Below are 547,819 nucleotides of genomic sequence, written 5' to 3'. Positions count from 1 at the left end.
CCATTATTCATAACTATTGTTTTATTGCTTTTGGGTAACTTACCTGTAATTTTATTAGTAATACATGAAAGATGGTTAGCTTTCAAAATAATACCAGTTATCATACAGTATTAATTTTGTGCTAGGCCCTCTCAGGTATGTTATAAACAGTTTCAATCCCTATAAATAAGAATACAGGTATTATTATTATTTCCATTTTACAGATGAGTGAACTGAAACAGAGGTCAAGGAGTTTGTCCAAAGCCACGTAGATAGGGAGTGAAGGAGTTAGGACACAAAATGTGGTAGCCTTGCTTCACGGTCTGTGTTCTTTACTTCTTAACACTGACGGTAAAACTGATATAGGAGTTATATAAGGAATTCTGAAGGAAAAGAAATCCATTTTCACTGGGATTTTCTCTGGCTGGTATGGGAGGTTTTTCGTTTGAATACTTATATTTCCAGTTTCTCTGCTGAGCTTTTAACTTTGGTAATAATGAAAGCAAATCTTGTAAAATGCTGAGAAAGGATTTTACATTTTTTTGTAGGACCCTTTTCCTACCAATCATCGCCCAGAGGATTTGGGATCCTGACTCAAATTATTCTTGGTGGTTTGCTGTAATATTGATTCACTGCAGAAGTAACTCGATAGGACTGAGCCTTAAGAAATGTCCCCAGTTAGAGTCAGAGGAGGAGCCAAGAGAGGAGGTGGGAGGAGAACCAGAAAAGATTCAGAAGCCCAAGTAGAAAGCTTGGATGAGGGATGGTTGACACCAAAGTAGAGAGAATGAGATAGCAGACAGCTTTGAGAGACCATCTTAATGGCATTTGCCTCAGTCATTGTGTTCTATGTGCTGGGCCCATAAAGAAGTGGGGAGAATAGGACAGAAATTTGGATGATATTTTAGAGTATATTGTCATTAACTATGCTAAGGATATGCAGAGGGCTTACAGGGAAAGTTATCTGAGGAATGGGGATAGATTTCAGTCAAGAGGTACAGCATGAACAAACACCAAGTAAAGAGGAACCACACAATGCATTGAAAAAGCCCAAGTAATTAATTCACTTGTCAGGGCAGAAAGCAGGAGGCATGAAAGGTATTGTCAGAGATGGTACTTATGAAATAGCTTGGGGCCAGTAATTTCTCAAACTGTCTTTTTCTCTTTATGGCACACTTAACAGTTATTCATGCTGAAGGTTGTGGATTAATTCCTTTGGATAGAGTTCCAGAGGGGATTTAATGGATCGAAGAATTCATGATTGGACATACTTATTGCTAAAGAGTTTTTTTTTTTTTTTTTAAAGAATGACATTATTGGGGTGCCCAGGTGGCCCAGTTGGTTAAGTGTCCGACTCTTTTGCTGGGGTCAAGATGATCTAGCCGTTTATGAGTCTGAGCCCCGCATCAGGTCTGTGCTGACAGTGTGGAGCCTGCTTGGCAACCTCCCCGCCCCCCACCCCCACCCTCTCAACTTGTCATGTCTCTTTGTCTCAAAATAAGCTTTAAAAATTGTAGTAGTAATGTTACTTTTTTTAAAGTTTCTTTACTGGCATGCTAGCATTTTTAAGTAACTAAAAGTACTCCCAAATATATCTTCTGTAGTTTTTAAAACATAAAGTACTACTGAAGATGAATTCTTTATTTTTGCTTGTCAAATTTTCTGAACTGTTAACTTTAAGGTGTTATCATTGCTTTTCAAACTTGAATGTGCACAAGAACATCTGGAGATGTAGTTTAAAAATGCATTACAAAAGGGGCGCCTGAGTGGCTCAGTCGGTTAAGCGTCTGTCTTCGTCTCAGGTCATGATCTCATGGTTTATGAGTTCGAGCCCTGCGTCAGGCTCTGTGCTGACAGTTTGGAGCCTGGAGCCTGCTTTGGATTCAGTGTCTCCCTCTCTCTGCCCCTTCCCCACTTGTGCTCTGTCTCTGAAAAATGAATAAATGTAAAAAAAAAATGCATTACAAAAAATGCAGATTGATTCAGATGCTTGAGTAGGGCCCAGGCATTTGAGTTCCCAAGAGATACTGCTGCTGCCATCTTGAGGACTACACTTGAGGTAGCAAAAGTAACAATGGTGACATGAATACTTGGGAGGGCTTGAGGCCAAAGTGTGCTACATGCCAAAATTATGAAAATTTTGTAGTTTTCTTTTATTATACTCACATTTAATGTCACATTGTCTACAGCATCAGTTATTTCAAGTTTATTTTATTCAGCATAGTAAGGATACTATTAATGCTATTAAAACCTCATAATAGATATTTTGTACTTGACCTTCATGTCCTTAAAACTCCTGTTCTAGCATAGAGCCTTCTGTGTAATGAGCGTTCAACAAACATGGATTAAAAATGTTTTAGCAGCAATTTGAAAAAATGTAGGAGACTCTCCTAAGGGAGAAGTAATTGTAGAAAGCCTAGAACAAAGTCATTTGCATAACACTTTTTTTATCCCTTAGTTTTAGAGGCCATACAGTCTGTGATAAGACAGACCCTCATGACTTTGTCACCTGTTGGCTACTCAGGACTAGGCTGGAAGAGTCTTCTCACCTAGAATGTAGGAAAATACATTCTGAACAATGTTACTGGCTCCACATTTGAATCAGGGGGACAACAAAGACTTCTAAAGTAAGTAACTTTTTTAAAAGATAAAGAAAAGAAATCTATTAGCTGTCTCCTAAACTGATTTTATATGAATGAAATGTTCATGTATTAAAATGACAAACATGCTAAGAAAGTCAGTTTTTAGAGCATCACAAGAGCTGATTTAGTGCACTCTGCATCAGGGATTCAGCGTCGTATCAACTGTTGTGGAGTGTAAGAATGCCTGTTCCACGTCCCTTGTGCCTTTTTTGGGCCTGTATTATTTGGCCATTTTATTAAGAGCAGCCAGAAAAAATCAAGTTTTTCAGGTCTGTTATTTCTTTTTTTTTTTCAACGTTTTTTAATTTATTTTTGGGACAGAGAGAGACAGAGCATGAACGGGGGAGGGGCAGAGAGAGAGGGAGACACAGAATCTGAAACAGGCTCCAGGCTCTGAGCCATCAGCCCAGAGCCTGACACGGGGCTCGAACTCACGGACCGCGAGATCGTGACCTGGCTGAAGTCGGACGCTTAACCGACTGCGCCACCCAGGCACCCCTGGGTCTGTTATTTCTTGTCAGAAGCAAGTAACAACAGAAGTTGGAGCCTTAGCAGTCAAGCTCTTCACTGACAGTATAAGGAACATCAATACTGAAACAAGTAAATGAAGAGTGTAGAATAATTCTGCTAAGATCTTCATCAGGTCTGTAAGATGCACTTATAAAATATTTGAAGGACTTCTAATTATTTTTAGTAAAAAATCAGTACTAAAAAAATGATTCTATCCGAATTGGCTTTTTATTTATTAATAGACTATTGACACATAACTGCTTGCAAGTAGTATGGACACAAAAACTATAAAAATAAACCAGTAGATATTTAAGGGCAAATGTAAAACTTGCATATTAGGTCATTAAAGATTTTATATACTTTATAATACTATAAGTTATAAACTAGACATGAAGCAAAAAAAGCAAGGTGCAAACCAGTACGAATCATATGCTACCATTTGTGTTTTTAAAAGGAGATATAGACATATTCTTCCATGTGCATAGAATACCTCTGGAGGAATAAACTCCTATCACTGGTTGGCATAGGGACTGGAAGGAAAACTCACTTTTCATTGAATATCCTTCGGTGACAAAAATTTTTAGAATCAAATTCATGTACAAATTTGTTTAAATATTTTGATTATATTTAAGACTAAACTCTCATGTGGATTTAACAAAATTAATTAGATGGCACAAATAAATGACTTCCAACTCTGAGCATTTAGGGAAATATTTTCATGAAAGGGGTTTACAAGTTAAAGTATGTACTGCATCAGCATTTTTCACTCCTATCTTATTACAGTGGTATTTCAATGAAGAATTTTTTTCCAAGTGTGAAATAATTTTAAGGGAGTATGTGAAGACTACAAGCTGACCAGTGGCCAAGGTTAGCCTTTTTCTCTTTCCTAAGGAAAAAGACTTGTGTAAATATTTCGAAGGCTTGAAATTATTACTTTAAGAAAAAAACTGAAAAGTCTTACAGTGAGTTTTAGGTCTACTTGATAGAGAAATCAAGATTAAAGCAGCCATTTATATGCTACTCACTTGCATGTTACTGAAGAAAAAATGTCAATAGAAGAATAACTGAATTTTTATTTTCTGTTTTCTTGAATACAATGACTAAAATGTAATTCAGAATTGTGTTTCTGTAGCCTGGCTTCTCACTTGTGTCATGAGGATGATGGCACAGATATTAATTGTTCCAAGTACCATGAATATTGTTCATGTGCTTTCTAAGGTGGGTACACATCTTATATACTCATTATGCTTTTCCCACTGTCCCAAAGAAATAGTGTCATGCCCTCTTCCTCCCTACCCCCACCAGCATGTAATCTAACTCCAAAAGGAGAAAGCGACATCACCTACTCTTCCCCAGTCTTACACACCTTTTGTTAAGCCTTTCAAGAACAGGGAGATGATCTGCCTTCTCCTTTATACTCATCAGCTCTGACAGAAGAGCAAATAAAGTAGATTTATGTGATGCCAATGTTTTTGTACTTCCATACTCTAGAATAAACACATTTGCAAATAGTCAGCTCTGGGGGGTGTTTAAAAGGCCCTCAAAAAATTAGGAATAATATCATCTCTAGTATAAAAGAATTCAAAAACAACCAGCTCCAAATAGTCCCTGAGCACACTGTTCATTCCAGCATGAAGTCTCCAGAGAGGTAATGAATGAAAGGCACGTTTTCTCCTACTTGAGGACCACTGCATAGTACTAGAGATGGTACACCAGCCAGGCTAATCAAGGTTCTAATCGATGACATTCCCCCTCCTAACTTTAAGTCTTATACACTGGAAAAAAGAGTCTAATGTTAGATGTAAACACAACACTTTAGAGGAGTGGCAGCTGGGGTCCAACAACCCTTCTACAGAAGAAGAGTAAAGGGCAGCTTCAAGACTCTTCTTCTTCCTTTTCCAGGAAATCGGTCAATGTTCCATTGTCCACAGGAATTAACAAATATTCTACTCCATCAGTTCCCTAAAAGATGTGAGAATACCCTGGATGTTAGTCATTTGTAAAGATATATGTGAATCTTGTTGTAGGTTAAACAGAAAAATAGATTTAATATTTTACATAAATATGGAAATGTAAAGATTAAGGCAAAAGGGCAGGCATATATATTTAAATACACTGAATTCATAGTTAAACCACTTCATAGTGGGAAAGACTGGAGAGTAAGTAGATTTCTTTGCCCTCCTGGTCTTTCTAGAATTTTACATACTGATTTCTTGGTTCTTTTATCCAGGTATCTCCCCTAATCCCCTTTTTAAAAAAGTAATCTCTACCCCCAACGTGGAGCTTGAACTCATGACTCTGAGATCAAGAGTTCCATGCTCTACTGACTGTGCCAGCCAGGTGTCCCCCAGGTATCTCACCTTTTTAAAATAACCCTCACTAGACTCTCATTTCTATCACCCAACCTCTGTACCTTTCCAGAAGAATCATCAATATTTGGTGGTCTCCACTTCTTCACCTTTCACTCAACCCAGTCCAACCTAGCTACTACCACCATTATATGTCATCAAAAGAACTTTTGCTTGGACCACCAAGGAATTCCTTATTCCTAAGTCCAATACAGATTGTTGGTTTTCATCTTTTTGGCCTGTCTGCAGAACCTGGCACTGCTGACTGTTCTTTCTTAAAACATGCCTCTCTTGGCTTCTGTGACATCATATCCTGTTTTTCTTCCTGGCTGTCTGGCTATTATTCCCACCTCTACAAGCTTATCTTTTACTTAGCCATTAAATGTCACACTTCTGGACTTAGTTCCTGGCCTCCTAATGTCACTGTATGTCCTCTCTCATGATAGTCCTACCAATGCCTGGTTTCCATTACAACCTAAATATGCAAGGATCAGTCTTCTATCTCTAGCCCAATTTTTCCTCTGGTTTCTTGTCCCAGGATATCCAGTTGCCTAGCTGACATCTCCATTTGCAAATCTCGAAAGAATCTTAAAGAGTAAGTTCAAATATACTGCAGTCACAAACTTATGATCTGTCTACCCAAAAATGTTTCTCATCCAGTGATCTTACCATCTCTCTGGTTATGCACACCAGGCACCAGAAATCATTCTTTACACTTTCCCTTGGTTCTCACATCCAACCTATTATCAATTCTTGTCAGTTCTACCTCCTAAGTATATCTGGATTCCAACCCCTTTTCTCTCTTCATCCTAATCAAGTTACCATCATCTCACCCAGACTACTAACAGTTTCCTAACTGGTCTCTGGGAATTGACTTTTAGCAATTCCCACCTCACCCTGCCCCATTCCACTTTGCATAACCAGAGTCAGAACAATTTTTTTCATGACTCGCCTTAATCTTCAAATGAAGATTAGAGTCCTTTCCGTGGCCTAAAAGCAGTATACCATTGTCTTTTCAGCCTCTCATTCTGTGCCATGCTGGCCTTGTTTTTCTCTGACCAGTTATCTCCCAATATTCCTCGAGATCTCAGCTCAGTAGTCTGATAACCATAATTAGGTCGGATTCACATATTACACTTTCAAAACCATATACCCTTCTGATCATAGGACTTAACCACAGTTAAAAATTGACATGTGTGTGATTATTTGACAAATGCCCATCTCCTCCATTAGACTTTAAGCTCCATCACAAAAGAAATTCGGTTTTTGCTTACTACTGTATCCTAATACTTAGTGCAATATCTGATATGTAGTTAGTGCTCCATGTAGACTCAGTTGGTGATGTGGTAGAAGAAAAAGAGGGAAAAGGGAATACAATTATTTGACTTATATTTCTAATGGTCTGTTACCCTGGCTAAGTTTTCTGCTCTGAAGCTGAGTACTTCTTTCTATAGAACTTAATCTATAGAACTTAAATGGTACATGGCCTAAATAGATCCTTGTGACCCGTCATGGAACCTCTATTTGTTTCCTAAAGTCGACTCAAAGGCATACTTATCCTTAACTAAACAAGAGATAAGGTATTCCTGGCATATAATCTGTAACAGCAGTCTCACCTTCTTTGTTCTTATAAGCTTGTGGTCCCTAAATTCAGTTAGCTGGGCCCGGAGTGTCAGATCACTATTGACCAGGAATGCCTCTCGACACTGTTGGTAAAAATCTTGAAAAGAAAGTCCTAGAGAGTTCAAAAGGAGATGTGAACGTAAGTTAGCAATTAAGACGTCACCCCATATATGGTTACCCATTCCAAAGAACACAGAAAAAAAGTGCTATTGCCACAGTATACCAAAGTAGTCAGTTTTAAGTACCTCTGGAAGAAACGAACTAGAGAAAACTTAATTATTATACACCGTGACTTAGATATATCTATTTAAAAAAAAATTTTTTTTTTAATGTTTTATTTATTTTTTGAGAGAGAGAGACAGAGTGTGAGTGGGGGAGGGGCAGAGAGAGAGAGACACACAGAATCCGAAGCAGGCTCCAGGCTCTGAGCTGTCAGCACAGAGCCCGACGCGGGGCTCGAACCCACAAGCTGTGAGATCATGACCGGAACTGAAGTCAGACGCTTAACTGAGCCACTGAGGCGCCCCTAGATATATCTATTTTTAAAGAGAACTGATTGGTTGAAAGTAGTCAACTGACCAAGTAAAACCTAACTCTGGGCAGCTTTAAACGCGTGAATAACGCTGACTTTTAAAGAAGGAACTAGTAAGTCAGGAGAGCTGAACGATTATTAAAATATTTATCTAAGTTAACGGTTTTACCCAAGGGGAAGAAAATCTGCTAAGATGCCCAGCATATGAAATATGTTATCTGTAGACACATGTCCACAGTTACTACCATAGGAAATTTAAAAATAGGCCGGAAATGGGGCACCTGGGTGGCTCAGTTGGTTAAGCGCCTAAATTCGGCTCAGGTCACGATCTCAGAGTTTGTGAGTTTGAGGCTCGTGGGCTCTGCACTGACGGTGAGTATGAAGCTCGCTTGGGATTCTCTGTCTTCCTCTCTCTGCCCCTCCCCTGCTCTCTCTCTCTTTCAAAAATAAATAAAACATTAAAAAAAAAAAAAAAAAAGGCGGCCAGATGGGGTCTTTCAATGTGCATTGGCAAACAGTGCGTTAAATGGTGTTATCTGTGGGGCTTCTTGAAAATGTGCTATGTGGCAGACAAAGTGATCACAGACCAAACCATTTATTTGCTCCTTTGAAACACTGCAGTGCTATTATTAGATTCCAGAAAAAGGAATTTATGGGGTGAAACAAAGTCAAACAATTTAATATTATAAATATTGGATACCAATGTAAGAAGGGTTATCCTGGTTATCCAGTTGATACTTTATTAGTAGCCTGAAGATCCCCCTAAGGAAAAAAAAAAAATTCAAATCCAGAACGTTAACATTAAAAGGTAACAGTAAAATACACAAAGATAATTTGAAATACTTGGCTTATACATACTCTCTTCTGTTCTTTTCTCCAAGGAACCTGGCCTACTTAAAAAAGAGAAGCTTTTTTATAGACTTTTAAGGAAAATCTAGGAGTTTTCCTTAAGGCTACAGGTTGGTTCAGGTTAGAAAATTTTGAATATATAATAAAATGTAAAGAGAATATTAATCCTATAACCCTAAAATAACAACCACAAACATTTGATGTGGAAATCATATTTATGTATGCTGCCTTCTCAAATCTTTGTGGAATAAAGCAGGGTGGAAACATAAATTCATGCATTTATATATAGTATATACCATTTTATATCTCACCTTTTCACTTACTGATTTTCCCGTATCATTAAAAAGTCTTCCTAAATTTTTAATGGCTGCTCATCTGTCATATCGTGTACCGCACAGTTACCATTGCCCTACCTGTTTTGGATGTTTACTTCCAATTTTATTAAAAATAGCTCCACATTAAGTTGTACATATTCTTTCATCTCAATTTCTACAGGAGACTGCACAAAGTCGAATTATGGGGCTGGAAGCATGTTACACACCCTGAGATTTTCAGGAGTCCTTGGGTGTGGCAAAAATTTTAAATCTTTACATTTTCATTTTTAAGATGATCCAGAAAATAATCACATAAGTGTTTCTGGATCATCTGACCATGTTAGAACTAGATACTGCCACTGACTACACAGCTAAATGTTAAGATTTTTTTATCACATTCATACTAAGTAAACACTAAATGATATAGCAGTTTGCAGAATGAAACAAAATTTCATAGTTACAAAAAAAAAAAAAAAGCATCAGGGACACCTGGGTGGCTCAGTCGGTTAAGCGTCCGACTTTGGCTCAGGTCATGATCTCACGGCTCGTGGGTTTGAGCCCCATATTGGGCTCTGTGCTGACAGCTCGGAGCCTGGAGCCTGCTTCGGATTCTGTGTCTCCCTCCCTCTCTCTCTGTTCCTCCCCGACTCGCACTCACTCTCTCTCTCTCTCTCTCAAAAAAAAAAAAAAAAAAAAAAAAAAAAAAAAAAGCGTTGGAGGCTAATACATAGACATTTAAAGCTAAAAACTAAAACTGCTTGCCTTAGAGCAGAGTCCTATTTAACGTTGTACTTATATTGTATGGATTCCCACCTTCATACACAGCAACTTGCAACAGTCCATTAACAGTAAGCATAAGAAGATTGAAACCTTTTTCTATTGCAATTTAATAGAAATTTTGATTAGATACCAATTTAATGCATATTTCAATACTAATACAATACTAATCTTCAGGTCTACAAAGCAGCTTTACAGAGTAACAAAATTAATTAAAATCAGTAATTGAGGGCTAACATGAGGGAGTCTTGTGGTACCAATACAGCTGAGTATCTTGACTGTGGTGGTTATAGTTATGTAAGGCTCCACATGTGACTAAACTGCAAGGGCTATAAGCATACACTTGCACACATACAAATGAGTGCACATGTCCATGGTGAAAACTGAATAAGCTCTATGGATTTTACCAATGTCTGGTTTTGGTTTTAATACTGCACTGTGATGGGAGGTATTTGGGAAAGGGGTACTCAGGACTTTCCTGGACATTTCTTTGTAGCCTTCTGTGAATACTCCAAAAGTTTTTAAAAAAGCAAACACATACAAGAAAAATAAATGGGAAAAATTTTTCTAGAATGAAAAGATGAAAGTTTTTGCCTATCCCATCCCCTAGTTATTCCCCTCCCTTCTTTTATACAGTCTGTACTATCCTGAATTAGGTATTTTTCATTTCTGTGCACATTTTAAAATTTAACCATAATGACATATGCATAGAGTATTACAATACTACATAATACATAAAGTATTACAGTACTATAAAGTATTGTTTTACATGCTTTTTTTCATATCTACCATCCTGTCTGGTTTAGCATTTGTCCTGAACAGAAATGTCTGGGTCTGGACAGTACGTGGTATTGTCCTACTACTGTTACCCCACATAAGTCAGACTCCCAACTGCCTTTGCTGCTCTTACATCCAGAACACAGCTGGGCTGTGGCTTCCATTCTCTCACGGCTCTATGATTGCTTCATTGAGATGTTCATATTTTCAGTCAGGCTATAATCTTTTTTTGTTTTTCCTTTGGTCCTTTTATATTTTGTCTATTAATGCTATGTGTTTGGAACAAAAGGGGATGAATTAAAAGTGTGAAAACTGTTGTACCATCCTGACTAGATGTGTCCATTGCTCTTGGGAGAAAAAAAAGACCTTGCTAGTCTCATCTGCTTTAAGAAACTTTGCATTTTTCTGTCAAATTTAAAACACAAGAAAAAATCGATGTTTGGATTAATTTATAGGTCCAATACATTCTCACTTGCTACCTCTATAATGTTCAGTCCACTCATCCAAGAACACACTATTTTTCATCTTTTCAAATCTTAATTATTTTTAACAGGGTTTATTGTTTTCAAACACTTCATCTTGTTAAAAATTGCTCTAGAATTCTATTCTTTTGGGGGGGGGGGGGAACTGGTACTAAAAGCCTTTTTCAATAGGTTATCATGCCCTTTATGTTTTGCCAGTTTATGCCATATCCAGCTTTTCTTAGCATTTCTTAATTCAGATTCACCTCTTGGTGGGGTTGCTGAAAGGGCTCCACTAGAGACATTATACAAAGATCTTTAAAGGGCAAGAGCTTTGGAGCCCAGCAGATGTGGATCAAAATCTCTGCCCATTGCTATCTACCTTAGAGTAGCTGTGAGGATCAAATGAATTATTTCATGTGAAGGGCCCCATGTTTGAATCAGAATGTTGAGTATATAATTAAAAATAACCCTCAGATTTAAGTAAAATCAAAATTCTTTTTCCTCCAGTGACCACTATCTTGAGATGTCTTATTTAGAAATATAATAATTAATGGGGTGCCTGGGTGGCTCAGGTCATGATTTCACGGTTCATGAGTTCTAGCCACACTTTGGGTGAGTCCTGCTTCTCTATCCCCCTCTCTCTCACTTTCTCTCTGCCCCTCGCTGACTTGTGCCCTCTCTGTCTCTCAAAAAAAATTTAGAAATATAAAAATTCAGAAAAAAAAATATTGACACTACAGTTGAGGAGTCTGCCTATTGCATAACCCAGTACTGCCAACTAGTTTTTACTATTTCTCTTAATCCTTCAAACTAAGTAGAGACTTTATTATTACCATTAAAACCTACTACTGCATGTCTTAAAATGTATGGAGTTTTTAAAAAGAAACTGTAGTTTTAATTCTTACCTTGCATTAGGGGTAAGGCTTCGTAAGACATGAGTTAGAGAACTCAGTGGTAATGATCCAGATTGTTTAACCAGAAGAGAATTCTCATAGGAAGTTTCTTCAGTATAAGGACTATATGTAGTAGTTTCATACCAGAGCCAGTTATAAAGACTCTGCTTTGCATGATCCCACACTATGGCATATGATTAAAGAAAACAAGAGTTATTAATTATTGTCATACTGTCATGTTACTAGATTCCACTCTAGGAAGTGGAAAGAATGAGAAAGCATTGAAATAAATGAATCCTAAAAAATTTTCATTTTTGCCATTTTTCCATCCAAATCAGTACCTCACAATCTAATTTCATTGTCAGTCAACATCTATATCTGAATCTTTATTTGTATGCTGAATACAAGTAAAATATATTAGTGCTACACCAAGGCATTCTTTTGAAAAAATTTAATAACACTGTTCTTTTTGTGTTTTAAACATTTTTTTTTCTATAGGATCATCACAAAGTCTCTGAATTAAATGCATAAAATCAATGTTGCAATACTTACAAAGAGTAGAAAAAGACAAATATAATAGTTGGGCCTCTCCTCCTTCATGAAATGAATACCCCCTTTAGAATCTGAATTTTTTTCAACGTTTATTTATTTTTGGGACAGAGAGAGACAGAGCATGAACGGGAGAGGGGCAGAGAGAGAGGGAGACACAGAATCGGAAACAGGCTCCAGGCTCTGAGCCATCAGCCCAGAGCCCGACGCGGGGCTCGAACTCACGGACCGCGAAATCGTGACCTGGCTGAAGCCGGATGCTTAACCGACTGCGCCACCCAGGCGCCCCTAGAATCTGAATTTTATTTCCAAGAATTATGCTCTAAATCAGATTGAGGACACTTTTATTTTTAGCAACCCATGTCTTTAAGCATGCAACAAAAAAAGTGTACTGAAAAAACAATAAAAATGTTGATTTACAATAGTAAAAAATTTTTTAAGACTGGTATCTCAAGAAAGAGAAGGGAAGACTTACTGAGAGGAGCATTGAGGTGATCGATAGATGCTATAAGGTATATATTACGTAAAGATGACAACTGTCCAATAATTTGCTGGCTTTTGTCTCCTCTCAACATTTGGCTATCCAAATTGTGGATGAGAAGGAAGAGTTCTAAAGAAGAATCTAAAAGGAAAGACAACTCAGTTATTATTTACAAGGAGTATTTGTAAAGTCCTTACAACAAAAAATGCCTGTGAATTAAAAAGTATCAAAGTAGTATAGGACAAGGGTAACTACTGCATAGCAGTATGTAATATATTTGAGAAGATAGCAGTCTCTCAAAAATAGGCAACATATTATTAAAGTTTTAAGGAAATTGGTTGAAAATCAGTGGGGACTGGGTGGTTAGACACTTAACTGGAATGGTTAGTGCTCAAATCACATCATAAAGAAAGCAGTTTTAATCAGGTACAGGAAATAGTGCAAGATGCATATTGGGTTGGAGGTAAATCAGTGCATGTTGCATTGCAAGGCAGAAGTAGAGCTGGCGCGCGCGCACACACAAACACACACGCACGCACACACACACACACACACACACACACACACACACACACACACACACAGTTCTTACCAGGCATTAAAAGGCAAGATAGAAAACCCTGATTATCATAAAAGCCAAAGAAGACAAAAAAAGGGGAGGGAGTGAAATTTAGGATATTGCTCAAGGCATCAGGAAAGTCAGAGAAGTAAACAGTATCATAAAGGTTAATGAAGGAAGAATTTGGAGGATGGAGCTGTCAACACCATTAATTACTGCAGAGATCAAGATAAAGGATGAGCCAAGGTCAACTGTGTTTAGTAAGAAAATTACACAGGTAATCAAGCATATAGTTCATGTAGCACAGAAGCAAGAAATTGAGGAAATAGGTAAAAAGGCATGACATGTCTTCAAAAACTCTGAAATCACTGAAACAAGAAAATAAAACAGTGTCGAAGGGCAGCAGAATCAGGTAAACCTTTTCTTATGATGGAAGAAGTCCTATATATGTTTAAAAGCCACTGGTAAGTCTCTCAGGAGTTGGTAAGAAATGAGACATTTAGCATTTATAATGGACAATAAGCCTACTAGAGTAAGTAAATTTCTCTCCCACTGGGGCTAGAGGGACAAGAGAGACTATAGCAACAAAGATTCTGAGAACATTTTGAAAGTCCAAGGTTCCTTAAATTCTAGAAGCCACCATAATCAATAGTGTTTAAATTCTATATAGACATATAATTCTATTTTATAATTATATAAAATTATATGTTTACATCATATGCATTACACTATATTTATGAACTATGTAATTAGTTACATATATTCAAATTATATACCCATATGTGAAAACTTTTATTTAATTATAGTTTATATAATTACAAATATTTTATTTATTTATTTATTTATTTATTTATTTATTTATTTATTTTTGAGACAGAGAGAGACAGAGCATGAACGGGGGAAGGGAAGAGAGAGAGGGAGTCACAGAATCGGAAGCAGGCTCCAGGCTCTGAGCCATCAGTCCAGAGCCCGACGTGGGGCTCGAACTCGCGGACTGCGAGATCGTGACCTGAGCTGAAGTCAGATGCTTAACCGACTGAGCCACCCAGGCGCCCCCAAATATATTTTATATAAATAACCAAATATGCATTACATAAATGAATATATACATGAAAAATGACTCAGACACCTATTTTAAACAATTTATAACAATACCAAAATTCTCTATCAGATTAAGTTACTCCTTTTATTTTTTTTTAAGTTACTCCTTTTTATTAAGTAGTAACTAAGTGACAATTGTTGGATCCTAAATAATTTTGTTTTTAGTTTTCTGAAATGCTCACATAGCCAAAACACTCACACCAAAAGAATAACAAAAAAATGCTTTTAGGGGTGCATTGGTAGCTCAGTCAGTTAAGTGTCCGGCTCTTGATCTCAGCTCAGGTCTTGGTTTCACTGTCGTGAGTACAAGCCCCACACTGAGCTCTGTGTTGGACATGTAGCCTATTTAAAAAAAAAAAAATGTTTTCCATTCTGCAGATTTTAGTATATGAAATTATTCAAATGCAGTAATATTTACTGAGAATAAAGAAGAAAAGTGTTTTATAAAAATATTAAACAATATAAAAATACCAAAGATGCATGTATCAACTGGGGGTACTTCACACAGGCCAAGTAAAACCTGAAAACTATTCTGAAATAATAGGCTTTTGGTTATACAAATTCAAGGTGTTTGGAGTAATTCTTTCCTGTTAGGTAAGTGAAGTTCACAAAAAAGTTGATGGAAAAAGAAAGGGCAAATTACTTCTGAGAAATCTAAATCATCATTGAGAGAAGTGTTGTTATTGAAATAATCCCCTGTACAGAATAATACAGAGCTTCCTCAGTCTCAGATGGGCATACATCCTGATAAACCCATTCTAAATTGAAGTCAAAAATACTTTTAATACACTCAACTGAACATCATAGCTTAGCCTAGCCCACCTTTTTAGTTTTTTTAATTTAAATTTTAGTTAACATACAGTACAGTGTTGGTTTCAGGAGAATTCAGTGATTCATCATCACTTACATACAACACCTAGTGCTCATCACAAGTGCCCTCCTTAATACCCATCACCCATCTAGACCGTTCCCCACCCACCTCCCTCCATCAACCCTCAGTTTGTTCTCTGTTGTTAAGAGTCTCTTGTGGTTTGTTTTCCTCTCTTCTCTTACCCCCACCACATTCCCATATGTTCATCTGTTTTGTTTCTTAAATTCCACATAGGAAGGAAATCGTATGGTATTTGTCTTTCTCTGATTGACTTATTTTGCTTAGCAAAATATTTTGCTTAGCTGGCTCCATCCATGTCAATGCAAATGGTTAGATTTCATTCTTGTTGATTAGCCTAGCCCACCTTAAATGTGCTCAGAACAGCCTACAGTTGGGTAAAATCATCTAAAACAAAGTCTATTTTATAATAAAGTGTTGAATATCCTATGTAATTTATTGAATACTGTACCGAAAGTGAAAAACAATGGTTGTACGGGTACAGAATGGTTATATCAGTTATTTACTTTCATGGTCATGTGGCTGACGGGGAGCTGTGGCTTGCTGCCACTGCCCAGCATCACAAGGGAGTGCAGCACCACATACCCCTAGCCCAGGAAAAGATTAAAAATGCAAAATTTCAAGTATGGTTTTCTACTGAGTGTGTATTGGTTTTGCACCATCATAACATCAAAAGTGGTAAGTCAATCCATTTTAAATTGGGGACCTCCTATCTGTACATGAGTAAGTGTATGCTTAGCTTTACCCTAAAACTAGAGCATCTACTTCATGTTACCTTCTTTAAATTTGTTTACTATCCAGTCTAGCTGATCCAGTACACTGCGGAAAGTACCCATATGATCGAGGACTTCTTCTGTTATAGAATTCAGGATCTATATCATAAAAGTGCAAGAGGTACATCAATTACTACTTATTCTGTCATATAGGATAAATACAACTAGCAAATCAATCTTTTCTTATAAGTTAAAAATGAATTTAGATTTCCTATCAAGTCTAAAAAAACCACTTAAAAAATCCTTCTGGTACTTAAGTATATCAAATGCATTTTTGGCATTAAGTTATGGCAAAAATGAAACATGGAAAAATACCAAAGACATAAAGATAAGAGGGTAGCAAAAATAACCCCCCTCCAACAAAACGGGAAACATTCGAAAACTATATATTTATCAAAGGAAATGGGATACACACATTAAAGACACTTTTCAAAAGGAATACTGCATTATTAATATCTAGCACCAAAAGGTTTTTGTTTTCAAATGATGAAAGGACACAAGCATTTGCACTAAAACTGACCTATGATACATTATAAAACTACAAACTATTACTTACTAGAGTACCAAAGTGACATAAAAGCAATAATAAAATCAAGGTCTTCCGTAATCCTGTCCTTCACAAAAGTACTGTTGTTGGTATTTGGTAAACAAAACCAACATTTCTCTAAGATTTACTATATTTATCAGTTACAAAGTAGGAAATTCAGAGATGAGGTTTCAAAGCTAGAACCTTGAGTCCCAACACATGATCTTAAGCATTATGCAATCCTACTAGTGTCAAGGCTAAAAAAATTTCAGTGTTCCAGAATGTAAATGGTATGGGTATCAAATGGCAGGGGATATAATGTTGCTCCTTTTAACATTTTTGAAACTTACTGATTTCACACTTATTCCAGGAAAGAAGCCATTGATGACAACATGAATGGAATCTTGCAGCACAGTGGTTCGAAACCTTTCTAGTAAATCTCTTTTAGAACCCAAACCAAAAAGCACAATGTTGAACCCCAGGCTGTTAGGAAAGATAGCATTCATGAAATTAAAGTTCAGTACCTCTTACTTAATTTTTTAGAATTAACTAAGTTTATAAAAAATACAGAAAGAACTAGGATGACTAAAGAACTACACTGATTCTCAACTTATACAAGGTAAAAGTGCAATTTTATTATTATCTATACACCAAACTTACAGGTCCAGCATCAGTAACTTTCTCTCCAGCTCTTATTACCTTTCAGGTGATGGATGGCTGGAGGCAAGGGAGAACAACAGGAGGCACAAGGCACTAAACAGTTGTACAGGCTGAAGCTGAGTTTTAATAGATTAAATAGGAAAAGTAAGCAGAGGCCAAATCACAAAGGTCTTGTTAAGTCAACTAAGACATTAGATTTTATTTAAAGGACAATGACCATTTAACAGTAACTAGTCAGGTGTTAACTGAAAGATTTTAAGTAGGAAAGCAGCATGATATTTTCACCCTGGCTGAATAGGACGAATGCACAAAAGAAGGGGAAAACTGCCAAAGATGATGAGCTTGAATTAGGTGTTATGGAGAAAAACAGAAGTTATCAAGAGCTTTACATGTCAAATCAATAGGATTTGGAGAGTGATTAGATGTAGAAGGTGAGAGAAAGGGAATATTTCAAAATAACTTGTTTTTTTTTTGCCTAGGCAACTATGTGGATGAAGTGACTTTCACTGTGCCAGGCTTCAGGGGCAGGTGGCAATGAGGGGTTTAAGAGGAGTTAAATTTTATATATATTGAATTATTTACAGGACATCAACATGGAAACCCTCCAATATACACTGATGTACCTATATATGCTGATGAGGAGTGAGATCTGGGCTGGCCTGGAGAAATCATGGGAGTTATTCACATGCAAAAAGCAACCAAAGCCCAGAGAGTGAATGAGAAGATTAGAACACCAAGCACCTAGGGGTCAAGCTAAAACTCAACTCCATGATTGTTTATAGAAGTCTATCAGAAACAGTATTTATGTGATGCTCTGTAGCAATGCAGGGGAGCCTAGGATAGAAGAAAAGCAATAACCCCCAAAGTAGAGACAGATGGTGCAAGGTAGCAGCACCAGAAAAAAAAGTAAGGGAATTCAGAGAGTCAACAATTCTGTTAAGTAGCTGAATGAGGTACAGGCTGGGAAGCAAAGTCAAACAAGTTATCAGAGTTGACATACTGGAAGGAGGAACTGGTGGATGCTGTGGGATGGGATCAGAGTGAAGAGCTACTTTACAAATTTATAATGAACAGATCTATAAAAAGTTATTAGGAGAAGCTGAGGTCCTAGCAATGAAGATAGGCATAACCCTTTGATGTATTACTGGCAAAAGAAAGTCAGGATCAATTGAGGAAAATTGTGTCAATTTCTAGTTTTACTGCTTGGTGGACCTGACTTCTTATTTATCCCTATGACTATGTAACTGTGAGTATACATGTACAATACCATACATTTTAAGCACTTCCTTATACTAAGATCCTTTTTAATAAAAGTGTGAAAGTAATTATAGTAAAAAAAGAAAGTTTTCATTTTAATCATTGTTCTAATTGTTTTAATGGGAATTTGAAATTTAACCTGAGGTATCTGAAAAATGGTAAAATTCAAAAAATATTCAAAGAAATAATTTAAAAATGGTAAAATGGTATTTATAGGACAGATAAAAACCTGAAGATCTATAGCACATGAATACAGAATAAGATTAAAAAATATATATATTCTTTTTATAAATTTTGCTGTGGAAAACTGGATTAAAATCTAACTGAGGGGCACCTGCGTGGCTCAGGTGGTTAAGTGTCCGAATCTTGATTTCAGTTCAGGTCATGATCCCAGGGATATGGGACTGAGCCCCACATGGGGGCTCCACATGGAACGTGGAGCCTGCTTAAGATTCTCTCTTTCTCTCTCTAACCCTCCCCTGCGCTCTCTCTTAAAAACAAAGAAAAAAATCTAATTGATATATCTTATCAGTCTTGACAGATTAGATTTTTCAATATTTTTACAAGTAATAACAATTCTAATAAAGGCTATTTTACCAATGGCTTTCATATATGATAAACTTAGACACATTTCTTGAAAACTAGATTTTCTGTGATGAGTCATACAATATGACATTTCTACATCTGAGTCATCAAATTAGGAAAACACCTATTTTTTTCATAATTTTATATGTAAAAATATATCAAGTTGATTGCAAAAAGAAAATTAAATGTCCGATTGCTTTGATTTTAACACAGACATGTAAATAATAGTACTTACCGTAACTGCAACATCCATTTATGAAATAATTGTTCATACTGTTGATTTAGTTGTTTAAGTTCAGCAGAAAAGGAAGGAGAAACCTTGCTCAGTAAGTTACGCAAAGTTTGCTTTAAAAAAAAAGAGGGAAGAAAATCACTTTCAAACCACATACATCAAAATCAACAGAAACTAAAAATATTTCCTTAGAGGTAGACATTAGAAGAGGCCATTAGTGGAAATATTACTTTAACCAGGCTTGGTAATGAGTGCATCAACTGAATACACATACAATTTACGGTTTAAGTATTTGTTTTCTTAAAACTTTTTGTCTAGAACCATATCTATGATTATAAATTCCAAATATAAGGCTTTAATTTCTAAAAAGATCATTACCATAAAGAGATGATTAAACCTGCCTCCCAGCTTTGACAACAAATCCAGACAGACTTTTTAAAACCTATGAATTTGAAGAAATGTGAAAGCTTAAGGTAACAATATGAATTCTCAGAAAAACATTAAAGTTTCTTTATAATTCACCATTATCACTAATAAAATAAACGTGTATCACTGCTTCTCTAAGTATCAAAGCTACTTCTAACAAATCCATCTTTGGTAAGTATGGCAAAGGTTTTTTTTGTTTTTTTTTTTTAAGATTTTATTTTTGGGGCGCCTGGGTGGCTCAGTCGGTTAAGCGTCCGACTTCGGCTCAGGTCATGATCTCACGGTCCGTGAGTTCGAGCCCCACGTCAGGCTCTGTGCTGACAGCTCAGAGCCTGGAGCCTGCTTCAGATTCTGTGTCTCCCTCTCTCTCTGCCCCTCCCCCATTCATGCTCTGTCTCTCTCTGTCTCAAAAATAAAAACTTAAAAAAAAAAAGATTTTATTTATTATTTAAAAAAAAAATTTTTTTTTAATGTTTGTTTATTTTTGAGACAAAGAGAGACAGAGCATGAATGGGGGAGGGTCAGAGAGAGGGAGACACAGAATCCGAAACAGGCTCCAGGCTCTGAGCCATCAGCCCAGAGCCCGACGCAGGGCTTGAACTCTCAAGCTGTGAGATCACAACCTGAGCCAAAGTCAGATGCTCAACTGACTGAGTCATCCAGGTGTCCCTAAAATATCCTTTTAATACTAAAGGCTAGAATTGCAGTTAACATCCCAGGCACTTGGGTCTATTTAGGTCTTACTTATCCACACACTTAAAGAGAAACAGGACAAGTTCTAAGTAACTGGTAAGTGGGTAGTTTTAAAAATTTTCTCTCATTCCTTCTGAAGTTTAGAGCTCTGAAAAAGCAGATGAAGCACTAGTATCATTTCCAGAGGTCAATTATAGCAAATTATCAGAGCATACTCACACTTGAATGTGAACTCCGGAAAGTTATCTATAAACTTTACTTTCAAACTTTAGTGTCTGTGGAGAATCACGCTATTGGCCCCAATACTTCCCATTTCCCTATATCCACACCCTCTGCCATGTGACTTTGCCTCCCACTAAAGAGGTGGAGCCTAGTTCCCTGCTCTTTGACTTTTTTTGCAGCCACTAGGACAAGGCAGAAGTGACACTGGGTCAGTTTTGAGCCTAGGCTATAGGAGGTCTTGTGTTTTTCCACTTCTTACATCTCTGGCATCGTCATGAGAAGAACATGCCTCAGCTAGCCTGCTGGTCCAATGAGGAAGAGAGACATATGGAGCAAATCCTTGATCGGCCAACCCCCACCTGACCCACAGACATGAGAAAAAAAACATAAATGCTGAATGATACATGCTACTGAGACTATATTGGTTAGCTATGTCTACAATCACTGAAAGACCTTCCCCTCCCTCATTATTGGTAATAGGTGTTTAATAGAGGTCTTTCTGCCTCTCAGTCCTATGAAGTCCTGTTCTGACTCTAGACCCATTTATCCTCCCATGTTGCTTATACAGAAATCTATGCACTAAGTAGATGTTAGTGCCATCTCCTCCCTAGAACAACTTGGCTTCTTGATATATTTTCATCAGTCTCTGATCTGAGTCTCAATACCAATACACCAGGTGACAAAGACAAAAACAACCACATAGCATCATGTCTTCCAGCTCATGGCAGCTTACTCTATATTCTCCTCTTTTCCGTATCTTGAAAACTCTTGTGAAAAGCCCTGTATACCTTCGAAAACTGCAAAAATTCTCAATATTCTTTTTTTTTTTAAGATAGCATTTTTTATTATTTTTTAAAATGTTTTTATTTATTTTTGAGACAGAGAGAGACACAGCATGAGCAGGGGAGGGGCAGAGAGAGAGAGAGAGACACAGAATCTGAAGCAGGCTCCAGGCTCTGAGCTGTCAGCACAGAGCCCCACACAGGGCTCGAACTCACAGACCGTGAGATCATGATCTGAGCTTAAGTTGGATGCCCAACCGACTGAGCCACCCAGGCGCCCCAAAAGTCTCAATATTCTTTGAGCCAATGACAATCATCTCTTCTTGATTCAGATTATCAACCCCACTTTCTCCTCAAAGACTTTCTCAGATGGGTTCTGTCTTCTCTGTTAGGGACATACCAGTCAAAACCCTCAGTCAAAATACCTCAAAAACTGGTATTTTTTATTAAATGAGATACCAGAACCATAGTATATAGTTACTTTATCTTACTGTACCGAACAGGTTTTCTATAATATCAAGAAGCAGCTTCCCTCTGTTCTTTGTAACTAAAGGTCTGTAACTAAAAGAGTCCGGTCAAGGTCTTTATTTTGTGACCAGTGTGAAGTTCAATGAATATGAGTTAAAGAATAACAGAGATTAATGCTAATGGATAACAAAAAAACTATGGCCCTGATGATTATCATAAATCCTGAAGAAATGATAAAGTAGAGAAAAAAAATGTAATTATAGTATATCAAACAGAATTCAAATCTATTGAACCATTTACATATAATGAAACATATAATAGTTATGTTACATTAATTTGTGTTTCACTTTATCAGGATAATAATTCTGCTTGTGTAAACTCACTCTTCACATTTTCTGTTTATGCAGTATATTTTTTAGCTCACAATAAAAAAAAAAAAAAAATGTAGAAGTAACGTTTCTTGCAACATACCTGATCCAGTTTAGCTCGCTTCAGTTTCTGTAGTGTTCTGTCAGAGGTTAAAACTTTTGAACTGCTATGAGCTTCAAAATATTCTTCTACTAAATCACTCTGAAAGTGGATAGAGCAAAATCAATTCTTAGTTTCAGATATTTATTTTATATCAAAACTAGACAGTAATATCAGAATAAGATAAGATATGTGAAATATTTGGCAGCATTTTCTTTTTGCAGCGATAATACAGATTAAGGACCAAGCAAACTTAATTCTATTTAATTCTAGTAGTAAAACTGAGTAACTCTTAGGATCATAAAAGTTAAAAGAAATGACTACATTGAAGTAGTCTTCACAAAAATGATTCCTAAGTTCCAACATAAAATTTCTATTTAGACTTAAAAAGGGGGGGGAGAGGTGGCTAACGATCAGGACCTTCATTTTGCCTCACAGTCCTAGCAAATCTGTTAATATTAGTACAGCTAAGGAACTGAAAATGAGGAAGAACTCAACAGCAGAGTAAAAAAAAAAAAAAAAAAAGAGCTGCCTACCATTCCAGTAAAATGGCTTACTACTTCTTCCACGAACTTGGGGCTAGACTAACCTCCACGGTGGTAAGAAGGGATGGAAAACCTTTCAAGCAGTAGGCTTCCTACATTGCTCTGTTTCTTTACACCAAACACCAGATAATTAGCCTTTCCTCAGGTCATGGTGCTTACAATGTTCTTCCAAACAACTCAACATGGACCCACAGCCACTTCACCTACTACTTAAACTGACTTGACCATATCAACAATGTTACAAAAACAAAACTATGTAAAAAGGTATACACTGAGAAGTCTTGCTTCCAGTTATCCAATCAAAATTTATTTAAAAGCTCATTTTTTATACAACTGAATTGAGATGTCAGCTTTAGCACATGGCATTGATACATGAATATGGATGCAGACAGGCCAGAACAGAAAGTTCAGAAATAGACACAAATATATACGGGCACTTATGTGAAAGACTGAGAAAATATAAAAAAGTAAAGGAAAAAAATATATTAATCCCCCATTTGGATCTCTTTTCTTAGGATAGTTTATCTTTAAGATACTGCACAATTTTTCTTTAAGATTAAAGTCTCCACTTACTGTTTTATCTCTTTTCATTTTCTTAGAAGGTGTTCCTTTACAAACAGGAGCTGAAACTACTCTATTCTGAGATGGAATCTTTTGGCTCAATATGACTTCATTAGTGTCCTCTTCATATTCTTGTGCAACTCCTTCATCATCTTCTGAGTTGGAAGCAGAATATTCACTTTCACTGTCAGAATGAGACCTTGGAACTGTGGGGCAAAAAAGCAATTGGGAAAATTTGACAGTCTGACAAGAGAGGCATTGAAGGGTAATGGAAAGAGCATGGACTTTGAAATAAGAGATTTCACTTCTGGTTTTGTCCTGATTTGCTGACGATTTCACCAGAGCTAGTTATATAAAGTTTTCTGAGCACTAGTTCCCTCATTTATCAAATGAGGCTCAAAGTGCCTAATTTAATGAACCACTGTGAAGACTACATTGAAATGTATATAAAGCAACTAACAATGCCTGACACCCAGGAACTGTGGCAGAAAATGCCAGTCATACCTAGTATCATTCTCTTTCCTTCTTCCTTGCTAACAGAATAGTTTTGTAATATGTGGCAATGTGTCTCACCCTAAGGGATAAATAATCATGGTAATTATCTTTTCCTTTGCCAGATACTTGTATTCCCGCCTCTTTTGCATCTAGGATTGGCTACGTAACCCTCTGACCAATGAAACTTGAGGGAAAATTTGCTAGAAGCTTCTGGGAAAGATTTCCCTCACTTATGGAAGCCATTTATTTATACCAATAGCTTAAAGCTATAGAAGCCATTTTGCAATATGAAGCATTCAAACCAAAAGGTGAAAAATGCTGGTAGCAAAGCAAGAAGACAGGCAGAACCTGGGTCTTTTACAACACTGTTGAGTTAACTCAACCATGGAACTGTGTATCCCTAGGCTTCTCATGATGTGAGATAATTAAATGTCTATGGCTTAAGCCATTATCGTAGAATTTTCTGTTGCTGCCTATACTGGAAACGCCATCCTGACTCAATAAATGGTAGCTACTATAAAAACTATCAATACATAGGCACATTCCATCCCAGAGTTGATACAATAATTTTGCTTTTCCTTAAGTTTATTTATTCTGAGAGAGAGAGAGAGAGAGAGAGAGAGAAAGGGAAGGAGGGAGGGAGGCAGGGAGGGAGGGAGAGAGAATTCCCAGCAAGCTCTCCACTGTCTGCACAGAGCCCAATGAAGGGCTCAATCCCATGAACTGTGAGATCATGACCTGAACTGAAATCAAGAGTTGGACGCTTAACTGACTGAGCCACCTAAGCACCCTTAAAATAACTTTTAATTTCCTAGAAGGCAGGACCATGTCTGTTTACTTGGCTTTGTATACCATTCAGTACAACTATGAATATTTAAACTGGTTTCATTATAAAATTTCTAAGCAAATCAATAAAACCACTTACAAAACTGTCTCAAAAAAACCCTAAAAGGTGTGTTATTTTATTGGAGAGACATTTTAACTAACCTTAATATCTATTGACTATAATGTAAAAGACATGAGTATTAAGTGTTGGAGTTAAAAATACAAGAGAGAGTTCTTGGCCTGAAGGAATCTATAGTTTACTTGAAGAAATGAACATATCTTTTCATGAAAAGAAGTTAAGTAGTGACAATAACAGATACTAATAGGAGGGTGCCTGGCTGGCTCAGTTAGTAGAGCATGCGACTCTTGATCTTGGGGTGTTCAAGTCCCATGCTGGGTGCAGAGCTTACTTAAAAAAAAAAAAAAGACAGTAAAGCTAACACCTGTTAAGCACATATTAAAGTCAAGCACTATACTAAGTACTTTTGACATCTTTTATTCCCATTACTCTCAGAACTATGGGGCTGGTACCATTATTGTCCTTGTTTTGCAAATGAAAAAAACAAGCATAGAGAGGTCTCTAAGTGGCAGACTGAAGATAAAAAGCAAGCAGTCTAAGACTAGAACCTATATACTTAACTATTACTGCTCCTCGTTTAGGTGCTTCTTTTTATAAAAACTCAGTTTTGTTTTGTTTTTTTAAGTTTATTTGAAAGACTGTGTCCACACAAGCAAGTGGGGGAGGGAGAGAGAAAGAGGGGGAGGGGAGGAGAGAGAAAGAGGGGGAGAGAGACAGAGAGAGAGGGAGAGAGAAAATGAGAATCCCAAGCAGGCTCTGCACTAATAGCTCAGATTTCAGATTTTGAAATATTTAACTTTAGTGCAGAGACCAATACGGGGCTTGAACTCACAAACCGTGAGATCATGACCTGAGCCAAAATCAAGAGCTGGATGTTTAACTGACTGAGCTAGCCAACTGCCCCAAAAAACTCTTGTTTAAAAAGAAATACATACCTATTAATCTTTTCCTTATACCACTAGGTGCTGTTGATAGAAATTCGCTTTTATCGTTGTTCTGTTTAAAAATAAAGCAACATAGTTTCAATTATCAAATAATAATGATGACATAGAAATTAATGATGGATGAGTGGAAGAGGCTAGAAAAGAAGAAAAATATTTTCTTTTCATTAGACTCCCTTTGAATTAGATGAGCCTAGTTCCTAGAAGTAGAAAACAATGACAAATTAATCTGTCAGGAAAAAACGGTACAGCAACAAAACAATACAACAAATTCCAAAGGATTCTTTAAAGTGATTCTACAAGTTGAATGCCAGACATCTATAAAGTATGTAAAGAAAAAATGTATATGGGCCTTTTGAACCATTTTCACCCATCAGATGAAAATATTTTTTTTAAAGTGGATAATATCCAGTGATAATGAGTAAGCAAGGAAATAGGAACACCTATGCATATGGACCTTTTAATGTGTTAGCAATTTACTGGTGGTAAAGTATTACCTTCTTTGAGGAGGAGAGAAACAGAGATCTATACATTTTATGTCATTATTTTAAAAATTTTAAATTCTTTACAGAAGTATAAAGTCTATTTTTCTTTTCCTCACAGAATATGATACTTAAATACCAGTAAACTGCTAGCACATTAAAATGCCCACTGTTGTATATAAGTTAATTTTTAACAATACTGATAAAAAGATAAAGTACCCTGTGTTATTTTGGCAATACGAAATTGGGACAAAAAACTTAAGTCTGTTGTCTTGTGATAGGTTCTTGGTGCCAGTTTCAAATGTTAATGAATTCTGATTTGGGAATACTAAGAACAGTATTATAATAAATGAACTGAGCCCAATGAGTATATAACATAAACTTTTTTGATCCAGATCCTTAAAAAATGTTTTTACATTTTGCCATCTTGATCCAGTACACATGTGCACAGTTATATAACTGAAATAAATTATAACGAATACTTACAAAATAGAAATTTTCTATTTTACAGTCTCTTACTTTTTAAACTGTAGGTCATGTCCTACTAAGCTCATCTCAAGACTGTGAGTTGAGACAGGCTGCCTCCATATAGCTTAATTATCAGGTCTGAGAACACCAATGTCAAAATAACCGTTTCAGAAAATTCTTGCTCAAAAAGGTAAGGCTATAACTTACTTCAGTGTTTGCTACAGAAATTTCTGCAAACTGATTTACCTAGACAATTTGGGTAACCTGTTCTCCAATCAAGATAATAGATTACTCAACAGGGCAAACAGCTTATCACATAATAGTTCATTCATCAAGATGCAGTTCAAGACCCTCTCCTTACTGCGTCCACCAATCCTCAAATACATGTAATGAATTTTGTCTAATACAGATCAATTCCCCATCTTGATAGTCATGCCTTAAACCTTTTAAGCCCAGATCCTCAAGCCCTATACATACTCTCTCCTGAACTCTCCCTTCTAAGACAGTGCATTAAATCTGTTACAGAGGTTGTCTCTCATTGTGGTAGGTTTTGTGATGGTTTCTTAGGGAAGTGACAAGATCCACTAATGTGCTGTGATCCATACCTTGAAAAAGAATGCATTAATATATCTAAATTCTTTTTTTTTCTTAATTTTTTTTTAGCGTTTATTTATTATCAAGAGACAGAGAGAGACAGAGCATGAGCGTGGGAGGCGCAGAGAGAGGGGGAGATGCAGAATCCAAAGCAGGCTCCAGGCTCTGAGCTGTCAGCACAAAGCCCGATGCAGGGCTCGAACTCAAACTGTGAGACCATGGCCTGAACCGAAGTCGGACGCTTAACCGACTGAGCCACCCAGACGCCCTAATATATCTGAATTCTTGACTGGATTAGGGGAATAGGTTTTATTCTTTTATAGTGATACAGTATACAAGATATAATACAGGAAAAAAGCATTGTTAAAGACAAAGGAGGCTCTGACATGTCTAATCTCACATCTAGACTTGCCTAAACAAGACATTCACATGTCACAGGCCATAACCATGGCCCTGAATGTCTACACTCACATTCTTACAAGGGGTTCCCCAAACTTAGCCTATACATAAGTCCAGGCATGTCTAAATTTATAGGCACCCAGGCCTGGACACACTCCACACTCACATACTCACTGCCCTGGATTCATTCATGCCCATCTGGGTTTGCTCATATCCAGGCAGGCCACTTGACAAGGCATAATGAAAAAACAAAATCACACAAACACAAGAGAGGATAAAAATTGTCATTTTTTTTCAGCTACCCTGGAAAGAGTTTACCAAAACCAACTTTGTTTTCAAATGCAAATTATGGGGGCTTCTGGGTGGCTCAGTTGGTTAAGTGTCCCATTTCAGCTCAGGTCATGATCTCACAGTCCATGAGTTCGAGCCCCAAGTCAGGCTCTGTGTCTCCCTCTCTCTCTGCCCCTCCCCTGCTCATGCTCTGTCTCTCTCTGTCTCAAAAAAAAAAAAAAAAAAGTAAATTATGAAAAAAAGTAAATTATGAAAGGATAAATAATCCACCTTATGAAAGGTGGATTTAATGGATCTTGCTATTAGTCCCTCAAGAAACAAGAGAACATTCTGTATAAAAGCAGAACAAAACAAAACCCATAATATTTCCAGGCCAGCTCCACTAACTTGACATAGGGATAGTTCTGACATAGAAATAGCACAACAGTTGGGTCTAGAAGACCTGGCTTCATTTTCCAGCTTTCCTCCTTCCCAGTTAGACGAACTTAGACCAGTCACTTCACCTCTCTGAACCTCAGATTCTTCATCTAATGTAAGGTGTGTAATTGGCAAATACTGTGTATTATAAAGCACTATATAATTTAAGAGATTAAGTGGATATTTTTCATGTCTTTGAAACACTAAGGTTTTTGCTTGTTTCAGTCAATTGCTTACCTTCACCTGAACTTTGTCTGAAGCAGAATGTCCTAAAAAATAAAACAAAAAGACATTACTTACCATGATACTTCACTTTTCATCATAGTCTAGTTTCATTCAACTGCCCCACAACTGTCCACAAACTATAAGACTTCCAAATCCCTAAAGCCTTATTTCAAATAGAATGTGGCAAAGCAAATCTTCCATGAACATTTGGGTAACTCAAGCAAATGATAATAGGATTTTAAGGGTGTTTCTAATTGGCCCTATCAATCAACTTCAATCAGCAGATATTTCCCCCTTTTACTGATAGCTAAATATGGGTATGTGAAGCCACAAATTGGGGGTATTAACTGCATTTGGTTGAATAAATTTTCAGAACAGAAAAGAAGAAAACATATACAAACACACTTAGACAAGTAAAAAATATATAACTTGAAGCAACTATGAAAACTATCGAAGAACCAAGGTAAAATCTTACCCTTGCTACATTGAGGAATGTTTATCATAATTTCAGGATCATTCTTCAAATTAACTGAAACATTTTTTCTTGGTGTTTTTGCTAGTTCTGAAGCTGTAAACAGACAAAAGAAATGTAGAAAGCAATCTTTAACAGATGATTAAGGGGTGGATTAAGATTAAGCAGATGAAGGGGGGAAATCGCTTTATTTCACTTATATAAATTCTTAGGGGGGGGGGAACCCTGCCTGCTACTATTACCAGGAATATAAATAAACCTATCTATATTAAGAGTACTGCCTCTTTTACCTTAAATCTTCTTTCAAATATCTATAGGTTGTCTAAATAAATAAATAAATAAATAAATAAATAAATAAATAAGGCTTTGACCTTACTGCTTTCTAAACTGTCATTCTCTCTCCCTGTCCTTTCCATCAATAATTTTACACTCCTTCAATTTCTTTATCATATATACTTGAGGCATATCTTTGTCAGAGGGTAAGAAAGAATGGCCAGAAAATGGGATTTAAATCAAGTAGAAGCTGTGTATATTTAAAACTGTACTTTAAAAACTCTTAAATCTCCCATAACATGTGGTATATTTTGTGTCTAAAACTATAATACATGTGAATAATGTATAAAATATAGCATTGAGTGGATAGCTGTTTCTGTAATGGAGCATCAGATTAAAAAGTTGGCTTCTAAACATAAAAGGCCATTTTATATGAAAAATATAATCTTTACCTTTAAAAATACTTTCTTGAGGCATCTGGGTAGCTCAGTCGGGTAAGCATCTGATTCTTGATTTCGGCTCAGGTCATGATCTCATGATTTGTGAGTTTGAGCCCCATGTTGGGCTCTGTGCTGACAGCACAGAGCCTGCTTGGGATTCTCTTCTCTTCCTCTGTCTCTGCCCCTCCCCTGCTCTCTCTCTCTCTCTCAAAATAAATAAACATATTAAAAAAGGTAGTACATTTGTGGGGACTGTCATATTTTGGATCAATTTCAAGTCTGGAGGATAAATTGTGTGAAACAAGTTAGAAAGAGCTTGAGTCAGTAAAGTGGCTTTGATTTACATGAACTCAACTATACTTTTTATTAAAAAAGAGGGATATAATTTGAATAGCATATATATTCAAAAATACACCTTTTTTCTCAGTGAACAATGTTCCAGTGTGTGCTAAGTTGGGAAATGTAAATCTATTCCTTAGTTAGGCTCCATTCCACATGCCTCTCACACTACTGAGAAAGTAACTACAGTACAATATATTTTTTTTTATTTTTTTAAAAAGGTTTTTAAAATTCATTTTGAGAGAGAATGAGTGAGGGAGGGGCAGAGAGAGAGGGAGACAGAGAATCCAAACAGACTCCGTGCTGTCAGCGCAGAGCCTGATGTGGGGCTTGATCCCATGAACTGTGACATCATGACCTGAGCCGAAATCAAGAGTCAGAGGCTCAACCAACTGAGCCACCCAGGTGCCCCCATATTGGAAATTTTAAAACAAAATTTTAAAATCCTCTTTGCCTAATGATAGCTTCTCATTAGGCTATTATTTGATCCTATCAACCAATCTATTTTCAATTTCCCTAAAGTCATCTTTCTCCAAGCTGCTGAACTCCTTACTGTCCTCTCTACTTGGTATTTCTACCTTTGCTCTTTTGTTTGCATTTATTAACTCATCACAGATATGTATTTTACAAAGATTCCCAATCTAACTCCTAGTGTATTTCTAGACCTGTATCTTGGTTAGACCAATTATATTGAAACATTTATACATAATAACATGTGATTTTCTGGCAGGTTATAAAAATACTAAGGCCTTCTACTTCATTGATACAATTAGATGTAAACACAATTAACAACAATAAATAAGTCAAAGAAACTTTTTTTTTTTTTAATTTTAGGAACGTACAAGCAGGGGAGAGGCAGGAGGTGGGGGGAAGAGAGAGAGAGAGAGAGAGAGAGAGAGAGAGAGAGAGAGAGAGAAAGAGAGAATCTTAAGCAGGCTCCACATTCAGTTCAGAGCCCAGTGTAGGGCTTGATCCCATGACCCTGGGATCATGACCTGAGCCAAAATCAAGACTTGGATGCTCAACCAAATCACCCAGGTGCCCAAAGACACACTTTAAAGAAAATCACAACTAAACACAAGTCCAAACTAAATACAGATTTTGGAAAGTACCATCAGTCTCAAATTATCCAGAAAGCCATCTTTTTGTGACTGTGAATTTCTTTCATTTGTGATGACAGAAATGCCTAATATAACAGTACTGAAGTTTCTTGCAGCCCATACAATATAAGACATATATCATGGTTATTATGTGCATGTGGATTATCTACTTGAAGAACTTCTACTTGATTACTCCTCTGGGGCTCCTGTCTTCACTATTAGTTCTCTTTCTCCAATGTTCTTTGTCCTGTTTCATTGTTTTGGGGTTTCAGGTTAGTCTTGGTGTCTATCTGATCCTCTTTTTTTTTTTTTTTTTTCAACGTTTATTTATTTTTGGGACAGAGAGAGACAGAGCATGAACGGGGGAGGGGCAGAGAGAGAGGGAGACACAGAATCGGAAACAGGCTCCAGGCTCTGAGCCATCAGCCCAGAGCCCAACGCGGGGCTCGAACTCGCGGACCACAAGATCGTGACCTGGCTGAAGTCGGACGCTTAACCGACTGCGCCACCCAGGCGCCCCATATCTGATCCTTTCTCTAATAATTACTTTAGCATTTCTTCTCTGGTTTCTCAAAGATCCTATAAAGAATGCAGTCATTTTTACAGACTGAAAAACTGTTAATTTCTTAATGTGCATTATGAACATTAAGAAACAGATCAATTCATGTAAATTATTGTATGTACCATGTTAGGTTCAGAATTAATAATGAATTTCATATTATACTTTTCAGAAAAGCTGAATACTGCAAATGATTAAATATTATAATGTTTAATATTCAGTAACACAGATGTTATAATTCTTATATATCCCTCATCAATGTAAACACTTAAGTTTTTCACTTGATCTTGAATGTTTACCTGGTTACTGGCCAGGATGACTGCATATATTGGTGTTCTGTAATTATAGATTATAAGCCCTATTATACAACTTGACATTTTACTGGATAATTATTGTTCCCTTGCTCTTGACTTCTTGCTGTTCCCAGACCTTCATATACTTATGGATCTAATTTTCAAACTACTTTCATATGTTATTTCCTTTCCTCAAAGCTTTCAAAAATGACCCCTCATACCACAGGACCCAAATAAAGTGCAATCTGAATTTTTTAAAAGAATTGAATTGATAGTTTAATTTTAATGTTGTATGTAATTTATTTTAGTCTAGTTTTCTGAAAATTAGTAATCCATGTAAAATTAGTATAAGTGGTAACTTGAGTAAGAAAAAATATTACAACAGCCCATTTGTAACAATTTTATACAGTTTTCTACAATACAAACATTTTTCTATATATAGTATAAAATTCTTAGTCATTAAATTCAGATTATCTGTGACTTAAGACGCTCATTTACTTAAAACTTTGTTCAGGACCTATGGCTAGATGTGGGAAGAAAAGAGACACAGGATTCCTACTGTGAGAAGCTTAAAATCTAGCTGAGAACAGAAGACATCTGAGCAGGAGCATCTGGGTGGCTCAGTGGGTTAAGCATCCAACTTCGGCTCAGGTCATGATCTCCAGTATGTGAGTTTGAGCTCCACGTCTGGCTGACAGCTTCAAGCCTGGAGCCTGCTTCAGATTCTGTCTCTGTCTCTCTTTCTCTGCCCCTTCCCCACTTGCACTCTGTCTCTCTCTCTCAAAAGTAAACAAACATTACAAAGAAAAAACATCTGAGTATGAAAAATAATTGGTTTTACATATGCTTGAAGATATGATACAAAACGATATCCCTCATTCTTTTAGGGAATGCATTAGGATGATAACTGTGGGGAATGTAGTTAAATACACCTTCTTAGAAAAACAACATACCTAATTTAGCCATCTTTTCAGAGTGTTTTCTATTCTGAAAAGAATAAACTTTATTCCCACCATCTGCAGCAGAGCCATTTTTCAAAGATTCTGAAAGAGAAAAAGCAATATGCATTTTGGGAAAATAGGCAAAATTAACAGAAAAAATAAAATTTTAACTAAAAATTTAAGATCTGTACCCGTCTTGCATAAAGGTTTAACAATACATATTTATACATAAAATATTTAAAAATAGATGACAGACTATGTTTATATAAATCTGAAACACAGAAAACACATTATTCTTCACAAGTACACAAAAACAAACATATAAACACACACACACACGCCCGCACGCACGCACACCCCACCCCCCCTCCTCCCCAAACCCTCCAGACTAGAGGTATATGCATTCAATTCATGATACTGCTGCCCCTGAGGGAAAACAGAAGGGGCTCTATTAGTTGTTTTCTTCTTGAAGTAAACACTGCCAAGTACAATTCAGTTAATTGACACTGAGACAGGTAACAGTTGTTACATGGTGGAAGCTCTCTTACTATCAAGACTATGACCTAATTTTCATTCTTCAATCATCCCTTTTTTTTTTTTTTTTAATGTTTATTTATTTTTGAGACAGAGAGAGACACAGCATGAACAGGGGAGGAGCAGAGAGAGAGGGAGACACAGAATCCGAAACAGGCTCCAGGCTCTGAGCTGTCAGCACAGAGCCCGACGCAGGGCTTGAACTCACGGACCGTGAGATCATGACCTGAGCCAAAGTCAGACGCTTAACCGACCAAGCCACCCAGGAGCCCCATTCAATCATCCCTTTTAATAACAACAGCTACCTACAACATACCGGATACTCATCGCTAGTAGCCTACTCTCTGGCATAGTAATTCTCAAAGTGTGATGGGGGGACTGGGGGCCAAAACTATTTCATAACAACACTAAGATATTATTCGATTTTTTCGCAATCAAGAGTAGATCATAGGTATTCCAGAGACTACATGATGTGTGATGACAACACCATCCTGTGGGCTAATGGAATGTGTGAAGCAGATATGAAAATTCAGCTGTCTTCTATTAAGCCAGACATTAAAGAGATTTGCAAAAATGTAAAACAAGGACTTCTTCACTAATTTTCTTTTTGGAAATAGTTGTTTTTCAAATCTAAATATATGTAATTCAGGTTAACATCTAATGGATTTTATTATTGTTATTATAAAACAGTGCCAGACTGTTCCGAAGTTGATGTTTACTATCCTTACTATTTAAGAGTCCCCACTGTCTATGCCCTAATACTTGGCATTATCTTAACTCCTTAATCTTTGCCAATTGAGTGGGTATAAAATGAATCATATGGGGACAGTTGTTTTAATTTCCCTTTCCCTAATTGCTAATGAGGTTGAACGTCTTTTCACATGTTTGTTATTTCTAAAGAGGAAATATTTTTTTCTCTATCCTATGACTTGTCTTTTCACTTCTTTAGGGTGTCATTTGATGAAGAGAAGTACTGAATACTTTTTCAAATAGACTTTATGTTTTGGAGCAGTTTTAGGTCTAGAGCCAACCTGAATACAAGGTACAGAGATTTCCTATATACCTCCTGTCCTCACAAATGCACAGCCTCCCCCACTATCAACATCTCACCCCAGAGTGGTAGATTTGTTACAATCTTGAACCTACACTGACACTTCATTATCACCTCAAGTCCACAGCTTATATTAAGGTTCATTCTTGATGTGGTACATTCTATAGACTTTGAAAGAAGTATGATGACATGTATCCACCACTGTAATATAATATACAGAATAGTTTCAATGCCCTAAAAATCCTCTGTACTCAACCAATTCAGACCTCCCATCCTCTAACCACTGGCAAGCAGTGATCTCTTCACTGTCTCCACAGTTTTGCCTTTCCCATAATGTCACACAGTTGGAATCATAGCTATTGGCTTCTTTTCAGATTGGCTTCTTTCACTCAGTAATATGCATTTAAGGTTCCTCCACATCTTTTCATGCCTTGGTATGTTTTTTTTTTTAAATGCTGAACAATATTCCACTGTATGGATATATCAATTTATTCTTGGTTAACTTTTTGGTTGTTTCCAAGCCACAGCAGTTATGAACAAAGCTTCTGTAAACATCTGTGTGCAGAGAGTGTGTGTGTGTGTGTGTGTGTGTGTGCATGTGCGTAGGTTTCTGAACGGATATAAGTTTTCAACTCATATGAGTAAATACAAAGAAGGACAATTGCTAGATCATATTGTAAGAATATGTTTAATTTGTAAGAAACTGCCAAACTGTCATTCAAAGAGCAGTACCATTGTGTAATAAATGAGAACGCCTCTTGTTCCACAGCTTTGCTAGCATTTGGTGCTGTCAGTGTTTTGACTTTTGGCCATTCTAATAGGTGTGTAAGTGGCAATCTCATCGTTGTTTAAAACTGCAATTTTTAAATGACATATAATGTTGAGTATATTTTGAGTTGAGTAAATACAAATCACTAGTTGCCATCTGTATATCTTCTTAGGTGAGACGTCCTGTTCAGAGCCTCTGCTCATTTTTAAATCAGGGTATCCATTTTCTCACTGTTGAGTTTTAAGAGCTCTTTGTGTATTCTGGGTAACACTTCTTCAACAGATGTCTTTTGCAAATATTTTTTCCTAATCTGTGGTTTGTCTTCCTGAGAAGTGCTGAATTTTAATAAGGTGAATGTATCAACCTTTTTTAATTACATTAAAAGAAATTCATCTATAATCAAGTCAAAACCATATTCTTATATTTTCTTGTAAAAGCATTTACAATTTGCTTTTCATACGTAAATCTTAAATTAAGGTAATTAACTTGTTTAAGATGGGAGGTAGAGATCAAATTCTTTTTTTCATTATGATACCCCATTGTCCCAACACTGTTTACTGACCAGTTCATCCTTAGCAGAGTGATCTGCAATGCTGCCTCTCTATCTAATTTTCACATACATTTAAGTCTGTTTATGGCAAACCTGTCCTTATGTACCTTAAGTGTCTGGCGCAGAGACAAAATATGAATTTAAAGATACTGAGTAGTTTCTATGTAAACTAAATTAAATGCTTTAGAAATATTTGATTAAAGTTATTAGTAAGCGCAGTTAGTTTCAAATCAGATATGGGTGAGAAATCATAAAAGATTTAAGAAAAAATTTGAAAAAACACAAAAGCACACTACACTGATACTGCATCAAAAGTGTCTTTAAATGTACAATCTAATGGAGGGAAATGAAACCTGAAATCCCAAATGGTGCATTATGGATATGCTGTCTAAAAAAACCCAACACCAAAATCAAAAGGTGATACTGTTCTTCAACCAGCTGACTTCTAGCAAACTTCTACTGAAAGAAAAGACTCTGGTGGGTATGTGTTTGTGTATGTGTGTATATGTGTGTATATATATGCTTATATATAAAACAAAATGTTTAGAGTATTTTTATGATTTTCTGGTTCTGATATTTTGATTGACTAACAATGATTCTAATCATATTGTCCAAGAAGGTTTTTACTATATATAGAATTTTTCTTTTTTTAAAGGACACTATTTTCTTAATGTTTATTTATTTTTGAGAGACAGAGAGAGAGAGAGCATGCTTATGTGAAGAGAGCGTGAGTGGGGGAGGCGCAGAGAGAGGGGGACAGAAGATCTGAGCAGGCTCGGCGCTGACAACAGCAAGCCTGACACAGGGCTTGAAACCATGAACCACAAGAGTGCGACCTGAGCTCAAGTCGGACACTCAACTGACTGAATCACCCAAGTCTCCCACATATAAAACTTTTTAATAAGTTTTAAATGACTCAAAATGCACAAAACTGAAAAAACTATGAATATACAAATCACAAAAGAAATTAAAGTGGGTAATAAATGTAACAAAAAATACTTAATTCTGATGAGGGATCCTAATACTAGTTGATACAATCCTTCTAGAAAGCAATTTGGCAACATGTATGCTTTATAAAGTTCATACACTTTCACCAGTAATTCTACTTCTAGGACTCTCTTATGAAGAAATAAGAGATCTAAACAAAGATTTATGTCCCAGGGTAATCACTACTGTATTAGTTAAAATAAAAAGTTAGAAACAATCCAAAAGTCTAATAATGGCCAACTATGTTGTTTATATATCAGAATGCAATGTTATTTCTGTAATACACCATTTCACACCCATTAGGATGGCTATTAAAAAAGAAAAACAGGGGCGCCTGGGTGGCTTAGTCAGTTAAGTGTGCGACTTTGGCTCAGGTCATGATCTTGTAGTTCGTGGATTTGAGCCCTGCATTGGGCTCTGTGCTAATAGCTTGGAGCCTGGAGCCTGCTTTGGATTCTGTCCCTCTCTCTCTGCCTCTCCCCTGCTCACGCTCTCTCTCTCTCAAAAATAAACATTAAAAAACAATTTAAAAAGAAAAACAAGTGTTGGTATGCATACAGAGAAACTAGAACACTTGTGTTGTGTCCTGTTAGTAGAAAAGTAAATTGGTGTAGCTGCTGTGGAAAATAGTATGGAGATTCTTCAAAAAATTAAAAATAGAATTACCATATGATCCAGCAATTCCACTTCTGGGAATATATCCAAAAGAATTCAAATCAGGGCCTCAAAAAGATATTTGTACACCCATGTTCATAGCAGCATTATTCACAGTAGCCAAAAGGTCAAAGCCACCCAAAAGTCCATTGACAGACGAATGGAAAAACAAAATATGGTATATGCATACAATGCAATATTATTCAGCCTCAAAAAGGATGAAAATTCTGACACTACAACATGGATGAACCTTGAGAACATTATGCTAAGTGAAATAAGCCAGTTACACACGCAAAAATACTTTATGATTCCACTTAATATGAGGTACCTGGAGTAGTCAAATTCATAGAAAGTACAATGGTGGTTGTCAGGGGCTATAAGGAGAAGGGACTAGGGAGTTGTTTAATGGGTAGAATTTCAGTTTTGTAAAATGCAAAGAGTTCTGGAGATTGACTGCAAAACAATGTGAATGTACTTAATACTAAACTATACACTTTAAGATCATAAATTTTATATTACGTGTATTTTACCACAATTTTTATTTTTTTCTCACATTTCTAAAAAGAGGTTTTCCAAGAATTTTCTAGTAGTCAACTAACAAAGAATCAATTATAGAGTTACACTGTTGCTAAGACTAAAAAACAAACCAATTGTTCAGGAGAAGCATCAATAAGACAAATTGCTCTTGAGGACACCTAATTGCTTTGAGAGATCTTTGGGAAAAATCTTCTATTTAAGGCTGAGATCACCTAGCACCTCTATGCAGTGACTATTCTACAGACTAGATGTGATTAACAGGCTAAGAATGACGCCAGGTATGTCAACATGTGTGCTTTTTATAAGAAGCAGTTTACACTTTGATAGTAAGTAAAGGGATTAATAAAATATTTAGAGGTCATTGTTTAAAGGTTGTTTTCTTTAACTATTCCTAAGGATTCTTTGCCAAATGTCCTTCTATATTTTAAAAATAATGCATATGGGGGCACCTGGGTGACACAGTCAGTCAAGCATTGGACTTTTTTTTTTTAATGTTTATTTTTGAGAGAGAGAGAGAGAGACAAAGACAGAATCTGAAGCAGGCTCCAGGCTCTGAGCTGTCAGCACAGAGCCTGATGAGGGGCTTGAACTCATGAACCAGGAGATCATGAACTGAGCTGAAGTCGGATGCTTAACCAACTGAGCCACCCAGGCACCCCAAGCATTCGACTCTTGATCTAGGCTCAGGTCATGATCTCATGGTTGGTGGGTTCAAGTCCCGCATCGGGCTCTGCACTGATGGTGTGGAGCCTACTTGGGATTGTCTGTCCTCTCTGCCCCTCCACTGCTTGTGCTCTCTCTCTCTCTCTCTCTCTCTCTCAAAATAAATAAACTAACTTAAAAAAAATGCACATTTGTTTTCTATTATAATAAAAGATTAGAAAGAAGCTTATTGTTCATTATCTCAAAGGAGGCTAAAGAAGACTGTAATAGATGTCACCATTTCCACTCTGAAGAAAACATTAAAAAACTCTCCTTCCTAGGGGCGCCTGGACGGCTCAGTTGGTTAAGCGTCTGACTTTGGCTCAGGTCATGATCTCGTGGTCTGTGAGTTTGAGCCCTGCATCGGGCTCTGTGCTGACAGCTCAGAGCCTGGAGCCTGTTTCAGATTCTGTGTCTCCCACTCTCTCTGACCCTCCCGCATTCATGTTCTGTCTCTCTCTGTTTCAAAAATAAATAACTGTTAGGGCGCCTGGGTGGCGCAGTCGGTTAAGCGTCCGACTTCAGCCAGGTCACAATCTCGCGGTCCGGGAGTTCGAGCCCCGTGTCGGGCTCTGGGCTGATGGCTCAGAGCCTGGAGCCTGTTTCCGATTCTGTGTCTCCCTCTCTCTCTGCCCCTCCCCCGTTCATGCTCTGTCTCTCTCTGTCCCAAAAATAAATAAACGTTGAAAAAAAAATTTTTTTTAAATAAATAAATGTTAAAAAAAAAAAACCCAAAAAACTCTCTTTCCTATACCATAACTGGAACACCATTCTCCCCAATACACATTTTGGCAAACAAGAAAAAAATCAAAACAGAAAGAGTCACGTCTGTGAGACTTAATCGTTAAGTTATAGACTTGTCTATTGTACATGCCCACAGCCTAATGAAAAGCTCCATTTCCTGGACACAGAGACCATCAACACAAGCTTATGTGTGTGCATGAACATACAGACAGAAAATACACAGCCAACTGTTAACAGTTCCAGGTTCTCTAAAGCATGCATTCTCAACAGGAATATATTGCTCCAGATGGATTAAAAATTGGCTCTCGGTGGGAGGAAGAATGTGAAAATGTGAAAAACATCTTAGATATTACAATGGTCTGTGGTCCTCCAAAGAGCCACAGATATGCAAACAGATATATAAACAGATATATATCATATATATAGTATCAAAAATTCATGGGTGGGGGCAATTAGGAGAAAATGTCTAAAAGGCTCTTTTGGGGATGATAGTAAAAAATAGGCTGAGAAACACTGCTCTAAGGCAAAGATTCCCATTAAGTGTGCAAAATTAAAGGCATAGGTTATAGGTAGGCTGAGTAATGATCCTCTCAGGCCTCTGTGGATGCCAGTCAGGGCTTGCAGAAAGAGCAGGAATAAGGGTTAGAAGCCCGAGGGCATTTGTCCTGGTCTGGGGCATTCTCCTCCATTTATTCCAGTGTGCTTCCAAATATCATTTGCTGTGAGTGCTATTAAGTGAAAAAGCTTGGAAGCACCGAGTTTCTACTACAAATATGTAGTTTTTTTTAAGATTTTATTTATTTTTTTAATGTAATTTCTACACTCAACGTAGGGCTCAAACTTACAACCCCAAGATCAAGAGTCACAGCCAGGTGCCCCACAAATATGTATTACTTTTACAACAAGAAATAAAACAAAAACACTTTCAATCTCTTCTTAGGTCTAGCGTAATAGGAGTCAAGAATTCAAAGTTCTATTCAGAACATGCCCTAAAAATGTCAACTATCCCATTGGGGAAACTTTTAAAAGAATCTACTCTGTCCACTTAGTCTATTGAGGAACAACGGTCATTTTTTGTATCATGCCATTTAACAGTGGGAACTAAACCAGAGGTGTTATTACTCAAGAAGTGACAAAAAGGTCAGGAGTAGTGATGATGACCATTTATAAGCCAAGTATGAGAGAGTAAAAAACACATACATGAGAGAGACAGGTGGCATACAAAGAGAACAGATGCACAGAGATGACATGAGGGAGACTGGGAGATCCATGAAAGCAAAGTCTCTAGGTTTTTAATGTTGTCTCAGTTCAATGCCCCTAGTGTCCAACAATACTGATTTTGTTCCTTAGTCTTTATTTACTAAGCCAGCTTAAGTAGATCTGTGTTCCTTGAGCCCTAACTATAAGATGATAAGCCTAGAATTTTTTAAACTCTATTTTTTTTTTTCAACGTTTATTTATTTTGGGGACAGAGAGAGACAGAGCATGAGCAGGGGAGGGGCAGAGAGAGAGAGGGAGACACAGAATCGGAAACAGGCTCCAGGCTCTGAGCCATCAGCCCAGAGCCTGACGCGGGGCTCGAACTCACGGAGTGCGAGATCGTGACCTGGCTGAAGTCGGTCGCTTAACCGACTGCGCCACCCAGGCGCCCCAGGCCTAGAATTTTTTAAATATAATCTGGCAGGAATCTGGTTTAGATGTAAAAAATAAAAAACAAAAAGCAAAAAAACCCCAGAACATCAGCATGCCTACATTCAAACATTACTTCTTGGAATGTCCCTTCTATTTCTATAAAGAAGACCAAATTGGGCACTTGGGTGGTTCAGTCAGTTAAGTGTCCCACTTCAGCTCAGGTCATGATCTCATGGTCTGTGAGTTTGAGCCCCACATCAGGCTCTGTGCTGAGAGCTTGGAGCCTGGAGCCTGTTTTGGATTCTGTGTCTCCCTCTCTCTCTGCCCTCCCCCACTTGTGCTCTGTCTCTCTCTCTCAAAAATAAACAAATATTTAAAAAAAAAAAAAAAAAAAGACCAAAGTAATAATGAAGTGACTTGATTTATGAAATTATTTCAAATTAATTAAAAATATATAGGTATCTTAAAAAATAACTTTAGATTGGTCTGTAGAATTTTTCTAAAAATAATTAAATGCAGGACTGGTTGCTTGTGGGGGAAAAAAACTGAAGAAAAAAATGTAATGGAAACTCAGTGCTTCCAACTTTTCCAACTGTACATAAAAAACTGAAGCAAGTGCTTTTCTGATGAGAAATAAAATAATATAGCATGCGTGACGAAAAGAGTTCTGGAGATGGATGGTGATGATAGTAGCACAACGTTATGAATGCATTTAATACAACTGAGGTATACACTTAAAAATGTTACAGATGGTAAAGTTTATATTATATATAGTTTACAATTAGAAAATAATAATATGGTACACCACTGCCTAACCTACCAGACTATTTTTATGTATCCTGCAAAGCAATTTTAGCTACTAGCAGAAATTTGAGTGTACATTTCCTTTCCCCAGTCCCCAAAATACCTTGAATATCTTGTCCTAAAACTTCCACGTAGTTCTGATCTTTTAAGACTTCCTGGTCATCTTCTTCCAAATCATATTCTGGCTTCTTTATTATTTTTTTTGTGTTGACCAAAAGCTGAGCTCGCTCCTTTTTTAATTTAGCTCCTAAAAGAACATCCAAAGAATTAGAACATGACAGGTATAAATTCTTTCTAAATATTACATTTAAATAAGTAAACTGTACTACTTATATTGTCATTATTTAAAATCTGGAAGAAAATTCACTGTTTTCTCTTTGATGAAAGTATATAGCACTCTTCACTACAGTTTATATAATTTAAAAAAAAAACCCTGAAAGTGTATTATTTGGGGGGGGTCAAGATAACTACACATTTTAATTACAATGGGTAGTTATCATTTATCCCTATTATTAAGCATTTCATATCAGATAAAGCTTTATTATTTTTAATTGTCAAAAGTTTGGAGTAAACTAAAAAAGTGGTTCTTATTTAGTCTTACTAGATCAAATACTTTGTGCTATATATTCAAAATAGAAGGTTAAAATATTTTAAAAAGTGAAATAATCCATAACCATCACATAAGCATCTCTTCAATTGTATAATCACTCTGTACCTCCTTCTCTATCAAGAATGTGATTAAGAACATCATCATCTCCCACAAATTGAACCTCCAGCATCTTGTCTTCTTTTAATTCCAGTTTACTCATCATTGCCAACCTAAACAAAAGCAATAAAGCACTACAAAGTGATGAAAAATTCATTATCAACAGCCAAATAAACATTCACATAACAAACACACGTATTTGTACAAAACACTTAAAGTCTTAAGTATGAAAAATATATTATACATTATTGTATTAATACTGTTTTTTTGATAATAGGTAACTCAGTTCTTTATCTGAAAAATGGAAAAGACAGGAAGAGGCAACTGACAGTTGGAAAAAAAACAAATTCAATCCAAACAAGGCAACTCAAGTATAATAACAGGGAACCAATTCTTCCTGTAAAAAAAGCTCTAACCAATCTACAGAATGATAACATTATCAGAAAGGGGGTGGTTAATACATGACAGTTTAGAAAAGGGACAGCCAAGCAAAGAATAATGGTTTGGTAGATTTTAGAATCTATTCATTGGAGATAAATAGTCCACTGGCGAAAGTCTATGCACTTCACTGGTATACCAAACCTGTATCAAACAATCCTCAAGCACCTCCCTGTACTATTATTGCATGCTTACCAAACTTTACAATTATGAATGTGGCTTTCTGGGTATCATGGCAACTAAACAGTAAACATGAATCTTTCTAATACTTTATACTCACTTCTTCACTGATCAAACTTCAGAGTTTGGCAAGCAAAACCTTGATCAACTCTGCCTACTTTGAAAAAAATTTCAGAACTTATAATACTAACGGCCTGAAACCAACTGTGATTCTAACTAGCTGCTAGCTCATTGGTTTACCCAAAAAGTGAATTTTTTTTCTCTCCTCCTTCTTCTATAAATCCTATTTTTGTCTTTTCTCGTAATAAGAGGCTGACTACATCACTCATGAGTCAGTTACTTGCGTGAAGATAACTTACTAAATGCTGCGAAATTTTCTTCTGCACACTTAACTGACTTGTCTCTATTTTCTTTTTTTTGACTTGTCTCTATTTTCATTTACCTTTAAAGGTATTACACATTCTGCAGCTGGAAAATTCAGGTAGAGTCCCCTGCAATTGGAAAAAAAAGAACTTGGTCAAGGTCAGCTAATAGGAAATAAAAGAAACAAACAAGTTCATGAGTTTTAACAAACAAGATGAATACATAAATACAGTTCTTACAAAGTCAAACGTTATTATGAAGGCATAGGAAAGGGCAAAACAGCCATCAGTATTTTGGCCAGGAAGTACTAGATGAGAAGATCTGGACCACGGGGGCAGGTGGCTGGAGAGAGGAGGCCAAAATTTGAGCACTTACTATATGCTGGACACAGTTTTGAATATTCTATACATATTCTCATTTAACACTCACCAAGTCTATTAGGTTTTTGTGTATAAAGATAATACTTCATCTATAATTTATATGACCACTGCCAGCAGACCATATCGTTTTGGGCCATTTTTCTAGTCATGATACTGCTTTCTACCATGGGGAATTTGGACATATTACAGAAAAGTTTAATGCATCTACATGACATATTAAAAAAAATTTTTTTTTCAAGGTTTATTCATTTTTCAGAGACAGAGACAAAGCGTGAGTGGGGGACGGGAAGAGAGAGAGAGACATAGAATCTGAAGCAGGCTCCAGGCTCTGAGCTGTCAGCACAGAGCCCGACTCAGGGCTTGAACTCACAGACCACAAAATCATGACCTGAGCCGAAGTTGGATGCTTAACCGACTGAGCCACCCAGGTGCCCCCATCTACATGACATTTGTATATAATAAAGAAACTTATGATTTCTTTATATATGTATAAAATAAAGTTTTTCTGAGGGGCTGTTTGTCAGGCACTCTATTAGGTACTTTCATGTATAGTAGACCATTAAATCCTCTTACTCATCCAAATTCATGCAACTAGAAAGTGTCTTAAGGGCTAAAACCCAAGTTTGATTCCAAAGTCCTTGATCATGCTACTACACACTTTTCCTGCCATTAAATACAAATCTGTTATCCTGAATGCTTGTTCTGACCTCTGGAAACTATTCATCATATATCTAATCATTTTCCCATCTGGCAGTTCAAACATCCAAAGATTTCTACAGTTCCTCCAGGTTTCCAGTTCATTAAGTTAAACACCCCTAGTTCTATCGAGCATACATGTTTTTAATCTCTTTTTTAAAATGTTTGTTTAATTTTAAGAGACAACGGGAGTGGGTGCACAAGCGTAGAGGAGGAGCAGAGAGACAGAGGATCCATAGCAGGCTCTGTGCTGTCAGCACAGAACCTGACATGGAGCTTGAACTCATGAACCGTGAGAACCATGAGACCATGACCTGAGCCGAAGTCAGACGCTTAACCGAATGAGCCACCCGGACGCCCCTATCAAGCATATTTTTAGGAGCATAGCCAGATTCAGTCTAATGTATATTGTTTTAAAATATAAACAGCTATGTTTAAACATAATATAAACAGCTGTTTAAAATATAAACACCTATGTTCTACAAAGGATTTGAAGTACTGACAATAAGCAAATGCAATAAAACAAACGACAAACTGTAACAGTAATAGGAGTCTGGATCCAGGAAAATACAAAGAAAGCAGAAAATACATCATACAAAGAACAGTGGCTCGGAGCTAACTGGCAGCCAAAGTGAAAAAGGAATAAAGGTCAGTTGCATAATTCTCATTCACAAAAGTTTAGTAGTTCCTTTGGGGAAAGATTTTCAAGGAAAATTTAAAAACAAAAATTTCAGACAACTGAATATCGTCTTTTGCAATTTCCCTATGGCATTTTACATAAGAATTGCCTGGACAGAGGCGTCCTAACTTAATATTGTTTGTGGCTGAAAGCATTTCCTTTTCTAGATTTTAAGCCATCTTATTACACAGTACTGAATCACCAAACTGAAGAAACTTCTATAAAGACTTTGAAAGAAATCTTTCCTTCTTTTTCCAAAGATTTCTGAAAACAACAAAACAACAACAAACAAACAAAATCCACTACTTGACAACCACACAATAAAATGCAAATTTTTAGTGACCATTTACTCTTCAAGGCACTGTCTTTGGGTGCTGAATTTTAAGTGGACTCCTTACAAGGAGTTAACCAGTCAGGTAATACAGCAGCACCAATGGCGTATTAATGGCAAAACACTCTCCTCTGAGAGCAAATAAAGGATTTGCTACAATTTTTAAAAACATAATCCTTAAAAAAAAGGTGGCATAGATTAGCACTAATTTTGATATCAGATAAGCCTAGGTTCTGATCTTAACTCCACACTCACAACTGTGGACAAAACGATTAAATGAGCTCATGTGCGTGGCATATGAAAATACTAATTAAATGTTCCTTATCACTGTTTTTTTTTTTAACTTCAACTTAACCATGTAGATTTCTTGACATCCCTACATCTCGTCTAATAGAAAAAGTGCTCAGTAAATGACAAATAAATGATATCTATTTAACGTGCAGTGCCAATACACAACGGTGTAGTAGAGCCATGCTATTTTTCCTTCAGACTGCCATTTAACTAGGGTGTAGGTATGATGGTTTTGTTAGGATTTCAGTTGTAAGACGAAAACTAATGCATCAACATCCTTTTAATGTAAAAAGCTCTACCAGAAGAGCCTGGTTCATCAACATTTTACAACCAAGCATGGTGCCAGGGTGACCGACCAGGCAGCAGGATTCATTTGGGGCATCCGGGCTGGGATGCCATCAAAGGTTCTCACTCCTGTGGCAGTTCTGGGACGAAATCTGTTCCTCGTTGTGCCTGCTCCTCTCTGGTCACTTTACACTTTTGTTACTGATTTTCACAGTTCTCTCTTTACGAGCACAAGGCTCTTTAAGCCGAGAAACTGATACGTTGGCAATGCGCCCCTTGCACAGAAGGCCTATCACTGCTGGAGAAACCGACCAACGGTACTTCCAGAAAGAGGCTGTCACCCCAACAAGTATTTATGGACTTTGGCCCGGGCCTCGAGTCACTTACCAGTTGGCCGCGCCGGGGGTCCTCGGGGCCTTCGGGCTGCGTGGGGAGGGCAACAACCCAGCCCGGAGAGCCGAGGGGGAGCCCTCTTCGAGACGACTACCCCAGCTCAGACTGCGGAGCTGGACGCCACCGGACTCACCTCACAAACCCCGAGTTAAGCGGGAGAGGGAAGCGGGCTGCCCAGTCGTCCCACCACTCACCGCCAGGTCTCCGCCAGGCGCCGCTCGGGCCGCCCAGCACCTGCCGGCGGTACCCCGCTGACTGGGCACTCCAGGGGAGGTGGCTACGGCCCCAGCAGGAAAAGCCAGATGCCGTTAAGCACAGCCGGAGCAGGGTCGCAGGGTCTCAGAGTCGCAGAGACGAGGAGGGAAGCCGGGAGGACGGCTGGGGGATGGGGGTCCTGCCTGGGCACACCGAATCTCCCGCCCTGTCCATGGGCGGAGTCCAGGAAAGCCAATAGAAAGCGTAGTCAGCCGAGAGCGACGTCTCTGCCCGCCAGTCGGTTTCGGCCTGCCGGCCCCGCCCATCAAGAAACCTGAGGAAAACGAATCCCTAAACTCGGGTTCTGGGCCTTTCCTAGTCTCTTTCCGTTTCCGGGGAAAGGAGAAGGAAGTGTTGCTTACACCTGGAGGCATTTGTAGAGGTGTGGCAGGTTGAGCGGTCTGCCCTGAGGCAATCTTAAAAGTCTTCATTGTTTTCTCTAGACACCTTCTTGTGAGCAAAAAGATAATGGGAATGAGTTTGCGGTTTTTAAAAAAATTTTTTTTCTTAACGTTTATTTATTTTTGAGATAGAGAGAGACAGAGCATGAACTGGGGAGGGTCAGAGAAAGAGGGAGACACAGAATCAGAAACAGGCTCCAGGCTCTGAGCTGTCAGCACAGAGCCTGACGCGGGGCTCGAACTCAGGGACCGTGAGGTGACTGAGCCACCCAGGAGCCCCTATGTCGTTTTTAAACATTTATTTCGTTTGGGATGAAAGGTAGGATTGTGTACATCTTAAGGTTTTGGGGGAGGGAAGAGGGAGACAGTCTTCTCTGTAAACAAGAGAATTAGGGCCGGGGCACTGAATATGGAGATGATCCGGATCGGACTCCTAATGGGATGGAGATGCTGGTAAAATAGAAGGAGTATATACAAAGAGATACTGAAGAAGAAAAGGATTGGACCTACTAAGATACGGTATTACCCACTAACAGAATATATTTCGTTTAGATGCATTTATTCAAAACAAAAAGCACTACAGAATACCCTGCATACTAGATAACGATATACTGTTGAGACAAACACGATCTCTGCTGTCACAGTAAATACTGTAGGAGAAGATAATGAAGGGACAATGAGAAAAATGCTACCATATGAGAAGTTAAATGTTTATTGAATCACGTGGCGGAAGTATCTAAAGGACAGAAGTCCGGAACAATTTCCTTGGAGGAAGAGATGTTTAGACTGAGGGTTAAGTAGTTTTAGGCCAGGGAAAGAGGAGGGACAAAATTTTCCAGCTAGAAAGCCCAAGTCAATATAGCAGGTACCTAAAGGGGTAAGAGGCAAGCACCAAAGTTGGGTCTGTTGTTTTGCGCGCTAGTTTGGCTCTTGGTACACTAGTCAGAGTTGTACTGAAAGATCACTGGATAAGGAGTAAGAGTGGGAGCAGAAAGAAGGGATGGAGTCACACCTTTTGGAAGCTGTTTAAGAAATCCATGTGAGAAAGAAATGATGGTAGCCTGGATACCTTAATATTCCATTTTGGTTGGCAAAGTTTAAGAAAACAAAGGATAAAGGCAATTTTCTCTATATTGGAAATTAAAAAGGAGTCTGGGGAAGGGTGAGTAGGGAGAAGAGGAAAGAACATAGCTGACAATGAAGTGATTGAAAAATTCATAAAAATATGAGGAATAGTAAGTAGACATTCAATGTTCTAATATGGTCTTTACGTTTCTATGATGTAAACTCTCTTCCATCTCTTCTTCAAATCTACACTAAAGTCTAGACTCAGAGGCCTTGGTTTGAGTGGTGGGTTTTGATTGTTTTTGTGGTGTATTTGTGGAAAAGAGGGAAGGAGCTGAGTGTCCTTCATTTCTCTCAGTCTTTTTCTTTGAATAGTTCAGTTTGTTCAGTTAACTTTGAGCACCTACCTATACCAGGGACACAGTGCCCAGATATGTCCCTTACCATTAAGGAACTTAAGATTCTTATTGGGTAGAAAGAATCAGGTAATTTCAATGCAATAATGTGTAAGTGCAAGGATAGAATTTGCTGAGAACTACCAGGACAACTACCACTTAGCTTAGGTAAACAGAGGAAAAGTAGCAGAGGAAAGGCCTATCCAACTACAGATGATAGAGAATCAGGATGGAAAAGGGATTTCAGGAGGAGCGTATGCTATTAAAAAATGGGTGTGGTAGGGGTGTTTAGGTAGTGCAGTCGGTTAAGCGTCTGACTCTTGGTTTCAACTCAGGTTGTGATCTCACAGTTTGTGAGTTCCAGCCCCACACTGGGGTCTGCACTGACAGCACAAAGCCTGCTTGGGATTCTCTCTCTCCCTCTCTCTCTGCCCTTCCCCCACTCGCACTGTCTCTCTCTCAAAAATAAAAAAATGGGTGTGGTAGTACAAAGCAGTTTGGTGTTAAACCTTATATAAAAGTATGAATGATAGGAGATGGAGTGGGAGAAATCTCAGGCTAAAGAACAGAATTTATCCTCTATGATGGAACCATTGAATAACTGTAACCAGGGGACTGATAGGTGTTTTTTATTAATCACTAATGAAGTTAAATTTGAGAGGGGCAGGGGACTAGTTAAGAGGTTATCAAAGCAGTCTAGATATGAAGATGAACACAGAAGTTTGAACTGTAGTAGTAAAACTGGAAAGGAAAGAATGAATTTGAAAAAAAAAAAAAAGGCAAAGTCAGCAGGATTTGGAAACTGGATATAGAAGTGAGGGAGAAGGAAGACATAATTCCTAGGTTTCTGGCATTGTTGCCTGGGTATTAGTTCCCAGTGTGCTGTGCAAGATTACAGGTAAGAGGGAAAGAGTTTAGCTTGAGGAATCTTGACTGTGAAACTACTTTGAAAGACGGATATCCAATTATCCTGCAAACAGTGGATATGAGTTTGAAAATCGGTCAAGAGATCAAGAGAGAGATCTAGGGGTCATCAGTGTATAGATTAGAGCCAAAGGGAGAAAAAAAGAATTGCCTTAGGATGCTGAGTAAAATAAGAAATGAAGTGAGATACCTCATCTGAGACAGGCAGCATGGAGATGAGGATAGCTGTAGATAGAATTGTTCTTTGAAGTGGTGGCCTCCATTTGAAGAAGAGTTGAGGCTCCTGAGAAAGTGGTACTTCAAAGTGATGAAGCTTTGGAACATAAATTGAAGGGCATGAAAAAGTGGGCAGGCCCAAGAAGTACAAGAACCTCAAAGTGTCAGGGGCTTAAGGTTAGGGCCAATGAAATTGTATTCATGCCTATAGCGTCCAGTGGTCTGAGTAAAGGAAGAGAAAAGGCAGAATGTAGCATTGATGAGTCTATACACACACACACACACAGTGGATTAATCTCTTAAATTGGCATTTACTGTTTTATATATTTCTCTAGGGAAAAAAAAATCTTGAGTCAGTGGTTCTGGGTGAAAGAAGGAAAGCTTAGCTATGAATGCCAAAGATTGTTATAAGATTAAAGAGAGTTTTCAATGTTGATTGCACATGAGAATTACCTGGGAAGCTGTTAAAATTACTAATGCTAGATCCCAATCCCAGAGAGTCTGAATGTGGCCTGGTAATCAAAATTTAAGAAAAATTTTCCCCAGATGATTTTAACATGCAGTGGTGTTGAGAACCACTGAGTTAGGGAGTATGAAAATTTTAATCATATGAAATGATCTAGATGCTATGCATTAAACACACACTTTCTAAGGGTATAATAGGACTAGAGTGTCAGTGACAGATGCCTCAGCACATAATTTCTACCCAGTTTTTAAATTATTTTTAACGTTTATTTTTGAGAGACAGAGACAGAGCGTGAGCGGGGTGGGACAGAGAGAGAGGTAGACACGGAATCTGAAGCAGGCTCCAGGCTCTGAGCTGTCAGCACAGAGCCTGATGCAGGGCTCAAACCCACAAACCATGAGATCATGACCTCAGCTGAAGTTGGACGCTTAACAGACTGAGCCACTTACTCAAGTTTAAAAAAAATTTTTTTTTAATGTTTATTTATTATTGAGAGACAGAGAGAGGCAGAGCGTGAGCATGGGACGGACAGAGAGGAGGAGACACAGAATCTGAAGCAGGCTCCAGGCTCCGAGCGGTCAGCACAGAGCCCAACGCGGGGCTCGAACTCACAAACTGAGAGATCATGACATGAGCCAAGTCGGATGCTCAACTGACTGAGCCACCCAGGCGCCTCTCAAGATTTTTTTTTTTTTTTTTTTTTTTAAGATATCAGTTTGATTTCAGTCCTGCTCAGGAGAAAATCATTACTTCTATCTGAACATCTAGGAATAAAAAAATTCTCACTAGGAATACAGTAGTGAGATCCTATTTTGTCTCCAGGATTTTTTTTTTAATTTTTAAAAATTAAAAAAAACATTTTTTAATGTTTATTTTTGAGAGAAAGAGAGAGCATGAAGAGGGAAAGGGCGGGGCAGAGAGAGAGAGAGACCCAGAATCTGAAGCAGGCTCCAGGCTCTGAGTTGGCAACACAAAGCCCAACCTGGGGCTTGAACCCACAAACCATGAAATCATGACCTGGGCCCAAGTGGGATGCTCAACCAACTGAGCCGCCCAAACGGCCCTATCTCCAAGGTTTTTTTACACCAGGGATGATAAAACCCTCATAAAGCACAAATTAGTAATGAAAGATTTGGCAGATTAATCCTTAAAAAATATGCACATAATTATTCAGACTCTGGGAAATGAGTTTCAGAATAAAGAGTTTTACAGTGTACATAACATAGAGTTTTATAATGTGCATAAAGCCATTATTTATAAGTTGTTCATAAGTATCTATAGAATTTAAAATTCTGATTATTTTCTTTGAGGAAATGGGGATATTTCCCACTGAGTGTTGATTGGAGAGAATAAAAAATATTTTTGAATTCTGTTTAAATTATACAATGATTCAGATTTTAAGTTTGTATTGGTCAGCATGACCTGGCCAGAAAAAATGTTTTCATTCCTATGCATTAAACATTGTTCCCTAAGTGCCAAAAGTGACTGGTCCTTCAAATGAGTTTTAGAAGCAGTCAGTCCCACCCGTTTCTCATATAACATCTTGAGGAAAACCAGAGTTGTTATTACGGATTATATTGATCCTATTTGGATGAGAACCCAGGGGCCAGATTTAGAGCTTTAGAAACTCTAAACATAAAACTTTATTTGTACCCTTTCTGATGGTGTTTAAAACATTAAATCCTAAAATAATTGTAAGTCAGTCCAAAAAAGTTCTAATTTCTTAAGCTACCTGGCAGGTTTTTTTTGTTTTGTTTTGTTTTTGCAGGGGAGGGATGAGGATAAAAACAGATAAAATATTTCTAAGTTTTTTGAGAGCTTCCTCTGCTTCATTATACTCTAAGTCAGCTTTTCTCAACTTAGGCCCCTCACACAAACCACACAAAGACTATTTTCTCCTCTCTAGAATGGTACACAATTATGGATGGTACATAATTGGAACCACACATAGGAGAGAATTTATAATTATGTATGCCTAGGGTTTTAGGGCTTGATTCTTTCCTGGACTTAGTTTGCCTATTAGTAATCTAGCTCTACTAAGATCCAATCTCCCCCCCCCCCCCCCTTAGGGGTCTTGACTTTGTGGGGGATAGGACAAGTATACTAATAATTGAGAATAATCAATACTGTATGAAGCAGCATCTTATGTTAAGTGCACAAGTCCATGAGCCTGAGTGTCTAGTTCAATTCCAGCTGTACCACTTACTAGCTCTGTGACCTTGGACAGATGAACATTCCTTTTCTTACAAAAGGAGAATAACAGTACTTATCAGACACTGTTGTATTATTGAATTTTTAAAGTTGTTAAAGTCGTTAGAATGGTGCTTGGGATGTCCTAGAGCCCAATGAATGTTGTTATTGTTTAATTCACATGGGAAGAATCTCTGGAATGTAAATTATTGTGATGTGGACCACAGTTGTATATGTATTAGGGCAGTGTTGCTGCTATCTTGTTAATATTCCCTATTTTATTACAGTAACTTAGTTTTTCCCTTTGTATTTTCTCTGTATTTTCTAAAGTTTTCAACATGAGCAAATAGGACATTTTTAATAAAAGGAAAAAATTGAAACTGTCAAACTGGTGAATCTCACCCATCCTAACTACTGCAGATGCAGAATCAAGGCAAAAACAACAAACCAGACTTTGTGAGTTGCCTTAAACCATTCTCTTCTGAAACTGATCATCTATATCAGCAAATTTGAATTAAGGCATAATAAACAAGGTATTTTTAAAAAGTATTTTATATTGCTTGGATCTGAAGTAAAAGAATAAAGCCTTGGTCCATAAGCAAGGAACATAAGCAAGGAAAGAGGGGGGTTGGAAAAAAAGGCCCGAGACTTTTCTAGAAAATGGATATATAAAAAAAGGAAAAGAGGGCCTGGAGCTCAGCCCTTCATTCAACCCATGTTCCAAGAGAAGGCTAAAGTATATCTTAGAAAACACAATGTGGGAAAGACCAAAAAGTTGAGTGACTAGAAAACTAATTACTGGTAAGTGTACAGGGAAACAGGCACTTTCACACCTTGCTGAAGAGAATGTAAATGACTAGTAATGTTGGATCTTCTTTATAAGGACCTTAGGAGAAAATTTTCAGTTTTTTCATCTCAGTTCTAGAAACAATTGTGCTTTACCTAAGAAACTGATTTGTCTTATCTTAAGGATCTCTAAAATTCATATAATTAATCTCTCTTTACATTTGGCTGTTTTAAAGTTCAGATAGATAAATTTGTATCTCAACAATAACATAAATGTACGGCATGTATTTTATGTATTAAGTTCATTCCTGCCTTCATGTTATTTATTTTATGGTGCTGTATGTAACTTTATTTATTGCCTTAATTAGTTTTATAAATTGCCTTAATAGTGTGTCATATAAATAAAAAGTTCAGACATACATGAATAAAATGGCATGCTTTGAAAAAAATACAATGAAGGACCATTTTAGGGTGTAAAATTTAGGTAAGATATAAAATTAACTCAGGGGAATCCAGTCAAAAGCCAAATAAAGCTGTATTTTTATACTGTACAAAAGAAAATTTACAGTCTTAATGTAACTAGATACATCTAGGGGAAAATTACACATCTCTCAAGAAACACAATATTTAACATCTTAGATATGTTTCTGCATTGCAGACTGATAATGAATTTTATACATCTTTATTTACAATAACTTAAAATATTTTTTCATCTCTGGCAGATATTTACAAGGTCAACAGTGACTATGTTTCACATTTCAACAATCAACAGCATTAACCAATTCAGTAAGACAGTTAAGATAATGGCTTACATGCACCAATAAATGATTTTAAATGTGCGTTTTTTTTCTTCAGCTCTGAAAAAATGAAAGTTTTCACTAGTCCTAGATTGAAAGGACATCAGTCAATAGAAATCATATTTTCTTCATGCCTATCCTATTTAAATTTTCACCGGCACGAGTCTCTGAATACTTGGGAAATTTATACCAAGCTGTAGGTTGATGCTGGTTTAAAAAAAACAAGAAGAGCTGATCTATACATTCCATATCATTTTATGAAGCAAACATGTGGGATATCTCCTGTTTACTTGACCATTGTGACAGAGACCAGACTATATATTACTATAATAAAACTCTTGAGAAATTGTAGCTCAGAAGAGCTCAGGAGACAAAATAGTGTGAAAATAATTTTTGCACCATAAAAACGGTTTCTCTTAACCAGTTAAAATGAATGTAAAGTCAGCATAATTTTTAGAATGAGAATCAAAAAGATTAACTGGAAAGCAGTTAAGCTTATTACAAATATTTATTTATCCATTTTTTCATAGACTTTAATAACCTGTATACCCAACGTGGGGCTTGAAATTACAACCTTGAGATCAAGAGTCACATGCTCGACTGAGCCAACCAGGCACCCCACAAATATTTTAAAACAATACATGGAGCAATGAACTTATCTCTCAATTCATTGTGGATGATAAAGCTTAAAAAAAAATCCAAAACCTACATTAGGAATTATTGGAAAGCCAATCTTCTGTTTCCAAGATAGCCTATCAATACGTTACTTTTAAACTACAACCTGATATGAAAAAAAACCACATATATAGAATCTGTTTGCAACATTAGTTAATATATAATTACATTTTGTGTCCCGCCCCCCGAAAATCATTACTTAATAGTTTAAGTAAATCCATTAGATCTTATTGGTTCATGCATTTAAAAAATGAGTATTTTAGCTTTTATTAATGATGTTTTCTGCAAAGAAAAAAAAAAAAAACACCCAGAGTGATCATGTACATAAATTATGTAAAAACATACCATTTTGGCCAGTATCATACTTACTGGAAATAACTGCCATTACCCATTTTAAAAGATGCATTTCCATAACTCCCCCCTCAATTTTATTATTAAAAAGCCATCGTATCATACAATATACCAATTTTAGGAATTTCAATACTGATGAGCAGAATCCTTAATTTAAGGAGACATGAAAATGTGCCGTAATGAATAATATTTGGACTTCTTAACTGGTGCTTTTGCTGGAAGTGTAAAACGTTGACATAAGAAAGCCTGAAATGGAATCTTGTAGGTACTGTATACCTATGTTGCAGATCAAAGAATCATTTAGTATTTATTTCCCCCAGGGCTAGAGAGTAATCCTTTATGTTAAAGGGGCCTCATTCCTTAACAGTTAGGTACTTTAAAAAAATTATATTTGGTTGATACATTTTCTTTGGTAAATTTTGTAATCAATGAAGAATTTCCTCTGATACAATTAACACTGAGCTGTTGACACATAAATACAGCAAACCAGTTTGATACCAATTCTGCAGTTGGGGATGGATGGTCCAATTAAGTTCCTTTCTCTTTGAAAATAAAATAATTTCCTTATTGAGCCTACCTCCAGATACACAAAGACTCATATATACTGTAAGCTATACTTAATTCTGATTTTTGTAAAATCTATAGTAAGCCTAGAATCATAAAATCAGTCATCTGAATGTGCCTTAATTTGTAAACATTTTCTCAAAATCCAAAGTAAAACATAGAACCTACATTTCTGTACTGTGCTGCCAGTTATTTCACATCATTTCCAGCTTTCGGCTAACTTCTATTCTGAACTGTTTGCTCTCGTGTATATTACTCATGTGACTAATAGTTAAGAGTACAAAAATACTGAAGCAATTGAAGTTACCAAAAGTTTATGATTGTGTGGTCAGGTTTAGAAGGAATGTGTCTATGGAATAGGGGAAGGCTGGGTGATGAGGACTCCTCTAATTCTAATGGCAGGATCACCATACAAATTTCTGGCAATGCCAAAAACCTAATATAATTTAAGTGCACATTGGTTGACTTTATGAATATTATTTCCTATGTATATTCAGTGCCAATATGATATACCCATTAGGTACACAATGCAGATAATACTAAAATTTATGCCTTATATTATCAACATGACCACCCTGGAAATGGAAAATTGTACCAATCTGGTGACTCATGATTTTATTAGCACTGTTTACAATTTCACACTGCATTCCATCTTATAATCTGGCAAATATTCTAATTTTTGAGAATTTAAGTTTTCAATAATTTCTAGTTGGTTTTCAAATAACTTGTTTCTAGAAAGCACTTTAAAAAAATTAAAGTATTACAAATAAGTGTCTCAACCGACTTAGTGGTTTGAAACATGACAATAATCATTCAACTTGAAAGGTAAAAAGTCTTATATTCAGACTGTTTAACATAGCCATAGTATAGAAAAGTTGCTCTAAAATTCTTACAGATTTTCTGACCACTGGCATGACCTATTAAACATTTTTAACCTGAAAAGCAAATACATAACTGAAATACTGATTTAAAAAAAACCAAAAACTTAGTTTGTAATCCAAGATTAGAAATGGAGAGCTCTTCCTTGCCAGTGTTTATATAAATAGCATACTACCCCCTAAAGACAGATACTAGTTTTTTAAATTTATAAATGAACATGCAGAGAATTAAATGAGACAACTGATTGTTATTAACTAAAGTATTCAAAAATGGACCCATACAAACCTCACAAAGTGAGGTAGCAGAAACACCCCACTTCATTAAAATATTCACAAAAATAGTGCAAACAAAAAAAAATCTGAAAAGTTATTCTCAGTATTCCAGTGTCTAATAAATAGTTTAATTTAAAGCTACTAAGTGGAATTTGAGAATATACATTGGAAATATTGAGCTTATATAGCTGAGACTACTGCATTTAAGACATTTTATATGGTATATACATTTTAAATGACATTATGGTCACCATTCCATTATGGAATCATAAACTTCACACTATAAACCTTTTTCAATTACATAAGGAAATATTGCTTGTATCTATTCTAAAGCACATGTAAGGTTCTATTTTCTCAACATTAGAAATTAATGGAATGAAATTTATTTAATCTTTTCTTTGCAATACTCCATTGTGCAACACAATTAATTTGCCACCTAGGTGACTGTGAAAGCTGGCTGGCTGATTCAAAAGTTATTTTAAAATAGCTAGAAACACTGATCAAAGCCATTTCTTTGGGTTTATTTTTGCATTTAAATAAATCCCCAGAAATATAATCAACTATAAAATGGCAGCATACAACTGGCATGGGGCAGAAAATAGTAAGGCATAAATTAGAATTAAAAAAATGTATCTATCCTTACATCTGTGGTATAGATACCTACATTTCCAACACTTCCCATCTAGGTTTATTACTCTGCATATTTTCTGGATTTCATACTTTTCTTAATGTGCTATATTCACTAACTACTAGACCAGAAATATAAAGAAACTGCAAAAATGGAGACAGTTACATACCACATTTACCATAGTAGAGTACAGGGAGGCAGTGGGTGTTAATATGCATTTGATGGGAGACAGGAGTTATATTCTGGCTCTGCTTCTTAGTTATGTGAACTTAATCATGTCACAACTGTTTTGAGTCTCAGTTTCCTGAGGATGATATTTGGGGAGCTGGGCTACTAGCTAGATTATTTCTAGGGTCTCGTCTAGCACAAAAATTCTGACTATAATAAACAGGCACAGAAGAGTAACTGGGAGCATAAGAGTGGTGGTAGGGGTCAGTACTTCAAACTATAACCATTTTCCCCCTTCCAGCTTCTCTAACCTGACACAGATGGCATCAGATTGTTTTATTATAGAAAACAAGTATTTTCTCTGTAATGAGCTTTTCCATAGAGAGAAGGACTTTTTCTTATGAAAGGTAAGAAGTATAAAACAACAGGCTGTTAAATAATAAAGTATGCATATTGCTGGTATATATTTGTAACAGCTGTTGTATATCTGAAAACTATTTTGAATTAAATGCCAATAAATAATGCAAATGAATATAAAAAATCTCTTAGAAAATTTGACTTATGGTTTATTAAAACTCATTCCATTTTAGTTATATCTTGCACAGGAAATCTGTTCTAAGACCCTGAATGCACAGTTTGAACTAAATGAAATGTTTCTTCATTAAAGCCAAATCACATAACTTAAAAGAATGGAAAAAATGTTACAGGGTCATGAAACATTAATGGGTATATATACATACAAAATATGCATGTATATACATACAGATAAATAAATTCTTAGAAGTTGAAAGTTTTTCAAAACCAACTTTTCAAGTATAAGATTTTTAACAAAATAAAAGCGAGATTTATATGTATTACAGCTTTTGCTGTAATTTGGTATTGTTTTGTGTGTGTGTGTGTGTGTGTGTGTGTGTGTGTGCGCGCGCGCACGCGCTTTAAACCATGCTAGATTTAGATGCCAACATATGTACAACTTGTTGAAATCAAAACAACCCATCAGCCTCCTAAATCAACCGCTGATGGCCAAGATCTTACCCCTTGGTAAGAACAATGCTCTTTTCCTTTCATACCTGAAACTTTGCTTTCCTCAGGATGTTACAGATCTTTACACCTCATTTTTTTTGGCTGCTTTCAAACTCACTTATCTGACATCCCTTAAATTAAAAAAGAGGGACATCTAAAATATGTCTTTGTGATACACACACACACACACACACACACACACTCACTCACTCATACACACATCAATACATTTCTATTTATAAACTTTTAACTTTATCCCAGACTTTGGCAATGTTGTAGTAGTAGTATTGGTTGTGTTAGTTCAGTTCAGGTTCTAGGTTTCCATTTTCATATGAGCTGAAAAATGTTATAGACCACCAAATTCAAACAAGCATCTCATCGTTCTTACAAAGATTCTAACAAAGTCCCCTATAAAACAAAACAAACCCTCTTAAAATAAGAAGAGGAGAGGGGAGATTTTCAGATGTGGAAAAAAACAAGAGGCATTTTTCTGATTATTTTATCAAAATCTACTGTAATTTTAATTGGTAGAGATAAAAATTTAAACTTTGTTAATTAAATACTTGCTTTCTATAAATTCAGTATATTTTTCTTTCACAATAAAATGTCTAAATGTATAAAGCACTAATAGCTCTGATGTATTTTGTGGAAGGATAATGTATATCAGTTCAAGTCACAATACACTGATTTTTAAAAAACCAATATATTCTCTTCTTTTTCAATCAAGCATTAGAGCCTGAGACCCAAAAGAACTTATACTGAAATCTTACCCAACCAAATCAGAACTAAAAAAAATTTTTTTTCACTAATAATGTTTTTTGTAGCCTCTTAGCACAATTACCAAAATGATACTTACATACATTCAACACCTAGCTTACTGGCATGATTTCCAAGTTTTATAAAAATGAGAAACTTTTGCAGATATATGATCAGAAGGTACACAAATTGCATTACACTAAACATAAAGGCAGTGTGGTCCTTGTCGGAGAAATCAAGTCAGTACCCCCTGGTAGAAATGTTCTATAAAAATGTGTCACGTTGAAGCATCAGTGTTTTCAGCCAATTATCTGTCCCTGATGTATTTCCTTAAAGTATATGATCTATCAGGACTTCAGGTTTCTTAATCCAAAATATCTGACTGAATTTAGGTACATCTAGAAAGCAGCTGAAAGGGCTTCTCCAATAGTCTGACATCACAGAAAGCAAGTTGAGAAATCCCCCTCTTTACCTGAAGACGTACTTGTTCTACTTCAGTCATCATCAGCTCACAAAGGAAAAGAAAAAAACCTATCAAAACTTCCCCTCGCACACACAGTCCCACACAAGCTAAACAAAAACCACCCCTCCCCCTCCCCCAACAAACCCCAGCACCAAAGTGTCAATCATTCCTGGGAAATAGAACATGCCCCTTGGATTCTCTGATTTGTTAGTTGTTCAAACTTTAAGGACAGAAATGACCTATGTCCTTGTGGGGAGGAGGGAAGACATGTTAATAATGACTATAGAGCCATTGAGAAAGTGCATTATCAATTAAACAAACAATTTTGAGCCCTGCCCTCCAAAGGAGGGGGCCATAACGTGATTTAAATGCCTCAGTAACTGAACCTTGTGTCCTGGAGATAAAGGAGATGGGGGGAAAAAGAGCCACCCACATTTTAATGAAAAAGTGCAGCAGTCTACCACCTTTCCCCATGCTTCTCAAGAAAATGATTGTACAGACTCAGAGAAGTCCAAAGTCATAGCAGAATCTCTGAGGCACTCCTGGTTAAAAGAGAAAAAAATATGATCCAGTAATCTCCACAGTTCTATAAATTATGAGAACAAACCCGTTTTGTTTTGTTTTTAAACAAAAGCCAAAGAATCAATTCATAGGGATCATATACACCATTTCCTCTAACGTATCCTCAGTCTCACAGTGCTGAAATGGGACCGATCAGCCTACGATGGATTGCACATCACCCACAGAGAAAGGAAGGTATGGAAGATGCATACATTTTATACTGCTTCACAAACACATTTACAAGGAATAAGGTGAAGAGAAGATAGAGGAAGGAGGAAAAAAGAAAACCTTATTGCTGTTTCCATACAAAATACAGTATGAAGATACCTAAACTAAATCAAATCTGATTACGATGACCAATTTTTTCACAATGTGGGATGAAGTGTCTTCATGTACAATGAAATGTTCAGTTTAAAAGGTAAGCAAAAAGATGAGAGAGGATGTCAGAACTACACCTGGGATATTAGCTGCATATTGAAACTTGGGGATCGAGACTGCTTGGTTAAGGGAGCTCCTGGGCTAAGGAGCTCTTTACCTTCTCCAGCTTGACCTAGCCGGTCTTCCTGTAGACTGATAGTTGAGTATCGATTAACATTGTTAGCTGCTAGATTAGTAACTCCCTCAGTGCCAACCCCAATGCTGGTACTTGCTTGACTGCCATTTACATAGTCAAATGATTTACTTGAGGAAGCACTGGCTGTCCGGATTAGACTTAAACTATTGGCTTTTGGCACCACCTGGCCAGCAGGCAGGCTCAGGTGTTTCTTCATCGGTGTCAGCTCGATTGAATCTACACTAAGATCAGTTGGTTGCTGTACATACTGCCTGCGAATGACTGAATCTCGAGGGCTCTCACTGGATTTGATGACAGAAGCTGTTTCTTTATCCTTAGCTGAACGCCCAGCTGCTACTTTCCTTAAGCTTCCCCTCTGAGAAGAGGAGGATGGTTTGGTCCCAATTGGCTGACTGCTGAGGGAGGCCCCTGATGAAAAGCCTTCATCTGCATCATTTAGGTTTACCGACTCTTCTCCTCCATTTACACCCTCAGCACCTAAAAAACAAATCAGACAGACTCAGCAATAGCTAAGTTAAAAAAGAAGGAATTGTGAATAAAAACTCAACTGACCTTATCTCTTGGGTAACGTTTGCTATAGGTTGGAAATGACCCTGTTATCAAATCAACACTTACCCTAAATAATTTAGGGGAAGAAATCTTAATCTGCACAGAATTCTCATATGCTATCCATTGTGTTTATTCAGTTTTAATTAGTCCAGCTTTAGTAAGACTATCCACAAACAAACTTAGTATCTCAGTATTTAGGCATATAAAACAACTTCAGGTGAAATACATTTTGTTACTAATCTTTATAATACACCCTTGTCAATTTGAGGTGATGATATCTATCTGGTTTAAAAAAATCAAAAGGTTTTCCTCATATCTTCCTTAACCCACCATAAAACAGACCATTCAAGAGTCACCCTTCTAATTTCAGTCACCCAGAATAATGTCAAACTCATTATTCCTACAGGCAAACCCTTTTTAAAAAGGGCAGTAAGATTTTACATTTACTCAACAGCTAAGTGCTTCTACATGGCTTTAAAGCTTTTAACATGGAACTAGTAGATTTTCTAACTCTAAAAAACTGTATATTGTTTCCAGTAACATCATAATTATATTTTGTCTTATGGGCATATCTACTCACTGGTTTCCATATTTTCTTGACAAATTAATGTGAAGGAAATATTTGATTATCAGTAACTAGCAGAGATAGCTATAAGGATTTTTAGTTTCTATAGTATGTACATCTGTAATAATTTAGATTTTTAGTCTTGAGATGTAGTATTGTTATAATCACAAGATAATGTGTGTCCCATTATGTTTCGTGCAGAAACTGCAGTTAACAAAAGAATCCTTACCTTGGGATTTTGTTAGAAGGGAAGAAGCGTATCTAATATATTTAATTTGGGTTTTCCAGAAAGCCCAATTCTCTTACTGAAAGTATGATCAACAATCTCTTAACGGATAGCAGTTTGCTACATCATTACATATGTTTGCCAGACTGCAAGAAAGGTTTAATCTGAATCCACATATAGATATAAATATTACAGTTAAGGTATTAGGAAAAAATTCTAAACAAATACTACTTTGAGATATAGGTTATCTAAGTAAAATACACATAAAATATTTAAACACAATCTTTATTTAACATAGTACCTGGAAAAATAAAAAATAGTTTCTTAAATATATTTTCTTATATGGATTAGTTATTTCCTTCCTTCAAAAGAAGAACAAAATAGACTATCCTTAAAGCAGAAGGCATGTTGTTATTATATCCAGCAGTTTAATAATTAACCATCATGCAAAGCCATATGAAAATGCAGCTGACACCACTTCTCTCAACCCCTTCTTCAAAAGAGTATATAACGTACCTCAAAATGAAACTTTATATTATATTCACATGGTATCATCTTAACAATTTACTTACAGTTAGTATAAAGAAATCCAAAATACCCAAGAAAAGGTATTTACTGGTTCACAATTGATATCAGTAACATAAAACTGTAGTGAACAAAAATGTATCATCAGATATATATCTATTTATACTGAGGAAAGGAGACTGAGAGACTTAGTGGTAGCATCTAAATTTTGCCTCATGCAGATCTGATGCCCAAGCAATATGGCCATAAAAGAGATGATGATAACATAAAAGCCACCATGCAAGAGAATCTACAGATATTGCATATACCAAGAAATGCTGTTTCAATACAATTGAATACTAATATACTTTAATTATAGGCATTGTCCTCAGTTTAGTAAGAATTTTAAAACCAACTTTAATTTTTTATTAATGTTTATTTGTTTTTGAGAGAGATAGAGCACAAGCAGGGCAGGGGCAGAGAGAGGGGGACAGAGGATCCAAAGTGGGCTGTGCGCTGACAGCAGAGAGCTCAATGTGGGAATGGAACTCACAAACTGTGAGATCATGACCTAAGCCAAAGCTGGATGCTGAACCGACTAAGCCACCCAGGCGCCCCTAAATCCAACTTTAAAAGTTACAAATAAAATGTTACTTGACAATCAGGGTAAGGGAAGGCGATGGGTTTATAGTCTCCCTTCAATTTCAATACATAACAAATATAATTTTAATTGTAAAATGATTTAAAACCATCATACTAGAAAATTCTTTTAAAAGGCCAAATATTGATGTTAATACAAAAGCTCCAGCAGACTTCAGAATTACCAAAACTTTACATAGGTTTTAGTAATTTCCTTCCTTCTATTTAAAAAACCTCAAGGAATAAAAAGGCAGTTATGTCTCACAACTTTTTTTCCTTTCTATTTTTTCCCTGGATGATGATAACTCTACTCATGATCTGCAGGGAAGATAACCAAAAAGGATCTTTAATGAAATTTTCCATTCATGTCTGCCTTTTCTTATAAATTTAGCTCCTTCTGAAATTGATGTAAAGATATAATTAATCTAGATTAAAAGGCAAAATAATTTTTCAGAAATTTCAAACACATTGAAGGAACTTATTCCTCTTTCCTTGTGGCAATACCCCACTCTCACAAACTTAAATTTTACCAGTGATAGTAAATATTAAAAGAGGCCATTTTAAAAGAACTACTATTTCGGTTCCTTTTTCAAAGTATATGACTTTTGATGAACTGGAAGAAATGTTCCAACCTAATCCCACACTCTCTAGAATTTCATCAAGCATTAATTAACATAGTACTACATTTAGCACAAATAATCAACATTCTAAGAATGGTAGTATATATATCAAGTGGCTCATTTAGTCATCAGGAATGTTGAGAAACAGGCTGTTGTTCAATTTAGGCCTACTATGGGTTCAACATCAATTCATATACTTATTTTTATGCCTTTTTGACTATCTCAGGGATAACAAAGAGATACAGAGAAACTGAAAAGGGAAGGCTGCATCTTTCACAGGATCTCTGTGAAACAGCACCAACTTTTTGGGGTCCTTAGATCATGCACATGCAACACTGTTAAATGAAGTCAGGTCAATGTGGGCAAATGGGCAAAGGAACAGAGGACAGATTTAAATTCTTACTGAGCATGCTCAAACGCTAATGCACCAAAGAGCAAGAGACTTCCCTAAGGTGGAAGGTAACTGCTCCATATATGTTTGGTCTTAAGTAAAAATATATAACTTATTTTAAAATTATTTGCTATATTTTATTAATTAGTGTAAAGGTTCCAGAGTAGCAATACATTAAATAATGAAAAACTTAGGCTACAGTTCCCTCTTTCACAAAGCCAACTCCTATGAGCATTACATGTAAAACGGCAAATAAATAGTTTCCTATTGGAGAAAAGTGTTCTTTTACAGATGGTGGTGGTGGTGGTGGTGGTGGTGGTGGTGGTGGGTGGTGATGGTGGTGGTGGTGGTGGTGGTGGTTGTGGTGATTTGGGGGTAAAAATAAATTCTCATTTTGAGATACCGACATTGTGGAAACAAGATCTACTAGGATACCTGAACTCTAAATAACACATTTCAATTCTGTTTGGAAGCTATCTAAGACAACCATCAATATTTACAATAAATGATAAAATGCAGTGTCCACCAGGATAGCACATTTATAGAGGAAAGAGGCCAGTAGTTTACTAGTTAGACCCAGGTGACTTGACCCACAGACTGTAAAAAGTGATCAATACTGGTTTACTCTGTCAAAGAGATAAGAAATTCTTGTTAACTGACCAACCTGGACTTAGAGATAAATCGGCCAGCTCCACTTTAGTCCAATTTCCCAAAGATAATGTATGAATGTTTTAAAACTCTCTTCATATATTAAGGAATAAATTATTATATACAAGAAATCAATTCATATTGTCATGTCCATTGGGTGCATTTTTCCTTTCCCAATGTTAGAATAAACATGCTCAGTAATAAAAAAATCCCAAGCATTTTGGAGATAGGCCTCTGCCTTGTTAGTAGCCATGCCAAGCTGTTCTTTGATTACACAGAATGCAGATTCCAGGCCAGCACAAATGGTAACTAAAGATTGTACCTGACCTGGTGCTAGGCATATGGGGAGGTGTGCTTTGCAAGGAGGAGCTAATACACCCTGGGATAGTGGAAACACACACTAGAATGGAAAGATGTTCTGCTTGGGGATAGAGAGCCAGGATCCTTCTCCAGCAACTGCCTCACTGACTTCTGCCTCCTCATCTCTGTCCTACCCTCTGTTGTGGCTGCTGCTGAGTTGGGCTCCGGTGAGCCGTGCTCAGGGGTCCTGCGCACCAGCACCTCCCCCTCTTGCACACGTTTGATCCCTAGGTCAGTGGAGCCGTGTTGGACCGGGGAGCCAGGAATACTCGAGTCAGCCTCGTTTGAGAAGTCAAAGCCATCTGGGATTCAACATATAAAATTTTAGTGCTTTTGTGCTGTTCTATTCTTTTCTGAGCATTTTGCCCCAGGCAGATAAGAGAATGTATATATGGATATGATAAAAACACAAACGCTATTTATATAGTTACATGTGTGTGCACAGCATGCACACACATAAGGAGGCAGATGAACAATATGAGGTTTGCAAATGAATAGGACAGGAAAACAGGGATCATTAAAATGGCAATTAATATCTCTTAGGCAAGACAGCTGGACCATTTAAGTACCATATGCCTATGAAATACTGCTGGATTCAGCACTTACAAAAAAAGGAAAAGCAAAGATAAAAATCTAAAATACAATAACCAACTCTCTATAGATAGCTTGTATTTCACCACTGGTTTGGTCAGTTACACAATTTTCTCCCACAATGCTCATACATGCACCTTTTTTCCCATTATAACAGGTTTAAAGAAACTTGTTTCCAATTATTATTACTAGTTCAAAAATAAGACAAAAATTAACTTGATCTTATTTTCTGTTTTAATGTTCATAGAGCAGTCTAAATAACATCTTTCTACATTATAAAAAATATATATCTATATCAAAATAAATTCAGGCACTTAAACCGCGTTTCCAGTGCTATATTAAAAAACAAAACAATTTTACTTTAATTATATACAGTACTATAATATCATGTGTTAACCTAGTCTATAAAAACAGTGATAAATTTGGTAGAATCCATGAATGAGCTACAGGAATTTTGTACTCACCTTCTCTTCTCCATCTATGACGACGGATTGAAGCTGTTGTAATTGCAGTCCGAGAAATCCTCGGCACTGTTGGAGTGACTTCCACTTTAAGTACTTTCTGGCCTTCTTGTGAAGAATCAGGAGCATCAAATGGTAATGAGTTTTTCATGGCATTGGCAACCTAAAATGATAATATAAAGCCTATATATATTTACACTCAATATATAATTCATGATTATTTTTTACTTCATGTTTCCATAATTTTATTATGTTTCCATAATTTTTTAAAATTTATTTTATTTAGGGGTGCCTGGGTGGCTCAGTTGGTTGAGTGTCCAACTTTGGCTCAGGTCATGATCTCGCAGCTCATGAGTTCGAGCCCCACATCGGGCTCTGTGCTGACAGCTCAGAGCCTGGAGTCTGCTTCAGATTCTGTGTCCCCTTCTCTCTCTGCCCCACCCCTGCTTGTGCTCTGTCTCTGTCTTTCAAAAATTAAACAAAATTTATTTTATTTAAAAAATGTTTTTAAGTAGGCTCCATGCCCAGCGTGGAGCTCAATGCAGGGCTTGAACTCAATAACCCTAAGATTAAGACATTAGCTGAGATCTAGAGTTGGAAACTTAACCAACTGAGCCACACAGGCACCCCTCTATAATTTTTTGAATATGTATTTAAAACTGGTACTATAAAATATAAAAGTACAATATGTCAAAAGAGTTTGTACCTCCATTGTTCTGTATTGTTTTAGGGAAGCTTTTAAAATGAGAATTTATTTTTAAAAATGTGAGTCATACACTCCACAGATTCCTTAAAGTTGTTCACTTGCAAAGAGAAAAGGCATTCCAAAGAAAGAAAATTGTTTAACATTTGAACCCTGATAAAGAAAATTCAGGGGTGCCTGGGTGGCGCAGTCGGTTAAGCGTCCGACTTCAGCCAGGTCACGATCTCGCGGTCCAGGAGTTCAAGCCCCGCGTCAGGCTCTGGGCTGATGGCTCAGAGCCTGGAGCCTGCTTCTGATTCTGTGTCTCCCTCTCTCTCTGCCCCTCCCCCGTTCATGCTCTGTCTCTCTCTGTCCCAAAAATAAATAAAAACGTTAAAAAAAAAATAAAAAAAAAAATAATAAAAAAAGAAAATTTAGAGTAGGTTTTTGATTATTCAGATGATAAATAACATGCAAAATTTAATCTCTGATAAAAAAAAATTAGCCTTTTCTCCACTCTGTTTCCATAAGGAGAAATTTTGCCTAAACATGGCTGGCATTTTGTTTCACCACTGTGTGTGTGTGTGTGTGTCTGTATGTGTGTGTGTGTGTGTGTGTGTGTGAGAGACAGAGACAGAGACAGAGAGAGACAGAGACAGAGACAGAGAGGGAGAGGGACAAAGGAGCGAAAGCGAGTGCAAGCAAGAGGAGGGGCAGAGAGAGAGGAGACAGAGAATGACAGTGCGGAGCCTGAACCCACGAACCGTAACATCATGCCCTGAGCCAAAATCAAGAGTCAGGTGATTAACCAAATGAGCCCCCAGGCTGCCCCAACTGGTGCATGTTTCTTAACTGGGAAGTACTAATTTAGCAAAGATCTTGAGCTAGAGAATTGTTTTTCTCCCTTCCTCTATACTTGGAAAGGACAAGTAAAATGCAGCCTCCTGGACAAGTGTGACAGTTCTGCCAATTCAAACTTCTCCAGGAGGCTATTCCAACATTCAGACTGAGGGGTGGGGAGTTAAGTCTTTAAATTTAGCTTTTATCAGGAATAAAGATGAGGCTTGTTTCTCTGCCAACTATTTTACCTATCATCTGGCTCTAAATTTTAATAGAGAAAAGGAGTGCTGTTTGTTGGGTCCCTCAAAGGTCCCCCACAACAAAGGATTGCTCTAAGATTAGAGATTACTAATCTCTTTACTTATATTGCCTTGGAAATGCCACCTCTACTTAATTTATAAAACTGCTACAAGGAGAAAAGTATGAATTTAAAGAGTATCACAAATGCAGGGTATTATTATTATGAAGTAATTATTTTATCTTCTTATCCATTTATTTTAATGTGACCCTTAGGGTAAAATTAGGCATGTTGACCTAAGAGAAAAAAAAATAAATTCAAATAGTAAATAATTATAAATGCTACCTCAATAAATTTATATTTGTATTAAGATATTAAAAAATGGTACAAAGAAAACAGCTTTAGAAATTGTGCTCTTGGGGCACCTGGGTGGCTCAGTCGGTTAAGTGTCCGACTTCGGTTTAGGTCATGATCTGTGAGTCAATCCCCGCGTCAGGCTCTGTGCTGACAGCTCAGAGCCTGGAGCCTGTTTCAGATTCTGTGTCTCCCTCTCTCCCTGACCCTACCCCGCTCGTGCTCTGTCTCTCTTGCTCTCAAAAATAAATAAAACATTAAAAAAATTTTTTAATTGTGCTCTTAAAGTGTTACAAGTAAAAAACCACAAATAATACTTAAAAAAAATTTTTTTTAAACATTTATTTTATTTTTGAGAGACAGAGAGAGAACATGAGCATGGGAGAAGCAGAGAAAGAGGAAGATACAGAATCCCAAGCAGGCCTCAGGCCCTGAGCTGTCAGCACAGATGCAGGGCTCAAACTCATGAACCACAAGACCATGACCTGAACCAAAGTCGGACGCTTAACTGACTGAGCCACCAAGGTGCCTCCACAAGTAATATTCTTAAAATACCATCATAATACTATAAAAAGCCCAGAAAACACAGAAATTTGCAAAGAAAAACCATCCACAGTTGAATCACCTGATGACCATTAGATTTGTATGTTGCCTCTGTCTTGTCTAGATTTAAAAAACAGTTGTACACTGCCTGACTGACCACTTACACAAGCTAGCATTTTCTTCAGCATGAATTTTTGAATATAAATTTTTTTTTTCAGTGTTTATTTTTGAGAGAGGGGAAACAGCATGAGCAGGGGAGGGGCAGAGAGAGAGGGAGACAGAAAATCCCAAGCAGGCTCTGTGCTATCAGTGCAAAGCCCGATGTTGGGCTCGAACCTATGAAACGTGAGATCAAGACCTGAGCCAAAGTCGGATGCTCAACTGACTGAGCCACCCAGGTGCCCCTTGCATATATAAAAACTTAATCATACTCTGCTGTGAAACATCTTTTTTAATTAAGAATTTTTAAAGTTTATTTAATTTGAAAGAGAGAGCAAGCATGCACACACAAGTACATGTACAAGCAGGGAGTGGCAGAGAGACAGAGAACCCCAAGCAGCCTCCGCATTTTCAGCACAGAGTCCAAAGCAGGGCTCGATCTCACAACCATGAGATCATGACCTGAGCCGAAATCAAGAATCAGATGCTTATTAACCGACTGAGCCACCCAGGTGCCCCAAAACATTTATTGTTCTGATTCCTCTGAGATTAAAAATAACACTAATGTTTGGATATTATACATTTTATAATACATTAAAAAAATTCAAAGTAGTTCTGGGATGTTTTGCTAGATATGAGGTAGTGGGTTAAAGAAAACACACATGACTGAACTTGGAATTGCGTTATACTGCTACTGGTAAAGGGAAGAATGCCTTCCTTACTCCACTACTACATGTTCGCATTTGCTTTTTGATCGACCATTTTACCTTTTGGAAATATATTTATTTTGTGGGAGAGTATGAAATCTTTTTATAGAGAACAAAATATTAATTGGCTTTCTTGTCATGCTTGTTGAGAATCTTTTTCTCAGTTTGTACAATACATATTAACTTTGTTTTTAAAAAACTGGTGGTTTAGAATTTAGATGCTTATGTGGTCAAAAACTAAAACAAAACCCAACCTATTTTGAGTGACTTGTCCCATCTCTTAAGCTTAGAAAATCCTTCCAACTCTAGAAATTTTAGTATTTCTAACCTTTTCCACTTTCTTTTCTTAAAGGATTTCAAAACATTTGATTCTTAATTTATCTGAACTTTATTTCGATATGTGGTAGACGAGGATCCAAATAAATTTTGTTTTCTCTCCAAAAGCTAACCAAATGCTACAGAATAAACCTTTTCCCCTCTATGATTTAGATTGCCTCATATCTTATATACTGAATATCTTTATTCACTAGTGTCCCTTTCAGGCATAGGTATGTTTAATAAAAAGTAAATATAATAACTTACCAATAGTGGTTGAGAAAAAAGTTCTAGCTGAGCTCTATAAATGATGTCATCAAGGACTTCTTGGCCAAGGTCCCACTGCCCATTATACCTGTGGAGAAGCAGATTGTTTACTATCTTTAGCAAGTATCTCTAATCTTCAACAACATTTTTATTGTTCCAAGTCCTACTATTTTGGTTCTAAAACAAGTTTTCACATTAATATTTGTATCATCTCATTTCCAAACTGTCTTACTTTTGGTTACAAGTACAAAATGAAGATTTTTGAAATCTAATGTTTATCTACTAATGTTTAAAATAGTTTACAGATGTCTTTTCACATAATTGGCTTTTATCATGTGTTGATATTTAGGGTAATCTACTGAAATGCATTTATGAAAACTTAGGTTATGAACTATGTAGATAGACATAGTTTTCCAGAAAGAAAGCCTGACCTACTTCCAGACTCTAATTTAATGACTAGTTATATTTTGGCTATTCAAAAAGTACTAAAAGGACTACTATGAACAATTATACACCAACAAACTGGACAACCTAGAAGAAGGATAAATTCCTTAAAACACACAGACTACAAGGACTGAATCATGAAGAAACAGAAAATTTGAACAGACCAATTACTGGTAAGGAAATCAAAGCACTAATCAAAACCCTACTAACAAACAGAAGTCCAGGACCAGGTGGCTTCACAGGTGAATTCTACCAAACATTTAAAGAAAAATTAATACCAATTCTTCTCAAACTCTTCCGAACAACAGGAGAGAATACTTCCATATTCATTTTAGAAGGCCAGCATTACTCTGATACCAAAACCAGACAAGAACACTACCAGAAAAGAAAATTACAGGCCAATATCTCTGATGAACATAGATGAACAAAAAAATTCTCAACAAAATATTAGCAAACCAAATTCAACAATATATTAAAAGGATCATGTATCATGATCAAGTGGGATTCATCCCTTGGTGCAAATATGGCTCAAAATCTGCAATTCAATCAATATGATACACCATATTAACAAAATGAAGGATAAAAATCATATGATCATTTCAATAGGTGCAAAAAAAACCATTTGACAAAATTCAACATCCATTCATGATAAAAACTCAACAACGTGAGGGTACAGGGGACACACCTTGACAATAACAAAAGGCATATATGACAAGCCTACAGCTAACATCATACTCAATGGTGAAAAACTCAAGGCTTTTTCTCTAAGATCAGGAACAAGACAAGGATCCTACTCTTGTCACTTTTATTCAACATAGTACTAGAAATTCTAGCCATAGCAATTGGGCAAGAAAAAGAAATTAAAGGATCCAAAATCAGAAAAGAGTAAAACTGTCTCTATTTGCAGATAACATGGTATTTATACAAAACTCTAACAATGTCACTAAAAACATTATTAGAATAAGTGAATTCAATAAAGTTGTAGGATACAAAAATCAGTATTTAAAATCTGTTGCACTTATATTCACTAATAATGGACTATAAGAACATGAAATTGAGAAAAAAATTCCATTTATAATTGCATTAAAATAGTACCTAGGAATAAATTTAACAAGAAAATGAAAGACCTATATACTGTACACTTAAATTTTTATATAAGACACAGATGAAAGAAATAGAAAAACACAAATGGAAAGATATTGCATGCTCATGGATTAGAAGAATTAATATTGTTAAAATGTCCATACAATCCAAAGCAATCTACAGATTCAGGGTAATCCCCATCAAAACTTCAATGATATTTTTCACAGAAATAGAAATAATCCTAAAATTTGTATGGAAACACAAAAGACCCTGAATAGCCAAAACAATCTTGAAAAAAAAAAGACCACAGCTGGAGGCATCACACTTCCTGATTTCTAACTAGACTGCAAAACTACAGTAATTAAAACAGTGTGGGTACTGGCATATATAACATACATAGATCAATGGAAACAGAAGAGAGCCACGAAATAAACTTGGGCATGTGTTGTCAATTAATTTATAACAAAGAGCCAAGATTATACAACAGGGAAAGGAAAGTCTCTTCAATAAATGGTGTTGGCAAAACTGAGCAATGACATGCAAAACAATGAAACTGGACCCCCATCTTACATCAACACAAAAATCAAATCAAAATGGATTAAAACCTAAATGTGAGACCTGAAACCATAAAAACTCCTAGAAGAAAACATAGGCAGCAATTTCTTTGACATCTGCCTTGGCAACATTTTTTTTTTCTTTAGGTATGTCCTCATAGGCAAGGGAGACAAAAGCAAAAATAAACTATTGAAACTACACCAAAATAAAAACCTTTTGCAAAGGAAACCACCAAGAAAATGAAAAGGCAATCTACTAAGTGGGAAAAGGTATTTGCAATGATATATCCAATAATGGGTTAATATCCAAAATATATAAAGAACTTAACAATTCACCATTAAAAAAAACCAAATAATCTGGTTAAAAAATGGGCAGAGGAAGCAGTCAGTTAAGCATCTGACTTCAGCTCCGGTCATGATCTTGCAGTCTGTGAGTTCGAGCCCCGTGTCGGGCTCTGTGCTGACAGCTAAGTGCATGGAGCCTGCCTGCTTCGGATTCTTTGTCTCCCTCTCTCTCCACCCGTCCCCCACTCATGCTTTGTCCCTCCATGAAAAATGAATAAACCTTAAAAAAAAATTTTTTTTTTAAATGGGCAGAGGACCTGAATAGATATTTTTTCCAAAGAACACATACAGATGGCCAACAGGTACATGAAAAGTACTTAACATCACCAATCATCAGGGAAATGCAAATCAAAACCATTAGATATCACCTTGTACCTGCAAGAATGGCTATTACCAAAAAGACAATATTGAAATAAGTGTTGCCAAGGATGTGGAGAGAGGAAATCCTGTGCATTATTGATGAAAATGTAAACTGGTGCAGCAACAGTATGGCAATCAGTATGGAGGTTCATCAAAAAATTAAAAATAAAACTACCATATGATCTAGCAGTTCCACTTCTGGTATATATCTAAAGGAAACAAAATCACTGAACTCGAAAAGACATCTCCACTCCCATTCACTGCAGCATTATTTACAAAAGCAAGACATGGAAACAATCTAGTGTTCACTGACAGATGAGTGGGTAAAGAAAATAGAAAATATGGTGTACACACACACACATGGGGCGGGGCAATAAATATTATTCAACCATAAAAAAGCAAAAAAATCCTGCTATTTGCAACAACATGGACAGATCTTGAGGGCAAATCTGTAACTAGGTGCAGTGACGGATGTTAACTAAACTTACTGAGGTAATCATTTCCCAATATAAAATATATTGAATCATTGGGTTGTGCATCTAAAATTAATAAATCTTATATTTCAATTGCATCTCAATTAAAAATTGTCTTTGATCATTATTATTATTGTTATTTAAATAACAAGTGTACAATTCATTTTTAAAAAGTACTATAAGGAATTCATATTAGAAAGAGAAGATAATGGGTCCTTCATGGAATAAGAGTCAGTATTGTACAACTGATAAGGACAAAAGAGAAATATTAAGCTTCCACACATTAGGAACAATTCACTGAGTTTTACAGTCTATCTACTTACATGGCATAATAAACCCCTGTGAGGAGTTGCACCATGAATTCGGGATCCAATACTATTCGACCACAGAGTTCTTTCCAGTGTTTTTCATGTTGCCGTGGAAACCCACTCACACAAACCCTAGGAAAAGATGGAATTTGCCATGTATGATTTCCTGATTTATTAAACATTTTTCCTTCCATAAATTCACTTATTCAATTATTCATCCCTCTTATATTTACTGAGTACCTGCTATGTGCCAGTCACTGTCCTGGGCCTACGCACACAGTTATGAATAGACAAAAAGATAAAAATAAAATCTGTGCCCTCATGAAGCATACATTCTAGAGAACCTTCTCAATAAAAGCAACAAGTTTTCTCAAATAGCTAACTATCTCTGTCATCCTTCTCCTTCTTTACAAAACAAATGTATAACTCTTACATGTCCCAAATTGTATCAGGACGAATTAGTGGGAGATACAGAAATTTCAAAACAAATTAAGGGACATTTCAAAATACTGATGTTTGTGAGGGCTTTTTATTTTCTTTTATTTTTACGTAATCTCTACACCCAACATGGGGCTAGAACTCACAACCCTGAGATCAAGAGTCACACGCTGTACCCACTAAGTCAGACAGGTGCTCTATGAGGCCATTTTTTAATTAAAGTGCCATAAATAAGCTTCTGTCTTCATCTCATTAAGAAATGCTTCCAGAAAAGTTATGCTGAATAATTATCAAAGTTGTAATGTACTTATATTATTTTAATCAATTAGTTTGTTAGAATAATTATAATGGTGAGTCCAGAAGAAATTTTTCAGTGTTTAGTGCATTACAGTCTCGGGAAATTTTTTTTAAATCTCAATTTACACATATATTTTTGTAGCAGAGATATACAATTAAGAGATCAATTAAAGACTTATAAGCATAGGGATGCCTGGCTGGCTCAGCTGGTGGAGCATGTGACTCTTGATCTTAGGGTTTTGAGTTCAAACCCCATGCTGGGTGTGGAGCCTGCTTAAAAAGAAGTACAAAACAAAACCTACAATGGTTAAATTAAAAAAAAAAACAGACTTGTAAACATAGTAGGGCATTATATTAGTATAAAATTATGTGGGCAAAGTAGTAGGGAAGATCAATTTCAAGGAGGAAAAGAAATAATGTTAGATTATTAAAAGCTTGTTCATCTATTCCTCAAATGGATTATGGTGGGTATTTACATTATAAACATTTAAAATACTGACCTAACAATTATTTGGTTTATTTTGTGAATATGTACATGCCAGAAATCATACCATTTGCAACTATTTAAGATAAAATGAAAAATTTTAATGTTAACTTAAGACGTGTAACAGCTACACAGTGTGTCAAAATTTTTTAGGGGATATATGAACAAAAGTGTGAGGACCACTAAATTCTGCCATCATTTTTGCTCTTAAGAAACTCTGTTAATAAAGTGCCACAAAAATTACAGATTTGGCAGAATTGTTTTCATGAATCAATGATAGGTCGCTTATAAATATTTAAAAAAATGTTTTTTTAATGTTTATTTATTTTTGAGAGAGAGAGAGAGAGAGAGAGAGAGAGAGACAGAGCATGAGTGGGGGAGAGGAAGACAGAGAGGGAGACACAGGATCCGAAGCAGGCTCCAGGTTCTGAGCTGTCAGCACAGAGCCCGACGCGGGGCTCAAGCCCACAAACCACAAAATCATGACCAGAGCCAAAGTCAGATGCTTAACCGACTGAACCACCTAGGCACCCCTATAAATAAATTTATCTGTAGATAGGCAATAAGTACTTAAACAGTATACTCTCTTGATAACAGTATCTAGGTTAGAGACAAGAATTTTGTTAGTCATTAATCATATTACAGGCAAGTGAAAATAATACAGCTATTTTAAGAGAATCTATAAAATCAAACTTGTAGCTAATTAGATTGATTTTTCCCCAATTATCAAAACAATTTTGTTGTAAATAGGACCACACTCTCTTCCCACTAACACAACAGTATGAACTTGAGCAAAACATTTGGGAGTGGACAGTCTCTTGTAGGACCATGAATCCCTGTATGATCCCTCCCTTGCTGGTATTCACACCCTATATATCATCTACTATTGAGTGTGGGTGGGATCTGTGATTTGCTTCCAACCAATAGGATATGGCAAAGGTGATGGGATTTCTGTGACTACATGTATGTGATTATTTTATACAACAAGGCTGCAGTGTAGGTCTCGCTGGAGTCTCTCTCCGCTTTGAAGCAGCAAGCTACCATTTTGTAGGCTGCCTATGTAGAGAAGACTACGTGGCAAAGAACTAGGCTGGCCTTTAGCAGTCAGCCAACAAGAAGCTGAAGCCCTCAGTCCTACAACTATAAGAACAGAATTCTGCCAATAAAAGTGTACAATACCTCAGTTGAGCCTCAGATAAAACTGTACCTTCAGCTGACATATTAAACACAGCTTTCTAAGACCCTAAGCAGAGGACCCAGCTAATGCATGCCTAGACTCCTGACTTACAGAAACTGTGAAATAATAAATGTGTGCTACTTTAGCTGTTACGTTCATAGTACATGGCAATTTGTTACGAGGCAATAGAAAACTAATAGAGTAAAACCTTGGATTGCGAGTAACATGTTCTGCAAGTGTTCCACAAGACAAGCAAACATTTCTAATAAAATCTTAACTTGATAAATGAGTGATGTCTTGCAATACGAGTAGTACATGATACCAGATGTCACATGATCACAACTGAGCCAAGGGTTCTTCTCTCTCTCTTGCTGTGGAATTGTGGGCGGGTGACTGTCTTGATGCTCAGATGCTTGGTCTCAGGCTGCAGTGTTTGGCAGAAATTAGTGATTTTTCAGAACGCTGGAAGGTGCCCACAACTGGCACTAGTGTGTTTTTTGTCACTTCAAAACACCTGTGGACAGTCCTTTGCTTTTCCACACAAGAGTAAGCTTACGAATGCTTTGCTTCCTTCTAGGTCAGGCCGTCTACAGATATAGACCCTCTCCTCTGCTGCCCTAGTGCCAGTTACATTAAATACAGTATATGACAAGAGTTTATTAATACTGTACTATAGTCAACATGTATACAACACAACATGTATACAATGGGCCCCATGCAGAAAAAGATTCCAGAGTCAATAGACAGCAGCGATTCCATTAGTGATAGTGAAAGTCATCCTCTCCTCTCTCGTCTCACTCACACCAGCCACAAAGGTTTTCAAAGGTAAGTGCAGGTTAATTTACTTTTCTTTATATTTTGTATTTTCTTTATTATTTTGTATTATATTACAGTAATCACTTTTATCTGAATATTTTTGGGTTGTGGAATGAATCATCTGAGTTTTCATTACTTCTCATGGGGAAATTTGCTTTGATATGCAAGTGCTTTGGATTACAAGCATGTTTCTGGAATGAATTATGCTCCCAAACCAAGGTTTTACTGTAGAGCATTTAACCTTTTTCAGGGGACTCAGTTTCCTCAAGTAAAAATCAGTTGGACAGAGAGATACCTGGGTGGCTCAGCTGGCTGAGTATCTGACTTCAGCTCAGGTCATGATCTCACGGTTTGTGCGTTCAGGCCCCACATGAGGCTTTGTGCTGACAGCTCAGAGCCTGGAGGCTACCTTGGATTCTGCGTCTCCCTCCCCTATTCTCTGCCCCTCCCCTATTCACGTTCTTTCAAAAATAAATAAACATTTTTTAAAAATTTAAAAAATCAGTTGGACAGAATGAACTCAGGGTTCTTTTTATAATTGAAATTCTGTGACTCAAAAGGTACTCTGACTCCAAACTAACTTATATTAAATTTTTTTCTATACTGGACATTTAAATTTCAGCTCAGCTGAACTCAAATTATTAGAAATTCTGAATTAGTGAAGACTGGAACACACAAATACAAATGAGACATATAAATGATTAGTGCTATTGCTAATTTTATTCAAAGCACAGTTATTGTGAAATATATAAATGAAAAACTTCACATTCCTTCAGACTTTCTCCACATATAGGACTATTATTCAAAGCTCTCAAAGGGATTTATAAAACTGGGCATCCAGGCAGTGATTAGGTGTATTACTAAGCCAAACTAAATTTAAGACATCTTGGCTTGACTTGATGTTCAGCTAGAAACTACTTCTTTAATGCTAAAATACTTTTAAGAAGTCATGATACGTGAGGGATGATAAGAATTCCTACAGGAATGTAAGCTCCTTGAGTTTTGTTTACTGCTATATTACCAAAAATTAGAACAGCACCTACTACAGAAAATGCACTCAATAAATATTTGTCAAATAAATGAATATGAAGGCTAATGATAATTATTCTTCTCACCTGGAGCCCATCCGACAAAGAGACTGGTAAGATGAAGCAGGCATATACACAATAGCAGAATTATAACACAACATGAGAAAACTCAGGACTTCAAACCTAGAAAAAATAAACAAAGGAAAAGGATTACAAACAATTATTTCTACCAGAGACTACAGTAAGTCATTTCTTTGGTGGGTGTTTATAACAAGAATGTGTTAATATTGACCGTCATGATTTTTCAATCAGATTGCTGTGATATCCTCCTCAATGATTTCCCTGTTTTCATCTTCCTTATTAATTGCTACCATCTATATTTTCCTCCTCCAAAAATAAGCCATCATGCTTAAACAGATGACTCCCCTATCACATTAACCCACTGTTCCTATTGACTGCATGATAAAATCCAAACCAATCATGACATAAAAGGCCTTTAAAATCCACCCTCAAAACCTACCTCTCCAACCTTACTTCCCTCCACTGCTTACCTCGTATACCACACTACATCAATCTTCTTACCACTCCATGAATACATCATAACTTTTTGTAACTCCTTGCTTTTATAGAGGCTGCTCTTTCTTACTAGAACATACTTTTTCACTTGGGTAATTACTGCTTAAGTTTCAAATGTTGGTTCAAATTTTTACCTTAGATATAAAGCCATTCTTAATTCTCCCAGCTAAAGGAAACAGTTCTCTTTGTTTTGTAGCTCTAATACAGCACAGTGAATCTTAATTGCTGGTGTTTAGCTACGTAGTACCTATTTACTAATAAGCAACTTTAGTTTACTCATTTAGTTTATCATTCCTAGGTCTAGTATCCAACATTGTCTAATATGTTATAATTGCTCAAAAACGTTTATTTTAAATTTATAAAGAATTTTATTGAATGAATAAATATTTCTTAATTTTTAAAGTCTCTAAGAAAGTGGCTCCTTAATCTGGATGCACACTACTGTTATTTAAGGACATTCTGGAATGATATATTCTGGTGCCTCAACCCAGACTGACCCAATTAGAATCTATGAGGGCATGATCCAAGAAAGTTGTACTTCTAAAAAGCTTCTTATAGGTGGTAAAGAGTATATAGAAACTCTTTGTACTATTTTTGAGATATTTTCTGTAAAAAAAAAAAAAGTCTGAAATTATTTCAAAAGAAAAAGTTAAAAACTGAGTTGAAAGTCTGACTTGGAAGCAGTCATATCTTCAGATTCCTTCTCCATCTCAATACTGTTAGGTTTATTGAAGACTTACTTTTTTAAAGGATTAAAGAAAATTCTATGTGGGCGCCACATGGGTGGTTCAGTGGGTTAGGCATCTCACTCTTGATTTCAGCTCAAGTCATGACCTCACGGGTGGGATTGAGCCCTGCAACGGGCTCTATGCTGACAGTGCAGAGCCTGCTTGGGATTCTCTTTCTCCCTCTCTCTCTCAAAATAAATAAATAAACTTAAAAAAAAAAAAAAAGAAGAGAAGGAAGGAAGGAAGGAAGGAAGAGAAAGAAAGGAAGAAAAAAAGAAAGAAGGAAAGAAAGAAAGAAAGAAAGAAAGAAAGAAAGAAAGAAAGAAAGAAAGAAAAAGAAATTTCTACCTGGGAACCACCAAGCAATTAATAATTGTGGTTTGGAGTGGGCATTGGAGTGGGGCAGATACCATACTGAAAAAAGGAAAATAAAGTATTTCGTACTGGATACTGAAACCTCAAGTTCTCCTTCCCTCCTTGGTCACTAGAATGCTAGCGACCAGCCCTCTAGCGAAGAGACTGAAAGAGTTTCTCTAGGGAATTAGACCACTCTAAGAGGAAAGACATAGAGGTATATAGACTTGGGAAGTTATCCAACTGAATGGCTCAGTGAAGTTCACAGTCAACTAGCCCTATTCACAAAGTCAGAGCTGCTCATTTTTTATTTCCTTTCCTTAGTCTTCCATAGTATAAGGAGTGGGGAGGATTACCAGACATCTGAAGAACTCCACTAACATGAAATGAAATCAAAATAAAGAAATAAAGAAAGGATAGGAGCATAATTTGGAGGAAACATAGAATATACAAGGAGAAAAAAAAACTTTGAATAAATACATTATCATTAATATTCCCCCAAATTAAGAGAAGATGTTGTTTCTAGGAAAAATTAAGGATCTCTTTAAAAAGACTACTTAGAGGGGCGCTTGGGTGGCACAGTCGGTTGGGCGTCCGACTTCAGCCAGGTCACGATCTCGCGGTCTGTGAGTTCGAGCCCCGCCTCAGGCTCTGGGCTGATGGCTCGGAGCCTGGAGCCTGTTTCCGATTCTGTGTCTCCCTCTCTCTCTGTCCCTCCCCCGTTCATGCTCTGTCTCTCTCTGTCCCAAAAATAAATAAACGTTGAAAAAAAAAATTAAAAAAAAAAAAAGACTACTTAGAAAACTAACTGCCAAAATTAAGAACTCAAGAAAAAGACTGGTGGATGAAGTTGAGGAAATATCACAGAAAGTAAAGCTAAAGGAAAAAGATATGGCAGATGGCAGGGAAAAGAGGACCATTCCAATAGTTGCAACATCCAAATAATAAAACCACCATTAGAAAGTAAAAGACCAAATAAATAAAAGAAAAACAATAAAAGGCCAGAAAAAATGGAGAAGCCAAACTAATTAACAAAAATAATTCAAGAAAATTTTCCAGTCTAAATAAAGGACACGAGTTTCCAAATCAAAAAGGTCCACCCAGTGCTCAGCACAATGGAGGGAATAAACCTACACCAAGAAATATCATAGTGGAATTTCAGAATACTAGGAAAAAAGAATGAGGCTATAGGTACAGTAAACAGATCCACAAAGGAAAAAGACAAAGGGAATTCCCAGAATTAGGGTGAAGGGAGGAAAAAAGACAATCTCTTCCAACAAATGGTGTTGGGAAAACTGGACAAACATGCAAAAGAATGAACCTGAACCACTTTCTTACACCATACACAAAAATAAACTCAAAATGGATGAAAGACCTAAATGTGCATAGGAAACTATCAAAATCCTAGAGGAGAACACAGGCAGCAACCTCTTTGACCTCAGCCACAGCAACTTCTTACTAGATACGTCGCCAAAGGCAACGGAAACAAAAGCAAACATACACTATTGAGAATTCAACAAGATAAAAAGTTTCTGCCCAGCAGAGGAAACAATCAATAAAACTAAAAGGCAACCTTCGCAATGGAGAAGATATTTTCAAATGACATATCTGATAAAGGGTTAGTATGTAAAATCTATAAATAACTTATCAAATTCAACACCCAAAAAACAAATAATCCACTGAAGAAATGAATCGACAGAATTTATGAATAGACACTTTTCCAAAGACATCCATCCAGATGGCTAACAGATACGTGAAAAGATGCTCAATATCACTCATCATCAAGGGAAACAGAAATCAAAACCACAACAAGGTATCACCTCACACCTGTCAGAAGGGCTAAAATTAACAACACAAGAAACAACAGGTGTTGGTGAGGATGCAGAGTAAGGGAACCCTCTTGCACTGTTGGTGGGAATGCAAACTTGCACAGACACTCTGGAGAACAGTATAAGGGTTCCTCAAAAAACTAAAAACAGAACTACCCTGTGATCCAGCAATTGAACTATTAGGTATTTACCCAAACGATACAAAAATGCAGATTCAAAGGGATACATGCACCCTTATGTTTATAGCAACATTACCAACAATAGTCAAACTATGGAGAAAGCCTAAATGTCCACTGACTAATGAATGGCTAAGAAGATGTGGTATACATATATATAATTGAATATTAACTCAGCCATCAAAAAGAGTGGAATTTGCCATTTGCAACCATGTGGATGGAGCTAAGCAAAATAAGTAAATCAGAGAAAGAAAAATACCATATGATTTCACTCCTATACGGAATCTAAGAAACAAAACAGATAAACACATGGGAAGGGGAGGGAGAGAGAGAAGAGAGGAAAACAAACCACAAGAGACTCTTTTTTTTTTTTTTAATATTTATTTATTTTTGAGAGAGACAGAGACAGGATGCAAGTGGGTTAGGGGCAGAGAGAGAGGGAGACACAGAATCTGAAGCAGGCTCCAGGCTCCGAGCTGTCAGCCCAGAACCCAACGTGGGGCTCAAACTCATGAGCTGTGAGATCATGACCTGAGCCGAAGTCGGATGCTCAACCAACTGAGCCACCCAGGCGCCCCCACAAGAGATTCTTGGTGACAGAGAACAAACTGAGGGTTGATGGAGGGAGGTGGGTGGGAGATGGGCTAGATGGGTGATGGGTATTAAAAAGGGAACTTGTGATGAGCAGTGTTATATGTAAGTGATGAATCACTGAATTCTACTCCAGAAATCAATATTGCACTGTATGTTAACTAAAATTAAAAAAAAAAAAAAAAAAGAGTGAAGGGAGATCCCAAGATAATAAATGTATACCAGGCAGAGAGGGCAACACAGCCCAGATTAAAGTAAGTGAAAGGCTCCAGGAACCCCTTTCGTAGGAAAACGAAATTGGGAGAATAATTGATATGAATGAAAATTTAAAAGGAGATTTAGACAACTGATAGAGAATTTATAGGAGCTGAATTATAAAGCAGATAATAAAGAAAAAAAGGACAATTATGAACTCCAAGTAAAACAAAAAGGTCCACAGGAAAGGAAAAGTATTCAATTAATTACAAACCTCAGTCATACAAAGCAAGGAAGCTTAAAATGAACCGTGGTCACTGATAATAATAAATTTGAAAAATGAGTTCCCCACAGTTAAACAGAACTATATCAAGAGGACAGGAGGTAGAGAGAGAAAATGAGCTAAATCTTTATCTTTCATAGAGATAGTTATTTGATAATATCCCAAACTCAAAAATTAAGAAGCAGCAAGTTACTTAAAGAGTAAATATTAAGAAAGTCAGTTAAAAGCAAGATTTCTCAAGCTTTGCACCACTGGCATTTTGGGCTAGATAAGTGTTTGTTGTGGGAGGCTGGCCCAAGCATCACAGGATGGTTGAGCAGCAACATCTACATATCAGATGCCTACAGCAGCCCTCCCTCCTACCTAGCTGTGACAATCAAACAAATATCCAGGTATTACCATATGTTTGCTGGGAGGCAGAAATGCTCTGGTTGAGAACCACTGGTTAAAAGTTGTTATAATACCTCGGAAAGGAGAAGTGGAAGAGGGGGTAGGGAGGAGCTGGAGACTGTAGTTTTTCTTCATAAACTGTATAGAGTGAATGCATGTTTAAATATGAAAAAAATACGTATCTGCATGTGTATATGTGAGTATTCTTGATATAGTAGACTGTACAAAAACTAAATAACAAAAAACTAAAACCTACAGCAAAAAACAAAGAAAACAGTAGCACAAGTGAGATAACAGATTTCATAACCACTTCAATGGCTACACCTCAAGAGATGGATGCTTGCTTGTGGGAATGTAAAATGGTTCACTTACTCTAGAAAACATCATGAGAGTTTCTTAAAAAGTTAAGCATTAAATTATCATATGACCTAACCATCTGCTCTTAGGTATATACCCAAAAGAAATGAAAATGTATGTTCATATAAAAACTTATAAACAAATGTTCATAGCAGTATTATTCAGAAATAGCCCCAAAGTGGAAATAACCCAAATGTCCATCAACTGATGAATGGATAAATAAAATGTATATCAAAATGATGGAAAATTATGCAGTTACACAAAGGAAGGTAGTACTAAATACACAATACCACATAAATGAATCTTAAAAACATGCTACAAAGTCAGACACAAGAGGCCACATATTGCATAATTCCATTTACACTAAATGTCTAGAATAGACAGAAATCTACAGATAGAAAAGTAAGTTTTGTGGTGGCCAGGGACTGGAGGGAAGGAAAGGGGAATTTCTTTTTGGTGTGATAAAAATGTCCTGGAATTATTAATTTATTTCTTTTTAAATATTTTATTATTTATTTTTGAGAGAGAGACAAAGCATGAGCAGGGGAGGGGCAGAGAGAGAGGGAGACAAAGAATCCAAAGCAGGCTCCAGGCTCTGAGGTATCAGCACAGAGCCTGACGTGGGGCTTGAACTCACAAACTGTGAGATAATGACCTAAGCCCAAGTCGGATGCCCAACAGACTGAGCCACCCAGGTGCCCCAAAATGTCCTGGAATTAAACAGTGTTACTAGTTGCACAATCTTGTAAATATACTAAAAATCAATGAATTGTACACTTTAAAGGGGGTGAATTTAATGTATATGAAGTATACCTTAATTAAAAATAATGTAAAAATTAATAATTAACTGAAAATGTGCAAGGTGTAAAACAGTGCAGTTTTCTCAATATTTAAAAAACTCTTTCAAATCACTAGGGGAAAAAATATCCAGTTCAATATGAAAAATGGAGACAGGACATGAATAGGCATTTCATAAGTCAGGAAAAATAATTGATGAATATATTAAAAGTGTTTACGCCCAGTCATAATTAAGGGAATGACAAATAAAACAATGTAACATCAATTTTTAATGATCAATTGGCAAAGATTAAAAATTTTTCAAATACCCACTATTGGGGGTCAGTATGAGGAAATAGGCCTTCTCAAACTACTGGTAGGATATTGCTGGTGTAGTTGTTCAGGGGGAGGGTAATTTGGAAATACCTACTCAAAGTGAAAAAGGAGACAATCTTTAGCTTAGCAATTTCATCACTAGGAATTTATCTTACAGATAACTTTGGTGCTCCTATGCACCAAATATATATATATACAAAAACAAAACAAAACTAGGTTCCCTGCAATATTGTTTACAGTAGCAAAAAAGTAAAACAACCTAAATTTTAGTCAGTGTAAGACTGGCTAAAAAACCGACAGGGTATGTACGTGTGTGTGTGTGTGTGTGTGTGTGTGTGTGTGTGTGTGTATGTGTATATATATATATGTGTGTGTATATATATATATGAATGTATATACATATATATATATAATGAAATACTAAGTAGTCATTAAAAAAGAATATGGAGATCTCTATATGCTGTTATAGAAGTAAGTCTAAGATTTATTTCCCCCTGCCCCCCGCCTTTTTTTTAAAGTAGGCTCCAGGCACAGCACGGAGCCCAATTCAGGGCTTGAACTCACGACCCTGAGATCAAGACCTGAGCTGAGATCAAGAGTTGAACACTTAACCGACTTAGCTACCCAGGCACCCCTAAGATTTATTCTTACGGAAAAAAGTTGCAGAACAATATGTATAATGGAGCCCAGTGTGTATGGGCCTGCATGTGTTTAAAGTTGAATATGTGCTTTTGCATGCATTAAAATATTCTGAAAGGACACACAACAAAATGACTAACATTTTAACTACTGAGGGTAGAAATGGAGGGAAGAGGGAAGAGGACACATACTATTCTCTTTGTATTCCCATTTATTCTCATCTATTTATATTCTCTTCTATTTAAAATTTACCACAAGTATATAATGTTATACTTTCAAAAATTAGAGTTAGAAAACAAAAAAGGAACCAGGTAACCAGATGATTTTTATGCAAATCAATCTGCAGACTACACTATGAACCACTCTTTTAATGTAAATTTAATATTGTGAAATTATTTAAGTAAACCAATAAAACTAGAAAAAAAAAATTAAGCTGTTATTTTAAGTTGGGATAAAGCCTTCCCCAAGTGTTATATAGCACTCTGCTGGCTAATAAAGGATGATCACTAAAGTTCAATTCCAAAACAATGTGTTAGGATGCAAGGAAAGCCAACGCATTTTCTATCATATATGTAATATTGGAAAGACCCAAAGGAAGAACCAGAATTCCAGACTGAAGCACCAATCAGAGGTAAATGACTGTGGAAATTTGTCTAATTTTACATTCCTTCCATAACTCAAATGTTATAACCAACAAGAGTACTGTTTTACTACAAACATAAAATATTATACAACAAATGACAGTATGACTAACATTCACTATGTGCCAGGCACATGTGGTAAGCATGCCAGGCACTATGCCAAGCATCAGCTCACTTATTCCTCACAACAATCATGTATGTTAATATGAGGTTAAGGATGTGGAAAGCAGTGGGTAGGATAATGTTGGTAAGACTACATACTTCTTCAGAACATGGTGGTATAACTATACTTCTTTCTTCCCCACATCACTTCAACTTTTCTTTTTCTACCTAAAGCATTGGTCTAGGAGCAGGGCTGCAAGTGCAGGTGCCAGAAGCAGAGGATTTCTAAGCAAGAAACTATAACTGTATCTTCAAAATTCCCAAGAGCCTGATGGGGTGGGTTGTGCCATCATCTCATCTGGCAAAACTGGGCTGACACTGAGTACAGATGTATCACCTAGTGTCAAGAGCCCACTAGGTCTGTACCTAGGTAAATCTACCTATAGGGATGGGAGTGGACTGAGGGGAGCCACACGCTAGGCTAATATTGCTGCCAGCAATCTGGACCAGCACAGTGGCCAAACTTAACATCCCTTCTAAAGTAGAAAAGTTTGGGTACAAATGGAGACAGGTCAGAGTGTTTAGTTGAGATAAAGGAATTAATAAATGGATTATGCAACGAGAGAAATTCAATATTACACTGCCACCATGAGAGGTTAAAAGCAAGAGACGACACGGTCTCTTGGTACATCAGATTCTTCAAAGGGTGAAACCATATGCTGGTGAGACCACTCCTGATTTTAGAACCTGATAAAGTCAAACAGAAGCCTGCAAATCTAAGTGGCATTGTTCTGGGAGACATCTTGGTAATATATGAGGATGAACTGCAGTAATAGTTAACTAAGACTCTAGTAATATGCCAGTATGTCTGCCTCTTATTTTTCAGGTCACACCTACTGCCATTCTGTGATATGGTGTAACACTGGCATGGTTGGTAAGGTTATAATACAAATATTGATGTATTGGTAAATTGAGTTAAAGCCTCTTTAGGATGAATGTGAGTAAAAAATGACTGGCCTGAGGGAAAAACTGGACTTAGCTAATCATCAACTAATTTCTATGATCAATATTTCTGCTCAAGTTTATCATAAGGTACAAATAGCAGCAGATGGAGTAGAGCAGGATAGAAAATATTCAAACTGGTACAAAAATATGAGTATGTATGTAGTGGCTTTACAGAATAAATCATTTGTTTCTTCAAATCTATCCCTAATTGACACTGGCTCCTCAAATGTTGGGCTTATTCATAATGATCACATTGCTATCTGTGTCTGTCATATAAATGTGTCTGTCATATTTATGCCCAGATAAACATGATTGTTTTTGTTTAAGAGACTTGGCCGATGGCCAAGGCATAGTCTGTATAGTAAAGAATTTGGCCTTGCCCAAAGAAGTCTAGCCTCCCCGCTAGGAAGCAACCTATGTCATACCTGACAGGAGTGTTTTTGTTTAAGGTGGGGACTGGCCACACTAGAAACAACCACCACCATGTGATTTAGGGTGGGGCTTTGGGTCACACAGCCTCAACCAACCTTGAGGCGGAGATCAACCATGTGAGCAAATAAATCTAATGAGTCATATCTACAATAATGGAACCCAGTGAAAAGTCTGGACATTGAACTTGACTCTATTCCTGTCACACACTGATGCTGGGAGAGGAGGAATGCATCCCTTTTTTTTTTTTTTTTTTTTTTTTTTAGGAGGAAGCATCTTGACTCCATGGATGAGGACAATAGAAACTTTGCATTTGGAACCCTCCTGATTCTATTTTATGCATCTTTCCCTTTGGCTGATTTTCATCTGTTTCCTTTTCTTGTAATAAACCTTAACTGTGAATAAAACAGCTTTCATTCAGTGAGCTCTGAGTCCTTCTAGTGAGTTATCAAACCTAAGAGAGGTTATGGGAACCCTCCCAAACTTGCAGTTAGTGTCAGAAGTAAGGGAAGTCTCGGGGACTATGCATTCAGTTTGCCTAACTTCAGGAAGGTAGGTACTCTATTAACCCATTCTGCATTGAAGAAAGCAAGGTATAGAGAATAAATAAACTGCGTGAGAGGGAGACCTTTTAACATATAGTGCTAGAACACAAACCTTGGTTTGGCTGACTTTAAGCCCACACTTTTAGTTTTTATTTTGCTTTACACAAGATGACTACACACAGTACCATGCATTAGATGGATAGGTATTTCACTACTATAATGTATTTCACTAGTATGACATTTTAAACCTTTTGCTTCTTCTCTCACCAAACTTGAACCAAAGTAATTAGAGTTAACTATTAAGCATAAATTAATAATTATTATTATCTACAGTTTTGACCATTACCGGTTTTGTGCAGTGAATGTTTCCCTCTGAGGATGAAGATCACTATAAACAACCCTGATGAGATCATGCTGACACAATGCCCCTTCTGTCAAAGCCATGGATCCAATTGTTGAGGGCTACAAAAATAAGGTAAAGTATGAGACTGTGTCTTTAAAATGAAGTAAAAATCTGTATCATATAAGGACATTTAGCTTTGTTTTAGCAGAAGGCAGTTTAAGACCATTTCTCTTATTTAAAACCTTTTGCATTTTTCAATTACATATATTCTACAGCTCTTTTTGGAAATTATATATAATACATAAAACTAAAAATATACTGCTTTGTTTTTGGAAGATTATGGAATGAATCTATATTTAGAACACAGAATAAGAAAAGTTGCCAGAGGGGTGCCTGGAGCTCAGTCAGTTAATTGTCTGACTCTGCTCATGCTCGCCCCCTCGCTCTCTCTCTCTCTCTCTCTCTCTCAAAAGAAAAAAAAAAGTTGCTGGAAAGACTAAAGGTTATAAAAACATCAACTTTATTTTAAAATAAAAAAAAATTTTTTTCAGATTCATCAATTTTAATTTATTTGTATTCCAGAACACAAAACAGGCTTGAGACTTCACTGTACATTTAAATTCTGCAGTTTGTCTAATTTCAGGTAGGTAGATACTTTCACTAATCCCATTCTACAATGAAGAAAACAAGGTGCATGGGTTAAATAGGTGATGGGGATGAAGGAGTACACTTGTCATGATGAGCACTAGATGAAGTAAGGGAATTGTTGAAATCACTATAGTGTATACCTGAAACTAATAGAACACTGTATGTTAACTGGAATTAAAATAAAAACTTAAAGCAAGGTACAGAGAGTTATAAACAATATTTAAGACTATAATCAAATGTCTCTTTACTAGTGACACAATTGATTAGATGTTCCTAAAGTTAGAAGCATCCATTCATAAATGTTTCACTATCCTCTGTTTTATTTCATAACATGATACACAGAACTTAATTAAAATCTAATTAACATTATATTCTCAGAAATATTTTATGCTAAAACAAGTCTTGGCTAAATAGGAGGCATTCTATTTCCAATACACAATGAAGTCCCACGGGAATTAATTAAAAAAATAAACAGCAGCATGGAGTTGTGAAGCAAAAGGATACTGTTTACTGATAAGAAAATGGAATATAATTTTTGGACTACTGGTAAAGTTTCTTTAAGTGCTTTCCTTATAACTTTATACACCAAAGGCCACTATAGACCTGAAGCTTGATTCATAGAATATATCCTTAAATAAAGCAGGCAGAAGGATTTCAGCTTAACAGCAGCCTTCTACCTATTATGATTATCAGGGTTCTCACATTGTTCAAATAAATATAAGCAAAACTCAAAAGTGTGCTGTTAGTGAATAGACACAGTGCATCAGTTATAGACTCCTTTAAATGGAAATAATTGGTATTAACATCTTTTTAAGTAGACAGTTTCCTAAAAAATAATAAAAAAATCAATCTAACACAGATTTCTAATGAATATGGAAGACTTCAAAAAATTAAAGAATATATATATATTTTTTAAATATATTTTTTTAACATTTTATTTATTTTTGGGACAGAGAGAGACAGAGCATGAACGGGGGAGGGGCAGAGAGAGAGGGAGACACAGAATCGGAAGCAGGCTCCAGGCTCTGAGCCATCAGCCCAGAGCCCGACGCGGGGCTCGAACTCATGGACCGCGAGATCGTGACCTGAGCTGAAGTCGGATGCTTAACCGACTGAGCCACCCAGGCGCCCCAAAGAATATTTTTAAAAATTCATAAAAGACTAATAAAAAAGTGAAAATGATAGTGGTATAAGAATGAAAAAGAAATAAATAAGAACTAGAGGAAATTTTCCATTAATTACTTTCTGCCTCTCTTGATAACAGCATAGCTTTACATCACTAACAGGCACCTACTGTTAAGAAGTAAATCAATAAAGATGTGTTAGTGTTTATCTCTGGTGAAAAATTGACTTTGATCTCTTATTCAATATAATTTTTTATAAAAATTTTTTTCATGTTTATTTTGAGAGGAAGAGAAAGAGAAAGTGTGAGCGGGAGAGGGGCAGAGAGGAGAGAGAATCCCCAGCAGGCTCTGTGCAGTGCAGAGCCTGACGAGGGGCTCTATCTCACAGACCATGAGATCATGATCTGAGCGAAAATCAAGAGTTGGACACTTAACTGACTGAGCCATCCAGGCACCCCATCTTACTCAGAGTAATTTTAAATAATTCTACCTTTCCAATCTTACTTACCTCATGGTATATTGAAGGCTTGGATAAGGAAGGGATAGTAAAAGACAGAACTTTATTGTTTCCATCTTTATCAGCAATTTCCTATAGTTAAAAAATACATACAAAGATAAATAATCACAGGGCTATAAGAAAAAAATTCTTAATTTACCAATATATCATTGACAACTGAGGAAGAGTTTTAGAAATAGCAATATACAAAAAATATTACTATCCTAGTGTATCTTTTCTAACCTATTAGCAAATTACACAGTTCAGTAGTTGAGTTACCCTCTGAGAGATATGCAGCACAATACTATAACTAAATCAAATGCAATGTGACATCAAAGACATAAAGCAGGCACACAAGTCATCTTTCATGTTAAGTTTACAGATAGGACAGGGAGATTATAAGCAATTAGATCTGAGTCAAACAGATTATATGTTTTAGCCAAGAAATACACTTATTAAATAAGAAAAAACACATTATTTTAACAGAATGAATCCTGACTAAAAAAAACTGTTACAATTATTCAGCAAAAGACTAATGACCCAATTTAAGCTACATATTAACATAATGAATATTAGTCCAAGTGATTAAAAATAGATTCATATTTAGGTAATTTTTACTGAATTGCAAGAAAATTGTTTTCTTTTAAAAGCACTTTATCTTTCAATGAAAAGGACAATGGTGTCCTTCATTTCTAGTCTCTGGTACCTCTGGTGGTCTACAGGTATCAATAAAAATCTGCCTATAGACACTAGCATATAGAGGGGTGAAATGCTCCTCCATTATCACTCCTTTCCTCTACTGCCTCATTTGGTCTATGTTTCTTTTACATATCAATTAATTTTAATTAATTTATTTTACATATTAATCCACATTAATATATTCATAATTAGCACAAAATACAGAGAGAGAAGGCTGCCCCCTTAGTAGACCTAGAAGAAAGGTCAGAGACAGACTGAGAGTTACACAGCACAAATGGAAGATACAACAACAATAACTATTATCAACAAAACAAAAACCCAAAAGAACTTCTCTGTAGGGCTCATTTCTGTTTAATATGTCACAGGAGAGTACCAATTATATGTGAACATTGGCCTTACCTCTAATTTTGGCAGGAAAATGGGTTTAAAAATTCCTTGGAGAGATCATTTAACTATTTTGTAGTCAAACTAGTTATTACTACATTCAGGCCAGTATGCCTCAGAGAAAGTCTACGGTAAGACGGATGGACCTAATTTAAGTTAGGCAATATGACTTTAATTTTTATTCCTAAATTTCAAATTAACCCAAATAACTTTTATTTATATTTGTGTGTTCTTGAAGAAGGATGTTCTACAGTTTGTTTAAGCTGAGGGCAATATAAAACTCCCCCTGAGGCTATGTGAAACAAGAGAGAAGTTCTCGAGAGGGAAAGTGAAAAAAAGAAAATAAATATATAAAAGAAACCCTAGGTGGTAAGAAAAATTGAGAGCCACAGAGAAGAAAGAACACAGACAGTAAATGAATTAGAAGACAGAAGCCTGGGTTACATTCTGATATATAACTGACCATTTACTTTGTAAGTACACTATTTTTAAGATGCTAAAAGATAATTAAACCATAGCACCAATAAGCACTGTTAAGAACTTGTCAGCATCCTGCTTAAAAATACTTTGCTTCATTTGTCCCACTACTGGATTTTATTACATTAAAAAAATGAGTAAAAAGATAGCTTAATTTTCAACATAATTGAAAACGCCAAATTCAATTATTAAATCAACATACATCTACTAAGTGCCTGTGCTAAGTACTAGAGGAGAGAGTAATATATGAAACAAATTTCCTGCTTTAAAAGAAAAAACAATCAGGCAAATTGGCAAATTAGAGAATTTTATACCTAGACCAGCTTTTCATGTAAAAAAACCTCTCCCTTAATACTACTTGATACTGCTACTACTATTAATGACATTTACTAAACACCTCAGGTAGTATGTGGATTCTCCTAATTGTTTTTTTGTTTTTAAGATTTTATTTTTAAGCAATCTCTAAACCCAATGTGGGGCTCAAACTCACAACCCCAAGATCAAGAGTTGTATGCTGTACCAACTGAAACAGCCAGGCACGCCTCTCCTAATTGTTTTTAATCCTGTTAACAATGTTTTATTTCTGTTTTACAGATGAAGCAACTGAAGTCAAGATATTAAGTAACCTGACCAAATTTAAAACAGCAAACAAATGGCAGGGCCTAGTTTTAAATAAAATACAAATGATTTCAAAGGCCATACTCCTTTCTTCAGATATACATTCCAGGGATAGAAATGTTTTCTAATGATCTTTTAAGGGATAATACTTTGAGGGTTGAACACTGGTATAGAAAATATTTATTTACAGTGAAACTCAATGTTTTGTGAGGTACTTTACCTTTGTTGGGATGACCACTGGGTGTTATATGTAAGTGATGAATCACTAAAGTCTACTCCTGATATCATTATTACACTATATATTAACTAACTTGGATTTAAATTTGAAAAATATGGAAAAAAAATTTTATTATGTGGAGTGCTTGTTTACAATGAATACTAAATACAAAGGATATCTTCAAAGAGCAAGAATTTCAATACCAAAGTCCTAACTGGACACTGTGGGAAAAAAAAAACCCAGAATAATGTTTAAGATACTTAAGAATTTCTTAGAAGAATTTCAAACAATACAGTGTCAAGTATATAATATTTTATCAAATGATTATTCAAAATAAATTTCAAAAATTTTAAATGGAGCACATTCATAAACATTGGTCAAATAAAGTAATTTAAAGATAAGTCACAAAATATTAACAATGCTATCAATTATAATATTTTCACCTATTTTATAAAATGCATTATTGGCAATTATTTATTAAGCCTCTCATAAATTCAAATAAATTACTCAGTAGACCTTTCAATTTATTTTTTTAATAAATATTCTTTAAGTATTACTCCAGAAGATTTTTACAAAATACTTAAAGTTTCCCAAACTATCTTTTTCAACTTACCAAATTGTAAATTCCTAACAGAAGTGCTTCAATGCAGCCATTACTCTGTCTGTCTCGGCTAACTGTAAGCCGTAAATAAACCCACATCAATTCCGGCAAGAACTGCAGTGTGAACCTCTTAAGTCGAACTTCAGAGCTACGATAGAGCTCAAACAGCTGGTGGCAGACAGGCTCCAGAAGCTAAAAGGAAAATAAAGTACATTAGCTATTTCTATTCATTTGCTGTAAGTGTGTTTTTTTTAAAGCACATATACTTGTGTAATATTTAAAAAATAAATTTTCAGTATTTATTTTTGCATATTTTGAATCAATGTGTCCTAAACCTTAATCTCTACTTATGCACAGAGACTATATATTAAACTGACCAATTTACTAACTTGAAGTATTTTGTGCCCATATAATATCAACTTATTTTTCAATACACTAATCCGTTAACTTTGTTAATTATTTAACCAATGTACTACATTTATATTAAGTTTCCTTTTCTATTATTATCAGCCCTTACTATCCTCCACTTTAAAAAGTTTCTATTGAAAGAAAAAACTTCAAATGCTCTTGTTGGAAATAAACTTTAAATCTCAACTTAGATTATGATTTAAATAAAATTATATACTACTCAGTAGACAAAGGGATTTTGCAATATATAATAATTGGATATCCAAAATGTTAGCTAATATTTTACATACATACAAGTAAAACAAATGAATTACTTTTATGTTTTAAGACTGACTTAAATTCTACTAATTATATTTAAGATTTTGAAAATATAGGAATAGCTTTTTTAGTGTTAAATTTTTCATACGATATCACACAATAGGACTTATGAAGATCTTTATCACCTTGAAAACTAAAGAAAATGAGCAGGTTAAATAAACCTCTCCCTTTTTCCTAATCACGTACTGCCAATCTAAGTTGGCAAACGGTTTTGTTCTTAAAACGGTTTTGTTCAAATAACTATAGACCACACAAAACTGGGTATGATTTTAAAATGCAAATAACACATTGACAAGAAACTATAAAAAATGTCTAAATTAAAATTTAATACTAGCTTTAAAATGAGTCATTCAGTATGTATATGCTACCTTCTTTTCTGAATGATTAAATAATGCATATACATTTGGAAATCTGTTTGAATGAAGTTATATAGGTCTGTAATAACCTAACCGTCTAGAATAAGTCACTACTTTCAGGATTGCAAATCAAAAATCAACAAACCCAATGTTAACTGTACAGTTAATATATTTAGATGAGCTAAGCTTAGCTCTTAGGGAATGACTTTAAAGCTAAAAAAGTTCACACACATGTACACCCTCGTGTCTAGTAACTACTAGGCCCATTATGTGAAATCACTGTCATAATATTTACAATCTTCAAAAAATTTCAATTCTCCCCTTAAACAGAAGTCTAGACTAGTCAGACAATTTGCTCAAAGTCACAGAAGTTAGTGGTGGAGGAAGACACTTAAAATTCAGGTCTTCGAACACCAAGTTGATGCTTCCACTATCCCACATTTCTTATACTAGAATGAAGGTTGAGAGTAGGAGGTGAGGATTATTTAACTACAAATAGTATATTCCGTGTAGTGTCAATAATGAAGTAATAAATTTCTGAAAATAGTCAACTGCTGGTATCTTTTTAAAGTACTGACAAAAAAGCTCTTTTGGGGAATTAAAGATTGCTGCTCTCATAAGTGTATTTATTAAAAATATATATCTATGTTTTAAATCTGTTTTCCTCTTTAGTCAAAGACTCCAGAATTGCTGTCTCTCAATTTTATTTGCCATGGCACAATTATGATTCGTTTCTGTTATAAAGACCTTAACTTCCCTTCCTCACTAGCAAGAACCACAATGGCATGTAAGAGACTACATTTTAACTAAGCATAGCAAAGAAATACAGAGTTGTCAAAATTTTTACTCTGCTTTTTTTAAAAATGGGGAGGAGGAGGAGTTTGGTCAGAAATCAATGATGAGGGAATGAGGAGGGATAACTGCAGGAGGAATCTTTGAGGTGGCCAGAGAATGTGATCCAGGCCTAAGTACAAGAGACACTTTGATACCACCTGAGACACTTCATCCACTGAACAGCAGAAAAGGCGAAAGAATGTAGGTGGAAAAGCTGGTAGAGTGGTAGATAGGAAGGGGAAAATATGAGAGTTCCCAATTATCTTCTTCTTTTTTAAGGACACAGAAAGCAAGCTGGAGATGAGGAAAAGGAGGGTAAGAGTATGAGGAAAGAGAAGGTGTAAAATGCAGTGGGACAGTGTACCAAGAAAGTAAAGCAAGAATGCAAGGCAGTATTATGTGACCTTGAGCCTTTTAGTCCTACATTTAAAGTGGAGAAAGTCAACAAAACTGTGTTCTGCAAGTATGTTCTGCTGCTCAGGTACAGGCCTGAAGAAGATGGATGGCTGGATTTTTTCCAGTGTTGAGATTTTCCCCCAAAGAAAAAGAACTAATGAATGGAATGAGAAGCAAAGGAGCTAAGAATGTTTACAAGGAAATGACCTATGAAAATTTAGCTGGGTAAAGAGAGAAGTGAGCCATGTGAAGGAAGAAGGAAAGGGAATCAAATCATGAAAAAGTGATAGGGTAAACGTAACGATTAGATGGAGGTCTTCCTGAAGGGGAAGAACTGCAAGAGTGACTACAGGATCAGGAACAAAGGAAATGAGGAAAATTAAGCAATATGTTTGGTGTAGAAACCTCTAGAACAAAGGAAATGAGAAATAAAGCAATATGTTTGGTGTGGAGATTAAAATTTCAGCTGCAGTACAGGTTGGCCATGATATGTAATACTAAACTAGGAAATACACTTTCTTAAGAGCTTTTAAGGTCTTTAAAGCAAAACTGTAAGATCACCATAAGCTTCAAGTAATATTATATGTGGCATGTGACGATTTTCTGAAATAATTTCCTGTTAACTAAGTAAAACAGTTATGTTTCAGAATACAATAAAATCAGGACTAAAAGGGGCCTCCTTCTATAACTGAAATCCAGAATTAGTTTGAGATTCTATAGAGCTCTACATTCTGCTTTTCTGAAATATGACCACATGGTTAGAACCTTATAACCTGACAGGAGAAAAGGTGGAAAGACAGCTCTGCTCTGGCAACTGGCTGATTATAATGACTAGTGTTGAGCTTTTATCTCTCAAGCTGTAATTTTCCAATTCTACCTATGATAAGGTCTCATACATTATTATGAAGTATTACAATATAAAGTAATGTGAATAGCTTTTTTTAATGTCAGAGCTTCTAAAGTATAAAAAAGGAAACCAATCCTTTTTATATACTTGTGAGTGTTAATGAAAATGATAGCATTTTAGAATCTCATTTTGTGTTTCACTATTCTTCTAATCAATATTTACTAAGTGTTCATTATCTACATGATAATATACTAGATTCTAGGGAAGTAACAAATACAGACTATATGACCACTGCTCATGAAGAGCTTACAATGTAAAGAGAAAGCATAAAACAAATTTTAATAAGCAAAGCTTAAATGTTAAGACAGTGCAAAACAAGGAGTAGGAAATAACACACATTCATTATTCAAACAGAATTTTGAAAACTCCTAACCAAAAAGGATATGAATATATATACATTACTACACCTAAAGTTATAAAACATAAATACACAGCAAGAGAAAAAGAAGCAAATGAATCCTGCAATTGCTGCTATAAACAGCAACAGATGCAAGCCTAACTGAGAGCCAATCCAAGTTTAGGAGATAGTAAAGAAAGAGGTCAATAAAGCAAGCTTTTAGTGGTAGGACAAAAATTAAGATGCACTTTAAATTAAGCTGCTGGTTAGGAGATGATTACCTGAACTTCTTCAAACTCACTCCAGTACACAGCAGAGGCACTCTTGGAGGCTGTATCTGGGAAGATAAGAAGCTACTTTCCTGTGTGTTCCTTTCATTTTCATTTTAAAGCATACATGAATCCAGTGGTGATAAAACTATATGTCATACTATTGTGTTAATGGAAAGATAATGTGTGTATTTTGCATAAATTAACATATAGATTCAACAGCTGAATTTTTTTTCCCTTCTTCTATCACAAAGCTGAATAACAGGAAACTCTTACTCTAAGTTTATTGATCTTAACTCTTTAGGCTAAATAGTGCTTTCTCCAATCATTTTCAAGCTAAATTTACTAGCAGCATCATTTCATGTTACCAGTCTGAGTTCACCGATCAGAGTAATATATACACTTCCACACTGTCAATAAAATAACAGCAAACATACTTAAAATAAAAAAAAGCTGAATCAGTGTAAGGCTAACATTTGGATTCTAGAAAAGGAAACATCCCAAACAGAAACAGGGAAAAGTTTCAAATTAATAAGTAATCTATTGAGATGATGGTCACTCAGATCAAGACTCAAAACATACAGTCCTCAACAGGAACAAATCTGTCAAAACATTTAAAAATATAAAGAGGGAAGGGGAAAGGGAAAGCCAAAGCAACTATCAGAATGAAAAACAGTAGAAAGAAAGTTTTCCAGTTCCATAAGAAGGATTTTAAAAAAGAGGAGAGAAAACTACAAAACTTACATATGTGTTTTAGTACACATATTTCACTTTACTATGTTGAAATTATTTTTCTTATAAACTTTCCTACCTCATTATTTGAATCTTGAATAACTTTATAGAGGGCTGGGACCAGTGTTTTTTTCCGGTGTAAAGTTGCTGCATAATTGGTGATCTGAGTGTCAGGTAACGCCTAAAAGAAACATCAAAGGAAATCAAAAGCAAACTTAGTATTTGGGAAGTCAGGAAATATATTTTACCTCAGTTTCTCTTGAAAAGATTTATGATAGAGTCAATTAAGAAAAGTAAAGATAATTAATACAAGAAATATCATTAGAGTTAATAAGACAAATTAAGTTAGGACGTTATAGTGTTCAGTTCTTCTAACTAGTCAACCACGAAAAATTATTAGAAATCACACGTACCAAGATTTGCTGAAAAGGGTCACTTTAAACTAACCTACTCTAGGGGCGCTTGGGTGGCTCAGTCAGTTAAGCATCTGACTTCAGCTCAGATCATGATCTGACAGTCTGGGAGTTCGAGCCCCGCGTCGGGCTCTGTGCTGACAGCTCAGAGACTGGAGCCCGCTTTGGATTCTGTGTCTCCCTCTCTCTCTGCCCCTCCCCTACTCATGCTCTGTCTCTCTGTGTCTCAAAAATAAATAAAAACACTAAAACAACAAAAAAAACTAACCTAGTCTAAAAAAAATAAGTATAGAATACACATACACACACATATAATTTAGTAAGTTTTATTTATTTTGGGGGAGGGAAAGAGGGCACTTAGTGCAGAGCCTGATGTGGGGCTCAAACTCACGAACTGTGAGATCATGACCTGAGCTGAAATAAAGAGTTGGATGCTTAACCGACTGAGCACAGAGGCGCCCCTAGAAAATATTTTTATTCTTGCATTTTATACTTATGAAACATTTATTTCTATTAGTGTTCAGAAGTTATATAGTTTTAAATAAAATCAATGAATGATTTTTAATTACAGGAAATAAAAATATAAGACACAAATCCTATGTCTGTGCCTTATTAAAGCTTGGAAGCTTCCCCTTTTTTATTAAATATATTTAAAAATGGATATATCCCCTCATCAATCCTAACAACTTTTTTATTTTTCCATATTACCTTCTAGCCATTATTCACCTTAGTGCGTTTTTAAAGAGTTACAATTACAGAAACACATTATTTCGTATTTTGCCATTTCCACTTCATATCATAACATTTGTTTCGGTTTCTCCAGAGCACATATTCACTGTTTGAATTATGGACATATAGAATCATATGATACATTCTTATCACCAATCCAATTTACCTTGAATTCTGATAACCATTCTTCCACAACACCACGTTCAGATCCCAGCATCTTCTTCTAACTTGTAGTCCTTTTTTTTAATCTCTGAAAGAAAAAAAGCACCAAACTTGAAGATGGCATCATGTACTTAAAGAAACTACCAAAGGTAAAGAATGTGCACCTTTCACTAACAGAAAAACTAACCTTGTATATATTTTAGATAAGAAGGCTCACTTCTAGACTAGAGCTCAATTAAAACAAAACTTATTTTTAAGAAATAAATTCTATTTTCAGGGATATATTTGAAACTGCTTTTCCTAATACTTTTATATTTTCCCCAAGAAATATATTTCAAAGTGGCAAAAACAAGTTTATACTTCCTCACAAGAACATGCCCCTTGTGAAGGACCTCCTCCACCTGTCCTGGAAGAGAAGAGGAAGTACAAGAAGAAACACCTGGTGCAGAGCCCCAACTCCTACTTCATGGACGTGAAGTGCCCAGGATGCTACAAAATCACCACCATCTTTAGCCATGCACAAATGGTTGTTTTGTGTGTTGGCTGTTCCACTGTCCTCTGCCAGCCTACAGGAGGAAAAGCAAGGCTTATAGAAGGATGCTCCTTCAGACAGAAGCTCTTAAAGCACCTGGACTCAAGATGAGTAAGAAACTATTCCAATAAACAGATTTGTGATAAAACAAAACCAAAACCAAAACACAAGTTTACTGAGTAAAATCAAACTGCATATTACCCAAGACAAATGAATAGTCTATGCTTAGAGCTTCTGCCAAATATACAATTGGAATTAAGTTACATTTCATACAACAAACCATGTGACAAATTATAAATGACAAATATAGAAAAGCTAGAAATCAAGGGTCATATATTCAGCACACTGATTATAAATGTTTATACAAATAAGGGCTTTAAAGAAGGTAGATTTATATTTTTTCTATAATGGAAAAATATCCAAGTAGAAAAAGCAAGTTGTACAATTATGTGAACTATAATTCCATTAAAAAACTAAATAAAATGTGAAAAAAGCCTGGACGAATATATCCACTAAACTCTTTTAAGTGTTTACCTCTGAGGTAAGGAATACTGAGGATATTCTAATTATGTGTAACTCTTGAGTTACAGAAAAAAATTAAAACAGCCTATATTATTTTTAAAGTGAGAAAGACAATGAAAAGGTCTTGGATTTTAATTTAATTTAAAGGCTCAAAAAGTAAGAGCTAGGGGCACCTGGGTGGCTTAGTAGGTTAAGCGTCCAACTTCGGGAGAGGTCATGGTCTCACAGTTTGTTAGTTCAAGCCCTGCATAGGGCTCTTTGTTGTCTGCCCAGAGCCTGCTTTGGATCTTCTGTCTCCGCCTCTCTGCCCCTTCCCTGCTCACACTCTGTCTCTCTTTCAAAACTAAATAAGCACTGAAAAAAAAGAAAAAAGTTAAGAACTAGAAAAAATAAAGAACTTCTTTGAGGGGAGAATAATGTCTTCAAAGCAACTGAAATAAGTTTCTTTTTTTTTTTTTTAATGTTTATTTATTTTTGAGACAGAGAGAGACAAAGCATGAACGGGAGAGGGTCAGAGAGAGGGAGACACAGAATCTGAAACAGGCTCCAGGCTCTGAGCTGTCAGCACAGAGCCCGACGCGGGGCTCGAACTCACGGACCGTGAGATCATGACCTGAGCCGAAGTCGGCCGCTTAACCGACTGAGCCACCCAGGCGCCCCTGAAATAAGTTTCTTTATTAAAAGATAGTATTTCCTAAAAGTGTGTCAAATTTCACATTAAATTTGTCCCTATAAAAAGGAATCAGATTTTCTAATTCTCCCCCTTCAATTCCAAAAGGACTTTTTAATGTCTCTCTATAATGCACTATATCAAGTACGATGTAAGGAAGGAGTATGAAGAGGCGTAAGACATTCCCCTTATTTTCAAATAGCAAATGCTGTTAGGAGTAAGGCATTTCCTTTACTTTCAAATAGCAAATGCTGTTAAGATAGACTGATAAATTTAGTAAAATAAATTTCTAGGGAAAAAATATAGTAGGAAAACCGAACAGATTAAAAAAAATCAATAACCAACATATGAATCTTTCTTGGACTCTGATTCAAACAATTAAAAAGTGTATGATACAACTGGAGAAAGCAGAACATGACTGGTTATTTGATGATATAAAATTAAGGAATTATCATAGGTTATTTTTACATTTGATAACTATTATAGTTAGGTTGGGTTTTTTTTGTTTTTTGTTTTAATACTGCTTGTTAAAGTTACATACTGAAATATTTACTGGTGAAATGTGTCAGAGACTTGCTTTAAAATAATCAGGGCAGGGGCACCTGGATGGCTCAGTCAGCTGAGTGCCCAACTCTTGATTTCAGCTCAGTCATGGTCCCAGGGTCGTGGGATTGAGCACCACGTCAGGCTCGGTGCTGAGTATGGAGTCCGCTTGGGATCTTTCTCTCTCCCTCTGCCCCTCTCCCCCTGCTTGTGCTAGCGCTCTCTCTCTCAAAAATAAAAATAAATAAATAAATAATCAATCAATCAATCAGGACAGGAGCAGGAGCAGGAGGAGTCAAAGAAGGAAAGCTAATTAGGTATAGATGAAATATGACTGGCTATGAATAACCATTCAAGCTGAATAACTGGTATATATGTTTTATTACACTAATATCATTACTTTATTATAAGTTTGAAATGTTCCATAATAAAATTTCAGAAAAAAAGGATTAATAAACACTACATAAAAAGATAAACACAATACCCATACATACACAATTTTGCAAATAATACCTGGGAGTTCAGATCAACTAAAGCTCATTAATAGACATGGACACTCAAGTTACAAACTCTTGCTGAAGAAATAAGATTCTTAAAACATAACTTCACAGGGGAGCCTGGGTGGCTCAGTCGGCTAAACATCTGACTCTTGGTTTCAGCTCAGGTCATGATCGCCAGTCTGTGAGCTTGAGCTTCACAGTGGGATCTGTGCTGCTTGGAATTCTTGGTCTCTCGCTCTCTGTCTGTCCCCCATTTTTGCTGCCCCCCCCCTCGCTTGCTCTTTCTCAAAATAAATAAAAATTACACTATCAACAATAGCCAAAGTATGGAAAGAGCCCAAATGTCCATCGATGGGTGAATGGATAAAGAAGATGTGGTGTATATATATAATGGAGTATTACTCGACAATCAAAAAGAATGAAATCTTACCATTTGCAACTACGTGGATGGAACTGGAGGGTATTTTGCTAAGTGAAATTAGTCAGAGAAAGCCAAAAATCATATGACTTCACTCATATGAGGATTTTAAGAGACAAAACAGATGAACATAAGGGAAGGGGAACAAAATAATATAAAAACAGGGAGGGGGACAAAACCGAAGAGACTCATAAATATGGAAAACAAAACGAGGGTTACTGGAGGGGTTGTGGGAGAGGGATGGGCTAAATGGGTAAGGGGCACTAAAGAATCTACTCCTGAAATCATCATTGCACTATATGCTAATTTGGATGTAAATTAAAATAAAAAACTAAAATAAATGAGGTCTAAATAATTAATTTAAAAAAAAACCTTCACAAAATATAGCACAGCCATACATCCAAATGACAATGGCCTTCAAAGAAGTAATTTTGTGAGGTTCCCACATTTATTATGATGATTGTTCAAATCAATGTCAGAATTCCCTTTTTTCCTTTTAAACAACAGTTAAGTGGTACTACCTTTTGAAACCTCGTTCTTCACCTAAAAATGGATTCCATGACAGAACTATGATTAATGTACCTCTGACTCTACATAAATTATACCTCAATAAAAAATGTTTATGAACAATTGTCTAAATACCCTAAGGTAGTTGCCTCTGAAAGCTGCTCAGAACTCCAGGAGACGACTTTAAAGCAAAGGCAAGATTTAGTCAGAAATTCATTGATCCATTCCATAAGTATTTCTTAAACACCAACAATGACAGCCATTATGCTAGGAGCTGGTAATACAATGATAAAACCAGATGGAAAGTCACTATAATGAAGCATTTATCTAGTACAGAAAACTAAATGCATTTTTGCAAAGAGATGAAGAATAAGAAGTCATGACACACAAAAGCATAATAAAAGGAACCTAACATTGATGAGGGAATCAAAGAAGACTTCTCTAAGGCAACAGTTAAGGTGAGATAACAAAGATCAGTAGAATTAAAGAATTAGGAAAAGAGCATTCTCGAAAGAGGGAACATCGTATATAATGGCCCTGTGGCAAGAAGAAAACACAGGAAATCTGAAAGAAGATCCAAGTGACGAGAAAGCAAGGGACAAATGTTGAGGGTGTAGAAAGGTAGGCATGGCCCAGATGGTATAAATAGGAATTTACAGTCTTCCTTAAGCATAGAAAGTGACTAAGGATTTTAGGCAGATGGATTATAAGATTCAAGGTTTGAAAAGCTCACCTGGCTACAATGCAGAGAGAGGACTAGTATCCTTTTCACATCTAGCTACAAATTTCCCAATAGTATGAAGACTAAAGAAATTTCAGTCTTGCCACAGCATTTGCTCTGAGAATTCCTACCAAGTCTCTGGAAACTAAAATACCTGAACAGCTACTGAGAATAAAAATGTTTTTGGGGAGCCTGGGTGGCTCAGTCAGTTGAGTGACCAACTTCAGCTCAGGTCATGATCTCACGGTTTGTGAGTTCGAGCCCCACGTCGGGCTCTGTGCTGACAGGTCAGAGCCTGGAGCCTGCTTCTGATTCTGTGTCTCCCTCTCTCTCTGCCCCTCCCCCACTCATGCTCTGTCTCTCTCTGTCTCAGAAATAAATAAACATTAAAAAAAATTTTTAAAGAAATGTTTTTGACTTACAAAGCACCTGAAAAATAAGTAAGCTAGGTTACATTTTTTTTTTTTTTTTTTTTAAATAGGCTTCACGCCCAGCCTGGAGCCCAACACAGGGCTTGAGCTCACAATCCTGAAATCAAGACCTGAACTGAGATTAAGTCAGACGCTTAACCAACTGAGCCACCCAGGTGCCCCAGGTTACATTTTTATTAAGCATCAAATTTAGTATATTAAAACAAAACCTACATTAGTTTCTTAGGAAATAATTTAAGTATAAATTCTAATATCTTCATCTCCCTTTAGTATTTCCTTTCCTCAAGTTTCTTAATGAAGATATAAACAAAAGGGGCTGCTTTGTTAATATAATTTATAGCATCTTCTTCCTACCACTTTATCATTTCTTTTTTTTTTTTTTCAATGTTTATTTATTTTTGGGACAGAGAGAGACAAAGCGTGAACGGGGGAGGGGCAGAGAGAGAGGGAGACACAGAATCGGAAACAGGCGCCATCAGCCCAGAGCCTGACGCGGGGCTCGAACTCACGGACCGCGAGATCGTGACCTGGCTGAAGTCGAACGCTCAACCGACTGCGCCACCCAGGCGCCCCTGTTCCTACCACTTTATCATTTCTAATGAGCTCAATGGACCACAAGATTAAGAAGAAAAACAGAATTTTACATCCTCTTTGAAGAGTACTCCAGAAAAGAAGGTAAATACTTCTGATATATTTATTACCATGTAAGGAAGAAAAGCATAATTTCATTGTAGTGGTGACACCAAAGACTGATTTCCAATAAACAAATTGTAACTTAAAAAAACTCCTGTATCTCTATTGCCGGATTTCAACTGATTTTAATTTTTTTTTATTTCCTGGAAAATTAAAAAGCGATTTCTGCCCTGCATATCAACTGTTATCTTTATAATTTTACAAATATATTTAGCTACAAATATGAATTAATGGTTGATAGTCAATTATTAAATAATGTTCAAATATTATAAATAGTATATGTATGTAAAGAAAAAAAAAAAAGGAAATCCTAACCATCTGTCCTACCCATGAAGATTAAACAGAGTCAACCATCTGGTATTTATTTTTCTTTCAAATATATATTTATGTATATGCATGTTTATATATAAGTGCATGTATATAGTTTATAGTCACATGTTCATCAGATATAGTTTTCTACAATATGCTTTTTTCAGTTGCTAAAAATATGGAAGACCTATAGATCTCATTCTTTTTAACAGCCACAGAGCAATTAAGCCCAAAACTTACCATTTAATAGTTTACTGATAAACACATAGGTTTTTTTTCAATTTTCTTATATTACAAAAAAAAAATATGCTGCAATGAACATCTTCACATTTATGTATTTTCTGTTCTTTTCTGTAGTATCACTTGTAAAAACTGGATTTGAAATTTTAAGGTCACAGGATATAAATATTATTGATAGTATATCCAAATATAAATAAACTCTCAAAACCATACTCCATCTTTTTTTTAATGTTTATTTTTGAGAAAGAGAGAGAAAGTGACAGGGCTCAAGGAGGAGAAGGGCAGAGAGAGAGGGAGATACAGAATCCAAAGCAGGTTCCAGGCTCTGAGCTGTCAGAGCAGAGCCCAATGCAAGGCTCCAACTCACATATTGTGAGATCATGACCTGAGCCAAAGTCAGACGTTTAACCAACTGAACCACCCAGGTGCCCCCAATCATGTATTTTTAAAGCACATGACTGTCACATGTACAGAATAATTTCTCCCTACTCTACTTATAAAGCTAATACCTCAGCATGAAAATATCTAAATAAATCTAAAGGCTTTAATTTTCCTGCATTTATTAATATGATATACATGACTTTTAAAACTAAGATAATAAAAATTAGTATCAACATTCATACCTATTGCCAAAACATTAAAGATTTTATACACAAAATGCTGTGATGTATAAGATACCACGATATATGTTATTATATTTTAAAAATCGCTCTGCTTGTTTAGTTAAGTGTGAATCTTCTAAAATTAGAAATGACATTTATAGTTTAAACAATCTGGAAGTTACTTTAGAATGTGATATGAGATTAAGATCTAACAAATGTTCTTCTCCTGACAGCTCTAAATTGTTCTAATATATGTTATGTCCAGTTTTTCCTCAGTTACTTGAAATGCTATTTTTGTCACTTACAAAAAGTCTTACATACATTTGGAACTATTTCTGAGCTACTTTCCCATTAATTTTGCACCAGGACTATAATGTTTTAATTACTGTAGCTTAGTAAAAAATATTCCAAGTCCTTCTTGTATAGAGATTCTTTTTCCTAAAAATGTGTTTATTATTGCCTGCTTCTTTCTTCCAGAGGAATATTAGAATTATATTGATAAGTTTCTTTCCTACACTCCATTCTCATAGGAGTTTACAAATTAATTCCAAATCACATCTCCACGACATTGAGTTAACCCATACAGAAGCATGGCATTGCTCTTTATTAAAAATCCTCTTCTATACATCTTAATATAAATTTTATTTTTTCTTCACGTAGGTCAACACATTTCCAATTAAGTTGATTCCTGTATGGTTTATATTATCTTGTGACTGTGGTTATTTTTCATTATTTTTTTTTAAGTTTATTTATTTAGAGAGAGCTAGGGATGGGCAGAGAGAGAGAGAGAGAGAGAGAGAGAGAGAGAATCCCAAGCAGTCTCCGCAATGTCAGCGCAGAACCCAATGCAGGGCTCAATCCTAAGAACCATGAGACTGTGATCTGCACCGAAATCAAGAGTTGGATCCTTGACTGACTGAGTCACCCAGCAGCCCCTTCACTGTGTTTTCTAACTAGCTATTGTTACACAAAAATAAACTTTAAAAAGTCAAAATGAGCAACTTAAAAAAATTTTTTTTAATGTTTATTCATTTTTGAGAGGCAGAGAGAGACACGGCATGAGCCGGGAAGGGGCAGAGAGAGAGGGAGACACAGAATCTGAAGCAGCCTCCAGGCTCTGAGTTGTCAACACAGATCCTGATATGGGGCTCAAAACCACGAACCTTGAGATCATAACCTGAGCTGAAGTCAGACACTCAACTGACTGAGCCACTCAGGTGCCCCCAAAATGAAAAAGGTTTTAACATAAATATTTAAAATATAAAAATGGTTTAAATCCAGGTTTCTATGTTTTAGGAAAAATTTATAAACTAGTAAGTTATGTTTTTTCTAACTACAAGGGATTAGAAGATTTTTAAAATGTATGCTACTGCTTTATAGAAAAGGGCAAGGAAAAGCAACTAAAATTAATATTTTTTTCCAATTCTCTACAAAGAACATCAACTGCTTTTAAAATAAAAAAGAAACCCAAATATTATTTTCAAAAAAACCCCACAAATCTTTTTATCTGATATATATTGCATCAGAATCCCTATTTGATATAGAGCCTGGAATACATATTTTAAAAAGCTCCCCAAGTAATTCTTCAGAAAAAAAAAGAGAAAGTCTCACATTCAGGTTAAACTCATTGTTTTAAATTCCTATCTAATCTCTTCTATAACAACAAATTTGTTTACCAAATCACTTTAGTTTCTACCAATACTATTTTTTTTTCTACCAATATTATTTTTAAAATGACTCCAAGGTAATACTTTTTTTTTAACTTTTTTTTTCTTAGTGTTTATTTATATTTGAGACAGAGAGAGACAGAGCATGAATGGGGGAGGGGCAGAGAGAGAGGGAGACACAGAATAAGAAGCAGGCTCCAGGCTCTGAGCTGTCAGCACAGAACCCGACATGGGGCTTGAACTCACGAACCCGCAAAATCATGACCTGAGCCAAAGTCGGACGCCTAACCCATTGAGCCACCCAAGAGTCCACGTAATACTTTTAAATACAGAAATACAGTGGTGTTAATAATTAAAACCAAATACCACCATATTTCTTCAACTCTACAATACTACTAATTTTAAGACTGTAATTTGTTCAGTAACAAATTTAAGTAGAAAATAAGAAACAAACCTTTATTAAAATGAAAAAATGTTTAACTAAAGGACAAGAACATAAGCTTATCCATATAATCACATATGACTTTTTAAATTATCCTTTATGCTGGGGTGCCTGGGTGGCTCAGTCGGTTGAGCATCTGACTTCGGCTCAGGTCATGATCTCTTAGTTGATGAGTTTGAGCCCTGCATCAGGCTCTGTGCTGACAGCTCAGAGCCTGGACCCTGCTTCAGATTCTATGTCTCCCTCTCTCTCTGCCCCTCCCCTGCTCATTCTCTGTCTCTCTCTGTCTCAAAAATAAATAAACATTAAAAAAAATTTTAATTATGCTTTATGCTTCTGGACATCTTTGTTCTACTAGCCATAAGGCACACTCTCCCAGCCCTCTCTTTATGTCTGGATTAGACTCAGTTCAAATGTCACTTCCTCAGAGAAGCTCCCTCTACTTACTATATTTAAATTGGCTCCCCAAATTCCTCTTCCTTCCATCCCCTATCATTCTGTCCGTTTCCTTCATAGCAGTTAGCAAAATCATAATTATCTTATTTGTTTACTTATTATTGTCTGTCTTTCCCACTAGAATCCGTACTTCACAGAGAAGGTTCTATATCTCAAGTGTGAGGCACATAACAGGTACTCAAACATCTATTGATTTAGTTACTTATCTCATGAACTCAATTATTTAGCACCTGCAGTAACGACAGTTTTTATTTTTGGCCAAAACCTGAGATTTCTGCTTGCTTTTTCCATGTGATTAAGCTTAATAATTTTATTTTTCCAAATTAAATATGGTTGGAAGTTGATAGCTTCTTTAAAAAGCACCCAGAAACGTTTGACAGGTAGATATTCTCCCAAATGCATCAAACAGGAATATCAACCTTGTCCGGGTTTGAAATTAGAGACTGAGGGATCTGGCAAATTTTCTCTGAATTAATTGGCACATGTCAGGCAATCTTCAGCTGAGACCATTATTCACTGCAAAGCTATATTATACTGTGATATTTTATAGACATTTTAAGCAACAATTTACAGATGGAAACTCAATTAAAAACGTAACACAAAAATAACAAACATTAAAAAAATTTTTAATAAAAAAATTTACCTCAATATGGTGCTACTAGTATTAATTGAAATGATAAATGAATAAAGGAATTCACAAAGCTAAATTCTCAAAATACCAAATAAGGATGACTGTTGCTATTTCACAATTTACTTGCCTGGTAGCTGAAGTTTATTCAGTCAAGACATATCCTGATTTCAAAAATGTTAAAATGTAAAGAAAATTATCTTAAAAGTAAGGAAAAAGTAGGGGCGCCTGGGTGGCTCAGCCAAATGTCTGACTTCGGCTCAGGTCATGATCTCGCGGTTCATGGGTTCAAGCCCTGCTTCGGGCTCTGTGCTGACAGCATAGAGCCTGGAGCCTGCTTTGGATTCTGTGTCTCCCTCTCTCTCTCTGCCCCTTCCCCGCTCATGCTCTTTTCTCTCTCTCTTTCTCAAAAATAAGTAAATGTTAAAACAAATTTAAAAAAAAAAGTAAATTACTAGTGAGCCTATCAAGTATGAACATTGTATCAGTTGTTTTCTATAATTTATCTGATTAATAAAGCAGTAGAATCTAGTGGGTTAGAGCAGCAAATCAACTTTTTGCCTCAGAACCCCCTTTCACTCCTACATTTAAAAAGTTTATTAACTCATTTAAAAAAATAAGCCCATTACATGTTAACACAGTGGGGGTTTTTTGACATGTTTTAAAGTGAAATTTTATTTTTCCCGAACAAAAGCAAATTTGGTGAGAAGAGTAGTATTTGTTGTTTTACATTTTTTTTTTTTTTGCAAATCTCATAATTACTTCCGCATTCAATCTGTTGCTGAAAAACTTCACTGTGTATTCATCAGAGAATGACAATGAAGGCTGCAAATACTGTCTTAGTATTAATATAAAAAACAATTTTGACCTCACAAACCCACTTAAGGGATTACCAGGACCCACTCTGAGCACGGACTCTGGAGCCAGATTGTCTAAGTTTAAGGGTACTCACTTGCTACAGTGACCCCCTTACTAGCTTACTTAAACCCTCTGTGCCTCATTTCTCTGGTTTCAAAAAGAAGGATAACAGCAGCACAGTACTTATTTCATATAATTATTGTGTACTTAGAATAGTTCTTATCAGGGCACCTGGTGGCTTGATCTCATGGTTCATGAGTTTGAGCTCCACACTGGGCTCTGCACTAACAGCGTGGAGCCTGCTTGGGATTTCTTCTCTTTCCCCTCTCTCATCCCCTCCTCCACTTGCTCTCTATCTCTCTCTCAGAATAAATAAAAATAAACTTTAAAAAAAAAGAATAATTCTTATCACAAGTAAACACTATAAATGTTTGCTACAAGTATTATATACTTAATTTTCCTGACACTATATATGGTACTATAAAATAATCTCTGTTATTCCCAACTAATAGATAAGAAAATTAATGTGTAAATTAGGTCAAATGACCCACACAAGGTAACACAGTTGAACTGGTAAAACTAGGATTTTAACTTAATGCCTATTCCAAAACCTATGGTTGAAAAATGTACCTTGTCCCCTTTCTTGTAGCTCATACTACTCCCCACAGCTTTCTATGTCCTGGCCATACTCTTAAGTTTTTCTATAACTTCATGTACCCCTTCACCCCAGGGATTCTTTCCAGCCTAGAATGCTGTCTTACTACTGCTATACAAATAGCTGCCTTCTTCCAATCCTGTTAGTCTCAGCAAGCCTTTCTTGACCACTTCATCTAAATAGCATCCCTTTCTCCCTACTCTACTACTTTCCATTCCAACAAATATGGTTCATTTCCTTCCTAGAGCTTTGGATTTTATACCTGGCTTCTTAGATCTTATTACTTATTATCTATCTTCCCTATAAGATTATTAAGTTATATGAAAATGGTCCCTTTCTGTTTTGGTAACATTTGGGTATTCACTATATACTCAAAGCTAACAAACATACTATGGTATCTGGACTTAATGGCAGGTACTTCTGTGTATTTGTTGAATCAATGAACTACACTGCTTATATGACCTTGGACAAATCAATTAAATCCTTTGGGCTTTACTTTTACTTACTATATCTAAAATCCTAAAAATATTCAAGTACCTTCATTTGAAAAACAGAATAGTGCTGGTTACAGAGAAATTTTGTAAATATGGATTTCCTAACTATTCTCAGTACCTTAGTATCTGGAGGTAGCTGTGAACGTAGTTATAAATGTACTAAAAGTTTCCCTTTTATTTAACCAGACAATGTATAATTCTGTAGATTTTTTCCACTGTATATTATACCCATCCCATTATCTGGTATATAGAAAGTATATTTAAAAGCAAAAATCAAGGGATGCCTGCCTGGCTCAGTAGGTAGAGCAGGAGACTCTTGATCTCGAGATCATGAGTTCAAGCCCCACATGGGGTCTAGAGATTACTTTAAAAAAATTAAAGTCTTAAAAACAAAAATCAAGCTGATATTCCAGCATGCAGCTCAATTTGGGCCCATACTACCTTACTTTCAGACTATCTAACAAAGTAAAAAGACATCACAGGAAATAATTATCTTTTTGATGGCCATGGTAATGGCAACCTTTATTAGCAAGCCCTGAATACAACATAATGAACAAAATAAGAAACTGCTGGAACGTGATCTGAAGGTCAATAACTACTTGCCAGGAAGCAAACTCACTGTACTCATCCAAGTACAATAAGCTTTCCATGGCCTACACAGGCAGAAATTGTGTCTTAGCTGACAGCATGTATCTTTTTCAGAAATTGTCAATTTATAAAGAATCGGATTATAAGAGGCAGTACAGCCTAATGGTTAGAGTATGGGGGTCTGGCTCTAGACTGCCTGAGTTCAAATTCCAGTTCCATGACCTACCAGCTATGCATCTGTGGAAAAATTACTCCACTAATTTATGGACTCAAATTCCTCATTTATAAAAGGGAGATAATGTAAGTACCTATGTCAAAGTTTTGTTTTTTCGTTTTTTTAAGATTAAATAAGTTAACACATCAGTGAGAAAAACTAATTATGGTAACTGCTCTCTAGGGTTTACTGGATAAACAAAGCTATACAATTATCAGGGAAACATATGAAATCATAAAAAATGGTTTTTGCTACTGCAAATTTTCAAACTAGGCCAACAACTATAACAATATTTCAAGGTATAAATCTGAAATTTGAGTACTCAAGATGTGCATTTATTGTAAATATCAACTTCTCTAAAAAAAACCCTAAAGCTGCACCATTCAATATGGTAGCCACTAGCCACATATAGCTATTTAAATTAAATTAAAATAAAATAAAATAAACAAAAATAAAATTTAAAGACTCAATTCCTTAGTTGCACTAGCTACATTTCAAGTGCTCAGTAGCTACATGCAGCCATACTGGAGAACAGAGATAAAGAACACAGACATCATCACAGAAATTCTATTGGACAGCACTGATCTCAATGTAGTTACATAATACAATTATGATGAGTAAATTCAATTATTCAGTAACTGTAAATATTTAGGCAACAAGAAGGTAAAAAGACACAACTACTAAAAACTATTAAAAAGTATTTCAAAAGTAAAACTCAAAGGCAGTAATTAAGATGTGATTATTTCAAGTCTCTTAGGTAAAATTGCTAAATAAATAGAAGCTACCCACCAAAGATGACCAAAAATTCCAACATGTCTAATTGTATGGAAAAATTCTTTAACTTTTAAAAAGTTAAATTTCATAATTTTACCTCTGTTCTAAGATCAGTTTTCTAAAGGAGGAGGTGGCATAGGAATGCGGCAGAATTCAAGTGTGGAATTCATTTGTTGAGACTTCAATATTTTCCAGCTCTATAAAAATAAAAATTAAAAAACTGAAATATTAAGATAATACTCTCATGAAATAAAAAACAATTTTGATAAAACATTTATAATACAATTTATCTATTTTTAAAAATAATTAGGGATTAAAAAGCTTTCTATAATGACCAGCATACACTTGTATACCATCATTAAACCAAATTTAAAAAATAGCAGGGGCGCCTGGGTGGCTCAGTCGGTTAAGCACCCGACTTCAGCTCAGGTCACGATCTCACGGTCCGTGAGTTCGAGCCCCGCGTCGGGCTCTGTGCTGACAGCTCAGAGCCTTGAGCCTGTTTTGGATTCTGTGTCTCCCTCTCTCTGACCCTCCCCCATTCATGCTCTGTCTCTCTCTGTCTCCAAAATAAATAAACGTTAAAAAAAAACTTTTTTTTTTTAAATAGCAGATTTAGAGAAATGAAGTTTGAGTTTTAGTTTCAAATTTCCCATTAATTACCTGTAAGACCTTGAGGAGCTGACTTAAATATTAGGGAGTTTCACTTGAATAATCTATAAAAATCAGTCCTTTTCAGTCAAAAATTCCATTAATCCAACTTTTGGAACACATTACAATGATATCTCTCTCTCTCTCTCTCTCTCTCTCTCACACACACACACACACACACACACACACAATCATTAAAATTTCAATATGCAGTATATCATCAACCTTAAATAATAAGTATCAATGGCTATATCATCATTTTGGATGAGTTTCACAGAACTGAAAATTTTATCATTTTTAAAAAGAACACAGGAAATGCTATTACTTGAGGTTTTGGTACAAAAACATATTAAAATTATTTTGATCAGTGAGAAAACTTTTCAAATTGCTAAAAGTATACTTTCCTCTGAAAGTAGAAGCTATTTTTAAGTAGCTGCTGACCACATTATACTCTACCACTTTGATTCAAAATCGTATCACAACTTTAAAATCTAAAACACCAAAAAAACCTTAAATTTTAAAATTTAAAATATGTTCATAAACAAAATATGATTTAAAAAATACAAATAAGACCACAATAAAATTCTCTTGGAGTAAAGTTATATGATCATTACAAAGTCTCTGATGTTTTTCAAACTAAAGATGTGTCAGAGCCTCCCAATCCAACCATAGCAGCTGACTTTTTATCTCTTATGTATTGACTATCACGTAAGATTTTCATTTCATGAGTTCTGCAGTGGGTGAAAAACCTTGATGAGGACTAAGAGAAAACCTCTGGAAAGATACACAAGAAATGGTCATACTTTGGGAAGGGTCATTTGATATCAAGGAAACTCTCTTTTTGTACCTTGGGAATTTTGAGCCACCAAGACAATTGCCAGATTTTGAAGCAGTATAAGCAGACTGACTTGAGAGCTATACTGTACTCTCTGTAGAGATGACTCTCCAACAATCTTTCAGGGTTAAGGATACAGGTACTCACTAGGTTCTCAATTTAAGGGGCAAAAACAAACAAACAAGCAAACAAACAAACAAAAAAACCAACATGGCGATGGATAGGAAACCTGAGTTTTATTAAACTTTAGCACAGCTTCAGAACAATTCAACTCCTGATAGATAAATTGGAAGTAATAAGCCCCTCAGCCACTTGAGCAACAGAAAAAAAAAAAAGGGGGTGGGGGACCCTGTTAGGGAGGTAACACTGTTTGAAGCCTCTATGGTTCTTTCATATACAAGGTCTAGCACACAATCAAAAATTACTAAATATACTAAGTGACAAAAACATGACCAATAATTAAGAGAAAACTAGATCCACAGATGATCCAACAATAAAGTTCACACACAAGGACAACTATTTAAAATAATTCTGGGGGTGCTTGGGTGGCTTAGTCAGTTGAGCATCTGGCTCTTGGTTTCAGCTCAGGTCATGATCTCCTGGTTCATGGATTCAGGCTCATGTCGGGCTCCATGATGACAGTACAGAGTCTGCTTGGGATTCTCTCTCTCTCTCTGCCCCTTCCCCTCTCGCGCGTGCTCTCTCTCTCTCTCTCAAAATAAATAAACTTAAAAAAGGTAGTGTTATAGCAGAATACTATTAAAACATACAATAATTCTGAATAAGGTACTAGAGCAAAAAATCAACAAAACTGATGAGGTAGAAAATTTCACCAATGAATTAGGATATAAAAAAAATGTAAATTCTAAAACTGAAAAATACAATATATATGAAATTAAGAACTCAATATATTAGTTTTATAGCAAACTGGACACAGCAGACCATAGGATTAGAAGGTAAGGGCGCCTGGGTGGCTCAGTCGGTTAAGTGTCCGACTTCAGCTCAGGTCACGATCTCACGGTCCATAAGTTCGAGCCCCGCGTCGGGCTCTGATGGCTCAGAGCCTGGAGCCTGTTTCCGATTCTGTGTCTCCCTCTCTCTCTGCCCCTCCCCCGTTCATGCTCTGTCTCTCTCTGTCTCAAAAATAAATAAATGTTAAAAAAAAAAAAAAAAAAAGAAGGTAAGTCAGTAAAAAATACCAAACTATAACATGAGAAAGAAAGTAGGAAAGAAGAAAGAAGACTAGAAGAGAGGGGAAAAGTTGGAGGAAAGGCTTAAGATAAATGGAAGATATGCTCAAAATGTCAATATACATACAATCAAGGTTCCAGACAAGAGCAGAAACAGATATAAGCAATATTCAAAGAATAACAGTTTTACAAAACTGATGAAAGAAATCAATTCAGGGATTCAAGACACTCTGCCAACTCCAAGCAGAATATACTCAAAGAACACCATACCCAGGAAATCATCATCAAACTATAAAATGAATGAGTGAAAAAAGAAAAAATTCATATAAAAAGCATAGAAAAAAATTCAGCTGACCTTCAAAGAAACAGTAAGATTGACAGCAAATTTCTCAATGAAAACAAAAGAAACCAGTATATAACAGAATGATAGTTAAAAGGACAAAAGAAAATAACTGCCAATCTAGAATATAGTAAATATCCTTTACATAACCAGCAAAAATATCCTTTAAAAATTAAGGTAGAGGCACCTAGGTGGCTCAGTCAGTTAAAGCATCTGACTTTGGCTCAGGTCATGATCTTACAGTTTCATGAGTTCAAGCCCCCTGACTGGCCTCTGTGCTGACGGTATGGAACCTGCTTGGGATTCTCTGTCTTCCTCTCTCTCTGCTCCTCCCCCACTCATGCTGTCTCTGTCTCTCTCAAAATAAATAAATCAACTTAAAAAAAAAATCAAGCATGATGCTTGTTTTAAAAACTAAGGTGGAGGAGGAACACCTGGGTGTTCAGTTGGGTTAAGCATTCGAGTCTTGGTTTCAGCTCAGATCATGAGCTCTCGGTTCATGTGTTCGATGGAGCCCCATGTTGGGTTCTGGGCTGACAATGGAGAGCCTGCTTGGGTTTTTTTTTTTCTCCCTTTCCCTCTCTCTCTGCCTGCCCCTCCCCAGTACACACGCACATGTACATGGACTCTCTCTCAAAATAAATAAACATTAAAAAAAAAAACTTTAAAGTATTAAGGTGGAGGAGAGGACTCTGGGAAGATGACAGAGTTAAGAGCACCAGGAGTCTATCAGCATCTAGACAACAATCATACCTGCAGAATCTGTTTTGGAACTCTGAAGTCTACTGAATGCTTAAAACTTCCATGGAAAGACCTGTGGTTTTTATTTTAATTGTGATTAATTTTGGTCAATTTCAGCTCTCAGCACAGCAATAGCTACCCATCCCCCACCCTGAGCCACATAGCAAGGAGCAAAGCACATGTTTCTATAGCAGCTTGCAGGAGCCAGGATGGGCAAATAGGACTCTGTCCAACAAATATCAAATATTTGTGCTCTGATTGCTGACTGCTGCTTCTGATCATGGAGGTACAGAAAAAGAGCTGGGCAACCATTGTTGTCCCATCTCCCCTCATTGTTGTAAGCCTCACTCCTCTCACTAAAGTGACTTCCAGGGGACTTAATGGCCTGTTCCCATATTCCCCCCCCACCTCCATTTTTCTCTTTTTCCCCTTTTGGGAGCCAGACATTGGAGACCAAGACAAAAACAACTGCATATGAAGGGAAAAATAGAAAGTGATCATGCATGCCCAGAATGTGCACAGAAAAGACATTAAGTTTACATCTTAGGCTGACCCTTGGCATGGAGATAGCTTATAACAAACAACAAAATAAAAACAAAAACAAGGTGGGAGGGACAAAAAAGGATGGAAAACCCTAAGGAAGGACAAAAATCTGATTTCCAGAGTTTCACATTGTTATATTAAGATGTCTAGCATTCAACAACAACAACAAAAACCACACAAGGTGTGTGAAGAAACAGGGAAGAGTGGCCCATTCAAAGAAAAACTGTTCCTGAAGAAGACCTGATGGCAGATATATTAGACAAAGGCTTTAAAACAACTGTCTTAAAGGTATTTAAGGAACTAAGGAATATGTGGAGAAAGTTAAGAAAATGAGATATGAATAAAATGGAAATATAAAGAGACAAAAACTAAAACAAAACCAAAAAAAATTCTGCAGCTGAAAAATACAAAAACTGAAATGAAAATTTCACTTCTGGGATACACAGGCACATGTGAGTAGGCAGAAGAAAGAAAGTAAACTTCAAGGTAGGACAATGAAAATTATCCTGTCTGAAAAACACAAAAAGACTGAAGAAAATAAACAGAGGTCAAAGGGACCTATCTACCAACAAGTAGATCAAGATATGCATTGTGTAAGTCCTATAAGGAGAAGAGAGGGAAAGAGGTAGAGAAAATATTTATGTATGTATGTATGTATGTATGCATGTATGTATTCATTCATTCATTCATTGTTTAAAAAAACTTTTAATTTTAGAGAGAGAGAACAGGAGCAAGAGAGAGGGGAGAGAAGGGAGAGATGGAGGGGGAGAGGGGAGGATAGGGAGAGGAGGGGGGCGGGGAGAGAATCTTAAGCAGAACCAATGTGGGGCTTAATCCCATGACCCTGGGATTGTGACCTGAGCCAAAATCAAGAGTTAGATGCTCAACTGACTGAGCCACCCAGGCACCCCAGTAAAGAAAATATTTAAAGAAATAATGGCTGAAAACATCCCAAATTTGATGAAAGACATGAATATAAACATCCAGGAAGTCCAGTGAACTCCAAGTAAGAGGAACTCAAAGAGACCCACACTGAGACACATTATAATCAAGCTGTTGAAAGACAAAGAGGATCTTGAAAACAGTAAGACAGAAGTGAGCTCAGATACAAAGGAACCCTCAATAAGACTATAAGCAGATTTCTCATAAGAAATTTTAAAGCCCAGAAGGCAGTGGGCTGATATATTCTAAGTGCTAAAAGAAAAAAAACTGGCAGCCAAGAATCCTACATCTGACAAAACTATTCTTCAAAAGTGAGACAAGAAATAAGACATTCCCAGATTAAAAAAAAAAAAAAAAAAAGCTAAGGGAGAGTTCACTACCACTAGACATGTCTTACAAGAGATGCTCAAGGGAATCCTACAAAATGAAATAAAAAGACACTAGACAATAAACTCAAAGCTGTGTGAAGGAATAAAAATCTCAGCAAAGGCAAATACATGGGCCATTATAAGTTAATATTATTGTAACAATGATTTATAACCATTTTCTAAAAATGTTTATTTACTTATTTTTGAGAGAGAGAGAGAGAGCGAGGGAGGGACAGAGATAGAGGGAGACACAGAATCCAAAACAGGCTCCAGGCTCTGAGCTGTCAGTACAGAGCCCGATGTGGGGCTCGAACTCACAAACTGTGAGATCATGACCTGAGCTGAAGTTGGATGTTTAACCGACTGAGACACGCAGGTGTCCCTATAACCATTTTTTTACACAATTTAGGAGACTAATACATTAAAAAGAACCAACTATTAGTCTAAAAGCTAGTATTATTGTAACTGGCATATATGTCCACATTTTGTTTTCTACATAACTTAAACTAATACATTTATTTATTTGCAAACACTTCTTAATTTGTAAAAGATGTTTAGGAGGAAAGCTGAATCTGCTCAAGGTACGGGTTTTACATGACTATTTCGTTTAGGTCCCATGCACTTAAGAGGCACTGAGGTTAATTTAATTATGACTGTCCCATGCTGAGTATCATAAAAAGACTGTCACGACTGCACAGTGAGGTAATGTATAGTTACCAACCTTGACATTTATTTTGCTGTCAACTAGATCAAGACTAATGCATTTAAAAGAATTATTTATGTTTTGGAGCATACAATGTACAAAGATGCAATCAACAACTGAAAGGGGTGGGAAGGGATCTGTAAAGAAGTAGAGATTTATTATGTTATTGAAGTTAAATTAGTGCAAATTCAAATTACAGTGTTACAACTTTAGGTTATTAAATTCAATCTCCACAATAACCACATATACACACAAAAACAGCTATAGAATATACACAAAAGGAAATGAGAAATAAATTTAAACATTTCACTAAAACAATCAACTAAATGCAAAAGCAATGCAGAAATATGGAACAAAAAAAGATAAAATATGTAGAAAACAAATAGCAAAACTACAGAATTCTTTATCAGTAATTACTATAAATGTGAATGGATTAAACTCTTCAAAAGAGTTTGGCAAGACAGATAAAAAGGCATGATCCAAATATATGCTGTCTATAAAAGACTCACTTGAAATCCAAAGACACAGAGAGTAAAAGAATGGAAAAAGATAGTCCGTGCAAATGGTAACTTAAAAGAGATTAAAGATGGCTATACTAATATCTGAAAAATAAACTTTAATTCAAAAAAGAGACAAAGGACATTATATGTAATAAAAGGTTCAATACAGCAAGAAGATGTAACAATTATAAACATTTATGCGCCTAATGACACACCATCAAATTATTTGAAGCAAAACTGACAGAACTGAAGGGAGAAACAGTTTTATAACATTTGGAGACTTCAATACCCCATCACAATAATGGATAGAACAAGCAGACAAAAGGAAATTAGAGAAACAGAGGATGTAAGCAACACAATAATCCAACCAGATCTAACACACATATACAGAACACTCTACCCAGCAAAAGCTGATATAGTCTTCAAGTACAACTGGGCCACTTTCCAATACAGATCGTATGTTAGGACACAAATTAAATATCAATAAATTTAAGAAAAACAGATATCACACATAGTGTCTTCTGGGATCATAACAGGAGTAAGTCAGAAGTGAACAGAAGAAAAATGGGAATATCCATAAAATTGTAAAAATTAAACAAAAGATTTTAAAATAACCAAAAGGCCAAAGAAGAAATCACAAAATAAATTACAAAATACTTAAGAGACAAAGGAAAGTAAACACACAATATACCAAAACTTATGAGATGTAGCAATAGTGATGCTAAGGAGGAAATTTAGAATTATAAATGCTTATATTAAAAAACAAAAAAAGCTCTCAAATCAAAACAACCTAACTTTACAACTTAAAGAACTAGAAAAGGGGGCGCCTGAGTGGCTCAGTAGGTTGAGCATCAGACATAAGATTGAGCCCCGTTGAGCTTATACCACGGAGCCTTGCTTGGGACTTTCCCCCTCTCTCTCTGCTCCTCCCCCACACGTGCATGCGTGCAAGCTCGGGCTCCCTCTGTCTCAAATAAACAAGAAAACTTAAAAAAAGAAAGAAAGAAACTAGAAAAAGGAGGAAAAAATAAGCCCAAAGCTAGCAGAAGGATGAAAATAACAAAAATTGGGGTGCATGGATGGCTCAGTCAGTTAAGCGTCTGACTTCAGCTCAGGTCAGGATTTCACAGTTTGTGGATTCGAGCCCTGTGTCAGGCTCTGTGCTGACAGCTTGGAGCCTGAAGCCTGCTTTGGATTCTCTCTCTCTCTCTCTCTCTCTCTCTCTCTCTCTCTTTCTCTCTCTCTCGCTCAAAAATGAATAAACATTTAAAAAAATTAAAATCTTAAATAAATAAAAATCCATTGATGATAGAAGTCTGAGTTTACTTAGAAAAAAGAAAATAAAGATTAACAGAGATAAATGAAATAAAGAACAGAAAAACAATAGAGAAAAGCAATAAAATCAAAAGTTGGTCCTTTGAAAAGATTAAGAAAATTGACAAGGTTTAGTGAGATGGACTAAGAAAAAAGAGAGAACACAAAATACTAAAATTGGAAATGAAAAGGGGAAGATTACTACTGATTCTATAGAAATAAAAAGAGTTATAAGAGAATTCTATGAAATACTGTACACCAACAAATTTCTGGGAATAAAAAAACTACCAGGTCTAAATCATGAGAAACAGAAAATATGAATAGATCTATAACTAGTAAAGTGATTTAATCAGCAGTTAAATATCTTCTGATAAAGAAAAGCCCTGGACCTGATGGCTTCACTGATGAATTCCACCAAACATTTAAAGAACTAATACCAATCCTCCCAAACTTCTGAAAAAACAGAAGCGGGAATATTTCATAATTCATTCTATGAGGCCAATATTACCCTGATACCAAAGCCAGACAAAGACACAACAAAACAAGAGATCTGTAAATCTTTTATAAACATCAATGCAAAAATCCTCAACAAAATACTTGCAAACAGAATTCAGCAGCATATTAAAAGGATTATACACTATAACCAAGTAGAACTTTTTTCCTGGAATGCAAGGATGAGTCAAACATAAAAAAAATGTAATATACCCAATTACTAGAATGAAGGGAAAAATGCCACATGATAATCTCAATTCATGCAAGAAAATCATGTAACAAAATTCAACACCTTTTTCAATAAAAAATGTAAAAAAAAAAAAAATAGAAAGAATCTATCCTAACATAATCAAGGCCGTACATGAAAATCCCAGAAAACATCATACACAAGGTTGAAAGACTGAAAGTTTTTTCTCTAAGATCAGGAACAAGGCAAAGATGTCTGTTTTCACCACTTTTATTCAACATAGTACTGGAAGTTCTAGCCAGGGTAAATATACAAGAAAAAGAAATAAGAGGCATCCAAATTGGAAAGGAAAAAGCAAAAACCATGTTTGTATATATAATGTATAAAACCCTAAAGACTCCACCAAAAGAACTATAAACATATCCAAAAGTAGCAGAATCAAAGTTAACTCACAAATATCAGTTGCATTTCCGTACACTAAGAATGGACAGTCTGAAAAGGAAAAATTCCATTTACCAAAAAATTCTATTACAATAGTATCCAGAGGAATAAAATACTTATAAATTAACTTAACCAATGAGGCTAAAGACTTGTACAATGAAAGCTACAAGACATAGGTTAAAGAAACTAAAGACATAAATAAAGGAAAACTCATCCTATGGTCATGGAAGGCTTAATATTGTTAAGACGTCAATACCATTGACTCCTGAGCTACATGGATTTGAAATGCACAGGTCTACTTCCATACAGATTTTGTGGATAAATACTGCAAAATGTATTTTCTATTCCTTGTTTTCTCAAAATTTTCTTTTCTCTAGCTTACTTTACTATAATACAGTATATAATACCTATAATGTACAAAATCTATGTTAATCAACTATATTATTGGTAAGGCTCCTGGTCAACAGGAGACTATTAGTAAAGTTTTGGGGAATTCACAAGTTATACACAAATTTTTGAATGTGCAGGGTGTCAATGCCCCTAACCCCAAATTGTCAATTGTATATCTATGTCTGTCTGTATCTATATCTATATCATATCTATATCTATATCCATATCCATATGTGTATCTATACCTATCTATCTATCTACCTCATGTTCTTTATCCATGCATCCATTGACAGTAGGTTGTTTCCATATCTTGGTATTATAAATAAAGTTGTAATGAACATGGGGGTGCAGGTATCTTTTTAGGTTCTTGTTGTGTTTTCTTTGAATAAGTACCCAGAAGTGGAATTCTTGGATCATATGGTAGTTCAATTTTTTTTATTTTTTGAGGAAACTCCATACCTGTTTCCACAGTGCTTGTGCCAATTTACATTCCCACCAACAGTGCAGAGTTCCCTTTTCTCCAAATCCTTGCCAACACTTGTTACTTATCTTTCTGATAACAGCCATTCAAACAGGTGTGAGAATACCTCACTGTAGTTTTGATTTGCATTTCCCTGATAACTAGTGAAGGTGGGCATCTTTGCATGTACCCACTGGCTGTCTGTAAGTCTTCTTTGGGAAAATGTCTATTCAGATCCTCTGCCCCAAAAGACAGTCTTTTAAATAAAAGATGCTAGGTCAACTGGATATCACATCACTATGGAAAATAATGTACCATGATCTCTAAACTTACACAATTCACAAAATTACGTCCCAAGTAGAACACAGATCTAAATGTATACGAAGTATACGAAACAAAACAAACAAACAAAAAAACCATAGCAAACCATCTTTGTGTCTTTGAAGCAGCCCAACTAGCAATAAAAAAAAGCACTATAACAACAATGAAAAATACATTAATTGTATTGTATTAAATCTGTCATGAAAAGACAGAATGAGTGACAAGTCAAGCCAAAGGCTAGAAAAAGATATCAGCAATACATATGCCCAATACCTAGGGACAGGTCTATGACTGTTTGGGGGTAAGGGTTGGGGCAAGAAAACTGTGACTTCCTAAACAAAAGGCAAGCCTAAGACTGAGGTTAGACTAGGATGAGAGACAATATACTTACCCTCAGTCATGATCCTCGTAATGAGGGAAAAAAGAAAAGTGATGAGAGAAAGGCTATTTCTAGAGAAGACAGTGTTAGGAAATGAATTTACTCTCTTGCCTGACATAATCAAAAGGTGGGGAGGATTATAAACATCATTTTTCAAGGCACTGGGCACACATAATGAAGAACAATGAAGTTGTCCATTTTCCTTCCTTGGGAGAGTTTCCAGGCTGCATTTTAAGGAAGGAAAAAGCAGGTGGAACCTGGCTGACTTCCTGAGTTAAGGAGGTAGAGCTGAGAGTCCAGGCTGATCAAGGTATTAGAGTTTGTAGGATAGAGTAAGGAAAGAGCAGCACAGAGAAAGAACTCTAGCTATCTGTAGAAGGTTCTCTTCTCGTAGTCAGATGAGAATTGATCGGCACATATGTGTGTGAGCCAGGGAAAGGGAAGAAGTCAGGGAAAGAAATGCCTAAAGAATTAGAAGTAGCAATGCCCAGAATTCATGCAGAGCCAGCAATAGAACCTACTCTCACCAACCAGGTTGAAAATCGGGTAAAGTACATGAGAGTCCTTTGTAAATAATGGAGAATAATTAGCCTTTTACTGAACAAAGCTCTAGTAGTGCTTAATAAATCTTGTTATCAAAACCTGGAAGAATCATTGTTTGCCAATACTTTTATATCCCAGGGAAGTTCTAAAAAATATTTATAGCAATACAAAAATATCCAGAACACCCCAAGGTAAAACTCACAGTCTCAAACATCCAATAAAAAAAACTACCAAGAATGCAAAGAATCAGAAAAACGAGATCCAAAATGAAGAGAAAAATTGATCAAAACTCACCCAAAATTAAGTAATGTTACAATAAGCAAAAACTTTAAAACAATAAATATTCAAACCATTAAGTAGAGTCATAGATTTTTTTTTTTAATTTTTTTTTTCAACGTTTTATTTTATTTTTGGGGCAGAGAGAGACAGAGCATGAACGGGGGAGGGGCAGAGAGAGAGGGAGACACAGAATCTGAAACAGGCTCCAGGCTCTGAGCCATCAGCCCAGAGCCCGACGCGGGGCTCGAACTCACGGACCGCGAGATTGTGACCTGGCTGAGGTCGGATGCTTAACCGACTGCGCCACCCAGGCGCCCCGAGTCATAGATTTTTTTTAAAAGGCCTAACTCAAAGTTCTAAAAATAAAAGCCATAACAAGGTAAAAATTACACTGAATAGGAAAAATGGCACAGTAGACATTGCAGAAAAAAAAAATTAGTGAACTTGAAGACACAGCAACAGACACTAGTCAAAATGAAACAGAGGAAAGAGAATTAAAACAAAGCACTAGTGAGCTGTGGGACAATTTTCAAGCAGCCTACAATACTTGTAACTGGATTCCCCAAAGGAGAAAAGAGAGAAGAAAAGGGATAAAAAAAACTTATTTTTGAAAGAAGCAATGATGAAAAAATTTTCTAAATTTTTCTAAATTGGATAAAAACTATTAACCTACAGTTCCAAGAAGTTCAATGAAACCCAAGACAAGACATATGAAGAAAACCACACCAAAGCACATTATAATTAAATTGCTCAAAACTAGTGATAAAGAGAACATCTTAAAACAACTGAAGGGAGGAAAGAGACACATTATGCACAGAGACTCAAAGATAAGCATGACAGAAAAGATGCAAGACAGAAGACAATGAAGCATTATCTTTAAAATGCCAAAAGAAAAAAAAATCTGTCAACCAAGAATTCTATAAACCAAAAATATCTCTCAAAAACAAAGGCAAAAAAAAAAAAAAAGACTTTTTCAGTTTTATAAAAGCACTATAAGAAATGCCCTTTGAAGAGAAGGAAAGAAAACCAGATAGAAATAGGGATTTATACAAAGGATTGAAGAATATCATAAATGGCATTTACAAAGATAAATACATGATTGTTTTCTCATTAATTTCTTATTGTTATTTTCTACAGATATTAAGAAAAAATAAAAGAATCCTTATAAACTTTATGCCAATACACTGAACAACTTAGTTGACATGGACAAATTTCTTACAAGAAACATATCACCAAAACTCACTGAAGAAAGAGATAATATGAATACTCCTGTATCCATTTTAAAAATAGAATTTGCAGTTTAAAAAATCTCCTTATCACCCAAATGTGAAAGACCAGCCCCCTCTGTGTTACAGGTGGACGGGCATGGCTGAAAGTTGAGGGGGAAGTATGAATACTAAAGAAAACCCTCTGAGAACTAAGTCCACACGTTAACACAAACCAATACCAACATACCATCAGAAAACTTTGAAGCACTGAAGGTAATGACGGTAGCAACAGACCCAAACCCAGCTCAACTCCTGAGCAGGTTGACTAAACCTACCCACACACACACTAATGACCATATAGAAAAGTGCTCATTTTGGGGGCATAAATACAAGTTAACTGTCTCTACTATTCTACACAAAGTATCTGGCATTCAAGAAAAAATTTCAAGACATAAAAACAACCACCTATACTCAAGATAGAAAGCAATCAACAGGACCAGGCTAAGAAATAACCCACAGTTTAGAACTACCAGACAGGCACTCCAGCATGACTAGAATATATTAAGGGGTCTATTAAAAAGTTGGACAATATGCATGAGTAGATAGGTAATTACAATAGAGTAATGGAAACTGTAAGAAAAAATCAAATGGAAATGGTAGGGGGAGAAAAAACCAACAACAATGATTCAAAGATAAAGAATTCCTTTTCCAGGCTTATCAGGGGATTCCAATACAGTTTAGGAAGGAATAAACTTAAAAATAAGTCCAAAAAATTATTAAACATGAAACACAAAAAGAAATAACAGAGTAAGGAAAAATTTACAGGTCATCCAAGAACTGTGGGACAGTATCAAATTGCCTAACATAGTTTTATTTGAAGTCCCAGAAAGAGAAAAGAGAGAATAGGATAAAAGAAACATGAGGGAATATGGCTGGGAATTTTCTAAAATACAATGAAAAACATCAAACCACAGATCCAAGAAGCTCAGAGAATCCTAAGCAGGATGAATATCCTCCCATCAAAACAAATCACCACCTAGATACATTATAATAAAACTTCTAAAAACTAAAGATGAGGCGTGAGAGAATCAATGTAGTGTTTGCAAGGGAGAGGATTTCAATCCATTTCCACACATCTTAATCCTTAAGCCAAAATACAAAAGTTTTTAGAAGTTCCTGGAGAACTATACTGGAGAGTACTTTTTGGAAAGTGTTACTGAAATGCCATGTGTCTCATCCTTCCCCAAGGAGTAGATACCAATAGTATTACCTCTTGAACCCATGTCCAAAAAGAAGGAACTTCAGGGCTATTACTCAGAGATCTTGACGTATGTTACCAGCAGCTTGAAGAATACATTAGACTGGTGTGATTCACATTTAAGAAACCTAAAGGGCAAGAGATGGGCTAGCTAATGACTCCAGGATGTCAGAGTGAAAAAGGCTTATTGATATGTTGGAATGAGCACTTCGATACTGTGTCAGTGAAGATCATGCAAATGCTCACTATGGATCAGAGATGCATCACATGGAAGAGAGAGAGAACACTGTCAGAGACACTGACCACAGAAAGAAGCTGGAGGCTCCTTTGAATACACAGGAGCCAAGAAAAGAGTAAGCAAGCATCAACTGAAGAAGAGATGTATTTGCTTCCCACAAGGAAGCTACAGGACAGAGAACTCTAGCAATCAGGAAGAATTTCTGAATTATCAACAAAATTACTTATATAAGAAGTGTGGAGGGGCGCCTGGGTGGCGCAGTCGGTTAAGCGTCCGACTTCAGCCAGGTCACGATCTTGCGGTCCGGGAGTTCGAGCCCCGCGTCGGGCTCTGGGCTGATGGCTCAGAGCCTGGAGCCTGTTTCTGATTCCGTGTCTCCCTCTCTCTCTGCCCCTCCCCCGTTCATGCTCTGTCTCTCTCTGTCCCAAAAATAAATAAACGTTGAAAAAAAAAAAACTAAAAAAAAAAAAAAAAAAAAGAAGTGTGGATCCTGCTTAGGATTCTCTCTCCCTCTCTCTCTGCCTCTCCCCCCCTCAAAATAAACAAACATTTAAAAAAAATGGAAAAGCCATGTGGAAAAAAAAGCAGTAAATAGAACTATCCCTGAGGAAGCTCAAATGTTAGACTTACTAAACAAAAACTTTAAATCACTTCTTTCAAATACGTTCAAAGATAAAAGAACCACATGTAAAGAACTAAATGAGAATAAGAGAATGATATCTCTCCAATTAGAGAATATAGAGATAAGTTTTTGAAGTACCAGAAATTTGGAGTTGAAAAGTATAATAGCTGAAATAAATAACTCTCGAGAGAGGCACATCACATTTGAGCTTGCAGAAGGAAGAATCAGTAAACTTGAAGATAAATCAATTGGGATTATCTGGTTTGAGGAACATAATGAAAAAAGAATGGAGAAAAATGAACAGAGTCTTAGACTTGTGGGTTAGCATTAAACATATCAACATAAGCACAAGGGGACCCAAATGGAGGAGAAAGAAAGGCGAAAATAGTATTTGAAGAATTAATGGCCTACGATTTCCCAAATTTAATGAAGAGCATTATCTACACATCCAAGAATCTCAACAAACTCCAGCTTGGATGAACTCAAGAATATTCATACCCAGACACACAATAAATGGCTGAAAACCATTTAAGTATGTGATGTGTAACTTGAATGCATAGTTGAAGATCTTAAAAAAAATTTTTTTTAATCTTTATTTTTGAGAGACAGAGACAGAGTGCAAGCGGGGGAGCAACAGAGAGAGGAGACACAGGATCTGAAGCAGGCTCCAGGCTCTGAGCCGTCAGCACAGAGCCCGATGCGGGGCTGGAACTCACGATCCGTGAGTTCACGACCTGAGCCGAAGTCGGACGCTCAACTGACTGAGCCACCCAGGTGCCCCCCCCCATTATTTTTAATGTTTATTTATTTTTGAGACAGAGAGAGCTAGAGCATGAACAGAGGAGGGTCAGAGAGAGGGAGACACAGAATCTGAAGCAGGCTTTAGGCTCTGAGCCGTCAGCACAGAGCCCGACGCATGGCTCAAACCCACAAACAGATCATGACCTGAGTCGAAGTCGGATGCTTAACTGACTGAGCCACCCAGGTGCCTCAATGATTTTTTAGATTATATCTTACTGAATGGCTCCAGGAAACAACTTCAAATTTCATGAAAAGAGATGTTTTTCTTGAGATTAATTAAATGAGATCTGGTCTCAAAAATGAGAGGCAAAAGTGCACAGAATATAGCAGAGAAAGAATATGAAAACTGAAATTGATAACTTTATATTCTGGGGGTTATTTGGGCAAAGCATTATCAAGATAACGTACAGGTAACTAATCTCTGTTCACCTCAAACCTCTTTCCCAGGCTCATTACTTTTCCACTCCCAGAAAACGGCAAGTAACTTACTCCAAAGGAGAATGAACAAATCATTAAATCCTTCAGAAAAATACAGTTTGATGTAATTTCATCACCTAGGAATTTTCCCTATGTTTTTCTATTGACTTCTCAACTATAGCAGCTTGGGAATATGTCCCTTTTTAATTAATAGAGAAAATTTTAAACATATGCATAAGTAGGGAAATTAGCATAATGAACCTCCAGGTAGCCATTATTGAGCTTCAATAATTATGAAGTCATGGCCAACCTTTTTTCATTACACTCCCCCAGTGTCTCCTCCACTTATTTTGAAGCGAATTCAGGCTATCATTTTAACTGTAAATATTTTAGTATATATTGCTAAAAGATAAGAGCTTTTTAAAACACATAACCACAATATCATAACATCTAAGAAATTTTAAAGTAATTCCTAAACGTAATCAAATATCCAGTTGGTATTCAAATTTACAATTATGTCAATTTTTTGAAACACTGAATCAGTATCCAAATGAAGTTTACGTACCAGGATTGGATAATGTGTCTCTTAAATCTCTTTTAAGCTATAGGGGTGTATCTTGTAATTTATCTGTTGAAGAAACAGTTATTTATCATCTTCCACATGCCTGGATTTCGCTGATTGTACCCTAATAATATAATATATTCCTCTATCTTCTGTAGTTCTTATAAAATTGTGGTTGGATATAGCAGTTTGACGAGAGTAGATTCATTTTTGCTGGGGGAAGACTGTTGATGCTGTGTTCTCTTGTCTAAAGGTTCATAATGTCTGATTGTCATATTCTGTGATGTTAGCAGCTGTTGGTGATTAATGCTTAGGGATCTTTAGGGGTTACCCAATGGTTATAATTACCTAATCCTATTATTCTTTCTTCATTTAATTAGAATACTTTTTTTTTTTTTTTCAACGTTTATTTATTTTTGGGACAGAGAGAGACAGAGCATGAACGGGGGAGGGGCAGAGAGAGAGGGAGACACAGAATCGGAAACAGGCTCCAGGCTCTGAGCCATCAGCCCAGAGCCCGACGCGGGGCTCGAACTCACGGACCGCGAGATTGTGACCTGGCTGAGGTCGGACGCTTAACCGACTGCGCCACCCAGGCGCCCCTAGAATACTTCTATAAAGAGAAACTTCTCTTTATCTAGTATTTGGTTACTTTGTAGTAGCATTTTTCTAAGATAAGATAAATGCTTAACTTTTTTCCCTTTAGTTACCAATTTCCAAAATGAGTTGGTTAACTAGCATCATCTACTGGTAGCTAATTAGTTTTGCTTTAAATATCATTATAAACTCATGGGCTCAATATACTTGATATGTTTCAACCCACAATAGTTATTATTCTAATACTCAAATTGTTCCATCTTTGCCCTGTGGAAGCTTTTTCATGCTTGGCTCCTGTGAATGCATCAGTTAACTCAGCAAGCCTGGGCTGGTCAAACACTGCACATTCTCAAGAAGGGTCTGTTTTTGTGGCCACTGGCTAGAGTATTACTTTCCTAGGGCTTCCATAACAAATTACCACAAACTGCATGGCTTAAAACAGTAGAAATTTATTGTCTCCCAATCCTGATGGAGGCCAGAAATGTAAAATCAAGATGTTGGCAGGGCCATACTTCCTCTGAAATGGGGAGAATCTTTTCTTGCCTTTTCAGGTTCTGGAGTTGCCAGCAATCCTTGGTTTTTCCTGGCTTGTAGATATAGCACTCCAACCACTGCCTCTGTTGTCACATGGCTATCTTCTTACTGTGTCTGTGTCTCTTTTCTTATAAGGACACCAGTCATACTGGATTAAAGGTCAACCCTCCTTCAGTATTACTTCATCTTAACTGATTACATTTGCAATGACCCTATTTCCAAATAAGGTCAAATACTGAGGTAAATGGGGGTTAGGACTTCAACATAACTTTTTGATCGACAGGACTCAACCTGTAACAGCTGGCTCCTGGAAAATGAACTCTTGAAATGCACTGATTAAAAAAAATAATAAGTCCTGGGGCGCCTGGGTGGCTCAGTTGGTTGAGTGTCTGACTTTGGCTCAGGCCATGATCTCACGGTTTGTGAGTTCAAGCCCCACGTCGGGCTCTGTGCTGACAGCATAGAGCGTGGAGCCTGCTTTGAATTCTGTGTCTCCCTCTCTCACTGCTCCTCCCCCACTCATGCTCTCTCTCTCTCTCTCTCTCCTTCAAAAAAAAAAAAAAAATTAAAAAAAGTTCTGATAAAAGTGTTTTGCATGCTTGGAGTTTTGAATCCAACTGTACTGGTTTGTCTAGGTAGTTTGTACAAACAAACGTGATTATGGTAAAATCAACATTCCTTTAGGAGATCTGAAACTTCAGTAACTATAGCCTGTATGATTGACCCCCCAATAAAAACCCTGAACATCTAGGCTCAAGATATCTTCCCTAGTAGATAACATGATGCACATGTTGTCACAACTCATTACTGGAGGGATTAGCACATCCTGTTCAACTCCACTGGGAGGATTCTTGCAAGCTTGCACCTGGTATCCTCCAGATTTCACCTTATGTGCCTTTTGTTTTGCTGATTTTTATCACTGAACTGTAATAAAGTATAACTGAATATAATGACTTGTGAGTCATTCTAACAAATCATGAAATTTGGGAGTGGTCATAGGAACCCCCAACACTGCTCCAAAGCCCTTTTGACATAAACCTAGTAAATGATGATAGTCTTCTAACTTCCTAAAGGGACAAGAAGTTCCAGGGTGATCAAACATTTCTCCAAGGAATCCTGGCTCCTTTCAATGGGAAATAATAACTCAAAGACTGTATTCTGTATGCTAAAGATGGGCATACCTTGGGGTACCTGGGTGGCTCACTTGGTTAAGCATCTGACTTTGGCTCAGGTCACGATCTCATGGTTTGTGGGTTCGAGCCCTGCATCAAGTTCTGCGCTGACAGCTCAGAGCCTGGATCCTACTTCAGATTCTGTGTCTCCCTCTCTCTCTGCCCCTTCTGCACTCATTCTCTCTCTCTCAAAAATAAATAAAACATTACAAAAAAATTTAAAGATGGGCATACCTTAAATACAACTTATTCCAGGAAATTACACTGAATTTTAGAATAAATCTTTCAAATGCCAAATAAATGTTTAAAGTAGTTGGTATTTAAAGACTCAAGGAAGGCAGAAGTATCTGGATTTGATGACATTCTTACCTCTAAACAATTCTCTTCCTTACCTAGTTAACTGACAAAGTTCAGGAAAAGCTCTTCTGAAGGCAAAAAATATTTGAGTTAATCATTTTAAACTATAATCCAGAACTACAATCAGTAAAAAGCAAAAACAGAAAATTGGATAAAGGGGAATAGAGCAGGGGCAGGCATCTAAGTGCCTAAATATTTCTTCCTTTCTAATCATGACCAATATTCCTTTTTGAATAGTACTAGAAAACAGATGTACTGTTTCTAATTTTAATTACAATTAAAGGTATACAAAGGAGGGGCGCCTGGGTGGCGCAGTCGGTTAAGCGTCCGACTTCAGCCAGGTCACGATCTCACGGTCCGGGAGTTCGAGCCCCGCGTCAGGCTCTGGGCTGATGGCTCAGAGCCTGGAGCCTGTTTCCGATTCTGTGTCTCCCTCTCTCTCTGCCCCTCCCCCGTTCATGCTCTGTCTCTCTCTGTCCCAAAAATAAATAAACGTTGAAAAAAAAAAAAATTTAAAAAATAAAAAAAAAAAAAAAAAAAAAAAAAAAAAAAAGGTATACAAAGGAGGTTATCCTTAAAATTTTTTTTAATGTTTATTTGTTTATTTTGAGACAGATGGAGAATGTAAGCAGGGGAGGGGCAGAGAGAGGGAGAGAGAATCCCAAGCAGGCTCCCCAGTGTCAGTGCAGAGGCTGACATGGGGCTCAAAACCATGAACCTTGATATCATGACCTGAGCCAAAACCAAGAGTCGGACACTTAACTGACTGAGCCACCCAGGCACCCCACTTACCTTTACAATTTATATTTAAAAATTAAGAAAACAGCTAGTCCTATCTGTCACTCTTCTTTACAGTATTATGCTTTTTGTTTTTTAATAAACTCCTTCCCTATGCTAAAGTTAAAAACATAGCCAATCTATATTTTCTCCATAAGGATTTTGTATTACCAGTATTATTTTTTTTAGCTCATACTTATATAGAATTCATTATATGCCAGGCACTATTCTAAGCATTTTTATTTTAAGATTTTGTTTTATATCTTATTTTAAGAGAAAGAGAGGGGGAGAGGGGCAGAGGAAGAGAGAGAGAGAGAGAGAGAGAGAGAGAGAGAGAGAGAGAGAGAGAGAATCTCAAGCAGGCTCCATGGTCGGCACAGAGCCTGATGCAGGGCGTGACCCCACAACCCTGGGATCATGACCTGAGCTGAAACCAAGAGTAGACTGAGCCATCCAGATGCCCCCAAATTTTAAGTAATTTCTACACCCAACATGAGGCTCAAACTCACAACCCCAATATCAAGAGTCACATGCCCTACCAACTGAACCAGTTAGGCATCCCTTAAGCATTTAAAAACATTCATCTACTATTTATAAAAACCCTATGTGGTCAGTGCTGTTCTTATCACCATCTCATAGATGAAGAAGCAGTCACTGACAGGTTACATCACTTAGTCACAAGGTCACATGGCTAGTAAGTGGTGAAGCCATGTCTCATCAATCTAGACTACAAGAACTTTGAACACCTCACCAACCCACAGGATTTCACTTGTTCATTACACTGAGAACATCGTGCTTATTTTACCTGGTAAGATACCTTGGAAAAATACAGGCATGCCAGAGAGTAGAAGAATCACACAAAAATTTAGGAACCTGAGACCTTGAAGAAGTCCCTAGAGGTGTAGTACTAGAGTATGCCAAGATATTCTCTTCAAAATGAAGGACAGGCTGCCATGAATCAGCCCACCACCACCACTTAGAAAGAAACATGGTCCTATATGGACCTCTTTAAAGTCTGGAAACAAAATAAACCATATTTTAAAGTGCTGTTTTGCCCCACTTCCTGAATAGCCCATAAAGCTGCCAGTTTTAAATGGGGCCCAGGACAGAAAAGGCAGTGTAGCAGGCCAGTGTGGCAGTGCAAGATACTTTGTTATTTGGATAGTAAGATCTAGCAAACTCAGTGGCGTTTGAAGTATCGGTGGTGGATGATAAAGCAGCTGTATAAAGTTACCAGTAGGCTCTGATAAGATAATCACACTACAACTAGAGCCCCACACAGAGCAGGGTTTTTCAACCTCAGCACAATTAGCACGTTGGTCACTCCTAACGCCGCAAGGAGCTGTCTTGTACATGGTAGGATGTTTAGCAGTATCCCTGGCCTCTCCCCACTAGATACCAGTAGCACTCCCCTCCAAATTATGATAAACAAAATGTCTTCAAACATTGCCAAATATCCCCTAGGAAGCAATACTGCCCCGGGTTGAGAATCACTGCTTTAGAATAAAGCTGTGTCCTCTGCTGTAGATGATTATGCTACTTTTGAGAAACAGCTCCTTGCTTGGTTTTTGGGTCCTGCTTAAAGAATGACCATGGGGCACAAGTGACCATGTGACCTGATCTACCCTTAAGAACTGGGTGTTCTAACCCACCAGTTGAATGTACTAGCAGCAATCCATCATTAAGTGGAAGTGATACTGTATCAGACAGCTATTTCTATCCTTCAGTGCACAAGATGATAGTTCTCTACCTTATTTAAGTCAAATGTGACCTCATAACTTGCTTTGAACAACAAGCAGAAATGACTCCTCTGGAAGCATTTAATTGCCAATATGCACTCTCCAACGTGTTCTTCCCTTGCCACTATGATTACAGAGCAGAAATAAATATAAAGATGCAATGGTGATCTATCATATAGATAATAGCTGCCCTATAGTCACCCAGGCTTGCAGAATTTTACATGAAAATAAACAAATCTTTTTTTTTTTAATTTTAAGCCATTATTTGAAGATTGGTTATTACCACTACATAAGAAGCTGATCCTGACTTTAAAAAAAAAGAGGAAAAAAAAAAAAAAGAAACTGATCCTATGACTACAAAATGTTATATATACGATGAGGTTAGCACAGGCCCCCAAAGCACAAATAAGCCTTAAAAACAAATGGCTCAAACATCCATGGCATACACTTCACTAAATCTATGAACCTGCAGAGTTCCCTATGATAAAAAAAGAAAGAAGTCAGGCCTGGTTTAAACATGGTTCCATATGACATTGGCATTACCCCTAACAGAGGTGGCCTTGAAACACAGCAGAAAAGGGAAATCCTCCCAGGAGGCAGATATACAAGTAGTTGTATCACAAGGTGGTTGTTCCCTATGCCTGAAGAGAGAGATGACCAGAGGTACATATCTAAGGTTTGGCTACATGGGCTCTGTCATCAGTACTTGCTCAATATGCTCATGAACAAAATGGCCTTGTCAGCAGGAATAGAAATTACCTTGGCTCAACACAGATGCCCCTCACCACTGTTTACCTACAACTCCATGACATGCCAGGCTACCTTACACTTCCATGTATTTACTAGCGACCCTCCTCCTCTCTTGAATGCCTTTCAACTACCCTCTAGCATAACCACCTTACTCTTTCAAGACTCAGATCAGCAGTCACTTCCTCTTTATTCTTTTTTTTAAATTTCTAATGTTTATTTATTTTTGAGAGAGAGTGAGAACGAGTGGGGGAAGCGGCAGAGAGAGAGGGAGACACAGAATCAGAAGCAGGCTCCAGACTCTGAGCCGTCAGCACAGACAGAGCCTAATGTGGGCCCAAACTCACGAACCCGTGAGATTATGACCTGAGCCGACCGCTCAACTGACTGAGCCACTAAGGCGCCCCAGTCACTTCTTCTTTAAAGTCCTTCTTAGCATACAACCCTGTATCCATTCAGAGCCCCTTCTTTCCCCCTCACTCACAAATCCTCAATCTAGAGTCCACAGACTGCCAGGAATCTGTAAACAAAACTCATAAACTTTGATAGGAAAAGAATTATATCATTCTTTTTATTAATCTCTACCTAACATTTATCATTTCATTTGATTACTAATGGTAGGCAAAACAAAAACAAAACAAAAAAAATCCATAGTATTTTCTGTGTCTTGGTCACCAACAGATATCACAGGTAGTTTCATATCAAATTACAGTTATTGCAGACATCAAAATATCATTTATACTCATCATTACTTCATGCCATGTTTTTCTGGTTAAAGACCTTCTGCTCTACACTGGGGGGGGGGGGGAAGCTATTTGCAACAACAGTCTCTCTTCTTAAAAGCACACAAAACATCAAGAGTGATTCTTTTAGGACCTCTTTCTCTAGCCTTTAGGGAAGGGAAACGGCCTTCATTCCTTCTTCTTAGGAAGCAGAGAACAACTGATTTCTTCCCATTAATATTGCTCTTTGAAAGGAGTCATCTCTCCCTCTCCATCTTAAGGCTCTTGGAAATTGATATGGTACACAGAATGACGGTGGTAACTAGTCCTAATAGCACACAGTACTTAATACTTTCCATTCCCAGAAACCTGTATACAAGTTTATTAGTCCTATTATTAAACTCTTGGCTTCTCTAGGACAGGGAACATTCCTCAGCTGTGTTTGTATTTCCAGTTCCAGGCCAGAGCACAGTTAGCACTTAATTCACGTCTAGTGGATGGATGACTTAACAGCAACAAATGGGCAGTCAGCAGCAGAATCAGCAGAGAAGACAGGAAGCAAATATGGCAGAGACTATTAGTTCCCACCCAATATAGATGCCTACCCCTATCCCCATTGATTTGGTCTACATGTTCAGCTAAAAGCCATTTCAGAACCTCACTTATAGCCAAATGACTAAGTTCTGGTAAATGAAATCAGAAGAAATAGTGTGTGGGTAATTCTAGAAAGATTTCTTTCTTTTTTTTTTTTTCAATATTTATTTTGGGGAGAGAAAGCATGAGTGGGGGGGGGGGCAGAGACAGAGGGAGAGAGAGAATCTGAAGCAGGCTCCATGCTGTCAGCACAGAGCCCAACGTGACCTGAGTCAAAGTCGGATGCTCAACTGACTGAGCCACTCAGGTACCCCTAGAAAGATTTCTTAGAAGATGAGAAGTGTGCCCCCTTTGTTCTCCACCTTTTTCTTCAAGTTTCTGATTTTTTTCCACAAGACAAAGAGATGAACTACTATCCCGTTTAAGCAATGGTTATTTCTTGTTTCTAGCAGCCAAACACAATTGCTTACTGATAAGGTAAAAAAGAGACTCCAAGCAACAAATCTGTGATCTAAGATGCCAACAGCCATCTTAGCTATGCTTCAATTTAATGATGATAAAACATAAAATATTTCCACTGAAATAGGGGGTAGAGTAGGAAGGAAGACTAAACAAAGAGCCTGTACTCTGTGAAGGTACAGCACTATTATAGTTCAGCTGGAGGGGTGTTTATAGTAGTGTGATACAGTGACAAGATTTCATAATACTGTACTATAACTTCTTGCCAACATTTGGGAGTTATGTTCTAGAACAGTACTGTGGCTTATAAAACTGTGACTGGCAAGACCAAATTATATGAAAATAAGAAGAAAAAATAAACATTTTGATGAAAGATGTTAAATCAGCTGTTTAAAAGCTGTTTGAATAGGGGTGCCTGGGTGGCTCAGTCAGTTAAGCATCTGACTTTGGCTCAGGTCATGATCTCACAGTTGGTGAATTCAAGCCCCGCATCATGCTCTCTGCTGTCAGTGCAGAGCCTGCTTTGGATCCTATCTCCCTCCTCTGTCTGCCCCGCCTCTGTTGGTTCTCTCCTTCTCTCACTCTCTCTCAAAATAAACAAACTTTAAAAGACAATAATAAGGGACGCCTGGGTGGCTCAGTCGGTTAAGCGTCTGTCTTCGGCTCAGGTCCCTGGAGCCTGTTTCAGATTCTGTGTCTCCCTCTCTCTCTGACCCTCCCCTGTTCATGCTCTGTCTCTCTCTGTCTCAAAAGTAAATAAACGTTAAAAAATTTTTTTTAATTAAAAAAAAAGACAATAATAAAAGCTGTTCGTATAAAAAATATATCAGTGACTTTTCTACAGATTAACCTTCTTCAAGTTCCCAAGTAATGCTGTTGTTGTAAGCATAACAATCAAATAAGGTTGATTTCCTCACATATTATGCAAACTATTCTATTTCACAAAGATTTTGAACCTGCCTTACCTGGATTGCCATTTAACATCTTTTGTACTTGTATTTTTATTTTTACTTGTTAAGTCTCAGCAAAACTTTTCACAGTTCTTAGCAAATATGTCATTTTGGGGGAGTGTTTTTTATCCTTACATTAAGAAAATGGAAAATAATCTGATCTCTCTGTAGATTACTGTTAATAGACTGAATATGTCTCCCCAAAATTCATATAATGAAATACTAACCCCTAATGTAACAGTATCAGAAGGTGGGGCCTTTGGGAAGTGATTAAGTCATGAAGGTAGAGCCCTCATAAGTGGGATAAATACACTTATACAAGAGACCCCAGACAGCTCTCTCCCACTTTTGCCATGTGATAACACAATAAGAGGACAGCCATTTCTGAACCAGGAAGTGTGCTGTCAGTAGAAACACAACTTGCTGGTACATTGACCTTGTACTTCCCAGCTTCCAGAATTGGGAGAAATAAATGTTTGTTGTTTAGGCCGCCTAGTTTATGGTATTTGGTTATAGCAGCTCAAACTGACTGTGACAGAGGTCTTCTTCTATTTCTCCATTCCCCTGAATTTAGGCTAGCTTGGTGAGTTGCTTTTGGAAGGAACATTATGAAAGTTGTGAAGCCTAAGCCCCAAAGAGGGCTTGCAGCCCTGCAGCTTCCACCTTCACTGTTTTAGAATGCTGCCCTGAAAATGCCATGTAAGGATGCCAGACTAGCCTACTAGAGAATGAGAAGCCATACTGAGAAGACTGAAGGACTTTAATGGACAGCCAGCACCAAGTGCAAACATGCGAGTGAGGACACCTTGGACCTTCCAACTCAGTCAGTTCTCCAGGCAGTTTCAACTACATGAGAGTCCAGTGAAACCAACAGAGGTACTGCTCAGTAAACCTACAGAATGATGAAAAATTATCAATCTCTTTGCCCTCAGTCATTAGGTTTTGGCACAGTGGGTTAGGCACCAATATAAAAACAAAACTTTAAAGTAACAATACTTAAAATAGTACCTTAAAGATGAGAAAAATCACTCAAGATTTTTGTTTTTATCTTTAATTCACCTATTGTAGTATTCTGAAGGTCATGCTGACTCCAATGCTTCATTCCACTATGATTTAAAAAAAATAAAATTATGGTGCCTGGATGGCTTAGTCTGTTAAGCATCCAACTTCGGCTCAGGTCATGATCTGTGGTTCACAAGTTCGAGCCCCATGTCAGACTATGCTGACAGCTCAGAGCCTGAAGCCTGCTTCTGATTCTGTCTCCCCCTCTCTCTCTGCCCCTCCCCCGCTCATGCTCTATCTCTCAAAAATAAATAAACATTAAAAAAATGAAATTAATGTATGAAAGTACAACAGGGAACCATTAAAGGATTATGCATGTGGTACACAAGTAATATGTGATGGGCACTTCAGAAAGAGTACTCTGGTTGCACTGTAGAATGGACTGGAGCGAGAAAAGACTGAAGCCAGGGTGACCCATAAGACTGTTGGAATAGTCCTAGTGAAAGGCCTAGAAAGAGGTGAGAGGCCTGAACTATCATTACTGCTGCTGCTACTACTATTATATTTATTGTGTATTTATGATGCACCAAGTACTGTAATAAGAACCTTACTTATATTTCCTCATTTAATCTTTGTAATTACCCTTCAAAATTTTTTTATTTTGAAATAGACTCACAGTAAGTTCCCAAAATATGTGCCAGGAGGTCCCAGGTACCCTTGGTCTACTTTCCCCCAATGGTAACATCTTGCATAACTATGATAAAATATCAAGACCAGGAAATTCACATTGGTACAGTCTACAGAGGTTATTCAGGTTATCACCAGTTATATAAGCACTCATTTGTGTGTGTATGTGTGTGTGTGTGTGTGTGTGTGTAGTTTTGTACAATTTTATAACATATGTATATTTGTGTAACGACTGCCACAATCAAGATACAGAACTGTTCTATCAAGAGGCTCCCCTCTCCCTGGTTCCTAACCCCTGGTAATGATTAATCTGCCCTTCATCACTACAATTTTGTTATTTAAAGAACATTATATACATGGAATCATACAGTATGTAACCTTTTGAGAGTGGCTTTTTTCACTTGAGAGTCTTTCAGGATGTTGTATGTATCAGTAGCTCGTTCTTTTTTATTGCTCGTTCTAGTGGTCCATGGTATAAATGTGCCAGTTTGTGTAACCATTCACTTGTTGAAGAACATTTGAATTGTTTCCAGTTTGGAGCTATTTGTAATAAAGTTGCTATGAACATTTATGTACAGGTTTTGTATGAATATAAGTTTCAATTTCTCTGGAATAAATGCCTAAGAATGCAATTGGACAGTTGTACAACTCTGTTTTTAAACAAAGAAATTGAGGCTACAAATGTAGATCTCAAATTCTAATCTAGATAGTACACCTCTAAGTCCTAACTCTTCATACTTTTTTTAAAGGTTATAGAAATTGAGAGAAGTAAATGGGATTTAAAAAGTAATAAGAAGGTAGAGTCCACAGAACCTAACATTATTGACATGAGGGGTATATGAATAAAAAGTGTCAAAGATAATACAAGGTTCCAGCTTTACCACATAGATGATAAAAGAATAAAACATGAATTCACTTTTAGACATACTTTATTTGAGGGACTTGCAGGTCATTCTCATCTAGAAGGCAATTAGGTTTATAGGATAGGAACCAGAAATCAAGAAAAAGCTCTGGATTAAAGACTCAGATTTAAGAATCATCACATTTAGATGCTAACTGAGCAAACAAAATCAAAAGAACAAGGTACAGAATGACAAGAGATCTGACCACAGAACTCTGAACAGAAACATTCACTCCTAGTGTTTTCCCACAAACAATAAAGCAGTAGGTACTACGATAGACTGCAAATTCATATTAACTTTAGATTTTACAATTATCAAGTAGAAAGAACCACAGTATACTCTCCACTCCCATTTGCATTTAGACAGAAGTAACTACAAAAGGAATACATTCTGATTAAAAAGCTTTATTACTACTGTTTAATACCATAATGGTAGATACATGTCATTTTGCATTTGTCCAATGTACAATACCAAGACTTAACCCTAATGTAAGGTATGGACTTTGGTCCAATTCTAGTTTGGTTCTAAAACTAGATAGCTTTCAGAGACATTAAAAGAACAAGACATGACTAAATATCTGTGCAAATCAGCACAGGTCTGAATCGTGGAAGAAATTAGCTTGGTTTATGGAAAGCAGCTAACTGCCAAGTAAAAACTAATCCAAACCAAAACATTCAACACAATTTTTATTTCTGGAAATTTTAGCTCCTGGCTAGAAAATCTACCCCAAATATGACATTAAATGGTGAAATTTTATTGAGCTATATAAATATTGGTTGATTTGGCAGCCCTTTCTTTTCAAGTGAAAACTACTATTGCTATTTTACACAAGTATGAGAGCCGTGAATTAGATGAATAATTCTAAAGTGGAAGCCAGTGATGAACCATATCATCTAGGAGGGTCTTTTTTTCTTCAAAATATATCTACCTCCCTTCATATTCCCCCTATCTGAAGCGAAGTGGAGGTGATACAATGGAAATGTGCGTATGATTTTTTTTTTTTTTTTTTTTTGCTCCTAGATTATTCTGATACATATGTAACTCGCCACCTTCATGGAGAATTTCTGAATTAGGTCCAACTCTATTTTTAAACACTGTATCAACAGCAGGCAAAGGACCAGAGCTACAAAGAGAAAAGAGCTCAGTAGAAGGCTCAGCAGGTAAGGGCTGTACTCACGCCAGTTGTAAGCCACCTTCAGAGCTTTCTATGCCTGCTCCCTCCAGAATTCATTATGTTACATTTCAGACAATGACAAATACTCCGGTCATCATCCTGAGAAAGCACATAGTCTACTAGCAGGATAAAAATATAAAAAGAAGCGATTTTAAACATGAGAAAAACTAAGAAGCCACAAAGAATGAAAGACAGAAATTCCTCTGTTCTTGCATTAAAAGAACAACAACAAAGTACTTTTTTGTGTGCAGCTAGTAACTTGTTTGGAGACTTTCTGTCCACATTTTATTATTTTAGTGTTTTATTATATAGCATTGGTTTTTCTATTATAAAGCTCAGTCAAGCTGAAAATCTTAATCATTATAGAACTTAATAAAACACTATTAAATGCCAAAACTGTGAATTAAAAACATTCAAACAAACCCAAATCCATATTGCATATCAAGATGGCTTAACAGTTGGGTTAAAAAAGCTTTGAAGGTCTATTTTAGAGCAAAAAATTTTATTTCTTTACACCCAGTGTTTCAAATTCCTTATAAACAGCTCCAATACTGAAATGTGTCAGAAAACTGGGCTTCTAATGATGTGGAAATAATAAGCCAATTATTATTATATTCTAATTCTGACTAGTGTTTTTTAAATCACTTGGTAATTTCCTACCCAATGTTCAACTCTGTTGCATTCTACAATGACACCTACTGGCCATTCAACATCAGCCATTAGTTCTCTAAGACAGCTCTAGCAGGCTGGTTACATAAGAAGAAGAAACACATACATACACACAGAAACACACAGACACGCACACCATCCTGCAAAAAAGCAGAGATTCGTTCACAGGTACTCACACTACAGAAATGCACCCAAAATAGAAGCAGAAGTATTCTTTGTGACTGAGATAGAATTACTCTTGCAAAAAGGTAAAAAGACAATGAGTGAAACACCAAGTATCAAAATTTTTATCTGAAGTACTGATAAATATCTCAGTACTCTAAACATTTCAGAACAAACTCCAATGATCCACCTCTCTTTACCAAATGATATTTAGAGAAAAAAGCAAGTCTTTTAATTTAGGTTCTGGGATATACTAATATAAATTATCATTAATCCAAAAAGGAAAATTATACACTTGCTCATACTACATTAGTCTTTATCTTCTCAGCTACAGGCTACATTTCAATCAGCTTAAATTTTAGCAATTTATAATGCTTCTTTTAAAACACCTCTCCAGTGGGCTATAAAATCAAATTTTATAGCAAAATGTAGTTCGACCTTTGGTAACACCTACGGAATGGAATTCCTATTTTATTCTACATTGCACTGTGCAAACAATTATAAAAACTCAAAAAATGTTAATTTACAGTTAATTATGTCTGTAAATACATTTTACTTCAGTAGGAAAGGTTCAAAGAGCATACTTATTAAATCTAAGAAACAATTCATAACTAGTTCATCAGACTTAAAAAGCAAATTACTTAAAAGATGACTTCCCCGCCCTACCTCCTTCAAACCACCACCTTATTTTCATAGTCCCTAACATTCACAATTCGGGGGGGGGGGGGGGAATCTAGCAACTAATTTTCTAGTCATTTTCCAACTCGCACTTACCTCCTACTATAGATTTTTGCGGCTCTCCACTTTCCTGAAGATTAAAAAAAAAAGTATTTGTAATCAACCTTGACCCTCAAAACAAATAAATTCATGAACTATACAAACACGAACCTAGCCGCTCGTCTCAAACTAACCTTATCTCTCAACCCAAATCCGTATTTGGGATAAGCTCTTCCTGATTACTCTACCCTTCATGCTTCTTCACCTACAGAGACTGCCAAGGTAGAAACCACTCAAACCAACGAAAAAACTATTCTGACACATCAATAGGTTGCAAGACCTCTTCCAAGAGCGACAACCTAGTTATTTGGGTAAATGATAGCCAACGATTACATAATGTATAGCTATAAAGAGTTTGAAGGATCTGACCGCCAGTAAATGTTTCTTCTCCACACACCCTTCCCACCCCGGGAAATGGCCATAAGAAGCAATTCCTAGGATTTCTCTCAGGTGCCTGCAATGCCGCGTCCTTTTCTCTCTTGGAGCTTCATGCAAGGAAGTCGTCCAGCCCTCATGATACCGTCTTGCTCCTGCCTCTCTCCTCTCTCTGCCAGCGCCACCGCAGCCCCCCACGCCCTAGGCCCCCTCGTCGCCCCGCAAGGTTCAGCCTCCACCCGCCTCAGCTGCCTTCTCCTCACGACCCTCCCAAGCTACCTTGTCTACGCGAGGTTCCGGAACCACCAACACTCCAGCTGCCCCCTCCCCAGACCCCCCTCGTCAGTTCCTGCAGCCGAGAGAAGAAAAACCGTCCTGACCTGGCACTCTGCGTCCCCCAAAGACAGCGCCGCCGCCTACCTGTCACCCCGCTGCCTCCGGCTTCTTACCGCCACCGCCTCCCGCAGCAGCCTGCCAACTGCAGCGCAACAACCAGCCTTCCCATTGGGTGAGTCCGCGCTCAACAACTGCCTCACTTATTGGCTGGAGTATGTCTGCGGTCCTCCCCTCTGTGCAGTGTCTAAGGATTCCGGTCTCCAAGCAAGGAAAACATCACTCTTTCCCTGCCATTCTGTCCTCTACAATTACTCTTACCTCAATCAGACCACTGATGCACAGGTGTGCGGAAAAAAATGTCGGCTTCCAGCATTCTCCATGTACCCTCCACTGAGTCCAGGAATCCGTGACCCAGTGCGGAACGTTAAATGGCCTCTCTGCTTTCCTGCGGTAAGTCACTCAGGCGACAATTTCCGTTTCCGCTTGGCTCCGGCTGGAGGGTTAATTGAGTGTCGTGAGAGGTCAGATTGCTGTCAGGTAAATTAGAGTTGGTGGGAGACTTCTTGATCAGGAATAAGAGTGAGACTGTATTCTGGGGATTGTAAAAAAGGGAGAGACTAAACGGGGAAAGATCCTGAGAGTATGTACCTCGAGGGAAGAAGATCGAAGAACTAGCAAGAGAGAACAATGAAGTCCTGGGGTAATTAGGGGTAGTTTGTAGAAGAAAGTGGTGAGAGTTACTGTGCTTGTACTTTTTTCCTCCTTTCCCACCCGCAAACCCCCGCCGCATGTTTTCTGGTTTACCTTTGAACTGAATAAAATCAGAACAGCCTCAAATCTAGAAATTGTAAAATAATAATTGCAATATCTGCCTCACAACAAGCATGTATGGTTTTAGGCAAGGCTTTTCTGGTGTGAATGTTTATGAAGAAAGCAGTGTACGAAAATCACATTCAATTTTATAGAGTGGTTACTATTTTTAAATTACACATAAGTAGGCGCAGGGACTGGAGGGGACACTGAAAGTTCACTTGTCTTTTATTTTCTAATGTTCTTATTCACAAGTTTAAAAATGAGGGGTAGTTGGGATATGTACTTGAAAGTCGTTGGAAAACCATAAAATTGCATGTACTGTAAGTGGCATTATCCTCATTTTTTAAATTGTTTTTAAGCTTTCGTTTTTTAATGTTTATTTATTTTAGAGAGAGCATGAGTGGAGTAGGGGCAGAGAGAGAGAGAAAGAGTAGGAGACACAGAATCCGAAGCAGGTTCCAGGCTGTGAGCTGTCAGCACAGAGCCGGATGGGGTCTCAAACTCAGGAGCTGTGAGATCATGACCTGAGCTGAATGAAGCTGGATGCTCAACCAACTGAGCCACCTAGGCGCCCCTATTATCCTCTTATTTCATAGTTAGGGAAAATATGCCAGCCCAGGTTAGTGGAGGTTGGTCACCAAATTACAGGTTCATTCCAAACACAAGAAGATAGCTTTTTAAAAATTTCATGATCACATGTTCTTTCTTTGTAGCACTAATGACCTTGCTGGATTTTTTTGTCTGAACGGTTCTGAAACTGAAATAATTATCCGTTTGAGTCCTTGGCATAATTTGTTATTTTATCTAATTTTAGTTTTTATTATGAAGTTTACATAACAGAAGGGTGTATAAAACATAAATACGTTTAAATAATTATAATTAAGCAAACCCTGTGTAACCACCCTTCAGGTTAGAAAATAAAGCATTGCCAATAACGTAGAACTTGCATTTTTAGCAGAGGTGATTGCCCTTCAAGGAGGTGAAAATTTGTTCTTGGAGGAGAGGTGAAAAAAAGATCTTAAAGACAAAACAAATAACAAAGACTTCAATGGTTTGTGGCCCTCCAAAGAGCCATGGAACATAAGCAGATATACAGTATATCTGTGGTATTAAAATTTCATTCGAGGGGGAGGAATGAAAACATCATAAGGGAAAAAAAATATCCAAAAATGCTCCTTTGGGGTGCAAGAATTAAAAACTAGATTGAAAAACACTGCCTTAGAAGCTCCCTGTCTGAGCTTCTGTGATTCTACCTCCTTCACCAAGATGTACTACTGTCCTGACTTGTCATAAACATTCACTTTTTTTACTTTACTTTTTTTTTTTTACTTTAATTTTTCCATCTATGATGCATTTCTAAAAAATGAATTGTTTGGCTTTTCAATTTATATAAATGGGATCAAAGTGTATTTATTTTTTTTTTTTACTCTCCTTTATTTGTGAGATTTGTTCATACTTTTGCATGTAGTTTTTCATTAGGTATTCTGTAATGTGTCTATTCCATAATTAATCCATTAATGTGGGATGTTAGGGTCATTTACAGTTTGGGGCTAGCCACATAATGTGGCTAAAAAGATTTTTATAAAATACATATATTGTTAAAAATATATGTATATTTCTATTGTTACATATAAAAAAACATGAGTTAATAACAGTGCTATCCCAATATAAGGCAAGGGCTCATATAATTTACAGTTTTCTAGTAACCATATTAAAAAGGTAAAAAGAAACAATTAATTATATATTTTATCTAACCCAGTATATTCAGATATTATTTCAGGATGTAATCAGTATTAAAAGTTATTAATGAAATATTTTACATTTTCTTTATATCATCTCAAAACCAATGTATTTTACACTTGCAGAATATTTTTGTTTTGTAAGTTTTCATAAATATAAACACTTGATCCAGTGTTTATATTTTGTAAAGTTTACAGTTGAAAAAACAGATTTGTTCACCTGAATTGTTCCAAACACACTTTAAAAATTTTTCAGTAACTGTGGCATCTGGGTTGCTCTGTTGGTTGAGCGATCGGCTTTGGCTCAGATCATGATCTCACGGTGCATGCATTTGAGCCCTGCATCAAGCCTGCTGCTGTCAGCACAGAACCTGCTTCGGATTGTCTGTGCCCCCCCCCCCTTCTCTGCCCCTTCCCCCTTGCACACTTTCTCTCAAAAATAAATAAACCTTAAAAACAAATTTTGTAGGGCACCTGGGTAGCTCCGGCAGTTAAGTATGTGTGTCTGACTTCAGCTCAGGTCATGATCTTGTGGTTTGTGGGTTCGAGCCCTGTGTTGGGTTCTGTGCTGACAGCTCAGAGCTTGGAGCCTGCTTCAGATTCTGTCTGTCTGTCTGTCTGTCTCTCTCTCTCTCTCTCTCTGCCCCGCTCATTCTCCTCTCTCTCTCTCAAAAATAATAAGTAAACATAAAAAAAAATTTCCAATAACTGACTTGAGGATCCGATTTTAAATTTAAATTAAAATGACATAAAAATTCTAGCCACACTTTAAGTCCTAGTGGCTATGATACTGAATAGTGCAGGTCTAGACCTTAAGGTATTCAGATGTTCAACATTTCTAGGTCAGGCCAGTTTTTCACAATGGTTGTGCTAAGTCACATTTTTACCACCTGGGTACGAAAGTGGAAAGCACATCACAATGTGTTTTCCCCAAATCTCACAATCTTGCAAGGTAGGTTTTATGCTCATGTTATATGAGGAAACAAGTTCAGAGAGATTAAATGATAGGCCCAGGAGTTTATAGCTATTAATGGTGCATCCAGGACTTGATGTCAGATCTATATAGGACTAAAGTCTGCACTTAAGCAGAATTCTGAACTTCCTTCAAGTGATCAGGATATCATTGTTTGATTTATGACTATTGGAAGTGGAAATAATTTTTTTTCCTGTGTTTGTATTTTTTTTTAATTATATTTTTTATTTTTTTAAATTTACATCCAAATTAGTTAACATATAGTGAAACAATGATTTCAGGAGTAGATTCCTTGGTGCCCCTTACCCATTTAGCCCATCTGCCCTCCCACAACCCCTCCAGCAACCCTCAGTTTGTTCTCCATATTTATGAGTCTTTTCTGTTTTGTCCCCCTCCCTGTTTTTATATTATTTTTGTTTCCTTTCCCGTATGTTCATCTGTTTTGTCTCTTAAAGTCCTCATATGAGTGAAGTCATTTCTTTCTCTGACTAATTTCACTTAGCATAATACCCTCCAGTTCCATCCACATAGCTGCAAATGGCAAGATTTCATTCTTTCTGATTATCGAGTAATACTCCATTGTATGAATATAAGTGGAAATAATTTTTAAAAGAAAACAAAAGTTTCCCTAGAAATTGTGTTCAACTTTTTGAAAAGTCGTTGAAATATTTGATTTAGTAAGGGACTCTTTCTGAAATATTTTAATGAGGTAAAAGAGAAAACACATTGAATTTATTAAAAGAAATTAGGAGAAATGAGTGTATGTATACTTTCATGTTTTCTTTCAAAGATTTATCTCTCACATTACTTAGTATTTTGAACATAGTAATATTGTAACTTTGAAATAGCCTTCATGCATGGTAATGCTTCCATTTTCATTTTCCCAAGTCAAGCTATTTTATCAAAAAATGTTGATGTTTTGTATTCTTTTCCAAGTATATCGATGGTCAATTAGAGTTAATATTCTAGAATTGATATTTGCCAAAATGAGGGTTTGTCTTGTAATCTCTTTAAAAATTTTTGAATGAAACATCAAACAAAAAAAGTTTTTTAAAACATGGTTTGAAGAAGCCAAGACATCATTCTAATTAAATACTTCTAAAATTATTTCTTTTATAATAATGTATTGAATCTCAAAAGTTAGCCTGAAATCTGAAACTGTAATTTTTTTCCCTTTATATTATTGAATCCACCAAATAATAATAATAATGAAATAATGGATCAAATGTTTTCACTTGAAATTGTGAATGTTGTTCTAGCTTGTGTTTGGTAGCTTGTTTTTTATTCTTTTTTAAATGTAAAAAACATCAAACTAATGTTTTGTGATTATCTTAATATGTCTAAATATAAGGGTTGGTTAATTTGTCAGAATTACTATGTATAATTCCCACCCTCCCCCCATATTCTGAGAACTATTTTTTAATGGTATGAGCATTTCACATAATGTGTCTTTAGTATACACTATGTAATAATTACCTTTGTCTTCTAAAATGCAGTGTAAGAGCCCTGCCTTATTATTTGGCCTGTTCATAGTTATAAATGCAGAAATAATGGTAGTGATTATTTGGTTTGGTTTTATTTCTGGAGAGTGGTGATTATAGAATTGCTACTGGTAACCTTAAAGAAAAGGGGGTATTAATTCATACCCCCTTAATTTGAAATTAATAGCAATTTAACTGGGGACTGACCTGAAATTTATTTTTACATTATCTATAACAGTAACACTAGTGGGTGGGGCTCCTGCCTGGCTCAGTCAGTAGAGCATGTGACTCTTGATCTGGGGGTGTCAAGCCCCACCTTGAGTGTAGAGATTATAAATAAATAAACAAACAAAAAACACTAGTAAATTTGGTCTTTATTATAACCATTACAGGCATATTTTATTTAAGGAGACTTTGGAGTCCTAAGGTCTCCATTGATCTAATTCAGTAGTCAGCGAACCAAAGCCTGCTGGGCAAATCCAGCCCATTGCCTGTCTGTGTACTGCCCGTGAGCTGAGACTGGTTTTTACAGATGAACGTTTGGAATGAATTTGATAACTAAGGAACACTAACTTTATGCCCCAGTTAAGCAAAATACTATCCCTAAAAAAAGGGAATTTCATTTTTTTCATCAGACCTGTTTTACAAAAAATTGTACTCAGTTATTCTTATATTTTGAAAAAAATTTTTTCTCTCATTATGTAACTACTTACAAAACACCCTTTTTAAAAAATCTTTATTTATTTATTGTTTGAGAGAGAGAGAGAGAGCAAGCCAGGGAGGAGCAAAGAGAGACAGGGAGAGAGAAATTCTAAGCAGACTCTGCACTGAAGGTGGGGCTCCAGCTCACAAACAGATCATGACTTGAGCTGAAACCAAGATTCAGACGCTTAACTGACTGAGCCACCCAGGCGCCCCACCTACAAAATATCCTTGATTTTACCTTTTGTTTCACAAAGGCCAAGATATTTACTATCTGGCTCTTTACAGAAAAAGTGCATATGATCTTAAATACTTAAACACAGTAACACTGCATTTTAAAAGAATCATCTAAACAAAGCAGGTAACAAAACAGTATGTACAACATTGTCGCTATGCATATTTACACATTATAAAAGGACTAGAAAGAAGGAACAGTATTATTGCTTGGAAGTTAGAGGCAAGGGCTGTGAAACCAAACTGCAAGGTTCAAAACCAGTTGGACCATTTACCACTTTTGTTACCTTCAGAAAGTTGCCTTATTGGAGCTTCATTGTCTCCATCTGTAAAATGGTGACAGTTACTGGAATTTAAGTTCAAAGAGTTGTTTTAGGAGTAATGGAGTTAATACATGTTAAAGCACTTTGGTGCTCCTGGCAGAGAGCACAATAAATGTTTGCTGTTCTTAAAATGAAAGGAACAAAAGTTAAATGGCTATCTCTGAATGGTGGGAATATTGACTTTTTCTTTTTAAAATTTGTACATGTGTATTTCCTAAGTGAACATAAACTAGTTATGTAATAAGATGCTGTTTGTAAAACCTATTAACTCAGAATTTTCAAGTATTTATTTGACTCTTCTTTTAAAATATTAACAAATGTTTAGGTATTTTATATCTACAATTTGCATAGTAAACTTGGGTGCTTGATATCTACCATCTGCATATTTCTCTTTTATGTTAATCTTATCGTTTAGACATGGCCCATGGACATGGACATGAACATGGTCATAGTAAACTAAAACTTCCAGATTATAAACAATGGAAGATAGAAGGGACACCATTAGAAACTGTCCAGGAGAAGCTGGCTGCACGAGGGCTAAGGGATCCATGGGGCCGGTAAGAATAATTAAATAATTCAGATAGAATTTATTCTAGAGGATCAGTATCTAAGTTCCTTTTCTTTCTTTTTTTTTAATTGTTTTAGCTATTCTTGGTTCTTTGTATTTACATTTAAATTTTAAAACGAGCTTTTCAGTTTCTACTAAGGCTGCTTGAATTTTAATTGAGATCACATTAACTCATAGCTCAATTAGGGATAATTGATGTCTTAACAAGTTGAATCACTATATAGTATACCTGAAACTAATACTACACTGTCTGTTAACTAACTGGAATATAAATAAAAACTAAAAAAAAGAAACTTGGTGTCTTAACACTATTGAGTCTTGAAGTCTATGGACAGTTTAGATTCTGTTTAATTTTCTCAGCAGTGTTTTATTTTGTATACAAGTCTTATGTAGATTTTGTTAATTTTATCTTGAATTCCATATTTTTGTGCTATTGTAAATGGTATTGTTAAACATAAATTTTCAGTTTTCTTTGCTAATATGTGAAAACACAATTGAGTTTTATAGATTGACTTTGTATCTTGTTACTTTGCTAAATTCACATTTTTCTTCTAACAGATTTTTTTTACAGATTTCTAAGAATTTACTTAATGATCCTTTTGTCTAAAATCAGTGTTACTTCCTCCTTTTCAATTTGTAAACTTTTTATTTCTTGTATTATTACTCTGGCTAACACTGCTAGTATAATGTTGAATAAAAGTGGTGTAAGCAGACATCCTTGCCGTGTTGCTAATTGGGGGAAAGCATTCAGTCTTTCACCACTAAATATATTAGTTGGAGGGTGGTCATAGATGCCCTTCATCAAGTTGTGGAGTTCTCTTTAGTGGTAAATGCTTTTTCTGCAGCTACTGAGATGCTCACATTGTTTTTTTGTTCTGTTAATATGATGAATTACTCTTACTGATTTTATTTATTTATTTTTTCCAACGTTTATTTATTTTTGGGACAGAGAGAGACAGAGCATGAATGGGGGAGGGGCAGAGAGAGAGGGAGACACAGAATCGGAAACAGGCTCCAGGCTCTGAGCCATCAGCCCAGAGCCTGATGCGGGGCTCGAACTCATGGACCGCGAGATCGTGACCTGGCTGAAGTCGGACGCTTAACCGACTGCGCCACCCAGGCGCCCCTCTTATTGATTTTAAAATCTCAAACCAAATCTTGCATTCCTGAACTATAAACCTTTCATCATGATGTTAGTATCCTTTCATATATTACTGGATTCAGTTTTCCAAAATTCTGTGGAGAATATTTGCATCTATGTTCATGATGGATATTATTCTATAGTTTTCTTCTGATATCTTTGTCTGGATTTGGTATCTGAATTAGATGTGATTAGCTGTCATGTATTCTAGTAAGTCAGATTTTTTAGAGTTTAAGTGTATTTTGTTTTTTATAACATGATTTTTTCCACTTATTCATCCCTATCTGTGAGAGACTTTTTTTCACTAAGGGCTTTGACTTCTGTTTACTTCTCTGTTCAGGATACTCTGAAGAATGATTGCCAGAGCAGGAAGTCAGTCTTCTAAAGCTCAGTCTGCTATGACAGGGAAAAGCTGTGAGCCTCTGGAATAGTAATAATAATGTTGAGTGTTACATACCCTCTGTGCCAGAATATATCATACTTTACCCTGTTTAATCTTTATAATAACACTATAAGGTAGATAGTAATCATCATTGAGTAAAAGTGGAAGCGAGCCCTGACAGGTTAAGTAACTTGTACAGCCTAAGAGGCTGTGAAGAATCTAAGTGGCAGAGCAAAGTTTAATACCCAAGTTTCTAACTTCTCTTTGTATGATGCTGTAATGACTGTTATGGGCAAAGCCACACAGGTGACCAGTAATGAATAGGCTGAAGTGAGTCTTACATTTGGGAATTCTATGAAATCCTGATTGATTATTAATGGCTGTGAAGTGTGAAATCATCAAGTCTTTTTTCTTCTGTTTTATATGTGAAACGTGGGCATATAGACCTAATTATCTTATGTCACAAAAGACTCCTATTGTGATCCACTTAGATTATCTTATATAGGGTTGCATTTAAGTCTGTTAGATGAAAATTAAGTCTGTTTTACTCAGTGAATGTACATAAGTTATGTGTGATTATAATTTTCCCTTTTTTTTCCTCTAGCAATGAAGCTTGGAGATACATGGGTGGCTTTGCAAACAATGTTTCCTTTGTTGGTGCATTATTAAAAGGATTCAAATGGGGATTTGCTGCATTTGTGGTAGCTGTAGGGGCTGAATATTACCTGGAGTCCCAGAAAAAAGAGAAGAAGCATCATTGAAGATAATACCTGAAAGTATCTTAAAGGCTTCTTAACTCTCCTATAAAAATAAGATTTCTTCAATGTAGCCTACTCATCTGTGTGTTTTTCCCTAAAAATACTATTAAGATTTAATAAAGTATGAATACATTTGCTGGTCTTTTTTGTCATTAAAAAAAAAAAAATGTCTTGCAGCATGTGGGTGGCTCAGTTGGTAGAGCATGGGACTCTAGATCTTGGGGTCATGGGTTCAAGCCCCACATTTGGTGTAGAGATTATTTAAAGTCTCAAGCCATATCAGATTTGGTTTGAAATATGTGGGGGATTGAGTACCAGCAGTTGTGCATTCTGCACAATCAGAACATTAGCATATATCTGACCAAATGGATATGTTTTAACAGGTTTTGTTTTCTGTTTTTTCAGGTTTTTTTAGTTGTCATAATGTTTGCCATCTAACTACTTTTAAGTGTGCAGTCTGTAGTACTAAATACATTTAAAATGTGTAACCATAACTACCATCCATCCCCATAACTTTTCATCTTTTAAAATGAAAGTCTACACCTATTAAATAAGTCCCCATTTCCCCATCTCCCGGCCCTTGGCAACCACTGTTCCACTTTCTGTCTCTATAATTTTGACTACTCAAAAGTACCTGCTAAATGGAACCATAAAGTATTTGTCCCTTTGTAACTGGCTTGTTTCACTTAGCATAATGTCCTCAAGTTTCATCCATATTGTAGCATGGGTCAGAATTTCCTTTCTTTTTATTTATTTTTTTTTTATTTTATTTATTTATTTATTTATTTTTAAAATTTTTTTTCAATGTTTATTTATTTATTTATTTATTTATTTTAAATTTTTTTTTTTTCAACGTTTATTTATTTTTGGGACAGAGAGAGACAGAGCATGAACGGGGGAGGGGCAGAGAGAGAGGGAGACACAGAATCGGAAACAGGCTCCAGGCTCTGAGCCATCAGCCCAGAGCCCGACGCGGGGCTTGAACTCACGGACCGCAAGATCGTGACCTGGCTGAAGTCGGACACTTAACCGACTGCGCCACCCAGGCGCCCCATTTCCTTTCTTTTTAAATCTGAATAGTATTCTATTGTATGTGTATGCTAAATTTTGCTTATCCATTCAACCATTGATGGACACATGGTTTGCTTCTACATTTTATCTATTGTGAATAATGCTACTATGAACATGAGTGCACTCCAGTATGTTTTTAGATGGGATTTGGCCTTGCTGTTTTTACCATCCTCCGCAGGTGGTGTAGATTATACTATAAAACAATTTACAGCCCAGTTCTGGTTGACATATCCATGTACTGTGTTCATTTTTCTTTATTGTGATGTTATCTACTCTTGCCTTAGTTCTCATTATCCTCATGATGTGAAAAGTTTGACATTTTTCCCCTGTATTTCTAACAATAAACCACATTTTTCCTACATTGAATTTTTAAATTTTAATTAAATTTCTAAGTAAAGTTGAGACTTAAAACTGAGCTTGTTTTAATAGAGAGGTAATATTTTTTCTTGAATAACAAAGTTAATATAAAGTAAAGTTGAGACTTAAAACTGAGCTTGTTTTAATAGAGAGGTAATATTTTTTCTTGAATAACAAAGTTAATATAAAACTCCAGGATATTTTTTTCCTTTGTTAATTTCTTCTTTATAAACCTAAACTTGAGAAATCAGTACATACATGAGGTAAGAATTCCTAATAAGCTGATAGTAGTAAATGGAATGTGGTTAAATGAAATAATAAAAAAAGACTGCAAAAGATAAGGAAGGTGTTTAAAAAGGAACAAAGAGCAAGAGGAAAAATAAAAATAGCAAGATGGTAGATTTAAACTTAATCATATGAATAATTACATTAAATGTAAGTGGTCTAAAATTGAAACTCTAAAACTTTCCAATTAAAACACAGCTTGTTAGGGGCACCTGACTGCCTCAGTTGGTGGAGCATATGACTCTTGATCTTGGGGGTGTGAATTTGAGCCCCACATTGAGTGTAGAGATTAAAATCTTATGGGTACCCTCTGTCTCTCACTCTCAAAAATAAACATAAAAAGACAAAACTATCAAAGCTCACTTAAAAAGTAGGTAACCTGGGGTGCCTGGCTTGCTCAATCAATATAGTGTGTGACTCTTGATCTCAGGGTCATAAGTTCAAGCCCCACGTTGGGTGTAGAACTTACTTAAAAAAAAAAAAAAAAAGTAGATACCCTGAATAGCTATGAGTAAACTCATTTGCTGGGTTAGGTGCAGAAAAGATGGAAAGTGCAGTGCTTGACACATTTATGATAGAGAAAAACAATTTTTTTCTCCTATTTTTGAGTTTTATCACAATTTTTTCTGGAAGCAAGGAGTGAAGTTTTCCTTATATTCTATTAATATGAAAACTATTGCTTTAATTCCTTGGGAGCTGCAAAGCACACAAATCACTCATCTTAGCTACTGCCATTGCTTGGACTAGAACCAGTTAAATGTGATACTCATTCTTAAAATGTATGATCAAAGGACAATTGGAAATAATGTGAATTCAGTATTAGCCTCATAAATAAGCACTGTAGATGATTATATGTAAAAGTATTAGCCCCATTTTGTATGTAAGGCAAGTCCATAGTAAAGTAACAAAGCCTATGATGGCACAGCTAGTAAGTTCCAGAGTTAAATTTTCGACCCAGGTCTGACTCCATAGTAACCACTATATTACATTAGCTATCATGTTGGTATGTGATAAGTAGTATAAGATGCCATAGAATTATTCTTTTCGATATTTTCTCAGAACTATCTAATTATGCTTGAAGTAAACTGTAAGGATTTTTAAAAATCTAAATTATGGCATGTAATATTTAATGAAAAACAACAAATAGTGAATATAGTAATTTTTCTGTATTCCTGTACTTTGTTTTGCTTTTAAAGTTTATTTAATTTAGAGAGCTAGAGAGAGAACACACACGTGCACATGGGGCAGAGAGATAGGGAGAGAGAGAATCCCAGGCAGACTCTGTGCTGTCAGACTGTCAGCATGGAGCCTGACACGGGGGCTCAACGTGAGACTCAAGTTGGGGCTCATGGTTGGGAACCATGAGATCATGACCTGAGTTGAAATCAAGGGTCAGATGCTCAACCGACAGAGCCACCCAGGTGCCCCTGTATCCCTGTACTTTGAAGGAAACTCTATTTTGATACACCTAATGAAAGAGGTTCACACATTTTTAAAAAAGTAACATGAGAGAGCACTTCAGGGGACAAGGTGGTATAGAGAATATATGTAAAGACAAAAACATGGAAAGAATAGGAACTTAACCATGTGAGTGGTTAATATGATAGAAGAAAAAATTAGAAGAAAATGAAAAAGGAAAAGAAGGGTTTGCAGGATATTGGCATGATGGAAGCAGTAGAAACAAGCAGAACTTAGTGTTCAATATATATTTACAGCCATGGGGTGTATTTACAGTCATCCACTTGCTGCTTCCATCAAATGTAGATTTTTTTTTTTAACTTTTTTTTTCAACGTTTATTCATTTTTGGGACAGAGAGAGACAGAGCATGAACGGGGGAGGGGCAGAGAGAGAGGGAGACACAGAATCGGAAGCAGGCTCCAGGCTCTGAGCCATCAGCCCAGAGCCCGACGCGGGGCTCGAACTCACGGACCGCAAGATCGTGACCTGGCTGAAGTCGGACGCTTAACCGACTGCGCCACCCAGGCGCCCCCATCAAATGTAGATTTTAATGATACTGTGGAAATGAAGATGCTATATATTGGGTTTTAAAGGAAATGCAGTCTGATATTAATGTAAATTTGTTTAACTTCATAGAAAGAGGATATTGGCAAGGCCTGCTTAATTAGGAGCTAGAGAGAAGTATTCCAGTAAAAATAATTTCAGTGCTATCCTTGATTCTTCTCCTTCTCTTCCCTATTTCTGATATTTACCATTTTTCTTTTAAAAAGTTGGTTATCAGATTATAGATTCATTTTCTAACATGATGGTCCCCCAAATGGAATATACATAACTCAGGGAATGTGCAAGACCATCTACTGGGGAGAGAAAACATTTAAGCTTACATACGTATTTTTTCTTTTTTTTTTTTAAAGGTATATGCAGCTTTATGTTTATTGCAGCATTTAAGCTTACATATATTTTTTCATATTTAATAAAAATGAATTCAATTTTACTAATGTTTATTGTACAGATTGACAGTGGGATTTCCTCTCATTTTGTGGATTTCAAGTGGAATCCAATGTTCCATTGTTCCAAGCTAACATGCAGTGTATACACTGTGCCCTTGGTTTCAGGAGTAGATTCCCATGATTCATCACTTACATACAATATTCAGCGCTCATCCAACAAGTGCCCTCCTCAATGCCCATCACCCATTTTCTCCTCCTCCCTCACCCCCCCCCCCCCCTTCAACCCTCAGGTTGTTCTCTGTATTTAACAGTCTCTTATGATTTGCTTCCTTCTCTGTTTGAAACTATTTTCCACCTTCTCTTCCCCTATGGTCTGTTAAGTCTCTCAAATTCCACATATGAGTGAAAACATATGATATCTGTCTTCCTCTGACTGACTTATTTCACTTAGCTTAATACTCTCCAGTTCTATCCATGTTGCTGCAAATGGCAAGATTTCATTCTTATTCATCGCCAAGTAGTATTCCATTGTATATACATACCACATCTTTATCCATTCATCAGTTGCTGGACATTAGGACTTTTCCCATAATTTGGTAATTGTTGATAGCGCTGCTATAAACACTAAGGTACATGTGCCCCTATGAATCAGCACTCCTGTATCCTTTGGATAAATTCCTAGTAGTGCTATTGCTGGGTCATAGGGTAATTCTATTTTTAATTTTTTTGAGGAACCTCTACACTGTTTCTGCACCAGTTTGCATTCCCACCAACAGTGCAAGAAGGTTCCTGTTTCTTCACATCCTCACCAACATCTGTTGTTGCTACTCTAGCTGGTGTGAGGTGGTATCTCAATGTGGTTTTGATTTGTATTTCCCTGATGATGACTGATCTTTTCATGTGTCTGTTGGCCATCGGGATGTCTTCTTTGGAAAAGTGTCTATCCATGTCTTCTGCCCATTTCTTCACTGGATTATTTGTTTTTTGGGTGTTGAGTTTGATATTTTCTGTATAGATTTTGGATACTAACGCTTTATCTGATATGTCATTTGCAAATTCTTCTCTCATTCCATTGGTTACCTTTTAGTTTTGTTGATTGTTTCCTTTTCTGTGCAGAAGCTTTTTATCTTGATGAGGTCCCAATAGTTCATTTTTGCTTTTATTTTCCCTGCCTTTGGAGATGTGTTGAGTAAGAAGTTGCTGCAGCTGAGGTCAAAGATGTTGTTGCCTATTTTCTACTCTAGGGTTTTGATGGTTTCCTGTCTCATATCTAGGTCTTTCATCTATTTTGAGTTTATTTTTGTGTATGGTATAAGAAGGTGGTCCAGTTTCATTCTTCTTTACGTTGCTGTCTAGTTCTCCCAGCACCACTTGCTAAAGAGACTGGTTTTTTTCCATTGGATACTCTTTCCTGCTTTGTCAAAGATTAGTTGGCCATACATTTGTGGGTCCATTTCTGGATTCTCTATTCTATTCCATCAGTCTGTGTATCTGTTGTTGTGCCAATACCACACTGCCTTGATGATTATAGTTTCATAGTAGAGGTTAGAGTCCAGGATTGTGATGCCTTCTGCCTTGTTTTTCTTTTTCAACATTACTTTGGCTATTCAGGGTCTTTAGTGGCTCCATACAAATTTTAGGATTGTTTGTTCCAGCTCTCAGAAGAATGCCAGTGCAATTTTTATTAGGATTGCATTGAATATTTAGATTGCATTGGGTAGTATTGACATTTTAACAATATTTGTTCTTCCAATCCATGAGCATGGAATGTTTTTTCATTTCTTTGTGTCTTCGTCAATTTCTTTCATAAGTCAGGATAGAAGGAACATACTGCAACGTCATAAAAGCCATGTATGAAAGACCCACAGCTAATATCATCCTCACTGGGGAAAAACTGAGAGCTTTTCCCCTGAGATCAGGAACATGACAGGGATGTCCACTCTCACCATTGTTTTTAACATAGTGTTGGAAGTCCTAGCCTCAGCAATCACAAAACAAAATGAAATAAAAGGAATCCAAATTGGCAAAGAAGCAGTCGAACTTACACTTTTTGCAGATGACATACATGATAATCTACATGGAAAACCTGAGAGACTCCACCAAAAAGCTGCTAGAACTGATATATGAATTCAGCAAAGTCACAGGATATAAAATCAGTGTATAGAAATTGGTTGCATTTCTATACACCAATAATGAAGCAATAGAAAGAGAAATCAAGAAAACGATCCCATTTACAATTGCACCAAGAATCATAAAATACCTAGGAACAAACCTAACCAAAGATGTAAAAGATCTGTATGCTGAAAAGTAAATAAGCTGTCTTAAAGGGGAAGTGGGAGTTCTACCCTTCAAAGCAGAAATAAAGGAACTTTTCAGCAAATTGTTACAGACTGTACTTTGTATGTGCTTGGCTTGTGGAATTTATTATCAATTAACTAGTTTTAACTAAACTAATCTTCAAGAAGTAGCTAAGTGGCTTAGAAAGATTTTCACAAAGACATTGCTGATTGAAGCTAATACCAATAATGCAAAAACAAGCAAACAAAAAGAAAATAACAGAGCTATGAACCCTGTCAGCATCATTACTAGGTAAATACAATGATCTAGTCATGAAAAAAGTCAACCAAAAAAAAAAAATCAGGAAGACCAAAATATGAACTTGGACCCACTATCAGTACAATGAACCCTGCCTTAAGAGCACACTGATCTGAAAAAGAGAGAGACAGAGAGAGAGAGACAGAGAGAGAGAGACAGAGAGAGAAGGAGGCAAACCATAAGAGACTCTTAACTCTAGAGAACAAAATGAGGGTTGCTGGAGGGGACGTGAGTGGGGAGTGGGCTAATATTACACTATATGTTAACTAAGTAGAATTTAAATAAAAACTTGAAACATAAAAAAAAGGAAAACAGAGTACATTGATCTGCTATATCAACTCATGATAGCATGTAGTCATCAGGATAAGCAAATATTTTAAAATATGTTTAATCTTTGTCTTACCTTTAACTTCTATGTTTGTGTATTTTTTTAATATTTATGTTATTTTTGACAGAGAGAGAGCGTGCTTGATAGTGAGTAGGAGAGGGGCATAGAAGGGGACGAAAGAGAATCTGAAGCAGGTTCTGCTCTGATGGCAGGGAGCCTGACATGGGGATCCAACTCATGAACCATGAGATCACTACCTGAGTCTGACACCCAACTGAACCACACAGGCACCCCTGTTTGTGTATGTTGAATGCACATAGATGATAATATTTACATATTACATATAAAATGCTAAGACAAAGATTGGAATTTAATGTGATTTCTCCTCATAAGAGTGTTGTTATTAAAAAATAGCATTCAGGGGCTCCTGGGTGGTTCAGTAGGTTGAGCATCTGACTCTGGCTGAGGTCATGATTTTATGGTTCATGGGGTTGAGCCTCTGTGCTGACAGCTCAGAGTGTGGAGCCTGCTTTGGATTCTGTGTCTCCTCTGCTCCTCCCCCAATCATGCTCTGTCTCTTTATCTCTCAGAAAATAAACAATAAGGAAAATTGTTTTAATAGCATTCAAAAAACTCATCAGAATTTTTAAAGCATTTTTTTCAATTTATAGTTTATAACCTAAAACCCAGGTAGTATACAACAAAAATTAAATGTTATTCATGGTACCTGTCATTCAGTTGGCAACAGGAGTTTCAAAATTTGATATAATCCTTGTGGGTCCTCAAAATCCCCAAAGTTGCCAGGTATTCAAATTCAAATGCTATGCTAATAAGAGTGGAATCCTCAGTGAGTTCTGGTTTACCTCCAACAACAATTTGTGAGGTAGTGGAGAGAAGGCTTGGAAATTTGTTTGTGTTTTGGGTTTTTTGGCTTCAAAAAGATTTTTGTGAAAAAAAAATAATTAAAAAAAAAAAGATTTTTGTGGGATGCTTGGGTGGCTCAGGTAGTTAAGTGTCTGACTCTTGGTTTTGGCTCAGGTCATGATCTCCCGGTTAATGGGTTCCAGCCCCACATGGGGGTTGGATTCTCTCTCTTCCTGTCTCTCTACCCCTCTCCTCTCTGCTCTCTCTCTCTCAAAATTTATAAATAAACATAAAAACAATTTTTTGTTGTTTTAGGTTGGAAAATCAGCTTCAGAAACTAAAAGACTAGAACACCTAATGGAAATTGCATTTACTTGCCAATGACTCTATCAGAAAGGATCTACTTCAAAAAGAAGTTTTACCTTAATTTTATATATTATGTTATATATAAAAGTACATATTAATATTTTATTGTTATGTTGTATTATATTATTAAATATTATAAATATTATACATATAATAAACTATATTCAAAATGCTAACTGAGATAAAGATTAAATTGGTAAATGCCATATATTGTCTTAGATTGAATTACCTTTCATACACATAATTTAAAACATAGCTTTATAGCTATTTTTTAAAAAGACAAAAATGCTTGTCTTAAGTCTGTGTATTTTTCTGTTTAATTTCACATGCAAAAAAAAAAAATGAAGTAACTTTTGAAATGTGGCCTCAAATTACAAAACTGAAAAGAATTTTGGTCATTGCTAAAGTCTTATGTTTCTGGGAATCTATTACAAAATAAGAACGCTATGTACACTTAAAAAGTAAATCAGGTTTTGTGCCATTTGGAAAAGTCATACATTTTCATTCTGTGTTTTACAGCTAAAAGAGTATTTTTTTTTAAAGCAAACTCTATCCCCAACATAGGGTTCCAACAACCCTAAGATCAAGAGTTCATGCTCTACCGACTGAGCCAGCCAGGCACTCTAAGAATTAGTTTTAATAATGTTCCAAACAATGCTCTTCAAAGCAAGTTATAGTTAAAAAGAAATATTTTGTCTGGAGGCTTGTAGTGCCTGGCTGGCTAAGAATTAAGAAAGGAATGTTTGCAGCCTGGGAAACAGCTGGTTGAGAAGCAGCAAAGCAGACCAGGAAAACCGGGTCTCCTTTGAAATGTCAAGGCTGAAAACAGCCAGACCTTGCTTGTGGATCAGCATGTTTTCTTTCCCACTCTGTAAATGCTTAATCTAAACTAGTAAAACAATTCCCTTCCTCTGACTATACACTGCCCCCTCACGTTCGGCTCGGCTCACCAGCCTGTAAGTCACTACCCTGATTGTACTTATCGCCCGATAATTTGTGATTACGCTTTGCTCCTGCTTTGAAACTACACGTTCCTTTCCCCTGCACCCTTCAAGAAGTACTGATAAGATTGTCAATAAAAACCGGAGACTGAGCTTTGCTTGGGACCATGGCCACTAGAACGCTTGGTTTCCTCATTTTCTCCTTTCTCTGATTCAGGAGTCTGGAGTAATGTCATTCGTCGTCCCAGGGTTTACTGGTCAAACCCAGCATTTGGTGACCCCGACCTGGTTCGTGGCAGCGACGATTTGACGGCGGAACCCTTGAAGAAGGCAAACTGAAACTACTGCTCAGTAAGTCATCCAAGCGTGCTTAGGTTATCTGATTTCCAGGGCATTGTTCGGGCTTGGGTTTCTTAAGATGGAACAGAACTCTGCTGAACAAAAACATCACATCAAAGTTCTCTGACAGCTGTTAAAAGCTAGCAGAGCAACGGTTACTGAGGTTCAACTTCAGAGCCTTTTAAAAAGTGTTACTGAAAACAATCCTTGGTTTCCTGATAGAGGAACTCTAGACCTTGAAGTAAGGGAGAGAGTTGGTAAAAATTTTAAAAGATGTCATGAACAAGGTACTCTTCCCTTTACGATGTGGGGAGTAATTAGAGCAGCCTTAGTCCCTTTACATACTGAACAATCTACTGATCCTACAATTGCTTTCTCTAAGGAAGCTCCTCTAAAAGTTCCTATGGACGGGGACAATCTCCCACATCCTCCTATTTGATTGGGAGCCATACCGCACCCCACCACCCCCACCCTTGTCCACTACTTCCAATGCAAACATTCCTTTCTTAAATCTTAACTAGCCAGGCTTTATGAGCCTCCACAATTTTGCTTTTGGATTTTTACCAATTAGAGTATTTGTAAATTAATTAAATCTCATTATAAATAAAGCATTTAGTACCGTATGTTCCACCTATGCTAATTTTAATTACTCAGTTCCCAAACTGAATTTGGAAATAATAAGAGCATTAAACCTACATTTTTCTGCTGAGTTGGTAATAAGCCAAACATCCTTCTAAATTTAGTTATTTAAAATGTTAACTAATAGAATTTAAATTAAAATTTAGGGGAAAAATTAAATTAGTCAGACATTTTTACCTTATTGTAAAAGAGCAAAGAGATTGGAAAAAAATTTGCACTATACATGTTTTTAAAACTTTTATATTTGTTTTATTTATTTAAGTAATCTCTATACCCACCGTGGGGCTTGAACTCACAACTCAGAGATAAGTGTACACATCTCCAACTGAGCTAGCCAGGTGCCCCTGCATTATACATTTAAATGAATACAACAATTAAGTGAATGTTGTGTGATTATAGCTATTCTTGTGCTGTATGTATGATATATTTTATTTCATTTATTCTCTTGCTACAAAATTTCCATGGGAAATACTGACTGTTCAGGAACATAGTACTGAAGGCCAACTTTGTGGTTCATAATAACCATAGCAATAACTGTCCTAAAAATAAACTGCACCTGTGTCAGTGCAGGTGGGATCATTTTACTGAGAAAGAATCAGGCTCACAGGTGGTGGTAGCATCTGGACCTGGGAATCCCATGTCATAGTAACATAATACTAAAGCATGAGGGTTTAACACAGATATACAGTCTTAGAATTATATCTTATATGCAGATCAGACTTTCTAGTGAAACATATAATTAAAACTGAAACTGTATCTGTAGATGCTAGATAAGTTCTAACAAGGAAACATGTCACAATTCATATATTTACAATACAGGGATTAAACTCAAGGTATTAATTCCTTAATACATTATCTGTAAATGCTTCCTTATATTTGATTTGGGTTAATCAGCAATTATAAGTCTAATCTATCAATTTCTACATTTATAAGAAAATGAATGAAATCTTTTATAGCCTAAACCCTGTACATACTTTTATTATAGCACTTATAATGCATCATAATTATTCATTTCCTTGTCTGACTCCCTTATTAAACTATGGCCTCCTTGAAGACAGGGACTATACCTATGTGATAGGTGTTTAGGAAGTGTCTGTTGAATGAATAAATTCATTAGATGTCTAAAAATATAAGTGAGGTGACAGAAATGATTTGTCACAGATAAACACTTCATTTATGAATCTATAAATGTTTAGGGAATGAAGAATTGGGGAGACTCCTATATTTTCCAATGTCTAAGAGGCTTCCAGGATTCCAACTGCCTATCAGAAAACTGACCTTATTTACAAAAAAGTTGTGATGGTGACCTGGGCATGTGTTCTGGGATTGGATGGCCCTTCCCCAAACCCATGGCAAGGATATTAGAACTGAGTTAGGCCTAAGCTTTTTGACACATGCTGTATAACCTTTTCTTATTTGTTGAGTTGGTGATACAAATACCATCAGAGGTTGTGACCAATTTCTGCTGAATGCAACCAATTATTCTATGGCTATTGCAAGCAATAAACATTTCTCCTTCAACACATTGGTCATTTGTTTTGTTTTGTCAAAATTACAAGGAAAAGAACTCCTGAGTGCAAATAATGGGGCATTCTTGCCCAACCTTTCTCCAAGATCCAAGTCAAGGAGGTCCATGGAGTTGCAACAACAAAAGAGGCAGACATTTCAGTTTCTTTTCTTTGTATTCTATTCATTCACTTAAATATTTAGTGAATTATTTAATTACTTAAGTACACACATGCACACACACACACATACACACACACACACACACCCCACATCGTCTTTAACCATTTACCTGCTAATGGACACTTAGGTTGTTTCCACATGTTGGCTATTGTAAATAACGCTGCAATGAACATGGGGGTGCAGACATCTTTTCAAGTTGTGTTTTCATTTTCTTCAGATAAATACAAGGAGAATTGCTGGATTATATGGTAGTTCTACTTGTAGTTTTTTGAGGAAATCTCCATACTGTTTTCCATAGTGGCTGCACCAATTTATATTCCCACCAGCAGTGTAAATGGGTTCCCTTTTCTCCACACCTCACCAACACTTATTACCTTTAGTCTTTTTGATAATAGTTAGTCTGACAGATATGAGGTGACATATCATTGTGGTTTTTATTTGCATTTCCCTGATGATTTAGCAATGTTGGGCATCTTTTCATGTATCTGTATGTTTTCTTTAAAAAATGTCTATTCATCAATTTTGCTTTTTAAATGAAGAGTATAAATTCTCATTGAAACTTCTTTTTTTTTTTTTTGATGGAAAGAGAGAGAGCGAGAAAGAGAGAGAGAGTGAGCTGGGGAGGGGCAGAGTGAGAGGAAGAGAGAGAGAATCTTAAGCAGGCTCCACACCCAGCACAGAGCCCCACACGGGGCTTGGTCTTAATGATCATGAGATCATGACCTGAGTTGAAATCAAGAGTCAGGACACTTAGGGGCACCCGGGTGGCTCAGTAAGTTGAGCATCTGACTTCAGCTCAAGTCATAATCTTGTGGTTCATGGGTTCGAACCCCACATGGGGCTTTGTACTGACAGCTCAGAGCTTGCAGCCCACTTCAGATTCTGTGTCACCCTCTCTCTCTGCCCCTCCCCCACTTGCGCTCTGTCTCTCTCCCAAAAATAAACATTAAAAAAATTAAAAAAAAATTAGTCGGGACATTTAACCAAATGAGCCATCCAGGCACCCATTTAAACTTCTTATACATAGTTTTATCTATTCTCTAAGCCACAAATCACATAGGTTTAGCTGCAGTGCCATAAGAGTTCCAAAGCTCACCATTTAGCAACTTGTTGCAGCCCTAGGCTATAGTCTATATTCTCTGATTTCCCACATTCCTTTTCACTCTTTGTCTTACTGGAACCAAATGTCTACCAAAATAAAAATAAAGTTGTGTTCCAGAACTTCTTTTATCTTAGCCTTCTTTGGGACTACTAAAGCTGCACTGCCCATTCTGGTTTATTTTAGGGTTGTACATATAAGCCACATGTGACTCTATATAGATACTTAAGCATTGTTTATATAGCAGAAGCATGACCAAATGTTTTTAACAAAGAGCAATATGATCAGAAATCCATGTATCTAGGTTAATTTTTTAATGACAGCTATTAAAGCAAACAATCCAAAAAAAATTAGTTTTTGCAGTAATACAGAAGATGTCCAAAAATACTTTATTGAACTTTATTTATATAAAGCATCTTATTATAGAGTTAGCATTTGTGTCAATAGCACTAGTAATTATTGCTTAATTTTGATTGAGGCAGTAAGAATATGAGCTATTTCTCATAAAGCATAGTTGATGTGAAGGCACATTTCAATTAAGGCTCCAGATTTAATAACAAATATGATTGAAATTCTCAGCTTTCAACTTGATAAAACTTTCATAATACCCAGATAGATGCCAACATTACCTAGAGTTTGGCCACATGGTCAGAAAGTTTAAATTATATTTGGAAAAATTAAAAAGAATTTTTTAATGTTTATTTATTTTTGAGAGAGAGAGAGAGCATGTGTGAACAAGGAAGGGGCAGAGAGAAAGGGAGACAGAGAATCCAAAGCAGGCTCCATGCTGTCAGCACAAAGCCCGATGTGGGGCTTGAACTTATGAACCATGAGATCATGACCTGAGCCAAAACTGAGAGTTGGGCGCATAACCAACTGAGCCACCCAGGTGCCCCAGAAATTTTATTCAATTGAGATATAATTGATATATAACATCATATTTATTTTAAGTGTATAATATAATGATTTAATATATGTATATATTGCAAAATGATTACCAGAAAAATTTTGTTAACATCCATCACCTTACACAATTTTTTTTCTTGTGATGAGAAATTTTAAGATATGTTTTTTCAAATTTCCTGGAAAATTTTCATTTTCCTGATAGGAATGGTGGTTAGCCTATCTGGTCCTGAGGGGCAGAGGACATTTACCAAATCAGGTCTGGAAGAGTGTTGAAAGCCAAAGCCAAAAAATCCTGTCCAAATGAATTGTGCAAGTTAAAAGGATGTGAGCATAGATTAAAATTCAAGGGGACCACCAATCCAGGCAGGCAAAGAAAATAAATGGAAGAATTCTGAGCAGTAAAATGGAAGCTGTCTAGATGAAAGCTGGTGACAGCTGGTATTATCTGAGGCTGGATCTCACATTTTAGGGCCGATCTGATTCATTTAAAGGTCTAGAATGGAGGAGACACTAAACTTCATATTCTGGCAATGTTCTAGAAATATTATGTCGTTAGCTCAGTCAGGTCCTGTCCTAAGGGAAAGTTATGGGACAAATTGACAGGTTAGTCATATCCACAGGCATCTCACTGGTTGTAAGAAATTTATCATGTTATTTTGTGTAGTTTTATCATATTTCTTGTAGTTGGGATTCATTGATTCTATTAATTGATGGCTGTCCTCATTATGGGTTGTATTTTCCTGGTTCTTTGCATTTTTGTAATTTTTAAATTAAATGTCAGGCATTGTGAACTTTACCTTGTTGGGTGCTAGATATTTTTGTATTCTTATAAGTAAATTTGAGCTTTGTCCTGAGATGCAAATTATTTATAAACAGTTGAATCTTTTTCAGTCTTGCTCTTAAGTTATATGAATCTAGAGTAGCTTTGAGTGTAGGGCTGATTTTCCTCCACTACTCAGTGATCCATGAATTATAAGATTTTCCACTGTCTGGTGCAAACTTGAATCATTCTTGGCCCTGGATGAACTTTGAGAATTGTTTCCTCTGCTTCTTTTGGGTAGTTTTCCCCCACACTTGGATGGTTTCTTCCCTCATGCACACTGATTAATAGTTAGCTGGATATTTAAGGGGGACCCCGTGAAGATCCTTAGAGCTGTCTCTCTGTTCATTACTCTCACCTCTGATACTATGCTCTGCAAACTCTAGCCACTTAGCCTCCTAGGACTGTGTCTCCTCAATTTAAGGAGATGACTAGGTGTTGCCTGAGTTCTCTGTCCCTGTGCCACAACCTGGAAAATCTTTCCAGGCAAGAATCTAGGAGAATCATAGGGCTCACCTCTCTCAAGGATCACTGTCCTGCACTGTTGATGTTCAATGTCTGAAAACTGTTGTTTCATATATTTTGTTGATCTAGTTTTTAAGTTGTTTCAGACAAGGGGGTACTGTAGGCCTTGTTACTACATCTTGCCAAAGAAGAATTTATAAAGTGAACAGAACCACCAGTGGTTGTTATGAACTGCCTCTGAACTTCTCCCCATCTTAAGATTTACAAGATATTATATTTTCAAAGAATAAGGCAGTCTCAGAAACATTATTCATCCATTCAACAAACATTTGAACACTATGATAGAGATGGCTAACAGTCTACCAAAATTCACTCTCTTTCCATATTATAGACTTGTCCTTGGGAAGTGGCTGCCAGCTCAGGGACGAGGGTTTTCCAGACACCCCTACCCTCTACCCATACACATACACATATTGCTTCTCAGTATGGCCATAGGTTTAGTTTTCACTAGTGGAATGTATGTGAAAATGAGATGTGTCATTTCTATGACAGGATTTTAAGAAGCAGGTATGCCTTCTTCACACTCTTTCCCCTTCTGCTGACTGAATGCTGAGGATAACAAATCCCTTGGGACTGATGAAGCCAAAACATGAAGCGTTTCATTCCCTGAAATCACTGTTAGCTGCCTGCCAAGAATACCTGCATTGTTTAGGTAGGTGATGACAAAAGAAATTTCTATTATATTAAACTACTACTATTTTTGGGCTACTTTGTTAACGCAGTGAGTGTTACCCAGCTAATACAGGGACCTACTATAAGCCAAGCACTGTACTAAGTGCTGGATGTATAGTGAGAAACAAGAGTCTTGGTCCCTGGCTCATGGATCTTAAAGGTTATTCACAAAGGATGATAATAAATAAGAAAAGAAATAAATATATACAGTGACACCCTGCAAAGCACCTCACTGGTTCCTGTCTTCCCAGTAGAATGTATCTTGCTTTTTAATATCCAAACTTCAGAAGAATATATTTTTCCCTTGATATGGTGTTTTGTGACTAATGTTTGTGTAGGAAATGTTTATATTTATATTCTCCCCCAAACTCAATACAACATTTTAAAACAAAATGATGTGTATGAAATATCTTGTATTGCATTCCAAATACAATTGGTAGAATATCAGAATCTCATATAGATATTTTCCCAACTTTTAATTTTCAAATATTTCAAATCTGAAAAACAGAAAAGTTTAAAGAATACACACGTGCGCGCGCGCGCACACACACACACACACACACACACACACACACACACTTCATCTAGAGTCCCCAGTGGTAACATTAGCCACATTTGTTATTTCTGTCTTTTTAAACCTTCAGACACATGGGCGTGTGTGCACACACACACGCTTTGCTAACCCATTTGAAAGTAACTTGCAGGGGCGCCTGGGTGGCTCAGTCGGTTGAGCGTCCGACTTCGGCTCAGGTCACGATCTCACGATCTCACAGTTCGTGAGTTCAAGCCCCGGGTCGGGCTCTGGGCTGATGGCTTAGAGCCTGGAGCCTGCTTCCGATTCTGTGTCTGCCTCTCTCTGTGCCCCTCCCCCATTCATGCTCTGTCTCTCTCTGTCTCAGAAATGAATAAACATTAAAAAAAAAAATTAAAAAAAAAAAAAGAAAGTAACTTGCAGGCACAATGATACTTTATCCCTAAATTCTTCAGTATTTATCTCCTATGAACAAGAACATTTTCCTACATTATTGTAATACCACCATCACACCCAAGAAATTTAATGGAAATATATAATATCATCTAATATACAGCCTATGTTAAAATCCCTCCATTTGTCTGTAGCTGATTATTACTAACTTATTTATTATCTCTATATCTCCACAATAATTCTTCTGCCTCCTGTTCCCCAATATTTATAAATCCTCTCCAAAACTAAACCAATCCTAACTTGATCCATAGACTCAGTGCAATTTCAAGCAAAATCCCAGCAAATTACTTTATGGATATTGACAAGCTGATTCTAAAGTTCATATGGAGAGGCAAAAGACCCAGAATAGCCAACATAATCCTGAAGAAGAACAGAGTTGGGGGGCTGATGTTATGACTCCAAGACTTACTATAAAGCCACAGTAATCAATATAATATGGTATTGGCAATAGACAAATAGATCAGCATAACAGAATAGAGGGCACAGAAATAGACCCTCATAAATATAGTCAACTGATTTTTGACAAAGGACCAAGCATAACGCAATAGAGCAAAGACAGTCTCTTCAACAGATGGTGCTGGAACAATTGGACATACATATGCAAAAAAATTTAATCTAAACACAGATTTTACACCGTTCACAAAATTAACTCAAGATGGACCAGGGACTTAAATGTAAAATGCAAAACTATAAAACTCCTAGAAGATAACATCAGATAAAACCTAAGCACACCTGGGTTTGGCAATCATTTTTAGATATGAGACCACAGGCACAATTTATGAAATAAATAAATGATAAGATGAACTTCATTTAAATGAAAAGTTTCTGCTCTGTGACAGACAATATCAAGAGAGAAGTCACAGACTGTGAGAAAATATTTGCAAAGATATATCTGATAAAGGACTGTTATATACAAAATAGAAAAAGAGGGGCACCTGGGTGGCTCATTCAGTTAAGTGTCTGATTTAGGCTCAGGTCATGATCTTGCCATTCCCAGTTTGAGCCCCATGTCAGGCTCTGAGCTATCAGCACAGGAGTCTGCTTCAGATTCTGTGTGTGTGTCTCTCTCTGCCCCTCCCCTGCTCATTCTCTGTCTCTCTTTCTCTCTCTCTCTCAAAAATGAATAAATGTTAAAAATTTTTAAAAAATTCAAAATATAAAAAGAAATCTTAAAACTCAATAAGAACAACCTCATTTAAAAATGGGTGTGGTCCTGAGAGGGGTGGGGCCAAGATGGCAGAGCAGCATGGAAGTTCTCAGCTTCCCTCCTACCTGAAATGCAGCTAGATTGGTACCAAACCATTGTGCACACCTAGGAAATTGATCTGAGGACTAACACAATAATCTGCATAACCTGAGCTGCAGAACTCAGCAGGTACACGGTGTGAAGAAGTGAACTGGGGGAGAGAGAAGCTGTGGAGGGTAGGGAGCTGTTTTTGCAGAGAGAGGACAGAGAAAGGGGGAAGAATGCAGCACAATGGGAGAATACAGGGAAAGCACTCCCCCTGAAAGTAGCTGGAGGGAAAGAGAAAAAGGGGAAGCCCTTACAAGGGACTGAACAAGAAATATGCTCCCCAAAAACATTGACAGGGAGAAAGGAGAGGGTTTCAATACCATTAAGATTCTATAAACATGGGAGTGCAGAGTTAGAAATTCCAGAGCTCACTACCTGGCAGTGCTCTGGTGGGGAGGAAGGGAGAATCCCTAGGAGCAGGCAGTGAGGACCGAGGGGTCTGTAGACCACATGGGGAGAAGTTGTTTCCCTGATTGGAGGGCATTTGGTAGAGGCCATACAGCTTCCCCACAAACAAAGGTCCCAGCAGACATGGGGAACAGCCCATGTCTCAGGACCCCAGACAACAGCCATGTTTGTTGGTATTGGAACAAAGATGCCAGAGTGTGGTGAAACCTGGTGCCGTCTGTGTGTTGTGAATTGCCATAATCTCTGAACCTCTGCCACTACACAATTGCATGAACGTTCTCTGGGGCAAGCCAGCACCTGGCCATTGCTCAACAAGACCCTGCCCCAGAGGGTTGGACTGGATCCAAGCCACCGGGTTCTCAGAAGTGAGGGGTTTGGAAACACAGCCCCATCTGAGATAAAATTCAGGATGGAGGTGCTACCTGACACGTGGACATGGACAGTGTAGAAGTAGGGAGTAGATGGAAGCCTGAGACAAAGGAGAGGTGTATGATTGCAGGCCGGTGAGAGCACAGAGTTCCTGTGACAGAAATAGGAAGCTGGGTGATGCCATTTTCAGCTATCCCACTCAGGTGCATAAACATGCATGCTCACCACACTGATCCACTCCAGTAAGCTAAGCAATGCCACCCAGTGGAGAACAGAGCTGTTACACAAAGCCCCACCCAAATGCACCTTCCAAGTGCATGCTGTAGAGGACGACCACAAGTCTCTCCTGTATAGAGTATAGAGTGCTTCATAGTTTCAGTTAAACAGAAAACAGGATGTAACTCAGTTTTCAGTCTGTTTTCAGTTTGTTTGCTGGTTCATCTATTTGTCATTTTGCTTTTTTTGTTTTGTTTTGTTTGCTTTTGTTTACATTGTTTTGTTTTTCTCTTTTTCTCCTTTCTTTTCCTTTTCTTGGATACAGAAAGAGAAAAACTTATTTTTATTTTCCTTTAAAAATTTTTTAAAAATTCTTTTTACTATATTTTTTTATTTTGTTTTTAATTTTAAAATTCTTTTTCACTTTCTTCATTTCATTTTATTCTATTGTATACATTTTTTAAAGTCTTTTTTAAATTTTTAAACTTTTTCTCACTTTTTTCCCTTTTTTTCTTTCCCTTGTTTCTCTATCCTATTAAGCTTCTTTCAACAACCAGACCAAAACACAACTAGGATCTAGTTTTCTTTATTTGATTTTTTATGTTGTTTTAGGCTTTAATTTTTTTAATGTTTGTTTATTTTTGAGAGAGAGAGAGAGAGAGAGAGAGACAGAGTGCAAACAGGAGGGGCAGAGAGAGAGGAAGACACAGAATCTGAAGCAGGGCTGCTTTGGTGGTCACAAACTCCTTTAGGTTTTGTTTATCTGGGAAACTCTTTATCTCTCCTTCTGTTTTGAATGACAGCCTTGCTGGATAAAGAATTCTTGGCTGCATATTTTTCCAATTCAGCTTGTTGAATATATTCTGCCACTCCTTTTTCTGTGCACAGATAATGATGCGAGACTTGAGCCCACAAACTGTGAGATCATGACTTGAGCCTAAGTCAGATGATTAACCGACTGAGCCACCCAGGTGCCCCTTATTTTATTTTATTTTTTAATTTAATTTAATTTAATTTAATTTAATTTAATTTAATTTAATTTAATTTAATTTTATTTTATTTTATTTTATTTTATTTTATTTTATTTTATTGTTTTATTAGTTATTTTTCTTCCTCCAAAATGACAAAATGAAGGAATTCACCCCAAAAGAAAGAACAGGAAGAATTGACAGCCAGGGGCTTAATCAACGCAGATATAAGCAAGATGTCAGAACTAAAATTTAGAATCACGATAATAAGAATGCTAGATGCGGTTGAAAAAAGCATAGAGTACCTTTCTATGGAGATAAAAGAAGTAAAATCGGGTCAGGATGAAATTAAAAACGCTATAACCAAGATGCAATCTTGAATGGATGCAACAGGGGCAAGGATGGACGAAGCAGAGCAGTAAATCAGTGATATAGAAGACAAAATTATGGAGAATAATGAAGCAGAAAAAAGAGGGAAACTAAGGCGAAAGAGCATGATACAAGAATTAGAGAAGAACTCAGTGACTTATTAGAAAGGAATAACATCCTAATTATGGGAGTCCTGGAAGATAAAGAGAGAGGAAAAGGGGTAGAAGATTTTATGAGCAAGTAATAGCAGAAAACTTTCCTAATCTGGGGAAAAACAGACATCAAAATCCAAGAAGCACAGAGAACTCCCATTATATTCAACAAAAACTGACACTCAACAAGGCATATCATAGTCAAAGTCATCAAATACACAGACAAGGAAAGAATTATGAAAGCAGCAAGGGAAAAGAGTCCTTAACCTATAAGGGAGGAGAGATCAGGTTTGCAGCAGACCTATCCACAGAAACTAGGCAGGCCAGAAAGGAGTGGCAGGATATATTCAATGAGCTGAATCAGAAAAAATATGCAGCCAAGAATTCTTTATCCAGCAAGGCTGTCATTCAAAATAGAAGGAGAGTTAAAGAGTTTCCCAGAAAAACAAAAACTAAAGGAGTTCATGACCACTAAACCAGCCTGGCAAGAAATTTTAAGGGGGACTCTCTGAGGGGAGAAAAGATGAAACAAAATAAAATAGACCAGAAGCAAAAAGACTAGAAAGGACCAGAGAACACCACCAGAAACTCCAACACTACAGGCAACACAATGACACAAAATTCATATCTTTCAGTGCTCACTCTAAATGTCAATGGACTAAACCCTCCAATCAAAACACATAGGGTAACAGAATCGATAAGAAAACAAACATTTATCTGCTGTTTACAAGAGACCCATTTAGGACCTAAAGTCACCTTCAGATTGAAAATAAGGGGATGGAGAACCATCTATCATGCTAATGGTCACCAAAAGAAAGCTGGAGTAGCCATACTCATATCAGACAAACTAGATTTTAAAGTAAAGACTGTAATAAGAGATGAAGAAGGGCATTACATCATAATAATGGGTCTATCCACCAAGAAGACCTAACAGTGGTAAACATTTATGCCCCCAATGTGAAACACTCAAATATATAAATCGATTAATCACAAACAGAAAGAAACTCATTGATAATAATGCCATGATAGTAGAGGACTTCAACAACCCACTTACAGCAATGGACAGATCATCTAAGCAGAAAATCAATAGGGAAACAGTGGCTTTGAAATGACACACTGGACTGAATGGACTTAACAGCTATATTCAGAACATTTCATCTGAAAGCAGCAGAATACACATTCTTCTCGAGTGCACATAGAACATTCTCCAGAATAGATCACATACTGGGACACAAATCAGCCCTCAACAAGTACAAAAAGACTGAGATCATACCACACATATTTTCAGACCATAAGGCTATGAAACTCAAAATAAACCACAAGAAAAATTTGGAAAGACCATGAATACTTGGAGATTAAAGAACATCTTACTAAGAATGAATGGGTTAACCAAGAAATTGAAGAGGAAATTAAAAAATACATGGAAGTCAATAAAAATGATAACACCACAGCCCAAAACCTCTGGTATGCAACAAAGGCAGTCATAAGAGGAAAGTATACAGCAATCAGGCCTTCCTAAAGAAGGAAGAAAGGTCTCAGATACACAACCTAACCTGACACCTTAAAGAGGTGGGAGGTAAAAAACAGCAAATAAAGCCCCAAACCAGCAGTCGATGGGAAATAATAAAGATTAGAGCAGAAATCAATGATATCAAAAACAAAAACAAAAACAAAAACAAAAACAAAAACAAAAACACAATAGAACAGATCAATGAAACCAGGAGCTGGTTCTTTGAAAGAATTAACAAAATTGATAACCCCCTAGCCAGACTGATCAAAAAGAAAAAGGAAAGGACCCAAATAAATAAAATCAAGAACAAAAGAGGAGAGATCACAACCAACACAGCAGAAATAAAAAACAATAATAAGAGAATATTATAGGCAGTTATATACCAATAAATTGGGCAACCTGGAGGAAATGAACAATTTCCTAGAAACATATAAACTACTAAAACTGAAACAGAAAAAAATAGGAAACTTGAACAGACCCATAACCAGTAAAGAAATTGAATTAGTAATAAAAAAAATCTCCCCAAAAACAAGAGTACAGGGCTGGATGGCTTTCCAGGGGAATTCTACCAGACATTTAAAGAAGAGTTAACACCTAATCTTTTGAAGTAGTTCCATAAAATATAAATAGAAGGAAAACTTCCAAACTCATTCTACAAGGCAGCATTACCTTGTTCCAAAGCCAGACAGAGACCCCCATAAAAAGGAGAACTACAGACCAATTTCCCTGATGAATATGGATGCAAAAATTCTCAACTAGACAACTGGATTCAACAATACATTAAATGAATTATTCACCATGATCAAGTGGGATTTATACCTGGGATGCAGAGCTGGTTCAATATCTGCAAATGTGATACATCACATTAATAAAAGAATAAGAATCACATGATCCTCTCAATAGATTCAGAGAAAGCATTTGACAAAATACAGCATCCTTCCTTGATAAAAACCCTCAAGAAAGTAGGGATAGAAAGACCATACTCCAAGATCGTAAAAGCCACATACAAAGGACCCACCGGTAATATCCTCAATGGGGAAAAACTGAGAGCTTTCCCTCTAAGGTCAGGATCACAACAAGGATGTCGACTCTCACCACTGTTACTTAATGTAGTATTGGAAGTCTTAGCCTCAGCAATCAGAAAACACAAAGAAATAATAGGCATCCAAATCAGCAAGGAGGAAGTCAAACTTTCAGTCTTTGCAGATGACATGATACTCTATGTGGAAAATCCATGAAATTCCACCCAAAAAACTGCTAGATACATGAATCCATGATACATGGATTCCACAAAGTTGCAGGATATAAAAATCAATGCACAGAAATCAGTTGCATTTCTATTCACCAATGACGAAGTGGCAGAAAGAGAAATCAAAGAATCAATCACATTTACAATTGCACCAAAATACCTAGGAATAAACCTAACCAAAGTTATGAAAAATCTATACACTGAAAATTATAGAAAGAAATTGAATAAGACACAAAAAAATGGGAAAATGTTCCATGTCCATGGATTGGAAGAGCAAATATTATTAAAATTTTGATACTACTCAAAGCAATCTACATATTCAAAGCAATCCCTATCAAAATAACACCAACATTATTCACAGAGCTAGAACAAACAATCCTAAAATTTCTATGGAACCAGAAAAGACCCCGAATAGGCAAAGCAATCCTGAAAAAGGAAACCAAACCTGGAGGCATCACAATACCAGACTTCAAGATCTATTACAAAGCTGTAGTCATCAAGACAATATGGGACTGGCACAAAAACAGACACACAGATCAATGGAACAGAAAAGAAAGCCCAGAGATGGATTCACAAATGTATAGCCAACTAATCTTTGACAAAGCAGGAAAGAATATCCAATGGAATAAAGACAGTCTCTTCAGCAAGTGGTGCTGGGAGAACTGGACAGCGACATGCAGAAGAATGAACCATACACAAAAATAAACTCAAAATTCATGAAAGACCTCAATGCAAGACAGGAAGCCATCAGAATCCTTGAGGAAAAAGCAGGCAAAAACCTCTTTGATCTTGACTGCAGCAATTTCTTACTCAACATGTCTCTGGAGGCAAGGGAAACAAAAGCAAAAATGAACTATTGGGACCTCATCAAGATAAAATATTCTGCATGGTGAAGGAAATAATCAGAAAAACTAAAAGGCAACCAACAGAATGGGAGAAGATATTTGCAAATGATATATCAGATAAAGAGTTAGTATCCAAAATATAAAGAATTTAACAAACTCAACACCCAAAAATCAAATAATCCAGTGAAGAAATGGGCAGAAGACATGAATAGACACTTTTCCAAAGAAGACATCCAGATAGCTAACAGACATGTAGAAAAATGCTCAATATCTCTCATCATTAGGGAAAAACAAATCAAAACCACAATGAGATACCACTTCACACCTGTCAGAATGGCTAAAATAACAACTTAGGCAACAATAGATGTTGGCGAGGATGCAGAGAAAGAGGAACCCTTTTGCACTGCTGGTGAGAATGCAAACTGCTGCAGCCACTCTGGAAAAAAGTGTGGGGGTTCCTCAAAAACTTAAAAATAGAACTACACCATGACCCAGCAATTGCACTACTAGGTATTTATCCAGAGGATACTGGTGTGCTGTTTTGAAAGGGCACATGAACCCCAATGTTTATAGCAGTGTTATTGACAATAGCCAAGGTATGGAAAGAGCCCAAATGTCCATCAACTGATGAATGGATAAAGAATGGAATATTACTTGGTGATCAAGAATGAAATCTTGGCATTTGCAATAACGTGGATGGAACTAGAGTGTATTATGTCAAGTGAAATTAGTCAGAGAAAGACAAATATCAAATGACTTCACTCATAGGTGGAATTTAAAATACAAAACTGATGTACATAAGGGAAGGGAAGAAAAAAATATAAAAACAGGGAGGGAGACAAAACATAAGAGACTCTTAAATACAGAGAACTAAACTGAGGGTTGCTGGAGATGTTTTGGGTGGGGTGATGGGCTAAATGCGGAAGAGGCATGAAGGAGGACCCTTGCTGGGATGAGCACTGGGTGTTATATGTCGGTGATGAATCACTGGATTCTACTCCTTAAATCATTATTGCACTATATGCTGAGTTGGATGTAATTATAAAAAACTAAATTTTAAAAAAATGGGCCAAAGACCTTCATGGACATCTCACCGAAGAAGACATAGAGATGGCAAATAAGTATATGAAAAGATGTTCCACAACATATGTCATCAGGGAAATGCAAATTAAAATAACAATGAGATATCACTACACTCTCATTACACCAAATGTTGGCAAGGATGCGGAGCAACAGAAACTCTCATACATTGCTGATGGGAATACAAAATACCAGCACTTTGGGAGAAGTTTGGTAGTTTCTTGTCGGAGAACAAGAAGCTGGAGGCACCATAAGAATGTCCTGAAGGAAAGGGACAGAGCAGCAAGAAACTGAAAGCAGTTTCATTCCCAGGATGGAAGGCTGCCCAGACTGCTCGTTCTCTCCAGAAGGACATCATACGGGTGCTAGGCCTGGGGATAAGAATGTTTTTTTCTGGTGCCAGATGTACTCATGACCCAGTATGGAATACACTGCAGGTGCATGACTTGTCAAAATGCCATATACTATGTTGTATGTGCTTGCTGTCATCAGACAGTTTGCAAAAATAAAAGAGGATTGAGCCAGGGGACCGATGGCTTCGGCTCCTGGAGAATCTTAGCCCCCTGCTTTCTAATTCTCTCGTCACTGCACCTTTAGGACCTGTCTCTCTACAGTTTCTTATAAAACCAAGCATACTCTTGCCATACAATCCATAAATCCTTCTTCTTGGTATTTACTCAAAGGAGTTGAAAATTTACATCCACATGAAAACCTGCACATAGATGTCTAAACAGCTTTATTCATAATTGCTAAAACTTGGAAGCAACAAAGTGTTCTTCAGTAGACATATGGATAAATAAACTGTGGTCATGAAAAGACATGGAGGAACCTTAAATGCATATTACTAAGTTAAGGAAGCCCATTTGAAAAGGCTACATATGATTCCAACTTTCTGACATTCTAGAAAAGACAAAACTATGGAGACAATAAAATGATCAGTAGTAGCAGTATCTCTATATGGAGTGGGAGTGAGGGGCACTCTATTCTCAATATAGCTACTTCTAGTTAACACTAGTCAACAGGTCTCTCTGATAGGGCTCTAGAGTTGGACTCCCTGCTTTTGAACCCAAGCTCTTCCAATTATTACCTACATAACTTTAACCTCTGGTTACTTAATTATTCTGCCTCTATAACCCTCAGTTTTTTTCAGTAATAAAATGAGGATAATAGTTCTGCAGAGAATAACATGAATTGATCTGTATAAACAGCATATTAATATTCCCATGATAAAATAGTAGCTACCATGTACTGCATGCCTATTTTCAAATGGTAGCTCCCCTTGTCAAAATATCTTTGCAGGCTCTAGGAGGGGATATGTGCGTGATAGCTTCTCCACTGGAGTCTGCCCTGAGCCATGGGGAAACAGCCCTATTTCTAAATTCAGTGTTACATACTAAAGCAGTATGTACTCTTCGATGTCTGACTTCTTGTCATTAGCACAATGATTTCTTTCCTAACATTTTATTTTTAATGTTCAGTCAAAAAGAAAGGAAAACCAGAGTGTCTGAACATTTGCTTTGTGTTGCAAAAGGGCTCCTTGCTGTGGGGCAACAGCATGGAAATAGGTCATCTCAAGTAAGGAACAGCAGCAGTATGACTCGGAAATGCCACATCTGTGTCAGCGTCTCCCTCCAGGCCTGGGACATCACTGAACCAGTTGGTGGCATTAGGCTCTGATTATTTTTCTCTCCTCTGACCTTGACTCTCTCTGTCATACTCTGTACTCAACACATTCCTTTAGTGCTTCATGAAGGCAGATGACAGATAGAACTCTAACAGACCATAAGAGAAATCAGATGGACAAGGAAACTAAAGAAATACAGTAGAGGGATGTGTGATCACTGAAACAAAAGATAATTGAATCCTGGTTGACAAAAAGAAGGGGGTCAAGGACAGAGTCAATATTTAAGGGGAAAACAAAGGAAAGGAACTCTACCTATAAAGAGACTGAGATGGAATGACCAGAAATGTGGGAGGTTCATCTGGAGAGAGTGGGCTCCTTTAAGCAAAGGAAGAAAGGGTTTCAATAAGTGGGGAAGGGGACAGGTCAAATATGTCCAACTAAGATGAGGTATGCCTGTTGGATTAGGAAACTTCAACAATCTTTTCCCACTCCACTTTGGAAGCTCTGGCAACCAGGCCTTTCCTTTGCAGATGAGAGGTTAAAAAATTCCTCTTGCTAAATCTGAACAATCTAAAGGAAAAATATGAAAATACTGACAATGGAAGTTCCCCAAGGAAATAGCTCAACCAGATTATCCAGTGAGATGATCAGAATGGATTAGACCCATTTAGAAGCTCAGAGCTTCCCATCCACTTTTGTTTGCCTATTTGTTTTACTTATTTATTTTTAAAATTTTATTATTTATTTTTATTAAAGTGTTTTATTTATTTTTGAGAGACAGAGAGAGTAAAAGCAGGAGTGGGGGAAGGGCAGAAAGAGAGGGAGACACAGAATCTGAAGTAGGCCCCAGGCTCTGAGCTGTCAGCACAGAGCCCAACACAGGGCTTGAACCAAGGAACTGTGAAATCATGATCTGAGTCGAAGTTGGAAGCTTAACCGAATGAGCCACCGAAGTGCCCCAAAAGTTTATTTACTTTTGAGAGAGAGTGTACAAGTGCGCACGCACATACACACACACACGGAAGGGGCAGAGAGAGAGAGAGAGGGAACGAGAGAATCCCAAGCAGGCTCAGCACTATCCGTGCAGAGCCCAACAAGGGGCTCAATCTCAGGAACCATGATATCATGACCTAAGCTGAAATCAAGAGTCAGTTACTTAAATGACTGAGCCACCCAGGTGCCCCTGCCTGTTTGTTTTAAAATCAACTTTATCAACGTGTAGTTTACATAAATAAATACATTTATTTAAGGTGTACAGTTTAATGACTTTTGACAAATATATACTCCCATGTAACTACCATCCAATCAGTGTACAGAATATTTCCATCACCCCAGGATTTTTCTTATCCCCCTTTATAATCAACACTTTCAGGCAAACACTGATTTACTTTCTGTCACTAGAGATTTGTTTTTTTCTGTTCTAGAATGTCATATAAATAAACTATATAGTACTTTATGTACTGTAAAAGAAATCATACTTGTACATTTTGTGTGTCTGGATTCTTTCACTCAGCACAATATTTTCTTCCCAAACCTTTCGGTTAAAAAAATGTTCAATCATAAAGCAAAACTGAAAGAATTTTACAGTAAACACCCATATACCTACTACTAGATTATACTACAATTGACTCTTGATCAATGTGGGGGATTAGAGGTACCAATCACCCATGCAGTCATTAGTATGCACCCATGCATACTATTAGTAGTTAAGTTTTTGACTCATCAAAAACTTAACTACTGTTGACCAGAAGCCTTACCAATAACATAAACCGTTGATTTCTTTCAATAAAGTAAGCTAAAGAAAATGTTATGAAGAAAATCGTAGGGAAAAGAAAATACATTTATAGTAGTATGCTAAAAAAATCTGCATATGTGAACCTGCACAGTTCAAAGGTCAAATGTTTTAGATTCTACTATACTTGTTTTAACACATCCTTTTGTTCATTCTTCAATCCATCTTATTTTTTGATGTATTTTAAAGACATCAGTACATTTCCCCTAAATAATTTAGCTTGCATATCAGGCATAATTATCCATGTCGTTGCATGAATCTTTGGCTTATTTCTTTTTACTGCTAAGTAGTATTTCCATTGCATGGATATACTGCAATGGTTTATCCATTTGTCTATTGATGGAATTTTAAGTTGTTCCCAATTTGGGGTTATTATAAGTAAAGCTGCTGTGAATGTTCATATACAAGTCTTTGTACAGATACATGCTTTTATTTATCTTGAATAAGTACTTAAGAGTACTTTTGTGGGGTCATATGATAAGTATACTTTATAATAAGTAGCCAAACTGTTTTCCAAGTGGTACCATTTTACATTTCTGCTAGCATTGTATTAAAGTTGAAGTTGTTCCATATTCTCGCTGATACTTTGTATTGTCAGTTCTTTTGATTTTGCCATTCCAGTAGGCTTTTAATTTGCATTTCCCTAATAATTATTGGTATCAAGTATCATTTCATGTACTTATTGGCAATTGTTTTGTAAAGTGTCTATTCAAATCTTTGGCGTATTTTTTTTTAATTTTTTTTTCAACGTTTATTTATTTTTGGGACAGAGAGAGACAGAGCATGAACGGGGGAGGGGCAGAGAGAGAGGGAGACACAGAATCAGAAACAGGCTCCAGGCTCTGAGCCATCAGCCCAGAGCCTGACGCGGGGCTCGAACTCCCGGACCGCGAGATCGTGACCTGGCTGAAGTCGGACGCTTAACCGACTGCGCCACCCAGGCGCCCCATGGCGTATTTAAAAAAAAAATTTTTTTTATTTAAAAAAATTTTTTTAACGTTTTATTTATTTTTGAGACAGTGAGAGACAGAGCATGAACAGGAGAGGGTCAGAGAGAGGGAGACACAGAATCTGAAAACAGGCTCCAGGCTCTGAGCTGTCAGCACAGAGCCCGATGCAGGGCTCGAACTCATAAACCTGCATCAAAATCAAGAGTCGGATGCTTAACCGATTGAACCACCTAGGTGCCCCCTTTTCCATTTAATATTATTATTTACATAGTTGGATTTGCATGTGCCATTTTACTTTTACTTTTTGTTTTCTATATGTCTCATGCCTTTTCTGTCCCTTTATATCTCCTTTACTGCTTCCTTTTGCATTAAGCATATATTTTTTAATGTAGTATCTTAATTTCTTTAATGATTTTTCAACATATTTTTAAAGTTATTTTTTAGTGATTTCTCTATGGTTTACCATTTACGTCTTAATTTACCAGAGGCAGCTGGGATTTATACTAGCTAGTTCCAATGAAATATAGAAATATTGCTCCTACATAGCTCTATTCCCTCTTTCCTCCCTTTGTGGTATTTTGTTATATATCACATCAATTAATGTTATACATTCAAAAATACATTGGTACAATTATTACTTTACCATCTGTAGTCATTTCCTTATCCCAGTATAGCTTTGCTCCTACCCACCTCCTTTGTGCTATTATTGGCAAATATATTTCACATATATTAATTTCTCTGTTATAGGCACGATGATCCATTACATTTCTTTACACAATTGCTTTTTAAACCAATTAAGAGGAAGAGAAGAAATATTAATTTATACTATTTTCTATATTTTCATTTTTTTGTTTTTAATTGAATTATAGTTGACATATAATATTTGTTTCAGGTGTACAACATAATGATTTGACAATTACATTATGAAATGCTCACCATAAGTATATTTACCTTTTGTCACCATACAAAGTTATTGCAATAATTTTCCTTATGCTGTACTTAGTCTGGACTTATTTCTTTTATAACTGGAAGTTTGTACTCCTTAATCCTCTTCCCTTATTTTTCCTATCAACCCACCCACTCCCGTCCTCTGGCAGCCACCAGTTTGTTTTCTGTATTTATGAGTCTGTTTCTATTTTTTTGTTTGCTCATTTGTTATGTGTGTTAGTGTTTTAGATTCCACATATAAGTGAAATCAAATCGTCGGGCTCTGGGCTGATGGCTCAGAGCCTGGAGCCTGTTTCCGATTCTGTGTCTCCCTCATTCTCTGCCCCTCCCCCGTTCATGCTCTGTCTCTCTCTGTCCCAAAAATAAATAAACGTTGAAAAGAAAAAAATTTTAATAAGTGAAATCAAATCATTTGTCTTTGTCTGACTTATTTCAGCATAATACCCTCTAGGTCCATCTATGTTGTCACAAATGTTAAGATTTCATTCTTTTTTTTATGACTAATATTCTATTGTGTGTATATATATATGTATGCATATATGTATAAACATCTTTTTCCATTCATATATTGGTGGACACTTAAGTTGACTATTGCAAATAATGCTGCAGTAAATATAGGGGTGCATATATTTTCTTGAATTAGTGTTTTCATTTTCTTTAATACCCAGTAGTGGAATTACTATTTTTAGTAATTGGTATGGTATTTCTATTTTTAATTTCTGAGGAACCTCCATACTGTTTTTATTTATACTGCCTTTTATAATTTTGTAACTACTTTTTTTGGTGTTTTTTGTGTGTGAGTATTTGAATTACTGTCTGGAGTTATTTGCTTTTAGCCTAAAGAACTTCCTTTAGTAATTCTTGTAAGGCAGGTGTGCTAGCATAATTTTTTTGTTTTTGTTTGAGTATTTCACCTTATTTCCCCAATCTTATTTTCATAAGGTTGTTTTGCTGGATATAGGATTCTTAGTTGAAAGTTTTTTTTCTTTCAGCACTTTGAATATGTTTTCTCATTGCCTTTAGCCTTTATTTAGTTTTTGGTGAGAAGTCAACTATTAACCTTACTGGTATATACTTGTAAGCAAGAGTTGTTATTCCTTTGTTGCTTTCAGGGTTTATTCCTTGTCTTTGACTTTCAGCATTGTTACTGTAATGTATCTGTTTGTAGAGCTCTTTGCATTTATCCTATTTGGAATTTTTGGAGCTTCCTGGATGTGTAGGTTACAGTTTTTGAATACATTTGGGAAGTTTTTAGCTCTGATTTCTTTGTATATTTTTTCTGCTTCTTTTCATTCTCTTCTTCTGGTATTCCCATTATGCACGTGTTTGGTGTGCTCCATGGTGTTGCACATTTCTCTGAGGCTCTCTTCATTTCTCTCTGTTCTTTGGCTTGTATAATCTCCATTTCCTAGTTAGCTTATTCTTTCTTCTGCCAGTTCAAATCTACTGTTGAGCCCATAATAAAGTTATTTCCACTCCAGAGTTTCTATTTGGTTCATTTCTATAATTTCTGAGTTATGTCCCTGCTCTAGGGACTGAATATCTCTTTATTGGTATTCTCTCTTTGATATGACATTCATACTGATGAAGGAGTGTGGGCCAAGCTGAGGGCAAAATACAGGCTAACAGCACACTTCTTTCCCACCCACCCCTCCCCACCCCAGGTGGGATATGTGTGACATAATATGTAATATGTGGCTTGATGATGTGTGATACGTGGCTTATGGCCCCCTGATATATATCTGAAGGGTCTTATGACTGAGGTTTTATTAAATGATAATAAATGGTTGCCTAGCAACATCTAGCCCCTCAAGGTCCTGGAAACCTTGCTCCCAAAATACCTTAGAGACTTACTCTATCCCTGACCCCCTCCCAACCTGAGGGTATATAATGAGTTATCCATCATGACCCCTGTGACGCTCTTCTGCCCACGGGTCCTGTTCCCATGCTTTAATAAAATCACGTTTTTGCACCAAAGATGTCTTCAAGAATTCTTTCTTGGCCATTGGCTCTGGACCACTCCATGAATCACCCCCAAACTTCATCAGTACCTTTCTTCTTTAATCCTGCTTTTCTTTAGCTCTGGGAAAATATTTATAATGGCTACTTTGAATTTTTTTCTGATAAATCTGACATCAAGTTGCTCTCACAGGCAGTTTTTATTGCCTATTTTTCCAGTGTATGAGTCATACCTTCCTGTTTCCTTGCATGCTTCCTTGTTTTTTCTTTGGAAACTGGGCATTTATTACAAGTACCAACTCTGGGTGCTTATTTTTCCTCCCTCGTCCTCCTCACTTTATTATTATTTGCTTGTTTATTTGTTTAGTGACTGGCTGGATTATTTTAGTAAAGTTTACTCCCCCCCCCCCACTTAAATTTCTGATGTTTTTATCCTAGTATTATGGTAATTTGGCTACAGCTCTCTTTGTCTTATTTCCTGACCACACCCAGCTGTTAAACTTCAACAGTTTACTGCCTGATCGCTCTATTATTGTCAATGCTGTCCTGAGACATAAATTTCTCTATAAATGGATCCAATCAACTTCTGGGTCCTTTGAAGCAATATTTTATGAGGTCAGTGTTATTATCTGTTCTCACCCAAGGAGGGCTTCCCTCAACTGTCTTTATCTTTGGTTCTCTCTGGCAAACTAGCCAACTTACAATTTAGCCCATATCTTGAATCTCCTCACAATTGCCTAACACCAAAATCCCCAGGTTTTTGAGAGCACTGCTTGGCTTACATTTCTCTATGTTTTTGGCACATGAAATCACTTCCTTTGGGAAGAGATTTAAGCTATGTATTTCATGGACTTCCCCCCCCCCCCCCCCCCCCCAAATTAGAGAGCCAGGGCTTTGGGGAAGAGGAAGAACAGTGGCAAACTGAGTCACATCTCTGCTCTTAGGGGCTGAACTCTAGGTAGAGGAGGGGGTAGTAGCCCGAGGTCCTCTGGCTTATCTCTCTGGTCCCAACTATCACTTGTGAGGTGAGGGGGATTAGGTCCCTAGTATTCGCAGCACTCCAGCCCAAGGTAGATCCTCTATTCCATGAGTGGACTGGATGGGAGAAAAGATCCTCCATCTCTCAACCACACCTACCCAGGATTTAGCTTTAGCGTCAGGTACTAGGGCCTGGTGAGAATTGCTGACATTCTGCTCCACCCCCTGGAATTATGGGGAGAGGAGAACCTGTGTTCTTGATTGCAGCAGAGTGGGGTCTCTGCTGAGTAGAGAGGGTGAAGCGGTCCTGGTTGAAATACTACAGATTCTCACTTGCCTTTCTTATCACATTTTCATGGATTTTCTTGAATAGATATTTTTTTCATTTGCTGTTTTTCTCTCAGGACTATTTCCAAGGGTTTAAGTGATTATTTGTTGTTCGCTTGTTTTAAAATAATTTTCATCAGTATCACTGGGGAGTGGGTCATCTGAGCTCCTCATGCTGTCAGGACAGTAATCTCTTGGTGTTATTCTTGCAACTTTCCTATAAGCTTAAATTGATTTCAAGAAAAGTTAAGAAAAAAAAAAGACACAGAAGAAAGTGGTTTTTAGGAATAAACATTAAAATATAAAGTGCTTTTGCACTTGCGATTATTATTCATTCCCATGCATTGGTATCCAAACACTAGCAGTGTTTGCTTGCTCTTAATGACAACTAGAACTACCTTAAACAAACACCCTGGGTTCATAGCATATCCAGATATTGAGGAAGAAGACAATTTTACTTTACCTTTCAACGTTCTTTTGTCTGGTCTAAGAATTAAATTGGCATATGACAGATTAACAGACTACAAAATTTAATTACCTACCTATCAGGCAGTCAGGCAAGTGAGGCTTCTGTGTCATTCAGAGATAAGGAGAAGGGAGGGGTCAGGGGCCTGGGACCTCAAAGGGAAGGAAGACAATTCACAGGAAGATGAAAGAGAGTAAATGTTCGGTAAACAAATGTTTGCTGGGCCAGACGGAAACAATGGGAGAGAGAGAGGAATTTTAACAGACTTTGCTAAATTCTTCCCTGTCTAAAACACCTAGTTCATATTATACTATAGTTAACTATGTTGATAGGTCCCTTCCTAGAGCACATCCAAATTCGTCTACACAGTTAGAGGGAGGGTCAAAGGTTCTTTCCGAGTTTGTTTCTTGAAAATAATCACCAGAACAATCCACATGCCAAAGACACATTTTGGGGTGATATTTTTTCTCCCCTGCTCAGTAATAGAGGGTATTAACAGCTGGTTGACTGTGGCACAGGAGTGTTTTAATTCAAAAGGACTCAGGGACTGGTGAATGGGGGGGCGGAGGGGGGTCTCTGGGTTTAACACAGTGAACGTCAGGCCATCAAGCTTTCTTAGCGGCTTTTCCTGGGTGAGCAAGGCCAATGGAGGCGTGACTGGGCAGGAAGGCGCCACGTCCGCTTCCAGGCTTAGGCTTTCAGTTTCCTTTCTCCATCTTGCCTACGATTTTCTGCGTCAGTGTCAGCGAAGCCTGACAGGGCAGCCTAAGAAGAGACCCGCGGTGAGCAGGACGGTAAGTGCCCAGGGCTTGCTCTCCCCGCTCCCCACCCTCCCCAGATCCAAGACTCGAGGCTGGTGGGGGCGGGGGGTGGGGTGGGGGGGCTCCCCAGCCGCCCCTCCCGCCCCTCGCAGCTACTCGCGGACTAGCTCTTCCCGGAACTGGTCTGGGGCGGGAGAAGCCAGGCAGGGGTTACGGGAAGAGGGGGCCTTCTGGCAGGTGACTCAGTCCTGTGGGGTCCTTACCTCCCGTAAGGGCAGGCACCCTCCCGGGGGCGGGAGGGGGCGGCTGGGGGCGGTGGCAGGGGGCGGTGGCAGCGGGACAAACCGCCTAACAAACCCGCTCCCTCGCCCTCCCCCACCCTACTTCTCAGCAGGGCCGCGGGAGGCTGCCAGGGTCCCGGGTGCTGTCCCGAGAGCCCCTACCCTCCAGCCCACGTAACCCTTGCCTAACACTGAAGCTCCAGAGGACGAATAAACGTTGCTTAAAATTGAAAGTTGCTCAATTCCTGGGGTAAACTGTTCAAAAGACTTGGCTTTTTTTCTTTCGAAAAGTTGATGAGAAAGAAGACTTTTCCTGCAGCAGTATGTATGTGTCTCCGCCGGAGTAGCTGGTCTGGCAGGAATTTTTACTTTCTCCCCATAGCCTGGTGAAGTAGGTCAGGACTGTTGTTTTTCACAGCAGTGCAATATGTATTTTGGCAAATTGCACTGAAACTTTGCGAAAGTTTGGAATGATTGGTAAGCTTTTGGTTAAGCCTTAGCTTAAACTTGTTCTCCGCTCCCCGCCTCCCCCCAAAGAACTGGGAGACGTTGAGTTCAAGATGTTATTTCTTGACTGTGTCCGGATTGGGACAGAAGGACTTGTTTTTTTTAAACATTAACAGTGGAATGCAATAGAACAAAGGCCACTGAAGTACGTTTTTGGTTCAAGGGAACAGGAAATGAGTAAGGGCGTAGGTTAGTAAGGACGCTAAATTGCCTCGAATTATTTTCATTTGTTGACACTTGAAATTTTTTATGCAATGAGACTGTAGTGCCAATAGAGAGAATATGTCAAGCATTTGGACACCGACAGACCTGGGTAATCTAAAATTTAAACTGGGCTCTGGTGGGCTTGACCTACTTTAGTTAAGATATTTCAGATAAGAGGAACAGAATTTTTGGTATTTCCCCTCTGGTGGTGCCCCTAAATAATCTTACAATAAAGTTCATTAGGAAAAAACTTGGCTTAACTCCAAAATTAAAAAGAAAAGACTCAAATTTGGAAAGGAATTTTGAATGTTTGCCATACAGAAGTTTTCCCTTTTCATGTTACCTTGTGTTTTACTTACAGCTTCTGGGATGAAGGTCCTGATTAAAATGCCTTTTCTAACGACTTTATGTTTTAGATTTCTGTTTGTTACTGACCTTGGTACTTCTCTGTAACACTATATTACTTACTAGCTTGCACCTGCTTTAAGAAGGAGACTGAATCCGCCTGCAGGTGTGAAGTGCACCTTGCCCCCTGGAAATGGGCGTGGGTGGGTGGGAGTGTAGTAAAGGGCAGTTTTTTCAGGGTAGCAGGGGGCCTACCGCAAATTGAAACGAAGTAGGTTTTGTCCCTGGGGCGCCCGCGAGTCAGACCTTCACTCTTAGTGGGGAGGTGGGGCGTAGCCGCAGCACCCACCCAATGGGTCTCCCCCAGCAGCACGTTAATTCCCCGGAGCGCCACGTGGGCCCTTTGCTTACACAACGGAGAGTTTCGGGACAGCAGCGCATGTGCTCTCGTGGAGTTTCTTAGGTGTGGGGGGCTGAGGGTTCTCGAGCCTTAAGTCTCTTGTGGGCGGCCTGGAAGAGGCGCACAGGGGCTCAGCTGGAAGAGGCTCGCGGAAAGCCCAATGGGGAGTGCACCTGTTGATGCGTGCAACGCTCTCCTCCAGTTCCCGGAGTACTCCCGACGCGGTTTCCCCTAATGGCAGGTCCCGCACTGGTGGGTCCCCTTCCCGCCTGAGATCCAACGGGAAGAGCCGGCCTACCCGGGCATGAGTAGAATAAGAATCCTGTCCGTCTCTCCTCTCTCGACCTGCGCCCCCTTGCGGGAGTCGCCCTGGGCTCCGGGGCTGTAACTGTCCCGGATCCTGGCAGAAAAGGATTGAGCCCCTCTTGGCCCTTCCGGCCGGTTCTGGAGCCTCCTGGGGATTCATTTTACAGCAGTATAAGTCACGAGGCATGTCACTTTTTTAAATCTGAGGAACGGACTCCGTTTGGTTATTTCTTCTTTTGTAGGGCCGCAAAAGTTAATTAAAGTCGTGTTTTTGGACTCAACTGACTCCTTTCCCTTGATTCAGTGTAATCCTACAAACATTTATTGAGCTCCTATGGGCCAGGCTGAGTTCTGGGTGCTGGGGACATAGAGACGGAACTGAACTTGGTTCCTTCCCCCAGAGGCTCTCAGAGTGGTTGGGGGAGACGGAGCAGTTACCCACACGGGTAACTTGGGCTTAAGGGGCCTGGAGGGGGGCCACTGACAGGGGAGGAATGGGAGGAAGATGGTGGGGCCAGTTGGAGAAGTAATGACAGGTAACAGGGCAACATGTACTCAACGCTCATTCTTGTTTTCCGTACTATGCATCAGTGAGGTAAGAAACACTATTTCTCCTTTATGTTCAGCTTGTCACCTCCTCTCCCAAGACTTCATAACCCACCCACGAATGTTCCCTTCCTCTACATTTTCATACACTCTGTAGCTGTCTTTACACTTACCATGAATTGCACTTAACACTCTGTATCCTAATACTTTTCTTTAAAAACTTTTCAGTTAAGTTGTATTATAATTTTCTGTGTTAAAATTCATGCAGAGTAAATAGAGAAAGCTCTCAGGAGTCTGTTCCCTAAGATAACCAAAGGTTGCAGTTTAGTGTCTTTTTCAGACATTTACACATTCAAATACAGCCTTTTAAGTGTTTTTAAATATATAATTTTTTGCTCTTTTGTTTTCTTGTATGATGCTGTTCAACTGCATTTCAGAACTGTTTTTTTTTTTTTTTCTATTAACATCTCTACTTTTCTCAGATGTAATTTCACTCCCCTCTGGCATCAGTGTTTCTAATGATTTTTTTCCCCCTAATGACCACCTTTCTTGTTTCTGAGAATATGTGTATCCACAATTTACATTTAATTCATCTGCTTGCTCATATGCCCCCAGTGTTTTTTCTCCCTCAATTCTGGGCTTAGAGAAATAATTTCTTCTTTGACTCCATGTACATATGAATGAATGAATGATAAATATGTATATATTTTAATATTTTCTTTCCAGATAAAACTGCTTTTTTCTCTGATGGTCTCTGCTTTTAGCCATATTGTCTTTATTTGTCCATTTAAGTTTTTGTGCAAAACAAACAGCTTCCTCATTGTTTTCTTCTTATTCTATATATTGGGTTGTCATCTTTGATGATTCAGTACTTGTGAAAGATGTGATACAACGTTCATATATATATTCAAGATGGTTTGTGTCTTCTACATGGAACCTTTCTGCTGGAGAAATTAACTGATTTTATTTACATTAATATCTATATGCTTCAGTTTTTCAATATAATTGAAAAATCCTCTTGTAGTTCCGGGCTCCAAGGTTTAAAATGTTCCCCAGGGTAATGATTTCCTTTTATCGTCTGATAAGCTTCCTTATCTACTTGTCAAGTTCTTGAGTTGTTGTTTTTGTTGTTTTTTTTTAAACTTCTTTCAGATCTTCACTTTAGCTTACTATATTTTGTTTGTTTGGTTTTGGTTTTGGACTTGAAGCTTTCAAAAAGTATAGTTTTTTAAATCAGTGATATTTGTTTTAAAGAATAAAGCACATGAAAATCTTGCGTGGATACTATCTGGTGAATGAATCAAATTCCTTGCAAGAATTGAATAAAATAAATAAATATTAAGTTAATTATTCCCTACATTCAGCATTTACTGAGCACCTGCATTTACTGAGTCTATCTTTTTCACCCGGGTTGTGAACAGGAATGCCACGGAAAGTAGAAAGAGGAACCAGGTAGGAATTGAGAAGCTGGAAACGGGTACCAGAGATAAAGATGGGGCTGAAGCAAATGAGGAATTTTAGTTTTCTTCTTCACTTTTCTTCATTTTCCAGATTTTCCTATAGCATCCAAGTAGTGCTTTTTATAATTAAAAGAAAGAATGCTATAAAAATAAGTTTAAGAACTTTGTATCTCCGGTATTATGCACAACTTGTGATTTTGAACACGACTGTTTCCTGATGGGCTAACCTTGTCCCTTTAGCTACTAAGAATCTGTTGTATAAACTGAGAAAATATACCTATTAGGTTGAATTTGTTTAAGTTTATTTATTTATTTTGAGACAGAGAGTGCAAGCAGGGAGGAGCAGAGAGAGGGAGAGAGAGAGAGAATCCCAATGTGGGGCTCAAGCTCCCAAACCATAAGATGGGTTCTTGGAGCGCCTAGGTGGCTCAGTTGGTTAAGCATCTGACTTCAGCTCAGGTCAGGATCTCATGGTGTGTGAGTTCGAGCCCTGCATCGGAGTCTGTGCTGACAGCTCGGAGCCTGGAACCTTTTTTGGATTCTCTGTCTCTGTCTCTGTCTCTCTCTCTCTGCCCCTCCCCAGCTTGTGTTCTCTCTCTCTCTCTCTCTCTCAAAAATACATAAATTAAAAAAAAAAAAAAAGATTTGGACTCTCGACCAACTGAGGCACCCCTAGGTTGAATTTTTAATTCAAGCTAGTCCTGTATAGATGGGCCTCAGAGAATATTTGCTAAATATTTTATTTTACTGTAGCATAACTGATACCTGGGTTGTTTCTTGACCCCCTTTTGAGTCCTTTGATGAAAACCTTGAGAAGAGGGAATGTGTATCTTCCTGATAGCAGTTGTATGGTGATAAAGAAGACACCAAACAGCCATATGATAGTGTGAGGCATTTACTACATTCATCAATTTACTCTGAGGCTTCAATTTCTTCAACAACGGCAACAGCAACAAAAACCAACAGGCAAAACTGAGTTTAAGCAGGATTCCAAATTTTAATGCTTCAGCAAAGTCTGAGTTCAGAGACCAGATCTTAGTTCCAAGTAGTGCAAAGAAGGGCTGTGACCTAGCCTTAATTCTTTGTACGTATCTGAGCCATACAAGGTATTAGTAATTTTTTTAAAAGTTTATTTATTTTGAGAGAGACAGAGACAGTGTAAGTGGGGGAGGGGCAGAGAGAGAGAGGAGAGAGAGAGAATCCCAAGCAGGCTCCGTGCTGTCAGTGCAGAGCCCAATGTGGGGCTCCAACCCATGAAGCCATGAGACCAAGAGTTGGACACTTAGCTGACTGAGGCACCCAGGTGCCCCAAAGTATTAGTAATTTTGTTGATGTCCTATTTGAGAAAAGAATTCTTTAAATTTAGGCATCTTTGAGTCCATCCTTTGAGAATTATACCACACACAGAGGACCTGCCTAGAGACTTGGCAAAAATGAAAATCCTGACACATAAATCTTAGGGTTTTAGAAATTGTGATAAATGCAAAAGGTAAAATTTTAGCTAAAGGTACAGGGAGATGTACCTTTTGTTAACACATCTTGGCTAGAGATGTTGTATTCTGCCTGTTCAAGGTGAGGTCCTGCCAGGTCCTAGGAAGCCCTGCATAGGGGCTCACCCAGCCTTTTACAAATAACATTTAAGCCACTGTTACTTAACCAATAGCATTGTTACCCCTTATATTTGCAAAAGCTACCTTTCACAATCTGTTTCCTGGATCTAACAGTCAGGTTTCAAGTATGATATCTGCTCCCATCTTGCTTCATTGTACATTGTGAAAGGATGAGTAAGCATTACACATGTTCAGGCCTGCTGGAGCTGTGTAATGATGACAGTCTGTTTTTGGCAGGCCTGGCCAGGGCTCACCACAGCCTAATGAAGGTGAATGAGAACCTACCAATCCTCAAGGACCTCACCACATATGACAGGTACCCAACTAGAATAAGATAAATGCCAGACGAAAGTAAAAACAGTGCTACGATGGGGCGCCTGGGTGGCTCAGTCGGTTAAGCGCCTGACTTCGGTTCAGGTCATGATCTCACAGTTAGTGAGTTCTGGCCCTGCGTCAGGCTCTGTGCTGCCCGCTCAGAGCCTGGAGTCTGCTTTGGATTCTGTGTCTCCTTTCCTCCCTGTTCCTCTCCTGCTTGTGCTCTCTCTCTCAAAAATAAATAAATAAATAAATAAATAAATAAATAAATAAATAAATAAATAAATAAATAAATAAATAAATAAAACAGTGCTACTAAGCAGCAGGAGATGACTTGATTTGGGGATCAAGATAAGCTTATGGAAGTGAAGTCTTGAAAGGTGGGGTAGAATTTCAATAGGTAGAGACTGGGAAGAGGGGAAGAGCTTTCCAAATGGAGGCAAATGCTTGAGCAAAGAGGTTGGGACAGAAAAGCACTGGCCAGAGAACATGGAGATATCTATTTGCAGTGAGTTTAATTACAGGTTGGGCAGAACTCTTAGGTATTCTTGGGGAGATACTCTTAGGTGCTTGGGCTATGTAGGAGAAGTTTGCCCTTGTGGAAATTTAACTTTGGTTAAGATGGAGTGGGCCATTGCATTAAAAGGATTTACTTTTGGGGCGCCTGGGTGGCGCAGTCGGTTAAGCGTCCGACTTCAGCCAGGTCACGATCTCGCGGTCCGGGAGTTCGAGCCCCGTGTCGGGCTCTGGGCTGATGGCTCAGAGCCTGGAGCCTGTTTCCGATTCTGTGTCTCCCTCTCTCTCTGCCCCTCCCCCGTTCAAGCTCTGTCTCTCTCTGTCCCAAAAATAAATAAACGTTGAAAAAAAAAATTTTTAAATAAAAGGATTTACTTTTATTGCCCCTGGTGATTCTGTTTATGTTTTTGTATCTGATTAGATGATTTATAATCTCCTTCTATCTAGATCCTTTCTTGTTCTGTGGTTCTTTCATTCCCTCATTTTCTGCAGCTTCTATGCAACTGTTATAAAACAGGGAGGTGATTGGTGGTAATGTTATGTTGGCGTTTGTGGGAGCTTCCCTGAGAGTCATGGGCCTGAACTTCATTAAAGAAATTCATAAAAATATCTTCTAGGGGAGCACCTGGCTGGCTCAGTCTGTCGAATATGCAACTTTTGATCTTAGGATTGTGGGTTCAAGCCCCATGTTGGGCGTGGAGCCTACTTAAAAAAAGAAAACAAAATTTTTTAACATGAAATTTAATGTCAGATTGGTTTCCATACAACACCCAGTGCTCACACCAATAGGTGCCCTCCTCAATGCCCATGACCCACCCTCCCCTCCCTCCCACCCCCCATCAACCCTCAGTTTATTCTCAGTTTTTAAGAGTCTCTTATGGTTTGGCTCTCTCCCTTTCTAACTAAGAAAAAATGTTTTAAAAAAATCTTCTAATTTTATGTCTTTTTATAATTGAGATTATCTATTGTTTGTGGGAAATTTGCTATAATTGAAGCGCATGGCTTGTGAAGCCAAATCATGTTTTAATATATAATTTTAGCTGCTGATGCATAATAGTGGTCAGTAACATCTCAACTTGGAGTGTTTATGGCTCAGCTTCAGTATATTGTCATCTAGACTATGTTTGAGTATGTATCTGTAGCATTCCAGAAATCAGGAACCACATAATGATCTGTTATTTATAGACCTCATTTTAAATATCTGTGTGTGTGTGTGTGGGGGGGGAGGTTGTGCAAAATGGCATTTCATGTGCTCTCTGAGGTTTAAAATGCCTCAGGTGGAGGAGGAAAGAGGGTTCATTATATTAGCTGCTTGAATTGTTACACAAACTTCCCACCTCTACAGATTCTGTACACAAACGGGAGGATGGTGGGTTCTGTTAGGTTCTAGAACTCCCATGAGATGGCTACTTCTCTTTTGCCCAGGATCATGTAACCCCTTCTCCTTGATCCTTTCAGAATCTTCTGGGTGACTCTCTCGGGGACTTTATGTTCATATCTCAGTGGGGATTTCCAGACACATGAAAGTTCCAGCTTTGCATGCTGCTTTCTGCAGCTGGCAAAGCTGGCTTTTCTCCATCACTGTTCAGTTTTGTGGTGTTTCAGGGAAATTACATTTGCTTTCATACTGTGACCATGTTTGTTTGTTTGTTTTCATGCCATGCTATGACCTTGCTTCAGATACAGAAGCACTACAAAGAATGGAATATTCAGTATGTCTTTGGACAGGTCGAGGTATAATGGGAACCAGTTATGCTGGTGGCTGTGCTGCTGATTACAGAGAATGTTATGTGCTTTAGATACCAGATAGTTTGGAGGCAAAATTGACATCCTGTGAGAAAGATTGAGAAGCCTGACTTAAGTTAACCACACTTTACTCTTGCCTATTGGGACTAATGCTGGATACCAAGGAGGTATGTTCATAGTACTGTGATAATACAAAAAAGTTACTGGCTAAGTCTGTGTGTGCTTTTCCCAGGAAAGCTTTACACAGTAGGAGATGCTTCAGCTGGCCCTGTAAACTGAGAAGGGTTTTGTTTTGTTTTGTTTTTGCTAGACATGTAAGTAGAAGAGGGTAGTCCAAGCAAAGGCATAGAGGCATGGGAAAGAACTCTGTGTTGAAGTTAGGTTGAAGCCAAATGTGCAAAGTCTGTGTTAATAAGAGATGAAGGCAGATGCTGGACTACAAGGAGCCTTGAATGCAAAGAAAATTGGAACCTGCAATGGGAGATGAGGAATCATTGGAAGGTTTAAAACAGGAAAATGACTTAGTTCAAGCACGAATGTTATAAAGTTCATTCTGAAAGGAGATCAGTTTGGAGGGGTTGAGACCATAGGCAGGGAGAACAGAAAGACCAGGGAAAAAGTCTGGGTGAGAGATAGTTGCTAGAAGATAGTTGCTAGGAGAAGTTGCTGAAAGAGGGTACTGAGGAGTCAGAGAAGGTTAGGGAGGTATTGCATAAGCTATAGTGGTCTGAGGTGAGCCAAAGAAGACTTTCCAGGAGGGATTAATCGGCAGCATCAGATGGAGTAGTGTGCCCAGGTAAAAGAGGGCTTCCAAGTGACTTTGGATGTAGCTACTAGGACGTCACCAAGTTCCCTACTTAATGGGAAGTAGACCACTGTCAGCAGGACTGGAATACTAGGGTGAGCCAAGTAAGACACTTACTTCAGGCACAACGTTTAAGAGGGTGCTCACAAACTCAGCAATCAAGATAAATAATCTTGAGGCACCTGGGTGGCTCAGTCCGTTAAGCGTCCAACTTCAGCTCAGGTCATGATCTCACGGTCCGTGAGTTCAAGCCCCGCACCGGGCTCTGTGCTGATAGCTCAGAGCCTGGAGCCTCTTTCAGATTCTGTGTCTTCCTCTCTCTCTGACCCTCCCCCGTTCATGCTCTGTCTCTCTCTGTCTCAAAAATAAATAAATGTTAAAAAAATAAAAAAAAAATCTTTAAGTGTAATATTTTGAAAAAAATTGACATTAATGCAAAAAAGTCACAATGAACAAAATATCAGAATTTAAAATAGAGACAGCGTCAGTATTACTGATTTTTCTTTTGCCTCAGGTTCCAGTATGGCTTGGCACAGAGTGTCATTATGTTAAGGGATATGGTGGGAGGGAGGATGCAGATAAGGGGCATACTAAGGAGTGAATTGAAGTTGTGGGAGTTGAAGCACTGAGTGCAGACTCTTCCTTCATAAGGTTCCATTTATGTGAAGGGAAATAAAGTGAAAGGGTGGTTGGCCTTGGGATCTCAGGCTTACGGTCTTTTTTGTTTTATTTCTTTTTTTAATATTGGAGAGACTTGAACATGTTTATAAGCTGGAGGTAGAGAGAGGTTGATGAAAGAGTGTTTGTAGGGGCTCACAGAGACAGAGGGCATGGGGGGTATGGGGTGGATGGCCCTGGAAAGGTGAAGGGCAGCAGGTGATGGCCCCACAATGGGAAGGTGGAAGGTTGTGGAAACTTATGCCTGATAAATGGCAAGGTCAACTGATGAGGGATGGCACTAGTAGGTGGTGAAAGTTAGAGCTGTTAGGCAGCTGTGGAGATGGAGCTGACCAAGGTCCTGTAAAAGTAGTTGCTGAGTGACAGTAAGGACCAGATCAGGTTGAAAGCCACAAGGGTTTGGTGTGATCTTTCCCTCTCTCTTTGGCATGACTTGCTACTCTAAATGTATGAGTGGAGGAGGCTTACCATCCAAAGATGGGATGCTGGGGTGGCCAACTATCCTGGTTTTCCCAGGACTGAGGAGTTTCCTGATGATACAGATAGGACTTTTAGTGCTAAAACTGGAAAGTTCTGGCAAATCAGGACGAGTCATATACCGAAGAGCTGGTGGTCAGGAGGCAAAAGGGCAAGATAATTGCAGGTGTTGGTCAGAGAGAGTTAGCATGTGCTCTAGGATCAGTCCAGGGAGAAAAGGAAGTGAGGCCATTACCTGGTAGCAACTTGTGAAGACTCCAGTTATTCACTGATTCATTCAGCAAATACTAATTGAGTGCCTACTATGAGTCAGGCACTGGGGTCCTTGCCCAGGATTTAACCACAAAGAAGATAAAAATGTCCTCATAGATTATCCTTCTGTGGTGGCTAAGGTCAGTTGGTGCTCAGGACCCATTCCCATCTCTGCCTAGAGGATGGAACATTACAAGCTGCATTTCCTAGACTCCTTTACAACTGGGATGTAAACTAAGTTCTGCCAGCTAGGTGCAGTCAGGCAAGATTTGTAAACAGAATCGACGTAAAGCCTAACAGCTGGCTGCTCTTGTTAGTTTCTCTGTTGGCAAGCATGGTGGTGGTGAGGTAGAGATTTGGGCAGCAGCAGTTACCATGTCCACTCACCAGATTTAGAGGTGTTGGAAGCAGGTGGTGTGGTCGGATGCTTTCTGATTTCTGGGTCACTCCAATGCAGGTGAGCCCAGCACTCCCAGTGACAGCCTCCTGACTCCCCACTGCCCTGGCTGAACCAAGATCTTTCTGGGTATAGAGGAGGTTTTTTCAGAAGCCCAGGCGAGAGCCATTTCCTCCAGCCCTTACAACAGTTTTGGAAGCACCTGTATTCCATGTATTTCTACTGAAAATACCTGGAGTGTTTTTTGTTTCTAGAACCTGATACCACCCCTTCTATTAGTCAGTGTTGTAGATTTTAACTCTGGTGACATCAGCTTTGTTTAGTTTTTCTAAATGGCAACGGTCCCATGACCTCCATGTGAGAAATGAAACTGGAACCGGTCTTAGTTGCTTTGGTTGTGAAGATTGGGGGCAGTTTGAAGCACTGTGGAGATTTTGTGTAGGTGTGGAAAAGAAGAATTAAACTAGAATTTGCCAGTAAGGGGAGAAAAAGAAAAGGGGGATTTCTTACAAATTTTAGAAAACATACCCAGATGCCAGTTTTGTCTGGCTAGAGAAGGTGAACTGCTTAAAACAGTAGCGTGAAACCAAACTGACAGAATATTAACCGATCAGGAGGACTGGGTATTTGAAAACAAGAAAGAAAAAGAGTTGGATTTGGATCCCCACTTTGTCTCTCAGCAGCTGCAAGTGAACTTCTAAGGAGGTGAGTGGAGTGCTGAGCTAGGCAGCTCAGGCAGTGGTAGTTGCGGTGGGGGGGGGGGGTGCTGGCAAGTGGTGAGCACTGTCCTTTCATGGAACTTTAAAGAACTCATTCGAACTGCCACCCACTCCCAACCCCCTCTTCTCCATCTTTGAACCATGCTAAATAAAATCTGACCTGTTCTTTTGGAGGATAACTTTGGGATGCCTCCAGGCTTTCTTGTTCTAATATTTATCTATATATACACCATGGAAGCTCTAAAAGCATTTTGAATGCTGTGAGTTGGTTTCTATACAGCATGCTTTGCTTCTCCCTTTCCTCCTCCCCTACACCTGTATTTTCTTTATACAGTGCTTGTGAACTGGTAAAGGCTGGGTGTGGAAGAGAAAAAACTAATTTTTTACTTTGAAAATGTGTAGGGTTTCCCTTTGGCTTATTATAGTTTTCTAATTTTGTTGTACTGTGGTCAGAGAATGTGGTTTGAGGCACATTTATTTTGATATCTGTATACCTATTTCTCTGCTTATAAAGTAAAACGTTACAAATTCAGTCATTTCCCCTGTACATCTTTAGCTAGTCACATTCTGTTCATCCTGTAATGGAAACTACTTTTCTGAATTATTATTACTATCTATATTTTAATATTTTCACTACATACACACACACATACACACATTGCTATACAATATATGGCATTATTTTTAACAGTTAGGATCTTAATGTGAATTAATCATATGGTATGTATGCTTTAGCAACTTGCTTTTTGCTTCAGCAAAAATATTTGTTGTGTTGTTTTGTGTTTTGTTTGTGAGATTCATGTAGTTCTGGTTCATTCCTTTTCCAGGCTGTATAGTTTGTATACCTGTCTGAGAGTTTTTAAAGGATATTTAATTAGAAATGAAATTTTCATGTCATAGAGTAATGTATATTTTTTATCTTTACCAAATATTGTCAAATTGTTCTTCAAAGTGGCTGTACTAATTTATGATTCTTCTAGTAATGTTGGTGATTTTATATTTCTGTGACAATTGGTAACAGATACTAGCATTTAGCTGATGGGAAGTAATATCTCATTGTAGCTTAAATTTGCATTTTGCTGACCACTATTATGGCTCAAGCATCTTCTCTTATGGTTAGTGGCTATTTGGTTTTTTCTTCTGGGAAGTGCCTATTGCCCATTTTCCCTTTGGGTTGCTTGTCTTATACTTATTGATTTGCAGGATTTCTTTCTTTCTTTCTTTCTTTCTTTCTTTCTTTCTTTTTAATTTTTTTTTCTTTTTTAAAATTTACATCCAAATTAGTTAACATATAGTGAAACAATGATTTCAGGAGTAGATTCCTTAATGCCCCTTACCCATTTAGCCCATCCTCCCTCCCTCCTTTCTTTCTTTCTTTCTTTCTTTCTTTCTTTCTTTCTTTCTTTCTTTCTCAAAGATTTTAATTTTAAGTAATCTCTATACCCATTGTGGGGCTTGAACCAACAACCCCAAGATCAAGAGCCACATGCTCTACTGACTGAGGCAGCTAGGTGCCCCTGTGGAAATGCTTTCTATATTCTGGATACTAATTCTTTGTTAATTAAATATGATGCATTTGCCTTCTCTGTCTGTGCTTTATCATTTTTTAATCTTTTTCATTTTTAAAAGGATGTGTATTTTTTATGTCTTATAAAATCCTTTTGTAATCAGAGGTTATAGATTTTCATTTAGAATTTTATATCCAGGACTTGAGTACATGTGGAATTGACTTGTAAGTGATATGAGGACAGGATCTCAATTTCCCCCTATATGTATTGAATAACCAGTTATCCCAGCCCCATTTCTGGATATGAATGTCATTTCTCTATTGATTTTCAGGACCACCTCAGTCATCTGTGTATGGATTGATTTCTGAGTCCTCACCTGTGTATTGGTTGTTTTATTATATATCCCCTGTGCCATATTACATTTGTATAAAACCTTGATATCTGGTAAGGCAACTTCTTCTAACTGGTTGTTCTTAAAACTTATATTGGCTATTTTTAGACTTTCTCCTCCTTAACATACGTTTAAAATCATCTTGCCACAGTCCATGGAAATTTTTAAAAAAATTTTATTGGGCTTATATTGTATTTATAAATTCATTTGAGTGTCTATGATAGCCAGTTTTTTTTCAATTATCTAATGTAGAGTTTCTCAATCTTAGCACTATTGGTATTTGTGGTTGGATAATTCCTTTTTGTGGGGAATGTACATCCGGGGACGTTTAGAAGCATCCCTGGCCTCTGTTTTCTACAGCCAGTAGCACCACCTGGTAATGATGACGAAAATGTCTCAAGACATTGTCAAATGTCCCCTGAGGGACAAAATTGCCACTGATTCAGAACCATTCATTTGGCCTATTATACTGCAGAAATTTTCCTCATTTTTTTGGAATTATTTTCATACTTATTTAAATTCTTTCAGATGTAGGTTCTTCAGATGTGAATTTTATTTGTGTTGTCTACTGTCATGGTGATTTTTATTTTTGTACATGGTAATTTTTAAGCATGAACTTGCCTCTAGCATAATGGATGTCTCATATGCCCTGGGTTGTGAAGGTAGCTTTATGGGGTGGTTTTGAGTTTGCCTCTGAAGATCTTATAGGCTTCCTTAGTCTGAGAGTACTTTTTATGTTAATTTCTTGGTTTGGGCTTAAAAGAAACCCCAACAAAGTAGTGATTATCTGGACCCGAGCCCTAGGTCTCCCTTCCATGCTCCCCTTTCTCAAGTGCCTGTCACCTTTAGCTACACTTAACTGCCTCAACACCACCCTAACATATACACACTGGCATTTTGCTGCGTGTTGGCTTGACTCAGCGTGAGATCTGTAGTTTTCCTTTTGATATTTTTTCTGAATATGCCAGATGCTTCCACTGAGTAATTTGGATTTTGCTGCCAAACTATACCTCCATTAGTACAGAGGGAAGACAGCATGCCAGTTCGCTTGCTGGGTGTGCGTGACTGGCAGAAAACAGTCCTGGTATAATGGTTGGAGGGAACAAACTGAGCAGATAATATTTTTAAAAGCGATTATCTAATTTTGTTAACAATTTACAAAATTATTACATCATTGATAACTATGAACTCCAAAAGTTGGCTACTGTTTTTAAAAACAGGGAATTGTACATTTGATTTCTAGAGTTCTCTTTGGCTTTTTTTTCTTCCAGATATGTCTTGTGAATTTGGATAACATCTCATTTATTCCTCTTGTGTTTAATGACCTCATCCTTATTTTATACTTTCTAGTGTGTATGAATATTTTATAGGTTAATTTATAACAACTACTAACAAAATTGTGACTTTTAGTCAATAGAAAAAGAAGTACTTGACTACCTTTCATGGAAACTAGAAGTTATGTTAAAGTACTGTTAGCCCCTGAATAAAGTATAGATTTAGGGTCTCTGGAACACGTAAAATTGTTATTAAGCTTTCAGATTAAAAAAAGTAAAGTAGGGGTGCCTGGATAGCTCAGTTGGTTAAGCATCTGACTCTTGATTTTGGCTCAGCTCATGATTCCATGGTTGTGCAATCTGGCCTTGTGTTGGGCTCTGCATTGAGCATGGAGCCTGCTTTGGATTCTCTCTCTTTCCCTCCTTCTGTACCTCTCCCCAACTCTCTCTCTCTCTAAAAAAATTTAAAAAAAGTCTGAGTGCCAGTTTTTCTACTTTCATTGAGCAATCGTTTAGTAAATTCTATTTCCTCAGTCATTCACAATGGCTAGATTTAAGTGAAGTTTGGATGAATGAGTATGAGACTGGCATAGACATAAGAATACCTATTAGCAAGTATGCATTAAGTAAAATGTCTATTTTTATTAAGAGTCACCTGTTTAGCCTGGTTGTGGGAAGCCCAGTGTGAAAGATATAAGTGATCTACTTTAAAACAAAATATTTTAGATTTTTGAAAAATAAAATGAAAATTAAAGTAAATTTGATCTTGTTACTTTCAGACACTAAAGAACTTATCAATATTTTCATCTATGGGGGACTCTGGATCTCTAGGGAAGTTATGCTTACTCTAAGAAGGTATTTTGTCTTTGACAGCAAGAACAAAAAAATGTCCCATATACCGTTTTTTGCTTTGACTGCCAGGAAACTCAGGGACAAATTCACAGTCTACTAAAAACTGTTTAGGCCTTTCTGGTCTGCATATTTGCTTTGTATTCTCTATCCTTCCACCCCAGCTCAACTTTCTAAACTAATATTTTTTAACCTAATTCCCCCTGCCTTGTTCTCATATAAAATATTTCTTGTACTTAGTGTTGTTATTATAAGATGCCTTAAATCTATTATGGACTGAAATTGTACATAAATAAATAAAATACCTTCAGTGTTATTTTCACTAAATATAGCTCGATAAATAATATAAAAATGCAAGTGGGGCACCTGGGTGGCTCACTCAGTTGAGCATCCTACTCTTGATTTCAGCTCAGGTCATGATCCCAGGGTCCTGGGTTTAAGCCTCATGTGGGGCTGTGTGCTGAACATGGAGCCTGCTTAAGATTCTCTCTCTCTCTCTCTCTCTCTCTCTCTCTCTCTCTCTCTCTCTCTCTCCCCCCCTCCCCTTCTCCCCCTCCCTCTCCTTCTGCCACTCTCTCCCACTTGCACTATCTGTCTCTCTCCTAAAGAAAAAAGAAAAAGAAAAAAATATAAATATACTTGTACACAAATACATAGTAATAGTTAGCAACTTATAGTTGGGTTGTATTTCCAATTATTTTTTTTAATGTTCTCTGATAGAAATAGACAAGATACTCTTTCAGAACACAAGAGTTTATTTAACATAAAATATAGCTGTGAAACTTTAGAATAGAATAGACAGTGACTGCCATTTGCACCTTAGACTTTGAAAGAGAATAGGTTGAGTTTCAATGGAAAAAAATTAAGAAGTCATCCACGGCATGACCTCCCATTGCTCCCACCCAAGTCCAGCCCTGGGACAAAGATTTTTCTCCAGATTTTCTGTTCTACTTCCTTCCTTCCACTGATACCGTCAGGAACTCTTGTGACAATTGCTGACCTGAGTAATGTGTTGAGAGTAAGGGGCCTCTGGCACTTCCATGGGCTCAGGGTCTGAAGCAGTGATCAAAGTTTGACAAGGCCTTTGTTCAGATAAAGTGGGAGGTCCTATGAGCATTCATGATGAAGTTGTGAAAATGACCTGAGACTTTGGGAGGATGCCAGGGAGGGTTTCTACTTATAGGTGTAAATGAGGGATTTTATAGTAGGAGACAACTGGGAAAAATGGGTGGAATAGTTCTGACACCCTGCCAAAGGTCTCTTGTCAAGACCTGTGTTTGTTTAAACTTACCTGGTTGGGGTCACTGAAAGTGGGAGTTAACCCTGTGACACCAGTTTTTCTGGTCCAGTTAGCTTCTTCATCATTGGGCTTTTTCTTCTTCCTCCCACCAAGGTTATTCATACGCCATTTCGTCATTTATGATTTTCTTCTTACTGTATTTTACATTCTTACAAATTCTGATAAGACCTGTGGGATTTTTGGGAGATAATTTGTTTCTGGTTTCATTTCCTTTAAAATGTAGGTTACCTTCTTTGTGTGTCTTGATTTTTCAATCAGTTGCTTTGTCTGCTGAAGATCACTTTCTATAGGGTTAACAATACAAGTTTAATCTTCTAAGTTAGAGAGACCAAGAAAGGAAGAACCTATACCATGAATGTTAGGCATAAGTTATTTTGATAAGAGGATTTAAAAAGATTCCCTTTTAATCACAGAACTCCTCCATTGGAAAGGGGATTTTGAAAGAAATGAAGAAAACCATCAGAAATGATGTCAGCAGCCTCTTGGCCTTTTGTTGACTGGAGTGGAGTTTTATTATTGCATTTCCTTGGAATGACACTGCGCAGGATGTCTGCTGAAGTCATCTATCAGGTTGAAGAGGCACTTGATGAAGACGAGAAGGAAACGATTCTTTTTTTGTGCCGGGACATTGCTGCAGATGTTGTTCCCCTTAATGTCAGGGACCTTCTGGATATTTTAAGTGAGAGAGGAAAGCTGTCTGCCATGGGCTTGGCTGAGCTACTGTACAGAGTGAGGCGGTTTGACTTGCTCAAGCGGATTTTGAAGATGGACAAAAGGGCGGTGGAGACACACCTGCTCAGGCACCCTCAGCTTGTTTCAGACTATAGGTAATTCATTATCTATTCCCAAGGCTGGACCTGGTGGGAGGGAGTGAGGTGGTCTGGACTTATGAACAATAGACATGAAGACAGTAAAAAAAAGCAAACACATTACTTTCTGTGCCCACAGATTCGACTGCCTTATGATGTTACTTCATTCCTTTGAAGTCTTTGAATTCTTAGAACATGTTCACTTAAAGTAACTGGGTAGAAGATCATAAAGAAAGTGGAAGGGCTGGGTAGTATGTGTTTGCCGAATGGATAGAATGAGAGAGATAAGAACAACTAAGAACTAGTAATTCTTGCCATCCTCTGTCTGTGGGATCTGTTGTGGTCTGTGATGTCAGACTGGCAAATTCCGGTACTGAGAAAGGAAATAACAAGTCTGACAGTGATTTTCCTGACCTTTGTAGAGCTCTGTGTTCCCTCCTGAGTCCCCATGGTCTTTCCCCTGCTAAGGAGCTTATGAAGTGGACTCCCTTTCTGTGAGTTTCTTTGGGGTCCTTGCCCCTAGAGGCTTGGTAGGGCAGGGGTGCTGAATGAACATTTCATCAATTAAACAGCCATAGGCCCCCTCCAGTTCAGAGAGGGATGGTCACTGGAGTCCCCTTTAGTTGAGACCATCTGAGTTTTTCCTTCCTCCTGTTAACAAACTACTCTCTTGGAGACTGAGAGGAGCACACAGACCATAAGAAAGGCTGCATTTCTGGAGGAAGAAAGATAACTTGTGACCTTAAATTAATGGTTCCTTTTTCTTCAGACCACCAGCCTTTAAGTTATATCAATGGTGTGTATTTGGAGAGGATGTATATTATTGAGAACTGTATTAAAGAGAGTTGAAAGCAGCTCTGCCCTTGAAAAGTGTCAGAGACCTGAGGTCTGGAGGCCTGTTTCAAGTCCCAGAAATACCAGTTATAGGCCACCTAGGCTGAGCCAGCCACTAACACCAGTTGGGACTTTGTTTGCCTACTTATAAAGCTAAAAATAATAATACCTGATTTCTCAAGTTTGTTGGTGAAGATCAGTTAGATAATTTAGTATGTGAAGTACTTTTAAAACTGTGAATCCCTCTACAATCGCAAAAGTTTATTATTGGGGTGCCTGAGTGGCTCAGTTGGTTAAGCATCCAACTCTTAGTCTTAGCTCAGGTCTTGATCTCAGGGTCATAAGTTCAAGCCCCATGATGGCCTCCATGCTGGGCACGGAGCCTACTTAAAAACAAACACACAAACAAGTAAAAGAGTTTATTTTTATTGTTGTCATTGTTCTTGATCATCTTCTACCCCTTCAACCATCATAAAATGTCAATATGTTCTTAAAACTTTTTCAGAGGTGCTTTTCAGTGAATAAGTTGGGGCACTCTCTATTTCCTGTCTCCTTGCTAATGTGAATGTAGGCAGTTTCTTAGGGCCTCTGGGTGGAAAGGGTGGGTAGAAGGAGGGGATGCTAGATTCATTGATTCATCTGTTCAGTGGGCTTTTTTTGGGGGGGCAGTAAATATATGCCAGGTGTATAGTAAGCATTAGAACAAAATGAAAGAAGCATCTTCTGTCCTCAAGAATTTGAGAGCCTAATTGGGAAAACAGCCCTCTAAAGCAGAGATGACAATGTCAAGGCAATAATGCCAACCACAGGGTGTCCTGAGAGCCCAGGTAAACTGTGATGGTGGCTCCAACTGGAGCAGAGGTGACTGAGTCAGGTGAGGCTTTGTAGACAAAAATATCTATGGTCATAATCCCCAGGATCTAGATGCCTTTTACCCTGTGAGTTTAGGAGTAGGCCAGGATATCCCAGGTATAAGCTTGCTTTAGAAGCTTGTGACTCAAAGTGTAGGCCCTGGATCTGCAGCATGCTCATCACCTGGAGGCTTGTAAGATGGGGAAGATAGGACGACTTCAAATTCTATTTCTATCTTTCATCTTAGTCATATATGTTCTTTGCTTATTTCATCATAACATCTGGGGGAACTAGGGGATTCTTTAGGGAAGTTTTTATTCTCTGAGTTGTTTGTAGATCAGTTAGTTGGAAAGAGAGGTACTATCTCTTCTTGAAAGTAGGAGAAAGGATGAATTTCCTTTTTGAATTCCCTTAAGATCTCTTCCTAGGGTGGTCTAGGCTTTCTGTTTTACGGGGGTGCATATTCAAATGGGGGCTGAATTAGTCTTTTAAGCAATTATTGGCATAGCAGAAGCATAGGCTTTTGGTGTTTTCATTAGGATTAGTATCTGAATTTACTTAAAAAAAATCTTGTCTGGTTGCAGGGTGTTGATGACAGAGATTGGTGAAGATTTGGACAAATCTGATGTGTCCTCATTAATTTTCCTCATGCGGGATCATATGGGCCGAAGCAAGGTAGCCAAGGATAAGGTGAGTATTCTTTTTCTTGGTTCATGTTTCCAAGGGCATATCAGAAGGAGAGGGTTGCTCTGTAGTGTGTGGGAAGAGGGAAGTGGGCACTTGAATATGGAGACCCAAGCTGGGAGTGAAGGTAGGAAGTGAGAAAAGTAAATCTTTTTACTTCAAATTCACTTTCATCTTGCTCTCCCATGGCCATCTATTTTCCTTCAACTAGCTTGAGATCCGTGTGGAGTCATTAGGCTGCATGTGGAGGTGGGGAGGGAGAAGGTACTTATGACTCATGTATCCAGGGAATGGCAAAATTAGGGATTTGGGATTGGAAACTAGGTAGGAAACAAGATCTCAGGGGTATTGCAATTGCTGGAAAAGTATTTAAATTGTCTAACCTTATGTGGTACTGCTGGCCTAAGGACGGGCCAGGAAAAACTCCGGTCTCTAGAATATGAAAATATGTGCTTAAAGGGCCTGCCTTTAAGGACTCTGGTAAATTGTTGCTTGAGAATTTTCTCATGTTCCATAATAATTGTAGTTTTGTTTCTGAAATCTATAAATATAGGGTGACTGTATGCCCCCACCATCAAATGCGTCAAATGGGAAGGAAAAGGAAAAAATAGAACTTCTTTTTGGTGTCCTCAAGTCAGCTTATTGCCAATCACTTATATCAATTTCATGATGATTATTATTAAAAATAAATAAATATAGCGCCTCAGTAACTAAATGTTAGAGGAAATAAAACCCAAAGCAATGTCTATTTCTGAAATATAGTTCTTTCATAATCTCTGTGGTCTAGGGCAAGTAAGTAGCAATATACCCTAACTTTTTAATTTTGCCTCATACTCCCAGAGTCAGAATGAGTTGGAATGTCCAGCAGTGATTAAGATATTTTAGAAATTTCTGGGGTGCCTGGGTGGCTCAGTCAGTAAAGCGTCCGACTTTGGCTCAGGTCATGATCTCATGCTTGTGGGATCTCACTGGGTTCTGTGCTGACAGCTCAGAGCCTGGAGCCTGCTTCAGATTCTGTGTCTCCCTTTCTCTCTGCTCCTCCCCCACTAGCTCTCAGTCTGTCTCTCTAAAAAATAAATAAACATTGAAAAAATTTTACATATTTTAGGAACTTCAAAACTGCATCATGGGGATTTTTCTTTCCCCCAGCTATCTTCTCTCTTCCCTTTTTAGGAAAGCCCTTAGAGTTTTTCAGTATAATACCACAGTAGCCTTTTGGAACAGAATGAACTCAGGCAGATTTTATTTTTAGGCCTGCTGTCTCACAGTACTTTTTTGTTGTTGTTGTTTTTGTTAAGTAGGCTCCATGCCCAATGTGGAGCTTGATCTCATAACCCTGAGATCAAGAGTTGTGTGCTTTACTGACTGAGCCAGCCAGGTGCCCCATCTCACAGTACTTCTTGATGACGTAAAATGACTCATGTGTCCCCAACCTAGGTACAGGTTGTCCGCCAAAAGACTTACCACCACCTCTTTCTCTGTAAAATCCAGGAGTGTAATTTGCTTCTGGCCCTGGAGGGACTATGAAACAGAGAGGTCTGGGTTAAGATCACTGCAGATCATGGAATGGGTTCTTCTTCTCACATTTGCTTGCTGTTACAAATCACACAGCTTGGGGTTTGCATTTAGGGCTTAACAGTCCACCTTACTGACATTTGTTTCTTCTTGGTGGCTCTCTTAGAGTTTCCTAGATCTTGTGATTGAATTGGAGAAGCTAAATCTGATTGCTCCAGATCGATTGGATTTATTAGAAAAATGCTTAAAGAACATCCACAGAATAGACCTGAAGACAAAAGTCCAGAAATACAAGCAGTCTGGTAAGTAGAATTTTGGCCTCTCAGTGGCCCAAGGAAAGTACCCTGGGCATACTAGGTTTGATTGGTAAAGATTCATTTGTTGGATGGGTGGAGGGAACAGAACCTGAGTGTCCACAGCCCCCACTAGCCTGTGGCTCGAGGTCACATCCCCTCTAACTTTCATATCTCAGATCTGCTGACTTTATCACCCACACCCATGATCACAGAGTCTCAGCTCTCTGCAAAATGCTGCTGAGAAGTTCCTAACATCTCGGCCTTCATGAAATAGTCTGCACCCCCATTTTCTGCATGGGTTGGCAGCACAGTGGACACTCAGAGCTTTTGAGGATATGCCAGGCCCTGCTGCACTGCTCCAATGTTTGGCCTGACCACTATCCAATTCTGGGTCTCATCCTGTCACTGGGATCCCATAACCGCCCTGCATGTGTCCTGAGTTTCCAAAACCCCATGGAAAAGGGTGCATTTGCCCCCTTCTTAAAGGTGACCAGTCTCACATTGGCCTTCTTCCTCATGCCACCCTCCCCCATTGTCTTTTAGATTCAGGCTCAGCATGGACTCTGTTGCTCTGTTAGCAGTCCACTGCCACCATAGAGTTACAGCCTAATGGGGATAGCTGAGACCCGATGATCTACAGATACCCCCCATCCCATGACCAATAAAAAAATCAAGGATGGGTGTAGCATTTTTAGCACATTCTTAATGATAGTGGGAGATATTTTGACTTTAGTAGGGTGGTTAGAAAGTTTAGGCTATTTTGAAAGATGATTGACCCTGAACTGAGCCATTGTTGAATATGCATTTGATAGTAACTTATAAATCTTAACTCCATACCTCTCTCCTGCTTATAGCTCAAGGAGGTGAAACAAGTTATATAAGTGCACTCCAGGCATCTTTCCCAAATTTGAGTCTTAAGGATCCTTCATATAACTTAAGGGTGAGTCTGGAGCACATGTATGGAATTCCAGCATGAAACAGTTTCAGAACTTTGATAAAAATACAGACATTTGCACAGCATGGACTTTATTTAATATCTGAAAAAATGTGATAGTCATGTGCATTTGTTTTTGAAATATGTGTAACTTCTTATGGTCACAAAATTGGCATGTGTTCATTGAGATAATTTGGAAAATATAGAGAAATATAAAAGAAGAGCAATAAATCACTTCTATCCTACTATCTAAAGGTATGTTGGCAAATTTCCTTCTAGTCTTTTTTCTATGCATGTTTGTGTATCTACATATCCAACTGAACATTTTTTTTCATAGTTCGTTTGTTCTTTAGAAAATTTAGATTTTTTTTTTTTTTTGAGAGAAAGAGTGCACATACATGGGGTAGGGGCAGAGAGAGAGGGAGACAGAAAATCCCAAGCAGGCTTCTTGCTGTCACTGCAGAGCTGGATGCAGGACTTGATCTCACAAACTTGAGATCATGACCTGAGCCGAAATCAAGAATTGGACACTTCGCTGACTGAGCCACCCAGGCATCCCTAGAAGATTTAGCTTTTTAAATATAAATAGATAGTGCATCCTCATGGACAAAAATTTCAAAGTATACTAAAAGAATTTTTTAAAGTATGTTTTCTCTTACTCCACTTCCTTTCCCCAGAGGCAGCTGTTGTTAACCATTTTCTTCTATACACATTCAGAGACAGTCTATACACATACCATATCTCATTTTTGGTTTTTCCTTTCTGTGCAAATGGTAGAACACTATGCCCATTGAGCTGAGAATTCTTGGAAATTGTTCCATATGAATCATATGTGACAACCTCTATTTTGTCATTGCTTTTAATGGGTGCATATGGTTCTACTTTCTGGAACTTTAATATCTGAAAAAATGTGATAGTCATGTGCATTTGTTTTTGAAATATGTGTAACTTCTTATGGTCAAAAAATTGGCATGTGTTCATTGAGATAATTTGGAAAGTATAGAGAAATATAAAAGAAGAGCAATAAATCACTTCTATCCTACGATTAATCCTGGGTATATTACAATGTGTATAGCCCTTTCTTGTGTGTATTTAGATTGTTTCCAGTCTTTTTTTTAATACAGTGATTCAAAATAAATATACTTGTATTTACCTCTCTGTGCATTTGCTTGTTATTGGGCGTATTTAATGATTTCAACAAAAGTGTTTTTGTTATTGAGTGATAATTGAGTAATTGAGTTGTGACCCTAAATATCACATAGTCACTTCTGGTTGTTGTTTTAGTAAATGGTGCAAGGTATTATCAGAATTCTTGTTGGTTAATTTTTTATCTTGAAGAGTTAATCCTAGTATATGTGGAATTTGTAGTCAGGCCTCAGGCCACAGTGCAATTTCATGATTAAATTATAAACACTTTAAAAGCATCTGAAGGAAAGATTAACTACCCTGTGATATAGTTTCATGAAAAATGTGAGATGTGAGGATATCTCTGAGCAATAGAATTTCAGAGCTAAAATGGGTTTTAAGGATTATACTGTTCACCCCCCTCATTGAACAAATAAGGAAATTTAGGCCTAAAGTGCATTAAGTGATTGCCCACCTCTACCTATCACCAGAACTGGGCCCAGTCCATGTTCCTTCCTCTGTGACATGGCATATTTAATAAACTATATACCAGTCATGACATAGCTTAAATATATCTGTCACTTTTTTTTCAAGAATAAAATATACTTTCTTTTGTCCTTCTGAATCTCTATGATACCAAATTATGAAATCAAATTGATTTAGGATTCACATCCAGATTTTCTGAGTATTCTCTGCTATTATATATCTAATATAAATTATACTGTCACTCTTAGTTAAAACCTTGCCATATTTTTACTATTGTCTTTCTATTTTGTTGATGAGAATAACTGTATTACTGTATATGTAAATAGACATTTAATTTTCTGTCATTTAATTTTCTGTATATCTGTGACCCTGATCATTCATTTAGTAAACAGACCCTGTGGCATATGGATTCAGCATATTTCTCATAAAATTAGGAGGTAAATACCTGGATGTTAACTCATACAAGAGTGCAAAGTGCTTTAAGAATCATAGTGACACTAAATGACACATGATACCAACATTTTATAGAATAAAAAAGTTGTGTCACTCTGCAATATGATGCTTTTTAAATCCAGCTTTGTTTTGATGTTGTATCTCCTTAATAGCTATGTAAATGTGAATGCACATCCATGTGGGGTTCCAAATTCTATGTAGTATTGTAGTATTATCAGCCTCTGGCTAAGTCTCTTATTATTAGTGATAAAAGCAACTTACATGTTTTTCTTTAATTTAGACACACAGACTTAGCTACAGACACAGCTTAATGAATAGTATACTTCTCTCTTTTGGCTAGGATAGCTTCAGAGGAGAACTGTCATTTGAAAGCTGAACCTATCAGATGGTTGGGAGTATGTGGTATATGTACCTTACAAAGGACCTGTCATCTGAGAAGAGAAAGGGTCGGTTCAATCTTTCATTCTCTGATTAATTTCATTCTAGCCCTCAGAATTGGTAGTTGATTTTTTTTTTTTTTTTGGTAGCTGACTTTTAAGAACCAAGCCCACATGTGACTTCTGTGTAGCTAAGCATTATAGAAACACAGTAACTAGACATTTATTAAGCTCTTCCATAAGCTAGCACTGTGCTAAATGCTTGTGTACATTTAGTCTTCACAAAAATGTATAAGGTGGCTATTGCTATTATCCTCATTTGAAGATAAAGAAACAGACATAGAGGTAAAATAACTTGCTCAAGCTTACATAGCTAGTAAGTGACAGAATCAGGATTCATAGCCAGGTTTGTTTGGGCTATAACTCCCACTATTTTTTTTTTTTTTTTGAGTATTGTTGCCACAAAATGTTACATTAGTTTCAGGTATACAGCATAGTGATTTGACAAGTTTATACATTATGTTATGTTGTTATGTTTACCACAAGTGTAGCTATCTTCTGTCACCATACAAGCTAATATCATTGATTATATTTCTTAGGCTGTGACTTATTCACTCCATAACTGGAAGCCGTCACCCATTTGGCCCATCTTCCCACCCCTCTCTCCTCTGGCAACCATCAGTTTGTCCTCTCTATTTATAGGTCTGATTCTGCTTTTTGTTTGTTTATTCATATTTTTAAAATTTTTTAATTTATTTTTATTTTAGAGAGAGAGTGTGAGCGGGGGAGAGGAGCAGAGGGAGAGAGAGAAAGAGACTCTTAAGCAGGCTCCGCACTGAGTGCAGAGCCTGATGTGGGGCTTGATTCCATGATTCTGGGATCATGACCTGAGCTGAAATCAACAGTCGGATGCTCAATTGACTGAGCCACCCAGGTGTCCCCATATATATATATTTTTTAAGATTCCACATATGAGTGGTATTTGTCTTTCTCAGTCTGACTTACTCCACTTAGCATGATACCTTCTACGTCAATCCATGTTGTTACAAATGGCACAATCTCATCCTTTTTTGTGCCTGTGTAATATTCCATTTTATACATATACCATATCTTTTTTATCCATATCTGTTCTTTATCAATACATACTTAGGTTGCTTCTATATCTTGGCTTTTTAAAATAATGCTGTAGTAAACATAGGGGTACATATATCTTTTTGAATTGATATTTTCGTATTCTTTGGGTAAATACCCAGTAGTGGAACTACCAGAATATGTAGTATTTCTATTTTTCATTTTTTGAGGAACCTCCTCCATACTGTTTTCCACAGTGGCTGAACAAATTTACATTCCCACCAACAGTGCATGAGGGTTCCTTTTTCTCCACATCCTCACCAGTACTTTAGAACTCTCATTCTTTCTTTGTTTTTTTTTTTAAGTTTTTAAAATTTATTTTTGACAGAGAGAATGAGTGTGAGCTGGGGAGGGGCAGAGAGAGAGGGAGATACAGAATTTGAAGCAGGCTCCAGGCTCCGAGCTGTCAGCACAGAGCCCAACGCGGGACTTGAGCTCACAAACCATGAGATTCATGACCTGGGCTGAAGTTGGACGCTTAACTGACTGAGCCCCCCAGGCACCCCTAGAACTCTCATCCTTAACCATACCGTACATTGCCTCTGTGTTAAAGGATCAGGTAGAATGTCGATCTGATGTTCCAACAGCTTGTTCTAACTTGGAGCTATTATAGCAACTCTACAATACTGTAACATCTGACTTCATTGAGCTGTTTTGGAATATTCTAATAAGCTAATTTAGCATATTTACATGTTCATTGTATTTTTACTTTTTAAAAAGAAGAGTTGCCTTGTTCTTTGGCTATAGAAATGGGACTTACAGAGTTAACCGCTCTTGCTATTCTCCTTTAGATAATTTAACTGTGAATGTGATACTTTAATATTTTTCCTGGGTAAGAATTCTATTGAGATATTTAAAGAGGTGTGATATAAAGTGCCTCTGAAAAAACTAACAGGGGGTATGACCTTATTCTTTATATTTGAAGCTCCAGAATGGGAGAAGTAATGAACAAAGACTCAATGTGGGACAACCTGATACTCAGAGTAAGGCCAATTTTTCTTTCTTTCTTTTATTCACTTTTGAGAGAGAGGGAGAGTGGGTATGTGAGCAGGGGAGGGTGAGAGAGAGACACACACAGAATCCGAAGCAGGCTCCAGGCTCTGAGTTGTCAGCACAGAGCCTGATGCTGGGCTGAAACCCCCAAGCCGTGAGATCATGACCTGAGCTGAAGTCGGATGCTTAACTGACTGAGCCACCCAGGTGCCCCTACATTCATTCTTTATAAATGCTTGATAATTCAAGTACAAATCATTGCATTTTTGGAGTTTCCCATTTCCTTTATCTACCTATTCTGATTAAGTTCTCAAAATAAATAGCAGTTAAGTTCTTAAAATGTAGTCCTTGGCATTTCTAATTATGTAATGAATTAGCTTATTTGAACTTAAATACCTCTTACTCAGTTTCATCATCTTGGCGATGTTTTTAAGAAGTTTCAGGTTTTATACCTGAAATGGAACTATCATCAGTCTATGTGAAACATTAACCTAGCCATGATAATAAATTGAGTTAAATTGAATATCTAGCAGCAGGAAGAAGAAAGGTTACTAGGATCTTGTTTTATAGCTTATTTAATACATCTAGATACTCTACAGATGACATCTCTGTACTCCTAAAAAGAAGGAAAAAATATAATAAAAAACTAGGCATTTCAACCCATACGATTTCTCTCTTCTCTCTTAAAACATCAGCACTTGATCCTATAACATCATTTAAAAAATGTATTTCTTTTGCTTGTCTTGAGTCCTCCTTCAAGTGAAGGCTGAGACTTGGTCTCACACTGCATTGTAGATGATTGTGTTTCAGAACTCAAGGAGGCAGGGGATTGATAGGCAGGTAAGGAGGGCTCAGTCTTCCCTGAGGGGCTTGGAGTTTGTCCTGGGTGCAGTGCTGAGAGCCGATGGAAGCCTTCTTTATGTGGCAGGCCCCTTGCCAAAATCTTATGACTCAGCCTACATGCTGTCTGCCTGCACCTAGAAACTGAGAAGGATTTCTCCCAGATTAGCCAGATGGCATAGCTCATGCCTGTCATTCCTCACCTAGTATTCTGCTCTCCAGCAAAAGCTATTGAGAAGTGAATTTATTCCTGAAGTGACAGCATGTTTCTCAAAACACTGACGAGGTGGTGAGAATTTGCATTTTGAAAGCTGTTTAAAAGGAAAATAGGAGAGCTGGCAGATTTGGATAGGAATGAAGAACAATCAGTGTTCTTTCCACAGCACACCCTGACGGCAGGTTTATCCTTCACTGTAATTATACAGGAGAGATAAGTGAGGCATCTAACACCTCTGGTGATTCTTAGGAGGGCTAGGTACCTGCTTTAACCTGGATGCTTTATTTGCTAATAAAAGAAAAAGTCTTCATATTAATTTTGACTTCCAAATAGATTTCAATTGGATGATGATGATGATCACTGTAATTTATTAAGCTCTTACTAAATGCCTTACACTGAGATAAGCATATTAAAATAAGTTATTTTGTGTTTTTTATTCTGTTAATCCATGATTGCTTAAATGCAAAATGATAAAGAGAAATTTCCTTTTAATCCCAAGTATCAGACAACCACTGTTAATATTTGATTTATATATCGCTGGACTTTTATTTTTAAGCATATCTATGTGTAAGGATATGCACACAAATACATATATTTAAGTATGTTGGATTAATAATATTCATGTTGTAAAATAACCCATTTCACTTACTATGTCTTATGTATCTTTTCATGTCAAATATAAAAAGATCTTTCTTATCCTTTTTAACATGTATAGTATCCATTATATGTATCATGATTAATTTAGCCAGTTTCATTTTTAAGTATTTTTCTAGTTTGAGGCCATTATAAAAATTTTTTTTTACTGTTTATTTATTTTTGGAAGGAAGAGAGAGAGACAGAGTGTGAGTAGGGGAGGGGCAGAGAGAGAGGGAGACACAGAATCTGAAGCAGGCTCCAGGCTCTGAGCTGTCAGCACAAAGCCCAACACAGGGCTCGAACTCATGAACTGCAAGATCATGACCTGAGCTGAAGTCAGATGCTTAACCAACTAAGCCACCCAGGTGCCCCAGTTTGAGGCCATTATAAACAGTGATTCAGTACATATTCTTGCATACTTGCTCTATTATTTCCTTAGGATAAACTTCTAGAAGCAAAATGTTGTTTTAAAGGATATCACCAGTTGTTCTTTAAACAGATTGTTTTTTTTTTTTTTAAGATTTTATTTTGTTTTAAGTATTCTCTACACCTGACGTGGGGTGTGAACTTACAACCCTGAGATCAAGAGTCACACACTCCACTGACTGAGCCAACCAGATGCCCCTTAAAACACTGTTTCAACTTACACACTTGAAAGGCCTCATTTCCCCCAAACCTTAAAAATACTGGCATTTTCTTTGCTTGTCTTTGCCATTCTCATTTTTGCAACAATCTTCTAAGGTAGATGTTGGTATGTTCACCTTAGGGATTTAAAACCAAAACAAAAGAGCCTGAGACTTCAGCAGTAAACTTGCCTAAGATCACAGAACTCATCAGTGATGGTGCTAGGGTTTGAGCTAGCCCTTTATGGCTTCAAAACTGGTGGTTTCTCCACCTATCTGGGCTAATAAAGTCATTTTTACCTAATGATATTGACTTTAGGCTCATCTACATTTGCTAGGCTCCCTGTCCTTATCTTGCAGCTGCCATTTTATTTTATGATCTCTCAATATCACTGGACTAAGAAAACATGGCCATCTGTTGTACAAGTGGCTAATACAAGTACATTTTCCCTTCTCTGCAGTCTCTAAGGCTGTCCCCCTCTAGGACTTATCCACCTTGTCCACATGGAAAAAAGCTATTGATATTGCTAGGTGCTGAGGTTATTGGATTCTCCCTATCAGTTTAAAAACTCATCAGTCACCTGGTCCTCGCCTGGAGAAAGGCAAGGGAGAGCCTTTTTTCCCCCTTTGGTATTTAAGCAGTTTTTCTATATAACCCCTGCCTGGCATGCAGACTTGTGTTTTCTTATCAGTTAGGTTCTTCAGTGTGAGGCTGAAACCTTGGGGCCAAGTAGAGCTGAAGAAAGAAGACACAGTAAGGGGAAGAAAATAGGGGAAGAGGACAGCTGAGATATAAAGAAACCCAGTCAGCATGGGAGTGTGCTTAGTTCTCCTTCAGCTTTGTAAATGGTTTCTCTCTCTCAACCCCCCCCCCCCCCCCCCCCCCCCGCCAGGAGAATCAGTGAAGACATCCATTCAGGAATCAGGAACATCTCTACCTCAGGTATGGAATAAATGATCTAATTTGGTATTGTATTGTTTGCACAGTATCTGTGGGGAACACTGGCTTCTTTAAAATATCTATTAAGAATTCTCTGTGACAAGAATAGGATGCTGACAGTGTGAGAGTGCCTTTTTCTTGAGAGATCTCCTAAGGGGGAACCTTGGATAGAGCAAAGAAGTTGTTGTGGAAGTGGATTGCATTAGTGAACTCTGGAATGCAGGAAAATTCCAAAGTAGCACTTCTGTTCCCAGCTGAGTGATTGGTGAATATATAAGTAAGCAATGACACTGAACCTTGACTTGCTCTGGCTTTTTTTTTTTTTTTTTTTTTTAAGGCTGAAACCTTTTCACCATAAGGAGGCAATAGAAGGCTTCCTTTTTTACTGGTTTGGAAAGATATCACTTGTATAACCTTAGGTTATTGTGGAAACAGATCCATCCTTTCAGCTTTAAGTTGTCTTTATCCTGTGGCTCTAAGACGTGTGTAAAGGGACTGTAATTTTCATTAAAATTAAATAAAAACTGAAACAGCTTGTCTTAAACATATTGCCCAAATAGAGGAAAAATATGAAATTAATGGGAAATGTCAGCTGTGGTGACTTCAGGCTGTATCTATTGAATGGCTCACCTGGCAACAGGAAGTTTGAGGAAATCCAAAAGAAAATATGGTTTATGGGTGGGACCTATAGGAAGCAGAGCAATGTCTAGCGTTTTCAACAATTGCTGTTTTCCTTTCCAGCACATACAAGAGAGATATAGGATGCAGAGCAAGCCCCTGGGAATCTGCCTGATAATTGACTGCATTGGCAATGATACAGGTAGGTATGCATGCTGCAGATTAACTGATACCCCACAGTGAGGTCATGGCCCAGAAAAGCTGTATCCATCAGTGATCATCACAAGCTGTTATAACAAACCACTGCCAAAATCTGTGGTTTCACATAGCAAGGGAAACTTTCTCACTCATGGCACAGCCTAGTATGAATTGGGCTGGAGCCAGCTTTGTTCCATGTGTCATTCAGTGGCTTCATCATCTGAAGCCTTGGGGTTTTCCACAGGATCCTCTGTATCTGGCTGGTGGATTGTGGGAAATCAAATAGCTATGTTCCGGTTAAGGAGATTATAGGGAATGCATTATACTGCTTTCTGGCCCTGATGAAAACAGCTGACCAGTATCTAATTAATGCATATTTAGGGATTGGGTCCTGCCTGTGCTCATGAATTCCTTAGACCATGTTATCTATGGAATATCTTATCTTGTTCTCCACCCTGCTTTCAGCATCTGCTCTTTTGTAGTCTTAGGAGCACCTTGTTTTTTTGCATGCTTTCTATATGTTCTCGCTGGCAGTAGCCGCTGACACATTGCACAATGTTTTCCCTATAATGTAGGCCCAATAAATACAGGAGCTTGAGAGCAGCTCGGGGAGACTTCTCTTAGCCTCCCTTTCACCTGTCTTGACTTGTGGCTTCTTGAGTAATCCTTTCTGCCGTCCTTGGCTTTGCTGGACAAAACTGAAAGCTGAACCCACAATTGGTGACCCCAATGTGATAAGCTGAACCCACACCTGGGGACCCTGACATGATCCCACAGTGGATGAATGAAATTCGTGGAAGATCTCACAAGAGATTTTAGGGGCCAGTCCTGAGAAAGTGAAATGCATCATTTCCATCCACATTCCATTGGTCAAATGCACTCATGTGGCCCCACTTAACTGCAGTGGATAAGGAACTCAGTCTGGCTGCATGCCAGGAGGAAACTGGAAGGAGATCTGGGGAGCACATAGCATTGTCTTTGGCACAAAGGTGTAATTGGTGAAAGTTGGTGAGCTTCAGTCTGGCTTTTTCATGCTGGATGCTGTGGCAGAGAGGAGGCTGGGGATCCAGAGTGGGGTTTAAAATGGAAGGCTTGCTGGCTTCAGTGTTAGCAGATACCCCATCATTTCATATAGATAGACTATGAAAGCTCTTCTGGGGGACATTAAAAATGTCATAATGTGTGTTCACTTAGAGGCAGTGTGTCACTTGATTCTGGCACCCTGTACTTTGGTTGTTGGCCTGAGTCTGTACTACTTGTGTGTTCCTTGTTGTTCAATCTGAATTGATTCTCTTGCTCAATTGTTGCTGGATGTCTTACTCAAACTGAATCAATCACTGGTGGTGCATCAAAGAATGTAAGAAGAATCTCATTGCGAAACAATGTGCTTAATTATTTACCTCTTCCTTAGTTGATCATTACATTCCCACAGTTTTCCTGCTTTTCAAAATTCTTAGAATGAGTCAGACCTGTCTTTCAGGCTCACTTAAATGTTACCAGGGTGAGTTTTATAGAAAGAGACTCTAAGAGAAGGTCAAATCATCAAATATTAGGTTGAATTTCCCAGAATTTTAAGATATGATCTCATTTTCTCATGTTCTATTTTTGGTTTAATGTGAGAAATACCATCTCCTCAGCTATAGATGCGTGTCCTTTCCTTTTTAGCCATTAGTATCCATATAAGAATGAGAAAATATTTTCTCATTGAGTAACTTCCTGCTTTAAAAGAGTAATCATCTTCTACTTTCTATTATAGTCAGTTCTGTTTCATTCATTGGCAGAAAGTTCCCAACTGCACGATGTATGTTTGTTGTATGAAGATAATCATAAAGCTATGACCTGCTATGAATTGGTGGCTAAAACCCAGTGTCTATTTGCTTCCCTTGCTGAGTTATGGGCCTCTTGTGGGCAGGGACTGAATGTATATTTTTGTTTTCCTGCATTATAGGAGCATGGTCAGAGTTGGGCCCTGGAATATGACTGCATGGGTTTGAATTGTGGCTCTGCCATGTCCTAAATTATAACCTTGGGCAATTTTCCTAGACTCTCCATGCCTCAGTTTCCCTTCTATAAAATGGATTAATAACAGGACCTCTCTCTTGGGGAAGTTGGGAGAAGTGAGTGAGTTCATACTTGTCAAGAGCTTAGAGCAGTGCCTGGCACCCTGTGAGCACATACTAAATGCTAGCTAACCTTGTTTTTTCATTTTGTTTGTTTCATTTTTGTTGCAAACCACTAAGCTAGAACTTTCTGTGGCTTTGTACATGGAGTCTGAGCCCAGACAAATGAGGAAACAGAGGACTGGGGGTCTGACACCTGCACTGGGGCTCAGGGATGAGTGGGGCAGGTTCCCATAGGCGGGGGATAACTGGAATGGAGGGGAAATACCCAGGTGGGGAGTCCACTCCCACTAGTTATCAGTATGAATGGGCTTGACAGAGACAGAGAGTCTGAGTACAAAGGTTGGGGCCAAGGAGGGTAGGGGGTGGCAAGACCATAGGAGAGAAAGATGGGAGTGAGGATAACATTGGAGGTGGCTCCTGGGACAGTATCTCTGGCCTGAGGCATGTGCAGGTATTGACATAGGTGTGTTTGAACATTTGCTCCCTTGGCTCAAGCTCTCCCTGCTTCTGGGGACAAAGCAAATAACTGATCTTGAGGCTACTAATACAAGCCCCTGGTGGCCGGATGGCCAGCTGATAGTTGAGAAACAGGACACTTTTTACTCCCATGTGTGGTGGCTTTTATCATCTGAAGGGTCCTGAATCCATTTATATGCCAGCACCAGCAGAGACTCAGAATAGCAGGAGAGTATCAATTGACTTGAAGTGGAAGGCAGTCTCCTCTCTCACACCCTCTCTCTAGGGCTCCAGCTCCTCGTTTTCCAATTCTCTCCTGGCACTTGTTCACTGAGGCCTGTAGGCCTGAAATCCTGCTTCAGTTGACAGTAATCCTAAATCCATGCAGCACACTTCATTTCTTCATCCCCATCTTGACAGCATGGGAGGGGGGTGCTTCATCTGGAGAGATTAGGTGAGGTTTCCTTTGTCTCTTGCCTAGTTAACTTAATCATTTGGTTAATGTTGATTATTTGGGAGGAGTGCAGGAGTCTGGGAATAGACATTATTGCCAATTGAAACAAGGGCTCTGAGAGAAACTAACAGTGATATTGTGAGACTAACAGGGGTGGTGATGATGAGAGTGTAAAGTTTATTAAAAATCTGCTCTGTGCCAGGTATTTTGCTAATTCTCACTCAATCTACATAAATAATACTGTAAGATGGGTACTATTATCCCCATTTTCAAGGTGAGCAAACAGAACACAGTGAACTGCCTTCCTTAACTCCCTAGTAACTGATAGAGCTGACATTTGAAAGCTTTACTCCAAAGCCTCTGATTTTAGCTACTTTGTTATAATGTAAGTTTCCTGAGGGTGGGGAGCTTGTCCATCTCTTTTGCTATGTGTCTGATATCTGGAACAGTGCCTGGCACATAGGAGCTCAATAAATATTTGTTGGTTAGATGAATGGAGGAATAAGGTCTGTTAGCTTCTGTGTTTCTAAAACCATTCCTTTGTATCTGTAGAATTTAGTAGACTCTGCCCTGTCTTCCAAAAAAAAAAAAAATCAGACTTTTATCCAAAGAGTATGCATGTCTTCTAAACATCTATAGGTTTATTTTTCCTTTATCCCATAAATGTTTATTGAGCACTTACTATGTGCAAAACACCATGCTTGGCCCTGTGTGAGACAAAGATGGAGTCCGGTGTTAGATCGGTCAGTCCAGTGTCACATTGTTTAACAAGGATAAAGTTATTTTTTCGTGGCTTGTCCTTGAGAAGAAACCTGATAGAGGTCAATTATCTCTTCTTGAAGAGAAAGCTAGGCCTCTGCTAGGTCCTGATTCTCAGTGCCCTGATGTAGCACCAGAATTCTGATCTTGTTGGGAATGGAGAGTTGAATGTCTCAAAATGCAGACGGATGGATCTGAGCTTTGATTTAAAGCTCTGGCTGGCTTTTAGGCTCCTGAGTGGAAGGTGGTGTTTGCAGATTTTAAGAGGAAGGGTTTATTACTCTGTCTTCTCCTTTGCTCTCTCTGAAAATCTTTATAAATCTTGTGTAAGTAAACTTCCTCTTCAAACAGAGCAACAGGAGTCATGAAAGCCAGACGTTAATAGTGGAAACACTTTGTAGGTGGTGTTGATTTGAGCTTTGCTGTCCTTGGGGTTGTCCAGTCCCCTTACCCCCTTTGCCCACAATGGAATGAGTAACAACTCAGATCAGTAGCATTTTCCTGTACTAACAAATGTAGGAACATCTCAGCAAGGGGAAGTGGAACAGTCACTGTGGCCTCTGCTTCTGAGCTATGAAGGCAAGTGGTAAATGGCAGTGGAGACGGCTCAGAGGGAGAAGCCACCACATGCTGCCTGCCAGCTTGAGTGCCAAGGAAGTGGGGCTTCCCCTCCTTGCTATCATGGGATTAATACATTATTAAAGATAGCCTCCTCCTAGAGGCAAGAGACCAAGAAGTCTGTGGTGGCATCCTTTTTCTTCTGGACATTCTTACCTCTGAGAGCAGAGGTAAGCAGACCTTCATTTGGAAACTTAGTATCACAAATAAAATTCCCCTTTAAATCTAGGATATAAATAAGAATTATAGGTCCACAATCCCTTATTGGAGACCTTTGTATTTCAGGATTTGGAAGATCCAAGAGTTTAGAAAGATGACAAAGTATAGATGCTGTAATTCATAGAACACTCCAGGGGGGTCCAGGGCAGTACCCCATAATTGTATACGTTAGTATTTCTACAGCAAAATGAATGGATATTCACACTAAGGGGAATAAAGACTCTCAATAGCCTCTCATCAGTTCAGGAAAGGTTTTGCCACAAAATGAATCAGGGAAAAGAACTGAAGGTTTTCAGAGCTTTTGGGGCTTTGGCATTGTGGATAAGGAGTTGCAAATAAGTGGAAGAGTAGAGTACTTTGAGGCTGCCTGAGGTACCACAGAAGCTTCTTTGACATGCAATACACAGGCTTATTATTGATATTGTTTTCTGCTACGAAAAGCTAGTCCAGAAGGAATTACTAGTAATCATTTGTACTTAAAAAGAAGACATTTAACAAGTAGTTTATAATTTTGAGTGAATATAGATTGTCCAGCGAAACCCCTTGATTGGTCTATGGAAACAAATGAAAAGTCAGATTTATCCAAGGCTGCCTCTGCCACTCACTTCCTCACTCACTCACTCATTCTGTCTTTGTTCATCATCATCCCCTATCTGGGGGACCTCCTATTTCACTTGTTCTTCCAGCTTAAATTGTACTTTTACTACAATCTCATCTCCAGGTGTCTCAGACTGCACTGACAGTCCCTTCTCTGACCGTGTGTTTTACCTAAAATCCCACTGTACGTGTGACATGTCAACCATTGTTTTGTGCATATTTATAAGCTTTGCTTCCCCAACTAGATTATAGGCTTCTTGAAGGACAGGTGCTTCAATCTGTATTTCACAATGTATTTCTGCCACATAGGGAAGAGGAACTGTGTAAAACATGACTTTTGGGGTCAAAAGAATTTGAGAAATGGTGAATAATTTGTTCCTCCTTTGGGGATTTGCATACTGGCCTTAAAGGCTCTGAGCAGTCCTCCTGTAAAGAAACTTATTTAAGTCTTAACCAATGTTGCATCTCACATTTGTAGTTGATCTCAGAACTCCCCTTCTCACTAAGAATAGCCTGCCCAACTTGTATTCCATTTGTGAGTAATTAGAACCGGGCTGGGATGCCTGGGTGGCTCAGTCAGTTAAGAGTCCGACTTCGGCTCAGGTCATGAACTCGCAGTTTGTGAGTTCGAGCCCCACATCAGGCTCTGTGCTGACAGCTCGGAGCCTGGAGCCTGCTTCGGATTCTGTGTCTCCCTCTCTCTCTGCCCCTCCCCTGCTCATGCTCTGTCTTTCTCTGTCTCTCAAAAATAAATAAATATTAAAAAAAAATTAAGAAAAGAAAGAACTGGGCTTATTCAAGGTGCTCACTACATAATGGTACATAGACTGATGAAGGAAGTGCTCCCTCTTTCTTAGTTATTCCATACGTTTATTTAATGGCCTTCTTTTCATAAGTTGTGTCAAGATTAATGTGAACTCATTTTGTTTTATATATTTTTAATATTTTGTCTTATTTTATGGTATATATTTTTAAGATTTTATTTTTAAGTAATCTCTACATCCCAGATGGGGCTTGAATTCATGGCCCTAGATTAAGAGTTGCATGTGCTACTGAACCAGCCAGGTGCCCAATGTGAACTCGTTTTTGATGAAAACAAATTATAAATGAATGGGGTCATGACTTTTGACTGTATTTCATTTTTTGAATTTTATCTCAATAGCCCCCAAACATGTGAGTGGTACTGACCCCTAGCCCTTGTCTGCTCACCATTTGGGGCAGTTGATTTCTCAAGAACAGTGGAAGTGTTACAGATACAGGGTTGGGTCAGTACTGGGGTTTCCAGGGTGGGTGGAAGGAGAAGTGGGACTTCTGCCGTCACTAAGGTTGTATTTCCCAAACTCAGCACCCAAGTTTTTCTTCCCCTATTTGAGGGACGTGACAAGGCAGCTACTGTGAAAAATGGGACTAACCCAGTAGGTGGAGGAGCCAGAACTTAAACTCACATCTTGTGATTCCAAGACTGCTTCCTCTTTCCCTGTTCCCGTGGAGCTGCCTGCTCACTGCTATGTGACAGCCACTGCTCTAGCCAGAGCCTACAGGGAGCTCAGAAAAAGGAAAGAGGTCTAAGGCACGGGACAGCCCTTGCTCTGTCCCTGACCCCTGCACACCAGCATGGAAAAAGAGACTATGGCTTTCTTTCTTTCTTTTTTTTTTATTATGACATTTATTGTCAAATTGGTTTCCATATAACACCCAGTGCTCATCCCAACAGGTGCCCTCCTCAATACCCATCACCCACTTTCCCCTCCCTCCCACTCCCCATCAACCCTCAGTTTATTCTCAGCTTTTAAGAGTCTCTTATGGTTTGGCTCCCTCCCTCTCTAACTTTTTTTTTTCCTTCCCCTCCCCCATGGTCTTCTGTTAAGTCTCTCAGGATCCATCTATATAAGAGTGAAAACATATGGTATCTGTCTTTCTCTGTATGACTTATTTCACTTAGCATCACACTCTCCAGTTCCATCCATATTGCTACAAAGGGCCATATTTCATTCTTTCTCATTGCCACATAGTATTCCATTGTGTATATAAACCATAATTTCTTTGTCCATTCATCAGTTGATGAACATTTAGGCTCTTTCCATCATTTGGCTATTGCTGAAAGTGCTGCTATAAACATTGGAGTACAAGTGCCCCTATGCATCAGGACTCCTGTATCCCTTGGGTAAATTCCTAGCAGTGTTATTGGTGGGTCATAGGGTAGATCTATTTTAAATTTGGGGGGGAACCTCCACACTGTTTTCCAGAGTGACTGCACCAGTTTGCATTCCCACCAACAGTGCAAGAGGGTTCCTGTTTCTCCACATCCTCTCCAGCATCTATGAGACTATGGCTTTCTTTCAAAGACTTTGATAAGGGAGGGAATCTTTACAGTGAAGATTGGGTTTTGAGGGAAGTGAGTCAGTCTAAGTAAACAAGAGCTTTGAGTCTGGTTTTCCCTGTTTGCTTCTGCCCCCTGGAGGAAAGAATACTCCATGACCTGTGAGTCCTCAATAGACGACTGGAATAAAACAGTAGTGATGGAACTGGGTTCCTAGTCTGGATTCTCACATTGTTCAGCCCTGTGTTCCAACCTGAGCGCAGTACTGGGTATGGAAAGCTTGCCTACATCAGCTGAGGTGAAGGCCAGGGGGCAGTGCTGGTGGACTTTTTCTACCACAGTGAGATCCTGTGGGGATGAGTGAGCTATTTCATAGGTTATCGGCAACCTGTGTATCATGTCCTTCATTTCCATCACAATATTTATTTATCATAGGGTTTTAAGGAGATTAGCACCTCCCTTATATCTCTCCATTATAGTTTTGTTTTTTTTACCCTTATCTGTGGGCCAGACATACAAGTACATAGCCTAACTACATCTTTAATTAATGGTTATTATCATTTCCTGACTTACCTGGTGAATTATTTATCAAATAATGTATTATTATCAAATAATAATCACTCCAAATTTAGTGGCTTAAAACAACAATATTCATTTATTTATATATCTTTCACAGTTTTTGTGGAGCAGGAGTTTAGGGGTAGCTTAGCTGGGTTGCTCCGGCCCAGAGTCTCTTGGTAGATGGTGGTCAGATTTCAGCTGGGGTCATCCCAAGGCTTGATTGGGATTGGAGAATCCTCCCAGGTGGCTCCCTCCTGTGGCTGGGAAGTTGGTGCAGCCCTTATTTCTTCATGTGGGCTTCTGCACGGAACTGCTTGAGTGTTCTAATGACAGGTTAGTTGGCTTCCTCCAGAGTCCGCTGTTCAAAAGAGGGAAAGAGCCAGGTAGAAATTGCATTTTTTTATGATCTAGGTTTGGAAGTCATATAGTATCCCTTTAGCCACAGTCACTAGAAATAAGTTACCAAGTGTGGCCCACATTCATGGGGAGGGTAATTACACTCTTTTTAAGGAAGGAGTGTCAAAAAATTTGTGGACACATTTAAAACTGCCATATCTGGTAGATGTGGGGCCACAATTAAACCCAGTTCTCCTGAGTGGAAAGTCCCACTAGACCCAATGTGAACATATCCAGGTACCACAGGCTGGGTGAATTAAACTCAGAGCACCCAAGCCAGCTCTTATTTGCCCGGTGACTAGTTATTCCAGTTTTTTGTTTACTCAAGGCTACGTTTCTTTTCCTACCTTTCTCTCCCTATTTCCTGCTGAGAAGCCAGAAGACCAAATGTGATAGCTAACTTTCACTTTTGTAGTTTATTAGTGTTGGTAAAATTTTCAGGGCAAGAAGGTTGAAACTATTGGTTGAAGCTGTGAGTCTCTGAATTATTTGTGACTATTCAGACTTCATATTGTTCCCATTTAATATAGAGAGTTGAGAATTTGTGGAAAACTGTTATGTGGTGATTTCAGGGGAATGACTTACATCCCCTTTCTGTGATGCCTACACTGGTATGAGATGGGGGCTTTTGTTCCTTGGTAGAAGTTTTATCTGTTCTAATTACCGTTATGTTGTTTGGTTTGGGGTGAATGCAATGGTAGACTTCTGGAAGACCACACCCCAGGGGACAAAGAGAGGTGGGTACACAGTCATGAGACATGGAAAGAAATCCCAAAAAGTTGGCTAAGAGTAAAGGTAACTATCTGAATTGGGAGACGTCTGTTTAGCTTAGGGCAGAACAGTTTTTCTGCTCTGCAGATGAACTAAGAAGTGGAGGCATCTTTCAGACAAGGAACAGAAACTTAATGGGTGGCTCAAAAGGATGTGGCATTTCTTAATGAGGAAGAGAAAGATGTCTCTCTTCGCTGTTAGAAAGATATAAAAAATCAAGAGACTGTATTTATTTTTCTGATGAGGGCAAACTGAGCAGATGGGAAAGAAATGGACTGGGGAAGATTTCTATGGTTCCAAGGCTATAGAAACTTCAAAAAGATGGATAATATATATATATATTTTAAAGGTAATAGGAACTCATTACTCTTGAGCACCAGGAGCTTTATATGTATTACCTCATTTAATCCTCATAGCATGCTCACAGGATAGGTATCATCACTTCCATTTAAAGCTAAGGAGACCCACTTCTTTAAGGTCATGCCACCATCATGTGGTAAGGTCAGTGTTAGAAGGAAGGCAGCCTTGTCTGACATAAAGTCTGACTTTTCCACTGCCTTACACTGCTTCTTCAGGCAAAGTCAATCCAGGATTCCTGGAAACTGGGAGAAGAATCTTTTCTTTTTTAATATGAAATTTATTGTCAAATTCGTTTCCATACAATACTCAGTGCTCATCCCAACAGGTGCCCACCTCACTACCCATCCCCACTTTCCGCTCCCTACCACCCCCCATCAACCCTCAGATTGTTCTCAATTTTTAAGAGTCTCTTATGGTTTGGCTCCCTCCCTCTCTAACTTTTTTTTTCCGAAATCCCCTCCCCCATGGTCTTCTGTTAAGTCTCTCAGGATCCATCTATATAAGAATGAAAACATATGGTATCTGTCTTTCTCTGTATGACTTATTTCACTTAGCATCACACTCTCCAGTTCCATCCATGTTGCTACAAAGGGCCATATTTCATTCTTTCTCATTGCCACATAGTATTCCATTGTGTATATAAACCATAATTTCTTTGTCCATTCATCAGTTGATGAACATTTAGGCTCTTTCCATCATTTGGCTATTGCTGAAAGTGCTGCTATAAACATTGGAGTACAAGTGCCCCTATGCATCAGGACTCCTGTATCCCTTGGGTAAATTCCTAGCAGTGTTATTGGTGGGTCATAGGGTAGATCTATTTTAAATTTTGGGGGGAACCTCCACACTGTTTTCCAGAGCGACTGCACCAGTTTGCATTCCCACCAACAGTGCAAGAGGGTTCCCGTTTCTCCACATCCTCTCCAGCATCTATAGTCTCCTGATTTGTTCATTTTAGCCACTCTGACTGACATGAGGTGGTATCTGAGTGTGGTTTTGATTTGTATTTCCCTGATGAAGAGCGACGTTGAGCATCTTTTCATGTGCCTGTTGGCCATCTGGATGTCTTCTTTAGAGAAGTGTCTATTCATGTTTTGTGCCCAATTCTTCACTGGATTATTTGTTTTTCGGGTGTGGAGTTTGGTGAGTTCTTTATAGATTTTGGATACTAGCCCTTTGTCTGATATGTCATTTGCAAATATCTTTTCCCATTCTGTTGGTTGCCTTTTAGTTTTGTTGATTGTTTCCTTTGCAGTGCAGACACTTTTTATCTTGATGAGGTCCCAATAGTTCATTTTTGCTTTTAATTCCCTTGCCTTTGGAGATGTGTCAAGTAAGAAATTGCTGCAGCTGAGGTCAGAGAGGTCTTTTCCTGCTTTCTCCTCTAGGGTTTTGATGGTTTCCTGTCTCACATTCAGGTCCTTCATCAATTTTGAGTTTATTTTTGTGAATGGTGTGAGAAAGTGGTCTAGTTTCATCCTTCTGCATGTTGCTGTCCAGTTCTCCCAGCACCATTTGTTAAAGAGACTGTCTTTTTTCCATTGGATATTCTTTCCTGCTTTGTCAAAGATTAGTTGGACATACTTTTGTGGGTCCAATTCTGGAGTCTCTATTCTATTCCATTGGTCTTTGTGTCTGTTTTTGTGCCAATACCATGCTGTCTTAATGATTACAGCTTTGTAGTAGAGGCTACAGTCTGGGATTGTGATGCCTCCCGCTTTGGTCTTCTTCTTCAAAATTACTTTGGCTATTCAGGGCCTTTTGTGGTTCCATACAAATTTTAGGAGTGCTTGTTCTAGCTTCAAGAAAAATGCTGGTGCAATTTTGATTGGGATTGCATTGAATGTGTAGATTGCTTTGGGTAGAATTGACATTTTGACAATATTTATTCTTCCAATCCATGAGCACGGAATGTTTTTCCATTTCTTTGTATCTTCTTCAATTTCCTTCATAAGCTTTCTATAGTTTTCAGCATACAGGTCTTTTACATCTTTGGTTAGGTTTATTCCTAGGTATTTTATGATTCTTGGTGCAATTGTGAATGGGATCAGTTTCTTTATTTGTCTTTCTGTTGCTTCATTATTAGTGTATAAGAATGTAATTGATTTCTGTACATTGATTTTGTATCCTGCAACTTTGCTGAATTCATGTATCAGTTCTAGCAGACGTTTTGTGGAGTCTGTCGGGTTTTCCATGTATAGTATCATGTCATCTGCAAAAAGTGAAAGCTTAACTTCATCTTTGCCAATTTTGATGCCTTTGATTTCCTTTTGTTGTCTGATTGCTGATGCTAGAACTTTCAACACGATATTAAACAACAGTGGTGAGAGGGGACATCCCTGTCGTGTTCCTGATCTCAGGGGAAAGCTCTCAGTTTTTCCCCATTGAAGATGATATTAGCTGTGGGCTTTTCATAAATGGCTTTTATGATGTTTAAGTATGTTCCTTCTTATCCCGACTTTCTTCAGGGTTTTTATTTAGAAAGCATGCTGAATTTTTTCAAATGCTTTTTTCTGCATCGATTGACAGGATCATATGGTTCTTATCTTTTTCTTATTAATGTGATGTATCACATTGATTGATTTGCGAATGTTGAACCAGCCCTGCAGCCCAGGAATGAATCCCACTTGATCATGGTGAATAATTCTTTTTATATGCTGTTGAATTCGATTTGCTAGTATCTTGTTGAGAATTTTTGCATCCATAGTCATCAGGTATATTGGCCTGTAGTTCTCTTTTTTTACTGGGTCTCTGTATGGTTTAGGAATCAAAGTAATGCTGGCTTCATAGAATGAGTCTGGAAGTTTTCCTTCCCTTTCTATTTTTTGGAACAGCTTGAGAAGGATAGGTATTATCTCTGCTTTAAATGTCTGGTAGAATTCCCCAGGGAAGCCATCTGGTCCTGGACTCTTACTTTTTGGGAGATTTTTGATAACTGATTCAATTTATTCACTGGTTATGTGTTTGTTCAAGTTTTCTATTTCTTCTTGTTTGAGTTTTGGAAGTGTGTGGTTGCTTAGGAATTTGTCCATTTCTTCCAGCTTGTCCAGTTTGTTGGCATATAATTTTTTTATAATATTCCCTGATAATTGCTTGTATTTCTGAGGAATTGGTTGTAATAATTCCATTTTCATTCATTATTTTGTCTATTTGGGTCATCTCCCTTTTCTTTTTGAGAAGCCTGGCTAGAGGTTTATCAATTTTGTTTATTTTTTTCAAAAAACCAGCTCTTCGTTTCATTGATCTGCTCTACAGTTTTTTTTAGAATCTATATTGTTTATTTCTGCTCTGATCTTTATTATTTCTCTTCTTCTGCTGAGTTTGGGGTGTCTTTGCTGTTCTGCTTCTGTTTCCTTTAGGTGTGCTGTTAGATTTTGTATTTGGGATTTTTCTTGTTTCTTGAGATTGGGAGAAGAATCTTTGAGGGCAATGAAGGGAATCTTGGCTAAGGACTCCCACTGCTCAGTTAGAGGTTACACTGGGAGGCAGGTCTAAGAGGAACTGGGGAGTCTGGAAATGGTCACAACTTAGATGTAGTTGTGGGCCTCTGTATCAGCCCACAGCCCATGGGAAGGTGGGAACTCGTGACCCGTGCCATCATTTTTGATCTAGATTTGGATCTGTGCTCTGCAAATGCATCCATTCCTACATACTTGGGTGTTATTTTAAGAAAGAGCCTTTTGAAAAATCCCCAACTTTGTTTTGAAGAGAAAAAGTTTTGTACCCCGCCTTGGTTGCATCAGACTAGAAGTGGGCCCAGTCTGTGCCTGTGACCAGATGTGATACTAGCTTCAGGCAGGGGACAGATCATAATAGGGGACAGATTGTAAGTGAGAATCGGGGACATGACTGTCGTGTGTTTCAGGTTGATTCTCTCCTGACCCATGCTCAGGTCCTTCACAACCTCAAAATATGGCATAAGAGCAGAAATGGAGAAGTAGCGGAGATCAGACTGTTCTTAGGACTGCTACCCAGTACCTCTTAAACTTTTCTAACCTTAGTGTTGTTTTCCATGTGTGTTTATTTTATCCAGAGTTTCTTCGGGACACTTTTACTTCCTTGGGCTATGAAGTCCAGTATTTTTTGTACCTGCATGTGGAGAGTATAATCCAGATTCTTCGCCAAGTTGCCTGCATGCCCCAACACCAAGACTACGACAGCTTTGTGTGTGTCCTGGTGAGCCGAGGTGGCTCCCACAGCGTGTTTGGCGTGGATCAGACACAGCCAGGGTTCCCTTTGGATCAGATCAGGAGGATGTTCATGGGAGATGCATGCCCTTCTCTCTTAGGGAAGCCAAAGCTCTTTTTTATTCAGAACTATGTGGTGTCAGAAGGCCAACTGGACAGCAGCAGCTTCCTGGAGGTGGATGGGCCAGCAGTGAACAATGTGGAGTCCAAGGCCAGGCAGCCTGCGCCCTGTACCATCCACCGAGAAGCTGACTTCCTCTGGAGCCTGTGCACAGCAGACGTGTCCCTGTTGGAACAGTCCTCCAGTTCACCGTCGTTGTACCTGAAGTGCCTTTCCCAGAAACTGTGGCAAGAAAGGTGAGCCACTCAGGCCGTGGCCCATGCCCAGACCACTTGTTTGTTTTCTTGCTGCCAAGATGGAGAGATGGAGATTACCACTGTGCCATATTTGATGCCCTTCTCTTCAGGGAGAAAAGGATTTTTCATTCCTTGTTGGGGTTGCCTCGGGAAGGATGCACATTTTATGACCTGCCTTTGTGCTTCAGGAGGTCACTTGTTAGTCAGCTTGTAGTTTGGATATTGCTCTTCAAAATAAAGAGATTTTTAATTTTTTTTTTAATTACAAAAGCAGTACATACTCCTTATTTAAAAAAAAAACAATGAAATATAAATGCTTAAAGCAGAACATAACCAATAGTTATAATCCTGCTTATTAGAACCAATCTCTGTTAGCCAAGTCTTGGTGTATTGCCTTCCAGATCTTTTTCGATACCCACACAATCGTATATAAATATGTTTTTTAAACCAAAATGAAATCGCTATCTGCTATTACTTTGTAACCTGCTTCTACTTGGTGTAACACTATATCACATACAGTTTTACATGTCACTAGTTACATTTCTAAGCATCATTTTAAACTTTTAAAAAATGTTTATTTTTGAGAGAGAGAGACAGAGAGAGTGAGAGAGAGAGAGAGCATGAGCAGGGGAGGGACAGAGAGAGAGGGAGACGCAGAATCTGAAGCAGGTTCCAGGCTCTGAGCTGTCAGAACAGAGCCCGACACAGGGCTTGAAGTCACAAACCATGAGATCATGACCTGAGCCGAAGTCAGACACTTAACTGAGTCACCCAGGTGCCCCTGCAGGCATCATTTTAATGTCTGTGGAACCATCCACAATATGATTATGGCATAAGTTACTTGACAAATTTTCAGGCGTTGGAAGGTGTTTCGCTTTCATAAAAAATTTTTCGATATCTTTGTAGTTCAGTGTTTGTGCTTATATTTACTGTTTTCTTGAGGAAAATACCCAGAAGAAGAATTACTATGTCCAACAACATGCATTTTTAAAGGTTTGGATGCATTTTATCAGATTATCGTCTCGGACAGTTAAACCTGCTTTGCATGAGAGCGCCCATGTCCCCGAGCTCTGCCCGACACTGCATTTTTTTTTAATTTCCCCATTTTGACAGTTTGATAGGTGAAAAATGGTACCTGACTCTTCAGGTTTGCAAGTCTTTGTTACACAGACGTTTCTGATGTTTATTGGCAAGAATACTTTTCTAAGGGAAACCTTGGTGATCTGGTTTTCATTTAAGCTGAATGAAGCCCCACTATACTTCCATGTAAGATTAACAGTCCTTTTCCAGCTGTTCCCTCCTTACAGTTTAGAATCATGTTCCTGAGCCATGTGTGAAATGCATTCTGTTGTATCTCTGGGGACCTCAGGAATACATCTCATCGTCTGTGACTCCCCAGCCCCCTCAGTAGTGGCTCAGCAGCAAGGAGTAGGCGGTAGTAGGGATGACTCAGCCTTCCAAGGTAGACACTTCGTGGACCAGCAGTATCCATGGTCTTTTACATCTGTCCTCCATGTGCATAGATGGTCCAGCTAGGTTATCATCTGACTGGAGTGTCCCCAGAATATGACTCGGTTGCCTCTTGGGTGAGGGTCATGGGGCCAGAGTGTTGCAGGCTGGTGTGGATCACTCACTAAGCAGCTTGTAGAGCATTTAGAAAGGAACAATTTCAAGCACTTTCACATCTGTTGCCTCATTTCACCCAAATGACAATCTGTCTCCTCTTTGATATTTGCATGGCATTAATTTTTGCCTTTCTCATTCCCTCCAGAAGACGCCCACTCTTGGAACTCCACATTGAACTCAACAGCAGTGTGTATGATTGGAACAGCAAAGTGTCTGCTAAGGAGAGGTACTACGTCTGGCTGCAGCACACTCTGAGAAAGAAACTCATCCTCTCTTGCAAATGAAAAGCCAAAAGACTTTCTTAGCTCTGCAGTCTCCATCACTAGCCCCAAATAGTTTTCAAGCAAATGTATGTGTCACGTGGGTAAGATGGGGTCCTGTTATGGGCTGAAATGACCCTCTGTGAGGAATGTTATCAGGAAGGGGTGTTTGAGCTGAAGCTTCTGGGTTGAAGGCTTTGGCCTCTGTTACTGAAAGCTTGTCAAAACAGTGTTAGAAAGGAAATAGCTTTGAAACTTTATTATTATTTTTTTAATGTTTATTTATATTTGAGAGAGAGAGACAGTGTGTGAATGGGGGAGGGGTACAGAGAAACAGAGACAGAATCTGAAGCAGGCTCTAGGCTCTGAGCTGTCACCACAGAGCCCGATGCAGTGCTCGAACTCACACGCCGTGAGAGAGATCATGACCTGAGCTGAAGTTGAATGGTTAACCAACTGAGCCACCCAGGCACCCTGGCTTTGAAACTTTAAAAAGCAAGTACTGGTTGAATTGGGTGACTCATGATTGTGTTGCCTTCCCTCGTGCAATCAAGTAAACCGGAGCCATGGAGATAAGGTTGCAGTAACACAGTTAATTAGCCTGTGTATATCCATGCTCCAAGAAGAAAAGTAAAATAAAAAACCAAAACAATGAGGGACACCTGGATGGCTCAATTGGTTGAGCATCCAACTCTTGATTTTGGCCCAGGTCATGATCCAGGGTTGTGGGATCAAGCCCTGCAACACACGCTGAGTGTGGAGCCTTCTTAAGATTCTCTCTTTTTGACAGGCGCCTTGTTGGCTCAGTCGGTTAAGTGTCCGACCTCGGCTCAGGTCATGGTCTCACTGTTCATGGGTTTGAGCCCTGTGTCAGGCTCTGTGCTAACAGTTCAGAGCCTGGAGCCTCCTTCAGATTCTGTGTCTCCCTCTTTCTCTGCCCTTCCCACATTCATGCTCTGTCTCTCAAAAATGAATAAATGTTAAAAAAAAAAAAGATTCTCTCTTTCTGAGTATCCAATGGAAAAGACAGTGTCTTTAGCAAATGGTGCTGGGAGAACTGGACAGCAATATGCAGAAGAATGAATATGGACCACTTTCTTACACCATACACAAAAATAAATTCAAAATGGATGAAAGACCTAAATGTGATGCAGGAAACCATCAAAATTCTAGAGGAGAAAACAGCCAACAACCTCTATGACCTCGGCTGCAGCAACTTCTTACACAACACGTCTCTGAAGGCAAGGGAAATAAAGGCAAAAATGAACAACTGGGACCTCATCATGATAAAAAGCTTCTACACAGCAAAGGAAACAACAAAACTAAAAGGCAGCCAATGGAATGGGAGAAGATATTTGCAAATGACATATCAGAGAAAGGGCTAGTATCCAAAATATAAAAAGAACTTAACAAACTCAGCACCCAAAAAACAAATATTCCAGTGAAGAAATGGGCAGAAGACATGAATAGATATTTTTCCAAAGAAGACATCCAGATGTCTAACAGATACATGAAGAGATGCTCAAAATCACTCATCATCAGGGAAATACAAATCAAAACCACATTGAGATACCATCTAACACAGGTCAGAGTGGCTAAAATTAGTATCAACAGATGTTGGCGAGGATGTGGAGAAAGGGGAGCCCTCTTGTACTGTCGGTGGGAATGCAAACTGGTGCAGCCACTCTGGAAAACAGTGTGGAGTTTCCTCAAAAAATTAAAAATAGAATTACCCTACAGCCCAACAATAGTACTACTAGGAATTTATCCAAAGGATACGGGAGTGCTGTTTCATAGGGACACATGTACCCCAATGTTTATAGCAACAGTATCAACAATAGCCAAATTATGGAAAGAGCCCAAATGTCTCTCAACTGATGAATGGATAAGGAAGATGTGGATGGATGGATATATGGATAATGGAATTATGTGTAATGGAATACTACTTGGTGATGAAAAAAATGAAATCTTGCCATTTGCAGCAGCATGGACGAAACTGGAGGGTATTATGCTAAGTGAAATAAGTCAGTCAGAGAAAGTCAGATATGTGATTTCACTCATATGTGGAATTTGAGAAACTTAACAGAAGACCATAGGGGAACGGAAGGAAAAATAAGTTACAAACAGAGAGGGATGCAAACCATAAGAGACTCTTAAATACAGAGAACAAACTGAAAGTTGAAGGGGGTAGGAAGTTGAGAGGGCAGGGAAAATGGGAGATGGGCATTGAGGACAGATCTTGTTGGGATGAGCACTGGCTGTTGTATGTTCTTACATTAGATGAGGAATCTAATCTTGAATACACTGTATGTTAGCTAACTTGACAATAAATTATTAAAATAAAAAAATTAAAATAAAATAATTCTCCAAAAAAAAGATTCTCTCTTTCTCTCCCTCTCCCCTCTCCCCTGCTTAGGTACTCTCTCTCTCTCTCTCTCTCTCTCTCTCTCTCTCTCTCTCACTCTCTCTCTCTCTCTGTCAAACAAAAACAAAAACAATGAAATGTAACACTTAAAATCTTACCTACCACATACAACCACAGTTAACTTGCAAATTTATTTTCTGTGTACAAGATTCGGATGTTAAATCAGGGGGGCTGTTTTTCTCTGTTCAGGCTACTATGACAAAGTGCCAGAGACTGGATGGCTTAAAGAAACAGTTATTTCTCACAGTTCTAGAGACTGGGAAGTCCAAGATCAAGGTGCTGACACATCTGGTGTCTAGTGAGAACCTGCTTGTGTGTCTGCTAATGACCATCTTCTCATGGTGCCCTCACATGTCAAAGAGCAGAGACAGGAAGCAAACTGTCTGTGATAGCTCTACCTTCATGATCTAGTCACCCCAAACACCCTGCCTCCTGATATCAGCACACTGAGGGTTAGGGTTTCAACCTATGGATTTGGTGAGGTACACAAACATTCAGACAATAGCAGTGGCTTTATAATTTGAGATTACTTGTCTGTCTAGAACTCAAGTGACACTTTACAGCAAATAATTTTCTCTCGCAGATTTGATGACATGACCTAAAAAGAGATCATTATTTAAAATATCATTTAAGGGGTGCCTGGGTGGCTTAGTTAAGTGTTCGACTTCGGCTCAGGTCATGATTTTGTGGTTCATGAGTTTGAGCCCCACCTTGGGCTCTGTGCTGACAGCTCAGAGCCTGGAGTCTGCTTCAGATTCTGTCTCCTCTCTCTGCCTTTCCCCTATGCATTCTCTCTCTCTCTCTCTCTCTCTCAAAAATAAGTAAACATTAAAAAATTTAAAATATTTAAAGTATTTATTTATTTATTTATTTATTTATTCATAAGTTTATTCTGAGAGAGAGAGAGAGCGAGAGAGAGCGAGAGAGAGCGAGAGAGAGCGAGAGAGAGCGAGAGAGCAAAAGCTGGGGAGGGAAAGAGAGAGAGGGAGACAAAGAGAATCCCAAGCAGGTTCCGCACTGTCAGAGAGGGAGCCCACACAGGGCTTGAACTCATGAAATGTGAGATCATGACCTGAGCTGAAATCAAGAGTCAGATGGTTAACCAACTGAGCTACCCAGGCACCCCTCATTTAAAATTAAAATATATATATATATATATATATTTATATTTTTTGACTTGGTTTTAAATGGTGTGTATTTCTTATGTGCATATTTGTGTGTGTTTTGCTGTGACCAATCAGCAAGACTGAAAAGCATGAAAGGAGTATTCAGACCATTCATAAGCAGTTATTTTTGCTTTTTGTTTTAATGAGTGTGGGACACCTGAGGATACTTTTGAATGTAACATTGTTGAGGGGCACCTGCAAGAATAATGTATATGCCTGTCCTCATGAACCAGAACCTTGTGTTAATTATTACAGAAAGAAACCGAGAGAGATCTTAGAGACCTGACAGCTTTGGCATCCTTTTCTGTTCCATCCAGACCAGGTGATAAGCATTTTTCATTTATTCTGTTTCTTTTCTTATGCTGGAATAGCACATGTTTTTTACCTTTTTTTCCTCTTTACTTTTGAGGCGGGATCATCCCCACCCTTGCGAGTAACTTGCCTCAAAATACCATGTATAGGATCTTTGGCTTACAAAAAAATTGCAGACCAAACCCAGAAACAAAGTATTTATTTATATTGCTTTTTATTTTTATGCATTTTTTGTATATTATTAAGATAACTTGCATTTGCAATAACAGAGATGGACTTTGAATACATTAAGCAAGCGAAATAAATCAGACACAAAGAGAAAAATAGTGTATAATTTTACATATATGTGGAATCTTGAAAACAAAAAACAAAGGACTCATAGAAAAAGACATCACACTTGTGGTTACCAGAGGTAACCACAGAGGTTGGGGGAGAGGGAATTGGAAGAAGGTAGTCAAAAGGTACAAACTTCCAGCTATGAGATAAGTAAGTACTAGGGATGTAATGTACAACAGTGGCTAATACTGCTGTATGATATACGGGACAGTTGTTAAGAAATTAAATCCCAAGAGTCCTCATCACGAAGAAAAAAATTTTCCTTTGTCCTTTCTTTTCTTTTTATTGCATCTATATAAGAAGATGGATGCTAGTTAAATTGATCATGGTAATCATTTCATAGTATATGTAAATCAAACCATCACACTGTATGCCTTAAAATTTAGACAGTGATGTATGTTAATTATTTCTCAATAAAACTAGAAAAAATATTTGAAAAGGACAATAAATCTAAATGAATTTAAAAGGTAACCTATAAATGAAAACTTGATACATTTAATGAATTAAATTTCTGTATATAAATATTGATGGTAAACTTAATCAGGCATTTATTCAACTGAAACCACAAGTCTAATACATTAGATTTTCTTAAATGTTTTAAACACACTAAAAAATAGACAATTTACAATGATTACAAAATGGATCAGTACATTCAGTTACAAAAGTATGTGTATGATGTACTTAGGCTTATTTCTTCATTGTGTTTACATTCCTTTTTTTTTTTTTACCTTTCAAATTTTCTAAGATTATGGCAAAAATGGATAGTCTATGATTCAGGACTTGAAGTGTAAGATTTAGTGTGCCATTCAGGGTGTATTATCTGAGTCTGTCATCCAGTTGGATTAGCTGTTTTTATAGTTAGACTTTATTCACTGATTGAGTTTACCAATTGCTGGAATTATTGACTTTGGTATCAGATATGTTTTGATTTTTTGTAACCTCGTTTCTTCGATGTATTCTTGTTATAGTCTAATTTCTATTTCTATTTTAAAATAAAAAGTAGTAATATGATATCTTGTATTCTATTGAGGACTGAATTTTGAAAATCTTTCACATTAACGTGAACCTTCTTGATTAACTATTTTATCATTCAAAATGATAGTAAGTAACAGATGCAAGATGCAAGTAATGGAAGACGTAACTCACAACAAAAATACCAGTTTTGTTTGTTTGTTTGTTTGTTTGTTTGTTTGTTTATGCTTGTTAAGCATAAGGTCCAGAGGTAGGGGTATAGATGCTGGCTTGGTTAAGTCACTGATTGAATGATGTTATCAAGGACTTAGTGCTTTCTATCTTTCCGCTCTGTACTTTCTTTGTTTTGGCTTTTATTTTCAGAATTGTCATCTAATGACTACAAGATGGCCACAGGTCCAAGTATCACACCCAAATGACAGAAAGGAAAACACCTCTTCTTTGTGTTCCTTCTTAAGATCAAAGGAAAATTTCCCTAGAAGCCTTCCTCCCCAAGTGTTTCTTTTCCATATTTCTCATTGGCATGTCATTGAATGACATGCCCATTCTTAAACCAGCATTTGGCAGAGGGAATAGGATCACCATGGTTGATTTATACCAGCCCAGCTTCAGTCTCCTGGTCTGGAGAGGGGTTCAGCTCCTCTGAGGCACATGGTGTCCAAAATGAAAAAGTGGGGCATGGAATGAATCCCTGTGGATAGCCAACCATAATGAATACCAAAAGAATGAGAACATCCATTTTATGATCAAAGAAACTGAGACACACAGCTTTTAAGTGACTTGTTCCCAAATCTCAGAAAAAAAAAAAATCAGTGATAGTGCTAGATCTAGAATGTCGACCATCAGCCTATCATCTAGTGTTCTTTAGAAATTAAACAAACATTGGAAATGTGTAGCATCATTTCAGAGAAGGCATCATACTCCTCTCTGCTGTTTATGAGAGTCATTATTTTACCTTTCCAGCCTCTATCCTCTCCCCAGAGATAGGTGTCATAGCCACATATCTCCCCTTATCCCACCTTCCTGGCATGGTGAAAATATAGAGCTTGGAAAATCAGCATCTTTTCTTTCCTTCTCTTTCCCTTCCCTCTTTTTAAACAATAATTTATTAAATTATACTCTGTCATCTGTTTACTTTTATCACTTTTCTTTCTTTCTTTCTTTTTTTTTTTGTATTACGTTATTCTTAACACAACCAATCCCTAGGCCCCAAAGAGAAGAGTGTTAAGTGTTTGCTTAGGTGTTTTGCTCACTGGCAAGTAGTTTGGGGTGGAGTAAAGAGGGATTATGATTTCAGGCCTAGGCTGACAAAATGGGAGGAATAATGCCTTGCCTTCCCTTGCTTACTTAAATGAAAGAGCTTTTATGAGCATACCCATTGGGGGAGTTTGTCTTTCCCCTCCCAGACAAACCCTTTATAGGTACATACAGGGCAGATCCAGCCATGGGGAATATTCAGTCATCAGGGAGGATGTCTAGTTATGGGGGAGGGGAGATGTCCAGCCATGATTGTGAATGCCCAGCCCAGTCATGGGGGATAGAATACACAATCATAGATGGAAATTTCCAGCTGTTGGTCATTGGTAGGATGTTCTGACATGGATGGAGATGTCTAGCCATGGGGAGATATCTATATGTTGGCAGAATGTCTAGCCATTGGTGGGGATGTCTAGCTATGGATGGAAACATTCAGCCATAATTAGGATGTTCAGTCATGGATGGGGTGTCCAGTAATGGAAAGAAGTCCAACCATGGGTTGATGCATAGCTATGACTGGGGATTCCAGCCATGAATAAAGGTGTCTATCAGAAGCTCAGCTAAGCTGGAAATAGTTGAGCTGACAGGTGTCAGTGTAGATTTCCTGGCTGTCACCTTGAAGCCCTTAGGGGAAGAGGAAGACAGGAGAGTGCTTGGGACCACTTGAGCCTGATATGGCACTCTCCCAATAAAGGATTTTTTGTAACTGCTTTGGTGATGCCATGTGAACATCACTATTATCATGATACCACCCTGTGGGGAAGTTATTTTGGAAATATTGAACCAAACCTTGTAAAGTTTGTAGGATTTTGAGATGGAGAGGAGAATATGCTGTAGGTGAGGAGACAACGCAAGTGAAGAGACAGGGGAAATGCAAGACATGTTTTAGAAAATTTGAGTGTAACTTTTACCTGGCATAGAGAGAATGTGAGCAATGGTGAGTGGTAAGCTAGGAGGTGCCTATTGTTAGAGCGTGGAGAGCCTTCAAGGCCCTCATCTTGGTCCGCTAGTTTCCATGGAAGTTATTTTTCTCACTTGAATAGTAGAGTCTATGACTCCTCCTTTGATACTTTTTCATATGAGTATTTGATTACTAGATGCATTTCTTATTCGAGTATGGTTTATAGTGAAATATTTTAGACATGCTAAAAGAGGGTTATATTAGATAACAATGTAATGAATACCCATGGTACCTACCACCTAGCTTAAATAAAATGTTCTAAAATATATATGAAGATTCTTAAGATGTTACTTTAAGTAATAATCCTAAATATAAAAGAGATAAATGCAATAAAATGTTTCAAACCTTATAATAGCCCCAAACTGAGAATTAGCCAAGTGTTCAGTAATAAGGGTATGCTTATGATGATAGGTCCAGTGGTTGATACTTTATGTAACCATTAAAATTATGTTTGTAAATAATAAGAGCTTACATCAAACTGTTATTATCTCTTTTTAAAAGAATTTTTTTAATGTTTATTGATTTTTGAGAGAGAGAGAGAGAGACAGAGTGCAAGCAGGGGGAGAGGCAGAGAAAGAGGGAGACACAGAATCTGAAGCAGGCTTCAGGCTCTGAGCTGTCAGCATAGAGCTGACTTGGGGCTCAAACCCACAAACCGTGAAATCATGATCTGAGCCGAAGTCGGACACTTAACCGCCTGAGCCACCCAGGCGCCCCTATTATTAGCTCTTTACACAAATAGATAATTACACAAATAGATAAACACAAATAAACGAATTATCTCATTTAATCCTCAAAACAGCTGTATGAGGTAGGTATTATTGTTCTCATTATTTTTTCTTCCCATTCTATAGATAAGGAAAATGAGCAAAGTGATGTTAAGTAGCTTATCCGTGATCACCCCATACTAGGGTATAAACTCAAGCCATGAAGAGAGCTACTTTGGGGCCCAAATGCTTAACCAGTTCACAATATGGCCTTGACAGAATATCATAATGAGAAAAATGCTCATATATTCATGTTACCTGGGAAAGAGTACAAAATAGTATGTTTATGTTAACTATGCTTAAAATAAAACAGAAAATACCTCCCATAGGAAAACAAAGGGCCAGAAAGAAATAGTTACAAAGTGGCGTATGGATGACAGAACTGTGGCTGATATTATCTCTTCTTTCTGTTTTCCAAATTCTCATCTCTGTCTATATATTTGAGAATATTGACTTTGCCCTAGAGCCTAGGTGGTTCCTTTCAACTTTCAAGTAGTTGATGCTTCATCACTAACAAAACTACCCTCTCTTCTTACTTTTATCCTTATTTCTCTGTCCCATCTCTAGCTCCTCTTTTCAGAAGCAGAACTCCTGGTCTCAGGGCTGCTTTTCTGAGCCATTGGTTAGGAAGATTGCCTAGTAAACCCCTAGTTGACCAATACTTCTATCCCTGTTGTTTCTCCCGCCCTTAACCCTGTTCTATGCCATTCCCCAACCTCTTCAATCCTCTTCCATGAATAGGCCATAGTGGGAGTCACTTGACACCTTTATCTGCAGTGTTTGATATGAGAATCTCTTCTTCTCCTCTGAGATTTTAGAAGCAAGTTTTCAGGATTAACGATGTTATTTATACCACCAAGTCAGAATTTGAGGTCAGCCTTGTCAATTTGGCTGTGGACAGACCCTGCTTGCTGTCCTCATATATTCATTTTCTTTTTCCCTCGTAATAGAAGCCTTGATTTGGAACTGGGCACAAAGCCTCACAGAATATAGTCTACTTGTCCAAGCTTCAATTTGTAGCTAGATGTGGTCATGTGTTTAGGTCCTGGCCAATAAGATGTCAGCAGCAGAATCATTTGGCAGTTGCTGAGAACTTTCCTTAAAAGACAGTTGTTTTTTCAATATAATACTGGCACAAATCAATGAAACAGAATAAAGGTCCCAGAAATAAACCTATGATTATATGGTCAATTAGCTTAAGAAAAAGGAGGTGAGACTATGCAAAGGGAAAAAGACAATTTCCTCTACAGATAGTATTGGGAAAACTGGACAGCTACATGCAAAAGAATGAAACTGAACTACTTTATCGTACACAAAAACAAAGTTAGAGTGGATTAAGGATCTAAATGTGAGACCTGAAACTATAAAAATCCTTGAAGAGAACACAGGCAGTAATTTCTCTGACATCAGCTGTAGCAACATTTTTCTAGTCATGTCTTCTGAGACAAGGGAAACAAAAGCAAAAATAAACTATTGGGACTACATCAAAACAAAAAGCTTCTGCACAGTGAAGGAAGCAAATAACAAAACTAAAAGGCTACCTGAAGAATGGGAGAAGATATTTGCAAATAACATATCCAATAAATGGTTAGTATCCAAAATATATAAAGAACTTACACAACTCAACAGCTAAACACAATCTGATTAAAAATGAGCAGACATTTCTCCAAAGATGACATACAGAGGGCCAACAGATATATGAAAAGATACTCAACATCACGGATCATTAGGGAAATGCAAATCAAAACCACAATGAGATATCACCTCATACCTATCAGAATGGCTGAAATAAAAAAGAGAAGAAATAACAAATGTTGAAGAGGATGTGGAGAAAAAGGAACCCTTTTCTGTTCCTTCATTCCCATCATGTACTGTTGATGGGAATGCAAACTGGTGCAGCTGCTGTGGAAAACAGTATGGAGGTTCTTCAAAAAATTAAAAATAGAATTATCATATGATCTAGTAATTCCACTACTAGGTATTTACCTAAAGATTACAAGAACACTAATTCAAAAAGATATATGCACCCCCATGTTTATTGCAGCATTATTTACAATAGCTAAATTATGGAAGCAATCCAAGTGTTGAGTGACAAATGAATGGATAAAGAAGATGTGGTATATAAACAATGGAATATTTATTACTCATTCATAAAGAGAATGAAATGTTGCCATTTGCAACAGCATAGATTGATTTAGAGAGTATAATGCTAAATGAAATAAGTCAGAGGAAGACAAATACCATCTGATTTCACTCATATGTGGAATTTAAGAAACAAAACAAACCAAGAAAAAAAAGAGACAACTCAAAAAACAGACTCTTTAAAAACTTTTTAAAAATGTTTATTTATTTTTGAGAGACAGAGAGAGACAGAGAAAAAGGGAGACACAGAATCCAAAGCAGGCTCCAGGCTCTGAGCTGTCAGCACAGAGTCCGACACAGGGCTTGAACTCAGAAACTGCGAGATCACGACCTGAGCTGAAGTCAGACGCTTAAATGACTGAGCCACCCAGGCGCCCCCCGCCCCCCCAAAACAGACTCTTAAATATAGAAAACAAACTGATGGTTACCAGTGGGGAGGGAAGTGAGGGGAAGGGTGAAATAGGTGAAGGGAATTAAGAGTATACTTATGATGAACACTGAGTAATATATAGAATTACTGAATCACTATATTGTACACCTGAAACCAATGTAACTCTGTATGGTAACTATATTGGAATTAGAAATTTAAGAAAGGCAGTTATTTTTTGCCCTTCACCTTTTTATCCCTTCTTCCATCTTGCTGACTAGGATGTGGATGTGATGGCTGGAGCCTTAACTTCCATTGGAACTATGAGGATAATGGCCACACTATAGGGACAGCTGAGTGGTGAGCAGAAAGGAGCCTTCTTGGATGAGGACAGAATCACTATACCAGCCGTAGACTACCTACCTCTGGACTTTCATGTGAGAGAAAAAATGTGGGGTTTATATTTGTATTTTTTAAACCTAACACAGTCCAACTGATGCATTATTATTTGATTAAAATGTTTAGGATGTTATAAGTTTAAAAGAAAAATTTATCTGGATGATTATTTTAATTTTCTAATTATGTTTTAATGTTTATTTATTTTTGAGAAAGAGAGTGTGGGTGGGGAGGGGACAGAGAAAGACAGGGGCAGGGGATCCAAAGCAGGCTCCGTGCTGACAGCAGAGAGCCTGATGTAGGGCTCGAACTCATGAACCGTGAGATCATGACCTGAGCCGAAGTTGGACGCTTAACTGACTGAGCCACCCAGGAGTCCCTCTAATTATTGTTTAAAAATATATGTGCACTTAAAATATGAGCTACCTACATGTTTAACACCCAGCTTGGTTGCTTCCAAGTTTTGGCATTGTGAATAAAGGTGCTATAAACATTTTTATGCTGATTTTTGTGTGGACATAAATGTTCAACTCATTTGGGTAAATACCTAGGAGAACAATTGTTGAAGTGTATGGTAAGCCTATGTTCAACTTTGGAAGAAATGTAAGACTGTATTTCAAGTGGCTATATATACCATTTTGCAGAGTTCCTGTATCTCCACATTCTTGCCAGTATTTGGTGGCATTAATGTTTTGGATTTTAGCCATTTTAATAGATGTATAGTGATAACACATATTAATTTATGATTACCTAATGGCATGATGGTGAGTACCTTTTTATATCCTTATTTAAAATATGTATATCTTCTTTGTTGAGATGTCTGTTCAAATCTTTTGCCCATTTTTTATTAAAAAAATTTTTTTAATGTTTATTTTTGAGAGAGAGAGAGAGAGAGAGAGACAGAGAGACAGAGATAGAGCATGAGTGGGGGAGGGGCAGAGAGAGAGGGAGACACAGAATCCAAAGCAGGCTCCAGGCTCTGAGCTGTCAGCACAGAACCTGATGTGGGGCTCAAACTCACTATCTGTGAGATCGTGACCTGAGCCAAAGTCAGACACTCAACTGACTGAGCCACCCAGGTGCCCCTCTTTTGCCTATTTTTAAAAGTTTTTATTTATTTTGAGAGAGAGAGAGCTAGAGAGTATGTGTGGGGTAGGGGCAGAGAGAGAGGGAGAAAGAGAATCCCAGGCAGGTTCCACACTGTCAGTGCACACAGCCTGATGTGGGGCTCAAACACCTGAACCATGAGATCATGACCTGAGCCCAAGTCTGATGCTTAACTGACGTACACAGGCACCCCTCTTTTGCCCATTTTTAAACTGAGTTTTTTTGGTTTTTTTACTGGTCAGTTTTGAGAGTTTTTTGTATATTTTGGATAGAAGTCCTTTATCAGATATGTTTTACAAATATTTTCTCTCAGTCTGTGGTAGAAGTTTTTAATTTTAATGAAGTTCAATTAATCCATTCCCCCCACCCCACCCGGATTGTGCTTTTGTGCTCTAAGAAATCATCACTAAACTCAAGATCACCTAAATATTCTCCTCTGTTATTATCCAGAAGTTGTAGTTTTGCATTTTACATTTAAGTTTATGATCATTTTGAGTTACTTTTTGTGAAAGGTACAAGGTCTGTGTCTATATTCTTTTTTTCTGTATGTCCAGTTGTTCTGGCACTATTTGTTGCATTCCATTGATTTTTCTGTCTGTTCTTTTACTAACATGACGCTGTTTTGATCCTTAAGCTTTATATTGAGTCTTGTAATACCCAACGTTGGTAGCATACTGGGAGTTTTAAATAAATGCAGTTGTATTATTTGTTTCATTTTATGCAAAGCACATATTGTAACTTCAAAAAATTAATTAAAATGGGGCGCCTGGGTCACTGAGTTGGTTAAGTGTCGGTTAAGGTTTTTAAACAATAATTAGAGGGACTCCTGGGTGGCTCAGTCAGTTAAGCGTCCAACTTCGGCTCAGGTCATGATCTCACGGTTCATGAGTTCAAGCCCTGCGTTGGGCTCTGTGCTGACAGCTCGGAACCTGAAGCCTGCTTCAGATTCTGTCTTTCTCTTTCTCTCTCTTTCTGCCCCTCCCCTGCTCGTGCGCACTCTCTCTCTCTCAAAAGTAAATAAACATTAAAAAAATGAAAATGAAAATAAAATAAAAATTACATACTGTAAAAGGTCCAGTTTCTTTAATACATAAACACATTTGATGCATTTATTTTAAACATAAATGGCATAATTGTTTTTAATAAATGTTTTTATTTATTTTTGAAAGAGAGAGAGAACGAGCAGGGGAGAGGAAGAGAGAGAGGGAGCCACAGGATCCGAAGCAGGCTCCAGACTCTGCACTGTCAGCACAGAATCTGACGTGGGGCTTGAACTCAGAAACTGCAATATCATGACCTGAGCTGAAGTTGGGCGCTTAACCCACTGAGCTACCAAGCACCCCCATAAATAGCATAATATTTAACACTGTTCTTTCTTTTCATTCAAGTAGTCATGTCTATATATGTTTTGTATCATATTTAAGTTATTCACTATTTTATTTTTCACTATTTAAATGATGATACAAGAAACATCTTTTCTTCCTTATTTGGTAAGGACTTCCTGCCTGAAACCTGGGATTTGCATCCTCTTCTTAGTGCTTCCTTTGGCATAGGTCAGTCTTCCGTCAAGATTGAACGTTATTTCAACTGTCTTGTATCATTAATCTCTCTCTCTGTCTTTGAACCTTTGGTCTAAAAACAAGTTCTGACTCCTCCGTCAAATAAAGCCTGTCTCCCTTAAAAAAAATGTTTATTCGTTTATTTTGAGTGAGAAAGAGAGAGATAGCGAGCAAGCAGGGGAGGGGCAGAGAGAGAGAATCCCAAGCAGGCTCCTCACTGTCAGTGTGGAGCCCAACTCCAGGCTCAATCCCACAAACCGTGAAATCATGACCTGAGCCCAAATCAAGCGTTGGACCCTTAACTAACTGAGCCACCCCAGTGCCCCATGCCCCTCTCTTTCAAGCTACTGTCTTAGGTATGTTTTAGACTATACCCTCTCCTCTTCTACCCATTTACTCCATACTTCCCTGATATCTGGATTTCACCTTAATCATTCTGCCACATCCATAAGATCCAAGAGCAACATTGAGCTTACTTACCAAACTTGTAGTCCTTAGATTCTATGGGGTCATTGTCCCCTTCCTACTTCTCCAGCGTATTTTACCCTAGAAGTTCTGTCAAGGACACACTTCTGGCCAAGTCTTCTTTGTATCTTTCTCCTCCAGATCCATAAATGTGGATATTCACAAGGATCACTCCTTTGTTTCTCTTTTTATATGTTCTCTTTTAACAATCTTGTAGCTTCGGTTACTACTCCTGTGCTGCTAACAAGTTGGCATTTCTAGTGCAGACTCTTCAAGTTCAAATCTTGCCCTGCAGCTTCCTGGCCAGTGTTTCCAATTCATTTCCTTTTCGCACCTCAGACTCAAGATATTCCAAATATTAAAAACAAAAACAAAAACACCTCCATTCCAAATCTGCTTTTCTGCCTGTGTCTTCAATTTCAGTTAACAGCACCTTCAGAATATCATTTTCACTCTGACCCACCCTCTCCTATGTTTCTTCATCCAGCTAGTTTCCAAATTAGTTGGTTCTGTACCTATAATGCCTTTTCCATCTATCTCTATTATTACATTTCTTCTGCCTCCATCATTTCTCCACTGGACTATGATCATAGCGTTCTCACTGATCCTGCCACCACCCTCTTAATTCTATGATAACTTTATACATAGAACCTGAAGAATCTCCCTAATTGCAGCTCTGTCACTTTCCTTAGAAACCTTTAAGATTCTCTATTGTTTACACTGTAAGGGTGTGGCTGGGGAGTGGGGAGCGGGGAGCAGGGAAGGCTGCTGTTGTAAGTCCTAGAGTCCAAAGACCCAGAAAACCAAGAGTATTTTAATGTCCAAAGGTAGAAGAAGTTGACCATCCTTGTTCAAAAAGAGAGAAAATTTGCCCCTCTTCCTTTTTATTGGACCAATCCTTAATGGATTGGAGGTTGCCCACCCAATTTGATGAGGGCAGATTTTCTTTACTCAGTCTACAGATTTAAATACTAACCCTTCCAGAAACATCCTTACAGACATACCCAGAAATAATGTTTACTGGCTATCTAGGCATCCTTTGACCATCAAGTTGACACCATACAATTAACAATCACAAGGTAGTTTGTGACATATGATTGTGACATATTCCAGACATCCCTTTCTTTTTTCATTGAGATATAATTCACATTTTATAGAATTCATCCTTTTGAACTATACAAGTCACTGGTTTTTAGTATATTCACAGTTGTGCACATGCACAATCTAATTTCAAAACGTTTTCATCTACCTTAAAAGAATTTCCATACCTGGTAGCCATCATTTCCTATTTTCCCCTTCACTCCAGCCCCTGAGCAAACACTAATCCACTTTCTATTTCTACATATTTGTCCACTCTGGATATTTCCTATGAACAAATCATTCAGTATGTTTCCTTTTGTATATGACTTATGCTATGTAGCGTGTTTTCAAGGTTCATCCATATTGAAGAATACATTAGTACTTCATTTCATTTAATGGCTAAATAATATTCCATTGAATTGACAGAGCACATTTTGTTTATTCATCAACTGATGGAAATTTGGATTGTTTCCATGTTTTTGGCCTTTATGAATGATGCTGCTGTGAGTATTCATGTGTAAGTTTTTGTGTGGATACATGCTTTCAGTTCTCTTGGGTATATACATGGGAATGGACTTACTGGATCATATAGTAAGTATATGTTCAACTTTTTGAGGACTGCTAAACTGTTTTAGTAAAGTGGCTGCACCACTTTACATTCCCACCAGCAATGTCCCAATTTCTCCACATCCTTGCCAACACTTGTTATTGTCTATTTTATCCTTCCTTCCTTCCTTCCTTCCTTCCTTCCTCTCCTTCTCTTTCTTTTTTTCTTTCTTTTTTCCTTCCTTCTTTCTTTCTTTCTTTCTTTCTTCTTTCTTTCTTTCTTTCTCTTTTTTTTATTATATATGAAGTGATACCTCATTGTAGTTTTGATTACATTGCCTTAATAACTAATTCTGTTGAAGATCTTTTCATGTGCATATTGGCCATTTGTATATGTTCTCTGTAGAAACATCTATTCATATCCTTTCCCATTTTTTAAAAAATTTTATTTTTTATTTTTTAAAGTTTACATCCAAATGAGTTAGCATATAGTGAAACAGTGATTTCAAGAGTAGATTCCTTAATGCCCTTTACCCATTTAGCCCATCCCCCCTCCAGAAACCCTCAGTTTATCTCCATATTTATGAGTCTCTTCTGTTTTGTCCTCCTCCCTGTTTTTATATTATTTTTGTTTCCCTTCCCTTTGTTCATCTGTTTTGTCTCTTAAAGTCCTCATATGAATGAAGTCATATGATTTTTGTCTTTCTCTGACTGACTTCACTTAGCATAATACTCTCCAGTTCCATCCACATAGTTGCAAATGGCAAGATTTCATTCTTTTTGATTGCCGAGTAATACTCCATTGTGTGTGTGTGTATATATATATATATATACTACTTCTTCTTTATCCATTCATCCGTCAGTGGACATTTGGGCTCTTTCCATACTTTGGCTATTGTCCATAGTGCTGCTATAAACATGGGAGCGTATGTATCCTTTCAACACAGCACACCTGTATCCCATGGATAAATGCCTAATAGTGCAATTGCTGGTTCGTAGGGCAGTTCTATTATTAGTTTTTTGAGGAACCTCCATACTGTTTTCCAGAGTGGCTGCACAAGCTTGCATTGCCACCAACAATGCAAAAGAGATCCTCTTTGTCCGCATCCTCGCCAACATCTGTTATTGACTGAGTTGTTCATGTTAGTCATTCTGACAGGTGTAAGGTGGTATCTCATTGTGGTTTTGATTTGTATTTCCCTGATGAGGAGTGATGTTAAGCATTTTTTCATGTGTCAGTTGGCCATCTGGATGTCTTTCTTGGAGAAGTATCTATTCATGTCTTTTGCCCATTTCTTCACTGGATTATTTGTTTTTTGGGTGTTGAGTTTGATAAGTTCTTTGTAGATTTTGGATACTAACCCTTTATCTGATATGCCATTTGCAAATATCTTCTCCCATTCTGTCGGTTGCCTTTTAGTTTTGCTGATTATTTCCTTCGCTGTGTAAAAGCTTTTTATTTTGATGAGGTCCCAATTGTTCATTTTTGCTTTGGTTTCCCTTGCCTCTGGAAATGTATTGAGTAAGAAGTTGCTACGGCCATGGTCAAAGAGGTTTTTGCTTGCTTTCTCCTCGAGGATTTTGATGGCTTCCTGTCTTACATTGAGGTCTTTCATCCATTTTGAGTTTATTTTTGTGTATGGTGTAAGAAAGTGGTCCAGGTTCATTCTTCTGCATGTCGCTGTCCAGTTTTCCCAGCACCACTTGCTGAAGAGACTCTCTTTATTCCATTGGATATTCTTTCCTGCTTTGTCAAAGATTAGTTGGCCATACTTTTGTGGGTCCATTTCTGGGTTCTCTATTCTGTTCCATTGATCTGAGTGTCTGTTCTTGTGCCAGTATCATACTGTCTTGATGATTATAACTTTGTAGTATAGCTTGAAGTCTGGGATTGTGATGCCTCCTGCTTTGGTTTTCTTTTTCAAGATCACTTTGGCTATTCAGGGTCTTTTCTGGTTCCATACAAATTTTAGGATTATTTGTTCTAGCTCTGTGAAGAATGCTGGTGTTACTTTGATAGGGATCGCATTGAATATGTAGATTGCTTTGGGTAGTATTGACATTTTAACAATATTTGTTCTTCCTATCCAGGAGCATGGAATCTTTTTCCATTTCTTTGTGTCTTCTTTAATTTCTTTCATCAGTTTTCTATAGCTTTCAGTGTATAGATTTTTCACCTCTTTGGTTAGATTTATTCCTAGGTATTTTATGGTTTTTGGTGCAACTGTAAACGGGATCAATTCCTTGATTTCTCTTTCTGTTGCTTCATTGTTGGTGTATAGGAATGCAACTGATTTCTGTGTATTGATTTTATATCCTGCCACTTTGCTGAATTCATGGATCAGTTCTAGCAGTTTTTTGGTGGAATCTTTTGGATTTTCCATATAGAGTATCATGTCATCTGCAAAGAGTGAAAGTTTGACCTCCTCCTGGCTGATTTGGATGCCTTTTATTTCTTTGAGTTGTCTGATTGCAGAGGCTAAGACTTCCAATACTTTGTTGAATAACAGTGGCGAGAGTGGACATCCCTGTCTTGTTCCTGACCTTAGGGGGAAAGCTCTCAGTTTTTCCCCATTGAAGATGATATTAGCTTTGGGTCATTCATATATGGCTTTTATCATCTCGAAGTATGCTTTCATATATGGCTTTTATCATCTCGAAGTATGCTCCTTCTATCCCTCCTTTCCTGAGGGTTTTTTATCAAGAAAGGATGCTGTATTTTGTCAAATGTTTTCTCTGCATCTATTGAGAGGATCAGATGGTTCTTGTCCTTTCTTTTATTGATGTGATGAATCACGTTAATTGTTTTGTGGATATTGAACCAGCCCTGCATCCCAGGTATAAATCCCACTTGATCATGGTGAATAATTTTTTTTAAGGTATTGTTGGATCCAGTTGACTAATATCTTGTTGAGGATTTTTGTATCCATGTTCATCAGGGAAATTGGTCTATAGTTCTCCTTTTTAGTGGGGTCTCTGTCTGGTTTTGGAATCAAGGTAATGCTGGCTTCATAGAAAGAGTTTGGAAGTTTCCCTTCCATTTCTATTTTTTGGAATAGTTTCAAGAGAATAGGTGTTAACTCTTTATTAAATGTTTGATAGAGTTCTCCTGGGAAGCCATCTGGCCCTGGACTCTTGTTTTTGGGCAGATTTTTGATTACTAATTCAATTTCCTTACTGGTTATGGGTCTGTTCAAATTTTCCCATTTCTTCCTGTTTCAGTTTTGGTAGTGTATGTGTTTCTGGGAATTTGTCGATTTCTTCCAGATTACCAATTTTATTGGCATATAATTGCTCATAATATTCTCTTATTATTGTTTTTATTTCTGTTGTGTTGGTTGTGATCTCTCCTCTTTCATTCTTGATTTTATTTTTGGGTCCTTTCCTTTTTCTTCTTGATCAAACTGGCTAGTGGTTTATCAATTTTGTTAATTCTTTCAAAGAACCAGCTTCTGGTTTCATTGATCTGTTCTACTGTTGTTTTTTTTTGTTTGTTTGTTTTGTTTTGTTTTGGTTTCGATAGCATTAATTTCTGCTCTAATCTTTATTTTTTCCTGTCTTCTTCTGGTTTTGGGTTTTATTTGCTGTTCTTTTCCCAGCTCATTAAGGTGTAAGGTTAGGTTGTGTATCTGAGATCTTTCTTCCTTCTTTAGGAAGGCCTGGATTGCTATATACTTTCCTCTTATGACTGCCTTTGCTGTGTCCCAGAGGTTTTGGGTTGTGGTGCTATCATTTTCATTGACTTCCATATACTTTTTAACTTCCTCTTTAACTGCTTGTTTAGCCCATTCATTCTTTAGTAGGATGTTCTTCAGTCTCCAAGTATTTGTTACCTTTCCAAATTTTTTCTTGTGGTTGATTTTGAGTTTCATAGCGTTGTGGTCTGAAAATATGCATGGTATGATCTCGGTCTTTTTGTACTTACTTAGGGCTGATTTGTGTCCCAGTATATGGTCTATTCTGGAGAACGTTCCATGTGCATTGGAGAAGAATGTATACTCTGCTGCTTTAGGATGAAATGTTCTGAATATATCTGTTAAGTCCATCCAGTCCAATCTGTCATTCAAAGCCCTTGTTTCCTTGTTGATTTTTTGATTAGATGATCTGTTCTTTGCTGTGAGTGGGGTGTTGAAGTCTCCTACTATTATGGTAACTTGATGAGTTTCTTTATGTTTATGATTAATTGATTTATATATTTGGGTGTTTTCACATTTGGCACATAAATGTTTACAATCGTTAGGTCTTCTTGGTCTATAGACCCCTTGATTATGATATAATACATCCTTCTGCATCTCTTGATACAGTCTTTATTTAAAGTCTAAATTGTCTGATATAAGTATGGCTACTCCAGCTTTCTTTTGTTGACCATTAGCGTGATAGATGGTTCTCTATCCCCTTATTTTCAATCTGAAGGTGTCTTTAGCTCTAAAGTGGGTCTCTTGTAAACAACATATAGATGGATCCTGTTTTCTTATCCATTCTGTTACTCTGTCTTTTGACTGGAGCATTGAGTCCATTGACGTTTAGAGTGACTACTGAAAGATATGAATTTATTGCCATTATGTTACTTGTAGAGTTGGAGTTTCTGGTGGTGTTCTCTTGTCCTTTCTAATCTTGTTGCTTTTGCTCTTTATTTATTTATTTATTTATTTATTTATTTTTTCATTCATCTTTTCTCCTCTCAGAGAATCCCCCTTAAAATTTCTTGCAGGGCTGGTTTAGCGGTCACAAACTCCTTTAATTTTTGTTTGGGGAACTTTTTACCTCTCCTTCTAGTTTTAATGATAGCCTTGCTGGATAAAGAATTCTTGGCTGCATATTTTTCTGATTCAGCATATTGAATACATCCTTCCACTCCTTTCTGGCCTGCCAAGTTTCTGTGGATAGGTCTGCTGCAAACCTGATCTGTCTTCCCTTGTAGTTAAGGACTTTTTTCCTTTGCTGCTTTCATGATTCTCTCCTTCCCTGAGTATTTTGGGAATTTGACTATGATATGCCTTGTTGATGGTTGGTTTTTACTGAATCTAATGGGAGTCCTCTGTGCTTCCTGGATTTCGATGTCTGTGTCTTTCCCCAGGCTAGGGAAGTTTTCCACTATGATTTGCTCACATAACACTTTTACCCCTATTCCTCTGTCTTCCTCTTCTAGGATCCCTATGATTCTGATGTTGTTGTTCCTTTTTTAATGAGTCACTGATTTCTCAAATTCTTAAATCTTGCTCTTTTGCCTTAATCTCCCTCTTTTTTTATGCTTCGTTATGCTCTATAAGTTTGTCCTCTATATGACTAATTCTCTGTTCTGCCTCGTCCATCCTTGCCGCCACTGCATCCATCCATGATTGCAGCTCAGTTATAGCATTTTTAATTTCATTCTGGCTATTTTTTACTCGTTTTATCTCTGCAGAAAGGGATTCTAATCTATTTTTGACTCCAGCTAGTATTGTTGTTATCATGATTCTGAATTCTGGTTCAGACATCTTGCTTGTATCTGTGTTGGTTTAATCCCTGGCTGTCATTTCTTCATGCTCTTTCTTTTGGGGTGACTTCTTTTGTTTTGTCATTTTGAAGGGAGAAAAGGAATTAATGAGGTATAAAAATTGAAATTAAAAAAATTAAAATTAAAAAAATATTAAAATTAAAACTTAAAACACACACACACACAAATAGAATAGATGATTCTAGATCCTAGGCGTTTTTTGGTCTGGATGTTGAAAGTGGTTTGACAGATTAGAGAAAAAAAGGGGGGGAGGAAAAAAAAAGGAAATCGTTTGAGAATTTGAAAAAATGAATACATTGAAGTAGACTAAAGTGAGATGATGGGGGTAAAATAGAATTTGAAAAAATATATACAAAAGGAAAGAATAGAGTAGAAAAAAATTGAAAGAAAAATATTTTTAATAAAAATTAAAAATAAATATGAATTTTTACATTTTCTGTATTTAAGAAAAAAGAAAAGAAATGAAAAAGAGAAAAAAGATAAAAAAGAAAAAGAAAAAAGAGAAAAGAAAAAAAGAAATCATTTGAAAATTTGAAAAAGTGAATACACTGTAGTAGAATAAAATAAAATGATGGGAGTAAGATAGAATTTGAACAAATTTACATGAAAGCAAAACACATAGTATACAAAATTAAATAAATATATTTTTAAAAGAAATTGAATGTAAAAATGAAGTTTTTCTCTTTCTGCATTCAAGAAAATGAAAAGAAATGAGAAAGAGAAAAAAGAGAAAGAAAAAAAGGAAATTGTTTGAAAATTTGAAAAGGTGATATAAAGTGATGGAAGTAAAGTAGAATTTGAAAAAAATTACACAAAAGAAAAAATATAATAATAAAAATTGAAGACAGATATTTTTAATAAAAATTGAAAATAAAAATGAATTTTTTCTCTTTCTGTATTCAAGAAAAAGAAAAGAATTGTAAAAGAGGAAAAGGAAAAAGAAAAAAAAGATAAAAAAAGAAAAAAAAATTGAATAGATGAACCTGCTAACAGATTGAAGTAGGACTGAAATTGCTTCATTTTCCCCTACAGGTCAGTCTATGTAGCTCTTTATAGTCCATAAATTAAGCCTGGCGGTGAGGCTTGTGTTCTTGAAGAGCAATGTTGGCCCAGTTGAGCGGGGCTCAGTGTAACAGCTCTGCTCTCCACTAGATGGCGCTGCTAGCCTACTGGGGTGGATTGTTGCGGTGCTCGTAGGTGCGTATGCACATTCGCGGGAGCAGTGAAAGTGGTGCCACCCAGCTACCCAGTCTGTTCTCCTGGATCAGCAATTGCACACCGGTCCTCTGTCTTTAGCTCTCGTCCACTCCCGCTTTTTCACTCTCTGTGACCAGGCCTGAGGCAGTACTGCTCTCCCAAGTTTTGTGTCAGATGTGGCTGTTTTCCCCGGCCCCTTACTTCCGAAGGACTGCGGCTTTGACCCGTTCCGCCCCTCTGTGGGAGGGTCTCACCGAGCAATGGCTGAATGAGCAATGGCTGAATGTCGGCTGCACCCAGGAACGCCTGCTGGGCCATGCTGTTGCCAGTGCCCTGAGACTGCGGCCAGGTGCCAGCCCGCCCCCAAAAAAGTTCGCGAGACAGTGTAGCAGCAGCATTTCAGGGATTATGGAAAATCACAACACAATCTGGCACCAGGATTCACCCTCAACGACCTTGTCCCAGCACCAGCGAATGTGGCTGCCTTCCAGGGTCTGCTGGGACCAGGTGGCTTCAATAGTCTCTACCAAATGCCCCCCAGCAGTGGAACTGCTTTTCCCTGTGTGGCCCGAGAACCTCCCAGACCCGACTCTGTTTCTGGGGATTCGCCCTTCCCACCAGAGCATCGCCAGGTATCAAGCTGCAGAGCTGCAGCCTTTGCGATCCCCTTGTTTACAGTCTTAATGGAATTTAAACCCCCTCCTTTCTCCTTTCTTCCTTTTTAGTTTAGTCCCTGTGGCTGTTTCCAATTTTCCACTTTCTCTCCAGCTGCTTTTGGGGAGGGGTGCTTTTCCCATATGCTCCCCCCCTCCCCAGTCTCCGTCCTCTCTCTGCCCGCAAAAGGGGTTCCCTATCTTTAGTGGCTTCTTGCTCCCCAAGTTCAGCTCTCTGCGCCACGTACCCGCTGAATTCTGTGGTTCAGGTTGTGCAGATTGTTGTGTTAATCCTCCAATCAGTTTTCTAGGTGTGTAGGATGGTTTAGTGTTGGTCTGGCTGTATTTCATGGACGCAAGACACAAAAAGCTTCCACGCTGTTCCGCCATCTTGACTCCTCCAAATCCTTTCCCATTTTTAATTGATTATCTTTTTACTGTTCTGGTATAAGTATTGCTTATATATTCTGGATACTAGTCTCTTATCAGATAGAAGATTTGCAAATAGTTTCTTCCATTCTGGGGATTGTCTTTTCACTTTCTAAATAGGGTCTCTTCTAGCACAAAATTTGTATATTTTGATGATGTCTAATTGATGTATTTTTTCTTTTGCTGCTTAAAATTTTTGGCATTATATGTCCAAAACTATTGCCATTAGGCAAGGTCATGAAGAGTTACTCTTATATTTTCTTGTAAGAGTTTTATGATTTTAGTTCTTACATTTAGGTCTCTGACCTATTTTGAGTTATCTTTTGATTCTTTTTTTTTTTAGCAGCATTAAAAATATTTTACTCTTTTAACCACATCCACCTAGTTCCCTAGCGAATCCAATGTTAATCTGTTAAAATCTTTTAGTAAACATTATTATCTTTTGGAACTTTGAGGTTTTTGTCACCTCAGAATTACCGAGCTTCTTGTCCCAAGCTCACTTAATTTTTTTTGAGGGGGAGGGGCAGAGAGAGACTCTCAAAGAGGCTCCATGATAAATGCTGAGCCTGATGCAGGGCTCTATCCCACGGCCCTGGGATCATGACCTGACCTGAAATCAAGAGTCAGATGCTCAACCGACTGAGCAACCCAGGCACCGCCCCCCTGCCCCCAGCTCACTTAAAAGTAAGATGGACTGGGGTAGGGTGAAATTAAAGATTAGCTTACTAATTCTACATTTGAGTTAATCCAAAGAAAATAATTTTAAAATGTTTTAAATAATTTAATTTAATTTATTTTAAATAATAAAAAAATGTGCCAAGGTTTGTCTGTAAGTATCTTCTTTTTTTAATGTTAATTAACTTATTTTTTGGGGGGGGAGAGGCAGAGAAGGGAGAGACAGAGTCTCAAGCAGGCTCCACACTGTGAACGCAGAGCCTGACACGGGGCTCCATTGCATGGAACTGCAAGATCCTGACCTGAGCAGAGCTCAGGAGTCTGATGCTTAGCGGACTGAGTCACCCAGGCACCCCTCTATAAGTATCTTCTATGCAGCATTATTCACAATAGCAAAAACTTGGAAACAAATTGGATGTCTGATAATTAGAAATTGGTTAAATACATATGGAACATCCATGGAAGGGAATATCATGTAGCCACTATACATCATGTTTTCAAAGATTATGTAATGATATGGGAAAAAAATGTTTGTTATTAAGTGGAAAAAGAAAATTGTACAGCATAATTAAATTTTTGGCAAATAATATACACATAGAAATGTGAAAGAATATATACTAAAATTTTAAGGTAGTTATAGACTACAAGTGACTGTATGTTTCTCCATTTTCCAGCTTTTCTACATTAAATACTGGAAGTTTACCTTCTCTTTTTTAATGACCACTTTTGTAATAAGAAAAGGGACATATTAAAACAGGTCAGTCTGTAGTATAGTGAATCCAAAATGGGCCACATTTTACTTGTCTCCTGCCAGTTCACTAGTTAGAGATCTCTGCTGGGATCCTTGCCAGAGAAAGTCTTCCACTTTGGTACTTGGCTTCACCATGCTCCCATGAATAAAATTGTTTCTGGCAAGGTCTGGAGTGTGTGGATAAGGTGTGGAGGTCCTGGAAGTTTGGGATGGGATGGCTAATCAAAATAACCTGCTACCTCAGGACCAGGGTTGAAGTGCAAGTTTTAGGGCACAGAGCTCTTCTCCAGTTCATACACCTACCTTCCCCATCACCTGTGTCCATTTTTTAGTTCAGGAGTCTTTACACTTACAAAGTTTCCTTTTATAAATTTTGAGGGTGGAGAACCTGGACCAAAGCCTGGTTGTAAAGAAAAACCTTCTATTGCCACCACCAGCCACTCTCAAGGCAGAACTAAAAAGAAACAATCCAGTATTTCCTCTTTGTCACCAGGGTAGTAGCAGACTCCCATCGCTATAAAAAGGCTATGTAGGTTTTGACTAGCTCTTCATGTAGACCCAGCTGACTGCGACCAATGAGGAAAGATGCTGTAAGAAATGTTTATTCTTTCCACTACTATCAACTTGCCATCAGCATGTCCTCAGTAACTGTGTTCCAAATTGGAAGAAGTATGAAATATTCAATACAAATGACATGGCACACGGTCTCACCTCTGTAAACTTGGTTTGAGTGTTTCCACTGAGCACTAGGATAAAAGTTTAAGTTTTACTTCATTTGTCTCTATTCTACTTCTACTTTCCAGGCTTAGCTCAATACCTCCTCCTCCAAGGCATCTTCGTCAGGATCCATCCTTTGTTCCTTGGGGCTTTTGTGGCATTTAGGTGAAGCCCCGTGGCAGCGTCACCATGCCCTGCCCAATGTTTACAGACATTATGTCACATGGAGTTACAGGCGGCAGTAGCCTTGGGATCAACAGCTTTGAGATGATAGCAAGATACTTAGCATCTCTGAACTTTGATTTCATCATCTACTTAATGGACTAATAATGTTGACTTTATACAGTTAATCAGAAAAGAAGAGGTGAAGAAATGGTAGTAGTCATAATTATTTGAAGGCAGACATTGCATTGCATTCACTTTCTTCCTAACTGTGCCCAGTTCAGTGCTTTGCACTTAGGAAGAGGTTACTAAATAGTTAATATTGTTGAACAAAAGTTGAAAGGGCTTATGTACTTTATTGTGTCATACACAATCATTTCCTCAAGCCACATTCAGGTTTTTCACACTTGCTTCCAGTTTTCACACTTGCAGAGCAATTTAATCTCTCTTTCCCCCTCCCTCCTTCTCCCCTCTCTTTTCTTTCCTTCCTTCCTTCTTTTCTTACATCCTTCCTTCCTTCCTTCCTTCCTTCCTCTAGACTTCAAGTTATAGGCTTATTTTATTTTTTTTAAGTTTATTTATTTATTTTGAGGGTGAGAGAGGCAGAGAGAGGGAGAACAAGAGAATCCCAAAAAGCTCCACACTGCCAGTGTGGAGCCAACTCGGGGTTCCAACCCACAAACCGTGAGATCATGACCTGAGCCAAAACCAAGAGTCTGCCACTTAACCGACTGAACTACCCAGGCACCCCTCAAGTTGTAAGCTTTTTAAAAATTGAACTACAATTGACATACAATATCCTATTAGTTTCAAGTATACCTAATAGTGATTCTATATTTTTATACATTATGAAATGATTCCCATGTTAAGTATAGTTACCATCTATCACTACACAGAGTGGTTACAAAATTACTGACTATATTTCCTATGCTCTATGTTACATTCCCATCACTTACTTATTTTATAATTGAAAGTTTCTACCTCTTAATCTCCTTCACGTATTTTGGTTGCCCCCCAACCCTCACTCTAGTAACCAACAGTTTCCTGTATCTATGAGTCTGTTACTGTTTTGTTTGTTTGTTCATCTGTTTTGTATTTTAGATTCTGCATGTAAGTGAAATCACATGGTATTTGTCTTTCTCTGATTGGCTTATTTCACTTAGCATAATACACTTGAGGTCTATCCACGTTGCAAATGGCAAGATTTCATTCATTTTTATAGTTGAGTAATAGGGCTCGTCTTTCTTAAACACAGAAATTCTCTGGATGATGCCAAGGATATGAGGATGGCACTTTAATATATTTGTTAATAAAGCATCATAAATCTTACTTCTTTTTCAGAGATAAAATACCTTTCTAAGATTCTGTGCTTCTTCCCAGAGCTCTGCACGTTTGAATTAGTTGAATTATAGTATAGTGAATTAGAGTCAGGTTTGCTGGTTTAAATTATGGCTTTCCCACTAGCTCACTGTGTCAAATTACTTAACCTTTCTGTGTCTTAGTTTTCACATCTTAAAAGAGCATTCATACTAGTAGTATTTATCTTAGAGACTTGAGATGATTGAATGAAAATATAGTACCTGGCACATGGTAGTTGCCATATAAGTATTAGGTATTGTTTTTATTCTTAGAAATAATGTCTCCAAAGTCTCTTTCCTGCTGCATTGAATGTGCTATGAGGCCAAAGATTTCATCGACTTTGTCTGCTGTTAATTGAGTTCCCTGAAAATACCTCCAAACGGGCTTATAGTCTAGCTCTCCCTCTTTTTTTTTTTGGTCTTAAAAATGTTTTTATTTGCACATGCAATTTTTTGAGAAAGAGTTAATATGGCTGACCACCCTTTCTTGAGCTTTTTGGGTTTTATTTTAAAGGTTAAATGAGTTTGGGGGAGGAGATGGTGAGGAAAATATTCCTCCTTCTTTCCTTCTTTCCTTCCTTTTCTTTCTTTCTTTCTTTCTTTCTTTCTTTCTTTCTTTCTTTCTTTCTTTCTCCTTCCATCCTTCCCTCCTTCCTCTCTCTTCCTCCTTCCCTGCTTCCTCTTTCTCTTTTCTTTTTTTTCTTTCTCTTTTTCTTTCTCTTTCTTTCTTTCTTTCTTTCTTTCTTTCTCTATTTCCCTCCTTCTCTCATATCCTCTCCTTCTCTCCTTTTCCAATTCTCTCTCTTTCTTTTTTGATTCTCCAATCTTAGTGATCCAAGGGAAAGGCTAAAAACACTTAGTGCCTTCCAAGAGTTCAGTTGCAGCAGTCTTTGGTTTAACCTGGGAAAATCCCTAGCTGTCCGGCAGGAAAGTTGTAACTCTTGCCTTTAGGAGGCGCTGTTTGTCAGAGTTATCCTAAACCTGGAAAAGGGAGGGGGAGAGGCCGTCAAGGGAGCTATGACGTGAGCAGGAAGTTAATTATCAAGTTACCCGAACCGGGACATCCAGTTTTCACTTGCCTAGGCAGAAAGTCTTGAGTTCTCTTCCCGCGCAAATGGGAGCTTCCCTGGAACGTGGATTACACAGAGAATTTTAATTTCTTAAAAACTTGTTTTCAGGCAGTTTCCCCCGGAACCATTTACCTCCAGAGGACGAGCGGAATTTGATCTGAAGGTATGTGATTAGCACCTTTCCCCTGCTGAGGTCTTACACGCTAGCCTTGTTCCTTCCTTCAGTTTTAGAAACTTGCAAAAGCTCTCGTTGTCAGCAATGGCACTGTTTCTGCCGGGATTTATTAGCCATGCCAGGGAAAATGAAGGTTTAAAAAGTCCCAGGAAAGCTCCAACACAGACTTCTACTGGCAGAAATATGCTAGTCCACAAATGGAGACAAAGTCTGTTAGACTCACTAAAGTTCTAGATTGGAATCTTCGGGAAACTTCGAGGCAAACGTATGCTACCTTGGAATAGGAAGACATCTCCAAAAAGCCATTCATTTGGTGTCTGGTATCACAGGCTGCTTCTAGAAGGAAAGACCCCATGGATGATCACATTAAAAATAGCATTTTCTATTTTCTTGCTCTCTCTTTCTAAAAATAAGCTCTGTGCCCAATGTGGGGTTTGTTCTCACAGCCCTTAGATGAAGAGTTGCATGCTCTTCTGACTGAGCCAGACAGGCACCTCTCTGTTTTCTTTTTCTAACAACAAAAGTAATGTGTGTTTGTTGCAGAGAATCTGAGAAACTCAGAGAGGAGCCTGGAAGAAAAGTTATTTGTAATTATACCACCTAGGTATAACCATTTTTTGTTACCGATACTGTGTTTTGTTATGTTCTTCTTCCTTTAGAAAGTGGTTTCTTGTTTCTAAATAGCTCAGTTTCGAGAAGAGAGTATATACCTTGAGGTCTTATAGTACGAATTATATTACACTGAAAAATTTTATCACTTCATTGCTCCTTTGATTCGAATGGAATTTGGTATAGAAAATACCATATGAACTTTATGAACTAATCCGGTAGAAATATTGATTTAGGTAATTTGTGACTTCCTTCACTGATCTGAGCAACTCTTGTTTAAAACCACCCTTTGGAGTCTAGGATTATGGCTTCTCTTTTTTGTGAGATACAAACCTGTCCCATTATGGTTAGCAGTGTTACCTCATCCTTCAATTGGTAGACACTTATGAAATATAAAACCCGAGACTGCTTTATTTCTAAAATGAAAGGCATAAATCTGAGCACTATTTCTGCCATTTGGTGGAAGTGAATTAAGAGCTCTAACAGGGAGAAATTGTGCTTTGTCATTCTTCCTTTTGACTAGCGCCCACCAGGGGCATTTTGATTTGGGAGAAATAAAAGTAGGTTGAGTTCCAAAAAAAGCTCCTTCCAGACCTCCAGAAGGGTTAACATAAAAGTGCTGTGGTTGAAGGTTGGTTGTTTTTTTTTTTTTTTTTTGCCTATTGGTTTTTGAAATAATTTCACAGGAATTTTTATTTTTCAGCACTTCCAGGAAATTCTAATGCCTGGCATGGAGGAGGCCGGGGAAGTGGGGTTCTGTGGATCCTTTTTCTCTTATGTGCTGCCCCACCTCTCTGTCTCTTTCAGGCTGGCCATGACATCTCAAGGTCAAAGTTTGAGGTTCCGTTCAGATGATAATTGTCAAGTGAACTTCCGTGAGAAGCTTCTGATTATTGATTCAAACCTGGAGGCCCAAGATGTGGAGGGCTTGAAGTTTCTCTGCCGAGACTGGATCTCCCACAAGAAGCTGGAGAAGTCCAGCTCAGCCTCGGATATTTTTGATCATCTGTTGGCAGAGGAGCTGCTGAGTGAGGAAGACCCCTTCTTCCTAGCAGAACTCCTCTATATACTCAAACAGAATTCGCTGCTGCGGTACCTCCGCCAAAGCAGAGAGCAAGTGGAGAGTTTGCTGCCCACCCGAAGGAGGGTCTCTCTGTTCAGGTGAGGAGGGGTCTGTGATCAAGACAGGGGGGTTTTTCCATCTAGCTAGTGTTCATTCAGGCCACTGGGCTTTGAAAGGAGGTTGGGATTAAGATCTTTTTCTTATCTACCTCCTTGGATGCTTCTGAACCAGGAGATCTCTCAGCTTCCAGCACTAATGAGATGAAAAGTTGGGAGGTCAGCAAAGCTCTGGGCCTGGTAGTGGCTTCCCTTGGTTTGCTTCTCACCGCCAAATGAAGCCTGCCTCAGCATAGCAGGGCCCGTGCTTTCCTTTTACCCTCTGTACTCCCAGACAGCCCTTCCTCCTGTGAGTCATTGCGGGGATTTGAGAGGAGATAATGCATGCGTGGGGCCAAATAAGCAAAATGAAAAAGGGGATGTGTCTCTGAGGTAGGGAAGGACACCATTTATGCCATGTCCAGTTTTAAATGTTCATACCCTTTTGTGTGAAACCCAGAAGGGTAAAATATAGACGTTTTACACAAGGGGTGAAATATAGGGATCAGGTTTATAATGGGTCAGACCTTAGATAACACTATTTTTTTCATTTAATTAAAAAAAATTTTTAATTGAGATATAATTGACCTATAACATTGTAATAGTTTTAGGTATACCACATAATGATGGGATATATTTATATATTGTGAAATGATCACCACAGTAAGTTTGACATCCATCACCACACATAGTTACAAAGTTTTTTTGCTTGTGGTGAGAACTTTTAGAATCTTCTTTTTTAGCAACTTTTAAATATATAACACAGTACAGTGACCCTTGAACAATGGGGGGTTAAGGTGCTGATCCCCACACAGCCAAAAATCCAGCAAAACTTTGGAGTCCCCTCCAATTTCACTACTACTGTTGACCAGAAGCCCCATAGATAACATAAACAGTTAACACATATTGTGTATGTCACATGTATTATATATTGCATTCTTAAAATAGAATAAGCTAGAGTAAAGGAAATGTTATTAAGAAAATCATAAGGAAGAGTAAATACATCTATAGTACTGTACTGTATTTATCCAAGTTCAAGTGGACCCTTGCAGTTAAAACCTGTGTTGTTCAAGGGTCACCTGTGTTGTTTAACTGTAGTCACCATGTTGTACAATACATCACCAGGACTTAGTCAATACGGTTTTTAATTGTCCACTGACGTATCTACATTAGAGAACTTCCCAAGGAAGAGTTGAAGTGTTATTTTGTGGCTGGGGTGACTAGAATCCTTCAGGTCTCCCTCCTTGAAGTGGCTCCCAGAATCTGAGCTATACTTGAGTCAGTGAGGGAATTCTGGAAGTCATTATTTCCACTCCACTGGTTAAGATCTCCAGCATACAGAGGTGTTAGTGTGTGAATGGAATGTTCAGCTTTTCTGGTGGTCAGTTACATGACTCTCCAGAAGTTGGGATAGTTTCCTTTTTTTTCAACCGTGGACTTTCTATAGAATGGTATCAAGTTCTCTCTTGACGAGGGCCTATAAAGTAAGCCTGAATTCCTAGAATGCGGTCAGGAGATGGGAAGGCATGCCAACATTGAGTTTTACATCTTCCTAGTGGGATGGAAAGTAGCACTGGACTTGGAATCAGAAGGACTGCCTCTACTGCTTATTATGTTATCTTTATGTAATAGACCACTTAAAGCTTAGAGTTTTAGTTTTGAATCTATACAATGGGATTTGAAATTATCTGCTCACAGGGTGTGATCATTCAAATGAGAGAAAATGTATATAAAAAAGCACTCAATTTACTGTGCTGTCCTTTGCAAGTGTGAGGCTTTACTTGTCTCTCTGGATGTATGTCTTAGAAACCTGCTGTACGAACTGTCAGAGGGAATCGGCTCAGAGAACTTAAAGGACATGGTCTTCCTTATGAGGGAATCGATTCCCAAAATCCAGATGGTAAGTGGGTCATAAAGAGTGGGGTATTTGTGAGCACTGCCTTTTAAAAAAAATGTTTATTTATTTTTGAGAGAGAGAGAGAGAGATTGTGAATAGGAGAAGGTCAGAGAGAGAGAGAGGAAGACTGAGAATCCGAAGCAGGTTCCATGCTGTCAGCACAGAGCCTGAGTTGGGGATTGAACTCAACAAACTTTGATATCATGGCCTGAGCCAAAATCAAAAGTCAGACGCTTTCCTGACAGACCCATCCATGTGCCCCTGTGAGCACTGCCTTAATCAGTGTTGGGAATATGCTGGAAAGGGTCTTCAAGAAGGGTTTATATTTGTAGGAGATGATACCAATACAGTGCTTAGGAACATTGACTTTGGTGTTGGATGGGCCTGGATTCTAGTTCTGGTTCTGTGACTAATGCCTCAATGTGGGGCAAATGATTGAACCTTTCTGAGTCTCCATTTTCTCATGTGTCATATTGTAGACAATTACACTACTTCCTTCCAGGACTGTTGGGAGAATTGGATGAAATAATGTGGGTAAAACTTTAGGGGCCTGTATTTGGTACATAGTAATCAGGTAGTAAATTGTTAACTTCTATTGGCACCCACTGTGTTTCACCATATAGAAATGTGTCGGGCACAGTAAGGAAATGAGGAGGTGGGTGGGTGGGTAGGTCAAATGAGGACTATGTAAGGAATTCGTTAAATATATTTCCTGGTGTTAGACCTGTAGACCCGAACAGGTTCATTTTGTTTAGGCTACAGTTTTTTAAGATCTTTTTTTTCCTCTTTCATACCCCTCAGGGATTTTACCCTCTGTGTCTTTTGATTAGTCACTTATGGAGGCTCCTGTCTTCTAAAAGCTGGGTGTGGGTTCCTTGGAGTTGGTGACCAAGTCTTACTCATTGTTATAGCTCCAGAACCTTGTAGAATCTGTTACAAAATGGTGCTCTGAATGAAAGCATGAATGACTGGGATGATACAATCTTTCCCTTCTCTTTCTGAGAAAATGGCCTGGACCCTTGCTTTTATGTGATTTTATGATGAATGACTGGAGAGATTAGCAGGACGAACTAAGCCACCCTAATGGGGTTGTGCAAAGATACACTAATAACATTCTTATACTTGTTGCCCCTTGTCACAATCTACTAATTTTTTCCCTTAGATACTCTCTGGAAGTTCTGATATCTTTCTTTCTTTTTTTTTTTTTTTTTTACACTTTTTTCTTTTATCTTTTTATTCTTAAAAAAACCCCAACAAAACACAAGTGTAGAAAAATGAATAAAATACACATACAGATTAAAGAATTGTTATAAGGCTAATCCTCTTGAAACCACTACCCAGGTCAAGAATTTGAATTTTGCCAGCTGTTCTAGAAACCCCTCCACTTGTCCCATTCCAATCACAGCCCCTTACTTACCACCCGCTAGAAGAAACCACTGTTTTGGCTTTTATGGTAACAATGTTCTTATGTGTCTTTACGACTTTATCATTTACCTGTGCATCCCTAGATGTCAAGTTTAGTCTTGGCCAGTTTATTTCTTTTGAGTGTCTTTTAATCTGTAGGTTAAACCCCCTTCCCCCAATCCCTTTCTTTTTCTTAAAATGTGTCTGTTGAAGAACCCCAGGACACCTGGCCAGTAGAATTTCCCCCAGTCTGAGTTTTGCTGATTGCGTGTGCTTGGTACAGTTCAATGTGCTCCTCTGTCCCCTGTATTTCCTGCAAATCGGCAGCTGGATTCAGAGTCTGAATGTCTCCACATTGATTTCCTGTAGTTTGAAAGTGCTCCAGATTATTCTGATAATATTTTCTCCTAGCTTGGAACATCCTCTTGTGATTTCTCTAGTGTCTGGGTTTATAAATAAAATGAACCCACTCTCTGTGGTTACACTTCTCTCTGCATCATGGACAGAAGTCCATACTCCCCACAGCAGGATGAGGGATGAGGAGATGGGCAGGAATCCCTGATATGCTCCACACCAAGCCGTGATTTTCTACTAGGAAAAACTGGGGGATGTATTTCTTCTTGTACTTCCTCCATGGGTTTTAGACCTTAGCTTGCAGACATCTGTGGTTGGTTGCCAGAAGTATTCCAAACATTTTGCCCCCTGCTAAATTAGCTTTTAAGTCATTGAAGGCCCATGTTCAGGCAGCCAAATGATTTTATGCTTTTCTCATTCAGTACAGGAGTAAAGGGAGAAATCACTGTATTTTGCTGTGGCATAGAACTATGGAAATACCCGGTCAGATTCAGGAAAAGCACACTTCCTTCTTGGGTTCCAAATGAGCTCAGCTTTATTTCGAAGGAGATCTATTTTGCCATGTGAGAATTGTGGGTGAGTTATATACCTGAGATAATCCAGGTTGATCTCAACTGGACTTTGAGATCAGGCTAGCCTTCTGAAGTATGTAAAGGACAGTCTCTAAGCAGCTAGATGAGTTTCTATATGGGGGCTTAATAAGACTCCATTATCTGCAGTTGCCATTGCAAAAACTTTTGTTACTGAAATAAATTATTTAGCAGCTGGGTGGGGGGGGGGGGGGCTGAACTTCCCTCAGTCAAAAAAGGAAATGTTTTAAATTCACACAGTCTCTCCAGAGTTAGAGAAATGACCTTTGTAGGGTGTTCTAGGGCTCCTTTTTGATAACTTTCTACAGGTTCATAGCAGAATAGCTGTCTTTACACATGCTGAAAGACTCAAACAAGAGTCCGGAAATCCGTTCTCAGAGTAGCAATCAACTTAGGACGTTGGATGTAAAGGAAACCACACCCAAATCTACTAGCTTAGCAAAGGAGCACAACAAAAGAGGTTTCAGACACTTCCTGCTAGTATTAACCAGAGTGGTGTTCTTAAAGTACAGACTCCATTTAAATTGCGTGGTGTGTGTGTGTGTGTGTGTGTGTGTGTGTGTGTGTGTAGAAGGTGTCATTTACCAAACATCCAATGAACTTTCCACGAAGTTATAATGAATTTCTATCATTGCTTCTGGAATCGTGTCTTAGTCCCTTTTCTTCACCCTTAGTAGGATGCTGTCAAAAATGGGGTTTCGGGGTGCCTGTGTGGCTCAGTCGGTTAAGCATCCAACTTCAGCTTGGGTCATGATCTCACAGTTCATGAGTTTAAGTCCACATTGGGCTCCAAACTGATGATGTGGAGCCTGCATGGGATTCTCTCTCCCTCTCTGCCCCTTCTGTGCTCTCTCTCTTAAAAAGAGATAAACTTAAAAAAAAAGAAAGTTTAAAAAAATGGGGTTTCTGTTTTGAGGTTCAGAGAGAGCTCATCTGCCTGTGACCTACCACAGACCCTTGTGTGGTAGATTCCTTCTGACCCCTTTGCCCAGCTGATCAGCTCTGGATGAATCTTCCTGCACATGCTCCTCTCTCCTGCTTTATTCCTGGGCCAAGCTATTGGTGTGCTAGGGCTGCAGGTGGGGGCACACACACTTCTTTTATTTATTTATTTGTTTTTGAGAGAGAGGGTGCAAGTGAGCAAGGGGCAGAGAGGGAGAGAGAGAGAATTCCAAGCAGGCTCCACACTGTCAGTGCAGAGCCTGGTATAGGGCTTGAACTCATGAACTGTAAGATTATGACCTGAGCTGAAATCAAGAGTCAGATGCTTAACTGACTGAGCCACCCAGGAGCCCTGTCTCTGGAATGTCTTAAAAAATTATAATCTCTCTTTGATCAGATGAGAACAGAAATCAAGTAATCAATTCTGTTCTTTTCCTTGGTTGTTGACATCTTGAGTGCCTTATTTGAAAACACACACACACATACACACACACTCAGTAACCCTTCCTCATCCTTATGTTATTGCTCTTTCTCCCTGCCTCCCTCTACTGCCAAGCTTTTTGAAAGAATAGTTTGTATGTGCTCTTTCTCCACTAGGTCAACTCTGGGTCACATATCAATGCATTTCAATATGACTTCAACTTCCACCACTCCAATGAAACTGCTCGTACTGAAGCCAACATGAACCTCCTCATAACCAGATTTGTAGTTTCACATCACTTTTCCCATGTGGTTTTCTTTGCCTGGAATGTCCTTTTCCACGCTGGCAGTGAAGACATAGTCATCCTTCAAGAATCCCCTCCCAGGGGTGCCTGGGTGGCTCAGTCATTTAAGCATCTGACTTTGGCTCAGGTCCTGATCTCACAGTTTGTGAGTTTGAGCCCCACATTGGGCTCTGAGCTGAGAGCTCAGTGCCTGGAGCCTGCTTCAGATTCTGTGTCTCCCCTTCTCTCTGCCCCTTCCCTGCTCATGCTCTATCTCTCTCTCTCAAAAATAAACATTAAAAAAAATAAATGAAAAAAAAGAGTCCTCTCCCATGTGCAGCTTTTGTGAAGCCTGCTATGTGGAATAGACAAATGATGAATAAATGAGTGATACCACCATTTGAAGTCATCTTTTTCACCCATTCCCAATTGATCTCCACAACTCACCAAATTCTATTTCAGAAATGTTTCTCAGGTCCAGTACCTCTTGCCAATATTTTCTCTCTAATCCACTTCCTTCTCCAACCTATTTCAAAACTTCTGCTAAAAATAAACGTATTCATGTTACTGTCCTCCTTAAAAACTACTTCTGCCACTCCTTGACGCGTGGGACACTTGGCCCAAACTCCTCATATACTGTATGTTCCTGCGTGGTCTGATACCAGCCCGCAGTTCTAGCCATGATCTAGCTCTCACTTAGTGTTTGTACTCAAGTTTCCTTCTCAGTGTTCCTGAACACACTGTCCCTTTTTAACCGTTCAACTGTTCCATATATCTGGAGACTTCTCCCCAGTTCCCACTCTGCTGATGCTTAATGTATGCAGTGGGATGGTGTCCAGAGGTTCCTTTCTAAGCAGGTATTCTTTTCTGTGGGCTCTAATGTAATTTTGTCCCTGTATATTTTTCATAACCAGCTTAATACATTGAGAAGCCTTATTTACTGAAAAGAATATGATACCTTCCACCCCACATGTATTTCAGTATTAAAATAATACTAGCTGATTTGTGTTTTTTTCCCAGCAGTATTTAAGAAATTTTTTTTCTTTTCAAATACCAAATATTTGCCTCTTGTTTCTTTGGTGCTTCTGTTTTGCTGCTGCCCTAATCTAATTATATCATTTACAGCTGTAAGTGACGGGCAGTCTAGCTCAATGGTTAGTTAATAAGAGAGACTTTGACATCAGACTGCCAGGTACAGATACCAGCCCTGCCACTTATTGGCTCTGTGACCTTGGACAAGTGATTTAACCTCAGTTATTTCATCTTTAAAATGTGGATTATAATAGGATCTAGGCTCATTGGCTTGTTTTTGAGGTTAATGTACAGCAAGCACTGCCTGGTATATAGTGAGTTACATATATTTGGTATTTGGTATTAATATAGATTGTATATTTTACTTGGTAATCCACCTTCCCCCATACGATTGAACCCCTCTGGGGCAAACACTCTGCCTTATTCATCGTTGCAAAATCTAGTGACTAGAGGCCATGCAGGTAATGTTTAAAGAATGAATGGATCCTCAGAGGGCAAGTAAATGTGACTCCATTGATTCTCTTGCAGACCTCTCTAAGTTTCCTGGCATATCTGGAGAAACAAGCTCTAATAGATGAAGATAATCTGATGTTACTGGAGGATCTCTGCAGAAAAGTTGTACCTAACCTTATGAGAAAGATAGAAAAATATAAGAGAGAGAAAGGTAACTAGTTTACTTACACTTGGTTCTTTGCACAAGACCATGGGAATTCTTAAACTAACTGGTCATTAATGATGTTTACTCATCACTCTGATGATACTGTCTTAGAAAAGCCAGAACTCTCTCCCCATCTGCTCATTTAAGACATATTTATTGAATGCGAACTATTTATTGAACTCTGTACTAGGCAGAGTTTTAGAAGTTGGAGACACAGTAGTGTATACAGCAAAGCTTCTGCTGTCTTGGATCTTATATTCTAATGAAGAAAAGTTTTAGATAAATGTCTTTTTCTCATTCATCCGTGGGGCGAGAGTAGAGAAAATAATTTTGAATGAAATAACAAAAAAGAAGGAGGCAGAATAGCATAAGGATGAAGAATGAGGTCTATGGAGTCAGATTGCCAGGACTCCACTTATTAATGATTCAGTGGTTCTTTTCTTAGCCTTTCTGTGTTTCACTTTCCCCATCTGTAAAGTGGGGATAATAATACTATCTACCTCATGAGTGTTTTGAGAACTGAATGAAGTAATTCCTGTAAAATGCATGTCTGGCATAGCGTAAAACATGTTGCTATGAATATGTTTGTCAGAAAGTCATGAAAACGTTCATATTCTCAGAAATTACTAACAGAGAAGAATTTTATTTCCTTGTTTTTTTCTTTAATCCTGTCTTGTAAAGGTTGTATTGCTGTCGTATTATATGGAGGTAATAGCACAGCATGGAAGTCAAAGATGGTTGGTAAATATTTGTGTTTTTCCAGGTCTGTTTCTCCAGTGTTAAACAAGAGCTGAAATAAAAATGCATGAGTAGCTTTAATGCCACACCCATATTTTAGTTCAGTGAGTTAATCTGGTGTGCAAATGTCTTTGGTTGAAAACGAAACTAGCTAAAAGGAAACTTCTAAGAATTCTATAAATACACAATGAGTTGAGGGACAAAATATACTGTTGTTAAATTTATAAAATCTCAAACAATAATAAAGCAATGAATAAATGTATAATTTAAGTAAAAGTTATGAAAAATAAAAATGATTCTTCTAACCAAAGTTATCAAGTGAGAAATAAAAAGCAGGGAGTTGATATCGAAAATACATTTGGAATCATTACTGAATTCTGAATACAGAGATTTTTTTAAAATTACATTGCCATTTTCCTGTAGCTAGTACCCCACACAAAATGAACAGGGTAGGTGGTCAAATTATTTTGGATATTTGAACTCTGGAGAAGACACTCTAGTGTTTATGTAGTAAATGCCTCAGTGAATCTTGAAGCCTGAGCTTTATATCAGAAGAAGAATTCTAATTTTGATTTTTCTTTTCTACAACCTACCTGCCGTGTGATCTCTTTTGGGTGTCAAAATAAAAAAAAAAAAGTTTTCCTCTACTATTATCACACCAACACTTCTGGAACACTTCTGACCTAGATGGGTATGATTTTTTTATACCAACCAATTCTCTAATTCTCTGGAGACACCAACTTGGTGTCCTATGATTTAATTCAATTCTGACAGTAACCAGAGTTAGTACACACCTTAACTAAATTAGGCTAAAGGCTCAGTGCCCTAAGACTGCCCCCTACTTCTGATGCCAGTCACAAGTTAGCGGGTCCCCAGAATACTCACGGCTTGTATCCCACTTGGCTACAAACTGATGGTTCCCATGAGCCCCTCCTCAGGTTCAGTAATTGTCTAGAAAAGCTCACAGAACTCAGGAAAATAGTTTACTAGATTACTTATGTATTATAAAAATATTTGACTCAGGAACAGCCACGTGTAGGAGGAAACGGATAGGGCAAGGTATGGGGGAAGGGAGATAAAGCTTCCAGGCCCTCTCCAGGCAGCTCACTCTCTCAGCATCTCCACGTATTTGCCAACCTGGAAGCTCTCCAAGCTCCTTCAGTTAGAGATTTTTATGGAGGCTTCATATGTAGGCATGGTTGATTGAATCATTGGCCATTATGATTTATTCAACCTCTAGGCCTTCTCCCTTTCTCAGAGCTCTGAGTGTGGGGTTGAAAGTTCTAACCCTTTGACCACAGGCAAGTAGCCCCCCTCTAGAGGCTGTCCAGGAGCCCCCAATCACCAATCATCTTATTAGCATCTTATAGCAAAAGATGCTTAGCACTTCAGAGATTCCAAGGGTTTTAGGAGCTGTGTGCCAGGAAAAGGAGGGCAGAGACCAAATACATATTTATTATTATATCATAGATATCAATTAATATTTCAGTGTTGACTTTCTTTCTGTAGCCCTAAGAGTTTGGGCTTAATTCTGCCATTTAGGATTAAGGGCTAAAGGACTGAAAAAATAGTAGGTATGCAGATTTTAGACTTTTCTGTAAATGAATGTGATCCAAAGGCAAAGTCCACTTTTTAAAAATGTTTATTCATCTTTTGAGAGAGAGAGAGAGAGAGAGAGAGAGAGAGCGTGAGTGGGGGAGGGGCAGAGAGAGAGAGAGGGAGAAACAGAATCTGAAGCAGGCTTCATGCTCTGAGCTGTCAGCACAGAGCCCAATGCCGGGCTTGAACTCAGGAACACGAGATCATGACCTGGCCAAAGTCTGACATTGAACTGACTGAGCTACCCAGATGCCCCACGTCAAAGTCCATTGTATCTGATTAGGACACAAGCTCTATTTAAGGACTGCCTGGATACTTTTCTAAGTTTTCTTGAGTCTTGGTGTTTGCTTTAGTATTTTAAATTTCTTATTAAAAGTAATGTATCATAATTATAATAAAATTAAATAAAAATTCAAATAATGACAATAGAGTTTATCTACTGCTGGCCAGTCCCCAGACCTAATCACTGGAGTATATTTTTGTAGCCTTTCTTCTATATGGAGACAGTTTGTGAGTGTGTGTGTGTGTGTGTGTGTGTGTGTGTGTAGATAGATAAATACATATATATTTAAATAAAATCATGCTAATCATATATAACTTTCTTTATTCCCACCTAATATAGCTGATATTTTCCTATGAACATAATACAGACATAGCTCATTCTTAGTAATGGTTCCATAGAAATAACTTTATATACATAACATGTTTATTATTAAAAAAACCCCATATTTATTTAATTACCACTTTTGAGTGTTTTTTCTTGATTTTTTTTCTTTTCCTCCCTTCCTTTTTTTCTTCTTTATCTTTTTTACTATGGTCTTAGTTCTGCTTTTATTTTTTGAGGTAATGCCTTTGTTATCTCTTCTTGGCCATTATCTGACACATTAAGTACCATACATTCTGAAATAGTATTTAGTACAGTATATGGTAATTTTAAGGAACTAGTAACATTATAAAAAGAATAAAAACACAAACATAATAAGAAATGAAATATAATAATACAAGGAATGAAAATACAATGGTAAAGAAAAACAATTTATAAATTCACATTTTTTTCCTAGGTATATATGTAGGCCTCTTTAAGCAAATGGCACTACAAATCTACAGGTCCCTATAAAATAATATCTTGTGATGATTGGTTACCTTGGATTACTACTAGTCAGAAGATGATTTTTGTTTTACTGTCTGTGATTCTATTTCCAGCCTCCCAGGTAGTAACACCTCCTGTTGACCAGGAAACTGAGTCATTGCATCAAGGAGAGGAAGAACTATTTTCCCGTTCAGATGTTAACCAATTCTTTGGAGCCTTACAGGTAGGTTCAGTGATGTGTTGGCAAATGTTTAATGACCAGCTCTACTCTCCACCCTCAATTCCCTATCCCAAAAAGAAAGAACAAAAAAGAGAGAGAGGAGAGAGACCCTGATTTGTAGTGTTTGGGGTAAGTGTTCCCATTATGGCTGATTTCAGGTTATTGCAGAATTTCTGAAAATCTGACAAATGGCTCTCACTAGCTGGTTTGAGTTGACTCCAGTACACCACTGGATTGCTTTGAAATGGATTGTTTTATCTGTGCAATTTGATCAAGGCCAGCTTCCTGAATGTACAGCCTGTGCAGTCCCACATTGCCCATGCTTTTCTAATGCTCAGCTGTCACTGTTTTAAAATTCTTAATAATGAGAGCTCCTGGGTGGCTCAGTCATTTGAGCATCTGACTCTTGATTCCAACTCAGGTCATGATCCCAGAGTCTTGGGATAGAAGCCCCATATCGGGCTCCTTGCTGAGCATGGAGCCTGCTTGGGATTCTCTCTCTCTCTCTCTCTCTCTCTCTCTCTCTCTCTCTCCTTCTCTCTTTGCCCCTCACCTCTGCTCTCTCTTTCCATAAAATAAAAAAAAATTTTAAACAGTTCTTTATGTATGAACAAAGGGCCTCACATTTTATCTTGCATGGAGCCCTACAAATTATGTAGCCTGTCCTTTCCAGAGAACAAGAACTGGGTTCCTTTAGTGCCCAGCAATAGAAGGGTGGATAGAGGGAAAACATTGGGAAATTTGCAATCTGTTTCATTTTCTTTTTTTTTCCTTTTTTTCTCCTCCTCCTCCTCCTCCTCTTTCTCCTTCTCCCCTTCCTCCCTCCCCTCCTCCTCCTCCTTCTTCTTCTTCTTCTTCTTGGTTCTGAAACCTAGGAGCAGTGTGTTTCTTATAACATGATCATGATCCTTGGAAGACACATATGACATTCTTCCCTGGAATTAATGTTTCTTACCAGCAGACTTGGGCAGTTTTATTTTGCTAACATCTATCAGTATCAATGCAGTTATCTTGGCCTTGGAACTTTTTTTTAATTGTGATAAAAGACAACATAAAATTTACTATCTTCATCATTTTTAAGTGTACAGTTCAGTTCTGTTAAGTACATTTATATTGTTGTATAACCAATCTCCAGAACTCTTTTTATCTTGCAAAACTCAAACTCAATATCTATTAAACAGTAACTCCCCATTCCTCCCTCCCACCAGCCCCTGGCAAACACCATTCCACTTTCTATCTTTGTGAATTTGACTACTCTAGGTACCTCATATAAGTGGATTCATATAGTATTTGTTTTTTGTGACTGGCTTATTTCACTTTATATAATGTCCTCAAGGTTCAACCGTGTCAGAATTTTCTTCCTTTTTAAAGCTGAATAATATTTCATTGTGTGTATGTACCATATTTTGTTTATCCATTCATAAACAAATGCACATATGTTTGATGGACATATGGATTGCGTCCACCTTTTGGCTATTGTGAATTAATACTGCTATGAACATGGGTATACAAATATCTCTTTGAGATCATGGTTTCAGTTCTTGTATTTACCCAGAAGATCATGCTTTCAGTTCTGGGTATTTACCCAGAAGGGGAAATGCTGGATCATATGGTAATTCTGTATTTCATTTATTGAGGAACCTTCATACTGTTTTCCATGACAGCTGTATCATTTTTCATTTCCACCAATAAAGCATAAGGGTTCCAATTTTTCCACAACCTTGCTAACACTTTTTATTTTCTCATTTTTTGATAGTAGTCATCCTAATGGGTATGAGGTGGTATCTCATTGTAATTTTGATTTTCATTTCCCTAATGATTACTGATGTTGAGCATCTTTACATGTGCTTGTTAGCGATTTGTGTTATCCTTCTTGGAGAAATGTCTATTTAAGTCCTTTTGCCCATTTTTTAATTGGATTGTTTGTGGAAGTTTTATTTTTTATTCTTAAAAATTCATTCATAGCTTCTTTACTACTTTCATGGTTTCATATTTTTACAGTTACAATTTTTTATTTTTAAATTTGGAAATAATTTCAATCTTATGGAAAAGTTGACAGAATGTGAGTAATACTAAGAACACTGTGTACTATTTTACCAGATTCACTTACCTGTTGTTGACTTTTACACCATTTGTGTTAGCCTTTGCTTTCTTTCTCTGTCTTTATCTACCTACCTACCTATCTATTTACCTATATATCATCTATCTATTTAAACACACATAATTTTTTTCCAAACTTTTTGAGAGTAGCTTGCACACATCATGACTCTTTACCCCTGAATATTTACTATGTATTTCCTAAGAATAAGGATATTCTTTTAAAACTATAGTACAGTTATTGATGTCAGTAAAGTTTACTTAATACAATACTTTCACCAAATTGAAGTTCCACATTTCAATTTTTTCTGTTGATCAAATAATATCCTTTATAGCTTTTTCCCCCTCCAACACATAATTTATCTGGGATCATTATTGTATTTAGGTGTCATGTGTCTGTAGTGTCCCTTAATCTTGAACAACTTTTCTTTATGACATTGACATTTTTGAAGAATATAGTCACCCTCACTACCACCTTTTATTAAAAAAATAGAATTGTCCTCATTTTTGGTGTGCGTGGTATTGCCTGTGATTTGTTTCAAGCTTTATATATTCTGGCAGGAATATTACCTAAATGATGTACTCTTCTCAGGGCATCACACCTGGAAACAGTGGTGTCCGTCTGCTCCCTCTTTGTGATGGTAATTTTGATTGTTTGGTCAAGGTGTTGTCTGATTTCTTCACTATACAGTTAATTTTGTATAGTTACTATTTCTCCCCTGCAACTAGTAAGCAAGTGGTAGAGAGACATTTTGAGACTTTACAAATATCCCACTCTGCATCAAGGATTTCCCCTAGATTTAGTATCCATTAATGATTCTAGTGTGATTCAATTTTTATTATGTTGGTTGAAAAGCAATGATTTTCAAACTCCAGTATTTTCTCTACCTTTGTAAGTCAGCACTCAGCATTCTGCTATATGCAAGAGCCCTCTTTTCTCCTCTAAAAGTTTTTTTGCCCACTAAACTTAATCCTTCTCTGCATCTACTTTTTCAACTAATTTTGTGTGTGCTCAGATACTTCTGTGCATGTAGAAAATACACACACACACACACACGACTTTGCTCTTTGCCTCTTAGAAATTCAATAGTTTCTAAGGGGAGTGGCTCAGCCTTGGCATGTAGAGCGCTGCTATTTTGCTGACCTCAGAGGATTCTGGCTATGGCCAGATGAAGATGGGAGTAGTTGTTATGGTGCTGAGAGTATAGGAGGCTTTGGGAGGGAGCACCTCATATTACATGCCTTCTCCTAGACTTTCAGGGTCAGAAGGTGTCTTAAAAGTTACTTATGCAGGAAACCATCAGAATCCTAGAGGAGAACACAGGCAGCAACCTCTCTGGCCTTGGCTGTAGCAACTTCTTACTAGACATGTCTCCAGAGGCAAGGAAAACAGAAGCAAAAATGAACTCTTTGGCTTCATCAAGATAAAATGCTTCTGTACAGTGAAGGAAACAATCAACAAAACTGAAAGGCAACCTATGGAATGGGAGAAGATATTTGCAAAAGGCATATTGGATAAGTTCTATGAAGAACTTATCAAACTCAGCACCCCAAAAATAAATAATCCAGTTAAGAAATGAACAGAAGACGTGAACAGACATTTCTCCAAAGAAGACAAGCAAATGGCTAATGGACACAAGAAAAGATGCTCAACATCACTGATCATCAGGGAAATACAAATCAAAACCATGATGAGATACCACTTCACACCTATCAGAATGGCTAAAATGAATAACTCAGGAAACAATAGTTGTTGGCAAAGATGCAAAGAAAGGGGAACCCTCTTACACTGTTGGTGGGAATGCGAACTGGTGCAGCAATTCTGGAAAACAGTATGGAGGTTCCTCAGAAAGTTAAAAATAGAATTATCTTACAACCTAGCAATTGCACTACTAGGTATTTATCTGGAGAACACAAAAATACTGATTCAAAGGGGTACCTGCACCCCAATATTTATAGCACCACTATCAGCAATAGCCAAACTATGACAAGAACCCATATGTTCATCAACTGATGAATTGCTAAAGAAGATGTGATACACACATACCAAAAAGAATGAAATCTTGCCATTTGCAATGATGTGGATGGAGCTAGAGTATATTATGCTAAGGGAAATAAGTCAGAGAAGGAAAAATACTCTATGATTTCACTTATGTGTGGAGTTTAAGAAATAAAAAAACAGATGAACATAGGGGAGGGGAAGGAAAAATAAGATAAAAACAGAGGGGGAGGCAAACCATAAGAGACTCTTAAATACAGAGAACAAACTGAGGATTACTGGAGGGGGTGGGTAGGGGGGATGGGCTAAATGGGTGATGGGGATTAAGGAGAGCACTTGTTGTAATGAGCACTGGGGGTTAGATGTAGTGATGAATCACTAAATTCTACTCCTGAAACTAATACTACACTATATGCTAACAAACTTGAATTTAAATAAAATCTTGGAAGAAAAAATAAAAAAATAAAATAAAGTTTGAGTATTTGGGATATTAAAAAAAAGTTATCTAGGCAATCCTGGCTCTGGATAAAATGAAAGTTGGTAAATCATATCATGTTTCATTAGGACCTTAGAGGTTTTCTTACATAAAAGAGCACTACCAACCATTGCATTTAATGAGAAGAAACTGTATTTCAAGTAACACCCCTAATTATTTAAATTGATTTACATTAAAAACCAAATCAATATATTTGAATGTGGAATATGATTTCTTAATGCTTTTCTGTTATCTTAATGCTTTCTGTTATTCTGCATTTTCTCTTCATGCTCTTCTGTTGAAGAGATGTAATATCAGCTTCTTTTTAAGGCCTTATTGGACCCTTATTATTTAAAAACAGTGGAAAGAAGACTGCGCATGTCCAGGCAGTGGGTCAGTTATCCATTCGTTCATTCCTTCCTTCCTTCCTTCCTTCATTCATTCCTCTCTGACACAGAGGTTTGAGAGGGTGTCAACAGAAGATGCAGCATTTTCAGAGAGAGAGCCAGGCTGACCTTAAAGCTTATTTCTAGTCCCTGTTCTGACTGATTTTATCAGCACAAGGAAGGAGACAAATTAAGGAAACCTGGGTCCTGGGGATGCTGGGCAGAGCCTGCTGCTGTATCTGTGTTGCCCTTAATTCCAGAAAATTCACTCAACTGCTTTCAAAACCAGCTGGATAAACCCAGAAAACAGCCTGCTTGGTCCTTGGATGTCGCTGAGAGAAACTAGCATTTTGCAGGAAGGAAAATACGGCTTGCAAAAAGAAAGGCCGGAAGTGTTTTGGAGAGTGAAACTAAAGTTCTTTTTTTCATTTGTTCCATCAAAGTTGGGAAATTCTGGTATTGTGCAGCCTGGGAGTGAGGCTGTGCGGCTTTGGTCTGACTTGAAGATAAGTCCCTCTCTTGCAGCCGGAAGCTTGGTGGGCTCCAGCAGGGAGGCACCCCCAGGAACTTGGGGATGACTTGCCGGTCACCTCAAACAGGTCTGGTGCTGCGCCCCATGTGGCCAAGTGGCAGTGTTGACCCCTCCCCAGAACCCCTTTGAGACTTTCTGCTGCAGGCTGAGGGCAAGGGGTTTGGGAGTGGAGTGAATGTGGTGGAGCATGCACAAAAGATGAGGACCCTAGGCTATGTTTCAGTCTTACATTTAATAATATAAAATGTTTCTGTAGGCCCAAAGTAAAAATTGTCAAGAGATTATACTCAGAGGAGGCTCCATTGCATTCTTGCCCCTCTTCCCTTTCCTCCGTAGATTACCTTTTTTTATTAGTTTATTTTCTATTTATCCTGTTGTTACTTTTTTTTTTTTTTTTCAACGTTTTATTTTATTTTTGGGACAGAGAGAGACAGAGCATGAACGGGGGAGGGGCAGAGAGAGAGGGAGACACAGAATCGGAAACAGGCTCCAGGCTCTGAGCCATCAGCCCAGAGCCCGACGCGGGGCTCGAACTCCCGGACCGCGAGATCGTGACCTGGCTGAAGTCGGACGCTTAACCGACTGCGCCACCCAGGCGCCCCATCCTGTTGTTACTTTTGAAAAAACCCCAGCCATCTGTCCCCTTTATTATAAATGAGGTGCCCCATTAAAATACTGTTTTTCGCTTGACTTCCTTCATGTAATGGGATCTTCTGTACAGAAATTATCTTCTGCATCCTGCTCCACAGCTCTTTCGCCCACTTCCTAGTGGTGGACATTAGAGTTATTTCTGGTCTTTCGTTATTTCAAATAATGCTGCAATGAATAAATATCTTTGTGCATATGTCATATTATATTTTTGCCACTGTGTCTTTGTGAGCCTCCTCCTCTGAAAGGAGAGAGATGATTCTCTTTTTTGTCACTTGCTGCTGAACTTGCTGGGGATTAAGTGTCTGTTCTTTGCATCAAGTCCAGCTTTTTGACTCTCATCCTAACTGTGTGGATTTCCTGCATTTCATTCATTTCCTGTTTCCTCAACAGAGGGTTTCTGGGCAAGATCAGCCCATGAGGAATTATGGTAGATGTTTCTAATACACTTTATATAACTTGGATCAGTATGGCAGGAATAGAAACATATGACAGTTACCAAGCAATTTGAGATGTTTTGAGGGAGAAAGGTAACAAATTAGTGGAGAATTCATTTCTTATCTCATTTCAGGCATGGATTCTACCAGGCTTTTCTGTGGGAGAATGGAGAGAAATGGGTGGTTTGTACTCTGAAACCCTTGCACCACAGCATCTGGGGAATGCTGGCATCTGCTCTCCCTCTACCCTTCAGAATTAGATCACCCTCTGTAAGGAGGGAAGGAACACTTGGTAGGGCTGAAACCCACAGGCCAACATGACAGAGCAGAATGTTGACTCTGGGAACATCTGGTGTAGTGCGGCTCCAGATACTGCTTGTATTTTTCAGAGTGAGAGATGACAGAGGGAGGGACTTGATAATGATGTATTTAGTGCCTTGGATCTTTGCCCCAAAATCATAACCTTAGGAAAATATTACAGAATCTGCTACAGAGCTAAACGGCTTATGAACACATTTTTGGTGTAGTCTCCCTGTGATATGTAAAGTTTATCAGAGGCCATTCCTTTTTTTTTTTTTTTTTTTTTTTTTTTCTGGAAATTTAAACTTCAGAGTCCAAACGCTTCACATTCCCAGGAATCTCTGCTTTCTGCCTAAGCAGGAAAGTGCGTGATACAATGTTGATTAGAGTTACCATTACTGAGCACTTGTTATGTGCTAAGCAGGCACTGTTCTAAGAGCTTTCTAGGGCTTATCTCATTGAATCCTCCAATCCAGAGGTAGGTACTACTGTTATTCTCACTTAATGACCAGGAAGTGGAGACTCAACAGATGTAGTACTTTCCTAAATGGACACATTAGTGAAACTGGGATCTGGACCCAGGAGTCTGACTCCAGAGCTCACCCTCTGAAGACCTGGCTCTAACACAGTGTGGCTTCAGGCGCTCAGGCGATTGCTTCACTTCTCTGAAAAATAAGTGAGTTTCTTTCAGTTTTGCAATTCTCTGGTTTGGAAGTTTGAACATGGCTTTCTTGCAGTATTACCTTCTCCCAAGGTGAGGAGGAATTTATAGGTGCTGTGTACAGCTGAAGTTTGGCCCCTTTTGGCTGTGTTCTATGGTCTGGGGATGCTGGATTCACTCAGCCTGAGCTGTGCACCCAGGAGTGACCCTTAACTATAGTTAATAACTAACTCAAGCCTTAGAGACAAGGGCAGAGCTTGCTGGATTCTACTGAAAACTTGCTGGATGTGGGAGAAGAAAAGTTTCAAGTTTCATTTTCCTGTATTGCTACGTGACAACGCATCACTGGCTTCATCTGTGGTGGATTCATATTTAGAGGAACCAAGAAATTTGCAGGAACACTTCAGAGCAATGTGATCTTTAGCCGATGCCAAAGACATGACTAAATGAATTCTGGGCTGTGGTCTGATTTTTGCCCTACCCAGACTGGGTTCTCTGGGCTTTCTGTTTTTCCCCCTCCTCTTCCTGGTGTCCGTCCAGCCTGTCTATATCCAGTAACAGATAGATACTGCCTCAACCCAGCCAAGCTTTCTGCCAGAAATACTTTAGCTGATTCACATGATCTTGACTCTTAACCCATCCTCTGTAAGGAAATCTAAATGTTTGGGGAAAGATATTTGAAGAATCTGAGAACTTCTCTTTTAAGGCGACAGAGAAACCCTGGTCTCCATAGAGATGTTGGGAGCATCTGCTGAGACTTTAACTTCTGAAACCAGCACAAAGGTCTTCTCCAGCTAGGGTCCATCCCTTAATGACTTTGAGGGCTCAGAGCTGTTTGTTTCTGTCATTGTTCTTGTTTCTGTCTCTGTGATTATCCCACCTTTTTCTGAAACAATCAGAAGTGTGTTCACCTTTGCCTATGGAGGCAATGCTGTTGTCATTACAGCCACACACAGCCTTTGAATTATTTCCAGGTAGGGGAGTTTCTTTTCTATTGACTGAAGCCACTTCTTTTCTGCTTGGATCAAAGATATACCGTGTTTTTAGGAGATCACTTCAGCCACACAGAGGTCCCACTGGAGCCAACTCAGCTCACTTATAATTATATGCTGTTTACAATAACCTTCAGAAATAATTGCACGTATTTTACAATTCTCACTGTGATCTCTACAAAAGAGACTTTTCTGTTTTCGGGGGAGTCAGATCACTTCAGAATCTTACCATCTGAAAAAGAAATAAACATTTGATATCTTTATTGTCTTGTTAGATCCTTGCTTATACTTCCTTCACTTTGCTAATCCAAAAGGGAAGATGTGGGGTGCCTGGGTGGCTCAGTCAATTGAGAGTCTGACTCTTGATTTTGGCTCAGGTCACGATCCCAGGGTTGTGACATCGAGCCCTGCGTTGGGTTCTGTGCTGAGCGTGGAGCCCACTTGAGATTCCCTCTCTTTCTCTCTCTCTCTCTCTCTCTCTCTCCCTCCCTCCTTCTGCCCCTCTACCTGGCTTATGAGAGTCTCTCTCTTTCTCTCTCTTCCTCCCTCCCTCTGCCCCTCTACCTGGCTTGTGCTAGCTCTCTCTCTCTAAAAAAACACAGAAACAAAAAAGAAAACAGAAAGGAAGATGCTTTGGCATAAGCTCTTGATTTGCTGAAGTTAAATTACATATTCTGTTATTTAACACTGCTAATTGACATTCTGCAGTCAAACCAAATGAAGTCTGAATTAAAAAAATTTTTTTTTTCAACGTTTATTTATTTTTGGGACAGAGAGAGACAGAGCATGAACGGGGGAGGGGCAGAGAGAGAGGGAGACACAGAATCGGAAACAGGCTCCAGGCTCTGAGCCATCAGCCCAGAGCCTGACACGGGGCTCGAACTCACGGACCGCGAGATCGTGACCTGGCTGAAGTCGGACGCTTAACCGACTGCACCACCCAGGCGCCCCTGAAGTCTGAATTTTAATCAATACCTGGCATTTCACCTTGGACTTAATTGAGTAATTCTAGACCAGGACCATAGCCTTGAGAACTCTCAGCCTTTGGTACTGATAAATGAAGTGATTGGTTAGAAACATTAAACCCTTAAAATGAGGATTCCCTAATAAGTCATTCTATTTCTTCTTCTTTCAAGGAAGCAACTGTGTACAGAATGGATCGGAAGCACAGAGGCCACTGTGTTGTTGTCAATAACCACAGCTTTACCTCACTCTCAGATCGACCAGGGACTCATAGAGATGCTGGTAAGAAAGTCTGAATAGTCTATAAGATGCAAGTTGGGGATCTTAAAATCATTTTTTTTAAATTTTCATATTTTCTTTAATTTTTTATCTTCCATTTATTTTATTTTATTTTTTTTAGCGTTTATTTATTTTTGAGACAGAGAGAGACAGAGCATGAACGGGCGAGGGGCAGAGAGAGAGGGAGACACAGAATTGGAAGCAGGCTCCAGGCTCTGAGCCATCAGCCCAGAGCCCAATGCGGGGCTCAAACTCACAGACCGCGAGATCGTGACCTGAGCTGAAGTTGGATGCTTAACCGACTGAACCACCCAGGCGCCCCTATCTTCCATTTAAATGTAAGGATGATATGGAGCACCTGGATGACTCAGTTGGTTAAGCATCTGACTACAGCTCAGGTCATGATCTCAGGGTTTGTGGGTTGGAGTCCTGTATCTGGCTCTGTGCTGACAGCTCAGAGCCTGGAGCCTTCCTGGATTCTGTGTCTCCCTCTCTCGCTGCCACTCCCCCACTCATGCTCTGTCTCTCTCTCCCTCTGTCTCTGTCTCAAAAATAAATAAACATTAAAAAAATTTAAATGTAAGGATAATATAAATGTTCCAAGCCTCTTGTATATCCCAGGTGTCTTAGCCTACCTGGGCTGCTGTAATGAAATACTATAAACTAGATGGCTTATAAATGACACACATTTATTTCTAACAGTTCTGGAGGCTGGGAAGTCCAAGATCAAGGCTCTGACATTTTGATGCCTGGTGAAAGCCTGCTTCCTAGGTGGCAGTCTTTGTGCCGTGTCCTCACATGGCAGAAGAGCTTTCTGGAGTCTCTTTTTTTTTTTTTTTTCCTGGGGTCTCTTTATGGGCTCTCCCCTCACGACCTAATCACTTCCCAAAGGCCCCACTTCCTCATACCCTCACCTTGGGGGTTAGGATTTCAACATATGAATTTTAGGGGGACACAAACATGAAGACCATAGCACTTGGGGTATTACCAATCTGCTGAAAGAGCAAAAGGAGTCCCTGACCATGTACAGCTCTGTGGGTTGGGGGAAAGCATGGTGCATCAGCAACAAAAAAACTGGGTTTGAGCTGTGGCTCCACCACAAAGTAGTTTGTGACTGTGGGTGAGTCCTGGGCCTTGGCTTCCTCATCTGTGAAGTAGGATGAAACTGTGGCCTCTGCTGACTCTCAGGACCATTGTGATAGTGCTGTGGGTACTATAAGAAGGTAGGTAAATAATAAAATTTTATTGTTATGAAAGTAAAATAAAAACCCAAGCTTCAGGCTACTTGCTGTGCAAGTTTTATAACTATTAACATTGTTCCACCCCTTAATTTTGTTTCATTTTACTCTATCTCATTTTATTATTTCCCCTTTCTTTCCTTTTTTTTTTTTTAACAGAGTGCTTGGAGCGTGTGTTTCAGTGGCTGGGGTTCAGCGTACATATATATAATAATGTGACCAAAGGACGTCTAGATGAGGTTCTGAAGGAATATAAGAGTCATCCAGGCCATGCTGATGGAGATTGCTTTGTGTTCTGTGTTCTGACCCATGGGAAATTTGGAGCTGTCTACTCCTCAGATGAGGCCCTTGTTCCCATTCGGGAGATCATGTCTCATTTCACAGCCCAGCAGTGCCCTGGCCTGGCTCATAAACCCAAACTCTTTTTTATCCAGGCCTGTCAGGGTGAAGAGATACAACCTTCTGTATCCATTGAAGCAGATGCTGTAAATTCCGAGCATTCACCTCCTACCCCTTCCCTTCTGGCCAGTGTTCCCAGTGATGCAGATTTCCTTCTTGGCCTGGCCACTGTCCCTGGCTATGTATCCTTTCGGCATGTAGAGGAAGGCAGCTGGTATATTCAGTCTCTGTATAATAATCTGAAGAACTTGGTCCCAAGGTGAGATGTTTGAGTTGTACTATATACCTACCTGTTTGTCTATCCATCTATCTACCTACCTGTTCGTCTGTCTCTTCACATACCCACCCATGCATCTGTCTGTCTATCCATCCATCAGTCTACTCATCCATCTGTCCCATCTATCCATCCATTCATCGTCATCCATCTATCCATTCATCCAAACATCTGTCCATCCATCCAAACATTTATCCATCCAATAAACCTATGTTGAGCACTAGCATATAACAATTAAAAAAAAAAAAACAGTCCCTGCCCTCGAGTTGCTCACAGTCTAGAGAGATAGAAAAAATAGATGGGGGAAGAGCATTCCCTGTGGCAAATACACATCATACAACATAGGTGTTATGGAAACACATAGAACTAGTACCTCACCCAGATTTGAAGGATCAGGGAAAGCTTCTAGAGATGACAAATAGATGTTAGGTAAATAATTGAGATGAAAGAGATGCTGGGCGTAAGGAAACAGTATAAATAAAGGTAAGAGGGCCTTTTATTTGTTCATTTATTTATCAGTCACTCACATTTACTGAGTGCCTATGTATTGCCTTTGGCATTATACCTTTGATCTCCTGCCACTGCTCTGACAACTTTCCATTTGTATCTACCACGTGCTCCTTACCTGGTACCCTGGAAATGGGCCTTCATTGCAGTTCTGCCCTGTACCCCATTCTATGTTCTTTATAGCTCTGGGCAGCTTCAGCTATACCCTGGAGGCCGCTTGACCTCCATGAAAATGTCTCCAAAGTTGCCATCTCTGGTCCATTAATCTCTGAGTTTTTGGAGAGCAGAGTTATTTCATTCAACTTTATGTCCTTGACACACTTGACACAGTACCTGATGATATATTGTTGAGCTTGATAAATATTTGCTGGAACAATGAATGACTGAGTGAATCTCATTCTTAGGGTCGGTCCAATACATTTCTTGCAGCCTACCAGACATCCCACCTCCTTGTTGCCCTGGGAGCTCATATTCAGTATGCATAGTCCTCAATTCATCTTCCAGCCCTCTCTATCTGCCTTCTTCTCCTGAATTCACACTTTAAGGAATGGTCAAAGTGTTCTGGGATTTCGGAACTAGGAATTCAGGATTGGAACCTCGAGTCAACCTTAGCTTTTCCATCTTCTTCATTAATCCCTCCATCCCCACCATAGCCATCAAAAACCAATGTCCTATGACTTTGAGGACAAGGCAGATTTATCAAGGACTTACTGTGTGCGTACTGTCCTGGGTACCGAGCTAGGGGCTAGGGGTAAGTTATGAATAAGGGAGACAGAATGTCTTCTCCATGGAGCTTATAGACCAGTGAGTAAGTAAAGGTAAGAAGGTAAATATTTAAATTAATAAGATAATTTCAGGAAGTGATACCTGCTGTGAAGAAAGCAAACAAGATATTGTAGAGAATGGGGCAGGGAGCTACCTGAGAAGGCTTCTTCGTAGAGGTGATATTTCAAGTGAGACTGAGTGGTGATGCGTCAGCCACAGGAAGATCCAGAGGCAGAGAGAACAGCTGGTGTGAGACAGGATGTAAGAACTAAGAACCAGGCAAGGCCTGCTGTCCCTTGAACATAGCAATGATGATGAGGATAAGTAGTAGCAATATTAATAATAATAAAAATGATGGTCAGTGGAATATTATAGCCAGTTTTCTATGTGCTTTACATAAATTTACTTCATTTATTTCTCATGGCAGTCCCTAAAATGGGTATTCTTATGGTCCTTATTTTACAGCTGAGAAAACAGAGGCATATTTAGTGTGAAATAAGTGACTGTGCCTAAGACCACACGGGTCCACGAGTGATGGAACTATGCTTCAAACCTGAGTTCTATTTCCAGAGCCTTGCTTTTTTTTTTTTTTTTTTTTTCCAGTGGTATGAATTGCCCATCCCTGGAACATTTTGGTAAATGTTAAATGTCCTACAAGCCCAGGCTCACAAGCTACCTCCTGTATGGAATCCAGGAAGTGCTCTTTTTCCTCTGAACTTGCAGTGGAACTTTGCCCACTTTTCATATAGTATTGATCACATTCTGCCTTATAGTATGCATTTTGTGTATATACCATATTTGGTACATGCTTCATGTCTGCATTTGAAGTGCCTAGAAATTTGTGTCATGTTTATCTTTGTATCCTCCTCAAACCAAGAATAGAGAGGGCATTAGTAATAGTAGGGTCCCTTGGGGCACCTGGGTGGCTCAATCGGTTAAGCGTCCAACTCTTGACTTCAGCTCAGGTCATGATATCATGGTTTGTGGGTTTGGGCCCTGTGTCAGGCTTTCTGTGCTGACAGGGCGGAGCCTGCTTGGGATTCTCTCTTTCTGTTCCTCCCTAACTTGTGCACATGTGCACTCTTTCTCAAAATAAACTTAAAAAAAATAGTAGAGTCCTTCTCTATCTTTATCACCTACCTATCTATTCTATCATCTATCTATCTATCTATCTATCATCTGTCTGTCTGTGTGTCTGTCTATATCCACCAGCTTGGAGGAGAAACATGGAAAAATAATTATGTGCAACCTTCCTTTGTGGACCAATGACCTTAAAATGTAAGTTGTGGAGCAGCCGTCTGGCTCAGTCAGAAAAGCGTGACACTCTTAATCTCAGGGTCAGGTTCAAGCCCCATGTTGGGTGTAGATTGCTTAAAAGAAAAAAGAGGGCCACCTGGCTGGCTCAATCGGTTAAGCATCCGACTCTTGGTTTTGGCTCAGGTCATGATCTCAAGGTTTGTGGGTATGAGCCCTACACCAGGCTCCACATTCTCAGCACAGGGCCTGCTTGGGATTGTGTCTCTCAATTTCTTTCCCGCCACACCCTCCCCAAGATAAATAATAAACTAAAAAAAATTAAAATGCAAGATGTGTCTATTATAGTGTTCTTAAACATTAAATGTAATATTGAAAACTTTTGTATAATTTAGCATTTCTTTTTTTAATTTCAAAATAAGAATTTCTTTATATTTGACAGGATTCCAGTTAGAATTTTGCCCTGTTAGACTAGGAAGAAGCCACATGTTTTAGGGTTTCTTTGTATGACCTGGTATGTGATTTCTGTCTCCTGATTGAAAATATTTTTTCTTATCTGCCTGCAGACATGAAGATATCTTATCCATCCTCACTGCTGTCAACAATGATGTGAGTCAACAAGCAAACAAAGAAGGAACAAAGAGACAGATGCCCCAACCTGCTTATACACTACGGAAAAAACTAGTATTCCCTGTGCCACAGGAAAAACTTTTATTGTAGTAGAGAGTTCTCAATGACTCTTTGACTTGAAAGGAAACTTTGGTCATCTCTTCCAATCTCCCACCCACCATAGGAATCATTGATAGATGGTGAGCCTGTCATTCTAATAGGAAATGCCCTATTTTCTGATTCAACAAATTCTTTAAAAATTTTTTTTTTAATTTTTGACAAGTCTAATTGTTAGAACACTTTCTTTATTGAAGCCTTTGGTTGTAGTCTTGGCATTAGTTTTGTGCCCTGAGAAAAAGCAATTGGCCTTGGTTTGTGTATCTGTGAGGTAAAAGGTAGTACCAGATACATTTTAAGATTCCTTTGAGCTCTAAAGAACCACTATTCTTAACCTCAACTGAGCTTTGATTTCCTCTCTGTATGACCACCCCTTGTGAACATTCTGTGTCCCTTTTGCATAGCCTTGTTTTGGACATTGGATAATGATGAGATCACACATGGTTCATTGACCCTTTCTCTGCTCTCCACTTCCTAAGGCTTCTCATCTACACATCTGCTGGGGTGAAATTTTTGTCTATATGATGCCCATTTCCAGCTTTAGTATAACGAAGGTGTTCCCACAGGAACTCTTTATCTTGGGTTGGGAACAGGTTTGGCTCTAGGAAGATGATAGTTCAGTATGAAGAGAGACAACTCAGCCACTCTGGGATCAGAGACTTTACAGGCTGAGGTTAAATTCTGTGTCGATCAGAACTTTTCAGGTGCTGATGACAGAACACCCACATCACACCAACCAAAGCAAAGAAAGGAATTTATTGCCTCATTCATCTGAAAACACACAATTGGGTAGTGCTGGCTTCAGGTGAAGCTTGAATCAGGACTCAGTCTGCATTATAGCATCTCTCTCTTGGCCAGAGGTTCTTTTGGTGGCTGCACTGTGCTGACTAAAGCCAACAGCCCCTGCCTTGTCTCCAACATGCTCTGTTTCTCTGGCCCAAAGAATTGAGGAGAGAGACAGCCTTAGGGATGAAGCTATTCACAGAAGTTGTTGTCCTCTCCTTAGAGAGTTGTCTGGCTGTGCCTTGGTGGGGAGTGTGGTTCTGTATGGAAGCCTTGCTACTTTTTACATTAAGGTTTTGAATATCTTTATGTATGTGAACTTTTTTTTTCAATTTCAAGAGGAATTTTTCTTTTTTATTTTCTAAGGGAGGGAGATTGAAAGTCCTGTACCTAAGGCCTTTATTTATTGATGAAGAGGTTGAGGCCCAAGGAGGCAGAGTGATTTGCTATAGTCCCCCAGCCAGTTATTGTTTACAGGGTTTTATTTCCCACTTGAGTGAACTGGAATGTCATGGGACATAACAGGGCTTTTTAGGAACATTTCCTTGGATATGTAGACATCCATGAAAGATATCCAGGAATGAAGAAGAATAACTCTCAGTGATGCCTGATTTTGTAATTATTAACATGTAAGTCAAATGATCTTCCAGAACCTTTGTATATACAAGTCAAAGCGAACAGCTGGTGATTACAGTCCTTCCCCAGTTGAATATACACAGCTTTTGGCCACTTCATAGTCCTTCTCTGCAAGTGAAAGATGGTGTGGTACAAAGCAAAGAGCAAAGAATCTGGAGATAGAAGCCTTTGGTTTCTGTTTTGCCTTGTGACTTTCTGGCTCTGAGACACTAAGTCAAGCTAGTTTTTTGAGCCTTATCTATAAAGTAGAGAAAAATTACCTATTTAAGATAAGGATAGGTTAATATATAAATCCATTTAAATCTAGTTGTTGTGAGTTATATACAAGACCTTTACGTGGCAGATACCTCTGGCAGTCACCTAACGGAAATAGAGTTTGAGTTCCTTTGTGTCTAATTCCAGCTGAATTTCAGCCACAAATCAATACTAATACCCATCGATGTCTTCTTAGGGAAATGTTGGTTTTCCCCGGAATGATTCACAATGTCCCCGGCAGCAGCAGGCTAGCTCTTGGTTCTGAATCCAGCTGGACAAAACGCTGCTAATGAACTCTCCTTCCTCAGCAACATTTCGGGTTTTATGTATAAGTCCCGGTCCTGTGGTCTATTTTGTATTTTTGTTTTGCTGGAACTTAGTGGTTGTGCAAGGTTAAGTTCTAGGATCAGGAAACTTTCCCATGAATTTTCTTTTCAGAGTTCTCCAGCAGGCACTTTAGGGGTCACTAGACATTTATGACTGTAAGTCACACGCCTATGCAGACAGTAGGAGTACAATCATCCTTCAGTCATTTCTCCTAAATGGAGCATCTACACACTTTTCCCTCGTCTTGTGTGTGTATGTGTGTGTGTGTGTGTGTGTGTGTGTGTGCGCGCGCCCACGTGTGTGATAATTTAGAGTGGAGCACAGCAAGTGATTTGGTCACAGCTATTCAGCAGAGACTACCGCCATTGTCTGTGCAGACATTTATGAAAGAAATGTGCAGACCCAGTGAGGTCTCTGTATATTTTGCCTAGTTTTGCTCAACCTACAAGAGCTGTAGTTAGATTTTTTCTTTGTTTTCTTTTTTTTTCTCAAAAGTTGGGCTTATACCAAACAAAATGAAGGACATGGAAAATTTTAATAGAATATTATACAAATGTTAGTTATTTAATAATGATACTCTTGGTGTTGATTATTATTAGAGATACTAGTCACCACAGCATCCTAGTGGCCTCCGCTACAAGGTTTCACCATGGCAGTGGGCAGTTGTGATATCACCAGGGTTTCCCTTAGCCAGTGCTCAGGTAATTCAAACATACAAGCAGCTGGTACAATATGGTTACTGACCAATCAAAACACATTGACCAGTATGTATAACACTATGGTGAATGCTGCTGAATAGCAGCCCTTTATCAATCAATGATCAAGTCTCCACTGAGGTAGACCAAATTAGAAGTTTACTTCATTTTGTAGATAACTTTTGTGCCATATTTGATTCACAAAATCTTCTAGGTCAGATACTTTATGAGTGATTTAGTGAAGTTGTTCTCAGCCTTGGAATTCTTGGGTCCTTAGATGTTTGTGGAGTTATTCTCAGGGTCTATGAGTTCTCCACCTTCACTTTGAAATGTTGTAATTCCTTTTTGGTGATAATCTTAAAAATTAATAGGGATGCATCCTGGCTCTTCTGCATAATCATATTTGAGCAACTTTTGTGCTCACATCCTGGTGCCCATAGAAAGTGATGAACTTTGCATTGAGCTTTTTTTTTTTTTTTTATTTTTTTTTTCAACGTTTATTTATTTTTGGGACAGAGAGAGACAGAGCATGAATGAGGGAGGGGCAGAGAGAGAGGGAGACACAGAATCGGAAACAGGCTCCAGGCTCTGAGCCATCAGCCCAGAGCCTGACGCGGGGCTCGAACTCATGGACCGCGAGATCGTGACCTGGCTGAAGTCGGACGCTTAACCGACTGCGCCACCCAGGCGCCCCTGCATTGAGCTTTTTAATGTAGCATGGATTGGGGTCCATGGCCAGAGGTCCTCAGATTTACTGTCAGGCACCAGTGGTTAATCTATTTGAAACCTGCTCCAGTTCATCCTCTTAAGCCATGATAGACTCCTACACCATCATCCCTCAACCACTGCTTAACTCTCAACAGAGAGAACTCACACTACATACAAAGCCATGGACTGGGGAGCTTGGAAGGACCCTAGAGAACCCATGGTCCAGCCTTCAGGGTGTAAAAAGGCTTACTAAAGTCTTACAGCTGTTAGTGGAACATTTGCAATCCTGTGTGTTTCCTGATTTGCAATCTTGCCGCCTGGTTTTACTTTTGGACAGCTTTAATTGTTCTTTTCCCTGTGGTGACTTGAACCTACCTGCTTAGAACATACTTAAATCCATTGCCTCTCATTCTAAACTCTGGAGCCATACCAAAGACATGTAACTCTCTTCTGGTTAAGTACATGTTTCATGTGACAAGTTATTTAGCTTTCTTTCTGGTAGGATCTGGCTCTCCTCAGAAGTCTGCAGGGGCACCTGGGTGACTCAGTCGGTTGAGCGTCTGACTCTTGATTTCAACTCAGGTCATGATCCCAGGGTTGTGGAATCCAGCCCCTCATTGGGCTCTGCACTGAGCGTGGAGCCTACATGAGATTCTCTCTGTCTCTGTCTCTGTCTCTCTCTCTCTGCCCCTTTCCCCTGCTCACTTTAAAATTAAAAAGGGAAAAAAAAAGTCTGCAGTTTGCTTTTAAGGATGTGAATATCACATTTGTATCTTTGAACAGTAGCTGAATTCCTAAAAATGGAAGGCTTTTAAAAAAGTACTAGGGGAAATTCTTTGTTTAAAGAAAGACTGATTTGCTAATACAAAGAAGCATTTTATAACATAACTTTAGCATATATGAATTTTTAAAAGAGGATTTTTCTATTAAAATTTTTAAATTGTATTAATTTTTACTTTTTAAATCTATTTTTGAATAGGTATTATCTTTACATTGTTCAACGATAAGAAAATACAAAGAGGTATTCAAGATAAGTGTTGCCTGCATTTCTGTCCACTAAATGCCCAGTCCTCCCACCTTTGCATCCCAGAGATAATTTCAGGATTTCTTAATGCAAATGCAAATATAGCAAGTACAAATATATATGTATTTTAAAGTAGGCTTTTTTGGAAACAGAGTACATACACTGTGAAACTCGTATCTGTCATTTGGTCTCATTTTAAATGATTCTGTTAGATGCTTGGAAGTACTGGTACAACTCTAGAACGGGAATAACTTTATGAGCTTTGTGGACTGGGTACTTGTACATAGTAGTAATTGACTCACCAATAAAATAAAGGGATTTTTTTCCTTTTTATCTTTGAGTAATATCTTTGATTTTACCTGATAACTTTTGTTTCTGCTTATATAGTAATATATGCACATTGTGGAATATTTGGGAAATAGAATAACACACAAAGAAAAAGAGTTAATTCAGTTATAATTCCATTTTGGCATTCACTTTCCCATTTTTTCACTCTGCATTTGCCCCTGAGCTTCCCAACCACCTTTAAATCAGCTTAACCACCATAGCCTCCTAGTCATGCATCCAGTAAACTCTGTCTTTGCCAATATTTCCACCCAAGTTTCAATTGCAAACATTTCTCTCTATGATAGCCACCTCCTACCATTCCATCTCATTTTCTGCCAACAGTCTGCAGTGCCACTGGGGCCTCTGGTTAGTCCATTGACCCTATCTGTCATCTTTCCAAAGCCAACACCACCCTTTACTTCTTCCCTCCTTCTTTACCTAGCTGGAGTCCACATGTCATCATTGAACTCACTCTCTTGCACCCACCCTCGATACCCTTGCCTTTCCCTTGGTCCTAATCATAGGGCAGAGTCTAAACTGTGGTTAATCACACATGCCTGCTTACCGCAGGTTTGTACTAGAATTCCTGGTTGTGGTGGTTTGGCTCAGTCGGTTAAGCATCTTGGTTTCAGCTCCAATCATAATCTCAGTTTGTGGGCTTGAGCCCTGCATCAAGCTCTGTGCTAGCAGTGTGGAGTCTGCTTGGGATTTCTCCCTTTCTCTCTGCCCCTCTCCTCTCTCTCTGTCTCTCTCATATTAAATATATAAAAGCTTAATACACACACACACACACACACACACACACAATGTTGCAGACTTGTCTCATTCAAAACCAATGACCACAAACCTCAAACAGGCTTTTAGTGATTCTCAGGAATCCTGTAACGTTTCCCTGGTTATGTCACCCTTTGCTTTCTCAGCCAGTGTTACATCTTTTGTCTTTTCAGACCTCTATCATCCTCCATTCTCCTCACTTTCATTTGATAGTCTCACATCACTAAGGGAAGTAATCAGAAAAGATTTCCACCATCCACCACCGAGTCTCCTGATCCACCTGCACCCTAACCCTATTGGCTGCTTTCTCTCTTGTCAACAATGGGTGCACCTTCCTGTCTGTGCTTCTCCCAAGAGTCAGTGCCTCCTCTTGGGCAGGGATTAGCTCATCCTGCTCACTCAAGGACACCACTCCCATAGCCCTTCCTCCCTCTCCTGCTTGATTAACTGTCCCCTCTCTCCCAGATCATTCCCCCGAGCACAAAAACATGCTGTAATTTCTCTTCCTTCCAAAACAGAACTGAAACACCTAAAGGTGGATCTTCTGTCACGTGCTCAGAATCAGACCCTGAGTGTATGCAAGTGATTTGTTCAGGAATTGCTCTCCAGAGAATCCTGCTGGGGGTGGGAGGTGGGACAGAGAAAGGGAGAAGGCAGGCCAGGCCACACATTTTATCTCAGCGTGGCCAGGACGGAGCACTTTAAAGTGAAAATTATGCCTCAGAGTTCCCCACCCAACGGGAAGCAAGAGAGCTGTTTTTGCATCCTCCCTTAACCCTTAGTGCCTCCATCCTCTGCTAAGAGCTGCCCCAGGTGGGAGAACTTAAACATCCAGGCACTTCCTGTGGTCTGAGGGCATAGTCTCCTCACATAAGGTGTGAGTCTTTAGAAGCAAAAACCCTTACAATCTGGCAAGCCAGCTAAACTGGCTGGAAGGTGGGGATGGGGGGTGGTGGTAGGCAGAGGGGGATTAAAATGGACCAGAAAAGACCTACCTTCACCCCTCTCCCATCCTAAGCCTGATCCAACATTTGCAGGGCCCAGGCAACAGTAAATCTAAGACCCGTAACCCATACATAGAAATGTAAATACCGACAAACTGTTCTATTTTCCTGTTGCTGAGGATTTATCATTTTTATGGTGTGCAGGGTGTCTGCCTCTGGCACAGCCTGTGCCTTTCTCTCCCCATTCCTAGCTCCTTCTAGCTTACCTGAAGCCCTAATGTATGCCAAACAACATGAAAAATGTCACACACAGTCGGATCAGTGTACCTTTAAGCTCAGGGTTTTGTGAAAGAATTTTCTGTGATCTCAAGCTAAAAGGTTGGAGCTGTATCTTAGATAACCCACTTTTTAATTTACTACCTCCCTGTAAATCTATTATTTGTAAATTTGTCTAAGCAGAAACTCCCTTTCTCCTCTTAACAATTTAAAATAAACATCAAAAACAACATTGAAAGGGGCGCCTGGTGGCTCGGTCGGTTAAGCGTCCAACTTCAGCTCAGGTCATGATCTCACAGTCCATGAGTTCGAGCCCCATGTCGGGCTCTGTGCTGGCAGCTCAGAGCCTGGAGCCTGCTTCGGATTCTGTGTCTCCCTCTCTCTCTGCCCCTCCCTTGCTCATGCTCTGTCTCTCTCTGTCTCAAAAATAAATAAAAACATTAAAAAAAAACAATATTGGAAAACTAAAATATTAGCCACAAACTGGGAAATGTTATGTGCTACATATACAACTGATGAGGGATATATAAATATATATAAATGTATATAAAATATATATTCTACAATTCTATAAAATAATTAAACAGTCCAGTTAGATGGGCAAAATATATGAAATGAAAAAGGAAAAGAAAAAAAACCCTATCTGTAGCAAGTATGGGTGAGGATATGGAGCAAAGGGAATTCTATTAACACTGCTTAGAGAAATGTAAATTGACACAATCACTTTAGAGAACACTTTGACAATATCTGTAAACGTTGAATATGTCCATACACCGTGAGCGAGCATTTCCATTTCTGGGTCTATGCCCCAAAAGAAATCTTGCACATGCACCAGGAGACGTGGAGGAGAACTTTCAGAGCATTATTGCTTGTAAAAAGGGGGAAAAAAAAGGGCAGAAACAAATATGGCAATTTCGATTGGTTCAGTCATATATACTACAACACCATGCTTTCCGGAACAGGGTAATGGTGAATGGGAACATTGTGAATATACTAAATGCCACAGAACTATTCACTTTATTTTTTATTTTTTTTCTTGTTTCTCGTTTTTATTTTTTTAAATATAACTTATTGTCAAATTGGCTAACACTTTAAATTGTTAAGATGGTAAATGAAATTAAAAGTCTATTAAAAAAGAAAGAAATGTTGAGCAAATAAGTGAATATATGCAATATGGTATAATTTATGCAATGTTAAAAACCCAAGGTGCCTCTGGATGGCTCAGTCGGTTGAGTTTCTGACTCTTGATTTTAACTCAGGTCTTGATCCCAGGGTCATGGGATCAAGCCTTGTGTTGGGCTCTGCACTGACCATGGAGCCTACTTGGGATTCTCTCTCCCTCTGCCTCTGCCCCTCCCTTACTTATGGATTCTCTCTCTCTCTCACGCTCTCTGTCTCAAGAAAACAAAAACAAAAAACAAACACCACCCACATAACACTTCTGTATGTTGCTTGTGCACTCATTTCTGTGTTGTACAAATATAACAATCTACATGGGGTGATCAACAAATTTTAGAATGGAGGTTACCTGGGGTGGGGCTGGGATTTGGAGAAAGAGGGAGGAATGATGCAGGGGTTCATTCTGCCATCCAGTTGGATGCTGGATCTGTGGGTATTCTCTTTTTTCTAAAATCTTTTTGCATGTCAATGCTGATTAATGTAATTTGGTCACCAGACAGGGTGATTTCTCAGCCTGCTGCACTGTGAATATTGGCCAGCTAAGGTACACAGGATGGTTTTGCCCTCTTGGTTGGGGAAGACTAAGTTTCTTAGTCTGTACCTGTCAGTATTTTTGGTGGTGGTGATTTCTGTGGTGGTGATATAACCAGTGCTGCCAAGGCGGGGAGAAGGGGCAATGACTCACTTTTTTATTGCCCTGAGCCATTGTTCTGTGTTTCTAGTCTGGAACAGGAAGCAAGCCTGAAGATGAGAACCCTCTTGTGATGCCTCCGAGCTCCCCAAACCTGTTCTCATAAATCAGGTTCAAATGCAGACTCAACTTTCCTCATCTGTGACCACCACTTGCACACCACTGCTGCTGACAGTTTTCCATTCCCAGAATGCACAATCAGAAGCCCTGTACTGCATCTGATCATCCTACATTTCAGCTTATTTTGCCACTTGCAAGCATCCTCGCCCCTCTACTCATGTCGTCTTGGATCTCCAGCTCTCGCCACCCTGCAAGGAGACAGTGAGCCAGTTTTGGCTAGATGCTTCTTGCTGCGGCCAAATTAGCAACGTTAGCCTTTGGTTCTAGTCACTTGTTGATGCCAAAAATGATGACTCTGTGAGAGTGACAGAGAGGTGTTACTGTGCCCATTTTATGGATCAGAAAATCAAGGCTCAGAGAAGCTAAATAATAAACAAGGTCATACTGCTAGAAATTGGGAAGGACCAGACTTGAACTCTATCTGGCTGACCTCCAAGTACAGGGACCTGTCCTTCCTGTCTTTACCATGCTGCTCTTGTGAAAATATTTTCTAAGAGACAGAGGGCAGGCTTATACAGAGCAATTAGCACCCCATCTCGGGTCTTGGAGATGGGAACCTGGCCTCTCTGCTGGAGGTATCAGCCTGAAATATCAAGGAGAAGACAATTTTATCAACAGTTTCAGCCCTGTAAGAAATGGGCTTGGCCTAAGTTAAATATTGTGATAAAATATTAAAACAGGAAGTTCTATTACTTATAAGAAAGATGGCTCATTCTGCCAGTAATCGAAAGCACTGCTGTTTGTGGAAGTTTGGCAAGTCCAACTTCCTCAGGTCCCTGGAACTGAACCCTTAGGTCTGGGACCTCTATATGTGACAAATCTACTCAGCCAGGCTTCCCCCTTTTTGCTCTGTGTTCAGTAGGAGGTTACAATTTCTAGGAAGGACAATGAAGCAAATTCAGTGGCAGGCAGAGACATGGGGGCCTGAACAGACAGATCTTAACAACTTCCTTTCCTAGGTTTGCCTTTGCTTGGACACCTCACAGGGCAGTGATTGATAGTCTTTTCCAGAGTCTTGCTCCTCCAACCACCCACCAGCTGTGTTATCTCCTAGAGCAAGACTTAAACCCAGCCCCTTTCCAGCACCACCCTTCCATTTTCGAGCCATGGGGTTTAGAATTCTGAACTCATCACTCTTACCTCTTATTGCTCACACTTTTGTTTCATGTGTCTATGTGTCTATCTCATTTCATCTTTTAAAAATTCCTTTATTTATTTGGGAATATAATATAAGCAGCTGGTAAAACATTTAAACAGTACAGAAGGATACATAGGGAAAAGTAAATTTCACACTGATCCCCTCCCCCAAGTCCCCAGTTCTTCCACAGAGATAATTATTGTTTCTTCTTTTTGTTATTTATTTAAGTAATCTCTACACCCAACATGGGTCTTGAGCTCACGACCCCCAGACCAAGAGTTGCATGTTCTTTCTACTGAGCCATCCAGGTGTCCCCAGAGGTAATTATTGTTTCTAATATTTTGAATATCCCTTCAGAGATATGTTATTCTTATATAAACATATATATATATATATATATATATATATATATATCTGTGTCTTTCTCTGATTTTCCCCTTCCCAAATGCTGGCAGACCATTCTGCACTTGGGTTTTTTAATTGAACATATCTCAGAGCTTATCCTGTATCAGAACATCTAGGTCTCCCTGATCTTCTTTATGGCTGCCAATATTCCATTATATGCATGTGTCATCAGTGATCCAACTAGCCCCCCACTGATGGGCATTTAGGGATTGTAGGGTTCATATGGGTAGAAACCAGATCTTACCCATCCTTTGTTTCCTATGTTTCAATCTAAAACAGTGCTCTGCCAGAATTGTTTAGTAATTAAAAGACAAATACAAACCACAAACACATTCGTTCATGAAAATTGGGGAAAAGCTCTTATTTATTCTCAGCTCTGAGCTTTATATCTGCTGCTTTGCTGAAGTAAGAATGTGCTAGTTCTCATGCAGCTTTCTCATCAGCCACAGGTACTCAGCCCTACCAGGTATCAAGTAGTTAGAAAACTTATGGATGCAAAAATGTCCCTGCCTTCTAGGAAATTATAATCTGGTTGGAGAGAGAAGAAAGGTGTTTGTTGGCAAAAACAAAATAATCAAGAAAGGATGGATAAATTTTAAAAGTGGTGTTAGGACATTGGTTCTCTATCTGCAAGAAATTAAAGTTAGATTCCTATCTCAGACCATGCACACATACACAAAAACTCCAAAAATATAAATGTTAAAACAAAACTATAAAGGCATTAAAAGAAATATAGGAAATGAAAGACCAGAGAAAGTCTCCCTAAGCAACACATAGAAGCCAGAAGTCACAAAGAAAAAGCCAGGTATATTTGTCCACATAAAAATGTAAATTTTCTGTGTAATTGAAGACACAAAAATTGCATTAAAAGACAGGCAATGACGTTTGGGAAGATGAAAAGATGCCCATTATATCTTGTTAACTAAACAGAAAGTAAGCTATAAACCATATATATACTTATATAAATTGATATATTCAGTCAGAGTGCAGTCAGAGGTGGAAACCACACCTGTCCTTCAAAATGGAAAATTTAATAGGAAGAATTATTCACTAGTAAAAGAAAATTACTGAAAGTAAAATGCCTTTAGGGCTGAGGGAGGTACCCATGGAAAGAAGAGATTTGGAAGACTCCTCCCCACCCCACAAATGTTGGTCCCAGTTGAAGAAGCTGTGACTGTGCCCACTGAAGGTAGAGAAGTTCATGGGAGTGTCATAGGCTCACCTGCAGTCTGCAAGTGGAGGCTGGTGAGCAGGAGGCTTCCTGTGGGCATGCTGACAAAGTTCCTGGAGTGTGAGCACCACTAGGTCTCCTGCAAGCTGCTGGTAGCCCTGCCATAGAAGCAGGAAAGAAAAGCCCGCTGAACTAGGAAGAGAAGCCCTTCCTCTGCTTGGCCTTGTGCTGTCTCTCCAGTGTCCTCTAGGATCAAAACCTAAAATTGTGCCACCTGGTGGAGGAGCCATTTTCATAGGATGTAGCTACAGTGTCATCAAGCAGGCAGTAGGAGAGTGGATTTGGTGCTCAGAGGCAGTACATGGATTGATACAAGATGGCATATATGATATATGTGCACATTCACACTTATTATGTGTTTACTCAGTACACCAGGAGGTGTTGTAATTCTTTTACATGTATTAACTCATTTGATTTTCACACTAAGTCTCCAACTCTTCAAAAGAGTTATTAATATCTGTATTCTATGAATGAGGAAATCGAAGCACGCAGCTCTTAAGTAACTTGCCCAAGGTCACACAACTAGTAAATGGCAGAGCAAGAATCATAATGGCTTAATAAGCATAAAAATAGACGGAAAGAATCAAAATAACAGTGTTACCTCTCAAGACAGGATTAAAGAAGCCATGGAAGTGGATTTTATTTATTTATTTTTAACAGTGCTTCAATAAATAAATACAGTAATAAATACTGTTTTTTATTTCGTTTTTGTATATGCGGGAGGGCTCCTTTGGGGAGGGGGTTATTTTCCAAAGAAACTGAAATAACTGAAAAATGACAACTGTCTGTGCCAGGCGGTAAGAATCAAGAGTTCCATAGGCACCAGGTGAGAACTCTCAGCAGGAGGAAGTCATATCTGGAGGGTGTGTCAGGGGCCTGAGGGAAGGTTTAGAAGAGGGTGAGTCACACAGTCCCTGCGGTTGGTTTCTGGCTCACGTTGTGTCAGGTCTGATCAGTGGCTGGTTACCTACCCTGAGCCGCCTGCCCTCCTCTGTCTCAACAGCTTCCAGGAAAAGGTGGCTAGTGGCTGCCTGAGGGATGCGGGTGGGGGAGGGGGAATTAGCACGTGGGCAGCACCTGCTCTCTGTGAGATAATACATGCAAGCACCACGGATACTGCTTTATTAAGCCCTCCAAAGCACCCTCATCAAGCAAGTCATTATTATTGCCATTTCCCATATGGAAAACCAAGGCTGAGTGAAGCAAAGGAAGGTATCTGGATCTCAGCAAGAGGAGGAGCTAGGGTTTGAATCCAGATCTGTCTGATTCCAAAGTCCAAGCTCAGTCTACCACACCCATCTGCTTTCCAGATGGTGAAAGATTAGGTCACTTTCCCTAAAGGCCTACTTCAGGAACGCTTAACCAACTGAGCCACCCAGGCGCCCCTTGTGGCTCATCAGCAACTTTAGATCCTTCCCTGAGATAAAGGGGTGCAGGTCAAAGTGTCAGTAGAGGGAGAGCTGAGCGGGGGTGCTGACACTGGTTTTCAACCCATGGTCATCTCTCCTTCCTTTTAGGAGTGGCCCCTGGGCTACATCTATTTTCAGACTGTGAGGCTGGGTCTGGACAGCCTAAGCGTAGTTGGCACTTGAATTTTGGGAACACTGAGGTGAGCCTGGAATTTCCAAGATGGGCACAAGAGAAGTGATGAGCACTGGTGCCCAAAGGGCTGGCTTTAAAGTGTGTCAGTTGGGACCTACCCACCCTCTCTTTCATTATTAGTCCACTATTTTTACCTGTAGTCTGGGTATGCATGAAGGCAGCAGTATAGATACCTGTGCTAACGAGCTAATGCAATGTTCCCTTATAGCATGGGGCCCACTGGCAATAGTGGGCAGTGCATGGTCATTATGCACTAAACAACAGAGGATCATATAGTGAAAAGTTATTCTTTTTATACTTCTCTAACATCAGGGCAAAAATTCCACTGTCAACGCTAATATATCTTTAATACATCTCAAAACATGCTAACTTCCCATTTTGACAAAAGAGACATCTTCTTTAGTCATTCATCAGTTGATGGATATTTGGGCTTTTCCCATAGTTTGGCTATTGTTGATAATGCTACTATAAACACTGGGGTCCAGGTACCCCTTCAATCTGTATTTTTGTATCCTTTAGATAAATACCTAGTAGTGCAATTGCTGGATCATAGGGTAGTTCCATTTTTAACTTTTTGAGGAACCTTCATACTGTTCTCCAGAGTGGCTGCACCAGTTTGCATTCCCCCCAACAGTGCAAGAGGGTTTCCCTTTCTTGGCATCCTCGCCAACACCTGCTGTTTCTTGTGCTGTTAACTTTAGCCATTTTGACAGAATGAGGTGGATCTCATCATGGTTTGATTTGTATTTTCCTAATAATAAGTGATGTTGAGAATCTTTTCATGTGTCTGTAAGCCACCTGGATGTCTTCTTTGGAAAAATGACTATTCATGTCTTCTGTCCATTTCTTCAGTGGATTATTTGTATTTTGGGTGTTGAGTTTAAGTTCTTTATGGATTTTAGATACTAACCCTTTATTGGATATGTCATTTTAAAATAGCTTCTCCCATTGCGAAGGTTGCCTTTAAGTTGTGTTGACTATTTCCTTCACGTTGCAGAAGCTTTTTATCTTGATGAAGTCCCAACCATTCATGTTTGCTTTTGTTTCCTTTGCCTCCCGAGACATGTCTAGTAAGAAGTTGCTATGGCTGAGGTCAAAGAGGTTGCTCCCTGTGTTCTCCTCTAGAATTTTGATGGTTTCCTGTCTCACATTTAGGTCTTTCATCCAGTTTGAACTTATTTTTGTGTATGGTGTAAGAAAGTGGTTCAGTTTCATTCTTCTGCATGTTGCTGTCCAATTTTCCCACCACCATTTGTTGAAGAAACTCTTTTTTCCATTGGATATTCTTTCCTGCTTTGTCAAAGATTATTTGGCCATATAGTTGTGGGTCCATTTCTGGGTTCTCTATTCTGTTCCATTGATCTATGTATCTGTTTTTGTGCCAGTATCATACTGTGTTGATGACTACAGCTTTGTAATATAGCCTAATGTCCAGAATTGTGATGCCTCCAGCCTTGCTATTCTTTTTCAAGATTGATTTGGCTATTCAGGGTCTTTTCTGGTGCCATACACATTTTAGTATTGTTTGTTCTAGCTCTGTGAAAAATGTTGGTGGTACTTTGATTGGGATTGCCTTAAATGTGTAGATTGCTTTGGGTAGTATAGACATTTAACAATGTTTGTTCTTCCAATCCATGAGCATAGAATGCTTATCAATTTCTTTGTGTCCTCTTTAATTTCTTTCATAGGGGTTGTATAGTTCTCAGAGTATATAGATCTTTTACCTCCTTGATTAGGTTTATTCCTGAGTATCTTATGGTTTTTGATGCAATTGTAAAGGGGATTGATTCATTGATTTCTCTTTCTGCTGCTTCGTTATTGGTATATAGAAATGCAATAGATTTTTGTATTTTGATTTTATGTCCTGTGATTTTGCTGAATTTATGTATTAGTTTTGGTGGAGTCTTTCAGGTTTTCTTTTTCTTTTTCCTTTCCTTTTTCTTTTTCTTTTTCTTTCCTTTCCTTTCTTTTCTTTTTTTCTTTTTCTTTTCTTTTTTTTTTTTTGAGGGAAGAGGGTGTAAGTGTGCAAAGGGCAGACACAGATTGGGAGAGAGAGAGAGAATCCCGTGAGGGGCGAAGAAAGAGGGACGGAGGGAGAGAGACAGAGAGAGACAGAGAGAGAGAGAGAAGTGGGGCTCACCCAAAGGTGGGCTTGTGCTTACCCAAAGCAAAGCTCATGCTCACTCTTTTGGGTTTTCTACATAGAGTATCATGTTGTCTGCAAATAGTGAAAGTTTGACTTCTTCCTTTCTGATTTCAATGCCTTTTATTTTTTCTTGTTGTCTAATTAGTGAGGCTAAGACTTCGAGTACTATGTTAAATAATAATGGTGAGAATGGACATCCTTGTCTTCTTCCTGACTGTAGGGGAAAGGCTATTAGTTTTTCCCCATTAAGGATGATATTAGCTGTGGGTCTCCTGTATATGGCCTTTATGATGTTGAGGTATGTTCCTTCTATCCCTACTTTGTTGAGGGTTTATATCAAGAATGGAGGCTGTATTTTGTCAAATGCTTTTTCTGCCTCTATTGAGAGGATCACATGGTTTCTATCCTTTCTTTTCTTTTTTTTTTTGATTCAAATTTATTTTTTATTTTTTAAAATTTATATCCAAATTAGTTAGTATATAGTGAAGCAATGATTTCAGTAGATTCCTTAATGCCCCTTACCCATTTAGCCCATCCCCCTCCCACAACCCCTCCAGAAACCCTCAGTTTGTTCTCCATATTTATGAGTCTCTTCTGTTTTGTCCCCCTCTCTGTATTTATATTATTTTTGTTTCCCTTCCCTTATGTTCATCTGCTTTGTCTCTTAAAGTCCTCATATGAGTGAAGTCATATGATTTTTGTCTTTCTCTGACTGACTAATTTCACTTAGCATAATACCCTCCAGTTCCATCCATGTGGTTGCAAATGGCAAGATTTAATTCTTTTTGATTGCTGGGTAATACTCCATTGTATATATACACCACTTCTTCTTTATCCATTCATCCATCGATGGACATTTGGGCTCTTTCCATACTTTGGCTATTGTAGATAGTGCTGCTATAAACATGGGGATGCATGTGTCCCTTTGAAACAATACACCTGCATCCCTTGGATAAATGCCTAGTAATGCAATTCCTGGGTCGTTAGGTAGTTCTATTTTTAGTTTTTTGAGGAACCTTCATACTGTTTTCCAGAGTGGCTACAGCAGCTTGCATTCCCACCAACAATGCAAAAGAGATCCTTTTTCTCCGCACCCTTGCCAACATCTGTTGTTGCCTGAGCTGTTAATGTTAGCCATTCTGACAGGTGTAAGGTGGTATCTCATTGTGGTTTTGATTTGTATTTCCCTGATGAGGAGTGATGTTGAGCATTTTTTCATGTGTCGGTTGGCCATCTGGATGTCTTCTTTGGAGAAGTGTCTATTCATGTCTTTTGCCCATTTCTTCACTGGATTATTTGTTTTTTGGGTGTTGAGTTTGATAAGTTCTTTGTAGATTTTGGATACTAACCCTTTATCTGATATGCCATTTGCAAATACCTTCTCCCATTCTGTCAGTTGCCTTTTAGTTTTGCTGATTGTTTCCTTCTCTGTGCAGAAGGTTTTTATTTTGATGAGGTGCCAGTAGTTCATTTTTGCTTTGGTTTCCCTTCTCTCTGGAGACGTGTTGAGTAAGAAATTGCTACAGGCAAGATCAAAGAGGTTTTTTACCTGCTTTCTCTTCGAGGATTTTGATGGCTTCCTGTCTTACTTACATTGAGATCTTTATCCATTTTGAGTTTATTTTTGTGTATGGTGTAAGAAAGTGGTCCAGGTTCATTCTTCTGCATGTCGCTGTCCAGTTTTCCCAGCACCGCTTGCTGCAGAGACTCTCTTTATTCCATTGGATATTCTTTCCTGTTTTGTCAAAGATTAGTTGGCCACACTTTTGTGGGTCCATTTCTGGGTTCTCTATTCTGTTCCATTGATCTGAGTGTCTGTTCTTGTGCCAGTATCATACTGTCTTGATGATTATAACTTTCTGGTATAGCTTGAAGTCTGGGATTGTGATGCTTCCTGCTTTGGTTTTCTTTTTCAAGATCGCTTTGGCTATTCAGGATCTTTTCTGGTTCCATACAAATTTTAGGATTATTTGTTCTAGCTCTGTGAAGAATGCTGGTGTTACTTTGATAGGGATCACATTGAATATGTAGATTGCTTTGGGTAGTATGACATTTTAACAATATTTGTTCTTCCTATCCAGGAACATAGAATCTTTTTCCATTTCTTTGTGTCTTCTTCAATTTCTTTCATCAGTTTTCTATAGCTTTCAGTGTATAGATTTTTCACCTCTTTGGTTAGATTTATTCCTAGGTATTTTATGGTTTTTGGTGCAACTGTAAACGGGATCAATTCCTTGATTTCTCTTTCTGTTGCTTCATTGTTGGTGTATAGGAATGCAACCGATTTCTGTGCATTGATTTTATATCCTGCCACTTTGCTGAATTCATGGATCAGTTCTAGCAGTTTTTTGGTGGAATCTTTTGAATTTTCCATATAGAGTATCATGTCATCTGCAAAGAGTGAAAGTTTGACCTCCTCCTGGCCAATTTGGATGCCTTTTATTTCTTTGTGTTGCCTGATTGCAGAGGCTAAGACTTCCAATACTATGTTGAATAACAGTGGCGAGAGTGGACATCCCTGTCTTTGTCCCTGACCTTAGGGGGAAAGCTCTCAGTTTTTCCCCATTGAGGATGATATTAGTGTTGGGTCATTCATATATGGCTTTTATCATGTCGAGGTATGCTCCTTCTATCCCTCCTTTCCTGAGGGTTTTTTATCAAGAAAGGATGCTGTATTTTGTCAAATGCCTTCTCTGCATCTATTGAAAGGATCATATGATTCTTGTCCTTTCTTTTATTGATGCGATGAATCACATTAATTGTTTTGCAGATACTGAACCAGCCCTGCATCCCAGGTATAAATCCCACTTGGTCGTGGTGAATAATTTTGTTAATATATTGTTGATCTGGTTGGCTAATATCTTGTTGAGGATTTTTGTATCCATGTTCATCTGGGAAATTGGTCTATAGTTCTCCTTTTTAGTGGGGTCTCTGTCTAGTTTTGGAATCAAGGTAATGCTGGCTTCATAGAAAGAGTTTGGAAGTTTTCCTTCCATTTCTATTTTTTGGAACAGTTTCAAGAGAATAGGTGTTCACTCTTCCTTAAATATTTGATAGAATTCCCCTGGGAAGCCATCTGGCCCTGGACTCTTGTTTTTTGGCAGATTTTTGATTACTAATTCAATTTCCTTACTGGTATGGGTCTGTTCAAATTTTCCCATTTCTTCCTGTTTTCAGTTTTGGTAGTGTATATGTTTCTAGGAATTTGTCGATTTCTTCCAGATTGCTCATTTTGTTGGCATATAATTGCTCATAATATTCTCTTATTATTGTTTTTATTTCTGTTGTGTTGGTTGTGATTTCTTCTCTTTCATTCTTGATTTTACTTATTTGGGTCCTTTCTTTTTCTTCTTGATCAAACTGGCTAGTGGTTTATCAATTTTGTTAATTCTTTCAAAGAACCAGCTTCTGGTTTCATTGATCTGTTCTACTGTTTTTTGGTTTTGATAGCATTGATTTCTGCTGTAATCTTTATTATTTCCTGTCTTCTGCTGGTTTTGGGATTTATTTGCTGTTCTTTTCCCAGCTCATTAAGGTGTAAGGTTAAGTTGTGTATCTGAGATCTTTCTTCCTTCTTTAGGAAGGCCTGGATTGCTATATACTTTCCTCTTATGACTGCCTTTGCTGTGTCCCAGAGGTTTTGGGTTGTGATGCTATCATTTTCATTGACTTCCATATACTTTTTAATTTCCCCTTTAACTGCTTGTTTAGCCCATTCATTCTTTAGTAGGATGTTCTTCAGTCTCCAAGTATTTGTTACCTTTCCAAATTTTTTCTTGTGGTTGATTTTGAGTTTCATAGCATTGTGGTCTGAAAATATGCATGGTATGATCTCGATCTTTTTGTACTTACTTAGGGCTGATTTGTGTCCCAGTGTATGGTCTATTCTGGAGAACGTTCCATGTGCACTGGAGAAGAATGTATATTCTGGTGCTTTAGGGTGAAATGTTCTGAATATATCTGTTAAGTCCATCCGGTCCGATGTGTCATTCAAAGCCCTTGTTTTCTTGTTGATTTTTTGATTAAATGATCTGTCCATTGCTGTGAGTGGGGTGTTGAAGTCTCCTACTATTATGGTATTACTATGGATGAGTTTCTTTATGTTTGTGATTAATTGATTTATATATTTGGGTGTTTTCACATTTGGCGCATAAATGTTTACAATTGTTAGGTCTTCTTGGTGGATAGACCCTTTAGTTATGATATAATACCCTTCTGCATCTCTTGATACAGTCTTTATTTTAAAGTCTAGATTTAAAGTCTGAAAGAAGTATGGCTACTCTGGCTTTCTTTGTTGACCATTAGCATGATAGATGGTTCTCCATCCCCTTAATTTCAATCTGAAAGTGTCGTTAGGTCTAATGTGGGTCTCTTGTAAACAGCATATAGATGGATCTTGTTTTCTTATCCATTCTGTTACCCTATGTCTTTTGATTGGAGCATTGAGTCCATTGACGTTTAGAGTGACTACTGAAAGATATGAATTTATTGCCATTATGTTGCTTGTAGAGTTGGAATTTCTGGTGGTGTCTCTGGTCCTTTCTAATCTTTGTTGCTTTTGCTATCTATCTATCTATCTATCTATTTATTTATTATGTTTTCTCCCCTCAGAGAATCCCCCTTAAAATTTCTTGCAGGGCTGGTTTAGTAATCACAAAGTCCTTTAATTTTTGTTTGTCTGGGAAACTTTTCATATTTCCTTCTAGGTTGAATGATAGCCTTACTGGATAAAGAATTCTTGGCTGCATATTTTTCTGATTCAGCACATTGAATATATCCTGCCACTCCTTTCTGGCCTGCCAAGTTTCTGTGGATAGGTCTGCTGCAAACCTGATCTGTCTTTCCTTGTAGGTTAAGGACTTTTTTTCCTTTGCTGCTTTCATGATTCTCTCCTTCCCTGAGTATTTTGGGAATTTGACTATGATATGCTTTGTTGATGGTTGGTGTTTGTTGAATCCCATTGGAGTCCTCTGTGCTTCCTGGATTTCGATGTCTGTGTCTTTCCCCAGGCTAGGGAAGTTTTCCACTATGATTTGCTCACATAACCCTTTTATCCTTATTTCTCTGCCTTCCTCTTCTGGGACCCCTATGATTATGGTATTGTTCCCTTTTTAATGAGTCACTGATTTCTCAAATTCTTAAATCGTGCTCTTTTGCCTTAATCTCCCTCTTTTTTTATGCTTTGTTATTATCCGTAAGTTTGTCCTCTATATCACTGATTCTCTGTTCTGCCTCATCCATCCTTGCTGCCACGGCATCCATTTGAGATTGCAGCTCAGTTACAGCATTTTTAATTTCATCCCGACTAGCTTTTACTTCTTTTATCTGCACAGAAAGGGATTCTAATCTATTTTTGACTCCAACTAGTATTCTTATTATCTTGATTCTAAATTCTGGTTCAGACATCTTGCTTGTATCTGTTTTGGTTAAGTCCCTGGCTGTTGTTTCTTCTGCTCTTTCTTTTGGGGTAAATTCCTTTGTTTCATCATTTTGAAGGAAGAAAAGGAATTAATGAGGTAAAAAAATTACAATTAAAAATATTAAAATTTAAAAATTAAACACACACACACACACAGACACACACACAAAATAGAATAAATGATGCTAGATCCTAAGTGTCTTTTGGTCTGGGTGTTGAAAGGGGCTTGATAGATTAGAGAAAAAGGTGTAAAGAAGAAAACAAGGAAGTATTTTGAAAATTTGAAAAAATGAATACACTGAAGTAAAATAAAATGAAATGATGAAAGTAAAAAAGAATTTGAAAAAACTTACACAAAATTAAAAAATGTAGTACAAAAAATTCAAGAAAAATATTTTTAATAAGGATTCAAAATAAAAATGAATTTTTTCTTTCTGTTCAAGAAAAAGAAAATAAATAAAAAAGAAAAAAGGAAAAAGGAAACAGAAAGAAAGAAAATTGAATAGATGGACCAGTGAACATACTGAAATATGACTGAAATTACTTTGTTTTCCCCTAGAAGTCAAACTATGAAGCGCTTTATAGTCCATAAACTAAGCAGGCGGAGAGACTTGTGTTCCTGAAGAGCGAGGTTGGCCCAGTTGGGCAGGGCTTAGTGTAACGGCTCTGTTCTCCACTAGATGGCGCTGCTTGGCTTACTGGGTGGATCATTGTGGCGCTTGTAGGTCCATATGTGCATGCGCGGGAGCAGTGAAAATGGCATCACCCAGCTACCCAGTCTCTAGTATCAGAACTCTGTTCTCCCTGATCAGCAATCATGCACCTGTCCTTTGTCTTCAGCTTCCGTCCACTCCCCGCTCTTACACAGTCCGTGACCAAGTCCCAGGCAGCACCTCTGTCCTGAGTTTTGTTTCAGATGTGGCTGTTTTTCCTGACCCCTTACCTCTGAGGGACTGTGGCTTTGACCCATTCTGCCCCTCTGCAGGAGGGTCTCACAGAGCAATGGCTGGGTGCCGGCCACACCCAGGAATGTTTGTGGGACCACGTTGCTGCCAATGCCCAGAGACTGCTGCTGGGTGCCAGCCTGTCCCAGAAAAAGTTGGCGAGATAGTGTAGCAGCAGCATTTCAGGGATTATGGAAAATTACAACCCACATCTGGCACCAGGCTTCACCCTTAATGACCTTGTTCCAGCACCAGCAAATATGGTTGTTCTCCCAGGTCCACTGGGGCCTTGCTTTTGGGGGACCCACACAGACTTTACCAAGTGTCCTCCTAGCAGGGAACCGCCTCTCCCCGTGTGGCCTGAAGAACTCTGGACTCCACTCTGCTCCTGGGGATTCACCCTTCCCACCAGAGCACCACCAGGTATCGAGTTGTGGAGTTTCAGTCTCTGCCTTCTCACTGTTTATAGTCTTTATGGAATTTAAACCATCTCCTTTCTCCCTTTTTAGTTCAGTCCTTGCGGCTGTTTCCACTTTTCCACTTTCTCTCCAGCTGCTTTTGCGGTGGGAGGAGGGGAGGAAGCTTTTCCCATATTCCACCCCCCCGCCCCCGTCTCCATCCTCTCTCTGCATGCAAAAGCGGCTCCCTGTCCTCTGTGGCTGCTCTCTTCCCCAGTTCACCTCTCCGCACTGCATACCTGCTAAATTCTGTGGTTCAGGTTGTGCAGATTGTTGTGTTAATTCTCAGATCACTTTTCTAGGTGTGCAGGATGGTTTAGTGTTGGTCTGGCTGTATTTCATGGATGCGAGATGCACAAAAAACTTCTATGCTGTTCTGCTATCTTGGCTCCTTCCCCCTCAGCTAGTATCTTTATAATTGTAGTTTTAAATTCTAGTTCAGACATCTTATTTATGTATTTAAAATTTTTTTAAATGTTTATTCATTTTTGAGAGAGAGAAAAAGAGTGCAAGTGAGGGCAGCAGAGAGAGAGGGAGACACAGAATCCAAAGCAGGCTCCAGGCTCTGAGCTGTCACCATAGACAGCTCAAATTGACAGAACCACGAGATCACGACTTGAGCTGACGTGGGACATTTAACCAACTGAGCCACCCAGGCACTCCTTATTTATGAATGTATTGATTAAAGCTCTGGCCGTACTTCATTCTGTTCTTTCTTTTGGGGTGAATTCCTCCATCTTGTCATTTGTCAAGAGAAAAAAAAAGGAAGCTAGGTCCTAGGTGTGTTTTTGTCTGCTTGTTAAAAGAAACTAGATCAAATATATATAATTTAAAAAATATTAAAAATAAATTTTTAAAAATTGCTTTTTCTGCATCCCAAGAGGGAAAAAAAGAAACACAAAAGAAGCTACATCCTATTTACCTTGGAGCTGAAGCTTTGTAGCACTCTATGATCAAAGGAGTTGGTGTGTGCAAGAGGTTTGTGGGGGTCTTCTGGAGGTGAGGCCTGCTGTGCTGATTCTTGGGTGGACTTGCCCTAATGGAGATGAACCTATAGGGTGCATGGGGGTGGGCAGAGCTTGGTGTAAGTGGCTCCAGCTTCCACTTGGTGGCACTGTTTTGCTCACAAAGTCTGTCAGTGCTGATGAGCATGGTGAAAATTGTGTTGCCCTGCTCTCTCCTCCTGGAGTAGGGAGCTTGCACCTGCAACTCTTCAGGAAGCCCTGGCAGAAGAGCAAATAATCACCTCTCTTGTGTCCCCAGCATCTGCAAGATCCCTGCCTTCACCCTTCTGCATCTCAGTTCTGTCTGCCAAGTTGCACAGTACTCCTGTGTTTTGTCTCAGGCATGTGGCTAGGTTTCAAAAGTCCAAATTTTAGAGATTTGTGCAACACAGAGCCGAGCAGATCCTCTGGGGGAGCGACTTGCTGTACTGTGGCTGGTTTTGGCTTGTCCCAGAAATTGGTTGTGTGACTGCACAGAGCTTTAGAGTTTATGGTAAAGCACTGCAGAATGCTGGCACCAAGGCTCACTGCCCCCAGCCAACATCCCCATTCCTATGTTAGTGACTGAGGCAGCTCATTGGTGCCCACCGGGCCTTTTGCTCCCAGAGAGGCCATTTTACATCTCCCAAATGCAGCCCAAGCAGGGAAACTGCTTCTGGTACCACCTAGGGGATCCTCAGACCATGCTGCCTGATCCTGGGTCTCCCTCAGCCCTTCTTCCCCAATGGAACATTGCTAAGACCACCAGGTGTAACTCTGGTGATGGTGCAGACCTCCAAAACTTCAGGGTTTGTACTCCGCTGTTCATAAAAACTTGCAGTATCCAACCCTTCTCCTTCTCCCAGTCAGTGGTTTTGGGGAAGAGTTTTTCTTATGCAATTCCCTGTATGCACTTTCACTCTTTCTCTCTCTCTCTCTTTCCCTCTTGCTCCTCTCTCTGTGATTAGGGCTCCCTCCACATTGCAGTACCCACTGCTCTTCTCTCCTCCAAATCAACTCTCCACAGCTCCTACCTTCCACAATGTGGCAGTTTTTTCACCTCTAGTTGTGCATTTTTGCTCTCTCAGTCCTCAGATTGATTTCTTGAGTGTTCAAAATGATTTGATATTTATCTAGCTGTGTTTGAAGGATGAGGCAAACCTAGGGTCTCTGTATTCCTCTGCCATCTTAATTCCTCTCCATGTTGGTTTTTTTAAATGTAAAGTTTTCTTTTCTTTACTTTTTCCTTTCCTTTCCTTTCCTTTCCTTTCCTTTCCTTTCCTTTCCTTGTCTTATTTCTTTCTTTCTTTCTTTCTAAGTGGGCTTCACCCCCAATGTGGCTCTTGAAGTCATGACCCTGAGATTGAGAGTCACGTGCTCTACCGACTGAGCGAGTCAGGTGTCCCTAAAAGTAAACTTTTCATTGAAATATTACATAAATACTGAAGATGCACAAGAGTCATAAATGTATAGTTTAAATCATTTTGATTTTTAAGCGTATTTTTTTCACTTTCTTTTCTTCTCCAAATCTAGAGTTCACTTTTTCCACCAAGTACATTGTTCCCTGTTTTAGTTTGGGGACAAATTAATATCAGAGACTGAGACTATCTTTGCCAATAGTTTATTTAACACAGGTTCACTATGGGAATTTCACAAGCCAATAATAGCATACAGGATAATATCTCTTAATAAGCCAATAAAGAAATAACATACTCCAAATTAATGATAGTTTGGTCACATTATTGCTTCAGGCAAGGGAGATGAAAGGGAGAGACTTCAAATGTAGTTGAGGTGTACCTTTATTCAAGTTGGTACTAGGGAGGGACAGAGTAGCCAACTGAAAGCTGACATCTACCTGCCATGGCAAAGGTAAAAGTCCCTATTGGTAGAACATGTCCCTAGGGAACATTGGCATTGGTATTGGTGGATAAGATCACTGCTTGGTTTTCACCACTGCTGGTAAGAGTTGCCTTTATTGCAGCAGGAACTAATGCCCCAAGGTCTTTGAAGCACTTTTTAGTTATTTATTTTTATTTTTAATTTTTTTATTATATGAAATTTATTGTCACATTAGTTTCCATATAACACCCAGTGAAGCACTTTTTAGATTAGCAGAATCATCTTGCCCAGAATGAACCATCTCAGTCCTCACAAACTCTCAGTATTTAAAGTTTAAATGTCCTCTTGCCATAGTTGCTTCCTCAAATGTTTTAGTCCCCAGCAACACTCCTCAGGAGCTGAGTTACTGAGTGCTCAGTACCACAGATAAGATAAGGATATCCTGACACAGCTTACTTCAGTTTTTTTTTGTCTTTGCCATAAATAAATGGATTTGAAATCATATCAAACCAATCCACAACATCCCCTAAGAAAGTATGCTAGTTGGTAAAGTCTTTAGCTTATTTGTGCATCAATGGGTGGTTCTGTCATCTGGCTTCATCCTGGCTTAGAAAGACAGAAGTTAGAGTTGAAAATAATACTCTTTGGTTCTGTGCCAAAGCCACCTGTGGGCCAGCTCTTTTTGATGATGAAGCAACAGTGTTAGATGTCACGCATGACAAGAGTTAAAAGGTTAGCCTGGGAACAATGGAAAGAGGCATTTTGCATTTTCATTAAACAACTTTGGGAGCAGCCTGTGGGGTCCTGAATAAACATGTAAGAAGAACTTGGACAATAAAGATCTAGGCTGGAGTAGTCAGAGCTGGCTTCCTGGAGGAAGTGGATAGTGTTGTCTGGATTCACACTTTATTTTTCTTTTCTTTTTTTCTTTTCTTTTCTTCTTTTCTTTTCTTTTCTTCTCTTTTTTTTTCTTTTCTAAGATTTTATTTAAATTCTAGGTAACATACAAGTACAATATTGGTTTCAGGGGTAGAATTCAGTGATTCATCACTTACATGCAACACCTAGTGCTCATCATAACAAGTGCCTTCCTTAATGCCTATCACACATCCTGCCCATCCTCCACCCACCTCTCTCCATCAATTCTGTTTGTGCTCTCTCTTTAAGAGTGTCTTATGGTTTGTTTCACCTCTCTTTCTTTTCCTCCCTCCCATATGTTCAACTGTTTTGTTTCTTAAATTCCACATATGAGTGAAATCATACGGTGTTTGTCTTTTTCTGCTTGACTTATTTCACTTAGCATAATACACTCCAGCTCCATCCACATCATTGTAAATAACAAGATTTCATGCTTTTTGATGGCTGAGTAATATTCCAGTGTGTGTGTGTGTGTGTGTGTGTATCACATCTTTTTTGAGAGAGAGAGTGAGAATGGGAGAGGGGCAGAGGGAGAGAGAGAGAGAGAGAGACAGGGAGAGAGAGAGAGAAAGACAATCCCAAGCAGACCTTACACCCAGCGTGGAGTCTGACATGGGGTTTGATCCCATGACCATAAGATCATGACCCGAGCTGAAATCAAGAGTTGGACACTCAACAGATTGAGCCACCCAGATGCCCCCATATCTTCTTTTTCCATTCATCAGTTGATGGACATTTGGGCTCTCTCCATAGTCTGGCTATTGATAATGCTGCTATGAACATTGGGATGCATGTACTCCTTTGTGGATTCACACTTTGGAGTATCGGATGGAGAGTGTTCCAAGATGGGACAACAAATAACAGGGGGGCAAAAATGAGAAAAGTGGGTGGAATAGCATGATATTATCAAGGACCCAATGCTGAACTGGACTTGAGATACTGTAGAAAAGAGCCTTGAGAGGGCTTGTGGTGTCTTTTGGGAAAAGCAGAGAACTTGTTCTATTTGAAAAAGGTCCCTTGAATGTGTGGACTATCACTTAAGTACCCAAAGGTTATTTATGAGGTAATTTCAGGGAATAGTCACTCCCATTCCCACACAGGGGCACTTGAACTTTTATTCTCTTTTCTCTTCTGAAATGCATTTCTCCTCAACTATTAGGTATCTTCATCTAATTTCTTTATTTTGTTGCCTGATGCTTTTCACTTTTTGGTTAATAACACACCTTTTTTAGGAGTTCATACTTTTCTATCAGCTTACTTTTCTATGATGTTTCCTCCTTGAATCTCTGGTATCTTGGGCTGATTGTGCTTTGGTCTTATTTGCTTTCCCTTAGTGATCACATATTTCTGTTTTCCTTCCATCCTGGCTTGGCAATTTTCACCCTTTTTAAGCAACAGAATCCTCCCAGTTCAAATGTCACCAGTAATGGGCAGTGGCAGTCATTGCCCCATTGTCTGTGAACTTACTCTTATGAAGCTCCCACTGCCGCAGAATTGTGAAGCTTTTGACATTTCCCTGGTGGCTTCAGATAGAATCTGGTACAGCATTTGCCTATTGATAATTGAACACAAACACATGAAACTGGGCTTTCTTCTGCTTTTCTTTCCAATACCAGCTAGCCCCTACTCTCAGAGCAGTGGGGAGACTTTTGATACCTTTTAGCCTATTTACTTGTCTCTCTTGCCTTCCTGAGAAGTGAGTCTATAAATTTTTGCATAGATATTCCTGAGGTCCCCATATTACTAAAGCCAGGTCTGTTTCTAGCATGTGGGAGGTAAGGCTGAGACCTGCAATGTTTCATAAGCCAAACAGACCCATTCCCACTATATAAAGAATTCATATATCTAACAAAGCCAATACTTCACATTCATTTAATAAGGGACAAAATAGATGAACAGTCAATTTATATACAAGAAAATTTCTGTTGTTGAAGCAATTACAGGATATAGAAAAAGAAATTTTTCCAACTCATTTTGCAAGGCTCAATTAGCCCTAAATCTACAACCACCATGTAAGCAACTTTTTAGGAAACTTAGATAAGAAAATCTTATAATCAACACCAAAATTTTTTTCCTTGATAATTTAATACCCCTTCCTGATTAAAAAAAATACTAGGGAGCTTAAGTTGAAAAGAAGAATCTCTAACTTGATAAAAATAATTGTCAGATCCAGATGGCCAACAGACACATGAAAAGATGCTCAACATCATTCATCATCAGGGAAATGCAAAAGAAAATGACAATGAGATATCACCCCACACCTGTCAGAATGGCTAAAATAAAAAACACAAGAAACAACAAGTGTTGGTGAAGATGTGGGAAATAAAGAACCCTCTTGCACTATTGCTGGGAATGCAAACTGGTGCAGCCAGTTTGGAAAACAGTATGGAAGTTCCTCAAAAAGTTAAAAATAGAACTACCTTATGATCCAGTAATTGTACTACTGGGTGTTTATCCAAAATATACAAAAACATTAATTCAAAGGGATACATGCATCTCAATGTTTATAGCAACATTATTTACAATAGCTAAATTATGGAAGGAGCCCAAGTGTCCATTGATTGATTAGTGGCTAAAGAAGATGTGGCACATATATATATATATATATACACAATAGACTATTAGTCAGCCATCAAAAAGAATGAAATATTGCCATTTGCAATGACATGGATAGAGCTAGAGAGTATTATGCTAAGCAAAATAAGAGAAAGACAAATACCATATAATTTCACTCATCTGTGGAATTTAAGAAACAAAAAAAAATGAGCAAAGGAAAAAAGAGAGAGAGAGACAAACCAAGAAACAGATTCATAACTACAGAGAACAAACTGATGGTTACCAGAGGGGACGTAGGTGAGTGGATGGGTTAAATAGGAGATGGGGATTAAGGAATGTACTTGTCATGATGAGCACTGGGTGATGTATGGAATTGTTGAATCAGCATATTGTATAACTGAAACTAACATAACACTGTCAACTATACTGGCATTAACATTAAAAAAAAATAACTGTCAGAAACCTAAGTAAAAAATCATACTAGGAAAACTTTGTAGGCATTCTCATTAAACTCAAGAACATGATAAAGTTTTCCACACTGTTCTGGAGGACCTTGACAATTTAATTATCTAGACAACTTAACAAGTTAATTTAGCATGTATATCCAGTGTAGGGAGGGCAGCTTACCTGTGTTCTTGAAGAGGAAAAGCGTTTGTAATTGCATATGGCCAGGCCTGAAAGATCACACATAGGATTTTGGCCTCAACTCTATCTTTTGATTTTTTACAGCCCAAGGAATAAACATAGGCTATCCCATCATGGGCCTGAATGAGTCAGATTTTGAGGGACTGTGTTAAGAACCAGGTAATTAGTCTGAGGTCAGAATCAATACCACTCAAAGAAGGATGATTGCACTTGCCTAGAGGATTAAATGTAATCGTGAACCTCAATCATTGCCAAGCTAGGAAAAGATGTCCCATATTCCATTTGGGCTTACTGTAGAGATCCTGGAGGGTTTTTTTCCTAAGGCTGGTAATGGATTGTTCTATTCTTCCAGTCTCATTGATCCAGGTACAACACAAAGTGCCAGCAGTTGCACAGATCTCATCTTGGCTGGCTGTAAGGAGTCAAGGGCTATGTAGTTATCCAACACTACTTGGGCCAAGGAACTGAGACTGATCTGTTGTGCTTTGAAAGCTGAAGTAGTGCCGTTGATGACCTCAGGTGGTACCTGACCCTTTCTGATTGAAGGACTCTGACAGTAGAAATAATCACCTGGAGTTGGTAATCCCTCCTGGTAAATCTCCTGAGTAACCAGAGTCTGCCTGGTTTTGGAGTTCCCATCCTAGTTGGTGTAGTATGATATGTCTAGCCTGGGTTGGGGGAGGCTGTTTGACTATTTATAAGTGTCTTATTATGAAATGCATGCTTCGTTGCTAGGAGGAAGGCAGGTGAAGGCCTGATATTTACTAAAGAAATAACATTCCAAAGGGGTACAGAAAGTGCTGTGAGTGGGCAGAGTCCTTGAATAGAATTGAAAAGTCTGTGTAAGTTGGGGCATGTGTAGAGGAGAAGGCCTTCACTACTGAGGTCAAAAATAGTCCCAGTGGTGGATCCCAGGTCTCTTTGCCAAGATGTTCCTAATGTCCCATTTCTGACAAGTTGACACCTAGGGAGGCATTTTGCGCTTTCAGTGTCAGATTCAATTGCAGCAATACTTTGGGTTCAGAGTAATATGGTAGGAGTACCTGAGGTAACAGAAAGGTCCATATTTAGAGAAATGCCCATTTGTAGTATTTAGCAGCATAGCAGTCAGATGCTTATCTATGTGGTCAGGTGGTGGGTGACACATCCAGCAATTTGTCAAACGTAGGACAGGGAAAACTTCCTGGGATGAGCATGGCAATAAATTTGGTGATGTGGAAGTCACACAAGCTACTCTGTGGCAGAGGAGAGAGGTTAGATTTTCATCTCTCCCTTCTGCATAACCAAGCTCATAGGTCCAAAGGGGCTCATATCCTATCAGTTGGAGGGACTTCTCACTGACTATGAAGCAGGCAGTCTGTTCTGTACCATGAGCAAAGATGACACCATTTACCCATCCCCCAAATGAATCCCAAATCTTCTGGTTTGGATCCTCTTGTGACTCAACAAAAATTTCTATTCTATATACAATACTCATCCCATGGGGCTACTGGGGGCAAAGTGGCGGGGCCAACTTAAGGAAAATATTGGGTTAAAAATGATAGGTTAATGGCGATTCTCTTCAAAGACCTTGTAGACAAAGACCCATGCTTTGTACCCTGGAGGGTAAATGAAGAAGGGGCTACTGACTCCCACTCCTTGTTTAATTTCTCTTCCAAATTCCCATCTATGTGAGTCTTCAGAAAGGGGTTGAAGGGAATAGAAGGACCTTGCACTGTTCCTCACAGAGACCAAAAGTGTAAAATTAGAGGAAAGGGCTAAACAGCCTGATCAAACATATGGTGCAAATAACAAGTGCCCTTTCAGGAAATTGCTGCCCTGAGGCCCAGACTTCTCCCCTGCTCATCCCTCACCATAGTACAGCCTGGGGTTATCTTACCCCCTCCTACCAGCTGCTTAAGCCTGTCCTTTAATTGTCCATTAAAATGCTCAATCAGCCCTGTCACTTGGAGATGATATGGGGGCTTGGAAGCTCCATTATATGCCACATGATATGTGGCTTTGGGCTGTTATTAGATTCAGTGTGCTCAGGAAACCTAAGGAAGAAACAAATGTGGGCTTGTAGGTCCTGGATAGTGTGGCCTGAGTCAATGGAATACATGGGGATGTCTAGGCCAAATCCAGAGAGTGTCAACTGCAGTCAGGATCCAGCAAAACCCTCTGGATGAGATGAGAGGTTCAATATGATTTACCTGCAACATCTGACCCATTGGCTCAGGAATATGTCTCTGGGCAGGGTTTTTTGCCTTGTCTGTGATATGGCAGTCAGGACAGCTTTTCTATGCAGTTTCAAAGTCTTCTGAACACAGTCCATGTGTGTAGTCTTAGTCTAGTGTGAATTCCCATGGGCCACCCTCTCATGGATCCAGAATCCACAACATCTGCTTGTTCTGGGGTAAAGGGCATTTTAGTTCCTGTGTTTAGTTGACAAGCATGGTTTGCCCATTGGTTTATGTTTCTCATTGTCAGGTTAGGAGGTGTTCTGGTGAACATCTATGTGGGTAACAAAAAGCATATTAAGAGCAAATTGATCTTTATCCAAATGTTTTGTTTCTACAGTGGGGCTTATTTTATATACTAGTTTGAGGCTTTCCAGTGGCCTGACCAAACAGCCAGGCTGTTAGCACAGCCCATAAATCAATGAAATATAGTAGGACTCTTTCACTGAAGAGGACTAGAGAGCCATCCATACTGCATGAGGCTCTTCCCATTGTGCTGAACATTCCTTCTGCACTTGCTAAGGGACAAAATCTTTCAGGTTGGAAGTCAGGTGCACTGTCTTCTAGCCAGATAGAAGCTAACTGTAAAGGACCATCAGTGAACTAAGTCCATGCAGTTCTGAGAGGTTGGTTTTTTTTCACCATAATCAAAACTTTATTGAAAAACTGACACCAAAATAGGAGATGACTATTGTATACCTTACAAAATTAAACATAATTACATTATCTTGGTAGATTAACTGAAATTATTGAACTGATAAGGCTTTATGCAATATAACACAAATTCAAGAGGTTGTGTGATCATTAGTGTTGCTTTCTTCCAAAAGAACACCCTTCTGTGAGTCTGGCCTTTCCTTACGTTTGTTGGCACAACACTGTTGAACAGCCCACACAAAGAACCACCATCTGAGCATGGCTTAAAACTGTGGTAATCTTGTAGCAACCTGGGCATTTTACATCCATAAAATAGGAATTTGAGCTTTGAACTAGCCATTTCTTTCTATGTTTTTTCTTTTCCTCTTCCAAGGATGGGTGGAGTAAATCTCTAGCCAAAGTCATGTTGATCCTTTCGCCACCCCAGCCAGTCCCGATCTCTAAGGCGACACCCCTCCAGAGAGGTCTTTATATCTGGGCCAGTGGCTCCTCTACCAATATGCCTGGTGGGCAGAGGGGGATTCTTGAGACCATTTTATGTAGTTGTGAGGCCCCAAGTGGCCCCAAGTGGTTTTGTCCACACATGTATATACAATTTCTACTTTACTACGGATGATTCTGAGCCACCCATACCCAGCAGTTTGAGACCTCTGCTCAGACTCACAACATGATTTGGATTTCTGGTCTTAAGATTATTTCACAGCTATGGATCATATACTTAGTATCCACCAATATCCAACAACAGGCCAACAATTATCTCTCAAAGGGTGTGTAATTTTCGGCCAAATCCAGGAGCTCATGGGTCCAAAAGCCCAACAAGAGCTTATGACTTGTAGCAGTGTCCTTTTGCCATAGGCTCCAATTCACAAGTGGGGAGGTTGCTGAGATCTGTAACTCAAATGGAATATGTGGTTCTGTGTGGCCCAGATTACACCTGAGAATTTCAGTGGGGTATTAGGACTTTGTATTTACCTGAGTTAATAGTCTAACTGTGTTGCCCCATGAAGGTCAACAGGATGTTCAGTCCTTGCTGTGTGGTGTCCTTGTTTGGGCCCACCAGGAAGAGGCATTAAGAAAGCCTCCAGGAACAGGGCTTTTTCCAAATCATGGCCTACCAGTTGATGGTAGATAGCTGGGGAGTTTAGGTGGCCTTGTGCAATGACATTAAAGATACGTTGTAACTCATTTCACATGAAGGAAAAATAATCCTGATAATCAGATGGAAGGATGCTGAAAAAGGCATTTGCAATGTCAACTGTCACATAGTAAATTCCCTCAGCCTAGTCAGTAGCCTCTGTAGCAGTCACAATGTCAGGTATCATCAGTGTAAGGGCAGTGCTATGGCATTGAGTCACCTATAATCAATGGTAAGTTTCCAGGCATCCCAAGTTTTACACAAAGACAGAGTATTGAATGAAGAGTCTCACAGAGCACTTTGGCTTCCTTAAGCTCAGGCAGCCAACATTGTTTTGGGGAGACAAGTGCACTAAGTGCTGGTAGTTGGGCAGATTCATGGTCTTCTACATGCCCCAGTAAGATAGATTGCTCTAACAGTAGCAGTTCCTATCCGGATAGAGGGTGAAGATGATTGGGGATACACAGAGACAATACATCAATACCATTAATGTATTTAGTAGTGAAGGTGTAACAATGGAGGTTGGTATGGGATCAAAAGGACCATCCATAGTTGGGCTTGGACCGAGGTCTTGATGGTAGTGGCTTCAGTTCCAAATCCAGAGCACATTGTCTGTTTGGTGGTCAAATTGGTGTCAGGGGTTGGGAGACCATAGTCACCAGTGCATCAGTATCTAAAAGACCCCTGAAGTGAAATTCTTGCCCATTTTCTCATCAAACTAACCTTGCATATGGCCTCTAGTATCCCCTGAGGACAGAGAGACTTCATCTAAGCCCTAATCTTGTTTACTTTTGAAAATGGAGAGGTTTGGGTAAAAGCTTCTGGGACTCTATGATTCATCTAGGTCATCAGGAGGGATAGAATAGTCTGTATTTGCCATAGGTTGGTCAGCATGAGATCCTCGTGGTCTGTCAAGCCCCCTATGGCTTGCTGCCTGCTCATAAGTTCCTTGGTGCCTATCCATCAATTTCTTCTTTTGAGACCTAGTTATTGAGTAACCCAACTCAGAGATCTCTTAGGGAAGACCCTCACCTGATTGTCCAGATCATTTTTGCCTTTCTTTCTGTTGATCAAGTTGTGCTATTTTGGTAGTAGCTGCTTTTTCCATGCCTGAGAATTTGTCAGTTATGATCTGAATTGTGTCTCAGATCAATTCACCTGACCTCATGAGGAGGTTAAATTGGGTTTGGAAACCAGCAGGAGAGGCACTAACAAACCCAGAATTCTGAGTATGGTTAACAGTGTTGTCATCTGCTATTAAAAATTCCTCATTGTACATCCAAGGAACCATCAGGATAGGAACCACTGCTTGGGTTTGGAGTGAGGCATGGGCCTCCAGCTGCCACAGCAGCTGCCACAGATGTTGGGCAGGGATCTCCTCTGACACTGCCACTATGGCAAATAATCTGTCACTGCTGGTGTGTGAATTGGGCTATGTCCCTGCTAGTTTTCTGGTTGGCTGCTCCTTTCTCAGACCTTTGGCCAAACAGCAGGTTTTTCTTTTTGCTGTTGTTGTTTCTCTTTATTTTGTTCTATATAAAAAATGTTCATTGATGGTTCTATATTTGTAGCCCTGTCCAGTTCTCAGTCTGGCATATATGGGAGATAAAAGAAAACTTACGGGATAAAGCACAGAGTGTCCTTTTTCAAACCTCGAGATCTCTCCCTAGTCTGCTACTTTTTTTGTACCTCTGAGAGTCATTGTGTAATTGCTGAATTATCCTCAGGGTATTTGGCTACACTTGGGGAACAGCAGGGAAGAGTGAACCTATGCAATTGTGTCTCAGAATTCAAAGTTCCTCCTCATTTTAACCAAGAAAAAATTCAAACTGAATCACATTACAAGGGCTAGGATTTTTTTCTGTGTCCATCTCTGCTTTATACCAGAATAGTATCTGGCTTATAATAAAACCTTCTTCCCCCACATAATAACAAATAATATATATATATATATATATTTCCCCTACCCAATGAATGAATGTCTTAACTGGAACCTTGGAAGAAAAATAAGACACTGAATGAAAAAAAAAGCATATCATCACATACTCATTAAATATTTGAACTGCAGGTATATTTTCTTATTTTATTTTAGAGAGAGAGAGAGAGCACGAGTGGGGGGGGGGCAAGAGAGAGAGAGAGAGAGAGAGAAAGAGAGAGAGAGAGAGAAAGAGAGAATTAAACAGGCTCCATGCTCTGTGAGAGCCCGACACAGGACTCGATCCTACAATCCTGAGATCATGACCTGAGCTGAAGTCAGGAGTCAGACACTCAACCTACTGAGCCACCCAGGTGCCCCTGGACTGAAAGTATTCATAATGATTGCCTAGTCTAACTCCCTAACTCCCTTATTTGGGAATGTGGACATTAGACTGAGAACTGAATTGTGCAACACAGACTCAAGATGGGGTACCTCACTTTCTGGCCTGTGCTCTCTCCACTTTGCATCATGGCCTATCCTGCTGCCATGGCATAGAAAAAGGTGTGTCTCATTTACTTCTTGGGTCCTCACTTTCTTCACATTGATTTGCTGGGTCTGCTTTGCTTGTGGAAATTTCAGAGGATGTGTTCATAGGGTATGCTAGCCAAATGTTCTTTATTTGACTTTCATTATATTTTTGGAGTAGTTTCTTGGCAAGAACACATCCCAGAAAGAAACACCTGCATTTGCCCTCTGGTAAGGTTTATTTAGGATTGTAAGAAGGAACTGATTTATTCTAGAATTTCCTAGGCTGGTAGCCTCTGGGACATCCAGAAGATACTTTTCCTTGAACTGAATATGTATAAATTACACGTTGCTCTTGATATCAACTGAGAATCCAGTTGAGTTCTTGTAGTTTTCAGGTTGAAGGTCCTTCCTTCTGGCTCTGTCCTTTGCCCTCAGCTCCACTTTCCCCCAGGGGTTGCTGGATTTCTCAGAATTCCCTTGCACAATAAATTAATGAATAACAGCCTCAATTTTTAAGGTCTAGATACCCTACTTTCTTAGTCATGGTAATTACTTTTCTCTTTTTCCCCACTATTTAAATAATTAACAAGATAAAGACAAATATCCAGAACAACGGGTTCAATTAATTTGTTAGAGTGGCTCACAGAACTTAGGGAAACACCTATTTATGTTTACCAGTTTATTAAAGAATATGATAAAGAATACATATGAACAGCCAGATGAAGAGATATATAGGGTGAGGTCTGGGAGGGTCCCAAGCACAAGAGCTTCTGTCCCCATGACATTGGGATGCATCACCCTCCTGGTGTGGATGTGTTTGCCAGCCTGGAAGTTCCCAGAACCTCACTACTGGGATTTTATGGAGTCTTCCTCATGGCATGATCAATTGTTAACTCCATTTCCAGTCCCTCTCCCCTTTCTGGAGGATGGGGGAGGGGGTGAGACTAAAAACTCCAAGCTTCTAATCATGGCTTGGTCTTTCTGGGGATAAGCCCCCACCCAGCAGCCCACCCAGAGTCACCTCATCAGAACAAAAGATGCTCCTAGTGCTCATAGCACTTAGGGATCTCTAAGGTTTTAGGACCTCTGTGCCAGGAACCGGGGCAGAGACCAACATATATGTTTTCTAGTACCTCACAGATGGGGACATGGCTGACTGAGGTGGCTGTGACAATGATCACAAGTGGCAACATTATCAGCTTAGGTTTTCAGCTTGAGTGAATCTGTCCGTTAATAGTCACCTCAAGGAAAGATGCAAATTTTCCCTCAGAAGATCATGTGAAGGTTTTTCACTTTAGAGCTATGGCATCAAATGGGGCTGGGCTGCAGAGGAGATGCCAGCCTGTTTTCTGGTGACTGCCCTGTGTGTAACACCCCTTCCTGTTATCAACGCATCTTGGAGATTGCTCCACATCCTAACATTTCTTCCCCTGTTCGCTGGCCTGCCTTCGTGCTGCTGAGCAGAGGCTCTTAATTATTTTTTTTTAAGTTTGTTTATTTATTTGTTTATTTATTTACTGCAAGTGGAGGAGGGGCAGAGAGAGAGGGAGAGAGAATCCCAGGCAGGCTCTGCACTGGCAGTTCAGGGCCCAATGCAAGGCTCGAGCTCACGAACCATGAGACCATGACCCAAACTGAAGTCAGACACTTAACTGACTGAGCCACCCAGGTGCCCCTGGAAGCTCTTAATTCTAAAACATCCTAACCTATCAGGTTTTGCCTTGTGCTCAGTACTTTTAGGTCCTATAAGAGCCTTCGTTTACTTCAGTATCAGGAAGATATTCTCTTAGGGTTTCTTATAAAAGCTTTATTGCTTTCCCTTTCATATTTAGATTTATGATCCATGTGGGTGTGAGTTTTCTGTAGGTAAGAGATAAAGGCTCATTTTATTTTTATACAGCTGGATCTAGTTGATCTGTCATTATTTAATATAAAGATTATCCTTTTTTCAATTTACTGCAGTGTCATCTTTATCCATTAATTAGGGATCATAAATCTGTGAGAACTTTTTTTTTTAAGTAATAGACTTTTTTTTAAGGAACAGTTTTAGGTTTATAAAAAAATAGAGCAGAAAGTACAGAGTGTCTATATATCTCTTCCCAGACTTTCTCTCTCCACACACTTTCCTCTATTACTAACATCTTGTCTTAGTGTGGTACATTTGTTTACAATTGATGAACCAATATTGACATATTAATTTTTTTGATTGTTTAAATTTATTTTTAATGTTTATTTCTGAGAAAGAGAGAGGGAAAGAGCATGAGTGGGGGAGGAGCAGAGAGAGAGGGAGACACAGAATTCAAAGCAGGCTCCAGGCTCTGAGCTGGAGAGTCAGATGCAGGGTGGGAACTCAGAACTGTGAGACCATGACCTGAGCTGAAGTTGGATGCTTAACTGACTGAGTCACCCAGGTGCCCCTATTACTAACTAATGTCCATACTTTACGTTAGGATTTAGTCTTTGCAGTTATTGTGCACTTCTATTGGTTTTGTCAAATACAAAATGTCATGCATCCACTATCACAGTATCATATAGAATAGTTTCACTGCCATAAAAATCCCCTGTGCTCCACCTACTCATCCTCCTTTCCTCAAGTTCTAGCAAACACTGATCTTTTTACACCACCCCACCACCCCACCACCCCAAAAACTAGTGTTTATTTTACTGATTGGCCTGAACTCACTGGCCTACCGATAGGAACTGCCTTTATTTTTCTTGTATCACTTTATTTATTTATTTATTTATTTAGAGAGCATGTGAGTGGGGGGAGGGATAGAGAGGGAGAGACAGAATCCCAAGCAGGCCCTGTGCTGCCAGTGCAGAGCCCAATGTGGGGCTTGAACCCATGAACTGTGACATCATGACCTGAGTCAAAGTCAAGAGCTGGATGTTTAACCGACTGAACCACCCAGGCACCCCAATTTATTTATTTATTTTTAATTGAAGTATAGTTGACACACAATGTTACCATCTTCTCTTCTACATTACTTTCAGTGATGATATGAGACATCTCCTGTGACAACCCTGACTAAACATTGGGCAGATCCCACAGTTTTTGGTTCTCTTTTGGTTAGAAGAAAGATATTATTTAGTAATTATGACCCATTTTCACCTACTAAAAATTTAGTTCAGATATTCTAAAATTTCCATCTCAACAGAAGTCAAAGGATCTCCATTACCTTTAGCTCAAGGGTGAGTCCTGGCTAGGGGACCTTCAGTAGGGGAAGGGACTTTTTTCTTTGTCATTTCAGTCTCCACCCACTCCATAGTTTCTGGCACCCCCAAAGTGGTGCAGGGGGACAAGGGAAAGAGGCAAAACTCATTCTACTTAACTGTAGATCTCTCTTGGCAGTTAATGTCTACTGTCATAACAGGTATCCAAGTTCTGACACATCACACACAGATGTGTGGGGGAATTCCAACTTTCCACAGTTACAGTGGAGTTTTTGAGTTAATACAGAATCCTGCTCATCACAATCAAGCTCCTAGCCATAGGAATGATCTCCACAATATCAAGGATCTGACAACCAGTTATTCTGGGTGGGACCCAGCCAGAGATTTTGAGCCAGGCAACTTTTGTCCAATAAGAAAATCCTGAATTGTACCTTATTTCCTTCCTAGCTTCCCTCTGCTGAATAGTGGTAACATCAATAATTTTCTTACCTTCTTCATGTTCCAAGTCAGATGCAGGCAGCAGTCTGCATGTTCCTACTGCTCCCAAATACCAGGGATTGCAAGTGAGACTCTTTCAAGAACTTCCTCAAAGCATTCCACTTCAACGGACTTACCATAATGGTCCTCTGAGCGTCTGTGGTTCATCAAGCCTTCTGTTAGGAAGTACAGTGCAAGTCTCATCTTCTTTCAAGCACCCTGATCAATTTAAGTGTCTAATAAAAAATTGAACTTTGCCCCAAAAGAGGGCTGACTTTTGCCTTTGGCCTCTGGGAGGTAATCTCTGTGACTTGGAATGTCCTTTTCTTCCCTGGGGGAGTTGGACTATGCCAGAAAGTTTAAAGATGTGATTTATGGTGGGGGCTTTGGGTATCAGCTCAATCTCCCAGAAGGACTGGAGAGGCAGGCAGGCTGATGGCCACAGATTCCCAGTAAAGACTCTGCACACCAAGGCTCAGATTAACTTCCCTCAATGGCAGTATTAAGTGCATTAGTGTCACATCTCATCGCAGAGAGGAGTTAATGTTCTCCATGACTCCATGGGGAGGAGACAACTAAAAAGTCAGCTTTTGGAATCCTTCTGGCCTCTGCCCCATCTGTCTCTTCCCTTGGCTAATTTTAATCTGTATCCTTTATAAGATACACACAATCACAACCATGTAATAATACCACAACCATGAATATAACAGCTTTCAATGATCAAACCTGAGGGCATTTTGGGGAACTCCCCTAAAGGTACAATTGCATCAGAAGTGAGGGTGGTTTGTGGACAGTTCCTTAACTCTGTTGTGGTCCCCCCACTCCCCACACCACCAAGCCATTGACTCCACTTTCTGTGGATACTGATTGGATGTTCCATAAATTTAACTCAATTCTGACACTACTTACCTGAAGATTAGGGTCAGATCCCACAGGTTAAGGGCTCAGTTCCACAAGACTGCTCCTCCCACCTTCTACTTCAGTTGCCAATAGCAAGTTCAAGTTGTTACCTGTACTTCTGACTGACTGGTTATAAACTGGAGGTTCTCACAGTCCCTTCTTTAGGTCCAACTGACTTGTTAGAGGAGCTTACAAAACCCAGAGAAACATTTTACTTACTAGATTGCCAGTTTATTACAGAGGATATTAAAGGAAATAAATGAACACCAAATAAAGAGATACACAAGGTGAGGTCCAGAAGGATCTTAAACACCAGGACTTCTGTGTCCATGGAATTTAGGGCCTGACATATGGATGCATCTTCACTAACCTGGCAGTTCTTCAAACCCCTTCTTTTTCGGGTTTTTATGGAAGCTCCATTATATAAGTATGAATGATTAGATTATTGGCCTTTGGTGATTAATTCAAAATTCAACCTCTCCCTCCTCCCCAGAGGTCAAGAGGTGGGACTCCAACTCCAACTCTCTATTCATGGTTGGTTCCCCTGTCAACCAGCTCCCCCATTCTTAGGGGATTTCCAAAAGTCATCTCATTAACTAAACTCAGTTGTGGTTGAAAGGGGTTTGTTACGAATAACAAGACATCCATTTCACCATTATGGCTCTGAAGCAATTTCAGAACAAATGAAAAAAGACCAAATGTTATAACAAAAGAAGCTCTAATCATTGTTATCAGAACTTCCAAATGTTTTGGGTGCTGTGAGCCAGGAAGAGTGAATGAAGACCAAACCAAATATTTATTATAAATCATAACATCATAGTAACTTTACACTAGGTATTTTTCCCCATCTCCTTCCTTACTAGGACACCGTGGACAAGTGCAAGTCCTTTCTCTCCCACTGGACCCCCTCTTACCTATGCTTCAGTTGTCCTTTGTTAACCTTAAAAACAAAACTGTTATTTTACCAGCAAAAGATGGGTTTATTCAAGAATAGAGAAGTGCAATCCAGAAAAAGCAAGCTATAACAAAACCATAGGCAAGTCTGCAGAACAAAGGAGAGAAACACTCTTTCATGGAGGAAAGGGGGGAAGTTGGGAGGGTCTTTATAAACAAAGAGCCCATTGCAGTAAATTAGGAATTAGGAGTACAGTGGCTTCTCATTGACTGGGCTGTTGCTGGGGAAGGAGGAAAGCCTTCCTTTCTCCTGCTGTGGTGGTAAAGTAATATCCATGTGCAAGATCTTTCTCTACTTGTTGGATTTGCAGTTAACAATGTGTAGTAGGGGGTGAGAGCTCTCCCAACCTGCTGACTCCATTCTTTTTTTTTTTTTTAAGATTCCTAAGTTTCATGAGATTAAAAAAAATTTTTTTTTAACATTTATTCATTTTTTTGAGAAACAGAGCGTGAGCAGGGGAGGGACAGAGAAAGGGGGAGACACAGAATCTGAAGCAGGCTCCAGGCTCTGAGCTGTCAGCACAGAACCGAACTCGGGGCTTGAACCCATGAACCATGAGATCATGAACTGAGCCAAAACTGAACGCTTAACCTACTGATCCACCCAGGCGCCCCCTGACTCCATTCAGAATGAGGTTCCCTTTTGTTAATTTTCACACCTTCTGCTCTGATTTTCTCTCAAGGAACTTCATCTTCTGCTCCTGTAGACTATGCAGAATGGGATTGAAAATGTCAGAAAAGCAGTGTGGCTGTTTTAAGGGTAACTGCAATTTGTTTTAATAAGGTATGGTAAGACATGCAGATATGGAAATGACTGTCTTGAGGAGAGAATTTATATTCATGGATCCCAAGAGGAGTGGCACACTATTTGGGTCCACATGGAAAAGCACCAGCTTGGTCAGGAGGCAGAGGGAGTGAGGGGGAAATGCAGGCATATTGTGATTTCTTAGGCAAGGAGTGGGTGAGATAGGGTAATCAGGCTTAGGATGAATTTGTTTCCATAATTTCAGTGAGCCCTGGGATATAAGGGGCTGTCCCTAGTCATTTGGTACCTGGCCTAGAGTATTAGGGCAGGGGAATAGTGGCCTGGAGTAAGAGATCTCTTAAAAGAGGTGGTTGGGGATATGGACTCCGGATTAATTGATTTGCATATGAAAGACTTGCTCACAGGCAGCTCGTTTGCTCTCTCTAGGAATTAACTAGCTCTGGGAGTGGCAGTCTTTCCAGGATCAGCAAGGCTTCAAAATGTCAAAGCATCAAAAGTACAAAATAAAAGACATGACTAATACGTTGTCTTTTCCTATTACTATGAGGATGTGTTTAGCATATCCTCTATTATTTGGAGATACAACTGTCCTGACTTGTGGATATTTTGCTGAAAGTCTGAACTATCAGGAAAATTTCATTTACTGCCCTTGCACAAAGAAAGAGGAAACAACAGGCCTGGCCATGATACTTTGCATCTCCTCTGATCTGTCCTTGGGGTCTTTCTTGACACTGTAGAGAAGGAAAAACTTTTCCCCTTTACCACCCCTACCTTCTCTGAGTCCCTGAAAACTAGACCAATAAAAGACAGATGAAAAAGAGGAAAAACAGTTTATTAATGCATCAGAGCACACCAAGTGGGAGAAATCTCTGTGATGGGTAACTCAAAAAGGTTAAAACTTGGGCTTTTATAGCATCTCAGCAAAGAATATTATGTACAGAAGTGATAAAACAAAGGCAAAGGCTTTTAGGCTTCTAAGAGCAGCAAACTGGGAAGGTAACTCTATGGAGCAAACTAAGTTGGTGCCAACTTTCCTTCTTTTTCTTGGTCATAAAAATTCCCGTTTTCATTTCTCAAAAGTTTCTACTTTTATTCAGATAAGGGATGCTCCAGAAGGCTTCTTTCTTCATCTGTTGATTCTCATTTGCCTCTAACACAAAATAATCCTTATGCCAAACGGACATATTTTGGGGTGGCATGTTCTGATCTCCTATATGTTGTGTCAAATGAGAAGTGACTCATTTTCTCAGAAACCAGAAGTTTGTAAAACACTATGGTAAATCACAAAAGAATTAATTTTATAACCTAGCTTCTATGTCTACTCATGACCTTTTCTTTTTATTTTCTAACACAGTTAACTGTCACTGGGTGTTTATCCAATGTTTGTTTAATAATGAGTGAATATGAATGTTACCAACACCTCTAATATGTTATGTAGAATGAATATTATCAGGACTCTTTCATTTAATCTCCTTCTGAATACCTTTAGAGAAAAGAAAAAGTCTAAAAGAAAAAATAACACGCCGAACCCTAGTGGCAGAAGACCCATTTCTAAAATCTAGCCCTTTTGCTCACAAACTGCCACTGATTGTGAGTGAATCAAACAGCCACAGCTCCCAGGGTCAGCCTCAGGGTCAACACGGCATTTTTACTCTTCAGCATTGTTGTTCTAAGAAGCCAAAATGGGCTTCAGAGTTCTTAAGAACTCTGACTTAAACGCACATTGTCCCAAGCGGTATTAAACTTTAGCCTAGATGCATAGAGTGGTAATAGAGGATTGAGGTGGTTCATAAAGTACTGATATGAAGAGAGCTACAAGATGGGTTTAGGTGAAAAAATTGTAGAACACATAAACGTTTATACAAATATGCAAATCATTTGTGCACAAATTAAAGTTAAGGTAAATATATGTTTACTTTTGGTTTTGTATAGAATATCCCAAGAAAGATAAATAAGAACTACATTAACCCTCCTAACACAGCACACAGATAACACAGAGTTATCATTCTGGTTGAATGTCTGTTGAGAGCAGGATTTGGTAGGAACAGACTATGGACTCTGAGCCTGAGACAATACCTCTGGGGGAAGAAAGAGTGTCCTGTGTGGGGGAAGATACCAAACACACACTTTGCTTTCTTGACAGTCTCACCTGGGGCTTGCCTATGCCTGCACAGTAGCTGTCCTACTGAGGATGTGTATATTTTTATTATTTTCACTAATAGTTTTGAGGGAAAAAAAATAATTGCCCATTTAGAAAAAATGAATGCTTTGCAGTTGTTACTATTACAGATGTTCTTGAAATCCTTCTATATTGGGAACAAATAAAATGAATGTCCTTTGTGGAAAGTGAGAAATGACTTCTTTTAAAATAGAGAAAATATATGTTTTGGAGAACAATTCACCCATCTATTTTAAGAAGCAGTCGCTAGGGCTGTATGTAGATGCAGGAGCTGTGTAGGCCCAGCTCAGTCACTGCATCTTTCTGAGAGCTTCAGTTTCCTAAATGTTTTTGTAACTCCTGCTCTGCCTGCCTTGGACCAAAAAATGTGGTTACCGACAAGGATCAAATGAGATAAAGTAAGAAAAATGCTTTAAATTAAAGAAATTTAAATTTAAATTTAAGGAAACTGCATTGTGCCTAAAGAATATATTGTTATGTCATTAAAAGCGGCTCTTGGATTGTGGTGATGGTTGTACCGCTATGTGAATGTACCTAATGCCACTGAACTGTACACTTAAAAATGGTTAGGATGGTAAATTTTATGTTACACATATTTTACCATAATAATTTTTAAAAATTTTTTTTAAGTTCTTTTTTTTTTAAATTTTTTTTTAACGTTTATTTATTTTTGAGACAGAGGGAGACAGAGCATGAGTGGGGAGAGGTCAGAGAGAGAGGGAGACACACAATCGGAAGCAGGCTCCAGGATCTGAGCCGTCAGCCCAGAGCCTGACACGGGGCTTGAACCCACAAACCATGAGATCATGACCTGAGCCGAAGTTGGTCGCTTAACCGACTGAACCACCCAGGTGCCCCACCATAATAATTTTTTTTAAATGGCTCTTGACATTTGTCTGTAGGGTTTGAGGTGCTGCATTTCTTGGGAAGCAAGACAAGGACCCTCACCTTGTCTAGGCTCAGGCCTTCAAGAAAATATAGAAAAAGTTAGGTTGATGACATAAATATTGGCCCAACATTGACCTCAGTTTCCTCCTTTCTAGATCAGTGGTACGTATTCCTCTCTGCAGTAGTTTCTTTTAGAAAGTAGAGGGGGCAGGTATTGGTAACCAGCAAGTTGCAGAATATACATATTGAAATCAGTGACTATAAACTCTTCCGTCTGCCCATGGCTGTCTAATCATCTCAATATTGAAACAAAAATCAAAAGACTTAAAATCCCCACTGTTAAAAACTTTTAGATAGCTAGTTTTAGATAGCTAGTTTTAGTTTTAGATAGCTCGTTGAAGGGAATGAAATAAATTGATTGGAATGCAATCTCTTTTCCTTTCTCTTACCACTCCCTAAAAGGAGTCTAGGGCCAGAGCCAAGGCTGGCTGCCAGAGCCAAAAAGGGCTAAGAGGTGGGGTGCCTGGGTAGCTCAATTGGTTAAGCCTCAGACTTCGGCTCAAATCATGATCTCACAGGTTTGTGGGTTTGGGCCCACGTTGTGCTCTGTGCTGACAGACGGCTCAGAGCCTGGAGCCTACTTCAGATTCTGTCTCTATCTCTCTCTGCTCCTCCCCTGGTCGCACTCTGTCTCTCTGTCTCTCAAAAATAAATAAAATGTAAAAAAAAAAAAGGCTAAGAGGGGTCCACAAACCAGACTGCCTGGACTGTGGGTCAGTTATATACAACTTTTTAATAAAGAATCAACAAAAAAATATGCACATTCCAGGGATTTTTGTTTCGTGGTTAGTATTTGTCTTTGACTAATGTCCTCTAGTTCAAGTCCGGATCAATGGCAAGGGTGTGCTTCAGTTACTTGAAAGGAAAGGAGGTTAATCCTTCTAGCCTTTCTTAGGAAGAGTTATAGATCCAAATTTGCTTTTAGCAGATTAGTAGACATGAGTCTGGAGTAGGCCTTCAGGTGGGAGCTGAGATTCAGGAAGGTGGGAAGCACTAAGGCAAGCTAGGCTGTCCTTACCCTGCCCTGGGTGGGGACCAGCTCCCCCAAGCCCTGCTGCAGCTGCAACATTTCCAGGTCTCCCAGCTTCCCTGGGACAAAGGACCATGCACATTACTCATTTTGATACAAATAATCACACACACACACACACACACACGTATCTCAAGACTGAAGTGAGAAACTAGGTAAAGCATGTGAATTAATAATGATCCTTATAGATCACAGTAAGAGTTTAACCAGCTTGAGGTTCACATTTCACTTGTTAGTTATTCATCTTTGTTTTTAGCAAAAGCTAAGACTGGGAGACCCTAGGATCAATACTTTACAAATGACAATGAGACCTCTTCAGTCATTCTCAGCATAGCCCCCTGGGTATTTCCAGTAACTCATCCATTTCTAACAGGCGGGGCCTGATTGCAGACAGGGGGTTGGGGGGAGGAAGATGAGCCCAAACTCTCAAGTGAGACATTCCTGAGTTTGTGTTCTGGCCCTGCCATTTGTCAGCTGATTGACACAGAATTCTTTCCTTATCTGTACTATATGTCTAATAATTCATACCCATTATACAGATGTTGTGAACTTAAGTAGCAATGGTAGGAGATGTTTGTTGACAACTGTTGAACTCTTAAATGCTTGATCTGTTTTATCCCTTGTGATTCTGCTCAGTTAGGAATTCCAAAGCTGGGGTCTGAAGATTGGTATATTTTTAAACCTCCCCAGTTAATTCTCAGATCAGTTGAGAACCATGGTTGCGTATTAATATTTAGACAATGATTAACTGCTCAGGGTCTGAGAGATTAACAGACCTCATTCCATCACCCACTAGCTGTATGCACTCGGCCAAGTCTCTCAACCCATTCAAGCCTCAGTTTCCTCATCCATAAAATGGGAGCAAAATATAGCATTCACTTTTGAGAATTGTTCAGAAGGTAAAATAAGTTAGGTGACTTATTTTAGGTTAAGTGACTAACCTAAAGTTAGGTGACTATGCCTGGCATGCACAAAATGTTTGATAAATGTTAGCTTGTGCCATTAGGCCAACTCACTTTTCTTAGGTGACTGAGAACTCAAAGCCTTTTGACCTTTGTGCATAAGTGACTCTGTTTTAGTTTAAATTTATTGCTCTTCCATCTACATTGTTCATTTCAAATTCTAAGTGTTAGGGAAGACAGACTAGTATGTTACAGTGGAAAAATCCTTGTGTTTGGTCCAACAAGATTGAGTTTGAATCTATGTATCCATTTGAGCCTCATGGGAGAACAATCCCCTCCATTGTGGTGAGAATTGGAGATAATTCATGTAAAGGGTACAACATATAGGTATTGCATTATTGCCAGCGTTTTGGTTCTAAAATGCACAAGATTTTGCAAAAGGGAAGAAAGCCCTTAAAAAAATTCAAACAGGAAACAGAGGGTGGGAAGGAGATAGAGGATGAGGAAACCCCTCATGGGGTTTGAAGCTCCGAGTCCTGGGGGACAAATCTCCATGTTACCACCACTCCGGGCTTAGGGATGGAGGAGGCACTGGTTACTAAACCTAAGAGCATGGCCAAGGAGCAAATAGTGTTGTTATCCCTACTCAGGACTGGGCCAGACCCACCTGTTGCCTTGTGCAGGATTTCCCATTTCAGCTAGAGGCTGGCTTTGACCCTAGAAGAGCCCCTGCCATATGAACTCATGGGTGGTCTATGGTTTCAGCATTGAGATTGGAGAACAGAGGGACAATTCCTCTCCCTGGACTTCTTGAGAAGGAGAGTGACATTTTACTTGATACAGGCAGTCTTAGACCTATCTTTGGAAATTACAGGGGTTATTAATACTAAATGTAGTCAATGTAAATGCTTCCCAATAAAACATGCCCAACTTCTAGGTGCAGCAGCAGGGAAATTTTTCCCTTCTTCCCTTCTAGGTTCTTTGGCTAGTCTAATAATTAAATTGACACAGATAGATTAAGAAGAGAAGAACAAATTTAATTTCATACCTATGGGAGCTCATAGAAATATCAGACTCAAAGAAATGACCAAAACAGGCAGCTTTTATAACTTGTAGGCAAACAATAAATTTGTGAAAAATTGACAAGAGAAAGAAGTTTGGGATTGGAGTAGTAAATTGGTGAGGAAATAACAAGGTTTGCTTATTCAAACTTCTCAGCTCTAAATTCTCTGTCCCTTGTAAGGATAAGGATATCTTTCTACCTCCTGGTATAGGGAGGGTACCTTTCACATGGCAGATTTATATCCTGCTTTCAGGGGGAAAAGGAGGGTCAAAGAGTCTTTCTTGCATTGATTATTTCTTAAGAAAGTCTAATTAAAAATAATCCATATGCAAAGTGGTATATTTTGGGGTGGCATATTCTGCCCGCCCCCCTCACTAACCAGTTAGTTTAAATGGTGACACATTGTCTCTGTCCCTCTTCTGAATGGCTGGAAATGGGGCATCTGTTCCTTTAAGAAACACTTCTTAGAGTGAGTCATCTCTGTCCTCTTGCTTTAGGAATCAAGTTTATTTTCTAATTCTTTCTGTTGAGGAATTTTCTTTTTGGCTTGCCGAATACCAGATGCCGCTCTTGTCCCTCGTGATTTTTTTCAAGCCTTGCTGAATTTGCTAATAAGTTCTGAATGCCGAGAACAGGAAGTGAATCCCCTGGGGAGGCAGAAAGTGGAGTTATCGAAAGTAAAAGAAAACTTCTTCCTGGAGGTGTTTCCATCCCCACCCCCCCTCATCCCCACCCTGTTTCTTGGGAATTTTCTCTGGTTGTGTGGAAAAGCCTTAGGAATTTGTATGAAATTAGGCAGTTCAGGGGTCTTGGCATCGGCACTTGGTGACTGTGATGTCGCTGGGACAGGGTGGAGCAGGTGAGTGCCTGGTACAGAGGTGGCTTCTGAATACCATGTTTCCGGGACTCACTCAGGGGGCAGAGTGGGCACACCTCAGGGTCCTGCCAGGGCCCCAGACCTCTGAGCAGGGTTTCCCTCTGAACCACAGCCTGTGGCCTTGCTATTTTTCATCCCTGAAGGATCTCCAATTCCTCTGCTACATTTCTGTTCTTAGTGTCTCTCCCCCCCCTCCCCCAGCCTTGAATACAGACACAGTGTCTCTTTCCTGCTGGGTCAGTTTGGAGATTCATTTTTTACCTACTTAATTTGTTTTCTTTTCCATTTGGGCAGAGGGTTGAGTTAATTGTCAGATTCTCCCCTGCCCTGTTCTAGGTACTCTCTTCCCATTCCTCTCCCACCCCACTTCCTACCCTCCCTACTGCCTCCCAAAGGCTGCTCTAAATCTTTTGATAATATCCCTGAATTGATCTGTATCTTTGCAAAACATATCATTGTTTTGTGTATATACCCAATTTCTTAACTATGAACTGGAACTAGTACATAAGTTTCCTCATCATTAAATGGGATTCATACTACCTCATGAGGATTCAAGGAAATAATACAAATTAACTACTTACAACAGTGACTGGTACTACTAAATTCCCAGGAAGTATTAGCAATTATTACTAAGTATTAGTATTATTTAAATTGTATTTTGCTCGTTCTGTTTCTTTTTTTAAAGAGCAAGCACTCTGGGGCACCTGGGTGGCTTAGTCGGTTAAGCATCCGACTTCAGCTTAGGTAATGATCTCACAGTTTGTGGGTTCAAGCGCTGCAACAGGCTCTTTGCTGACAGCTCAGAGCCTGGAGCCTGCTTCAGATTCTGTGTCTCCCTCTCTCTCTTTCCCTCCCCCGCTCGCACTCTGTCTCTCAAAAATGAATAAATGTTAAAAAAATATTTTTAATTAAAAAAATTAAAAAAATAATAAAATAAAAAGCAAGCACTCTGGCACTTGAAGTTCTAGGTTTTTCCAGGTCCCACTTTCTAACTCCTACATACTATTACATGATGGATAGTGTTCACAGTCCTATAGAAGGACTACATAAATTGCCCACCAATCCTCGGGCTGATCCAACCGGCAAACCTTGGCCAATATCTGATAGGTACAAAGTGGGTATCATGTTGCTTTATTTTGCATTTCTCGGGTCATTAAAACTTTTGAGCATCACCTTGTACACTTTGGCTGTTTAAGCATCCCTGTCAAGGAGCTCCATGTTCATAGCCATTGTCCCTTTATGGGGTTTCTTCTTCTCCTTGATTTGCAGGAAATATTTGTAGGTTATAGATATTGCTACTCCTGTGGCAGGTTCTGGGAACACAGATATGAGAGATATGGTTCCTGCCCTTCTGAAGCTCACAGCCTAGCACAGGAACTGGTCACAAAACCGTGGAACAAATGCTGGGGTGGATGCTCAGAAAGCATCAAGAATCAGGGAATACCTCTTAGGCTATGATTGAGCTACTAATAGGATTTCCCTCTGTTGCTATGTTCTCACTCAGACTTTATGGGCAGAATCAAATGGTAGTGAAGGGCATCGATATTACCACGGCAACTGTACCTAGCCCTCTACAGGTGAGAAGGAACTTTCAGATACTTTGTGTAATCCGCTCAGCCCTAAGGTGAGTCTCTGCCTTCTGAAAGCTTATATTCTATTTGGGGAAAGAAAAAAGGAAGGGAAATGTTTGATTTTTTTTCTTCTTTTAACCTCAAAAACCATTTCAACTGACTCACAGCAAAAAGGCTGGGCTAATGTTGTGTTTTGTTCAGTTATATCTCCAGGGCCCAGACTATGGTAAGGACCCCAGAATTCTTCTCTTTGGTAAGGTCATCTGGGCCTTTCAGGTGAAGGGCCTTTGATTCTAGAGTTTTCTAGGCTACTGAAGGTGGGGTCTGGTGGCCTCCTGACCCATGAAGGTGATCTTTGTATTCTGTGTAGATGGGAAACCAGGAGAGTTAGCTGTGGGGGTTAGCAGACCCTCTCAGAGCCATGATGAGGGCTTTGCAGTTATCAGATCTCTCAGAAGTGCTCAACTGATATTTATTGAGTGAAAACATTAAAATCTTCATAATGAACCCCGAAAAATCTGTGAATTCCTGAAATATGGAAAGAAAGGGTTTGTAGTTATCATTCAGTCCAAACTTTCTCATTTTGGAAGGTGGTAATGAGGTCCCAAAGGCAAAATGACCCGCCCAAAATCTCGCAGAGTCAAAGCTCAGGGGGCCAGGTTCCCCACCCAGCCCCCTGTCCCATGTTCCTCTAGGACTCTTTTGAGCTCTGGGAGGAGGTGCTACTCGGAGGCGAGTCGGCCTCAGTAAGCCTATGTGACTCAGATATTTCAAAACAGGAAGTAGAGCGAGCTGTGCCTCGTTCTTCCTCAGTTCTTCTGAAGCTCTTTCTTTAGAAACATCAGGAAACAGGGGTCTGTGAAGAAGCTGCTGCCACTGTGAGGGTCCCAGGATTCGCTTCTTTGGTAAGGTTGGTTGGGCCTGCAAGGAGAAAGGGCCTTTGATTCTGGAGTTTTCTAGGCTGCAGAGGGTGGGGAAACCGCAAGAATTAGCAAGCAGTCCTTTTGAGACCCACGGTGAGGGCCCTACAGATTCTAGATCTCAAGGCCCCCTCCCGCTTAGGTTCGGTTTTTCTGGAATGATCCAGGTATAACTATACAGGGAACCTCATCCTTAATCAAATTGTGACATAAACAGTGGTAGGGTTGGGACCCTGGAATGAGATCACACCATCTAAGTCCGGGTTCTAGCACATACAGGTTTGATTTATAAGGTTCTGATCCGTTCTGTGCCAAAGTGGATTTATTAAGAATTCCTGGTTTTGTGTTTTGGGAGGGGTTTTTTTGCCTTAAAATTTTTTTTATTATTTTAATCTTTAAACATATTATGATTACATGCCTTTTTTGGTTACATTCCTTCACTGGCTTCCATCTGCAAGTAGAATAAAATCTAAATCTTTGCACGGCTTGTCATTGAAGCCTTCAAGTGAGATGTTCAAATCTGAGCTTGCCACCTCTCTTACTAGCTTCTTTCTAAACTTTTAATTTTTTTACAATAGTAACATGAAGATGATAATACCAATTTCTTCAGAGGCTTGTAGTACAATGAGTCAAAAAACATTTTTATGTTTATATGCATATGTTATAAGCGCCTGTATATCATAATAAACATTTATGTCAAATACTCTGGGACATAAATTTATCATTGAAAATATTAAAGATACTTATATGTTGTATAATACAAATATACTTACGTGGATTTATTATTTAACAGATATTATATAATCAAAAGTAAAAGAAAACTTCCTGGAGGCCATTCCTTTCTTCTGGCTTATATATATTATTCATGAAAATATTCAAATTTATGTATTTCATGTATGTATATAAATACATTACATATATGCATTTACACACACACACACACACACACACGTGAATATAGTTGGAAGGAAACCAAATGTAACCAAAGAGTTATCTAAATGGTGAGTTTCTAAGTAATTTTTCTTTTTCTTTTTATACTTTTCGGTACTTTCTCTAAGGGGTAAGTGTGACTTTTACTATTTTAAGATCAGAAAAATACAATGATAAAAGTTCCTTTAAAAATATTACTGTAACAAAGTTTCTAGCTCCTGATCTTATGTGGTAAACCTAGGTCCCATAAAACAAGGACCATCCCCCAGTCCCTGTATCTACCGATCTCAGTGTCTAGAGGTGGCTCCTTGGCCAGTAGTGTAAAATTCTGTTGCAGCTGATTCTTTTCCAGGCACTATGACTAGAGAGATGTATGACCTAAACAAAGACTGAATATTATGCCATAGTGTGTCCTGTAAAACCTTGGCCAGAAAAGAAGCCTCTCCAGCATTTTTCCAATGAACTCTCCATTTTGATGTGATGCAAAAATCATTTATAAAGCATTGTCTAATTATTGCAAAGATAAGAAAATGAATGCGATGAGGCAGCTACAGAGGACAGGAGCCAAGGGCCAATCATATTATAATCAACCTCAGGTCATCCTGGCCTTGTATTGTATGATTATTATTATTTATATACTGTCAGAAAATGCTATTAAATATGTAACAGACGCCTTAAGAAGGCTTCAGTAGTTAGTACTTCTAGGAAATTATTGCAAGAAAATAATCAGAGTTGTATATGGAGACAGACACTTTAAGATCTTATTCTATATGTAAGCAGAGACTGTTATATAAATTATGGCCCAATCATATGATTAGGTACTTGACAAATTTTAAAATCCGTGCAGTAGAAGAAAAAATGAAGATATCAAGATGTACTTACAATATTACCATTGGAAATATCCACTTATACCTCAGAAATATGGTATGATAAAATACAAGGGAAAATATAAATACGTAAAATATATGGTAGGAAAGATAGTAAAATATTAGATAAAATATCGATTATTTCTATATTAAAATATTATTGTCTTTGGATGGTGAATTATGGACAATTTTTATTTTCTTTTTTATCTTTTCTGTATTTTCTAAAATGAATATAATGAGCATTGTTATCAAAAAATTTGTAGAGGGAAGAAAAGAGATTCTGCTTTCATTTGATTCTTTGGTTCATTTGACTGTGTAAAATGAGATTTTAACAGTGGTTAGAACTGATAAAATTTTTAAGGACATTGGAGCTAATGGTGCTAAACAGGGCTGGACCTAGTTTAGATCCTTTCCAACTTATGAATGAAAATGGGCCTTTAAGAGGTGATTTTAATTTAAATATAAGTTCTTGTAGAATAAGTAATACATGCATCTAGGAAAATCCAAACTGTAAGCCTTATTTTCTGCCTACCCCCTGGCCTCGTCGTCCACTCCACCCCTGGGCTTCTAGTTCGTCTCCTCTGAGGCAAACCGCTGAAGCAGCTTCTTGTGTATTCTATTCAAAGATCTGTGAGTACACAAATCCATGCACCACTTGATAATACATTGTATAGATCTTCCCATTCTTTAAAAATATCTGAGTAGAGTTTCATTGAACTTCTGATATTGATAAACAGTTGTTTCTGCCCTTTTGTTCTTTCAAGCAGTACAGACATGAATAGCTTTGTACATGTTTTTAAGTACATGGTGTTTAAGCTAATGTAGGAAAAACTCCTAGAAGTTAAATTGTGAAGTCATTTTATATTTTTACCGATACGACCAAATTACCTACTTACCTGTTGTTATTTCTACCATCTCGCAACACTGTGTATTGCAAGTTTTGTACCTCACCAATTTAGCAGTTGAAAAATGGTCTTTTGTAATTTCAACTTGCTTTTTTTTTTTCTTGGTGAATGAGGTTGAATACGTTTTCAAATGTTTGAAAGCCATTGGTTTAAAAAAATAAAGCCACTGGTACTTACTTTTCTCTGAACTCTGTGCTTATGATGCTTATGAACTGTGTGCTTACCTGTTTATGCATTGGATTGGATCTCTTTATCTCTTTTATCTCTTTTTCAAAACAAATGGACTTACGGGAGCCTTATTTTAAGAAAATAGGTCCTTTTTCTACTTTTTTCCCTAAGTGTAAGATTTATTAATTTTTAAATTTTGCTTGGCTTATTTTTGCAGAATATTTTGGTTGTTATTTAAGGACATTTATCAACCTTTATTTGTTGGTTTCCAGGTTTTGTGTTGTACTTACAAAGGTTCTTCACCACGGCATGATTATTTTAAAAAATTGTCCTGTATTTCTTTCCTGAGTATTTTAATTTTTGGGTTTGAATCTCTGGTCCATCTGCAGCTTATTTTAATGTAAGGAGTTCAGTTATGGTCCATTTGTTTGTTCTAGAAGTCTGCCCAGTTGTTTTAACACCATGTGTTGAAAAAGACACCTAAACGTGGATAGCCCTTTCTGTAGTATGTTTGGCTTGGCCATTTTTCATTGTTAACTTCTAATTAACACATTAATTTCTAATTTCATTGCTAACTTCTAAAAAAGAATATGGACTGCACTATTTCTGCTCTTTGGAAATCTCACATTAAGATTTTCTTTGTGGACAATCTTCGTGACTATTTGATACCTGTTTGAAAGGACGTGCATTTGCTACTGGGAGGAAATACTGTTACAGTTTGTCATTTGTACCACCTGGATATTCCAGTCTTCTACTTAGTCTATTAGACTTTTTATTTTCTAAGAAAGGTGTGTGTGGAAGTTTCCTTCTCCTTTGGGGGCAAATAAGGTCTCTGAGTTCTCTTAAAGTTCTTTTTTAACGTTCAAGTTCTTCTAATAGGTTCTTTTCTTTCAAGAACACACATGTGGTAGTGCCGCTCCTCTCCCTGGTCTCCTTTCCTGGTTAATCTGCCCTTGGCATCCCAGACAGCCTCGTTTCCTGCTCCTCCTTCACTTACTCTCTTACAGTACCTTAAACCCAAGAACACACCCAAGTGTTTTTACAGTAGTTTCATTTTCACAGACACTATCTGCATACATTCTTCATAACGTATTACAGGAAAAGGGCAATTCTCCTTCCTCACGTCTTCACCCCCAAGTCCTAGTTTTCTCCTTCATTTCCCAGAAGAGACTTTTGAATTTGGTATGTCTCTTCCCAGAACCTCCTTAACTTTTTCTTTTCCGCTTTTGTATGTGTATCTGTAACCACTGAAAGTGTAATAGTATTGTTTTGAGTATTTTTTAAAAAGTGGATGTATGATTTTTAAACATTTTTTAATGTTTATTTATTTATTTTGAGAGAGAGGGAGAGAGAGAGAGAGAGAGGGCTAGCACAAGCACCAGGGAGAGGCAGAGAGAAAGAGGGAGACAGAGAATCCCAAAACGGCTCCATACTCTGAACTGTGAGATCATGACCTGAGCCGAAATCCAGAGTTGTCTGCTTAACCGACTGAGCCGCCCAGGTGCCCTGATGTATGATTTTTTTTTTTTTTTTTTTTTTTTATTTATTTTTGGGACAGAGAGAGACAGAGCATGAACGGGGGAGGGGCAGAGAGAGAGGGAGACACAGAATCGGAAACAGGCTCCAGGCTCTGAGCCATCAGCCCAGAGCCTGACGCGGGGCTCGAACTCACGGACCGCGAGATCGTGACCTGGCCGAAGTCGGACGCTTAACTGACTGCGCCACCCAGGCGCCCCTGATTTTTTTTTTTAATATTGCAATTTCTTTTTCTATTTTTTTTGTACTGTCATAATAACACATCTTGGATAGCGTTTTTATTTCAGAAGATGGAGTACATTTTCTTAACTGCTGCATAATATTCTGTAGTATGACCATACCTTGTTTTATTTAGCCATTTCTTTATTGATGGACATTTGGGGTGTTTCCAGTTGTTCAGGGTTACACATTGTGTGGTGGTGACACTCCATGCACATATCCTGTTTAGCACACGTGTGTTTCTGTGGAGTGTGGTTTAAGGAATGAGCTTGCTAGTTTGTTCCCTTATATGTCCAGTGAAGTTTGCTGCATTAAAAAAAAATTTTTTTTAATGTTTTATTTTTTGAGAGAGGAGAGACACACACACAGAAAGTGAGCAGGGAGGGGCAGAGAGAGGGAGACACAGAATCCAAAGCAGGCTCCAGGCTCCAAGCTGTCAGCACAGAGCTCAACACGAGGCTCGAACCCATGAACCCTGAGATCATGACCCGAGCTGAAGTTGGACACCCAACCGACCGAACCACTCAGGTGCCTCTGCTGCATTTCGAACATATGCTGTTAGATGGTGGGTATATATAAGATATCTTTTCTAGATAAAATAATTTTCATGATAATTGATTGCTTTTGTGAAAGATGTAGGCTCTGGAGCCTTTGTGAATCAGTGCAAAGTATATCTTCCTAAGAGATTTCTAGTTTCCTGAATCAAGAAAACTTGTCTAAACAAGGATGTAAGCCCTGGGGCGCCTGAGTGGCTCAGTCCGTTGAGCGTCTGACTTCAGCTCAGGTCATGATCTCACAGTTTGTGGGTTTGAGCCCCGCGTGGGGCTCTGTGCTGACAGCTCCGAACCTGAAGCCTACTAAGGATTCTGTGTCTCCCTCCCTCTCTGCCCCTCCCCCACTCATGCCCTGTCTCTCTCTCAAAAATTAACATTTAAAAAAAAGTTATAAACAATAATGTAAGCTCTAGGTTAAAAGGGAGAAAAAAGGTTTTGCCCCATAATTCCAATTCTAAGAGTGAGGTAATCAGAATTATGCACAGGATATATAAAAAAGCTTCTCAATACAATATTATTTTTAAGAGTAAAGAAATTGAGGGGCGCCTGGGTGGCGCAGTCGGTTGAGCGTCCGACTTCAGCCAGGTCACGATCTCGCGGTCCGTGAGTTCGAGCCCCGCGTCAGGCTCTGGGCTGATGGCTCAGAGCCTGGAGCCTGTTTCCGATTCTGTGTCTCCCTCTCTCTCTGCCCCTCCCCCGTTCATGCTCTGTCTCTCTCTGTCCCAAAAATAAATAAACGTTGAAAAAAAAAATTAAAAAAAAAAGAGTAAAGAAATTGAAAATTCTTTAAAATAAATTTCGAAACATCTGGATGGCCAACAGGCACATGAAAAGATGCTCAATGTCGCTCCTTATCAGGGAAATACAAATCAAAACCACACTCAGATATCACCTCACGCCAGAGTGGCCAAAATGAACAAATCAGAAGACTATATAGATGCTGGAGAGGATGTGGAGAAACGGGAACCCTCTTGCACTGTTGGTGGGAATGCAAATTGGTGCAGCCACTCTGGAAAACAGTGTGGAGGTTCCTCAGAAAATTAAAAATAGATCTACCTTATGACCCAGCAATAGCACTGCTAGGAATTTACCCAAGGGATATAGGAGTACTGATGCATAGGGGCACTTGTACCCCAATGTTTATAGCAGCACTCTCAACAATAGCCAAATGATGGAAGGAGCCTAAATGTCCATCAACTGATGAATGGATAAAGAAATTGTGGTTTATATACACAATGGAGTACTACGTGGCAATGAGAAAGAATGAAATATGGCCCTTTGTAGCAACATGGATGGAACTGGAGAGTGTTATGCTAAGTGAAATAAGTCATACAGAGAAAGACAGATACCATATGTTTTCACTCTTATGTGGATCCTGAGAAACTTAACAGAAACCCATGGGGAGGGGAAGGAAAAAAAAAAGAGGTTAGAGTGGGAGAGAGCCAAAGCATAAGAGACTCTTAAAAACTGAGAACAAACTGAGGGTTGATGGGGAGTGGGAGGGAGGGGAAGGTGGGTGATGGGTATTGAGGAGGGCACCTTTTGGGATGAGCACTGGGTGTTATATGGAAACCAATTTGACAATAAATTTCATATATTGAAAATAAAATAAAATAAAATAAATTTCGATATATCTGCATGCAAGAGATCAAGAAATAAATAAAAATATGCCCAAGAAGAATATTTAGGGGCACCTGGGTGACTCAGTTTGTTAAGCATCTGACTTTGGCTCAGCTCAAGATCTCACGGTTCATGGGTATGGGCTCTGCATCCAGCTCTGCACTGACAGCTCAGAGCCTGGAGCCTGCCTTGGATTTTGTATCTCCCTCTCTCTGTGCCCTGTCCCCTGCTTGTGCTCTCTCTCTGTCAAAAAATAAATAAATAAACATTAAAAAAAAGAATATTTAATGGTTGGGGTAAATGTTTATTCTAAATATTAAGTGGGGGAAAATAGATGTATACACCTAGATATGCAACTTGATTCTAATTTTTATATAAATATTTCTGTGTGTATGTGGTGTGTGAATTATCATAACTCTGAGCATGTTATAATTTACCGTGTTTTCAATTTTCACACATACAAAAACCACTGATTTAGAAACTGAATTGAAAGGATGACAGAGTCGACTTGGTTCATTTCCAGTCATGGATTCTTGATCAGCTGTGGCTGCTGGTCCTGAGGTCTTTGGGGCACAACAGTACATCATGTCTTCCTAGCACTATTATTTCAGTCAGACCTCATCACTTCTCTGGAATAAGCCCTTCCCATCTATTCTCCACACTTTTATTGTTAGTCCCAGACTGGATGACATTACAGTCTTTTCTTAGTTCCCTGTCACCTATAGGACAAAGCCTGAGACGTTGCCCCACAGTGTGAGGCCCTTTGTAACAGTCCCTGTTCACAGCTTCATCCCTTTTCCCTCCACCCCCACCCCCAAAGACTTCATGCTTTACTTGATTGAGCTCCTTGTGCCAGCCTGAATTGATTTGAACATCCTTGCCTCCATCTTTTGCATAAATTACTTCTTGCCAAGAATTGTCCTTTCTTACCTCCTTCCTGAAAGTGTCTTCCCTTTAGGAAGCCCTTCCCCTGGGCTGAGTTGGAGCTCTTTCCTCTGTATTCCTACTGTACCCTGGTCACAACTCTCTGACTGTTGGCTAATTTGTATATCTACTTTACAAAGTAGTGAGGTACTTGAGAACAGAAACTTGTCCCTGTGTTTTGTTTTTTGCTTTTTTGTTTTTTGCCTTCTGTCCACAGTAGAATATCTGGTGTGTGGTATAAATAATAGTTTTGATGAAGTTTTCTTCCTCATCTGAATGTACTATTGTATTTTGTCCTAGGCTACGCTTAACATTCTCCTGACACTTGACCAACATGGATTTCAGTAAATGTCTGTATAATATTGGGGAACAGCTGGGCAGTGACGAGCTGGCCTCCCTCAAATTCCTGAGCCTGGACTACATCCCACAAAAGAAGCAAGAACCCATCAAAGATGCCTTGATGTTATTCCAGAGACTCCAGGAAAAGAGAATGTTGGAGGAAAGCAACCTGTCCTTCTTGAAGGAGCTGCTTTTCCGAATTAATAGACTGGACCTGCTGTTCAACTACCTGAACACCAGCAAGGAAGCGATGGAGCAGGAGCTTCAGATACCAGGCAGAGCCCAGATCCCTCCCTACAGGTGGGGAGAACCTTCACAATTCAGACACTGGGAGGTGTGGGTGCAGTGGACATATCTTTGTGGGCAGGGCTGATGGCAGGTGTCTGTGTGGTATGACTTTGGAAGTTCCTTGAAGATGTCCCACCAGGGTCAGATTAAGACATTTAGAGACCCTATATATAATTCAGGAAAAAAAGTTAAGCCATTAAATAAAAACACTTTTGTTTCCAAAGTGAAATATTACCTATTGGTATGCTGAAATTAAAACAGACATCTTCTGAATGTTGTCTCTCTCTGTTCTGTCTCCTCTTTTGTTGCCTCTGCTCTGCCTCTGTCCATAGCATGTGCTTACTTTGCCTATTATTGGATAAAGCGTCACTACTTCTTACATGAAATCCCCCTCCTGCCTGCTTGTGGATGACTATGGATATTCTCAGTGGGGTGTTAGGCTTTTATTCCACACTGAAAGACTTGTATCACAAAGTTCTCCAATGAGGGGTGTATGCTGCCATTCTGGACAGGTCAGGTTGGACCCCACGAAGACTGTCTGGCCCCTGTGTGCTTAGCTTCTGCCAGGAGAACAGTGGAGACTTTGGTCGTCTGTCTTGCCAAACGCCTCACAGCTAGGCCTCTCCCCGCCTGTGGGAGAGTGGGTACCCAGGGCTGATAACAAGCCATGTTCTGTTACCTCTTGATGAGTTGGTAACAGACTTTTAAAATAGAAACACATTACCAACTTCTCTATTTCAATATCCCCTCTGTAAAGTTCTTTTTAGCTTTCCTTCTGGAAACTTCTACTCAAGCCTTGGCTGTGGCCCATTTCTCAGTCTGTTCTTTCTTGTCATTAACAATGACATGTGTGACAGTAAGTCCTCACAGCCAAGGCTGAAAGCCACTATCTTCTACTGGCCTGTCTATTTATGAACACCTTGGTCCTTAATCTCAGAGATCTGAGATTCTGGCATGTTCCTTATCATACGTTTCTCTACTCGAAGCTTGAGCATTTTGAAAGAGAGATATTCTGGGTATACGAGTTTCCTAGGGATGCTGTAACAAACTACCACAGACTGAGTGCCTTAGTGCAGTAGAGACATTTATACACTCATAGTTCTGGGGGTTAAAAGTTTGAAGTCAAGGTGTCAACAGGCTTGGATCCTTTCAGAGCTCTAGGGAGAATCTGTTTTATGTTTCTTTCTCCCCTAGTGTCTGGCACTGGCAGGCAATCCTTGGTGTTCCTTGTCTTTTAGGTGAATCACTCTAAGCTCTGTCTCCTCTCTGTGCCTGTTTGTTGGAATTTCCCTCTTCTTGTAAAGACACCAGTCATTGGGTTAGGGCATACCCTAATTTAGTGTGACCTCATCTTAACAAGATTACATCAGCAAAGACCCTTTTTCCAAATAAAGTTGCATTCCCACATCCAGGATGGACATGAATTTAGGAGAAGCTTTGGGGGAGGACATTATTTAATACTGGATAACTTTGGCTTAATGGAATTGTGACATCTCTATAACAATTTTTTCCATTAAGGCACAAATTAGTCCTAAAAACAACAACCCTAGAATGAGGAAAGCTGGAGAGTCTCATCTTAGGCCCACCATCTTGGTCTTCTGAAAGTTGCACTCCTTCTGCCACGTAAGCGAAGTTGAAGCATATTATCAATGCCACACAATGAGCTGTAACTCTCTGTTGGAGGGCTAAGAGTCCCTACAAGGGAGGATCTATCTGTTAAACTCTTTAACATGTTAGCTTGGGAACAAAAGGTCAGCACAAGTTCTACAGTTAATCATTGTTGGATGTTAGCCAGGAAATAAAAAGTATGCTAGTGTGGTCACTTTCCACTTATAAGAAAGCCCTAGACATTTTTATTTTCAAATTATAATTGCTACCTATAAAATAAGTATCTTATGAACTACCCAGATTTGTTTCTAGACGGTGATGGAAGCTAGTAAGTTTTAGTAATGAGGAAAGTAAAAGGGAAAATACTTTGTAATAAAGTTAAAAGGGACAGTAGCTTTTGATTGGACCTAATCTCAGCCAAACTTAGAAAGCTTTGGAGAAATACTTCTAGGGTAGAATCCATGAGAGGGAGGATGAAGCAGATGATAATACTGAGTAACTTCCAGTTCCACACTAAATTTATTTTCAGAATTTTCATTTTATTTATTTATTTATTTAATTTTTTTTTAACCTTTATTTATTTTTGAGACAGAGAGAGACAGAGCATGAACGGGGGAGACACAGAATCTGAAACAGGCTCCAGGCTCTGAGCTGTCAGCACAGAGCCTGACGCGGGGCTCGAACTCACGGACTGCGAGATCACGACCTGAGCCGAAGTCGGACGCTAACCGACTGAGCCACCCAGGCGCCCCAGAATTTTCATTTTCTAATTTGAAGTTAGCATGTTTTTGTGTTAACGTTATTTTCCTTTACACCATAATAGTGAAAGGTTTTCTGAATTATTAAACATTCCTTTGTTCGTTCAATAAACATATCCTGAGAACCTATCATGGATTAAGAAATAATAATGCCTGGGGCACCTGGGTGACTCGGTTGAGCCTTTGACTCTTGATTTCAGCTTGGGTCCTGATCTCACTGTTGGTGGTGTGGAGCCCTGCAATGGGCTCTGCCCTGACAGCACAGAGACTGGTTGGGATTTTCTCTCTCTCCCTCTTTCTTTGCCCCTCCCTGGCTCTCTCTCTCTCTCTCTCTCTCACTCTCTTCCAAAATAAATAAACTTAAAAAAAGAAAAAAGAAACAAGAAACAATAAGGGTGTCTGGGTGCCTCAGTCATTTGAGCGTCCAACTTCAGCTCAGGCCATGATCTCACCATACATGAGTTCAAGCCCCAAGTCAGGCTCTGTGCTGACAGCTCAGAGCTTGAAAACTGCTTCAGATTCTGTGTGTGTGTGTGTGTGTGTGTCTCTCTCTCTCTCTGCCCCTCCCCCATTCACATTCGGTCTCTCAAAAATGAATAAATGTTAAAAAAAAGTTAAAAAAAAAAGAAATAATAATGCCTATTGTGTATTGAATACTTAGTATGTTGCCAAAGATTGGTTTAAGCACTTCAGATAAATATAGTCATGTCATTCTCAATATATCCCAGTGGTATATAGAATTATCTACAAGTTTATAGGTGAGGGAAAAAGTACATAACATGTCTATAGTCACACAGCTCTGAGATGGTGGAACCAAGCTTCCAATACCTCAGTAGTCTGGGGCCTCTGCACTTACTGTACCTCATGACTCACTGGGCTTATGGAAACAAAAAGGACATGGACTCTGCTCTCAGGGGACTCAGAGAGCTTCATAAACAATTATAACATTGTGTGTAAACCTTCTGCTGTGGCAAAGGCACAGTGGGTTGAATGCAGCTCTGAAGACACTGAGGTGGTCCCTGAGCTGTTAGTGGATGAGTGGTTGGCTGTCTGCAGATGGACAAGAGAATGTGGGTGTGGGGAGCACAGCATAAGGGGTGAGGAGCAGGGCAGCCAGGTGTGTTTAAAGAGGAGATGAGGGTGGGTGGTGAGGAGTGGCCTGAGAAGCTGAAGGGTAGGCTGGGCTTCATAAAGGTCCGTATTCCAGAACCATGTGTTTGCCCTTCGTATGGGAGAGCACTGGCAAGTTTTAATTAAGGAAGTGACGATCCAGTTTGCATTTAAAAAAAAATTTTTTTTAACGTTTATTTATTTTTGAGACAGAGAGAGACAGAGCATGAATGGGAGAGGGTCAGAGAGAGGGAGACACAGAATCTGAAACAGGCTCCAGGCTCTGAGCTGTCAACACAGAGCCTGATGCGGGGCTCAAACTCATGGACCGCGAGATCATGACCTGAGCCGAAGTCAGCTGCTTAACCGACTGAGCCACCCAGGCGCCCCATCCAGTTTGCATTTTGAAAAGCATAATTTCCTAAGTAAAAACTTTTTTCTACTGAAACAAACTCTTGATTTTATAGTGAGGGACCAAGGAAAAACACACTTCACTTAACTGAAATGAACTGAATGACAAAATTAGTGGAACTTTATGGTAAGGGGAGAATAGTTGGGCATGAGTCAATAGCCTTCTGTGCCATCACAGCAGCCTCTCTGCAAGAACTCCACTCATAAATTATGTCATTAGCTATCTTTGTTTTAAGGGGAAGTGAACAGAATCAAGTCTCCACTGTGACTCCTTTTATCAAATTGGAAATTATTTATGAAAATATTTCTTTTCTTTGATGTCTGTTTGTTTGTGTATATATGTATGTATGTATGTATTTAAAGAGCCCATGCACAAGCCAAGAAGAGGCAGAGAGAGAAGAGAGAGAATCCCAAGCAGGCTCTGTGCTGTCAGTGCAGACCCCCATATGGGGCTCGAACTCATGAACCGTGAGATCATGACTTGAGCCAAAATCAAGAGCTGAATGCTTAACTTACTGACCCTAAGAAACCATTTCTAAAGTGTCTCCATTTCCCACCACAGGGTCATGCTTTTTCAGATTTCAGAAGATGTAAACAAATTGGAATTGAGGTCGTTTAAGTTTCTTTTGAGCCAGGAGATCTCCAGATGTAAAGTGGATGATGATATGGTAAGACCCGGTGTTTCACCAAGATTTGGTCCTGAGGTTGAGTCAGCCAGTGAGAACTGCTGAGACTGGAGAGAGGGCTAGTCTAGTAAAAACAACTTGGACTCTCACTTTTCAACTGGGGGAGAAGAAAAAAGTTGTTAGGCAGCAGTGTTGTAGATAGGATTCCTTTGTATACTGGGAAATGCTTCTCACATTAATTATCAGGAGCATGACAGAGCCAGGAGCTACAGAGGAAGATTGATTGTGGAGGTACAGCCTGGTGTGGGACCTTACAGAGCCAGGAAAGACAGTGGTGAGCTGGAGACACCTTCCCACTTGTGTAGTCTCTGAAATCAACTGGGATCTGGAACTCTATGCGTGTGTATGCATGTGTGCGTGTGTGTGAACGCGGGACTGGAAGTGAATCAGGTACCAGAGGCAGTGTTGAGAGAGGGACAGTCCACAGGGCTGTCACCATGGAGGCCAGGGTACTGTGTCTTAGCCATGCATCTCAGGCTCTTTCATAGACTTCACACAAAGGTGCCCACAGGTAGTTTCAGCATAGGGCTTGGGGCCTACGGCCTAGGGCCCGGATGCCATCTGATGTCATTTCTCTATCTTCTCACTTCTATCTGATCCAGAAAACACAGAATTGCTTTTCTAGTGCTATATGGGTTTTATAAGACCAGGCAGGATGTCCTGTCAGGAGGGTCAGCTTGGGAAGCTAGGGTGGGCCCTCTGTTTGGAGAGAATGGAATTAAAAAAAGAAAATCTAATCTAAAAGCCAGTATGTATCAATCCAGTCTTCCAACTTCATTTCTTTTCCTTTTAGAACTTGCTTGATATTTTCATAGAGATGGAAAAGAGGGTCATCCTAGGGGAAAGAAATTTGGACACTCTGAAAAGAATCTGTGACCAAATCAACAAGAGCCTGCTGAAGAAAATCACTGATTATGAAGAATTAAGCAGAGGTAGAAATAACTTGACAGCTGTGAATTAGCAAAATGTATTCTTAAATTGGCAAGTCCTTCTATGTCATGATTGTTTCTAATCAAATATGTGTTTATTTTTTAATTCAGAGGGAAGAATGAGCCTTCAAAGAAGTACAGATGAATTGTCAAATGGTAATATTGGAAATACGGTTTTAAGGCTTACTTAATTTACTATCTGACACCCCTATTGCCTCCTCTCCACACCTTTCTACCACATCTACATCTTAATGGTCTTGCTCTCCTAGTATCAAGAAGTAGGCTCAGTGCCTGCTTGTCACCTCTACACATTGAAAAACATAAAAAAGTTGTCAAAAGACATAGACCTTGCAGCCCCAGTGTGGCAAGTGTGAAATAGATGAAGAGTTAGTCAGTAAAAAGATTTTTACTTATTCTGTGGACTGCAAGGATATTACATTCAAGGCAGTCTGTGAATTTTCATTTTAAAGGGGACCTTACGATGTCCTGGGTGCTTTGTGTTTCTTTACCAAAGTATCGTCCCTGCCATGTCTCATTCTCCGTTGCTTGTAGGGGAGGAATCCCTGGCAATGATGGCATTATCGGACTCTCTAGAAGAACAGGACAGTGAGTCACAGGTATGGAGAAATCCCGGTTCCTTTTTTCTCTTCACATTGCATATTCTAGTTCTTATATTCCTTAGCTTTTAAGCTTCTTAGATAAACTACTAAGGGGCAGACACTTGTGGGAAATTTTGAGAACTGTAGAAAATTTTCACAAAAGGACAAATTTTAAAATGTTATTTTTTAAGTTTTAATGTTAACAAGTGTTGACATCTTATTTCAAAACCAAAGACAAAGGCATTGGAATAGTTGGTGGGCAGAGCAAGTGAGAAGCCTCCTATGCAATTCTTTCAGCAGCTGCCTCAGCCTGAGTGGGAGAAAGCTTTGGGGGGAAAAGTCTAGCAGGACTGGGAAAAGCAAGCTTTTCTTTTAGCTTGATATTTCAAAAACTGTTTCTAGTTAGTGATTTAGGTGTAAGCAGCAAATACTCATGATCTTGCTGGCTCTATATTTTTGTCTCAAGGAGCCGGTGCATGAATTGCCTTTCTAGACATAATTGCTTCGATTTATTAACCTTCAAAGACTCACCAGCTACATTCTGTTTCATTAGCCTGTTCCCTACTCTCTGTGGCGGGAAGCAAAGGAAACCCTGAAGGTTATCAGTCTAGTGGGAGACTTGAAAGTAAGCTGAGAGAGACCAGTTAAAAGTGGGCTCCTGAGCAGATTACCAGATCTAAGTCTGAAAATCAAAGAGTAACCAAAGTCATGTGGCACTTTGCAAATAGCAAAGTGCTCTGTAAGTGTGGTCCCTATTGAACTGCTAAACGTACTAAGTGCAAGAGAGCTCTGGTAACTTGCACAAAATCTTAAGGTTATTAAGTAGTAGAGCCAGGAACTTGAGCCCTTAGTGTGGAGCCCTTTACCTCGAGAAGCTGCATAGATTTCCCAATACGTGCTGAATATCTCAGCACTGAGACAGCCCTGGGAGAGTCAGAACACAGGGCCATCTCTGACTGATGCTGTCAGGTACTAGAATCTGGATCCTGTAACCTGCAGCATAGCCAAGACCTGCCTGACTAGTGCATCTCTCTCCTCCAATCGCTGTGGTCCTGAGAGCCAAACTAAGTCATCGGCTTTCAAAATCCAGAAACCACACTATGTCATGTGTGAAGGGCAGACCCTCAACTGTTAGCCCAGAAACACAGATGAGTTGAATGGCTAGCCAAGGGAATCACAAGGTGACAGACAGGCAACCCAAAGACAGCATTAGGATGTTCATTCATTCATCAACTCCTGACAGAGCTTTCACAAATTAATAAATTCTAGGGTGGGAGGGAGGGGAAAGTGGGTGATGTGCATTGAGGAAGGCACCTGTTGGGATGAGCGCTGGGTGTTGTATGGAAACCAATTTGACAATAAATTTCACATTAAAAAATTTAATAAATTCTAGTTCCTGGTGCAGATGTTAGCCACCTTGAGCGTAAACTAAAACAAATAATGAAAATATGCTCTGATGACAACCATATTAATATATGTGCAAACTGCTCAGGAGGCCCAAGTACTGGGACACTGATTTTACACACTGTGGGGCAGAAGTCTGGGGAATCATGTGTCCGGAGAACAGGTGGAAACCAGTTCACCAGAGAAACAATGTCAAGTTGGGGTAGGGACATTGTAAGTACACTTGGGTCCCAGTTTGACTAAGGGGACAGACTGGCTTCTTACTAGGGAGTCATCTGTTCACATCTCAAGTGTTTGACCCACAGAGTCAGCTCCTGGGTTGGATTTTTGTTTTCCAGACATCGGACAAAGTTTACCGAATGAAAAGCAAACCTCGCGGATATTGTTTGATCTTTAACAATTATGATTTTAGCAGAGCACGGAAGGATGTGCCCAAACTTCAGAACATTAAGGATAGGAATGGAACAAACTTCGATGCAGGTACAGTAGGACCCTGAAAAGAAGTGAAATATTTCTAATACCTATGTTTTTATCAAAAGGAAAGAACAAAATTGTACCAACAGGGCCACATGTTTCAGAAAAAAAAATAGATATATTTCCTGGTGGAAGTGAAGAACATTCTTATGTATTCGTTAGTTTTCTGCATTTGGTTTTTAATTTCTTAATTTCATTTTTTGAAGTGTTTATTTATTTTTGAGAGAGAGAGAGAGAGAGAGAGCATGAGCAGGGGAGAGAGGGGAGTACAGAGGATCTGAAGCAGGCTCTGTGCTGACAGCAGAGAGAGCCCGATGTGGGGCTCGAACTCACAAACCATGAGATCATGACCTGAGCCGAAGTTGGATGTTCAACTGACTAAGCCACCCAGGTGACCCTGCTTTTGTTTTTTTTAAATTAATTTTTAATCAAAGTAATGTATCTAGGGTAAAATATTGAGTCTTAATAAAAGACTAATAATAAAAAGCAACAAGCTTTGCTTTTAATTCAATTAAACTAATACTGCTTCTATAGAATGTATTAATTATTAGGTGTAAACATTGCTTTGGAATCAAGACCATATATAGGAGTTGCATTTATAGGGGCATCTGGGTGGTTCATTTGGTCAAGCGTCCAACTTTTGGTTTCTGGTCAGGTTGTGATCTCGCAGTTTTGTGGGTTTGAGCCCCGCATCAGGCTGTGCACGACAGTGCAGAGCCTGCTTGGGATTCTCTTTCTCTCTCCCTCTCTGCCACTCCCCTACTCATGCTGTCTCTTTTAGCTTGATATTCCAAAAACTGTTTCTAGTTAGTGATTTAGGTGTAAGCAGCAAATGCTCGTGATCTTGCTGGCTCTATATTTTTGTCTCAAGGAGCCGGTGCATGAATTGCCTTTCTAGACATAATTGCTTCGATTTATTAACCTTCAAAGACTCATCAGCTACATTGTTTCATTAGCCTGTTCCCTACTCTCTGTGGCGGGAAGCAAAGGAAACCCTGAAGGTTATCAGTCTAGTTAGCTGTTAACTGTTAGCTGTCTCTGTCTCTCTCAAAATAATAAACTTAAAAAAAAATTTAGGGGCACCTGGGTGGCTCAGTTGGTTAAGCGTCTGACTTTGGCTCAGGTCATGATCTTATAGTTCATGACTTTGAGCCTGCATTGGGCTTTATGCTGACAGCTCAGAGCCTGGAGCCTGCTTCAGAGTCTGTGTCTCCCTCTCTCTCTGCTCCTCCCCTGCTCGTGCTCTTTCTCAAAAATAAACATTAAAAAAAAATTAAAAATATTTTTAGAAGTTGCATTTATAAAAGTTGGGCTATAAGCGTGGATGAAATTGTCAGTCTTTAATAGAAATGGTCTTTTCAAATATTAAACTAGCCAGAAATTCTTTTGCTCAGCCTTTTAGGATAAGATTGAGAACTTATAGGTTAAATGAAAAAATAATTGGCAGCATGTGAAAATAGAAATGGTTACTACTAAAAGTGATAATAGAAATAATCCAACCCAACAACTGTATTTTTGAAAATGCCCTTAGCAGGGCCCTTAGTGTGGCTCAATTGGTTGACATTATGAGTCATAATGTCAGGTAATGATATATATTTTTTTAACTGAATAAAGTTTGGAAAATTAATGTAGGTTGATTTTAATCATCAAGATTCTGCTAATGGTCTCTGTTAACAGTTGTTTATTCAAGCAAATCTATTCTAAGATTTCAAAAGCCACAGAGCTGAAGTCCACTGACTGTATCACTCATCATCATATACCTTGGTATTGGAGAAACAGGCCTTTGATTTTCATTAATTTTCTGTTAAGACACTTTTATTAAAATAATATTTGATTGTATTTCTGGGTTTTTGGTCAAAGGGTAGGTATAAATTTGCAGATCTCTAGGATGAAAAAGTCTAGAGATCTAATGTATGACATAATGACAATAGTTAATAAGACTGTATTGAATACTAGTATTTCAGGTGAACTCATCACACACACACTCACACACAGTAATTAAGTATGTGAGGAGATATGTTATCAGCTTGACTGTGGTAATAACTTCATGCTGTACACCTTAAATATATATAATTTTTAGTTTTAAAAAAAGAATCAAGCAGCCTGAAAACGTTGAAAGACTTTTACTAGATCTTAGAGCACTAGGGGGAAAAATAATGTTATGCATATAGAAAACAAAGCAATGAAAAAATAATGCAATTACTAATTCCAGGAAAGAAAAAAATTAGTAAGAAGCATAATTAAGGTATATTTTCATCTTACTATTGATTCAACTAAAAGTTGTAAACAACTGGGGCACCTGGGTGGCTCAGTCAGTTAAGCGTCTGACTTCAGCTCAGGTCCTGATATTGTGGTCTGCAGTCCATGGGTTCGAGCCCCATGTCAGGTTCTGTGCTGACCCTCAGAGCCTGCTTCGGATTCTGTGTCTCCCTCTCTCTGCCCCTTCCCCACTACTCTCTCTCTCTCTGTCAAAATAATAAACATCAAAAATTTTAAAAGTTGTAAACAACTGAATAAGAGTTCATACGCTCATCCTGTGGGGTGCCTGGCTGGCTCAGGTGGTTGAGTGTCTGGACTCGATTTTGGCTTCAGTCATGATCTCATGGTTAGTGAGTTTGAGCACTGACAGTGCAGAACCTGCTTGGGCTTCTCTCTCCCTCTTTCTCTGCCCCTTCTCTGCATGTGCATGCACTCTCTCTCTCTCTTAAAATAAATAAACTTAAAAAAATGCTCATCTTCCATAATAGGAACTCAATACATAAGTTACATAGGCTAAAATTTATAAAATAGTAAATAGCAAGGTGCCCAAATTCGTTACAAGATGGAGGCTAATACCAAAAAAAAAAGTAGTTAAAAGTTGAAAATGGTTGCATTCATGGAACATGATTGGGTAAAAGGGAGAAGTAGAAAAGGGATAGCTTTTTTGTAATAGGACTTTCAGTTCTACTTGACTTTTGAAAGGTTCATATCTTGCATTTTGGTAAACAATTTTTGAGAGTGCTTGAGATAAAATAAATATGGATCTTTTATTAAAAAGTGTTTTGGGGTGCTCCTGTGTGGCTCAATTGGTTGAGCATCTGACTCTTGATTTTGGCTCAGGTTATGATCCCAAAGTCATGGGATTGAGCCCTGCTTAAATTCTCTTTCTCTCTCTCAAAAAAAATAAACATTTTAAAAAGTAAAATAAATTTAAAAATTTTTTAAATGTTTTTGCTTTTTGTTCTATGTAAGTAATACAATTATTATTTAGATTGGTTTGGTAGTAAGCCTATATAATAGCTTACCCATCTTATAGCCTAGTTGAGAAAAGACAGAAGGCCAACAATAGCACTCTCCCCTTTCTCATTTGCCTCAGGACTAGAAATGTTTTCTGCTAAGGGCAATAAATATTAGAAAACTATGGAATTCAGCCAGGTGATATAAATGGCCTTGCTCTTCAGTTCTGTTTCACATTCTTTATCTGATCAATGTTCTCTCTATTGGGCTGTGGTCTGGGAATTACTGCGGTGTAATATGACTTTTCTTATTTCACTTTTCAGAAGCTTTGAGTAAGACCTTTAGTGAGCTTCATTTTGAGATTGTGAATTTCAAAGACTCTACAGCAAAGACAATCTGTGAAGTTCTGAAATCCTACCAAAGAATGGACCATAATAACAAAGATTGCTTCATCTGCTGTATCCTCTCCCATGGAGACAAAGGCATTATTTATGGCTCTGATGGGCAGGAAGCCCCCATCTATGAGCTGACTTCTTACTTCACTGGTTCAAAGTGCCCTTCCCTTGCAGGCAAGCCCAAAATCTTTTTTATTCAGGCTTGTCAAGGGGATAACTACCAGAGAGGTATAGCTGTTGAGACTGACTCCGAACAGAAGGAAGACTACTTAGAAATGGACTCATCATTTCAGAAGAGATATATCCCAGATGAGGCTGATTTTCTGCTGGGGATGGCCACTGTGAACAACTGTGTTTCCTACCGAAACCCTACGGAGGGGACCTGGTATATCCAGTCACTTTGCCAGAGCCTAAGAGAAAGATGTCCTAGGTAATTTTTGCTTGCTCTGCCTTTCATTCATTTCTAAATTTCTAGCTATGGATTACATAGTTGTACTTTCCAGGTTAGTTGCAAAATGGGAGAGGGGGAAAGTGTTAATATCTTCAGCTCACAGATGGAAAAAAACTGAGGTACTTACTGCAGAGTTTCTTTTATTTAGCATCTGAAATGATAGGGTATCATAGAGCAGGGAATGATGATAAAGTCAGCTCAGCTTTGTTTTTAGGTAGAACATGACTGAGCCAACTTAACTGGTTTTGGGAGTCTTCCAAGAAGGTACAATAACCCATTTCAATTTTTAACATCCTCCAACTCTGTCAAAGTTGTATAATAGCTAACCAACCTTAAACCCTCTTGGTGTGTTGTGGGAGATAAGTACCAAAGAGTAGAAACCCTTTATATTCCCACTAATTTGGCCTAATTTGAAGCCACAAAATGTGGGAAAATATTCTTCCTTCATTTATTATACCCTAAATGATGGTTTTGTAGTCACAGTTCACACAAATGCACATGTAATGGGTGAATAGCAAGAAATCTTCTAGCTCTATATCTCACCATGCTTTAAGTGTATGAAGAGTGGGAATTTCCCATGGTAGACAAAGGAGTGAATCATAACATCAACACCATGTTTTTCTTTTGTAACCTTGACTACGAATGAGCAGGTTGCCCAGCTGACCTGAGAAGAGAGGCTGGTGAGAAAGGGGTGGAGCAACTGTAGGAGACATTGGGCTTGCTCAGACATCCTCTGAGGCAGAGGATGTTTGGGGGGCACTGAAGCAATTATGGTGGCAAGTGACATAGTACATAGAAGAGTAAGGTACAAACAGATCAGGAGGGAAAGAACTCAAATCTGATGTTGACACCGAGGTTTCTGAGGGTCAGTAGAGATCTTGAGTAAACCAAAGATAAGTTATTAAGCTCTGAAGCAACTCCTTTACCTGGAAAGCTTTGATACAAATTAGTTTAGCAACTTATGATTTCCAATGCCTGATGTTTTGAGGGAAAGAACTGTCCCTGAGTACAGCAGATGAGAAGGGTTTGCCAGTGTTGTTTCCCCACAGATGGTCACAATGTTGTTGTTTTTCAGGGGCGAAGATATCCTCACCATCCTTACTGAGGTGAACTTTGAAGTGAGCAATAAGGATGACAAGAAAAACATGGGGAAACAAATGCCACAACCTACTTTCACACTGAGGAAAAAACTCTTCTTCCCTCTTAATTGATGCTGTTTAGTTGCATAACACTATGCTTAATTTATTTGTTAGTAAAATGCTGCTATCAGCTTATTTTTTTTCTTTTGGATGGCAGGAAGGGGAGAGAATGGAAGTCAGGAAAACTTAATTCCTATGCAAATTCAAGCCTAAACCTCTGGCTTTGCAATAATAACTATTGGAGATTGATAGCCACAGGCATGGTTTTAATTTTATTTTTGATTCAATGAAAAAGTTCCTAAAAAACTTACAGTAGATAAAAAATACAATAAGTATAAATGAAATGTAACATCATAAAGTTCAAAAGCAGTGGCAGAATGTTCTTTGTACATCTCTCATCTGCTTTCAACCTAGAATCATTTTTCTAAATGTTTGTGAGAGACACAGAGCATGAGTGTGGGGGTGGGGGTGGGCAGAGAGAGAGACACACACACAGAATCTGAAGCAGGCTCCAGGCTCTGAGCTGTCAGCCCAGAGCCCCACACAGGGCTTGAACTCATGAACTGTGAGGTGATGACCTGGGCCAAAGTTGGGCGCTTAGCCAGCAGAGCCACCCAGGTGCCTCTCAACCTAGAGTCATTTGATTCCCTTCAAATTGTTAAGCATTAAATAAATAAAAAATAAAATAAAATAAAAAGGATGTTATTCCAAAGCTTTAACCTGGGACACAGAGTTAATGGTGGTGCAGAGATTTCATAAGGCATAAGAAGACTGGAAGTGGAGAAAGCAATTTCCCACTTGAGGACTCAGAATTAAGTGAATGTTGTTCAAGTATTGGGAGAGGATGTCAAGAAAACCATAATTCTCCTCCTTTCTGTGAAAGAACTAATTCCTCATTCTTGGTTCCTATGAGAATTTGTCAGGCTTACATTCCTGCTAACTGGATGTGATTCTATGGGGCAGAATGTGAGGTACAACTGTAAAAGGTGTTGTTAAAAAGGAGACAGTAGGCCCCAAATGGAGTCCCTTATGCTAAACTCCATGTCAGCAAATTAAGACTTAATACCTAACCAAAATGCAATTCCCCAGGAATATAATCTTTAGTCAATCAACATGGAATCACCTGGTTAGCACTGGTGAAATAATCCTCCTGATTAACTCTTTCCCTTCCCCTTAGGAGAGTGACCTAATTCAATTTGATCTTTAAATTTACTCAGTTGAATTTCTGTTGTTTAACACTATGCAGGGGGATGCCAGTGACCTCCTCTCAAAGGTCACTGAGGGAGATTTTGTGATCTGACCTAGCTAAGAAAACAAACAAACAAACAAAAACCTACCTCATGTGTAATGCTCCCACATCCAACCTGAGCTCTTCTGGCATGTGTGCTGGGCAATCTCAGAAACATGTGAGCCTCCTCTCCTGAGTTATGAGGAAACCCTGATTTCAGACACCATGACTCTGTCTAGATTTAGATTATACAAAACTGAGGAATGATTTTCCTTGTTCTTATTATTTATAAGTACAATTAACCTCACTTTTGAAGGAACTGATGTTAATGGCATAAATTTTATTTTTTTGTACTTCCAGTCTCTCCCTTTCCAAGCCATCCTCTACACTAATTTATAAGTTTTTAAAAAAAATTTTTTTAACGTTTATTCATTTTTTGATAGAAACAGAGAGTGAATGGGGGAGGGGAAGAGAGAGAGGGAGACATAGAATCCCTAGCAGGCTTCAGGCTCTGAACTGACAGCACAGAACCTGATGCAGGGCTCGAACTCACGGACCTTGAGATCATGACCTGAGCTGAAGTCGGACACTTAACCGACTGAGCCACCCTGGCGCCCCTGTAAGTTTTTTTAAATATAAATTTGAAGATGTAATTTCTTATGTTAAAAGCTTTTTTACCAATTGATTTGCTTTTGTTCTAACAATATTGTATCCCTTTCATGTATTTGCATTTGCTCTTTCTCTATGTGTTAATTCTAAATCTTTATAAACTTAAAAAAAACTCTTTCTTTAAAGAATGTTTTTTGAATAGTAATTCTTTTCAATAATGTTATTAACATTATAAAATAGAATTTTAACTTACTGTTGGTTGGAGATTGTTTTGTTCATTTTGTGTTTGTTTTTTGTCATTGACCTCTCATAGGTGGAAAATGTTTGGATCATAGATATGTTTTACTTTAGTTCCCCAGTGTTGGCTCATACAGTTGTAAATTTTAAAAATTTATTGCCCATCTTTTCATGTGTCTGTTGGCCATCTGGATGTTTTCTTTGGAAAAGTGTCTATTTATGCCTTCTGCTCATTTCTTCACTGGATTCTTTGTTTTTCAGGTGTTGAGTTTGGTAAGTTCTTTATAGATTTTGGGTCTGAGTGGCTAAAATTAACAACTCAGAAACAACAGATGTTGGCGAAGATGTGAAGAAATGGGAGCCCTCTTGCACTGCTGGTGGGAATGCAAACTGGTGCAGCTGCTCTGGAAAACAGTGTGGAGGTTCCTCAAAAAATTAAAAATAGAATTACCCTACAACCCAGCAATAGCACTACTAGGAATTTATCTAAAAGATACAGGAGTGCTGATGCATAGGGACACTCGTACCCCAATGTTTATAGCAGTGTTTTCAACAATAGCCAAATTATGCAAAGAGCTCATATGTCCATCAACTGATGAAAGGATAAAGAAGATGTGGTTTATATATACAATGGAATACTACTTGGCAATGAGAAAGAATGAAATCCTGCCATTTGCAGCAATGTGGATGGAACTGGAGGGTATTCTGCTAAGTGAAATAAGTCAGTCAGAGAAAGACAGATATCATATGTTTTCACTCATATGTGGAACTTAAGAAACTTAACAGAAGACCAGGGGGGAAGCGAAGGAGAAAAATAGTTTCAAATAGAGAGGGAGGCAAACCATAAGAGATTCTTAAATACAGAGAACAAACTGAGGGTTGATGGGGATTGCGGGGGGGAGAGGGGAAAATGGGTGATGGGCATTGAGGAGGGCACTTGTTGGGATGAGCACTGGTGTTGTATGTAAGCGATGAATCATGGGAATCTACCCCCAAAACCAGTTGCCTGCCTGTGGGGATTTGAATTCTGATGATTGTTTAGAGAAGATGGCAAGGATCATCAGACACTTTTTCAAAAATCATAGTATAGGGAACATGATTGAGAAGTGGAGCAGTGGGGACACATGTAAGAGAGAAAGGATTTTTGGAATTGAATCAACAAATTACATTTTTGCTAGGTAAATGCCCCAGGGGGACAAAAGGTGTATTTCAAAATACAGTCAATATTTAATAGGAACAAGTTCTTCGGATCAGTGTTTTCATAATGAAATGTGTAAATGTGGAAGAGAAAATAGTATAATACCCAGAGAAAGTTTAGATCCAGGTATAGGGAACATCACTTTACGATGAAGAGTCTTGAAAGCCTGTATAACTGAGATGAGAATTCAAACATTCCCAACCACTTAGAAGAAAGGAAATTTTGAAAAGGCAAAAGTAGAACCCAGGCAACCCAAGAACTAAACTCATAATATACATTTCTCAAGAAACTCTCACGGGAGTTGTCTAAGCCTATGGAGATGGTGTTCCTAACATCTTTTGTATTGGAGAACAACTTTTCTGCTCATAGTTCTTGTTTTTCATTGCTATCATCTTCTAAATTATCAGAATCATTCTCATACATAGAGAGAAACCTCCCAGATCGTTCCTTATAAATTTCTTCATTCTTCACAATTATTTTTTGCCTATAGAGAAAAAGAACATGTATCACTATAGACTCAAGGATAGAAGGGGATGTAGGATATCTGAGGGGAGAGAAATGTGGTTTCATTCCTTCACTGGGGGCAGCTGCACACATTACTTATAGGTTTTTTTTTTTAATGTTTATTTATTTTGAGAGAGAGAGTCCCAAGCAGACTCCACGCTGTCAGAACAGAGCCTGATGTGGGGCTTGATCCCATGAACCATGAGATGATGACCTGAACCGAAATCGAGTCAGACGCTCAACCAACCGAGCCACCAAGGCACCCCATACTTGCAGTGGTTTTGAATTTAATGAGAAATGATATTTAGGTTACCAAATTCTCAAATGAGGAATATTCTGCTGAGGGGAAACAGAGTATGCCATCCCAATATACCTTGCATATTGATTACTTGAGTTAAAGTTACTTAAGCAACAGCCAGTGCAAGAAAGGCATTCTGACCCTCTTTGTTCCCCTGAAAGTAGGAAATATATTTTTCATATGAATATACCTTCCCTATACCAGAAGGTAAAGAGATATCCCTATCAGCAGAAATAGGGAATTTAAAGCTAAGAAGTCTGTATAAAAAAAACCTGGGTGGCTTAGTTGGCTGAGTGTCTGACTTGGGCTCAGGTCATGATCTTGCAGTTTGTGAGTTCAAGGCTCACATTGGGCTTACTGCTGTCAGCACAGAGCCCATTTCAGATCCTCTTTTCCCCTCCCCTGCCTGTGCTCTCTCTCAAAAATAAATAAACCATTAAAAAAAAAAACCCAACAACTCTGTTACTTACTTACTAATTTAGTACCCCAACCCCAAACTTCTTTGTCTTGTCAATTCTTTACAAATTTATTGTTACTTTGTCTAAAAGGTATAACTGCCTGATTTGTTCACTTCTTTGAGTCTCATATTTTACTGAGCTCCTATACATACAAAATTAAATTTGTTTTTTCCTGTTAATCTGTTTTATGCCAATTTAACTATTAGATCAAAGAACCTAGACAAGAAGGGATAAGTTTTTACTACCAAATCAATACAATGAATAACTTCCCTTTATTGAAGTATCTACCAAAAATTTATCCGAATGATTTAAAATGCATTTCCAGTTAACAGTATTATTTCTGACCTAAAGTTGACTTCCACATGAACTAAACGCAGCTGTATCTAAGTGTAAACCACTGACACCTAAACCCATAACCCCTCAGGGGACATGGTAAAAACTCAGAACTCAGATGGGTTGTTACAATAGCTTCCAATCGTTCATTCATTAAATATTTATTAAATATCTCTTAAAGATTCCAACTGTATGACATTCTGGAAAAGGCAAAACTACAGAGACTGTGAAAAGATCAGTAATTTCCAGGAGTTGGGAGGGGAAGCAAAAAATGAATAGGTGGAGGGCCGAGGACTTTAGGGATTTAAAATTTATTCACAGAACTGAATAAACTCAAAGACCTTCAGATAGGGGCATCTGGGTGGCTTAGTCAGTTGAGTGTCTGACTGTGGCTTACATCATGATCTCGCAGTTCACGAGTTGGAGCCCTGCATCCGGTACTGTCGGTGTGGAGCCTGCTACAGATCCTCTGCTCCTCCCTCTCTCTCTCTCTCTCTCTCTCTCTCTCTCCCCTCCCCTACTTACTCTCTCTGTCTCTCTCAAAATAAATTAATTAAAAAATAAAGATCCACAGGTAAATTTCATGTGCTGTTTTGAATAAAAACTAAGATGTAATAAGGGAGAGGAGTCTAGACACATGTCCAGCACCACTTCAGATGAACTGTCTGTCCTTAGCAGGTGACTTCCGTGGCCAGGCTTTGAATGACTATTTCCCTCCTGGAAGTGCCTGTGCCTTGACTTTATTAAGAAATACCTGGGTTCATCTTCATATCTATTCCTCACCCAAACTCCCTTCCACTTTCTAAAGATAACTCAGCCATGTCTTTTTGAGCAGCATCATGCACACCTTAGATGAATGTTTTCTTCTGTCAGAAGCTGTATGGTGTATTTAAACTTTTCTTCAGTCTCGGCAAGCTTGGTCTGGAGTGTTTTCTCCAGATTTCCCACTGTAGCTTTCTGAAAGACATGTAAATTTTAATTGCTCTCTTTCCCAAACCAGAGTCATCCAGAGCAAAGCTACATGGCAGAACCATACAGAGACCTGGATTCCTCTGCACAACCCTATCCCCACTCCAGCCAGGACTCACCTCTCTCTGGAGTTCCATCTGGGTTTGGTAGAGGGTTGTGTTAAGTGATTCTAAGATAACAGATTGTGCATTCAACTCTTCCTCCATGACCTGTTTAAGAAGACAACAATGTCTATCTATTTATTCTCTTCTGCAGGGTGCCTGGACTAGAATGTGAAGCGTCAACTTTAGCTACTCCTTCTCCTTCACTGTTCAGTCACTGTGCCCTCTTACTTCTATCTCCTTTATGTCTTGCCCATCTATATCCTCATATGCAGACTCACTATCACTGCCCCAGAGCCAGCCCTCACCAGAGCTCCCGTGGTTGTCACAATAGCTACCAATCATTCATTTATTAAACAAATATTTATCAAATATCTACTCCAGATTCCAACTATATGACATTGGGGAAAATGCAAAACTATAGAGACAGTAAAAAGATCAGTTGTTGCCAGGGATTGGGAAGGGAAGCAGGGATAAATAGGTGGAGGACAGAGGAGTTTTAGGTAAAGAAAATATTCTGTATGATATTGCAGTGGTGGGTACATGGCATGATGCATTTGATAAAACCTATAGAATGCATAACACAAAGAGTGAGCCCTAATGTAAACTATGGACTTTAATTAAAAATGATGTATCAATATTGGTTCATCAGCTGTAACAAATGTACTGCACTAATGCAAGATGTTAATAATAGAGTATATTGTATGTTTGTGTTGGGGGAGGATATGGGCACTCTCTGCACTTTGTTTAATTTTTCAGTAAACCTAACATTGCTCTAAAAAATAGCCTTTAAGAAAAGTTGGTTTGAGAGAGAGAGAGAGAGCACGCTAGTAGGGAAAGGGGGCAGAAGAGACAGAATCTTAAGCAGGTGCTGTACTCAACACAGAGGTCATGACCTGAGCAGAAATCAAGAGTCAGATGCTCAACCGACTGATCCACCCAGGCACTCCTTAAAAATAGTCTTTTAATTAGGAAAAACACCTACTATTATAGGCACTAGGAATATTATGATGAATAAGAAAAATATAATTTCTACTCTTATGGAGATACACCCTAGTGAAGGGGATGAAAAAAATTAAAGTCAATAAAATAATTACAATAATAAATTAAAAACAAACCAAGGATGAAGATAGAAGATGCAGTGTTAGTGTGGGGAAGGGATAAATGTGGAATCTACTACATTAGATAAACGCTGAAGAGACAATAAAAATGATCCAGATGGCTCTGTGCTTTCAGATGTCAGCCTCATTTAACTCCTACATGTCTTCAGAGCTCTTCCCATGGAATAAGCATCTTCTCAAGATGTATAAACTAGAGAGGTACCATCTCTCACTGTATTTGCATTGTACAAAGCACTGTACTAGGTCATTTAGCATTCTTTTGTTTGCTTATTCATTCAAAAAAATCAGCTGGTATTTACTAAATGTCTGTGATGTGCCAGGTACTGTTCTAGAAACTGGAGATTAGTGGTAGAAAAAACAGACAAAAATCTCTGCCTTCATTCATTGAGTTTATCAGGTTATAAAGTTATAAATCTGTATAGAGGAGCGCCTGGGTGGCTCAGTCAGTTGATTTCAGCTCGGGTCTTGATCTCACAGTTTGGAGAGCCCCTCATCAGGCTCTGTACTAAGTATGAAACCTGCTTAAGATTCTCTCTCTTCTTTCTATCCCTCTTCCCTACTCATGTGCTTGCTCTCTCTCTTAAAATAAATAAATAAATAAATGTAAAAAATCTGTATAGAAAAACAAAACAAGGAAATGGAAGTGTTGGGGAGGGTGTTAAGCCTTTAAATAGAGTGGCCCTTCAGAAATGGCATTTGAACAAAACCAGAAAGAGGTAAGGAAGTTAGTTGTGTGGATATCTAGGAAAGAGCTTCCCAAGAAGAGTGAATGTCAAGTGCAAAGACCCCAAGTAAAGGATCCTTGACTGTTAAAAATACAGCAAGGAGTCCAGTGCCATTGCAGTTGTGTAATGAAGGGGAAGAAATAGAAGGAGATAAAGTTAGGGGAAAGAATCATGAGCACAGAGCAGGTAGAATAATCCCCAGCCTCAACACAGGACTGGAATAGTTACATTCCCACCAACCAGAGTACACAGAGTATTGGGTAGACTACTCAGAAGGGTATTATCTCTGTAGGGGGGAAAATTAGCCTTAAACTAAAGACTGCTTTAACTTAACTGCATCCCAGAACAAAGTCCAACAATATTTAAAGAAATACAAAAATATTCAGCACCCAACAAGGTAGTTTGCAATCCACCTTTTTGGTTTGTTTGTTTTGATTACGCTTATGCTCAAGGTGGGGGTTGAACTCACAACCCAGAGATCAAGAGTCGCATGCTCTATGGACTGAGCCAGCCAGGCACCCCCCCCCCCCCCCACACCCAACAAGATAAACTTCACAATGGCAGGCCTCCAAAAAAAAAAAAATTACCAGGCATGTAAACAAGTGAGAAAATATGACCACAAATGAGGAGCAAAATCAATTAACAGAACCAGAAAGGAATGATAGAATTAGTAGACAAGCTCATTAAAGCAGCTATTACAATGCACTGGGTTTTCCTTGCTCCAAAGCCTATCTGTCTACCATGCAGGACATTGAGGCTTGTTGACCCAACAATGCTGAAGCCTTGCCTAAGCTCTAAGATATAATTCCATGATTTTATAATGGCTAGTCTTTTCCCAAACATGTCCATTCTGGATCCTAGTGTAAGAAGAATCAGAAGGCAGTTCATGGGTTTGAACAGTTTCCCTTCAGGTATCTCCCACATGGAAGTGCCATAATTTGTCCCAGAAGAACAGAATTCTTTGAGGAAGCTGTTGGGGTTGAGGCACATTTGGAATATCAAGGAGAGGCTTGGAATTAGAGTTCCCAGGGTCAGTATTGTACTTTTTAGAGCTTAAGGGAAGAATTTGGTATTTTACAAATCAAGACTCTTTTGTGGTTTGAGCCTTACTAGAAATGGAACGCATTTGACACTGAAGATCACACAGCATATTGCTCATATATTTGCTCAAATTGCTCTAAAAAGACACAAAGGCTCTGTTTTACAAATGACTTTGTATTATAGTTATAAAGTTCTATCTGACTTGTTGAATCCAGCAAACTCAGCTTTGGGTCTTCCTTTTGTTTTGTTTTGGAAAATTATAATAGATTCTATTTTATTGAGGGTATATAATTTTACTGGTGCATTTGTAAGATGCTAATTCCACAAGAAAAATGAAAGAGCTTACCTGTTTGGTCTTTCTCAGCTCCTCTAATTGCAAGGTGTCCTTTTCATGTTGTTTCAGTAGCTCCTAAAAACAATTTTATTCGGAAAAGGTCAGCACTGGGGTTTCTGGCACTTCTTTCAGAGACTTGAGAAAGCCAGAATAGGATTCCAGAATGTAGTATTCACCAAAGGTTAGATATTGGTGTAATGAAGCACACATTTAATTTGTTGAAGGTAAATTTTGAAAATCTTAACTTATGTGCAATATATATACATGTTTAAATATATAATATATATAAATATATAATATATAAATATATAAATATATAATATATAAATACATAATATAAAAAAATATAATATATAAATATATATAAATATAATATATAAATATATATTATATAAATATATATATATATTTTAAAACTCAAGTTAGTTAATATACGGTGTAGTCTTGGCTTCAGCAGAACCCAGTGATCAATCTCTTACATAGAACACCCAGTGCTCATCCCAACAAGTGCCCTCCTTAATGCCCATCACCCATTTAACCCATCCCCACACCTATGTCCCCTCCAGCAACCCTCAATTTGTTCTCTGTATTTAAGAGTCTCTTATGGTTTGCCTCCCTCTCTGTTTTTATCTTATTTTTCTTTCCCTTTCCCTATGTACACCATACACACACAAAAAATCAAAATGGATGAAAGACTTAAATGTGAGCAGGAAACCATCAAAATCCTACAGGAGAAAGCGGGCAGCACCCTCTTTGACCTCAGCTGCAGCAACTTCTTATGTGACCTGTCTCCAGAGGCAAGGGAAATAAAAGCAAAAATGAACTATTGGGACCTCATCAAGATAAAAAGCTTCTGCACAGCAAAGGAAACAATCAACAAAACCAAAAAGGCAACCGATGGAATGGGAGAAGATATTTGTAAATGACATATCGGATAAAGGCTTAGTATCCAAAATCTATAAAGAGCTCACCAAACTCAACACTCAAAAAAACAAGTAACCTAGTGAAGATCACAATTTCAGACTTTAAGCTACATTACAAACCTGTAATCATTAAGACAATATGGTATTGGCACAAAAACAGACACATAGATCAATGGAAAAGAATAGAAAACCCAGAAATAGACCCACAAATATATGGCCAACTAATCTTTGACAAAGCAGGAAAGAGCATCCAATGGAAAAAAGACAGTCTCTTCAGCAAATGGTGCTGGGAAAACTGGACAGTGACATGCAGAAGAATGAACCTGGACCACTTTCTTACACCATATCACATCAACAAATATTAAAAAGACACCATATTTTCATCAAGGACTTTGTTGTTAATGTACATATTTAATATTGTTGAATATTCATTTATCCACAGATTTATCTTTATATTCAATGCAATCTCAGTCAGAATACCAGCAAGCTTTCTTGACAAACTAATTCTGAAATTTATGTAGAAATATAAGTGATATAGAGGCACCTGGGTAGCTCAGTCAGTTAAGCGTCTAACTCTCAATTTTGGCTCAGGTCATGATCTGACAGTTCATGGGATTTGGCCCTGCATTGGGCTCTGTGCTGACAGTCCAGAGTCTGCTTGGGATTCTCTCTCTCTCTCTCTCTCTCTTTCTCTCTCCCACTTGCGCTTTCTCTCCCTTCTCTCTCAAACACAAATAAATAAACTTAAAAGAATGTAAATGATATAGAAGAGTCAAAATAACATTGAAACACAAGAGCAAAGCTAGATTTTTACTCCCTGATTTCAAGCTACAATAATTAAGATGATGGTTGTCTTGGCCTTGGTATGGACAGATAATTCAATGGAACAGAACAGAGTCTATTCCCCCTCACCCCACCCCTCAAAACACAGCAAAAACATCACGGCAACTTAATGGAGAATGGAAAGTTTTTTTTATATAAATCATGCTCAAACAACTAGATACTTATACAGAAAAAAGTGACCTATGACCTCTATCTCACTCTATACATAAAAATTATTCAAAATGGATCACAGAATCATAAACATTAAAATTACAAAGCTTTTCAAAAGATAGAATATCTTTGTATCCTTGGACTAGGCAACAATTTCATAGAAAGGACACAAAAAGCTGTAATTTTCCTGTAAAAAGGAAAAAATTAATAATTTGGTTTTCATCAAAATAAAAAAATTCTGCACATCAGAAGACAACATAAGTAAAATGAAAAGGCAAACCACAGGCTAGGAGACAGTATCTGTAACACATATATCTGACAAGGAACTTGTATCCATATTATGTAAAGGTCTCCTACATATCAATAATAAAAAGATAAAGAATTCAAGTTTTTTCAAATGACAAAAGGCTTAAACCAGCATTTCACAAAAGAAGACATATAAATTGTCTGATAAGCACATAAAAAATTGCCCAACATAATAGTCAGGGAAATTAAAACTGTAATGAAATACCATTTCATACCATTTAATACCATTGGAAGGGTCAAAATTAAAAAGGATGTCAATACTAATTGTTGATGATAAGGAGCAACTGGAATTCTCATAGATTTAAGGTGCAAGAGTAAAATGATACAACTACTATGGAAAATAGCTTATATTTTCTTATAAAGTTAAACCTATAACTACCCGAGAGACCAATAATAATACTGCTAGGTATATACCCAAAGGAAGTGAAAGCTTGTGCCTATGGAAATATTTGTACAAGGGTGGTTACAAAAGCCTTAATTATAAAATAGGGAGGACAAAAAACGGAAACAACCCAAACCTCCAAAAACAGGGAAATGGTAAACACATTGTGTGATATTCCTACAAAAGAATACTACTAGATATAAAAAGTAAGAAATTACTGATATAAACAAAAAATAGATAAATTTCACAGGCACTGTAGTGTGGAAAAAGAAACTATATACAAAAGAGCATACACTACATGATTACATTTATATGAAACTTAAAAACAGGTGAAACTAATCTATGATGGGAGGAATCAAAACAGTGGTTGTCTTGGGTCAAGTTTTGAGGGAGATAGGGCTTAACTGGGAAGGAACACAAGACTGATTTCTGGATTGCTGAAATGCTCTAGATTTTTTTTTTAATTTATATCCAAGTTAGCATATAGTGCAATAATGATTTCAGGAGTAGAATCCAGTGATTCATCTCCTACATATGACACCCAGCGCTCATCCCAACGAGTGTCTTCCTTAACGCCCCTTAACCATTTAGCCCATTCCCCCTCCGGTAACCCTCAGTTTGTTCTCTGTATTTAAGAGTCTCTTACATTTTGTTGCCCTCCCCGTTTTTATGTTATTTTTGTTTTCCTTCCCTTATGTTCATCTGTTTTGTATCTTAAATTCCACATATGAGTGAAGTCATATGATATTTGTCTTTCTCTAACTGACTAATTTCACTTAGCATAATACACTGTAGTTCCATCCACGTTTTTACAAATGGCAAGATTTCATTCTTTTTGATTGCCGAGTAATACTCCATTGTATATATATACCACATCTTCTTTATCCATTCATCTGTCGATGGACATTTGGGCTCTTTCCATACTTTGGCTGTTGTCAATAGCATTGCTATAAACATTAGGGTTCATGTGCCCCTTCAAAACAATGCTTTTGCTAAGTGTAAATTATGCTTCATGAGAGAGACAGAGATAGTACCATTTACAGATTCATAGTCAGCATCATTGGAGAAAAAATAGAAGAGAGGAAAGGATGCATGCAGATGATCAACTCTCTGCCCACTAGAGGAATTGCTACTTCTTATTCAGATGTCTGAGCTCTCTATACCCCAGAAGAACTGGACACACTGCACAGAATGTCCCACACCCACATTACTGTTTTGCTCAGTTATAGTGAATGTCAGAAATGGGCTTTTATTGGTGAAATTAATGTTTTTTTAATTAGCATGATAGTTGGAAATGTACTCTTAAAAATGGAATATTGAAGGTAGATACTATTTAAATTTTTTTTTTTTTTACATTTTTATTTATTTTTGAGAGACAGAGACAGAGCACAGTGGGGGAGGGGCAGAGACAGAATGAGACACAGAATCCGAAGCAGGCTCCAGGCTCTGAGCTGTCAGCACAGAGCCCGATGCAGGGCTCGAGCTCACAAACTGTGAGATCGTGACCTGAGCCAAAGTCAGACACTTAACCGACTGAGCCACCCAGGCACCCTGAAGGTAGATACTATTTTAGAGACACTGTCCACTTTGCAGGAAAAAAGTACAGGAATCTAACAAAGCCTATAGCCTACACACTCAGGAATGGTGTCTAAGGTTTGATCCCTAAATGGTCCTGTGTCTGCTTAGGAGGAGCTCCAGCTGCCAGATGCTGACTACAGCGGTTACAGAATCCTACCTCTGTACTACCCTTGCATACACCTCTGATGAGTCTTTCATGTACCTAAAAGTTCAGAGAGCTGGAGGTATAACCACTTGGGGCCTGCTTGCTAGTAATGCATGTTTATTTAGTAAATGTCTGTATGTCTGAGACCTGTTTTCACTATGATCTGGCATCAGTATCAAGGTTGTAGGGGAGTGATTAACAAGAGTAGCTACATTTTAACCCCTCTAACTTTTGCTTTTCTTTCAATGTTTATTTATTTTTGAGAGACAGAGACAGAGAGTGAGTGGGGGAGGGGCAGAGAGAGAGAGGGAGACACAGAATCTGAAGCAGGCTCCAGGCTCTGAGCTGTTAGCACAGAGCCCAACTTGGGGCTCAAACTCACAAACCGTGAGATCATGACCTGAGCCTAAGTCACATGCCTAACTGACTGAGCCACCCAGGCGCCCTTACCCCCTCTAACTTTTAGATAGATACTCTTAATTACTAAGAGCTATACATGACCAACTTGCTTAGTTTAGTTTGCTACACTGCCCTTTCTCTTCAGCTACAGTCAAGAAGGAGGAGGACATTCAGAGACTGGGAAAATTTGGCAAAATAGGGAATTTCACGTTTTGTGTGTGTTTAGCATTCTATTATTTCCCACTAGTTTCAGTTTTCATTCCATAGTGACCCTGTGGTAAGACCATGTAGATAAAGGACAGCAAGATTGCCAGTCTACTTGCATATATTTCCAAGGAAGCTGGGAAAGGAAGAATATGCCCATAAAGGCAAAATTGTGCCTAATTACAGAGGCACACCTAGGAACCGGATGTCCCACCTAGGCTTCATGCTCAACCACTCATGTGCTTTGGGCTAAGTTACCTCCTTCTCTCGATTGAAGTTCTCAAAGACGGTACTGTAGGAGTCATTTATTTTCTTCTTTGCTTCTTCTGACTCTAACTCAAACCTTTTTGTCATATTATGTTCTGGGGGTGAGAAGAAATTACGTATATGAGTAAATGTGGGGAAAGCACATGCAGAGAGAAACTGAGAATATCTGAAGGTAATAAAAATTCCAGACCGGGTCAAACTCAAGTTCCTTTCAGCCTGTCATTCAGCCTCTGATGCTCACCTAGAAATGCTTGGGAATCAGGTGAACATGGTGGCAGTTTTCAGTGATATCAGCCATATGGTTTTACTCCTAATGTCTCTGATTTTTGTGTGTGTGTAATTTTAGATCTGTTGCTTATTATTTTGTCCATTCCCTCTGCTGAAGTAACTACGTTTTCTTGGATATTCTTACCTTAAAATATAGCTCTTGACTAATGCGAATTTTCCAGCAATAAAATTTATTCTGTACTTAACCCTGGGGTAGAGGAAGGCTTAAAATGTTTCTGGTGCAGGAGAACTTGCCAACCGAGCCCCAAAACCAAAGAGGAGAAATGAGGGGTGAGGGGCTGACACAGATTTCTTCTTCAGCTTCATGGTGCTGGGAATTATAGGGAGGCAACCCCTAGGCTCATCCTGTGAATAAGCTGGGAATGATAGGAGGCTACCCCTAGAGGGCTGAGCTACACTATGCACAGCTGAAGTCTGCTCTTTCAAAATTGGGTGTAACGTCTTACTTAGATTTTGACAACATGGGATGAGTGTGGTATGGGTGGCCAGAAGTCTGGAAGAAGACCTGGGTTATGTTACACCAGGCTTCTGAGTAAAGCCTCAGATAGGTGCAGCTCCTCATTCCTTTCCTCACCCTTAGTTCCAGGGTCTTCATGCTGCCTTCCTGCAGTCAAGAGTCCCCACCAGAGTGGGAATAGCCTTGAGGATTAACTTACCCAGGGAGTTTCTGCATTTAAATGAGTAATTTGTTGAAAACAACCAAGTTTGATATGAACTGGGGTGAGGTAGGATGTGGTATAGGTTTGTAGAGTCTCCACTCCTACCTCAACCAGTCCTCTAGGTCAGGGAGCAAAGTCTCCATAAATTCCTTTCTTCTTTTTCCACTTAGGAAGATGCTTGCTGAGGGTAGGAGGCTCATCCATAACACACTTTTTTTAAAGTGTGCTTGGGCGCCTGGGTGGCGCAGTCAGTTAAGCGTCCGACTTCAGCCAGGTCACGATCTTGCGGTCCATGAGTTTGAGCCCTGCGTCGGGCTCTGGGCTGATGGCTCAGAGCCTGAAGCCTGTTTCCGATTCTGTGTCTCCCTCTCTCTCTGCCCCTCCCCCCTTCATGCTTTGTCTCTCTCTGTCCCAAAAATAAATAAACGTTGAAAAAAAATTTTTTTTTAATAAAAAAAAAATAAAATAAAGTGGGCTCTACTCCTAGTGTGGAGTCCAACATAGGGCTTGAACTCACAACCCTGAGATCAGGACCTGAGCTGAGATCAAGGGTCGGACACTTAACTGACTGAACCATCCAGGGCCTCCATAAAACACTTTCTATGATCCAAACTCTGTGCTAGGTGTTGGAAATACTAAAAATATATAGTAATATATAAATGTATCAAATCAACATGTTGTACTCTTTAAACATATGCAGTGTTATATGCCAATTGTACCTGAAAAATGGAGATCCTCTGGGGGGATATGGGAATACAGAGGCTCTCAGTATGATTGTGTTGTCACTCTCCCAACAAGTGAATATTTGAAACTCTAATTCCAGAACATTTTTCTGGAAATTTGGGGTCACTTGTATCCGGGTAACAAGTCAATGCTCCTACAGATGTCCCAGAGCTTGTTCCAGACCATGATGGCTAAGCTTGGAATTGGAGAGCTTTGGAAGGTACGGGCTTATACCCTCAAATAGCTGAGTTTTATAAAAGACTCCATCCTTGTTGTCACTTGTTGAAAACTCCATGTACTCTTGATTCAGGAATCCAGCCCTGTGGCCATCACCTTTAGTGAATCTAAAGCTGATGTTCTCAAGCTAAGACCAAACTTAATGGCAGGGTTTTTTTGGTACACGTGTCATCAAAAAGAGAAGTTCTTGTACTCACTTTGCTGTAGCAGGATCTTTTCCCGCTCCAACTTCTCATCCTTCTCCCATTCTGCCTTCTTCTTCAACCACTTATCTTCCATTTCATCATAAATGCTGTCCTGCAGAGGTACAAAGGCACTATGAAAAGAATCCTGGAGAAGACTGCACACTGGCTCCAGGCACAGCATTGGGCCCTTTAAAGCTTCCCTCACTAGAATGCTTGCTGGGAGTCCCTCTGTGGGTGGTTGGTGGGAGTAAATTCTAGCCCAGCCCATCCAAGGGCCTGTAGAACCCTAAAGTCAAAGGCAAGTTCTGCATGTGTTTGCCCCACTGGAACTGGGTTTCCTTTGAAGACAGATAGGACTCCCCTGCTGCAAATTCACATGTCAGCTCCCTCTGAATCATGAATCACTTATCAACAGCCCATGAAGAAACAAGGGAAATGCCTAGTAGTTAATTTGAACACTTAGAAAACAATGGTATGTTTTTCAGACAGTGTCTATTTTTAACTCAGCAAATCTAACTTCCTTTGTGGGTGAGGTTAAATAAGCCTAACCTGATGCCAATCCTGTTGGTTGGTTCAGACTTCATGGGGGTGGGACTCCAGGAGGAGGAAGGCCTAGGACCTGGATGCTGCTAGTAACGTCTCAGTACCCTGACCTCCTTTTTTTCCCCCAGGTTAGCAGCATAACTCACACTGGGGCCAGACATCAGAGCTCATTTGTAATTGTTTATGGCCATTTAGATAAAGGTTCTCATTTATCATTTTCAAGACTGGTGGGCAGCTCAGTTTCCATAGGGGTCAAACTCTCTGGAGAGGTACAGACTGAAGCAAACGTAAGGGGCAGCTTACCCACACATCAGTCTGATGCTTCTCCTAGGCTTTGCTCTAAGATGTTTTCCCTCACTGTATCAAGATACATCTTGAAAAACAAGTTTTAGATACAAGCTCGAAACTGAAACTGTGGATGGCAAATAGAATTTCAGAGGTGGTACTGGTGCTTGACTTGGTTTCCTCCTTTAAGAGGGTGGTCAACTGTCTTTGTTTGAGACTGAGTTGTGTCCCAGGACTCTGAATTTTTGATGCTAAAACCTGGAAAGTCCTATGCAAACCACAACTAGCTGCTCACCAATAGGATGGGGGTTTGCTGCCTCAGCCTGTTCATTCCTCATCTCCTACTCCCTCATCCCACTAAGAAGAAATCATGGCCTGTTTCCCCAGGCCTCCCTCAAATTAGCTGATTCAATGAATGAGTTACATTCTGAGATGGCTAGAGCATCCCAGGCCCAGCTGGTGGGGGTGCAGTGAGAGAGTCTTTTTTGGACGGCAATTTGGCCAAATGTATCAAAGGCCTTTAAAATGTTTATCCCTTTTGGCCCTGCACTCTACTAAAGTCAAAGATGTTACAAAGTGCAAATGCTAACAGCAGATTGTCTTGCGGTGGTAATTCTCTTTTGTTGCTGTTGTAGTTGGTTTTTGTATTTCAATTTTTTAGAAACCATGAGCAGGTATTACTTTTGTAATTACAAACATATTGGTCAGTGGGCTTCTTTAGGGACTGGGTGACTGATTCACACATGGAAGCCACCATGGTCTGAAGGTCACTCTTCTCCCTGGGTGTACTTAGTGCCACCTAGAACCAAGGATGCTGGGAATCTGAGGAAATTATTTTCTGGGCAAGAGCTGTAGATTCAGCCTGATGTCATCAGCCAGGAATGAGCCTTGCCTCTTACTTTCATAATCCAAGGAGCTCTGAATCTCACCTGATACATATGAAACATATTCTTCAAATACTTATACTCCTTTCCCATTTCATCTGGACAAAAGGAAAACAACAGGGTCATCATTATTCCTCCGAAATGAATGTTTTCACACTCAAGTGTGAGCTCTCCTGTACTCTTCCTCTATCTCCAACTCATCCTCTAGGTGCTAAAACCATGTTGCACCTCAAGAATAACCCTGGAGGCTTATTAGAAATCCAGACGCCTGTCTTTTTTTCCTACTCCTCACCTCCACCCAGCCAAACCCACTGAATTCAGGTCTCAGAGGAGAGGCCTAGTGTCTGTGGATAATATGCTTCTCAAGTGATTCTGATGCATACCAAATGTGAGAACTAATCCCTGGGGGGTAAACCTACATCTGTGGGGAAAAGAGGAGCAAAACCTTGTAGTATGCACCTGCTTCTCTCTTTTTAAAGCAGTTTTATTTATTTTTTAATGTTTACTTTTGAAAGAGAGAGAGACAGAGTGCAAGCAGGGTGAGGGGGCAGAGAGAGAGGGAGAGAAAGGATCCAAATCAGGCTCCGTGCTGTCAGTACAGAGCCCAATGTGGGGCTCAAACCCACAAACTGTGAGATCATGACCTGAGCCAAAGTTGGACGCTTAACCACCTAGGTGCCCCTGCTTCTCTCTTTTTAAAGCAATGTTTCCAGTGTTCACTGATTTTGAAAATGATACATGTTTTCTTTAGAAAATTGGAAAATCAGCAAGCTATAAATACCCTCTTTTTAAAAAGTAAGGCAAAATAAAGGGAGAAGATTATAGAATTTCTCCTTCTCCCTATGGAGATTAGTCTATAATCTCAGAATTCTGAAGGATACACATTTTGCCCTTCCCGAGGACAGCATAAATAATGGGATAAATGGCCAACACAACTCTTATGCATTATAAGGCCATATAAATCATAGTGTGCTATTATAATATAATGAAACACCACCATTTTACAGATGATGTAACTTGCTGGATTACAATAATATTATATTTGTAGAGTTAAAAATATATTTTAAAAAGGTGCTTTCACATTCTTATCTCTCTGATAAAGGCAGGTATTATAGTCCTCAATTCTTAGACAGAATAAATGAGACTCAAGGAGATTAAGGACTTGCTCAGATCCTAACACTTGGTTGCAGGCCAGTCTATCACCTGGGCATAGGAGGGACACTGATGACATGGTTTCCCTCTTTTCAGTTTCATTCTCAGTCACTCCCTGTCTCTGAGCTTTAGGAGGACACCTGGAGAGCATAGTCCCAGCCCATCCATGACCACGGGAGTTCTTTGGTCCTAGACCCCCATGGTCAGCCTCTCACCCTTCCCCAGGGTCATTCTCCCCAGTCCAGACCATACCTAGTTTTTCTTGGGCAGCCAGCTTCTCTGCCTTCAGTGTGGCTTTGTAGTTGTTCTCCAAATGACTGAGCTCTGCTGCGTGAGCCTCTTTGAGCTCTCTGTGCGACCCCGGGAGAAGGCCACAATCAGTGAAAAAAAGTCCAGAGCTGAGCTGTTACACTCAGTTGATCCCACCTTTCCCCATCACACAGGCAGTTGTGGGCAGCCTGCAGGGCCTTCACTTCCTGACTCATTCTCCTGGCATCCACCCAAAGAAGGTGAGAAGACCCATTTTTACCAACTATTATTTTGAATGGAGCTGGTGGAGACCATAGACTCCTGTGCTAATAGCACAGTATTTGTTTATGGCTGTCTTGGGAAACTGTAGGCTGCATTAGCATCCAGGATAATTTTAGAGCCCAGGGTCTCTTCAGCCTCCATTCCAGGGGGCAGAAGCTGGCAGTGTTCAAGATGAATGTCAAAAAGAAAGGCTATATGAGCTGTCAAGCCAAGAGAAGACATGGAGGAACATTAAATGCATAATAGTAAGTGACCAAAGTCAATACATAAAGCCTACACACTATATGATTCCTACTATATGATATTCTGGAAAATGCACAGCTGTGGATACAGTAAAAAGATCAGTGTTTGCCAGAGGTTAGTGGGGAGGGAGGGATGAATGAGCAGGGCACAGAGGATTTTTCAGGGCAGTGAAACTACTCTGTATGATACAATAATGGTGGACACATGTCATTGTACATTTGTCAAAACCCATAGGATGTACAACACCAAGAGTGAACCCTAATGTAAACTATTCACTTCGGGTGATGGTAATTTATCAATGTAGGTTCATTGATTGTAACAAATGCATCACAATAGTGCAGGAGTTAATGATTACTTGGGGTGTGCAGGTGTGGGGTCAGGCTGTTTGTACTTTATGCTCTATTTTACTATGAACCTAAAACTGCTCTAAAAATAATGAAAGCTATTATATAACAAATATGTTACTTATTTATTATAATTTTTTGGAAGCAAGTCTATGACTCAGTGAGGTATACTTCTCTCTGCTGGGACTTCTGAGGCTGCTCTGGTGCCCAGCAGGTAGCCTGGAAGGAGGTTTTGAAGGTTTCCTCACCCACATAGGCAACACACTTCCTTTTACTTCCCCTTGGCTTGTCTTTGTGGCTCTGGCTCCTGCTCCTCCCATAGCTTCTTCCCATTCTGCCCAGGTCCCGGGAGTAGCCAGGAGAGTAGAAATGACAGGACAAAAATGAGGAAGAGAAAGAGGGGGGAGGAAGTGAAAAGGCAGGGGAAATAGGAGGAGGCTGGGCTGAGAACAATAGTGGTCTGTCACAGAAATCTCATAGAGAATGAAAACTGGCTCTCCTCAGCAATCAACAGAAAGGGAGATTATACTTGAAACAAAGTAATTGGATCAGAAAGTGCAAAACTAGGAATGACCTTCTCTGTGCTACATTTTGGTGGCTTCACATCAAACCATCTTGCCCATTTCCCCCATTCCCACCTACCCAACTCCATTTGGCACTATCTGAAATCCCAGTGAAACGAAATCTTGCAAGGAAGCAAGAGTCTTAAGGCCTTCAGCACACAGGAGCTTGTGCTAGAATGCTTACCTGTTTTTGTTTTCGAAGTTCTGCTGCATCTCAGCACAGCGGACAGCCATTTCATCGGAGAGCTGGGAGCAACATGGCATTAACGATATAGGATCAAGGATCCCACTCCCACTGCAGTCTGCAATTTCTGAGAAGCCTTCACGTTCATAGGGTGTGCTCTACTCCCCACACTCTCTTCTTTGTGTTCTCCAATCCCAGAGAGCACATCACTACTCAGGGAATGGAGCAATCCTTGCCTTGGTCTACTGCTGTTTGGTATGTAATCAGTTCATAATGTTGGTGCACAGAAACCATCTCTTTCACTAACTGGTTTTATAGGCAGGTCTGGTCTTTTTGCTGGACAGCAATCTCTAAGATCTTGGTCTTTGGATTTCTTTGATACATAATTCAATTAAGTTATCATCTATTGAGCAAAGAGCTTGCCCTGGAAGAGCCAAAGAGGCCCAAGACTCAAACTCCACACTTTCAATGAACTTAAAATCTGGTGTTAATAAAGCCTCTTTGTCAGAAAGGTATGTTACCGCAGGCAAAATTTGCTCATTTCCAGGTGACCTTCCATTTTAACCATCAGATTCTCTGGTTAGTGTCTCAGGAGGAAAGGACACTTCCAGAATAGTCAGCACCCACTGCAAACTGAGACAAAAGGGTTCAGGGCTCTCCCTGTCCCTCTCTGTCTACACATTGGCAGCCAGCACTACAGCCTTCCACAGGGTCACACAACAATTTGGGATGTTCACAGGTGGGAGAATTTTAAGTATCACAATATGAGGTCCCTGCACGGAAATAATCTCTAAATAGGTCTTTAGCAGGGCCAATGATTCAGTGAGTGAAAATGTGCATTTTGCAACAATAATCCACCATTGATGACTGATCTCATAGAACTTATTTAACTTCCTGAGCCTTAATTTCCTATCTGTAGAAGCAGACCACAAACCTGGCAGGGTTTTCAGATAAATATAGTAATGAATCAACAGTAGGGGAGGTCTCAGTGTGAGTCACAAGCCAGGTCACTGTAGGATTCAGACACATCTGGGTCATGTCAGAGGGTGAGGGATAGGACTGGTGGGAAGTCGACCTTCACAAGTGGGTTTCAATAACAACAGGCAAGTGGGATGTGGGGGAGGCTGTTTCTGAGCATTGCTCTGGTTTATCACTCCAGCCCAGGCCAGCAGGCACCCCTGCTTGAGGTGGGGAAGAAGAGACTATGATAAAGCAGATGGTAAAATCTAAAGGAGTTGTCACCAAAATCCCCAGGAAACACAGAGTGCAGACTGATCTCAGCAAATTTTGAAGTGGGCTTTGGCAATTTTAACAGCAACAGGAAGTGGGTACTGAAGGGTTCTGGGTAGCTTTTGAACCACACTGAGTGCATTAACCACACTATTGCCATTAGGAAGAGACTTGGCACCCTCTGAAGTTTAACTCTCCACAGCAAGCCTGACATGAGATGGCTGGCACCCCTTGGTGTGGTGAGTTCAGTAGCAATGCACACACTGCAGGCACATAAAGAACTCCTGGAAATTGACTTAGGCTTTGAGAAAAGATTTAAGTTCTTGCAGTCATGGATAAGGATGGAGTCAGAGAAATCCTACTGTGTAGCCACAGTCCTATCTTCAGAGCTGTCACCTAGACAACATGGCTCCCGAGAGTAAAGCACTTGGCATCTTGCCTGGAACATAGCAGGTGATCTGAAAAAACCGGTCTTTCCCCTACCCATAGAGATGTCAGCTAACTCAAGGATCACTCACCAATTTCTGGGCAGACTGATGGTCTCTGTTCATTTGCTCAATGATCACTGTCAATTCTGAGATCTGCTCTTGCAGGTCAGTAATGATATCAGTCCTATGGGACAAGGAATCCTTTTATCATCCACAGAACTTCCATTCTGTGCCAGTCAGGCACCTCCCTGTACGTGACTATCTCTGGCTTGGTGACAGTCAGGCCATGTTCTTCATCTGCTCCATTGTCATGGGGGTCATGGGAGGGGTGGAAGAGTAGTCTGGGAGAAGGAATTAGGCAGCAGGGTGGTTGAGCCTCAGATCAGACCTTTTGGGTAAGCTAGCCTGCAGTGGGGGGTGTGAGTAGGTGGAGGAGTGGGTTGGTTACCCGTTGAATAGAAGGGGAAGAGGAATATGTCAGAGATCTATCAGGGTTTGACCTTGATTCAGTAATGACAGTTGAAATGGAGGAGGAAAAATTCAGAGGATTAGGAAATGGGAAGGTGGGAGATGGATTGATGCTGACAGTGAATCATAGACAAGGAAGGGCCCAGACACAGGACAAAGAGGGGATTTCAGAGCACGGCTTGCAGAATAGATAACAATTTTCTGTGTTTCTGGGTTTGGAGCCTCCATGATGTCCGTAAGTTATTTAGCTCTATTTGGTTGAGCTGGAGTAGACAGGGTGGCAGGTAGTGACATGTGCAGTGCAGCAGAGATGGTCCTCCATTCAACAAGGTGAGGGAACAAGAGAGAGGATGTAGGAGGAGACAGGGAGAGAGAGACATGAATGAGAGATCTAGGAAGTAGAATGGATAAGATGTGGGAGCTGACTTTATATAGCATTTGAGGATAGAGTGGGTAGGGCCTGAATGACAGAGAGGATGCACTGTGCTCAACTGGGGTAGACTCAGCCAGAATCTTCCATGCTATGCCTCCCAGAGGCATGAACTGAGTGACATCTTTGGGCAAAATGAGAAAGAGATGCATACTCAGCTCCCCCAAAACCCTGACTTTACTCTTACTTTGCACCCTCCAAATTCAGACTATTTTATGAATATTTCATCTGTTCATCACCTCTAAGAATAATTGCTTTCCTTTAGTACAAATTATACTATACCCAATCACTTTTCAGGTCAGCTGCCTGACCTGACCTTTGTCCTGTTTCAAATGGGATCAGGGCAGAGAGATGGGTGTGGAGAGGAGCAGCACAGGGATGAGGAGTGAAGTGACTTTATAGCACCTTCAGAACAGAGACCCTGTGCATTGGGCATGGAAGTTAGGAGCTTCTCCTTGAGGCCAGGCCAAGCCCAATAGTGATAGCTCTGAGGAGCTGGATATAGGTCCAAGGGCATTACCTGGAAATCTGGACTCTGTCCATGATCTCTGATTGTGACCGCTTTTTCTTATCAAACATTTCATCTCCCAAGGTGACGGAAATCTGCTCCCTATTTCGAATGAGGCGATAACCAGGTGACACGTTTATCACTTCCTGGGCATCAAGGTGGAAGGTAAGATAATATTGCAGACCTGGAGTGCAGAGATTCCTCCAAATCTTCCACTAGAGTGCTACTCACATCTTAGACACAGAGACATGAGGTGGGATCCCAGAGGCCAAGTCCCTCCTGTGCATTCCCCAGTTACCACTCACCCTCATACTCCAGCCCAGATTTCTCTCCTGAGATCTGGTCTCAAGACTGAAATGGTTCCTGGATGTTCCCAAAGGTCTCTCAAGCTCAACATGTGCAACCCTAAATGCTGACACTTCACTCGGCACTCAGCCCCAAGCCCTGCACCTCGTCTGCATTCTCCACATGGCCAGAGGCCAGAAGGCAGTCAGACACCATGGAAATTGCTAAGTTTTGGGAATTAGGCAGGCCTGAGTTTAAATGCTGGCTCTGCCACCAACTATAGTTATTCAATATCTGTGTGCCTCAGTTTCCTCATTAGAAAATTAGGGTAACTCTTCCTCAAAGGGCTTTTATGAGGAAAGCCAAAATAACAGGAGAAAGTGTCTAGCACGGTCATGAAAACAAACAAACACATCTATTTTAGTCAGTTCTTCCTCTATTCCCCACTAGACCCAAGTCAGAAATCTGGCAGGGCTACCAGCCTGCATAGACCAGGATTAGATTGTGCCTTCTAGGTTGTGTAGGGCACCCCTAAGGCAACACAAGTCCTGTCATTGTTATTGCCTAATTGTACCCCAGCTTCATCTCCTCTCCACACTCCTGCCCCTGGAACAGCCTAAAGCCACCCTCCTCTTTCTCTTTGGCTTTGGCCATACCTGCCCAGCTGGCCTCCCTGCCTTCATTCTGGCTCCCCTAAAGTTCATCATCCTCTCTGTCTGGAGGGCAATAACATTTTTGGTTTTTTTCCTGACTGTTAAGGAAATGCATGATCCTTGTTTAAGGGGAAAAAAAGAAAATAGATAAAAATCCCATAGTAAAAAGCACCAGTATTATCCCATCAGACAATGTTTTTTCTAGAATGTAAATCTTACCTGGTACTGTGCCTGTGTCAGACCCATGAAGGTTCCCAGACACCGGAAGGATTAGGCCCAAACTCCTAGGCAGCTATTGAGATCTTCCTGGGTTTAGTTCCCATCTCTTTCTCCAGTGTGGTCCTGGCCCTGCTCCCTTCCTCTGTTGTCCCTGCCCTAGCATTTGTGGGTTCCCCAGTGTGACAGTGGGGGGTTTCTGGCACGTGGGCATGAGCTGTACCCTAGCCTGGACTGGTGGTCAGTGTCTGGTTTCCTTGGCACAGTCTTCTTGCCATGCACAAGGCAGTAGAGAGTGGCAATTACATGCCCTCTCTGAGGTCTGGCTCAGCTGAGTTCAAGTCCTTTTTCTGCCACTTACCAGTTACGCTATGTGCAATAACGATAGCCCCTCCTCATAGGATCGTTGCAAAGAGCCAATGAGGTACGTACATGTAAAAGGCCTGTGCTTGCACAAAGTAGGCACTCAGTAAATGTTAGTCCCGCTGCCCCCTTCATGTTTTTACTCACATAAGGTGGTTTCTTGCTCTCCTCTTGTTTTCCTAAATGGAGTTTCCCTCTGCAAGAGAAAGACATGCTCAGAAAGCAACCAGGGAGCAAAGAGAAGTTCAAAGCTTAGAAGCTGCTCCCTGATCCCAATTGCTCATCTGTAAAAAGTGACATTACTGGGATGATATCTGAGGCCCCTTTCAGCTCTGAAATATTCTACTCAGGAACTAAGGAATGTTCAATGGTCCCGAGATCATCACAGGTCCCTGTGATAAAAAGGCAGGAAGTAAAAAAGTGGGGAGTTGACTATCATGCCTATTAGAACCACTCCTAAAATAAGGGTCAAGAGACTTGGCCTGAGAATCCAAAGGGCTCTCCTATGGTGCATAATCTCAAATGAGCACACTAGTGACATTTACATTGTCTGCACAAAAGCCTTTCTTATTTGCACCAGAAATTAGTGATATGGGACCTGAAATGGTCAGTATCATAAATTCAGGATAAGTAAATGGTTAATCCTGGTCATAATTAGTTGTTGTTTTCAGGTGTAGAAATGTGAACATATCAGGTATCCAAATATCAAGCATATTTGTAAGGGACCTCACCTGGAAAGTTGAAAGATTGGAATAAGAGTAACCAGTTTCTGATGTGCTGACAAGACTAGTTAGGCTTAGGTATATGAAGCTAGGGCATTTTCCTTCTGCTTCAGCAAACACTCACACCCATATACATACAATTAGGCCAACTGCTGTGAAAAGAAACAACCAAAACTGATCTAGGAGTTCCATTTTCCCTATCAAAATAACCACAATATCTTTAAGGGTTGTGGAGTGGTTACCAGGGTGAGACTGTTCCAAAGTCAGCTGGGTATGGGGGTGTGGGGTTGAGAGGATTTTTCTTGGTGGAGGCAGTTCTACCTTGGCTAATAAAGTCTGGTTCTGATCCCACATCTCCCACGCCCCAAATGAGGCCTCCAGAGAGGCACTGAAGACTCCCTTAAGAAAACTAGCCCAAGGATTTGGCTACTGTAGATACTATTATTTTAACTGGCGAAAACATGACTCTGTGTGTTAAAAAACAGACATGAGTGCACCGTATACTTTGATAATACAATGGGACTCATATGTAATTGAAAAGATTTAAAACCACTTAAAATACAACTCAGTTCATAGCAACCATATGCTCCCATTCATAAACCAGGAACTCTTTACAATGCTAATTTTGTTTACTTTCTCTGAATTTAGGAAAGCCTTGGGGTGGTGGTGGTGGGGAAATCACTGAGTAACCTGGATCTCTTTAAAAAGCTGGCCATGGAGACAGAGAGGAAGATGGAGGCATAGGAGGATGCTGGGCTCACCGCACATCCTGCAGATCACTTAGATTCCACCCACACCTGCCCAAATAACCCAGAAAACTGCCAGAGGATTAGCAGAACAGAGTCTCCAGAGCCAAGCGCAGATGAGAGGCCCACGGAAGAGGGTAGGAAGGGCGGTGAGGCGGTGCACTCCATGGACTGGCGGGAGGGAGCCAGGGTGGAGGGGCGGCCCGCCGGCCAAGCAGAGCCCCCAAGTCTGGCTTGCAAAAGCGGAGGGGCAGGATGGAGTGTGTTTCGACAGCAAGTGGGACTTAGCATCTGGGAGGTCATAAGTTAACAGCTCTGCTCAGAAAGCGGGAAGGCTGGAGGACAACGGGAGGGAGAGTTGCTGAGCCCCCGGACGACAGAGCTCAGTTTGGCAGGGAATAAAGGCGCTTGCCAGCGCCATCTCCCTCGCCCATCCCCCAGCCAAAATCCCAAAGGGAACCAGTTCCTGCCAGGGAACTTGCTTGCTCTGCCCAAACGCCCAACGCTGTGCTTCTGCGGAGCCACCCCTCCAGCAGCGGGTCTGACCTCCTCCCGCTGCCACAGGGCCCCTCCTGAAGTGGATCACCTAAGGAGAAGCGAGCTAAGCCTGCCCCTCCTGCCCCCGTGCACCTTGCCTACCCACCCCAGCTAATACGCCAGATCCCCAGCACCACAAGCCTGGCAGTGTGCAAGTAGCCCAGACGGGCCACACCACCCCACAGTGAATCCCACCCCTAGGAGAGGGGAGGAGAAGGCACAAACCAGTCTGACTGTGGCCCCAGCAGTGGGCTGGGGGCAGACATCAGGTCTGACTGCGGCCCCGCCCGCCAACTCCAGTTATACACCACAGCACAGGGGAAGTGCCCTGCAGGTCCGCACCACTCCAGGGACTATCCAAAATGACCAAATGGAAGAATTCCCCTCAAAAGAATCTCCAGTAAATAACAACAGCTAATGAACTGATCAAAAAGGATTTAAATAATATAACAGAAAGTGAATTTAGAATAATAGTCATAAAATTAATCGCTGGGCTTGAAAATAGTACAGAGGACAGCAGAGAATCTCTTGCTACAGAGATCAAGGGACTAAGGAACAGTCAGGAGGATCTGAAAAACGCTTTAAATGAGATGCAAAATAAAATGGAAACATCCACGGCTCAGATTGAAGAGGCAGAGGAGAGAATAGGTGAACAAGAAGATAAAATTATGGAAAAAGAGGAAGCTGAGAAAAAGAGAGATAAAAAAATCTAGGAGTATGAGGGGAAAATTAGAGAACTAAGTGATACACTAAAAAGAAATAATATATGCATAATTGGTATCCCAGAGGAGGAAGAAGAGGGAAAGGTGCTGAAGGTGTACTTCATAGCTGAAGAAATCATAGCTGAGAACTTCCCTGAACTGGGGAAGGAAAAAGGCATTGAAATCCAAGAGGCACAGAGAACCCCCTTCAGACATAACTTGAATCGATCTTCTGCATGACATATCATAGTGAAACTGGCAAAATACAAGGATAAATAGAAAATTCTGAAAGCAGCAAGGTATAAATGTGCCCTAACTTATAAAGGGGGACCTATAAGACTTGTGACTGATCTCTCTTTTGAAACTTGGCAGGCCAAAAAGGCATGGCAGGAGATCTTCAATGTGATGACCAGAAAAAATATGCAGCCGAGAATCCTTTATCCAGCAAGTCTGTCATTTAGAATAGAAGGAGAGATAAAGGTCTTCCCAAACAAACAAAAACTGAAGGAATTCGTCACCACTAAACCAGCCCTACAAGAGATCCTAAGGGGAATCCTGTGAGACAAAGTACCAGAGACATAGCTACAAGCATAAAACACACAGACATCACAATGACTCTAAACCCGTATCTTTCTATAATAACACTGAATGTAAATGGACTAAATGCGCCAACCAAAAGACATAGGGTATCAGAATGGATAAAAAAACAAGACCCATCTATTTGCTGTGTAAAGAGACTCATTTTAGACCTGAGGACACCTTTAGATTGAGAGTGAGGGGATGGAGAACTATTTATCATGCTACTGGAAGCCAAAAGAAAGCTGGAGTAGCCATACTTATATCAGACAAACTAGACTTTAAATTAAAGGCTGTAACAAGAGATGAAGAAGGGCATTATATAATAATTACAGGGTCTATCCATCAGGAAGAGCTAACAGTTATAAATGTCTATGCGCCAAATATGGGAGCCCCCAAATATATAAAACAATTACTCACAAACATAAGCAACCTTATTGATAAGAATGTGGTAATTGCAGGGGACTTTAACACGCCACTTACAGAAATGGATAGATCATCTAGACACACGGTCAATAAAGAAACAAGGGCCCTGAATGAGACATTGGATCAGATGGACTTGACAGATATATTTAGAACTCTGCATCCCAAAGCAACAGCATATACTTTCTTCTCGAGTGCACATGGAAACTTCTCCAAGATAGATCATATACTGGGTCACAAAACAGCCCTTCATAAGTATACAAGAATTGAAATTATACCATGCATACTTTCAGACCACAATGCTATGAAGCTTGAAATCAACCACAGGAAAAAGTCTAGAAAACCTCCAAAAGCATGGAGGTTAAAGAACACCCTACTAAAGAATGAATGGGTCAACCAGGCAATTAGAGAAGAAATTTAAAAATATATGGAAACAAACGAAATTGAAAATACAACAACCCAAACGCTTTGGGATGCAGAGAAGGCAGTCCTGAGAGGAAAATACATTGCAATCCAGGCCTATCTCAAGAAACAAGAAAAATCCCAAATACAAAATCTAACAGCACACCTAAAGGAAATAGAAGCAGAACAGCAAAGGCAGCCTAAACCCAGCAGAAGAAGAGAAATAATAAAGATCAGAGCAGAAATAAACAATATAGAATCTAAAAAAACTGTAGAGCAGATCAATGAAACCAAGAGTTGGTTTTTTGAAAAAATAAACAAAATTGACAAACCTCTAGCCAGGCTTCTCAAAAAGAAAAAGGAGATGACCAAATAGATAAAATCATGAATGAAAAGGGAATTATTACAACCAATCCCTCAGAGATACAAACAATTATCAGGGAATACTATGAAAAATTATATGCCAACAAATTGGACAACCTGGAAAAAATGGACAAATTCCTAAACACCCACACTCTTCCAAAACTCAATCAGGAGGAAATAGAAAGCTTGAACAGACCCATAACCAGCGAAGAAATTGAATCAGTTATCAAAAATCTCCCAACAAATAAGAGTCCAGGACCAGATGGCTTCCCAGGGGAGTTCTACCAGACGTTTAAAGCAGAGATAATACCTATCCTTCTCAAGCTATTCCAAGAAATAGAAAGGGAAGGAAAACTTCCAGACTCATTCTATGAAGCCAGTATTACTTTGATTCCCAAGCCAGACAGAGACCCAGTAAAAAAAGAGAACTACAGGCCAATATCCCTGATGAATATGGATGCAAAAATTCTCAACAAGATACTAGCAAATCGAATTCAACAGCATATAAAAAGAATTATTCACCATGATCAAGTGGGATTCGTTCCTGGGATGCAGGGCTGGTTCAACATTCGCAAATCAATCAACGTGATACATCACATTAATAAAAGAAAAGATAAGAACCATATGATCCTGTCAATCGATGCAGAAAAGGCCTTTGACAAAATTCAGCACCCTTTCTTAATAAAAACCCTTGAGAAATTCGGGATAGAAGGAACATACTTAAAGATCATCAAAGCCATTTATGAAAAGCCCACAGCTAACATCATCCTCAATGGGGAAAAACTGAGAGCTTTTTCCCTGAGATCAGGAACACAACAGGGATGCCCACTCTCACCGCTGTTGTTTAACATAGTGTTGGAAGTTCTAGCATCAGCAATCAGACAACAAAAGGAAATCAAAGGCATCAAAATTGGCAAAGATGAAGTCAAGCTTTCACTTTTTGCAGATGACATGATATTATACATGGAAAATCTGATAGACTCCACCAAAAGTCTGCTAGAACTGACACATCAATTTAGGAAAGTTGCAGGATACAAAATCAATGTACAGAAATCAGTTGCATTCTTATACACTAACAATGAAGCAACAGAAAGACAAATAAAGAGACTGATCCCTTTCACAATTGCACCAAGAAACATAAAATACCTAGGAATAAATCTAACTAAAGATGTAAAAGATATGTATGCTGAAAACTATAGAAAACTTATGAAGGTAATTGAAGAAGATATAAAGAAATGGAAAGACATTCCCTTCTCATGAATTGGAAGAATATTGTCAAAATGTCAATACTACCCAAAGCTATCTATACATTCAATGCAATCCCATCAAAATTGCACCAGAATTCTTCTCGAAACTAGAACAAGCAATCCTAAAATTCATATGGAACCACAAAAGACCCCGAATAGTCAAAGTAATTTTGAAGAAGAAGACCAAAGCAGGAGGCATCACAATCCCAGACTGTAGCCTCTACTACAAAGCTGTCATCATCAAGACAGCATGGTATTGGCACAAAAACAGACACATAGACCAATGGAATAGAATAGAAACCCCAGAACTAGACCCACAAACGTATGGCCAACTCATCTTTGACAAAGCAGGAAAGAACATCCAATGGAAAAAAGACAGCCTCTTTAACAAATGGTGCTGGGAGAACTGGACAGCAACATGCAGAAGGTTGAAACTAGACCACTTTCTCACACCATTCACAAAAATAAACTCAAAATGGATAAAGGACCTGAATGTGAGACAGGAAACCATCAAAACCCTACAGGAGAAAGCAGGAAAAGACTCTCTGACCTCAGCCGTAGCAATCTCTTACTCGACACATCCCCAAAGGCAAGGGAATTAAAGCAAAAGTGAATTACTGGGACCTTATGAAGATAAAAAGCTTCTGCACAGCAAAGGAAACAACCAACAAAACTAAAAGGCAACCAACGGAATGGGAAAAGATATTTGCAAATGACATATCAGACAAAGGGCTAGTATCCAAAATCTATAAAGAGCTCACCAAACTCCACACCTGAAAAACAAATAACCCAGTGAAGAAATGGGCAGGAAACATGAACAGACACTTCTGTAAAGAAGACATCCGGATGGCCAGAAGGCACATGAAAAGATGTTCAGCGTCGCTCCTTATCAGGGAAATACAAATCAAAACCACACTCAGATATCACCTCACGCCAGTCAGAGTGGCCAAAATGAACAAATCAGAAGACTATAGATGCTGGAGAGGATGTGGAGAAACGGGAACCCTCTTGCACTGTTGGTGGGAATGCAAATTGGTGCAGCCACTCTGGAAAACAGTGTGGAGGTTCCTCAGAAAATTAAAAATAGACCTACCCTATGACCCAGCAATAGCACTGCTAGGAATTTACCCAAGGGATACAGGAGTACTGATGCATTGGGGCACTTGTACCCCAATGTTTATAGCAGCACTCTCAACAATAGCCAAATGATGGAAAGAGCCTAAATGTCCATCAACTGATGAATGGATAAAGAAATTGTGGTTTATATACACAATGGAGTACTACGTGGCAATGAGAAAGAACGAAATATGGGCCTTTGTAGCAACGTGGATGGAACTGGAGAGTGTGATGCTAAGTGAAATAAGCCATGCAGAGAAAGACAGATACCATATGATTTCACTCTTATGTGGATCCTGAGAAACTTAACAGAAACCCATGGGGGAGGGGAAGGAAAAAAAAAAGAGGTTAGAGTGGGAGAGAGCCAAAGCATAAGAGACTGTTAAAAACTGAGAACAAACTGAGGGTTGATGGGTGGTGGGAGGGAGGAGAGGGTGGGTGATGGGTATTGGGGAGGGCACCTTTTGGGATGAGCACTGGGTGTTGTATGGAAACCATTTTGACAATAAATTTTGTATATTGAAAAAAGAAAGCAGCGATGGATTTAAGCTTATGTCTTTTTTTGTTCTTCGTAGATCTCGTTGAGCAAACGGAGACCTTCCACAGTACTGCATTCACCTCTGAACTGCTCCAAGGGTCAGAGTGCAGCTCCTGGGTACTAATTTTGTTGGAATTGTATTTCTCACTCTGAAAAGTAAAAGGTATGGTTGATCCAGAATGATTCTCCTTGCCTCCTTTTCCCCTTGTCAACCTACTCAGATTACTCTGATTACACTAACCAAAGTTTGATACTTCATTGATGTCAGTCAAAGCACTTCACGTTTTCTCATTTAATGAATTCAATGAGTGGTTAATGGATGCAAACCACAGTGCTCCATACTAAGAGAAATGGAATGAGATGTGATGCTTTTTATTTAAGAAGAGAAAAATAGAGGCACATAAATACTGAAATTAGAAGAAGAAAAAGTTAAGTGCTACAAAGAATTGCAGATAAAGCAATTTGCCAACTGTGTCTCCCAGGACAGTTGAGAGGACTGGGCCTACTGCCATTTTTCAAGGCTTCTGAGAAATTAAAAAAAAAAAAAAGTGACCCAAACATGGTTAAAACAGTTATGTTGTAGTTCACATTTAAGAATTAAGACTTTCGAAATAACAAAAAGTACATTGTATGTTTGCAAAAGAATAAGAGTATTCACAAAAAGGATGTAATTCACAGAGGCCGTATGTTTGTGACTGGAGGCCCAAGTTAACAGTTGGCTGGTGAACAGATTCTTCACGTCCCCATTTGTGGGTCATATCAGTATCTACCCGAGCCCCTTCCTGATGGTGAGGCCATCCCAGCTGCTCCGTTTCCCAGCCTCAGTCAGTGCTGACTCAATAGGACATAGAGACTGGGTGATGTGGAGTCCCAGTAGGGTCTCACTGGAAAGTTATAAATACAATGAACAGGTCTTTGAATTGCAGGGGCCCCAGGTGGCTCAGTAGGTTGAGCGTCCGACTTTGGGTCAGGTCATGATCTCATGGTTCGTGAGTTCAAGCCCTGCATCAGGCTGTGTGCTAACAGCTCAGAGCCTGGAGCCTAATTCAGATTCTGTCTCTGTCTCTGTCTCTCTCTCTGCCCCTTTCCTGCTAGCGCTTTCTCAAAAATAAATAAACATTAAAAAAAATAAAAATAAAAAAAATAATAAAAGTACCCACAAAGTGTTCCTCACCATATTGCAAAAGACTAGGACAGTGTTAGCAGGGGCTAATTGGCGGGCAGAGTGGAGCTGTGGTGTAAGTGATGTTGCTCCCAATAAGAAGTACTGGGAGACTGAGACCTTGAGCTTGACCATTAATATGGGTCAGATAAGACCCATAGGTGTGATCATGCCAGCAGTGTGCTGTCACACACTAAGGAACTGTTTCACCTACACAGCCATTCAACAGATCCCTTGTTATGAATGGATCCCACTCCAATCAGGCTTTATCACCACTACCATTGACACAATGCTCTTCATGTCACTGATGACCCACAGGCCACTTAAACTCAACAGTATTTCTCAGCCCTCATCTAATTACTTATCAGCAGTTGTTGACACAGATAATTAGAATCCTCCTTCTTGAAACATTTTTGTCATTTTCCTTCCAGGATACCAGGTAGATGATTTGTCATCTACCTCACTGACCACTCCCCGTCATTCTCCTTTTTGGGGTTTCTCCAACCTCTCAACATTGGAGTGCTCTGGGTCTCTGTTCTCCCACCTCTTCCTACCTCTGGCTCTACTCCCTGTCTTGGAGATCTCATCTGATCTGAGGGCTCTAAGTATCATGTATATGCCAAAGACTGTCAAATGTATATCTGCAGCCCAGAGCTCTCTCTCAGACCCACTTATCCAACTGCTTACTTGACATTGCCACTTGATAGTAAGAAGCATCTTGAACTTCCTATGCTCAGCTCCTGACAAATGTGTACCTCCCCCCATAGTCTGCCCCAATCGCAGAAAATGGAAATTCCATCCTTCCTGTTGCTCAGCTCCAAATCTTGAAGTCATCCTTGACCCCTCTTTTGTTTTGTTCTCATACTTAATACCCAACCCATTAGCAGATCCTACCGGTTTCTACCTTCAGAATATATCCCCAATGGGACCACTCCTCACCACCTCTGCTATTTCTACCAGGTCAAAGCACCATCTTCTCTTGCTTGGGTCCTTACAATTACATCTTAACTGGACTCTGCTTCTACCCTTGGTCACTGTAGTCCATTCTCAATGCAGTAGCCAGATTCATCCTTTTGCAGGGTCAGGTGGCTCAGTTGGTTAAGCATCTGACTCTTGATTTTGGCTCAGGTCATGATCTCACAGTTTGTGGGATCGAGCCCAGCACAGGGCTCTGTGCTGACAGCGTGAAACCTACTTGGGTTCTCTCTCTCTCCTTTCTCTGTCCCTCCCCTGCTCATGCTCTCTCTCTCTCTCTCAAAATAAATAAATAAACATTAAAAAATTAAAAAAAAAAGATTAGGGGCGCCTGGGTGGCTCAGTCGGTTGGGCATCCGACTTCAACTCAGGCCACGATCTCGCGGTCCATGAGTTCGAGCCCCGCGTCGGGCTCTGGGCTGATGGCTCAGAGCCTGGAGCCTGCTTCCAATTCTGTGTCTCCCTCTCTCTCTGCCCCTCCCCCGTTCATGCTCTGTCTCTCTCTGTCTCAAAAATAAATAAACGTTAAAAAAAAAAATTTTTCAAAAAAAAAAGATTAGTCATTTCCAAATGCAAGTTGGATCATGTCACTCTTCTCAGAACCCTCTGATGGCTTCCCATCTCTTATGGGCTAAATTGTGTCCCCCCAACATTTATATGTTGAAGCCCTAACTCCCAGTACCTCAGAATGTGACAGTATTGAAGACAGAGCCTTATAGGGGGATTAAGTTAAAATGAGGCCATTATGGTGGGCACTAATCCAACCTTACTGGTGTCCTTATAAGAGAGATGGGACACACATAGAGACACCAGGGATGTGCATACACAAAGAAAAGACCATGTGAAGGAGCAGAAAGTAGGTGGCCATCTGCAAGCGAGGGAGAGAGTCCTGAGAGGAAACCAACACTGTGGGCACCTTGGTCTTGAATTTTAGTCTCTAGAACTGTGAGAAAATAAATTTCTGTTGCTTAAGCCACAGTGTCTGTGTTTTTTTCTGGTTTTTTGTTGTTGTTGTTGTTGTTTGTTTGTTTGTTTTGTTATGGCAGCCCTATAGGCTGTCTCTTTCAAAGTAAAAGCCAAAGTCCTTATACTGGTAGCAAACTTTACTGTATGAGTTTCCTATTGCTGCTGTAACGAATTACTACAAGCTCAGTGGCTTAACACAAAACCAACTCATTATTTTACAGTTCTAGAGGTCAAAGTCTGGAATGGGTCTCACTGAGCTAAAAAATTAAGGTGTTGGCAGGGTGATATTCCTCCTGGAGGCTCCACAGGAAAATCTGTTTTCTTGACTTTCCTGTTCCTAGAAGCTTCCTGTGTTTGTAGTGGCATTTTTTTCTCCATCAAAGCCAACAACTGTATCACTCAGCTTCAATTGTCACATCTCTTCTTTCATGAATAAGGACCTTTGTGATTACACTGGGCCCATCCAATAATTCAGGATGATCTGTCCATCTCAACATCCCCTGATTAGCAAGCATAATTCTATCTACAACCTTAATTCCCCCTTGATGAGTAATAGAACAGAATCATAGTTTCCAGGGATTAGGATGTATCTTTGGGGGGCCATTATTCTGCCAACTACATTCATCATCTCTGCTACTTCTCTGACCTCACCTCTCCCCATTCTCTGCTCACATCCTCCACTCCTGCCACATGGGCCTCTTTGCTTTCCTGGAAAAGACCAAATGTGCCAAGCAGGTTCCCACTCAGGGGGAATTTGTATTTGCTGTTCCTTCTGCCAGGAGTGCTAGTCTCAGATATCAGCAGGCTCCTGCTGCCCCCTTTACATAAGGATTTTCCCTGAAATACCCATAGAAAATAACAACCCTGCCTTCACTATCCCCTCCTCCCTTTGCCTGTGTTATATTCTACATAGCACTGGGATGCACTAGGATGTATTAACTTCTTTATGGTCATTTCCCCCCTAGAATGTAAGCTCTGGAGCAGGGACTCTTCTATGTTCACTGCTGTCTCCTGGCACCTGAAATAATGCCAAACAAATAGTAGGGGCTCAATAAATATTTTCCAAATAAATTGAATACAAAGATACATGCCTAAACTAAGTTATACTTCTAAGCTTAACAAAATATGGATAAACATTTAATTTATGAATAAAAATAGAGCTGCCATCTACCAAAAACCTTAGACATAGAACAGTAATCAGTAAAAAGGTAAGCCACCACCATAAATGCCTGGGAGTTTCCCCAAGGCTCTTTGCCTATGACATGCATCATGTATTGTTCCCTTTTAGGGCAGGAAATAGTGGCTGTCAGGGGCACCCCTAATTGAGAGCTTATTTGTTGTGACTTTGAAAGTGGGTGCAGAGTACCACACAATTCGCATGCAGGATCTGAGGTTTGGGGGAAATCATTGTAGGTTCTGGTAATTCCTTCCCCATGAACATAAAAATACTTACTTTGGGGCAACAACAGGTTTTGCTGTGGGTTGGACACAATTTTGTTTTTTTGCAGCTGAAGGAAGAGGAGTTAGCCTGAAAATGCAAAATAGATAACAAAAAAGAGAAAATTAGAAATTCAGAAACCTGTTTTAGCATTCCCAGATTAGGTAGATGCCCATCATGACCCCAAAATGGGAATATATGCTCTGACTGCTGAAATCTTTAAAGTCAGGAAGGTCTTGGGGAGTCTCTAGAAGAAGACTTGAGAAGGTTCATTTCCCAGGGGACCCTGGGTTGGCAGCTTGTCCCCCAGAGCCCAAAGCTCTTTTTCTCCCGAGGGGGGCTATCAGGTCCTTTCTTTGGAAGCTGACCTTTCCCTGCTGCACAAACTCTGAGATATTCTCATTTATTTTTATTATTCATTTCTTTTCTTTCTTTCTTTCTTTCTTTCTTTCTTTCTTTCTTTCTTTCTTTCTTTTGAGAGGTGCAGGAAGGGGCAGAGAGAGATGGAGAGAGAGAGAATTCCAAGCAGGCTCCATACTGTCAGCACAGAGTCTAATGTGGGGCTCAAACCCACAAACTGTGAGATCATGACCTGAGCCAAAATCAAGAGTCGGATGCTTAAACAAGTGAGCCACCCAGGCACCCCTGAGACTTCCTCATTTAAAATGACACTGAGTCTAAGCAGGACTGGCAAGAGCAATGCACTGCCAACAGGCTGGCTGGGAAAGCTGTGTAAAGCTAGGCTTTCTGGCCTTCTTGGGATTTTGTTGCCTAGTTGACTATTTGGATTTTTGAAGAGAAAGAAGGCTGCAAATGGAATTCAAGGGCCCTTGTTCTACTCCATCCATATAATCCTTACTTGGGCTTCCCTGTGGAGGTCTTGCTTGGTGGCTGAGGGGTCTTGATTAGCTTCCGTGGTCCCAAGTTCCAAGGGTCCCAGCAGGTACAGTAGATGAGAGGGTTGGGGTACATGGTAGGAGCTGCTAGATCAGGAGGTCCTGGTTGAAGTGGGAAAGTAACATCAGAGAGTTACACCATTCAGAGTCAAAGCAATGATACTTAAGAGACAAATTAGGAAAGACCCAGCAAAAGCCCAAAGCACACATGGTAAATTCTGGGAGCTGTTGATCTGGTGCAAGGTCTTGACTATAGAATAACATCTCACTCCTTGGCACCCAGTGGACTTGACTTGAAAGCGATTTAAAATTTTTCACCATTGAGTGCATACTGTGATCCAAGCACACAATAAGTGATCAATTATTGTTATCTCAATTTTACAGATGAGGATACTGAGGTTCAGAATGATCACAGGGGTAGCAAAAATCTCCTAGGCCCTTCTTCCATCAGGCCACATTAGCTCTCACTGAAATGAGGAGAAATCCCTACAGTAGATCTTGCACAGAACTTCCTGAAAAATTAACTGTTACTCAAATTACAGTGCAAGTGAATGTCTCAATTTCTCATCCCTGTTCACCTGCCCAAATTATAGATCAAAATCCTTCCTTCTTAGCTCCATGAAAACAAAACCAAAAAATCCCTATTACAAAGCTCTGCGTGAAAGACAACTATCAGATAAACATGGAAACTTGACCACATTTGTTTATTTTCTTTATTTTCCAGAACCCCACAAAAATGATAGTACAGGATTGTGAGATAGTAGAAAAAATATATTGGTCTCTGCCCCCAGTTCCTGACACAGGGCTCCTGAAAACCTTGTGAATCCTTAAGTGATAAGAGCACTAGGAACATCTGCTGTTCTAATGAGGCAACTGTGGGTGGGCTCTGGGATGGAGGCTGGTCACCAGAAAAAGCAAGACATGTTTAAAAACTTGGAGATATCAGCCTCAGCCCCTGCCCCTATCTTCCCAGGAGGGGAGAGGGGCTGGAAATGGAGTTAATAACTGATCATACCGTGAGGAAGCCTCCATAAAACTCCCAGCAGTATGGGATTCAGTGAATTTGGGGTTGGCAAAGACATCCACACTCAGGAGGATGACACACCCTGACTCCATGAAGACAGAAGCTCCTATGCTCAGGACCCTCCCAGACCTCACCATATGTATTGCTTCATCTGGCTGCTCATCTGTATCCTTTATCATATCTTTTAGTAAACTGGTAAATGCAAGTAACTGTTTTCCTGAGTTCTGTGAACTGTTATGGTAAGTTAATTAACCCAAGGAAGGGTCACAGAAACCTCTGATTTCTAGCTTATGGGTCAGACACACAGATGACAACCTGAATTTGCGATTGGCATCTCTGGTGGGGGTGGTGAGTGCAGTCATGTGGGACTGAGTACTTACCTGTGGTATCTGGTGCTATCTCCAGGTAGAGGGGGTCAGAATTGAGGTAAATTGTAGGATACCCAGTTGGTGTTACAGAGAATTGCTTGGTGGGGGGAAAGCCCACACACATCTGGTGTCACAAGTGTTATGAGTATGGTAGTCATGAGAGAGCAAAGGAGACACACAGGAGGAAGGACTGGCTTTTTTCCTAATTCAAGGATTAAAAGAGGTTTAATTTGACAAGAACAGGGAGAGTGGGAAAGGAAATGGAATTGCACAAGGGCTGTCCATGCAAGTTTGACACACTAACTCCCCCTATCAGCACACCATAGGAAGATGCAGCCTACACACCTGCAAAATGGGTATGAACCAGAAGGGGTCAATTCCCACAGTGAAGGCCCCCAAAGACTCAAGACATGGAACTGATGGATTACTGGATAACACTGACAGACCTCTGGCAGATCTGTTGGAGCACGTAGTAGGCAGATAATGCACCCTCCCCCCAGACATGTCCATGCCCCCATCCCTGGAACCTATAAATATGTGCAATAAGAGGACTTGCAGCTGTGATTAAGTTAATGGTTTTAAGAAGGGAGATTATCCCAGATTATCTATGTGGGCCCAAGGTAATCATAAACCTTATAAAAGGGAGGGTAAGAGTCAGAGAAGAGAATATGATGGTGGAAAAGGAGGTAGGAGTGGTCGTGGAAAGGCCACAAGCCAAGGAATGTGGGCACTTCTAGAAGCTGGAAAAGGCAAGGAAATGATTCTCTCTACTAGAGCCTCCAGAAGGAACCAAGTCTTGCCAACACCTTGATTTTATCCCAGTGAGAGCTATTTCAGACATCTGACTTCAGAACTAGTAAGAGAATAAATTGCTATTGTTTCAAGCCACTAAATTTGTTACAGAGCAGTTGTAATAGGAAACAGAGCAATTGAGGTGGTATTACTAATAGAAACATAGAAACCTGGGGTGCCTGGGTGGCTCAGTCAGTTAAGTGTTCAACTCTTGATTTCAGCTCAGGTCATGATCTCACAGTTTGTGAGATTGAGCCTGGAGTCAGGCTCTGCACTCAGAATGGAGCCTGCTTGGGATTCTCTGTCTCCCACTCTCTCTGCCCCTCCCCTGCTCATGTTCTCACCCGCTCTCTCAAAATAAATAAATGAACATTAAAAAAAAAAAAAGAAATGTAGAAGCCTAAGAAAATAAAAATTATATAATGACTCCGGGTTAAAAAAATATTATGTGAGAAAGTAAACATAGTTATAGTAAGGTACACTCTCATATATATTAATATAAACACTTGATAATTACTTTTAAAAAAGTTAATTGTGACTAAATTGGAAGAGCAGAGGAGGGAATGGAGGAAGGATATATAAGTGCTAAAACCTCATCTACCACACCTGGAGGTCAACAGACAATGTCTAAAGCTGAAAAATTAACAAATGGGGTGAAGGCAATTATTCAGACATTAAATTCCAAAAGAAATAGTTACAAGAGCTAAAAATAGTTGCCACTAAGGAGCATGATGAAGAGTAGAACTGAGAAGTGAGGGGCAGGGAGGTGGTGGCAGAAACTCTAACTTTTCATTAATAAACTTGGAACACAATTTAAATTTTAAATGTTATCAGTGGATTATTTGATAAAAAATAAAAGCCAATGACAAAAAATGTTAGGAGAACCAAGAGACCAATGGAAGGATTACAATGATAGTAGAGTTCACTCAAATTTCCAAGTCAGTGACTGGTTTCCAATAGTATACTAGAATAAATTTGCTTAAGAATCAACTGAAAAATGAAACAAATGTTTTTCTGTAACATGACTGATACTTGAGAAACCCGGTTATATGGCCTAATGATTTTAGAGCTAAAGGAATCATAACTTGAGTCCATTTTACAGATGAGGAAATTGAAACTCAAAGAGATGAAGTGATTCCTGGGCCACCTGTAAATGCTCATTTAACAACAAAAATACTTACAGACGCTTGCTGTGAGCACTGTGCTAGATGCTGGGGAATATGTAACACTTGCACTGTGCCCTTAGGGAACTTGTAGGCAGGAGGGTAGCCATCAGAAAGGGAGCTGAGTTGGGAATGTAAGCTGGTGCAGCCACTCCGGAAAACAGTATGGAGATTCCTCAAAAAACTAAAAATAGAACTCCCCTATGACCCAGCAATTGCATTACTAGGCATTTATCCAAGGGATACAGGTGTGCTGTTTTGAAGGGACAAATGAACCCACATGTTTATAGCAACACTATCAACAATAGCCAAAGTATGGAAAGAGCCCAAATGTCCATTGAGGGATGAATGGATAAAGAAGATGTGGTATATATATGCAAGGAATATTACTCGGCAATCAAAAAGAATGAAATCTTGCCATTTGCAACTATGTGGATGGAACTGGAGGGTATTACACTAAGTGAAATTAGTCAGTCAGAGAAAGACAAAAATCATATGACTTCACTCAACAGATGAACATAAGGGAAGGGAAACAAAAATAATATAAAAACAGGGAGGGGGACAAAACATAAGAGACTCATAAATATGGAGAACAAACTGAGGGTTACTGGAGGGGTTGTGGGAGGGGAAGTGGGCTAAATGGGTAAGGGGGACTAAGGTATCTACTCCTGAAATCATTGTTGCACTATATGCTAACTAATTTGGGTGTAAATTTAAAAAAAATAAAAAATAAAACAAGTTAAAAAAAAAAAAAGAAAGGGAGCTGAGTGAGCTGTGCAGAGACTTCGCCTTGGAAGAAAGACAGGATGTGCAGGTAGAGGCAGGTACAGGACGGACTGGGTCCTGGTGCTTGGTGGCACTAAGGTCAGGGCTAGAAAGGAGGCCTCCTAGAAAGGAGGCCAAGAGACTGGGTAAACAGTGAAGGCCTGAAGACCAGATGACAAGGCTACCATATGTAACTGTCTGCATTCTGCTGTGCATGGGGACCTAGTCAGGAGATCTCAGGGAGACAGGGTCAGGGAAGCAGTTGGGGTGGAGCGCCCTAGCCAAGAAGATGATGCCACAGGGGCTAGGATTCAGGGGAGAGTCTGAAAGGAAGATGCAGTGAGAGCAAGAGGTGCTTTGGACCTTGTATCTTCTTTCTGCGAGGACAGGGGCCAATCGTGAACTTGGAGGACTTAGCGGGAGTTCCTGGCACAGGAAGTGAGAATCTGAGGAGGCCAGCTCCCAGCAACCGCCTTCTTTATTCAATTTCTTTCCTGCCCAACCGGACTGTATGGTTCTTGAAGGGCAGGACTCCACTATGTCATTCTCTGTGTCCCCATGGAGCCTGGCAAAGTGACTTGTCCACAGTGGGTATTTGATAAATATTTGTTGCCTAATAAACTGAGTGGCTGTAACCACAGGGACCGAGTCAACAAGGAGAAAGGAGATCCACAGATAAACTGCAAAAATGTAACCAGTGTTACAATGTTATGGATAATATTAAAAATTAGAATTAAAAAACAAAATGATTGGTAAATTATTGAAGAGTAATGGAGTTTTACACAGATTTTAACTGATTAAAGCCTGTGAGAACAGGAAGAAATGCTTAAGAACAAAGATATTAAGTGGTATATATGCAATGGATACATTTACATACAAGTATGTACCTATATGTACAAAAGCGAAAAAATAATAAAAAGTGAAAATTGGGCTAGAATATCAGGATTATGTTTTTTTCTCCCTTCCCAATTTTGTTAATTTGTTTTTTATTTTAAAGTTTATTCATTTTGAGAGAGAGAGAGAGAGAGAGAGAGAGAGAGAGAGAGAGCAAATGGGAGAAGGAAAGAGGGAGAGAAAGAATTCCAGACAGGCTCCGACATGGGGCTTGAATTCACAAACCGTGAGATCCTGACCTGAGCCAAAATCAAGAGTTGTATGCTTAACCAACTGAGCCACCCAAGCGCCCCCCTCAACATCCTTTACTAAAATTTTCCTTGTGTTTTTGAGTCAGGTGGGCATGATTTTGCATAACAGCTCCTCTGCTCCACTGCTTGTGGGACCTCAAGACATTTACTTTTACTTTTCTGAGTCTCAGTCTCATTTGCAAAATGGGGACATGGAAGTTCATGCCTCACTGGGCTGTCATGCACAAGAAATGAGGCCATGTCAGAAAAGCTCTTGGCACACTGCCTTGTACACATTAGGTTCTCAAAACCTGGTAACTGAGTTTAGGAATATTATAAACCCTAGTGATTTTTTGTATACTGAAGCTTTTATCCCTAATATTTGGAGATAATAGGTTTATTTGTGTGTGTGTGTTAAATTGAAATGGGCTTACTGTAAAGAAAATCATAATACAGGAAAGCCTAAGGGAGCAAAAATTATCTGAAGTACTAACACCTAGAGATGACCACTGAAAATATTTTGGTTAATAACTTCTAGAATTCTCTCTAGACTAAAGAAACAGACTTAAATAATGGGAAAAACTATACATGCATTCTATATATGCATGAACTTCTTTTAATGTCAATAACTGTAGAGATACCTTTTTTTATAGATTTAAAAAAATGTTTATTTTTGTGTGTGTGAGAGAGAAAGCAGGGGAGGGAGAGAGAGCAAAAAAAAAAAAAAAAAAAAAAGAGAGAGAGAGAATCTCAAGCAGGCTCCACACTGCCAGCACAGAGCCTGGTGGGGAGCTTGAACTCACAAACTATGAGATCATGATCTGAGCCAAAACCAAGAGTTGGACTCTTAACTGATTGAGTCACACAGGCACCCTGACATATTGTCATTTTTTTAAACTGAAGTTTACTTTGGAGAAATTTTTTAAATGCACAAAAGTAGAGAAAACAGTATAATGAACTCACCCATCACCCATCATAAATTAGCAATTTATGGCTAATCTCACTCATTTATACTCAGTCCATTCCTCTAATAACATATTATTTTTAAACAAATTTAAAACAAATCCATAATTCAAATTATACTTAAGGCAAATCTATAAAACAAGTTTAAGATGTATTTCTATATCATTATGGTTGTATGAATTTCTATCCTACAAACATATCCATTTATATTTTTAGCCAGTTTTGTATTGATGAACATTTGGGTGTTGCCTTTTTTTTTCTATCGTAAACAATGCCTTGGTGTATATTCTTTTGCTTTTAAAAAGTACAGGCCTCTCCTTCCAAACACCTATAGGGATAAATATTCAAAATATTTAACAACTAGTATAGACATGGCTATTGAACAATCAAAAAAGGCATGGCTATAGGGCTGGAACAGGGTCCTGCAGGACTCCACTCCTACCCTTGTGCCAGGCATTAACCTTTAGTTGCCTAATCATGAGGAGGTCTGGGGGTACCAGAGGAGGAGCTGGAGCAACCAAGGTGGCAAGGAGGACATTTGAATGGCTTGGAAAATGTATATAGTTGATCCTTGAATAAAAACAGTTTGAACTGTGCAGGTCCACTTATACGCTGATTTTTTCCAATAAATATATTGGAAAATCTTTTGGAGATTTGTGACAATTTGAAAAAACTTGCAGCTGAACCATGTAGCCTAGGATACCAAAACAAATTAAGAGAAAGTTAGGTATTAAAGTAAGACTACAGTATATAATACATATAAGATAAAAATATATCTTAATTGACCGTATGTTAAGGGTAAAGCTTCTGGTCAACAGTAGGCTGTTAGTAATGTTTTTGAGGAATCAAAAGTTATACCAGGATTTTTGACTGCATGGGGGTCAGCGCCCCTATCCCCTGGTGTTGTTCAAGGCTCAACTGTATATATAACCAGTATGGCAGTATTTTAATATTTCAATGACTACATACCAGCTAAACATCAGCTTTCTACTTCCAGTACTCTCCCACGAGGAAACCACTGTTAACAGGCTTTTTTGAGGCGTATACTTCCAGAAAACTTCTATGAATATGAATATATATGTACATAAATATATTATACATAAAATCTCAAAAAATTTTTACATAAATCAGAGGTATACTTTACATACTACACCATGTATTTGCTCTTTTTACATAACAGGATATCTAGTAGCTATTTCCGTATCAGCATACATAGATCTACTGTATCCACAAGTGGCTTGATGTTGCATTGTAAGGCTTTAAGACTATAGAGGGGTGTGTGTGTGTGTGTGTGTATCTATGCAGGCACACCCATGTGTGATGTAGGATTCTTTCTCCCTATTCTTTTCCTTTCCTGTATTTCTCCTTGATGATTTTACCCAAGGCTCAGGGGACTGAATGTGTCAATTGGTGACACTGTAGTCACCAGTGAGCCAGCTGAGCTTTCAGAAAGGTCACTGGTTAGTGCTAATAACCAGACACAGAAAGTACATAAAACGACTTTTCCAAAGAGCTTACCTGGAACTTCTCAAAGATTTGTTTCTCCCATGTGGTCCTTTTCCAAGTCAAGAGTCTTAAAGACATCACAATTTTATAGAGAAACTGTTCCTCATCGACATAAAATTAGCATTCATTTTAGATGAAATCCAGAAGTTCCAGAACTTGAGACTTTGGTTGTTCCAAGTGATTGAAATGCCAAAACAGAAAATCCGCAGTACATGTAGGGCAGACAGACAGACTTGCAGTGAATTCAGTCAAAGGCTTTTACAAAGGCTGAACGGGCGTCAGCACAAATTTTCTTTCTAAAGACAGTCCGGTTTGAATCTTTCAGTATTGCCATGAAAGTCAAACTAGAGGAGAAAGTCAACCTTTCATTCAGACTCTCTTGACTTGGGCCTTGAGTTGTGAGATTTGTCCTTGGGAGATGGCAGGTGAAGGTTTGTTTCTTTTATTGCTATGGAAACAGAATGGCAGCACCTCATTGGCTCAAGCACTCAGCTCTTAAAAAGAAGGCCAGAGAAGCAGCCAGCTAACAAATTCTCTAAGACACAAGACAAAATATGCTTCAGATATACTTTCAGAGGGGGGCACCTGGGTGGCTCAGTCGGTTAAGCGTCTGACTTAGGCTCAGGTCATGATCTCGCGGTTTGTGAGTTCAAGCCCCATGTCGGGATATATGCTGACAGCTCAGAGCGTGGAGCCTGCTTCAGATTCTGTGTCTCACCTTCTCTCTGCCCCTCCCATGCTCATGCTCTGTCCCTCTCTGTTTCTCAATAAACGTTAAAAAAAGAAAAAGAAAAAAAAGTAGGATGCTTAACCTATTAAAGAAAAAAAGGTATACTTTCAGAGGAAATAGAATTAAACTGCACTCCTAAACTTAATTGGCCTATGGCAGTAGTTGCCAGACAGGAAGAGGATTTTATGTTCTTCTGTCATTTGCTTACACAAACCTAAAACTCTGAAGTAGGCAGTTTCTTCTTTGAATTTCAGGCTTTGAAATCTGTGAAAGTATAAATCCCCTAGGGCAGGAATCCTTTTCGGTTGCCAAGGAGTTCGAAATTTTTCCCCCTTAAGCTTTCCTAAGCAGAAAAGCTGCTTTTTCTCATTATAAGAAAGAAATATGCCTGCTTCTGATAGACCAGGGGCTTTCATTTTTATTCTACTGCAATTCATTATAAGAAATATATTTTACATTTTATGATAAAAAGTTGCATGAAATAGTACCTTTATTACATGCTATTCTCATCTATTTTTTTTCTTCAATTAAAAATGAAAGCTCATTATAAATCCATTTGATTGATTTCATGATCCACTGTTAGGTCACAACCCATAGTTTACAAAACATTGTTATACATTCATCCATTCATTTGACTTCACATTATTACCTACTGTGTGCCAGGTACTGTTGTAAGGTGTGGGGATATATTCAGTTTGTGAGCCCACAGAGCTTAGAGACTAATGGGAAAGCAGATAATAAATTCAATAAAAGCACAATGAAACTTAAGGGCCTCACCAGATGCAGTGGAAGTGTACAGCAGGGACTTCTAATGAATCAGACAACAATTTTAGTCACAGAAGGGATTTGATTAGTGTTGCATATTAGAAAGATCAATTTGACTGCAGTGTTGAGAAACAATTGGAGAGGCCAAGTCAGGAGGCAGGGAAACCAGTTAGGAGTCTGTGGCAGTGGTCAAATGAGAACAATGGTGGCCTTGGCTGAGGGAGCTGCAGTAGGGATGGAGAAGGGAGGACAAGTAAGACTTGGTGATTGATCAAATGTCACAGGAAAAAGGAGGAGGCAATGATGGTTCATGGGTTTTTAGCTCAAGCAATTGAGTAGATGGCAGTGCCAGTTTATTGAGATGAGAAAGTCTCGGGGATAAACAGAATCGAGGGAACAGATCATGACTTTGGGCTTGGATATGTTGAGTTTGAGGTGCCAGGGAGAAACTCAAGTGGTGATGTTCATTACAGAGTTTGTTCCATGATTTGGGAGTTCAAAAGAAGAGTCTGGACCAGAAACACTTTAGGAGTCTTCGGGGTAGATTTAAAGGAAAGGGATGGATGAGATCACACAGGTAAAGGGTGTAAGAAGAGAATAGGTTCTACAACAGAGCCCTGAGAAATATCACCAACACTTACGACAGTATTTCTTAAAGCTATGTTATAGTTCAAATGTGTATAACCGTCATTTGAATGAAAGAAAAAGGTTCATTAGTTTCATGAAACATGAAGTGTGTAAGTAGTGCTACCAAATTGATGCATACTCAGCAAAGTCATTGGAGAATTGGGCATTTTTCATCTTTCTGTCATGCCAATCTCAGTGTGTCAAGCACCATGGGCAGACTAGATGGAGACAAACTTCAAAAACAAAGAGGGAGGGAAAGAAGTTACAAAGATAACAATGAGTAGATTTGATTCATCTGGTCAAATCCATCTCCATCTAGAGACTGGATATTACTTCAAGTCTGTGTGAAATTTTATATTCAAATGCTTTCCTACAATAAAAAAAAAAGCAGGATTTGGGTCTTGTGTAGAGAGTGGCTAACAGCAAAGATACAAAGGAAGCAGGCACAGAAGAAAGTCACTTGACTAGGCCAAGGCTTAGCACTAATTACCACTACTTTAGGATTTTTGTTTCCTCCTTTCTTCTCTTTAGACATGAGTACAATTTTGTCAGATTCAAAATAGCAGAAGGGAAGGAAATGAAGGCTTTTAGGGACTAAGTGTTAACTGCTCTTTTCTTTGACTGAATTTAGGGAAACTGTGGCATTGCAAAAAAGGCTCTTTCCAAAGACCCAGGAAGGGGACTGATGCTAACAACATTCTCAGTAACTTTCCCCAAGCAATGCTCCTTATTATTTGGAATGGAGGTGTAGGAGGCCAGAATATCAACAGTATAAGAAAGTAGACGTTGAATAAATGAATGAGAGAAACTGTGACTTAAGAATCCAAGTATATCATCAAAATTAGCTTGCACACTGGGTTGGGAAACGGGCCTTGCGTGATGCTGTAGCCCTAATGAAGTGACAAAAGTGATCAGCCAGTGTGTACTTAGAGGCTTTCCATTTGGGTAGCCCTATTTGTGGCTTTCTGAGAATACTCCAAGTGTGGAAAAGTCAGTGTTCTTTTAGGAAGCTTATCATTATCTCCAAGTTGCTCAATTTCCTTTGATCATTTCTTGTCTATCAAGATCTCATTTTAGGGTGCTAAGTTCCACTGACTCATTCAGCTTTTTCCAAGTGGCCCCTCACCAGGGAGCCACAGGAATTATATAAGCACCTGCAGTGCCACTCTCACATCTAGAAAGAGGGGCCACCGCCCTGAGCCCTGGGCTTTAGAGAGTTCTGCATATCACAGGTATACCCAAAAACCTGAGTTTATTAAAGAACACATAGGCACTTGATCTGCAGCTCAGCGCTGGAACAGCAGGACCCACAACCCAAACATCTGTTGTTCTCATCAGTAACATCATTCAGGATCCAGGGAAATGCTTCTCCACACCTCTTGTCCTTTCTCTTCAAAACAAAAGATGACTGTGTCAAAATGCTATTTGTCTTTCTTTGTCTGCCTTATTTCCCTTAGCATAATACCCTCTAGGTCCATCTATGTTGTCCTAAATGGTAAGATTTCATTCTTTTTTTTTTTAATGGCTAATATTTCATTGCATTCTTTACCCTTTCATCTATGGATGGACACTTGGGTGGCTTCCATACTTGGCAATTGTAAACAAAGCTGCAATAAGCATAGGATGCATATATATTTTCAAATTGGTGTTTTCATTTTCTTTGGGTAGGTACTCAGTAGAATTACTGGATCATATGGCATTTCTAATTTGTTGAGGAGCCTCTATACTTTTTTCCACAATGGCTGCACCAATTTATATTCCAACCCACAAGACATGAGGGTTCCCTTTACTCCACATCCTTGCCAACACTTACTTCTTTTTTATAACAGTCATTCTGACAGGTGTGAGGTGATATCTCATTGTGATTTTGACTTTCATTTCCCTAATGACCAGTGAGGCTGACAATCTTTTAAGAGAAAGGCAAATACTATATGATTTCACTTATCTGTGGAATCTAAAAAACAAAAGAAACATACAAAAACAGAAACAGACTCATAAATACAGAAAACAAGCTGGTGGTTGCCAGAGGGGTGGGGATGTGGAATCGGTGAAATAGAGGAAGGGGATTAAGAGGTACAAACTTCTAGATATAAAATAATCATGGAGATATAAAGTACAGTATAGGGCATATAGCCATTAATATTGTGATAACATTGTATGGTGACAGATGGTGACTACTCTTCTGGTGAGCATTGCATAATGTATAGGATTGTCAGATCACTGTGCTGTATGCCTAAAACTAATATAATACTGTATGTCAACTACACTTTGATAATAAAAAATTTTTTTAAATACTAGGAAAGTTTCTGGTTTGTGCTGTTGCTAAGGTCAGAGACAGACACTGCTTTGGAATTCAGGAGGGATGAGGGCAGTAGTAGTGAGGTGAGAGGAAAGGTAACTTGTAGAAAGTTCTCAGCAGGGATGCATAGATTCATGCATAATGAAATACTATTTTCCAGTGGTGCTGAGCACCCATTTTTCACTTCTTTTAATGTTTCAATTTATAATTCCACAGGTACTTATTTATTAAAGCAATACTTGGAAGACTTTCATGTTGTGACTGAAGAATATTTTACAATATGAAGTCTGATTACCTTAAAATTTATGTATATGTATGTATAGGCCTAGATACAACACAAAAAAGGTAGGATGCTAATTCTTCATATTATTGTGTGGAATTGTGTGGATCTAGAGATTCCCTTGAAAGATGGTGAAATAGCTTTTTAAGTGGTAGCGAATTACCTAACATTATTTTGTAAAACTTCCTGGCCCTTTGTTGTAATGCTTAAATGTAATGTAAAAATCTTACTTTTAAACAACTTTGTGATTTTTCTAAGAAGGCAAGAAAAATAAATTTTATGGAATACTCTTTAAATTATTTGACTTTTGTATTTTTCTCTAATCTCACATTACATTTGGTGTGCTTTACTTACATTTTCTTAAAGAATAAAACTCTTCATGCCTGCCAGCAGCTGTATTTTGTCATATTTGCCAAAAATGCACAGCAACATTTGTTCCTTTGAAAATTCTATGGCATTTGGGGCCTTATTTTATAAAAACTAATGAAAAACAAAACTCACTACTAGCATAACTCCAACTTAATATAGTAAAAACAGAGATGGAAGTCAACAGAACACCCTCAATTGTTGCCCTCATCAGAAGGTTTTGGGACTTAAACGCATCTACTGCTCATCATTTGTGAAAGAAAACACAATTAAAGATATTGGGAGGGATGCCTGGGTGGCTTAGTTGGCTAAGCGACCAACTTTTGATGTCAGCTAAGGTCATGATCTCACGGTTCATGGGATCAATCCCCATGTTAGGTTCTGTGCTGACAGCGTGGACCCTGCTTGGGATTCTCTCTCTCTCCTCTCTCTCTCTGCCTCTCCCCTGCTCGATCTCTCTCTCTCTCAAAATAAATAAACTTAAATAAAAAAGATGCTGGGGATATCACTAAATTTCGTATCAAAGAAAAACAAACAGAAAAAAATGTATCAAGGAATTAGAGATTCATACTTCATTTACTTATCATAAAATGCTCAGAATTCTAAATGGATATAAAATGCATTTAAAAAAAAAAAAAACCCAACAATTAAATTGTGATAGAGAAAAGAGAACATTAAAGAACTTTTCTATCAGAGTCCAACAATTTTCAAATTTAGTTTTTTGGAAATAGCTTTTCTTTTTTCTCTTTTCTTCTTCTTTTAAAGTAGACTCCACACCCAGTGCAGGGCTTGAACTCACAACCCTGAGATCAAGACCTGAGATTGAGTCAAATGGTCCACCGATGGAGCCACCCAGGTGCCCTTTTTCTTCCTTCTTTCCTTCCTTCCTTCCTTTCCTTTTTTTTTCTTTTCCTTTTCTTTCTTTCTTTCTTTCTTTCTTTCTTTCTTTCTTTCTTTCTTTCTTTCTTTCTCTTCTTTTAAGAGATAGAAGTTTATTGAATACACTGCAAAGGAGTGTTGGGGACGACATCAAAGGAGAGACTGTCTGCAGTGAGGCAGTGGTGAGGAGTCACAGTTATAGGGTGAAGTGAGGGAGTATGGGAACATACGGAATTTTCCCTTTTTTTTGGTAATCTCAGGGACCAGTGCCTGGTAATTGATCAGTTAGGGCCTATGGCTATTTCAAGGTGGGATGCTTAATGAGACTCTTTGCATTCAGCTTGGTGATTGCTGTGAGCCCTTTTGCCTTGCTCAAGCTGTTCCTAAAAGGGCCTCTATATTCCTCCCTGATAGACTGACAATAACAAATCTTTGGCATTTGGGTGGTCTTATCTTTAGTGGCTTCTTTCTGCTAAATGAGGGGCACCGAGATGCCTCTACCTATGGGTCAACATTGGTCAGTTGGGAATTTATATGTAGGAATTATGAAAGGCAGAGGCAGCTGAATCCAAGGTAGACAACATACATGAATTTCTGAGTAGAAAAGGTCATTTGTTGGCTTAAAGTTAAGGCAGTGAAGGAATCTTGGCACCAGGTGGAGAGACATCAGAAAAAACAATGAAATAAGATTATTATTATTATGAGAAAGGAAGCCTGAATAAAAGGCCTTTGATAGTTGACCAAAATCTTCCTCCAGTCCAGGAGTTTAACCAATTAAAGAAGAGACAGATTGATCTTTTAAAGTGCCACTTTGAGTATTCATGTCTTCTAGTAATCCTGTCACATTAATGTGGTAATCTGGAGTAGCATAACATTCTGTTTTAATAAGGCAGAATAATAGAAATAATAGGATAATAGAATAAAGGAATAATAGATTCTTCCATGAGATGCAGTCAGGGTATCAAGGGCCATTTGGTTTTGGAGGGCTACCTTTTGAATTTATTGGTGACGGCATGTTGGGCTTAGTTAAATGTGGCCACCGTATGTTTGGCTAAAGCCTCTTTTTGCAATTTTATATCAATAGAGGCGGCTCTTGGGACAAATAAGGCTAAGGGAGCCCTCTTTATTTGATGTCTAACCTTAACAATATCCCAATTATGAGGAATCACTGGCAAGTGGGAGAAGACCTGTCTGGGGGTATGGGCATCCCCAAGTACATCATCCAATCCAATCACAAGGAAAGTGGGGCCATCAATTATTTCCATAAGTCCATATTTAAACCCATGGAGTGGAGTCCATTCTGGCTCTTAAGGAGCAATTTTGTCATCCCAGACATACAGAATTTGTTAAGGTGATAGTTGGGTTAAACAATTCTTAGGGAGTTCATCCCATTTTCCAGTTGTTCAAATAACCATATGCCCATCATTCTGTTATTATCCCCACAGAATAACAAGCATGAAGACTGTCTGTACATGAGCTATTGTGACACTTTCTCTGAAGTTTATCTCAAGTTGTCTAGCTTAGGTAAACAACAAACATTTAAAGACAATCAGAACTAGAATTCAACATCTGCAGAAGTGTTATTAAAATATAATTTCTCTCTAAATTCACACTTATTTCTAGAAGTAGTCAAATCAAGACTAATTCATTTAAGAAACAAGTCCAATTTTAATGAACTTGGCCTAATTATTTACATAAGCTCAGCAAGAATAGAGATTGATCATATAGACCTTTTTAAAATTTGCTTTGCTGGAACTTTTCTATTTTTCTTTTTTTAAAAAATGTTTATTTATTTAGAGAGACAGAGAGCATACACGTCAGCAGGGTAAGGGTAGAGAGAGACAGAGAGAGAGAATCCCAAGCAGGCTCTGTGCTGTCAGCACAGAGCTGGACGTGGGGTTTTGATCTCACGAACCATGAGATCAAGACCTGAGCTGGAATCAAGAGTTGGTTGCTTAACCAACTGAGCCACCCAAGTGCCCCTGCTGGAACTTTTCATAAGGAATCTCGAGATTGAACTTTTAATGCATTTTTTCACTATTTTTCAAAATTTATTTTTTAAATTTACATCCAACTTAGCATATAATGCAACAATTTCAGGAGTAGATTCCTTAATGTCCCTTACCCATTTAGCCTATCCCCCCTCCCACAACCCCTCCAGTAACCCTCTGTTGTCCATATTTAAGAGTCTCTTGTTTTGTCCCCCTCCCTGTTTTTATATTATTTTTGCTTCCCTTTCCTTATGTTCATCTGTTCTGTGTCTTAAAGTCCTCATATGAGTTAAGTCATATATTTGTCATTCTCTGACTAATTTTGCTTAGCATAATATCCTCCAATTCCATCCACGTAGTTGCAAATGGCAAGATTTCATTCTTTTTGATTGCCGAGTAATACTCCATTGTGTATATATATACGACTTCTTCTTTATCCATTCATCCATTGATGGACATTTGGGCTCTTTCCATATTTTGGCTATTGTTGATAGTGCTGCTATAAACATTGGGGTGCATGTGCCCCTTTGAAACAGCATACCTGTATCCCTTGGATAAATACCTAGTAGTGCAATTGCTGGGTCGTAGGGTAGTTCAAGTTTTAGTTTTTTGAGGAACGTCCATACCGTTTTCCAGAGGGGCTGCACCAGCTTGCCTTCCCACCAACAGTGCAAAAGGGATCCTCTTTCTCCTTATCCTCACCAACATCTGTTGTGGCCTGAGTTGTTAATGTTAGCCATTCTGACAGGTGTGAGGTAGTATCTCATTGTGGTTTTGATTTGTATTTCCCTGATGAGGAGTGATGTTGAGCATTTTTTCATGTGTTGGTTGGCCATCTGGATGTCTTCCTTGGAGAAGTGTCTATTCATGTCTTTTACCCATTCCTTCACTGGATTATTTTTTTTGGGGGGTGTTGAGTTTGATAAGTTCTTTATAGATTTTGGATACTCACCCTTTATCTGTTATGTTGTTTGCAAATATCTTCTCCCATTCTATTGGCTGCCTTTTAGTTTTGGTGATTTGAACTTTTAATACACTCTTGAAGCCAGAAGCCAAGCCAAATACTTGCCATCAGACATGCCTGCAATACTTGTAGATTTGGGCAAATTCCTCTTCTTGAGATCCCCAAAATATCCTGAGGCTCCTGCCTCTGCCAGGAAGTGATGTTCCTTACTTACCTGATAAGGCTGCTGAGAACTCTGGAAGCAAGGTATCAGGCCAACATTCCCATGGGACTCTACTGGCTTCATAAAGTCACCCTTAATTCCTTATAGCAGTCTGGTTATATCTGAGTCTATGCATGCCTCTTGCAAATATGACATTCCAGTGAAAGCCTTGGTAATATAACCAGTGTTTCCAATGGTGTTTTGTTGCAAGGAGAATAGATTCTCATTGAACTTATGCAACTAATTATAATTGCTATGGAACAAAGAATACTCACTGAGAGTTTCTGAATTTCAGAGGGTTCAGGTAGGGAGAAGAGTTAAATGTTTCAATTTGTCCTTAAAGGACTACTTTATCACATTTCTGTAAGTCATAGATATTTTAAGAGAAAACTTTCTCAATCTGGAAGAGCAAACATTAGAGAACTAGCAATGCTTCAAACAAAAATCACAAAAACTATAATCTTCCATAATTCGTTCAGTCCCATGTTATTAATTCTAGTTATTTGGATGCAGCTTTTTTTGTTAGTTCTGGAAATTCTTACCCAGTTCAGTTTTGCAATCTTAAAGATATCAAATACCTGTACTTGTCCCCTGCAAAAGTCCTTTTCATGAATTTCTTTACAGAAAAAACTCATTTCGCAAGAGCATCAGAACAATAACTATAAATGACAAAAAAAAAAAACCCTTAGAAATGGACATGGTTAAAGATCTGACAGTTCATTATAATGCAACTGACACGGAAATCCAGTTATTTCTGTGGCACAGAACATTTCAATACTTCAAGTAATGACCTTATGACAGAACATATTAAAACTTTAGGGATTTTATGTAGTTTCTAAGACAGTTATAGCATTTGTCCATACAATACAACCTAAGGCTTAACATCATTTATTTGACAGTGCTTCCCAAGTAACTTAGCATACCAAATAAACAAGCCTAATTAGTAAAAAACAAAAACAAAATAAACCCACTTCATTTACAACTTAAACCTATGGGAAGTTTATTAAAACCCTTAGAAAGTTTTAAAGCACATACCAAACAGAATTATAGATCATTAAAGAACTGATAAAGATACAACATAAAAACTTTGGTTTTCTGGGCAGCTAAAGAAAAGAAAAAAACAACTTTGTTTCATTTTCTTATCAAGAGCAGACCAACAATCTGAGGAAACTTTGTCTTCTAACAGAAAAGGAGAATTTTAATCGCCTACCAGTGTACTTTTAAAACCCATTCATTTCAACCTTAGTTTGTCCTGACCACACATAAAATTCTTTTCTAGAGCTTTGACTTCACAGATCCTCTACAACTTTTTTGCATTCAGATTTTTGTCCTAAGTCTTTTCTCTCCAAACAAGTAGTCTCATTTTAGGACAAAATTACCTTCTTTTTCCCCTAAACAAAAACGTGTTCTCATTCCTTATACCTTTCTTACATGTCTCCTACTTTCCTACACAGAGTTGCTTTCCTTATCATTTCCATCAGTCTTAATTACATACAGCAGAATTCTAACTCTTAGAACTTTAGTCTCCAGTGAAAACTAAATAGTAACCAGTTGTGAACTATTACACTAGAATTCTTTAGACTGGCAAATTTATAAATATATTTCATGATTTTTAGGAACATGCATTTTTCATAGTACAATCTTTTTTAAAAGTTTATTTTTATTTATTTTGAGAGGGAGAGATAGAGAGCAAGCATGGGGGAGGAGTCAGAGAGAGAGAAAGAGAGAGACAGAGAGAGACAGAGAGAGACAGAGAGAGACAGAGAGAGAGAGAGAGAATCCTAAGCAGGTTCCATGCCACCAGTGCAGAGCCCAATGTGGGGCTCAAACTCATGAACCTTGAGATCATGATCTGAGCTGAAGAGTTGGATGCTTAACCAACTGAGTCACTCAGGTGCCCCCATAGAACTTTCAGTAAGAAACAAAACATGTTTTCCAACAGACCCAAGTATCTTTAGTTTCTCTGTAAGAAGAAATCAAAAGCAGATAAACCTATATTTAATAACCATTGCTTTAGTATTCTACCTTATTTGGAAAGGACTTAGATATCCAATGAATTCAATTCAACTTATCATTTGACTTAGCATACCTCAAAGTATCAGGTTTGATAGCCTTCCACAGGGTCAGATGGCCATGAAACCAAGCAAGACACATTCTACAGTTATTGAAGAGATTGGGATTTGGGGACAATGCCATGAAGTCTTGAGTATGTGGGACTTTTGGCCATTTGGAGGAGTTCCAGCAAAAGAGGTCAAGCTGGAAAATATTATTATATGAAAGGATTCCATGAACGGGTCATACCTTTTGATCTGGGAGTTTTTATTAAGGCCAGGAAATATTACATTAAAAAAGATGAGACATTTTTCTCAGGATTTGGGTGTCAAATTTATTCCAGTTCTTAAGAATATAGCCCAAGGGTGAGTCCAAAGGGATAGAGGGGGGTTTGTCTCACAGTCAAAAAGACTGACTGTTGATTCCCAAAGGGGTGCTCCACCACAGGGAATGGAGCTCCAATTCGTGGTCACAATTTCAGTTAGGGCATCCCAATGACCTGAAAAAGGACTGGACCTTAAATGGGGCAACCGACTCTAATGGGGTGTTCCACCAAGGAGAGGGTTGCAGCAAGTGGCAACAGCAATCCCTGCTGGGGTGTCCCTGTAACAGAGAAAGCTGGACATGTGGTGGCCAGTTAGGGTCAGAAAAAAGGAGAGGGAAGGACTCACCATTCAGATGCACAGGAATATGTTTTGCTATAGATCAAGATGGCAGCTGGATCTGTGGGAACAAAAAAGGGAGGGGGGAATTCCAAAATAAGCAAGTTGGGAATAGAGACCTAAGAAGAGACAGAGTTGGGGGAGAAGAAAGGGGTCCATTGCCCTCACAGGCACCAGCAGTCTGACTTGTTCATCCTCACACCTTTAGACCATACCAGGGAGTTGCCCTGGCCAGAGATCTTCAGTTGTCTGAGGAGTACTAGGGTTAGACGACCAAAGGGCTAAAAAGAGAAAGGAGAGGGAGGGAAGGGTCCTTATGAAGGACAAGAGGGAAAATCCATCACTCGTTTGGGCAAGGACAGTCCAGTGGGCTCCCCGTAGGTCTTCTGATCCTCACTGAGGAGTAACCTCTGCCAGAGGTTGTCAGTTTCCCAAGGGGTACTAGAATTGGTCCACTGAGGAGGGAAAGTCCCGAGAAATTCCTAAGGAATCCAGTAAGAGTCCTGGGCCAGCAGAGGCTCACCAAATATGGGGTGCTACAATTGGGTGGGGCCAGTGGCATGGGCAGTGAAAGCATTCACCCAAGGCAGAACAAAAGAGAAAGAAGTTGGGGCGCCTGGGTGGCGCAGTCGGTTAAGCGTCCGACTTCAGCCAGGTCACAATCTTGCGGTCCGTGAGTTCGAGCCCCGCGTCAGGCTCTGGGCTGATGGCTCAGAGCCTGGAGCCTGTTTCCGATTCTGTGTCTCCCTCTCTCTCTGCCCCTCCCCCGTTCATGCTCTGTCTCTCTCTGTCCCAAAAATAAATAAAACGTTGAAAAAAAAAAATTAAAAAAAAAAAAAAAAAAAAAAAGAGAAATAAGTTAACTGAATACACCACAAGGGAGCGCAGGCAGGACAGCAAAGGAGAGACTGTCTGCTGGAAACAGTTTCTAAATAGCTAAGAGTATCAACAGTAAATTGTGGACTATAGGAAAAGAATTGCTTTGGTCTTTTTCAAATTAAAGATCTGCAATGATGTTTTGTTGCTGTTACTTTGCTAAGGAAACAATATGGCATATATAACACTCCCTTTATTCTTTTTAAACATATTTCAGAAAATATAATAAGACCTGTTTACTACATATGACTTATAATTGGTTTGTCTTGTATTGCTTTGGCAAACAGAGGTTGTCTTCTGTACCAAAACCAACATAATGGAAAGGAAAGCCTCAATGTAGGATAATCTGTGAAGACCACTGGGACAAAAACACCAAAAGACAAAAATTTAAGAAGATATTCATGTTTATTATCTGATTTACATTTGACAAAGCAAAGGTAGGTGCACAAAGAGCTGTTTGACAAAGTCAAGCCCTAGATATCAAACAACAGAATTTCCCTGGCTGCCCCAGAGGGCACTTCCAACACCACTCCTGGGCAGCTGTGCTCCACAATGCAACCACTCAGCTGTAGACACTGTGGTGTTGCACTTGGGACTGCAGGCCTGTGGGATCTGACATCAAAGGCGTGGGCCATTAAACACTTGAGAGCTCTAGTTCCAGATGTCAAAAGTCAATATTAGTAACCAAGTATCAGAACGGTCAAAAAAAAAAAAAAATAGCAAACTTTGAATGAATACTGTACAAAATACACCTTTTATAGAGAATAGGCTCTTGTTGTGAGCTGCCTCTTATTTCCTCCCTTTGCCAAAGTCTGTTCATTCATGTCAAATCAAGAACACAGAGTATAAAACTTAAAAAAAACCCAACAGCTACTTTAACGATGGTCATGAAGTTCTCCCTAAGACCAACGCCTAAGGCTATTACATAAGATTTGAGATCATCATAATTCAGGGAAACTTTTCATTCTGAGCCCACGAAGGTATCCCTCCTAAAGAGAGTAGGATACTTAGAAATACCTGAGGTATAATCACTGAGAATCTTCCTAAAGGAGAAAAAAAAGATTGGAGTTTCTTATATTGGCATAAAAGTACATACACAGTTGATACAGAAAAACTAAAATGTGAACAGTACTCAAGTGTAACAGATAAAGTGAGGAGAAACTTACTACAAGGCTCCAGGTCTTCTTCCTATAATTTGCACACTTTTGTTAGAATAGAGATTCTCAGGCTGTACCAAAAATGATTTTAGATGGAATCTTTAAAAACAGTAAAACCCAATTTCAAAACATTCATTTTTAGAGACAAGCATGCGCCAGTATACAAATCATTATGTTTCTGGTGAAACAGTAACATCAATCTAGTTTTCAAAAACTGAAACTTCAATTAGATGTGCTTATTTGGCTGTGAATATGCCCTCACCCTGCCTCCAAAATGATCATTTTAGCATCAGTTATTAAAAAAGTATACTAATTATACAGAACACTCCAAAATCTAGCTTAGTTTACAGCTATTTATATAGTATACATAAATCTGATAATTTCATAACTTTGTACTACTCTCTGGCTGTACATTTACCCATTTCCCGATGTTTCTTGGAAACTGGCAACAGCAAGATTATTTTCTTAGAGAATAAATAAAAAGCTTTAAGAATTTGCTAAAATAAGCACCCCAGAGTTATTTTATGAAGTAGAACTCAAATACTATTTTTTAGAAGTGAATTGGAATATTCTGGAAATTTAAACATCTTTAAACATGGAATTCTTCTGGTTAATGCCTACCACATTCAGGGACACTTATGTTCACTTATGGGAGACCTGCTAGAATCCTTTCTGAACATGTTAATGTAAGGTCTGCTGATGTCAGCATGACTAACAAAAGGGGAGAGAAGGCGGAAAGGGCACTTTCACTTTTTGTTTTTAAGAAATTTAGAAAAGTTTTATTAAGCTTCTAAAAAGCATGGTAAACTCACACATTCTTACCATGCACACATGTGGGTTTTTCTACCCTTTTGAACACACAGCTCTTTATGTAGGAGAGGCACCACAAGAGGAGAAAGTAAGGATCCTCTGCAGGCATGAGAATAGGTGTATGGATGGGAATCAGAGCAAGATTCTCATCAAGAATGCTTCACAAAACTGCCTTCCGGTTAAGTCAGAAGTAAGGAGCAAAACATTTGCAAATTAACCACCAAAAAGATCACTTAATATGCCTCCCATTTTTAATAACAAAATAATTAGCCTCCACCCTCATCTCTTCTCTATCATGCCTTTCATATAATGGTTTTTTTTTTTCTGAACTGTACTGCCTAGAGAAAGCCATGTCATGATGAGGAATAGGCCTTGATTAGCGACAGTTTGTAAAACAGATCTGTTTCTTCCCAATTCACAGACTTGTGTCACACTGATGAATGCTGAAACCGAATTCCCGAGTTTCACTTTGCCATTTCATAGAATCTGTACAAAAAAAAAAAAAAAAAAAAGATTCCCAGAAAAAAAGCAAAAACTTTGACTTCCCCATTAAAAAGTTCATTCTCTAATTCTACAGATACCAAGAAAAAGACAATGTATTTTAATTTTACAATTAAAAAAAACCACAATCTCAAAGCAAGCACCTGGGTTTTACTTCAGCTTATAATAATTTAATATGCCTGAGAAATTTTGTGCAAATACATGTCATCTTTAATGAAAAATATGCATAGCACTTTGGAAAAGGTTTAGTTGCAACTAACTTTACTTACAAAAAAACGTACAGACATAAATACACAACATTCCCTAATTCCTACTGATTGCACTTCTGGTTTAACCCCTTCCAGTCTCCAAGGAAATTTGAAAGCCATGTAATTATGTTCATATTTCTTGGCCACTGTACTTATCTAAATAAAATATTTTGAAAACAAGTTTCCTTGGTTCCAACTTACCCATGTTTTCCTTCTTAAAGGACATCATTATCCCCCAATTCATGTTGTTTTTTGGGAGGTGTTGTATAAAAATACAAATTTTAAAATGAATTTTTATTAATCACAAATACAAAAGGAATTTGGGTCGTTTGGGCTCCCAGTGGCTCAAAGGCTTGAAAATGGAAAGCAAAAAGAGAGTCTCCACTATTCTGATTTTATGAAAAAGATAAAATTCCTTGCTTGCTAACACTGTGTACATACCATTTGATGGATATGTAATTTATCCAGACATTAACAGGGTAAAACATAAAAGCATCTTCCTTGTCTCAGTAATAGACAGGGCTTACCTCAGCAACCCTGCAGTACAGCTTTTTATAGGCAATGGTCAAGGCTTCTCCCTTTTTCTTCCCATCTCCTAACCTGGGTTCTTCCTGCTTTTGTTTACTAGGAATAAATGTTCTAGCAAGTTCAGTATCTCTGGCATATTTCGGTATTACTGAATTTATTGTCTAGTCACTTTTTATTTTCAAGATAGGAACATTCAACTGAAGGAGTATATTAAACCTTTCTTCCTTTTCTGCCTCCAAACACTCATGACTCATTCATCTATACTTGCAATTTATTAGACCTCATTCATTAGGGGCTCATCTCAATTCTGTTTCCATTCTTCCACTTCCCCTTTCCACATTCACAATCCATCTGCAACATTCCTTATCTCTCAGTCAGACCAGACTACATGTATCAGTGCAAATCTATCCTTCATGTGCTAATTTAAGAGATCAGTTAATTGCTGAACTTCAGTCTTCCTTCAGGACATCCATTTTTGGCGAGGATGTGCATACAGGCGTGCCAAAGCTACCCATCATGACTGGAAGACTCTGATTCCTCCTCAGTCCACTCAATAAATTGCTACCTGAATTTAAATAAATAGCAGAGTCTGGTCTTTGAAGACCAATTTCTGCCTCTCGGCTTCTTCCATTTTCCTGTGCATTAGGGGTTTTGATTACTCTGGCTATCCCCAGTCTCTTCAGCCTGTCCACTAAGTTCATCTTCAACTGGCCAACATCAGGAGGGTTCCGGGAAGGTCTCAAACCATACATCTCCTGGAGGAATGTTTCAGCTGGTCGGGAGGCCAAAAAATTTTCAGAGAGATGCACTCGAGGCTCAAAGGGTAAAGGAGAAGGGCAGGGTGAGTGAGATGGTGAATTTGGTGGTGTGGAAGGAATAGCCAGGGATTTGGGGACAGGCTGGAAGACGGCGTTCTCTGAAATTGGGCTGTGATACACTTTAGCAGAAATGCCTCGTTCCTGTAGAAGTTTGGCCAAGCTCATGGTGCTGCTGAATGTTATAGTAGAATCTCGTCTGTTGGTAATAGATTCACCAATGCTGAGTCTATAGGACATAGCAGGAGAATTCACCGCTGTGTTTGATGAACTGCTACCAGTACTTCCACAGGATAATGAAGGGAACCCAGAACTTTGAAAAGAAAAAAAGAAAGAAAGAAAGAAAGAAAGAAAGAAAGAAAGAAAGAAAAGAAAAGAGAGGTTTAAAAATAAAAGTAATTTCTAAACAGCATTTAAGTAATCACATTAGTTATCCACAGTAAATATAGAGGCACAGGCAATGTATCAATAACTAAACTCTGTGGAAAGATCTGAAGAGTAAGACTTTTGATGTTACTTCAATGACTGGTTAATTATTTGTAATTTGTAACAATGAAACATACTTCTTTTCATAGGTTATGAAAAAGTTTACTGTACTCTAACTTTATTCTTAAATTTTAATTCAAAATATATATTTTTGGGAATATGACTAAATTTTATGATAGAAATAAAAGAAATTAGGGGCACCTGGGTGGCTCAGTCAGTTAAGTGTCTGACTTGGCTCAGGTCATGATCTCACAGTTCGTGGGTCTGAGTCCTGCGTCAGGCTCTGTGCTGACAGCTCAGAGCCTGGAGCCTGCTTTGGATTCTGTGTCACCTTCTCTCTCTGCTCCTCCCCTACTCACTTTCTTTCTCTCTCTCTCTCTCTCTGTCTCTCTCTCAAATAAATAAACATTTAAAAAAAGTTAAAAAAAAAAGAAATAAAAGAAATTAAAATATTAGTCATTCATTGGTTGATGAACATTTGGGCTCTTTCCATAATTTGCCCATTGTTGAAAGCACTGTTATAAACATTGGGGTACATGTGCCCTTATGAATCAGCACTCCTGTATCCTTTGGATAAATTCCTAGTTGTGCTACTGCTGGGTCATAGGGTGATTCTATTTTTAATTTTTTGAGGAACCTCCACACTATTTTCCAGAGTGGCTGCACCATTTTGCATTCCCACCAGCAGTGCAAGAGGGTTCCTGTTTCTCCACATCCTCACCAGCATCTGTTGTTTCCTGAGTTGTTAATTTTAGCCACTCTAACCAATGTGAGGTGGTATCTCAATGTGGTTTTGATTTGTATTTCCCTGATGAGCATCTTTTCATGTGTATGTTAACTAATTGACAATAAATGATATTTAAAAAATAAATAAGTAGACAAAAAATTATATTAAAAAAAATATTTCATAGAATTCACCTGTGAAGCTGAAAATAAAATAAATAAAATAAAATTGAAAGCAAAAAAACTTTAAAATATTAAAGGAAGTAAATTTCAGAAATTTTTACTACTATATCCATTCTATAAAGTGAAAGACACCAGCGACAACAATCCATAAGTAATTCTCCAACCTTTTAGAAAATACAATCTTTTATATTAAACCTAAGACGCTCTTCTAAAGAGAAATTTATTTCCTTTTAATCTTTCAATTTTATATTACTAAGAACTAATAAAAGTTGAAATGATTAAACTTCCATTTTTGGGGCGCCTGGGTGGCTTAGTCGGTTAAGCGTCCGACTTAAGCTCAAGTCATGATCTCACGGTTCATGAGTTCTAGCCCATGTTGGGCTTTGTGCTAACAGCTTGGAGCCTGGGGCCTGCTTCAGATTCTGTGTCCCCCTCCCTCTCTGCCCTTCCCCCGCTCATGCTCTGGCTCTCTCTCTCAAAAATAAATAAACATTAAAAAAAATATTTTTTTAAATGTCCATTTTCAAGAATGTTAATTCCAAACAAAAGGAGTATAAGGATACCCATGGAACAAATGTTTCTTAACCTTGACTTAGAACATATGTTTCTTGGAAAATAAAAATAATTAAAAGCTTTAACAACTATTAGAAACTTTCTTATTTTATGTTTTGTTAGAAAGGAAGAAAAAAACTAAGAAATCATGTACTCGAGGAAATGGTGATAGAATGGAGAAGCGACTTCTGTAGACAATTTTCCTCCCTTAAGCAAATGTTACCAGTATTTAATAGACAAACTTTCACTTAACATAAAATATTCAGTATATCAAAGTAACAAAATTCTAATGATTATGAACAAAATTATTAAAATTCATAATTTATTAATGAACTTTCTAAAGTACCAACTAGTATAAAAGAAATAAACTAAAAACATATTTGGCTTCTTGATTAAACAAGTCCAACTAAGAATCTCTAATACGATGCCATCTACAGACTATTCCTAGTTTCCCACCTCCCTGTCCCTACTTTACTGTAGAACTGCCAGTCCTTTCCCAAACTGTACACTTCATATGATAGTATCAACTTGTATTGAGAGTCTTCCCAGGAACCAATTCTATAAACTTGTTATCTTGTTGACTATAAGAACAAAGTAGAAAAATTGCACATATGCCTGTTCATTACAGACTTATACTGAGATCTTTATTGGATGAAAGACAAATGCTTTGCGAAATAATTGATTTGCTCTTACATACCTTGTAAATCATAATCTTATTTCCCTCTACAATGGCAGCTAGAAAGTTAAGACTCAGATACATGGTTCACACTAGCAAGTATATAAGACTTTATGTTACAACTTGTATACTAATTTTATTCTATCCATTTTATATCCTTACCTTTGATTCCTCTTTGCTTCATTTTTCTCCTCTACTTCTAGTTAACATTATCCCTGCAATGTTCTCTCTACCTTTGAAAAGTACCTTCAATTCTTTTGGGAATTGGTGGGCCAGAAATAGCAGCAATATGGCTGAATAAGATCCCTCAATTATGTGTTAGAATATTCATGTTCTAGCCTGTGTAGTAAATAATTTGGCCTTGCCCAAAGGGTTCTGGCCTTTGCCCTCAAGCTTCTGGAAAGTAATCTATGCCATGTCTGATAGAAGTGTCTTTGCTCAGGATGAAAGCTGGCCACACTAGATCTTGGGGTGAGCCTGGCCACACCCAATAGTTTTAGGGAGGGGACTAGCCATGCCAGAGAGAACAACCATGTGGTTTAAGGTGGAGACTTTAGGTCACTGGATCTGGAAGTGAGCTCAATGGGTAATCAATCAATGGGTAATCAATCAATCAACCAATAGACTATGCACTAAAGCCTCAATAAAAAATTTGGACACTGAGGCTTGGGTAAGCTTCCCTAGTTGGCAATATTCTGCACGTACTATCACACATCGATGCTAGGAAAGTAACAAATCCTAAGGACAAGGGAAACTTTTCATGTGGAACCCTCCCAGACTCTGACCTATTATATCTCTTCTTTTGGCTAATTTTAACCTATATCCATTCCCAGTAATAAATAGCAGCCATGGGCATCATGTTTTCAGAAAGTTCTGTGAGTCCTTCTAGCAAATTATGAAACCCGAGAATGGTTCTGGGAACCCTGTGAACTTGCAAGTGGTGTCAGAAGTGAGGGGAGTCTTGTGCTGAGGACTAGTCCCTCGAATCTTAGAGCTTGGCTTACTCTGGGCTGCAGTTGGGTCATTTGCTACCTCTCTGACTTGGACCAGTTACCTAGACTTTCTCTGTCTCAGTTTTTCACTTACACAATACATACTCACTTGCCCTGCCACTTTGAAGAGTTACAATGATCAAAGGAGAAGATACAATGTGAAAATATCCTAAAGACAAATGATCATAGAACATTAATTAAAAATCTGAGATTTACATGAAAGTAATTTTAAAGGTAAATTCATGAAAACAAAGTTTTCAAAAGGAAAGAAATTTTAGGCCTCAAATTGCCCAGACCCCTTACCTGGGGGTAACCTGAGTGATATCAGAAGGATGCAATATCCTACAGGTAGTGAAGGTGAATGTCGAGTTTGTGCATGACAGACACTTTCCTGGGTTTGAAGTTGCAACTGAGGTAGAGATTTTTGTGGAATCAAAAAAAATTGAAAGACTAGGTTAATAATGTAAGACGTTCATCACTATTAATAATATAGCATTAATCAAGGGTATTTTGTACAAAAACCACTAAATTTGGAAATGAAATATACATAAATATTGTATTAGTATCACCTGGCTAGTACATAGTTGAATCCTTCAATACTTTAAAACTGTAATTTAAAGGGATTAAAAATAGCTTGGAAATAAGAAAAAAACACATTCTGAAAAAGTACATTAACTCCCCTGCCCCTAACATCCCAAACAAGATCTAGTCAGTTCAATCTTTCTAGTCAAACTACTCCAGCAGTTCTCAAAGTGTGCTTTGCAGATCCTTATGGGAATCCACAGGTCAAAACTACTTTCATAGCAACCCTAAGATGCTATTTGCCTTTTTGACTGGGTTGGCATTTGCATGGTTGGTACAAAAGCAATGGTGAGCAAATCTGCTGACACCTTAGCACAAATCAAGGCAATGGCACCAAGCTATGTGAATATTTTTCACTGTTGTTCACCCACCATAGCAAAAAAAAAAAAAAAAAAAAAAAAAGCAGCCAGATTCACATAAGAACGTCTTTGATGAAGCAGTAAAAACTACTTATTAAATCTTGACCCTTGTATCTTAAATTCTGTGTGATTAAATGGGAAGTTAGTATTAAGCACTCTGCGGCATACCAAGATACAATGGTCATCTAGAGGAAAAAGCACATGGGCAATTGAGTTGAAATTTTCTCATGGAACACCATTTTTAACTGAAAGAACAACTAACAAACTAGTTATTCAGACTTGGCTATGTGGCAGAAATTTTCTTGGAAATGAAGGTAGTGAGCCTGTCTCTTCAATAAATAAAAATAGCTTATAGGATTTGCTGTCACTTGCACTTTCAAGTGAAAATTCAAGTTTTGCAGAACTTATATCCATCCCTGGGAGCTTTAAAGCTTCATAATAGTAAAAGACTTATCTGATGACATAGGTGGTGATAGTAATGTAATTTTAATATATTATATAATGAAATATGTTAACATTTAGAGATGTGCATAACTCAGAGAACCAATATTTTCCAAATGACTAGTGCATGAAGTTATAAAATCATGCATGGGTAAAAGATGCATTCAAAGTGTAGGATAGACCAACAGACTTTAATGTAACAAAGTATGATAGGTTTTTGGATTCCATATTGCTACAAAGAAACTGCTACTTATCAAGTTTTGGTGTAATATCAAAAAAATATTCACAAATACCTGAAGGGGTTATTAAAATACTCTTTCCTTTCATACCTACACCTCTGTGTGAGCCTGCATTTTCTTTATATTCTTCAAGCAAAGCAACATACTATAATAGACTGAATGTAGAAGCTGTATGAAAATCCAGATATTTTCTTTCAAGCCATAAATTAGAGGCTTACAAAATTGTAAAACAATACCTTCTCACTATGTAAAGGAAAGAGCTATTTTTCATAAAACATACTATTTGTGTTAGCATGTAATTATTATTTTTAAATGAGTTAATAAATATTTTTATAATTTCTCAGTTTTGATTTTTAACATGGTAAATATCAATAGATACAATTCACAAAGACAAACTCTCTGGAATTCTCAATTTTTTTTAAGGATGTAAAGAGATCCTGAGCTCAAAAGGTTTATGAACCACTGACTGAATTGATCTTTCTCTCTGCCCAATCTACTTATGCAGGCTGGTTAAGAAGTAGAATGAGAAGGGCCACTATTGCTATAGATTTTTATTTTCTTATGTTAAAGACTGAGTACATTCCAGTTAGATTTAAATCAAGGTAGTCACGTGACCATACTGTTAAGTCAGAATGCAAAATTATTGGACTACATTCACCAAGCACTATTCTTACCTGTAACTGGACCACTAGCTGAAGTAATGGGTGGAAGGAAGATTCCTGTTACTGGCTTGGATATTGAAGGGTTCTGTTCCACTTGAAAAGTGATACCTTCCTCTTCATCCTCTTCTAAATCTGAGAGGTGATAGATGGCATCCTTGGGCAATTGGGTAAAGCCTTTAGTGATGACACCTGGTCGTGGGTCAAGAATGGTTCCTAAATTTGGTTGAGCAAGCTGCTGCCAGTGGTGCAAAGTTTGTGATCCTGAACGTGCAAGGCCAACAAACAAACAAACAAACAAAACAACAAGGCATGTTTTAAATTTCCCAACAAGTATTCAATCTTGACACAGAGGCTAAAATTATAATGTGTGAAATATTAAGGCTAACAATAAAACTACTTATTCGGTCTTAATGTTTTGGTAAAATTTGTATGAAGTTCTCTGTGGAAGACTGACAAGATGCTAAAGGTATGAACAATAATCTTTCAATTTCAAAAGTTAACTTTAAAAAGGACACCTAAAGCAGGGGTGAAAAAGTCAAGGCAGCACCCTTGATAGGAACTAGGATGCTGAGGTAGTGATGAGAAAGAAGATATGCACCTCAGAGGTGGGGCTGTATTTTCCCAGGTGAACAAAAATCAATACTTTCTTGGCTTGAAACTACGCTTATGAACTTTGAAGTCAAAAGCCAGGCTCCTACATTAAAAGACACCTGAATTCCAGTGTTTTGTTTTATTTTTTGTATTCTTCCCCATCCTGCTCATGACTCTCCTTTCCCCAGGCTCTTCAGGCAGAGTAGGAAAGTGAAGGAGATGCTAAAAGGAAGATATATCCCTATGGTTCTTATCTATGAACTCTGGCAAATGACCATCCCAAGCACCTGCACGAGATGCAATGTCTAATTATGTCACTACAGACATTTCATCCTAAGGGGGCAACTCTGACAAATACCTGAACTGATCATTAATGAATAAAACTAACTTATAGAACCTTTGAGTTTGAGGGTTCCTTATAGATTACCAACTCAAAATTTTGTCTAATGCAGACTCTTTTATGATAATAACAGAATCATTTGAAGGTAATCAATATTCCATAAAACAAATTTATTTTCAATTCAAATTCTATCTTAGGAGAGAACAAAAACTGAAAAGAAATTAGCAAAAACTGGAAAAACAAAACCATGCAACCCAGACACACACATCTCTAAGTAAATGACACTTCCTGGGTAAGGAACTCTTTTTTTGAATAGAAAGGTAGAGATAAAGTATTACACCTATATTATTTTCATTTATTTATTATATCCCGTTTGTTTTACCATGAAAACTGCCGTCAATGATATTTCTTAGCTAAGGACAAAAGAAAAGACTGCTCTTTCTCCATCACATTTATATTAAAAAAATACTGATGAATTTTGATGGGAGAATGCAGATCTCTGCCCACACTTTTTCCACAAAGTACTATAATACACTGTCACACAAATGAGGTTTAGGGATAATAAAAGTATCTCTTGTACATAGTCTTCTTATAATTACAATACAAGGTTTAATTCCAGGAAAAGGAAAGGCTAATAACCAACAGGGCTTACAAATGGCCCTTATTGATTTATTACCTTCAAGGGGCTTGACAATTTGTAATTTCTCAGGCATAAAACCTCGAAGGCAACTGGCACTGCTGAGGTCTGTGATCTCTGACTGGTCGGTGCACAGAGAGGCAAGGCTCTCTGTGGGGGTGCCACAGCCACTAACCCCTTCTTTCTGGTCAGCCAGAACCTGGATCTTCCGTTCCCATTCTTCAGCAAAGAACTGCTTCTCACTTAAGTAGTTCTGTCGCCGCAGACTAAGGCGATGCAGTGCTGTAGCCAAATCACTATCTTCAGAGGGTCCTGGTTGACCCAGCTTCTGAATGTTCCTGTGGGAAAATCATTTACTGACTAGATCTGTAAGGGTAAGGTTGAGAAGCACAACCTAGACTTCTCTTTTCTACAATAGTGAATGTTTAAGAAACTGATTAAATTCAAAGCATTTTTTTCCTAGATATCAAAGTGTTTTTCTTAGGTGTCAATAATACAGAAATAATAACAATAAACCAAAATCACTAATACTACATGTCATTTTTTATGGATCATTTCAGGCAACTTCAGATAAATAAAAACATACTGGTTATTATGTGGTGTTTAGTAATTTTTCTATTTCACTTAAATTTTTTTTGGAGTACAATTAACATACAATGTTACAGTAGTTTCAGGTGTATAATATATTGATTTGAGAACTATAAACATTACTCAATGCTCACTATGATAAGTATAGTCACTTAACTTATGAAACTACGGATATGACTATATAAATTGAGTTCAGGTAGCCAGAAAAATAAACATTATCCCATTGCATTGAATCTATAAAACCATTGATTGCAAGAGGTACCATTATCTTATGTACTACTAAGAAAGAAAAAATGCAACCCATTAAACTATGACATGCCATTAACTGCAAAACAAACAATTTCAAAATATAAAATGTGAAAAAATTTGCTTTAGGCCATGTAATCCTCCACGAATATTGTAGAACATTTAAAAAAAACCCAAGATTTGTAAATACTATATTTTCATAGTTCTGTAAACACATTTGTTCCTTTTCCATATTTTTGAAATCGGAGGTATCTAACAATTGATATCAAAAGAAAGAGTAGCAAGCCAAACTGTAGTTGCTCCTGGCTACTCTATGTGAATTCACAGAGATCTGATTGTTGATCTCTTCCTAAGGTAACTATGATCAATGACACAGTATTGACACACAAAGCTACTATAGGTACAAACTGAAATACAATAGAAAACCCAGGATGAGAAATCTTTCTTTCTTTCTTTCTTTTGAAACACAAATATTTTTATTTTTGAACCAAAGTGTATCCATGGACCAAATCTGTAGTTTACAGAAATGTGACCCTACAACAGTGTGATGTGACCAATACCTTCATGTGGAGTGACCCTGGGCAACCTACATAGTGAGTTGAGCCTCACTTCCCTCAACTGTAAATTGAAAAGGTATAGTGCCTACACTACAGGGTTGTTGACAGTATTAAATAAGATTTAGCTCCTAGTCCACAATGAGGATTCAATAATGGTAAAAACACCACCACTACCACCACCACCACTACTACTACTGATAGCAGCTAATACTTGTTGGGTATTTGGTATGTCCTAGGATAGATTTCTGCATTAGGAAGATTTCTCTCAGGTACAAAATACCTATCTTTCGAAAGCCTTCAGGCGACTTTCCAGTAGTGCTGTTTAATTTCTAGTTATTTATAATTCAATAAGATGAATTAATGAAAGCTGGAAAAAGTCTAAGTTTAAACAAATAGGAAGTTAAGAGCAACCTACTTTTCCTCAATAGGTATTCAAGTTTATTGTTTATCCTAAAGGCACCAAAGCAGTTGAGATTATGAGCATGGGTTATGAGAAAGTGTCACTGATGCTATGCATAAACTGCCAATGACCAAACAGATTCAAAAAAATCTGACTTAGAACATGAAGATTTAGATTCAAACTTTGCCACACTGAAGAAGAAAGTAGTAAAGAATTTTACGCTTCAATGCAACTTCTGTTTTGAATATACTTAATTAAATGTAGCCTTTTTACTCCAAAAACTTTTATGAAGTCAATGATCTGTCTTACAAATAATGCTATTGGGCATCATTACTGACATGCTATCTGTCTTACAAATTACTGACAAATTACATCATTACTGACATGATCTGTCTTACAAATAATGCTATTGGGCATGAAAACTGGCAGTTCCAGAAATTCCTTGGAATAGCACAGAACAATGCTGGAATATAAGTATGAGCATCTGGTATGTCAATGCCATAAGAAATACACGATAACTGCCATGATCTATATCTCTTACTCTGAAACCTCTTCTGAGTTGCCCCCCTGGTTGAGGAGGGTTTTGTCCTCTGTTTGTTGCAAACCAGACTCAAAAGGTTTTGCTGTCATGATGACACTTGAACGGTTGGACCCTGGAATGGGCTGCAGAGCTGGGAATGGGATAGAGCGGCCCCGTGTGTCATTGGCAACCTTGACAGTATCAAATACCCGTTTCTGTTGGGCTCTGTCAAAAAAGAAGTAGTATTCATTATTGCCACTGTCTACCACTGGAGTGCTTTAGAAAAGAGACACGCGTGTACAATTCATTGAAAATAAAACTACCCCGACTAGCCTCTAAATTTTAAGAGAAATTATTGGAAAATAAGCTTCAGAACAAGAGAACACTCTCACAAATGTGAGCACTATTGAGCCTTGGGGCTCAATTGGTTAAATGTCTGACTCTTCATTTCAGCTCAGGTCATGATCTCATGGTTCGTGAGACTGATCCCCACATCGGACTCTGCACTGGCAGTACAGAGCCTGCTTGGGATTCTCTCTCCCTCTCTCTCTCTCTCTCTCTCTCTCTCTCTGCCTCTCCCCTGCTTGCCTGCTCTCTCTCTAATAAATAAACATTTAAAAAATATGTAAAAAAACCCCAAATGTCAGCACTATGAGAAAAAAACTGAATACTAAGCAGATTTACAACTGAATTCTCAAAATACCTATCACTTTGGATTGTGGCTTCTTTTTAATTCCATCCCAGTGCCTGGGTAACAATACATGTGATTGTACTTACTTTTGTTTGAAGAGAGAAGATTCCTCATCCAAACTCAACTTTTTACGCATGGTCCCCTCAATCTCAGCTGCCAGGGATTCCTAAGAAAAAGAGTGTGAGATTCCTATACTGATTATGTAAGAAGACAGTTAGGAGAAATGGGTTATCCTTACATGAATTAACAGAGTCTCCAGGGTCCAATACTTTTGGTGTTACAATAAAAGAAAACACAAGAAAATAGGCACAGGCCAAAATGCAAAGAAAAAAAAGAGGCATTTTGGAAATGTAACTTTTAAACAAGAACCAACTTCTTTTTCATGATATCTTTTTACAGGCGAGCAGTGGGAAAAACCAATATGATAAACAGAATATATTACCTACGTAGACACAAAAAACCAAAAGATCTGAACGGCTATAAACCAAGATGCCAATAATTCTCTGGAAGTCAGGATTTGACAGTATTTCACAATTTCTTTTTGCTTCTCTGTAATCTCTAACTTTTCTATAATAAACATGTATGGCTTTTATAATGTAGAAAAATCATTAAAGGAAAAATAAGCAAGTTTTCCTTTTCTCTGGTCAGAGATGAGGATTCAACTGGCATGAGTGCCATGCTCGGTGAGGCTGGGCTGACAATGGCTAGAATTGGAGATACTGGTGTGAACTCATGTTTTTAAATACATGTAGACAGATGAACATAAATATGGATTGGAACATAGATATGGATGTGTTTCAGTGGGTGTATGCATGAACATACATATATTTTCTAGCTCTATCTGCTGAGAGGGACTAGAAGTAATGATACTCTAGTGGCAATAGACACACAGGACCCAGATCTTGAATTCTAAATATCATTCCTCATTAAAACTAACCAGACCTCCTTGGAGAAATGGTTGACTCCAGGACTGGGACAGGAAAAGGGCAAGATGAACTTAAAGGAGATCATGCTGGCCATATCTGGGACAATTTAAGTATCAAAATAAAAATTAGTAATAATGGACTGTAATCCATTGACTAAAATAGGAAGAGTCCATACGGACATAACTAAATGAACAAATGAATAAATAAATGAGACAGAAAGGTTCTGACAAAAAAATGTTGATTAATAAATGTTGAAAAAATGATGGAATTAGAAAATCACCATTTGGCAATCATCTTAGTAAAAACTGAGTCAGATATGAACCATCCCTAGGTGTTAAAATTAGCAGATAAAAGTTTGCTGAGAAAAACAGGATATTTAAATAGGTCTTAAAGTATCTTCCCACAAAATAGTAACTTTGATCACTTGGCTAAGGTAGCATCTGCCAATTTTCATCATTGTAAAGTTAATTAGCAACATTAATTTAATTAGTTATCAATTAACATTAACTTTAGAATAGAAAAAGTTGGCAGATACTACCTTAACTTAGTAAAGTTAATTTAACATCATCAGTAATGGGATAAATAGACAATGTGAGCCTCCTATTACAGTGTACTGAGAAGAACATGGCATTATTTCTGCCAAAAATAAATTGCCTGAATCTAATCATGAGGAAACATTAGACAAACCCAAACTGAGGACATGCTACAAAGGTAATGAAAGGCATGTAAAACAGGCCTTTTGAAACAACCAAATGCAACATATCCTTCAAAGGATATTGTTGGGACAACTGGTAAAATTTAAACTTAGGGCTCTGTGGATGAGATGATAGTATTGTATATCAATGACAGTTTTCTGACTTCGACGGCTGTAGCGTAGTTATATAGGAGTGTCCTTGTTTATGGTAGATACACACTGAAGTATTAGGAGTTAATAGGGTGTCTCTTACTGTTAAATGGTCCAGAAAAAATATAACAGAATGATACGGCAAATGTAGTAAAATGTTAAAAATTGGGGAATCTAGATGAAGGATATATGAGAGTTTTTGCACTATTTTTGTAGTATTAGTCTAAGTTTAAAATTACTTCAAAATAAAAAGTTAAAAACCAAAGTCTTGCTCCCATATTCTTCAAAAAATTACTATAATTTATAGTTTCAGTTTTTTAAAATATTCCACAGAATTGCTTATAAGTATTTACAAATTAGACTGTTAAAATAATTCTTTGAACCAATATTATAAATTCTGGCATAGACTCACAAGTTTTCATTAATCTCTTTAATTCAAATAATACTATATATTGATGAATTAAACAAACATGAATCCTGCCCTCATGGGGCTTACACTCTAACTAGCATGAAATATACCAAGAGACTTGAGATCTGTTGAAATAGGTTTTAGATGTTCAGAGTACTATTTGAATAAGTGGCATGTGGTGGGCCTAGGGTAAGGATGACCCAAGTTTAAGTAGCTCTATGGTACACAGACCTAAACCTAATTTCCTTAGGGTTCATCTCATATATTATAATAAACCCGGAAGGTCATCTATTAGAAGAAAGGCTATCATAAGTAAGAGTATTAAGGTAGATGTAAATATACAAATTAAAGCCTAAATGAATAAATGACTTCCAGAAACAAGGGCAGAAACAAATGTTCTCAAGATACTTTATACCACCAGAAATCACATCACTCTCAGGACAATCTAATCTTAAAAAGTTTCCTTAAATATGTAACATATTTCCCAGAAAAACTCACCCCAGAAAAAGCTCCATATGACTGTGAAAAGTAAAGATGAGCAGCAGGGCCAGATCTACTACGAAGTTCCTTTATTTCCTCTTGGGACTCATGTAACATTCCCAGACACTCCATATTCCTGTCTTGTAACTCATGCAGCTGAAAAAAAGGATGGTAATTAGTGTACTTCATTTCATTCTCAAAATGACAACAGGAAAATAAACCCCATTGGGATAAGTATTAATTTTATCCAGAGGGCTAGATAACCTCATGAAACAATTTCAATACAAAGACTCCAAAACAAACTAAGCAAGGAGAGTGTATACATATATATTTCAAGTCACCAGAATTAGGAATGTCTTGGCCAGAATTATACATAAATATGATTCCCGAAAAATCTGAAATGTAGCTGAAGTAATCATAATTATTGTCAATTCAATATTTAATGCTTCAAACCCTTAAAAAAACTTATAGAGGAAGAATAATAGCTATGGTCAAGTTAGGTTTAGTATAATGTTAGCTATGCATATTTTTAAATGTCACTCTGAAGTCTGTAAATGACAAGATCAAGCCTACAAAGTATTGTATATGATGCCAGGGTGGTCAATTATCCTAAACAAGTAGTTTCTTCTCCCTTATTTCAGAATCTTCTTTATAGTTAGATACATAAGCATGGTAAAAGAGTACACAATTTTCAGAGTATTTCTTCAAGTGTGGTGTGTGGAGTGGATCATGTAGATTCTAGACCCTTATTCTAAACCTACTCAATTGGAAACTTTTGGGGTCTGGTGCCTGGGAGTCTCTATTTAGGACTCATTCTGCCAGGTGATTCTTAACGTATGCCAGGGAACCACCAAATTGTATCTAATACATAGAATTTTTATTTGGATTGAAAGCAAAAGATTTTTGGTATTTCTTCTGACATATTTGCAAAAACACTTATTAGAAATTATTTTAAAAACTGTTGGGTTAAGGTAAACTGGTAAAAGGGTCACATATTCCTACAGAATCTTATATCTATTAATCAAGAAAGATGTCATGTTATTAGTTTTAGGGACAGAATTTTTAAATTGCTTTACTTCTTAGATCTCATAATTTAATCTCTTGCTATTTAAAATCCAGTAATTACCTTTAATCATTCTTACTCATGAAGATGAAACAAACTCTTCATTCTTCTCCCCACCATATTACACAAGATAAAGGAAGATTTGATTACCTCCATTGTCAGTTGTCTTTGGGCATCTTTGGAAGCTTGTAGGTGAAGTCTCAGTTCCTCCTTCTCAATCACATGCTAACAACAATTTAAAAGAGACAAGTGAAGCCTTTCCATATAAAGTACAGGCTACTCTCTTTTTTTTAAAGACATCTTTTTTTTTTTTTTTTTAACATTTATTTATTATTGAGAGACAGCAAGAGACAGACCGTGAGCAGGGGAGGGGCAGAGGGAGAGGGAGACACAGAATCTGAAGTAAGCTCCACGCTCTGAGCTGTCAGCACAGAGCCCGACGTGGGGCTCGAACTCACGAACCGCGAGATCACGACCTGAGATGAAGTCGGATGCTTAACCGACTGAGCTACCCAGGCGCCCCTTTTAAAGACATCTTAAGAGTGTCTGTCAGGGGTACGGTCTAGAGACCTATAAAAAGCTAACCCTTCAAAAGCCAAATGAGAGCAATAAAATGGGCAGAATACAAAATCTATTAAGGTATTCACAGGACAATGATCATTTGTCAATAATTCACATCACAACTTTCTAAGGAAAATCTAACCCCACCTGGCCACGAGAAATAGTAAGTTGAAAGTAGTTATTCATATTTCACGACACAGAAAGACTAGAACAGTAAATCAGATTAAAGCACTGTAAAGGGGTAGGGAGTGTGTTTATTTTGCTTAATGTATCTAGCACTTAGCGGAGTGCACGGTATGAGGCCAATGCTTAACAAACATCTGTTGAATGAATGAGTGAACCTACTTCTTTAACTTTATGCTGAAGATCAACAATTTGAGACAAGAGAGAGGAGATCTCTTCTTGGTACCGAATCAGTTCATCACTCTTCCCAGATAATTCTTCAGTCATTCTGGACATTTGAGCATTTGTTTCACCTGGGAAACAAAACAAAAACTTAAAAATTAATATAAATGTAGGGTAGGTGTTGTCAAACTATGGCTTGTAGGCTAAATCCTACTTTGTAACAAACACTGGACATTATGAATGGATTTTTCTTTAACATTAATTTAAAAAATAAACCCAGATAACCAAGTAGAGGAAAATAAAGGTCCTTCTGAAATAGGCTAATACTGAGAACTGAATAGGAGGCAATGAAGCTAAAAGAGGTGACTTGTAAAGGCAAGCAAGCTAAAAGTTTTGCCTCAATCTTTTTCTTTATGAGGGACAAGAAGGCTGAAAAGAGATAGGTGAATTATATATGTTTGCAAGTACCAAGGCATAATCTCATTTATGTCTTTCAGAACTCTTCAGAGACATCAATAAAATCTCATAAACAAAATTAAACTTAACAAATTTAACAAAGGAACATTTCAAATGCAACAGTCACAATCTGTTAAAGCTATGGAGATGTTTCTGTACAAGAGAGACTTTCTGGGATACCTAGCAAACTGCGTAAAGCCTCTGAAAATCCTTCTAGCCTAGCATTCTGACAGGCACATGAAATAGAACCTTTAGAATTCCATGCAGGAAGGAAATTTTGCATATAAAAATTCTGACATCAAACTCAAGTGGCAAAACTATTTCTCAGTGTTATATACAACTATTTTAAAATTGACAGAAGCTCTATAACAGTTCAAAGGATACTATAAGGAGGCAGGAGATTGGGATCTAAGCTCTTGGGAAAGTCATTTCCTTTTTGTTTCTTAAAGTATAAAATGTGAATAATGGAAGTGCTGATGGAGAAGATTCAACTGAAATTCTTTGTGGTTCTCAAAAATTCTTACTCTAAGGTATTACATTCTGACACCAACAGCCCAGACGAATTGGTATCATGTATCATATCTTCTCTTTCAACATAAAATGTTATAGATTTACAGAGAAATTATGTATCTTTCTCTAGTAAAGCCTACCTTTTTCTGATTTATTTTTAAAAATTATTTTAATTAATAATACATCAAACCAAAATATGTTCCTTCATAGACACATAGTTGGCACTCAATAAATACTCATTTAAGCCCTGGCTCTCCCACTTACAAGTTTTCTAACTTTGGCAAATCATAGTCTTTATAGGACTATTTCCCCATTGAAAAAATAAAAGCTTTGGCTATTTTCACTTTACCATGCTATAACTGATAGAAATACAGGCCTTTCTTTAACAGTGATGGAAATGTGAAATAAAACTATTTCTTAAAAGTACATATGGTATTTTGCTTAGAGTTGTGGGCTCAACATGATATTCCAAGACTGTCAGTAATTATTTAAAATTGTTTCTTGAGATGCCTCTACTGAAATCATTGATTTAACTTCTGAGTTGGTGAAATGCCATCAAAGAATTGCCCAAAAACTATGAAAGAAAACGCATTAATACATACGAAGTTCTTTAACACAGTCATTGACAAGTTGTTGTTCCTTCTCTTCATAGGTAATAGTTTCTGTCTTTATGTGACAAGCCTTCAAGAAAGAAAAAACTCAGTGTGTGATAATATCTTCCAATACTTTACAGTATTAACTTAAAAAACCTTTAATTCTCATCTGAAGATAAAAGTTCACCAGCTGAAAAGGAAAAATAAAACCCAAAAAGCTTTATCTAAAATAAAGATATGGGGGGGCACCGGGGTGGCTCAGTCAGTTAAGTGTCAGACTCTTGATTTCAGCTCAGGTCATGATCTCACAATCGTTGAGACTGAGCCCTGTGTTGGGCTCTGCACTGAGAATGGAGCCTGCTTGAGATTCTCTCTCTCTCTCTCTCTCTCTCTCTCTCTCTCTCTCTCTCTCTCTCTTCCTGACTGTCCCTTCCCCACTCATGTGTGCTCTCTCTTCCTCTCTCTAAAATAAAAAAAATAAAAATAAAGATATGGGACAGGATATGACAAACATCTCCCCCTCATTCCTCTCAGGATCTTTGCACATGCCTACTCATTCTCTCTGATGCCTCCCCTCCACCATACTTTTCTGCCTGGCTAATCCCTAGTTTCAGCTAAAATGTCATTTAAGTAGGACTTCGATTCTCCCCCATTACACAAGTTCAGGAAACCCTGTAATCTTCCAACATAGTTCTTATCACAGTTATAATTATTTAGTTATTTGTGTAAACTACCTAACATATATATTCTGTGCTGTGGCTTTCTCTATTTCATCTATCAGTTTGCTATTATCCAGCTGTCAATGAATGGGATCTAAGTGACAATGAAAGGCAAATACACATGCCTTTGCTATCACCTCCTAATTGGAATGTCAATAGCAAATCCTTAGTTATGCCATATTTTACCTCAATACATGGACCTAAATCTTACAGCCTTTAAGGTACAGGAAAGTGGGAATTCGGTTGAATGTACCTTGGATCGAAGAACCATATTCTCCTCTTCCAGTTCCTTGAGTTTTTCTTGTAGCATGTCCAACTGCAACAAACCTTGAGATAAGCTAAAGGACTCATTGAGCCGAAGAGGTGTAGAACAGCTGGAATCAGTTTCACTCTCTTCAGAGGCAATAGAGACAATTCGAAGTAATTCATCTTTCTTGGACAGCTCATGCTGCAGTTGATTAACCTGCACATCAAAGGGCTTGATTTACAAGATGTTCTTTATTTTGCATTATTTACATGTAATATAGCTTTTAATTCATGGAGCAATTGTTTCTTACCATAAAATAAAATTATAAAATCAGCTGGTAGATTTTATTGACTAAGGTAACAAGTGCTAAAAACAGAATAACGAACCTCACATACTTCCTAAGATATAATGTTAGAGCATTAACTCCACAAAGACAGCGTTTTCTGTACTAGGTGAAAAGCCAATTTTTATATTCTATATATATAGGAATGTAGGAGGAAATTTTCACATAAGATAATGATATATTCACAGTTAAAAACAAAACTGAAGAAGCTTTCAAGTGTCAGAATAGACCCCCTCCTTCAAATTCTCATCCTAAAGACTTACACTTTAAAGCTTTTAAGTATAAATCTGTGTGACTTCTAGAAATAGTTTTAGAAACTATTTTTAACACAAAGGCTCAAATGTTATTAAACATAATGGCATTTATAAAATATTAATGAAACCAAATAGTAACAAATTAAAGGAAATTTGAAAAGTAACCATTCAAGTTAATAATAAATTGGTTCTCACTAAAAAATATTTACTGCATGAAATAAATATATTTTCAAAATTTCCTTTTCTTCTTGTTTGGGTTTCTGAAAAAAGATGCTTCACTTGGGTATCTATTATTTAGGGTTATTTTTTCAAAATAAATTTAAGATAAGATCACACAGAAAGTCTACACAAAGGGATGAGGAAAAAGTGTTAGAATCTTAGCAGGGTGACACATGTATGATAGGTACTGAGCACAGTACCTATCATATTTTTTTTATACTGACTAAGGTAGAGTCACTTGAGTACTTCTCTGTACAGTAACATTTAATTTCTCTATTGGTTAGTTCAATGGCTGACAACAAAGTTAACATGTACTGGTGTTATTTATCTACCTATTGTTATCACTTCAGGGGCACCCAGAAAAATAAACTTTTCTATTGTCCAGTAACTAATTATTTCATGCTATAAATACTTGATCAAAGACTTACTTGATCAAAGGCTTGTCCCAGTTGCTCCTCCAGAGCTTCATTCTGCTCAGACAAGACATGGTTCCGTTTTAAGAGAGCTTGTCCAATTCGAGCAGCTAGTTCCAGATCACGATCCCTCTGTTAAAATACCAAATACATCTTTTGAGTACAAAAAAAATTTAAATGGCAGCTTAGAAATTCTGCAATTTTGTTCACTCACAAGGAATGTCCCAGAAAGCATCAAGATTCATTTTAATGTCCAGATACCACAAATAAACACAGGGCTTGACACACATATAGTGTTTAATACACACTGGTCAAATGGATGACGGCCATAGTAATAAATGCAAGAGGGCATTTTTCTTCTTGATATCAAGTGAGATTTATTTTATTTTTTAGAGAGAGCAAGCAGGAGAGAGGGGAAGAGGGAGAGAGAGAATCCCAAGCAGATTCCACACCCAGTAGGGAGCCCGATGTGGGGTTTGATCCCACGACCCTGGGATCATGACCTGAACTGAAATCAAGAGTCAGATGCTCAACTGACTGAACCCCCCAGGCACCCCTAAATCAAGTGAGCTTTACTGATCACCCTATTAATTACTCAAGAAACCCAACCTTTAAATTTATGATTTTGGGGAATTAAAAAATCAATACAGTCTTTAGAAAATGAGGATAGGGCCTGGCACACAGTGAAAGCCCAACAAATATTTGTTGAGCATTTGTCTATTAAACATGGTAATGACACAGTACATATGTTGAAAAAAGTTCCAATTATGGGAAAGCTTCTATGCATTCAGAGCCAGAGGCTTAGAGGAAAGCATAATCAAGAGCCCTACTGTCAACTGTTGCAAGAATGATAATGTGAGATAAAAGAGGGGATAGCAGACTAGAAATTTTGAGGTTACAGGTTCTGCTAAAACATAAAGAAGGGAGTCTAAAGAAGTTGGTGGTAATGATGCAGGGAGGCCTATAGAATAGCCAAGCAAACCAAGAGTTACTTGTCCTAAGCAGATGGTGATACTTAGCAAGGGTGTAGAATCCCATCTATGCGTTGGTGGTGAGGACTGTATCCTGTAGGATGAAAACTGTCAATATACATCTAGCTACCTTATATATGAGCATGGGTTCCACTTACATTAATCACTGTATACAGATAGAATTAAGCCTCTATCCTTTTGCTCTATAATACATGAAAAGAGGCAGATGAATTATCTCCAAATTTTCAAGGCCCAATGTATCTCATTTTCAATATAGGCTAAATGGCATACACAAAATCATTCTAGGGAGCTCGGGGGGAGAGGGAAAAAGGGTACTTTAAAGAGAAAGACAGTTTCAAGACCAACTGAAGTTGCAGTATAAGGAGATACCTCTAAGAACGCCATTTGGAAGAGATACACTATATATTAAAAATGTCACGGACAAAGTGAGCTCAAATAATAGTCCAAACTGAAAGTAAAAAAGGGAAGATGATGCAAACTGCTGGTATTGATTTGCAATGGAGCTGCTTCTTGAATGGGCTGCTCTGCTCCAGGGTAACAGAAGGAATTTATTAAAATAACAACAAACAAACAAAAAAACCCAAACACCATCAACTTTTTTTTTTTGATAGCTTTTCTAGAATTAGAAAGTCAGCATCATTATAATAGCAACAACAAAAATTAAACCCTCTGCCATGTCATAACAATAAACTTTAGGAACCATTCTACTTTGGAATGCCAGCTGTTCCATCTGTAACAACCTTATACAAAACAACCCAGAACAAAGACATCCTCCTTTTTCATTTGATGTGCAAACTTGATAGATGTTAAATGATCTTCAAGTTTTAGCTTTTTGTACTGGAGAAAGAAAAGTTATATTCTTACCTCTGCCAGGAGGTGTGTAACCATGTCGATGTCATTGTAAGTTTTGGTCATCTGCTCCACCCTGTCTGTGCCTAGAACTGAGACAGTTTAAAACAACTGTTTATAGGATTTAGAAACAACAGAGAATTTTAAATATTCATAATAGTTGAAAGATCACAACAACCACCACCACCACACCAGGCTTTTACAAAAGTGCCTTTCAGGAGATTAAAAATATGTGTGAAAATAGAAAATAGACACTCAGAAAACAGACCAATTATTACAAACAAAATACATATCATACAATGAATTAAAAAAGTATCAAATGATCATCAGGCAACCACTTCCTATCTCTTCCTCCCTCAGTAAGATTAGAACTTTGGTCCACTCACATTAGGGACTGTGGCCCTGAAGAATGGATTAAATCACCAATTATTTTATACCCTAATCTAAATTAAAGTTCCTGAGGGGTGACTTAGTGAGGGGTTATGCTATTACAAATGAATTTAATTAGAATTCTGATGTGATTATCTTCAATATCTATGATCATCTATCATGTGAGCTAAAATCAATAAACAAGGAATAGGACTTGTAGGACTTTTTATAGTTCTGTTATGAGGCATAATCCTTTTTAGTTTAATTAATGATAATCTCTATCGTATCTAGGTCTTTGCTATAAGATAAACTGTATAATACACTATTACTTGTATAATTTAAGTCCAGTAATTCTGCATTAAATTCAGGAACTGTCGATACATTGCATATTATAGCTCCAAAGAGAATGACAAATATGACCCCAATGATTCCACAGTCACAATAAGCAATACCTTTAAAAAACCCATTTTTTTAAATGTATATTTTATTCTTGAGAGAGACAGAGCACAAGCAGGAGAGGGGCAAAGAGAAAGGGAGACACAGAATCTGGAACAGGCTTCAGGCTCTGAGCTGTCAGCACAGAGCCCAATGCGAGGCTTGAACCCACAAACTGTGAGATCGTGACCTGAGCCGAAGTCGGATGGTTAACTGAGCCACCCAGGCACCCCAATAAGTGATACTTTTTTAAGCTAATGATGCTTAATAATAATAAAAAGAGATCTTATAATAAAAGAGAGATCTTTTCATTCTGGAGTGCATTACATGAAACAGATCTGTGTTTGATTTAGACTGATTTTACAATTAGTTTGCCTTGAAGTGTGAAAAAATAAGAGGCTTTAAAGAAGAAGTGCTGAATTTATGGATTTGAGTGAACTTGAATAAGTCACTTAACCCTTCCAAAATTCATATTCTGTATTTATAATATAGAGGTAATAACACTCATCTCACAAGGTCACTAGGAGAATGAAATACGATAATGTAATGAGCAGTATTAAAATACTATTAAGTGTTATACTACTGTTTACAGTTACTACTCTTAAACACATCTGGTATGTGTGAAATAGCTTTGATTTAAAATTTTCTGTAAATAATGCACTGTATTGGCAGCAGATACTATGATTTAAGTCACTTGTAGTTCCTTAGTCCCATCTTAACCTTGAGGTTGCCCAAAAGACACCATTAGACATGTTTTACTTTTATTTTAGCTTTTTATTTTTCTTCCTGGCAAAACTGCTTAAAATGAATCTGAGAACTACCTAGAGCTTAATTATTAATGACAGTTTTATTCTTAGGTAAAAGTAAAACAAAGTGCTAGATTGATAGTGATATGACATAGAAAACTAAAAAGATCTGGATAGAAACATTTTCACCCCACAAGGATTTATATTTACAAGTAGAAAAACTGGCTCTGTAATTTAACCACTGGGATATGGGAACAGGCCCACAGAATCTTCATAATTTACTTACAGTGTGAGGTCTCCTCTACTTCTGGCCTCAATAATAAGCTAAGGGAAAAAAAATCAAACCATATCTATGCTCTAAATTATTAACAGAAAACTAGCCAATGATTGCAAACCCAAATGTAATCCAGGGTGATAGGTCTATCTCTAGACTCTAATTTAATTGATTTAGAGGAGCCCCACAGCACACACAGTAAGTAAAAGATGCCCAGGTGTTCTGATGTGGAGTTAGCAATAAAAACTACCAATTCAGGAGTAACACTCCAAGCAAGAACTAGGAATCCTAGAGACTCAGTTAAAAAAGTTTTTATAAAACTAATTTAAACAATATATGACATAGTTTATGTTATATGATTGACCAGAGTTGAAGATAAAGTGGTAATTTTATTCTGAAGTAAAACCAGTAAGTTAAGGATGTAATAAAGAGCTATGAGCTACAAGTCACACATGAAGAAACAGGAAGAGAAAATGAAGGACACAGTAATACAGAAAAGAAATGTATAGAATAAAACATATTTTACTGAGGAGAAACTAATAATAGTGAGGATAATAATGGGGTGATAACAACTCCCATCTCACAAGGTCATAAGAAAAAAATTGGGTCTGCTCATTCTCAGTAATGGGCTCTGCACCATGCTGCTGTTTCTACCACAGTCCTACCAAGATCAGAAGACCTTTATCTGATGAAATACTGAGTATCCATCTGTGAATGCAAGTTACAAAACAACACAGATACCAATTTTGTTTTTAAATCGTGAGCATATCTTATACACATTGATATAGAAGACAGGCTGGAAGGATACACATTAGTGGTTATCTCTGGGTAGGGATTATGGTTGATCTCTTGTTTTCTTTCTTTTGCTAATTTTCCAAGAAGATAAATGTTATCTTTGCAATAAAAAAATAGCAGCTCTTATTCAGAGGTTTCAAAAAGCAAAAATGAATTTTCAAATGCCTAAATATTTATTATGGCGATGAAGTTAGATCATGCAACCAGGATTCTACAATTTTTGTTTTATTTTTATTTTTTTGGATTTTTAAAAAGTTTTTATTTATTCATTTTTGAGAGAGAGAGAGAGTGAGCGCGCAAGCAGGGGAGGGGCAGAGACAGAGGGAGACAGAGGATCCGAAGTGGGCTCTGCACCGCTGCACAGACAGCAGAGAGCCAGATGCGGGGCTCAAACTCACAAACCATGAGATCATGACGTGAACCAAAGGCAGACGCTTAGCTGACTGAGCCACCCAGGCGCCCCGCCAATTTTTGTCTTATGTGAAACAGTCTATATACACTACCGAGCCCCAAAGGCTGGGGGCCATCTCAATTACACAGAGCAGCTCAACTGATGTCAGTCACAAAGCATACAGAAACACAATGAATTCCTCTCTGCGGCCTTATCAGTTTTGTCTTGTCTTCTTTAACACAGTACTCCTGGTAGCTATGCCACTTGGGAAGATTCCAAAAGTAGGGCAAAGCTCTTAAGTTTACTCTTGGCATTTAGGCAACGCAACTAAATGTTTCCAAAGTGATAGACTAAATCTTCACTGCAATTCTTCGACTGAAAATGCAGAGCCAAGATGACTGATTTTATTATAATCAATCCTATTAAATCTTATTTTCCCTTTAGTTCTCAGCTGTTAAAATAAAAATGTTATGTGGTACAAAAATTAGCAATGTTCCTTTTTTCCAGACATGAAATTCCTAACTCTCTAAAAAAAAATTATACATTAGTGGGGATGATAAACATTTCTACTGAACAGTCTTGCAACTTGGTTTTATAAAAGTTAATTGACATTCAACATTTTTGGTATAATATTTGGAGAATTTAACATTCCTGAAAAAAATACTGGAGGGGGAATATACATAAGTCCTTTACCAATCCTTACTTTAAGTTCTAATTCTGCATAATTTCACATCAACCACCCAATCTCACATTTTTCAGGATGAGAAGGGCCAATGTTAATCTATTTCGGTATCTCTGTAATTCATATGAGATGGTGCTTGATATTTCTGTCAATGTTCCTTTTCAAGGTCTAAAGTTTTTACCACAATTACTGAAATTCAAAAAGACTCCAAGGGGTCCCTTGGTGGCTCAGTCAGTTGAGCATCCGACTCTTGATTTCGGCTCAGGTCATGATCCAAGTGTTGTGGGACTGAGCCCTGCATTAGGCTCCGTGCTGAACGCAGAGCCTGCTTGGGATTCTCTCTCTCTGTCCCTCTGCCCCTTTCCTCTGTTCATGTTCTCTCTCTCCCATAACTAACTAACTAACTAACTAACTAACTAACTAACTAACTAGACTTCTAATCTCTCCAACCCTCTCACAGCAAAAACTCTAAAACAAAACAACAAAAAGCAAAAATGAAATACACACCTCCCACATGGCATAGTAAAAGCTACAGAGCTCCCGATAAGTACAGACAGATCTTACAGTTTTAACCCCAAATAAACAACTGCTGCTCTTGGTGTATACTACAGATAATATTTCTGCAATACAAAAAACTGCCTTTAAAAGAACTGAGAACAAAGAGAAGGCATCTGATGATATGTACCACCTACGACAGCCTTTCTCAACAGGGTTCCAGGTGAGAATTAAGCCCTACTGATAATGATTTGAGTGAGACAATTTTCTCAATTCTTCCATGGATAATACTCAATAGATGTCTTGAGGCATATGAGTTAATCATTTTGTGGAAGTGGTTGAGAGTAAATGTAAATCTGCTAACTTCCATTATCTGACTTATGGTTAATGCTTCCCGAACATTATCAGTTATATTTCATTTCCTGACAGTATAGTCATTTTTTTTAAGTTCTGTGCTTTATTTTTTTTTAAGTTTTATTTATTTAAGTAATCTCTACAGCCCAAATGGGGCTCGAACTCATGACCCTGAGATCAAGAGTCTCATGCTCCTCCAACTGAGCTAGCTAGGCGCCCCAGATTAATAATTTTTGAGGGCAGACCTTGAGGAAAAGTATAACTTGCCAGCCAGAAGTAATTATTTCTACAACCTTCTTTCTCTTCAAAATTGTACAACCTCCCTAATTCCTTAAATCCTCCAATTAACATCACTGTGAAATGGCCACATAGCTTTGGTTGACAATGCTTTATACTGGTGGTTCTCAAATCTGCGTGTGCATCAGCACTACCAGGACTTTTAAAACACAGACTGCCGTGCCCAGTCCTAGAATTTCTGGTTCTGTAGATATGGGGTAGGAGCCCATGAATTTGCATTTCTAACAAGTTCCCAAGTGATGTTGATCTCTTAAATAAAACTTATAAAGCTAATCATTTCCCCCAACCCTTTTTCTTACACATTAGAAAGTGGTACAGGTGATCCCTTATTCCCAAATAAAAAATACTCTGAAAGGCAGATCAGGTTTCTATTTTTAGCCTTAACATGAACAAATGGTACTTTCTGTTATGATGTGCTCTGACTTTACTGCTTGCTCCACAGCTCACTCTGGGTCTCTCTCTTAATAAAGTTAAGAAAATCCTGAAATGACCTGTTCTGCATGCAAAATATTCTGTATCTTAAACTTTATATATGGCAGGGAGTAGGATGGAATCATTTTTTGGACCCACCCATTGCTCCCAAGTGTTCTATTTTAAAAGTAAACAATCTCTTCCTGGTTTGGTGGGGGCTTCAGAGAACAACCAGTATCCTTTCATCCATGTGAGGTAGGCTCACAACCCCAAATCCTGCCCATGTTTCCCTCTGAATTTATTTTTCTTCTCACAGCTCTTTCAATTTCTTTGTGTTACGGAAGTTTCATTGCCTGGGCCACCTCTTTTTTATTAGTTGTTAAAATTCATTTTAATGAGTACAAGTGTCTACTGGCATGTGAGGGAAGTATGGATTAGAAGGGGCTGGAGTAGCACCAAGGAGCTAAACCCTAGGATGGCCTGTCAGGGTACATAATAATTATTCAGAGCCATGGATCTTGATATCTTAAAGGGACAGAAAACTGCTAGAAAGGGTCAGAGAATGTTTTATATCTTGCTTTTTAAAACATTGGTCAATTTGCTAAATGAAGTAAATCACTTATCTTTTATATTCATAACATACAAATTCGTAATGAAGTTTATTTATATTTGAATGAACTATTAACCCAAAGAATTGATACTTTTAAAATAACAGTGAAATTACAGTACAGAGATAAAGTATTAGTGGACCAATTATAATCATAGCTTATTTGCTTCATGACCTTAAGTATATCATATATAGTCCAATTTTCAAATTGCTGAAGTGAAAATAGTACATTTAGAATAAGGGAATCTGTATCATCCTATTAATCTCGAGTTTTAAACTGCTCCCTTGAATACTATGGTTTGCTTTGTATAAAGTCCTGAAAACCCAAGTATTTTAGAATTTGATTATCATTTATTTTCCAAAATTTATTTTTATTTAACATTCTCTCTAAAAGTAACTCCGTTAAATCGTGATTTAAGACAGCTTTCTAGCTACAGTTCCATCCTCTTGTGGCATATACGACAAAGAAAAAGTAAACAAAGGGGCACTTTCTGTGCCACTTTATCAAAATAGTGACAAAAACTAAATTTATCCTGATGAAATTCCAGTTTGAAATTTTCTCACAAATCTAAAAATGTATGGAACAAAGAGAAATGGAAATAAAAAATAAGTACTTTTCAGAAATTCGCAAACAACTTCTCAAACTTGAAAGTTAAGAAAACCTTAAGAACTTTAATAGTCAGCTACTTATAAGAATTGTTGAGGAAGAAATAGTTTTGAGTTTCTTGATATTCCATTTCAAGTTTAAACAATGTTTATAATTTTTTTCCTGAGTAGTACGTAACCTGGTTCTAGGAAAACTACCAAAAGCAAGTTAATGATTACTATAAAAATGATTACTAAAAAAATTATTATGAAAAATGAGCATTTCACAACAATCATTAAAAACACTGAAGCACTCACTGGGAAAATATGTAGGAACTGATGCAATGTCATATGTAACTCAAATGAAAACAATTTTATCAATTTATCAATTTATATCAATATAATTTATCAATTATATCAATGTTGAACTTATAGACTTTTCTTATATATCCTAACAGCTACTATGCACATATTTTTATAGTGAATGAATAAAAAAAAGTCAGCTCAACCTGAAAGCAGATGTTTGGAATGAAGTCAAAAGCAAAAAGGTCTCCATACTTTAATTATTAAAACTACTTATGTATCCAAAAACTATGCTTCTTAATGACTGACACAGTTTCTACGACTGTGTTTAACAGGAAATATAAAGTCAAAAAGCTGATGGCTCAGTATATCAAACTACTGATATAATAAATGCTTTGAGATATAAAGGAATTTTAAAATTTTAAATTAAAATTTCAACTACTTTTTTTTAAGTTCCTTTTTCTACTCAGTCTGAGAACAGTATCAAATAAAAGAAAGAAGAAATGGAAATAACTGAGTATGCTTGCAACCACAGACACTCAGAGTTGTAAAGAATGACAAACCTTCTACATTCAGACATAACACAGAATCATCTCTTTGTGTTGTTAAATCAGTTTGAGTTCAAGTAGGTACACAATGAACAATGGCTAGGAATGCTTTTAAATGCTTTTTAAATGCTTTTAAATGGCTTTTTAAATGCTTTTAAATGACTTTTAAAACTTCTTAAAAGTCAACACCAAGATACTTATCATCTTTATTTCAATGGACAAAGTCTAAAAGGCTAAAAAATACTCACTCATATAATGGAAAGTCTCTTCAGCAAGGACTGGAGAGAGGGCATCAGATGCATGCTGCTGCTGGTGTGGGGACCGAGTCCAGTCTTCATTTTCATATAGAAATAGAGAGTCCACTCTTAGCTTATACTGGGGTAGCTGTTCTTCTAGCAGACTTACCAGCTCAACTTCAGGGAGATCCTCATTGGAGCAGACATCTAAAGAGGAGATTCCATGTAAATGAATCCAAAATATTCCAATTTACTAGTTACAGAGAAAATATCAGTGAAATTAGTTTCTAAAAGTAGGATAACCACAGAAACACTAGTTGGGATAATTTCTCCAATGATTTTTACTAATATATGCTGGTACTATATAGTTGGTCATTCTCTAGCTTTTTTTAATATGAAAACTTCTATAGCAAAAATAATACCATGAATTTTAATTATAGTCTATTTAAAAATATACTGCCTGGGTTGCTGGAGGGGAGCTGTGTAGGGGGATGGGCATTAGTGAGGGTACTTGTAATGAGCACTGAGTGTTACATGTAAGTGATGAATCACTGGGTTCTACTCCTGAAACCTCTACTACATTGTATGTTAACTAACTTAAATTTAAATAGATCAATTAAAAAAAAAACAGTTCAAGAAAGATACATATATATTGCTTGGTGAATATAACTATGTTTTTAAAATTTTAAATGAGTTTGGGCACATTTCATATTTCCTCCTTATCAGTCTATTTAGTGTTGCTTAAAAGAGATCTGACCTCAAATAAATTATATACTTGGGAGAAAAAGGCAACACAAAACAACCACCAGAAAATAGCTAGTTCAAAAGGAATAAAATGACATGTTCTTTAATAAGAGAATTTAAACTCTGTGGGAGTATTCTTTAAACTTTAGAAAAATTATATTTCAGTATATTCTCACAGCAGTTAGACATAAAAAATAAACATTTATTGGCTAAATGTTAACCAGTAATATTAACATCTCAGCAGTGTTCTAGCACTAGTACTGGAATAAGTACTTTATCATTTTTATTTTAAAGATGTACTACATTTGAAGTCCTAAATACCTTTCACATCACTACTCTCTCACCCACACACCTCTAGCTACTTCCTGCACATACATCTCTGAACACACTTGGCTTCTCTGCCTTTATTCTGTGTTTGCTCCTGGCTTCCTGTTCCAAATACGGCCCATCATTTAACACTTGCCAAATTTAGCAGTTTACCAAAAAAGTAAACTTATCCCTTTTAACATGCTTAAAATAGAGAAAACACAGGATGTCATATCAACCCTCACACTTTATAAAGAGATCTGATATTTCCTTTGTAGTATAAAGAAACATATTCTAACTCTGGCAAAAAACAACAAAGTTCATTTTAAGAAAACATCTTAAAAGAGCAAATTTCTACAACTTGACCTTAACAATAACAGTTTAATAAATCAAATATGAGGAAGTTAACAATACCACATACCCCATCACATACCCCTCTTTACCCAGGACAAGCAGTGACTTCATAATCACAAAGATGAGATATATAATCACAGAGATGAGGTACATTTAACTTTAAATATGGTTCTAAAGAAGCTCTCAACCCTTAGCAGATCTCTTTAAAAGCCCTAAAAATACAACCAAATTTTATTACTACAAATTCCATGCGATTATCCAATTTTTTCCTGCCATAAATATATCACATACAGATAGTGTAATACTCACAGGAAGAGAAGTTGACTATAAATACATGCAGACCTAAAAACAGGCTTGTAGGCAATTCAGGGGTATAATGGAAATGAAGAACAAAATTTAGCATTCATTAATAGAGCCATTATTTCCTAGAAATTGTCTTTTAATATGTACTAATGAAATTCTAATGAATTATTTATGAATTCTAATTATTATTGAATTCTAATGAAAATTTAAGGTTACCAATTCCCTACTTACAAGAGGTAATTTTAAAAATGAGTACACATGGGTCACCTGGGTGGCTCAGTCAGTTAAGCATCCGACTCAATTTCAGCTCAGGTCAAGATCCCACGGTCATGTGACTGAACCCCACATGGGGCTCCATGCTGAGCATGGAGCTTAAGATTCTCTTTCTCTCTCTGTCCCTCTCCCCTCCCCTCTAAAATAAAATGAGTATACAATCAAGGTTTAGTAGGCTAAATATCCTTGACTAGCTCCCCCTATTTGCTTCTGTGTTTCTAATAATGTGCTATTTACTACTCTCCGGCTTATCCTCTTTTCTTTTTCTGGTTATCCAGTCTTTTTTTTTTTCCTTAATTCTCAAGTTATTTAACATACAATGTTAGTCTTGGCTTCAGGAGTAGATTCCAGTGATTCATCACATATAACACCCGAGCTCATCCCAATAAGTGCCCTCCTTAATGCCCATCATCCATTTTCCCTACCCCCATAAACCCTCAGTTTGTTTGCTGTATTTAAGAGTCTTAAGGTTTGCCTCCCTCTCAGTTTTCATTTTCTTTCTCCTACCCTTCCCCTATGATCATCTGTTAAGTTTCTCAAATTCCACATATGAGTGAAATCATGTGATATCTTTCTCTGATTATCCAGTCTTAACAATTCCCTTGCTAACATTTATCTTTCAAATGTCCCTTCCATATGCCCAATTCTTTGTAGCCACATTGTGTCCATTTAATATCAAGGACTCCTCTTGTTCCTCTTGAAGAGCCTCAAAACTGGTTTGCTCGCATACACTCAAATTTTCATCTACATCTTCATATCTACACTATGTCACTCTCCTACACAAGGCGAAAAGAGGTCAGAATTTCATCTAGCCATTGTAGAAAACCCTTATGAACAGGTGGGATAATCAGTAAAGATCTTAGGCCATACCTACTGGTAGTAGGATTAAATTAGTGCTAGAACAAAGCATATTACAGTATGATCTAAAGTGTGATCTAGAGACCCACATAACAAAGATTAAAAACAAGCCTCAACAAACCACAAGAGACTCTTAAATACAGAGAACAAATTAAGGGTGGATGGGGGGGTGGGGGAGAGGGAAAATGGGTGATGGGCATGGTGGAGGGCACTTGTTGGGATGAGCACTGGGTGTTATATGTGATTTGACAATAAATTATATTCATAAAAAAAAAAAAAAAAGGCCAGGTCTCAAAAGAATCAACTTTATCAGCATGTAACTTTAAGGACACGCCAGAACAAATTTTAACACTCTTCCAAGGAAGACGACAAAATCTAAACATCTAACAATGTAACATTCAAAATATTCAGTATTTGGTCAAAAATTACTAGATATGCAAAGAATAAGCAAACTGTAATCCATTACCAGTTGGAAAATGAATCAATAGAAATAGGCTCAGTAATGACAAAGATGATAAAAATAGTAAACAACAATTTAAAAACAGCAATTATTAATATGCTCAAAGATTTAAATTTTTTTTTAAGGTTTATTCATTTTTCAGAGACAGACAGAGCATGAGCTGGGGAGGGGCAGAGAGAGAGGGAGACACAGAATCCGAAACAGTCTCCAGGCTCTGGCTGTCAGCACAGAGTCTGACGCGGGGCCTGAACTCACGGACGGAGAGATCATGAGCTGAGCTGAAGTCAGACACTCAACCAACTGAGCCACCCAGGCGCCCCTAATATGCTCAAAGATTTAAAAGGAAAACGTAAACCTGATGAAAAGAAACAGAAGTTATATCGATCTTTATAAAACCCGAGTAGAACTAGAGTACAATGTCTAAATTGAAAAACTCACTGGGTAACATTAACAGATTAGACATTCCCCAAATGAAAAGAACTGAGGTAGACTTGAAGGCATAGTAATGGAAACAATCGAAAATGAAGCATTAAGAAAAAAAAAAAACTGGGGGGAAAATGAACAGATCATCAGTGATTTGTGTCACAGTATCAAGCAGTCTAACATACATGCAATTGGAGTTACAGAAGAGGGGAGATATCACAATAAAACTGAATAAAAATTTGAAAAAAACTTTGGGTTTGGATGGACTTCAGAATTTTTTGGAGTTTTAGAAAGGTAGTGCTAAGCATCTACTATACGATATATAACATCACCAACTGGTTTTGTAGCAGCACCCCATATTTAAATACATTAATACACATTCAGCAAGCAAATATTCACGCTAAGTGAGATAAATCTAGAAACAGCTACACAAGTCAAGCTTTGTGGACCAATGAATTTAAGAACCAAAGTGTAGAAAAAACTTTGAGTATTCAGAGTTGTTTTGATTTGGTCTTACAGATAAGGGCTTATAGGCCCATACCCATGTTTGAATAACCTTTATGTCCTGAGAGCTTCTTAAGTGCCTAAATGTTGTCACATGCTTGCAAGGTATATAAATGCAAGCAACTCTTTCCTTGTAGGGATAGGAAGATATGAATAGAAAGGCAAGATGGGAAGAGAGTAAGTATGATGCAGTTCCTTCTGACCAGGGCTCACATGGTACAGAAGAATCCAACATAGATGACACAGAAGACACAAGGCAGATTTTGATAATTCAGTAAGGGCCTAGGAGAAAGAAATATTAATTCAGTGGATCTCTCAGGAGATCAGGCTGGAAAGCGAAGCCAGGGTTTCATCATGGTAGATCTTATATACTAGACTGAGGCATCTGCATTTTATCCTGTAAGGAATAGCACTTCAATATTTATTAAACTGGACTCACCAGTGATACTTTCTGAGTCTCTGTGATTGCTATTCATGAGGTTTTCTTCACCTGTTGGTGATGTAAAAATGGCATTCTGTGATTGACTCATGCAGGATCCTTTCTTGCTTTGGTTGATAAGGACAGCTTTGGTGTGTATCAGAGTAAAGGAAATCCATCAAGCCATTCAATAATGAAATGGATCTGGTCGTATAGATATTTTCTTTTAAACAGATTTTTTCTGATGAGTCAAATGACATCTGTAGCAATGAGTGCTCTCATGTGATTATCATACTCTGGCGAGTCATGACCTAAAACAGAACACATCAAATGACTTTAGAATTCAGCATGCTCTTTAATAACAGTTCAATTACCTGGAATCTCTGTCATTAAAAATGTTTTCCTAGTGATACATACAACATGGATAAATGTCAAACTAATTGTGCCAGATGAAAGTCAGACAAAAACAAAATATATTGTTTATGATTCCATTAACATAAAATTCTAAAAATGTGAGCCTATCTATAGCAACAGAAAACAGATTAGTGGCTGCCTGGGGTTGGGGGACAGATTTCCAAGGGCAGGAGAAAAGCTTTGGGGATGATGAATATGTTCATTATTGTGATATTTGGTGTTGGTTTCACAATTATATATACATGCCAAAAGTTATCAAATTATTCACCTGAAATATGTGCAACCTAATAATAAATTATAATAACGTTTAAAAAATTTAATGATACTCAACTGTTTAAAATAAAATAATACCAATACTACTACTACTAATAATTATAATTATTTTTGTGAAGTCTATAGCATATATAGAAGTAAAATGTATTATAGTATTACAGGCCAGGAGGAGAAAAATGAAAATATACTGTTATAAGGCTTTTATATTGTATGTGAAATGGTAAAACATTATTGAAGGTAATCTGTGATAAGTTAAAGCTATATACTATAAACCTGAAAGTAACCAATAAAATAACTCAAGAATTACAGATAATAAACCAACAAAAGAGATGAAGTGGAATAATATAAAATAGTTTCTCAACTCTGGCACTACTGGTATCTGGGGATAATGCTTTGTCATGTGCATTGCAGGATGTTTAGCAGTATGCCAGCAGAATTTTCTCCCCAGACCTTCTCTCAGTTGTAACAACCAAAAATGTCTGCAAACATTGCCAAATGTCCCCTGGTAGGCAAAAACGCTCCCAGTTGAGAACCAGTAATATAAAATATGCTCAACCTCACTATAACTAAAATAAATAAAAATGTAAACATTTTTCACCCATTAGATAAGCAAACATTAAGTTTTATTATATTCATTGTTGGAGAGGGCATGGGAAAAGCAGCACTCATACTGTTGATAAAAGTGCAAACTGGTACAAACTTTTAGAAAGGCTATTTGGCAATGTATACCAAACTTTTAAGTGCACATACACTACAATTCAACAATTCTACCACTATGAATTTATAATGTGGTTATATTCACAAAGTGTGTCAAGACGTAGGCACAAGAATGCACATGTGGTTATTTTTTTAAAAGCATATGCACACAAATGGAAAGAAAATATCCATAAAGAAATGGTTAAGGGGCACCTGGGTGCTCAGTAAGTTAAGCATCCAAGTCTTGATTTTGGCTCAGGTCATGATCTCACGGTTTGTGAGTTCGAGCCCCGCATTGAGCTCTGCACTGACAGCTCAGATCTGGCCTGCTTGAGATTCTCTCTCTCCTTCTGCCCCTCCCCGCTCTCTCTCTGTCTCTCTCAAAAATAAATAAATAGGGGCGCCTGGGTGGCTCAGTCGGTTAAGTGTCCGACTTCAGCCAGGTCACGATCTCGCGGTCCGTGAGTTCGAGCCCCGCGTCGGGCTCTGGGCTGATGGCTCGGAGCCTGGAGCCTGTTTCCGATTCTGTCTCCCTCTCTCTCTGCCCCTCCCCCGTTCATGCTCTGTCTCTCTCTGTCCCAAAAATAAATAAACGTTGAAAAAAAAAAAATTTTTTTTAAAAAAATAAATAAATAAATAAATAATTAAATATTAAAAAAAATTTTTTAAGTCCAATAAAAAAGAAGTGGTTTAATAAAGATACATACCAAGGAATGCAATGCATTAAACATATGTGTGTACTTGAAAAAAACAACTGTTATCAGTTAGGGAAACTATTTAATACTGATTATAAGCCTAGCTTTATATCAAAAGACTAAATAGTCCTTACTTAGCAACTTGCAGCTTCTATTTATGGCTAATTCATTCTCATGCATACTATTTACAGGCATTGTAAACAAGAGTCACAATAGGAACAAAATAAAGGCATTAAAAGAAACTGAAAAATGGTCACTGAGGTAGATACAGAAGCGTTCTCAGTAAATGCTAGGCAAAAGAGTTTCAATGATGAAATAGGCAACAGAATTAAACATTACAGAAAAGGCAAAGGGGAAATTTGGTTTAAAAAGAGGGTGCTGAGACCATAGAATCAATGTTAACCTTCTAGAAACCAGTTCAGCCACAAAGTTGGGCCCAGAGCCAGGCTGCAAGGAGTCAGGAAGTGAGGTAGTAAGAATGGAGTTTACTGAGTACAGACCAAGATTTCTAACACTCAGACTTTAAGGTTTACATGGACCAGTAAAATTTGGAAAACTTCTGTGATTATTGGCATAGGGTTGCCTTTTTTTTTTGAAAAATACATTGTGTAAGGAAAAAAAGACATAATGGAATAAACAACTCCTTCCCAAAAAAGGAGTTATAATTTTTTGTTGACATAATAAAAATTTAATTTTCTATTTGAATTCAGAAAATTTTAATAAATACAAATTTAAAAATTCTATACTAAAAGGCAACCTACAGAATGGGTGAAGATATTTGCAAAGAACATATCTAATAAAGGATTAATATCCAAAATATATAAAGAACTTATACAATTCAACACCTAAAATACAAATAATCCAATTAAAAAATGGCCAGAAGACATGAATAGACATTTTTTCAAAGAAGACATACAGATGGCTAACAGACACATGAAAAGATGCTCAACATCACTCATCATCAGGGAAATACAAATCAAGACTACAATGAGATATCACCTCACACTTATCAGAATGGCTAAAATATAAAACACAAAAAACAACACGTGTTGGTGAGGATGTGGAGAAAAATGAACACTTGTGCACCGTTAGTGGGAATGCAAACTGGTGCAGCCAGTATGGAAAACAATATGGATTCTCCTCAAAAAATTAAAATTAGAACTACACTATGATTTAGCAACTACTAGGTATCTACCCAAAGAATACAAAAAGACTAATTCAAATGGATACATGCATCCTGATGTTTACAGCAGCATTATTTATAATAGCCAAATTACGGTAACAGCCTGTGTCCATCGACTGATGAATGGATAAAGAAGATGCGGTATGTACACACACACACACACACACACACACACACACACACACACACACTGGAATATTACTCAGCCATAAAAAAGAATGAAATCTTGCCATTTGCAACACGGATGGAACTACAAAGTATTATGCTAAGTGAAATAAGTCAGAGAAAGACAAATACCGTATGGTTTCATTCATATGTGGAATTTAATAAACAAAACAAACGAGCAAAGGAAAAAAGGGAGAGACAAACCAAGAAACAGACTCTTAACTACAGAGAACAAACTGATGGTTACCAGACTGGAGGTGGGTGGGGGGGATGTGTTAAATAGGTAATGGGAGTAAGGAGTGCACTAGTGATGAGCACTGGGTATTTTATGGAAATGCTGAATCCCTATATTATACACCTGAAACTAATATTACACTGTATGTTAACTGGAATATAAATAAAAACTTAATTCCCACCAACAGTGTAAAAGTGTTTCCTTTTCTCCACATCCTCGCCAACATCCATTGTTTCCAGATTTGTTCATTTTAGCTATTCTGACAGGTGTGAGATGGTACTTCATTGTGGTTTTGATTTGTATTTCCCTGATGATGAGTGATGTTGAGCATCTTTTAATGTGTCTGTTAGCCATCTGGACGTCTTCTTTGGAAAAGTGTCTATTCATGTCTTCTGGCCATTTCTTCACTGGATTATTTGTTTTCTGGGTGTTGAGTTTGGATAAGTTCTTTATAGATTTTAGATACTAACCCTTTATCTGACATGTCATTTGCAAATATCCTCTCCCAGTCCACTGGTTGCCTTTTAGTTTTGTTGTTTCCTTCGCTGTGCAGAAGTTTTTTATCTTGATAAGGTCCCAATAGCTCATTTTTTGCTTTTGTTTCCCTTGTCTCCAACAGGTGCAGTCACTCTGGAGAACAGTTTGAAGGTTCCCCCAAAAGTTAAAAATATAACTACCCTACGACCCAGCAATTGCACTACTAGGTTATTTATACAAAGGATACAAAAATGATGATTTGAAGGGGCACATGCACCCTAATGTTTATAGCAGTGCTATCCCCAAAGCCAAATTATGGAAAGAGCCCAAATGTCCATCGACTGATGAATGGATAAAGAAAATATGGTTGGGGTACCTGGGTGGCTCAGTCAGTCAAGCCTCTGACTTCAACTCAGGTCATGACTCATGGTCTGTGAGTTTGAGCCTCGCATCAGGCTCTGTGTTGACAGCTCAGAGCCTGGAGCCTGCTTCAGATTCTGTGTCTCCCTCTCTCTCTCTCTACCCACCCCCTCACTTGTGCTCTCTCTCTCCCTCAAAAACAAGTAAACATTAAAAAATTTTTTAAAGAAGATGTGGTATACATATATAATGGAATATTATTCAGTGATCAAAAAGAATGAAATCTTGCCACTTGCAACAACATGGATGGAACTGGAGGCAATTATGATAAGTGAAAGAAGTCAGAGAATGACAAATATCAGAAAATCACTCATATGTGGAATTTAAGAAACACAACAGATGAACATAGGGGAAAGGAAGGACAAATAAGATAAAAACAGAGAGGGAGGCAAACCATAATAGACTCTTAAATATAGAGAATGAACCGAGGGTTGCTGAAGGGGAGGTGGGCAGGGGGATGGGCCGAAGGGGTGAAGGGCATTAAGGAGGACACTTGTTGGGATGAGCACTGGGTGTTACATGAAAGTCATGAATCAATGGGTTCTACTCCTGAAACCAATACTACACTGTATGTTAACTAACTTGACTTAAAAAAATCAAAAACAAAAAAATAAAAAAACTTAAGACAGCAATCTGCAGTGGCCAGTGCAAAATGAAGTAAAATTCAAAAGTATTTCTTTAGGTATTTTGATTTTAACTCCAGCTGTCAAAAATTCATTTTCATATGCAAGATCAGTCTATTGTATGCAATTGAATTCTTCCCCATGTACCTTATTGTCCAAATTGCCATTCCTAAATCAATCACCACAAAGGAAAAGGAATGAAAATTGGATCAAACCAATAAAGATTTTCCCACTCCCATACCCTGAAACTGGGAGGAAGAAGAAAGCAAACTCTGAAATATATGACCATCAGGTATTTGAACAAAATCTTAATTAGGGGTTCTGCCAACAAAGAAGTGGGGGAGGGGATAATGATTCATCAGTAGGCAAACAAAAACTTTCTTAAGTCTTTATGTTACATATAATCTTTACCAAGGTCTTTTAAATTATAATACTCCAGAGACCCAAATTTATAGATTATTAACCCGGCAATGTATTTTTAAAAATAGAATGGTAATGCAAATATAAGAATAAGCATGCTAGTGTATAACAGGCTATCTAGTGCAGGGTAAGCAAACTATTGCCTGAAAGATGAATTTGGCCTGCCCCTGAGATAAGAATAGTTTTTACATTTTTGGGATGCCTGGGTGGCTCAGTTGATTGGGCGACCGACTTTGGCTCAGGTCATGATCTCACAGTTTTTGAGTTTGAGCCCCATGTCGGGCTCTGTGCTGACAGCTCAGAGCCTGGAGCCTACTTCGGATTCTGTGTATCCCCCTCTCTCTACCCCTCCCCTGCTCACACTCTGTGTCTGTCTCTCAATAATAAATAAACCTTAAAAAAAATTTTTTTTAAGAATAGTTTTTGCATTTTTAAATAGTTGAAAAAAATCAAAGTTAAAATGATTCAAAATGTGTGACAATTATATGTAATTCAAATTTCAGTGTCATAAATGAAGTTTTACTGGAACACAGCCACACTCACTTATTGATAAGTGATTGAGCTTTCATGCCTCAGTGGGAGAGCTTAGTAATTGTGACAGAGACCTTATAAGTCAGGCAACACCTAACATATTTACTCTCTGACCCTTTACAGAAAAAGTTTGCCAACTCCCGATCTAGTAGTAAAATAATTCAGGTATTAAATAATCATCTGTCTAAATCAATGATTTCCTAGATCAACTTCTTAAACAGGGTTCCACCCTACATTTAGATACTTATAATTAGATCACTACTTCTTGAAGCATTTCAGTAAAGAATAGACTTTTATTTCCTACACTTACAAGTGTATTTAAAGTTATTTCAATTAATTTTTTTAAATTTTTTTTAAACGTTTATTTATTTTTGGGACAGAGAGAGACAGAGCATGAACGGGGGAGGGGCAGAGAGAGAGGGAGACACAGAATCGGAAACAGGCTCCAGGCTCTGAGCCATCAGCCCAGAGCCCGACGCGGGGCTCAAACTCACGGACGGCGTGGGGCTCGAACTCACAGACCGTGAGATCGTGACCTGGCTGAAGTCGGACGCTTAACCGACTGCGCCACCCAGGCGCCCCTAAAGTTATTTCAATTTATAAGAAAGCATTTTTTAAAAAGTAGTAAGTTACAAATTTGCATGTGAAGAAAGAAGTAGAGAGGAAAGGAAGATAAAAAAGGAAGAAACGGAGGGAGCAGGAGGGAGATGAAAAAGGAGAGAATAGAAGCCAAGTGCCTCTCATACTGGGCCAAATTGGTTTTTAAACAGAACTATGGTTCTTAAACATATTTTAATCAAAGACCATTGTGAAAATCTAATGACAACCTTGGGACCTTCTGCCTGCCACTCTTACCTACTAGGTGGTTTACTCTTATTATAGCATTCCTACTTTTTCTGTTTTTTATATCTACATGTATCACATAGAAACACAGACACAAAAAAACTGTGTATAAAGTTCAACTATGGACTCCAGATATTTGCTCTGGAGGATTGCTTTTTAATTAGTTTTGGAGGTGGTGTTAATTGTTTAGCCTTAACTCTTCTATATAAGAATAAAGAATACCAAGTTGAATACAGAACTAAGTCCATCTTCAGAGTCGTGCAGGAAGAATCTAGACTTCCAGGGCAATCCAGGAACCTGCCTAACCAGAAGACTGTGTACCAGGTCAGAGATGATCTGGAAATGATATGTTCTTTCCGATGACTCTTTAGAGCTAAGGAAATAGACCCTTTGGATGTGCCCTAGTCTAGATCTGAGTGCCTCAGTAGGATTAGTTTGGAGTAGCAATGCTGAGCATAAAACAATGTATGCACCTTGGCATCAGACAAACCTGAATTTTTATCTTATTTACTGGTCTTCTGACCCTGAGCACATTATTTAACAGTTCCTCATTGTCAAGGTGGGAGTAATAATTTACTCTTTATAGGGAGGGTCAGGTATGAGAACTACATAAAAAAATAGAAATTCCTAGTTTGGTACCTGACATACAGTAGACACTAAAATGCTCATTCCCTTCAGCTTCCCCTTTTGTTTGGGCCTAAAGAAAAGATGATGTCTTCTGCCTAGTATTTCTTAAATTTCTGGCTCAACAGCCAACTCTGAGTTCAGAATAGCTACCCTGTTTAGACTACTCTATAGTCTAACGATTGAATAATCTTCATATATAAAGAGAAAAGGACTGAGCAATAAAGTGACGGGTGCCTTATAAAGCAGGACAACTGAAGAAGATTTTTACTGAAGTTCATTCCTTCAAGGATTCTGGGGAAGGGATGTTACAATAAAAGTCTTAACTATAACTAGTACTTTTATTCATAGCATAGAAGCTATATTGGTTTCCTACTGCTGCTGCAACAAATTACCAAAAATTTAGTGGCTTGAAACGACAGCAGTTTGTTATCTTACAGTTCTGGACATCAAAGGATGAAGTGGTTTCAATGGGCCAAAACCAAGGTATTGGAAGGTCTGTGCTTCTTCTGAAGGCTCTAGGGAAGAATCCATTTCCTTGTCTTTTCTAGCTTCTAAGTCTGCATTCCTTGGCTCAGGACACTTTCCTCCACCTTCAGAGCCAGTAGTAGCAAAGCATCTTCAAATCTCTCTGCTTCTACTGCTACAAAACCTTCATCAAATCACTCTCTACCTCCCTTGTATAAATATGGACACCTATGATTACATTTAGGACCCAACTAGAAAATCCAGGATAACCTCCCCATCTCAAAATCTTTAATTTAGTCCCTTCTGCAAAATCCCTTATGCCATATAAGGTAATATTCACAGGTTCCAGAGTATTAGGATCTGGGTCTCTTTGACAGCCATTATCCAGCCTACTGACAGCGGTTAAGAACATGGATTCTGGACCTAGGCTGCCTATATTTGAACCCCAGTTCCACCACTTACTAGTTGTACAACCTTGGACAAATTACTTAATCTCATTTTTTTCATCTAAAAATGGACTTAATAACAGGCTCTATTTATTTGGTGGCTATGGGGATTAAGTGAGTTAGGAGAGGCTAGTATTAACACCCACCTCAGAGAATCGGTTGGGGGAATTACACAAGTTAATACATGTAATAGAACAATGCTTTAGAATAGAGTAAATTCTATGCAAATATTAGTTACTATTTCTATCATTACTAAATGGTACTACTTTAGTATCATTAATAATATTATTGTTATTGTGCCTTACACAAAGTTGGGAACAATGTAAACCGTACTTGTGACACTTAATGGCATTTTTCTCTTAACATAAGAAATCCCATTTACTGCCTGCCCTCTAACAAGTGATGTCAGTTTAGTGACATTTATCATTTTCCTTTCTAAGAAAGACTGCAGAATCAGAGTTCTAAATGTAGTAGAAACTGCTGGCAAACTCTGGCAAGCACAAACAACACATTTTCAGTGCCCTTCCTCCTTCGTACAACATATTCTTAGTATCTCCTTGAGCACCAACTATTTTTTATGCTCCATTTTTATTCACTCTTTTCAGGAACAACTTCAATGCTTTTCTTTGATCAACCAAACATGCATTATTTAACAAGAAGCCAACCTTTATAAATCATGCACATCTAGGAGAAAATAAAGTAAAATAGCCAAGTGACTTACTTAAACAAGAATACAACTTAAGAAGAACAACCAAAACATGTCATTGATGGGGATATTATTGGAAGAACACATCATGGCTAATGACTTAGTTTAGCCTAGCCATGGAAACTAAATGGTCAACAGTGTGTGCCTAAATATAGGTTCTGTGCCTTAAAAAAAAATCTTGCTACTTCCTTAAAACAGGATACACTGGCCAAAACAGGCTTACAGAAAAGACTAAAACAATTCAGAGAAACCTCATCTCAACAAAAGCACAGAGCCTACAATTAAAGTAAACAAAAGATTTAACAAACACATAGGGGCTATTGGGTGGCTTAGTCAGTTAAGCATCCGACTCTTGAATTTGGCTCAGGTCATGATCTCAGAAACTGTGAGATCAAGCCCTAAATCAGGCTCCATGCTGACAGTGAGGAGCCTGCATGGGATTCTTTCTCTCCCTTTCTCTCTGCTCCTTCCCACCCTCAAACTAAACATTAAAAAAAAAAAAAAAAAGATTTAACAAATACTTAAGTTAGAAATACACTTTAAAACTTTACTATACAAATAATACTTTGGGGATTAATTTAGAGTACATGTTGTCTGCTTATTTGCATGGGGAAATGGGAAGAGTGCCAATCACCATCAGCAGGAGCTCTTTTAGGCAGCAACAACCCTAATCCAGTCTAAAGATAACCTGTATAATTTAAAAAAATAAAATAAATTTACTATATTTATACATTAAATAGATTTTTGATGCAGATATGCACTAATTTTAATGTTGTCCAGCTACATCAAAGGTAAGATTTACCAAAAAAACCATTAATTTTAAAACCAGGTCTTAAATCACAAAAAAGACAGTATGATTGCTTTAGTATAACAGCTGAAAAAAGGGGTGGGGTGTCACCACCACAATCCATCCTGAAGAGTGAGTAGCAGACCTCACAAAGGCAGGAGACCACACATCAACACCACGTCTAGCTGGACTGATGTGCCCCAGTATATTACAATCGGCTATATTCAGCATAGCTATCCTACCAGCAGTTGTAAAGTTCACCCTTAGGAAACAGGAATTGTGCCCAGCAAATATTTTGTATCCCCCCTTTTTTGGTATCATCTCTTTTTTTTGTATCCCCCCCCTTTTTAGAGATCTTTTTTAGATTTAAAGATCAGTAGGATTTTCAGAATATGAAATATATGGAGGCAGCTCTACTTACAAACAGGTTGGATTCCAAAGGCTGTTAAATCCATTGGTTTAAAAGCCCAAAACCATAAGTGAGATTCAGGTTTATGGGCTCTGCATTCCTTTCTACCTGATATGATACATTTTGGGCATTTTTTAAAAACTTCTCTGTTTTGTTTACAATAAATATTTGCTGAGGCAGACAAACCCCCGCCACAATCTCTACCAACAGCAGAAGGGAGGGAACTTCTGGCAGCTAAGGAATCCGCACCAGAGCTTCACCTGCAGATAAGGAAAAACCCATGGTGCCATCTGTGGTTTCTGATAAGTTTCCACAGAAGCACTTGCATTCACCATGCTTAGCCTTTAAATTCTTAAATTCCTAACTTTAAATGAATTAATCTTTGAATAAATAACTAAAAAGGCATCCCACTTTAGCAATCATCCTCTGCCAAAACAATTTCTAATTTTTTTTAATGTTTATTTTTAAGAGAGAGAGAGAGAGAGAGAGAGAGAGAGAGAGAGACAGAGCACGAGCAGGGGAGGGGCAGAGAGAGAGGGAGACACAGAATCCAAAGCAGGCTCCAGGCTCTGAGCTGTCAGCACAGAGCCCGATGCAGGGCTTGAACCCACAAACCATGAGGTCATGACCTGAGCTGAAGTCAGATGCTTAACTGACTGAGCCACCCAGGCACCCCATTTCAAAAAAAAATTTTTTTTCTAATGCAAAACCATTTCAAACATTCACATTTCTTCACCTTTTGCTGTCAATAGCACAAGCCCATCTTTTTTCATGGAATTGTCTTTCAGAATCATTCTTATTGTCTAATCATATGTTTAATATGTGTAATTTTTGCACTTTCAATTTTTTTTACACCATTTCTACTTTTGTGTCCATCAATCTACAACTAGCACTGCTTTTAGGGACAAAATGGAGTTTGTATCTACTTTTGAGATACCTCAAAAGTATCTATATAAAACAAACATGCTAAAAATAACAATAATGGCTGAGTTGAAATGACCATCTGTTGGTGATCAGCAGAACTGAATCTGCTCTGGGGCATACTCTGTCTCTAGCCAGAAAGTTCTTGAATTATACATTTTAAACAGATGAGTTTGTGTTTAAAAAATGTAGAAGAAAGTAAATCTACCATGCAAGAACACGGTTTTCTGTCCTGTACATTTAGACATGTAATTTGAGATGTTACTCATGCTTGGCATTTCATTTCAAGCCAAATATTAAAGGTCTGAAGGAAACTTGAGCCTGATATCTTGTTTGCAAAAGATAATGAATTTATATTCTTTGAAGTAAGCTAGCCCAAACTACTGAAGTGGAAAGGAATACTATTTCTCTGTACTTTCCTCAACAAATAGTGAATAGTGAATAATGAATACTGAATGGGTAACTGCTCATAAGTATCTGTGATTCATCAAGGTCTTTAAATCACTAAAAGCTAAAACCACCACAGCAACACTGAAGGTTTTCTAGACAAGGAACCACTTGTGAGTCAATGATCAATTTTACAGAAGAGCAGCCACACTATACAACTGTGGTTGCACACTGCATACTTTACCTTTTATAAAGTTAGGCAAATGATCCAAAAGCAAAAAAATAGTAGGGGCTTTTTCAAGAAAGCAAGGTCTAGTCATTATCAGAGCCATTTTGTTTCATATTTCACATCTATATCCTCATCCTCATAGCTAATCATAATAGCTCATCAAAGTACAATGACAGTTATCAAAATATGAAACCAATCATGAGGAAAATGTTAAATCATGCTTCCAAACATACTCTTTAACAAGTCATAAAAACAGGATTTAAAAGAAAGCATTAAAAGATAATATTTTATGATGCTTAAATAATTAAAGTTTACCCATCTGGAAAATTCACACATCCAATGTGCTGGAGTACCAACTATGGCATCTAATAAAAGTTATTGCTATTGTCAGATATTATTTTCAAATTCTGAGAAGTATAATATTAAACATGTTGGTAGACGTGTTTCCCTTTCCTATTGGCCTTAGGATGAATTACATACGTTGGTATTCAAAAGTTAAACAGCACCTTTATGTTTGTAACGGACTATGAAATAACATATACTACATAACCCATTTATTTTTACAGATTTTTATTAAAACTGAATCTATACTTAGATAATTCCTCTATGCCTCAGTTTCCTCATTTATAAAACTGGGACAATAACAGTACCTATCTTATTGAGTTGTTATGTGGATTAAATGAGTTAATATTTATTAAAGCATATGTTAACAAACTTAGGTTTGCAAGCATAATTGGTTCCAGAAACATGCTTGTAATCCAAAGCACTCAAAAATCAAAGTGAATTTCAAGAACCATTGGTTCAGTTGTGATCATGTGATGTTCAGCATCACATACTTCTCATATTGCAAGACATTGCTTGTTTATCAAGTTAAAATTTATTAGAAATGTTTGCTAGTCTTATGGAACATTGGTAGAACAAGTTACTCACAATCCAATGTTATATTGTACTTGATACACACTAAGAATTATTTATATGTTAAATATAATTTAGAAGTTAAATTGATGGGGAGGTAGAATTATAAAATACAAACAATACCATTTCATGATACCTGGTCATCTGGATGTAGAAGATACAGAATTCAGATCAATTCCTACCCTTCCACATTGTTGACAGCTCTATTCTCAAAAAGTACATGCTCTTATAAAAAGCATGGCTATATATCTCACCTGGAACTGCCACCTAGCAATAATTCAGGAGTTCTAACAATTACTCTTACCTAAGGTAATCCTTTCTTGTTACTAACTACTAGTGTTAGGGAAACTCTTATAAAAATTTCCCTGAATAAAATGCTCATGGTGGGAATGCACGGTGGGAGTACAGCCATTCAAACAAACGGCTATAAACAAAATTAGAGATATACCATAATGACATTTACACAATAAATTAATTTTTTTCTGCATTAAACTTATAAACACATTAAAATGCTTGCCTGTGGGTTAGAAAGTGAGGGAAACTTGGAGCAAGGTAGGAGATAAAAGGGAAAAAATTTAAAACCCAAGGAAGCCCTACTGTTCTTTCAGAAGGCAGACTACTTCTCATATAATTATAATCATGTCTCTTCAAACTCTATCTGAAATCCTATGTCCTTTCAAGAGAGCACTATTTTCTCTGTCTGATCTGGCAAAGAGCTACACAATGTTAGACAATATATCCAATTCCAATATTGCAAAAGCTTTTTCAAGACAGGGTTTTCTTATAATTTCTAAGGTGTGGAGACTGAGTTTAGTATGAATTAGTTAAATATTTAAAAGTTTGGGACCCCTGGGTGGTTCCATTGGTTAAGTGTCTGACTCACAATTTCAGCTCAGGTCATGATCTCGTGGTTCATGGGATTGGGCCCTGCATCAGGCTCTGCACTGACAGTGTAGAGCCTGCTTGGGATTCTCTCCCTCTCTCTGCCCCTCCCCTGTTCGCTCTCTCTCTCTCTCTCTCTCTCTCTCTCTGTCTCAAAAATAAACTTGTATTTAAAAAAATAAATATTTAAAAGATTGATAAATGGAGAAAATAAGATTTACTAAAAGGGTTAATATTATCACATTACACCTAATAAGGTACACATTTCATCATCTTACCATATGATAGCAGAGCTCCTCTTAGGAAACAAATGGCTTTTGTTTGGGAAAAATACATGGAAAAGCCACTTGTGGAAGGTGAGGCCTTGCAGCATCAAAAGAAAGGCTAAGATGCTCTACATAAGATTAGGGAAATAACTGTTTTTTCGTCCTCTGGAGTGGGAGACAGAAGCCAGATGGCAGTAGCTCAGAGGCCACAAGAACACCAGGAATTTGCAGATATCTTAGGGAGGGTTTTGCTTCCCCATAACATGAAATTGAAGGTTCAAGACAACTATTTAGCTTTTAAAGGGTCTGTCTGGACACTCAGCTGACATTTGGGTTATAGATACATTAAAATATTTGTTCACAACCCAAGAAACAACAGGGGTTTGCAAGGATGCGGAGAAAAGGGAACCCTCTTACACTCCTGGTAGGAATCTAAACTGGTGCAGCTACTCTGGTGAACAGTATGGAGGGTCCTCAAAAAGTTAAAAATAGAACTACCCTAGGATCCAGCAATTACACTAGGTATTTACCCAAAGGATACAAAAATACAGATTCAAAGGGGTACATGAACCCTGATGTTTACAGCAGCATAATCAACAATGGCCAAGCTATGGAGACAGCTCAAATGTCCATCGAATGATGAATGGCTAAAGAAGAGGTGGGGTGTGTGTGTGTGTGTGTGTGTGTGTGTGTGTGTATAATGGAACATTACTCAAACATCAAAAAAAAAATGAAACCTTGCCATTTGCAACAATGTGGATGGAGCTAGAGAGTATTATGCTATAGTCAGAGAGGCAAATACCATAATTTTATTCATGTGTGGAATTTAAGAAACAAAACAGATGAACATATGGGAGGGGAGATAAAAACAGAGAGGGAAACAAACCATGAGAGACTCTTAAAGACAGAGAACAAACTGAAGGTTGATGGAGCAGGGTGGGTAGGGGATGGCAAGATGGGTGATGGATATTAAGGAGGGCACTTGGTATGATGAGCACTGGGTGTTGTATGTAAGTGATGAATCACTGAATTTTACTCCTGAAACCAATATTGCACTGTATGTTAGCTAACTAGAATTTAAATAAAAATTTGAAAAAGAAAAAAAGAAAATACATGTTCCTGAAATAAACTTTTACAGCCCCCCAAAATAATAAATACAATACAATACAATACAATACAATATAATACAATACAATACAATATTTATTCACAAGAGCAGTTGGTGTCAAGAATTTATATTCTGGGATTTTAATAAAATCATCATAGCTATAATATTTTAAAGTCTTTTTTTTAACAGAAATTTGTGTCCTTTTGATTCAAATCATGATTCAAATCATGATTTTTGATTCAAAAATGAGTAATGCAGAGTAAATGGCATAGAATTTGGGATTTCTGTTCTCTTAACCAAAAATGGGGGAAACACCTCGAGCAGAGACATTTTATACAACAGCTTCCAGATTCCATTGGTACTATACCACAAAACTATATATACTATATTTCTAGAACCAAATACATCCTTACCCAACAAATCAGAAAGTATATTCTTTCAATGTTGATTGGAAATATTTAAGCTGTAGATTAAATCAAGAGATATCATCATCTGAAAACCTACAAACAGTTCACAGAAGATTAAGAAATGAACTGAACAGATGTAATCATGCTGGCAGACTTAAGAGTATTATTGTATAATCTGCTCTTCAGGACTTATCTTCAAATAAAATAGCTAAGAAGACCCCTTAAACACCACTTTAGCATAGCAGTAAGGTAAATACAAATTTTAAAAACAGAATTAATTCAATAAGAGGTAGAAACCTGTGTCTTCATTTCTCTTTGTCTCCTCTAACAATCAAATGTAAACTTGCTCTTGGTGACTTAAGATGATCCTAAATCCTTCAGTTATTTTAAACTTATAATAAGGTAGCCGTTTCCAAAAGATGCCAAAAGAAAAAACTGTAGGTTCTTCAGATCAACAAAGTAATCAGTGGCACCAGGACATGCAATCTTATATGACCAGGAACAGGGTGTAACTTAAAATGGGAGTGGTCAGAACAGAATATTATAAACATATTTATAAACATATATATTTCTAGAATGATTTCTAGAATTCTACATATCTAAGACATATAACTTTTTCAGTAATGTAATTCTGCTAAGCAAGGAGATGTTCAAATTACATTGTAGTTTAGATATTAGTCATCATTTTCCAAACCAGTTGCCACAATTAACTCTAGGACTTCAAAATAAGGTTATCTTTTGAGGGAGAACTGACATGCAATGGATGACTCTGGTTTGCCAATGAAGTTCAGGTAAATTTTTTGAGCTATGGCTATTATCTGCCACTCAGGAGACAATGAGATTCTGAGCCTGACAGGCACAGTAAGTAGGCAGCTGAGAAAATTTCAGAACCATCTTTCTCTACATGCCTTACTAATAGCTAGTAGCCCCTGTTCTTCAGGATTTTATCAAGCCCCTCTCCTTTCTCTCCTAAGGAATCTCATCTACTTCAAAGGCCTTAATTTCTAATTATATTATAATTACTTCCCAAGTCTCTATCTTTAGCCCAAATTCGCATAGGACTTTAAACCACAACTCTAAACATCAACTTGTAATCAATACCATAAATTCATCACATTCCAAAATGAACTTATATCCTTCTCCCATGAAACCTGTTTTTTCCTGCTTTACTAATTAGTTAATATTATCAGTTTAACTGATCAGCAGAGCCAAAAATCTAAGAGTCATCTTTCTTCTCTTCAATTCCTTCTTTTCATGTAGTCACCTGTCCCTGTCTACTTATTCTCCAAGCCTGTTGCCATGGCCTTAGTTCAAGCCCTTCTCTCTCTCTGGCTACTGCAATAGCTTTCCACCTGGTCCTCCAGCCTCAGCCCCTTCTACTGTGAGCTAGTGTGGCCTACTGCTACTCAGCCCACCCCTCCCCATTCCCTAAGCAGATTGTTCCGTATGCTTCAGATGTCCTCCATGTCTAAAAGCACACAAAAACACAAAACTTGTGTTAACTTGGCTTCTCCTACAAATTTTCCTATAAGAGAAAAATACAGTTTGTAAACGAAAACATACAGTTCACTTGATAGTTCTACTGTACATTAATGGCAGACATTCTGGCTTGTTTATTCTTGAGTGAGTTTGCTTAGTGTGTCTTTTCCTCCAGATCTATCAACTCAGAGTACACTGAGAAAACTTCAGTTTCTAGACTTGAACAATTGAATAGGAGACATCACTGCCCTGTGAGACTTTTCCTGAGCAGATACTATCTTCTTTTGACAGTGAAAACAAACCAACTTCTATGTTAAATTCATGAATTTGCTGTAGAAAACAACAAGTGAAACTAGCAGTATTAAAGTTTTCTAAGATCAGCTGATAATGTTAAACAATTGATAATAAAGACACAAGAACCTTCTGTGTTTCAAATGAGAAACACATGATAAAGAAATATATTCTCAATTTTGATCCACATTCAGTCTTTCCTAATAATAATAGATAATACTGATGGAGTACTTACTATGTGCTAAGCATTGGAATAAAGGCTTTATGCACATGACCCCTTTTAATCCTCAGAACCCCAAGATGTGAACATTATTATTGTCACCATTTCATAAGCAAGAAAACTGAAGCTTAGAGGTTAATTAACTTGCCCAAGCTAGGTTAATGTCAGAATCAAACCCAAGACTATGTTTTCCAAAGCTGGGTCATCCAAACTCTTGAGCTCTACTATCAAGAGACTGGGAGTGTGGGGGACAGTGAGCATGTGTAGTTTGAGAAATTCTCCTTCTCCACTCCACTAAAATTAGTGGAATATAGACCAAAATAAATCCTTATTCCAATAAATTAAGTCTACCTATATCTTGATATCTTGCATATGCCAGGCATTCAATAAATATTTATTGAAATGAATGACTCAATCTCTAGTCAAGTTATATCCTTGCCTTCTGTAGTAGGGACAAAAACGAAACTACATGAGAAACCTAAGACTGTCAGAGCATTTGAAAACTGAGAGCTTTCTTAGTACAATTTACAAAGTCTATAAAGGTTTCTCATGAGTTTCAGTAAGAGATGTTAGCTATGGACAGGGCTCTATCAATTAAGCCCACCAGTTACAGTGAAGTTGCAAAGTCCCTAGAGATGAGTTTGACAACACTGTGGCAAAACCCACAAAACCTTTAATAATGACCCTCTCCCCAAGCTTTCTTATTTTAAAAACATTGGTAGTAAAATATTTTTCCCCTAAAGTTAAGGCATGGTAATGAGAAAGTCCAACTGCTATGGGAGTGGGGGAAAAAAGTCCTTAGAACAGACTAAAAAGAATTTGATGACTCAGGGTCATTACTATGTCTAGCAATCACTATATTATAGTATAATGACTCCAGCTGTACCCTCCAGGATTATAAGCTTTTAAAAAGCTCTTTCTTCTTACAATAAATCGTCAGAAAATGCTAATTTTTTGGAGATTGTAAGTCCACTTCTCATTTTCTTTTCCCCCTCACTGTGAGGCTACTACACTTTGCCATTGCAGGGTGCCTCTCTGTTTTCTAACTGGCTGTTGGCTGAGAAACCAGACAACCAGGTTATCAGAGAACCCAGAAGGTGTCTCCTTGAGACTGAACCCCAGGACCTGTTTTTCTGCCCTTGGCTAGCTCCTCAATTACCTCTTTCTTTCATCCCTCCAGCACTGGGATTTAGTTGGCTTGCTTCTCTTCCTTTAGCACTATTGTCAAGTGCTTTTCTCATCTTGGTGTCCTTTTTTATTTTCTATAGGCTGGCTATGAATACACTCTGTCCCTTCTTTATTGAACCCCAAGAAAAATATAGGTTCTTCTCTCTTTTGTGAGAATTTTACTGTTAATTGCTATTGAGAAGTACATAGTGGATTACAAACATGGAAAAAATGGTTTAAGAATTCTTAAAATTTTTCATGATTATTTTACTCTTTTTTTAAAAAAATTTTTTTCTAATGTTTTTATTTATTTTTGAGACGAGAGAAACAGAGCATGAGTAGGGAAGGAGCAGAGAGAGAGGGAGACACAGAATCCAAAGCAGGCTGAGCTGTCAGCACAGAGCCCGATGCGGGGCTTGAACTCACGGACTGTGAGATCATGACCTGAGCCAAAGTTGGATGTCCAACCGACTGAGCCACCCAGGTGCCCCAATTATTATTTTACTCTTTAATCAGTATTTATTGACTGCTCTTCTTGGATGTTACCAGACTATGTGCTCACTATCTTCCTCACTATAACACTGTGAGCTTTTTGAATGACAGTATTTTATTTTTGTATGCCCCAAAGCTAAAAGCAACAGACACATAGTAGGCTCACAATACATACCTAGCTATAAGCTTAAAGATTAAAAATGCCAACACACTGAATTACAGAAGTAATTTAACGAACAAAACTGATTAATACATTTCAGTCCAGCGTCAATTAAATGAACTGCCTTGAAAAATTAAGCAAAGATTGAACATTTGAAAGAAAACACTGTATTTGCTTTATGAAAAACTCTATATGAGGAGTGCTTGGGTGGCTCAGTAGGTTAAGAGACTATTGATTTCAGCTCAGATCATGATCTCAGTGTCATGTGATTGAGCCCCTGCTTCAGCTCCACACTGGGCTTGGAGCCTGCTTAAGATGCTCTCTCTCCCTCTTCCTCTGCCATTCCCCCTACTCCTCCCTCTCTCTCAAAAACAAAACAAGACAAAACAAAACAACAACAAAAAACACCTCTATATAAGAGTTTGCTGTTAAAAGGGTGATTTATCATTTTTATAGCAATAATGCAGTACCCACTTTTCTTGTCATAACGAAAAAGAACTAGTCAGTTTCAAGGGAAGCTAAAATGGAATCTTTGGCTTCTTGCTTAGATTTATTATGTTTTCCACTAATAACATTTGCAGCTGTTTATGGATACATTTAAAATAAGCCCCACATCAAATGAAAATGATCAAATATCTTCTTAAACGCACAACTGCTAATCTAAGTCTTGTTTGTAGTCTTGAATTTGTGACTAAAATAAAACAAAGGAAGTTAGTGGTTTAGCCTAGTACTAGCTAAAGAGCTAAAAATGATTGAAAAGAAAAAATTTTTTAAGTTGTTATGTGCTTTAGAAACAGTAGTACCATCTCAGGGACAGTTTAGTTGGTTTCTAGTCTCCATCTCTTCTTTTCTTCCTTCAGACAGAGAATGCTCTTTCTTAACCAACAAACTTATCTTTGTTTTGATTTATATCACTGGCCTGAATAACCTCAAAGCACCAGACACAACATGCCTAGACTGAAAGCAGTAAGAGTAGAAAGCAGAGCTTTGGCACTTGGGACACCAAACATGCATTTACTTAAGTGATGAATTTTTGAGAAGTCTTTTCTAAGTTGACATGCATTTTAAATATAAAGAAGTAGTTAAGTTCTCCTGGAAAAGTCACAAAACCACGTGGAATGGGGCTGCTGTAAATTTAGTCATCAACCATGGATCTCACATCATAGGCATGCCCTCCATTATCCTCTTAAATGTCCTTTTCTGAGACAGCTCCATACCACATCTTTGACATTCATCTCTGAACCCATCTGTTCTCCATCCTTCTTACTTTTATTCCTGCCACCAATAAATCTATATCATCTATAGCTAGATTTCTCTCCAAACTCTGAGAATTAAACACAAGCATAACCTCAATCATGCACTTGTACACTTGTTAATCAGAATATAAATTAGCAATTCTCTTAGAAGAACTGGGTGGCTGGAAGACAGAAGTGGGAGAGAAACTTATTTTACAATTACCTTACAATTTGTCTACCATATGTATATGCTCACCCAGGTATAAAATATTGAAACATATGTTACTTAAAAGTCTCTACTCCTGCCTTCTCTAAACTTTGCTCCACTAGTTATCCCTATTCAATAGCAACATCCTCCTTGGTCAATTATCATGCTCAAAACCTTCCACTTTGCTCAAAACCTTAAAAAAAAAAAACAGATAAAATTTAAAATTTCTCTTCTTCAAGACTCTGGGTTCCCCTCTAGCTATTGCTCTCTGTTCTCAGTCAAGTTTCTTCAAAGAGTATTTACTCTCTTCCTTATCTTTTATTCACACCTCAACCCCACTATAATCTGATTTTTCCTGAAACTGCATTCTCTTCCGTTACCAATAGGCCCTGCTTACGCATCCAGTCATGATTTCTTAGTTGTTACCTTAGTATCTCTTGTTCAGTAGTGTTGACCACTCCCTACTTAAACTTTCCTATGACTTTCCTGAAGTCTACATCTTAAAATGAATGCACTTTCTCAAATCCCTTCATTGGATCACCCAGCTCCCTCCCCTTGATCCTTAAATGCTGGTGTTCCCCAAAGTTCCAAATGTGACTGCATTCTTTATTGCTGCTCTTGTTCATTTACCTTTGTGCAAACCAACCACTACCTCTGCAGTGTTAATAACTCCAAATCTGGCTCTTCAGACTAGACTTCCTCAGCTGCACTCAAATTTCTCACAGGCTGATTATATTCCCTTGAATTGATCCACTGAACAGTAGTAGATGCCTTCTTTCTCTCATCTTCTACATCCAATCCATTACCAAATCCTATACAGTCTAATACCAATATATGCCTCAAATTTGCCCACTTTTCTTCATCCCCTCTTCTGTCATCCTAATTCTACCCATCATTAGCTCTTAGTCTATGAACCAGCCTCTTATAACAGGACTCCATGCTCAACTTCTTGCTCTTTGTCTCTGTAAGGCAACAAGAAAAATGTGTTAAAAACTAAACTCCTTTGGGGTGCCTGGGTGGCTCAGTCAGTTAAGCATCTGACTTTAGCCCAGGTCATGATCTCACGGCTTGTGGGTTCGAGCCCTGTGCTGACAGCTCAGAGCCTGGACCTTGCTTTGGATTCTGTCTCTGTCTGTCTCAAATATAAATAAACATTAAAAACAAACAAACAAACAAAAAAACCCAAACACCCTAAACTCCTTTAAAAAAAAACAAAACCTAGGATAAGATCCATACATCAAATCACAGTCTACAGGGTCTGGCCTAGTCTGGCCCCCTGACTACTTCTCTTCACTCATCTTGCACCACTCTCCTTGCTTATACTCAGCCACAGAGACACAACCTTGTCATTTTTTTTTTTTTTTTTTAATTTCCTCATCACATTCTCTCCTATCTCTGGGCCTTTGTAACTGTTCACTGTACCTGTAATACCCTTTCCTCTTATTGTTTATATGGTAATTACTTCTCACTCTTCCAGAAAAATCATCCTTAGGGAGAAGTTGCCAGTCTACCTCATCTAAAGTAGCCAGCCTCCCCTGCCATCTTTATTTTCTAATTCAGCATCTAATTTGTTTCTTTCACAACATATATTACAATTTACTTTCAGGAAGTGGTCTTCCAGGAAGGAAGGGGGAGGGGCTACCTTCTCCCTTTCTTCTCTCTTGATGATCAGAATGAGTAGATAATGGTAGGAGCTTAAGCAACTCAATACTAATTTGTAGTTGAAATGAACTATTAACTGAACTAGTGGGTGAATTCTTTCACCATGAACACACATATCAATTTTTTTCTTACACACATAGTGTAACACTCTTAAATTAGACCCTTAACTATTCCTTCCTTATTGTCAGAAAGCTTTCTAAAGAGAAAGAACTTGAAGTTTGGCAAACGCTAATGGATATAGACATGGATAAGCTTCAAAGACCTCAATGATCCATACAACATGAATTAGTTCCACTTCTATACCACGAGTTAACTTTGTATGCTCATTTTCTAGCACAAATAAATCATAATCCAGGGTGTTTAAACAGGATATCCCAAGGTTATATGAATCAGTAACAAAGCCAGGAACATTACATATTAAGAAGCTAGTTATAGAAGAAATTTCAGTAAAATGACCCGAACTAACAACTGGTCAATCAGCTGCTTACTGGACAGTTTTCAACAAATGCCTCTTGAATTAAACTAAAAGACAAGAGAAAAAAAGTGGTATATGACAGCCTCTGACCTAAGGGAGTTTAAAGATCTAAAGAAATCTAAGATCTATCAGGGAGAGCTCTAATGAGCTCCATGATCTAGATATGATCTAAGATAGCTAAGAAAAGAAGATAACACCACCAGATAATAAATATCTAATGAGTATTAGAACAGAACTGTTCTACATACGAGTCAGTGGAAGGAAAGCTCTTTTTGGCTGAAGTGAACTGGTTTCACACAGGAGTAAGATTTAAGTAGGTTCCTCAAAGATGGAAGGATTTGAACGGTGAGAAGGGGAGTGTCCAGTAGGTAAAAGACAAAGAAAAAAAAAAAAAAAAAGAAGAAGCCCCAAAGCAAACAGAAGACGGAGCCAGTTGGGCAGCAGTGTATAGACCAATTTAAGTAAGACTGATTATGGGGAAAGTACTTGGAACCTTAAATTTGGCAAGTTCAGATTAAGAAGTCTGAACTTGATCCTATAAGGAACAAGTTTCTAAATGAAAGTGACGACTGAGGGGTGCTTGGTTGGCTCAGTCGGTACAGCATGCAACTCTTGATCTCAGAGTTGTGATTTCGAGCCCCATGCTGGGTGTAGAGATTACCGAAAAATAAAATCTTAAAAAAAAAAAATGACATTTCAGAAATAAATCTGGAATCAGAATACAGAATAAATTTCAAGGATAGAAAAATTTGAGATAAAAATCATTTTAAATGTTATCAAATTATGCCTGGATTATTGTAATAAAGGCATAAATGAGGTGAATGGGAACAGTAAGAGGGATTTGTGAGACACTGAAGACAGGATTTAACTTATGAGTTGGGACTAGATGAGCTTTATCCTCTCCTAAAAAATAATTACATCTAGCATATACCTCAATCATTTGACTTCAAACCTCACAATTTTCATTGCCCTTCATTCCCTAAGAGCTCTCCTTCCCAGGCAGTTGGTGTCCCCCCAATCCCCAAACTGGATTCTCCACCAACATAATATAGCCCAGACAAAACAAAGGATTCTCTTTACCAGCTCCCTAGACACACCAAGAAACCCTCAATCCTGTAACTTTGTTCATGCAATTTCTTCTACCTTTAATATCTCTTCTCCTTGTACATATTCAAAGTCTAGCCATTCTTCATACCCCAGTTCAAACGCCACTTTTTCCCAGTGCCAGTTTTCCCAGAAGCTTCAACTTGAAATAAGATTACTTCTGAATACTCTCCACTTTTCTCTAAAACATTTTAACCATATAATTATTCCTTATCTCCTCTGATAAACTATATACTTCCTATAGCACACATAACCCAATTTATTTTTTTTATTACTCCCTCCTTTCATAGGTACTTGAAGATCTTGATAAATAACATATGGTAACACGTAGTATAATGGCTAGGAGCACAGACTGTGAGGACAGGCTGAGTTTGATTCTAACATTTGCTATGTGATGATGGGTAAGTTACTCTTTTGTGCTTCAATATCTTTACGTATAAAACGGAGATAATAATGGTAGATATTTTATAAGGTCATCAGAGGAGTTGGCTTAAAACAGTGTAAGCCCCATAAAACTGTCTATTAAATGCAGTGGGCAAATACTGAACATTCTGTGGTATAAAGCTTTATTTATTTACGGAAAGCAAAATGTCAAAAGTAAAGCTGGTCTCTAGATACAAATTCTTCCTAAATCCTCCCATGTTTGCCCTAAGGGTTAGCTGTGGCCTTTAAAATCTTCCTTAACAATAGTTCTGCTTTAGTTTGACACTTCAATACTGCAAGAAAATATTTAGTTCAGCTTCCACCTAATTGATCTCCTTGCTTCCAGTCTTATCCTCTTTAATCCATCCTCCACAAAGTTCAGAGTAGTCTTTCTAAAATGCAGATCTAATGTTTTTCCTCTGCTACAAACCCTCTCCATTCCATCCTCCTTAGGATAAAGTTCAGCTCCTTAGCATTTCATACAAAATCGTCTTAATATGGCCCCAGCCTAATCTCCAGCTTCATCTCTCAACACTTCTTACCATGAAATCTAATCACCTGGCACACCTCAAAGGCTTTTTGTATGTCATTCCTTTTGCTAGAACATCCCTGCCGTAGTTTGCTAGGACTGCCATAACAAAATACCATAGACCGGGTAGCTTAAATGAGAGAAATTTATTTCCTCACAGTTCTGGAGGCTAGAAGTCGAATATCAAAGTATTGGCAGGCTTGCTTTCTCCTGACACTTGCAGATCCCTGCCTTGTGAATGTGTTCTCATATAATTTTTTTCCTCTGTGCACACATCCTTGGTGTCTCTTTTTGTTTCCAAAGTTCTTCTTCTTATAGACACCAGTCAGAATGAAATATGACCCATCCTAAAGGCTCCATTTAACTCAATCACCTCCTTAAAGGCCCTATCTCCAAATACAGTCACATTCTGAGGTTTTGGAGGTTAAGACTTTAACATATAAATTTTGGTGGGGCACCATTCAGCCCACAACAACCCCTTCTCCTTTTCTTTGTCCAGGCTTATTCCCATTTGTTTTTCCAAGACTGGCCCAAGCCTTCCCACCCCAGGTAGATTTCACTCCCTTTCTCTCTGTTCCTATAGGACCTCTGCATGTTGCCTTCTGTATACTGCTATCCTATTAATACACTATCACAATTTTGTCTTTCCCTCTTCAGACTGTGTTTATTAAGAGCAGGGGCTAAATCCCTAGCACAGTGTCTGGCCCATTGAAGATATTTAATAAAGATTAGATTATTGAGGGAAAGTAGAAGAAAGAATAAGGACTTTGAAGAAAGGCAAGAGTGGGTTCAAATCTCAACTGAACCATTTATTCTTATATCTTTGGGCAAGTCACTAAATGCTGAACTTACATTCTATCTAAGGTAGTTGTACAGATAAATGATCTAATTATAATAAAAACACCCAGTTGTGGGGTTGGTTCACAGAAGGTGCTCAGTAAATGTTAAAGATTTCTGAGCATGCCTGGTTTGATATCCAGTTCTATCACTTAGTAGATGAATGACCTTGGGTATGTTAACTTATCCTCTGCTTCAATTGCCTATCTACAAGAACACCGCATAATGCTATTGTGAGGATAATAGAGGTAAAATGTTGACCTATATCTAACACACAGTATTATAAAAATGTTTCCTATTATTACATGAGCACTGCAGATCTGAAAAAACATGACTGGAAACCATGAATAATTTAGTCCCTTCATTCACTAAGTCATTTTAAATGTATTATTTTAATGCCTCAGATTTCTTAACTCAAGAGGATGGTAACTAAAGAGGGTAGAAAACTGGTACAGATGATATAAAGAGCTCAAAATAATAAAAAAATACATATTACTATCTGTTTCATTTCTTATATTGGTGTTTAACATTTTCGGTATTGATGTGAAATTTTTAGGAAACTAGTTTTTCTATTCTTTGTGGCGACTGATGTTAACGATGATTTTCAGTACAGAATAACGCTCTGGCTCATATTTTCAAATGTAGAATCACTAAACCTTTGAACTGGAAAGAACCTCTGAGATGAAAATCCAGTCCTATCATGCCTTACACAAGTAAACTGCGCTGGATTTGGAATGGGCTTTTAGGGTCTTTTTTTTTTTTTTTTTAATTTTTTTTCAACGTTTATTTATTTTTGGGACAGAGAGAGACAGAGCATGAACGGGGGAGAGGCAGAGAGAGAGGGAGACACAGAATCGGAAACAGGCTCCAGGCTCCGAGCCATCAGCCCAGAGCCCGACGCGGGGCTTGAACTCCCGGACCGCGAGATCGTGACCTGGCTGAAGTCGGACGCTTAACCGACTGCGCCACCCAGGCGCCCCAGCTTTTTTTAGGGTCTTAATGAACAGCTCTTCGGGGGACAGGAATGGTAAACAGAGAGAACACTTTGTTCAAAACTAGTAAAGCAGGGGTTCAGAACCTATTCTAGATATTCCAGGTATGTAAGGAACCAGTATTAGGAAATAATGCTGGAAAATAGTTTTTAATCACCCAACCTTTAAGGCGAGTAATTTCTGAAGTAGGTACAACTTACCTGACCTGTAACTTTGAAGCAAGGCAGATTCAGGTTTGAATCTTCGCTTGTTACATAAGCAAAATCTTTGAGCCTCAGAGTAGCACAATAAGGTTATTATAGATTAAGTGAGTGAATGTATGTAGAACTTATGACTGGTGTGCCTGGCTGATTGACAGGACAGCTGCCTCAAACACAGGTTTTAACTGCAAGGGTCCACTTATATACAGATTTTTTTTTTAATACAGCACAGTAAACATATTTTCTTTTCCTTGTGATTTTTAAAAACATTTTCTTTTTGCTTTTTAATGTTTATATTTGAGAGAGAGAGAGAGAGAGAGAGAGAGAGAGGGAATGCAAGCGCACAGGCGGAGGAGGGGCAGAGAGAGGGAGACACGGAATCTGAAGCAGGTTCCAGGCTCTGAGCTGTCAGCACAGAACCCAACTCGGGGTCTAACCCACTAACCATGAGAGCATGACTTGAGCCGGATGCTCAACCAACTGGGCAACCCAGGCGCCCCAACGTTTTCTTTTTTCTAGCTTACTTTATTGTAAGAATACAGCATGTAATACCTACAACACAAAACATGCTAATCAACTGTTTATGTTATGTTCTGGTCAACAGGCTGTTAGTAATTAGGTTTTCGGGGAGTCAAAAGTTATACCTGGATTTCTGACTGTGCAGGGGATAGGCACTCCTATCCTCCATGTTGTTCAAGGGTCAACTATACTCAAATGTTTGTTCTTTTTTATGGCTCCTTCAACAATTTATAAAAATCTGTAAAAAAAAACAACAACAACAACACTGTCTTTCATACATGTGATTGCTGAATGCCTGAGACTTGTTGAACATTAATTTTAAAAATAGAAAGCTGGAAAAACTGCTGAGATCATAAAGTGTCTTTATCCCTGCCCTTTCTCACCACCAAATGTCCTTCACAATTTGTTCTGTTTGTTCTGAGGTGTCACGTCAAGGCTATTAACAGGCAATTTGGAGATCACTGTAACTCAGACTTCCAATTCTATGGCAAAGATTTGAAGGTCAGGACAATTTTTGCTAAAATATCTATTTTTTAAAAAAACTGGAAGAGTCCATATCATTTTATTCCTATGATCCATTTTAGCTTGGTGAATTTCCAGTGAAAAGTTACTGCTCCCCCCCCCCCCACCCCGGCGTAGAAACTGCAGGTTTTAATAAAAGGTTCGTGGACAATTAACTGAGATCACCATTATTATTATGACCCAGAACTCTTTTAACTGTTTAGATTATGCTGGTACTAAAAACGACATCTGCCAATATCTATTATCTATGCTTGAAACTAAAGTTAACCATTTCTTTTCAAAGATATGTGGTATCTGGGTCAAAATCAATCTCAAGAAAAGCCCAAATCAACACAGAAAAGAGTTCTTTGCAATATCCTCTCCTTTCGCTCACATCACAGATGGTGACCGAGGCTTAAGGTTTAACGTCCAGGCACTAAAGCCGCTCATCACTCAGGGTTGGGGCTCCAGCTGGATGCTCTCCGACAGAGAATGATAGATGCTGCCAATCCTCAAGAGGTGCAGCTGGGGTGAACCCAGAGACCAGAGCCCAGCACCCATCACTTCGCACCCACACTTAGGAAACAAACCACTTCCCACCGCGGGGCGGGGACCCGGCGAAGACCCAGGCCTCCGATATCCAGCCTCCTGTTCTGTCCGCGCGTGACCTCAGAGGACCGAGAGGCGCTCGGGGCTGGAAGGCTTCTGCGTTTTCAGGGGAAGTTGGCAAGGGCAAGTTCGAGTCATGCGCGGGAATGTTACTCACAGGAATGCCCCGACGTCCTCCGTCCTCCGTCCTCCGCCCGCGCTCCCTCTGGGAAAGGATCTAAACCGGTAGCAGCCTGAGAGCTGCAGCCGAAGCGGCCGCCGCTGCCAGTAACCGCCCGGGCGTGGCAGAGACAGGCGAGCGACTTCACAACATCATCACTCGGCGACTTCGGTTTTGCAGCGACGCCCGGGTCCCTAACTGCCCCACACAATTGGGGAAGAGCGAAGGAGACCCATTCTCCCAGCAGCCTCCACGGCCCCAGCGCACGACCTGTCGGGAATTGTGGTTTCGTGTCCGCCCGCCCCTGCACCCTTCCAAGTTGTGGCGCTTCGGCCCCGCCCTCAAGCTACAAGACCCCGCCCCCTGGCTGCCCAGCCCTGGGGCGGGAGGCGGGGCCGCAACCCTGGGGCGAGTCCAGTCCGGGCGGACTGCCGGGGACTGGGGCAGAGTTCCAGGCCCGCAGCCCCAGTCCGGGTCGTGCCGCCTTGCTGCGCCCCGCCGCCCGCGCTGGGAGCGGGTCTTGTGCGCTCGCCGTGCCCCTCGGCCAGCTGGGCTCCCGGGGCCAGCAGGCCTCGCACCGCTGGCCGCCTGAGGAGAATCGCTGGTTGTGGTCGCCGCCAGGGTAATTAAGGGGAGGCTGGGCCGGGGAGGGGAGGGTGTAAGGCCCGGTCGGGGACGTGAGGGAGCGCGGTTTGGTCCGCGCACGCCTTGGGAAGCCGGAGGCTAGAACTCGCCGCCCCGCTTCGAATCGAAGCCCGGGCAGCCGGCGGAGCCGTGGCTGGATCCGGCTTGCGCGAGCGGCCCCTGAGCCCCCGGCCGCCCGCTGGCGGAGGCACCTGCGTGCGGGGTAGGCGGTGCTTGCCGGATTTGGCCGCGCCAGGTGCGCAGTGCGCGAGCTGCGCGAAGTGCACTCTTCCAACCTCCGCCCCCGCCCCCGCCCCCGCCCCCGCCTCTCACCTTTGGCCACACTCAGGAGCCTGGAGGAGTTTCCAAACTGTAGACGGCCTTTGGCCCGGGTTTGTGCACCACCTTCTACGAGTTCTCTGTCAAGATCCCCCAAAGCAGGACTCGGAAGGAACCTCTTGGAAAATTAAATGCTCAAGCTTCGTTTGGGTCTCAGAATTTAAATCCAACGTTGTATTTTTCCCTTGTCGGTTTGTTGTGTCAAATACCTTTTTCCTCAAAACTTGGTCAGGATTTGTGACACAGCGTCTCCCCGGTACAGAGTCTGTCTGGCGCACAGTAGGCGCTCAGTAAATATTTTTTGAAAGCATGAGTCACGATACTAAGTTTGGAAAATTTTACGGAGTTGTGCGTGCGTCGCTATAATTTTTAAGATTTTATGGGTTCTCAAGATCCCTCTGAAAATTACAGTAATTTTAAGGCTCAGAGTTAAATCTGGTGGTTTTTTTTTTTTGCATCCCCTGTAACAATGGCCTCTGTTGGATGCCTAAATTAAAATCCAAGTTCTGTAAATGTGACCTATGATTCTAACAAATTGTTAACATTTGATATGAAAGCCTTCAAGTGATTTTATAATGGAGCAGGTTTAAATTACTTATAAAACGTTCCCCGATTAGCTTGTTAGATACAAATGCAAGGGACCACATTGATGTACTTGTAATACATTTGGAAATACAGGTCTCAAGTATTTCTTTAAGGATTTATATTCATATCTAGTGAAAGAGCATGCAGGGGAAAATTATGACAGCAAATCTATTCCCCACTCCCCTTTACTAGGTGCAGCTGCTGCCTTGACCTCAAAATGTCTTGTAAAATTATCTCTTAACCGTCTGCATATCTAAAGCAGAAGCCAGTGAGATTAAACCACCCCAAAGGGCAACTCCTTTAGTACTAACTGTTCTCTTAGATTGTGTCAGTTTCTTCTGTGTTTTTCTGAAATATAGATAATGTAATGGATTTAAAATTTTTTTTATTATTTAGAACTTACATGAAGTGGAAAAAGCAAGAAACAAAATCCTGATAACCAGAAAATTCAGTTAATCACGACATCCTTAATCTTCCTGCTAGTGGGAATGTAAACTGCAAGTGGTCAGGACCTTGTCTGCCCTGATCACTAGTGAGTGTCCCCAGTGCCTGACCCATGGCAGCCATTCATTAAACACTTGTGGAATGAATACTTGTCTGTTTCAGAGTAACATTGTAATGACTTTCTACATATGTATGGTTTCTTCATTTATTTGGATGTTTCCTTAGAGTTGATTACTAGAAGTGAGAATTTTATTGGATCAAAAGGTATGAGTATTATGGTTATTGAAACATTGCCAACTTGCTTTGCAAATAAGCCTTTTTGAACCACCACCAGTAATATTTGATTGTACTTTTTGGAGCATCCATTCAAGCTCTTTTATTGGTAGTGTTTGGTGGTTAGGAGCCCTTTCAGTCATTTGATCTCCATCACCCTGGAAATTGGGCAGGGTAGATACTGCTTTCCCCCTTTTGTAATACAGCAAATGCCACTGCCTTAAATTGATGATAATGAATGGCAGGTGACAAAATAATCCTACCCTTTCAGGTTTTTCTTCCTCCTGTTCTCTGCTTTTGGTTTGTAGTGAATATCCTGAATAAATTCATATCTTTCCTTAGCAATTAAATTGGATACTGCTCCACTATATCTATTGTTTATAAAATCTTATTTTTCTTTTTAATTTTGCTCAGATAGTTGCAGATACCCTGAGTAAACTTGGGGACTTTATTAAAATGAAATAACGAACCATGATTTAGAAAAAAGAGGTGATATTAGTTAGGTGTAAAGAACACCTAGCACTAGGAAGTTTAGAACATTGCCACCCTTTCTATTCGGAAAAATCTGGAAAGTTTTGGTGGTTTCTTTAAAGCTCCTTGAATCCAAAGAAGTTACTATTTTAAGCTTCTGAATCTGTTGTAGAGTCTTCATAAACTATTGAGATTAATACTCTACTAAAGAAAGTGGACAGGAATTATTTGTGTAATAATCTGCATATCATATTTGTCAAATTCCAGGAAAAATAGAATTGAAAACTAAGAATCATAAGGTAAAAAATATTCAACCTAAAGAAAATATTATTTTTACCTGAAAATTGAAATTTCTTTTTTTTTTTAAATTTTTTTTTTTAACGTTTATTTATTTTTGAGACAGAGAGAGACAGAGCATGAACGGGGGAGGGGCAGAGAGAGAGGGAGACACAGAATCAGAAGCAGGCTCCAGGCTCTGAGCCATCAGCCCAGAGCCCGACGTGGGGCTCGAACTCACGGAGTGCGAGATCGTGACCCGGGCTGAAGTCGGACGCTTAACCGACTGAGCCACCCAGGCGCCCCGAAATTTCTTTTTTAAAGACATGGCAACGAAAAAATGTTACTGATTCGTAGTGTATTACTAATCCACATCCTTTCCCAAATTTGCTTGTCATAGACCCCAAATGATTTAATAGGTAATTAATCCAATCAGGAAGCTTTGGAACTGTCAACATTTACTTTTAAGTGGAACCATTGGAAATTCTTGGGGTGTATTTGTAAGTGGAACCATTTATGTCAAATGTGGGTCCAACATTGACTTTCCATATTGCTTTCACATTTGCTTCGGGTTCTTAAAAAAGTAGTACAGAAAAGATAGGTAAGGAGAGATGCAGGTATATTGGTCAATGGAAATATTCAGAATTTCCCTTCAACTTCACTCTGCCTTTCTGTTGTGATGTCAGATCCCAAATACTGTAGTGTTCTGTAAACAGAAATGCTCTTTAAAGACACTTTTCAGGAATGTCTGTAGTCCTTGTGTCAAAGAATAGCTGCCTTTAATGTGGGATTATAACAACTAGTTCTTAAGGATCTTTCATGTACATCTAAATTATTTTGCTTTTGTTTTTATAATAGGATATCTCTTCACCTTGAAGATAAAGCAAAAATCTTTTTCTGAAATAGATGGATTTTTGTTACTTCCTGTGAACTAAAACGATTCAATGTCTCTTTTGGTAAGTTTGTATTAACGTAGCTCTAATTTTGTGCTATCAGAGTAGTTAGATGCACAGCCATAACAGAAGGTATGTTCTAATGGGATATTGGATATTATTATGCCCTGAGATGTTATTTTGACCAGAATGGTTTCTGGTCTTAAGAAATGAGTTAAATTCCCATTGAGTTTTTGTCGCTAATACTTTGCTTATATATTCATTATTCTTTTCCTTTGTCTCATACCCATTTTTCTCATGTACTTTTTTACTGTACTTTGCTTATACTTTAATACTTTGCTTATATACTTTGCTAATATATTATTCTTTTCCTTTGTCTCATACCCACTTTTTTCATGTACTTTTTTACTGTACTTAGATATGCCTCTCCCATCCACTTAGCTATGCCTTATCCTTTAAATATTTCAAAAATCCCTTTTATAAATTTCCATTAGACCAAAGGCAAGCAAAATAGTAATTAAAATAAGCCTCTTAACAAGACAAAAAAACCCATTTTGATCAATGTATGTGATGTATATAGATTCCAACTTGTTTTTGTTTATAGTTGATCCATGGTATCTAGATTGAAAACCAAGAATCGTAAGGTAAAAAATATTCAACCTACAGAAAATATTATTTGGATTATTTGGATTAGTGTTAGGTATTTCATCACGTCTTATATAGAACATAATACAGTATTTGATTATATTAAAGCAGTGATCTTTTTAAAAAGTGATGGATGCATTTGTATGATTACTTGTAGTATATAAATACTTTCATATATTATATCTCTTTCACTCTTCAAAATTGTGATGAGTGATTGGCAGGGCAGGTGGTATAATCCTCATTTTGAGTCTGGCCCAAGATTGTATAGAATTAGAGCCAAGGCTCAAACTCATATCTGCTAATCCACTCCATCATTTGCCAAGTCTGAGAGGCAGAACTATGAGGAAATACAGAATGCATTTGTTGAATTTATTGTATGATTTTTTTTGTTATATGGAAAATACGGAATGCATTTACTTTATTTTTAAAGTTAAGCTTTTCTACTTAACAGGGAACTTTATCTAGGAAGTACATGGGGTTAAATACCTAACCTCATTTTCTAACGCAGGGATTGGCAAAGTTTTTCTGTAAAGGGCCAGATAGTATTTGTCTGCTATAAGGTCTCTGTTACAAATTACTTTTCTGTTATAGTGTGAAAGCAGTCATAGGCAATATGTAGATGAATAAAAATGAATGAGTCAGTGTTTCAGTAAAACCTTATTCACTAAAATAGGTGGTGGGTCAGATTGACTTGTAGACCATAGTTTGCAGACCCCTGCTCTAAAGGATTATGTAAGGTTAACAGTTTTATATTGATTTATAAATTGGATGAGATGTGAAAGGGTATTTGATAGATGAAGATCCTGAGATTTAGAGGGCTGTGTCCCAGGGTTTCTAAATTTTGGAATAGGAATATCTTAGTTATTCCATTATTCCATAATTATGGGTTTTGTGAAAACTAATATAATTTAATAATGGGTGGTTTAAATTGTTCAATTGGTTAATAATTTTACATTTATTCTTCCTGTAATGATGAAATATTTAGAATCCTTTGAATCAAAATATTCATGTTATTTTCCTAAATGAGATATTTGTGCAGCTGAGATGAAATTGATGTTTTTACTTATGAAGGATTCCTCCCCATTCAAGTTTTACCCTCTGTTTGAGAGCTTAGAAACAGTGTTTTCAAAGGAGCAGCATAATTAAAATATTTTCCTTTAGTTTCTCTTTTAGGTATAACTGCTTTTCACTACTATTATGGTAGTGGGTTAAAAATACATTAAATTTTACATTAAAAATATTTTGGGGCAGCTTCTGGATGCTTTTCAATCATTTTTCCTGCCTAAAAGACCTTAATATGTAGAGTTTTCATAAGCTATTATATTCACTAGTATTCATTTGAGTCAATGTGGATATAAAAAATGTTTTGAAGGATAAGCTATGAGTGGTTTATGATTTTTATAACCTGGGCAGCTAATGAACATGCTAATATTTTTTAGGAGAGGTCAGCAAAAACATTTTGCCTTATAATGTTGGCTGGTTTTAGCTATTTTCACATTTATGGTGATCATTTTCTTGTGCTGTGAAAATTCTATATAAAGGAAATTAAATGGAGGTCTACCATATTATTTTATAAAATGTTTTCTATATATAAACCAAAAAGACAGATCATGACTCTTATTTTGAAAATAAATTAGGGTCAATATAAGTTTTAAAAAAATATGCCCAATATGTCCTAAATTAGCTTCCATCAAAAAAAAAAAAAAGTGATGGAGGTTTTTTAGAGAGACTTATTTATGTTTGAATATATTTTGATAACTGTGTTAGATGTGCTCCGAAGACTACCTCCAGGTCTGGTGATTTGCTAGAAGGAGTTGGAAAACCTGGTCATGTAGTCATACTTATAATTAAGATTTATCACAGCTAAAGGATACCAAGCAAAGTCAGCAAAGGAAAAAGGTACAAGGAGTAAAGTTCAAAGGAAACCAGGCTCAGGCTTCTAGGAATCCTCTCCCAGTGGAGTCCCGTAGGATGTGCTTAATTCTCCCAGAGTAATGTCAACATGTGTGAAGTGTTGCCTACCAAGGAAGCTCATTAGAGACTTATTCTCAGGCTTTTTATTGGGGGTTGGTCATGTAGGTACCTTCTGCTAGCAGGTTAACAAAATTCCAGACTTCCAGGAAAAAAAAGCATATATTCAGCATAAACCATATTGTTTATATGGTTTAAGCACATGATCCGTTCTTATCAAGGAATGGCGGGAACCCTCCTTGTTCCCAGATACTAGCCAAGGATCAACTTTGCAAACAAGCCTTTTCTAAAGATAGCAGTTTTAGGTCTGCTATGTTAACTCTTTTCTTCACAATGGTGCTAATGATTATTGTGAACAATTCAGAGTAAATGTTATAAAATATATGTAAATACCAAATACATTATGTATATGGCCTAACTGGTAATAACTATCTTCAAAAACTTTTATTGTCCATTGTATTCACTCTAGACAATCCAATAGAAAATTTTTAAAGGAAATGTTTCTATAGTTAAAATTGACATTGTTAGCTCCTGTTCTCCAGGGGCAAATTTTACCTAAGACTGGAGATTTAGATCAAATTATTGTGATAAAATTGATAAGGTATACAAACTTCAGGAGTTTGTCTTAAAATAATCAGTAAACTGAGAAGACTGAGAAAATGACTAGTTTGATTAGTGAGAAATTCTCGTGTATTTTAAAGGAAGTTTGATTATTTTTAAGTGACTACAAAAAAAAAGTAACTACAAAGTGTTAGGTAGACATGGGAGAGCTTATCTTGAAGACTCATTTGGTATTAGTACTTTACTGTTCATGTACAAATAAATGTTAATGAGATGCTAGAAAATAATTTATTGTAAAGTCTCTTTCATATAATTTGTTTATATTTTTCTTTTGACGTATATTTTCTTCCTAAATAAAATAAGGCCAGCTTTATGCCACTAACTGATGATAAATCATATAGAGGTGTTACATTTCTTTATTGGCAAGATGTGATAGTAGGACCATGGGTTAAAATGCAAGAAAAGGTAAATTGTGATAATGGAACTAGAACTAAGTCTCCTACTTTTTTTTTTTTTTTTTTAGAAGGAGAGAGAGCTTGCATGCATGCACAAGCTGGGGAGGAGCAGAGGGAGAGAGAGAATCTTAAGCAGGATTCATGTTCAGCATGGAGCCTGACACAAGGCTCCATCCCATGACCCTGGGATCATGACCTGAACCAAAATCCAGAGTCCAACGGACTCAACCGACTAAGCCATCCAGGCTCTAAGTCTTCTACTTTTAATTTGTTTTCAGTTGAAGTAAGATGTTTATCACCTTAAGAAACAAAATTGGTTTTAAATACATTAATTGTATAGTTTAATGTGGATAAACATGGTACTTACATTTAAGAAAGAATCTGAGGATTAAAATAAAATTGATTATAATGAGTATAGCAGTATAACCTTTAGCTAAATGTTCAAAACTGCAAAGATGATGAAAGGGTTAAAAATTAATAGCAGCAGTAAAAATGAATTGATATTATGACCCCCAGAGGTAGCACCAAGTAAAATTATAACTTGTCTTCTGTATACCCAGCTGCTTTCCCATCTCTCCCATACTGAGGACCTCCATGGTATGGATCTTGACTTCAATTCCAGGTTCTTGCATGCTGCCCTTTGTCTCTGCTCCTCGCCCTAGTCATCAGACCTTTATATTCACATGTCACCCCTATTGATCTTATGACTTATTTTTCACTGATTTAATGCATTTCTAAATTTCCAGGATTGTTTCTGCACTTCACGAACACAAGTTGAATCACTCAGACCTGAAAAACAGTCTGAGACCAGTATCCATCAACACTTGGTAAGAAAATAGTTAAGTACAATTAATATTCCTCCTTTGCTTTCTGTAATATCATATTACAGAATGTAATTCCTATTTTCCAATTCTCTTTTTCTTCACGGTATCTTTTACTGTTTCTTCTTCCTCTACTTCTGTTATTCTCCAGAAGTCTGCAGTTGGCTTCTTCCCTAAATAGGCTCCCCCTAAGCAGTCTCACCTATTCATAGGCTTCAGTTGCTACCTCAGATTTTTCTTCAGGTCACCAAGGGACTCTGGCATCAAGCAGTACTGGTGATTCTCAAATTTTTACCTACAACCCCACACTGTTTCCTGGCCACTAGATGTGTCTATAGAATGCCTCCAATTAGACTTTTCATAGGCATTCTCTATGCAGTTTGAGTAAACCCTTAGAATATCAAACTTCCCTGATCCATTGGATTTCTTTCTTTGGCTAATGAAAACCTTTCTACTAGGTCGCCCTAACTGGAAACTGAGGTTATCCTGACACTTACCTCTTCCTCACATCTAGTTATACAGACAGTCTCTTCTGTCTGTCTCTGAAATGCCCTTGAGTCCATCTCCTCCTTCACCTCATCAGTGCTACTACCTGAATCTCATCGTCTCTTACCTGGACAGTTGCAGGTAGATGCATTGCCCCTAGTTTTCTAGATAAACCTCCTCTCACACTCAGATCAGTATTCAACACTGTGACCAGTAAGGGGCCTGCTTGTATGTGTCACTTTACAACTTTAAAACTTTCATTGGGGGGCGCCTGGGTGGCACAGTCGGTTAAGCGTCCGGCTTCAGCCAGGTCACGATCTCGCGGTCCGTGAGTTCGAGCCCCGCGTCGGGCTCTGGGCTGATGGCTCAGAGCCTGGAGCCTGTTTCCGATTCTGTGTCTCCCTCTCTCTCTGACCCTCCCCCGTTCATGCTCTGTCTCTCTCTGTCCCAAAAATAAATAAACGTTGAAAAAAAGATTAAAAAAAAAAATAAAAAAAAATAAATAAATAAAACTTTCATTGGTTTCCTGAAACCTATGGGAAAAAGCCTAAACTTTTTAGCATGGTTTAAGGACTCTTAATGGTGTGGAATATATCTAATTTTTGAGTTTCCTTTCTTGCTACTGAATCTTAGTGCATACTCTTTTTTTTCTGATTGAAATACTTTCCTTTTTTTTCCTCCAAAATTCCTCCTCATTTGTGCAGGTGGGCGCAAGTATCACATCTTTGAAGCCTATCCTCTTGTACTTTTTATTCCATTATGCTTCTACAAACCTTAGACATTCCCAGAAAATATTTATTACATTGTCTCACAATGATTGATATACATGTCTAAGTATAACATGATTCCCATAAAACAGGCATCCTGTCTTTTTCATCTGTATCTCCCCAGGGCAATGCCTGATATATTAAATAATATTTTTAAAAACATGCTTGGGAATAAATATTTCTCTGGGGTCCTTTCCTCCTTAATCCTTACTTTATTCTGCAGTTCTTACTATAAAATGGAACGGGCCTTGCAAATGCCATGTTTCCTACAAAATCAAGCTATCCCAGTTATTCTTGTTTATATATGTATCTTGATCCTATTTCAGTTCTCTTCATTTTCCTCGCTTTTTAGTCACTAATATTCTAAAGTCTTTTAGTCTGCCTTTTTATAAAATAAGATATAGTATCCAATCCTAATTTTCATTTAAGTGTTATCCTTCAGATTGAGTAGTGTTCAGAGTGCAGTGTCTGCTGTTATCCCCTTGCTGTTACCAAGAGAGAGGTCTTACACTCAGGATACTTCCGTGCTGCTGCCCTTTTTCTTTTTTTCTTTTTTTTTTTTTTTTTTTTTGGCCTGGTGCTAAAATACGTATTACATAAAATTTATCATCTTAGCTATTTCTAAGTGTACAGTTCAGTGGTATCAAATACATTCATAGTGTTGCACAGCCATTGCCACCATCCATCTCTATAACTCTTTTAATCTTATAAAATTGAAACTGTGTATCCATTAAACAATAACTCCCAATTTCCCCTCTCCCCAGCTCCCGCCAACCACCATTCTGCTTTGTTTCTATGATTTTTGACTACACTGAGTACCTAATATAAGTGGAATCATACTGTATTTGCCTTTTTGTGACTGAATTATATTTCATTTAATGTCCTCAAGGTTCATTTGTGTTGCAACAAATTGTAGAATTTCCTTATTTTTTAAGGCTGAAAATGTTCCATTGTGTGTATATACTACATTTTGCTTATCCACTCATTTGTTGATGGACACTTGGGTTGCTTTCACTTTGTGGCTATTGTGAATAATGCTGCTATGAACACGGATATGCAGATATGTCTTTAAGACCCTAATTTCAGTTCTGTTTGGTATATACCCGGAAGTGGAACTACTGCATCATACATATGGTATTCCATTTTAATTTGGAATTTAATTTGGAAACCATACTGTTTTCATCGCTGGTTCTACCATTTTACATTCTCACCAACAGTGCATAAGAGTTCCAATTTCTTTACATTCTAACCAACACCTCTTTATTTTCTGTTTCTTGATAGTAGCCAATGTAATGGGTGTGAGGTGGTATCTCGTAGTTTTGATTTACATTTCCCTAATGATTAGTGATGTTGAGCACCTTTTCATCTTATTGGCCACATGTGTGTCTTCTGTGAAGAAATCTCTATTCAAGTGCTCTGCCCTTTTTTAAATTGGGTTGTTTGCTTTTTTGTTGTTGAATTTTAGGAGTTCTATATATATTCTGGATATTAACACCTTAAAAGATGTCTACAAATGTTTTCTCCCACACTATGGGTTGCCTTTTAACTTTGTTGATGTGTGTTTTTTGATGCACAGAATTTAAAAATTTACACAAAGTCCGCTTGGTCTGCTTTTCTTTTTTTACTTAAACCTTATATCTTTGCTCTCATATCCAAGGAATCATCTCCAAATCCAGTGTCATGAAGCTTTTGTCCTATGTCTTCTAAGAGTTTTATTGTTTTAGGTATTAAATTTAAGTCCTTGATTGATTTTGAATTAATTTTTGTGTATGGTGTTAGATAAGGGTCCAACTTCATTCTTCTGCATGTGGATATACACTTTTTCTAGCCGATTTGCTGAAAATACTATCCTTGCTTTATTGAATGGTGTTGGCAACCCTTGCCGAATGCCATTTGACCATAGATGTGAGGGATTATTTCTGGGCTCTCTATTTCTTTCATTGGTTTATAGTTCTGTCTTTATTTCAGTACCATGCTGTTTTGGTTACTATTGCTTTATAATAAGTTTCAAAATCAGGAAGAGTTGGTCCTCCGATTTTATTCTTCTTTTCAAGATTATTTGAATCATTCAGGGTCCCTGAAGTTTTAATAATATTAAGTCTTCCAATCAATGAACATGAAATGTGTTCCCATTTATTTATTTATGTCTTCCTTAATTTCTTTTAGCAATGTTTTGTAGTTTTCATTGTACAACTTTCACTTCTTGGTTAAGTTAATTTTTAAGTATTTTATTGAAATTGATTTCATGATTTCCTTTGCAGATTAGTCATTAAGCAGGTCCTCTGAATTTTTAGGAAGTTACTAAAAAATTTAACATGAACAAGAACCTTCCATGATTTTTTTTAAATTCCAGTATACTTAAAATACAGTGTTAATTACTTTTAAGTGTAAAATATAGTGCTCCAGCAATTCTATACATTACTCGGTGTTCATCATGATAAATGTGCTCTTAATCCCCTTTACCTATTTCACCAGTCCCCTGACCCACCCCCCTCTGGTAAACATGTTTGTTCTCTATATTTGAGAGTTTGGTTTTTTGTTTGTCTCTTTTTTTTCTTTGTTCATTTCTTTTGTTTCTTAAATTCCACATTTCAGTGAAATAATATGGTATTTGTCTTTCTCTGACTGATTTATTTTACTTTGCAGTATACCCTCTAGATCCATCCATGTTGTTAGAAATAACAAGATTTCATTCTTTCTTATGGCTGAATAATACTCTGTGGTGTATATATAGCACATCTTCTTTATCCATTCATCTATTAGTGGACACTTGGGTGTCTTTCATATTTTGTCTATCGTAAATAATGTTACAGTAAACATAAGGATGCATATACCTTTTTGAATTAGTGTTTTCATATTCTTTGGGTAAATACCCAGTAGTGGCATTACTGGATCATATGGTAATTCTTTTTTTAATATCTTGAGGAACCTCCATAGTGCTTTCCACAGTGACTGTACCAGTTTTTATTCCTACCAAGAGTGCAAGGGGTTCCTTTTTCTCCACAACCTTGCTAACACTTGTTTCTTGTGTTTTTGATTTTAGCCATTCTGACAGGTATGAGGTGATATCTCTTTGTGGTTTTAAATTGCAGGGGCGCCTGGGTGGCGCATTCGGTTAAGCGTCTGACTTCAGCCAGGTCACGATCTCGCGGTCCGTGAGTTCGAGCCCCGCGTCAGGCTCTGGGCTGATGGCTCAGAGCCTGGAGCCTGTTTTCGATTCTGTGTCTCCCTCTCTCTCTGCCCCTCCCCCGTTCATGCTCTGTCTCTCTCTGTCCCAAAAATAAATAAACGTTGAAAAAAAAATTTTTTTAATTGCAGTTCCCTGATTAGTGCTGTTGAGCATCTTTACATGTGTTTGTTGACCATCTGTATGTCTTCTTTGGAGAAATGACTCTTCCTGTCCTCTGCCCATTTTTAAATAGGATTATTTGTGTTTTGAGTGTTGAGTTATATAAATTCTTTATATATTTGGAGATGAACCCTTTAATGGATATATCTTTTGCAAATATATTTTCCCATTCAGTAGATTGCTTTTTAATTTTGCTGATTGTTACCTTTGATATGCAGAAGCTTTTTATTTGGATACAATCTCAGTTTATTTTTGCTTTTGCTTCTCTTGCCTTGGGAGACATATCCAGAAAAATGTTTCTATGGGTTAATATCAGGTAAATACAGTGTTACATTAGTGCACCACCTGTGCACTCTTCTAGGATTTTTACAGTTTCAGGTCTCACATTTAGGTCCTTAATCCATTTTGAATTCATTTTTGTGTATGGTATAAGAAAGTGGTCCAGTTTCATTATTTTGCATGTAGCTGTCCAATTTTTCCAACACTGTTGAAGAGACTGTATTTATCCCATTGCATATTCTTGCCTCCTTTGTCATAGATTAACTGACTAATCATGAGTTTATTTCTGGGCTCTCTGTTCTGTTCCACTGATCTATGTGTCTGTTATTCTACTAGTACCATACTGTTTTAATTACTGTAGCTGAGAGTGTGATACTTCCAGTTTTGTTTTTCCTTTTCAAGATTGCTTTAGCTATTTGAGGTCTTTTGTGTTTCCACACAAATTTTAGGGTTATTTGTTATAGTTCTATGGAAAATGCTGTTAGAATTTTGGTAGTAATTAAATCTGTAGATTGCTTTTGGTAGTATGGACATTTTAACACTATTGGTTTTCCCAGTCCATTAGTATGGAATATCTTTCCATTTTGTCATCTTTAATTTCTTTCATCAGTTTTTTTATAGTTTTCAGAGTACACGTCTTTCACCTCTTTGGTTAAGTTTATTTCTAGATATTTTTTAATGTTTATTTATTTTGAGAGAGCACATACACGTGAGCAGTTGAGGGACAGAGAGAGAGGGAGAGAGAGAATCCCAAGCAGTCTCCATGCTGTCGGCACAGAGCCTGATTCAGGGCTCTGTTTCACAAACCGTGAGATCATGACCTGAGCCGAAACCAAGAGTCAGGTGCTTAACCAACTGAGCCACCCAAGCACCCCTATATATTTTATTATTTTTGGTGCAACTGTAAGTGGGATTGTTTTTTAAATTTCTGTTTCTGCTATATCATTTTAGTGTAGAGAAATGCAACAGATTTCTGTCTGTTGATTTTGTGTTCTGTAACCTTCCTGAATTCTTTCATCATTTCTAGTAGTTTTTGGAGTCTTTAGGGTTTCTTGTATGTAGTATTATGTCATCTGCAAATAGTGAAAGTTTATCTTTTTCCTTACCGATTTGGATGCCTTTTATTTCTTTTTGTTGTCTGATTGTTGTGGCTAGGACTTCCAGTACTGTGTTGAATAAAAGTAATGGAAATGGGTATCCTTATCTTGCTCCTGATCTTACAGGAATAGTTCCCAGTTTGTCACCATTGAGCATGATGTTAGCTGTGGGTTTTTAACATATGGCTTTTACTATGTTGGGATGTGTTTCTCTAAACCTACTTTGTTGAGGGTTTTTATCATGATTGTTGTATTTTGTCAAATGCTTTACTGCATCTATTGAAGTTATATGGTTTTTAATCTTGCTCTTTCTTATAGATGCCATGTATCACATTGATTTGTGAATATTGAACTCCCCTTGTATCCCAGGAATAAATCCCATTTGATTGTACTGAGTGATTTTTTTTAAGGTATTGGTGGATTCTGTTGCTGTTATTTTGTTGAGAATTTTTGCAACTATGTTCATTGGAGATAGTGGTCAATAGTTCTCTTTTTTTGTGGTGTCTTTATCTGGTTTTGGTATGAGGGTAATGCCGGCCTTATAGAATGAATTTGGAAGTTTTCCTTGCTCTTCTTTTTGTGGAACAGTTTGAGAGGATAGGTATCTACTCTTATTTAAATGTTTGCTAGAATTTGCCTGTGAAGCCGTCTGGCCCTGGACTTTGGTTGAGAGTTTTTTGATTACTGATTCAGTTGCTTTGCTGGTAATCGATCTGGTCAAATTTTCTGTTTCTTCCTGATTTCAGTTTTGGTAACTTATTTGTTTCTAGGAATTTATCCATTTCTTTTAGGTTGTTCAATTTGTTGTCGTATAGTTTTTCATAATATCCTCCTATAATTGTATTTCTTTGATGTTGGTTGTCATGTCTACTCTCTCATTTGTGATTTTATTATTTGGGACCTTTCTCTTTTCTTTTTGATAAATCTGACTAAAGGTTTATTTTTGTTGACTTTTCAAAGAACCAGCTCCTGGTTTCATTGTTCTGTTGTTTTTGTTTCTATATCATTTATTTCTATACTAATTTTTCCTTCCTTCTGTTAGGTTTGGGTTGTTATTTTTCTTCTTCTTCTTCTTCTTCTTCTTCTTCTTCTTCTTCTTCTTTTAGCTCTTTTAAGGAGCTTTAATGTAAGGTTACATTATTTGAGAATTTTTTTTGCTTCTTGAGGCAGACCTGTATTGCTATAAACTTCCTTCTCAGACCGCTGTTGATGTATCCCCAAAATTTTTATGTTTGCATTTTCATTTGTCTCCATGTATATTTTTATTTCCTCCTTGATTTCTTTATTGAAAGAATTCAATAAAGAATTCATTGTTTAGTACCACTCATTGTTTAGTACCATGTTATTTAACCTCCATATATTTGTGTTCTTTCTTATACTTCTTGTTTCATACAATTGTGGTTAGAAAAGGTGCATGATGTGTCTTTGATATTATTGAATTTGTTGACACTTATTTTGTGGCCTATTATGTGATGTCTTTGGAGAATGTTCCATGTACACTTGAAAAGAATGCATATTCTGCTGTCTGAGGATGGATTGTTCTGAATATATCTGGTAAATCCCTCTGTCCAGTGTGTCATTCAAAGTCATTGTTTCCTTTTTTATTTTGTGTTAGATGATCTGTCCACTGATGTTAATGGGGAGTTAAAGTCCTCTACTGTTACTGTATTATTATTGATTCGTTCCTTTAAGTTTGTTAATAATTGTTTTATGTATTTGGGTGCTTCCATATGGGTGCATAAATATTTACAATTGTTATATTTTCTTGTTGGAGTATCCCTTATGTTATTATGTAGAATCCTTCTTTGTCCCCTTAGAGTCTTTGTTCTAAAGTCTACTTTGTCTAATACATGTATTGGTACTCTGGCTTTCTTTTGATGGCCACTTGCATAATAAATGTTTCTCCAACCCCTCACTTTCACTCTGCATGTGACTCTAGGTCTAAAATTCTTCTCTTACAGGCAGCAAGATGGGTCTTGTTTTCTTATCCCTCCTGACACCCTATATTTTTTTATTGGAATGTTTAGTCCATTTACATTCAAAGTAATTATTGATAGATATAAATTTACTGCTATTTTGTTACTTGTTTTGTGGTTGTTTCTGGAGCTTTCCTCTGATCCTTGTCTTTTTCATGTTTGCTGATTTTCTGTAGTGATACATTAGAAGTCTTTTCTTTATTCTTTGCTTATTTATTTGTGGGTTTTTTTTTAAATGTTTATTTTTGGGGGCACCTTGGTGGCTCAGTCAGTTGGATGTCTGACTTTGGCTCAGGTCATGATCTCATACTTCATGAGTTCAAGCCTCGTGTCTGGTTCTGCACTGACAGCTCAGAGCTTGGAGCCTGCTTCAGATTCTGTGTCTACCTCTCTCTGTCCCTCCCTCACTCACTCTCTGTCTCTCTCTCCTTCAAAACTAAATAAACATTAAAAAAATAATATCTAAATAAATGTTTATTTTTGAGAGAGTGAGAGAGAGAGAAGTAGAGATAGGAGGAGAGAGAGAATCCCAAGCAGGCTCCATGTTGTCAGTGTGGAGCCCAGCATGGGGCTCAAACCCATGAACTGTCGGACCATAATCTGAGCTGAAATCAAGTCAGATGCTCAAGCAACTGAGCCACCCAAATGCCCATATATGTGGTTTTTGATTTACGGTTACCATTAGGTTTGTTTATAACCTCTTCTTCATATAGCATGTATATTAAGTTGCTGGTCATTTAAGTGTGAACCCATTCTTTTCTCCTCTCCTCCCCTCATTTTAGGTATGTGTTATTTTATATTCTTTGTGTGTGTGTATGTGTGTGTGTGTGTGAGTTCTTTGATTTTTTTCCAGAGATACTCATTTTTACTTCTTTTGTGTTTCTTACCTTTATACCATCACTTTTGGTCTCCCCTCAACTCCACTCAGAGTCCCCTTTAATACTTCTGGTAGGGCTGGTTTAGTAGTCACAAACCCCTTTATTTATTTATTTTTTTTTTGGAGGTTGTATTTTACTTTATTTTTTATTAATTTTTTTAATATAATTTATTGTCAAATTGGCTAACATACAGTATGTACAGTGTGCTCTTGGTTTTAGGGGGTAGATTCCCATGGTTCATCGCTTATATACAACACCCAGTGCTCATCCAAACAACTGCCTTCCTCAGTGCCCATCACCCATTTTCCCCTCTCCCTCACCTCTCCATCAACCCTCAATTTGTTCTATGTATTTAAGAGTGTCTTATGGTTTGCCTCCCCCCCTTCTGTCTGTAACTATTTTTTCCCCTTCCTGTCCCCCATGGTCTTCTGTTAAGTTTCTCAAATTCCACACATGAGTGAAAATATATATCTATCTTTCTCTGACTGACTTATTTCACTTAGTATAATACCTTCCAGTTCCATCCACTTTGCTGCAAATTGCATGATTTCATTCTTTCTCATTGCCAAATAGTATTATATATATAAACCACGTCTTCTACATCTGGATGGCCAACAGGCACATGAAAAGATGCTCAACATCGCTCCTTATCAGGGAAATACAAATCAAAACCACACTCAGATATCACCTCACGCCAGTCAGAGTGGCCAAAATGAACAAATCAGGAGACTATAGATGCTGGAGAGGATGTGGAGAAATGGGAACCCTCTTGCACTGTTGGTGGGAATGCAAACTGGTGCAGCCACTCTGGAAAACAGTGTGGAGGTTCCTCAAAAAATTAAAAATAGACCTACCCTATGACCCAGCAATAGCACTGCTAGGAATTTACCCAAGGGATACAGGAGTACTGATGCATAGGGGCACTTGTACCCCAATGTTATAGCAGCACTCTCAACAATACCCAAATGATGGAAAGAGCCTAAATGTCCATCAACTGATGAATGGATAAAGAAATTGTGGTTTATATACACAATGGAGTACTACGTGGCAATGAGAAAGAACGAAATATGGCCCTTTGTAGCAACGTGGATGGAACTGGAGAGTGTGATGCTAAGTGAAATAAGCCATACAGAGAAAGACAGATACCATATGATTTCACTCTTTTGTGGATCCTGAGAAACTTAACAGAAACCCATGGGGGAGGGGAAGGAAAAAAAAAAAAGAGGTTAGAGTGGGAGAGAGCCAAAGCATAAGAGACTGTTAAAAACTGAGAACAAACTGAAGGTTGATGGGGGGTGGGAGGGAGGGGAGGGTTGGTGATGGGTATTGAGGAGGGCACCTTTTGGGATGAGCACTGGGTGTTGTATGGAAACCAATTTGACAATAAATTTCATATATTGAAAAAAAAATAAAATGAAGGGGGCTCTGCAAAAAAAAAAAAAAAGTCTTCTTTATCCATCAGTTGATGGACATTTAGGCTCTTTCCATAATTTGGCTCTTTTGAAAGTGCTGCTGTAAACACTGGGGTACATATGCCCCTGTGAATCAGTACTCCTGTATCCTTTGGACAGATCCCAGTAGTGTTCTTGCTGGGATGTAGGGTAGTTGTATTTTTAATTTTTTGAGGAACCTCCACACTGTTTTCCAGAGCGGCTACACCAGTTTGCATTCCCACCAACAGTGCAAGAGGGTGGTTGCAAACCTCTGTAGTCTTTGTCTGGGAAACTCTATCTCTCCTTCTATTGTGAATTATAGCTTTGCTGGATACAGTATTTTTGGCTGCACATTTTTCCCATTTAGCACTTTGAATATATCATGCCACTCCCTTCTGGCCTGAAAAGTTTCTGTTGAAAAATCTCCTGCTAGCCTTATGAGTGTTCCCTTGTAAGTTACTGACTTCCTTTGTCTTGCTGCTTTTAAGATTTTTTTCTTAATCACTGTATTTTGCAAAGTTAATTACAATGTGTTGGTGTTGGCCAACTTTTTGTTGATTTTGATGCGAATTTTCTGCTTTCTGGATCTGGATGTCCATTTCCCTTCCCAGATTAGGAAAGTTTTCAGCTATTATTTTTTCAAATAAATTTCATGCCCATTTCTATATCTCCTTCTTCTGGGATTCTTATAATATAAATGTTAGTCCATTTGATGGAGTCACTGAGTTCCCTAAGTCTATTCTCATATTACATAATTCTTTCTTTTGTTTAGCTTCATTGTTTTCCATTACTTTGTCTTCTGTGTCGTTAATTTGTTTTTCTGCTTCTTCTAGCTTCGTGTTCATTGTGCATCAAGCATGTTTCAAATCTTGATGATTATACTCTTCATCTCTGATGTCTCACTCTTGTATTCCACTCTTTCCTCAAGCCTAGTGAACATCCTTATGAGAGTTGCTTTAAATTTTCCATCAGTCATGTTACTTATATCAGTTTTGCTTAGGTTTCTGGCTGTGGCCTTACCTTGTTCTTTCATTTGGAAAAAATTCCACTGTCATTTTGTCTAAATCTCTGCCTGCTCATGTGTGTTAGAAAAGCAAGTTATGTCTCCTGCTCCTAAAGTAATGGCCATGAACAAGAGGTCACGTAGTGCCGAGGGCCTGCCACTTCAGGAAATGTCTCTAATATGTGCTTCATGTGCTCTGCTGTTGTGTTCTGGCTGCTCTATTCTTCAAGACAGTCATCTGCAGAGGTTCTCCTTGCCTAGTATGGGCAGTGTTTGGTCTCTGGCCTGAATGTGGCAACTTTTAACTAGGTGTACTCTGGTCTGCTTGTGAAATGATACCTGTCACCACCTCTGCTGGAAATGAGGCCCTGCAAAACTCTCCTGTCTACCCTATGTCTTTTGATTGTAGTGTTAACCCATTTACATTCAAAGTAATTACTGGTAAGTATGTACTTTTTGCCATTTTGTTACTTGTTTCACTGTTGATTTCATGGTTCTCTGTTCTTGTGCTTTTTTTCATGGTTTGATGGCTCTTTTTATATGGTTAGATTCCTTTATTTTTTGCTTATTTATTATAGGTTTTTGATTTGTGGTTACTGTTAGGTTTATATATAGCAGTCTATATTAAGTTGATGCTCGCTTAAATTTGAATCCTTCCTAAAAGCAGTAAATTTTCACTCTTCTCACCCCTACCTTTTATGTATTTGGTCTTATAATTTGCATCTTTTTTATTTTGTGAGTCCTTTGACTAATTTCATAGATATAGTTAATTTTACTGCATTTGTGCCTTTTTTTTTTTTTTACTCCTGCTTATGGTCTTTCCTTTCCACCGAAAGAATACCCTTTAACATTTCTTGTAATGCTGGTTTAGTGGTGATAAATTCCTTTATCTTTTGTTTGCGAAACTCTTTATCTCTTCTATTCTGAAGAAATAGCCTTCCTGGATAGAGTATTCTTGGTTTCAGTTTTTGTTTTTGTTTTTTTCCTTTAGGACTTGGAATATATCATGCCACTTGCTTCTGGCTTGAAAAGTTTCTGCTGAAAAATCAGTTGATGGTCTTATGGAGTTTCTCTTTTATGTAACTGTTTTCTTGCTCCTTATAAAATGTTCTTATTATCACTGCCTTTTGCCATTTTAATTTTATGTCTTGGTGTGGACCTCCTTGGATTGATTTTGTTGGGGAGCTCTCTGTGCCTGCCTGGATTTCTGTTTCCTTCCCCAGATTTGGGACATTTTCATCTATTATTTCTTCAAATAAATTTTCTGCCCCTTTTTTCTTCTCTTTCTGGGATCCCTGTAATGCAAATGTTATTGGGCTTGATGGTATCACTGAGTTCCCTTAATCTATTCTCATCTTTTTTCTGTTCAGCTTGATTATTTTTTATTACTCTGTCTTATAGGTCACTGATCTGTTCTGCCTTCTCTAGTCTACTGTTTATTCTTTATAGTGTATTTTTAATTTGAATTATTATGTTCTTCATCTCTGTTTGGTTCTTTTTTATATTTTCTATCTCTTTGTTGAGGGTCTCACTGATATCCTCCTCTCTTTTCTCAAGTCGAGTGAGTATCTTTATGGCATTACTTTAAATTATTTATCAGGCATATATAACTTATCCCTGCTTTGTTTAGCTCTTTTGCTGACTTTGTTCTGCCTTTTCATTTGGAACATATTTCTCTGTCTTCTCATTTTTTCTAACTCTGTCTGTGTTAGGAAAGTTAGCTGTGTCTCCTGCTCTTGAAAGTAGTGGCCATCTGAAGAAGAGGTTCTATAGTGCTGTGCAGTGCAGTGCAGTGTCCCCTCTTCACTAGAAACAGGTGCTTTAGGGATGTCTCCTATCTGTGTTTTGTGCTCCCTCTTGTGGGTAAGCTGTGTTTGCCTTTAGTCCAGTGATCTGCAGTGGTTCTCTTTTCCTGTTGTTGGCAGGTTTTAGTCCTTGTATTTTGAGTGGTGAGTTTGAGGATGCCTTGGACTTAAGGTGGGTCAGGGCTATGGTCATACCAGACTGCAGGGTGCTGTCCCAGTGTTGTCCCTTGAGAAGTTTTTGTGGGTGGGTGGGGCCTGCAGTCAGACCAGATGTTTGCCCCCACCCACTGCTAGGGTCAGAATCAGAGTGGTATGTGTGGTTGTCTTCCCCTCTCCCTACAGCAGGAGTCACTTTGGAGTGGTACTGCCTACTGTCTGGGCTGCTTGCACAATGCCATGCCTGTGACACTGCCCTGGATGGACTCCTGCTGAAGTCAGGTCTACAGGAGAACATGGGGGTGGGGCACGCTGTTAATGAGCTCATAGGAGAGTGTTCTTGTGGGTGTCCCATGTCTCTAGTTTGGGGGTTGGGGAGAGAAATGGCACCTCCAGCTCTTTTGTTCTTGGGTAAGTCTCCTAAAATTCCTGCCCCTCTAGAACATCTTCAGAAATTAGAAAATAAATCTTTCTATATACCACACGTGTTTTTCAAACTACTACTTTAGTGCCTTATCTCAGTATGGTTGTTATGCTCTGGCTCTCCCAGAGCTGAGTCTGCTGATTTTGAAATTATCAGGTGTCAAGCTCCACTGATTGACAAAACTCATGAAGTTAAGCCTCTCTGGTTTTCAAAGTCATATAATGTGGGGATTCATTTTCCCAGTGCTGGTCACCCATGCCTGGTGTGGGGTCTGCTTCTCTCCTTTTTTTTTATTAAAAATAATTTAACATTTATTTATTTTTGAGAGACACAGAGAGACCAGAGTGCAAGCAGGGGAGGAACAGAGAGAGAGGGAGACAGAGAATTTGAAGCAGGCTCCAGGCTCTGAGCTGTCAGCCCAGAGCCCAATGCAGGACTGAAACCCATGAATTTCGAGATCATAACCTGAGCTGAAGTTGGATGCTTAACCAACTGAGCCACCCATGTGCCTCTCTCCTTTCTCCGTGCTTGTGGTGTCTTTCCCTCCTGCAGATACTCTTGTGGGTCAGTGTGGTTCCAGACCATATGTCTGCACGTCCTACCATTTTTTTTTTTTTTGATGTGGTCTCTTCTGTACAATTAGCTGTGGAAGGTCCGTTCTGCCAGTCTTTAGGTCATTTTCTGGGTTATTTACACTGATACGGGTTATTTAGCTGTATCTGTGGGATGAAGTGAGCTTAGGATCTTCCTACTTTTATCATCTTCCCTTGAACACTGACCATGCCATGATTTTTGCTTTCTAATTTTCTAGTCAGCAAATCAAAAAGAGAAGTGAGCTTAGTTTAGGATGATTTACTCGTAGTAAACCTATACTGTCTTCTTATGAATTACCATGTTGTTTTCTTAAGTGTCTATAATTCATCTATGTAGTAATTTGATTTTAGACTTTACTGGGCAACTGCATCAAGGCTTATTACCCCTTTGTAGTTTTCACGCTTTTTTTGAAAATTGAGTCAATGTTTTACTATTTTCATTCTTCTCAGTTTTACTATATTTGCACACTTAGTATCCTAGATGTAATTATGTCTGGCCTGTAGCTTTGAACTTATTTAAAACAGTTTTAGACTTCAGCTACTTATTTATAACACATGTGCCCCTTCTATTTTAAAGAAGACTATTTCCTTAATCAATGAGATGGAAGCAAAGAAAAGGTTGATTAGCCTGATTTTAGTCCATTATCTGGTAACCTATTGCCATTTTTTTTCAAGCAGTGAACTGTAAGCTTCAGTTTATTCTGTGATCTAGCCTTCCTGACAGGCTTACAGGTTATTACTTTAAAATTAAAAAAATTGTGGGGCGCCTGGGTGGCGCAGTCGGTTAAGTGTCCGACTTCAGCCAGGTCACGATCTCGCGGTCCGTGAGTTCGAGCCCCGCGTCGGGCTCTGGGCTGATGGCTCAGAGCCTGGAGCCTGTTTCCGATTCTGTGTCTCCCTCTCTCTCTGCCCCTGCCCCGTTCATGCTCTGTCTCTCTCTGTCCCAAAAATAAATAAACGTTCAAAAAAAAAAAATTAAAATTAAAAAAATTGTTATATGTTTTTCTATCTCTTATTTGTGTTCTTTAAATCTGAGTTTATTTGAAGGTTACCTGTTACAATGAAATAAAATTGATTTATTTAGCTTTTTTTTCTTCATTAGGATTAATTCTAATTTTAGTCTTTCACTCCTCTTGAACAGTATTCACCTTTATTCATCTTTAGCTGTGAGCTTATAATTATATTTTTTGTGCTCTTTTAGAAGTTTAGGGAACATGTAGAATCAAGGATGTAAAAAGTGGTCAGTACAATTCCTAACACACAGTAATATCATTTCTAATCCCACATTTCCTTATCTCTATCTTGGAGGCAGTAATAAAATTGTTGCCACCTACCGATGCCTGTAAATCCTTCCAAGTGTCTTTTGGAGTACTGTGTCTTTTGGGAGGTCCTCTTCGCTATCATATGACACGAGTGGTATTGGCCTCTTCTCTCTTCTGTGTGCATGTCATTTTCACTGCCACTGGGATCTGGTGCAAATCTAGAACTCTGACCCTAAAGCACCCCCATGAGACCTCATATTGGTATTCGGGAAGTCTGTACCCTATTCTTCCAACTCTTGGGGTTTATTTTTCTTTCTGATCTCCCTTCTGATTTATTCAATCTTGTGAAAAACTTCAGCAATTTTAATAGGCTGCAATGTGGAAATTTTTCCTTGAATTGTTAATACCTCCACTAGCTGAGTCAGGTACCTGTATGTGTAATAGATACAACTGGCAACCACTTGAAGCAAGAGTAAAAGTATAGAATATTCTGGACAGGTCCCTGCATTTCTAACCTTGATGTGTTTATTAGATAACCTCAGGAATTAACAGCCATTTCTAGCAATTCCTAAAAGTGCTTACTGGAAATTGTGCAGGAAACTATTCTTTGCTACCTGTAAATCTGCTTTTCCCACCCTGTCCCCCTTTACGTGCTGATGGCTTTTTAACTAACCACTTATTAGCAATTGTAAACTCTTCTTAGATTTTGAAACAGTGTCTTAAGCCACCCTCCAGTGCTTTCCTAATGAGCATTGTGTTTGAAACTAAAATATCAGTATTTTATATTAGGGTAGGGGACTAAAATGGGGAACCCAAAAAGTTTATTTTGTTTTCCTCTTTTTAAAACAATGCAGGTTGATGAGCTACCCTTTTCCCAGTTGCCTTCATCCACTAGAGCCAAGGATGTGATCTGTTCCACCAATGTTTCTCACTATGAACTCCAAGTGGAAATTGGTAATTATCCTGAATTGATCCTTCATTGTTAGAAATGAAATTGATGGCACAAAGATTATTTTGTGAGTGGGTCATTTTCTGTTGTCACCTATGTTAATAAGGCTACATGTTAATTGTGTCAGTCAGATGGATCTATTAATTTTATGTCTTCCCTAAAATAGCAGCCCCAATTTTCAAGATTACTTTCTAGAATTTTTACTTTTTCACTCAAGTATTTTTAGAGAAGGAAGACACTAAGTAATCTAAATATTATTTGTGTCTTTATTGTAGGAATCTTCTGATTTTATGTCTATAATTTATACTGGGTATGAAAAATCATGTAAATCTTTTTAGTCACAGTCTTTTAACCAAGTTTCTTTTAACTTAAAAACTTACCTAGGGTCACCTTAGTGGCTCAGATTTCAGCTCAGGTCATGATCTCACAGTTCATGAGATTGAGCCCCAGGTTGGGCTCCACACTGGGCATGGAGTCTGCTTAAGATTCTCTCTCTCCCCCTCTGCTGATACCCCTCCTCTAGTCACACCTGCATGCACTCTCTTTCAAAAACAAAACAAGACAAAACAAAAACTTACCTAAAACCCCATTTATAGTAAACACCTTTCTCAGTTAAGTTTGGAACAAGATTAATTATTGTTTATAGCCATATACATGTGAAATTTTTGCAGTGAATATTCAGAAACATCTATTAAACATTGCAAACAGATACTCTGTTAGATGCTAGGGATATAAAACCATGTAAAACACTTGAGGAATCCATATTCTTTCTGGGAAGTTGAACACATAAGATAGCCTTGTTTATGTATTAGAGAGTACTGAAGTAGAGATGTGTTAAGTATTACAGGAACAGAAAAGATGAAACATCTGACCATCCATCTTGACTACTGTGAAAGTCGCAAGAAAGATCGCAAAAATGAGCTGGATTCTGAAAAATGAGGAAAAGTTTGCTGAATGTTCTAGTCAGGGTTTTTGTTACAAACAACAGAAAACAATCCTGACTAACTTAAGAGAAGAATTTTTTGAACAATATTGCTAACTGACAGAATTATTGGCTAGAGAGAGAGACTTTGAAGAAGCTAAGCGAAGCTGCATAACTAGAACCAGAGCCAGGGCCATGGCCTAGGAGCAGCCTAGTTAGTGTATTACCTGTTAGAGTACTTATATCCCAGACAGTGGAACCCACTGCAGGAAGTTCTGACTGCCTCTGCTTCTGTTTGTCACTAACTCCATCCTTCAGTTAGCTAAGCATAGGTCATTGATGTTCACATGGCAGGGTCAAGGAAGCCAAGAGCAAATAAGGATCTGACCTTTCCTAAAATAGCACTAGTGGAAAATGCCCCCAAATTAGAATGGACATTCAGATGATGTCAATTCAAAAAAGGTAAAAACAGAATTACTTCAGTAGATGACTGAGGAAGAATGGTTAGAGGGGAACCTAAACAACCCCCTACTTGTTGCCTACAAGAGTAGGCAGTGGTCGGAGACAAATCTAGAAAGGGAGGTTTGGAACACCTGTGAAAGACCTCATATGGTGTATTTACAAGTTCAGACTCTCATCCCTCACAACTTACCCACTTCATTGCTCAAAGCATTTAAGCCACAAGTTTGGAATTTATTCCCTCTGTGCTTGAGATACATTGTGGAACAGTGACAGTGGTAATAATACCATATAACAGGCACTGAGCTGAACATTTCATGTGTAGTTTTTCATGTCAGCCTTTTACCACTCCTATTTGGCTGATGAAGATACTGAGCCTCTGAGAATTCAAGTAGCAATCCTACAACTAGTGATTTTAAAGCAAACCTTTCTGACTGGAGGGTCTAAGGTCTCAGGTGCTGCACGGTAGTACTCTTCTAGTGATAAAATGCTGAGCTCTAGAGGGAAAACTGGCAGCAATTCCAGGCAGCAGTCTGGAAGATGTAGACAGTGATTTACAACTGGAAGTATCATCCATATCACCTGAGTCTTTAAAAATTGCAATGCCTATATCCCATCACAGACCTAACGAATCAAAATTTCTGGTGAATTGGACCTAGGTATAGGCTTTTGAAGTAGATCCCCCAGTAATTTGGGAGCATGTCTTAGTTGAGAATGTAGAACATGATAAGGAAGTCACCACATTTGACCAGCAAAGGAGGACAGGACTTGAACTAAGGCAGTCCTGCTGACACTGGAGTGAAAGGGATGAATTTGTGGTTAACTTCATTTCAAAGATAAGTGGCAGAATTTGGTGACTGTGGAAAGAGAGAAGAACTAACATTTATTAGATGCCTATTGATAGGTGCCACTCCAGGTGTTTTATATTTTAAAAACTGATGATACCAAATGCTGTTGAGTATGTCAAGCAGCTATAGCTCTTATAGATTATTTGTGGGATTAAAAATGGTTCATCCACTTTTAAAACCAGTTTTGCAACTTCTTATAAGGTTAAATATAGGTGACCCAGCAATCCCACTTGCCAGTATCTGCCAAAGAGAAATGAAAGCATATGTCTACTTAAAGAATGTTTTCGCAGCTTAATAGTCACCAAAAACTGAAAACAACCCAAATATTTATCAACTTATGAATGGGTAAATAAATTGTGACTTGTCCATAGTAATGGATTATTACTCAGCAATGAAAGAAGCTATTAAAACAACATGGAACAAACTCAAAAGCATTATGCTAAGTATAAGAAACTAGACACAAAAGACTGTACTCTTTATGATACCATTTATGTGACAGAAATGACATCAGTGGTGTAGGAATTGCTGATTGTATCCTTTTGTTTGAATTTGTCATAATTGGTTTATCAGGTCACAATTTTAGCCATTATAACAGATATGTAATGGTGTATCATTGTTTTTTATTTGCATTTCTCTATCTTGAGCATCTTTTCATGTGTTTATTGGACATTCCTATATCTTTTTTTTGTGGATTGCCTATTTAATCATCTGAATATTTTTATTAAGTTTTTTTTAAGTTTATTTTGAGAGAGTGTGTGCTCACGAGGGGGAGGGGACAGAGAGAGAGAGAGAGAGAGAGAGAATCCCAAGTAGACTCCACACTGTGAGCACGGAGGCCAACACGGGGCTCGAACCCGCAAACCATGAGATTGTGACCTGAGCTGAAATCAAGAGTCAGATGCTTAACCAACTGAGCCACCCAGGCACCTCTGCATATTTGTTGAAATTAAAATACAATTTTTGAAAGAGCAAGTGAGTGAGCACAGAGAAGGGGCAGGTGAAGAGAATCTTAAGCAGGCTCCACACTCAGCACAGAGCCCGACATAAGGCTCAGTCTCAAGACTGTGAGATCATAGGGTTCCTGGGTGGCTCAGTCAGTTGAGCATCTGACTTCGGCTCAGGTCACGATCTTGCAGCTCGTGAGTTTGAACCCTGCGTTGGGCTCTGTGCTGACAGCTCAGAGCCTGGAGTCTGCTTTGGATTCTATGTCTCCCTCTCTCTCTGCCCCTAACCCACTCGCATTCTGTCTCCATCTCTCTCAAAAATAAATAAACATTAAAAAAAAATTTTTTTTAAAAGACTGTGAGATCATAACCTGAGCTGAAATCAAGAGTCTGACACTTAACCAACTGAGCCACCCAGACACCCCAAATCTTATGCATATTTTAAAATTTAGTATAAGTTTGTATAGAATTGTAAAAATTCTGTTGGTATAGAGTTGTAAGAATTTTTTATATATACTGGATGTAAGCATAGTTAATACTTTCAGTCAGTGGCTTATCTTTTCGTTTTCTTAACAGTATTTTCTTGAAGAGCAGTTTTAAATTCTGATGTTGTCCAAATTGTCAGTTTTTTTCTTCTTTGGTTACTAACATGAGTTTTACATCTGACTGTAGGAAGAGGATTTGACAACTTGACTTCTGTTCATCTTGCCCGGCATACTCCTACAGGAACACTGGTGACTATAAAAATTACAAATCTGGAAAACTGCACTGATGAACGCCTGAAAGCTTTACAGGTAACAAAATGAAAAAAATGATTTATTTAATGTCTATTTGAGGAGATTACATCTGTAAGAATTTTTTTTACCAAATTAATATTTCTTTCTGTTAGAGGAAGTTAGATTTCTTTCTTCTAATGAATATGCAAGTACAGAATTGGAAGGAATACTTGGAATCCAGATCCACAGAAGAACAAATATATTCAAACTTTGGTAATTACTGTAAATTCCTTCAAACGAATATCATATTCAAAATGCTGGTCTGGAGATTTACAATAATCTTAGTCCAATCACAAATAGTCAAATGAGGAAATAGAAAAAACAAAAGCATACAGTTTCCTTTTCATCCAGCTAAGTAAAATTAACTTCTGAATGAATAAATTTTAACAGAATTGCATTTTAGGAATATTATAATACCATTTTCATTGTCACTAATTTTTTTTCAATTTCAAATTAAAAAAAAATTTTCAAATTTATTTAAATTCAAGTTAGTTAACATACAGTGTAGTACTGGTTTCAGGAGTAGAACCCAGTGATTCATCACTTACATGTAACATCCAGTGCTCATCCCAATAAGTGCCCTTCTTAAAGCTCATCACCCATTTGGCCCATCTCCACCTACCTCCCCTTCAGCAACCCTCAGTTCTCTATATTTAAGAGTCTCTTATGGTTTGCCTCCCTCTCTGTTTTTATCTTATTTGTCCTTCCCTTCCCCTATGTTCATTTGTTGTGTTTCTTAAATTCCACATATGAATGAAATCATATATTTGTCTTTTTCTGACTGATTTCTTTCACTTATCATAATTCTCTCCAGTTCCATCCACATTGTTGCAAATGACAAGATTTCATTCTTTTTGACTGCCAAGTAGTATTCCATTGTGTGTGTGTGTACCCACGCACCTCTGCATATTTGTTGAAATTAAAATTTTTGAAAGAACAAGTGTGTGTGTTTATGTATGTATGTTGTGTATATATACATATAAATGTATATATATATACACACACACACCACATCTTCTTTATTCATCAGTCAGACATTTGGGCTCTTTCCATAATTTGGCTATTGTTGAAAGCTCTGCTATAAGCATTGAGGTGCATGTGCCCCTTCAAATCAGCATTTTTGTATCGTTTGGATAAATAGTAGTGCAATTACTGGGTCGTAGGGTAGTTCTATTTTTAGTTTTTTGAGGAGCTGCCATACTGTTTTCCAGAGTGGCACTAATTTCAAGTTTTTATTTAAATTCTAGTTAGTTAACTAGGGCGCCTGGGCAGCTCAGTCGGCTAAGCATCTGACTTCAGCTCAGGTCATGATCTCATGATTTGTGGGTTCGAGCCCTGTTCTGGGCTCTGTGCTGACACCTTGGAGTCTAGAGCCTGCTTCAGATTCTGTGTCTCCCTCTCTCTCTTCCTCTCCCCTGCTCATGCTCTTTCTCTCAAAAATAAATAAGCATTAAAGAACATAAATTCTAGTTAACATATGGTGTCATATTGGTTTCAGGTGTAGAATTTAGTGGTTCATCACTTATATATAACAGCCAGTGCTCATCACAAGTGTCCTCCTTAATGCCCATTGCCCATTTAGCCCACCTCTCCCCTCCTTCAACCCTCAGTTCTCTATAGTTAAGAGTCTCTATAGTTGAGAGTTTGTCTCCCTCTCTTTTTTTTACCCCTTCCCCTATGTTAATGGGCTTTGTTTCTTTAATTCTACATATGAGTGAAATCATATGGTATTTGTCTTTCACTGACTTATTTCACTTAAAATAATACACTTCATCTCCATCTATGCTGTCACTAATCATTTTTGATATAAAGAGGGAAAGCATTTTTTGATATTGTCCTTATTTTTAAAGTATTTACATGTGCACATGTACATTGCACAGAAAAAAAGATTGAAAGAAATTATGCTGAAATGTTAACAGTGGTTCTCTCTGAGATTTAGTGTTAGAAGTGATTATCTTCACAGTTTTATGTATTTTTAAATGTTTCTATTTTAAGAACATAGTATAGATGTTGAGAGTATGACCTCAGAAGTCAGACTGAGATCACATCTCACTTCTATTTCTTTTGTTGATTATATGCTCTCGGACAAGTTTTCTAACTTATTTCTACGTTTCTTATTTCCTATTTCTCTCTTGTAAAATAGGAATGATCATATGACATACTTAATGTCTTGGTGAGATTTAAAGAAATGGCAGCAACAAGAACAGTGCTTGGTATCAATAAATTCTGCTGAGTGTTAGCTGCCACCTCTACTTTTTCATCACAAGGCAAAAACAAGTTGTTTTAAATGTCTTGTCTCTTGTGTGTTTATCCTAGAAAGCAGTGATTTTGTCCCACTTTTTCCGGCACCCCAATATTACAACCTATTGGACTGTTTTCACTGTTGGCAGCTGGCTTTGGGTTATTTCTCCATTTATGGCCTATGGTAAGAAAACTTGTCTTACATAAAATAACTCAGAGTTTAGCCTGGAAGCCATACTTATAAGGATGAGTGGGATCTTAGATTTATGATTCACTACTTTTAATTTATAAATCTGGTGGCCAATTCTAGATTTCATGATAAATTTCCATATCTGGTTCATGTTGACCTGATGATCAATGAAACTACTACTGCTTCTCCAAGAAGTGTGTGCCTTTGAACAAGCTCTGTCTTCCGTTCAGTTCCCTGCCCTTCTGTCAATGGAGAGCCACTATAAGTCTTTAAGCAGAATGTTTTTTCACCTGTGCACACCATCTCTGTCCCTATTTCTCTCATTGTAAACTTACTTTATTATAGTATAAACATCTGTGTGTGTACCTGTCTCCTTTCACTGTACTTCAGCTTCTTGAGGGCCGGATCATGTATGTATTTTTCATTTTGGTGCTCATACAGTTCCTTGCATAAAGTGTTCAATAATTATATTGCACAAATAAACAAATGGATTCTAGAGCTTTTATTTTTATTTTTTATTTTTTAAAATATAATTTATTGTCAAGTTGGCTAACATACAGTGTATACAGTGTGCTCTTGTTTTTGGGGGTAGATTCCCGTGATTCATCGCTCACATAAAACACCTAGTGCTCATCCCAACAAGTGCTGTCCTCAATGCCCATCACCCATTTTCCCCTCTTCCACCCCCCCATCAACCCTCAGCTTGTTCTCTGTATTTAAGAGTTAGAGCTTTGATCTTTAGGATAACTTTGATGAATTGCCTCTGGGTCTAAAAATATATAAATACAGTATTTTTTTTAAGTAATACTGAAAATTGTTAATTCTCTTTTCTAATCTCTAGAGTATCATTAGAAAAGTCTTTTTAAAGATTCTTGAAGGAAAACTACCTTTGCATAGGAAAGTAGACTCTAAAACAGGTGTGTGTGTGTGTGTGTGTGTGTGTGTGTGTATTTATAGTTGAAAAGAACATTTAAAACATAGCTAGAAGCAAAACCAATGTTCAGTTAAAGATTTCAGGTGTTTCTTTCAGGTTCAGCAAGTCAGCTCTTGAAGACTTACTTTCCTGAAGGAATGAGTGAAACTTTAATAAGAAACATTCTCTTTGGAGCAGTGAGAGGGTTGAGCTATCTGCACCAAAATGGCTGCATTCACAGGTATTTATTTATTTGTATTTTAAAGAATGAAATCATTTAAGGAGCTTTTAGGAAGGAGCAGTTGAGTGTTAGGAGAGATAGGAAACTCATAAGTGAAAATTGAGAGAGGAAGGGGCCAGTAGTAGTAAATGCTTATTACATTTTGTGGTCATTCACCAAAAATGTTCACACCACATCCTCTTCGCCAAATGCTGTGCTTAGTGTTCTGGTGGAGAGCCTTTCCTGGTGGAGTATAAACTCTATGTAATGGGATCCTTGCTGTCTCTTTTGTTTGTTTTTCTTAAGCATATAAAGAGCTGCTTTATCTGCTTTATAGCTCTATGTCATATTTACAAATTTATGTACAAATTGGAACTAAACCTTTCGTTAATTTCTTAAATATGTTGTAGTAGCACTTTGAGATTATCATACTAAGTATCAGTTCTCTTGTTTTTAAACTATAGATGCAGAACTAATTGACTGAACATTAAAAACAATGCTGTTTTAAGATATACTGGAACGTTTTTCTTTTTAAATTATTCTTAAAGTTCGTTTCAGTCTCTTTAAAGCTTGTTTTCTTACTATTCATTTTTAGGAACATTCTGGTTAACTGTGAGTTCTAACAGACCGTATTCTAATTAATCAAGGTTTTACTACAGTTAACCAGACTCCCTTAGTTTCCAAATTCAGTATTTTACTGAACAAGGCTCTTTTATAATTTATTTGAAAAAAGAAATTTTTATGTAAGACATATATTTATAAATGATGTTAATACCAGGGGAGGCTGCCTTTTATTGGATAATGCTGCATTTAACTTTATATTCTAACTTTATGCTTCAAATATTACTTGATTTTTTTAGACTTCTCCTTGGGTATTTTACAGCAGTATCCTAAAATAGTGAAATTAGTAATGTGATTCCATTCCAAGTTTGAAAAAAAATATTATCACTTCCAAACATGTAGCTGTCAGTTGTACTTTCCCTTGTTCTAATGCTATATTAAATAGTTGAAAGGATTCCTAATTCCCTGAATATTTTATATGTGTGTATGTATATATGTATATGTGTGTGTATAAGCACACTTACATATAAGCGTGCTGTTTTATAAAGAGTGTTTAATTTCCAAGAGAATACATGGATTTGTTCTGACCAGATTTTTATTCTTCATTGGCCAATTTCCTAGTATTTAGGATTGTTTCTTTTTGTTCTAGGAGTATTAAAGCCAGCCATATCCTCATTTCTGGTGATGGCCTAGTGACCCTCTCTGGCCTGTCCCACCTGCATAGTTTGGTTAAGCATGGACAGAGGCATAGGGCTGTGTATGATTTCCCACAGTTCAGCACATCAGTGCAGCCGTGGCTGAGCCCAGAACTACTGAGACAGGTCAGGTGTGGCCTTTGCATTGGGTTGTCTGTGCATCTTGAGTGTCTTCTGAGCTTGACTAAAGGACAATTGTGCCCTTAGATTTGGCTTGGTGAATGGCCTACTGCAAGACTCTTCCTCTTTCTTGTCAAAATTATTGTTAGGGATTTTAAAATGTATATACCATATATTAGGTATATCTTGATTTCTCACCTAATGAGTTTTTTCCATTGTTCAACATCCTTTCTCAAAAAAACACAGATATATAACTTTGTATTTTATTTTCACTAAAGGACTTCAAATTAATTGTTCTACAGGATTTACATGGATATAATGTAAAGTCAGATATTTACAGTGTTGGGATTACAGCATGTGAATTGGCCAGTGGGAAGGTACCTTTCCAGGACATGCATAGGACTCAGGTAAATGCTACTAAAATCCCAAACTAATTTCCCTTCATAAGATCCCTTATATTCTAGATAATTTCTGTTAAAATGTCTTTGCTGTTAGAATCTTTATTATTGTTTTAACATTTTCCCTGAAAAGGGTGAAAGAAACTTTTCTTTCTTTTAGATGTTGTTACAGAAGCTGAAAGGTCCTCCTTACAGCCCATTGGATGTCAGTATCTTCCCTCAATCAGAATCCAGAATGAAGAATTCCCGATCAGGTGTAGACTCTGGGATTGGAGAAAGTGTACTTGTCTCCAGTGGAACTCAAACAGTAAATAGTGACAGATTGCAAACTCCATCCTCAAAAACTTTCTCTCCTGCCTTCTTTAGCTTGGTACAGCTCTGTTTGCAACAAGATCCTGAGAAAAGGTAATATTGGCCACTTCTAAATAGCATCAAACTTACATGTTTTATTTTTTATAGAAGCTTTTCAAGTCTCTTTTCTCAATCTTTTAATCAAAAAACTATAATCTAGAAAATATCAAAACTAAAAGCAAATAGAGGCAATGAGCAAATGGGAATAATACTGAAGTCAGAAGACTTGGGCTCCAATCTCAGCTGTATCATTTCCTAAGTCACCTTGTAAAAATCAGTTCATCTTTCTGGACATTAATTACTGTATTTATGTTAATACATTTTAGAAAGCTCCAAGCAGTACAAAAATGTTGTTTCTGTGTAACAATAGTGTAAATTATTACATAACAATACATTAATGTTAGTACTTTAAGATGTGTCTTATCTTTTTTTAGCCCCGTAATGCCTAGCACACTCCCTTATAACTAGTAAGTGCCCCATAAATGTTCTCTCTCAATTCTTTCCATTAGTCAAGGTTAAAGTTAAGAATTGGGCTTCCTGATATTTCTTTTTCTTTTTTTAGTATTGAGTTTTATAGCTCTGAATCTAATTTCTAATACTTTTTTACACCTAAAAATACACAGTCTAATACGACGTTCTATTTTTTTTTATAACATTAAAAAAATATCAGACCATCTGCAAGCAGTTTATTATCCCATGTGTTCTTCAAACAGGTAAGCTGATATATCTTCTGTTGTCTAGATATTTTTAGTTACTATTAAAAATTCATTTAATCTTGTTAGCTTAAGGGGACAATTTGGTAACCAAGATTCTTAATAATGACTTTCTTACCAAAGTAAAGTTAAAAATACGAAAACTTTTGTAGTAGTTCAATTATAGGCTTTCTAAAATATTTCCATTTTGCAAAACAAAATAAATAAAAAACAGAATGTCATTAAATGTTACTATACCCTCAGCTTATATTTTGATTAGAGACAGTTTTTTATACTAGCTAGAAATGATGAAGGGGAAAAATAATTCTGATAAAAATCAGTTTATTTGGTTATTACTTCTTCCTGTTTTCAGATGATCAAAGGCATTATTAGTGAAAATACCTAAAAAATATTTTACACACTTAACATGACTTTTTAAAAAATCATTTATTGCTGACATATGTACCAATAGCTTTGAGTTTCTTTAACAGATGAAAGAAGAAAGCCAGGACTCAATACTTACACTGTTGCCTCCTAAGCCATCAATAGCACTGTCTCCAGTGTCACGTTGGACTGAGCCGGAATGTGATTTTCCTGATGAAAAAGACTCAAACTGGGAATTCTAGGGCTGCCAAATCCTGTATGTCCTAGATACTTGACACTTTCTCTCTGCTACTTTTCTTCTGTATTGCTAGGTACAAATACTAGAATTATACTTGAAAATACCATTGTTGCACTGGAGAATCTATTGTTTAAAACCACTCTGTTCAAAGAAGCATGAGTTTATATCCTCTTTGGTTAACTCACAGTTCTATTACAACTCCAGAAAAACTTCAGAATTATGAATCTAGTTACATTTAGTGTCCTTTGTTCTCATTTTTTTCCCCAAGCTGTGACTAATTCCTCTTCTTGATCTTTGAATTTAAGTTTTGAGCCATTTAATTTTTTCAGCATTTTGTTGCCCTCAGGGGAATGAGCCCTCAGAGGACAGTGCTTCCAAGTACACTTTTTACTTCCAGATTCTCTAGCCTTTTTGATCAGCTAGCTACTAAACAGGCTAGTTTATCCTGGCATCAAAACCCTTTTTTGGTAGAAGGGAAAATGTTTATACTTCCCATATTATTCTGTTAAATATCAAACTGAGCCTCACTCACATTAAATGATAAAGAAGTTGTAATTTGTGCTTTTTTTTTCATTTTTAAGAGGCTAAAGTGACACTTTTCTACTTATGTAAGTTATAGATCCTAAATTCATGCACCCTGTGGGAGCTCAATAAAGATTTATTAAATTGAGTTTATGGTTTTTTCTTTGTGATTTGACAAAGCTAAAACACAGATTCTAATTTGTGTTGCCAAGGGAAGCCCCTAGATTATTTACATAATGTAAAGAATTGGAGACGACCTGGAATTTATTCAATGAGGCAGAAGATGTTCTGACCCTTTATAGGACTATTCTTGCTGCGGTAGGGGATACAACATTTAAGGGCATAGAGATCTTAATTAATGGTTTTACCTTATTAGCAAAAAAGAGATGTATCTCAAGGAGTATGTGGTACTCCTTGTGGTAAATTGGGACCTAGCTTAGTTACTGGATTTTCTTAAAATAATTTTTACTGTAATGTTAAATAAGATTAAGATGATTGTCTTAAGACTAAAGAATTAAAACAATGAGACAAATGTAAAAATGAATAGACAATTTGAAACACAAACCTTTTTAGGTTTATTGGCCAGATCACCTCAAGAATGTTTAGGTTACTCCATCAAGTAAGCCATGAAGACCTGCCAAGGTAGAGGAGGGAAAGGAGATGAGTACCAGTTGAGGCCCTGAGATCACCGGTAGTTGTGGGGGCTATAGGTTATTCCACTAACCTCCTCCTGTTTCCTCCAGGTAAGAGAGGCTCACAGGAACTATAGAGGAGGTTCTGAATCTGGGTGGAGAGTTGATGTTAGTGCAAGAGATAGAATCTGGAAGCCCTGAAGCAGTGCCTCTCAGATCTCCTGTGAGTGTATCAGAGTTCTCCAAGAAACAAAAACTAATAGGATATTTATTATAAGGAATTGGTTACACTATCATGGAGACTAACAAGTCCCAAGATCTGCAAGATGAATGGGCAACCTAGAGACCCAGAAAAATTAATGATGCAGTTCCAGTTCAAAGACTGGTTGGCTGAAGACCCAGGAAGAGCTGATGTTTCAGAGTCCACAGGCAGGAAAAAGCTGATGCCCTGTTTGAAGGCAGTTAGGCAGAAGGAATGATCTCTTATTCAGGGTAGGGTCAGCCTAGTCAACCTTTTTGTTCTGTTCAGGTCTTCAACTGATGAGGCCCACCCACATCAAGAGGGCAATCTTCTTTATTCAGTCTACAGATTTAGATGCCAATTTCATCAAAAAAACTCCCTCACAGAAATACCCAGAGTAGTGTTTGACCAAATAAATGGGCACCCTGTGGCCCAGTCAAATTGACGGATAAAATTAGTCATCATAATAGATATTGATAGCATCACCCTGAGATCACTTGCCTTAAATTTTGCACCATAGACTCCTTGCTGTATTAATTTTCTATCTCTGATATAACAAATTACCACAAACTTAGTGGCATAAAATATTATAAACTTATTATCTTACAGTTCTAGAAGTCAGAAATGTCAAATGGGTTGACAGGGCTATATTCCTTTTAGGGGCCATAGGGAGAAATCTGCTTTTTCCAACTTCTAGCAACTACCTACCTGCCTGCCTTTGCCTCACGAACCAGCATTATTATTTGGCTTCTGTTCAGTGATCACCTCTCTGACCCTTCTTCCTGTCTCTTTTGAGGGCTCTTGTGATGGTATTGGGCCTACTCAGAAAATCCAAGATAATCTCCCCCTATCTCAAGATTCTTAATCACAGCTTCAAAGTCCCTTTTGCCATGTAAGGTAAAATACAGGTTCCTGAGATTAAGATGTTGATATGTTTGGGATGGGGACAGGGGAGTCATCATTCTACCTTGGTGTCTAATGTCTTACATGTCTAATCTCATCTTGGTGTCTGCTTTCTGAAGAACCAAACTAGTACAGTCACCTTAGTTAAAATGCCCTCCTATGATCTTCTATAGTACTTTCCCCAAACAGCACTTACACAACTCTGTATATTTATGTCCCCAGTAGACTGTGGACTCCTTGAGAATATGGTCTTATTCACTAGTATATTCCTAGTGTTTAGCCAAGTGTTTGGCATATTGTAGACATTTAATATTTAAGGAATTCTTCCTTGAATAAAGGATAAGAGGGTTTTTTGTTTTTAAAAAAGACTTGAAAAAATTTGAGAGATGTCTATAATTTTGATTTCTATGGAAATTTTTGACTCTTGGTATGTTACAGTATTGCCATTATAAGTTCAATGAGGTAAAGGGATTTCAGTTTCATTTAGTAAATAGTTCCTTTATTACAAGCCAGGTCAGTACTATTGGTCAATTGTCAGCTCTCAAATCCATTTATTCACTCTTCCCCTGCTATGCTTCATTGGGAATAATATTTCCTCACACTCGTACTCTCTGGTTTCCAAGGAGCAGGAGTGGCAGATCAGAGCATAAGAGGAGACAGAAGAAATGTGGTATTTCTCACCTTTTGTCCCACTTCCCTGTTTCTTGTGGTGTCTCTGGTAGCAGGTGTATCTTCTTTGTCTTTTGGCTTTAGGACTCTGGTAACACCACTTCTTGCTGTCAATATTATCTGATGGTATCATTTCCTGCTCTTGCTAATCTTTGGATTGCTTCACCATCTCTTTTGGTTTCTTAGCCTTGGTTCCATCACCCATGAAACCAGTTCCCTGTGTTCCTTCTACTTGAAAGATCCAGAGTTACTTTCCCAGTTGCATGCTGATTGATACACATACTAACAGCCTTGAGGATAACTAGAAATTCTTGGTCTCACCCCCCCCCCCGCCCAAAATTACTAACTTGATTATACCATTAAATGAGTGATCAAGAATCTATTTTCTATTAGCCATTTCTATTTAAGCCCCATAGCCTTTATGATTTATGTTAGAAAAAATTGAAACTGACAAAAATTCTATAAATTGAAGTTTTTCTCAAGAGTGAACCAAAGTTTGACAAGATCCAAATATTGTATTGGAGCCTGGGAAGATGGTTGAGTACGAAGAGCCTAAATTCAGCTTGTCCCATGGATACATATGGATAATAGCCACATCAGTATAACCCAGAAAACAACCCAAAGACTGGTAGAACAAGCTTTCCACAGTTAATTGCCACAAGAGGAGGCCACAAGGAAAAATGTAGGAGGGGCAGAGATGGGGTCATTACCCAAACTCTTGGTGAGACTAACCACAAAAGAAAGGGACTCCACAAGCACAGAGAAAGGAGAGGACCAACCACACAGCAGGCCCCCCAGACAGTGATGAATCACCTCAACATCTGACTTTGAAAACCAATGGGGCTTAACTTCATAAGTTTTTACAATCAGCAGGGCTTACCTCCTGGTACTTTGGAGATCTTAGGGCTTAGCTCTAGGAGAGCCAGGGAGCAATAGGGACACCTTAGCAAAAAGCCCTGCTGAGAAACAGCATAGAAGTAGCAGTTCGAAAAGTACCTGGGTACACAGCAAAAAGATTTGTTTACTAATTTCAGAACATGTGCTGAAGGGTAAGGGATCTTTAGGAGAGTTGTTCAAGAACAAAAGAGCTGACAGGAGCCATTTCTCTACTGCCCCCCAGCTTAGATCACTGGACACTTGCAGGAAACAGCATGACCAATCTCCACCTAGCTTGCTAACACACCACACTCTACCTGTGCTTTCTCCTGTGGCTTCACCCCATCCAATCTGTCCCACTTACCAAGAGTCCCTTCAAAGTGGCTCCTGTGATTTCACATCCTGCAAGCAGCCCCCACAGTGACCAGTGCCACTCCAAAGTAATGACAGAGAATTTTTAAAGCAGCAAGAGAAAAGAAAACAGCTACATACAAGGGAAACTTCATAAGGGTATCTACTGATTTATCAGCAGAAACTTTGAATATATAATATGCCACTCCTGGTCTGCAAAGTGCTGAAAGGAAAAAAACCTGCAACCAAAAATACTCTACCCAGCAAGATTATCACTCAGAATAGGAGAGATCAGGAATTTCCCAAAGGAATTATCACCACTAACCCAGCCTTGTAAGAAATGTTAAAGGGAATTAATCTTTCAGTGGAAAGAAAAACTATAAACAGGAGTAAGAAAATTAGAAAAGGAAAAAATTCCACAGGCACATGCAAACATAATAAAGGTAGATAAATCACTTATAAGACCAGTAGGGAGGACTTTTGGCAAAGATGGCAGAGTAGAAGGGCCCTAAACTCACCTGTGCTGTGTATATAACCAGATAACACATCAGTGTAACCCAGAAAACGACTCAAAGACTGGAAGAATAAACTCCAGAACTAAATGTAGAGAAGAGGCCACATTGAAGAAGGTAGAAAGGGTAGAGACATGGAGGGGAGCTAAACCCTGCAGGTCTGGCTGCCAGAAGGAGAGACAGGTGCAGACAAGGGCACAAAACAATCAAATCAGGGAGGCTGCACAGCAAAGACAAATCACCGTAGAATTTGGCTTTGAAGACTAGAGGGCCAAATTTTGTGAATTCTTACAACCAGCAAGACTTAAAACCTGCAACTTTAAGAATCAGCAAACTTGGCAGAAGCAGTTAGGATGGCAGAGTAGTAAGAGGACCCTGAGTTTGTCTCATTCCTGAAACACAGCTATATCAGCATCAAACCATTTTGAACACACAGGTAATTGACCTGAGGATTAATGCAACAACCTGTATAATTTGAGAGATCTTGGCAGATGAAGCAATTACCCCTAGAGAAAGAACAGGAAGAAATGGCCAGGGATTTAATCAACAAAGATGTAAGATGTATAAACTAGAATTGAAAACCACAATTATAAGAATACCAGCTGGGGTTGAAAAAAAGCATAGAAGACACCAGAGAATCCTTTTCTGCAGAGATTAAATGAACTAAAATCTAGTCAAGCCAAAATGTAAAATGCTGTAACAGATACAGTCTCAAATGGATTCCATGATGGCTTGGATAGACAAAGCAGACCAGCAAATCAGTGATATAGAAGATAAAATTATGGAAAATAATGAAGCTGAAAAAAAGAGGGGATACAATGGCAAAAGGTAATGATACAAGACTTAGATAAATCAGTGACTATTAAAGAGGAACCATTCATGTAATAGGGTTCCAGAAGATGAAAAGAGAAAGGGACAGAAGGTTTTTATAGCTGAAAACTTCCCTAATCTGGAGGACACAGACACCAAAATTCAAAAAGTACAGGGAACTCCTGTTAATTTCAACAAAAAACCAACAATTACCAAGGCATATCATAGTCAAATTCACAAAATACACAGACAAGGAAAGTATCCTGAAAGCAACAAGGGAAAAAAAGTCCTTAACCTCCAAAGGAAGACAGATCAGGTTCACAACAAATCCGTCCACAGAAGCCTGGCAGGCCAGAAAGGAGTGGTAGGATAGGGGCGCCTGTGTGACTCGGTTGGTTAAGCATCTGATTCTTGACTTTGGCTTGGGTCATCTCAGAGCTCATGGGTTTGAGTCCCACATTGGGCTCTATACTGGCAGCGTGGAACCTGTTTGGGATTCTCTCTCTCTGCCCCTCCCCAGGTCTCATGCTCATACTTTCTCTCTCTTAACATAAACTAAAAAAAAAAAAAAAGAATGGAGTGGCAGGATATATTTAATGTGGTGAACGGGAAAAATATACAGCCAAGAATTCTTTATCCAGCAAGGCCATTATTCAGAAGAGAAGGAGAAAAAAAGAGCTTCTCAGACAAAATCTAAAGGAGTTCATGACCACTAAACCAGCCCTGCAAGAAATTTTAAGGGGGAGTCTTTGGAGAAAAAACAAGACTAAAAGGCCAAAAGCAACAAAGACTAGAAAGGCTCAGAGAACATCACCAGAAACACCAACTCTACAGGCAACACAATGGCACTAAATTCATATCTTTCAATAATCACTCTGAATGTAAATGGACTGATTGCTCCAATAAAAAGACATAGGGTATCAGAATGGATAAAAAAGAAAGATCCATCTATATGTTGCCTACAAGAGACTCATTTTAGACCTAAAGACATCTGCAGATTGAAAGTGAGGAAATGGAGAACCAACATTCATGCTAATATATGTCAAAAGAAAGCTAGGGTAGCCATACTTAGGCAAACTAGAATTTAAAACAAAGACTGTAACAACAGATGAAGGGCATTATATCATAATTAAGGGGTCTATCCACCAAGATCTAACAACTGTAAATATTTATGCCCCCAAGCCAGAGGCACCCAAATATATAAACCAATTAATCACAAATATAAAAAACTTATTCATAACAATACAATAATAGTAGGGGACTTTAACACCCCAATGACAACAATGAACAGATTAAGCATAAAATCAAAAACAATGGCTCTGAATGACACACCAGACTTGACGGACTTCACAGATATATTCAGAACATTTCATCCTAAAGCAGCAGAATACACATTCTTCTCTAGTGCACAAGAAATATTCTCCAGACTAGATCACATACTGGGTCACAAATCAGCCCTCAACAAATACAAAACCACTGAGATCATACTGTGCATATTTTCAGACCACAACGCTATGAAACTTGAAATCAATCACAAGAAAAAATTTGGAAAGACCACAAATATTTGGAGGATAAAGAACATCCTACTAAAAAAAAAGAAAAAGAGGGAGAGTGCCAAACCATAAGAGACTCTTAAAAACTGAGAATAAACTGAGGGTTGTTGGGGGGTGGGAGGGAGGGGAGGGTGGGTGATGGGCATTGAGGAGGGCACCTGTTGGGATGAGCACTGGGTGTTGTATGAAAACCAATTTGACAATAAATTTCATATTAAAAAAATTAATGGGTTAACCAAAAATTTAAAAGAGGAAATTAAAAAGTACATGGAAGCCAATGAAAATGAAAACATGACAGTCCAAAACCTTTGGGATGCAGCAAAGGTGGTCATGAGAGGGAGGCATATAGCAATCCAGGCCTTCCTAAAGAAGGAAGAAATGTCTCAAATACACAACCTAGCCTTACACCTAAAGGAGCTGGAAAAAGAACAGCAAATAAAGCCTGAAGCTAGCAGAAGAAGAGAAACAAAGATTAGAGGAGAAATCAATGATACTGAAATTAAAAAAAAAAAAACAGAACAATGAAACTAGGAGCTGGATCTTTGAAAGAATTAACAAAATTGATAAACCTCTAGCCAGATTTATCAAAAAGAAAAAGGAAAGGACCCAAATAAATAAAATCATGAATGAAACAGGAGAGATCACAATGCCACAGAAATACAAGCAATAATAAGAGAATATTGTGAGCAATTACATGCCAACAACATGGGCAATCTGGAAGAAATGGATAAATACCTAGAACATATAAACTACCAAAACTGAAACAGGAAGAAATAGAAAATTTTAACAGACCCATAACCTGTAAAGAAATTGAATCAGTGATCAAAAATCTCCCAACAAACAAGTGTCCAGGGCCAGATAGAATTCTACCAAACATTTAAAGAAGAGTTAATAACTATTCTTTTGCAGCTGTTCCAAAAAATAGAAATGAAAGGAAAACTTATAAAATCATTATATGAGGCTAGCATTACCTTGATGCCAAAATGAGACAAAGACCCCACTAAAAAGGAGCATTACAGACCAATTTCCCTGATGAACATGGATGCAAAAATTCTCCACAAATTATTAGCAAATCAAATCCAACAATACATTAAAAAAATTTTTCACCATGATCAAGTGGGATTTATTCCTGGGCTTCAGGGTTGGTTCAATATCCACAAATAAATCAGTGTGATACATCACATTAATAAAAGAAAGGATAAGGACCACATGATCTTCTCAATAGATGCAGGAAAAGCACTTGACAAAATACAGCATCCTTTCTTGATAAAAACACTCAAGAAAGTAGGGGTAGAAGGAATATATCTCAACATCATAGAGACCATATATGGAAGACAAACAGCTAATATCATCCTTAATGGGGAAGAACTGAGAGCTTTCCTCCTTAGATCAGGCACATGACAGGGATGTCCACTGTCACCACAGTTGTTCAACACAGTACTGGAAGTCCTAGCTCCAGCAATCAGACAACAAAAAGAAATAAAAGACATACAAACTGGCAAGGAAGAAGTCAAACTTTTACTCTTCAGAGAAGACATCATAATCTACATGGAAAACCTGAAAGACTCCACTGAAAAACTGTTAGAGCTGATACATGAATTCAGCAAAGTGTCAGGATATAAAATCAATGTACAGAAATATATTGCATTTCTATACACAAATACTGAAGCAGCAGAAAGAGCAATCAAGAAATCGATCCCATTTACAATTGCACCAAAGCCCATAAGATACCCAGGAATAAACTTAATAAAAGAGGTAAAAGATCTGCTTGCTGCAAACTATGGAAAGCTTATGAAAGAAATTGAAGAAGACACAAAGAAAAACATTCCACGCTCATGGATTGGAAGAACAAGTATTGTTAAAACGTCCATGCTACACAAAGAAATCTACATATTCAATGGAATCCCTATCAAAATAATACCACCGTTCTTCACAGAGCTAGAACAAACAATTCTAAACTTTGTAAGAAACCAGAAAAGACCCCAATAGCCAAAGCCACCTTGAAAAAGGAAACCAAACCTGGAGGCATAATTCTGGACTTCAAGGTGTATTACAAAGCTGTAATCATTAAGACAGTATGGTATTGGCACAAAGATAGACACATAGATCAATGGAAAAGAATAGAGAACCCATAAATGAACCCACAACTTATGGTCAATTAATCTTTGACAAAGCCAGAAAGAATATCCAATGGAAAAAAGATAATCCCTTTAGAAAATTATGTTGGGAAAACTGGACAGCAACATGCAAAAGAATGAAACTGGACCACTTTCTTACACCATACATAAAAATAAATCTAAATGGATGAAAGACCTAAATGTAAGACAGAAACTCATCAAAATCCTAGAGAACACAGGTAGCAACCTCTTTGACCTTGGGCACAGCAACTTCTTACTAGGCATGTCTTCAGAGGCAAGGGAAACAAAAGCAAAAATAAACTATTGGGACTTCATCAAGATCAAAAGCTTCTGCACAGCAAAGGAAACAATCAACAAAAATAAACGCAACAAATCGATTGGGAAAAGATATTTGCAAATGACTTATCTGATAAAGGGTTAGTATCCAAAGTCTATAAAGAACTTAGCAAACTCAACACCCAAAAAACAAATAATCCAGTGAAGAAATGGGCAGAAGACACAAATAGACATTTTTTTGAAAGAAGACATCCAGATGGCTGATACATGAAAAGATGCTCAACATTACTCATCATCAGGGAAATACAAATCAAAACCACAATGGGATACCACCTCACACCTGTCAGAATGGTGAAGATGAACAACTCATGAAACAACAGATGTTGGAAAGAATGTGAAGAAAGGGGAACACTTTAGCACTGTTGGTGGGAATGCAAACTGGTGCAGCCACTCTGGAAAACAGTTTGGAGTTTCCTCAAAAAATTAAAAATAGAAATAACCTACAACCAGCAATTGCAAGACTAGGTATTTACCCAAAGGATACAAAATGCTGATTCAAAGGGAGCACATGCCAATGTTTATTAGTGGCATTGTTAATAATAACCCAATTATGGAAAGAGCCCAAATTACCATCGACTGATGAATAAAGAAGATGTATATGTCTACAGTAGAATATTATTCAGCAATCAAAAAAAAAAAATGAAATCTTGCCATTTCCAACAATGTGAATGGAACTAGAGTGTATTACTATTACACTTAGTGAAATAAGTTAAAGACAAATATATGATTTCACTTATACGTGGAATTTAAGAAACAAAAATGATGAAGATAGGGGAAGGGAAGGAAAGAAAATAAGATCAAAACAGAGAAGGAAGCAAACCATAGGAGACTCTTAAACAGGTTTCCTGTAGGGGAATGGGTAGGGGGATGGGCTAAATGAATGATGGGCATTAAGAAGGGCACTTGTTGGGATGAGCACTGGGTGTTAAATGTTAAGTGATGAGTCCCTAAATTCTACTCCTGGAACCAACACTATACTATATGTTCATTGACATGAATTTAAGTTAAAAAAATTTTTTTAATATAAGAAACAAAAATCAGCAAACTGTGGGGGAGCCCTGAGGGTGACAGAAAGTTGAGTCCCCATACATAAAGAGACAGCATGACAAACAGCTTGTAGAGACACAGATTAGAAGCAATAGTTTGAAAAATGTCTGGGGCATACAGGAAGGAAAGTTATTGACTAATGTCAGAGTACAGCAAGGAACTTTTCCAGGAACAAAGAAAGGAGATGGTAGGCACCATTTCCCTCCCCCATCCTCCAGCATAAATATGGGAACCAGCATGGCACCAGCATTCACTGCCTAACTTGCTTATACTGTACCCTGCCACCCTCCTGTCCCAGTGCTTCCACGGGTCCTGCCTCTTCTAGCCAAGCCTACCTCAGTCCTGGTGCTGCAGCTGCCCTCCCCCAGAAGACCAGCATGCAAACCTTGCCAACATTGTGTCTCTCGACTCTGCACTCTGTGGCACCTTGGTCTCAGTGGCAACAGCTGGTCACCTCCTGAGGAAGATTCCTGTACCTTGTTAAAACTGCATTTTCCCTCCCCAAGCATGCTTTACAGAGGTGCCTTGTGTGCCCCAACTTCCACAGCAGTGCATTTCTCCTGTGGAAGAAGACCAGTGCCACCTTGTTAAAAGTGACACCCAACCCACTACTCTGAAGAGCAGGAGACGTAGCCAATTTTCCTACCACACAAAAACACACAGAGTTAGACAAAAGGAGGAGACAGAGGAGTAGTCCCAAATGAAATAATAGAGGACAAAATCACAGCAAGAGACCTAAGTGAAACAGATATAAGTAATATGCTTCATAGATAATTTAAAGTAATGATCATAAAGATACTCATGGGACTTAAGAGTGGAGGGCATCAATTAGACAACACCTAGATTAAAATACAGAGATGAAGAGCATAATAATTGAAATTAAAAATACACTAGATGGAATAGCAGGCTAAAAGAGGCAGAAGAACAAGTGAGTGACCCAGAGGACAGAATAATGGAAAGAAATCAAGCTGAGCAGGTGAGAAAAAATTATGTAACATAAGAACCGACCTAATGAACTCAGAGACTCCCTCATGCATAATAACATTGGCATTATAGGGATCCCAGAAGAAGAAGAAAGAGAAAAGGGGACAGAAAGTTTATTTGAAGAAATAATAACTGAAAACTTACCTAATTTTAGGAAGGAAACAGAAATTCAGATCCAGGAAACACAGAACCTCCCCCCCACCCAACAAAATCAACCCAAAGAGGTCCACACCAAAACACATAGTAATTAAGATGGCAAAAGGCGATAAAGAATTTTAAAAGCAGAAGAAAACAGTTACATACAACGGAAACCCCATACAGCTATCACTGTTTTTTTCAACAAAAACTTTGCAGGCCAGAAGGGAGTGGCATGATGTATTCAAAGGTCTGAAAGGGGAAAAGTCTGCAGCCAAGAATACTCTATCCAGCAAGGCTATAATTCAGAATATAAAAAGAGTTCATGGTCACTAAACTAGCCCTGCAAGAAATGTTAAAGGGTACCCTTTTGGGTGGAAAGGAAAGACCATAAGTAAGGGTAAGAAAAGAAGGAAGCAAAAAAGCAGTAAAAAATAAGTATTTCTGTAAAAATCAGTGAAGGGACTCACAAAATAAAAGGAAGCACTATACCATATACCTAAAATGTGGGGAGGAGAGGAGTAAAGAATGGGTTCAAAGTTAAGCAACCATCTGCTTAATATAGACTGCTATATGCAGATGTTATTTACAAGCCTAATGGTAACCACAAATAAAGGAGTAACAGATATTCAAAAAATAAAGAGAAAGGAATCCAAGTATATCACTTATAAAAAGCCAACTTATGTTTGAAGAAAAGAGCGAGAAGGGGCACCTGTGTGGTTCAGTCAGTTAAGCATCCAACTTCAGCTCAGGTCATGATCTCACAGGTTGTGAGTTTGAGCCCCACATCAGGCTCTGTGCTGACAGCTCAGAGCCTGGAGCCTGCTTCAAATTATGTCTCCACCTCTCTCCGCCCTCTCAAAATATAAATAAACATTTAAACAATTTTTTAAAAGAAGAAAGCAAGGGAAGAAAGGAAGAGAAGATCCACAAAAATAAACATAAAACAAATCATCAATAATGACTTTGAAAGTAAATGGACTAAACACTCCAATAAAAAGATATATAGGGTGCTGGAATGGATAAAAACACAAGACTCATCTATATATCCATACCTAAAGACACGTGCAGACTGGAAGTGAGAGGATGGAGAAATATTTATCATGTAAATGGATATAAAAATAAAGCTGGAGTAGCAATATAAGTATTGAAGACAAAATTGACTTCAAAACAAGACTGTAACAAGAGACATAGGACACTATATTATCATTAAAGGAAAATCCAACACGACATACAATTGTAAAGATTTATTCAAACAACATGGGAACACCCAAATACATAAAAGAGTAACAAATATAAAGGAACTGACAGTGATACAATAATAGTAGGGGATTTTAACACCCACTTACATCAATGGACAGATCATCTCAACAGAAAATCAACAAGGAAAGAGTGGCTTTGAATAATCCACTGGACCAGATAAATTTAATAGATATATTCAGAACATTTCATCTTAAAACAGCATGCTACATATTCTTTCCAAGCACACGTGAAATATTCTCTAGAATAGATCACATGTTAGGCCACAAAACAAGTCTCAACAATTTCAAAAAGATCAAAGTTATACCATGCATCTTTTCTGACAACACACAATGAAATTGGAAATCAACCGCAAGAAAAATTTTGGAAAGAGCAAAAATATATGGAGGTTAAACATGCTACTAAACAATGGATGGGCAACAAAGAAATCATACAGGGCATTAAAAAATGTATGGAGACAAATGCAAATGAAAACACAATGTTCCCAATTCTTTGGGATGCAGCAACAGCAGTCAAACAGGGAGGTTTATAACAATACAGGCCTACCTCAAGAAGCAAGAAAAACCTGAAATAATCTAACCTAACAAAAACAATAGAACAGATCAACAAAACGAGGAGCTGGTTCTTTGAAAAGATTAACAGAATTGATAAGACTCTAGTCAGACTCATCCAAAAAGAAAAAGAGAGAGAGATAACAAAATCAGAAAGGAAAGAAGAAATAACACCACCACCACCACAGAAATACAAAGGATGGTAAGATAACATTATGAAAAAATATATGCAAACCAACTGGACAATCTAGAAGAAATGGATAAATTCCTAGAAATATCTAGCCTACCAAAATGGAAACAAGAAGAGATAGAAAATTTGAACAGTGGGATTACCAGCAATGAAATTGAATCAGTAATCAAAAAATTCCCAACAAACAAAAGTCCAGGACCAGATGGCTTTGCAGGGGAATTTTACCAAACATTTAAAGAAGAGTTAACACCTATTTTTATCAAACTATTCCAAAAGAAGAAGAGCAAGAAAAACTTCCAAATTCATTCATTGAAGCCAGTATTACTCTGATACCAAAATCAGATAAGGATACCACAAAAAAAGGATAATTGTAGGCCAATATCACTGATGAACATAGATGCAAAAATCCTCAACAAGTATTAGCAAACCAAATGCAACAATACATTTAAAAAATGATTCACTACAGTCAAGTGGGATTTATTCCTGGGATGCCAGGGTGGTTCAATATTTGCAAATCAATTAACATGATATATCACATCAATAAGAACAAGGATAAAAACCATATGATTATTTCAATAGAAGAAGAAAAAGCACTTGACAAAGTACAACATCCATTCATGATAAATACCCTCAATAAAGTAGGCTTAGAAGGAACATACCTCAATACAATAAAGGCCTTCTATGAAAAACCCACAGCTGACATTAAACATGATACTCAATAGTGGGAAACTGACAGCTGTTCCTTTAAGGTCAGAAACAAGACAAAGATGTCCACTCTCACCACTTTTATTAAACACAATACTAGAAGTTCTAGCCATAGCAATTGACAACAAAAAGAAATAAAAGGTATCCACATCGGTAAAGAAGAAATAAAACTTTGACTATTTTCAGATGACATGATACTTTATATAGAAAACCCTAAAAATTCCACCAAAAAACTAGAACTGACAAATGAATTCAGTAAGGTCAAAGGATACAAAATCCATGAACAGAAACCTGTTGCATCTCTATACACTAACAATGAAACAGCAGAAAGAGAAATTAATAAAACAGTCCCATTGACAATTGCACCAAAAATAAACTTAGATATCTAGAGATAAACTTAACCAAAGAAGTGAAAGGATCTGTACTCTGAAAACTATAAAAGACTGATGAAAGAAATTGAAGATAACATAAAGAAATGAAAGACATTCCATATTCATGGATTGAAAGAACAAATATTGTTGAAATGTCCATGTTATCCCCAGAAATCTACAGATGTAATGAAATCCCTATCAAAATACCACCAGCATTTTTCATAGAGCTAGAACAAACAATCCTCAAATTTGTATGGAACCATCAAAGACTCTAATTGCCAACAAAATCTTGGGAAAAAAACAAAACAAAACAAAACTGGAGATATCATAATTCCAAATTTTAAGTTTTACTACAAAGCTGTAATAATCAAAACAGTGTGGTACTGGCACACAAATAGACACATAGATCAATGGAACAGAATAGACAGTGCAAAAATAAACTCATGATTATATAGTCAATTAGTCTTTGACAAAGGAGGCAAGAATAAGCAATGGGAAAATGACAGTCTCTATGACAAATGGTGCTGGGAAAACTGGACAGCTACATGCAAAAGAATGAAACTTGACCACTTTCTTACACATACACACAAAAATAAACTCAAATTGGATTAAACACCTAAATGTGAGACCTGAAAACATTAAAATCTTAGAGGGGAACATAGGCAGTGATCTCTCTGACAGTGCAGTAACAGCATGTTTCTAGATATGTCTCTTGAGGCAAGGAAAATAAAAGCAAAATAAACTATTTGGACTACATCAAAATAAAAAGCTTCTGCACAGCAATGAAAAAAAAAACCTAAAAGACAATATAATGAATGGGAGAAGATATTTGCAAATGACATATCCAATAAAGAGTTAGCATCTAAAATGTATAAAGAACTGATACAACACAACACTCCAACACCAAACAATCTAATTAAAAACAGGTAGAAGATATGAATAGACATTTCTTCAAGGAAGACATACAGAGGGCCAAAAGATACATGAAATGATATTCAACATCACTTATCATCAGGGAAATGCAAATCAAAACCATAGTAAAATATTATCTCACATTTGTCAGAATGGCTAAAATAAAAAACACTAATAAGTGTTGACGAGGACATGGAGAAATAGGCATACCTGGGCACTGTTGGTGGGAATGCAAACTGCTGCAGCTGCTATGGAAGACAATATGGAGATTTCTCAAAAAATTAAAAAAAGAACTACCCTATGATCAAGCAGTCTCTGTACTGGGTATTTACCCAAAGAATACAAAAACACTAATTCAAAGGGATACATGCACTGCTATGTTTATTCCAGCATTATTTATAATAGCCAAATTATGAAAACAGCCCAACTGTCTATTGATAGATGAATAGATTAAAAAAGATAAGGTACATATATACAATTAAACAGTAGCCATAAAAAAGAATGAAATCTTGCCATTTGCAATAACATGGATGGAGCCAGAGAATACAATGCTAAGCAGAATAAGTCAGTCAGAGAAAGATGAACACCATATGATTTCACTCATATGTGGCATTTAAGAAACAAAACAGAGGGGGATAAAGAGACTAAATAACAGAATCTTAACTATAGAGAACAAACAAACGGATATCAGAGGGGAGGTGTGTGGTGGTGGTGGGAGTGTAATAGGTGAAGGGGATTAAGAGTACACTGATTTTGATGAGCACTGAGTAATATATGGAATTGCTGAATCACTATATTATACACCTGAAATGAATATAATACTGTCTGTTAACTACACTGGAATGTACATTTTAAAAAACAGGTTAAAGCACAAAAGCAGTAATATCAGTTACATCCATAAGAATCAGTCAAGGGATTCACAAAATAAAAGGATATAATGTATGATACCATATACATAAAACATGCATGGGGGTAGTAAGCATTTAGTGCTTTTAGTATCAGTTCAAAGTTAAGCGACCATCAACTTTACATAGATTGGTATATGCTTAGGATATTATATATAAACCTAACAGTAACCACAAATCAAAAATCTATAACAGATAAAAAATAAACAGAAAGGAATCCAAGCATATTACAAAAAAAAAAACCATCAAACCACAAAAGAAGAGAGCAAGAGAAGAAAGTAACAAAGAACTAAAAAAAAACCCTAAAACAAGTAACAAAATGGCAGTAAGTACATATCTATCAATAATTACTTTCAATGTAAATGGACCAAAAGCTGCAAAGACATAGGGTGACTGCATGGATGAAAAAGCAAGACCCATCTATATACTGCCTATAAGAGACTCATTTCATATGGTATCTGTCTTTCTCTGTATGGCTTATTTCAATAAATTTCATATATATAAAAAAAAAGAGACTCAGATCTAAAGATACATGCAAATTGAAAATGAAAGGATGGAAAAACTTTTATCATGCAAATGGAAGTGAAAAAGAAAGCTGGGGTAACAATATTATATCAGACAAAATAGACCTTAGGAAAAAAAAAGACAAAGAAGGACAATACATAATCATAAAGGGAACAATCCAACAAGAAGATATAATGACTGTAAATGTTTATCCACCCAACACAAAAGCACCAGAAAATAAAGCAACTATTAAGGAGCATAAAAGAAGAAACGTATATAGCAATAGAATAATAGTAAGCAACCTAAACATCCTACTTAAGCAATGGAGACATCATCCACATAGAAAATCAACAAGAAACAGTGACTTTTAATGACACATTGGACCAGATGCAGCTAACAGATATATACAGAACATTTTATCCTAAAACATCCTTTGCAAGTGCACATGGAACATTTTCCAGAATAGATCACATTAGGTCAGAGTCTCAACATATTTGAAAAGATTGAAATCATATCATACATCTTTCTGACCACATGTTATGAAACTAGAAATCAACCACAAGAAAAAATATGGAAAGAACACAAATACATGGACATTAATTAACACGCTACAAAGCAATGAATGAGTCAACAAAGAAATCAAAGAGGAAATCAAAATATACATCAAGGCAAATGAAAATGAGAACACAATGGTCCAAAATCTTTGGGATGCAGAAGAAGCTGTTCTAAAAGGGAAGATAATAGCAATACAGGCCTACCTGGAGAAGTAAGAAAAATCTCAAACAACCTAACCTTACACCTAAAGGACCTAGAAAAAGAAGAACAAACAAAACCCAAAGTCAATGTTAGGAAATAATGAATATTAGAAGATAAATAAATGAAATCAAAACTAAAAAACAACAGATCAATGAAACCAGGAGCTGGTTCTTTGAAATGTCAACAAAATTGATAAATCTTTAGCCAGACTCATCAAAATTAAGAGAGACAGAGAGAGAGAGAGAACTCAAAACTAAAACTGAAAGAGGAGAAATAACAACAACACAGAGATACAAAGGATTATAAGACAATATTGTGAAAAAGTATATGCCAACAAATTGGACAACCTAGAAGAAATAAATAAAGTCTTAGAACAGTATAAACTTCCAAAACTGAATCAGGGAGAAATAGAAAATTTGAACACAGAAATTACTAACAATGATATTGATTCACTAATCAAAAAACTTTTCAACAAACATAAGTCCAGGACCAGACGGCTTCACAAGGGAATTCTACCAAACATGTAATGAAGAGGTAATATCTATTCTTCTCAAATTCCAAAAATAGAAGAGGAAGGAAAGCTGCCAAATTCATTCCAGGAAGTCAGTATTACCCTGATACCAAAACCCGATAACAACAGTATGGAAAAAAAAAACTAAAACTACAGGCCAATTTCTCTGATGAACATAGATGCAAAAATTCTGAACAAAATATTAACAAATGGAATACAATAATACATTTAAATAATCACTCACCACAATAAAATGGAATTTATTCCTGGGATGCAAGGTGGTTCAATATTTGCAAATCAATTGACACCACACATCACATTAATAAGAAAAAGAAAAACCATATGATCAACACATGCAGAAAAAGCATTTGATAAAGTACAATATCCATTCATGATAAAAAAAAACTGTCAACAAATTAAGTTTAGAGAAACATATTTCAACATAATAAAGGCCATATATGAAAAACCCATAGCTAACATCATACTCAATGGTGAAATGCTGAGAACTTTCCCTCTAAATTCAGGAACTAGACAAGGATGTCCACATTCACCACTTTTATTCAACAAAGTACTAGTAGTCCTAGCCACAGCAATCAGACAACAAAAAGAAATAAAAGGTATCTAAATCAGTAAAGAAGAAGTCAAACATTCACTATTTGCAGATGACATGATACTATGTATAGAAAATGCTAAAGATACCATAAAAAAAACTACCAGAACTGATAAATTAATTCAATAAAGTCACAGGATACAATGTTAATATCATAAATCAGTTGCATTTCTACACACTAATAATGAAGTAGCAGAAAGAGAATTTAAGAAAACTATCCCATTTACAATTACACCAAAAACAATACCTGGAAATAAACTTAACCAAGGAGGTGAAAGATCTGTACTCTGAAAAGTGTAAAACATTGATGAAAGAAATTGAAGATGACATAAGAACCAATATTGTTAAAATGTCCCTACTACCCAGTAACGAAGGCCATCTGCAGATTAATGCAATCCCTATCAAACTACCAACAGCATTTTTCACAAAACTAGAACAAATAATCCAAAAATTTGTATGGAAGGTCAAGGTCAAGAAGACCTTGAATAGCCAAAGCAGTCTTGAAAAACAAAGACAAAACTAGAGGTATCACAATCGTAGATTTCAAGGTAGTAATCAAAACAGTATGACTGGCACAAAAATGAACATATAGATCAGTAGAACAGAGTAGAAGGCCCAGAAATAAACCCACACTTTTAAGGTCAATTCATCTACAACAAAGGAAGTAATAATATCCAATGGGAGAAAGGCAGTCTCTTCAACAAATGAGGTTGGGAAAACTGGACAACTACATGCAAAAGAATGAAACAGGACCACTTTCTTATACCATACACAAAAACTCAATACAGATTAAATACCTAAATATAAGACCAGAAACCATGAAATTCCTGGAAGAAAACATAGGCAGTAATTTCTTTGATATCAGCCATAGAAACATTTTTCTTGTATGTCTCCTATGGTTAGGGAAACAAAAGCAAAATTAAGGTAATGGGACTACACCAAAATAAAAAGATTTTGCACAGCAACAGAAACCATCAACAAAACAAAAGCACAACCTACTGAATGTGAGAAGATATTTACAAATGATATATCTGATAAAGCGTTAGTATCCAAACCATATAAAGAATTTATATAACTCAACCCCCAAAGAAACAAATCATCCAATTTAAAAATGGGCAGAGGAGATGAAGAGAAGTTTTTCCAAAGAAGATATACACATAGCCAACAGACACATGAAAAGATGCTCAACATTACTCACCATCAGAAAACTGCAAATCAAAACCACAAGGGAAATCATGCCTTTCAGAATGGCTAACATAAAAAACACAAAAAAATAACAAGTGTTGGTAAGGATGTGAAGAAAACAAATCCTGCTGCACTGATGGTAGGAATGCAAACTGGTACAGCTACTGTGGAAAACAGTTTGGAGGTTTTACAAAAAATTAAAAATAGAATTCTTATATGAAACAGTAATTCCACTAGTGGGTATTTACCTAAAGAATATAAAAACACTAATTTGAAAAGACATGCACCCTTATGTTTCTTGCATTATTTACAATAGCCAAGATATGGAAGCAACTCAAGTACACACTGATAGAAAAATGGATAGAGAAGATATGATACACACACCCCATTAGAATGTTACTCAGCCATAAAAAAGAATGAAATTTTATCATTTACAACAATATGAAGAGATCTAGAGGGTATAATGCTAAGGAAAATAAGTCAGTCGAAGAAAGACAAATACCATATGATTTCACTCATGTATTTTTAAGAAACAAATGAACAACAAAAAAAGACAGAAACAACAACAAAAACAGACTCTTGAGAATAAACTGAAGACTACCAGAGGGGAGGGTATGAGGGGATGGGTGAAATTGGTGAAGGAGATTAAGAGTACACTTGCCTATGGGGCACCTGGGTGGCTCAGTCGGTTAAGGGTCCAACTTCAGCTCAGGTCATGATCTCATGGTTCGTGGGTTCAAGCCCCGCATTGGGCTCTGTGCAGACAGCTTGGAGCCTGGAGCCTGCCTCAGATTCTGCGACTCCCTCTCTCTCTGCCCGTCCCCCATTCATGCTCTGTCTCACTTTCTCAAAAATAAATAAACATTAAAACCTAGTCTTGGGGCGCCTGGGTGGCGCAGTCGGTTGGGCGTCCGACTTCAGCCAGGTCACGATCTCGCGGTCCGTGAGTTCGAGCCCCGCGTCAGGCTCTGGGCTGATGGCTCAGAGCCTGGAGCCTGCTTCCGATTCTGTGTCTCCCTCTCTCTCTGCCCCTCCCCCGTTCATGCTCTGTCTCTCTCTGTCCCAAAAATAAATAAACATTGAAAAAAAAAATTTTTTTTTAAAAACCTAGTCTTAAAAAAAAAAGAGTACACTTGCCTAGATGGGCACTGAGT

At 38.2% G+C, this 547,819-nt stretch overlaps 9 protein-coding genes, 1 long non-coding RNA gene and 2 pseudogenes across 49 annotated transcripts; 7 read left to right on the top strand and 5 right to left on the bottom strand.

Moving 5' to 3' along the window:
* Positions 1 to 3,340: 3,340 nt before the first annotated feature.
* On the bottom strand, positions 3,341 to 47,468 carry ORC2 (origin recognition complex subunit 2). 4 transcript variants are annotated; one of them, XM_047871542.1, is made up of 18 exons: positions 47,019 to 47,468; positions 43,849 to 43,897; positions 42,798 to 42,901; positions 42,186 to 42,329; positions 33,131 to 33,220; positions 29,177 to 29,269; positions 28,714 to 28,745; positions 25,820 to 25,880; positions 23,498 to 23,691; positions 22,383 to 22,481; positions 19,324 to 19,433; positions 16,937 to 17,069; positions 16,063 to 16,159; positions 12,733 to 12,879; positions 11,721 to 11,892; positions 8,335 to 8,396; positions 7,096 to 7,214; positions 3,341 to 5,093 (listed from the first exon to the last, which is right to left on the bottom strand). In XM_047871542.1, the coding sequence occupies exons 3-18, from the start codon at positions 42,892 to 42,894 to the stop codon at positions 5,007 to 5,009; spliced, it is 1,737 nt and encodes a 578-aa protein (XP_047727498.1). In that variant the 5' UTR covers positions 42,895 to 42,901; positions 43,849 to 43,897; positions 47,019 to 47,468; the 3' UTR covers positions 3,341 to 5,006. The 4 variants fall into 4 exon arrangements, with proteins under 4 accessions (XP_047727498.1, XP_047727497.1, XP_047727496.1 ...); XM_047871541.1 differs by having other exon boundaries at positions 46,819 to 47,467; XM_047871540.1 differs by lacking the exons at positions 43,849 to 43,897; positions 47,019 to 47,468 and having other exon boundaries at positions 42,798 to 43,831.
* LOC125172911 (uncharacterized) lies at positions 5,089 to 17,087 on the top strand. Its single transcript, XR_007154867.1, has 3 exons — positions 5,089 to 6,074; positions 16,089 to 16,181; positions 16,957 to 17,087. It is a non-coding gene; the product is annotated as an uncharacterized LOC125172911 (long non-coding RNA).
* A 6,570-nt stretch (positions 47,469 to 54,038) lies between the features above and the next one.
* HYCC2 (hyccin PI4KA lipid kinase complex subunit 2) lies at positions 54,039 to 145,483 on the bottom strand. Of its 9 annotated transcripts, none has more exons than XM_047870071.1 (14): positions 145,360 to 145,473; positions 144,328 to 144,361; positions 113,682 to 113,781; positions 100,125 to 100,208; positions 98,896 to 98,997; positions 94,272 to 94,451; positions 91,276 to 91,356; positions 88,999 to 89,114; positions 78,787 to 78,882; positions 74,475 to 74,591; positions 70,893 to 70,980; positions 66,791 to 66,950; positions 65,870 to 66,037; positions 54,039 to 61,710 (listed from the first exon to the last, which is right to left on the bottom strand). In XM_047870071.1, exons 4-14 carry the CDS (start codon positions 100,173 to 100,175, stop codon positions 61,109 to 61,111), a joined length of 1,761 nt encoding a protein of 586 aa, XP_047726027.1. In that variant the 5' UTR covers positions 100,176 to 100,208; positions 113,682 to 113,781; positions 144,328 to 144,361; positions 145,360 to 145,473; the 3' UTR covers positions 54,039 to 61,108. The 9 variants fall into 9 exon arrangements, with proteins under 9 accessions (XP_047726027.1, XP_047726025.1, XP_047726026.1 ...); XM_047870069.1 differs by lacking the exon at positions 145,360 to 145,473 and adding an exon at positions 145,126 to 145,221; XM_047870070.1 differs by lacking the exon at positions 145,360 to 145,473 and adding an exon at positions 145,086 to 145,151.
* On the top strand, positions 100,495 to 100,763 carry LOC125171584 (40S ribosomal protein S27-like; annotated as a pseudogene).
* Positions 145,354 to 154,290, top strand: NDUFB3 (NADH:ubiquinone oxidoreductase subunit B3). Of its 3 annotated transcripts, none has more exons than XM_047870079.1 (3): positions 145,354 to 145,491; positions 151,722 to 151,863; positions 154,002 to 154,290. In XM_047870079.1, exons 1-3 carry the CDS (start codon positions 145,470 to 145,472, stop codon positions 154,156 to 154,158), a joined length of 321 nt encoding a protein of 106 aa, XP_047726035.1. In that variant the 5' UTR covers positions 145,354 to 145,469; the 3' UTR covers positions 154,159 to 154,290. The 3 variants fall into 3 exon arrangements, with proteins under 3 accessions (XP_047726035.1, XP_047726037.1, XP_047726036.1); XM_047870081.1 differs by lacking the exon at positions 145,354 to 145,491 and adding an exon at positions 145,505 to 145,578; XM_047870080.1 differs by lacking the exon at positions 145,354 to 145,491 and adding an exon at positions 145,585 to 145,741.
* A 9,199-nt stretch (positions 154,291 to 163,489) lies between these two features.
* On the top strand, positions 163,490 to 236,910 carry CFLAR (CASP8 and FADD like apoptosis regulator). 14 transcript variants are annotated; one of them, XM_047869850.1, is made up of 11 exons: positions 189,182 to 189,343; positions 195,207 to 195,285; positions 206,610 to 207,023; positions 209,276 to 209,381; positions 211,057 to 211,192; positions 212,041 to 212,126; positions 216,618 to 216,675; positions 219,895 to 219,944; positions 220,683 to 220,761; positions 234,425 to 234,935; positions 236,707 to 236,910. In XM_047869850.1, the coding sequence occupies exons 3-11, from the start codon at positions 206,662 to 206,664 to the stop codon at positions 236,843 to 236,845; spliced, it is 1,527 nt and encodes a 508-aa protein (XP_047725806.1). In that variant the 5' UTR covers positions 189,182 to 189,343; positions 195,207 to 195,285; positions 206,610 to 206,661; the 3' UTR covers positions 236,846 to 236,910. The 14 variants fall into 14 exon arrangements, with proteins under 14 accessions (XP_047725808.1, XP_047725812.1, XP_047725814.1 ...); XM_047869851.1 differs by lacking the exon at positions 189,182 to 189,343 and adding an exon at positions 193,330 to 193,351; XM_047869852.1 differs by lacking the exons at positions 189,182 to 189,343; positions 195,207 to 195,285 and adding an exon at positions 163,490 to 163,722.
* Positions 236,911 to 247,813: 10,903 nt separating this feature from the next.
* Positions 247,814 to 343,639, top strand: CASP10 (caspase 10). Of its 7 annotated transcripts, XM_047869865.1 has the most exons (10): positions 264,860 to 265,351; positions 266,780 to 267,133; positions 268,937 to 269,030; positions 274,582 to 274,717; positions 278,252 to 278,387; positions 279,951 to 279,970; positions 286,600 to 286,676; positions 288,022 to 288,130; positions 289,525 to 290,023; positions 293,131 to 294,384. In XM_047869865.1, the coding sequence occupies exons 2-10, from the start codon at positions 266,787 to 266,789 to the stop codon at positions 293,282 to 293,284; spliced, it is 1,572 nt and encodes a 523-aa protein (XP_047725821.1). In that variant the 5' UTR covers positions 264,860 to 265,351; positions 266,780 to 266,786; the 3' UTR covers positions 293,285 to 294,384. The 7 variants fall into 7 exon arrangements, 4 of the variants coding, with proteins under 4 accessions (XP_047725818.1, XP_047725819.1, XP_047725820.1 ...); XM_047869862.1 differs by lacking the exons at positions 279,951 to 279,970; positions 286,600 to 286,676 and adding an exon at positions 247,814 to 247,963 and having other exon boundaries at positions 265,297 to 265,351; positions 278,252 to 278,361; XM_047869863.1 differs by lacking the exons at positions 279,951 to 279,970; positions 286,600 to 286,676 and adding an exon at positions 249,982 to 250,582 and having other exon boundaries at positions 265,297 to 265,351; positions 278,252 to 278,361.
* On the bottom strand, positions 325,284 to 325,635 carry LOC125172186 (40S ribosomal protein S27-like; annotated as a pseudogene).
* CASP8 (caspase 8) lies at positions 341,905 to 367,482 on the top strand. Of its 3 annotated transcripts, none has more exons than XM_047869868.1 (9): positions 341,905 to 342,019; positions 352,551 to 352,889; positions 357,327 to 357,432; positions 358,244 to 358,382; positions 358,491 to 358,535; positions 358,932 to 358,996; positions 360,721 to 360,862; positions 364,396 to 364,897; positions 365,994 to 367,482. In XM_047869868.1, exons 2-9 carry the CDS (start codon positions 352,585 to 352,587, stop codon positions 366,127 to 366,129), a joined length of 1,440 nt encoding a protein of 479 aa, XP_047725824.1. In that variant the 5' UTR covers positions 341,905 to 342,019; positions 352,551 to 352,584; the 3' UTR covers positions 366,130 to 367,482. The 3 variants fall into 3 exon arrangements, with proteins under 3 accessions (XP_047725824.1, XP_047725822.1, XP_047725823.1); XM_047869866.1 differs by lacking the exon at positions 341,905 to 342,019 and adding an exon at positions 344,377 to 344,513; XM_047869867.1 differs by lacking the exon at positions 341,905 to 342,019 and adding an exon at positions 349,581 to 349,717.
* On the bottom strand, positions 344,418 to 412,751 carry FLACC1 (flagellum associated containing coiled-coil domains 1). Of its 2 annotated transcripts, XM_047869869.1 has the most exons (16): positions 412,338 to 412,751; positions 404,584 to 404,722; positions 403,740 to 403,814; positions 399,264 to 399,332; positions 391,960 to 392,008; positions 390,308 to 390,441; positions 388,980 to 389,073; positions 387,232 to 387,293; positions 385,619 to 385,716; positions 384,260 to 384,312; positions 382,515 to 382,614; positions 380,402 to 380,505; positions 375,226 to 375,288; positions 372,011 to 372,100; positions 371,770 to 371,879; positions 344,418 to 344,529 (listed from the first exon to the last, which is right to left on the bottom strand). In XM_047869869.1, exons 2-16 carry the CDS (start codon positions 404,694 to 404,696, stop codon positions 344,418 to 344,420), a joined length of 1,326 nt encoding a protein of 441 aa, XP_047725825.1. In that variant the 5' UTR covers positions 404,697 to 404,722; positions 412,338 to 412,751. The 2 variants fall into 2 exon arrangements, with proteins under 2 accessions (XP_047725825.1, XP_047725826.1); XM_047869870.1 differs by lacking the exons at positions 344,418 to 344,529; positions 412,338 to 412,751 and adding an exon at positions 369,693 to 369,813 and having other exon boundaries at positions 404,584 to 404,720.
* A 12,653-nt stretch (positions 412,752 to 425,404) lies between these two features.
* On the bottom strand, positions 425,405 to 491,704 carry TRAK2 (trafficking kinesin protein 2). Of its 5 annotated transcripts, XM_047870627.1 has the most exons (17): positions 490,727 to 491,101; positions 489,585 to 489,697; positions 461,958 to 462,247; positions 457,306 to 457,500; positions 449,781 to 449,857; positions 447,940 to 448,056; positions 446,702 to 446,911; positions 445,739 to 445,817; positions 444,171 to 444,301; positions 443,415 to 443,489; positions 442,220 to 442,357; positions 439,629 to 439,708; positions 438,873 to 439,076; positions 436,580 to 436,878; positions 434,985 to 435,233; positions 432,993 to 433,098; positions 425,405 to 429,390 (listed from the first exon to the last, which is right to left on the bottom strand). In XM_047870627.1, exons 3-17 carry the CDS (start codon positions 462,046 to 462,048, stop codon positions 428,712 to 428,714), a joined length of 2,730 nt encoding a protein of 909 aa, XP_047726583.1. In that variant the 5' UTR covers positions 462,049 to 462,247; positions 489,585 to 489,697; positions 490,727 to 491,101; the 3' UTR covers positions 425,405 to 428,711. The 5 variants fall into 5 exon arrangements, with proteins under 5 accessions (XP_047726583.1, XP_047726586.1, XP_047726582.1 ...); XM_047870630.1 differs by lacking the exons at positions 489,585 to 489,697; positions 490,727 to 491,101 and adding an exon at positions 491,687 to 491,704; XM_047870626.1 differs by lacking the exon at positions 489,585 to 489,697.
* On the top strand, positions 491,168 to 527,166 carry STRADB (STE20 related adaptor beta). The gene is made up of 12 exons (XM_047870631.1): positions 491,168 to 491,351; positions 494,600 to 494,697; positions 499,013 to 499,093; positions 515,450 to 515,549; positions 519,390 to 519,511; positions 521,810 to 521,918; positions 522,955 to 523,078; positions 524,268 to 524,439; positions 524,736 to 524,840; positions 524,992 to 525,236; positions 525,853 to 525,895; positions 526,366 to 527,166. The coding sequence occupies exons 2-12, from the start codon at positions 494,686 to 494,688 to the stop codon at positions 526,498 to 526,500; spliced, it is 1,248 nt and encodes a 415-aa protein (XP_047726587.1). The 5' UTR covers positions 491,168 to 491,351; positions 494,600 to 494,685; the 3' UTR covers positions 526,501 to 527,166.
* Positions 527,167 to 547,819: the final 20,653 nt, after the last annotated feature.

This window comes from Prionailurus viverrinus, chromosome C1, assembly GCF_022837055.1.
Source record: "Prionailurus viverrinus isolate Anna chromosome C1, UM_Priviv_1.0, whole genome shotgun sequence".
Taxonomy (NCBI): Eukaryota; Metazoa; Chordata; class Mammalia; order Carnivora; family Felidae; genus Prionailurus; species Prionailurus viverrinus.
The sequence above is the reverse complement of the archived record's forward strand: the minus strand, read 5'-3'. Positions and strand labels throughout refer to the sequence as shown.

What these genes read in the sequence shown, in the direction of transcription:
- NDUFB3 (XM_047870079.1), top strand. Translation starts at nt 145,470, where the DNA reads ATGGCCTCTCTGCTTTCCTGCG. An exon ending in GGCCTCTCTGCTTTCCTGCG is followed by an intron (nt 145,492 to 151,721) that starts GTAAGTCACTCA and finishes CTTATCGTTTAG; the next exon opens with ACATGGCCCATGGACATGGA. An exon ending in CTAAGGGATCCATGGGGCCG is followed by an intron (nt 151,864 to 154,001) that starts GTAAGAATAATT and finishes TTTTTCCTCTAG; the next exon opens with CAATGAAGCTTGGAGATACA.
- TRAK2 (XM_047870630.1), bottom strand. Translation starts at nt 462,048, where the DNA reads ATGAGTCAATCACAGAATGCCATTTTTACATCACCAACAGGTGAAGAA. An exon ending in TGACTGTGTTAAAGAACTTC is followed by an intron (nt 444,302 to 445,738) that starts GTATGTATTAAT and finishes TTTGTTTCCCAG; the next exon opens with GTGAAACAAATGCTCAAATG. An exon ending in ATCACTCAGGTTACCCCCAG is followed by an intron (nt 429,391 to 432,992) that starts GTAAGGGGTCTG and finishes TTCTTTTCAAAG; the next exon opens with TTCTGGGTTCCCTTCATTAT.
- FLACC1 (XM_047869870.1), bottom strand. Translation starts at nt 404,696, where the DNA reads ATGTACCCCAACCCTCTCATCTACTGTACCTGCTGGGACCCTTGGAAC. An exon ending in AAACCTGTTGTTGCCCCAAA is followed by an intron (nt 399,333 to 403,739) that starts GTAAGTATTTTT and finishes TTTACTTTTCAG; the next exon opens with AGTGAGAAATACAATTCCAA. An exon ending in ATATGTTTCATATGTATCAG is followed by an intron (nt 382,615 to 384,259) that starts GTGAGATTCAGA and finishes GTACCTCTGCAG; the next exon opens with GACAGCATTTATGATGAAAT.
- ORC2 (XM_047871540.1), bottom strand. Translation starts at nt 42,966, where the DNA reads ATGTTTATTTGGCTGTTGATAATGAATTTTTCATCACTTTGTAGTGCT. An exon ending in TTTAGGACAAGATATTCAAG is followed by an intron (nt 33,221 to 42,185) that starts GTATTTTGGGGA and finishes TTTCTCTTTCAG; the next exon opens with AATCTTTGAAAAATGGCTCT. An exon ending in TGAAAAGATGGCTAAATTAG is followed by an intron (nt 29,270 to 33,130) that starts GTATGTTGTTTT and finishes GTCTGTTTACAG; the next exon opens with CTTCAGAACTAGCAAAAACA.
- CASP10 (XM_047869865.1), top strand. Translation starts at nt 266,787, where the DNA reads ATGACATCTCAAGGTCAAAGTTTGAGGTTCCGTTCAGATGATAATTGT. An exon ending in GGGAAATGCTGGATCATATG is followed by an intron (nt 279,971 to 286,599) that starts GTAATTCTGTAT and finishes TTCTCTTTTAAG; the next exon opens with GCGACAGAGAAACCCTGGTC. An exon ending in AGGGACTCATAGAGATGCTG is followed by an intron (nt 288,131 to 289,524) that starts GTAAGAAAGTCT and finishes TTTTTTTAACAG; the next exon opens with AGTGCTTGGAGCGTGTGTTT.
- CFLAR (XM_047869852.1), top strand. Translation starts at nt 206,662, where the DNA reads ATGATGTCAGCAGCCTCTTGGCCTTTTGTTGACTGGAGTGGAGTTTTA. An exon ending in GGGACAACCTGATACTCAGA is followed by an intron (nt 216,676 to 219,894) that starts GTAAGGCCAATT and finishes CCCCCCCGCCAG; the next exon opens with GAGAATCAGTGAAGACATCC. An exon ending in CAGGAACATCTCTACCTCAG is followed by an intron (nt 219,945 to 220,682) that starts GTATGGAATAAA and finishes TTTCCTTTCCAG; the next exon opens with CACATACAAGAGAGATATAG.
- STRADB (XM_047870631.1), top strand. An exon ending in TTCTCCATTTATGGCCTATG is followed by an intron (nt 521,919 to 522,954) that starts GTAAGAAAACTT and finishes TGTTTCTTTCAG; the next exon opens with GTTCAGCAAGTCAGCTCTTG. An exon ending in GCCCAGAACTACTGAGACAG is followed by an intron (nt 524,440 to 524,735) that starts GTCAGGTGTGGC and finishes ATTGTTCTACAG; the next exon opens with GATTTACATGGATATAATGT.
- CASP8 (XM_047869868.1), top strand. Translation starts at nt 352,585, where the DNA reads ATGGATTTCAGTAAATGTCTGTATAATATTGGGGAACAGCTGGGCAGT. An exon ending in TTATGAAGAATTAAGCAGAG is followed by an intron (nt 358,383 to 358,490) that starts GTAGAAATAACT and finishes TTTTTAATTCAG; the next exon opens with AGGGAAGAATGAGCCTTCAA. An exon ending in TACAGATGAATTGTCAAATG is followed by an intron (nt 358,536 to 358,931) that starts GTAATATTGGAA and finishes CGTTGCTTGTAG; the next exon opens with GGGAGGAATCCCTGGCAATG.
- HYCC2 (XM_047870075.1), bottom strand. Translation starts at nt 100,175, where the DNA reads ATGCTGGGATCTGAACGTGGTGTTGTGGAAGAATGGTTATCAGAATTC. An exon ending in ACAGGGGTTTATTATGCCAT is followed by an intron (nt 70,981 to 74,474) that starts GTAAGTAGATAG and finishes GCTTCTCCACAG; the next exon opens with GTATAATGGGCAGTGGGACC. An exon ending in TTTTTTCTCAACCACTATTG is followed by an intron (nt 66,951 to 70,892) that starts GTAAGTTATTAT and finishes TTATCATTTTAG; the next exon opens with GTTGCCAATGCCATGAAAAA.